The sequence below is a fragment of the Natator depressus genome, chromosome 5 (assembly GCF_965152275.1).
Source record: "Natator depressus isolate rNatDep1 chromosome 5, rNatDep2.hap1, whole genome shotgun sequence".
NCBI classification, from domain to species: Eukaryota; Metazoa; Chordata; order Testudines; family Cheloniidae; genus Natator; species Natator depressus.
Genome location: NC_134238.1, coordinates 15,616,034 through 16,121,488, shown reverse-complemented (window position 1 = coordinate 16,121,488; position 505,455 = coordinate 15,616,034). Strand labels below are relative to the sequence as shown.

Genomic DNA, 505,455 nt, shown 5'->3' with positions numbered 1-505,455 from the left:
CTAACCTAAGTCTCCCTTGCTGCAGATTAAGCCCATTACTTCTTGTTCTACCTTCAGTGGGCATGGAGAACACTTGAGCACAATCCTCTTTATAAGGGCCCTTAAACATATTTGGAGGTTGTTATCAGATTCCCCACACTGTTATACCAATAAAATAAAAACCAGCAGGATCTTATTAAAGGGGAAAACGCAAAATACCACATTTATTGTGAATACAGAAAGAATCATAGTAAGCAGTTAGTTATAGCTATAACATTCCATTCAATTTCATATTTATTCATACATTCATTCATACACACACACACACACAGGTTCTGCAAGGTTGTTATCATAGTTACCAGCCTTAGAGTTGCTCATGCCAAGCCACCGGCCAGGTGGCCTGGACATCCCAGAATGACAATGACTGCCTAGGAAGGAGTACTGCGGAAAGGGATCTGGGGGTCATAGTGGACCACAAGCTAAATATGAGTCAACAGTGTAATGCTGTTGCAAAAAAAGCAAACATCATTCTGGGATGTATTAGCAGGAGTGTTGTAAGCAAGACACGAGAAGTAATTCTTCTGCTCTACTCTACACTGATTAGGCCTCCTCTGGAGTCTTGTGTCCAGTTCTGGGCACCACATTTCAGGAAAGATGTGGACAACTTGGAGAGAGTCCAGAGAAGCGTGACAAAAATGATTAAAGGTCTAGAAAACATGACCCAGGAGGGAAGATTGAAAAAACTGGGTTTGTTTAGTCTGGAAAAGAGAAGACTGAGAGGGGACATGATAACAGTTTTCAAGTATGTAAAAGGTTGTTACAAGGAGGAGGAAGAAAAATCAGACCCAGAACTGACTCCTGCAAGACACCACTAGATACACCCACCCTCCCAGTTGGACAGTGAACCATTCATAACTACTCTTTGAGTATGGTCTTTCAACAAGTTGTGCACCCACCTTATAGTAATTTTATTTAGCCCACATTTCCCTAGTTTGCTGATGAGAATGTCACGTGGGACTCTGTGAAAAGGCTTTCTGAAATCAAGATTTAGCACATCTACTGCCTCCCTCCTATCCTCTAGGCCAGTAACCCTGCCAAAGAAGGAAATTAGGTTAGTTTCGCGTGATTTGTTCTTCACAAATCCTTGTTGGTTCTTCCTCATAATAACCCTATTATCCTCTAAGTGCTTGCAAACTGATTGTTTAATCATTTGTTCCAGTATATTTCCAGGTATTGAAGTTGTATATCTGGTCTGTAATTCCCCTGTTCCTCTTTGTTCTTTTTTAAAGACAGGCACTATGCTTGCCCTATTCCAGTCCTCTGGGACCTCACCCCATCCTCCATGAGTTCTCGAAGATAATTGCTACCAGTTCTGAGATTGCTTCAGCTAGTTCCTTAAGTACCCTAGGATTAATTTTATCTAGGGTCGGAGTGAAGAAATCTGAGCTGGAGCCACTGTCAAGCAAAGAAGCCCTCTTCTGCAGGCAGCGCCGTGTGCCAGTCTAAAAAGCCCCCTTCCATGACAAAAGACTTGAATGTCCCCAGCCAGGACTGTTCCAATTTAAGATTGCCTCCCCTTGTCATATCAGTTGACTTCAGCATTGCTTTGCTTGAGAGCATATATTTCAACATATCCAGCGCCTTCTTTTAGGACATTTTCACTGCACTACATTGTGGTGGATCCTCCATCAATAGCAATTTTTAAATCAAGATTGGATCTTTTTCTAAAAGATATGGTCTAGTTCAAACAGGAATTATTTAAATGGCCTGTGTTACTCAGGCGGTTAGAGTAGATGATCAGAAAGTGGTCTCTTCTGGCTTTATAATCTGTTAATTATGAATCACTAATCATCACTGTAACTAGGTGAAATTACCTCATCATGCTGATTATCCAATGTCCACCCAGTAACTTTTTGTGTATAGTTGCAGACATCTCCAAGGTGTCAGGAAGCTGGACTACAATGGTGTGAACTGCGATGGAGAATCAGTTACATCCAGTTGTGACGGATTTGGCACTGCTCTGTAATAAATGTATGAATACTGTATGTTAACCTGGCTACTGGGATGTTTACTGTATAAATATATTGGTTTAGTTCAAATACGGGTTGTCAGGAAAAACAAGCAGGAATGGAAAGAATGGCTCAAGATTAGCCACTTCTCAGCAAACACATGAGACTTAAGAGACAATACCAAAACAGAAAAAGGCCTGCGAGCACAGGAGATCACAAGAACTCGATCAGGTTTATAACACACACTCTCAAGAGAGGATACTAGTTACTGGACCGATCCAGGCTGAGACACAGGGACCTCCTGTGACATCTGAAGAAGTTAGGCCTGCCTAGGTTACCATCAGGAGATGCTCAGACTTTAGGTAAGACAGACGTGTGCAGACTGTTGGTTGTTTTTAAATCCTTTTCCTCTAAATGCTTTGGTCCTACTGTTAAAATTAACAGTGCCTGGGTTTAGGAAAGCCATCTGGTCACTCTGTTCATCACTGGTCACAGATTCAAGAAAGGAAGAATCACAGATGCTCAAACTCACATGGATCTGCTGGGTTAGTGTAAACATGGTTGATACACAGAATACTGTAGCCCAGAGTCTGGTCTAACAGTGGGAGGATTGCAAAGTTCCACCCCAAGATAGGTAAAGGCATGATGCCTGACACCTGTGGGGGTGCACTCAGAGAAACCAGAAAAGGGCAGAGATACAGCTAGCCCTGCAACCGCGACACCAGTCATCATGACACTGGATGTAATACACACTCTGGATTGGGCACCTCTTCTCTATATGGTTTTTAAATTAACTTCTGAAGAAATGAAGCCTGGATATTTTACTTCGAATTGAATGTTGTCCATAACGAAATCTGACCATAACAATGTGACATGTGCGTCTGGGTACCTAGCACTCCTATCCCAGGCTCCCTTCAGGCACAGAGATCCCTCCAGGTTTACACTTGACTGCTTTCTCATGTTAGGCAAATCAGCTTTTCCAGAAGAATTAAAGAGACATGAATAACCCTAGAAATGAGGTCAGGAATAAGGCTCATTCCAGAAAAGAAACTCTTTGCTGCAGGTAGGGGTAAACCCAAGCAACCAAACTCAGACCTGGATACCAATATCTCCAAAGTTCATTGTTGTTCAGATTCTGGGTTTTGGCTCAGGCCAGTCGCTGTCTGGAAGCCATAGCTATTGAAGTGATTATTATTCATAATTTATATAGTCATGATTACTTTATTAATAAGCAAATCCATTGCAACAATTTCACTTTTCCTTGAAATGAAGCAGGTTGAAATATTGGAAAAGAAAGGAAATTAATACAGCTGTTTGGGAACCAGAATTTCTCTTTCATGGGAAATTCCATAATTTTTGCGAGGGGGAAGTGTACCAAAGGAAGTGTACCAAACTGGGAAAAAAATGTCAAATTTTGAAAATTCCTGTGACATTTTTTTGAAAAAAAAAATTCATTTTAGGTCCATTAAAATGTTTAAATTTTGATTTTTTGTTTCATTTGTGTTTTATTTTATATTTTTAAATTTTAATTTGCATTATTTTTATTTTATTTTATAAAATATGTAAATATAAAATAAAAGAGAAAATACATTTCTAAAAGACATTTCATCAAAATTGACATGTTCCTGTGGAACATTTCAGTTTCAATGAATCAATATTTTCCAAAGGAAAAACGTTCCAGCTGAAAATTTTCCACCAGGTCAACACATGAATACAAGCCAAAATACAAGTTACAATAATATAATCACTGTAACCTAAAGGTAGTTTTACAAGGCAAAGATCATATTTAAATAGGGTTGCCAGGTGTCCACTTCAAAAAGGGTCAAAAAGGGACCCTGGCAGCTCCAGTCAGCACAGCTGACTGGGCCATTAGAAGTCCGGTTGGTGCGGGGCTGGTAGGCTCCCTACCCAGCTCCCAGGAAGCAGCCGGCAGCTCCCTCTGAGTCCTAGGCATAGGGGCAGCCACGGGGACTCCACGCGCTGCCCCCACCCCGAATGCCGGCTCTGCAGCTCCTATTGGCCGGCAATTGTGGACAATGGGAGCTGCAGGGGCAGTGCCTGCAGTGGGGGCAGCAGCAGTGCACAGAGACCCCTGGCCACCCATACAACTAGGAGCGGCAGAGACATGTCACAGCTTCCCAGTAGCTGCCTCAGGTAAGCATCACCTGGAGCCTGCACCCCTCACTCCCTCCCGCATCTCTGCCCCAGCCCTAAGCCCCCTCCCACACTCCGAACCCCCCACCCCTGGCCCCACCCCAGAGCCTGCATCCCAGGCCGGAGCCCTCACCCCCCACCCTGCACTCCAAACCCCTAGGCCCCAGCCCAGAGCCCCCTCCTGCACCCCAAACTCCTCATTCCCAGCCCCACCCCATAGCCCTCACCCCCACCCCCTGCCCCAGCCTGGAGCCCTCTCCCACACAACAAACCCTTTGGCCCCAGTCCCCAGCCTGGAGCCCCCTCCTGCAACCCAAATCCCTCATCCCCACCCCCACCCCAGAGCCCTCACCTCCTCCCGCCCCCCCAACTCCTGCCCCAGCCCAGAGCCCCCTCCCACACCCTGAACCCCTCACTTCTGATCCCACCCTGGAGCCGGCACCTGCCAGCTGGAGCCCTCACCCCCTCCTGCATCCCAACCCCCTGCCCCAGCCTGGTGAAAATGAGAAAGTGAGTGAGGGTGGGGGAGAGCAAGCGACAGAGGGAGGGGAGATGGAGTGAGTGGGGGTAAAGGGCTTGGAGAAGGGGTGGGACAGGGGGCAGGGCAAGGGTGTTTGGTTTTCTGCAATTAGAAAGTTGGCAACCCTATATTTAAATCAGAGCAGGTGATATTCAAGTCATTCATCTAAAGGTCTATGGCTGAAATAGCAACAAGCCACAGCACCCCTGCACCGTTTACATGGAGTGCTAGGGCTACTGAATTGATTCTTAACATTAATCCCAAGGCCTATCTTCTTTCCAGCCCTCCCTTACATGATTCTTCCTTCCCCATGCCTGTTTCACATGTGATTACCCCTAGGTAGCCCACCACGAGGCCCTCTCTACTAGGGCAAATTGAATCCCTGCTAGAGGGATGGGGGCTCACTATTATGCAGGTGCTGAGGATTCTAAAGTAGAAAGCTTTCTTTCTCATGTAAGTTTTTTGGGGTTTTTTTTGCAGCTGCATTATATCTGGAGTGCATTGGGTAGCTCTTGTTGAGGCACAGTAAACATTTCCATTCTGAACACCCTTTTGCAGCTGCTTGTAACTTGGTTAGTCACCTTTCAGGCTGAAATTTTTCAGGTCTGCTCTCTGCCTTAAAGTGTGCTTGTGTTTTAAGTTTGAAGAGTTCAGCTGTTTTGAGTAGGAAAAGTGGGGAGGGGAGATACACTTTTGCCATTATTTAAAAAAAAAAAAAAGTTTCCAAGCTTTTATTTTAATAGCTCTAGTGAGTCAAGAGTTTTGGACACAAATTTGAAATTGGGAGGGACATTAATACAACAGAGATTTATAATTCATTCTCAGGCTGAAACTTAACATACAAGCCACAGCCCAAATGTACTGGGCCAAATGTATTCCTGGTGCAATTTCGCTGAAGTAAATAATGCCCTATATCAGGGGTGGCCAACCTATGGCTCCAGAGCCACACGTGGCTCTTCAGAAGTTAATATGCAGCTCCTTGTAAAGGCACCGACTCCAGGGCTGGAGCTACAGGCACCAACTTTCCAATGTGTTGGGGGGTGATCACGGCTCAACTCCTGGCTCTGCCACAGGCCCTGCCCCCACTCCACCCCTTCCCACCCCCCTCCCCTAAGCCTGCCGTGCCCTCACTCCTATCCCTCCCCCCCAGAGCCTCCTGCATGCCACGAAACAGGAGATTGGGAGGTGCGGGGAGGGAGGGGGAGGCACTGATCGGCGGGGCTGCCAGTGGGTGGGAGGTGCTGGGGGAGCTTATGGGGGGCTGCTGACCTATTACTGTGGCTCTTTGGCAATGTACATTGGTAAATTCTGACTCCTTCTCAGGCTCAGGTTGGCCACCCCTGCCCTATATCCTTTCTGTGGTGGAAACTTTGAAAAAACAACCTGTAATTTAGAACATAAGAATGGCCATACTGGGCCAGACCAATGGTCCATCTAGCCCAGTTTCCTGTCTTCTGACAGTAGTCAATGCCTGATGCTTCGGAGGGAATGAAGAGAACAGGGCTACCAGCAAGACCCCCATTCCTTGTTGTCCAGTCCCAGCATCTGGCAGCAAAATGTTTAGGGACATGACCTGACTAATAGCCATTGATAGACCTATCGTCCAGGAACTTATTTAATTCTTTTTTGAACTCAGTTATACTTTTGGCCTTTACAACATCCTCTGGCAACCAGTTCTCCTTGTGGGTTCCAGGACTAGCTGCTCCAAGAAGCAGTCATCAATGGTGTCTAGACACTTTATCTCTACATCCCATCCCGAGGTGACATGTACCCAGTCCATGTGGGGAGTGGGGATAGTTGAAGTCCCCCACTAATGTTGAGTTTTCTGTTTTAATAGCCTTTCTAATTTCCCTGAGCACTTCACAATCAACATCACCATCCTGGTCAGGTGGTTAGTAGCATATTCCTACTGCTATACTCTTATTATTCAAGCATGGAATTTCTATCCATAGAGATTCTATGGTACAGTTTGATTCATTTAAGATTTTTAGTATATTTGACTCTATGCTTTCTTTCACATATAGTGCCACTCCTGCAACAGCACAACCTACTCTGTCATTCCTATATATTTTGTACCCTGGTATTACCATGTCCCATTGATTATTATCATTCCAACAAGTTTCTGTGATGGCGATTATATCAATATCCTCACTTAATACTAGGTATTGTAGTTCACCCATCTTCATATTTAGACTTCTATCATTTGTATAGAAGCACTTATACAATTTGTCACTTTTTAGTTGTCTGCTTTGATTTGATGTAATTGGATGGAATTCTTTTTCATTTGACTGTTTGTATTCAGTTCGTACCTGTATTTTGTCTACTTCTATCACCCCATCTTCACTAGGATATAGAAAATCCCCATTCCAAACCATGTTTCCAAACCATGTGCTCTTTCCAAACCATGTGCTCCTCCACACCTGTCATATTTCCCCCCCCAGTCCTTAGTTTAAAAAATCCTCTATGACCTTTTTAATTTTACATGTCAGCAATCTGGTTCCCTTTTGGTTAGGTGGAGCCCATACTTCCTGTATAGGCTCCTCCTTTCCCAAAAGGTTCCCCAGTTCCTAATAACCTAAATTCCTCCTCCCTACACCATCATCTCATCCATGCATTGGGACCCTGCAGTTCTGCCTGTCTTACTGACCCTGTGCATGCATTGGAACCATTTCAGAAAATGCTGCCATGGAAGTCCTGAACTTTAATCTCTTACCTAGCAGCCTAAATTTGGTCTCCAGGACCTCTCTCCTACCTTTCCCTATGTCACTGGTACCTAAGTGTACCACAACCACTGGCTCCTCCCCAGCACTGCACATAAGTCTGTCTAGATGTCTCAAGAGATTTGCAACCTTCACACTCGGCAGGCAATTCACCATGTTGTTCTCCTGGTCATCACAAACCCAGCTATCTATATTTCTAATGATCAAATTCCCCATTACTATTACCTGTCTCTTTCTAATAACTGGGATTCCCTCCCCTGGAGAGATATCCTCAGTGTGAAAGGATACCATGATATCATCTGGAAGGAGGGTCCCAACTATAGGATTGTTTCCCTCTGCTCTAGTTTAATGTTCTCCTTCCCCAAGATTTTCATCCTCCCCGAAAGCACAGCAGCTGTCAGGCTGCGGGTGGGACTGCTCTGCTGCATCCCAGAAAATCTCATCTATGTACCTCTCTGTCTCCCTTAGCTCTTCCAGTTCAGCCACTCTGGTCTCAAGAGCCTATACTGAATCTCTGAGGACTATGACCTCTTTGCACGGAATGCACAGATATGCCACCTGCTCACATGGCAGGTAATCATATGTGCTGCATTCAGTGCAGTAAACTGAATAGCCCATCTCTGAGCTATTGGTATGTTATAAATAAAGTCTAACTTGGATTAGCTGTACCTAGGATTGCTACTATTTGTTAAACCAAGAACCACACTCTTCATTGCACAAATGACCCATCTAGTGTGAGCTTTTCAGTTGTACATTACTGGAACTTTTTCTAGGAAAGTGCTACATGGATTTGTAGAGCTGTACAAAAGAAGAGTTAACTGAAAATATGTAAACAGGATTGTTCCACAGATTCATAGATTCTAAAGCCAGAAGGTACCATTGTGATCATCTAGTCTGACTTCTTATACACCACAGGCCATAGAACTTCCTCAAAATAATTCCTAGACCATATCTTTTAGAAAAAAAACTCATCTGGATATTAAAAATTGTCAGTGATGGAGAATCCACCACGACCCTTGGTAAACCATTCCAGTGGTGAATTACTCTCAGCATTTAAAAATTATGCCTTATTTCCAGTCTGAATTTGTCTAGCTTCAACTTCTAGCCATTGGATCATGTTATAGCTTTCTCTGCTAGATTGGAAAGCCAAATATTTGTTCCCCACATAGGTAATTATAAACTGCAATCATTTCATTTCACCCCACTTGTTAAACTAAATAAATTGAGTTCCTTGAGTCTGTCACTATAAGGCATGTTTTCTGATCTTTTAATCATTCTTGGGGCTCTTCTCTGAACCCATTGCAATTTATCAACCTTGTTGCCGGCACCCAGTGCCGAGAGGCAAAACAACAGCAGGGGTTGGTTCGCTACCCGGTGTGCTTCACCCAATAATCACAACGGGGTGGAGAAGCAGAAAAGTTTATTTAAAGCTTCAAAAAGGTACAGGGAGAATAGAATCTCAAATCCTGCACACAGAGCAGGAAGTTACACAGACTTTTATACATCCTTTCTTCAGCATACTTATCCAATAGCAAGCTGCCCTAAGTATCCATATAGCCAGCCAATCCAGTTACCAGCTAGTTCCCTTGTTTTTTGTATCATTTGTTAAACTATACATAAAGCTGCTTTATTCAGCATTTTTCTTCCATATCTGCCCTGTTTGGCCTTGTTTAGTTTCAGGCAGTCTGACTCTGCAACATATTGTTGCAGATCCTCAGCATAACTGCTGTGAGTGCCTCCAGGCGGGGGGGGCCAAGGACACTTGGGCCTAGTACACAGAGCTGCTGTGAGTGCCTCCAGGCGGGATGGGGGGCCAAGGACACTTGGGCCTAGTGCGAGGGGGCTTCATCGACAGTCGTGGTCTTCCATCCCCTCGAGTTACCTAGTGGCCATGCCCCAGTGTCCCCAACAACCTCCTTCTTGGATTGGGGGCACCAGAACTGGACACAGTATTCCAGCAGCAGTCGCACCAATACCAAAGACAGAGGTAAAATAACCTCTCTATGCCTACTCAAGATTTTTATGCATCCCAGGATCACATTAGTTCTTGTGGCATAGCATCACATTGGGAGCTTATGTTCAGGTGATTAGCTACTATAACCCCCAAATCTTTTTCAGAGTCACTGCTTCCCAGGATAGAGTTTCCTATCCTGTAAGTATGGCCTACCTTCTTTATTCCCAGATGTATACATTTATATTTTGATGTATTAAAATGCATATTGTTTGCTTGTGCGCAGTTTACCAAGCAATGCAAATCGCTCTGAATCAGTGACCTGTCTTCTGTGTTATTTACCACTCCTCTGATTTGTGTGTAATCTACAAATTTTATCAGTGATGATTTTAGGTTTTCTTCCAGGTTATTGACAAAAATGTTAAATAGCATACAGCCAAGAGCTAATCCCTGCAGGGCTCCACTGGAAACTGACCATCTCCATGATGATTCCTGGTTTACATTTGCATTTAGAGACCTATTAGTTAGTCAGTTTTTAATCCATTTAAGATGTGTCATGTTAATGTTACATAATACTAGTTTTTTTAGTCACAATGTCATGTGGTACCAAGTCAAACACTTTAAAAAGTCTATTACAGCAACAGTATAACCTTTATTAACCAAATTTGTAAGCTCATAAAAAATATCAAGTTAGTTTGACAGAATCTATTTTCCATAAACACATGTTGATTTGAATTAATTATACTACCCTTCTTTAGTTCTTTATAAATCAAGTCTCATGCCTGTTGCTCCATTATCTTACCCAGGATCCATCTCAGGCTGACAGGCCTATAATCACCCATGTGATCTAGTTTACTTTTTTAATCACTGGCACGTTAGCTTTCTTCCAGTCTTCTGGAACCTCCCTAGTATTACTGAAAATTAACATTAATTGGTCCATCAAGATCTTCAGCCAGCTCTTTTAAAACTCTTGGACAAAACTTATCTGGATCTGAGGATTTAAAATGTCTAATTTTAGTAGCTACTGTTTAATATCCTCCAGAGATACTAGTGGAATGGAAAGAATGTTATCACAATATGATGAGACTGTACCATCTGTTTTTTCCCCAAATACGAACAGAAATATTTATTGAACACTTCTATCTTTCCTGCACTATTAATGACAATTCTATCATATCCATCTAGTAGCAGACCAATATTATTGTCTGGATTATTTTTATATTTATATTATAATTATATTATAATTATAAATAAATATTATATATTTTAAAAACTCCTTCTTGTTGTCCTTAATTCTGATAGCCATAAATTTCTCCTTGAGTCGCTTTCCTTGTCAGTTTTCAACATCTGATTTATATTCATTAATATCAACTTCCCCTTTCTTCTACTGGTTATTTAAATGACATTTTAGACTAAAGTTTACTTTTGTGAAATATTTGAAGATCAAATTCTAGACATGGACATAGCTATGTCATTGTTAAGGTTCTGTGTTAACTGCACCTTTAATTCTCCAAAAGGTTTGTCTACGACACTGTCAGCCATGTTATCTTCAAATCATACAAATGAGACCCACACAGTGCTCTCTCCCAGAGACCTTACTTTTGGGTTTTTTTTATCTTAACATAAACTGAAAGTCATTCAGACTGAAAGTCTCTTTGTTCTTTATGTATAAAATTTCAACGCTCTACAAAAAGGCAGAAAACATGGTTGTAAATGACAGCCCATGTACTTGCTGTCATAGAGAAAACTGTGATCTTTGCATTAGAGAGGTGCCAAGGAAGGAGCTAAAAGTAGACAGAGGCTAATTGATCTGACAGTAACAGCTATCATAATGCAGTATAAGGGGGGAATCTCAATATTAATAAAAGTCAAATTATATTATACTCTGCTAGCTCAAAGAAGGTTTCTTATATTTAAAATAAATAAATAAAAAATCTTGCCTTCAATTCCTAGTATTAATTGATGCTTTGGACTATTTTGTTTGTAAAATAAAATAAAAATACACTCCATTTGCAAGCTTCCTGGTACTTTATGTCTGAATATCTGAGCTCAGGATCAAGCCAGGGATGCTCTGTGGAAGCTTCAGGGTCAGGTTTTCTCAAAATTCAGGGCTAAAAAGGAAAACTGTTTGGTGACTCAGAAAACCTATGTGCTGTCCAGCAAATGGAACTGGAATAAATTGTTTTCCTGTTTAGGGAAAGGGAAGACATGACTCAGTAAGGGCTGCCTATTAGGAACTAAATAGTTCAGCAAGGGGGAAAAGCAATTTTTAAAAAGTACTTTTCCTCTATTCCCTGTGCCAAATCCTCAGCTATCATTCAGTGCAGTGGATATCATTCAGTGCATCCGATAAAGTGAGCTGTAGGTCACGAAAGCTTATGCTCAAATAAATTGGTTAGTCTCTAAGGTGCCACAAGTACTCCTTTTCTTTCAGTTTAAGTTTCCTGTCTGGTTTCACAGATTCATCAATTTATGTCCCAGTAGTAAAAATATAAGTGTTTTCTCAGCAATTTTTCTTTATTCTCATTTCTAAAATAGACAAATTATTGCAATACTGTATTTAGCTAATAACCCAAGGACTCTGCGTACTGACAAGTATGAAGTCTTTATAAAAGACTAAACTGTAACATCACAGCATTTGCATTCATCAGTGCATTCATGTATGTTTGCTTGCATTTCAAAGGGCATCACTTCACTAAAAATAGAATTTCGTTTCCTGTAGCATCTTTCACAACCAAATATCCTAAAGTATTTGTACAGAGCCACCAGACACTATTAATACACTGTGCAGACAAACCCGACAGCAACCATAGTGATGCTTTCTGCAACAGCTCACACACAACTTTGGCCATTCAACTCTGATTCGTTGTGAGAGGGAATTCTGGCCAAGGCACAAACCTTACTTGTTCCAAAAAGTGACATCTGTAATCTCCACAGAGATGGTGAGCAAGGAGGACCCAGGTTAATGTCTCATTGACGAGACATTTCTAATTTACAGCATCCCCATAGTACTGCACTGAAATAAAAGCATTGGATAGGAGCCCACATCTTAATGTGAAACTTGAACATCACTAGCCCAGCGGCAAGATTACTACCAGCTAAACCATACTGTGTCACAATACCTTCCAAACACATTTGGATCTAATGTATATTAGGACACATCATATTGTATTTATGATTTAATACATATCATCTTGACATTGCTGGGATTATTCATTCCTCCCGCCTTTCCTTTTCATTCCCTTTTCTCTAGTTACCCTGTGCCCCTCCATGCTTGAGAGAGAGATGAGAATAGTAGCTCTTCCATCTATCAGTGAGGGGAGAGAAAAGAGCAGCTGATCTTCCTCATCCCCATGTGATGGTTAGGGTAAGAGAGAAAGCTTGACTGACAGGACTTTTCCCAGGGCATGCCAGCAAAGCAAATTGATCTTGTGCTGCCCTAAACTAGGTGTAAGCAGGGGAATAGTCCCGCTATTTTGGGGAACTTTCCTGGCTTCTGCACTACCCCGGTGAAGTGGGCTAGCGAAAGGATCGGAATCCTTGCTCCCATTTCCTTTACCCAGTGGCCTCCCTGCCGTTGAGGACTCCTCTCCCACTCTCCTGTCTGGCAGAGTCCTCGTAACCCCAACAAGGCTGAGCCTGGGATTCCTGGGGGGCTTGACCCCCAACCCTGCTGTGGTCACCTAGGACAGGAGCTAGGGTGTCCCCACTCTGGGGTACTCTCTCTGCACTGGGCACTTCTCTAACCCACTGACCATTACATACAACTGAAAGCAAATGCAAGTTATTTAATCAACAATTAATTTTAAAAAGAATAAGTAAAAATAAAAGGAAACACATCAACCCGCTCTGTGGCAGGGAACATCACAAACAGTGTCTCTGGAATGTCAGGGCAGTTAACAATCTGTTCCTTAAAAAGAAAAGGAGGACTTGTGGCACCTTAGAGACTAACCAATTTATTTGAGCATAAGCTTTCGTGAGCTACAGCTCACTTCAATCGAAAGCTCATGCTCAAATAAATTGGTTAGTCTCTAAGGTGCCACAAGTACTCCTTTTCTTTTCGCGAATACAGACTAACACGGCTGCTACTCTGGAATCTGTTCCTTGTAAGTCCCAGGCCTCCTTCTCAGGCCCTGGCTGTGCTGCAGGGATGCTGTGGGTTGGACACTCGCTCTGGTGGTGGCCACATGCTCTCAGGCTCTAGGTGGCAGGGCCCTTCTTCCCAGCGTTGCCCCCGCCCTGTCAGGGTTACATATCCCCCTCCGAGTCTGGCCTGCAGAGCCTCCTGGCTGAGGCATCTCCCTGTGCTGGGCCCACTGCCCAGGGTCCCCCCTCGCTCTCCCCAGCTGCTCATGACACCCGGCTCCGGACTGCTCCAGCCCCAGCTCCGGCTCCAGCTCCACTTTGTCTTAGTTCCAGCTCCACTCTGCCTCAGCACGGCTGCTGCTCTGCCTCCAGCTCCCTGGGCTGCTTCTCTGGCCCTGGTTGCTACAGCTCTTCTCCCAGGACAGGTCTGCTCTGCAGGCTGCTTCTGTGACTCTGCTCCCAGCACTGACCTGCTTTGTGGGCTGCTTTTCTGGCCCCTCTGGTTCTGATTGCTGCAGCTCTGCTCCCAGGGTAAGTCTGCTCTCTTTGGGCTGTGCCTCTGGCTTTAGGGCTGCAGCTCTGCTCCCCAGCTCAGCTTGGGCCCCTGCTTTCTCCTTAGCTTGGCCCCACTCTGTCTGATCCAGGCAATTCCAGCTCACACGGAGGATGGGACCTCCCTAGCCTCCTGACTCCCTAATTAACCTGCCTGCCCTGTCATTCAGGCTGACCTGGAGCATTGGCCTCTCCCCATTGCTCCTAGAGACTGGCAGTCTCAGGGTCCTGATTCCACATCGACCCTTCCCCTTTTAGTATTGGGAACTACAACACCCCCACTGAATATTAGTAAGGGGGCAACAGTCCCCTTACATAGGCACAAATATCAGAGTATCAATCAGTGCACTCAGACTGTAGCAGACCCCTGGTCAAATTTAGAACTTTTTCACTAATTGCCCCACATCTCACCCAATCAACAATTTTTTCCAAGTCAGCAATTTCACAGATCCCAAAACTGCCTCCGCAATTAACATTTGAGGCTCAGCCAGCTGCTTTAGGATGGCTGCTGCTTCTCACAGCAACTCCTTTAAGCTTCTTGTGAGCACTGAGTTGATTAAACATGGAGAACTAGTTATCCCCACATTCTCTACTGCACTATCCAGCTGGTTTCCTCTCACTTGTCATGTTGTGGGGCCACCAAGAGGACTGAGCACAGAAAGACACAGATGATTCCAACAGAAGTAACTGCTTTATTAAAGCTAACCCAGAAGTAAAACTGATACTTGATGCTACTTCCAGAAGCAGTGACACATCATTATCATTAATTCTTTAATTAATTATCAGCACCTCACTTACACCAGTGTAAATTTAACATAACTCCATGAGAGTAGAATCCATGGAGCATGGACTTAATCATTGGAAATATCACACCCTTCCATGGATGGACTTGTGCTTTTTGTGTATGGCCTTGTGCACTTCAGCTGAGACCCAAAATGGCATATTCCTGGTCTGCAAGCATTAACTATACCAAATGAGTGGAAGCCAACCCTTTTTTTTCTTATGACCAAACCATATGAGATATTAAAAGTTGAAATCCCTATTACACACATAGTATATGCCCATAGATAGATGCTTATGAAAATTTCTGACTCACTCTGACCTTTCAGCCAGTCATGTGGGTCTGATCACACAGTAGGGAGGAACTCTGCCAATCATACACACACACAAATCTTATGACAGACATAAGAATCCAGGAGGCATGATTTCCTCAAGTGTACAATCAAATATTGCCTGCAGCCACGGTTACTGAGGGTTTATGAGAACGTGATGGAATATATTACCTGTCAGAGGCCTGGGAGCATTAAAAGTCTGAGTGGGTGAAAAAGCCATAGGGGAGCTCACACTCCGCTTCGTGGAGATACTCAGCCTGGAGCCCTCACGAGGAAGGAGAAAATCAGATGTTAGAGCTGCTGGGATTGGATTAACAGCCATGCTATCACACAAAGGACATGGAGAGCCAACAACAGGTATGTTTTTGGCAGGAGAGAAGGTTGGTTCTAATTTAAAAGACATTGTTTCTCTTCCAGAGGAAGAAGTGAAAGCTCTTTTCTGAAAGGAGTTATAGACTGAATAGAAAGACTGTTGGCCAAATCCTCAGCTGGTGTATATCACTGTAGCTCCATTAACTTCATTGATTACACCAACTAGGGAATTGGCTCTGTCTGTTTCCTCCTGGAGCAGGGAGAACCTACAGACCTTGTTTGTTTTTTCTTTTCTGGTCAGAAAGGGCTTTAGAGAGGGGGGTATAGACTAGGAAACTGATTTGCTCTGCTAAAGTCTATTGCTTTAATCTTTGTGTACTTCTTTACACCTGTGGAAAAAAAGTATAAAACACTATTATTTTGATTTTTGAACTAGCTGTAAATAACTACACAAGGTGCAGAGCAGTGAGGAATCAGGCCCTGTGTCTGGATTCTCCTCTGGAGCAAAAAGGAGCCATGTATCTGTTGCTTGTGAAGGTCTTTGATTCCTTCCTGAAGTGAGAGGATCCAGGGAGCACAGTTAATTTCCATCTGGTGAAGGCTTTAGTGCCTTTCATAAGGGGGTAGAATAAAAAAACTGGGACTGTTCCAAACTATTGAAAGCTTACCTGTACTCTGGGGTCTCTCTTAGGGAACATGATGGGTAAAGGCAGAGCGGGAACACTTGAAAGGAAAACTCAAACTACTACTCTGTTCCTGGGCCCTAGATTTGAGCTCCAAGGTGTGGGTGGGCTGGAGAGCCCCTTTTCCTCTGGTATAGAAGAACCACAGGAAGATCCTGCTTGAGTATGTGGAAGAGGGACAAAGTCTTCCTTCAAAATAAGATAGAGTGCTTCTTGACAAAACCAAAGACCTTAATCTTTCTCATCATCTGTCTGATCTCCCAGTCAGCTAGCCACTAAGTCACAAGGCACCCTGTGACAGTGAACTGGGGAATAGCAGCTGAGCCAGCTCTGTGATTACTGAAACTCTAATTAATTACTCTAGAATAGACCTCAGTAAAAAGAACTGTGCCTAGTTGATGGATGAGGATGGACTGAAAAGAACTAAGAGACACAGGAAGGACCTGAGAATAGGGTAACAGGAGAGCGTATGCTCCAGTGGTACATCTAGCCCAGTATTCTGTCTCTAACGATGGCTTCAGAGGGAATCCACAAAACAGGACAATTATTGAGTGATCCATCCCCCATTGTCCAGTCCAGGCTTCTGACAGTTAGAGGTTTAAGGGCTCTAGGGAGTGTGACAATGCTGCTCAGCTGAGGTCACTCAGTTAGGGTGAACTGCAAACAGAAGAGGGCAGACAAACCCCAAACGCTGGTGGATATTCCAGGACTTAGATTTACCAAGCCCGCACAAAACTGCTTCTGTATTACCTCACTAGTTACTCAGAAGTCCAAATAATGCAGTTCCCTTAAAGTACCCAGCCTCAGGCCTCCATCCAGACACACATGTCAGATATGATGATGATTACTGAAAATCTTATCTCATCATATAAAAGAAAAAGTTCTTCCAACCCCAAAGGGTCAGCCACACACCCAGGTCCAATTATAACTTAGATCTTACCCAAAATACACGCTTATAGCCAATTCTTATTAACTAAGCTAAAATTTATTAAAAAAGAAAAGAGAGGGAGTGTTGGTTAAAAGATCAATACATGTACAGACTTGAATTCAATTCTTGAGGTTCAGACACATAGCAGAGATGAGCTTATAGTTGCCAAAAGTCCTTTTAGAAATAGTCCATAGGTTATAGTCCAATGTCCATATTCAGGGTGACTGGGGATCTCAATCCTTATGGCTTAGAGTTTCTCCTTCTTGAAACCCAAAGCAGATCTGAGATGAAGAAGGATCATGTCCCAAGGGTTTTATACATTTCTAGCAGCCTTTTGGCCTGAGAAAACAATAGCCTTAACTTTCCTTCTCCTAAATATCATGGCAATTATTACAGGGTAACTTATCCATTAAACAGTTCAGCTACAGGTTACCACAACCTTAAGAGAGACATATTGTCAATAATACGATTTCACTCAAGTGTCTTCCTAAATGTTAATACTCCTTTTTTGATCTTTGAATCAAAGCTATAGCAATAGACAAGACTTGTTTGCTTACATCACAAGACCTCAACAAACATCTACCCTTCTATCTCTAACAATGCAGACTTGCATTTCAAATCTCTAATCATTTACATATCTTCCTAACCCATCTTTAAAGTTTGGCCATGGATCAGGTCAGTCTGTGAGTTAATTAACTCTTTCTGGCCCTGTCACCTTTCAATGAGATATTATATTACACTCATAATGTCACAGGAGACTATATACGGCCCTTGCAAGAGGATAGTAAAGCTAGTAGGGTTTGGTTTTTTTTGGTTAATCTTGTAATTTCTACATTCCTGTGCCATGATACTACTTCATGATACTGCCCTGGCTGGGATGATTTAATTGGGGATTGGTCCTGCTTTGAGCAGGGGGTTGGACTAGATGACCTCCTGAGGTCCCTTCCAACCCTGATATTCTATGATTCTATGATTCATATACCGTATCATCCTGTGCATTTCCAGACTGCACAACTACAATGAATCATTTGGCCACTAGATGTCAATAACGCATCATAGAAGAGGTTTAACTGAAATGAAAAGAGCAAGCACTATGCTGTATCTAGGACCTTGGTTTAAGGATGAACTGACAAAAAGCCCAGATTCGGCATTATCTACAGAGAAAAAGGATCTAAATTAAAAGCAATATTCTAAACATTTTATAATGCTAAAGTGCACCTAGATGTTAGCTCTCAAATATATGTATGTCCATATGTATTAAAGGTAGATGATCAGAGCTACAGTATTTTTAAAATTACATTCCTTGTAAAACATATTCCATCAGAGGACATAAAGGTTCTATTCCCAACTCGGCTACTGACTCACTATGTGACTCTGGGCAAGTCACATAAACGTACATTTTCGTAGTGAGTGTAGCAGTGGTGGTGCCCTGGGAGTGCTATCTCCATACACAGTGGTAACACATGGGTCTGTGAGAGCACGGTATTAGCAGCAATGGCTCCATATGTTGTGGTAGCATATGTGCTGATGGGAGCATGGTGGTGACGAGGCTCCCGGCTTGGTGGCGTCCTACATGGTGGCAGTATGTGCATGTGTGCTGGCGGGAGCAGAGTGGTGGCGCACAGCCCTGTGCTCTGGCCCCACATGTCGTGGCAGTGTGTGTTGGTGGGAGTATGGTGGTACCACCACCCTGGACCCAACAGCCCCATACACGGTAGTGGTGGTGTGTTGGCTGGTGGGTGAATGGTGGTGGCAGGGCTCTGTGGTCTGCATCCATATATGGGGGTGCTGTGTGTGCTGGCGAGGGGATAGGGCTGGCAGGCCCTGTACTCAGGGGCGGTGCTGTGTGTGCAGGTGGGAACGTGCCTGGTGTAACTGGGGCCAGGGCTCAGTGGCCCGATAGACACGGGGAATAAAGCAGGCTGCTGTAGTGTGGGGAGCACAGCCCCATGGCACACAGGACAGTCTGGTCTGCAGCTTTGGGCTAGGGAAGGAGACCCAGGCTGCCCTCCCTGGGGAAGGGCCTGCTCTGACAGTGGTGGCTTTGCCCCCTGCTTCCCTGAGCACTGACTGCGGGCACCTAGCAACCACGGCAGACCTGGGCTTCCACCACGAATCACAACGTCATTATGCGCATGCTTACTGCTGCCTTTGTGTTCCCCCCACGAACCGAACCTTCTCGCCGCCCATTCGTGCGCATGCACCGCACGCTTGCTGACGCGTAATCCTCAGGAGACGGCTCACAGAGCGCTCTCTCCTGAGGTCACTTCCGCTATGCTCCGCCAATTGTCATAGCAACGGGTCGCGCGTCCTGGAAGTGGCGGCGGCCGGGCAGTCTCCCCGCGGGTCCAGCGGCGGCCGGGGGAGCGATGCTGGGCCAGTGGAGCCAGCGCCCACGGGAAGTGACGGGCCCCACCCCGCACTCAGTGGCGCTGGTGAGACGCTCGGGCTGAGGCGCAGGCGCAGGGCCGGGGGACGGGAGTGGGCGCAGGTGCCGCGGTTCGCTGGCAGGTGGGGCGGGAGTGGGCGCAGGCGCAGAGGCACGGTGTGGGGCGCGGGGCAGGGGGCCATAGGTGCTGGAACTGGGGGTGCGGGGGGTGCTGCTGCACCCTCGGGCACGAAGTGGTTTCCATCATGTCCAGGGTTTTCAGCTGGGTTCAATGGCTCTCGGCTCCCCCGCTGTACACATTGTTCCAGTGCCCCTGGTGGGCGCAGGCGCTGCGGTAGGGTGGGGAGGCCGTGGCGCTGGGTGCAGGCAGTGGTGAGCTGGAGCCGGTTCGCACCAGTTCGCTGGAACCGGTTGTTAAACTTAAAAGCCGTTTTACAACCGGTTCTAAAAGGGCTTCTAAATTTAACAACCGGCCAAAAGTGGCACCTTAGGCGCCGACTCCGTGGGTGCTCCGGGGCTGGAGCACCTACGGGGGAAATTTGGTGGGTGCAGAGCACCCACCGGCAGCTCCCTGTCTGGCCCCAGCTCACCTTCACTCCGCCTCTCCTTCCTCCCCTGAACGCACCGCCCCGCTCTGCTTCTCCGCCCCCCCAGCTTCCCGCGAATCAACTGTTCATGCAGGAAGCCTGGGAGGGCTGAGAAGCAAGCGGCAGCTTCGCACTCAGGCCCAGGGAGGCGGAGCAGAGGTGGGCTGGGGGCGCCAGGAGGGCCACCTGCGCTGCAGCAGGTAACCCAGGCGGGGGGGGGCGCAGGGGAACCGCTCCCTGCCCCAGCTTGCCTCTGCCTCCCTGGGCCTGAGCGCAAAGCCGCTGCTTGCTTCTCAGCCCTCCCAGGCTTCCCGCGCGAACAGCTGATTTGTGGGAAGCCGGAGGTGGCGAAGCAGAGCGGGGCGGCGCATTCAGGGGAGGAGGCGGAGTGGAGGTGAGCTGGGGCCGGGCACAGAGCGGGGTGGGGAGCTGCCGGTGGGCGCTCTGCACCCACTAAATTTCCCCCGTAGGTGCTCCAGCCCCGGAGCACCCACGGAGTCGGTGCCTAAGGCACCACTTTTGATGTGATCAGTGTGGGGAGCAGCTACCCTGCCCCTAGGAGCTAGAGGGACCTGCCGGATGCTTCCTGGGAGCTGCCCCAGGTAAGCAATGCCGGGACTCCCCACCTTGCCCCCTCCGGCAGGTCCCTCTGGCTCTTAGGGGCAGGGTGGGCACCCACTCCGGTGGCCCATGAGACCCTCCTGCCCAGTTCTGGGGGTGGACAGGCGAGGGGAATGGATGGGGTAGGGGACCGGGGGGGGTGTCAAGGAACGTGGGGGGTTGGATGGGGCAGGAGTCCCGGGGGGCGGGAGTGGGCCATGACCCCCTCGTGGGGTGAGGAGGGAACCGGTTGTTAAGATTTTGTCAGTTCATCACTGGGTGCAGGCACCGCACTATGATGCGTGGCCAGTGTTTTCCGCAGGAATTGAAATGGAGGGGGGTGTTCAAATTTATGGGGGGGGGCAGGGCCGATGAGGGGTGAGACCGTGAGGGTGAAGGTGGCTCTATGGCACTATAGTAAAAACTGAAAAATGTTTCATGACCATTTAATTAGATTTAACTCACGTTTTAAAATCATCACAAAAATTAAAGTTGGCTACTCAAGCCTTCTATGAAGCACTACATCTTGATCCTTCTTGGTTTCGTGTTATAATTTTGCACAACTCTGTTAATGAACTTCTTGAATGCAATGCGTTCATCTTTGGTGGCCACTCGTGTGTCCGGTACTTCCATTCCTTCAATTGATACGCTCATTAGATCATTCACATGATTATGCAGAAGGCGACTTCTTTCAGAACACAAAATTCTATTCAATGAGTCAAAAGCATGCTCAAATGTAGCTGTTGTGACTGGGAGTAACAAGAGATGAATTCCTACTTCTTTCATCTCAGGAAACATAGCACAAAGATTGGGTCAAGCCACTAGCGATGATAAAAAAGAAAAGGAGTACTTGTGGCACCTTAGAGACGAACAAATTTATTTGAGCATAAGCTTTTGTGAGCTACAGCTCACTTCATCGGCTGCATTCAGTGGAAAATACAGTGCGGAGATTTATGTACACAGAGAACATGAAACAATGGGTATTACCATACACACTGTAATGAGAGTGATCAAGTAAGGTGAGCTATTACCAGCAGGAGAGCGGGGGGCCGGCGGGGGGGGGGGGAACCTTTTGTAGTGATAATCAAGGTGGGCCATTTCCAGCAGTTGACAAGAACGTCTGAGGAACAGTGGGGGGTGGGAGGGGATAAACATGGGGAAATAGTTTTACTTTGTGTAATGACCCATCCACTCCCAGTCTCTATTCAAGCCTAAGTTAATTGTATCCAGTTTGCAAATTAATTCCAATTCAGCAGTCGCTTGTTGGAGTCTGTTTTTGAAGTTTTTTTGTTGAAGTATTGCCACTTTTAGGTCTGTAATCGAGTGACCAGAGAGATTGAAGTGTTCTCCAACTGGTTTTTGAATGTTATAATTCTTGACGTCTGATTTGTGTCCATTCTTTTACGTAGAGACTGTCCAGTTTGGCCAATGTACATGGCAGAGGGGCATTGCTGGCACATATCACATTGGTAGATGTGCAGGAGAACGAGCCTCTGAAAGTTGAAGTAAAATCTTCATTAATTTGTTGTATGATATTCCACTCTGTGTTAAAATTCTCTATTCTGTCCTGAGCACATGGCAGCCCCATTGCTGGTTGTGCCTCACTCCACTCAACTGTTGGTGTTTTATAGGACAGGGATCTGTAAAAGCTACATAGAGGTTGAGTAGAATCTATAAGTCGCTGTTGTAGATTTTTAAGAATCAAGTCTGTGTACTTTGTCTTAACAAACACTTTTTGTCCTTTTCACTTAAGGATTCAATATAAATGCCTTCATTACTCAACTTAAGGACTGAAGTCTTTGCTTTTTCCAGTAGTTTTTCAATGGATAGCTCTCTGATTGATCCAAATGTAGCTTCTATTGCTGGACAAAGATCTACTACTGTTGTAGCAGATGCCTGGATGGCATTGTTTAATGACCCAAGTGGTTTCAACAGTAGACTTACAAGGGAGAGAATGACAATAGTCTTCTCTGAATGTAGTAACAAAAGTAATCCACCAGCCTCACTACTTAGATCCATCCCATCTTGGCAGATACTTTCCAAAGCCAGTAATAATGGCTGGCGTAATTTTAAGACAACAGCCAAGGATTGCTCATGAGAAAGCCAGAGGGTTTTCCCAGGTTGGACTAATTTGAACTTGAGTCCCAGTGTATCTTCTATATTTTCCAAGATATTCAGTCTTTTTGGACTCTTGCAGAAAAAAGAATATAATGAAGACATTAAATTTATAGCTTTTTAAATGTCTTTTGAAGAGTCTGCAGCTCGTACTAGTACTAGTTGGAGTAGATGACCTCTGCAGTGTGTATAGGAGAGATTAGGGTTACACTTTTCTCTGAGTAAATCTTGTACTCCACCATGTCTTCTAGAGAATTTTGCAGCTCCATCAAATACAGAAGCAGCCATCTGTTTGGGGTCCAACTGACAAGCATTTAACTCTTCTAAGATGTGTCTTCTATAACTTGAACATCTAGAAACGCATCTACTGGCCTACCACTGACATCAAGAAAACATACACAATGACTTAATACTTGATGCCCATTAGCATTGATGCATTCATCAGCCATGTGTGCAAATTTTTTTTTGTGGTGAGAGAGATCTTCACTTTTTCAACTGTTGAGTCTTTCACTGTTGCACCACATGCTTCTAGCCAGTCAGTTAAGATAGTGAGCATATGCTGGTCTTGTTCAGAACCAGTGTTCAGCTTCAGGATGAACAAGTGACAATGCACTTAACATTGGCATCCAGTTTGTAGTGTGTGATATATCTTGCTTAAATAGAATGTATGATGCCACAGCCATGTTTGGTCACATGAACTGTGTTGGGTCTCCAGCATTCTTAACAGCCTCATTAACACTCATCGGTGTTGTCCTTGGTCAGTGGAGACTCGGAGTTCAGAGGTGCGTTCACATGAGTTCACCTCCCAGGTGGGGGGCAAGAAGGCATCTTGCTCATTCCTCCAGCTGCTCACCGTTCACTCTGGTCTCTGTTGTTCGTTGTGCCACTGTTCACTCCATCGCAATGTTGCCAATGGCGCTGCGCCGTCACCTTCTGCTGCCACCTGCCACTGTGACCTCTGCTAGTTGGTCTGTTGAGGTTCCACCCAGCTCTCAGTGATTTCAGCTGAGCTCTCGGTGGGGGAACCTCGCTGCTAGTGCAGACTGGGCCGTTTCTTCCACAGAAACACTGTCCTACAGCAGTTCTAAGCACTTAGACCTGATTTCAGCTGTAGTGGTTACTTAAGAAAACAAAAGACTACCTATGGAGCCTAATCAGCTCTGTCTTTAAACAGTGGAGAGGGGCAGGTCAAATAGTACTTGTGACTCAGGCAGACCATCAAGCAAAACACCTGTCCCTACCCTCTCTCTTGATGCCCTCAATCAGCATAGGCTAAGTACAGTTCTACTGCCGTCTACTCAGACAACAAGAATAAGAACATTTCATTTCCTCCCCCTCGCCCCCCGCATTCAAGTGATTTGTAACCCAACCTCAGCCAATCTATCACTTGGCCAATGCAGCTCTGTTTGCTGGATACCTAGGTAGATTAGGTGTGAATGTAAATACAATCTGGTTTGAAGGCTTTCCCCCTAGCTCATCACTAGCTGTCCGGGAGAGCTCATTTAGACTTTGCTTACAAATCATAATTTGAAATTATTAGGTTGGCCAACATCACGGAAATGAATGCACTGACATTGTCATAAAAAACAACAGCTGTATAAGGAAGCTAGTCTATGTTTATACTTTTCAAATCTGTTATACTTTTTCAGATACACGTATTTTATCATACACTGTATATGCTTTTAAAGTGTGTATTAATGTTTCTATTTCAATTCACATTTCTAAACAATCACTAAACAGGCAACACTGCATGTAACTAGTTTACAAAACTGGGGGGGGAGAGGTTGGAGAAATTCGGGGGGCGGGGGGGAATCCCTGTGCGTGGTGGAGTGGTGAGACCCCAGGGCAGGACCGCAGAGCATGTGATGTTTCCGCTGCAGGGTGGAGGGCTCCAGAGCTGGGGACTTGGCCACAGAGCCGCCAGGTCGGTGTGGGGCAGGGACAACTCAGCCTCTCCCCTGCGTTACAGCGAAGGGCAGCAGGACTCTACTCCCAGGGCTGCCTGCAGAGGTTTGCAGTGTTTATGGTGCTGTGGGTCACTGGCCACAACCATGCTGTCAGATGAGAGCAACTTATTATCGTTATCATTATTCATTTGTATTACCGTAGCGACTAGGAGCCCTAGTCCTGGACCAGGACCCCAGCAAAGATCAATAAAGGAAGGTCCCTGCTCCAAGGAGCTTACAGTCTGAGTAAATGGCAAGAAACACAAATGGATGCGGACAGAAAAGTAAAGTAGATAAGTAGAGTACACATCTTGTGAAGGTGCTCTATACTGATTGGCAAGAGCTCTCCCATCAGCATAAAAAATCCACGTCTGAGCAGCAGAAGTTATGTCAGTGGGAGAAGCTGCAGCACCGTGCACACAAGCGCTTATGTTGGTGTAATTTATGTCGCTCACGGGGTGGTTTATTTACAACCCTGAGCGCCATAAGTTATGCCAACATAGGCTGTAATGTAGACAGAGCCCAAGTAGTGAGTCAGTATTAGTCAGCACAGTAAACCATGGTCTCTGTGACCTAGAGGTGAATGGGTCCTAATTCCATTACCTACCCCTTAAGCTATCTAGTCCTTCCTAGAATGGTGGCTTGCATTTACTGAAAAGTGTAGTTTTTGAATTTTATATTTAACATTACTTTGAACTCCTATTAATACTTGCTTTATGATTGGTCGTTACCTGTTTGAGATGATAAACTAAAAGAGAGCCATTGGTCTTGTTTCCATTGTTAAAGACATGTTTTCTTTTACAGAGGGCCAAGTTTCCTAAACCTGATAAGTTTCAATGTTTCGTCTTGGAATGCAGACGTAAAGAAAAAGAGCGTCTTGAATACTTGGCTTTCACAAAGGTTCACAACAGAGGTCTGCAGGTCAGTCAGTGGGAGAATCACAATGAACGCAGAAGGCTTCACAGTATTGTACAGAAGAAGGTCGATCAGACAATGCAGGAGTACCTGGCAGGAACTGAGGATAGAAAAGAGAGGTAACAAATCAAAAAGCTGGAGCCAACTGATAAATGGATTTCAGGTTCTTCTCATCCTCATTTCCATGCTTAAAAGCAAGCAAAATTGATTTAGGATAATATCGATGGGAACAAAAGAAACGTGCCCTAATAACTTAAAGTTTAAAGTATGTTCAGTATAGTGACTGCCAAAACAAAATCACTCAACGGATTTCTGCTGTGTGTGTGTAATGAACTGGGGCCATGTAAATAGCAATGCTGTTTTTATCGGTGACCCCAGGGCAGAAGCATAGACTGCTTGCACTAAAAGAGAACTAGTTTAGCTGTCAGTTAAATAGCAGGCTGTACAGTTACTGGGCCAAACATTAGAGACAGATGTGGCCACACATGCTAAATCAGTGTGTTAGGGTCATATCTGCTGAATTCACTGACGAAAATATGTTTTCAGCACTCCTCACTCCAGTTAGCTTTTTTGGTTCTTTAGGGCTAAGAGAGAGTGAACTGCATTCTGGCTCATGTATCAACACAGTTATTAAAACTTCCAACTGCAGGGCTGTCATGCTCTTGGGAGTGGTTCATGACCATGAGTGCCAACATCAGGGCAGACTGCCAAAAGCAGGGCAGAGACCCCAAAGTGGTGGTATATTATATAATTAAATTTCACCAACTCAGTAACAAATATTAACTCCTGGATCACTGTAACAGTTTTAGTTAGCATGGAGTCACAGACAGTCCTCTTGGGCACTCCAGTCTATCTTGCCACTCCGGCAAGCTGGACTTAGTGATAAATGGTCTCTTACACCGAGAATCACAAAATATTCAGGTTGCTCCCAGTCCCAAGAGACCAGTCACTTATCCCAGATCAGTTTGTACCTTGGATCTCACACCAGACATAAAGCTGGTAGCTAATCCTGTAATAAACTAATTAAGGATTTATTAACTAGGAAAAAGAAACAAGGTAGTTATTTACAGTTTAAAGCAGGCAGCATATATATGCAAATGAGTTCGGTCTAGGGTTCTAAAAGCACTGTCTTTTTAGGGCTAACCCAGGTTGACCATGGGGTCTCTGTGTTTTGATTCTTAGCTCCATCCCTTGAAAGAGACCAAACAGCTGACATGAAGATTTTTCATCTCTTTTCTATCTGTTCCAGAATTCAAACTGATAGGATGTGCTTTCTGACATGTAGCACCTTCATGGGTGTAAGAAGGCGATTAAATGAGCCTTTGTGTTGGATGGTCCATTTAGTCTTGATAGTTCTTCTGGATGGATGGGGGAACCACTTTTCCTGCCTAGGTTCACAAGCTCAGAGCAGACATTTTTACAATTATAAAACAAAACTTACATATTACCTTATAGCATGGGATACAGACAAAAGAAGTAAGATTAATGCATGCAGCAACTTACAAGCATTTTATAGAGACTAAACACATCCTTACAAGCTCATCATCTGTCTCAAACAGTATTAACATACAAGTGAGCTGGTCTGTTTTCCAGCTATGAATTTGAGCCATGGCAAGAGCTGACACCTGGTTTACTAGTGTCACAAAAGTCAAATTGTGTCCTTAGTTATGCCAATACAAATGCTTTAATTTAACTTTTAGATCCCAGGGCCCACTTGCAGGGCAAGCAGTTAGAAAAAAATATTGTTCCTAGTGAGTAAGTAAATTCAGTCCAGAAATTGTTGATAAACAATACACACGAGACTTCATGATGCCATTTTATGTTTTTATGGAGTAGAACTGAACTTGAATCATCCTAGAAAATAGTCAAATGCTTTAATTTCTTAGTCAGTGTACATCTTTTTCATTAAGTGAATTCAGTGTTGTGAGAAATGCTGGTTTGATAGCCCTGAAGATTAATCTTCTGTCCGTTCCGAGAGTAGGCACTGCACGGTGACTAGTAGTGCAAGTTTCTGTACGCTGTCTTTCAAGCATGACTTAACCCTGACTTGGAGGGGCCATGTGTAGTGAGAAGGAAGTTCAGTGTCCATCACCAGTGAGTCCTTATAGCAAAAATTCTTGTTGTTAGATACTTTGCTTTAGAAATATTAACTAATATTATATTTACCAGTCTCCTCAGAAGTCCTCCTGTGATGTAAGTAAGTGGTGTCATCCCCATTTTACAGGCGGAAAAAGTGACTTGCCCAAGGTCACAAAAGGTGTCATTGTGAGAACTAGGATTAAAATTTATGAGTTCCTGGCTCTCAGTCCCATGTTCTCTCAATGTTTTTTGGGCCAAATACAGAGGTAAATGGTGATGCATATTACAAGTGGTTGATATAATTTATGTGTTCAGGGAGCAAAAAGGTATTGTACCAGGAAAAGCAAGTAACAGGTGATTGTTAGAATGTCTCAGATAAAGTGGACACTTCTCTTACTTCTTATACCCTATTGTTGCTTTTCTTAGTAAAACATCCCCTCAAAACATAAAATAGTCTAGTATGAAGCCGCTTATACTTTCACAGACCGACAAATGTGTAACACTGCCTTTACAATTCGTTTGAAATTGGCCACCTCTCTTTCTCTCATATGCAGACATCGGAGCTCAATGTCCAAGTTCCGTAACCAGAGGATGCCCTCTATATCAAGAGAGGCTAGGTGTTGTAAACTGCCCTCTAGATGTCGGGTTGAGTACCCGTCACTACATGAGTTATTGACTGCAGTGCTTTCCCAGTCACAACATGGGGAAGAAACCAGGCTAAGCCAGAGCATAGTTGCAGCAACTCTGGACAATCCACAGAGTACCCTGTTGAGCTGATGCGGGATCTAAGATCAAGTAGATAAGGAGGCAGGTGCAGCGATGGACTCCTAAATTTATTTACTGTTTTAGACTCTTTCCCGCTGATGCTCTCTACTCTGTAAGAATGTAGTTTTCAGCTCTCTGGCACTGCTGATCATTCGAGCATGGTAAAGGGCCAGTAACACTCTTATCCACGAATGCATGTGCTGTTATAGCAAAGGGGAGTAGTGATCAGCTGTGATGTCACACAGGGGTGTGATTCCTTCCCAGAATACCAGCAGACCTTTGAGTTGGTGCTGTGTTTTTCCTGTCTGAGAATGGAGCATCAGTCAACGGGAGAGGTAATGGGTTGGTTTCATTTGTCACAGATGTCCAGGTAGGTAGACTTAACAGAAAGGGCAACTGGTCGAAGATCAGGTAGAGCTGTGTGTGCTAGCACATACAGACTGGAAATTGGTCTGTAATTCAAGCAGCTGCTAATAATGAGTGGCTGAATTCAGTTCAGTGTCAACAAGTTGAGTGTGACACCTGTGCCCCCAAACTGCAGTGCAGCATTCAGTTGGAACAAGCACAGAGGCCAGTACAGATGAATGAAGGACTGAAGGGTCTCCTCTCCAGGAGGCTCCTGATAGTTTTCATATCAAAGTGGTATGGGAAGAAATCTTCATTTGCAGGTGTTCCAAGTGGGACTGGTATGTCAGGCTATGGTCGAGTTTTACTCCCAAGTATGTGACAACTGGATGGAACGTCAGCAGTCATCCATGGACACAGATTGAGATCGGTCAATTGGCAAGACGATTGTTTAGATGGAAAGTAGTTGCCACTGTCTTATTTTCACTAGGATTAGTCTCCATTGCTGGAGGTAAATTGTCAGCATATCCACGCTGACTGAGATTCCTTTTGATCCTGGGGAAGTAATTTCCAGTGTCAGCAATACAGATGTTCTCACCATACATATACTTCTCGGCTTGTGTTTCAGGGAGGTTGGAGGTGTATATCTGGGACAAAATGAGAGCCAAAACTGACTCTTGTGGAAGGCCATTATGGAGACATTTAAGGTGACTGATTTTTCTGCCCAATTTACAGGAGGAAGTTTTAGCTGCGAACCATTTCTCAGATGAATTGCATCATTAGCCTACAAGAAATAGGCTGACTGCTAAGCTGCTGCAAGTTAATATGCCACACAGTGTCATAGGCTGCTGTCAGATCAATAGTGACTGCCCAAACTTTCTTTCCAGACTTTCATGCATTTTCTATATTTTGAGTCAGATAAAGTTCCTGATCTTGGATCTAGCCTAAAGGCGAGGCAGCTGAGGATTGACTACCTCATTAATCCACATCAGGATTAATCTCTTCATCGGCTTGTAGTTAACGCACAGCAGAGAAATCTGTCAGCAGCTCTCTGGGTCTATCAATGGTTTTCCTGGCTTGGGAACAGCTACGACCTCTGCTCTGCACCAGGCTTTTGGAATACTGCAATTCTCAGTACAATTGAGAATTTGAAGTAGCCAGTTTTTGCTGATTGACCAAAATTGAGAAACAAACTCATTGTGAATGGTATCTGGACTAGGAGCCTTATTAGGCTGCAGTTGATGTATAGCCAGGTTGAGCTCTTGATGAGTAAAAGGAGTCATCAGGTTCGTATCCACTCCCTGAACCTGCCATTTCTCAGGAACCATCATTTTAACTCTGTGACTGAAAGCTTTGTCTTGATTAGGAGCTCTGCAATTGGCTACCAGCTGGGATGTGGTGGAGTTTGCTGTGGCTGGGTATTCCTTCTTGACCAGCCTAGACTCTCCAGTTGCAAAGTCTAGCAAACTATTAAGAGATTGAGTGGAAAGTGTGAAGTTCAATTTGGAGATAGTTTCTTTCCATCGCTTTTGCCTTGTTTGAGCTAGAAGGTAAAGAAGGTCTCTGCTTTTTGTCACAAACCTATTCATTCTTACTGGATTTAAATTCCTGATACAGTCTGGTTGCATCAGATGACTGTCCAGGAATTAATTGTTGACAAAATCCTGGGGGGAGTGGAGGGGTATATATTTCTTTGTGGTGGCCAGAATTTTATCACAGAAACTTGGGAGACTGCACTGATGTTATTCCAATTATGGGCTGTGTGGGTAAAGACTCAGACAGTTGAACTCAGAATGGAACGGATCCTATGCTGCTTTCTGGAAATTCCACTGAGGTTTCCAAAAGCCACTTGTTGTTGGAATTTGTGTGCCTGTTGTGATTAGGCTGATGCTGGGTTCGAGGAAGCATATCAAGCAGTTTATGCTCTGTGGCCACCGGAGAGTACTGACCAGCTGTTTGTTTGTTTGTTTGTTTTTTTTTTAAAGTGAGGTGAGGAAAGAATCTGAGGTTCATTGTTTGCTATGGAAAGTGGGTGACAGCTTAGGATCATATAAAAGCTGCATATCGACCGTTGATTCCCACTCTAGCCTCACACCATCCATATCATCATCTGTGTATCCCCAGTGGGAATGATGTGAATTAAAAGCACCACAATGGACAGAAGATCCTTAAAAGATGGGTAACATAGGAGTTGGCCAGTTGGCAGATGAAGGTTTGTAGACATAAATAAGAGTCAGGTCCTTCGCTTTTATAGCCTACCATTCAGTGACATCATTTTGACCTGATGATTAGACTGGAGTTGCTAGATTACCTTCCGTGACGTAGAATGCTATCCCATATTGCCTATGATGGAGGTGAGACATAATGGCACAAGTTGAGAAACAGTGATAAAGGATGTTTCCTGAAGCAAGATGATGAGTGCTTTGTGTTCTACAGCCAACTGGAGGAGGACATCCCTCTTGGCCACTGAACTTCCTTCGATATTGAGGTGCAGCACTTTGAGCTGACCCCAGCACTAGGGTTTGTGATGCTAGCTCTGAAAGTGACCCCCTTGGAGAACAAGTCGTATGGGTTGTATTTGTTTTTCACTTTTTACAATGAGAACTTGAGCTCCAATTTTGTCTTTTGTCTACTTTAGCATTGATTTTTGTACTGATGGCTTCCACAAGAAGGCAGTAGACTTGTTCCCCACCTCTTTAAGATCCATTGATTCCAGAGTGAATTACAACACTTCTGAAGTATGTCATATTTTGGCCTAAATGTCATATTTAACCACATGCGTTTCACATACTATAATGTTTAAAATTAAATTAAATTTCAAGCATCATTGCCTAGCAGATTTCCAAGGATTTGATCTCTGAACAATGCCCTTACTTTTTTTTTTTTTTAATGGCAGCATATTTTAACTGCTTCATCTTTTAGAGCAACAGACCCAGCAGAGATGCACAAGGGTCTGTCCATTCTCAGGTGATATCAGAATTTTGATGGCATAACTACCTTTCATACCAATGCTTGAGTGGACCCTAAATGACCATAGAGATTTATCTATTGCTTTGTCAGTATGCTAAACTGACATGCCATCAGATAAGAAAATGATTGAGGGAGCTAGTTGTCTCTCATGGTTTGTGTATAATAGATTATATATACACACACACACACTTCTGAGCATAGATTCTGTTAGACAAGATTAACTAAAAACTTTCAATCTGATAATCTCATAGAAAATATACTAAAGCTGCAGCATTCAACAGACAGGATTGTTTAGCTTTTGTTGAAATATTTTCTTCCTTTCAGGCTTCGGGCACTTCTGGAAGCAGAAGAAAAGAGCTATTTCACTGAGATGGAGTCAATGGAAGAAACCATGCTGGAAAGAGAAGCAAAAATGAGAGAGCGAGCAAAAGTGCTGAGAGAGAAGAGAGAGGAAGAGAGACAAAAATTGGTTGCTCTGAAGCGAGAGCAACAGTTCAGGTAACTCAGTGAAAAAATCTTCTCAGACTGAAAGTGGTAAGTAAATAATCTGACAGGAATGGAGACTGTAAATTAAGGAGGGAAAGATAAATATAACTGAATTGATGCGTATTTAAGTTTCAACATGGTTTATGACAGAGGTGTCCAAACTTTGTCCAGTTGATGGCCATGCTGACTACTTACCGAGAGCTGAAGGGCCTCACCTAACTTGAATACAGTGGAGCAGATTGTAGTCCTCATTTTCAATAAAGAGGTGCAGCCTGTGAGGACAAGAGGTTCAAGCTTGCAATGCTGCTCCAAATCAAGATAGCTCCTAGCAAGCAATACTTCCTATTGTGTGTAAACTACACATTTTATTCTAAACGAACATGGCAGCAGGCCACATTGAGCTGCACTTTGATCATCCCTTGATTCAAACATTCAGAAACAATGAAAGTTTCTTTCATTTATAAAGACTAAAAATCATTTCACATGTGACTGTCTTAGCACTTTACCCTGCAAATTCAATCACTTTTGTGGTTCCTCAATAGGATGTAAAGTTATATTTTAGTTTGGTACATGCAGTGTGTAAATGCCCAGAAGTGAATGTGGCCTAAAAATAGGTTTGCGTAGCTGAATATATTCTTTCATGAGTTTCAATGAGAAAGTTGAAACTATCCAAAAAAAATCAGGGTTTAAATTCATTGAACAACTCTTTAGAAGTGATATAACTGGCCATTTTGAGCTAAGGATCTAACTTTTTTCCTTCTCATACAGCGTGATCTAACATTCTGGGCCAAATCTTCATGGGTGCTGAGCCCTGCACCTTCCTTTGAAGTCAGTGAGTGTTGTAGGTGCTCATCACCCCTGAGGTGTTGGCACAATAAATCTAACTAGTTCAGTTCTTTGAAATCTTTAGTTTTCTGGGGAAGAGATGGAAATAACTCACATGTAGGTGAATTATAATTCTTTCTGAAGGGTCCCTCTCAAACCTCAATGTTTGGGAATCCTTAGCTCTTACTCTCTAACATATAGAAGCTGGAGAGGAAAATCAAGGAAGACTTGAGCGTACCCTCTCCTTAAAGTCCAAGTACCCAGTTCAGACAAACAAATGTCCTTTTACTCTCTCAGATATTGATCTTGTGTGCTGGGATAGGTGCTCATGCAACATATGCAGGTGCAAATTCAGATGCAGACTCAAAAATCTGGCCCTTGCAATTTATACTATATCCCTCCATTCCGTCAGCTCCTAATTTAAGCTGTTAAAACTCGCTTTGGTCTTAAAATTGTTCCAAGGTCACATGTCCTGACTGTCTCAGTAGTTTGCACATGCAACCATTTTCATACCCCAGTTAAGCAAATTGCATGGTGAACTGTTCAAATTGTGTGTCAGAAGTGGGTCACTGTTTTTGGAAGGCCTTAGAAAATTAGATTTACAAAGTTGCCATTCATCTAGCATTGGAGATAGTAACATAAAGCTAAGACAATTGGCGTTGGACTAGTTTCTGAACAATGGAATACAAAATACTACCAAAGTAGAAATGAAAGAATAGGCTCTGTCCATGAGTGATGATTATATCAATTACAGCATGTCTTTGCTGTGCATGATGAGAGAAGGTTGTCATCCCTCAAATCATCCCTTATCACTTGAGTCAAAATATTTAGATGAAAAATTAACTTTTTACTGGATAATAAACATTTCTTAACACATATAATTTATTCCTAAATAGTTATGCTGGAACATGGGATTTGGGCATTTTTTTGTTTGTACCACAGCTCTTGCAGTGCTGTATGAGCATTTTCATTAGTCACTTCATGGTTTGGGGTAATCATATTGTGTTGATATATTTGAACTGTTGCTCAGAATTTACTAAGCTCATTTATAGGATAATGAAAAGGTAAGTGTAACCTACAAAGATGTAATGTGATGGAGAGGATTCTGATGGCACCTGAGGCAGTAGGACAGGCAATTGTGATATGCAAAGCTATCATTTATCTTTTTCCTGCACCGTCTCTAGTGATGTTTCTGTCTCACATTCAGCCTTTCATAGGACTTAGTTACCTCTCTCTCCCTCACTCCCATCCTACTCTTGGTACCTCTTCTGTTTTGATGTTCACTTTTTCTTCTCCTTTTGTTCTATGGCCTTTTATCTTGGGATCTTTACTTTTTCTCTTCTCCTCCCAGGACCTCTGTACTGGTCCCGGGTACAATTCCTGTCCTATAGATCCCCACATACAAACTATCTTAGAGTTTCTCTGGTTGAAGTGCCTATTTGTTGCAAGTTCCCATAGCAGCATTAACAGGAAGCAGTAGCTACTTTTAAACTTTAAGTATCAACCTCCCAGGAGAAGAGTTCCAGTCTTTGTCCAATATTATTAGTGTTACTGTAACACTAGGCACCCTAGTCATGGACCTGGGCCCCGTTGTGCTAGGCACTGTAAAAACAAGGAATAGAAAGATAGCTCCTGCCCCTGCCTAAATATAAGACAAGACAACAGACCCAGGAGTACAAATAAACAATCAGATAGTATTGGTGAGCATGACAGGCAGTGGTCTCTGCACAGCGAAAGCCTAACCATTGTCGTTTTCTGTAGATCTTTGCATTAGCACTGAGAGGCAGCTTGCCCCCACCTTGTTCTTGAACCACCTGGGGCCAGTGTGGCTCCCGGTATAAACTCGAGCAGCCCACAGGGCTATCCTAATTTGCATTTCCGTTGCAGTGCCCACATGGATCATTCTAGGGATACAGAATCACTGGGACAAAAGCAGGGCCAGCCCTACCCCAAATGACACCCCAGGCAAGGGGCATATTCGGCACCTCCCTCTCCCGCCATTTGTTAAACTTTTGAATACCTCATTTTTTTTTATTGCATTTGTATTCTATTTCACGACTTTGATGCATGATTTGCATGCATAATTTATCCCTGTCATATAAGATGATAAATTTGCATGCTAGAATCTGTAAATCTGTATTCATGTCCTATATAATCAAATAAAAATGTTCATTTCCTATAAACTTACAGAAACTTTTTAATTTTAAGAATAACTGAAATGGACTAACAGCAAGAAATTGAGCTGTGGACCAGTATTAAATAGTGTTACAGTCGGTGACAGCCTTAGAATGTTAACTCTAGTCCTTTAGTTCAAAAGGTTGTTTTTCTCGCCTTTGCTCCTGCAAACTGAGGCACAGCTTCAGAGAGATCCAAACACTGGCCAATGGTATTTTTCAAGTAATAAAATAGCAAGCAACTTCAGTCTCTCGTTGGCCACCACTGATTGAAGATATGTTTTAATGAGCCTGAGCTTTGAAAAGCTGCGCTCACCACTCACGACTGTGACTGGGCAGCATGAACAAAATCCTCAAAGCTATCCACGCATTAGGAAACGTGTCCTTCAGCTCTGCATCATGAATGAATTGGAGAACTTGGAGTAGCAAGTGCTTCATGTGTTGCAAAATGTGGGGGATGTTGTCCAATTTGACAGAGATGTTTATCGTTGACGTCTGAACATTCCACATGTGTCAGCATCTATGTGTCTGCGTCTGTGTTCTGCCATCTTAGAAAGTCACAAAAATTATGTGTTAAGCACGGCAAAAGAAGTAACAGTATTTCTTTTATATTGTTGCATAGATAGGGGTTTGATAGATATCTCTGGTGTCTCATTAAATATGTCCTTTATTAGTCGCTACTTACACTCTTCAAGTCTTAAAACACAAGTACACTTTCACAATTAGACAGTAAAACAAGGTTCACAACGATCTCACTGGGCTCTCAGTTCACTTCACTTCGTTCTTGTATCTCACTGACTGACTGACTGACACCGTGCCCCTTCTATACCCATAAGGGCATGGCTGACAACATTCTAGGAGGTTCAAGGAAAATGTAGTTCTCAAAAAGTCTGGAAGGTTCCATGAGATTCTACAAAGGTCCAGAACATTTTAGTAGGTTAGTGAAAAGTGAATCCACAAACAGAATATGTGAAACATTTTACTTCCCTTTATTTTCCCTTTTTTTGCTAACATCAAAAACAGCACCCCAAGCCTAGTGCCCCCAAGCCTGGCACGCTAGGCAGTCACTTGGGTCATCTGCTCTTAAATCTGGCCCTAGACATAAGAAAACTCTGGCTATTTCCCTCCTTCTCCTATCTCGCCCTCTGTGCTGGGTCTCCTAGGGGAGGAGAGGACCTTTTGCACATGTAAACCTTCTCCCCTGACTGCATGTAACCCTTTCCACTGGTTTTGCTGGCACAAAGGAAGTACAGCTCAGCAACACTGTTCCCTCTAAGCTGTGTGCGTGTGCGCGCCCACACAGATCCTAACCCCCCCCCCACGCACATGGCAAAACACCGCATGCACAAAAATTTGCACAGAAGAAATTTTTTGCGCACACGGCCTGTCAAAAATTAGAGGGAACATTGCTCAGCAGTGAATTCCATCTCTCTCAACTGTGTTTTATGTGAGTGCCTTAAAAAATGCAATACAGCCAGCACAAATTGTCAACAGATTGAATGAATTATCTTTTGACCTCCTTCTTAAGACGGGTATCTTCCTTCTTTCTTCCAGTTTCATGCATTTGCTTAGTATTTTTGAATCCTTTTTTCTTTATCCTTTCTTTTCCCCACTGAGTGAAGGTGGTTAGTGTCATGGTATGTGGGGAGAAAGGGTCTCTTCCTCCTGAAGTCTTCAAAAGCTGATGTCACTCTAATCTGTGGTAGGGTACTCTATCACCATGAATTAAAGCTTTGTCCCCTGTACTCACGAGCAATATTTCCATTGCTTCAGATTATCTTGGTTGTTGTCTTAGGGTCTGGTCATGGGAGAGAGGTTATTCTTGAGATATTTTGGGCTCAGATAGTGGAAAACTTTGAAGAGGAAGAACAAGGGCCTGGAGTTTTATCCTGGATTCTCTGGGGAGCCAGAGCAATGGCCAGGGTAGAGATGGTGCCTGTTCTTTTACTTGGGCTTCTCTCAGAAGCTTGTAATAGCCAGTTGTACCTCAGCCATAATCACTCTCATGGGTGTAGTTCTGCAAAGCTTCATATTCTCTCTCACCTAGTTCACGAAACCACAGGGGGTGTTGGTGAGAAGTTATGAACTCAAATGTGAGCAATTAATAATGTGAACAACAACAGTTTCTATTTCTATCACATCTATCTCTGGAAACATTTTATCCTAGCTATCTTGATGCCTAAATGAGATTGGAACCTGGATGAAGGACATCTCACTGAAGTTAAACCTAGGAAAGATGACCTTTGTAGAAAGAGGGGAATGTTTTGAAGAACTGTCCAACAGTGTGATATCACCTTCCATCTAGATTTGGAAGATTCTTGTAACTTAGAGGGCGGTGCTAATCTCTGCTGCTTTGGGCCTGGTTATTTATTAAAATATGGTTTTATAACTTTTTTTTAAAATAAATTACTGGCAACTTTAATTTGAGTTATTCCATTTTCCCTTTCTCGCCATCCTATCAGTTGGAGCCAAAGAGAACTTTCCTTATTGATATATTTTAGAGACATATACAATGCCAGAGTTTGCATAAAAAGATGGTATTCCCCTCTTTCTTGTGTTAACACTACAGGCATCTCACGCAGAAGGCTGTTATGACAGCAATTTTGTCTTAGATCCATTACATGGATAAATCATTGTGAGGGAAGTAAATTTGGCTTCTGTCTTCTCAAAATTACTATATACAGTCTGCATTTTTAATGTTAAGAGGCTTAGGACAGCAAAGTGAAGAAGTAAAACAGCCATCTGGGGGAGCAGATGTTCATATGTTGCTGTTAAAGCTGCTTTGAAGGACTTATTTTGATGGAATCAATCAATTACAGTTATTTTATATTAAAATTCTATCCATGGCAAACTTTTCTCTTTGAGATTTCTACTAAATTCAAGTTGCATGAAACTACTAAACTACTTGAAACTACTAAATTCAGATTGCATGAAATAAAATAACAAAATTTTAATCCCTTCATGGCTGAGAGAACTTTGAACCCCTTGTATTGAGGGAGTATAGTTTTCCTTAGGATAATACCTTTCAGATCTCAAGAACTATACATTTCCTTTGGAACACTATGGAAACAGTACATTTTCTCATTAATACTGATTATTTTAGTGTCTAGTCACTGAATTCTACCCAAAATTCTACATTATTCACGTAGCTGAAGTTGTATATCTTAGATCGACCCCACGTGGTAGCGTAGACAAGCCCATACATTGTGCTTGGTGGACCTCACGTGATCATTTTGATCGTTCGTTCTTTTCCATTGACAAGCCTCTCCAAAGATTAGGTTACACCTACAGTTAAAATGCAGGTTGTTAACTGTAACTAAAATGCAAAAGAACTGGAAACAGCATTTTATAGTTGTTTAACACTTCATACATGAAGCAAGATGCCAGTGAGCATAATCTATAATTCTTAGCCTTTACCTTGCATTTCATACCTTCAGAGCATTTTATAGAACTGAACTCATCCTCAGGACAGCATATGAAAAGGGGAAGTATTCTAAATCCTTTTGTTGCAGAGGAGGAAATAAATTTAAGTCCAAGAAGTGTCCAATGTCCTAACCACACCCTCATGCTATCTCCCTAGCTGTGGTGGTAGCAGATGGTGGCATGTTAGCTGTATTAAGGCAGGGCATCAGTTGGAGTCCTAGAGATAACTAAACACAATGCAAGGCATCTGTGGACTTTTATAAAAATAAAAAAAAAAAGTCAGGATATGAAATAAATAGTTTGGTTCTTCTGTATGCTCCTTTTAAGTCATAATTTAAATGTCTAAAACTCAATATTTTTGTGAGAAAAGGAGATGTGATTCTATTTCACAGAACTGGATATTCTACCAGCTACTCAAATGTTGCCCACAATCAAAAGTGTAATTCCTGGAAAATGATCTATCAGCAAGTACTTCTTTATGCAATACTCAGAATCTCTGTATCATCACAGAACTTGCATCTTGTTCAGTCTCCTCTCACCTGCCCTACAAGCCATACTGAGCTCTATGAAAAGCAAAAAAAGACTGTTGTGAGAAAAGGCAACCGGAACTAAAACATTGTTGTAAGGCACGTTAACCAAAGCATCCAACAAGCTGGAAAGGTGCTGAGCACTGCTGCTAACTTGAAGTGCCAACACAAAGCAACATCAGTGTGGGCAGCCAGGCTTGCAATGTCTAAAAGCTTTATTTGTCCAAGCTCTTAAACTGAATGCATGCTACTGCAAGGCCTCAAATGTCTATGCCTTTCATTTATCATATGTGATATCAAGGCCATGGTTATCTATAGCTTCTGGAATGCCCAGAGAACATATATAAGATTCCCAATTTTGTTGGCTTAGATGAGACGTTATCAGTTCTCCCTAATAGCTTAGCTGCTTCTCCACTCCTTCCAGATTCTTCTCCCACCCTCACCTTCATGCCTTCTTCCATGCTTCCTCCCTTCAGTCCCTATCCCTGTGCACCAGTTGTTCCACCTTTTGTTCACATAGATCACTCTTTAAAACTCACGTTTCCCCTCAAGGCCATCAGTGCTAACCTTGCTAACTAAAAATGTTGCCATCAACCAGTTCAGTTAAGGAAAAACCCTACAATGTAAAGCAGTGATCCTCAGAAGCATGTATGATTAGTTTCTTGTGTGACAGCTGTCACCTTGGCTCCAGAGGTCCCAGGGTCAATAAAATCTGGTATGTTCTTACTGAACAGTGTAACAGAGATTCCAACACTGGTGATCAGTTTCTGAATATGATTCAGCGTCAGAGTTATTAGCAAATGCTAAGACAGAAATTTGGAATGTGTGTAATTATATATTATCTCTATTTTACAGGTGGGTAAACTGAGCCATGTAGCTTAAGGACTTGTGCCTTTTCCCATTAATGTCAATGGAAAAATTCCTATTGACTTTGCCAGTGCAGGATGAGGTGCTTAGTGACTTTCCCAGGCCTCAGCAAGTGTTGGTGTTAGAACCAGTTTTAGAATTCAGCAATTTCTGGCTCTGTGTCTTCTGCTCAGATCATAGGACCCTGACTCTGTCTCCATCAAAAGTCACCAAACTAGCTGCCTATTATCTTATGACTCTTTTTGTCTTTATATACATGTTCAGAGAACAGTGTGAGGAGGTTCGTTTGCAATGGAGTCGGAGACATCAGAAGGAGGTGTGTTCAGACCGACTGGCCCAACTGGCCCTTAAGGAAGAATTGAAGAAGCAAGAGAAGAGAGAGGAACAGATATTTGCAGAGCTTTGGGAAGAGGACCGATTGGCCAAGGAAAAACGAGGAATAGAGGACTTCCAGAAAAAATCCGAACAGAATGAAGAATTGCTGAATGTGCTTAATGCTCAGGTAGCTGCACTGGATGCTCAAAGAGAGGACGCAAAGCGACTGAAAGAAGAAGAGGCTCAATTACTGGTAATTTGATATAGTTTTCAATGCAGGGTCATAATTAAAGGTTTACCTTCCATAGATATTTAAATTAGTGTGCACCTTACTTGAATCTTCTGCTGATTTTCACAGCAGGCTACAAAGCTCACCTGTGTTAATAAAATATTCCTGAAGGAACAGGTTGAAGGATAAATGTTTTTAGTTTGACTGGGCTGGGAGTGGTTGAAAATTGACCCTGGAGTGAATAGAATCTTCTTATGTGTGGGTTTCAATGACTGAAATGCTCAGAACCTAGCGTTGGGGAAGGGGCTGTTTACTAGTATATGGCTGTGATTTTCAAAGAGAAAATGGAAATTGGGCATCCAGCTTCCTCAGGTTGCTCTGAAAATAGCCTGTATTTCTACAGCATCTAGCACAGTGAACCTGGGTGTGGCCTAAAGCACTGCTGTAAAACAAATAATACTGAGCACTCGATGATAATAATAGATGCAGATTATAAATCATGTCTTCCATTTAAAGTAATGGGAATTAAGCATCCAAATCCCTTTGGTCTCTTCGAAAATCTCTGCCATGTAGCAGTAAACAGTCCATGTACCATTTCAGTCATTTCAAACCACACATACGAAAATTTCTGTTTGCTCCAGGGCAACTTTCAGGGCACACCCAGCCAGACTAAAATCACTTGTCTTTCAACGTGCTTCTTTAGGGAAAAAAATATTAAAACAGATAGGCTTTGCAGCCTGCTCTAAAAGTCATTTCCATGAAAGAAGATGTGGAAGTTGGCAACGTTATTTTTTTAATACTGTGTCTGCAGCTACTCCTACTGAGAGGGTTCATTTGGGTTCAGCACAGGCAATGAACAGCAAAGTACGGTAGGTCTTTGTATCCTTATTTTATCAATATTTTTATGTGATTGCCTACCACAAATTATTTGAAAGCTGTTTTCTCTCTGCAATAATATCATAGTATTTCATTGCTTTAAAGACAATTTTGCGCCTCATATTAAAGTCCTCTAATGTTCAGAAATGCATTGGCAGAATTGATAAATAGGCACAGTATAGCCAATTTCTGCTAGCCATTGCAATGGAAATTGATTATTTAGGGAGAAAAATAATGCTATCTTTGCGGTCTTGGACCTTGTCCATCTTACTGCACCAACCTGTGCTAGCTGTAGCTCTTAGAAAATGGTTGCTAAGTGCTGTTCTGTTTAACATGATTTACATGCATGGTGTAGAGTTGTGTTTTGCAGAAACCTGCTTCAGCCCTTCTGGAATGTCCACATTCAATCCTGCTAAAACTATGTCCATATCCTCCAGAGGATGAACAGTCTGGGAGTTTTGTGCTGCCATCACATGATGCCACACTGTCATACAGTGGATGCAGTGCACTGCAGACATTATCCAACACAGATGCAGATCAGTCCTGTGTCACAGCTGCTACTGCTCAGTTTTTTGCCATTCATAGGCATCAGACTGCTTATAGTTGGAGAAGTCAGTTGAGAGCAGGGAGGTTAAATACCCTGGGTAGTAGCTGCTCCAGCATTGTTACTATTGTACAGCTCTGTTCTATCTCATGGGCCTGTTTTGGCAGTAGAGTGTGGTGTATGCTGTGTATCAAACACTAGACTATCAATCTACCCTTTGGAGCCCTGAGAGAGTGTAGCTGGCAAACTAATCTGTCTGCATCCTGCATCTGTTTTAAGGAGGGTACCCCTAAACAAAGAGTGTTGTACATTAGCACATTTGGTGTTGGCAGATGGGATATCAGTCAGTGGGATGATTGATATGGCTTTGGGTGATGTTGCAGAAGGGTAACAAACATTTATGTTTTGGACTCTGGCTACTGTGATGAGTTTGGGATAAATGCCTGAACAGATAACTTGCTTGCTGGTGTTAAGGAAGCTTGGAGAATGGGGTAAATAATTCTGGCATTAGCATCTCCATCATATGTTGGCAAATTTTACAGTTGTTACTAGAGATGTATTTCCTAATTCACTCCTCATCCTGTCCCACCCTTGATCTTTATTCCATTGTTGTCATTTATTTTCAGATGATTTCTCTGACATCCTGTACAGTAACTCCTCACTTAAAGTCATCCCGGTTAACGTTGTTTCATTGTTACGTTGCTGATCAATTAGGGAACATACTTGTTTACAGTTGCGCAATGCTCCCTTAATCAAACATTGTTTGGCAGCTGCCTGCTTTGTCCACTGCTTGCAGAATGGGCAGCTCCTTGGAGCTAGCTGGTGGGGGGCTTGGAACCAGGGTGGACCGGCAGCCCCACTATCAGCTCCCCGCAAAATTGTCTTTCTTAACCTCTGAGGATAGGACAAAAAGCAATGGGCTTAAATTGCAGCAAGGGAGGTATAGGTTGGACATTAAGAAAAACTTCCTGTCAGGTGGTTAAGCACTGGAATAAATTGCCTAGGGAGGTTGTGGAGTCTCAATCATTGGAGATTTTTAAGAGCAGGTTAGACAAACACCTGTCAGGGATGGTCTAGATAATACTTAGTCCTGCCATGAGTGCAGGGGACTGGACTAGATGACCTCTCGAGGTCCCTTCCAGTTCTATGATTCTATAATTCTACATGGGGAAAATTGGGAGGACCAGTTGTAACAGTTCTGTGGACACAGTTTGGAGTCTTTATTCACATTAGGAAATTACTTTTTTTTTTTTTTTTTTTTTTTTTTTTAACTTAAAACCATGCTATAGCTTACCACCAAAACAGTTTTAGCATTGATTTGAACAGAACTATAGCGTGGTTCCAGAGCATGTTAATTGTCGATGCAAATTGTGTTATGCTGTGTTTGGATGCAGCTGGGTTTGTAAACTCTTTCATATGTGGTATGTACAGGAATTGTCACTAAGAGTATGACTTTCTTTCTTTGGTTTCTCAGAAATGGGTTAGGTTAAATAATCCTGAACACACATTTGTAGGGTTTCAATCCTACACATTTAATTATTTCTTTCCTTAAATCCCAGAACTTTACTGTCTACACTTTGACTCTCTCAAATATAAAATAGATTATCTCAAGTGGTTTAGCCGTGGATAGAGAATGTACATGCAAAACTGGCATTTACACATGCAAAATTGGTAACTATGTGTGCAAATGGGTATGTAGATATGCCATGACACACGCTGTGCAATTCCACTGGGGTTACTCCTGTCTCCAGTGGAGCTATTCTGAATTTAGAGTGGTGTAACGGGAAGCAGAGGTTGGCCAGATTATTAGATATGGCTATGGTTAATATTTATTGTACACAGATTCTTTTGTGTGGAAAATTTGAAAGTGTTCATATACAAATAATGAATTGCTGCTACTCTCGACTTGCAACAATATATGAATCATTGCGCATCGTAATTGTTTAGAGAGAGCGCCAGTCTCTCCAGTAACTTGGCAATGAAACATACATGATAATTAGAAAGAAAATCCTGAATTCTAATGAATATGATAAAATGTTCACGCTTTAACAACTGTATTAGATGACAATAGTAAATTTGAAATCCCCTAGCGTCAGTGAGCAAAATCTTCAATATTTATCTTCCCACTTATATGTTCCAATTAAACTAATCCCAGCCATCTTTTTGTTGTTGTTGTTGTTTGTTGTTGAAGTTATACAGTGATCTTGCAAGTTGGCTCTCTTCTTTTATTGTTGCAGGAAGAGGAAAGGAAGCTGTTTAAACTAGAAAATGAGCGAATTCAGATGGAGAAATTACAGAAACAGAAGGAACAAAGGGACGTGTTGATCAACTCAGCTCGGGCAAAGATGAAGCGTCTTAATCGGGAAAAACAAGAGGAACTTGCTCTAGACATGAAGATCCTAGAACGACTTTTCCATGAATCCCAGGAAGACACAGAGGGAATAAAGCAAAGAAAAGTAAGGGAAAAGGGTATTTGATCTTTTTCAAATTGTGCGACAATGTCTGATCTCCTGATCTGGACTATTTCCATTGACCGCAGTGGAGTTACATAGGTGTGAGATCGAAATCAAGCCCAATTCTGTTTATAAGTTGATTTTTTTTGTTGGAAATCTTTTTATATTTTATTAAGGTCTTTGACTGCGTATTTCATCTTTTCTTGCCTGCACTCTACTTTTCTAAAGGAGCCTGTTGTCATCTTAAAGGAAGAGGGAAACATTTTAAAATGAATACCATTAGCTAGGTTTGTACTTGACCAGATTAGAGTTCTGGGGCAAAGGACTGGAATCCCAGACGATCATGGAATCTAATCTGGTCTGACCCACATGCTGCTTCTACTGTGTTCAAGTCAGTGGCTCTTTTGGGGTTTCACACAACCTGGCTGGGAATAGAGGTTAGAAAGCCTAATGCTAAGCTTTCTGCAGTTTCATGGATGTTGTTGACTGGATGTTTGTAACTGCAGAGAAAAATAAATCTTATTTTAGCTGAAATGAAATGTATTACAATACTAACAAAATTGTTTAATTATTAGCTAGACATATATGTAGTTTAAGTTTACAATTGAAACGTTTTAAATGGCACAAGCTGACTTGAATTCAGACGTCTCTGTCTCTACTACAAGTTCACTAGCACTTAAGGTTCAGTCTTGCATTGTGCTTTTGGGCTTTTACTTTTTTATGATTTATAAAGATAGCCTGAAGGAAAAAAGGGAAGGGAATCCTGCTTGCTTTTTACTTTAGAAATTCAAGTCTTGTTTTCAATCAGGCTGTTTGCAACTATTTTTTTAGCAACTATTTATCTCCAGTTTCCTTTCCTGGTATTAAAAGGATGTTTCTGTTAAAGTTCAACACCTGTCTCCTTCAGTTAAGGTGCTAAAGCTTGTAATAAACATCTCTGTTTCCTGAAAACATCTGAGTTCAAGAAACCTGCTATTTCTTAAAGTAAAAACAAGTAGATTCACCAGCGCCTGGAAACAAAAAAATCTTTTGCAGGTTATCTTTAAAGCAGAGCAAGGAACTGTACTCTTTACTCTGCTTTAGGTTTCAGAGTAACAGCCGTGTTAGTCTGTATTCGTAAAAAGAAAAGGAGTACTTGTGGCACCTTAGAGACTAACCAGTTTATTTGAGCATGAGCTTTCGTGAGCTACAGCTCACTTCATCGGATGCATATGCTATGCATCCGATGAAGTGAGCTGTAGCTCACGAAAGCTCATGCTCAAATAAACTGGTTAGTCGCTAAGGTGCCACAAGTACTCCTTTTCTTTTTTCTGCTTTAGGTGTTTATAAGCTAGTGCATGTTAGGGAAATGTTGCAAATATTTCCTACATTCATAGCATTCGTTCAGTTCCATTGGGGTTAGGCAACAGTGGGAACCCTGGTATAGAAAAGGTACAGGTCTGCCACTGGCATTTAAAGCACCATGTCAGTTAGACCAGTTCAAAGCAAAGTTAGATGACTTGGTGCTTAAAACACTGGTGGTACCCAGCATTGCTAGCAGTGGTGGAGCTGAACTGGTGTTATTAACAGTGGGATGTTTTTGCAAAGCTTCTGGCTCAGACAAGACTGGTGAAGTTATTGGCTGTTACAGGAAAAAGTCAGAGTCCTAAACTCAGATTCTGGCATGTAATTGAAAGAAAAAATAATTTTGAACGACGTAGTTAGAAAATGTATGTATTCGTATGAATGAGTCTGCGTATTCTGTTAATGATTTACCATAAGATTGTAAGGAGTTTTTTCATATTTAAAAGCACTGCAGTTTACTTTGAAAACAGGGCTAGAGTGTCTTTAGAAGATAGGTTCATAGAATCATAGAGTATCAGGGTTGGAAGGGACCTCAGGAGGTCATCTAGTCCAACCCCCTGCTCAAAGCAGGACCAATCCCCAACTAAATCATCCCAGCCAGGGCTTTGTCAAGCCTGACCTTAAAACCTTTAAGGAAGGGGAGATTTCACCACCCTCCTAGTGAAAAAGCTTTTCCTAATATCCAACCTAAACCTCCCCCACTGCAACTTGAGACCATTACTCATCGTTCTGACATCGTGTACCACTGAGAACTGTCTAGATCCATCCTCTTTGGAACCTCATTTCAGGTACTCCCACAGTATTCTTGTCAGCAACTTAAAGAAGGTTGTTGTACTAAAAGTCACTGGTCTGGGTTCTATTCCTGGCTTTGCCACAAAGCTGCTGTGTGACTTGGGGCAAGTTACTTCATTTCTTAATGCCACAGTTTCCCCAGCTGCAAAATGGGGATCATGATTACAAAAAAACGTAAAGAGCTTTGAGATCTACAGAAGAAAGTGCTATAGATGAACTAAGTTGGATCATGCCGGCTCAAATTATTCTTCTGTGTTCAAATTTACTGTCTAGATTCGTTAATTCAAAATATTACATTATGCTTTAAGAAACCTTTTTCTTGATTTCATCAAAAATGTTAATTTTAGCCTAATGATGCTTCCGATGCTAAAGAAAGGTTTTCAGTCCTGATAAGGTGCAATAATGCTGGAAATATTTCATAATCTGAACTGAGTTTTGTTTCAAATTCAGGTTTAATTTATTTTTACAGTAATTGGCCAAGTTTGTGAGTTCCTGCATTCAACTTGATGGCATTTCTCTGTCTGTTTGTTTGTAATGCAATAACTTTTGAACACTGAATCCAACCAATTCAAAATTTCAGGGAGTGTTGTAGGTGTCAAGGGGCAGAATCCTATTAATTTTGGCACAAATGGGAAAACTGGCAGGGCGGAATAGGGATTGTGACAGGGTGTACGAACCCTGCATCACACAGGAAGGAGTTAAGGAGTTGCTCTCGGCTGGAGTGGCCTGCCCTGCCACACCTACAAGTCATGTCAGGAATGGAGGACGGGTTTGACACTGGGGAAGTTCACTACCTCCTGGCCAGCTCTGGGATGACAGCAGAGTGCTGAGCTTCCCACCTCCCAGGGAGAGGCCTGGAAGAGAGCAGAGCCTACACCCTTGCCTAAAAGAAGGCCTAAGTTCCCTGAGGTGAAGGGCCCTGTATCCTGTTCCTTGTGCTAGGGAACCTGTGGACTTTGAGCCATACCATTCAGAGTGCTACTGAGCACCCCAATTGAGTGACTGGACACAGAGTGAGCACACAATTCCGTCACCTCCCGAAGAGGCGCTGTTGAAAGACCAAAACCCTGCCAGAGACACACACAGCCCATTGCATCTGATCAGCAGACCCATCAGCTTCAGAAGGGGAATACACAGCCGCTGCCAATGTGGGGGGGGGGAGCAATGGTATGGGGGGAAAGGGAAACCTGGGAGGGACACAGGGCCCCTGCCATCAGGCAAAGGGGCAGCAAACAGAACCCTTAGTATGCGGGAGGAATGAGGGACATTGGTATGGGGGAAGGAAAGAGTGTGGAGCACACAGAACCCCTGGCATGATGGAGGGGTGGGGGATTGCAGGGGTCCCTGAAATAGAGGGAGGGTAGCACACGGAGTTTATGCAGGCTGTGGAGGGATGCTAGGAGCCCCTGTTGTGTACAATGAGCTCGTCCTACAGATGCTATGAAGTGCACCACGCTCTGGTAATAATACTTTTCAGTCATAGGGCGTGAGTCGCTTCTCACATCAGTGTAAATCCAGTATAACTCTTTTTGAACTCAATGGAATGACCAGTGTAAAACTGGAGCACAAAGTGATTATGTGACAGCGAGATGTGGCAGAATTTGGAAAAGAAGCCAAGGGCATGTCTATGCTGCATCTGGACATGTCTGTGCTACATCTGAGCATGTTTGTGCAAGCCTCCCAGCCCTGGTCAACTGACTTGTACTAGTGGAGCTCATGCTAGTGCGCTAAAAACAGCTGTATAGATGGTGTGGCTTTGGCTGGGAGCTTGGGGTCTGAAGTATGTGGGGTGGCTTGAGAAGCTAAGCTCCAGCCTGAGCTACAGCGTCTACACAGCTGGTGTTAGTGCACTTGCGGAAGTCTGTGGACCCAGGCTGGGAGTCTTGCTCTCGGATGCAGCATAGACGTGCTCCCAGTCTTTTTCCCAGTCCACCACCAGACACTGCTTTCCATGAATAAAATGACTTTTGAAATGCCTTTTTGAACTAGTTTATTGAAAGTCTATATCCCGTCCACATTTCGTAGCAAGAGCTGTTGAAGGAGCAGCAAATGTATCGGGAATATCTGGCTCAACAATTGGAAGAGGAGAAGCGTCGAGAGAAAGAAATGGACAAGCTGCTGGAGGAAGAGATGGAGAAGTCTTGGGCTAAGAAGGCTGAGCAAATGAGATTGGAAAAGGAAGCTAGGAAACGGCTAATGAAAGATGTCCTGGATACGAGACGACTGCAGATTGAAGAGAAGTGTAAGAAATTTCAGCACAATTAGTCTGTAGTCAAGTATTGCCAATGGTAAAGTGAATGCAAGTCCTGTCATAGTCAATTGTGGTGTCACATGCTTTCCCTGAAAGCAGAATTTGGCCCCAAGTGCATGTGGGGGACAAATGGGGGACCCTGGTATGCAGCATTGAGGGGGGCACACAAAGGAATCGGGGACACACAATGCATAGACACTATTACAACAGATAAAACAGTGCTATTGCATTAGGGCCCAATGCTACAGCCTTACTCATACAAACAGTCTTTACTCATGCGAGTTATCCCATTGACATGAGTGGAACAAAGACTAATCAAATAAAGATTATAGGAGTAAGCCCTTATTTCAGAACATTCTGAAACTGAAAACGTGAAATCCTCTCTTCTAAGTGACTGATGTGGGTGGAAAAATACCGACAACATCTCTCCTGTTGCTTTTGTGCCTTTCCGGAAGCAGCAAGGCTCAAGCCTGCCATTAAGAATAAGCTATTTGGATTTAAGTTTACATCCTTCCAAGGTTAGCAATGCATTTATTTTTCCTTTTGCAGTGGAGAGAAATGCAAAGCACCAGGAAGAACTTGCTCAGGACAAGGAACTATTAGTTGAAGCCATTAAAGAACTCAATTCTATAGAAGAAGAAAAATATTTAAGGTATTTTTCCTTATGCTGTCAGTACATTTTGTAATAAAGTTGGGTCTTAAACTCTTCAGAATTGAATAATTCTCATTTTGAAGTAGTAGTGTAATAGCAATGGGCTTTATTCTGTGCAAATTTTCTCTGCAGGTGCTATGCTGTGTAGTCAATTTGCTATTGACTATTCAGTAGTACCTATGTTATACTGAAATTGGTATTACGCAACCACCCAAACCTGATTGTTCATACACAGTTGTATTCCACCAAGTGTAATTGTCTTGAGCTTACTGGTTGTTTTTAGTAAGTACATATCCATACACTGTGATTTAAGAGGTGTATTCCTTAAATTCTATTAATAAAAGTTATTAAGGATTGTAACATTAGCTGAGTTTTTAGAGAGATTAATTTAGCTATTTAAGCATAAGAGTTGGAATGTTCTGGCTTATTGCAAAACTCTGTCCACCCTTGAAGAATATCAGCTGACTGTGCATTCAGGCATTGAAACACAAGACCACACCATCAGAACAAATTCTCACTAGCTTATCATTGCCTGAGGAAAGAATACTAGTACTTAGCACTATCTGAAATACGCCAGTTCTAGATGTCATGTACACAGGCCTTCCTTTACAGTTTCATGTTTTTACTATCCATAATGTTTTATCCACTTGATTCCTTTTCCATACTATTGCCCACTCTGATGCTTATTTGGAGAAAGTAATTGAGTAGCCCCTTCCAGAGCCAATATCCCTTTCATTTCATGGTGTTTTGGCAACAACTTTACGGTTAACAGAAAAGTTCTCAGACCATCTCTTGGCTTTGGTGGCAGTCGCACACTGTGGAGGAAGAGGTGCTGGCCATATCACTTAAAATAGATGTGCTGCGTTTTGTTGTCAGTGTCAGAAAGCAGAGTCTTGCCACATGGCTCTCACAGCATCTCATTAAAGCACTGGTTTTGAGGAAACTCTTGACACTTAAGTACCGTGGTGATGGGTGCTTTAGAAATACTTGAGGTAGGTAGGTGGGCTGTTCAAACAGCACTCCCGAGGATAGCAAAGGTAAAGTGCAGGTCTTAGCGTAGAACACACTTTCTTCTCGCAAACCATTTCTCAGAGTAACGTTAGCATAAGACCATGGCGGGAATCTCTGGCCTGCCTTCTTAGATGAAAGTACGATAATAGAGTTATCTTAAAAACAAGAGAGGGAAAATTGGATATTAGGGTGCTACAGGCGTGAACCATAGCCAGATAAAAACCTAGACCTAACATTTAAGTATATTCCACATAATCCTCTGTCATCTCCTCACCACAGTAACAGACAGATAAAGAGTTACACAGATTTTGTGGGGGGAAAGCATAAAACTTGTTATTTGATTAATGATTGTTTGTTCATTGATCATTGTTAAGCACTGACATTGTATTCTGTGATTTATAAGCCACAGTAAAGACAGTTTGTGCCCCGAAAGAGTTTACAGTTTATTAAAATGTAGTGGTTGTTCATTAGAATAGTAGTTAATGATAACAAGTAGGAGTTTTAAACAGTATTTCACATAAGATTGATCAATGATACCTCAAGAAATCTGAGCTGTTCATTTTCTATCTTTATCTTCTAAGAGTACGTCTACACTGCCCACGTTACTGGCGCTTTTCAGTGCTCAAATTTTTGTCACTGAGGGGGGTGTTTTTTCACACCCCTGAATGACTAAAGTTTTAGTGCTGAAAGTGGCAGTGTAGACATAGCCTAAATGAGACATTTGCCATGTCATTTGCAGACGAATGCAGGAGGCAAAGGAATATCGGGAGCAGCTGCAGGCTCAAATTACCTATCAGCAGCAGGCCCATATTGCTGAGGAAGAAGAGAAGCAGCGAGAATATGAATCAGGACTGGTAGCAGAGAGAGTTTACCAAGAAAAGATGAAAGACATTCTATCAAGACCCTACATGAAACTATCAGAAATCCATCCCTTGAGAAGAAAACTGTCTAATCTGCAAGTATAGCATTTACTTATTGTGATGTATACAACTTCAGCTCCCTTTAGACTGTATTTAAAACAGTATATATGAATTTTTACTTTTCATACTAATTAATATATCTGGTTCCACTTTCCCTGTTTTTGTATGCAAATCATTTTAAGGAGCATATATACGAATTAGACACCTTTTCAAAGGGTTAATTTTTCCCCTTTGGATTTTCTTTGAGACAATAACTTTTCCTCCGTTTTAGATTCAGAAATTTTTACATTTTAAATAAAACATTGTGTATGAATAGCATCTATGACATGAAATGCATGTAAGCATTCCTCAAAATCTACAGAAAGACACATTTGTAGAAGAATTTCAGGAAACTTTAATTGGGCCATATAAATAGTTTAGCCTTTAAAGGGTATTTTAATTATATATTTAAACAAAAATACTAGATGTACATTTTTAGTATCTTTGAAAAATATGTAGTGTGTGTCCACTTTATTTCTGAGACTCGTTCAAAGGGCTAGTAAATATAGACCCTGGTGGCTAATAAGGATCTATGGAACTTCAGGATCTCCAAAACTGATCTGTGAAATCGTTGCTGGGATAGATTTACTGCATAATAGGACTAAAATCACCCTTTCTTCCAAAAAGGGTATTCTCCACCTGTACAGGGTTCACTCCTGCATTTCTTGCATACCCCAGATGTTCACAAATACTTTATTCTGCTTGCACAAGATACAGAGGATCAGGCTGTGTCGCAGGGTGGTTGACCCCTTTAAGGGGAGTCAGGGCCCAGCCTACCTGTGACAGGCTCCTGTAAGGGAAAATGAGCCAATCCAGACACATCTGGCTGGCTGGCTGGCTGGCAGGCAGGCAGCTAATGAGGCTGATAAAGGGGTACCAGTACTGGGATGGGAGTTTCTAGAAACAGGGAGCTTTTGAGGAGAGGTGCTCCTAAGAAAGCTGATAAGGAGAGCCCATAACAGCAGGGAAGCTAGGAGATGTGCTCCTGGAGACAGGGAACTCCCAGGACAGCTGATCAGGAAGGCTTTATGTAAGCAACGACCCTAGATGTGCTTCTAGAGAGGAGAGATTTCTGAGGGCAAAGTTACAGCTGGCAGCCCTCCAAGAAAGCCTAGTCCCAGAAAAAGGATCTCCCAAAAAGTGGTGGGACGCATAGCCCATCAGGAACTACATGCTGTCCCAGAGAAGGGATTCAATTGACGGATCTCTGCCAACTCTTGCTCCGGGGAAGGATTCTACCGAGGTAGCAGGAAGAGGCCTGACTCCAGAGAAGAGTGCGGAGTCAAGAAAACTCTGCTGATAAAGAACCCAGATAGAAGGGAGAGGTGGACTCAGGTGGGAACAGATAAACTGACTGACTCCCAGCTAAGACACTAGGTGAAGGTGTGCTTGTAGTCTCGCTGGGGCACTGATTAATAAACTAGACCCCTCAGAAAGAGTTCTGTTCCCTATGTAAAGCCTCATTGAACTTATTGATGGCATATTAGGGGAAATGGAGGCAGGGAGCGCCTGCAGCACCACACCTAGCTACAGGCAGCACAGGGGCCAGTGGCACGCTCCCTAACATACTACTAACAGGATGGTCAGATTCTTAAAGCAAAAAAACTGGAAAAATGTCCATACATGGTTATATCCATGTGCAGAAGGGTTTTGGCGGTGGGTTGATGGGAAGCTTCTCTTCTCCCCTGTCTCTTGCTTCCCATCCACAAGTCCTCCCCAATTAGCACCTGCTTCCCCTTCAGAGTGGGGTGGCCGGAGAGTAGCAGCTGCTGAGTGAGGGCCCAGCTCTGCAGGCAGCAACGGAGAAGTAAGGGTGGCAATACCATCCTTACTTCTGCGCTGCTGCTGGCAGCAGCTCTGCCTTCAGAGCTGGGATCTCAGCCAGCAGCTGCTGCTCTCTGGCTGCCCAGCTCTGAAGGCAGTGCCACTGCCAGCAGCAGCGCAGAAGAGCAGTACTGCAACCCCCCCTACAATAACCATGTGATCACCCCACAATTCCTGTTTGGGTCAGGACCCCTAACATTACTACAGCATGAAATTTCTAATTTAAATAGCTGAAATCATGAAATTTATGATTTTCAAAATCTTATGACTGTGAAATTGGCCAAAACGGACCATGAATTTGGTAGGGCTGTAGGCATGGGATACGTATCCTTTCCTAGGGGAAATCCTGCACCATCATCTATATATTTTTGCTAATGCCTTGTCATCTACTCCTCTGTCTGGGACTAAAACAAATAGGATTTTCTCTTGTGTTTTTCTTCATGATTGATTATGCTTTAATAATGAACTGAGATACACATAATGCTTTGTTTTTCTGTTGTATTTAGCTTAAAGGAAGGGACATACCAAGGTACGATCTAGACTAATGAGCAGCTGTGCTACCCTTGCACTACAACCTTGGGTGCCTTACAATGCCTTGCTGAAGGAGTTCCCACGTGGGCCGCTCACAAACAGCCTTCCAGCATGCAAACCACACCCTGAGTGTTTGTGTGTAACTGCAACCTGCCAGCCTGGTTACACTCTGGCTCTCACCAGCCTTGCTAATACTGCAGGGTGACCCCAACACACTCCCAATCTTAGATTTTCCCCCCAGAAATGTATGTCCCAGCCCTCTCCTAGACAATACACGTTTATAAAAATAACAGACTTTTATATAATAGAAATAACATGCACACATTTTGCCACCCCAAATGGAGTTTCCCAAGCACTTCAATTTAAACACACTGGATTAGATAAAACAAGTTTATTAACTACATAGAGAGAGATTTTAAGTGAGCACAAGTAATAAGGCATAAAAGTCAGAAATGGTTACAAGAAAACTAAAGATAAAATGCAACCAGTGTCTAACTTAAACTGTGTTAAATTCAAAGCAAGGTTTTCTCATCACATGCTCTCAGCAATCTTACTGACTGAACTTCTTAGATCAGGACCCCTTCCCTAGTCCAACAGCTACTTATTTTATCCCTTCAGGTGTAGTGAATCAATGGACAGGGGGATGGGGTGGGGGGGGGGGCCTTAAGGTGTTTGTCCCTCTATTTTATAATTTCAGTCCCCATTTTGAAAAACATTTCCAGCTGGGTACCAGGAGACAAAAAGTCTCTAGGGAAGGATGTTCCCTGCTGCTTTTTCTTCACCTGTTTGAGCTTCCTTTGGTTCCCTTCCTGCTTGATGCAAATTAAGCAAAGCACACATTCCTTGGTTTGAGACTGTTTGGAACATATGGTAACACTGCCATACAGTGGAATCTTATAACTTTACATACAATGTTGCCACACATATTTTATCAGGATGGTACCAATCAGCAAATTATGAGTTTTCAAATGATACAAGGCATACTTTTTACAATGATTATTACAGGAGCGTGTAGGATGTGAATACAGGGGTATGTTCTATCACAGCTCCCATATACAAGGCAGCTATCCAGTTCATGAATGGATAAAACAGGAGGCCAACCCTGTTAGATACTTTATCCTAAACAGAGAAGCACATTGCCTCAAGTCATAAAACAGGATACTGGACAATCCATCCTCCAGCTCTCAAATGGTCTGGAGAAGTCCAGGAAGGGAGGGAGTAATCAGCCAACAGAAAAGCCTCAAGTTATTCAGTTTCCTATTGTAGGCCAATATGAACCCATTCAAATACAGACCCAATGAGCTCTTTGAGTCACTCATAGCTGATGATGGATGAAATCAATGTGAAGAGCAAAACTTGGGCAGGAAAGATTCACTTTATACGCTTTGCCCACACACACCCTTCTCAGCCCCCCAAAAGGCTGAAAACAGAGAATGAAGACCTATTTGGCCAGAAGGGGGTGAATGAAAAGTTGGGCTCCTAACCAGTGGTGAGATTGCGGGGCGGGTAAGAAAGTAGCAGCGCTCTGCTCTAGATCCATCCACAGTCCACGAGTTTCTGGATGTTTCTACTAAAACATGTGGCACAGTGAACTAGTTAAGTATTACAGTCTTCACAGCTAAAACCCCATTGAGATGACTGGTGCAGGTAGCACCTGGTTTGGAATGAAGTGCTGCCTTCCTCCCTTCACACACAGCCTGAGGACAAGGGCAGAGAGAGAAGTCTACCACAACAATATGGTTGCCAGTCCTCCAGGATTGACCTGCAGTCTCAAGGAATGAAAGATTAATCTTTAATTATAAAGATTATGTCATGTGATGAAGTCTCCAGGAATACGTCCAACCAAAAGTGGCAACCAAGAAGGACGGTTTGGAATAGCTTTGTAGCCATGACTGCTACCATTGTTAATGAGCTGTAGGAGCAGTTGGGTCTCTTGTGCATTCCCTACTGGTGAAGGTAAGGCCTGTGGAGCTATATGGTGGCCACTTTAGCCCTGTGTCCATACAAAGTTACCGTTTGCAGCCTACCCTTCCACTCCTCCATGTAGAGAAGTCATAGCAGTTCTGCTGTGTCCAGAGACTTCCATTCATGGGGGGAGCAATGTTGTTTCTGCAGTATTGGGTTACATTTAGAATTTTTTTAACCAAAAGGGCTGAAAATTTTCTCTATCTTGTTTTTAATATAAGTGCTTAGCTTGTGCAGAAACCCCTGGACCACTAGAGAAGAGCTGATAGAATGTATCACCACACACTGGGGCACGGGTCACATGCTGGAGGATTCTCTGCTCCTTGAAGTCTTTAAAACACGATTTGAGGACTTCAATAGCTCAGACATAGGTGAGGTTTTTCGCAGGAGTGGGTGGGTGAGATTCTGTGGCCTGCGTTGTGCAGGAGGTCAGACTAGATGATCATAATGGTCCCTTCTGACCTTAGTATCTATGAATCTATTCTCATCATGGATAGCAGACTTCTAAGGATATGTCTACACTGCAGCTGGGGACATGCCTCCCAGCCCAGGTTGATAGACACATGCTAGCTCTGCTCAAGCTAGCATGCTCAGGGCTGAATTAACTTTTTGTGGGCCCCGGCGCCCAGACTGTGGCCCTGCCCCTGCACTCTGCCCCTGAGGCTCTGCTCACTCCTCTCTGCCCCTGAGGCCCCACCTGCCACTCACATAGAGGGTAGGGGGCAGAGGAGTGAGATGTGATCAGGGCCTCAGGGGCAGAGTGCGGTGGGGTGGGGAACCTTCTGAGTGTGGGCCCAGTGCCATGGGCACCATTGTAAACCTGGTACTGAACATGCTAATCAATGTGAATGTTACAGTGTCTTGGGCTAGCCACCCCAGTCCAGACCCAAAAGATTGGGTGGGGTTGTTCTTGGGTGGCTGATGGCTGTAGCTAGGCTGACCCCTGGAAGATGCAACTATGTTGATGCTTCATCCACATGGCTACTGTTGCTCAGGGAGGTGGCCCTACACTGACTGAAAAACTCCTTCCGTCCACGTAGGCTGTATCTACAGTACATGAGTAGGCTGATATAGTCTCCACAGTATAGACATACCCTAACATACATCGAGTCATAAAATGAGCTACAATGAGAGCAGGACAAACCAGCTGCCAAGAATTAATTAGCTCAGTTATTAATTAATATTTTAGTCACTGTTCAGAATGATGAGAAACTAAAAATCAGTAAAAATAATAATAGCATGATGGGGCAGAGAGGCCCTATACCAGCAGACAAGGGGTTAAGGAGAGCCTATAAGCCCAACTAGCCCTGCTCCGCTCTACCTGCGGCCAATGCCGAGCCTGGAGGGGGAATAAAAGGAGAGAACCTGGTTCAGTTCAGGGCTGACTGGGCAGGAAGGAGGATGGAGTTCTGCCTGAAGTGAGCTTTGCTTGCAGACTTGCAAAGATAGTCCTGCTAGCCAGAGCAGCCACTGGGGAGGAACAGCTGTTTGGGAACCAACCTGGAAGGAAAGGGTAGGGGTGCACTGGAAGTCAGGGGTCTGGCCCAATATTGAGTTACATTTGCTTTTTATTACTGTACATTTTGGGGTTGAGCCCCCTCCCACCCATATCCCCACCCTCAGACATGGATAAGACTGAAGGGACAACTAGCTGGTGGACTAGAGCCTGCCTTAGTGGACTCCAGAAATAGTCTTTTTCCCCTCCCTCCCCTGCCACCCCCGGGAGACCTATGGTCAGGTTGCGGTGCCTGGAAGGTCACTCCAAGGGGTTGTCATTGTTCCAGCCACACTACTACAATTATATGTGTGTGTGTATACGAATAGAGAGAGAGAGAACTTTTTCAGCACTAAAATGGAGATTTTTGTTTAAAAAAACCAAACAAACCCTGATCAGAAATGTTTTCATAAAACTATCGTCAAAGCTAAATGAAAACAAATTTTAGTTTGAACTCAATTATTCCCTTTCAGCGTTTGCATCCTTTCCATTGCAGCATTCCAGGGTGTTTCTCGGGCAGCACAACTCCACAACTGTATAAACACAATCTAGCCCTAAATGTGTTAAGAATAAACTGCTTCTGTATGTGTTTTCTGTTCTCAGATTACAGTGGGCACTGAACCAACAATCTGTATCTATCTCTCAGGGATACGGTATGGACTCTTGGAAAAGGACAGTTTCTTATCTCAGTTAGGTGTGTGAATCTAAAATAACTTCATTGACCTTAGTGGAGTGACTCCAGGTTTATACCAGTATAAATGAGAGCAGAATCTGGCTTTGCAATTTTAGTCCTGCTGGGGCAGTTTATAGCACTGGGTACTTATCTCTTCAATTTTACCCTCTCCTATTTCCACACACAAAACTTTGTGTGAACCTACAGACAGAAGAGAGAACAATACACCAAGCTTAGTCTCCCATAATACTAACTAAAAAGTAGAGTATACACTGGGTTTTGGTCAGTGCTTTGACTTCAGTAGACACGTACAATAAGAATATGCTTCCCATGTGTAACTGAGGTAGGGATTATTCATAAACTTGAGAATTCTGCAACCAGTGAGAGAGGAAGGATAATTCAGTGGCTAGGCTGTTAGCCTGGGATTTGAGAGATTGGTGATCAATTCCCTGCCCTGCTGCAGACTGCACATGGGACCCTGAGCAAGTTAGTCAAGTCTCTCTGTACCTCAATTCCCCAACTGTGGCAAATGGGGATAACAGAACTTCCCTACCTCACAGAGGTGCTGTGACAAAAGCTACTTTAAAGATTGTGAGATTCTACAGTGATGGGGGGCCATCGAAGTACTTGGATACATAGAAACCCCATGTTCACTGTCTCGGTGCAAATTTTAGGTTCAGAAGGAGAAGCAAGATTAATCAAGTAGTTAAAATGAATCTAAGGTGAGGGTCAAAACTCCCAGAAATCTATTAGGTCCTAATCTTGCAGGCAAACCTCATGAATTTTACCCAAGGACTACAGGATCAGACTGTAGTGGATTCAGCAGCAGAAAGCCTGAAGTCCCACTGGGTAACTGGAAGGAGCTCAGTGTAACCAAAATCTTCTGGGAGAAGGCATGCGTCATGTGACTAGTACAAGAGGGTCTGGTGCCTTCACTGCATCGCATACTTAAAGTGATTCCAGTCGGTCTGGGTAAGCTCCACCAGAGTCAGCTGAACATCTGAATGCAGAGGCTCAGGCTGACTGCTGTAATAGCATCATTTAAATGCCTCTTAAAAATTCTGTCCAGCTGAACAATGCAGTGAGTGAGGTTTCATGTCAAGATTAAAGAATTTCAATTCCTTGGTCCTATTGATTTCCACTTCTTAGTCCTTTCTAGTTCCTTTGATCTTCCCTGTTCCTGCAGCGAACTGGACACATGAATGCAGTAGAATGTGGTTCAAGGCTTGCTCACGACTCATGTTCTAAACATGCTCAGTGGTATCATCCTGAAAGCACCCACAATATGTACACAGGACTGGTAGGAGCTGGAGGGAGCAGTTCCAAATATTTGTACAACTAAAGGAAAAACAGAAAACCCAGCTTTTCTGCTCCCATTACAGTAAAGGGGGAAAAAAAACTTCCATTGACTTCAATGGCGGATTAGAAATAGATACTTTAGAGAAGGCAGCAGAGAGCCGTAATTCTAGTCTTAATGCCCATGAGGTAAAGCCAAAACATGTGTTACAGGAAATCATTTGATAATGGAAGTCAACGGCTGCATTTGAATTGAAAGAAACATGAAAGTGTATTGGTTAGCAAAACTGAACATACAAAAGTTCCATTTAAATATGCCAATACTGTTGAACAGAATTAGGTTTATTTACAGAAAAGAGCATCTTTGTTTAACCTTCCCACCATAAAAAAAAACCTGCACCATGAATCAGATTTCAGATTGCTGGTCAGATCAATGATTCTGTCAGTGGCTGATGACCCTCGCTGAGCTCCAGCTGCTATTGCTATTCTCAGCATTTTGTTTGTATTGCTGAGTGGCAATTGACCATGTCCGCAAGTATTCCAGCATGACAGGAAATTCTGGTCTAAAGGATGCTATTTGAAATGAAACACACTCAAAACATGCTTTGTAGGAACCGGTTAAACTTGATCTAGAGCAGCTAAAAGGTGTGCCACTGGTGTCAGGTCCCTCATCAGTATCCCCATACAAGGCAGTAACATTTGACATCTGTTGGGGCTCTCCCTGTAGAACACCAGAATTTTCAGAATGAAAAACAGCAGGGGACTATATTAACAGGGGATTGATACCTCTTTGGGTTGGTTTCTTTCCTTCCTTCTGGGATCATGTTGCAGAGTTGGGCAGATGAGAAGAGGCTTGGCTGCTGGGAGAGCTTTTCAGGGGCATGCACAACCTAACCCTTCCCCCCGAACCCCCCGGTGGCCTTTTATCAGTTAATGGTAATGATAGAATGGTTTACTTGGGTCTACCTACCATATTATGGCAAGCCTGTGAGGAAGTACCAGGGTAGCAGCCAGTTGGGAGCCCCTGAAAAAGAAAGCTGACAGCAGTTGGATAGCTCAGTGGTTTGAACATTAGCCTGTTAAACCCAGGGTTGTGAGCTCAATCCTTGAGGGGGCCATTTAGGGATCTGGGGAAAAAATTGGGGATTGGCCCTGCTTTGAGCAGGGGGTTAGACTAGATGACCTCCTGAGGTCCCTTCCAACCCTGATATTCTATGATTCTAATTGAGAGCATGTGCAGAGACATAAGAACCCAATACAGATGGCTCTGGACTCCATAAAAAGAACAGGAGTACTTGTGGCACCTTAGAGACTAACAAATTTATTTGAGCATAAGCTTTTGTGAGCTATAGCTCACTTCATCGGATGCATTCAGTGGAAAATACAGTGGGGAGATTTTATATACAGAGAGAACATGAAACAATGGGTGTTACCATACACACTGTAACAAGAGTGATCAGGTAAGGTGAGCTGTTACCAGCAGGGGCGGGGGGGACTCTTTTGTAGTGATAATCAAGGTGGGCTATTTCCAGCAGTTGACAAGAACGTGTGAGCAACAGCGGGGGGGGGGGGGGGGGGCGGAAATAAACATGGGGAAATAGTTTTACTTTGTGTAATGACACATCCACTCCCAGTCTTTATTCAAGCGTAATTTAACGGAGTCCAGTTTGCAAATTAATTCCAATTCAGCAGTCTCTCGTTGGAGTCTGTTTTTGAAGTTATTGTGTTGAAGAATTTAAACTTTTAGGTCTGTAATCGAGTGACCAGAGAGATTGAAGTGTTTTCCAACTGGTTTTTGAATGTTAGAATTCTTGATGTCCTGACTACAAGCCATCAGGAACAGTATCCCTGATAATGTTACGGCAAACCTGGTGGCTGAACGTTGTGAGTTTGTCCTCACCCATAACTATTTCACATTTGGTGAAAAGCTCTACATTCACATCAGACATCCTCAAAACGAGCGTAAAGGTTTGATTCCAGAGTGGAATGAAATTTTTATCTTCCTACATCAGATGCAAAAGGCAATTTCCTGCAAGTCAGCACTTTACGACAAATTTCTGATTTTTTTTCCTTAAAGTTTTAAAGAATAATAAACTCAATTTAAAATGATGTATTGCACTAATATATATTTCCTGTGAATAGCTGTGCTTTGCATCTGGGACATTCTCTGCCCACTCTTCATCTGAATTCTTGTTCTTAAATATGCTTGTACTTCATATTTCTTTTCCATATTTGATTTAATGAAGGAGCAAGAGTAAGTGGAGTTTACATTAGAGAGGGCATTTGGTAGTACACCTGCAATGTACTCAAATTCATCTAAGGCAGAGTTTCAAATAGGGTGACGGATATTAGTCTGGATTTCCATGGGAATTGCAAAATGCATTACCATAACAAAATAAAATAAAATACAGGGCATGAGTCAAATATATTGCGCAGTTTAATTCCCAGAGTGGAGTAAGCCATGTTGGTGCAATTCCAGTCTACCTACACTCCTGCTGCTTATTTACAGTAGGGGTTTGCACTGCTGCAGCCACATTAGCAGAGTGGTTAAAAAAACAACAACGTAGATGTGCCTTGAGTGGCACAGATAAGTCTAGAACTCAGCCACGCTGACACACAGCTCTCTGCTCAGGTTATCATAAAGGACCATCGCTACTGCTGTCGTCGCTCCCAGGAACACTGGGTGGTTGGATTTGGTCTCTTCAGTCTTAAACTCCTACCCTGTGAGCCAGAGGTGTGGTGTTGTGATCCCTTCTTTGGAATGTAAATTCATAGTTCTCAAAACATGTTTTGCCTATGTGGCCATTTCTCCTTGCAGCTGGGGCCTGCAGGATAATACAAAAGGCTGAAGGACAGAGAGTGCCATCCACAGACACATCCCTTTCAAAATGACCAAATAGAGAGAGCTGCAGACACTGAGACAGCCCAGAAGAGGGCATACAAAAGCTCCAGATAGAACCTGTTTGAGATGGGAATCCCCTGCATGACTTTATTCACAGCAGCGTTACTGTGCTCACAACTTTTCCCAGCTGCCAGCCTTGCAGAAACATCAGGCTATGCTGTGAAGGCTTGCTGTGTACTACTCAGATGCAGCAATTGTGCGAAGGGCAGGATTAAAGAACAGGATGATGTGTTGCTGCTAAGGAAAAGAAAGGAATTTACATTGCCTCAAGGGATGAGGAGTTAAGGGAGAAGACAGTAAACGTGAATGTTTGCTGTGGTGAGATAGTGTCAATATTATATTAAATAAAGGCACAATATAGTGAGGCAATGCAGCAAACATCATCTACAGTGATTTAAAGAAAATTCGCTGAAGTTAGTGAAGGAGTAAACAACTGTGGCAGAGCACAACCCCTAATAAGCACATTCTTTGCCCCCATATGCAAAGTCTTTGCAATGAAAATTAATAATACTTTACACTTCCGTAGCATCTTCCTTCCCAGGATCTCAAAGCATTTTCCACCCATTAATTAAGCCTTACAACACTTCTGCAGGATGCATCTTATTATCCCCATTCTACAGTGGAGGGAACTGAAGTATGGAAAAGCTCAGTGGCTTGCCCCTGGTCACCCATCAAGTCAGTGGAAGAGCTGGTAGCAGCACCAGAAACTCTTGACTCCCGGTATTGCTGTTCAGCCAGTAGTCTATGCTCTTTTCCTGAGCAAATAATAGGACATTCTAATAGTTTCATTTAACTAGTGCCTGTCATCTGAGGAGCTCCAAGCACTTTACAAAGGTGTCTGTATTTTACAGGTGGGGAAACTGAGGCACAGAAAGACTAAGTCACTTGTCTGTGGCCTCGTCCATAGAGCTCTGGACTGGGACTTAGGAGAGGTGGGTTCTCTGCTTGGCCCTGACACTGACCTGCTGGATGACCTTGGGCAATCACTTCCCCTATCTGTGCCTCAGTTTCCCCATTTTGTAAAGTGATAGCAATGATACTGACTTCTTTTGTAAACTGCTTTGAGATCTGCTGATGAGAAGTGCTAGAAAAGAGCTAGGTACATCATTATTAAGGTCCCATAGTGAGTCAATAGCAGAGCTGGGATGGAAACCCCAATCTTCTCCCTCCTAATCTGCTGCTTTAACCACTAGACCATGCTCCCTCCATAAGGAAATGCCACACAGGCCTCTTATCAGGGAGGCAGTTGGAAGATCTTTTCATTGTCATTGAGCACCTCTCCCCTATTTTACAGTACCTGCCATTCCCTTTAGGATTAATAGAGGAAGTAAACTTTAACTCTGGATGCTACTGCTGCACTCTGATTATCAGCAGGACAAAACGGTGACATACCTAGCAGCTCTTTGGGCCACACATGATCTTAAAGTAAGTGGGCATAACTCCATTGGAGCCACTGGTAGCACTTGCTTAGACCAGGGATGAATGTGGCACCTTGCATATTACAATCCTCAAGCTAGGGAGTTTAGTTTTGTTTCCGAAGAGGATTAGTTGGAATCAGTTGTCCCACGAGCCCAGATTTGTGTGCGGCTACCAAAACTTTAGCTCTTCTGATGAAAGCATGTGGAATCAGTTCAGGCCACTCCCGTATGGGGCCATAAAACATATTGTACTTCCCAGCTGAAGGCTGACACCCAGGACTGCTGTTGACATTCGCCTCCCAAAACAAGGAAGGCCCGGTTTTAGTCTCACCTCCCATCGTGAGTCAGAAACAGGCCCATCCTTGAACCACTTGAGAGATCAACCCTGGAGCCGTGCCACCACTGCACAGCAACACCAGAGTGGGCAGAAGCCCCACGCTGTTCCTGCTGAACTATTCCAGTGCCGTATTGGAGGAATTACAATGTTTCTTTAAAGAGACTGCCATCACAGGGTTCTCAGTCTCTGATCTCATGCTCCCAGTCTGAGAAAGGGCAGAACTCCACTAACACACAGGACTTTTAACCCAGGGAGGCAGAGTTAGGGGAATTCAACCATGTCTGGTGCTGGGAGCATGAGACCCAAGACTGAGACCTGTGAGAGGATATCTTCAGATACGGAGATTTAAAGGCAAAGACTTATCACTTACTAGTAATTTTAAGAAAGAGTGATAGGAAAGTAATCTTCCTTAAAAGTACTGGCTCAATATAGAATCCAGCAGCCAAGAGGCAGTTTTCAGTGGGCCAATACTGCTTTTAGAATGGTTGGTGATCAGGGGAAAATAAGCAAAATTCCAAATGAGATGGAAAGAGAAAATGAAAGAGAGAGAGCATTCTGGTTAAAGATACTAGATCCCCCAAATGCACCTTATTAGACCCAGCAGAGGAACCCTGCTCATTTTAGATATAAATTTACCATGATAAAGGCTGTGATATATATAGATGGGCTGGTTACTACATTACTACCTTGTTTATTAGTATAAAAAACTGACACATCAGCAACATTCAGCTGAGTAATTTGTGTGGGCTGTGGGGTATAAAGATCATTTAGGGGGCATCTCACAGGTATCATCCTTCCCACACAGGATTTTTTTTTTTTTAAATAACATGCCATTTGATGTAATCTGGTACTTTCTAAAGGGCAGGCCCTGATTCATCTCTCACAATAGTTTTATGCTATTGTACCATCACTCATTTTAGTGGTGTTAACCCTGGTTTGTTTACACCAATTTAAGAGAGAGCAGGATCAGGCTTTTTGTCTACTGAACTATGCTTAGGAAGCAGTGGTAAAAGCCACTCTAGGCAGGGACTGTTTCGCACAGCTTTTGCAAGATTTGCTAGACCAGGCACATCATTGGTTCATTTCCAGCTGTTTACCATGGTTTTCCATGATGTGGGGAGGGTGACCAAACAAGCAAACAAAACAAAGCCAAAGAAAAAACAAAACAACAAAGCAAAACAAAAAGCCCACAACCAAAACCCAAAACCAAACAACCCTCCCCAATAACGTTTACTGGACCCAAAACAAACAAACAAAAACAATTTCCCCAAACAGGGCCTGGGTGAGTGGGGAGGTAGAACTTCACAGGACAGGCTGAGCAGCGTGCCGTTTGGGTGGAACAGTCTCTGCTAGAGGCAGGGGGTACAGAGAGCCATTGAACCCAGCTGTAAACCCTGTGTATGCTGGAAACCCCTTCAAGCCAGGGAGTGCAGCAGCACCCCTTGCTCCAGCACCTATGGGCAGGGACAATCCTCAGCGATCCAAACGTGACCTCAACACGTGAAACGGGGTTATTGCTGGAAAACTTTTCACATGGCGAAGAACTGAACCGCCCCCCATTATTTCAGGCCGCTTCCCCCACTCGTGGCTCCCTCTTTGGGGGCGGGAGGGGACGGCCACACGCCGCAGGGCCTGGCTGCGGCGCCCTGCCCTCTCGGGAGGAAGGAGGGGGTCGTACTCTGGCCAGCAGGGGGCGGCCCTTACCTAGGTGCCTGCCCTGTGCAGAGAGAGCGCGCCCGGGAGCCGTGGACGCAGATGGTCCCACCCGCGGCACCTGGGAGCAGAAGCGCAGCCGGGCTGGGCGCGCTGCTTGCCCCACTTCGCAGCTTGCCGAGCCAGGCCAGCGGGCGGCCCCACACCTCCCCATACCTGCGCTGGGAGCGGCGCGCGAGGCGGAGCTGGACCTGCCGCGTCCACCCGCCTCCTCCTCCGATTGATAAATAACTTCAGCCGCGGCGCGGAGGGTGCGAAGGTCGCGTCCGGGCTGCGCAGCGGGAGAAGCCCCGGAGCGGAGATTTGCGGACGCTCCTTGCAGCCATGTCACCCGGCCCCGTGTGAGCCGGGACCCTCGGCGCTCGCGGCGGGGCTGGATGCTCCGGGGCTGAACCTCCCCCGGCTTACCGCGCTCTCCATCCCGGGCTGCGCCCCGCTGGGGTCCCGGCCAGGACATGTCGGTCTCCCAGCTCTACACCAAGGTGAGCGGGACCGGGGCCTTTGTATCAGAGACTAGAACACCCCGCCCCTGCCCCGGGGGAACCCCCTGCCCGCCACCCGTGCGCGCTTTGGGGAGGCTCCGGGGCTGGCTGCCGGCCGCAGCCCCTTGGAGCGGGGGGGTTCGGGACCCGGCGCCTTGTTACCGGCTGCCTTAGTTTTCTGCCCTTCCCGGGCACCCGAGCCGGGCTCCTGCTGGGTTCCGGGGGCGCCCCGCTCCAGCCTGGCCGGGGCGTGTTTTAAAGCCGCTCGGAAGTTCTGTTGCCGTGAGACCAGAGGGCGGCGGCGGCCGCCGCAGGGTTTCACCTGGAGCCCTGCACCTGGCTGCCTCTCTCCGCCGCTGGGAGCTGGGCGCCCCCACCGGCCCTCTCGGCCTCCCGCCGCCGCCGGGGTGCGGCTCGCCTGGCCCGGCTGCCTGCTCCCTGAGGCCCGGTGCCCCTGCGGGGCCAGCTCCTTCCTCCACGCCAGCTGCAGGGCAGTCCCTCACCGCTGTTAGCGGTGCCGTCCCCTTCCCCCGTCGCCCCTACAATACCCGCCGTGCCGTTCCCTCCCCTACTCGCCCGGTTTATTGCCCCCCTCGCCCCTGCATCTCTCCAGGGCCATCTCCCAGGGCACTGCACGGCTCACCCCGCTCCCCGCAGCCCCTTCCCCTGCTCTGGCGGCCCCTCCAAGCCGGTTCGGCAGGGCCGTCGTGGCGGCCCTGTGTGCATGGGTGGCAGTTTATTACCTCTGAAAGGCTGATGGGGGAGAAGCTGCTGAAAGTCACTGAGTGTGCGGGCTCGGGGAGAATTCATCGGTGTAAAAGCCAAGTTACCATGAATCAGTCACTTTTCCCTGTAAAGTGGTGTGTACATTTTATGGCGCCAGAGACCTGGTTTAATGAATGCGGGGAGGTGGGAAGCGGGCTGGATAAGCTTAGAAGGAAAAGCCTTGTCTGTTGCCGCTGAACTTGGCAGGATCAGGTAACTATGCAAAGGCTGGGCTGAGCCGTAGGCGGGGGAACAGCCCGGAACAGCTGTCAGGAGGAAGGGGAATGTCAGAGTTGTTGCTGCAGTTGTCACGTGAAAGGTTAGGGACAGGTGACACTTCCCAAACAGTGGCAAGCGGTATGTGTTGGTGACAGCCTTTACGTTTAATATTCTGGCTATTTGCTTTGCTGGCTCTAAAGCAAAATGCCCCTGTACCTTCCTCTGTGCTGGCTTGGTGAAGCAGGCTGGGCCGTGGCCCTTTCCACGGGTTGTTGGATCATGTAGGAAATGTGGACGGTCCCTTGCCTGGCACTGAGGGTGCTTGTTCCTTACCATTCAGGTGGGGTGTGTGAGACTCATTGAGTCTACCTGGGAAACCTGCAGCAGGCTAGCTACTGTTTGCACTGGGGAAGGACAGAGTCTCACTGAAACAACCACCAGAAAAAACAAGGAGTCCTTGTGGCACATTAGAGACTAGCAAATTTATTGGGCATAAGCTTTCGTGGGTGGGTTTTAGCCCACGAAAGCTTATGCCCAAATAAATTTGTTACTCTCTAAGGTGCCACAAGGACTCCTTGTTGTTTTTTTTCTGATACAGACTAACACGGCTACCCCTCTGAAACCTGTAATCACCAGAAAGAGATTTGGTTAGCATTTTTTTGGGGGAGCGGGGAACCAACTCAGCAACTTTGACAATCCTCCTATTATTATTATATTTTATTTATCTTTTAAACTGATACCCTCCTTTTCTGTAGCACAGATTGGGAGGGGACAGAGGCTCATGGTTCCTACTTTGTTTTTATTGCATCAGGCACCTACATAGGGTTTTTTAAAAAATCAAACTTTTTTTTAAAAAAGAAGCCTTGTCAATATAAGATGAACTGAAGTGGGGACAGCTTAGTGATGATGTCTAGTTTAGATTGAGTCTCTTGCCTTATATTGTCTGTGCTGTCTGCTGGAGTGAATTAATGTTGTATGTCCTCCTTGGGATGTTTCTCATGAGACCAGACACGAGCAAAATGCTTTTTAGCTTTGGTGTATATCAGCATAAGTAGTAACATAAAAATTATGGCTTGTATATCCAGCAGGTTTCATTAACAACCTCTAAGCAAAACAAAATAAAACAAACTTATACATTCCAGAAATGGTAAAACTAGGCAAAGCAACATAAAGTAAAATTATTAAAATCCACAAAATGCTGCTGTTTTAACCTCATAATATATGGTGGGTATTCTATTAAAAGAGAGAAATTTAACACATCCTGTTTTTTTAAAATAAATCAGTTTGGAGTGGGGTTGTCCTCTCTGTTTCACAGCCAGTCACATTATTGACATGTATTCTATCCTATATAAACTCTCTGTGTGGGAACCAACATTGTAAGTGGGTGCACATAGTGTGTGTGTGGGAGGGGTGTCTTTGCAGACATTGTTGTTTGGGTTTTTGGTTTACTTAATGTTTATATGCTCGATGTTCAAGGAAAGATATAAACAGGAGAATATTCACCCTCAGGGATGGTGTTTGAGTGGGCTTATCCCCCACCCATCTGACTGGATACTTTCACTTCTGCAAGCAGAGGGGACAGGAGAGTGCTGGCTCTGTGGCCTTGTCCCTTCCTAATCCCTATGAAGTTCCTCTACCTCTATGGATGTGCTACAGCGGTTGGACTCTGCGAGTCAGGAGGAACAGGACTAGGGAGATGGTAGTTCCATGGACCATGCTGTCCTTTCCCAGAACCACCCAGGTATTCTCAAGGAAAGTCATGCTGACTCAATCAGCATGATCTTGTTTTGTTCCTCCACTATGTAAACTTTCCTCACCCATTCTTCTATCCCAGAAGGGAATGGGGATGAGGGTTGCAGCCAGCTGGGAGTGTTACAGGGACTGAAATATGTCTGGGGATCAGGAAAATGTATGGGGCCTTGGGCTGCTATATGGATGATCCTGATCTTTCATGGATGTCCAAGATGGGATGATTGTCTGGAAACTTTGTGACTGGGCTCTAATGGAGTTTCTTGTCCCCTATGCAAATTTTCCCCATGTGGATGATGATAAATTACCCCATAAAAACAAGTTTGCCCCTCTGGAGACCTCTTTTATGTTCTTGAAGCACACCTGCCAATATTAGAATACTAGCAATGGGAAACATTTAGAGAGGAACATACGTTCCCATTTTAACACTCTTGGTTTAACACATTGGTCTAGGGGAGATTTTTGTAGGGAAAGACTGGAAAACTGTAAATATGGTGTTATCTGAGAGTTGTTTTGTTTTTCATTCTCCTCCTTCCCGTTTCAGCTATCTAAAGCTCTTCACCCTGTACCAAATATCTTTCTTTAGGAGAGCCATCCGTTTACATTTTTTAACTAAATCATTTGAACTGCAAGGTTAGCAAAGTTGTTTTAAGCCAAGTATTGTGATTCCACAGTCTACCAGTTGCTTGTTATACCAACATGCTCACTATGGCTGAGCACTAGGTCGGTACAAGAATTACTGGAACCTTCTGATTAAGATAAGTGGTGCATAAGCCTTTTGCTAGCCTTGCACTCTGGCATATATCTCAGCCTAAAGGAATAAGTTGGGGGATGATGTGATATAGAAGGTCTTTCATGGGCTTTCTGTACTGGGATGAATTCCCCCCTTCCTGTCCAGGTAACGTTAGACCTGGGTTTGATGCATTGTACTGTAGTCTTAGTCTGAGTGATCACCTGTGAAAGCCTTTATCTGATTTGTTTAGCCAAATATGGTTTTTGTTGGATGAACAGAGATTCATACACTAGATTTTTTTTTTTTTTGATTAGTGGATAAATACATTGCTACTATTTTTAAAAAAATAGAAATTCTGAAAATTTGACATCAAACATACACTAAAGGTACTGTAATTGTTTAAAAATATGAGCAATAAATTATTATTTTCTGGTTCCTGCTGTTCCTATAATCTATCCTTATAATGATCTATTACGGGTAACATAAATATTTCTAATAAGAATTTTGTTTTCTGATACTTGGGGCATATGCAAGAACTGTTCACTAGCAGTATTATCAAAACTCACCTCTAATTCTTACATTGCAATGAAAAGAAAATAACTAAGTGATACTCTTGTATGTGGTGTTGAGGTTACCTTGCCTAGGTGCTGACAGATGTCTGACATACACTTTACAGTTGGATAAAAGCACCTGGTGATACAGAAAGCTTATTGCTGATCACTCTGTATACTATTGACCCATTGTGCAAAAAGAAAATTGGTACATAAAAAATTAATTGTTTAATCTTTTGGAGCATTATTCCCTCACATGCAATAACTTGATGGGGAAATAATGTCTGCTGCTCCAACTATTATAACTACTGTGGGGAGTAGCTAACTAAATAAGATGTAATAAATGCTGGAATAGTTAAGGGCCAGATCTTGCCACTTTGCTCTTCATTCTTTGATTTAGTCTTTACACCTTAGTCCTGTTGATTTCAGTGAGTCTACTGGAGGGGTCAGGTGCTATTCAGCATTAGTATCGGTGACAGAATCTGGCTGTAAATAAACTTCATTATCCTATGCCTGATAGGAGAGGAGAGAAGTGAACTAATGTTCGCTGGGTGAAGGTCAATAACATTTTCCACCTAGTTAGGTTTGTTAAACTGTGTTTATAGTCAGGATAGAAACACTGACCATAGCTGAGATATGTGCTTATCTGTAATGTGCATGTTTTTATACAATTCTTTACTTTTGGAAAAAAAGTAGTGTATCTTAGCGTAGGAACAACATCAGCGTGCATGTTTGTCAGCTAATTGTCATGGCCGAGCATACTGCAGCAAAAGGGATACAGGGAAAATAACTAGGACTTTTTCCAGCTCATGTTTAATCAGTGGGACAAGCTTGATGGGTGAAAGGACCAGTGTAATGAAGGGTCTGGCGTTCTAGGAGGGATATTGCTGATAGAGACATAACTGGCGACAGTCTAGATCTTTATTTCTCCTGGATGTTTTATACTGCTTGTATCAAATTGCTTCCCATTTTAAATAGGAAATGCTTGTTAATATTTACAGTGTGGGTAGTGCCCAAAGTCTCCGGTTGGGATTGGGGCCCCGCTGAGCTTGGTGTTGTACAAACATGTATGAAGCTACAGTCTTTGCCTCGGAGAACTCAGAGTCCCGAAGGAAAGATTTCAGACACATCCTCTTCCATGTTTGAAGGGATGTGCCAGTAATTCCTGCTCCTCACCAGGTGCTTTTGAAGGGCCTGATGGTGAGATGAGCTGCGATGCATCTGAATGTAGTATGTGCTGTGCACCTCTCAGGGCGATAGGTATTTCTGTCCTCTTTAACAGGGGAACATAAACTTGTTTCTTTTTTTAAATGAGGAAAGGTGCTGATTGTGTGTAATGAATATTGATTACTTGCTTTCAGGCAGAGAATCCTGTCCCTGTGCTGTGATGTTCATGGTGCTTTATAAACAATATTTCAGTGGGTAAGAACCTGGGGAATATTCTTATTGAAAGCTATAAATATTGCCGGACATGGACACGTGAAAAGCTGTATGTAGCTGGCCTACAAATAGTGTTTGCTGGAAGGGTATAAAAGTGCTGACATTTTAAACTATTGGATTTTTAAGATTTTTTTGCTTTGATCATTGTCAGCGTGGTAGCTCCGGAGTCACTGGAGTGGAACTAGTTCTTTCAAGGAATCTGTTCCAGTTGTCTTGCTTGTGCATGCCTCTGAACATCTTGCAGGCTCTTGAGCAGTCGATTTTCAAGTATCAGTTGGGCAGATTAATTCTGTGCAGTATTGCTACATTGTTTCAAGGTTATAGAGGCACGTTGGACCATACTTTCGAGAGGCCTTCTTTTTTTTGTCTGCCAATGCTAAATGGATCCAGGAGGAATCATGAACTATAAGGGCTGATCCTGTGAATTTTTGTGCATTCCTTGGACTCGGTGGGATTGTTTGTGTGATAACATCTAATTTGTGGAAGTAAGGACTGTCAGAATCAAGTCCCTAGAACAGTGAAAGACCTGTTGGGTCATTTATTCCATACACCAGGGGTGACAAGTCCAACTAAAAAAGCAATTTATTTTTCCTTAAACGTTTTGACTATTGTAAGAAGTGCACTTATCAGAGCCTGACAGCATGATCAGAACAAAAAGGAACAATAATCGCCAATTCCCTGTTAGTAGAGGACAATAGCCTAATCCATAAATAGCATCAGCTTTGTCACATGTAAAAGACCTGGCTGTGAGATGATGTCGTCATTGACTTTCTAGGAGACTAACATTTTTCCTTTAAAAGTGGCATTTGGTGCTTATATCTCTAATTGGGTTTTGATGATTTGGAGTTGAAATCCCAAATAGCAATCGAGTTTAGGCTTCTGAACTAAAGTAAAATGGCTTATAAGGTCTTCTATAATGTTGCTAATAAATTACTGTCATCCTGTGAAGATGCTGATGATAGCACTGACATGGGGAAATCTCTTCTCTGGTTTGATGAGGCCCTTCTGAAGTGATTTGGGTTTGCAGTAAAAGTCAGTGTTCTGTTTACTGTTTAAAAAAACAGCAGAATCTTAATGACAATTAGCAGTTCAGAACTGATGGCTGCTCTATTGATTTAGTTTTAGTGGCCTGTTTATACACCTGGCAAATAAATCTCCAAGCACAGATGTTTTTAATACGCATCTCTGAGTTTATAAAGCTTCACCAATCGAAAAACCAAGGGTCTGATTCCATTGTCAGTCACCACACCGTAGCTGCACTGATTAATACTGGAGTAAATTGGGCCCCAAGTATACACGTCAAGGTTCTTGAGGAACTGTGCAAGACAACCTGTCTGTCAGATCGAGAGGGCCCTATATGCAAAATGTTGTTGGGGAAGTTCTGTTCTGAACGTTGCTGCTTAGGTCTATCTTTAACATCAGAGTAGAAAATCCAGTAATTCAGATTCAGTGGGTAATAGCCCATGTAATGGAGACCAAACCTGTTTTATTGGAGGACTCATCCAATGCTATTTTTAACAGGAAGCTGTTTGCATGACTCACTATTGAAAAGTCTCCTGATGCCTTCCCTTCATCCACAAAAAGCATGAGGTCAGCTACTGACTCCACACTCTCACAGACATCTTGATCACAGTGTTACAGTAGGTGTTGGCATTATGGATCATAATGTCGGTCTGTGAAAGCCCCCCATGAGGCTCTGTCCTGTGCTACTTACTGGGGAAATCTTGGCCTATGATTTGGCTGGATTAAGGAGTTCAGGGTTGACCCATGCAGAGCAAAACAAAGATTTACTCAGCAGGTCATTCCTGCGGGTTCTTTGCAATGAATCAATAGGAAAATGCTTCACATAATTTACTAGAAGTTATTAGATTGTTTTTGTTTTAAGCCAAGAAGATTTGTACTTATATTAACATGCCAAGAATGTTGAAAAAGTCACAAGTCTGTTGCCATGTTAATAGCCTTGAAATGGATGCATTTCTGTCCCAAACTGTGTTCTTTGAATTAGAACATCTCAGAAGAGTTGGTGGAGGTAATTGTCTGATGGCATGTCAGCTGTCACATGGCCTGTAGTCATGCTTTGCACTTCTATCGCTTACAGCACATGAAGATCTCATTAACGTTTGCAAACAGTCTTGTGAGGGTTAGTAAGTGCAAACAGGTGAACTGAGACACAGAAGTTAAATGACTTTCCTATGGCCATATATGGAATCACTGACAGATGGAAAGAGAATGTAGCTCTGCTGATGTCCAGTCTACTGCTATAAATATGTACAGCTGTATGCCTTAGTACCAACTTATTTGTACTGCAGTTAAGTGATGGACAATAAGGAGATTTTTGGGAACATATATTACCTCTGCTCTTTCTCAGGCAATTCTTGCTAAGTTTGCCTTCATCTTAGGTTATGCCCTCACAGAAGCTGGGAGGTGTAATTTTTAGACCTCTGTTTGAGCTAACACATGCACGTTTACCCAAGCTGGGAATTGCATCCCCCAGTTGCTGTGTAGACATACCCTTAGGAACCACACTAGGCAGGAGAGATCTCTGTAGCATCCTAATTATCAAGGCAGCCAGTGACTTGCTAAGCTCAGACAAGTGTGTCCATGATACTTGGCCACAATTGATCCATATCAGTTACCAGTGTACGAGTACCTCTGGCTTTAACAGCCAAAGAGATGACTAGTAATTAATTATCTCTTGCGTGAATACTGTCCTCAGTTTTGTTCAGCAGAGTGGTGGGGGAGACAAACCTGCATTTGATGGACTATTGAACACTGGCTTCTAAAAACTAGGTTTTTAGCAAGAGATGTTAAGAGTAACAAGAAGGGTTTCTTCAGGTATGTTAGCAACAAGAAGAAAGTCAAGGAAAGTGTGGGCCCCTTACTGAATGAGGGAGGCAACCTAGTGACAGAGGATGTGGAAAAAGCTAATGTACTCAATGCATGGTTGTTTGTTTTTTTTTTTTTTTTTTTTTGCCTCTGTCTTCACAAACAAGGTCAGCTCCCAGACTGCTGCACTGGGCAGCACAGCATGGGGAGGAGGTGACCAGTCCTCTGTGGAGAAAGAAGTGGCTCGGGACTATTTAGAAAAGCTGGACGAGCACAAGTCCATGGGGCCGGATGCGCTGCATCCGAGAGTGCTAAAGGAGTTGGAGGATGTGATTGCAGAGCCATTGGCCATTATCTTTGAAAACTCATGGTGATCGGGGGAAGTCCCGGATGACTGGAAAAAGGCTAATGTAGTGCCCATCTTTAAAAAAGGGAAGAAGGAGGATCCTGGGAACTATAGGCCAGTCAGCCTCACCTCAGTCCCTGGAAAAATCATGGAGCAGGTCCTCAAGGAATCAATTCTGAAGCACTTCGAGGAGAGGAAAGTGATCAGGAACAGTCAGCATGGATTCACCAAGGGCAAGTCATGCCTCGCTAATCTAATTGCCTTCTATGACGAGATAACTGGCTCTGTGGATGAGGGCAAAGCAGTGGACGTGTTGTTCCTTAACTTTAGCAAAGCTTTTGACACTGTCTCCCACAGTATTCTTGCCAGCAAGTTAAAGAGGTATGGGCTGGATGAATGGACTATAAGGTGGATAGAAAGCTGGCTAGATTGTCGGGCTCAACGGGTAGTGATCAATGGCTCCATGTCTAGTTGGCAGCCGGTATCAAGTGGAGTGCCCCAGGGGTCGGTCCTGGGGCCGGTTTTGTTCAATATCTTTATAAATGATCTGGAGGATGGTGTGGATTGCACCCTCAGCAAGTTTGCAGAAGACACTAAACTGGGAGGAGAGGTAGATATGCTGGAGGGTAGGGATAGGATACAGAGGGACCTAGACAAATTGGGCCAAAAGAAATCTGATGAGGTTCAACAAGGACAAGTGCAGAGTCCTGCACTTAGGACGGAAGAATCCCATGCGCCGCTACAGACTAGGGACCGAATGGCTCGGCAGCAGTTCTGCAGAAAAGAACCTAGGGGTTACGGTGGACGAGAAGCTGGATATGAGTCAACAGTGTGCCCTTGTTGCCAAGAAGGCCAATGGCATTTTGGGATGTATAAGTAGGGGCATAGCGAGCAGATCGAGGGATGTGATCGTTCCCCTCTATTCGACATTGGTGAGGCCTCATCTGGAGTACTGTGTTCAGTTTTGGGGACTGGAACACATGAGTTATGAGGAGAGGCTGAGGGAACTGGGGATGTTTAGTCTACGGAAGAGAAGAAAGGGGGGGGGATTTGATAGCTGCTTTTAACTACCTGAAAGGGGGTTCCAAAGAGGATGGCTCTAGACTGTTCTCAGTGTTGGCAGATGACAGAACAAGGAGTAATGGTCTCAAGTTGCAGTGGGGGAGGTCTAGGTTGGATATTAGGAAACACTATTTCACTAGGGGGGTGGTGAAACACTGGAATGCGTTACCTAGGGAGGTGGTAGAATCTCCTTCCTTAGAAGTTTTTAAGGTCAGGCTTGACAAAGCCCCGGCTGGGATGACTTAATTGGGGATCGGCCCTGCTTTGAGCAGGGGGTTGGACTAGATGACCTCCTGAGGTCCCTTCCAACCCTGATATTCTATGATTCTATGTCACTGTTGGTATTGTCTCTGCAGCAAATGATGGGGCAAAGCCATGGGAAGAGATAGAGGGTGATGGGGGGGTCATTGCCCCCCCCCCCCCAACTGTATATGTTGATAATGAGAAAACAACTAAAACCATCCTTGAGAGCAAAGAAGAAACTGGTCATGGACCATCTTCCATAAAACCAAGGCAGAGTTGGGGTGCCCCACCAGCTGGGTCCTGGGGCTGGTCTGTGTCCCCTGCATAGCCCCTGGCTGGCCCACCCAGCCGGGCTCTTACCTCCCCTTCCAGCTGCAGTGATCAGTGATGCATGGCTCCAGCCAGCTCCCTGCCCTAGGGACATGGGTGGGAGGCATCACTGAGCCCAGGACAAGAACCTGACACTTAAACACTGCAGCGCTGGGACAGGATGGGTCCTAGCCAGGAGGGATGCGTTGCTTCCTGACTAGGGGCTGCCACGTTATACACCTGGGCAATAGGAAGGGACATGAGGAGGGGGCCTTTGCTGGATCACCCGCCCCCCATCCTGTCAAGTGGCCCTCTGGCATTGGGATGGTGGCAGCAACAAAGCAGTGGGGGAATGGGCTGGATTGTGGTAGCAGAACTGATTGCAATAGTAAATTACCCCCTGCACCCCAGGATCTGCAGAGGGTAGGGGAGTTGCAGTCTCTGGGGCAGGGCCAGCTGTAGAGGGTGCGTGGGGGCTCCCGGCCACCTGGTCAGGTTTGTCTCGTTTGTCCCCCCTGCACCTCTCGCTGTCTCACAGCTCAGTGAAAGCACACCTGGGATTTCACGGGGCCTGGGAAGGCAGGAGCACTTACTGGGAGCCTCCCACCCTGTCCAGCCTCCTTTTGGGGGCTGCTACGAGCTGCTGAAATGGGGGTTTCTGCCCAGTGGAACATGCAGCCCCAAGCTCAGTCCAGAGCTGCAATGGCAGTTGGCAAGATGAGTTCAGCCCGTGGCTTTGGGATAAAGTTTCCACCCACTAGATTCCAACCCTATCCCTCCCCTCATGCTTGTGTCATGTCGCAGTGCATCCCCTAGCAATAACTGCAGCTGTTTAAACTCGGAGCCTAACAATTGGTAAATCTGGAAGTTAGACCTATACCTATTAATAGCATTAATCCCTCATCGCTCCCTAATATAGAAGTCAAACTATACCTATGGGCAAAGCAATGCACTTCAGCAGGCTACTATAGCTGAAGAGGTGACTCTTAAAGTCCAAATGGCAAAATACACTATCAGTAGGGCCATACCGGTAATCTCTCCTGCTGGAAAGAAAGTACTGTCTGGGTATAGGAAGTTGGACAGCACTAGTTGCTAAAATCAATATAGTGTCTTGCTAAAAGCTCTATTGATCTGATGTGCTTTATTGCACGAACACAATCACAGCATTATCTCCCCTGGAGCCATTCTTTTCCCAGGACAAAGGAATCTTGCAAGAGTGAGACTTCCAAAATTTCTGATAGGCGTTAGTTTCTTTCCCTGTTGCTCTACTTGTTTGGTTGGTTGACCACTCTCACCCTAAGGAGGTGCTGAGCGGCCTCACCTCCCATTTGTGTACACTTGGTGTAGAGCACCTTCAACTCTAAGATCCGGTCTTCACCTAAAACTTAGGTCAACCTAGCTACATTGCTCAGGGCTGTGAAAGATTTCATGCCCTGTGTGACGTATTTAAGTTGACCTGACCCCCACTGTAGACGTAGTTAGGTCAGTGGAATAATTCTTCCATTTACCTAGTTACCATCTTTCAAGGGGGCGGATTTACTACAGCAAAGGGAAAAACCCCTTAGTGTCTTAAGTAGGAGTTTGTGGGATGTTCGGTATTTCTGTAGGATCAGGCCCATAATGAGCTGTTTTAAAGAACAGAGAAAGAAGTAAGACATATCTTCAAGAGTAGCACAGGCTGCTGAGGTGGCAGGGCTTTATAGCACATCTGCTGAACTAGGTCTGTAAGCTGGCATTGGAGAAACAACGGTAGATGAAAGGAAAATGAAGCTGGAATTAAAAAGACAAACATGATGCAGAAAATACAAAGCCAGTCTTGTTTGCTGTGTTGCTCAGCAGTGCCTCATCCTTACCCAGTTATTCAGTGTAAAGGCTGATGGAAGCCCCTGTTAATTACTGTGGCATACCCCCTCTATGACGAGATAACTGGCTCTGTGGATGAGGGGAAAGCAGTGGACATGTTGTTCCTTGACTTTAGCAAAGCTTTTGACACGGTCTCCCACAGTATTCTTGCCAGCAAGTCAAAGAAGTGTGGGCTGGATGAATGGACTATAAGGTAAATAGAAAGTTGGCTAGATTGTCAGGCTCAACGGGTAGTAATCAATGGCTCCATGCCTAGTTGGCAGCCGGTATCAAGTGGAGTGCCCCAAGGTTCAGTCCTCGGGCTGGTTTTGTTCAATATCTTCATAAATGATCTGGAGGATGGTGTGGATTGCACCCTCAGCAAGTTTGCAGAAGACACTAAACTGGGAGGAGAGGTAGATATGCTGGAGGGTAGGGATAGGATACAGAGGACCCTAGACAGATTGGAGGATTGGGCCAAAAGAAATCTGAGGTTCAACAAGGACAAGTGCAGAGTCCTGCACTTAGGACGGAAGAATCCCATGCACCGCTACAGACTAGGGACCGAATGGCTCGGCAGCAGTTCTGCAGAAAAGGACCTAGGGGTTACAGTGGATGAGAAGCTGGATATGAGTCAACAGTGTGCCCTTGTTGCCAAGAAGGCCAATGGCATTTTGGGATGTATAAGTAGGGGCATTGCCAGCAGATCGAGGGACGTGATCGTTCCCCTCTATTTGACATTGGTGAGGCCTCATCTGGAGTACTGCGTCCAGTTTTGGGCCCCACACTACAAGAGGGATGTGGAAAAATTGGAGAGAGTCCAGCGGAGGGCAACAAAAATGATTAGGGGACTGGAACACATGAGTTACGAGGAGAAGCTGAGGGAACTGGGATTGTTTAGTCAGCAGAAGAGAAGAATGAGGGGGGATTTGATAGCTGCTTTTAACTACCTGAAAGGGGGTTCCAGAGAGGATGGATCTAGACTGTTCTCAGTGGTAGCAGATGACAGAACAAGGAGTAATGGTCTCAAGTTGCAGTGGGGGAGGTCTAGGTTGGATATTAGGAAAAACCTTTTCACTAGGAGGGTGGTGAAACACTGGAATGCGTTACCTAGGGAAGTGGTGGAATCTCCTTCCTTTGAAGTTTTTAAGGTCAGGCTTGACAAAGCCCTGGCTGGGATGATTTAATTGGGGATTGGTCCTGCTTTGAGCAGGGGGTTGGACTAGATAACCTCCTGAGGTCCCTTCCAACCCTGATATTCTATGATTCTAACTCCTCCCTCCATGGCTGTTGTCCTCCGCCTCTTCTGGGGCATGGAGTGCAGACAGGGCTAGGCTGGGATCTAGTTGCTCATCAATGGTCAATTCAAGGTCCTTGCAGAACAAATGGCAGCTGACTCTGGTACCCAAGTACAGCCTCTTGGATGCTTGAAGCCCATGAATTCAGGGGGTAAGAACCAGAGTCTCTCACGTGGTAATCCACAAAACCAGCTCTTCAATTCAGGGCAAGCTATTGCACAAAACTTAAGGTAGTGACAGTGCAGTTGTTTGGCTGCCAAGTAATGGGCCTTCCCCTACTTCAGTTGAAGTCAATGGCAAAAGTTTCCGTGGTTTCAATGGGAGTGGGAGCAAGAGAGGGCTCGGTGTGTGAATTAGTCATCATGCAAGCTCAGAATGATAGAAGGGGACTTTTCTGAGTTCCCTTTAAATGGACAATAAATACTTGTGTTGGCTGTAATGCAAATAATTCAGGTGATCTCCTTTTTATTCGCACCTCTGGTTGACTCTACTTGATTAAAATAATCTTTCCAATTTGTTAAGGCATCCAGTTGCTGGCATGCTTCAACCTAAGCAACTATGAGAACAGCTCTATCCTTTAATCTCTAGCACTGTTTGTGATGCTTTTGGAATGATTATGCAGGATATTATCACTTCACTAATTTAACCATAAATTCCTTTATTAAATCCAAAGGCCAAATGGTATTTATACAATTATTCTAAACATGCCTAGGAAGCCTAAATAATCAGCAGTTTACTACATCCAAAAAGTAAGAAAACATTTATAAACCTTCGATCAAGATATTTGCAAATGGGCTATATCCAGAGGTGTGTTAGACCTATATTGGTCAGCTCCAATGCTGTCAGGCAAATATTAGCAATGAACCCTTTAAGAGTAAACGCTTATACCATTTAACAAACAAACGATGTCATTGCCAAGTACTGACTTCAGCTAAAAACCAGTTTGAGACAGTTCACTCTTATTTCTGGTCTTAAGCCAGTAAGATTTAAAACTACCTTTCACCAAGGCCTGCCTTCCCCTCCTTTTCACTAACCAACAAGCGGCATCTGTTGCACCTGGATTCACATAGGCTTTATGTGTATGTGGGGTGGGAAGGTTCATGTTGGCTCCTTTTAAGACGAATTCTCTATCTTATTTAAAACCATCTGCACCCCTATTGGTCAGAGGCCTGCCTTTTTCGACACTCCTCTTCAATTACTTTTAGAACCAGATACACTCTCCCTACTTTATTCCTTCTGACTTTCAAGGTCTTTCATTTATTTGCTAGTTAGGGCCTTTCCTTAACCAAACTTATGCTAACTTTTAATTCTCTAATTTTATATTTATTCTACAGGGGCTGTTGCTTTGAGGGGTGTTGATGGTGACAGAAATACTTGGTAGTACTACACTGTTTGTTAGAATGGGATTACCTAATTTTTAGAAATTTAGTTGCTCTTGCACAATGTTGGGGTCTCTAAGTCTTGCTTAGCTCACACTTTGCTATTGGAGAGATTTATAATTAGCTTTTTGAAGAAGCTTGTTTTGATGATGGCCTTGGCAGCAGAAATATTAGAGAAAAATAATACTCTAGTGACTAGTGGAAGGGTTTGTAGTTGAACATGCAGCCCTAACTTACCTGCAATAACAGCAGCATTGGTTCAATACTAATGTATTCAATTGGTGTCTTGGTTAAATTCTGGGGTGATAAAATCTTCAGCCTGGATCTTGGCACTTCTCGAATAGCTTTTGAAACTGGAAAGGAGCCTGTACAGCTCCCAGAAATGCCAGAATCCATCTGCCTTCAACATGAAAATTTAATTGTGTAACAAATGTGAACTCACATGTTTCTGGCTGTGCACTGACTCATGCCTTTTGAGTTGGGTGTCTGCCTCTGATGGAGTTGTAATGCTAGTTCAGCCAGGATCATGAGCATATAACCCACACATGCCATGCACTGCAAATGGAATGTTGATTCCAGCTAGCTGTATTCTATTGTTGTGGGCACGCTCAATTATTTATTTAAAACAATTGAGGGGTTTGGTGGGGAGATAAAATGGCAATTCTTTCTCCATTGAAGTACAGAGTTGGCTTGTGAGCAGAGTTAAAATGGTGGGAGGTAGCTACCCTTGTTCTCTGGTACCTCTCAGCTGGTTAGGCTGCAAGATTCCAGTTGGACTAGAGTGGAAGAATGGTAGGGTGAACTCTGATCCCCTGAAACTCTGTTCATGGGGACAAATGTGATGGAATCTCTCACAAGGCCCGCTCAGAGGTTTGTGGGGGATGGAACAGCCTTCCCTTCAATAAGAGTATCAAACACCCACACAGTCACTACTATAGCACCTTGGCAACACTAGATATCAGCCCTGTGTGTGGAGTTTTGGCTGCATAGTTGGTGCACTGGCTCACCATATGCCTGCCTGCCCCTAAATTCCGTGCCTTGCACTTCTCCAGTCACCATAGAATGCTGGACTCTGTAGCCAGGACCTCATATCAGTCTTGCATTTGGCTCATAGTGTGAGAAATGACTTCTTTATAAGAGGTTTCCACTGTACTTATTTTTCATTGGTTGCCTCTTTACTTTTGCTGATAGCAGGAAATTGCAGGTAGGTGGGAAAGATTGAGTACCCCGGAGTTCGTTCATTCTTCTAGTGTTTTGTTATTGTGCCAGAACTTTCTCCTCATCCCTGTTTGGTGACAATTCAAAGTCACTACTTCTCTCTTTTCCCCCAGTGTAGGCGGATAAGAAAATACTATAATCTTGTTAATAGCTGCAAAATGAACACAGGGACACTGGCAATCACAAGAAATGTCACATACAAAATAGCAGGCATTAAACAATATTTTAAAAAAAGATCACAAAGACTTCTCCCTCCTATCTCAGGAATTCAAAATCATGTTGGTATTGCCGCTTATTTTCCTAACTGTACACTTGTAGGAAATGTGAGAAGAAGAGCTTCTACCCAGTGCTGAAGGGGGTGGTAAACTGGGCCAAAGAATACAACTCCTGTTAAAGACCCCAGTTCAGCAAGGTACTTAGACATAATGTTTAACTTCAATGGGACTGTTTGGGTGCTTAAAGTTAGGCACAAGGCTTAAAAAAGGTTTACAGGAATCATTCAAGGTCCATTCCCTCTCCCCAGTGAACCACATGGAAAACTTAAAGCCCCTACTCTTATCTATGCACAGATCTTATGCTGCATTACTTCGCTGTTCAGAAATAGAAATAACAGCAGTACAACCCTCGCTGAGGTTCTACCATAGTTCTAAATAGGCCCGAACCAGGCTCTGACTACTTGAAATAATTAATCTATTGGAAAAAAACCCCAAGAACTTTCCCCTTGCAAAAGAAAAAAACAGACTCAAGAACAACCAACCTATGCAGCGCCTTCTGTGAGCTCTACACACAGAGAACGTTCTGCATGCTCTCTGTGAGAGCAGATAGCTGTGGCCACAGCTTTCATTATATTTGAGACTTTTGGATTTCGATTCAGGGCAACACTTATGTGCACTTAAAGTTGATCACGTGCTTAAGTGCTGTCCTGAATCAGGTCGGAAGTGCTGTGATCTTTCTGACTCCATGGTAAAACTGAGTGCAAAAATGGGGTGTGTGTTGGAGGGTGGGGGTTTATTAATTTTTCTGTAGAATGTTGTGATTTCCTTTCCACCGTTGGAGTTAAAGTTCAGGAGGGAAGTCTGGGAGCAGGTCTGTACTAGTGCTTCGACCATTGCAACACCCCCAGTGGATCTGCACCAACTATCGTGCGATTACGGAGACTTCTAGGAGAAAAAGCTAGCATAGATGAGGCTCGTGAGGCGTGGGTGGGAAGAGGGGTTGAAAGCTCTGGCTGTATGAGAATGATGGCCAGGATTACTCAGTGTACTTTACTTTTAAACATCTTTGCTGGGCACTCTGGAGGATGCTATTATGTGGAAGCCTTCTGCAGGGTCGGGGAAGGAGACAAATTTAATCTTTAGCCCTATTGGGGCAGTAACTGCAGAACTATTTTTCCATACTTCCTGAAGTCTCTGCATGACTCTCAGTTAAATGGTAAATAATTTTGCATATTGTATAAAATGTAGAGTTTTGCTCACATTAAACATGGATGGCTTACGCCCTGTTCTTTCACACTAAAGAATTGATGGCACCAACAATCTGTTCTCCAGCACCATACAAATCTCCTCCCAGCCTCTGGCTAATCTCCGCAGCTCTGCTCATAATATATACTATCAAAGCTGGCGTATCAGCCAACGCAGTTCCACTCCCTAAAGGGAAGGCTGCTTCTTTGCTGGAGCAAACACTAACTTAACTTGGCTCTTTGTGGACCACTGTTCCCAGAATAGATACTGTTGTGTGTTGACAATAAGGTGACCACACAGCAAGTGTGAAAAATTGGGACGGGGTGGAGGTGGGGTAATATGTGCCTATGTAAGACACAGCCCCAAATATTGGGGCTGTCCCTATAAAATCGGGACAACTGGTTGCCCTAGTTGACATAATGTGGGTTTGCTAAACTCCATGGTAAAGGGGACCTTTTTCCAAGCACAGTTCACTATGTTGAATATATGATCTCTGCTTTAAAAAAAATAAAAAGTGAGGAAAAACGTGTGTGAGAGAACATGGCAAAAAGTTGTGTTCAGTCAAGGATGAGATGTTGTACTTTGAAGTAAGCAGACAGGCAATAGTAAACCTGATACTTAAGCAGGTTTCAGAGTAACAGCCGTGTTAGTCTGTATTCGTAAAAAGAAAAGGAGTACTTGTGGCACCTTAGAGACTAACCAGTTTATTTGAGCATGAGCTTTCATGAGCTACAGCTCACTTGAAGTGAGCTGTAGCTCACGAAAGCTCATGCTCAAATAAACTGGTTAGTCTCTAAGGTGCCACAAGTACTCCTTTTCTTTTTTCTTTTTACTGATACTTAAGCAGATTCACTCTCCTCACCTTTAATTCCTGAAATCATCACTAAGGGTAAGAGAGCTCTTGCTGGGTCTTTTTTTGGAGGGGTGCGGGGGTTGGATTTTCTGATAAATAAAAAGGCCAGATGAGTTTTTCTTCTTCCTCTTTACCCATGTGTATACATTGTGAACCTCAGGCACAAGATTCTGATCTCATCGATGCCAATCTGGAATGTTCCCATTGGAGTTATTCTGGATTTCCATGAGTGTAACGGAGATCAGATTCTGGCCCCTGATCTTTACATCCTTATATACTTGCTAAAGAGCTGGCATATTAGTGGCCTCGTGACATCACAAGAGACTGAAAAATTAGCAGTTGAGAGGGGAATTGCTTTCCGGTTTGGGCCTGGGGTCCGCCGATTACCCCTGCTCTGAAGAGTCTTGCAAGAAAAATAACAACTTGTTACTGATACAGTAGGGTGGAAAGGAAGGTTTCTAGGCTTTCTCTATAAATCATAAACAAGCAACAATGGGCACAAGCCTACTTTTGCCTTTTGTAAATTCCCTTTTAAAAAAGCCTGCTGCTTTTATATCTTTCTGAAAACGTCTCTGTTTTGGTGTGAAAATGCCCATATTTGGTCTGTCAGGTGGTGAATGTCTTTCAGGCGTTTTTAGACCAGGGAAGGGGGGAATATTTCAATAGTAATTACAAGAAATGCATCAAAAATAGCTGAAATCTGAAATTTAGCCCCTTTGAGGGTGTCATAAATAGAAAGGGAAGGGTAAACCCCTTTAAAATCCCTCCTGGCCAGAGGAAATCTCCTCTCACCTGTAAAGGGTTAAGAAGCTAAAGGTAACCTCGCTGGCACCTGACCAAAATGACCAATGAGGAGACAAGATACTTTCAAAAGCTGGTAGGAGGGAGAGAAACAAAGGGTTTGTGGGTCTGTCTACATTTTGTCTTTGCCGGGGATAGACCAGGAATGAAGCCTTAGAACTTTTAGTAAGTAATCTAGCTAGGTATGTGTTAGATTATGATTTCTTTAAATGGCTGAGAAAAGAATTGTGCTGAATAGAATAACTATTTCTGTCTGTGTATCTTTTTTGTAACTTAAGGTTTTTGCCTAGAGGGGTTCTCTATGGTTTTGAATCTAATTACCCTGTAAGGTATTTACCATCCTGATTTTACAGGGGCGATTTCTTATTTCTAATTCTATTTTTATTAAAAGTCTTCTTGTAAGAAAACTGAATGCTTTTTCATTGTTCTCAGATCCAGGGGTTTGGGTCTGTGGTCACCTATGCAAATTGGTGAGGCTTTTTATCCAACATTTCCCAGGAAAGGGAGGGTGCAAGTGTTGGGAGGATTGTTCATTGTTCTTAAGATCCAAGGGTCTGGGTCTGTAGTCACCTAGGCAAATTGGTGAGGCTTTTTACCAAACCTTGTCCAGGAAGTAGGGTGCAAGGTTTTTGGGAAGTATTTTGGGGGGAAAGACGTGTCCAAACAGCTCTTCCCCAGTAACCAGTATTTGTTTGGTGGTGGTAGCGGCCAATCCAAGGACAAAGGGTGGAATATTTTGTACCTTGGGGAACTTTTTGACCTAAGCTGGTAAAGATAAGCTTAGGAGGTTTTTCATGCAGGTCCCCACATCTGTACCCTAGAGTTCAGAGTGGGGGAGGAACCTTGACAGAGGGCTAGTGCTGTTGCTATGTTTGGAAAAGAGTGGGTTTTTTGTCCCCAAAAGTTATCATTTGAAAAGTGCATAGTGAACAGCACAACTTCAGAAGCACCTGTACACAATGAAGAGACACGCTGCCCAGGGGTGCCCTTTTCAAAAGCTGGCACTTAATCCCCATTCCTCTGAGCTTAGGTGCTCTGCAGGTCTGCCCTCCCTTTTTGTCTAGGGAATTTGCAAGCTCTGCTAGCAATGCTTCTGGAGGTGTTCACTTTTGCAACTAATAAAAACAATCTCTCTGGGACCTACCTGACTATGCAAATCAAGTGTATGCAGAAGTGCATGTGCACATACTTTAAAACTTGGCTTCCGGCATATAATTTCGTTTATGTTGGGTAGTATCCAGAGTCTGCTCCCTGCGACTTGTGCTAGGCACGGGGCAAATAGACGACAAAGAGATGAGATGGTCCCTGTGTCAGAGTTTAGTCTGTCTCCAGTTCCTGTTTCCTGTAATGCCTATAATATTGCCATTAAATGTACGCTGGGAAACTCGGAGCACATGCAGCACTGCCGAGATAGAAATGGTGCTGGAAGCCTGACGTGTGTTTAACTTTTCCTCTCTTGCAGTTGTGCATCATTAAACACGTTTATTCTCACTTGTTTTTATAAAATACAAAAACTTGGTTAGGTTCACTGTGCACCCTTCAAGTCGATGGGAGTTTTGCCACAGAGTTCAGTGAGAGCAGCATACGGCTCTTTAAAGAACTCTTACCTGTTTCGGTCTTTCCAAGAGCTCTCTTGTACTGGTGTACTTTAGTTCCCTTTTTTGGTTTTCAATAACTGGTTTTAGTATGCTGTTCTTTTAATAGAATATCAGGGTTGGAAGAGACCTCAGGAGGTTGTTTGGTCCAACCCCCTGCTTAAAGCAAGACCAACCCCAACTAAATCATCCCAGCCAGGGCTTTGTCAAGCCGGGCCTTAAAAACCTCTAAGAATGGAGATTCCACCACCTCCCAAGGTAACCCATTCCATTTTATTACTGTTTTGATGAGACTGTAGAAAATAGCCATGAGGGGGCCAGAACTTCTAGATCAAAAGCTTCCCCAGTTCCCAAGGAGAATACATTACCAGCTTGTATCACATGAATGACACATGCTATGACAAGAGAAACAGGCAGTGCGGGAGTTCAGCACTCAAGGGGTTAGATGCACTGTTTCTGACTTGAATTCCTGTTCAGGATTTCCTTGTGTCAGGAAAGTGACAGCTGTAAACAGCTCAATTGCAGGTAGCTCGTTTATGTAAAAGCAAAGGGCAGGGAACACTCTTCAGGTGTTTCTCGGCTTGTTGTCGTATAAAGATTAACACTTTTCATTGAAAGAGCTGGTTACATGATGTCTGTATTCATCTGCATCTTTGGATGCTGAGGGCCATTGTAGCTACTTGCTCCAGAGAAATGCTGATTACGATTGGCTCTACCAAATCATCTTTTGTTATTAGCTGCAGTTGTGTGAGCACTGAAGTGAAAATCACTGAAATGTCAAATATCCTTGCTTTAATTAGCTCATCATAAACCAGGTCTGTGCCAAGGGCACTTCCTTCCCTGCTGCAGTAGATGGTGCTGATCAAGCTGGACCCCTCCCTAAAAATGGCAGAGAAGTTAAAGTAGGGCCAAATTCTGCTTTGTTAAACCCATTCAAGCCCATTGGTTTTAATGGGCTTGCACAGGTATAACTAAGGGCAGAATGTGACCATTGATTAGTCATGAGTTGCCTCTGTATCTAGGATTGCCAACTCTGACTGAAGCTATTTCGGGAGATTTCTCTTCCCCCCCCCCTCTCCCCCAAACATGACGTAATGTCATTTTTCTTTAAATATCCTATTAAAATTTCCTGGTTTGCTTTCGATAGTCACTGGGACATCGGTGCTGATTCAGGAGACTCCAGGCCAATCCTGGAGGGTTGGCAACAGTATCTGTATCCCATATTAAATGCTGCTGCATTACAAATTGACACACACAGAAGAGGCAGGAGGTTTGCCTGTGAAGCTCGTATCTGTTTGGCTTTTAGTTCCATACGTGGAAAACACTCTGGCTGAGTCCTTCATACTCCAGGACATGTCCAGTAGTAGGCGTAGCTGCATTTCCATTCAAGCATGGGTGCTTTCAACCCACCTGTTTTCACAAAACAAACTGAATTGTAAAACCAGTTTAACAATCAGCTTGTGGCCACTCACCCTCGCTGGCTGCCATCTGCCAATTCCCTGAGTCAGATCTTTCAACAACCACAATTATGCCACTGGAATAACTCTGCCCTGGCCCTAGATTAATATGTCCCTGCTCTTTTGGAAATTAAAGCGTTATTTGGGGTTTTTTCCCCAAAAGCTAGTGCAAAGTGATTTTTTTTTTTTTTAACTCCTATGCAGCAACTGATTCACCTAAACGCTCGCATGAAGCTGGGGAAAGGAGAAGTGATGGGACTCGGCAAAGAATGCAACCCAAGATTGCCATGGCATAATGCTGGGCTCCCTCAGGCCCCTGTCTTGGCTCGTTAGTCACTTACACCTGAACAAAATGGGTGCGAAATGCTACAGAGCTGAATGGTAACAAACTGGTTTTAAATACCATTGCAGACCATGTTTTGCCCTTCAGTGTAGGTGACCACAGTTAGCTACAAATGTAGCAGTTTTCCGCCAAGAATGAGGTGAGGTGTTTTTTTTGTTTTTTTTTTTTTTTTAAACATAATACAGAGCTAAAATGTTCGAGTGCAGTGGCCAATACTCATTAATACTGAGGCACGCCACTGTGAGTAAACTGACCAGGGAGTCCTTGCCCAAAAGAGCATAGGCACAGATCTTCAGAGATCTTCAGGCTCCTAACTCCCACTGAAATCAGCGGGACGTAGGTGCTTAAATACCTTTTGAGGATCTGGGCTTTTCTCTGTGAGGGCTCTGTCTTGCAGGATGCTTAGTACTCTGACCCTGATCCAGCAAAGCACTTAAGCATATGTTTAACTTCAAATAGGTTAGTAGCTCCATTGAAATCAAAGGGACTACTCGTGTGCTTACGTGCTTTGCTGGACCAGGGTCAGAGTGCTCAGTTTCAAGCCCTGTAGGCAGAAGTAAATAGAGCACAAACACACAGAGATATGTAGTTCTCATAATATTGTGACACTTCCTGGAATGATTGGGTCTGTGGATGATGGGAGAGTGGGAGTTTGGAAGCTTCTTGAAGAGATGAGCTTGATGTACGTGAGTATGGAGGTCATTCCAAGCGCAAGGGTGAGCGTGAAGGAAGGCACAAGGTGTGAGAGCAGGTGAAGGAGGCAAAGGGCCAGTCAGAGGGAAACTTTAGGCAGGTGAGAGTTTGCGTAGATTGAAATGCAGGCCGGGCTGTAATGCAGAGAGCTTTGAAAAAGAGCAGAAGCTTAAACTTCATGAAGAAATGCTGCTGATAATAATGGAGTAACAGTATCAGCCTGAACTTCCTTCCTTAGCCACATACGCCTATAGTTACTCCTGACCATCAAGTCAGAAATGAATTTAAAAGGGTTACATCCTCGTGTTTGTTAAATCTGCCTCTGTCACTATAGCTTAGTGTAGTGCAAAGCATGGTGGACTTGGCCTCAGTTGCACACTACTCTAGTGATATTGTGAGAGTCCTCATCTGTAAAAACGGCAAACAAAACCCTAATTGTACTGCAGTACAGAGTTGTAACAGTTATCTCGGAAGAAGGATATCCCAGCAATCAGCAGAAGATGACTCTTCAGTACAGAGACAGACTTTGAACCTCTGGCATTAAATTAACATTTGCAATACATGTTAAGGTAGCTGGTGCAAAACTCTAAACTGTTTACTTGCATGCTCCAGCTGCTCTTTGACCCTTTCACTGAATATAAGCGCTTCTTGGGGACCAGAAGGGAATATTAGCAGATGCTGGGAATTCAGGGTCAGAAAAAACAGTGCTTTCCTGTTTCACCTTGTCTGTGTTGCTGGGGCGTGTCTGAAGAGTTTTGAAACCCTTCAATGGAGGGGGATTTCCTGGTCCAGTAGTGAGAATAATCCATTGTTTGCCTCAATTCTGGAGCCTGATCTGAATTGCTGCAAGCGTCTTGTTCACTTAAAATGAAATAAAACCTGTTTAGAGATGGCTTCTATACTGGGGAGGCATACATGAACTGGAGGGGATTCCCTATCAACACAGCTCCCATTCCAGGTCTATTCGGATGCGTTTCCACTGCGATTAAAAAAGCCTGCAACACAATCTCGGAGCCTGGGTCGGCTGACTTGGTCGGTGGGGTATAAAATTGCAGTGTCAACATTTGGGCTCAGGCTGGATCCCAGGCTCTGACTCCTTCCCTCCTTTGTGGAGTCCCAGAGCCTGGACTCTCGCCCGAAGATCTATACTGCAATTTTAGAGCCCTATGTACCCGTGTCAGCTGACTCGGGCCAGCCGCGGCCATGCCAGAGGTCTTATTGTAGTGTAGACATACAGAGAAGGAAGTGACCTCTGAGGGGAGACAGAACCCAGTTCAGCCTGCTCGTTTAGAAAACTCGTAGCTTATCTGTAGTGAAGGCTTTGCCTTTATTGTTATAAAAGGTATATTTTACCATAATAGAGCTAACGCATGTCAGCTATCCCGCTGTAAAATCCTAGTGGAGACAAGTACAATAGTCTTTGCTGCAAGGTAAATTAGGTGAAGTCAACCAATTGGGAGACCTAATGTTGACCTCATCTAGTAACCTCACAGTAAAAATTATAGATAATTTAGGTTGTGGTGGATGATCATTGTGTTACAATAGGTCCTCAAACAGTCATAATTAGGAAAGACTGAAAGTCACTCAAGTGAGAAGAAAAATCAAACTCCCATTAGGCTGACAGGTCCCATCCTTTAGTACTGTCTAGTCAACAGAATGCTTTCCTTAACTCTAGTACAAAGGTGGGAAGATGGCATGCCTTTGGGGCAGATGAGGTATTAAAAATGAAGGTAAGCAAAGCTTTACTCTCCCAATGATTAGCTAAGAACAAGCTCATGAAACTTTTTTTGTATTTAAGATGTAAATAGTATTGAGTTGCTGGGATGTTTCTGTGCAAGTTTGCAGGAAGCAATATGTATTGTGTATGAATCCTTCACCGTTGCTTATCAAAATGTTGCGTGAATCTGTCCTGGTGAACGGCGGTGTTTTTTTTTTTTTTTTTTTGGTGTTTTTTTTTTTTTTGAGAGAGAGTGGCAATACATTTAAAGACCTCTTTTAAAAACCACAGACTGTATTGTTTGGAGTGTCTGGTCTTACTGTACAGATGGGGACTAACCCCATAAAGGCAAGGAAACTCTTTAAAAAACAAAACCAATCAAATAAAAACAGATCGTGCTATCCCACTAAGGCAAAACCCAATCTTTTACCGATGTTAATCTCTGCTCTGTGACTTAACAATAAGATCAAACATTTCAGTCAATGCAGGCCACAGACTTAAGAAACGTTTTAAATAAACTGGTGTTTTATTAGCAGTTCTGCATTTATATGTATAGCCGCAGTGGGGTTGTGGTCACTTCACAGGGCAAATAGAAAAACATAGGGTGAAATCCTGGCACTTTGCCACTGACTTCAGTGGGGCCAGGATTTCATCTATGGTCCCTGCCCCAAGGAGCTTATAGTTGATATTCTAGACATGATCCAAGGTGACAAACAGTAGGGAGGGGTTGGATTTAGAAATGACAGGTGTGACTGCAGTCCTATTGCATGATTACTCTCAGGTTAGGTATGTGGACTTCCTGGTGTAGTGTTAAGTACATGTAATATCATGCAATGCTCAGCATAAACAGGATGAATTATGAGGTCACAAATGTTGTAAACATCCCTGGTAAATCAAGTATGTGGAGAAAGCTGGCTATAAGATTTTTCTGGGGGGGTTACAGAAGAATTTTTAATGACCTGCACTGCTGCCGATGAGATTCTAGCAAAATGGAGTTCTGAGCAGTGCTATTTGAGGGTCAGAGTAGGGACTGGGAGTCAGGGCTAATGTAACGTGGCGTGATACCTTGATGGGTTTGTTCATGCAAACACAGTCTGACCTCCTCATTGACGTTTGGATTTTTGCTTTGAGCCCATTGGGTTAAAAAAAATCTCCTCAAGCTGAATCTCTGGTGCAATGCTGGACTTCCTGAGAGCTTTTGCATGGAGTCCCAAGCCAGGGTTCCACTGTTCTCCCCAAAAGAGCCAGGCTCTGTGGCCAAGATTTTTCGAAAGTGACTGGTGATTCTGGGTGAGGTGGGGTGTCCAATTTTGAGATTTCTGAGAGAGGGGCCTGACTGTTCAGAACATGCTCAGCAGTTGCTCTTTGACAGCTAGATCCCTACAAGGTTCCTCAAAGTTGGACCTCCAGATGTTGAGGCTCTCCAAATCACTTTTGAAAACCTGTGCCTCTGCCTTTATCTTTGCCATCTCCTGGCTTCGGTGGTGAGGGAAGGAGCTACTGGCCTGACTGACCGGCTGTTTTAGGGGGGAGAAAGGAGGAGCAGGTGTCTTAGTCCCTATGGAAACAACTGTAGGAGATCAGACCACTGGATTCCCTCCCTCCCATGCGTTAGGGTGTGTCTGTGTAAAACAGGTCACTTGCTGCAGGGTGGGGATGGAAAGGGGGCTATCTGGGTGGTGGTTTTGAGCTGTTGACTGGATGGAGGAATGGGTACCCCTCTGTTCTCCTTCCACCACCATCCTCTCCTTCAGAACGAACCTGGAGTGTGTTATGGAAAGGGGGGTCGTGGGAGAGCACCAGATTCTCCCTCCCTCCTCTTCTGCCCTGGGGTGAGTGGGCCCAGATCTCTCTTTGGATCTCTGCTGTGAGTTCTGCCTTTTATTTTCATTATCTCTACGCTGTCTCTTCCTCCTTTGAGGCTTTTGTTCTTAAATTGTCAATTCTTCAGTCTGCTCCTTTTTCCTGTCTCTCTCTCTCTCTCTTTCTGCGCCCCGTTTGTTCCTTTATACACATCCCTAGTTCTCCCCTTCTCTCATTCACTGTCCTCCTTTTATCTGTGTGCCTGTCAGAATCCAGTACTCTGCACTGGTGCAGGAGGGATGAGACACGCAGGCATCTGTAGCTGCCCGCCTATGGTAGCGGTGCTGCTGAGCTGCCTGCAGGCTCGCTGCTTGGAATACGAATTTGCCAGTGGTCCTGTGTGGTTCTGACTCTCTGCATCTGAGGGGTGGCTTGGGCCCCAGACCCATGTTGCATACACTTCCTCACTCAGTTAAGTAAGCCAATGAGAGTTTTAAGGGGTTATTTGCTTCCTTTCTTGGCCCATCTGATGCTATTCTCAAGGGGTTTTATTCCCTTTTCTCTGGGAATGACTTGTAGAATTTACCCCCCACGTAAGTCAATAATCCCATTGTCTTACATAAAACAAGGCTTTTTGAATATAGAAACTTAAAGGGAGAGCTGCAAGTGATGGAAGTGACAACAGGCCTGGGGCAAGGCTGTGCACCACCTCTTGTAGGTGGGTTATCTCATTATTAGGTCTAGCCTCCACTTAAAATTAAGGTTGACGTAGCTACGTTGATCAGGAGTGTGCCTAAAATATAATCCTTCTGCCAGGTGGAGCCCACAGCAACCAGGGATGGGTTCAGTATCTAGGGGTTCCTTTTCAACAATGCAACACAGAACCAGCTCAACCCCCCACTCAGTAATCTGGGAAAATTACACACCACCCCTGAAAAAAGAAAAGGAATACTTGTGACACCTTAGAGACTAACAAATTTATTGAGCATATGCTTTCATGAGCTACAGCTCACTTCATCGGATGCATGCAGTGGAAAATACAGTGGGGAGATTTTATATACGCAGAGAACCTGAAACAATGGGCGTTACCATACACACTGTAACGAGTGATCAGGTAAGGTGAGCTATTACCAGCGGGGTGGTGGGGGGAGGGGGGAAAAAACCCAAACCTTTTGTCATGATGATCAAGGTGGGCCATTTCCAGCAGTTGACAAGAACGTGTGGGGAACAGTAGCAGGGGAAAATAAACATGGGGAAATAGTTTTACTTTGTGTAATGACACATCCACTCCCAGTCTTTATTCACGCCTAATATAATGGTGTCCAGTTTGCAAATTAATTCCAATTCAGCTGTCTCTCCTGGCTGGTATGATTTAATTGGGGATTGGTCCTGCTTTGAGCAGGGGGTTGGACTAGATGACCTCCTGAGGTCCCTTCCAACCCTGATATTCTATGATTCCTTGGAGTCTGTTTTTGAAGGTTTTTTGTTGATGAATTGCAACTTTTAGGTCTGCAATCGAGTGACGAGAGAGATTGAAGTGTTCTCCAACTGGTTTTTGAATGTTATAATTCCTGACATCTGATTTGTGTCCATTTATTCTTTTACGTAGAGACTGTCCGGTTTGGCCAATGTGCCAGCAATGCCCTTCTACCTCTTTAGATGGCCTCTCCTCCTAGTGCATCCCTTTGTTTCCTTAGGTATGTCATTAGCAAGCCTGAGTCAAAAATGTAACTCTCTTTAGTCACCATGTTAAGGTTATTTTTATTTCTTTAATAACCACTTATGCTGCACTAGCTGAACATCGGGCCAGACTGTTTTCAGAACCCAGCTAGAGATCGACCTGGGTAGCGCTAGTTCTGCGAGGAGGCTGCGTTCCTTTGGGGCTTGCTGTGGTGGTGATTTACTGTGCTACCATTGATCCTATCCTCATAGAAGGATTTGGAGAGCATGGCAGGCAGGATCAGGGCGAGATTTTATTATAGTTCTTGCCCATTATAAAAGCCTTGCATGGCTCTAGTCAGGACTCCTAGGTCGTCTTCTGTATTCTGCTACTGATTTACTATATGACCTTGGGCAAGTCATTCCACCTCTCCATACTTGAACTTGGCGATCTACAGTATAAATTATTTAGAGCTTGTATTGCAGTTGAGAAGCCCCAAACAGAACGGGGGCTCTCTTGTGCCGTGTGTGTGGACACGGACACACACACACATATCTTCTGCCACAAAGACCTTACAGTCCAAGTGTGTGACAAGAGACGACAGGTGCATATGCTAACAGGGGGCAACCCAGTAGCATGCCATGATCCTCTGGCATAATGTGATTGTAAGCCGTTCATGCAGGAAACTTGATGTACAAAATATATATAATATGCATAAAGGTCCAGCTCAAACTAAATCAAGAGGCTGCTTGGCTTCTAGGATTTTTGTTCTTAATCTTTTTTAATTTAGACACTTCAGTGAAAATATCACATGTGTGTACAAGTGATGCTGGAGAATCTAAGGGGCCCTCTGACTTTTAGCAAAGCTTTTGTTAAGGTCTCCTATAGCATTCTTGCCAGCAAGTTAAAGAAGTATGGGCTGGATGAATGGACTATCAGGTGGAAAGAAAGCTGCCTAGATCGTCTGGCTCAACAGCTCGATGTCTAGTTGGCAGGCGGTATCAAGTGGAGTGCCCCAATGGTTGGTCCTGGGGCTGGTTTTGTTCAACATCTTCATTAATGATCTGGATGATGGGATGGACTGCACCCTCAACAGGTTTGTGGATAACACTAAGTTGGGGGGGTACGGATAGGGTCCAGAGTGACCTAGACAAATTGAAGGATTAGGCCAAAAGAAATCTGATGAGGTTCAACAAGGACAAGTGCAGAGTCCTGCACTTAGGACAGAAGAATCCCATGCACTGCTACAGGCTGGGGACCAACTGGCTAAGCGGCAGTTCTGCAGAAAGGGACCTGGGGATTACAGTGGATGAGAAGCTGGATATGAGTCCAGCAGTGTGCCCTTGTTGCCAAGAAAGCTAATGGTATATTGGGCTGCATTAGTAGGAGCATTGCCAGTAGATAGAGGGAAGTGATTATTCCCCTCTATTCGGCACTGGTGAGGCCACATATGGAGTATTGTCTAGTTTTGCGTTCCCCACTACAGAAGGGATGAGGACAAATTGGAGAGAGTCCAGTAGAGGGCAACAAAAATGATCAGGGGCTGGGGCACATGGCTTTTGAGGAGAGGCTCAGGGTACTGAGCTTATTTAGTCTGCAGAAGAGAAGGGTGAGGGGGAGTGTTTGACAACAGCCTTCAACTACCTGAAGCGGGGTTCCAGAGAGGATGGAGCTCGGCTGTTGTCAGTGGTGGCAGATGACAGAACAAGGAGCAATGGTCTCAAGTTGCAGTGGGGGGAGGTCTAGGTTGGATATTAGGAAACACTATTTCACTAGGAGGGTGGTGAAGCACTGGAATGGTGGTGAAGCACTACAGAGGTGGTGGAATCTCCATCCTTAGAGGTTTTTAAGGCCCAGCTTGACAAAGCCCTGGCTGGGATGATTTAGTTGGTGTTAGTCCTGCTTTGAGCCGGGATTTGGACTAGATGACCTCCTGAGGGCCACCCTAATCTATGATTCATGCATTTGCAGCCATGTGGAGCTGACAGGGAGCATCTTTCCTTTCCCCCTGCCCCACTCCACACACTAGGGATAATTTGGCAGGAATTCTGAGTGGCATTTTTACCTGTACTTCCATGCCTCCCCCAGCCCCTCTGACAGTCTTTCCCTCCCCTAGGGAAAGGATAAACTTAGTCCCCCCCCCATACCTCACTTTACCAGTGTGTAAAAGGAGTGAATATCTGCCTGCAGTCCTTCTCCTCGTTGGGGTGAGACCTCATGAATTCCTCCTAGTGAAGCACTTTGCACTTTCATACAGTGCCAACAATCTCCGTAGTGCTGCTGCCATAGAAATAATCTTTCCCCAGTGGAGTTCTTTTGTTGTTGCAGTGGTGGCTGAATGATGCTCTTGCACAGTATTTATCATAACAGAAGCTCTTCCTTTGTTCTCTTCACCTTTCAAGGCAGCATACGGGACAACGCTCACTTTGTGGCAAACACACTTTTTAAATGGTAGCCCTGTTGCAGCATTGGGCCTGCTGTCTAGGTGCACACAAAGCAAACTCACTGGCTTTTAAGGGAACTGTGCAAAATGTAACAACTCTTCCTCAGAAAGACTTGGGAAATATAAATACTGAGCAAACCGCCTTTTCAGCTTTTGTTAAAAACCCTGTTTGATTTGAAGGAACAGCTTTCTAAAGGATTATAGAACATGATGTGAACAACATGGTATCCAAGTTAGGGATATGAGACTGGGAGCCTAGACTCAACAGTTATTCTTGGCTTATATATCGATCTGTTGGTTGACTTTGGACACGACCATCTTTCTGCCTCACATTCTCCATCTATGAAGTAGGGATAGTACTTCTTTGCCTCATGGGATTGTTCTGTGGGTTAATGAATTCACGTTTAAGTGTTTGTGAACCTCAGATCAAAGGTGCTATGTGAGGGCAAAACATTCTTAGTTATAGCTCTGAGAGGCCCCCGATAGATCGTTTGCTGTTGTAGTTTCAGTTAGTAGTCTTACAATTTGCCATGGGCTTCAGAAGCAATAAAAGTTCAGTGGGACTAATGTCCGAGGGACATATGTTGTTACAATTGTTTGTATCCCGGCAGTATCCTGTTCTTGAAGGGTTTTTTTTGTTGAAGAATGGCCACTTTTAAGTCTGTTATTGAGTGTCCAGGACCCCAGTATGCTAGGCGTTGTACAGACATAGCAAAAAGATGGTCCCTGCCCCAGAGACCTTACAATATAAATAATGATGGGGCTTGAGACTTCCAAAGTCATTCAGGGACTTAGTCACACAAATTCCATTAAAACCAATGCAAGGTATATGTCTAAATCCCTAACACTGCTTGGAAAAATCTCAATAATTCTTATCAGCTAGGAGTGGGTGGGAAATAAACCCAAATATTAGCTATAGCCCCCCTACAGAGTTTTGGTCTTTGAAATTCTTATTAGATACAGGATTCATGAAACTTGCCTTCTAGGGCTTTGTAAGAGAAGGATGAAGTGAATAACCCTATATTCTTACTGCTTCTCTCTCTTTCGGGGCTTGGCATAGAAATGTGAAGCAGGCTTTCGTTTTTCTTCCTCAAGAGCTTTCTTCTCATCTCACTGCACAGGGACTTAAAAGCCTAAACTCCAGCAATTTTGTGATGAGAACAGAACATTTCAATTTCCTGAGAGCCACTCTAGGGAAACTTGTCTTTTTGAACTATAATATGAAAATCTGCATTTCAAGTGGGACCATTTAAAAGCAAAAGCGCTCTGTACACACCCAGTAAAGCTGGGCATACCCAGGCTGTGCATCCTGCAGGTTCAATCCAGTTTAATATTGAGCCCCTTCTGAATTCAGATTAGGGTTTGGAGCGCAGGACTGGGGTTGAGTCAAAGTTATTTCTCATTGCTAAAAAAAACTTCAGGGCAGGAGCAGGATGGAGTGGGAGAGAATCACTTTCCCCTCACAAACGTGGTATATTTTTTTTTCTTTGAGCTGTGTTTACCTGTTTGCTATTTTGTTTGTGGAATAATTCTACTGTGATTCATGGATCACACTCGGGAAGAGGCAGCAAGCGGGCCAGGAACAGCCTTCGTCCTGCTTTTCCCATCTTGTGAAATGTCAAATCGCTGCCTCCTGTTGCCGTGACAAATGGTGGGATGAGTGCAGGAGCCTACCAGGTGGGAAGTGATTTCCTCCCTACAACCTTCCCCAGTCAGGCTCCCTTTGTCATGCCTGTTTGATTAGCTGGCTCATCTTGGTGCTGTCACCAAGCCAGGAGTGTTAGCAGCTGCTAGTGTAGTTAATCGATGGGGCAGCCTTTTGCAAAAAGTCTATTTTGTTGGCTTCTTCAGCTCCCTGTGGGAAACCCAGAAACCTTATGCCAGGCTTCAGAGTAGCAGCCGTGTTAGTCTGTATTCGCAAAAAGAAAAGGAGGACTTGTGGCACCATAAGCTTTTGTGAGCTACAGCTCACGTCATCGGATGCACTGAATGCTGTAGCTCACGAAAGCTTATGCTCAAATAAATTTGTTTGTCTCTAAGGTGCCACAAGTCCTCCTGTTCTTTTTCCAGAAACCTTATATTATTCCTCCGTAACCATTTCTCTATACTGCAGATGTTACCAGACCTATCTTCTCTCCACTCCCATCTCTTTCAGTTCAGTGGCATCTGATTAAAAACAAAACCAACCAACCAACTTAACCAGTATTTAGCCCCTGAGAGGAGAGTGAGTCTCTTTCCTATGTCTGAACACTGCCCAGTCCAATGCAGCCATAATCCTGATTGTGGTGCTACTGTGTTGATTACTGTTAGGGGTTAATGGTGTTCTGGAGAATATGGGATATTTCTATGTGAGCACAACCTTCCTGTGATATGATTTAGGGCCTACTTCTGCTCCCATTGACTTGAAATGGGTATGTTTCTATTGGGGTCCTATGGGGTTGGTTCTTGGCCCAACACTTTGTAAAAATATTTTTGTTATTGTTTTCTTCGAGACCAATCTTGAATTAAAAAGTTTGCAGATGACTAAGATTGGAGTGGTAAGTAAAGATGACAGGTCACTGATAGAGCAATTTGGATCACTTGGGAATCTGGGCACAAACAAACCACTTGAGTTTTAATACAGCAAGTGGAAGGTGATACATCTAGGAACAAAGCATGTCAATCCCACGTACAGGACGGGGGACTGTATCCTGGAAAGCAGTGACTCTGAAAAATACTTAGGGATGATGGTGGCTAAACAACTGAACATGGCGTGGCTAAGAGGGCTAATGCAATCTTTGGATGTATGAAGCATGTCAAATAGGAGCAGAGATGTTAAATACCTCTGTACATGGCATTGGTGAGCCTATGAGTAGAATACTGCAACCAGGTCTGGTGTCAACACTTCAAAAAAGAGAATACTGAAAAATTGGAGCAGTTGGAAGAAGAGCTAAAAGACTTTCAGGACTTGAAAACACCTGTTTTTTCAATGAGAAACTTAAGAGCTTATCAAAGGGAAGGTTCTAATGGGCTTGAACATGGCGTGTAAGCACGCACACAGGGAGAAGAGATCTGATGGTAGAGGGCTCTTCGATCAAGCTGGAAGGTGAAGCTGGACAAACTTAAACTGGAAGTAAGGTACAGTCTTTTAAGAGTGAGGGTCACTAACCTTTGAAAAAACTTACCGAGATGCCTCTGTTCTGACACTTCATAGCATTGTGAGAGATTTTGTTTTCTGGCATCTCCTCCTCCTGAATCAAATGGGAGGGATTGGAAGAAATACCTAGTAACTTGATATTTTTTGTCTGCAAGCTTTACCTTGCCAGCTTAACTTTCTCTTGTCACAAAGAGATGATGAAATATTTAGGAATAGGGTTAACTGCTGAGATACAGGAAATAGTAGAATTTGGGCCAGTGCAGGCAGATGGAAACTGCCCCATCTCCCGATATTGTGGGAGGATTAGTACAATAAAAATGAATATTGTGCCCTATTTGCTCAGCATGAACTACTGAACTATTTTTGTAAGATTTCTCAGGCATCGCTGTGAAAATGAAAACACGTTTATAACTGTTAATCATCTTACAAAGTGAAGTCTGCTACTGTAGGTTCTTGCACTCTGTCGTCTTGTTGTCTGAGAGAGAGAGTCTGTCTCTCTCACCTTCCCCGCAGGCTACATTCTGTGTGTTTCCCAGCCTGGTTAAAGGTAGCCTCCATATCACATTCACTCACTGGTCTGTGCTGAGACTGCCAATTTATGCTAACTGTGGGGGTAGGCTTTTAATATGGGATACCTGCCTAACAGAATGGGGATTCATTTCTGTTTCCCCAATGCATTTAATGTAGTCTACTGAACAGCTGTTGGGTGGGAACAATTTACAGTCACCCTGAACCAAAGGCTGGATATGGACAAGTGCCCTAGCAGTGAAAGCCTCTGTATTCTGTTACTGGACTCTTAAGCCATCCTGTGTTCCTGCGGGAAACCCTAAACCTTCTGTGCGAAACCATCCTTCTCTGGTTGGGTTGTAGGAACTTGAGGTGTTTTTTATTCTTCTGAACTGGGGGGAAAAAAAAAGATGCATTTTCTGGCTCGCACACACCCACCCCTTGGCTCAGGTGAGAGGTGGGAAGCTTGAAGTCCTCTCTTTTTATAATCAGTAAGAGTGTAAGAAGGAGAACCACTTTTGAGTCATGTGCGCAATAGTACTTCCTGAGTCAGTGATCATCTGTACAACAAGCAAACCTGTACACTGTGATTTTTCTTAGTGTTACCAACTAAGTTTTCTTAGTGTTACCAACTAAGCCAACCCCATCTCTGAGAAGAAAATAATACACGCCCATTCCTGTAGTACTGAACTGGATAATTCATTTCAGATGTTGCCAAAGAGTGGGGTTTTACAATTTGGCCTGTAAGCAGTGTAGTTTAGAGAGGAGTGACCCTTGCAGATTTACTAAGTCCCAGGATGTGATGGTTTCTCTTAATTCAAGCTGAATGGCACTGAGATCAAGATGCTGCATTGCATGTGGGGACCTCTACTTTGTTTATGCTGCCCCTCTCCTTATTAAAGATTAGGATAATTCCAGTATGCTTTGTTCAATGCAAACTAGATGAGGCCTTCAGACTTGAGCAAAAGTTGTATGTCTCTTACTTGCCATTATTCTTTATTTTATGACTCAGCCAGGTCCTCACTGTTGTCCGTGGGCATAGTCCCATTGAGTTATGGCAGCTGAGGAGCTGGCCCATTATTTTTAAACTTGACACGGAGTCACAGATCTAGGTAGTGCTATTCCTTTAATGCATATAGCATGGGACTAACTTCTCAAGTGACCTCCTGCTCTAGTGTCAGATTAGGTGTAATCTATGAACTAAGTAGGAATAATTGAGGTGTGTAGCAGTCAGTGAATTTACTTTGACCTCTCTCTCTCTCTCTCTCTCTCTCTGTGCCAAAAGAATAGACTCTAAATTACACAGCTGATGTTAAGAGGGATTTCCTAACTTTCTAGGTTGTAATTAGATGCTCTCACAGAATTATGAGGAGATATGTTAAAATGAATTGGAGAGACAAGGTGGGTGAGGTAATACCTTTTATTGGGCCAACTTCTGTTGGTGCAAGACACAAGCTTTTGAGTTTACACAGAGCTCTTCTTCAGGTCACCCAGCTTTTCTCTGTAGCATCTTGGGCCCAACAGAGCTACAACGCTGCATACAGTTTTGTGAATTGACCGTCTGAAGCCACTGTGCATGCTACCATAGTCAAAATACAGAAACGGCACAATATACTGTTGTTGTTTTGTTTTATTTTAACCCTAATCTCTGAGTATTGAGTAGAAGGCTTCCCTCCCCCTGCTCTCTTTTGATCTGTGACATTTCTAAACTATCCATGGGTAACTGTCTCTTCATCTGGAATGTCATCTTTTAGATACACACAATTATTCTTATCTGAATTACTTTGCAAAAAAGAAAATTTCAGCAACCTCGATCATTCAGATGTCACAGAGGATATTCTGTCTGGCTAATCAAGGGAAATTTTTAAACAGGATCCATAGACATCAGGAGACATGACCCAATTTCAGATAAAATGAGGTTTGGATCATGAAGGTTGCACTGTGGAAGAAACATTCACAGGACAAATATTTCATCATTTTTTGGTGACTTCTGTTATGTTAAATCTCCTCCCTCAAATTGTCTTTCACTAAACGCAGTAATAAAAACTCTCTGGGGCAAAGATTTTTCTAACCAAATGACTGAAAACCGGGCTTCACAAAAAAGAGAGCAATCTCTCCAAGTACACTGCAAAAATCTCTTCCGTCTGTTGGAGCAGGTATTTCTTAAATTCCTACTACCATGACTAATGTGGTCATGATTGTTCCGGAGGACTGCAGCAAGGGACGCTGCATAACTACAGCATTAGGGAGGCATGAATGAAGCCTAATTAACATAGCAGTTGCTGCGATCATCAGTTCTATGGAGCAGTTATAGAATTGCTGTTGATGCTGTTAGAATGTTTTATTTGAGACTGTTCACTGCTGCCTTTTATGGCTCTTCACCAGTATTTCTGCTATGATCACTGGGTTTCCCGTCCTCCCACAAAGATTACATGTAGTATTTCTTACTATACAGTTACTGACGTTCAGCTGCATAGCAGCACTTGTGTGCATCACACCTCTGTTACAAAGGGGGCCAGGTTGCGACTCGGCTGTTCCCTGACAGATTTGGAGCATGTCTGCGTTTTGTAGTGTGGATGGGATCTCCGCTGCATCCATGAACATAGCTGAAGACTTGAACAAGCCAGTGCTGTAACCATAGCCTCCGGCACACTTGTCCATGCAGTACAGAATCCTTGCATATCTTCCAGCACAAACAACCTTCACATTGTCACATCGTGATTTCTGAGTGCTTCATTTTGCAGCTTTAGCATTCTTTTTCATGTAGGTTTTTTTTTGTATGAAAAATATATTTTCAATAAACCAGGAGGACTAAACTTGCATCCCACTGAGAATCTTCATGGAGTCTGACATGCTAACAGATGACTGACAATTCAGAAATACATATGCTTTTAATACATGAAGAAACTTAAGATGGAAGCTTATGTTTGAAATTTTCAGCAGTGGATCTGCAGAGAATCATTTCAGATTATCTGTGGCAGCGAATCTTTTAATGAATGGTTTTGGTTTCAACCCTGCCACCCAATCCCCTGGGCAAATACTATATTTTAGAATCCCTGTTCCATGAACTTTTCATCCCAAGATGGTAATTGGTTTTGATAATATCATGCTAACAATTCCTTGAAGCAAGGCAGCTGTTTGGGTTTACACTTGCCAAAGAACATACTTTCAGCTTTCCGGTCTGGGGTTTGAGATCTGAATTATCCATCCTTCGGTACCATTACTGTGAAATCCTTTTCTGGTAAGAGCTGCATTGGAACTTGCTTGTTCTAGCCTTTTAACTGGACTCTCGCTGTTTGTGGGCAATTTATTGGTGACTGGATTGGTGGTTTTCTCTGGAATAGACAGTGAATTCCTCCCCCCCCCCCCTCAAGTGACCCTTTTAAGGAGACGGCTGAGCAGATAAATGTTAACCCTTTAAAGACCGTTCTAAAATTTTGTTCCCCGTATTGCAAACCCCTAAAATCTATTCTGTAATTTGTGTGTGCCCCAGGCGGGAATCTTTTGTGCTAGTTAAGCCAAAAAAACCCAAAACAACAACAACCAGACAACCAACATTTATTTTTGTTTTAAAGATCATTGTGCCATGTAGAGGCAAAATCAGCATTTATATTCACTGCGTATAAACATGACCATTTCAACGTACCATTTATGCACTAACACAATTTCCAGTGCTATATAGTCAGTAAAGCTAACTGCAGTTGTTTATGTTCACATTTGCAAGGTTATTTCCCTAACCATATGGGCTGGAAATTTTTTTTTTTAATTCTAAACTTTAATTCTGGAGAAGACATCAACACTCTCAGAAAATGGCTTTATGGTCTGCCCTGGGGGTGAGGAAGCAGAACTGCTGCTTTAGAGTTTCTTCTAGGAGCTAAACATCTGGACGCTCAGTAGAAAAATGGATTCTCAGTAGAAAAATCCTTGAGCTGAATTAGAATTAGGGGTTCATTGGTGAATGCCCTTCACTCTTTTATGTTGAAAAGCACAGGGAAATGCTGAGTGATTATCAAAATGTAAACTTCCTAAAGGCTTCCGTTTTCAGCTATGTGACGATTAGGTGGAATTATTGCCTTGATTTTATGGATGCGCGCAAAGCTAAATACCCTGAGGATAAGATGATCAAGGGTGAAATCTTGGACTCACTGAAGTCAAAGGAGGTTTTGCTATTGACCTCAGTGGTGCCAGGGTTTCATCCCAAAAGTTGATATGAACAGCACAATTCCTATAGTAACAGTACACAGTCTAGGAGCATAATGTCAGTGTTAAAAGATGTACTAAACCGAGATGCTGGTTCTCTCCACACTAGTACTACCACTAAGTCCTGTGAACGAGTTGCCTTGTATCTTCAGCTGGAATGTGAATAAAGATGGAAGCTATGAAGCAGGGAGAGAGAGGACGCCTAGGACAGGAGCTGCAAAAAGCGAAGGGGTAAGAATGTGCCTCAGGGCATAAGGGAATGGAGAAAGACCTGATCCTTGAGAGCACCTGCAGGGCCTGATAACTTAAAGCTTAAAATAAAGTTCAGTTTGAGCTGGATTCTGGAAGGGACAGGCAACCACGTAGTGTAAGTATTCAGTGGACACTACAGTGGAAGCTGTTTATATCTACTGTTGTAGAAAACTTGGTCCAACTGGAAAGACTTGTTGGTTGCCTGGAATTTTTTCCTCCAGCTTCTTCTAGGGGCATGGTTAAAGTGTGCTTCCCGCAGCACTGGTAGTTAGGCACAGTGTGATCACATCCCTTCCTTTGAGGACAATGTGTTACCCAGTACCTCAGTGCGGTTTCAGTAACCTATTTTTTAGCATCTGGCTGAACAGGATCTTTTACTTGCTTGCAGAGAATTTAATCATTCCGTGCTTGGTGTGCAGGTAACCTTGCATCCATTCATTATTACAAGTTCTTGATACATTGTAGCCACACTTGTGCACAATGTATCACAATCGGTGGGGCCAAAAAAAAGGAAGTTTTGCCATTGACTTCAGTGAAACCAGGATTCTTATGTCGCCAAAAAACAATGCTGCTACTCTGACAGATAATATACTGTTAGTTGAATTTTTTTTTATAAAAGCGGCAGTATGATGAATAGAAATGTCTCCCTGATGTCAAAAAAATATGATGCAAAAGTAAGTGTTCTTAACCGGTTACACATTACCCTGCAAAGTTTGCAACCTGAACATCACTGCCAGGTGCAAGGGAACCAGAAAGCGATATGGCCAAGAAACCAAAGTGAAGATTACTAGGAAGCTTCACTGTCCAATTTGAGAAATAACAAAAGCAACAAGTAGCAGAATGGGAAGTAAACTGGATTTTAAAAACCCTTCCGTTTTTAATAATCTAAGCTGCTAGCAACACAAGGGAACTTCGCCTTTTGTAAAAGGTGCATGGTATAATGTTGAATCTGAAAATCACTTTAGGGGAAAAAAAGCATTTCAAAAACGAAAATCCAAGTAATAATTCTAATGTTTGATGAGGTATCTCTCTATTAAGGAAGCAGGCAAATGGAGCAATAGGGTACATCTTACTTAGGGTATGTCTTTAGTGCTTCCCAGCTCAGGCAGACAGACATGCACTAGCTCGGCTCAAGCTAGCGTGCAAAAACAGCAGTGTAGCTGGGTTTAGCATGGACAGTGGCTCAAGCTAGCTTCCCAAATACAAACCCACTTGGACCCCCTGGGTATGTACTCAGACCCCCAATCACATTGCTATTTTTAGCATGCTCACTTGAGCAGAGCTAGTGCGTCTCCCCCAACAGCAGTGTAGATGTACCCTCAGGGTCTGTATGCAGGTCACAATACAGATTGTAAAAGGCAAGAGGCATGTGTGCAGTTCCTTGGTCTCAGGTAATAAAGCTGTAGAGGCAGAAGGTTGTATTGTCCCACTGGGCCTAATCCATTTGATAAACATTTCCTTGATTGCACTGAGTGTAGTACGCCAAAGCAGGTAATAAAAAGGCAATTTTCATTAAGTAAACCTATCGATCTCATCAGCTGGATCTATGACCTCTTTTATTTCTTCTGCCTCATATTAAACATGGCAGGCTATAATACAGCTGCTGAAGACCAGTATAGTGAATATAATTCTTTTCACACCTTTTAAGAAGTACGTACACAAGCCAAGAAATCCTCTTTTTCTACTTCCTGTGGTAGGAAATATCTGAAAGGGAGATGACATTTGCCAGAACCCAACAAGATTGAACACTTTTGTGTAGCTCCTTTGACCTCTGTAAAGTCCATTTGAGGCTACTCTGTACTGGATTCAGGGCCTGTCTTATTTGATTCAAATCTGATCCTGCAAACTGATCGTGTACTACTTCAGCTTCAAGAGGATCACTGAGAGTAGTGAGCAGTAGTCTTGGTCATACTTTCAGGGTTAGATCTCTCATCTTGATATTAATAATTATAGTTTCATAAAAGTTAAGATGTTTTTATTTGATTCCTTGTACTGCATTTAAAAATAACTCTCTGGTCCAAATAAGATTATTAAAATCGTAGCCATGTAGGGCTGGAAGGGAGCTTGAGAGGTCATCAATCCAGCCCCTTGTGCTGAGGCAGGACCAAGTAAACCTAGACCATCCCTGACAGGTGTCTGTCCAACCTGTTCTTAAAAACCTCCAAAGATGGGGATTCCACAACCTCCCTTGGAAACCTATTCTAGAGTCTAACTATAAGAGTAGGTAAAAAGTTTTCCCTAATATCTAACCAAAATATTCTTTACTGTAGATTAAGCTCATTACCTACCTTCAGTGGGCATGGAGAACAATTGATCACCATCCTCATTACAACAGCCCTTTAATATATTTGGAGATTATTGGGTCCCCCCTCGGTCGTCTTTTCTCAAGACTCAACATGTCCAGTTTTTATAACCTTTCCTCAGAGGTCAGGATTTCTAACCTTTTATTATTTTTGTTGCTCTCCTCTGGACTCTCTCCAGTTGCTCCATATCTTTCCGAAAGCATGTTGCACAGAATTGGAGACAGTACTCCAGCTGAGGACTCACCTGTGCTGGGTAGTGTGGGACAACCACCTCCTGTGTTGTACCTATGATACTCCTGTAAATACACCCCGGAGTGATTAGCCTCTTAGCAACTGCATCACATTGTGGAGACTCATTCATTTTGGGATCTGCTATAACCTCCAGATCCGTTTCAGCGGTACTGCCACCTAGCCATCTTGTACTTGTGCATTTGATATCTTTCTTTCCTACGTATAGTACTTTGCGTTTGTCATTGAATTTCATTTTGTTGAATTCAGACCAATTCTGCAATTAGTTAAGATTGTTTTGAATTGTAATCCTGCCCTCCAAAGTGCTTGCGACCTGTCCCAGCCTAGTGTCTTCTGCAAATTTTATAACCATATTCTCAACTCCATTATCCAAGTCAGTAATGAAAATATTAATAGTATGTACCAGACCCAGGACTGACCCCTGCAGGAGAAGGACCCCACTAGGTACGTGACCCCTTTCCCCCCACAGTTGAACAATGAACCATTGATAGCCGCTCTTTGAGTCTGGCCTTTCAACCAGTTGTTCACCCACCTTATAGTTCAGGGTCTACTTAAATAGCGGAGAAATCAGACATTTTTTATGGGTTGTTCACTGCATGAATAGCAAATTTCACAAATGTGTTCATGCAGCATATATACAAGTATTGTACTGTACTATACTATTACGTTTGTAAGTTGCTCTGGATAAGGGAGTCTGCTAAATCAGGGGTTCTCAAAGTTTTTTTGCTGGGACCCCCGTTGAAAATATTTCAGGCTGTGATGACACCCCCCCCCCCCCCCGACCCAAAAGTGATGACTCCATGCTACCCTTACTTCTCTGCTGCTGCTGATGGATTCTTCTTTGATGTTCAGGTCATTAAGGAACTCCTGATTGGAGCCACATTGGCCTCTTACTATTCTTCCTATCTTTCTTTCACATCAGGATAGTTTGCAGTTGTGCCTTTAATATGCATCCCATGAGAGACTGCTAGCTCTTCTGAACTCCTTCATTCCTTAGATATTTTTCTTGTGGGTCCATACCTACCAGTCCTGAGTTCTGTGAAAGTCTCTGCTTTTTTGGGGAGTCCACTATCCTTATTCTGCTTATCTCATGCCTTCTTTTCCTTAGAATCATAAAAGCAACCATTTCATGACCTCTTCCACCCAAATTGCTTTCCACCTTCAGATTCGCAAACTATTCCTCCCTGTTGGTTGGAATCAAGTCTAAAATGGCTTTCCCTCTGCATGCTTCCTCCACTTTCCGAAGCAAAAAGCTGTCCCCAATACATGCTAAGAACTTTGACCGCAATGGGGTTATTTCACTCTTGTACAGAGAGGCTAAATTTGGCTCACTGTCCCTAATCTTAAGGATAGCTTTTTAATTGTAATCCAGAGAGATCGATAAACGGTGTTAGAATTTGGAACCTTTGTTGTCCATTAGAATTGAACTGAAACTTTTTAAACATTATAAACTGGTTAGATATCGTATCTTTTCCTTCCCCATCTCCATCCTCCATGTGGGCTTTTGTTGAAAACCTTTTAAAATATTTCATGTTTTCATAATCGTTTGCTGTGACTTGCATTTAAGCTGTTGGGGCAAGACCACTTTGTAAATTAAAAAAATTATCATAAAATCTTGCTAATGTTTAGCATAGACTGTAAACTCTCCAGGGAAGGGACCTTGGGTGCTTAGATTTTTCTGAAGAGCTAAGCATGCTCTAGGCAGGTAATGTTCCTACCGGCCCTAACAGAATATATACACTCATGCTCTGTCCAATTTGGATCGTGTCCAAAATACCTGCTTCCTGCAATTTCCATAGTTAATTAACAACAAACATTAATCTCAAACTGAGCTTGGCTATTCCTAGAGTTTCTTCTCTTAAGGTATATCTACACTGTTTGCCATGTGTTGTTTGCACGGTCCCTGTACCATCCACACTCAAAACCCTTAAATGCGTGTAGAGGGATACATTGAACCTGAGCTATCATGCTTGGCTTGGGGCATGGGGAAGAGTGCCTGTTGAGCTTTGACCTGCCCCGAACCTGCCCACTTTGTAGTGTGGAGGCAGCAACAGTATGGGCTCCTGGCCTCATGTTTAGATAGTCCTCCAATGCCATTCCCACAATTCCCTGTGCTTATTTTCCAATCCTCCCTACTCAGTTGCCCTTTGTGCACTGAAAGTTGCTTACCAATTTATAAACCCTTGCTTGGCGTTGAACCTTTCATTTCCATGTGGCCTGCTTCAGTTTCTGCACAGCCTAGTCCAGCTCTGCTAAACAATATACAGCATACCCAGCGTGCTAGTTAATCTCTGGTGTGAGCATGCCGTGGATCATGACTTCAGTAGGAGCACCAGAATAAATACCCACAATACATTGTGAACCTATTCCAAGAGTGGCTTCAATTGACTAGATACGAATAACTTTGGGATAACCCGAGAAACCCTAATGCCAAACGTGTAACTGCAGTGTGAACATGGGTGTATGGGGTGTGTGAAGCTCTGCAATGTGGACACTCAGAGGTGGGCTTGGGTAACACGCACAAGCCAATATGCAGGAACCTCCTGTGGTGTACATGGTGCCCTTTTATACTTTGAGTTGAAGCCAATTAGACCCATCTGATCTAGTTGCCAGGAATTGTCAGCAGAAAGGCTCTACATCCTAGTGCAGGGCAATCTCCCACATGTATCTATGATAGTGAAGAAATAATTTGCATTTCACTAATCTGCATGTGCTGTGTGTCTGCATAAACTGGTGTGGTCTTTTCTTCCTTCTTAGTGGAATTGGTAAATTGCTGTAGAAAGATCTCGTGTTGCAAAGATTTGATTACTGTTGCAAAATGTATAATACTGTATTTACTGCAGCAGTGAGCCATGTATTTAATATTAATTTAAAAACTGAACTACCAAGTTAGATGAACTAACAGAATACACCAATGATGTATTATCATTTTTATCATGGACTCATGAAATCCTAAAAATGGAGGGCTGGAAGAGACCTTGAGAGATCATCTAGCCCAGACCCCTCCACTGGGGCAGGACCGAGAATACTAGACCATCCTTGACAGGTGTCTGTCTAACCTGTTTACTCATGCACATTTGCTCACTTGCTTTGTTTTTCATTCACAATATTCAATAAATTTGCAGCAGTTCTCCCAGTTGTTAGGATGAATTAGTGAGGTGGTGGTTTTATATCGCTTGCATTTTCAAAGTTTGAGCAGAACCACACAGGCTGAAAGCCCATCTGAGTTTTCCAGTCTTATTTTCAGGGCTTTGGAGCTGTGCTCCGGCTCTGCTCCAGCTCCAGGCAAAAACCTGCAGCTCCGCGCTCCGGCTCTGGGCTCCGCTCCAAAGCCCTGCTTATTTTTCAGGTCATATAGATTCAGATGAACATCCCAAAGTTTGGTTGCTGTTTCAGATGAAGCCCAACCTTTTGAAAGTGTCCTATTGCTAATTATGGGGGGAAATTCTCTGACACTAGACGAAAATATCTTTAAACATGTCAAGCTTCTCTACTCAGACAAGTCTTTGTAAAACCAATAGCTTGGAGTTTCATGTTTGTATCACAGTGACTGTAGCTCAAACGTACTCAGAGTACAAGTAAAAAAGCTAATACGTTTTTCTAGCTGCCAGCCCTGCAAACTTCACTTGAGTGGAAAGTTTGAGCTGTGTTCTTTCCTCCTTATGCTCCATCAATATTGGAAATAGAATTTGTTCTTCAAAAATCTTTTATTTTCAGTAGCACTTGTGCAGCCGCATGGCAGGACGTTGGATCCTCGGTTGAACAGAACGGAACAGTTATGTTGATGCATTAACCAGAACAGAATTCAGCTCGTTTAGTATTTTATCTACCTTTGCAATTCAGATATATTTGGGGAGGGAGGAATCAAAAGTTTGCACTGTAGCTTCTGAAACTCTCTCCTCTACTTGAAGTGTAAGTGGTGTTTTTCAGTTTTCTCATTCAGTTATAACAGCTCTGGCTTAAACCATGAGGTTTCTCTTCTCATCTTGCTGCTGATACAGAAAATAGACCTTGTAGATAGGAACAATGATTCTTGGGCTCACGTTAGAGGATGGCAGTAGTTAGAAATGTGTTCTGACAAGGATAACTTAGGCTTGTTCCTTATCAGAAAGTGAGGGAAAGGGCATGCTGAGAAAGTCATGCCAAAGGTCTCCAATGCCCTGTTAACCTCCTAGAGCCCATTAAAATCCTTTTCTGGAAAGTATCAAAGTAATGAGCGTTTTAACAAAAACCACCCCCAAACCTGAAATAGCTGACTGACTATTTATCTGGTAAGTAAATAAAGAACATAAGAATGGCCATACTGGGTCCGACCAGTGGTCCATCTATCCCAGTATCCTGTCTTCTGGCAGTGGCCTGTTCCAGATGCTTCAGAGGGGATGCTAAAGTCTAAATGGTTAAACTCTTTATTTAAATGGAAGAGCAATGGTAGGATAAGAGTGTGTGTTGATCATAGTCTTGCCTGTCCAAATAGTAACTGGATTTTGTTATCGAGATTATTAATTAGTGGTATACATGTGTGGTTCTGCTCTAAAAAGTGACTCTCTCGAACTGGTGCCTTGGGTTAACATAAGAATGGCCATATTGGGTCAGACCAAAGGTCCATCTAGCCCAGTATCCTGTCTTCTGACAGTGGTCAATGCCATGTGCCCCAGAAGGAATGAACAGAACAGGTAATCATCAAGTGATCCATCCTGTCGTCCATTCCCAGCTTCTGAGTTTTGGTGTTACTCTCCGTGGCACTGCATCAATCATGCGTCACTCACAAGGCGAAAGATGCTCTAACTGCAAACTTGCCCTGGATGGCTAACCTCAAGCTGGGCTGTTCTATTCCCCCCCTCCCCCCCGACCTGGCTGAGGTGCATTATAGGTGGTGGTAAGGTACAATTGAGGCACTAGCTGTGCATTTCAACTGCACTTCTATAAATACTTTTGTAAGTAGGACAGGGATACAAAAATGTATGGCTTCTTCTGACATTTTTCAAAGAGATACTAAGGAGGTTTTTCCTCCAAGTTTAACTGCAGATCAGTGAACTGAGTTAGATGTTTACTTCTAATCTTGTACCCTGCTCTCATCACTTCATTTTGTAGAGTAAGCTTTTTGGATTTTATAAAGTAAGTTGTGTTTTTTGTTTTTTTTTTATATAAGCTCTTCGATCTGAAATTCCATTTAAAATTCCCCACCAATTACAGAAGGATGTAAATTAGACCAAGTCAGGCTGGTCATTCAGTGATACTTAAATTATTGTTTTAAAAGGCATCTCTTTGTGTGACATGAGACTATATATTAAATACTGTTTTTTTTCCCATTTTGGGCACTTGGACACTAATTTTACATTTTCCCCCAATCTCTTCTTGTTCATGTGTGGAAAATGACTGGAATTCATGATCTAAATGTGGTGATTAAATTTGTCATGCTTGATGTTTGGTTTGCACAGACTTGAATAATTGAATCATAATAGCCGATCATTCTACTGGCAAGAGATAAGTGGTTTTCTTATGCTTGCGGTTATCCTGGATCTTTAGTGCAATACACATTTCCAAACACCATGTTGTACATAGTGTAACTTGTCAAATTAGCATGTAAGTGGAAAGCCAAACCCCAGCATATATTGTTGATAACCTGGATTGAACCTGGGACCTTGCGCTTTTCAAGCATAAGCATCTACTGCTTGAACTAGAAGATCCAGGTCTCCTTGCCAAGATTCTGGCTAGCTCATCTATGTCTGTGGCCAAGTGGGTTGTATAAATGTTGAAAGGAAGTTTGGGGAACTTTAGCTGCCACTTGCAGTGTTTTTTGGAGATCCAAAAAGAGACACACAGCAAAGACTTTTTTGTTTCTCCTAGCACTGGAGGGCATTCTTCAAAAGGTGATGCATATCCTTGGTGGTTCGGAGTGTATGGCTGTTGAGAAGAGGGAGATAGTTGCAGGATATTCCAGTTACAGTGGAACTTCAGAGTTACCACACACCTCATTTGGAACCAGAAGTCTGCAATCAGGCAGTAGCAGAGACTTAAGGCAAATACAGTACAGTACTGTGTTAAACACAAACCACTAAAAAATAAAGGGAAAGTGTTTGTTTCTGTGCTTGTTTCGTTTAAATTAAGATGGCTAAAAGCAGCATTTTTCTTCTGTATAGTAAAGTTTCAAAGTTGTATTAAGTCAATGTTCAGTTGTAAACTTTTGAAAGAACAATGTAATGTTTTGTTCAAGTAACGAATGTTTCAGAGTTACGAACCACTTCCATTCCTGAGGTGTTGGAAACTGTGAGGTTCTACTATAATTCTGTTTTCTTCATCGTTTGAAACTAGTAAGTGGCTATTAATCCTTATTGCCTGAAGTGGAAGAGTACTCTAACCCCGCATTATTCAGAAGCAGTGACTCTGAATCAATGTAGCCTCAATTAAATGAAACTGAAGGTTTAATGTTGGCTATATGTTTTGGTGTGTATGGGTTTGCATTTGTTTCTCCAATGTGTGTCTTGCTAAAATAAACAATCGGCATCGGTTGTATTAATCCCCAGTTTATTCAGAGCAGAAACGTGTATACACAGTGATATTCATTTGAAGGTCTAAATGACTATACAACTGCTACCCATTTACCACATGACACAATGTGCAGTTAGAGCACTCAGACACTCTTAATTCTGCCCTGTAGTGATAGCAGAAGGGGTGGTGTAATAGGACTTCAAAAATGAGTTTAATTTAATCTGGAACTTTAAACACTAAATTGCTTTTATTAAATGGTTTTGCATGGTGTCAATGCAGGTGTTAAAATTGTTTAGGTGCTCTCACTCTGCATTTCTTTCAAGTTTAACTGTAAATCTGAATTTTTTTCTGAGTTTATAATGCATTATTTGGAGATAATTACAGCATCTCTATGTTTTTACTCTAAAACACACTGATAGATACTCTCAATCTCCACTCCATTTTAACAGAACTAATGTGCAGGAAGGTCTGTCTGTCTGTCTCTGTCTCTCTCTCTCTCTCTCTCTAAAAAGTTCGTTTATCCAGGAAAATGATTGCATAGTTAATAAAGAGCTCATCTACTGGCCTACAAGAAAAGGGTCTGTAATATTGATAAGTTTGAAGGTTCAGGAAAGATGCTGTAAAAATGATAAACAAACGAAATAGTATTTTTCAATTCACTTCATACAAGTACTGTAGTGCAATCTCTTAGTTGTTAAAGTGCAATTTAAAAATATAGGGTTTTTTGGTTATATAACTGCACTCAAAACCAAAACAATGTATAACTTTAGACCCTACAAGTTCCCTCAGTCCTATTTCTTGTTCAGCCAATCACTAAGACAAACAAATTTGTTTACATTTGCAGGAGATAATGCTGCCCGCTTCTTATTTACAATGTCACCTGAAAGTGAGAACAGGCATTCACACGACGCTTTTGTAGCTGGCATTGCAAGGTATTTATGTGCCAGTTATGCTAAACATTCGTATGCCCCTTCATGCTTCAGCCACCATTCCAGAGGACATGCTTCTATGCTGAAGATGCTCGTTAAAAAGATGTGTTAGTTAAATTTGTGACTGAACTCCTTGGGGAGAATTGTACATCCCCTGCTCTCTTCCCCACCCACCTTGCATTCTGCCATATATTTCATGTTATAGCAGTCTCAGATGATGATCCAGCACATGTTGTTCATTTTAAAGACACTTTTGCTGCAGATCTGACAAAATGCAAAGAAGGTACCAATGTGAGATTTCTAAAGATCGCTACAGCACTGGATCCAAGGTTTTAGAATCTGAATTGCCTTCCAAAATCTGAGAGGGACAAGGTGTGGAGCATGCTTTCAGAAGTCTTAAAAGAGCAACATTTTGATGCGGAAACTACAGAATCCGAACTCCCCCAAAAGAAAATCAGCCTTCTGCTTGTGGTGTCTGACTCGGATAATCAAAATGAGCATGCCTCGGTCTGCACTGCTTCGGATGGTTATCAAGCAGAACCCGTCATCAGTATGGATGCATGTCCCCTGGAATGGTGGTTGAAGCATGAAGGGACATATGAATCTTTAACACAGGTGGCACGTAACTATCTTGCGATGCTGGCTACAACAGTGCCATCTGAACACCCGTTCTCACTTTCAGGTAACATTGTAAACAAGAGGTGGGCAGCTTTATCTCCTGAAAATGTAAACGAACGTGTTTGTTTGAGCAATTGAGTGAACAAGAAATAGGACTGAGTGGACTTACAGGCTCTAAAATTTTACATTGTTTTGGTTTTGGATTCAGGTTTTTTTGTACATAATTCTACATTTGTAAGTTCAACCTTCATGATAAAGAGATTGCACTACAGTACTTGTATTAGGTGAATTTACAAATACAATTTCTTTTTTTATAGCGCAAATACTTGTAATCAAAAATAATATAAAGTAAGCACTGTACACTTTTGTATTCTGTATTGTAATTGAAATCAATATATTTGAAAATGTAGAAAACATCCAAAAATATTTAAATAAGTGGTATTCTATTATTGTTTAACAGTGCAGTTGAGCGTGATTAATTGCCATTGATTTGTTTAATCTCTGTACAGCCCCTTTAACTTACAAGGGCCGCCAGTTAAAAGCATGGGTGAAATTTAGGTAGCTTAATGAAGGGCCTCTATTTTAGACGGCCAAAACACATACAGCCCTCATTGATTTAGATGGAATCTGGGCATGCTCATCTCTGAAAATCCATGTTTTGAAAACTTTGGCCAACGTATATACAAGCGCATCATAACTGTGTAGCTCTGCAGCAAACAACGTATAAATAAGTAATACAGCATTGCAGTTTGATGGCTGAAAATTACATGTTAATTGCACTCCTGTTGACTGACTGTGGTGCTACTCTTCTTTCCCACAACCCGTTAACTTGGCAGCGGCTGCTGGCTTGTAATTACATGTCTTGCTACAAGATCGCGGCATCAACATTTACCTATAAAATTAACTAGTACTTCAAAGGTTAATTATCATGGAACAAGAAACATTTCTTAAATCCTAGTTCAGAAGACAAATACCTTGAGGGCTAGATGATGCAGTCTTAACTTGAGAGACTAGGGTGCAACTCTTATGAAAGCACAAGTTTTGGTTTCTTCCTATTCCAAGTGTGTGCACAAAAATCACTGTTGGTTTGCCAGTCTGTGCTTGAAAGCCCTGAGAATGGTAAAGCAGGGGTTTTTTAGGTCAGGATTGACTGAAATGCACTTGTTGTGGCTGTGTGAAGGAGTCTGTGCAGCACTGGTCTTGCTTAGTTGCAATTCCTGGAGTGTGAAATACACCACAGAATTTCTTTCCAATTAAAGTAATGCATGAAGAGTTGAGCTATTAAAAATGAACGCATAGCTTTGAAAGCAATATGATTACCTAATCTGACTTCTGCTTCCCTGATCTAAGGCGCAGGACATTTTTTGCTTGAATGCTGCTAGCAATGTTTTCTAACCTTGCAACAGACTTCCCCTTAGGTAGTCTATAGAATGGTCTTGCTAGCATGATTCATGAGGGAAAATCCCCTATGCACACTAAGCAGATCAGTTTCCCTAATGCTACCATATTAAAACTTGCCCCCCCCCCATGCGGTTCATGGGGTTAAGTGTAAATATGACTGCACAGAAGCCATACAGGTGAAGGTTAGGGTTGTCAACTTTCTAATAGCACAAAATTTGAACGCCCCTGCTGTGCCCTGCCCTGTCTGAGGCCCCACCCCCACTAACTCTATTCCTCTCCCTCCATTGCTCGCTTTCCCCCACTCACTTTCAACAGGCTGGGGCAGGAGGTTGGGGTGAGGGCTTTGGCTGGGGGTGCAGGCTCCAGGGTGGGGCCAGAAATGAGGGGTTCAAGGTGTGGGAGGGAGCTCTGAGCTGGGGCAGAGAGTTGGGGTGCAAGAGGGGGTGAGGGCTGGGGGTGCAGGCTCTGGGGCTGGGCTGAGGATGAAGGGTTTGGGGTGCAGGAGGGGGCTCCAGGCTGGGGCCAATGGGTATGGAGTGAAGGGGGGGCAGGGGGTTGGGGTGCGGGAGGAGGTGTGGGCTTCTGCTGGGGATGAGGGGTTTGGGGTGCAGGAGTGGGTTCAGGACTGGGGCAGGGCGTGCGGGCTGTGGGCAGTGCTTACCTCAGGCAGCTCCCGGAAGTGGTTGGTATGTCCTTGCAGCCTCTAGGCCGAGGCGCCACCCTCACAGCTCCCATTGGCCGCTGTTCCTGGCCAGTGGGAGCTGCGGAGCTGGTGCTCAGAGCAGGGGCACTGCGCGGAGCCTCCTTGGCTGCCCCTGCGCCTAGGGGCTGTAGGGACATGCCGGCTGCTTCTGGGAGCCATGCGGTGCCAGGGCAGGCAGGGAGCCAGACTGCACTGCCAACCAGACTTTTCTAACAGCCCGCTCAGTGGTGCTGACCGGAGCTGCCAGGGTCCCTTTTTGCCCGGGCGTTCCGATCAAAAACCGAACGCCTGGCAACGCTGAGGCCCAACTAATAGCGCATCAGAGTCAAAACAGGAGAAATACCAGTAGCCCCGCCAACAAAGGATGGCTGTTCTGCAATAGGTGGGCAGCATGGTAAGTGGTGGTAAATTCTTTGAACTCTCCCCAGAACAAGTAGGCAGGAACCCACCATTTTTCTGTCCTTATCAAGCCCCTGTTCTCCCAGGGAGAGAAACTGGGACAGTGCAGAAGCAGCAGCATCATGGGAGAGGGAGCCGGTCAGCAGAATCCCATGCTTGAAACAGACCTGCTAACTTGACTGACCTGAGCCCTGGTCTACGCTTGGGGGGCGGGGAGGGGGAATGGATCTAAGTTACGCAACTTCAGCTACGTGAATAACGTAGCTGAAGTTGAACATACTTAGATCTAGTCACTGCGGTGTCTTCACTACGGTGAGTCAACTGCGGCCGCTCCCCCGTCGACTCTGCCTGCACCTCTCGCGGCAGTGGAGTACAGGAGTAGACGGGAGAGCGCTTGGGGGTTGATTTATCGCGTCTAGACTAGACACGATAAATCGATCCCTGCTGGATCGATCGCTACCCACTGATCCAGCGTGTAGTGTAGACATACCCAAGAAGGTGCTCTGGGCAGGGAGAGGAGATGGTGGGGCGGGGGGGGGGGGAAGGATTGAGCATTGATTAGGGATTGAAACAGTTAAATATAAAATATCAGAATTTGTATGAGGTGGGCAGGCTGGAAGAGTAGCACATTGGGTCCACAAAAAGCAAACAAACTGGCACAAACCTTTCCCACAGTCTTCACATTTTCTGTCTGTTTTTGTCCACGTAGCTTTAACTCTTCAGCGCAGGGACACGTCTGGTTATGTGTTTTGTACAGTGGCGGATGCAATGAGCTCCTGATCTGTGCTAGTCTAATATAAATTAAAAAAATGTTTCTATAAGGAATTCCCCTATGACGGGTGTCATCTTCTCCTGCTTGTTCCTATAGTTACCATATAATGAATCTTTCAGTAGAGGGAAGGGAGGTACTGTGGCCAAAGAACGTAAATCTTTTTTTCTCCTAGCTCTGCCACTCCATCTTTGGAATCATTTAACATCTCTCTGCCTCACGGCTTGTCTAAATGCAGTGTTGCGCCGGTGTGACTTAGAAACTGATTTAAACGAGTGTAAAAGGCAGTGTGAACACACTTTTATTTCCATTTAAATCAGGCTGATTTTGGTTTAGTTTAAGGTCATGTCTACGCTACAAATGCTTTGCCTATGTATTTAGATCAGCAGAGCTCCTGAGAGGAGAGACGGCATATGCCAACAGGAGAAATGCTTCTGTCAGCACAGCAACACCTCCTCTTTGAACAATGCTAGCTATGCCAGTCGAAGCGCTCTTCTTTCAGTATAGCTGTATCTGCACTGGGGGTTTTGCCACCATACCTATGTTGGCGAAGAAGTGTGGCTTTTTCACACCCTGACTGACCCAGCTATGCTGACGAAACTTTGTAGTGTATACCTGGCCGAAGTTGATCAAGAACAGGTTTAAACTAAACCAAAATACGCCCCTTCTCAACTAAAATAAGCATGTCTACATAGAGATTTGCACTGGTTTAACTAAACAGTTTAATGAAACAGTGCAAATTTGACTAGATAAAGTTTGTTTCCTTATCTGTAAGATGAGAGAATAAGACTTGCCTAGATGGGTGCTGATGCTTAATTCATTTAACATTTTTAAAACGCAGAGAGTCTCTTAAATGGAGGGTGCTATAGAATGGCAAAACATTGCTGTATGCCTGTGTGGGGTGTGGTTTTTGCTGCAACTATTACATGTTCCTATTTTTAATACTGTTTATAAAAGAAAGAAAAGAAAAATTTAATGATGGCTTAGACCTACAATATAGTGTAGACAGATGCACAGAGAATAACTGCACATGGTGTATGAGCAAGAGAAAAGGGGCACTCAACAATCACAATATCAAAACCCAGTAACATCACTTAACAAAATAATGTTGTTCAAAATCAAATGTCAAAATGGGCTTTTCAGGACAAGTGAGGAATCTGTTTAGCAGACCTCATTCAGAGTGTCAGCTTCTGTGGGAATCTTCTGGTGTTTTTATTACTTTGAGAAATAAAGTTGGCTTTATCTGATTCCTTGGGCTGTAATTTATAGCTGGCAAGGTAGACATGGGATGTCAATTGAGACAGAAACAAAAGTTATTTCCTTTATATGCTTCTAGCTGAACTCTAGGAAGGGTACAACATTTGATAAGGCAAATGGTGTAGGTTGAGATGATTAAAAATAAAACTGATTTGCCTGAGTCCATTGCTTCTTCACACAACGTACAGTCAACCTGTGGAACTCCTTGCCAGGGGATGTTATGAAGGCCAAAAGTATAACTGGTTTCAGAAAAGAATTAAATAAGTTGATGGAGGATAGGTCCATCAATGGCCATTGGTCAAGATGGTCAGGGATGCAACCACATTCTCTGGGTGTACCTAAGTCTCTGACTGCCAGCTGCTGGGACTCTATGATGGGGATGGATCTCTTGATTGTCCTGCTCTGTTCATTCCCTTTGAAGCACCTGGCATTGGCCACTGTCGGAAGACAGGATACTGGGCTAGATGGACCGTTGGTCTGACCCAGTACAACTGGCATTTGAGTGCTCAAAAAAAATTTTAAGTGCTCACAATAGACGGTATAAACAGCCCCCTGATTCTGAAAATACAGTGTGAATAGGAGCCATAGCAAATAATGAAAGTGCTTATCTGTAGAGAGAGTCCCATGTGGTCTAGTGGATAGAGCATTGGGCTGGGAGTCAAGATCTGGGTTATATTCCCAACTCAGCCACTGAACTGCTGGGTGAGCATGGGCAAGTTGTTACGTGTTCCTGTGCCACTGTTTTCTCCATCTGTGAAATAGGGTTAATGATACCAACCTGCTTTGTAAAGCACTTTGAGCTCTACTGATGAAAAGTGTTCCATAAGAGGTGGAATTAAAGCTGTTAACGTGTTATACTGGATCGAAATGGTGCCCTGAGCTGGGCTGTCTGCAGGGACAGAACCTGGATCTGAAAACATCATCATCTACTGCCGAAGTTAAAAGACCAGCTTCATTAGTCTCAAGGCAGTAGCAGACTCTGAAAGTTCTCCATGTAGATTAACTGCTTGTATGTCTTTGTTCTCCTCTGCTTTAGCATCTGTTGCAAGGGTTGTATGCATGCTGTGTGTGTGTGTTGGTTTGATTTTCCCCCCGAAGTCTGTTATCTGCATGGAATACATTATATTTTGCACTGAAATGTGTACTCACCTTTGAATTCTACCTTCATACACAGCACCATGTAGCTTACCTGTTGGTTTTGTTATGGTGAGCTTGAAGAGGTAAGCAGCAGTTGGTTGTTGAGCTGGCACTTTTTTCTCCCTTTATTTGTTACTTTGCTGTGTTTGTTTTCATGGGATAGCATGTGTTTGGTTTGGAGCTTTTAAATACATACAGCCATCAGAACATAGTGAAATGCTGTCATGGAGCAGTTCTCTGTGTGTTGTCTTTAAAAAGAAAAAAAAGTTAGAAATCAAAAGATGCTAGTTCCATAGAGAGAGAAATTTAAATATAAGCTAAATGATGATGGCTAGAAATGGTACTAGTTTTAAAGCTTCTTCCTTTGACTATATCTGTTTTATATTGTCTGGATACTATAAACCTCTTTCTACATAATTTCGGTTTCTTGATAGATATGTATATTGCATCCGTGTCGTTTTAAACCAGTAAGTAGAGGGTTAGTTTGTATTCATGGGCAAAATTTGAGTCTCTTTTGATGCGCTGACTTTCTGTTGTATAGAACAGTGGCAGTCAACCTTTCCAGACTACTCTGCCATTTTCAGGAGTCTGGTTTGTCTTGCATACCCCAGGTTTCACCTCACTTAAAAATTACTTGCTTACAAAATCAGACGTGAAAATACAAAAGGGTCACAGCACATGATTACTGGAAAATCACTTGTTTTCTCATTTTTACTATATAATTATGAAATAAATCAATTGGAATATAAATATTATGCTTCAGTGTATAGTATTTAGAGCAGTATGAACAAGTCATTGTCCATATGAAATTTTAGTTTGTACTGACTTCGCTAGTGCTTTTTACGTAGCCTGTTGTAAAACTAGGCAAATATCTAGGTGAGTTGAAAACCCCCTGTAATACCTCTGCGTACCCCCATGGGTACATGTGCCTCTCATTGAGAAACACTGGTGTAGAAGTGCCTGACAGCAGGCAACAGATGTGACATTTGTTGCTGCTAGTTTTTAGCATCTACCTGTTTAGCTAGTTTAGAGAGAGTGTTATGGAAATGAGCAAGTTGAGTGTTCTTTGTTCAGTGTAAGAACTAGAACGAACAGTGAGAGGAGTGTAAGCATCCATCTAACAAGCCGCCTCTGTCGCTCTTCACAATTCCTTTTTCTGTTCAGTAAAAGTTAAAGGTGGATTTCCTTAGAGTGGGTGCTTTGTACTGTAATGCTTCAGTATGTAACACTCATAATGCTGTTTGCACTAGCTATAAACTCCTTTAACCAATAATTCAACCAAGTTCAGAGGGCAGATGAGTCGTGAAACTTTTACCTTAACTCTTACCCTGTTGAAGTCTGCTGGCTCCTATGAAGTTTTATGCACCTCTACATCCATAAAGGCTACCACATGTGGGACTGTGATGTTGGCTTTCCAGAGGGCTGTCCTACTGTATGAGCAAAAGGAATAGTTTAGATATTACCCTGGCCCACCTCAACGTAGAGAACCTTTCTCCATAAAATGTAAAAGTTCTGGCTGACCACAGCATAGTTGTCGGTCTCTGCACAGGTAAATTGTAAGCTGTTGGGTGGCCAGTGCACTCTAAAGCCTATATACTCAAGTTCAGGTCCATGTTTCTCTCCTCGGTGCTGGTTTATTAATCAGTGGAAGATGCAAAGGCTGAAAATGACACACACCACTTGGTGGGAAAGTGACTGTTCCTTTCTGCCATCTGGGATGGTGAGAGGACCCATCTTTCCCCTACTTGGTAGCCCTTTCTGGCTACTTTTGCAGTCCCTGCTCAGGTCCTTCCCGGATGCTAGGTGTCCCTCTCTACTAAGGGCCTCTGTTTGTGGCAGGCACTGTTTATAATGTGCAGTCACATGACACCTGTCATGCTTCTTGAGCTCCCTCCCATCAGTCTTAAAGAGTTGACCCTTGGAGCAGAGTGCAGGGTACATGTGCCTTTGGGACCAGCACTGTGTTGCAGCTGAGTATCCAGGTTCCGTTCCTGGGTCCATTCTCATTCCCAAGCTGGTGATGGTGATAAAACAATACGTCCGTCCGTTGAAGGAGGAGGGAGTACCCAAATGACTAAAAGTCAGGCTCATACAGTAGCTGTCCCACAGTAAGAAAGCACAAAGGACTTTCTGGGGAAAAGAACAGGACATGCAGTCTCCTTGCTCCTTCTGGTTCCCAAGGGATGTACACCAGTGTAATGGACAACAGAACCGAGTCCCAGGTGAGTAGAGGGTAATGCTGCTGAACTCTCCTGTTTCTGTCTCCTCCTAGCCACTTCATCTATTGGATTAGGTAAGTGCCCACCAGACTAAGAAACTTTCTGTAGAACTCTTATATTTGTCTCTGAAACTGTTAATTAAAAGTAGCCCGTGCTGCTGTTTGTGGGCTAATTCATGGTGCACCATTTCTACTTACGTGTATGATTACATGAGACTTCGATCCATCTAAGTTAGTTATTTCATCTGTACTAGAAATGTTTTGAATTGATCTTGCTGCAAGTTGAAAATTCCTCACTTTCTAATGGGGAAGAGTGAGAGATGTCCTCTGGTAACTCTACCTCAAAGCAGCTCACAATGGTGTATGGAAACTGGGTGCATGATGAGAAATTTTTATTGTAATAACATTCAGGATGAGGGGGGAATGAAGCCATCATTTCCAGAATTGCTTCTGATAAACTCTGGAGCAAGTTAGAGAAACAGTGGCAGAGTGACATAAGTCACTTTTATTAGTCTTATTTTTCTGATTTATTTGGGATATATGGAGTTATGAATATATAGTATGTGTATATCAGTTGGCTCTTTGTTCCATGCAGGGAGCCTTGCAAACCAACTGTGAAAGCTGAAACCTGTTCATAAGCAAGTTCTAGAGTTCAGTATATGCTCTGTCCAAGCTGCTAACTGAGGCTCCTTTTCAACAAAACACCTGTGCATATCTTCATGTGTTTTACGGAATACAGATGGGCTTCAATGCTTTTCTGAATCTGGGCTGTAAAGGGAGAAAAGGCATCGCATGTGACTGCCTGCTCCCCTCTAGCAAAAAATACATGCTTCACTGTTGAGAACTTCATTGTTAGGGTTCAAACGGACACCCCCGCCCATTTGTTAAGCATTCTGTCCATGGATGGCCACTATGTTTCTTACAGCATCTCACAATAATGCATTGCTAATCAACAGGCCTATTCAGATTTTCACTGTTGATTATCAGTCAGCTTGTAAATACAAGCCTTTGAACTGTCCATGGAGGAAATCATGCTATCAGCCAAAGCGTGTCATGAGCTCTTGTCTCTGCCATCACTGGGATCCACCCTGTGTTTATATGTTACCGCTGTTTTAAAGACTAGTATAGACCTTGGCCCTAACCTCCAGGGTGGAAAGGAAGGAGTGAGAGCAGCAGAATGAGGACAATGGATTTGAATAAGCAGACTTTAATGAATCCAGAGTACTGGTAGGTGAGGTCCTATGGGAAGAAAACTGAAGGGATAAATGAGTTTGGGAGAGCTGACAGTTTCTCAAGGAAACTATATTAAAGGCGCAATGGCTAATTATCCCAATGTGAAGGAAAGCTAGAAAGAATAGTAAGAGGCCAATGTGGCTGCATCAGGAACTATTTAATGACCTAAAAATCAAAATAGGAATCCTGTGAAAAGTGGAAACAGGCAAATTGCTGAGGAGGAGTACAGAAGAATCTCACAAGTATGTAGGGACAAAATTAGAAATGCTGAAGCCCAAAATGAATTACACTTAGCAAGATCTATAAAAGGCAATACGAAAAGGTCCTATAAATGCAAGATGGAAGAAGATGTAGGCCCTCTACTTAGCAGGGAAGGAGGACTAATCATAGATGACATCAAGGAAGGTTGAGGTGTTTAATGCCTGTTTTGCTTCAGTGTTCCTTAAAAAGGTTCCTGGTGACCTGTTACTCACCACAATTAATATTCACAACACCGGGGAAGGAATGCAAGCCAAAATAGGAAAAGAACAGGTTAGACTATTTAATTACATTAGATGTGTTCAGGTCATCAGGGCCTGATGAAATTCATCCTAAAGTACTTCAGGAACTAGCTGAAGTAATCTTGGAATGTTAGCAATTATCTTTGAGAATTCATGGAGAACCAGTGAGTTCCCGGGGGTCTGGAAAAAGGTACTGTGTTTGCCCATCTTTAAAAGGGGGGAGGTAATTGTCCGGCTCAGCTCAGCACTGGTGTCCAATTCTGGATGCCACACTTTGGAGAGAGTCCAGAAGAGAGAAAAAAACATAAAAGGTTTGGAAAACTTGACGTATGAGGAAATGCTAAAAACAAACTCCAACAAAAGTGGACATCTTTAGTCTTGAGGAGAAAAATAGACTCTCTGGGGGGGACACCTGAGAAGTCTTCAGATGCGTTATGAAGAAAATGACGATGAAGTGAAGGTAGGACAAGAAGAAATGGGCATAATCTGCAGCAAGGGAGATTTAAGTTAGATTTTAGGAAAAAGTTTCTATCTATAAGAATAGTTTGAGTTCTGGAATAGGCTTCCAACAGACAATGTGGAATTCCCAGCATTCAAGGTTTTAAAAACAGGTTGGACAAACACCTGTCAGGGAAGGTTTAGGTATACTTCGCGCTGTCTCAGCTCAGGGAGCTGAACTTGATGACGTCTAGTCTAGAGGTCCCTTCCAGCCCTTTATTTCTATGATTCTGTGACTCAAAGGTGCAACTGATGATGTATCTCAGCTGAGTGAGTTATAAATGTTTCTGGTTTTTGTAGCTACTTGGATGACTTTCTTAGCTTGGACATAAAATGCACGAATTAACACAGTTGTTTTAACTCAAATAGTAAAAAAACCCATGAGAAATAATGCTGCCCCTATGAATTAATGTATGTAATATGCCTTTCCTAGTGCGGATGTGGCTTCTTGCCAGTGGCTGACAATTGATGTCATCAGCAGCTGCCGTTGAACTCAGTTTGGTCCTTGCAATGCTTTCGGTTGAACTGTTTCCAGCACTGGTTCAACTGCATCTGTCATAGAATCAGTTGCTGATTCTTAGCCTGGGTCAGCTGACTTGGGCTTGCGGGGCTCAGGCTGCAGGGTTCGAGAATTGCAGTATAGATGCTTGGGCTGGAGCCCGGGCTCTGATACCCCATGGCGGGAAGGTCGGGCTCCAGCCTGAGCCCCAATGTGTACTGTGTAAATCTGTATAGCCTTGAGAGCCTGAACCAGCTGACCGGGGCCAGTTGTGGGTGTATCTCAGTCTTTTATTGCAGTTTAGCGTATTCCTTAAGCAAGAAAAAACTTAGGTTATGTCTACACTACGAAATTAGGTCGAATTTATAGAAGTCGGTTTTTTAGAAATCGTTTTTATATATATGAGTGTCTGTCCCCCCACAGAAAATGCTCTAAGTGGATTAACTCGGCGGAGTGCTTCCACAGTACCGAGGCAAGCGTCTACTTCCGGAGTGTTGCACTGTGGGTAGCTATCCCACAGTTCCTGCAGTCTCCGCCGCCCATTGGAATTCTGGGTTGAGATCCCAATGCCTGATGGGGCTAAAACATTGTCGCGGGTGGTTCTGGGTACATATCATCATCAGGCCCCCGTTCCCTCCCTCCCTCCATGAAAGCAGCAGCAGACAATCGTTTCGCGGCTTTTTTCTTGAGGAAATGAGATTCAAAAGTTCGCAGTTCTTTTCCTGTCTACCTGGCCAATGCATCTGAGTTGAGAGTGCTGTCCAGAGCGGTCACAATGGAGCACTCTGGGATAGCTCCCAGAGGCCAATACCGTCCAATTGTGTCCACAGTACCCCAAATTCAACCCGGCAAGGCCGATTTAAGCGCTAATCCACTTGTCAAGGGTGGAGTAGGGAAATCGATTTTAAGAGCCCTTTAAGTTGAAAAAAAGGGCTTCATCATGTGGACAGGTGCAGGTTTACATCGATTTAACGCTGCTAAATTTGACCTAAAGTCCTAGTGTAGACCAGGGCTTAGATTCAGATTTCAGAGTGGTAGCCGTGTTAGTCTGTATCAGCAAAAAGAACGAGGAGTACTTGTGGCACCTTAGAGACTAACAAATTTATTTGAGCATAAGCTTTATAGCATTGCCCAAATAGGGCATTAGAGCAGATTCTGCTCTTCACTTCTTCCAGCATCTAGGAAGCTTTCCTGCTTTACTGGCACAAACAACTTTTTTTTTTTGCCTTTATTAGTGCACATACATTACAGCCTTGGAAGAGTGCGCAGGCAGCCGTTAGGGATCATACTAGGGTGACCAGATAGCAAGGGTGAGAAATCGGGACAGCGGGTGGGGGTGTAATTGGCACCTATATAAGACAAACCCCCAAATATCAGGAGTGTCCCTATAAATTCAGGACATCTGGTCACCCTAGATCATACAGAATTGCTAGCTAAATCCAGATTGCAGAATCTATACTTCTAGTGATGTGTAAACCAAAAAGCGCGTGTAACCCTTCTGCCTGTCAGAGTTGGCAGCAACAAGGGCCGGGTTCAGTATCTAGAGCTTACTGTTTTGAACATAGATCACTTACTATGTTCAAAACAGAGCTTCCATTGACTTCAGTTGCACCTGTGTGATCAGCACTTCTGCAAATCAGACCCCAGAGTCTCAAATTGGCACCTAGAAAATGAGGAACACAATTAGTGCCCATCTGTGAAAAGTTTAGATGAAGTGACTTGGCCAGCACCATAAAGAAACTCTCTATGGCAGAATCAAGTTCTCCAGGATAGCATTGAATTGCCTCAGCCATAAGACCATCCTTTCTTTTCCTGCAGTCCCCTGCCTCGTTCACTACACACCTTCCATCTTCCGCAACAAATGAGGCGGGGGGCCTACACACAACAGCCTTTTTCACCATACATGCCTGATTCATCCCCAGCAGGTCTATCCTAGGCATCGAATGAGGGATGTGGTCCTGTGGAAAAAGATACTTTATGGTCATGTAATTCAGGTCTGTTTTATAACATGTGCACAAAAGATTGCACAGTGAACCTTGCTTCTGGCCTTTCCTAAATTTTGAGTGGTTGACTTTCCCCCTTTTATGCTCTTAAACTAATGACAAGAATATTAAGGTGGCAAAGAAACAAATCTGCATCCTTAGAAAACAATGGAACAACCAGTGGATTCATAGACAAGACCAGAAAGGATGAATGTGATCGTTTAGTCTGACGTCCTGCATAGCACAGACCATAGAACTTCTCTCAAGTCCTGTTTGAGCTAGAGCAGATCTTTTAGAAAATATTCAGATTTTTATTTTAAAGTTTCTAGTGAAGTGGAATCCACCGCCACCCTTATTATGCTGTGAAAGGGTAAGTAACCACTGGCTGTTAGACACTTTCAGACTAGATAGAAAATGTTTAACAGCTAGTTCCAGCTCCTGGATCTTGTTATACCTTTGTCTGCTAGATTGAAGAGCCCTCTCTTTCACGTTTTTGTTCCCCATATAGGTATGCATAGCTCGTAATCAAGTCACCTCTTAGCCTTCTCTTCGTTAAACTGAAAAAACGGAGCCTCTCAGGTCTTTCGCTACAAGGCATGTTTTCCAGGTCTTTAATTATCCTTGTGGCTCATCTCTGACCTCTATCCAATTTTTCAAATCTTGAAAATAGGACCCCAGAACTGGATGTGGTATTCCAGTAGCAGGATCAGGTTGGAAGGGATGGGGGAGAAGTGGTCATTGTTGAGAGTGGGGGAAGAACAGGCAGAGAAGTCTGTGCCCATTTGACTGTACTCCCCTCCAGAGCCTGGAATGGAACCCAAGACTCCCATTTCTCACAATTCCTTTGCAATCAGCAAATATCTGTAAAACCCAGTAGCAAAAGTATATTATCTTCTTTTAGCGTTGGTCCATGTAGATGAAGACAAGCTATTATTGCTATCACTTGAGCTATTACTCTGTTAGCTCAACTAACAGAGGTCTGTATGGTGGATCTAATGGTTCATCAGCAGGTTTGGACCATGTGGTTGACATTAACTAGGAACCTTTAAATTCACCCATGCAGCATCCACATGGGGGAGTTAGAACACAGCACTTTGGTGCTCCGTGGTATTCGCACCCCCAAAATTCAAGGTCAGTGTAGACAAGCCCTCAGTGAAGTTAATCTGAACTAACAAAAACTGAATTGAAAATGAATTTAAATTCTATTGACTTTGGAAAAGAATTAAGATAAACTGAATTAAGGACACTTCAATTCCAAATGAGTATCCACATAGGGGTTTAATGCAGTTTAATTAATCCACTTTAAATTCACCCCTTTAGTTCATTCAGGTTAATTTTCCCAAGTGTCCCCGTGTAGGCAAGCTCTGAGAGAAGTTTAAATTGGTGTAAGTGTGCATACACCTAGGTATTTGCATTGGTATACCTACACTGATTTTTAAAATTGATCCAGTGACAAGTATTGCCAATCCCACTTGTTCAAAGATTGTCAGGCCCCAAAATACATGAGATTGGCTTGAAAATCATGACTTTTTAAAATGTTTTGCTTTCTGGTTCCTGAGTTTTTAGGACACACTTGGGTCATGTTTTTCAATCTTTTCTCTGCAACAGTGAGGCCTACAAATTTGCAAGTTCTCTAAATGAAAGCTAAGAATCTCACATAATAACCTGATTCTAGGAGTTGGGGCTTCAAGAAAAACCCCAAAGACTGTAAGATTTGCAATAAAATCAAGAGCGTTTACAACACTACCTATGTTGGGGTTGCACAGGATAATTCAAAGGCTACGGTCTTTGTACAATGGGATTTTAGCTAATAGTGCATCTGCAACAGTGCAGGCCCTAGTGGAGTCCCGTTACCGTTGTGTATCTATGCAATGGGCTTGCACTGACACAGCAACACCAGTGGCTAAAATCCAGTGCTCAGAAGCCTTAGGGCATGTCTACACTGGAAGAGCTACATCAGCACAGCGGCAGTGCCTCTGATGAAGATGCTGTGTGCCGACAGGGGAGTGACTCCTGCCGACATAGCACCGGTGTGAACAGCGCTTACGTTGCTGTAACTTGCGTCGCTCACGGGAGTCTTTTTTTTCACACCGCTCAATGATGTAATTTACATTGACTCAAGCAGTAGCGTAAACCTGCCCTTAGAGACTCAAAGTATAATTTACATATCATTAAACTCATAACAAATACAGGTCATATCAGACAGGAAAGTCACCGACCATAGCATTTACGCTAAGGGCTTGGCTACACTTGCCAGTTAGAGTGCATTAAAGCAGCCCCGGGTGCCCAAGCTCGCTACCCGTCCACACTGGCAAGGCATGTAGAGCACTCTGAGTCCACGGCTAGAGCGCTCCTGGTATTCCACCTCGGCAAGAAGATTAACGCTTGTTGTGCCTTGGCTGAAACACCCGGGCATCGGTGTGAATGAGGTGTTGCGTTACTGCGGTCTGATCAGCCGCCGGAAACGTTCCATAATCCCTTTAAGTGGCCACTCTTGTCATTGTTTTGGAATCGCTGCAGGAATGCGGACATGCCCTTTGGAAGCTCCGTTTCTGACAGCAGGCTGCTTATCTATTCCGAGACAAAGCAACCATTGGTGTGGAATCCTGTGTGTGTGTGAGAGAGAGAGAGAGAGAGAGAGAGACACACACGCGGGGGGGAGGGGAGGTCTGCTGGTGTCTGAACTTACAAGACAGCATGCTGACATGCTCTCAGGCCCCCCGCCCCCCAAAACCCCTCTCTCCCTCCACATAAACACAACACACTCCCCCCCCCCCCATTTGAAAAGCACGTTGCAGCCACTTGCATGCTGGAATAGCTACCACAATGCACTGCTTTCTATGGCCGTTGCAAGAGCTGCTAATGTGGCCATGCCAGTGCGCTTGTAGCTGTCAGTGTGGACAGATTTCAGCGCTCTCCCTACTGCGCCCTACGAAGGCTGGTTCAACTCAAAGCGTTCTACATCTGCAAGTGTAGCCATGCCCTAAATTTAAATAGACTAAAGCAGTGAACCAGTCTGAAAGTACATCTCAGGGTTTGGGTCGCTTAATTAATCATTCAACCTTCACCTTAGCAGTTTATTGTAGTGCTAGAATTCCTTGCTGTGACTGATGGATTGGTTTTTGTAATTGAGTTACCCAATCACATATTCTTGATTGCCTCTGCAGGGAGAGGGAAAGAAACTTTTCATTGCAGTAATTCTGTTCTGTAGCGTATGTACGTACCTCGGATCAGGAAATGGAATCTTGTAAATCTTGTTCAGACTTGTCTCCTAACCTGCGGTAGAAAACATTGCGAAGACAGTGTAGAAGGAGCAGCTGAAGAATTGCTAAGGAGAAATCTAACCAGACTGCTGGACTGAGCAGTAACTTAGTGGAAATTTGTTGTCTGTGTTCAGTTCAGTTGGTAAAGAAAATCCATGCGAGTGTTTAAAGCTTTGTGAAGAATTACACGATAGAAACAAGTAACACAGCTTTACAGAAATGAAATAAAAATTAAAGGCATACTCTTATGTTGGTTTTGGCCCAAAAGTTAGGTTTAAAGGCAGAGAATTTGAGGGTGGAATTCTCAATCCACCCCCTTTTTTTGCCCTAACTCCATTGCTATTTAAATCAATGGGAGTTTTACCCTATACCTCATTTAGGGTTAGGCCAACACTCTATGCTTTTGAATATTTTATCCTTTAAAGCTAAGTTTGAGAGAAATATTTCTTTGAGCCAGTGATGTGGGAGCTGGAACTGAGACTCCACAAAGTCCTCTGGTATTGGGGTTACAATGCATTCATTAGTTGGAAAAATCTTTTAATCTCTGTTGAGCTGAACTTGATTTCATCTGCAGGTGAAAGGCTCTGTAGTTCATTAACAGTGTCATGAGAGATTCAGTCCTGCAAAAATATTGATTTTGAGAGGAGTCTGATATGTTTGTAATAAAAATGTTCTGTGACGGTTATAAAGTCAAGCACTCAAAAGTTAAGAAATACCAGAACTAAAGATTCGTGTGCAACCTTAACTCTACTCTCTTGTGCATATGAATTACAATACCTCTGTAAGTATATGATCACATACTGCTCTTCCCCCCGCCCCCCAATGGCTTGTCAGTGTGTTTGAACTCTGCACCTTCAGATCTGCAGCACGGACCCTGTGAATTAAAGGAGTTAGTTAGCAGAGGTAGGCTGTTGTCCTCTTTGTGGACTGTCCCTAGCGGGCAGCATGGTACACATGTTGCTGTTGGTTTAAATCGGTGGTTTTCAACCTTTCCCCTCCCCCCCATTTGTGGACCCCTAAAAATTTCAAATGGGGCGCAGGCTCCTTTGGAAAATGTAGACCTAGTCTGTGGACTCTCTCTGGTTGAAAACCACTGGTTTAAATAACTGAGACAGCAGTGGAAAGTGGTGAGGATTCCAGGGTTCTATTCCTGGCTCTGAGAGCGCACAGTGGGGCTGTAGTTAGGTAGCATAGCCAAATGCAGAGATTTGGTGCATTCATTCTGAAATGTAGCATGGCCAAGTGGATGAGTTTCGGGGGTCTCGTATTAGAAGACAGGGGTTCTATCGGTAGTTTTGCTTGAAGGGACATTCAGCAACTTCTATTAGTCGAGCTGTGTGGGAACAGGAATTTCCATAGCATGGAAAACTTTGCATTTCCACCCAGGTAACCACCTCGCCTGCCTGCCTGCTAGACATGCAGTCTGGGAAGCTGGCCAGCTGGGAAGCTGGTAGCCTGGCAGCTAACCAGGAGGACAGTTGGGGATCCTGGCGGGCTGGGTTGGATAACTGGCTTGCCTGTCTGATTTCATAGACAGTTTCTGTGTGGAAAAACTTTTATTCCACTGAATCAGCATTTTCTGGTGGAAAAACTGTTCTGTTGAATGATTATTTGATCAGTTTTACTTACTAGTCAAGTAGGGGGATTGATAGTTGGCTTCCCCTGTTGGTAAGGTTATGAGGTCCTGGTCTGTAATAAGGGTTGTGAACTGCCCAGAAATTTAACACCAATCAGCAGAAGAGAAGACTTGAACTTAGTTTCCTTGTTTTTGCCTGGTCACCTTCCTGTAAACTAAGGGTATTCAATGGAGAGAGAGGATTTCTATCCATGAGATTTTACTGTGGTAGCATAAGGGAGTCAATAATGAAACTCTCTGTAAACAAAAGGGATACAGATTAATCTACTTTCAGTGGCTGAGCTGAGAAAAATGCACTATTAATATCACCAATAAAAGGAACTTGTCCTATCAACTGATTCTTTTCCTCTTTCTTTTCAATTGTCAATGCCCCCTTTAAATAAAACATTCAAATGTGATTTAAGTGCTTTCTTCCTTTCCTTTTTCCTTCAGGAAAACTAAGAATTTGTTACTTTGCTAAACGTTCTGTACCATCTCTGCACAGTTTGTGTCCCTTGTCTTGTGACTCCATACCCCAGGTTGCAGGTCAGCATTTTGGCTTGGATTTTTCTTCTTGTGATTATCAGCAGAGGGTTTTACTAAGCTTGAGGGGGGCCTTGCTTGTGAATGATGGCCAGACACCATTATAGCTGTGACGGCATTAAATTAGATTTTGTGCAGTAAGTTTACTGTGCATGAAATTCTCTGCTGCCTGCTTTGCACTGTCCCCCCCCGGGAAACGTGATGGGTAAGATAATAAATGTATACTATAAAACACCCGATGTCTCCTCCACCCAGCCCAAGGTGTTCAGAGACACTATCTAAACAAATCATTGTAAAATACTAAAAGGAGCATTCTTAACATATCAATGTTAAATATTTATTAAGGTACTTAACGATTACATCCTATAGTCACAACTGTGTGTGGACTGCCCAGCGGGATCTGCTATGGGCTCCAGGACTGTTTTTCCTTTCTGTGAAAGTTAAAAATCTGTGTGCCTTGCTTTTGCTGCATCCTGCTCTTGTGGAGTTTAACCCTTTCAGATAACCTTTGGCACTGTAGCCAAAGGGATCAGTGGTGCAGTCACTGAAGCTCTCTGTTGATCTGTAGGCTTGGTGTGTGGGCAGCTCTAAAATGTTGTTTCATTCAGCTCTTCTGGTGACCTTGAATGGTGATGGAAGACAAAATGCTCTGTGTGTGTGTGTGTGTGTGTCTGCGCGCATTCCGTTTAGCCCAGAATCTGCCAAGTGTCAGTTACTCAGACTCTGCTGTAGAAAAATTTCTTGGTGAATTTAGCTGAGTTCAATAAACCCATTTTACTCAGCACACAAGTAGACTTGAATGATGGTGCCGCTGCCAGCGATGAGAGCTGCTTTGCAGCCATCCTCTCTGTAGTGCTTCTTGCACTTTGCAGATGCAGTCCTCTTAGTTGAGAGGAAAGTTTAGATTTAAATTGCATTTGACTCACTTCTAATTACATTGGCTGCAGTTGCTGGAGGGGAAGGTCTGATGTACCAAAGGACTGTCAGACTCTGCCTGATGATCCTTACAATCTAATAATGTGTCTCCAGCTTCCTTTTTGATTATTGATAAATATGTATTTTATTGACCAGATCAGAGGGAGTTGCCTGGTGAACTTTATTTCTACTGTTTGTCAGTGGAGGCAGGAAAAGAGAGATGACTATGGAATGTTCAGCCCAGATGTTCAGACTTGCATGTCTAGGGCCTAGACGCCACTTAAAATTTTTACTAGCATAACTGTGTTGATAAGGGGTGTAACTTTTTTTGTTGCTTGACAGTTATATAATGTACAGTAGATAGTTTTATAAGATACTTGACTGGATCAAAGTAAGTTATGCAGGTATAAGTGCTTTTATACTGGTATACCTGCAGGTATACTAGGGGTTTTTGCTGCTTTAGCTATCCTGCAACTCCTATTGAAGTCCATGCTCAATACCTCTGAAAATCAAGCCACTTATTTTGGTGCTTAAATGTAGGCACGCATGTCAGAAAATGACCAGCTCTGACACTTCAGCCCAGGCAGCTCACGAAAGCCCAAATCATTCCCTCCATCTGCCTGAAGAAAGTCTGTTCTTAAATACATGTTGCCTTTTGACAATATCTAGGTAGGCTTCTCTATTTGTATCAATTTAGCCATAATGTAACAGCTAGCAAGACACCACTCATTCATGTGCAGTATCTACAGGGGCCTGTCAGTCATTACTATGGTAATATCTGAGAGCAAATGGAGAGATCATTTAACCAGAGATGAGACAACGGGTCAGCCAGTCTTGGAGTCGCACTGCAGCTGGTGAGGGGATTGACCTAAATACAAGCTTTGTTAATCCCTCAAACGAGAGGAAAAATCGCTCTTGGAATGAAAATCCAGGAATGCCGTTGCGAGCCGTTTTGAGGGGAAGAGAGAGACAGGATTGCAATCTAGCATCTGCCCTCACTTAAAAAAAAAAAAAAAAAAAAAGGGAAAAAAATCTGTTAAAACTAGATGCAAGCAAGAAATTCTTTGCCCTCATACTCCTGATGTATCTTGCATGTGTCTTCACTGTTTTCTTTTACTAGTTGTGATGCAGCTTTCTACTGAGTCACTGTTAAGTGGAGCAGAAAAGATTTTTAAAGCAGCAGGTGCCTGCAAGAGCCTAGCAGCAGGTGCCTGCTTCCCACACCTTACTGCTTATGATGTGAATTCTGGTGGTTGTCCCTGGCACTGTCAAATATTGGTGTTGAACATGAGCTTTGCTCACATTTTGTCCAGTGAGTAGTTTGATGAATAAAATGAAAGCACCTGTCCTTGTAAAACTGTGGTTCTGCTTAAGTGTAGTAAAAGATAATAATTCTGGTAGAGTGCATCTATGCTCTAGCCAGTTAAAATATTGGCCAGTTGTGATCTGAATCTCCATAATTCAATAGCAGGAGCTTTTGAATTTCCCCCCTCTCCTGTCTGTAGGCTCACACAACGGCGTGAAATCCTGGCCCCACTGAACTTAATAGGAGTTTTGCCAATGTGTTCACCCAGGAACTCTGTTGGTACATGTGGAATATAATAATAGCTAGCTATTACATAATACTCTTCATCAATATCTTTCCAAGTGCTTTATAAAGGGAGGTCAGCATCGTTCCCATTCAACAGATGGAGAAGTTGAGGCACAGCGCGAGGAAGTGACTTTGCCCAGAGTTGCATAGCAGGCTAGTGGCAGAGTCCGGAATAGAATCCGGATCTGTGGAGTCCCAGTCCAGTGCACTTTCCATTAGGCCACATGGCCTCCCATATGATCACACACTTCAGTTTTGTGGTTGGTGGACTCTGAGCTATGTTCAGAGTTCACTGAAGTCCATGCAATGGACACATTGATAGTTACCTGTGGAATAATCAGAGCCTCTGTTTATTGTCTTTTCAAAGGTTGAAAGACAGCATAGTGTTCTCCATCCAGTAAAGCTCTTCCTAAAAGTGCAATGGGATCTTCAATGACTTGAAGTGTTCAGGACCTCAGTTTTACCTCACTCCTTGCAATTCCAGAAGCAAGTGACCAATTTACACCAAGTCTGGGGATTGATTCCCTGTTGACTTGAGTGGCTCTCTTCTCTCCATTGAACCACCAGTGTCATTCTCTACAAGGACTGAAAATAATCATGATTAAGGTTAAGATTTTCATGGTTATCTTTAGTAAAAGTCACAGACAGGTTGCAGGCAATAAACGGGAGCCTGTGATCTGTCTGTGACTTTTACTAAAAAGGGGGTAGGGCTATGCGGGGGATGACAGCTGAAGCCCCGTGGATTGCGGGGTGGGGGAATGATGGCCTGAGGCCAAAGAAGTCACGGAGGTCTGGTAGTGTCATGGAATCCGTTACTTCCGTGACTAAATCGTATCCTTAACCATTATTATTTATTTGTACTGCAGTACCACCTGGGACCCAACTTATGGCCAGGACTCCAGTGTGCTAGACACTGTACAGTGAAGTAAATGAAAGGTTTCTCTGTCTTAACTTATGAGAGCTGTGACAATCATAGCCTCAGATGGTGCAGTGTGTGTGTGAAGTATAGCCTATGAATATACTGTATACTTTAATCTACTTATATAGAACCGCTCATCTGAGAGTCTCTCAAAGGGCTGTCTTCTTGTGGCATAGATTGAGTTAAAGCCCTGAAAATACTTGCTTTATATTGGTGTTGCTTCAAATGATGATCCACATGCACCTCCTCTCACCCTGATGTGCTTCCATTTTAAATCCCTGTCACAACGCCACAATCCAAGCCAAACTCAAATCTCCATGTAAGATTTAGTGAGGCACTGTCCGATGTTTTGATAGTTCTATATATATTGGCCATACCCACTCATTTCTCTTCATCTTCTGATTTTGCAATTTGATTAAGTAAGAAAGCGATCAAGTTTTAGTGTGACCTGTTGTTGTGTATAAACCTAGCATACTAATTGCTTACAGTTCCATTATTCTTGAGGTGCTTAGAGACATTTTTCTTAAAGTTCTTAATTTTTTTCTATTACTTCACTGCGGCCTGAGTTTTGCATCTTACTGGATGGCACGTACCAGGATTATTATTAATTGACAATTGTCTGTGGTGGAGTAAATTCTTCATCTTATTCATTTTCCCAGACTGTAAACTCCTTGAGGCAGTGGCTGTGTCTTATGTTTCTAGAATAATAGGGCACCATCCTGGTTGCAGCCTGCTTTTGCTTCCGCAATGCGAACGATACCCAACAAAATCCTATTTGCGGGCTATCTGCACATGATGATTTTGTGGTGTATTCGATTTTTCCGAGTATTCTAATATCCTTTTTCTTAAATCAACTGATGTGATGTGTGGGGAAGGGATTATTCCGGGTCAGGATGGATTTAGAGGTTACTGATACATCTGGCATACAAGAGATTAAAGTAGAGGAAATAGACAGAAGAAATAGGGCAGTGTACTAGATTGCTCTGTTTGCTAACAGAGCAGGGCTCTGAATTCAGAGACAGTTAGCCGGGGAAAGTTCATATGAAGCCAGGTGTTGAGGAACTGTAGATGGGAAGAAGGTTGTGGTGGCCATGTCCTCAGAAAACCTGTAAAGATGTAATTTTTGACTACGATTTCTTATTTCAGTCATACTTATACTGCTATAGGGACCTGGTTTCATTTTTTTCATAAACCAAATTGAGCTGTATGCTGTACATTTTTTTTTTTTTTTTTCCCCTATGGCTTCTTGATTTGGCTTCTGCTTTGTCACAGGGTGCTCAGGTTGCATTAATATTAAGTAAATGCATTCAAGTTGGATTTTGATAACTTTCATTTAAATAATAGATGAAATGGGATAGTTGAAGGCTATTCATTTTGATTTTGATGTGATAGTTTTAAAGGTAGGATTTTTTTATATGGTATGTTGATGGTTATATAGAAATTTGTCAAGAAAACTAGAAATAAAGAAGCTCATAGTTTAAACTGGGACCAAAATATAGAACATCAGATAGACAATAAAGTGCTCTGAGCACTGGATCCCACATACCCTTCATAAGTAACCTAGGGAGTTGACATACATTGTCTGAATGGAAAAAGTGCAAATGCATTTGGTTTAGGGAGAGGAGTACACTGGCTTCTTGTCCCTTTGTTTTGGAATTAAAAACGTTCCCATTGCTATTTGGTCTGCTTTCATTTCCCGAGGCTTTTCTAGGGGACACCTCGCCAGGGTATCTAAGAATTACTTAGGTAAGAATCAGGAGGCTGATGATGGTGTATCACAGATTCCTCAGTTTTCTCACAATGGTTATCTTCCATAGGTCAGCCTAGGCCATGAAAAGAGTTCTTGTTCTTTCTTCCCAGCACTGATGCGCATAAATCTTCTGGCAGCAGTGAAACTCAAAGGTTAATTTCCTTAAGAATGGGGCAGGGTGGATAAGAACTGTCCGGAAGCAGGAGGCAGAGATTTAGTAAGCATGTGGAAACTTAAAAGAAACGTGAAGTCATCACTATCTACATACACGAACTAGAGGCAGCTGCCTGGAAACACTTACAGGTATGTCTACGCGCTACAGGTAAGAGTACGCTTCCCAGCGTAGGCTGACAGACGCGCTAGCTCTGCTTGAGTGTGGGTATTGCAGCGTAGTTGGCGGCATTGGCTAGCAACCTGAATACGACCCAGGGGTTTGGGTGGGTTCATACGCAGGTGGCTAACAGCTGCTATTTGTAGCACATTAGTTAGAGCTAAGCTAACTAATGTCTGTCTACCTGTGCTGGGAGGCCTGGTCCCTGCTGCAGTGTAGACATACCTAAAACTACTTACACCATGTTGGCCCTGCCCTCACAGGGGGCTGTAATTGAGTTTATAGAAGCAGTATCCTGAAGCCTTTTTTACATTTCACACTCACTTCTGTCTTCACAAACTTTCTATATCAATGTGCCTGCGTCACTGATGTGATGCGTTTGCAACATACCAGCTACCTTAGATTGGTACTGGCCTATGGTATTTGTTTTCAGCAAGGTAGGTGGGTTTTTCTGTTTGTTTTTTTGCAAACTGATAAGCAGTGTGTGTGAATTAAGTCAAAAGATGGATGATGATGCAAATTATTGATATTTCTGATTTCCAACAGCTGTTGAAATTCTGCTTTGCATAACTCACATTTGCAGAAGTAAAAACAATCAACTCGTCTTTTCAATGTGCTTAGTGTACCTTAGTGATTTGGCTACCCTCGGTCCAGGTTTTCATTTTCATAATGTTCTAACATGGATTGGTGGCAGTCACGTTCAGCTAATTCCTGGCTCCTACATTCCATGCCATTTTAACATGTCCCCAAACTGTGGGAGCTACAGCTATCCTTTCTGGTGCCTTGACAATACCCAATAGCCCTGCGTTTGTAGGAGCAGACAAATAGTTTTCTGCAGAACTAACAGAATGGGTAGTGAGGGTGAAAATGGGCATTCATTATCTTACCCTGCCATCCACTGGAGAAGCTAAACAGACAACCTAAACCAATCCTCTCAAGGAAAACTACTTGACTCTTGCTTTACACAGAGCCCAATCCAACTCCCCTTGGGTCCCCATATAGGATGTCATGGGTTGAGGTTTTCAGTACATAACCCATACTCACCCCATGTAGTGCTCTGTGTCGTGGTTCATAATAATTCATAACTGATCAAACCAATGTTTTGTCAGGAGACATTAAAGCTTATAAACGTTCATTGCTGGTTTCCGGTTTGCTGTGCTGTGCTCCTTTCTGTCACTTGTAACCAAGGCTTTCTTCAATACAGTCCTCCAACAATAGTCCAGCTGCAATGAGACCACTGGAAAGATTACCTTTATCCTAGAGCATTGGCTCCTAGGCTGCTAAAGCTTTGCATGTCAGCCTGATTGCATTCTGCACAGGAAAAAAAATGTTCATTTTTTTTTTTAATTTAAGTTTCTCTCTCATATTTTATGAAACTATGAGCTCCAGCAAACTGTTGTATTTCCAGACTCTTTTCAAAGTAACACCATGGATTGGCAAAGGCTCTCTGACCTGCATCTTCTGGATTTGCCTTGATCGCTAGCACAGTCTACACTAATTAAATATCCACTAGTTTTACTACGGCTTAGATAGTTTGCCGTGTTGTTTTAATTTAAATACAGATTTTTAGTCTCTGATTGCCATCTTTCCCCTCATCGTGTACATTGTTTGCCAAAATTAATGTGGGTAATTCTTAACTCATGACATTTGATACTTAAACTCCATTTGTGGGCAACCCCACCTGACAGCCCGAGCCATCTATAGAAAAGTTGTGACCCCCCCTATAAAATCTCGGCGATTCAAAGTAAAGGCAGTCAGTCTGCCCATAACACATTTTGATAGTATTAGCTGTGGCAGGCTTCCTGAAGTGAAGTGGGACCTGGTTACCTGAGAAGAAAGGCTGCATGCTATTCTGTCCCAGTCAGGATCAACAGAAGTGCTGAACTGGTTCACTCTGTTTAAATGGGATGGAAGGGCTGTTGTCGGGGAGGTTTCTGTGAAAGCCTCTCACTTTGGAAGTTGCTCCTTCACATTTTATCTGCCATTCCCCACCTCTGCTCTTCTACAGTTTGGGTTTATTAACCTTCCAGGCATGCCATAAAAGCCACATTTGATTGTGGGCATTTTGGGGAGTGGGGGCAACTGGCTGCGCTACTTAGCTGGAAATTAAGGGGTTGTTTAGGCTGGAATTGTGTTAGGCCAATGCTGCGTTCTTTTGAAAATCCCACAATAATTTTATAATCACTTGCCAGGTTGTGTTAATTTTAGAATAAACAGTTCTTTATTTTTTGAGTTGACTAACTCAAATGGTTTTAATCTGTGTAAATCACCTTCGATAATTAGACTTTTAATATAAAATCTATATTAGTCACTAACTGAAACATAATGTGCAAGAGAAAAACAAAGTAGTACTCACTCTTGGGAAAACTGCTCTTCACCTGGGTAGCACAATACAGCTGTGAAAGCACCGAACGGTTTGCTTTCATGAATCTGGTGTAAACTTTTTTCTTCTGGTTATGCCACTAATGGTTTTAGTTGTTTCTTAAAGAAACTTGAACAGGTGACTCTCTCTCCCATGCTCCTAAGTACTTAGAGCCTTTGATTATTTTGTTTCCATTTTATGTTTGTACAGTGCCCAAAGCAGCAAAAACTTCTGAGCCCTGATTGTGACCACAGGGTACTTCTTTAATACAAATAACATCCATTTAAACATATAAACCAGCAGACAGACACACACAAATATATTTTCCTGGAGTGCACGCGCGCGCACATGCACACAGCAATTTTCTTGGAGCCAGAAAAGTGAGAGAAACACCCCCATCTCACCTAGCCTTCACACCAACTCCCTTCCCTAAAGACTGGGAAAAGAGATGGACTTCACATTATGTTCTGCGGAACAACCAATTCTGGCTATTTTGGACCAAGTAAAAGGGGGAAAAGAATAAATATTAGGGTCTTGGAGCCTGGCATAAAAACATTGTGACAGCAGCTCCTTCTCTGTTAAAGAGAATTCATTGTGACTGATGCTGACATTGAGGAAGTTCTACACAGGAGTGATGGTAGCACAGCACTGCGGTCACGTGGAATTTCTCTCATTAATTTGCTCAATGAATAAGGCTCTTGGTCTTCCAAAGACTCTAAGCGGCGATCCATCGCCACAGCAGACCCCTCCATGTGATAAGAGGGATGGTCAGCGCTTGTCAGGTAGCAGCGAACAAGCTGTGTTATCGGGGTCATATTTACTGATATCTGGTGACTTGCTCAGTAGCAGCCCGTCTTAGTCTCCTGGGTTTGTACAAAGAGAATAACAAATGTGGCTGGACTACAAAACAATTGTTGTGTGTCCCTGAGTAGCAACCCAGATCATTGTCAAATTTAGGAGGCAGAGTTTGTTTGTTGTAATGATTGGTTATTTAGGGTGAAATGCAGGGGCACCATTTCAGACTTTTTTTGGGGGGGGGGGCGGAGAGAGGGCAGGGGAGGGCATATCTTTAACCATGATTCCAGGGGCTGCTTGGGCACCTGAAAGCTCTATTTGGAATACTTTGTGTCCTTTTGACACATTGATTTTCACATGTTTTCATGTACATTTTCCATATTAAAGGAAAACAAGACAAAATATGGTTGAAGGCTCGAATGAATAGCTGTATGGCTAACTAGTCCTATTTATCCACATCTTCAGCCATATTGTTTGTTTTAAAATACATAGCAGATAATTAGTAAACAAACCCAATAATAAAGTATACTGATTTAAGCCCACTCCTCCAAACTGATCCATGCAGGCTAACCTCTGCACATGTGTGACGCTCCCCATCCACCTGTATTAGCTTGTATCATTAGGGCTGTATAACGTACTCGAATTAGCCACTGGCACTGAGAAGAGTATGGTCTAGTTGTTGGAAACATGACTGGGAATTTTTGGTTACATTTCTGGCTCTCACTCACTAAGTGAACCTGGGAAAATAATTTAGCCTTTCTATACTTTGTCCCCATCTGCAAAATGGGAATAAACAATAAATCCCTATCACACAGATTAATAAAGACTAAATTAGGACAGTGAGAATTCATTCGTTATTGTGTTTTGAGCTCTTTTTATGGTGCTACAGAAGTGCCTTGTATCTAGAACTGGACAGAAATTTTTCAATGAAACACTGCTGTCAGAATATGCTGATTGATTCAAGCTAGAACTTTTCACAGGAATTTACCAGATTCAACAAAATTTTCATCAGCAAGGGTTTCTCAGGTCCAGGATGGAATTTCTGGTCAAGGAGAGAGACCCAGCCATCAGTAGGTAATAAGATGGTGGTACCGCACTGACTCAGACCAGGGGCTTGAAACAGAATCTCCCACAAGTGCTCTAACCACTGGACTATTAGCTATTCTGGGCTGGGTGTCTCCCTCCCACCAGACTTTTGTGTGGTTTTTTGTGTTTTTGTTTTTTGTGTGTTGTTTTTTTTGTTTTGTAAGAAATTTCAAAATGCCTCGTTTGGTCCCAAAAAGAAACATTATGAAATGTTGAAGTTTTGCAGGATGGGGAAACCATTTCCCACCCTACCCTACTTAGAACATCCAGAGTTTTTTCCCGCTTGTGGTGTGTATATGAAGCATTGCTCAAGCAGAGAGGGTTCACTGACTAATGTGCTAGCCAAAAAGACACCCTACCAGCAGGTTGTTGGTGGAACTTATTCCAGATTAGGGTGATGATCTGTCCCTAAGTGGTCGGGACAGTCCTGAAATGTGTGTTTCAAGTCCTGGTCCTGGGCTGAATTACTCTGATTCAGCATTTATCCTGGATTCCCTGTGGCACCACTCGGTGCCAGCCTCTTCCTGGTGGTGGTGGGAGGGGGCTGAGGCTCTTAGGCCCCCCTCACCATGAGGTCCTGCCCCCTGCTTCTCTTCTTCCCCCAAAGGCCTTGCCCCTGACCAGAAGCTGGAGCTGGGCAATAGTAAGAGCTGCCCAGGGAGACCGTAAACCTAATGTGACAGCTACCTAGAGAGGAGAGGTTACCTGCTCATCCCTCTGGAGTGAGTCTTTTTACCACTCATTTTCCTCAAATACCCCTTCTCCAAGAAGGTTAACAAGTCTGACTGTCTTCAGGACATTTAATCTCCTGCTCTGATCTTCTTAGTATCAGCCTTTCATTAGAGTCTGAGTTGTTCTCTTGTTCCTTGACAGTTTCTCCTTTGTCTGTTGATGATGATAAATGATCAGTCAGTTGGGAAATGCCAGGGTTCACACTGACTGTCAGTGTGTTGGAACTTTCTGGGATTACTCTTAGATCCTTTTGATTACGTCAAAATGTGTCCACCTGGTCTGTCTGGACTACAGAAGACCTTGGATGCAGCTGTTCGTGAATGGTACCCCTTTGACCCCAAGTATTAAAGGTGTGATTCCTCAGGCACACTCTATCACCTGGGTTAAAAGATTGGAGATCATGGGCCCTTTTGTCAAAATGATATTTCTGCTTCCACTTAAGATTTCCTTTCATCTTCCGTATGGTTTCATTGTTATGAGATTTCGGCAAGTTATCAGTAATTAGTAAATTAGACCTAATCCTTCTTCCTATTAACAGCTGAGCTGACGAAAAGCCATTCTCCAGAGACGTACTTCAGTAAACCAGTAACACTTTATACAGGTCACCCCCCATCAAAAGTCTTCTTCATAAGGTTCTTTACTGTCCGTACAGACACACCTTTCCACAAGCCAATTTGATTGGGGATAATTTGGACTTGATGTTTTGTGATGAAAATCCTAAGCAATGGCAAATTTGCTGTAAATCAGCACTGGAAAATTGTTGCCCCATTATCGCTAAAGATTTTGTCTGGAATTCCGTGTGTGGAGAGAATTCCCTTCATGCTGGCTGTCATTGACTTACTGTTAATACTGTGCTGTGTGCAAATTTCTGGATACAGAGAATAATAATCTGTGACTATGAAATATTCCTTTGATTGCCAAGCAAATAACTCAGTGCCTACCTTCTCATCAGGCCTTTGTGGAACTGGATGAGATCTCAGTGGATCTGCATGTTAGCATGGCTTGTATTTCAAGCAGGAAAAGCAGTTTTCTACCACATTAGTAATGTTGTGATTGATCTTCAGCCAATACAGCAGCTCTTGTGCTGGTGGTTTGGATTTCTCAATTCCTAAATGATTCTCATGGATCTTCAGTAACATTCCTTTTTGGAGGCTCATTGGAAATACAAACTTATTGGCTTGAAAATCACCTCATCTATCACAGTAAATTCATGTCTGCAGTTTCAATAGCCTCTTATACTTGGACAACAACTGCTTGTTTCTTCAGACCACCCTTTAATTATCGCTTCTTTAAGGATCCCCAATGATTCATCTTTCTTTGTTTCCCCTCTTATTTGGTGCAGTTTCCAGTTAGCTGCAGGAATTGACTTTACAATCTGATTTACGTAGGTTTGCATTTCTCTCTCTAAAGTCTATGCTAGCTTCATAGTGGGAGCCACTGCTCTGGAAAGTGCATGTGCAGTAAACATGAATTTACTGGATGTGTAAGTCACAACCAAATCATAACTTTGCAGATTTATCACCATTCTTTGAATCCTTAAGGTACAGTCATTTAGCAGTTTACTAAATAATGCTATTGGGCTTGAGATCCGTTTCAACTTCCACTGTCTGGCCATAAATATACTGATTGAATCTCTCACAGGTAAACAATATTCCCAAAAGCTCCTTCTCAATCTGTGTGAGATTGAGTGATTTGGATGCGTATGCCACGGGTTGCTAACAATATTCATGCTTCTGTAAAATCACTGCACCTAACCCAGACTGTGAAGCGTCTGCTGAAACTTAATAGGCCTTCCTGGTGTGTAGAATTTCAACAGTGGTTATTCTCTCAGTTGTTTTTTTTAAATCTTCCCACGATTCCTCCTATTCTGCACCCAAACACCATTCATTTATATTGTCTGGGAGTTTACTCAAAGCCGCTGCTGTTGGTTGATTAGGTATTAATTAATCATTCCTAGGAACTGGTGGATGTCTTTCTTTGACTGGGAACGTGGCATCTTTTCAATGGCTGAAATCTTCCTCTTATCAGGTTTTACACCTTCATTGGAAATAACATCCCAAACAAAAATCCATTTTGTAATCCCGAAAACATACTTCTCCCATTTGAGGTTTGAAGCTCTAGTTGCGTCCAGGACTTCCCGAAGTCTACAATCATGTTCCCCTTTCATTGAGCCCCAGATGATGACGTCATCCATTGAGGTGTTGTCACCGTTAATATGTTCATAGATCATATGTATAATTTTGTGGTAAACTTCTTGTGCTGAAGTTATATGCTGAAGGGTAAGCATAAGAATCTGTATCTTTGAAATGGGGTATTACGTGTGCATAGTTTTGAGCTTTCTTAACTTAATTTGAGCTGCCAAACACCTGAGGATGCATCCAATTTACTGAAATATTGAGCATTTGCAAATTGAGACATAACTTCTTCTCTGGTTGGTAGTTTGAAATGTTCTCTTTTTATAGCCTTATTGAGATCTCAGACCTAAGCATATGTGTAGCTGGCCGTTACTTTTCTCCACAGTGACGCCACAACCTTCTGTGGGATCCTCAGTTTTTTGTATTACATACATTGCTTCCATTCTTGCAAGTTCAACCTTGAGTTTCATGGAATGCAAATGGCACCTTTTCACATGGATTGATAACTGGAGGGACCTGCTTGTTTATCTGGATTGCATGTTCACCCTGCAAGCAACCCAACCCTTGAAACAGATCCTGGTATCTCCAGTGAGCGCCTCATAGCCAGGTTCAGTATGATATTGTAATGAGAGCACCAGTTTTATCAGATTGTTTTTCATATACAGCCAGGCCTAAAATTGGAGTCCCCTCCTTTGGCACAACAATGACTGTGAGCCTGTACGTGGTGTTTTTATGGTTAATGCTAGCCATCCACCTCTGCTTGACTTGTGTATTTGTCCCAGAATAACCAGTTACTTTTATTTTTGTTGGTCCCAGTTTTGGTCTTATTTTCAGTCTCTCATAATCTTGGTCAAACAGAATATTAACCTGAGCTCCAGTGTCCGTGGAATAATTGTTTCATTCACTTTCATAGGCAGTATCCCGTCCCTCTTATCAGGTTTGCTCGATCCCAGTGTGTATATGGAAAACTCCTCAACCAGATTATCTTCAGCTGAATGCACTTGACTTTTCTGCACTTGGGATCTGCAGCATTTTGCAAAATGATTATTTTACTCACATTTATGTCAGAATTTCTGAAAGGCAACACGTTGTTTGGGGCCATGATGTAATCCACACCTTCCACATGACTGTCTGTACCCAATCTCCCCCCAGCAGTGGTTTTCATAGCGAGTGGTGCCACTTTTTTTGATATGACCTATTCTGGCTATGTTCTTTTGTACCTAGTACATGGATAATAACCCCTTCTGGTAAATTCAGCTCTTTGGTTTGTGCTTTCACAGCTTCTGCTGCCTTGCATATCTGGAGAGCTTTTTTTTTAAAGTTAAATCTCCTTCACAGAGCCGTCTCTTTCTTAACACATTGTCTTTAATACCACAAACGATTTTGTCTTTGACCAGAGACTCTGTCCACTCACCAAAGTCACAGGTTTTACTGAACTTCCTTAATTCTGTGACATATTTCTTTCTGGTGCTCATAAAATACACACACAAGGCTTAGTTCTTCCCTGTTTGCTACTCCACGGGCTTCCTCTGCTTTCAGTTTCAAACACAGGAATTAACTTCAAAATGGCAGCAGTTTCCTTCTTATTCAGCACTTTTGACACCATGTAATGATCTTGGGGTTTGTTAAACAACAAACCAGTGAAGGAGAAAGGAATAAAACTTTTAATAAAACAAACTAGAGAGCTTCTGGTGAACTGCTGTACACAGCTAAACTGGGCACGTCTCTCAAATTCTATGTTCATAATACTGTCCCTTATGAGGGAGCATCTCTAAATTATAACTTTCCAAAAAGATCTCTACACAGGGTACAAAATATATAGGAATGACAGAGTAGGTTGTGCTGGTGGGGGAGTGGTGCTATATGTGAATGAAAGCCGGCAAATATAGTGAAAATCTTAAATGAATCAAACCATACCATAAATCCCTCTGGATAGTAATTCCATACTTGAATAAAGAGTATAGGAGTGGGAATATAGTACTGACCACCTGACCAGGATGGTAACTGATGGTGAAATGCCATGGGAGATCGGAGAAGCTACAAAAATAGAAAACTCAATAATAATGGAGGGAGGGGGGTTCAGTTACTTTCATATTGATAGGTACATGTCACCTCAGGATGGGAAGCAGAGAAATTTCTGTACACAATTTAATGACTGCTTCTTGGAGCAGCTAGTCCTGGAATCTACAAGGGGGAGGCAATTCTTCGATTTAGTTCTTATGAATATAGGATCTGATCCAAGAGATGAATATAGCTGAACTGTTCAGTAATAGCAACCATAATGTAATTTCAACTTAACATCCTTGCAGTGGGGGAAGTACCAAAGAAACCCTCCGTGGTAGCATTTAACTTCAAAAAGGGGAAGTATGCAAAAATGAGGACGCTAGTTCAATGAAAATTAAAAGGAACAGTTACAAGAGTCAGGTTTCAGAGTAACAGCCGTGTTAGTCTGTATTCGCAAAAAGAAAAGGAGTACTTTTGTGGCACCTTAGAGACTAACCAATTTATTTGAGCATGAGCTTTCGTGAGCTACAGCTCACTTCATCCAATGAAGTGAGCTGTAGCTCACGAAAGCTCATGCTCAAATAAATTGGTTAGTCTCTAAGGTGCCACAAGTACTCCTTTTCTAGTTACAAGAGTGAAATGCCTGCAAGCTGCACGGAAACATTTTAAAAAAGACACCATAATAGAGGCTCAAATTAAATGTGTACCCCAAATAAAAAACAAAAATACCAAAAAATGCCACCATGGCTCAACAGCAGAGTAAAAGAGGCAGATGGAAGCAAAAAGGTATATTTTAAAAATTGGAAGTCAAATCGTACTGAGGAATAAAGAAAGGAACATTGAATTCTGGCAACTCAAGTATAAAAACATAATAAAAGGCAGGCCAACAAAGAATTTGAAGAGCAACTAGCTAAAGCCTGCTAAAAAATCAGTGAGGCCACTGGACAATCATGGTGGTAAGGGAGCACTCAAGGAAGACAAGGCCATTGCGGAGAAGCTAAATGAATTCTTTGCATAGATCTTCACTGAAGAGGCGGCGGAAGGGATCCCCACACCCGAGCCTTTCTTTTTAGATGATAGATGTGAGGCACTGACTCAAATTAAGGTGTCAATAGAAGAGGTTTTGGAACAAATTGATACATTAAACAATAAGAAGTCACCAGGACCATATGACGTTTACACAAGAGTTCTGAAGCAACTCAGATATGAAATTGCAGAAGTACTAACTGTGATATGTCACCTGTCACTTAAATCAGCTTCTGTACCAGATGATTGGAGGGTAGCTAAAGTAATGCTGATTTTCAAGAGAGGCTCGAGAGGCAATTCTGACAATTATAGGCTGGTGTGCCTAACTTCAGTAGCAGGCAAATAGGTTGAAACTACAGTAAAGCACAGAATTATCAGACACATAGATGAACATAATTTGTTGGAGAAGAGTCAACATGGCTTTTGTAAAGAGAAGTCATGCCTCACCATTCTAATAGAATATTTTGGGTGGGAGGTCGGTGAGCATGTGGACAAGCATGATTCAGTGGATATAGTTAAGCCCTTTCATCAGTTTAAACCAATTTTTACCAAAAAATTCCCGAGTTTTACAAAAAGTAGTATTCAGTTTTTTCACCCTACTTTTGTATTGTTCAAATATATAAAAATAACTTGTTTTATTAGGAAAATACAATACATTGCATGAGATATATGTATTACGATAATACATTAGTCTGTGGGTATATGCAAAGCAGCCTGTTGAAGTAAGGCTATGTATTAGTCTAGAAGATATACACACAATAAACAAACAGGCACACACACAAGCTCTGAAGTGCGTGTACATCTGAACGTACTGATTAATCTCACACCCACCACGTACACATTTCAAGCTGTTGGCAGAGAACAGTTTTTAAAGATTTGACACACTAAAATGGGAAGAAAATGAACATCGTATCAGAATACATTTCAGAGCACAAGGAAGTATTCGAAAGTTTAAAAAAACAAAAAAAGAGAAAAAGATGAAGTTGAGTATACGCTGCAGATAGTGTGGCCCAATTATTAAATGTAAATATTTATAGGCTAATAGTTAAAATCTACAACAGTAAACTGTTTGTTCAAATTAAAAGTTTTATTTGGGGATTAGAGATATATTGTTTTCTTAAACTCAGAGGTGGCACAGTGTTTTGAGTTCTGTTTTAGTTCTGCAGCAAACCACACTGAACAACTGAATTCCAATCTACTGAATTTAATTAATCTACTGAATACTTTTTTCCCGTGTCTTTCTGTCCAGCAAAGTAAACCCCAGTATTAATCCAGAAACATTATTAATAGTTTTACACTGATTTTCACCTGTTTTTGTTGTTGTGATAATAAACACTGATAAATTCCCAGGAACAATTAAGTAAAATAAAAACTGAAAATGAAGGGCCCTAGATAGTGTGCTTGGATTTTCAGAAAGCCTTTGGGCTCTTAAGCAAACAAACCAGCCAGGGGATGAGAGGGAAGGACCAGTGTATGGATCAGTAACCGCTTTGAAGGAAACAAAGGGTAGGAATAAATGATCCATTTCCACAATGGATTGCAGGTCCCCTAAGGAACTGTACTAGGACCTGTGCTGTTCAACATATTCATAAATGATCTGGAAAAGAGGGTTAACAGAGGTGGCAAAGTTTGCAAAGATACACAATTACTCAAGAATAAGTCCAAAACTGACAGCCAAGAGTTACAAAGGGATCTCGCTGAACTGGGCAACAAAATCGCAGATGAAATTCAACATTAAGTGCAAAGTAATGCAAGTTGGAAAAAGTAATCCCAAATATACAGATAAAAGGAAGTCTAAATTAGCTGCTACCACTCAAGAAAGAGATCCTGGAGTCATTGTGGATAGTTCTCTGAAAATATCCACTCAATGTGCGGCAGCAGTCAAAAAAGCTAACAATGTCAGGAACCATTAGGAAAGGGATAGATAATAAAACAGAAAATATCATAATGCCATTATATAAATCCATGGTGCACCCAAACTTTGAATACCGTGTACAGTTCTGGTCACCCCATCTCAAAAATGATATAGTAGAATTGGAAAAGTTACAGAGAGAGGCAACAACAAAAATGATTAGGGGTCTGGAGCAGTTTCTATATGAAGAGAGATTAAGAACACTGTAACTGTTCTTCTTGGCAAAGAGATGACTAAGGGGGGCTAAAATAGAGGTCTATAAAATCATGAATGGTGTGGAGAAAGTGAGTAGGGAAGTGGTGTTTTCCCCTTCACATAACATCAGAACCAGCGGTTGCCCAATGAAATTAATAGGTAGCAGATTTAGAACAAACAAAAGGAAGTGTATTTCTTCATGTAACACACAGATTATCTGTGGAACTCGTTTTCATAGGATCTTATGAAGGCCAAAAGTATAACTGGGTTAAAAAAAGAATTAGAAAAGTTCATGGAGGATAGGTCCATCAATGGCTATTAGCCAAGATGGTCAGCAATGTAATCCCATGCTCCTGGTGTCCCTAAACCTCTGACTGCTAGAAACTGGGACTGGACAACAGGGGATGGATCATCTGATAATTGCCCTATTTGGTTCGTTCCCTCTGAAGCATGTGACACTCGCCAGTGATAGAAGAGAGGATACAGGGATAACGGAGCATTGGTCTGACCCACTGTGGCCGTTGTTACTGCATGGTTTCTTGCACCTTCCTCTGAAGCAGCTGGTGCTGACCACTGTCAGAGTCAAGATACTGGATGAGATGGATCAGTTGTCTTACCTGGAATGACAATTCCTATGTTCCTGACTGCAGCTTCTTGGCAGCACAGTATCAGACAGGTCTATTGAAAAAGACATCCATGCTGTTCCCAGTGCGGAGAGAGAGTCTCTGCCTTAACCATCCGTTAAAGCTTTAGAACTGAGAAGCAGAGGTTGGATAGCCTAACACAATAGTCTCAGGATCTATTCTAGCAGTCAGTGAACCCTTACTAACAAATAGAGTAGATTAAAATTCTCTCTAGAGAATGACTCAATCTGTGTGTCATTGATACTACCTGCTCTCTTGAATCTTTCTTGAGCTGTGGTTGGAGTCAGACGCTCACATTTAAAGGTCTTAAGGTAATAATGCTTTGCAATAGGGTCTCAGATTTTTAACACGAGAGTTATAGATTATTTCTGACATAAAAACAGAACACTTGAAAGTGAACGAAGTCCTAGTACAAGTCTGTTTAATTCCTGGAAGCCATCTCTAGTAATATTCATGTGGGAGTTCTTCAAAATGCTGGGTAGGTCGTCTTTGTACAATACGGTAATTTCTTAAAGCATAATTGATATAAAAGTGCCTCCAACACTTTGCAAACCATTAGTTAAGCTCTGGAAGTCAGTCACCTCGGCTAGTTACAATGTATAATTCAGGATCTTGTGTAGGACAAGCATGGATTCTAATCATGCTAAGCCTGGGGAAATGGTCTGAACATACGGGATGATTTGGGATACTCGAGTAGGATTTGGGTGTTTTGTTTGGGGCAATGAAGCCTTGAGATGGGATTTGCAGAGTCAAGCAGTCAAATGGGTATAGAAAAGCTGTTTCAGATTAACAATAATAATAATACCAGATGTCAAAGTATTCTACAAAAGTGGAGAAGCTTGTTTTCCAGGTGGTGAAACTGATGCGCCGGGAGACTGTGGCTTGCCCAGTGTTCTATCTGCCAAGTCTGTGGCAGGGCTGGGATTAGAACCCAGGTCTTTGACTAATGATTTTGTTTAACTATCAACCCATTTGCCTCCAGATAGTGAGGGGGTATAATGGGCCAAGCCTTAAATCAGGGTGTCCTCCTTACTGGATGTATACTGAGGAGCTTTTGATACTTGGAGAAAGATATATTGGAGTAAAAGAGGTGGGGTTAGGTAGAAAGTGAAGAAAGGGCTGAAAAAGTGAAGTGAGGCTATAGATTTGAGTATTGTCCAGATAGAGGGTGAAATGGAAGGACGAGTTCAGAAGGGCCAAAGCTGCTAAAATGGCTTGGATGGAACCCAGAGCCCACTCTAATGAAAAGGTATTGAGGAGGAAGATGCCATCCTACTGCCAGTCACGATAATAGAAGCAGTTAAATGGACACAAGGAGAGCAAGGCATACTAAAGCTCTGTGCACTCTGCCAAGCCTTCAACCCGGGTGTATGGTTGACAGTGACCTGAAAATTTGATGTAAAAAATGGAGAGAGTGAAATCAGAGGAGACAGCCAGCCTGCCATAGAAGGTAAGTGTCCATTTAGTGAAAGGGCAGAATGCAGCCTTGAAATTATCAAGGGTTTACTTCTCGGAAAAGTAGCTCTGTGTGAGGAGAGCACACTGTGTCCAAAGGCTTGCTGAGAAGAACAGAAGCTAGTGAGGGGGAGAGAGACTATAAGGGAGTAAATCACAGAGCCCAATAATCCTTCTCTTAGATTAGATCAGGGCTGGCTCCAGCTTTTTTGCTGCCCCAAGCAGAGAGAGGAAAAAAAAAACCCCAAAACAAAAACCCCCAAGCCTGGTTGAGCTGTTGCCGAAGTGCTGCCAAAGAGGAAGAGAGGGACTGCATGGCTCGCCGCCGAAGACCCGGACGTGCCGCCCTGATGATGGACGGAGTGCCGCCCCTTTCTATTGGCCGCCCCAGGCACCTGCTTCCTTTGCTGGTGCCTGGAGCCGGCCCTGGATTAGATGCCCAACTAATATCTTTCAATAAAAGCACTTCTGCTTTAGGACCGTTACAATACTCACCAGACCAATTGCAATCCATCTGTCCAGACACTACTTATCTAAGAATCCCTACAGCATGTTAGGCCTTAGCCAGTGTGAGGTCCACTTCACATAGGAGTTCTTCCCCTTTCCCTTCTCAGGGCTTGTGTTCAAACCAGCCCACTATTCCCTGCCTGTGGAGGCACTTGGAGTTAGCCACAGATACTTCAGAAACGTAGACAGGGTTGCGTTAGGTAGTACGTGTGCAAATCATTCAAAATCACATTGGTTAGTTCAAGCAAAAGGGCAGCTGCTTGATGTTTTGTTCGTTCTGAATTTGCATGTGTCAATTTATTCAGCATCCTTTTCCCCTGTGAAATAGATTGCAACACTTCAGCCTGCAGAGAGGTAGCACAAACTACGTGGCAGGGAAGCAACATGGTTTAATGGTGCCCAGACTGGGAGTTTGAAGGCTTGGGACACTGCATCTGGGAGTGAGCCTCTCGACTTGGGTTCACAGGCTGGTGCTGGCGGGGCTTGTGCTAGCACTCTAAAAATAGCTGGGTAGATGTTGCGGCTTAGTCTGGAGCCTGGACCTCCCAGGCTTCAAGATCCAAGCTCCAGCCCAAGCCTGAGTGTCTGCATATCTAGAGTGCTAGCTTGACTTCTGCCAGCAGAGGTGCGTAGACCAAGGCTGCTAGTTGCAGTGTAGACGTGCTCTTGGGTTCTATTTCTTGCACGTGACCTGGGCGAGTCACCTCTCCGCTATGAGCATTAGTTTTGCTGTGGGTAAAATGGGTATAACCAGGCCAGATCACACTGCTAAAACATTGATATCTATGGACTAAGCATTTTACCGTACTGCCATACAATTGACAGAGTACATACTGGGTTTTGTGTTTTACCTAACAGGGCTCCATTGTTCTAGGTGATGTAAAACCATCAAATAAGGGATTGTCCTTTCCCTGAAGACCGTACAGTCTCTAAAATCGATGAAAGAGAGAAACAGGATGAGATAAGGGGGTGAAACGTAAGCAGCGATCAGTCTCTGGTTTAAAGGACTACATGTCCCTTGGGGAAGGATTAGAAGAGCAAAGTATTTGTAGTTTGATGAAAGGATGGGATTATAACAGGCGAATATCTAAAGTGCGCAAAGCGCTCAGAATGGAGAGGAATTACGGAGGGTGACCCATCATACAATATCAAGGAGCTGAATTTCTAGGTATTTCCCTGTGTCCTAAGGATGTGAACTATTGCTCTGTTTTATTCCCTTCCTGTGCACAAGTCAGGGTATAAAACTCTCCCAAGTATGGAATGATTGTCTCACAAGCCATACATATTTTGGCAGTCCTGCCTGATCACAGGAATGGATGATACAGGCAGAATAGAGGTATCCACAGCTGATAGATTTAACTTCAGATCCATCAGCCTTTGTGGTCCCTTCTAAGAACTATATGGAGAGGAAGCTGAATTCCAAGTTTAAAGTCTCAAGTGAATTAAAAAGCTAGGGCCTCTCATGCCAAAATGGCTAGTGATTTTTGGATGCCTCAACTTTTGGGATCCCAAGCCGAAACCCTTTTAAAAGGAGTGCTCATCACTTTGTTCACGGTGTGTCAGATGGAGCATCCTGTATTGCTAGTTACTTTTGAAAACTTATGCCTAGAATTATAAACACATTTGGAAAAAAAAAAAGTGAGGGGAAAGAAAAGGTCTCAATGTTGATAAATGCAAAGTAATGCACATTGGAAAACATAATCCCAACTATACGTATAAAACGATGGGGTCTGAATTAGCTGTTATCGCTCAAGAGAGAGATCTTGGAGTCATTATGGATAGTTCTCTGAAAATATCCACCCAATGCACAGCGGCAGTCAAAAAAGCAAACAGAATGTTGGGAATCATTAGGAAAGGGATATATAATAAGACAGAAAATATCATATTGCCTCTCTATAAATTCATGGTACGCCCACATCTTGAATACTGCGTGCAGATGTGGTCGCCCCATCTCAAAAGAGAGATATTGGAATTAGAAAAGCTTCAGAAAAGAGCAACAAAAATTATTCGGAGTATGGAATGGCTACCGTATGAGGAGAGATTAATAAGACTGGGACTTTTCAGCTTGGAAAAGAGACAATTAAGGGGAGATGTGATTGAGGTATATAAAATCATGGCTGGTGTGGAGAAAGTGAATAAGGAAGTGTTGTTTACTCCTTCTCGTAACACAAGAACTGGGGGTCACTAAATGAAATGAATAGGCAGCCGGTTTAAAACCAACAAAAGGAAGTATTTTTTTCACACAACGCACAGTCAACCTGTGGAACTCCTTGCCAGAGGATGTTGTGAAGGCCAAAACTATAACAGGGTTCAAAAAAGAACTAGCTAAATTTATGGAGGATAGGTGCATCAATGGCTATTAGCCAGGATGGGCAGGGATGGTGTCCCTAGCCTCTGATTACCAGAAGCTGGGTATAGGCAACAGGGGATGGATCACTTGATTACCTGTTCTGTTCATTCCCTCTGGGGCACCTGGCATTGGCCACTGTTGGAAGACCGGATACTAGGCTAGATAGACCTTTTGTCTGAACCAGCCATTCTTATGTCTATATGGACATACAGGCTGAGATGTAAGCACTATTCCCAAAATGACTGTTGAATTATATGGTTCTATATCTTGGAACTGTGGTAACATTCCGATTCTCCCAGGACGTCTGACAGTCACTTGATCGAAGAATGGGAATTTCTTTCTGCATGCTTGGACACACCCAACGTTTCTGTGACTCAATAAGTAGATCTTCCTTGGACATCTTTACTTCATGAAAACAGCAGCACTAATTCCAGCAGCAGTAGGAAAAGCTGGGATCTGAAGGCTTAATCCTGCAAGGTAGTGAGCACTTCCTTTGTGGGGTGCTGTGCACCTTCATCTCCCATTGACATCCATGGAAGCTGAGAATACTTGCTGCTGTGCAGAATCCGTGTCTGAGAGGTCACACAGGGAAGTTTTTTTTACTTTGAACTTTATAGATGCTGATTTTTTTTCCCATTTATTTTTGTAATCTATCACACTTGCAAAGCTGGAAGTGGGTTTTTGTCAATTTCTTTCCTTAGAAGGCTCAGTATTGAAACTTGTTTGAAGTAAAAGGATGTCATGCTCATAGTTTGCACTGCATTAAATTTTGATTACAATTGTAGTATTTTATAATACGTCTATTCTTCTTATCCTACAAAATATTCTGTAAAAATCCCATTTTCTTTCAAACTGTTGAATTGTTGTGTTTATAGAGTCTTTTATTTAATCTTGGTGAATTGGAAAATTAGGTTTATGTACTGGATGGCTCCGGGGATTGTTAATAGGATACGAAGGCTTTTTAACCCTTAAGTTGCTAGTTCAAATTAATCCCTGATGGAGGTTGAAAGTTCCTACCGTCCGATAGTGGTTAAATAGCATAAAACCCAGTCATCACATTTGTCACTAAATAGCAGCCCGGGCGGAGAGGCTGAGGACTGAACTGGTAATGGAGACTGAACTAAACTCTGACCCCTAAAGCTGATCCATCAGGTCCAAGCTGCAATACATTTGATTTCTCATTTGGGGAAACTTGTACACTTGTGGCCGCTTCTGTAGGTTCCCTGTGGATAAATAAGTGTATTTCTGCAGCTGGCCACCCAATAAGTCGGCCAGTTTGCTTCAGTCATCTGTGCTGAAGGCCCCCTGCTAATTTCCAAGTTGTCAATTTTATGTTGCTTTTGGTTAGTGTTACTTAGGTGACAATTAACGTCTGCTAAACAAACTGTTCTAACTTTACAAGCCATCTGAGATGTTGGTGTGTTTACACTGTTCTGTAGACAAGAGGAATATAAATGTTGCCTTCTCCTTTCTGGCCCCCCCCACACCCCCAAAATTGGTAATTTAGAGGAAAAATCAGTGTGGCCTGTGGTGGAGGAAGGGAAGTGCTCAGTTCCAGACTACTCTCATGTTTAAGGTTGGAAATCTTGCAAGCAATAGGGGCTAGAACCGTGAGCTCTAGACCTTTTGGGGAGCTGAGACTCGGCCCTTCTTCCCTGTGGGATACAAGCTGGATCTTAAACTTGTGACGTGGAAACGCTATTTCAGACGTTCCTAAAATGTTTGGGGAAAGAGGGAAAATCAGAGTTCTTAGCCAGAACTTTTGTTCAAGGAGTTGAGCTATAGAGAAAATATCTCTGCAGCTGTGGAGGCCCCAGCTGTAGCAACACTGTGAGGGAAAGGGTTGAAAAGCCCTGTGTAGGAGGCTTGCAAGCCAGAGCTGCTTCACCAGGTCTCTCTGCACCCATAGCACACGGGGGCTTGGGACAGAGGCTGGCTGTTGCACAGCTAACCTGATATGTTGGCTTTCCCAGCAACACGGTGGTGTAAGGGAATTGGGATGTTGCTTCACTCCCATTCTGTTCCCTGAAGTGGGATGGATTCCATATCCCTAACTCACTCCAGGTCCAGCAAACAACCTTGACAGCAGAAGTCATCCTCTGCTGTCTTAAACATGGGCTGCTTAAAGGGAACACGCAGACCGCTGAAATGAACTGTCGGAGGTGTATTGTCGGATATCCTGACGTTCACTGTGGAGACAGCCTTCCAGATTGGGTAAAAGTATCTGTGTATCGTTGCTCAGTGCTGCTTCATCTTTGGTTTATGATGGGATATCGTCCAAGAAGGTATAATGGAGTGATTAGCATGACTATTCATAGAGAAATGTGAGCCAGTGCAACAAGGAGACTAGAATAGTGACCAGATCTGCTGAGGAGAGGCAGGTCTAGTGTGTATTTGAACACTTACAGCGTGTCTGTCACTAGAACCATGTCAAGGTGGGCGAGGTAATATCTTTTAGTGGACCAGCTTCTGTTGGTGAGAGAGACAAGCTTTTTGAGCTTACACAGAGCTCTTCTTCAGGACTTGGTAACTTACTTAGGCCTGGTCTATGCTACAGAATTACTTTGGTACAACAAGGTTGCTCAGGGGTGTGAAAAATCCATATCCCTGAACAATGTAGTTATACTCAGTGTAGACAGTACTATGCCATCAGGTGAGCGTCTCTTCCCGCCGACATAGATCCCTCCTCTCCTGGAGGTGGATTAACTGATGATGGGAGAGCTCTCTCCCGTTCGCGTAGAGCATCTTCACTAAAGCGCTACAGCAGCACGGCTGCATTGGTGCAGCATTTGAAGTGTAGACCTGCCCTCAGAGTGTCACTGTTAAATACAAGATGGAACAGACTGTTTGTTTGGAATAAATACATATTTCAAGGAGCTATTCAATGTGCAGTGGCCTGTTCACACCCCTCCAGTTATAGGGAGGAAAGCAAAGAAAAAGGGGGCAAATAGCTGTGAGGGAGTTGGTTAGTGGGTTACAAATGGTTGTAATAAGCCATAAATTCAGCATCTCTATTCAATCCGTGATTTTTAGTGTCGAGCAAAGTTATGAATTTAAGCTCCTGGGCTCATCTTTTGCAAGTGTTGTGGGGGTTCCCCTTGAGGATGAGACGGTCAAATATAGAGTGATCACTTTGTGAAAAGGGTGCGCCCACAGGTGATAGGGTGTTTTTGTCTTATTTTCCTATGTGCGTTCATACGAGACTGTAGCGATTGTCTGGTTTCACCCACATAGTGCTATTGGGGCATTTAGCGCACTAGATGCGGTACACCACATGTGTAGGGATGTTGAAAGATGTGTTGTGGAGGGTGTTGATCATTGTAGCAGTGGAGATATGTCTGTAGGTTTTGCATCTGTTCTTATAGCAGGGTCTGGTGTCGCTTTGAGGTGATGTCCTGGTCTGTGGTCTCTACTTCACCTTGAATGGTCCCTTGAAATATGTGTTAACTGCTTATGCTAAACAATCTGTTCCACCTTGTATTACACTCTGAGTGAGTTTCCCAGACCTGAAGAAGAGCTCTGTGTAATCTCGAAAGCTTGTCTCTCTCACCAACAGAAATTGGTCCAATAAAAGATATTCCCTCACCCACTTTGTGTCTCCAATATCCTGGGACCAATGTGGCTATAAGAACTGCATGGTAGAAGTTTGTGTCTGCCAAAGGTGCAGGCTGAGGTGCTATCTCATAGGTAGGGCCCTACCAAATTCACGGACCATGAAAATCTGGTCTCCTTCCGTGGAATCTGGCCTTTGTGTGCTTTTACCCTATAATATACAGGCTTCACGGGGGGCAGACCAGCGTTTCTCAAATTGGGAGTCCTGACTGAAAGGGAGTTGCAGGGGGGTTGCAAGATTTTTGGGGGGTGGGGGGGTCACAGTATTGCCAACCTTACTTCTGCCCCGCTGCCTTCAGAGCGGGCAGCCAGAGAGCGGCGTCTGCTGGCCCGGTGCCCAGCTCTGAAGGCTGCGCACTTCCAGTAGCAGCATGGAAGGGTGGCAATACCACACCAGGCCACCCGTCCTTCTGCCCTGCTGCCTTCAGAGCTGGGAGGCTGGAGAGCGGCGGCTGCTGACCGAGGGCTCAGCTCTGCAGGCAGCAGCGCAGAAGGAAGGGTGGCATGGTGTGGTATTGCCACCCTTCCTTCTGCGCGGCTGCTGGAGGCGGCTCTGCCTTCAGAGCTGGGCTCCCGGCCAGCAGCTGCCGCTCTCCAGCCTCCCAGCTCTGAAGGCAGCATCACTGCCGGCAGCAGCACAGAAGTAAGGGTAGCAGTACCGCAACCCCCGCTACAATAACCTTGTGACCCCCCCTGCACAGCTCCTTTATGGGTCAGGACCAGTGTTTCTCCTGCTTTTTCCCAGCCATGTGCAGAATGAATTTTGTTATATGCACTAATATGGAGGTGATGTGTGACACATCTCCATATTGGTGCACATAACAAAATTCTTGTGGTGGGATGGGGCCGAGGGGTTTGGAGTGTGGGAGGGGGATCAGGACTGGGACAGAGGGTTGTGGTGAAGGTGGGCAAGGGCTCCGGCTGGGGGTGCGGGCTCTGGGTTGGGGCCAGGCATGAGGGGCTCCGGTCTGGGGCAGAGGATTGGAGTGTGGGAGGGGGTGAGGGCACTAGCTGGGGGTGCAGGCTCTGGGGTGGGGCTGGGGATGAGCAGTTAGGGGTGCAGTGGTGCTCCCCTTGGCTACGGTGGGAAGAGAGGACTCCCTCCTTTCCCCCCCCCGCAATTCCCCAGTTCTCTTTCCCCGCAGCAGCACCTGGGCTGGTGGGCAGGGGGAAGGGTGCCTCTTCGCACTGCGGCAGGTCCAGGCTGGGTTTGGGCTGGGAGAGGGGTGCTTGTCCCCCCTCCTGGTCTGGGGCTGGGCTGGGGGAGAGGCGCCTGTCCCCTGGCCGTGGCAGGTCTGGGCTGGGGGAGAGGCGCCTGACACCCGGCCACCACAGGTTGGGCGCTGGGCTGGATCAGGGCTGGGGGGAGGGGCGTCTGATCCCCGGCCGCGGTGGGTTCAGTGCCTGGCTGGGTTGGGGCTGAGGGAGGGGTATCGTGGCAGGTCTGGGGCTTGGGAAGAAGCATCTCTCCCCACTGCAGCCGTGAGCGCCTGCTCAGCGCTTAATAGGCAGCCGCGCAGCTTAGAGAGAACTTAGGTCAGGACCACTGCAATTACACCACCATGAAATTTCAGATTTAAATAGCTGAAATCATGAAATTTACTATTTTAAAAATCCTATGACTGTGAAATTGACCAAAATGGACCATGAATTTGGTAGGGCCCTAGTCATAGGCCAGTTTTTTACAGCCTGAAGTGAATTTTCAAGGCTGCAGTAATAAATCCATGAAAATGGGATTTGCAAGCACGTCTCTTAACTAGAGCTCTGCTCATGGATATTCCTGTGGCGTGTTCTGTAAAAAGAGATTGCAAAGTTGCCTACTGGGACATAGTAATTTCTTTCCAGTGCAATATGTTTGTCCTTCCCACTATGCTTCTGAACTCTGGCATTTCTACATCTATGTTAAACACTTACATGCAATATCTGTTTTGAAACTTTATGTTGGGGATATGGCAGTACTGTTCCTTTTTACACCGAGGGACTGACAGACAGTGTCAGTCTTGTTTTAATCTGTCACTACAATTTATTTGAACTAAAACCCATACTGTTTTCCAAACGTGTTGATGGTTTGGATAAAGAATAAGAACATTTGCAATTGCTTGTGAGTGGTGGTTGCATCTTGCTGGTAGAAACTTTGAAATACGTTTTCTGTCTGGATCTCATTTGGCTGAGATGGCCCTTCATATTCCTGAGGTAGATAAATTGAGTTGTGTGCCGTGTGTGTCGGGGGGAGGGGTGTTGGACAAGACCTCCAAAACAAAGATCCTCTATGCTGTGTGTGGATATTAAAGGTTCCATGATGCTACTTACAGGAGCAAGGCTTACCTCTGTCTTTTGACAGAGGGAAAACTTGGTCCACTGTTTTACTGTGCTGTGTGCTAGTAATCTATCTGGCTGCTGTCCTTCACCTTAGAGGTGGCTGCATTTCAGTAGTGGGTGAAGTGAGTCTACAATAGTATGTGAGGCGCTTTAGAAGGCTTTGGGGTGAAAGGTGTTACACTCGGCACTATCGGTCTCCTTTTCTTTACTGCCACACTGTATTTGCGGTAATTCCATCGTAACTTTAATCTGCTGCAAGCTGTAAATGGCAAAATTTTCAGTTCACCACCTCTATCTAACTGCGAGTTAAGGGTAGAAACTCAGTGTGCTGAGGTGGTATTGGGAGGCACAAAATAAGGTGCAGTGCATGGAGAAAGATATGTGCTTTTATTTTTTTCTTTTGTTCTGCTGCTGTGTTCGTAAAGCTCCATTCACATAAAGGATCCGGCTGCTGTAGCTATTGAGCAATCTTAACAATAATTACGCATTAAACATATAAAAAATCCACTGCTGTTCAGCTGCAGAGCAGATCAAATGCTGTTTCTTTAACTCTTGAGTGGCTTTTAAAATTAGCCTAAGTAGTACACAGTAGGCTTTGCTTTCAAAGGGATGGCACTGTATTGCTATCAGGATACATTTGTCGTGTGTGTGTGTGGGGGGGGGGGGGGGGGAGGGGGTTATATAAGGCTTATTTAAATACGTAGGACTTCTTTGTGTTTTACTAACAAAAGCAAATGCAGAACTTTGTTGACATAGAATTCCTTTGCCATTTCTGTTTCTTACTATATAATTTACACTGTTTATCCTGTCAGGCAGGCTAAAGGTTTTAGGCACTAATGTTTACAGTGAAGGGTTTTTAATCAGAATCAGGGTGATCTTAGGGCCCTGACAACAACAAAACAACTTTTTGTGACAGGGAGAAGTCACCTGCTGAGCTGGTGAAACTGGCAGCATATTGATTGAATACATGTTGGACTCAGGACCCATCTCCTCCAACAGACCTGCCCCAAGGCTTGTGAGAACTCCTAGTCCAGCCCTTCCTTCTGTATGAGTCTGCACAACAGCACCTCTCATACATGGAGCCAGATCTACAGAGTAAGAGGGAAGAAAGGGAGGAGTCAGAAACAGGGGAGGCATGAGGTGGGGCACCAGCTACTCATCCCAGTGACTAGTACTGTCCCAGCTGATGTTCCCAAGCCTGTCCTCGGTGTGCCTGCTGTGGCAGGTGTCCTGGTTTCACACTCTGAAAAGCTGGCCTATGCTAAGTGGAAGATAACCTATAGTTTGTACTGTGGCTGTTTCACAGTGCATGGAACGCGCAATCAGGGGTATACGTACTATTGCATTGTAAACGTAGCTTCTGCCCAAGGTCAGCAGAAGCGAGACCCACTGCATTGGATTTTCAGTATTCATTTGACTTGTGTAGTGTTTCCTGGTTGTGGGAGATGCATACTTCTCGACCAGTGAAGATGCTTGGTGTGTCTGGAAATCCACTGTTGCTTGTTGAGTCCCACCGACCTATTGGAATTGCTCTCACTGCTATGTGCAGTGCTTGATAAATATGTGCAGAACCAAGTGCTCGTGCAGCAAATGCAGTGTATTGCCCTCCTACCTGCTTCACTTAGCACAGTAGGATGCTTTTAAATAGGCTAATCTGAGTATTTATTTCATTGCATATCATCTGAGATAACAGACTGCCATATAAATGAATCAAACCTCATTAGGACATGAAGTTATGATGCTAAGTAACGTAATCTTATTATGCATGAACAATTCTGCTCTTCTAGTCAGATTTATTCCCTATTAGGGATACAGGGGTTGCTTAGGTTAGACTTGTATATTTAAATCTTCCTGACTGGCCTACCTTTGGGATTTCTTATTAGCAACCTGTGGATGTTCAGGTTGTATGGGGAGGGGACCTACAAAAGTGTTGAGATAGTTGTCTGTTGGGGACCCTTCTCATTCCTTCTTGGCTTGCTGTGGGCAATCTGCACGTTAGATTCTTCTTCTTCTCCCCCTACCTGTTGTTGGAGTCTCCACTCCAGAGGAAGCTGCATTCCACTGGATCTTTGTGAAGAACGTGTAAAGTCCTTCAGGATGAAACGTGCTATCAAAATCTAAAATATTTCTAAAATCTCAATGTTCCCAAAGTTTCCAGGTATCTCTACCTGCAGATTCTTCCCTTGCAACAGAGTTAGCCTTGGTTCCACAAAATGGGTTTCTCCTGGGGCTGGAAATTAGACCAGATTTTGGCCCTGAGTGTCTTTTTTTTTTTTTTTTTTTTTAAATCTGTTTGTTTCCTTTTGGCATTTCACCCTCATTGAAACCTGCCTTTCTGTTGTGTTGTATGACTGTACTGTACCCAGGGCCATTTCTCTTCACAGCCAGTTCCTTCGGTCTGAATCACTCCTGTCCCTGCCCTGAAGCTATGCCTCCTGGTTTTGACTTGGTGCTGCTTGCTGATAATCTCCTGAGGTTTTATTTATAAACAAAGCAGCAGCACTATACAGGTGATGCAGTGAATTGGATTGTGAGGCAGGAGGTCTCGACTAAGATTCTGCGCTGTGCCTCATAGAAGCATGTTGGGGGGGAGGTGGGAAGGGGTTAAGGTGTCTTTAACTCAACCTGCGGTGTTCTGGGGTGCGGAGAGCATCTGTGAGAAGTGCTTTCTGTCCTCTCTGGTTGGCTAGGAAACTATCCCATCCTGCTGAACGATCACCTTGAGTCAATTATACATATCTTTATTACCTCCTGTTTGGACTACAGCAATACTGTGTACCCGGGCATGAAGCCATCAGCCCATTGGAACCTGCAGTTATACAGAACACTGCAGCTGGTCTTCTCAGCAGCATGGGCTACTGTGACTCACGCACATCACAACTGTCCTCTGATCTCTACCCTCACTCCCCATAAAGTAGCAAGTCGAGTTCAAGGTCTTGGTCCTTGACCTCAAGTCCTTTAATACTTTGGGCCCAGCATATTTGAAAGATCATCTAAAGCATTGCGTTGACAACTCTGCATCCTCATGCAGCGTGGAACTTTCTACCACAAGGGGAGAGCTCGTGTGTGCAGGAGACTGCTTTCTCAGCTCTGATCCCAGACACTCACAAGAACAAACCTCACCACCTTCCACTCTAAATGCAAGGAGCACTTCTTCAACTTGCCTTCTCTAATATAAACACAGAGTAGCATGCACATTTTATATATATATATATATATATTTTTTTTTTTTTTCCCCAAAGCAAAACCCTATTGAAACCCAACACTCCACTGCATGTACAGCTCTCCTCAGGAGAGGAGGAGAGAGAGAATGAGCCACACCTGGCTGACGTTAGTCATATCACTCAGTGCACTTCTGATGCTCAGATACTGCGGTGGTAAGGGCAATATGAGAACCTGGACAGGACTGAATAGAGGCCCACAACATAAGTCTCGACAGCACTGGGAACCTGCATGAGTTAACGCACCTTCCCTAGTGTGCCCTATGGGCTGTTGTGCTGCCTAGAATCTGTGCAGTCATGTCGCCCCCCTTCTCTCCCCCCACATACCCTTCCCAACACAGCCTTGCCCCAGTCATGTCCCCGCACAGGGGCTTCCAAGCAGGTTCGCAGAGGCAGCCTTACAGGTATGTCTGCCGTGTTTGCGCTGGTTACAGGGCTTGTAGGGCCCCTTTATGTACCTGCAGCTTTTATATGCCTCATAAAGGAGCCAGAGTGAAGGTGATCTCAGCCCCAGGTCTTGTTTCTGACTGCCACCGGCTCACTTTGTGCAAAAAAAGGGGTAACGTTGCTTTTGTCACGTGTTGTATTTGTAACCGTAACACTTTTTAAATCCCCGATAATCTGATCTATCTATTTATATTGTGCAATATGGAATTTTTGTTTTGCATCTGTCCAAAAGTCTGAATTTTTTATCTCGGAGTACTTTATATAGGCAAGCAGTAAGTTCCCTTGTCCCCCATCTTACAGGTGGAGAACTGAAGTGCAGAAAAGGGGAGCAATTTACCCAAGATCACACAGCAGGTTAGTGGTAGAACGGACAATAGGTTTCAGGTCCCCTGACACCCAGTCCAGTACCCACTCTCCTAGACCATGCTGCCTGCTCCAAAGAAATTTTTTAAAGTTACCTGAAAACAGGATTAGTGGGGGATCATTGGCAGTTTACCCCTCATTGCTTCCTGTGACATTATTATAGAGGTTGCCCAGTAACAAACACTCTGCCGTAGTTAATGTGGTAAAACCATTTCTATTATACTATTATAACACCCTCTTTTCATGCTTTCTCTCTCCTCTTTCCAAATGAGTTTTTTTTTTTAAAATAGGAAATGAGAGGGTTTAAAAATCACAGATAACTCAACAACAGCTAAACTTTGAAACTAGGTGTGTAAGTAGTGCCCACTGAGGAATGTCCTTGACCATGTTTGAGAAAGGTTAGCTGGATGATGGTAAAATGACAAGCACTTTACGAATTCCTGAGGGCATGTCTACACACACAGCCCTGCTGGGGCCACTGTAGTGCTTAGTGAAGACACTACCTATGCTGATGGGAAAGCTTTTCCCATTGGCGTAGGAACTACTGCCCCAGGAGGCAGTAGCTATGTCAATGGGAGAAACCTTCCCATTGACATAGCACTGTCTACACCGGGGATTAAGTCAATATAACTACATCTCTCAGGGGGGTGGATTTTCCTCACCCTTGAGCAACATTGTTATAACAACATAAGTTCCTAGTGTAAAGCAAGCCTCATCAGGGTTCCTAGTTTTCTGTGGGGGGGAACAAAATTCTCTAATTTAAAAAAAACATAAAAATTCACGTTTTTCAGCAATTAAAATGAAACACTGGATTTTAATTTCCCTAGCCACAATATAGATAGGTATCAGTTGGACACCATGTTTTACTGATAAACAAGGTTCTATTGTGTATCTGACCCTCCATTATCTCTGTATTAACCAAACCACCAGCTGCCTGGGGCTGACAGCGACAGGACTGGGGCTGTGGCTCCAGCTGTAAGCACTGCGTGGGGCTGACTGCACGAGTCACCCTCCATCTTAAAGTAAAGGATAGAAAGCACTTTGCCAATCTTCCTGAGTAGCCCAATTTCTGATGATCTGATCTGTCCCTGGTCCCAATTAGATCAGATAAATGGGGTTCCACTGTAAATTTAAAGCACATTCAAAAATTAACTGCAAGAGGGGGAGTAAGTGACACTGGTACTTTTGGTAAAATTTAGCCAATATGCCTTTTTTTTTTTTTTCACAAAATGTAAAAACGAAAGATTCCCTGTAAAAATTCAAATTCTGTTTTTTTTCTGTGGGAAAAGGATTCCTAGGATCATGCTTGGTAGCACCAAGCTTTTTTTCAAAAGCAAACCCTAGTGAAGCCCAGTCCCCTTCTGTGACACCACAGTGTGTGTTTCCCATTCCTTGGGTGACTGGGTTTGAAGTGACACCTGTTGGCTCCCCCTCCTTGAGGCTTGAATGTGCACATGGGCTCTTTTAGACTCCTTGGACTTGTTCTTTCTTGGTTGTGGGGGGAGGGAGGAGTGGTAGCTTGTCCCCAACACCACCTACTTGTGGTACTAAAAGGAGACATCACTCAGTAAGTTGTGCAGATCTGTGATCTCTCTCCTCCTTTTTCTCAAGAGGAATGAAATACATGATGTTGACATCTCAATGAGTGGGCCTCTAGGTTAACACCTCCCTGAGATAAATGGATGCAGTTCCCACACGTCAGAGCTGTTGTCACGGGCTTTCTGCAGGCTCACATAGGGCTTGTCTACACGCAGAAGTTTTACCACTTACTACAGTGGTATAGTTAGTGCTGTAACTTGCTGCAACTGTGGATGCAGTTATATTGGTATGAAGCTGCATTACACAAGTATAGCTTGTTCCTGTATGGGAAGGTATGCCCATACTAATACTGTCCTCACCTTGATGGAGCATAAAACACTCAGATTTGTAGGTCTTGTGGATCCCCCCCCCCCCCCCCCCCCAGCTATATATACTAAAGTAATTTTGTCATGAGCCCAGTCCAGCAGCACCCAATTTCTCATTGAAATGGATGGGAATTGTGGGTTTGAAGGAATACGGGAAGAGCTCTCCATTTATGCAAACTATCAAAGAACATTTTAAAATCAAGTAGTCAGATTTTGCCCTGACTGGTCTGCGAAGCAGTTAGTTAAGAAAAAGCCATATATTATCTGCAGTTTCATGGCAGCTAGGTTCAGCTGGCCTTACCAGGTAGGTTTAATATTATTTTAACCAAATGTTTTGTAAATAAGTGCCTAGCTGCTACAGGGATAGGTCCAGTAATATGAACACAATGCATATTGTATTCATACCTCTCCAATGCCCCAGTTTCAAGGTAGGCCACTCACTTTACTCCTGAAGCTGCCCACGTTCCACACACATTTGGTGTCCCTTTCTCATTGAACAATACTATTCGCATCCATAACAGGGAATCATGAAGGTTGTAGCTTTCAGAGTGGTAGCCATGTTAGTCGGTATCAGCAAAAAGAACGAGGAGTACTTCTGGCACCTTAGAGACTAACACATTTATTTGGGCATAAGCTTTTGTGGGCTAAGCCCACTTCATCAGATGCATCTTTGGGCATAAGCTTTTGTGGGCCCAAGAAAGCTTATGCCCAAATAAATTTTAGTCTCTAAGGTGCCACAAGTACTCCTTGTTCTTTTTGAGGTTATAGAACTATTTACGCTACATGAACAAATCGCACAGCATTTTAAGTCTTGTGGGGGTGAGGAGTGGGACTGCTGGGCAAAGTAGTAGGTGGTGCTGACACTTCCCAGAAGACCCTGTTTTCAGTTGCTTATAACTTTGCCAAGTTTTAACGTTCTGGGAGGAAACTTTCCATGCCAGAGGTCAGCCTCAGGTAAAATTTTTTTTTTTTAAATTTCAGTCAGTGGTTTAGCTGCTTCTGAAAACGAGGCTGGGGAAAAATGCAATGTTTTGCCCATTTTTTATTTATTTATTTATTTTTATTTTAAATCTCAAGGTCTTTTCAAATGCTATGGAGCAGGGACTTGAAATTTGGCCGAGGCGTGGCCTTTGTGGCAGTGATGTGCGTTTTGCCAGATCTATGAAAATCTGCCCAAATTTGGCCAAGTTATAAATGACCTGAATTGAGAGCAGGGAGCCAATCTCTCTTGCAGTCTCAGTGCACTCCGCACCCTGGTGGGGCCCAGGCAGAGAGGAGAAAGAAGCTGCCTTATAAGATGTGGAGAGGGCAAGATCCAAAACTGAGTTGGGGAGTAGATTGGGAGGAGGAACCTGGGGGACATTTGGAATAGGGGGAGGAACTGGGGTGGGAGACTGAGTGGGAGAGAGGGAAATGAGATTGTGAGTTGGGGGGCAGACTGGGACTGGCAGGACAAGGAAGCTGTGGGCAACAGAGAGGGGTGGGAACCTCGGAAGCCACGAGATAGTGCTGTGGGGTGAGATTGGATGAGGAGTCAGAGGGAACTGGCTGAGCAAGGAGATGGGACTGAGACTCAGTGCACCTGCAGGAAGGGGTGGAGAGAAGACAGATGTGATGAGGAGCTGGGCCCAGGGGAATACCTGGCACTGTATGGGCAACTGTATGGTGTGGAGGTGAAACACTGAGACTTGATGAGGACATTGGCTCTGGGATCTATTGGGTGCAGGGAACGTGGGCGATGGAAGGGTGATTGGGGTCCACTGGAAGCCAGGGTTGGGGAAGTCATAGATTGGACGAGGAGCCAGTATGGGAGAAGGGGAACTGGGACTAGCTGAGCAAGGAGTATGTGGTGAGAAGCCTGGGGAGTGGAAATTGGGACTAGCTATGGTAGGTGAATGGGGCTGGGACTTATGAGCTAGGGGAGGGGAACAGATGGGACTGGTAGGGTTGGGGCAGAATAGGTCAAGCTTGGGGGTGTCTGTGCTGCCTAGAGCTCGCTCCCCTTCAGAGCCTGGAACAGAACCCAAAATTCCCGAGTCTCCGCTTTTCTTTGCTGTCAGTAAATATCTGTGGAAACCCACTGGCCAAGTGTCTCGTCCTCTTCTCGTGCTGGTCTACAGAAAGAGTGACAACCTAGTATTGCTGTCATTTACTGTGTTAGTGCAAGTGGCAGAGGTCTGAGTGGTGCATCTTAAAGTTGCAACCCTGCTGCTGACCCATCTAGGGATCAGTATTATGGAATTTGTTGCCCCCTCCCCCCCAGTTTTTTTTTTCCACCTAGGAAACCCCTATGTTCAAAGAATACCATTAAGGTTACAAAGTCAAGCACTCACAATTAGGAAATGACAGAGTTGCCTGTGCAATGTTAATTGGGCCTGCTTGTGCACATGTACAGTCGTTAGTGACGGGGGGTTGCACACTTTTTTTCCTCACAGCAGGACCCTTGCCCCAGGCAGTGCACGTCCTGCCCTGGGAATAAATGCGGGTTGTGTGAAAAAGGAGGCTTTTCTTCGTTGGTTGCAGAGGCTGGAAAGTGGGTAAGGAATGAGGCAGGGGACTGCAGGAAGAGAAAGGATGGTCTCCGTCTAGGCAGTTGAATGCTTCCCTGAAGAACTGGATTCTGTCTTTGCGTCTACCGCAGGGTGCCTGGTGTGATGCTGGACAAGTCGCCTCAACCCAACTTTTCACAGGATATTACCTGTGTTCCTCATTTTCTGGGTGCTCAGCTGGAACCCCTGAGATCTGATTTGCAGAAGTGCTGAGCGCTCAGCTGCAGCTGAAGTCAGGTGAAGCTGTTCTGTGAACATATGAAGTGCTGAATAATGCTACTTACTTCATAAAGTCAAGTCCTCGACACCTCAGATTGCGCATCCAAGATTAGTGGATACTTCTTGACTTTAATCTCTCTGTGCCTCAGTTCTCCATCTGTTAAATGGGGATAATACCAGCCTCTCTCGCCTCACAGGGTTTTTGGGAATATAGTATTTGTGAAGCATTCTTATACTATAGTGTTGAGCTACATAGACAAACCCATGAGGAAATTAATAATTGTCTTCAGAGCAGGGTTTGAATAGTATGCAATAGTGTAAAAAAAATGTCTGGGGACTTGCACTGAACAGTATAAAACACAATATTGAGTAGCTGCTAATTAACTGCACTGATGAAACAGGTTTCCTGTGGTGGTAAAATAGTATGGTTGGGGATGTCATGTAATTAAAGGTTTCAGAGTAACAGCCGTGTTAGTCTGTATTCGCAAAAAGAAAAGGAGTACTTGTGGCACCTTAGAGACTAACCAATTTATTTGAGCATAAGCTTTCGTGAGCATCTGATGAAGTGAGCTGTAGCTCACGAAAGCTTATGCTCAAATAAATTGGTTAGTCTCTAAGGTGCCACAAGTACTCCTTTTCTTCATGTAATTAAAGATTATCAAATGCATACACACGTGGGGGCCAAATTAAGGTTGCACAGATAACCTTCTGGCATTGCTTGACTATGCAACCTGAATGTTCTTTAAACATAATTTTGTGTGTGTGTTGCGTAATATTGTGTGTGCATTTCATAAAAAAAATTAAAACATGTATGAATTTTTTGGTGTCCTGCCTTGGCTTGGTCTCTGACAACGTCCCCCACACTGGGGCCTTTGCAGATTTAGAGGTGTAATTGTATGTTTGAGACATTTGGAGAAATCAAAAGTCCACTTACCTTTGAGGGGCATGCATGTGAATATTCATTGCAGCTCTTTGAATTATATTTTTAAATCTCGTAAACCTTTTTAGGCATCACTTTTTATCTGACCTCTTTACAGCTGTTGTATCTGCTTTAATAAAGAAGCTATTAACGAATTAATGAGAAGCTGCTCTTTTGTGATAACATTGTAAAAGTTTATGCTGTGCCTACTTATGCTTTTTGTAGTACATGTTTCGTATTTCAGAAGCCACCTTTCTGTCATTCCTTAAAAAGAAGCATTTGCTTTCTTAAAATTGTCTAAGAATTATGCTGCTATTTTTACTACCTACAATGACCGGTAAATTGTCAGTGAAATCAAACTCGGAGATCACTTCACAAGTTAGAACATAGTTGTGTATCATACTGTACTCGACCTTATAGTTAGTTAGTAACAAGCAAGTAAACCAGTCGAGTCAAGAAGCAGTCTGATTCATGACCATAATGTTGTGCTATATGTTCAGGTAGGTCTTGATCTTGCTTCCACTGAAGCCAATGACAGAAACTTCCATTGACTCTGCAATGAGAGTAGGATTGTATCCCTAGGGAATAAGTATATTTCTGACCTAACTGGTTTTCATGAATTTTTCTTTTCAGTACACAAAGGTTTGGATTCCTGACCCTGATGAAGTGTGGAGATCAGCAGAAATTATCAAGGATTACAAAGAAGGGGATAAAAGGCTACATCTGAAATTTGAAGATGACGCTGTAAGTTAATTAAAATTATATATATTTCCCTTTTCAGTGGTAGATCTAAGCTTCAAATGATTCTCTGAATGAGCCTGAATCATTACAAGTTCTTGGTGTATTTTTAAAAGAAGTCCATCATACATCACTTTGCAACAGTCTTGGGTGCTCAAAGATATTTGTATTCAAATCAACGGCTGCAAGGCAGGACATCTATCTTCTTTGACTTGATTCTGCGGTGAAGTTACTCTCTGTGTGTGTGTGTGTGTGTGAGAGACATCCAGGTAATTTTCAAAACAGCAGACTGTCACAAACACCAGATTATGACTTTGCTGGCAGATGAAATGGAAGGAGTAAATATTACTTATAGGTTTGAATAAGCAATATGAATCGGAAGTAAAAGCCAACAGAAAACAGGAAAAAAAAATAACTGGCCAAGTAACACTTTTTTTTTTTTCTTTCTGTGTATGCTCAGCCTTTTCAGGTTTACTCCAGTGTAAACCCCTGATCTCATTTCAGTCCTTGTCTTTTTTGTAAAAAAAGGGTGATAAAGGAGGGTGACAAACAGGAAATTCCTCTCTGGTGTTACTCTACAATCTTTAAATGAACTTGTCAGAAAAAGTAATGCCAGTTTATTCCTTATAAACTGTTTTGGTGCTTTCCCTCTCCAACATACATACACTTATTACATTAGAGCTTTCTAACCACAGCCCATTGAGACAGGGCACTCAGTGGGGAAAATGCAGTTGATGGAGCCCAGCATGAAACATTTTGACTGGAGGGCCTTCTTTAATGGAATTACTTGCCTAAGGCCACATCTACACTACAAACTTTTGTTGGCTATGTCAAGGCATGACGAATTGTGATGGACGTAGCTGTGCCAGCAAAAGCCCCTCGCATAGATGCGGGGTATAACACAGATCCTGTATAGCTTATTTAGCTTTGTGGGGCAAGGGAAGGAGGGGAAAGCTGGGATAAGCTATATGGTTAAAAGCATAGTTTTGCCAGTATAAGCAGTGTCCCCACTAGGAATGCCTTGCCAGTATAATGTACCAGCAAAGCACTCCAAGTGTTGCCCAAGACCACATGCTCATTTCACATCTGTCACCCAATTCCTTGCTAGGATACGAGCGCTGTCCAAGTTTAGGAATGGTCAAAGAGTTTTTTAAAAGAATTCAGGCCTGTCTGTTTTCAGAGTACTTTTCAAAAGGCTTCCCTTGCTAACACAGGCTGAAATCAACCCAGTATCGTAAGCTGTGGGCAGCTGCTGCTGATAATAATAGAGAACATTAAAAAACCCAAATGAGTAATAACTGAGTAGAGTCCTACTGGACCGATTTAGGAGAAACCTTTTTTTAATCCAGTTCTTATAAATATCTTGTTGATAGGAAGAAGAGCCTAGATAAATGAGGTCTGTAAACCAATGATCTGTAGCTAGGTTATTTGAAAAGTAAGACTGATCAATGATTGAGTACCTTGACTATCTTCCTAGTGTTGAGCTGAGGATTCATACTTGAGGAAGAATGGATGGTCTGTTATGATGTCGCCTTTTTCAGCTGAGTATGAACTTGTTCTGCAGGACAGCGTCATGCTGAGACAATCACATTGCATTAGCATGTGGCAAAACCAACATCATGATGAAACTCTATCATGTCATGGTGGTGCAGAGTTGGCTATGGGATTTACTTCAGGGCTGCCTTTATGATTTCACTGCATCAAAATTTGGAGGATCATGGAAAACAGTGGTAGAGGGCAGCCAAACCTCTGACTGTCTCAGCTCCTGAAGTGCATGAAGCTCCCAGCTCCCCACAGATTTATAGTCTGAGAAAACTGGACAGCTCTGCTCAGGAAATTCCCAGCACTGCTACTGTCCGTTGCTTTGATAGGTGGGTAATTTCTTAAAGAAGGACAGAGGAGACTTAATCTTATTGGGTGTAGAGGGTCATCATAGGCCTGTGCACTGCTTATGCCCTAACTTGAGCATTTAAGTGCAACAGGCTTCCACTTGGCTCTATGCACAAAGAGAAGTTTCACCCACTTGTCATCTCTAAATGCCAAGGGTCAACTCTACTGACACTCTTCTGTTACAAAGACCAAGTGCCACTGAAACTACTAAGCGCGCTCCAGTTAGATTGATGTTCTGTTGAGGAACATTAAAGGAACTAAATTCCCCAACAAGCCAGCTTGATCTTACTGCACCATGCTTTAGCACAGCCTACAATCTGTGTGACTGGTATAATTGTGCCAGGAAATATATTTTTCATGAACAGCTTCATCTAAATTGGTTTTTCCATTGAGCAGGCGATTTTTTTTTTAATCGTCCAGGGGACGATCTGCTGTGTTACTAGAGCAGTTAACAGACACTGCTTCCCCAAACTGAAAATGCTCCAAGGGCTGTGTGAATAATTCACAGCTCCTGCCAATGAACCGGTTTCACACTGGCACATAGTGTGTTACCCTCTTACTGAACAGGCAACCGGGGAGCAGGAGTGAGAGATGCTTGATTAGAGTGTTATGAAAACAATTCTTCTTTTTGGTTCAGTATAAGCAGAGAGGCCAGTAGCAGTATGTCAGAGTGCCAGTGTCACTGGGAAAGCAACATAACGCACCTTGGAACTGAGAGACGAGACTGGGGACACATTCGTTTGCGCAGCCAGATAGTCTTCTCCTGTGGTTGTTAATCTGCCAAGGGCCATCCATAAATGTGTAACACATGTGCCACTCCACAGGACCTCCTCACATTCTTTGTCCCCCTTCCCCTCCTGTCCAATAGGTAGATTTCATGGGGGGAAATCTGATTTCACGGTCCATGATGTGTTTTTTCACAGCCACGAATTTTGGTAGAGCCCTAGTTATGGACGTCTGCCAGAGCCTGCCCCTACTCCCCAGTGTCACTCTCCGCAAGACTCCAGAACACAAAGCCAACCTTGGAGCTGCCAGCCTGACCAGCTGTTAGACTCTCCTACTCTTCACTCCCACTGGCTAACAAGTAATGAAATCCAGTGATGTGATTAACATTCGTGTGCAAAACAGTGGTGTCTCTCCAGTATAAATGTGTTCCAGGTTTTCCAGCCAACTCCTTTATCTGAGGCCCCCACCTCAAATAAGCTGCCCATAGGAACTCATCTTTCTCCTCTCCGCAAATGCGGTGTCCTTAGAATAGTAGTCTAGTGCCTGTGCCCTTTCCAACAATACACACGCATTCCTCTCCCCGATCATCCCACAGAGCTGCCTGCCCTTACATCGTACTACCAGAGAGAATGAGCAGGAAACTTTCTTTCTGCTTTATTGCCAGCTGTGGATTCCTTCATTTCCATAATCAGTTACCTTTCTTCTGCTTCTGAGACAATCCAACAAGGATTCCATGAAGAACAGCGAGCCCAGTAATTCAGGATAGTGCTCGTATCCTAGCAAGGAATTAGATGACAGATGTGAAATGAGCATGTGGTCTTGGCTCAGTTCGTGTTGCCCATCTCACAACTGGAACTAACTGGCTTGATTGGATAAAAGTGCGTGCTTGGCTGGCTTTCCTTTTACCTTCGGGAGCTCTCCATCTAGATCAGGGAATGGGGGCTATGTGGGTGAAGCTTGCACGGCCAGAGCCTCTGCTGTACGTGAAGGCTCCAGTGCTGCCAGTCTGGTAACATTCGTCACTTTTTCAAATTCCATGTAGTTATTTCCCCCTCTTGGGTTTTCTGGGGATTCCAGCATCTTAACACTTCAAATCCTTCAGTGTTCAGGTGAACCTCATAGAAACAGTCAGGGTGAGTCCTGTCAATTCTGGGCGATGTATCTCTGGCTGGGGGTAGTGGTGGTAAAGAAGGGAAGGTCAGAAGACTGTTTGCTGTTTTATGTTGTGGAAACTGCATAGCTGCTGTTGCCAGGACATAAAGGAATGAGTCACGTCAATATTATGACAGTTTATTTGATACAAAACGATAAAGATACCTTAAGTTTGTTGGATGGGCACATTCATCTTTGGATTCACGCTGTCAGATTTAGTGTGTGTTCCCTATGATGCTGCTTCGCAGTTAACTCAGCTTCCTTTAGAGAAGACTGGTTAAATTCTAAAGGTCTGTTTTGTGCTCTGAACAGATGTTGATAGCCTTTTCCTGCTGGTACAGGTCTTATAAATGGAGTAGGATGAACAGTCCATACCTAAAATATGGCATGATAAAAGTTCAGCTCAGCTCCTGTCATTCTGATAGATAACATTACAGGGCCACCTGTGCCAAACTGAAGTAGTTTGTTAGAGCTGGACTAAGGTTTGGGGTTTTTATTCCACCGTTATTTTATGTTGTTTAATGGAAATCTGTCCTTTAGGCTATTTTGTGACCATTCAATTTACTGTAGGTTTTTCAGTTAGTGACATGTGTGTCATATCCTTCAGAGCAAGAGCTACGTAGCCAAGTCGGCTTCATAAATTGAATAAAGGCTCAGTTCATTTTAAAAAAAGACAGATTCACATGGCTGGATAACAGGGGTCTTTCCCTTTTAATATTTCTCCTGGGCAGCTGGTTTTTATTGTTGAGGCCATTCTTATGAAGTCCCTGCTGAGTGTGATGAGTGCATGTTGGCCTGATAAACTTTAGAGTAGCATGGAGTGACAGACGCATGCATCAAATGAAGATTACATGAACATCAGGATATCTTTCAGGGAATTGAAAGCCTTTGGTTCCTGAAAGTTGAAATGTCTCCGCTGTTGTTACTAGCTCCTTTTCTTACCCTTTTTCATCTGAGTGAATTTTCATGGATTTATGATTTTCCAGCAGGCCTGTTCCTGGCTGCTTTGTGTATATCATGAATCTCTTCCTGGAGTGATGAACTCAGTGTTGCATAGTCCATGGGAATCCTAGGCTCTCAAAAATCCTAATGCAGGACTGTGGGGATTATCTCCTGGAACTCAGTTGCAGCAGTAAAGATTTTTGTAAAGGTCAAGCTTCACTGAGATTCTCTCAGGAGTGGAAGAACTTAGTCTGCATGCTGCATGGGTGGTGCTGCTACTATGCATCTTAAAAGAGACAGCATGGCCTACTGAACAGGATAATGGGTTGGGGCTTTGGAGACCAGGCTCTGTTCCCATCTCTACCACTGACCTGCTGTGTGGTGATGGGCAAATTACTTCATCTCTCTGTGCTTCTGTTTTTCTTCCCACCTTTTGTCTGTCTTGTCTATTTAGCTAGTAAACTCTTCAGGGCAGGGTTTATCTTTTAATTGAGTATAATGGGGTTCCAATCTTGGTTGGGACCTCTTGCGGGGTCAGGGAAGTCAAGACTTCACACTCTTGTGTGGTGATTACTTTGCTTATGGCACCAGACTGGCCAAAAGCTGTGTGTGATCTGATCTGTGTTGTAGCTTTGTTTCTGCTGGCAGTTGGACTAGTAACTCTGAATGTGCCACATGGCTTCATTTTCTGCAGTACGTTTCATACCAAAAGGGTCTTAGTGTGTAAAGTTTAAGTGACATCAGTACAGAACTGAAATAACAATAGCAAGCTGTCACAGAGGAAGAAGCTGTGGAGGATCAAATAGGGAAGTGAGGAGAGCTAGGAGGAAGATGTTTTAGGAGAAGGATTTTGCACCAGCAATGGCAAGATGGTTGGAAGGGACAGAGGAAGCAGCGTTAATCAATGGGAAAGGGAGAGGAGCAACGTCTGAAGCAGGATGGCACTGTTCCTTTGAGTTTGAGAGGACAATTTTTACTTGGAACCAAAAATGAGTGATGAAGTTGGGTGGTGGGTTTTTTGGTGGGTGTTTTTTTTTTTGGGGGGGGGGGGTTGGGTTTTTTTTTTTTTTTTGGTTTCTTCATTCTACTGTCCTATTTGTCTGTTTTTGTCCTCCTCTTCAGTCCTGTCTCCCGTTTAGATTGTGGTCCTTGACAGCGAGGACTGTCATGTTTGTTACATGTCTGGACAGTGCTTAGCACATTGAGGGCCCTGATCTTGGATGGTAGTTTTGAATGTGGGAAAGATAGGGCCATGTGTTAAATCTGACGATGGTATCTGCACATGCAGGAATCTGGGCAGGGAGGAATTGGGGAGTCCACAGAGGAGGCTCTCTGCAGCCATCAAGGTGAGAGAGGGGTGAAAGGGAGGGTAAAGACTTCGGCGGATGAGGAGTCAAGGCAGTGGCAACAGGGAGGCTTCAGTTTGTCACATCACTTCAAGAGAATCTCTGCTAAATATTCCATGCTATTGGCTGAGGAACTGAAGGCCTGAAACGTGGCAGAGTCGGCATGTCTTTTGAGGATTGAAAAATGAACTCCTCTTCTATAAGCATCCATTAGCTGCCAAAATATTAATTGGAGCTGTTCGTTAGATTGTCCAAGAGGCAAATGAGCAGAACGTACTTGACATAGTTGGCAATGAATGGCCATGGTATGCTTTTCCCCACCTAGTATTCATGTGTATATCACCCACAGATCACCTGCCTATGTCCCCTCTGCTCTAAGCACTATCTGTTGTGCCATTGCTAATATATTCACTTTTTCCGGTACGTGCCTATATAACTAAACCAAACAGCTTGTTGGATAAAATGAATGGCATGGGAATTCTCATCTGCCTCTTCCTGCTTGCACAAGCAGGGTTTCACTATTGCTGGAGGAACTCCGAGTTTTCAGGGGGGCAGGAACATAACTCATCTGAAGCGTAAACAAATGTTAAATGTATTCAGTAAATACCAAACTGGAAACTTCCCAAGACGACATCTGTCTCCTAAGTGTCTGACAGTGGAAGTGCCCACGGGGAAGTTGACAAAGGTATTTACAGATAAAGGGGGAAAAGTCATGCTGATTCTAATCGGTGGCTCTGCTGTTCAGTTGGGGAAGAGCCAAAACTCTTTAGCCTATGGTGAGCCATATGTTTTAATGCCATTACCATGTTCCTCACGTAAGTCTACAGTGCTCCTGTGTTGGCTCCTTTGCATCCTTTCCCCATTGTCAGAAGAGACTGAAGGGAGTATGGAGCATAATGTGTTTGAAGTGACTTTAATTAAAAAAATAAAAAGGTCAACAAATAACTTTGTCAAAGGGAAGGACTCTGGATTCTGTGACTCTAGCTGACCTTAGAGGAGGATAAATAAGGATGCACATGTCAGATTCATTTATGCTTTTACTGTTTTTGGTATATGGTACTGTGTGTTACTAACACTTTGAGGTAGCTTGTGCCATCTCCTTCCTTGGTCACCCCTAAAAACTTCCTGGGTTTGATTTAGAAAATGAGATTAGATAAATTTATTCAGTAAGGATGAAATTCACCCTTCAGCAGTGAATTTTGTCCTTTGTGCAATGTCCAGAGTATTTGCCCTTATTCAGTACTGGGAAATCCCTTAGGAATACAGGAAATATGAAAGCAATATTGTTTAGTTATCCAAAAATAATTGAAAATATTTTTTAAAGGGTGACCATTGTGGGTGCGTAGAACTCCTATTCCCTTTGGTAGGCAATATGTGCACGTTTTATCTATCTGGGCAGCGTCTAGCACAATGGGGCCTGGATTCTGGTTGGGGCCTCTAGGTGCTAATGTTATACAAATAATCTTTTGAGGGCAGAATTACCCCTACATGAGTTTAAAAAAAACAAATATGAAGAAGCTAGACAGTTCTTATTTTTTTAACCATTTTTTGTGTGCAATTTGTATTACTTCAGATCTACGAATATCCAGTTGATCTCAAAACCAATCAGCTGCCCTTCTTGCGTAATCCAGATATTCTGGTGGGCGAAAATGACCTGACAGCTCTAAGTTATCTCCATGAGCCTGCTGTCCTACATAATTTAAAAGTTCGATTCTTGGAATCGAATCACATCTATACCTACTGTGGTGAGTATTACAATATATCTACATCAGGGCTTGTGGATTTTTTTGCACTGTTTAATAGTTTCTTATATGCTAATACTGATCTTTTTATAACAATTTTATATTTACATAGCTCCTCTTATCTGAGGATTTTACCATATACAGTAAAAGCTGTGTTATCCAGCACTTTACCAGCTGGAAAGCTCTAGACACCAGCATTTCTGATATCCATTAAAAGTCCAGTTGGTGCAGGGCCGGCAGGCTCTCTGCGTGGCTCCCCAGAAGTCACAACATGTTCCAACTGCTCCTAGGCAGAGGAACGACTACAGGGGCTTCGTGCGATGCCCCCACCCCAAGGGCTGGCTCCGGAGCTCCCATTGGTCGGGAATCGCAGCCAATGGGAACTGCAGGGGAAATGCCTGTGGGTGGAGGCAGTGCTCAGTTGCCTGGCCATGCCTCCACCTAGGAGCAGCAGGGACATGTCACTGCTTCCAGGGAGCTGCCCAAGGTGAGCACCGCCTTGATCCAGCACCCCAAAACTCCTCCCACACCCCAACCTCCTGCCCCAACCCCTCTCCTGCACCCAAACTCCCTCCCTCTTAGTTAACTGGAATTTTTGACTCACACACACACACACACACACGCATTCCACCAACATGCCAGATAACAAAGCTTTTATCGTATTCATTAATTAAGCCACACAACGCCTCTTTGGAACTGATGATGTAATACCTGTCTTAACGATTAGAGTGACTGAAGTGCAGAGAGGTCACTAGCAGAAGTAGGAATAGAACCCAGGTGTCCTGTTTCAGCTGATAAAAGGTGTTTGTTTAAGAAATAAACAGAAATTAGACTTGGCCTAAGTTACTCTAAGTATAGAGGAGTGGGAAATTGAGCTTGTTAGTGTGAGCACAAGTTAGAGAGAGAAGTCGGAGACCATAAGATGGGAAATTTGAAGTTAGCAAGGATGTAACCCTGGGTTACATTTTGGTTATAACTGGTTTTAACAGGAGTTTTTATGAGTGTCTTTTTTTGAGAATTTGGAATGTTATTAAAACGCTATCTATATTGATAGCAGGAGGAGGACATTGATTCAGATGTTAATTTAAATAATGTGTGTGTTAAGAGCCAATAAAGAGATGGTAGAAATGTGAATATGGTAATGGCTATGTTTAATGTTAATTAGTATTATAATGGGTTATAAAAGGAGTAGCCTTGCTAAATTGCAAGAGAGCTCCAATTAACACCAAAAGGGTATTGTTAGGTTACAGGATTATAAACTATACTTCATTCTGTTGTCAGTGGACTGATCACCTATTGATATGCTCTTCCCTCTTTGAAAATGAGTATAATTGTAGTACCTGTGTAAATGATAATTGTATGCCTGTTTGCTTAATTAATAATTTTTCTCTGAAAGTTTGGTTCTGTCATTCAAAGTGCCATCCAGGGTCTTCTATTTAATTAAATTGTCTGTAATGGACCTAGAGGCTTGAATTTGAAAACTGAGTTTGGTTTATTGCATTCTTAACTTTAACAACTTGACATGAATTGGGAACATTTAAAATTCAAGGTTAAGCTGTCCTCCTGTCTCTACCTGTAGCCACCAGACCATACTCCTCCTACAGCAGGTTAAAATAACATTAGTGTCAGATTTAAGCCCACAAACCCAGAAAATATTTAGAGGAAGGCTTCTGATTCTATCATCCTCTCATGCTGTTGTCAATAGTTTTTGTAGCACACATACTCTCTGATCCATGTAGACAACCCTCCCAAATCCATGGGGATCCCATGGATTGATTGATTGATTTTTTTCCCCCCGGCCTGGATAAGATTACAGGATGGGGTGGGATGCCATGTTTTTGGATGATTGCGGTTCCTAAGCCCAGTGGTGTGACTTTATGATGAACTGAGCAGTCTGGATTTCCTACAGGAAGGGAAAGGAAGTTTTTAAAGATTTTTTTTTTTTTTTAATTCAGATCTTTCATGTTCCTTTAACATGATATGTGCATTTAATTTCTGTTTAATCTTATGGTTTTGCATTTTCATCTGAAATCCAGAAACCAAAATATTTTGGGTTCAGTGGATGTTCAATTATGTGGATATGGCTTATCCACGGCAGCATCTTTCACCTTTTTGGGGGCAGGGAAATGCCCAAAGGGCCTACTTCATATGATGGACTTCTATGCATCTCATATATTTTATGCTCCTCTTCCATAGCTTAATGTGAGCTGTTCTTTTCACCAGTGCATTAACCATTTCTACATGATTCAAAGAAAAGCTGATATAAGAACCTGGACCCTTTTGTTCTATGTATTTTTTGAATCTCCTTGTTTTAATAAAAATAAAAAAAAAGAAAGAAAAAAGGTTCTAAACTATTGTGACTTTATTTTAATTAATGTCTGCATGTTTGTCTGTTTTATTTAGGTATTGTTCTCGTTGCCATTAACCCGTACGAACAACTGCCAATCTATGAACAAGATGTCATCTATGCATACAGTGGCCAAAACATGGGGGACATGGATCCTCACATCTATGCAGTTGCAGAAGAAGCCTACAAGCAAATGGCTAGGTGGGTGATATGATGGTTAAGAGGCTTACATTCAGAACCATGGCTGTTCTTCCTTGGTGGTGGTCAAGATTATATAATTCCAATTCATACCAATGAAAATAGTGTAATTTATGGAGGACAAGGCAAAATTTTGCATCTCAGCTAGGAAGAAAACCCTACGCAATATCTGGGCCTTTTATCTTCATAAACCCAACAAAAAAGGAAAACTTACCTAGAGATTCTTATGCCTGCCCCCCCCTCCCCAAAATGGGGTGTACCACACTTTTTCTGCTCCCAAACTCACCTCAGCAGTCTTTCAGCAGTCCTCTGATCTGTGAGGATTCCAACTCTTTAGAAGTTCAGAATATCCTGGTTCCTGTGGCAGCATCCTATCTGGTTGTCTGCCTGATGCCAGTACACGTTGTGGTACACCAGCTTTCACTGGTCCCTAGTGGTCGTGGCAGCTTCAATAAACAAGCGTTTCACAATTCCTTTTTAATCAACTTTTTGCTGAGTCTGTAGATGACCTCAATATGTGCTGAGTGGAGTTGTACATCAGACTGCCGCTCCATCCCATGTAGACAACTGGCTAGTGATGAGACACTGTAGGGCAGCCCACTAGTTCACGAGGTCATTGGGAACCCATACATTTTTTTACAGCTGTGATTGACCCTAGAATCTCCGGTCACGTTGCCCCTATGTAAGCAGGGTAACCAGACATCCCGATAATAGGGGCTTTGTCTTACATACACAACTATACCTCAAAAAAAAGTGACCTGATACTTCACACTTGCTACCTGGTTACCCTAGGAATGAGTTCCCACAAGGACACAAATCGCTGTAAATGACTTGGAGCAATCAGTCTTGTACTGAAATTCTTGGGTTAATCTGACTGAGACCAAAAACAATTTAAATCATCCATGTTGGAACCTGTAAGCTAATATGCCAGGTAGAGTTTAAAAAATCCACGAGTGCTTTCATACATTGATGGAATGTCTTGCCTAGCCCTTCTTCAGCAGTGACCTAAGAGTGCATATCTGTGGTTCATTATGTTTTTATCATTGGTATTCTTTATAAGGCAGCTCTATCATCACTGCTACAAAAGCAGGACCGCAGTCCATGAGCCAAATTCAGGCCACCACAAGCCTGTGCAGCTCCACTGGCTGAAATGGAATGTTACCCACCCATTCCAGGTCTGTACTTGGGCTATTGTATTCAAACTCAGCACAAACTTTGAGTATTGCATTTGTTGAGAGCCAGGAGTCTATGCAACTGTTTGCTCTCTAAGCAAACATAAGAACGGCCATGCTGGATGAGACAAAAGGTCCATATAGCCCAGTATCTTGTCTTCCGACAGTGTCTTGTCTTGTCTTACCACATCTTACCTGACTGTAAGAGCCTGCATAAGTATTTAATGCCTATTTGCTTCAGTCTTCACTAAAAAAAGGTTAATGGTGACCAGATACTCAACACAATTTATATTAACAACAAGGGAGGAAGGAACATACACCAAAATAGGGAGAAAATAGGATAAAGAACACTGAGGTAAATTGCATGTATTTGAGTTGGCAGGACCTGATGAAATCCATCCTAGGGTATGTAAGGAACTAGCTGAAGCAATCTCAAAACTGCTAGCAATTATCTTTGAGAACCCATGAAGGACTGGTAAGGTCCCAGAAGACTGGAGAAGGGCAAACACAGTAACTCTCTTTAAAAAGGGGAACAAAGAGGACCTGGGGAATTATAGACTAGTCAGCCTAACTTCAATATCTGGAAAGATACTGTGATAAATTTATTAAGCGATCAGTTTGTAAGCACCCAGTGGATAATAGGATTATAAAGAATTTCCTTCTCTGTCAGACCTAGTGGATGGGGGTGAAGCAGTAGACGTGATTAAGGCTGCAAATCATTCATCTTCCATGACCTCTGTGAATTTTGCAGCGCTGGTGCAGCTGACCCCAGGACTACCCCAGCAGCTGGGGAAACCCAGAGGCCAGCCGCACTGGCTGCTGCTCTGGCAGCCTCAGACAGCTGGTCCACTTTCCTCCCCCACCAAGCAACAGTCATCTGCAGGAGCACCCCAATCCCAGCAGGTAAGATTTAGTCACAGGTACTTTTAGTAAAAGTCATGGACAGGTTACGGGGCCGTGACTTTTTGTTTATTGCCCGTGAGACTTTTACTAAAAATACCCATGACTAAAACGTAGCCTTAGACATGGTATATCTTGACTTTAGTAAGGCTTCTGCACTGTCCCATATGACGTTCTTGTAAGCAAATAAGGAAATGTGGTCTAAATGAAATTACTATAAGGTGGGTGCACAACTCGTTGGAAAAAAAACATGCTCAGTGTAACTATCAATGGGTTGCTGTCAAACTGGGGGGGATATCTAGTGGGGGCCTGCAGGGATCAGTCCTGGTACTTGGATAATGGAGTGGAGAGTATGCCTATAAAAATTGCAGGTGACACCAAGTTGGAAGGGGATAGGATTAGAATTCAAAATAACCTTGAGAAACTGGAGAATTGGTCTGAAAGCAACAGGATGAAATTCAATAAAGACAAGGGGAAAGTACTACACTTAAGAAGGAAAAACCGAATGTACAGCTACAAAATGGGAAATGACTGGCTAGATGGTAATACTGCTGAAAGAGGATCTGAGATTTATAGTGGATCATAAATTGAATGAGTCAGCAATGTGATGCCATTGCTAAAAAGGCTAAATGTTCTGAAGTTTATTGATAGGGGTATTGTATGTAAGACATGGGAGATAATTGTCCCACTTTACTCGGCACTGGTAAGGCAATAGCTGGAGTACTGTGTCCAGTTCTGGGTGTCAGACTTCAGGAAAGATGTGGATAAATTGGAGAGAGTCCAGAGGAGAGCAACAAAAATGATAAAAGATTTAGCAATCCTGACCTATGGGGAAAGATTATAAAAAACACAAACTGAGCATCTTTAGACTTGAGAAAATAAGCCTGAGGGGGGACTTGATAAGTTTTCAGGCATGTGAAGGGCTGTTAAAAAAAGGACAGTGATCGCTTTGTTTTCCGTGTTCACTGGCTGTAGGACAAGAAGTAATGGGCTTAATCTGCAGCAAGGGAGATTTCGGTTAGATCGGGGTCCCCAACGGATGGCGCCCGTCGGGGCAGTTGTGTGCACCCGCAGGACACACTGCCACCGAAATGCCGCCACCGAGCACAGCCACCTGAGAACCGCCCGCCGAAATGCTGCCGAGAAACGGCAACGGCGGCGGGGTGTTTGGTGCCCGCCACAGTCTGTTGGGAATAGGAATGTGCTATTCCCACAGAAAGGTTGGGGACCACTGGATTAGATATTTTGAAAACCTTTCTAACTACTGTATAAGGGTAGTTTAAGCTCTGGAACAGGCTTCCAAGGGAGGTTGTTGAATCTCCATCACTGAAGGTTTTTAAGAACAGGTTGGACAAACACCTGGCAGGGATTTTCTAGGTTTACTTGGTCCTGCATTGGTGCAGGGCGCTGGGCTCGATGACTTTTTCAAGGCCCCTTCCAGCCCAGCATTTCTGTGGGTCTGGTATTCTATAGTTACAGCCTTTGATTCTTAGTGGAGCACTAATGCAAAATACTCTGTTAAACTTAAACCATCAAAAGTCTGACATCAACCCATAAAAACAAGAAAATGAGCTAAAACATGGAGTCCAGTCTTGGTAGGTGCTGAGTGCCCTTGGGTGCTATTGAAGCTGATGTGTTGAGGGTAGCACTCAGCATGCTGCAGGATCAGACCCAGGGCTGATGATGCCCCTTGTTTCTCGGTGATGCTGAGACCAGTGAAAGAGGACTTGCAATATTTAGATAGTTTTCCTGTGGAATTTCTTGAGTATACTCATTATCACATTAGTGTTTTCTGTGTTTGATACACTTTTATTCGTTTTATTTCTTTGAATAAAAGAAGGAAATAACGTGTCACTGAAACAGAGTTTAAGACTTTATCCATGTATAATTGTTCTGTAGAGTCCCTCAGTGGCAGTGTGAAAGAAAGTATTTATTGATATAATGGAGTGTAGAAAAGAGTTTTTTAATACCCCCTATTGATATAATAGCAACTTCCCTAAGGAGCCCTATGGACCCTTTGCATGGATTACTGATAAAATACACTCCATTTTCCCCCTTTGGGTACTGACTATTATTTCAATATGGATTTAATTTACATTATGTCAACAAATTATTGACCTCGAGATGTGAAAGACCCGGACAGCTTTGATCTTGACATTGGGAGTTGATGTATTTAAGACCATAGCGAGCCATGTCATCTGTAGGGCAGTTTTCATTTTTGCAGCAAATATGTATTGAGGTAACCACACAAACTGTCTTACGATATTTAGAATTGAATTAACTACATGACATTCCTTTACATGGGGAGGAATCTGTGCCAATGGAAGATGCTAAATGGGCAACAAAAGAAAATGAAAGTTTCTCTTTATGCACAGCATGGGTGGCAGCAATGTGAGCTTCCTTGTACCACCTTGCCAATGTGTTTCAAACTTGCTTTGAGTGCACCATTCCTGGAGGTGAGAAATGGTTCAGTCTCCACAGCCACAGAATTCTGCTTGCCTCTGCTGTGACTTTTAACACAGGTAATGTGCTGGTTGTGGCATTTAGAACAGAAATGAGACCTTCAAGCCATTTTGAAGAGCCACCAAATAATTTCCTGGCGACAGTTTTTATATTTGTTGCTAGCTGACTGGGTGGGACTTGAACTAGTTATCTGGAGGTGGAATGTTTCCATATCCCATTGCCATTCTTTTAGTGAGTGAGTTCACCAGTGACTGATCGTGTATTAACTTGATGCCATTTTAAGACTTCCCAGAAAGCATCTGATATTGCAGGTGTTCTGTCTGCCGGTCATAATTCTGAAAGATTTAAACCAAATCTGGTCACGTTTTTTCTCACTAGCTGAGGCAGTCAAGTTTTTAATCCTGAGCAGCTTTACAGGAAAGTTACGGGACAAATGTGTGAAAAATAAAAGATGTCAAATGTATGAAATATATTGACACTATTAGCTCTTGTCCTGAGGAACTATTTGGGAAAGGTTTGAAAACTTTTGGGAAATAAAAACAAACAGATTTATGTCTATATTTCTACTCATTAAACAAATCTAGGCTGACTTGTTGCTTCAGCCACAAACTGCTGAGCCAGTCATCACAATGGAGTGAGGACAGCTCTAGTGAACGTCCTGCACTCATGCTGAACAGTGGATTATACAGGCATTACAGCTTCAGTGCAACCATCTGTGTAAGTGAATAGAAGCATCCTTGCATACCGATGCAGGATACTGGGAATTGTGGCCCTTTATAATGGCCTGGAAACCTTGTTAGCATTTTCCATAGAAAAATGTTTTGTCGAAATCGTAATGTTTTTTGCAGAAATGTATGTGTTTCAATGAAAATCTTGTTGAAAAAGGTTCCTCAGGTCCAGGATGGAATTTCTGATGGAGGGGAAGGTGGAGGTACTGCAGAATAGCCAGTAGCTTGGTGGTTAGGGCATTCATCTGGAATGTGAGACCCAGGTTCAAGTCCTTGCTCTGTCTGATTTGGGACTTGAACCTGGGTCTCCCACATCCCAAGCAAATCCCTTGACCACTGGGGTATTGGCTGTTCTTATTCTTTCACAGTTCTGCATTGCGATAAAACCAAACTTCAAAACAGTGACATTTTTCACGAAAAGGAATTGTTGTTTTCCAGGCAGCCCTAGTTATCATCGTTCTGGAGAACTGTGCTTAAACCTAGTTTACTCGACAGCTGCAAACAGCTTTCCTGGCCATTATAGGCAGGGTCTGTGGGTTTACCCGAGAGAGCGCATTTTTAAAATGTGTGAAATTTTGTGCCCAGGTTCTGCATATAATCCACCGTGAGGCAGAATTTTATTTTTATACTGTCATGCCTACAATGATGCTCTGCTGTTCTGCTTTTGGTCATGTGTGTTGGGATGCTAGGCTTGATTTTGTTTCTTTTTTTTAAAAAAATATTCTAAACTGGAAAAGTTATTATGTAAAAATGGCAGCATGAGTTTCACTGTTTTGTATCTGAATCACTTCAAATCTGCTCAGTGGAGAAATAAGAGTGATTATTCCAGATTTGCTCAGTTCTGCAAATGCAGCAAGGGGGCTAGTTCTTTTTTCTGGCTGGGTGGTACTTGGATCACCTATTATCAAGAGCAAAGTTTCAACAGTTGGAACCTGGCCAGCAGTACTGTTGATGGATGTCCCAATGAAAATAGAATCCAGCTCAGTCCCCAATAGCTGTGGTGTTCTGTAGTGCAAACAGTAGTGTAAAAAATAGTAAAAACTTAGTTTGGTCCGTTAAAGTGAGCAGAGGGTGAAGGCTCAGCATCTTTGAAAATCAGGCCCCTATTTAAGTTATTTCATTTTGGGCACCAACAACTGAGACAGCCAAGATCACTAGTCACTTCTGAAAATATTGTCCCTTAATTCTACAGCGTGTTTCAGCTGAGAAACTCTGTTTTCCAGATGTTATTTCTCAGTATACCTCTAATATGGCACCGTACCAGTCAATGATTGACTGCACTAGGTGTGATAGACAGGGAAGCCAGGGGGCCTGACTCTAACCACTAGAAACCTGCCTTCCCGGTTTAAGTATATTAGCTTTGACTGCTGCCCCTATAATTTTGTGCTGCCTAAGCTCTGTAAGCTATGACATTTTCTCTTTGCAAAGGGACATCAGAATAACAACCTTCAAAAAACTAAAAATGATACCCTCTATTTGGAACTACTTTAGGTTCTTTATCCTGGGCTGATATTACAGTAATTGCAGACTTAGAAACAAAAGAGAGGGACTCTAAATGGTGCTGTGGTGCAATTTTAAAGTGTGTTTTTGGAGGCGAGTGGTTATTTGAGTGAAACATGCCTGGGAGTAAGTGCACTGTGGGTCTTTTAAAATGTAACTAATTATATTTTATTCTAAAAAGCTTTTGGTGGTACTTGATGTTCTCAAAAGTTTGAACTCCTTGGAAGTCTCTTGTTTTCCTCCCTCTAGCAGCATAAGGACCGTGATGGAGTTATATAATAAGTGTACTCGTTATGGTTGCACATTTGATGGGATAGGGAATCTAATGTGTTGGGGCCTGCAGCAGTCAGATGGACCACTTGGGCATATTCTATGCCAGTGGGGAGCCCCCCTCAAGTCTAATGGGACTTGCACGAGTGCAGGGGTCTACCCATGAGGATCAGCTTGTAGGCTGGTGGCCTGAACATCTTTTATACTCTGGTCTATTTATTAATAAGCTGCTATTCTTTTGACGTCATGGGTATTGTCATAAATATAAAGGGAAGGCTACACCACCTTTAAATTCCTCCTGGCCAGAGGAAAAACCCTTTCACCGTAAAGGGTTAAGAAGCTAAAGATAACCTCGCTGGCACCTGACCAAAATGACCAAGGAGGAGACCAGATACTTTCAAAGCTGGAGGTGGGGGAGAAACAAAGGGTTCTCTCTGTCTGTGTGTTGCTTTTGCTGGGACCAGAGCAGGAATGCAGGTCAGAACTCCTGTAAAAAGTCAGTAAGCAATCTAGTTAGATATGCGTTGGATTCTGTTTTGTTTAATGGCTGATAAAATAAGTTGTGCTGAATGGAATGTATATTCCTGTTTTTGTGTCTTTTTGTAGCTTAAGGTTTAGCCTAGAGGGATTCTCTGTTTTGAATCTGATTACCCTGTAAGGTATTTACCATCCTGATTTTACAGAGGTGATTCTTTTACTTTTCTTTAATTAGAATTCTTCTTTTAAGAACCTGATTGCTTTTTCATTGTTCTTAAGATCCAAGGGTTTGGGTCTGTGTTCACCTATGCAAATTGGTGAGGATTTTTATCAAGCCTTCCCCAGGAAGGGGGGTGTAGGGCTTGGGGGGATTTGGGGGGGCAAGACATTTCCAAGCGGGCCCTTTCCCTGTTATATTTGTTAGAGGCTTGATGGTGGTAGCAGTAAAGTCCAGGGACAAAAGGTAAAATAGTTTGTACCTTGGGGAAGTTTTAACTAAGCTGGTAAAAATAATCTTAGGGGGTTTTTCATGCAGGTCCCCACATCTGTACCCTAGAGTTCAGAGTGGGGAAGGAACCTTGACAGGTACAAAATGCTTAACTTGTCAAAAGTCTGCAATGGATGGAGATTTGAATTAAGACTAGACGAGCACAACCCTTACACTATGTCTACACTACAAGCATGGGTTTGATTCCCTGCTCGTGTACACATCCTCGTGCTTGATGGCTAGTACAAGCATAAATAGAGGGATAGCCACCCACAGTACAAGTAGCGACAGCAGTGGCATGTCTTAGCTGTTCCAAGTTCGTACTGGCAAGGCTCAGCGGCTTGTGCTACTGTTGTTGAGCCACTGCGAGTACGTGTATGTGACCTGGGATACACACGTACTTAGGGGATCGCACCCTAAGCTCGTCGTGTAGATGCAGCCTCGGACAGAGTTGCTAACCTGAGGTGATCAAACCTACACAACATCTGAAAGGGGAAGCGCTGTGTCATAGATGAGCCTGGCTCCTTTAAGAGAGAGAGGGTCCAGAGCCCACCTGTGACTAATTAATTAGTCACCACCTTGTCAGGCCTAATGAGGGATAGCAGGCCTCTATAAAGGTCAATAGAGAAGCTCCCTGGAGAGGTAATTAGAAAAAGCCACAAAGACTCTGGCAGGAGCCCAGGATGGGCTGGGGGAGAAGGAATTACAGAAGGGGGAGAGAGAAGGATCCCACAAAGGTTCCCCAGAAAAGGGGCAAAAACTGGGGTGAAAGACTGGGAATCCTAGGTAACACTGCACCTAATCCAGGTAGGGTGAAAGAGTTTGTGTGTTGTGAGGGCATGGCGCAAAGCTGTATGAAACCCAGGTGGGCTAGATGATGTTCTGTATCTAATCGCTCTGAGGGAGAAGATAAAAAGGCAAAGTCTGGAAGAGAAGGGCCTAGATCACACCTTGGCTGGGAAGGAGCAGGCTAGCAGCCAGGAGGGGTCCTTGAGAGTCCGTGACTGTGACACTGTCTCTCTAACATATTGGATTTTTAGAAAAGAGATGGTTGAAATTTTTCAAAAATTCAAAATCTCTATGGAAACCTTCAATTTTTTTTTCCGAGAAAGGGTCTCCACATAATTTTTTTTTTTTTTTTTGACCAGCTCTAGTTAGTACATTAGAAGGTAAAGGACATGCACTTGGATTTCCAAAATACTTTTTGATAGGGTTTCTCACTGGAGGGCATGGAGAGTTTAAGGCAAAGTTTTATTCTGGATTTAAAAACTGGTGAAGTGATAGGAAACAGTGGTAGTGATTAGATGGTCCTTGGAGTGCAACGGTATTAACAGTGGATAAATACTGGGACCAGTGTTACAGATTATATTGTTGCAGTGGCCACCATATGGTGCTTTGTTACAGTCTTACAACTTGGTGTGTGAGCAAGTTTTTAATCTTGGGAGAAATGTACTGTTTGTTTTTCTTTGTTGTGGTTTCTGTGGGGGAGCTGTGGCAAGCAGCAAGGAAGTATACTTTTTGCCTTAACTTTCTAACTAAAGTCAGTTCTTAATGCTTTTTGTAAAACAGGCTTTGGTTTTGGACAAAGATCCTTGAAAGAGGGTATTTCTTGAGTGTCACTTGTAATCACTTCTGTTTGGGGACTGGTGTACGTGTGCAAATAGAACAAGAATATAATCAGCTGTCATTGATTTAGTCTCCAATCAGATGCTGACCGTTAAAGTCCTGACATCTGCTCCTTCAAGCAGTGAGACTGATATGTACTAACCATATTGAGAAGGAAATGGAGAGTGAGTTGGAGAAGTTTGCTGTTAACACTAGTTATTTTGCTTAGTAAAAGCTATGCTGGATGATGAGAGACTTTTGAAGGATTTAAATGTATTGAGGCAATTCACCTGCAGGGCAGAAGATTTAAATTCAACCTGGATAAATGTAACATAAAGCACATAGGCAAAAACAAAAAAGGTGATCTCATGCCGATGGACTCTAAACTTTGAGGATCCTCTGAGAGCAAACGCTTAGGAGTCTTTTATAGAGAGACCGATAAAGAAGCTGAGTATGCAGCAGGTTTTTAAAGGCAAATAGGGACGCTTGGGTTGTAGGAGAAAGGCCTGGAATACAATACAGAATGTATAGTGACCTATTGAATAGTGCTATACCTTCATGCTGAAGACAGGCTCCCATTTTCTTTGGGTTGCCTCACTTTAGGAGATATAATGGAGATTGAGAAATCTAGTGAAGGTCATTGAAGATGGCTCAATGGATTACAGAACTTTGAGAGACTGCAAAAGCTGGTATTCTGGTGAGAAGAGTTGGAGGCAATTCCATATTTTACCGTGTTTGTGTCAGTATTTTATAATATACAACCATTGCGCAAAGTCTAGGCATGCGGTCAGAATTTACAACATCCATTAATGTACAAGGAAAGGTAAAATTGACCTACCTTCTGCCTACACCCCTCACACTACTAGAGCTAATATTAGCAATAGAACACAGAATCAGCAAGCATCCTCCACGGTGGAGGGGAAGAAGTCCATTTGCATCTGCCCCATTCGCTAGCAAAATTCATGGGTGAGCAGCGAGGCCTTGCACTGTACCCTGAAGACCATCAAACTGGGCTCTGTTGGAACAGTAAGCAAAGTGAAGGGAGTTCTGAAGTCTAGGGCCTTCCCTGGAGAATGCTCTGCCTTTACAAACTGAGTTTAAAATCTAGGACCTGTCAACAGGAGTGGTGCAATGGTCCATTGTCGGGAGCATTCACAGGAAGGAGAGTGGTCTTGTAAGTAGCCAGGAGTCAGGACAAAATAGATGAGAAGGCATCTAAATCTTGCCACCTTCAGGGCATGTTACAAAACTCATCACTACAGGACTGGCTTCCCCAGATGATGGAGCAGAAGAGCCTGACTGTTCACATGGAAAACCACTTAACACCTAGAACAAGAGAAGGGCAGAGGATTTGAATCCTTCTTTGGAGAAAACTCAAACATGTAACAGCCCCATAATATAATGGTGATGGATTCTTTAGAAATGTTTATGGATGCAGTGTGCGAATAAGGGAATAACGTGCTAATTTAAGACAAATACACAGCACATAGTTAAGTTGTGGGATTTGGTGCTAAGGGAAGGTATGGAGTCAAGTGCTGTGGCTGGTTGTCTGAGAGGCCTGGGTGATTTTATGGTCATAACTAATAATTGTAGTTCTGCTGTCCTAAGATATTGCCATAACGGTTTAACGCTTCAGGACATAAAATAATTGCTGCAGGTCAAGAAGATTCTCTAATCCCATCCTCTACCTCCACCCTCTTCTAATATGGAGCATTGCTAATTTGGCTAGATAAATTAGGGCTTGGTCTCTTTGCCTTTTGCTGAAGCATCAGACATTTGGAAACACGATACAAGGTTAGGTAACCCAGCAATCTAATTCAGTGTGACACATCCTTTGTTCCTTAAGCATCAAAGTCACTGGGCAAACGAAAACTGCTTTGTATATGCTGCATACCCGCATGAAAATTGTTTGAATTGCATTTTTTCCCCTTGGGAGAATAAATACATGTGGAAAATTCCAATGTTTCAGCTGTTCATTCACATGTTACAGGGAAAGTTTGCTGTTTCCTGTCTGGTTCAGGAAATGTAAAAGGGGTGGAATTTCTTAAATTAAGAAAGCTACTCGCATTATACTCTCAAGCTTGTTCAATTGATGTATGCACAGAGCTCCCATTAATGTTAATGGGACTTGCATGTACTGTACACAGAGGAGATACTCTATTTCTTAGGGCTCTATCCCAACACATTGCTAATAAAGACATCCACTGGTTTGACTATCACTCCTCCCCACCTCTTGAGTCCGTGTATTGGCTCTTATCAGATAGAAATATAGGGCTGCAGGGACCTCAAGAAGTCATCTAGTCCAACCCCTTGCCATGAGGCAGGACCAGGTAAACCTAGAACACCCCTTAGAGGTGTTCGTCTAACGTGTTCTTAAAAATCTCCAATGATGGGGATTCTACAACCTCCCTTGGAAGCCTGTTCCAGACCTTTTAACTACCCTTATAGTTAGAAAGTTTTTTCTCACATATAAAGTAAATCTCTTTGCTACAGATTAAACCCATTACATCTTGTCCTACCTTCAGCTGAACATGGAGAATAATTGATCACTGTCCTCTTTATAACAGCCCTTAATGTATTTGAAGATTCATTGGTTTTGATCACCTTCTGTATCACATTCAGTCTCCTGGGGTGAAATCCTGGCCCTATGGAAGTCAATGGTAAAATTCCCATTGACTTCAACAGGCCAAGATTTCACCCCTCATTCTTACATGCCCCTTACTTCCCTTCTTGTACCCTATGTTCTGCTAGTTCAATTCACCTTAATTGATTGTCTCTTCCCACAAATTGTTTTCCACCTTTTCTCATACCATATGGGACATCCTCCTTGATCATATATTGTAGCAGAGAGGCAGCCCTGCTCTAGTATAAGGTTGAATGTCACTTTCTTTTTAAGGGTTGCCCAGTGGTGCCGGAACTAGGGGTACTACTGCACCCACTGGCTTGAAGTAGTAATAACATGCACCAAAACATGGTTTCCGTCATCTGCACCCTCACTCTAAAAATTTTTCCAGCACCCCTGGGATTGCCTGTTTTTAGGGATCTAAAATCCACATGCTTAGTTGAATTGTCTTGAAATTTGCTTTACCCTATTGGAGGTGCAGGATAGAGTTATTGGCGGGGGGTATGGTTATTGATTCTGAGTCCCGTCTAGTGCTCTAGTATCAAGGCCACATTGCCTCCCAAAATAAGTGATACTTTGCATAGAAAATAGGTGCTTATCTCTGTATCCTGATTCTAAATAAAGAGTGAGAGAGAGAGAGAGAGAGAGAGAGTGTGTGTGTGTGTGTGTGTGTGTGTGTGTGTGCGTGTGTGTGTTGTGACAGGGTCGGGCCAGACGGCTACAGGAGAGTGATGGAAGACAGATATTAGCCCCAAGTTAAGCAGGTCCCTTTTCCCTGGTAAGGTAACAGGGGCAGTTCCAGAATAATCAGGAATTTGCTGGAACCAATTAAGGTAGACAGGCTAATTAGGACATCTGGCGCCAAAGCTGCTGGAATCAAGACAGGCAGGCTAATCAGGGCACCTGGTTTAAAAAGGACCTCACTTCAGTCAGTGAGGGGCGCGCAAGGAGCTGAGAGTGAGAGGACGTGCTGCTGGAGGACTGAGGAGTACAAAGGCCCTGTGGTGAGGATACAGAAGGTGTTGGAGGAGGCCATGGGGAAGTAGCCCAGGGAGTTGTAGCTGTCACACAGGTGTTACACGAAACACTGTAGGCAGCTGTGATTCACAGGGCCCTGAGCTGGAACCCAGAGTAGAGGGCAGGCCCGGGTTCCCCCCATCCCTCTAACTCCCTATTGGATACAGGAAGAGTTGACCTGGACTGTGGGTCCCACCAGAGGGGAAGGTCCCTGGCCTGTCCCCCGACCCACTAGGTGGACCAGCAGAGACTGCGGCGATTGTTCTCCTTCCTTTTCCCCATGCTGGCCAGTGATGAGGTTAGCTGAGTGAATGGCAGGTTTCAGCCACTAACAAAAGTGGCCAAACTGAGGGCTGCTGTGAATCTCTGAGGCGAGCAAATCCGCCAATAAGTGCAGGACCCACGACGGCAGAGGAGGAAATTGGTCACTGTATGTATGTATGTATAAAATAAAATATAAAAAAACAAAACTGCCACATCCTGGGGCAAATATTGAAGTAGGTTCCCCTTCTCCTGCTATAAAGCAGCACAAACTGTGTACAGAATCTGCATATGGCAGCTTTTGTACAGCACAATGTGAAGACCATGTTAGGGATTAATCCCATTTTGCTCCAGTGAATGAGTGACCCGCAAAGAAAATGTGCCTAACAGTTTGTAAATAGGAATTCACAAGTAAGGATGCAAAATGTTTCATTGTCTTTTTTTTAAAAATGATGTGAGTTCCATGTGTTATCCTTAATAAAATGCAAAATCAAATCGGTGCCTCTAGCACTGTATGCTCAACTACCAGATGTAATGGAGTGACATGGGCAACACTCTCTGGAGCAGCTTGCTCTTCTCTCTTGGAACAGAGCTCTCATTCCACATAGGTTTGTGTCTAGGAAACACTATTCCACTAGGAGAGTGGTGAAGCACTGGAATGGGTTACCTAGGGACGTGGTGGAATCTCCATCCTTAGAGGTTTTTAAGGCCCAGCTTGACAAAGCCCTGGCTGGGATGATTTAGTTGGGGTTGGTCCTGCTTTGAGCAGGGGGTTGGACTAGATGACCTCCTAAGGTCTCTTCCAACCCTGATATTCTATGATTCTACTCATTAGAGGGGTAGAATAAGGACCAGCAGAACTTCTGCACCTGGCTCATAAAAGATGGACAGTAGGGTTGTTCCTCCAGAGCAAAAAACTCAAAGGGTAATAAAATGTAGTATAAGCAAAACCTCACTTAGATGTGCATATCCACTCATGCATTTCCAGATCGGAATAGCTGAATCTGGTAGGAAATACAATAATATATTGAGAGCCTTTTAGCTATGCGCACTATGCCATGCTTACAATCTGTGCAAAATGAAAGGGGGTATGGGGGTGCAAAATATGCCCCAAATAAATACAATAAACAAAATAAACTTTTTTCAAGTACAAGGAGCAGACTAGTAACAGACAATCCCATTAGAATATGCAAATGAAACCTTTAGACATAGTTGAAAGGCTAAGTATTGTGCTGTAGTATGTTATTGTCTGTAGTATGTACATCAAACTGATAGGCAGCTGGTGTGCTGATAACATTGCCTATCCTGCAGAACGATAACATCTCATTGTTTCCTTGTGCGCCCCCATCTGTCTGTATCTGTCTGTTTTTCTCTTAGACTGTAAGCTCTCTGGGTAGGAACCATCTTTTTGTTCTGTGTTTGTATAAAGCCTAGCTTAACCGGGTCCTGGTCCATGACTAGGGCTCCTGGATGATGTAGTAATTCAAATTAGTAATACTTAGGGTAGATGCAAGACTTTTTCAAAGCTCTTTTGCATGTTAAAATAAAAATGAATTGGCCCATGTAAACCTCACACTAATGGTAGAAAAAATACTTTGCATTTCTTTAGTGTCTTTCACCGCAGGATCTCAAGCTGCTTAATAAACACTATCCTTTGTGACACTTCTATGACAGTGGTAAGTATTTTGCAAATGGAATAATAGAGGCACAAAGAGGTTAAGGGACTTGCCAAAAGACATACAGGGTGTCAGTGGCAGAACCAGAATTAGACCTAGATCCTCTTATTTCCGGATCCAGGGTCGAACCACCAGATTGTGCTCTCTCCAGATCCATTTGGATTATACAGTAGGAACATCTGGTTAAGAAAACATGGGCTAAAGTGATTTGTTTTTTTAAACCTGCAACAAAAACTCACCCTCACATGAGAAGTTAGAAGTAAATGAGAAGAGATTTGTTCACCTTTTTCACTAGGAGGGTGGTGAAACACTGGAATGCGTTACCTAGAGAGCTGGTGGAATCTTCTTCCTTTGAAGTTTTTAAGGTCAGGCTTGACAAAGTCCTGGCTGGGATGATTTAGTTGGGGATTGGCCCTGCTTTGAGCAGGGGGTTGGACTAGATGACCTTCTGAGGTCCCTTCCAACCCTGATATTCTATGAATGCAAAATCTTGCAAACTCAAAGTATACTGTGATTTCACTGCTGATCTGTATAGAATAAAATGCCTTTAGCTCATCATATGCATGGGTCCCACTAAACATACTTCAGAGAGAACAATTATATACAGGACAAAAAGTGGCTATAATTGGCATTTGAAGTAGGATACAGTCTATGATTACATACAGTTGTGGGAGTTATTGAAATGACAGTGAAAAGAGAATTGTTGGTTTGCCCTCCAGGGTTGCTTTCCTCCTGTCACTGTACAATCCAGTGTGTTAAGGATCTCTTCACAGCCTGACTTCCGGCACTTATTTACTGTAGAAGAAGTAGAAATTAGAAATGCAAAAGAGAAGTTTGCTGACGTGATCCAAACTGAAAGTAATTTTGCAAGTTAAACTCCAGCATTGATCTGCAGTCTAGTAAGTAGTAATGCTAGTTATCGCAAAATGTGCAGTGAAAGACCAAATCCCCAACTGTCTATTGTACCTATGGTAGGCTTGAGAAATTGGAAGCTGCAGGGGAATAACTTATACTCTGTTGTACTGTAGTAAAGTGTGAGGGGAGCTAATTTTGGACTTTGCTCCTGACACCAGAAACTAAAATCGCTGAAACCTGAAATTGTGCTTTTAAATCTGTCACGGTCTGCTATTACAGGAAATAACTGCACGCCAAATAGTAAATAACATCAGAAGTATCGCATCCTGAAATTCATACTACCAGCATATATAGTATAGCTACCTGATCCTAGCAGAACAGAACTCTTCGTGTTGGGTATTTGTTAATAAGAATAATCTCCCAACAAAGAGTGCTTTGCTAGACAGTGGCGAAGAGAAAATGAATCTGGTTTCACATTATATTTTCATACTCTGTGTATCTTGAAACCTTGTATAAAGTAACAAGTTCTGACTGTGCAGCTGATGAGCAAATGGAGTGACCGTTCTGCGCTCAAAAATAGCTCTCACAGTAGTGAATGCTCTGGGATATTTTGGAGGTAAGATTTTGGCTGGGATACCAGAGTGATCCCCATGCTGTTGCATGGCCTCCTTAGTTTACGTGTGGAGAGTCATCAAGATGAGCAAAAGTGACTCTGTGGCAGGCAGCAGTGGTTACAAACCCAAGTCACCTTGAATATGAGTGTTACCAGTTGAGAGTCCTTGATGCTACAAAGTTGAGTGAACATAGGGTTGTCCAAGATTATGACACTGAAGGCACCATGCCTGTACATGGGTACAGCAGTCCTTCTCCATGCTATCAGATGCAGGATTGGGGCCTGATTGAGTGGGAGGGGGGGAGGTTAATTCAGAACATTTACTTATTCATAATAAGAGAGCAGTGAATCAGAAAAAGCTTCTGTTCTTTGACAGAAGTTCACATCTGAGTCATCACACACGGGAGGATTAAAACTATGCAGTGAAAGGAAGGGTGGGAATTGGCAGGAAAATTAACCCCAGGCAGAAATGCAAAAGAGGAATAAAATTGATCCAACAAATACAATGATCATATGTGAAAAGTAGAGAAATATTTTAGACTTGCCAGAATATAGGTAGGTAGATTTAGCAAGTGTGCATTAAAGAACTAAACAAAGATGTGTACTGCGTACAAAATGTACAGGCCGCTCTGATGCTTTTGCTGTTGAGGTTTTTCCTGATATTTTTTTGCTGGTATTCATTGCCAGTTCATCCATTAAAAATTGCTTGTCTCATTCTATTGCTAGGCATTTAAACATTTGAATTAACTTGGGACTTCTGCAAAATCCTTACCTCTAGAGGAGTCATGAGAGAGGTCATTCCTTAACTTTCGAGTGGAGTTTTTTTCCTTTTTTTTTTTAAACCCTAGCTTTACAGTAAAGAGGGATCAGAACTTCAGCCATTCATCAGCCATCCCTGCTCCTCAGAAATTCCTTTTTGTGGATTTTAGATCTAATGAGACCTGGCTCCTTGCTCTTGGTGTTTATAAAGCAAAAACAACCAACCAGCCCCCCCCCCCCCCGAGATCTTGCAAAACCCAAACCAACGCACAGCCTTGTCCATTACAGCTTTTTAGAAAGGCAGCTGTCAAATAAGCATGTCAGTACCTGTGAGATATTAGACATGAGTTAAAAGGACTTAGTCAATTTGCCTAATGGTGAGGGTAGGTAAAGAGGAAGAAGAACTTAAAAAGGGAAATCTAAGCATTTTCTGAACAGCAGCAGCAGGCAACTGTTTGTCCTAGCAGAGAGAGAGAGAGAGAGAGAAAGAAACACCTTGGATTCAGATTGTTGACTGGGAAAGAAAAATGTGACTTAAAAATTTTTTTGCAATATCCAGTGTCAGATTAGAAAGAGTGAGCCAGAGGCAATTAGCAGAGATTCGCTTCGGTCAGAAATAGCTGATGGAAGAATTGTAAATACTTGGAAAGGAGAAGAGAGCCAGGTGCAGGAGGGCTTCAAGCATTTTTAAGGCTGACCAAGACTCTGGTGCTGATGTCTTGGAAGAAACTGTATCAGATGAGGGTATTTGCCCAGTAAAACAGGAGAACAGAGGTGTCCAAAAAGTAAAAGAATAGCCTGTGTATCTCATAAAATGCATGAGGGAAGAATGACAGGCCAGGACAGAGTGGAACTGAATTTGGCACAGCTGGCTGAAAGATTAGGGCTGTAGACTAATGTGAATAATTCTGTCTTCTCTCTGGTTTTTACTACTCTTACCCCGGCCCTAACATGTTGTTATGTCTATGTAGTATTGCCTGGTTTTGTATTGTCCGGCCTTACGGCTTTGAGTTATAAAACTGCATCATTCGATAATTGTATTACAGATTCTGTGATGCACGCGGCATTTGGAAACATACACAAGCCATCAGTCATTTTTCATGTTTGTACTTTTCATTGTCCGTTTCTTTATGAAAATGAATAAAAAAAATTAATTATAAAAAAATCTAGGTGAGGTGGTTACGATGTTACTGAAACAGCATATAGGATTTAAGGCTCCTGGTGCTTTGACAGCAAAAGGCTCTTTAACTAATTTAGAGGTGGGCTTTGCCAGTAGGAAGGAATTTGTTTTCAGCATTTTCATTGCTGGTGAACTATTCACAACAAATAGTTTTGGCCTCAATGAAATTGGGTCCATTTTTGGTAGGTGATCTATTTGCAGGTGCACGCACACTTTTTTTTATTGACTAAATTTTCCATTTTTATAGCTCTCTTCTCTCCTCCCCCTTCCCCAAATGAATGTGCAAAATGTCTCCCTTTCTGGTTGTGTGGTGGACTGTTGATCTTCCAGTGCTGCTGGGCTGTTAATAAATTGGCCTGGAGGATGAAAGAATTAGAAAACATGACCACGGCCATGTCTACACTACACACCAGTGGCGGTGGTTGAAAAGCCCACCACATCCATATTGTGGTATATAGCTACACTTGTCAGTGAAAGCCTCTGGCAGGGGGGAGGCAGCAGGGAAAGGCTCTGCCTCCCCCATGCCAGAGTCTCTCTCTGCTGCTGGAGACTTTCTCTATGGTAGGGAATGGCTCAGGCAGCTGGGAATTGACAGAGCCTTTCCCCACTGCCAGACACTAAACGGCTAAAAACAGCAGCGTAGGTGGTGTGGTGTGGCTTGGGCGAGTAGAGATCCATGTAGGGTATGTACTTGAGTTCATATCCATGCTCTTCAAGGCATGTCTTTACTCACCTAAGCCATGCCTCATGGTCTACACTGCAAACTATACCCATGCTAGGGCGGGGGGTTACACTGTACAGCATGTACAGTACACATGTACTATACATGCTGCCAAGAGCAGCGTGCCGTGTAGACACACCCTTATTTGGACTCAAGGAGCTCACTCTGTTTAGATTAATAAGAAGAAGAATTAGGGGTGACTTGATCAGTCTGTAAGTACCTACTGGGGGAACAAATATTTAATAATGAGCTCTTCAATCTAGCAGAGAAAGCTATAACATGCTTTAGTGGCTGGAAGTTGACAAATTCAGACAGGAAATAATAAGGCGTACATGTTTTAACAGTGAGAGTTATTAATTGTTGGAACGATTTACCAAAGATCATGGTGGATTCTCTATCACTGACTATTTTAAAATCAAGATTGGATGTCTTTTTCAAAAAGATCTGCTCTAGGAATTATTTTGGGGAAGTTCTATGGCCTGTGTTCTATCAGAGGTCAGACTAGATGATCACAATAATATCTTCTGGCCTCGGAATCTCTGACTTTCTGTTGTTTACTAGGCATGATCTTAAGAGTCCTTGAGTTTTATAGCAGTAGGTCTTTTTGTTTAAACTAATTGTCTGTCTGTTTCCCTTTTGCTCTTGCCACCATTGATATTTATTGTTACAGGTTATTGTGACACTTCATAAATTTATACTCACTTTTCCACAGTTTATCACACAATTGGAATTAATTTGTACACCCAAGTATTAACTGGGGCCTGTAGGGACTACTGGAATATAAATAACAAATATTAGTAATAATCGTATAAGTGTTGGCCAACAGAACAGATAATGGGTTTGGGAATGTGGGAGACCAAAACTGATATATAACTTGTGGTATAGCTAAGCAACTTTCATCACTTACACAAACACACGTCCATAACTAGCCATCACCCCACCAGTCAACACTTGGAATGGAGTACCCCAAATCCTGTTAGCAATGAAATCTCTAGAGACTTTCATTGATCAATACAGAGTCAGGCTGCAAGAAAAGAAATTTGCTTGTTTCATATTGTAGATGCCAGTGCAAAAATTCTTGAACTATGAATTAGAAGAATGTCCCTTGGATATTTTCATGAGACTTGTAGAATCTTTGCACAACCCTGATACCCAATATACAAGAAACACCCCCACTAAATTAGTTTTGGCCCTATAGTTGTTAAGCAGCAGCTGGCTTTAATAGTATAGTGAGGAAACTCAGATTTTCAAGCAGAATGTCTTGTGCAGTGATAATTCTACAGCAGTAATAGTGTGATGGGTTTTATTTCTTACTCCTAAGTGTGCAAATAGTAACAGTAGTTCTTCATATAAGGGAATAAATCCGAGTAATACAAACATTCTCTGTATATTGAAGTGGTGATCATAAGGGGACTGTGGCAGTGCTCTGAAGTATGGTACCCCTAACAAAAATATAATTAAATATATTTGAAATTGGGTTTACAAGCATCATGATCGTGTTAGAGTTCAAATTTCTGATCTTCTCCTCCCCGCCCCCTTTACTCCTAATTGAATTCACTAGAAACTTCAACAAGATGAAGAACTCTGCGCAAGTGGGCAGAAATGGATGTTCCTACTGATTTGATATTTTTTTCCCTGGCTTTCTTAGCGTGTATCGACTCTTATTAATAGGAGCTCCTGAGCATCGGTGAGCACTACATGGCCTGTGATGATAGTTTTTAAGAGAGGCTTGATTTGTAATTATTCCACTGGGCAATGGGCAGGGGAAGAAGCAACTTGCGTTGTTGGCAAATACAGAAACTTTGCTGCTGCAGCATGAGAGACAGGCACACACAACAAGAGCCAGGTGTTGACAGTAGCCCCTTTGCCACCCTGTTCTGTGGTGTGGAGTGGGAGCTCTCATGGAACCCTCCATACCTATAAGTATTGTAACACTCAGCAGTCTGGTGGTTGATGAGAGGGTTGGAACAGAGCTGGTTCTGCTTGTACTGTGATTCTGATGTGGAAACGGACATCTGGGCTGCTGTGAGCAGGTAGAATTGGTGTGGCGTGTACTTTGCTTCCACTTGAGACAGCACGCAGGAATTGCTGATGTTTTGTTGTAGCTAGAGAGCTGTGTTGTACATCTTAATGTATTAGGTATGGCATAAATTCAGGGCTACAAGGTCATTTCTTTATGATGCCAAAGGGACTCCTGAAAAGGATGGACACAGATCAGGAGTTCACATAAACCCATTGTATAAAAACGTGGAATAAGCAGGATTTCCCCATGATTAAAAGTTCCAAAAGACTGCACAAAGAAAGGCACCTTAATTAATTAATTAGCCCCATCTAGTAGGATTTCCATGGCTTTGGCTGGAAGGGTAACTGATCTGCCAGAGCTTCATATGGAAATGTTTTGATCTTGCGGTGACATCTTAAGTGCATCATAGTGGATTATTATTTTGGCACATATGCTGTCAAAGGAGTAAGAAGGCTAAGAAAAAATTGCCTCATTTTTGCATGGAACCGTGCATGTGTTCAAGGTGTAGCACTGGATAAAAAGAAATGTGCTGTTTGTAATTTTTGTCTTGTGATTTGAGAAGGCTAAGTTACCATTCTGCAAGCGAAACTCTTGTGTGGTACTACTACTATGAATGTAATGAATTCTGAACTTATCCTTTGTCATTCATTACACATCTACTGTGTGAATGTGGGGCCTGCTCTTGCTCCCATTGACTACAGGAACAGGATCAGGCCCCATATTTTGAAATTGGGTTCCAGAGGTCGCTTCAATCGGGGGATCACTGTGTGCCTGTCAGTACTACTGGATAAGGATGGAAGAACAGGTTATTACAGCCCATGTGACTTGCGTGCAGTACCCCAGACATCATAAGAGATCTATAGCAAACTCTCTAAGTCAAGCAGACAGTCCAAATGCTTTTCAAGGATAACAGTTTATTTTCTCTAGCTCTGAGGGTCTCTTTCCCCTTTAATGACTGTGGAATTGACCACACAGGCCCACTGATTTATAGTTGAACTAATCCTTATGAGGATAGTCACTGCATGCATCTGATGAAGTGGGTTTTAGCCCACGAAAGCTTACGCCCAAATAAATTGGTTAGTCTCTAAGGTGCCACAAGGACTCCTCGTTCTTTTTGCTAATACAGACTAACACGGCTGCCACTCTGGAAAAAAACAGGCTGTGCATCACTCCAGCCCCAGGTGAGTCCTCAAACTACATGTTCCATAGGCCTTGTGCTTGGCATGTAGGGAAATCACCCACAGAGATGAAGATGATACATCTTATTGGGTGAGAGTAAAACACTAGCTAGACTGCATGAACTTGGCCCCTTTGGATTTCTGCTCACCGTTATATTTATATTGTCCCTTGCTTTGCCAGTGGGTAAAGAGAAATCCCTTTGTCACACTGTCTGATGTGGCTCACAGCTGTGCGTGCCAATATTAGGTCAGACTGGCAGAAAACTGGACAGACACTCCCAAACTGGTGGTATATTCTACAATTGGATATCACCAACCAGTAACAAATGTGGACTCCTGGATCTCTATATTAGCCTTACCATTGAGCCACAGGCAGTCACCTTAAGCTCTCCAGCCAATCTTACCACTCAGACAAACTGGACTTAGTGATAAAAAGTTATTAAAACCAAAAATCACACTATATCAGGTTCTTCCAACCCCAAAGAGCCAGTCACTTACCCCCACGTCAAGGTATACTCAGCGAAGACAATGCTGCAGCCAATCCTTTAGTAAATTGAACTAAAGATTTATTATATAAGGAGAGAGAGGTTTAAAGCAAATAAAATACATTACAGGTGAATTACAGTTTGTAGTCCAAATGATGCAAAGATGTAATGTCTGCAAGTTCTCCATAAGTTCCTCAGAGTTTCCCAAAATTGGCTTTGGCTATCTATGTCCTTTTTGTTCAGAATTCTCCCTGTCAGAATTCATCAGTTCCGAGGTAAAAAGGCTTGCTGACAAGGCTGCTTCTTATCGTTGAAAACAGTCTGACAAGTCTTTTCAGCACAGCATGGGCTCCTGCTTTACAAAGTTGTGGGTTTCCCATTGTTGAGTGTACAGACCCATGCTTTGAAGCTTAACATTTTACTTCCTATGCATACACAAGTAACCCAGTTAGTGTTTTACATAATGCAATTGCCATTCGTTACAATAGGGGTGGATAAGTGGACCCATCACAAGTATCATTCATTAGTATTCATGAAGTTCTGGCACACTAAAATTCTCATCTCTGTATTGAGAGGTTAATTAAATACAAGGATAGCAATCACAGGAAACAGGCAAGTGGGTACAATAACATTAGTATTTCCTTTTGATCTTAGGGTTATCTATCACAGGGCATGTGTAATAGCAAATAAACAACAGGATATAGCCAAGCTTAACAATACGGTTACATTTTACACGTGACTTGGTTAAAACACATTACAGTGCCTCTTGATATTCCTCTGAGATTCATACACGGGTGAATTGCCTGTTGCTTTACCCTGAGCTGGTCTGCCAGCAACGCACCTCCCTTTATATTTTGTCAAGAAAAAATGTAGAGGGAAGGGGCTGTCTGCCCACCCCATTGTTGAATGGAAAAGATTACATTTAATTGTAAAAGGCTTGAATGGTTAAAAAGGTGAATACATTTTAAAGCCTGTTGCTAAATTAGCAGCTTCAAACAAGGAGAAGTGAATGATTTTAAACACTGTGATAATGGGGCTTTACTGATGATAAACTTCCCTTCTGGTTTATGGGCGACATACATCTGACTTAAACTTTAAGGCCAGAAGTGACCAACATGATCATCCTAGTCAGACCTCCTGCACATCTCAGGCCACAGAACCTCTAATAGACCCATAATCTCTGGCAGAGTTACTGAAGTCCTCAAATCATGATTTAAACACTTCAAGTTATGGAGAATCCACCATTTATTCTAGTTTAAACCTGCAAGTGACCCATGCCCCATGTTGCAGAGGAAGGTGAAAAAACCCCAGGGTGTCTGCCAACTGACCTGGGGGGAAATTCCTTCCAGATCCCAAACATGGTGATCAGTTAGACCCCAAGCATGTCAGCAAGACCCACCAGCCAGACACCTGGAAAAGAATTCTCTGTAGTAACTCAGAGCCCTGCTCATCTAGTGTTTTATCTCTGGCCAATGGGGATATTTGCTACAGGCAGCAGCCAGTGGGTGACATGCCATAGTAGCCAGTCTCATCATACCATACCCTCCATTAACTTATCAAGCTCATTCTTGGAACCAGTTAAGATTTTTGCCCCCCACTGCTCCCCTTGGATGGCTGTTCCAGAACTTCACTCCCCTGGTTGTTAGAAACCTTCGCCTAATTTCAAGCCTAAACTTGTTGATGGCCAGTTTATATCCATTTGTTCTTGTGTCCACATTGGTGCTTAACTTAAATAACTCGTTTCTCTCCCTGCTATTTATCCCTCTGATGTATTTATACAGAGCAATCATATGTCCCTCCAGCCTTGATTGGGCTTAACAAGCCAAGCTCCTTGAGTCTCCTCTCGTAAGGTAGGTTTTCAGTTCCTCTGATCACTTTCGTAGCCCTTCTCTGCACTTGTTTTAGTTTGAATTCATCTTTCTTAAACATGAGACCAGAACTGCAAACAGTATTCCAGATGAGGTCTCACCAGTGCCTTGTATAATGGTACTAACACTTCCCTGTCTCTACTGGAAATACCTCGCCTGATGCATCCTAGGACTCCATTAGTTTTTTTCACTATTGCATCGTATTGGCAGCTCATTGTCATCCTGCAATTGACCAATACACGCAGGTCTTTCTCCTTCTCTGTCATGATCCAACTGATGCATTCTCAGCTTTTAGCAAAAAATTCTTCTTGTTAGTCCCTAAGTGCATGACTTTGCACTATTAAACTCCATCCATTGACTATTACTCCAGTTTTTGAGGTCATCCAAATCTTCTTATATGGTATTCCGGTCTTCCTCCTTATTGGCGATACCTCCCAACTTTGTGTCATCCACAAATTTTATTAGCGCGCTCCCACTTTTTGTGCCAAGGTAATGAGGAACCCCACTAGTAACCTCCCTCCAGCCTGACAGTTCACCTTTTCTGTACGACTTGTTGTAACTTCCCCTTTATCCTGTTTCTTATCCACCTTTCAGTTCTCATATTAATCTCCATCTTCTCTGATTTAGCTAATAATTTCCCATGTGGAATTTTTTCAAGTGCCTGACTGATATCTAGGTAGATTAGATCTACTGCATTTCCTTTGTCTAGAAAATCAGCTATCTTCTCAAAGAAAGAGATCAGGTTGGTATGGCATGATCTACCTTTTGTAAAATCGTGTTGTATATTATCCCAATTACCTTTTACCTCTATGTCCTTAACTACTTTCTCTTTCAAAAAAATTTCGCAGACCTTGTGTACAATTGAGGTCAAACTAATGTGCCTGCAGTTTCCTGTATCACTTTCCCTCCGTTTCTTAAAAATAGGTACTATACTAGCAATTCTCCAGTTGTAGAGTATAACCCCGGAGTTTACAGATTCATTAAAAATCCTTGCTATTGGTGGAGATTAGCTGGGCCCCTCTGATTTGGTCCCATTAAGCTTTTTGAGTTTCACTTCCACCTTAGTACTGTAGGAATTTCCACTTCCATATTCTCATTTGCATTAGCCCCCTGTCACTACCCCATACCTCCTCATTACCGTTATTAAAAACAGAGGAAAGTATGAGTTTGGGTGTTGTGCCATGACTAGATTATCTTTAATCTCCACCCAAACATCAGTGCTTAGTAGTCCCACTTCTTCTTTCCTCGTTTTCATTTTATTTATATGGCTATGGAACCTTTACTGTTGGTTTTAATTTCCTTTGCAAGGTCCAGCTCTGCTAGACTCACCAAGCATGGGACTGTATAAATGTGCCTTTTTAATTTTTATAAGAGAGGAGATTTGGCTAAATTGATTTATCCTCATGTAGCAGTGAGAACAAGCAGCATAAAACATCGTTAGTCAAAAGAAATTGAATTCTGCTTTATCAGAGGAAGAGACTGTTTTGTTCTCTTCCAGTTGACAATGCATCTGAATGTGAGGGATCCTGAATACATCTCAAGTACAGCATTTAGAGTTAGGCTTTCCATGGGGTATAAATTTACTGCACTTGGACTCCCTTTGTGTGTACTTGCTGGAGGGCTCATAAGAACATACACAGGCACAGAATGCTCAGCTGCCATGACTTAGTCTGTACCCAACTACAGTTGCATAAAGCAGGTTATGGGTGTTCCAGGAAACTCAAATTATGTTAATGCACAGATATTAGGTGTAATTCCAATGCTATTTTCAAGATAGAGCAGCTGTACAGAGTTCCTGCATTTGGTGACTACACTTATGGTCAGATTTGCACTGAGAGCGTTTAGCTGGAAAGGGGTCCCAGGATTCTGAACTCAATTAGGCCAGATTAATTCCATTGGTTGCAGCACTTGGGTCCCAACTAAGAAGGGTAACTAGGCACGTGCTTCAGTGTTTCGATGAATTGGGGCCTGTCATAGTTCTGGATGCTATAGAAAAACTAAGATGTAGATTCATTGGCATTAGTCCAGGTTTACACCAATGTAACTGAGATCACAGTCTGGCCAAGAGCACATACACTTGGTCTGTACTAGCAATGGTATGACTGTGTCGCTCAGGGGTATGGAAGGTTCACACCCCTGAGTGATGCAGCTATACAGACCTAACTCCTGGTGTTGACAGCGCTATGTTGATGGGAGGGCTTCTCCTGCCAACATAGCTACCGCCTCTCTAGGAGGTTGATTACCTGTACTGATGGAAGAAGCCCTCCCGTCGGTGTAGGTAGCATCTTCTCTGTGCCGCTGCAGACTTTTTAATGTGGACAAGTCCTTTGGAAGCCAGGTATGTGAAAGTGAACGTGCTCTTAACATGGGGCACTAGGTGGTTCTAATTCTGACTCTTCCAGGCTGAGCTCATCAATTGTAAGCTAAACTTTGATGCTTTCAGAAAATCTAGCCTTTACAATTGCTAGTACATTTCAAGCCCATGAAAGGATGCAGCAGGTAGCAAGCCTCCTTAGATGTTAATTTTAGTAGTTTTCACTGAGATTTATAAGGTTTTCTGAGACACTGCATGGATTAGAGTGGAGTAATGCTAAGAATTCATGTGTTGCCTACATGATCACCTTTACCTGCCCACCAGAGGTGAAAGTGGGCCGGTACAGCGTACTGGTAAGAAGTGGCCACCAGTACAGGCCCGTACACAGCCGAGGTTAAAGCGCTGCTGCCCCTTTTGCCCCACCAGGGCCACCGAGAGGGGGTGGGTGGGGAAAAGAGGGCAGCTGCCCTGGGGCACAGCGATTTAAAAGGGCCCGGGTCTCCTTGCAGCGGCTGGAGCCCCCAGCCACTTTAAATCACTGCCAGAGCCCCAGGCAACATAGGCCAGGCAGTGTGGAAAGGCTGGCTGAAGGAGGCTGGTCTCCAGCCCCGCTTCTTCCTCCCGAGGCCCTGGAGCCAGGCCCCTGCACCGGTAAGACTTTTAAGTTACTTTCACCCCTGCTGCCCACACAGATGTATGACTGGTCAGGCTTGAAATATCAGTCAGTCTAATCTGCTGCATTTGACTATGAATCCTTTTGGGATACTTTCATGTGAAAGAGATGCAAGTAACATCCTCCAGTGCAGATACTATTAAATTTCAGTCTTAGAAAGTCTTAAGCTTTAAGTATTTCATATGTAATAGAGTGGGGACTGGTCCCTCCTGTCGCATAAAGGGACCTGCTAAAACCATTTTTATTAGCTGTTGGAGACCAGCATTTACTGTGCTGTAAACTGTGCTGTCCTACAACCCACAGCTGGGCTGGTCATTTCAGTGACAATGGGCAGATCAACGAAGCCAGTGTCAGTAGCCTGGTTGCAGTGCACTACTGCCACACAGTGGATCAGAGTTTGGCTTCTGACCTCTGCCTTGAGGGCTTTGGGACAGAAGGCAGCATGCCCAGCCCTTTAGGGGAGGAGGGAGTGCTCACTGTAGCATAGCTCCCTCTCTCTACCTTTCGGCTGACTGAAGAAGGAGCAGGGATGTGTGCTGTGGAGAGAGCTGCGCCTGTGTCATTGCAATTTGGAAACTTTGAGATAGGGAGTGAAGAAAGTGGGAGAGATTCCATCGACCCTTCTGCCCCCACGGAGGATGTGCTAAGCAGCATTCTATTTTGTACTTGCGTAGCAATTTTCGTCTTCAAAGCACTTTATAAACACTAATCCCCACAACGCCCTCAGGAGGGTAGGCGAGATCAACATGCCTCTGAAAAAAGCATTCACTCTCAGAATTGCAGCTTGTGTTTCCTGTATAATAGAGAGGTGGTGACTTTTCTCTTACTCTGGTTGTCAGATTTGCTGTCCCTACACTCCTTCAGAAGGGAAGGAGTTGTCTATATACCATAACACTGTTTTGTGCTCAGTTTTCCTCAGATTGGAGGATGCCAGCGATTGTAAACTAGGTGATCGTACTAGAGAATAAATCTCAGGATAAGTAGTAGTGTTCTTGTTGCTAAAACACAGCAGGAAGTCAAAAATACGTCTTCTGTTGCCCACTCTGCCATGGACTTCCTGTGGATAAGTGTCTCTCTGTTTGCCTGTAAAAAGCAAAGGGGACTTTAAAAGCAAAGGTAATACTTACCTACAATACAGGTGTTGTGTGGGTTAATACATGAATGTTATCAAGCTGTTTGGGCAGGAGGCTCTAGGTAAATGCACAGTATTTGTCATTCTTGTGATCACATTGGTAAATATTTCTGCTTTTTGACAATTGCATCACAAAGTATTAACTTGTGAATTGACAGAACCTGTTTCATAATTTGTTCAGAATTATCATGATTTTGGAACTCTTACATTTTATCATGAACATAATTTTTTGCAGGTGGGATGGCATTATTGCATTTGGTGCCTTTTCAGCATTTAGTTCATTTGCCAAAAGTGTGTTTTGATATAATTGGTCAAATGCTAAAACAAGTATGGATTTTAAGAAGTTTACAGAGGGAAGTTTAAAAGCAAAATGCACATTTAAAAAACCACTAGCAGCATGATTGCTCTAGGTTCTAATTATTCCACTCAAATGCGTGTAAATGATTCATGGCTTCGGAGTCTCTTCAAGAAGAAACGTTACTAATCATCATTAAACAAAGACATTCGCTCCATAATGAAGCATTGTTTTTATTCATCTTGACAAATGTGGGAAACGTTTTATTGATGCAAAGGGGCTGTTAGCGTAAAATGGGAATGTGTATAAATAAACACATACGCATACCTGTATGCTGCTGTTTGGACTATGTTCTCTTTAAACGTTTTGTTGTACTTAACAATTTCTCTTCCCTCATCATGGCACTTATTATACCCAATGGTTATGAATGAGAGGGTTGCTATTGTAAGCATCCAGGCTTCAGTGCCATCTAGGAATCCAATAACTAGAGCTGGCTAGAGTCCTAGAGCACACTGGTACAATCATGGTGCAAAGTACATTAAGCATGCACTTGATTAAATGGTATTGTCGGAAAAAGCATTGCTTTGTGGATTTCCCATATGCCATTGCAATGACCCTCACCTCTGTTTGCTAGAAACTGGGAATGGGTGACAAGGGATGGATCACCTGATGATTGCCCTGTTTTGTTCATTCCCTTTGAAGCAGCTGGCATTGGCTGCTGTCAGAGGATGGGATGCTGGGCTAGATGGACCATTGGTCTGACCCAGTATGGTCGTTCTGTGTTCTTAAGTAACATAGGAAAGCATATCACTTGTGTCCCTGCTTCCGTTTCTTCCATACCCTCCTGCAATGAAGTCTTTTAATCTATCTGATGGCCAGTTTTAGCTGTGTGGCAGCTCCAGCCCAGGCTTTGTGGATTGTACTTAAGTACAGATAATGGTACTAAGCACTTCTCATCTTCAAAACACTTTATCTACTCCTAATGCTTCTTTACAAATGCAGTATTAGAGCTACTTTATCCCCGCAACAACCTTGTGTGATAGGGGAGGTATTATCTTTTTAATGCTGTCTGATTGACTGAGAGAGAGAGCGGTGAGTGACTTGCTCAAGGCCACACAGGAGAGGCTGTGTCGGCGCTGACACTGGCATTCATTAATCCGAGTTCAGCCTTCTCAATTAAGCCTCTCTGTGCCTTGGATAAGTATTGTTATGTACATGGGGTGAAATTTATTCCTGTGCTGGGGGTTTTTATTAATTTTATCAGCAGAGAATATGTGGTGATGGGGGCAGAATCAAGACATCATTGGCAAGACTGCATTTCAGGTGCTGAGCAGCTATGCTTAAAGCTGATACTTTCAATGAAGGTTGTATAGGTGATCTCGGGTGGCCCCCTGAATAATGTTAAATGAATCTGTTTTTAATGAATCCAAAGATTCTTCAGTGTCTTTATTTATTTTTACCTCAGTCATTGTAAAGTTGAAGGAGAAAAATCATACTGAGATGATTAGGTTCAGGAGAACTTGGGTTCAGGATATTTGTGTGTTCTTCTGTCTTTGCTTTCTTCAAGTTGGAGGCCAAGAGGATAATATCACATTGCCTATAATGATGGCACAGCTAAAGAGGGTGCCCTGTATTTGTAATCTCATTCCGTCTATCATAAATAGCATGGCTTAGTGTTAATGGCAAAGCAGTGGGTTTGTTTGGGCCTGTGTCTGTTAGTGCAGGAGTTGACTGAACTGATCTAGTGGCTGTATATTAAACTGCAGCTTTTTCTCTATATAAAGTTAGCCGTCCAGACATTCGTAACAGATGGAATGATGGCCCGCTTGCTTGACTTCCCAGCCTAGTAGTCTGTCTTATCAAGACATGATTGGTAGGTTTGAGCTAGCCTCAGAATGCAAACTATGAAGCTATGCTAATGAGATAGTAGGTAAGCTGAAAATTACCAGGAAGACAGTGAGTGGAGCTGAACAGTGTCCTGTTGATGAATCATGACATGAGAGGGGATGGAATAAGAGCACCAATCTTTGTCCCAGGCAGATCTTTTCAGTACTCAAACTTTTCCCTAGCTGGGTTTTTTACTAAATGTAACCTGACTTTTTTTTTTTTTTTAACTTTGCGTTTTTTTCCATCACATTAAACCCATGATTGAGTTTGTAGACGTTGGACCGAATTGAGACGGAAGCCTCTCTGAAAAATGTTTCTCTTCTCTAACTAGCCAAGTTGAGTTATTTAACTCATAGCAGTTAACAGAGCATGGCATATAGAAGTGTGAACATTGTTGTGTTCTTTCAGAATTCTTTGATTTTTATTATAGCATTTGAGTTGGCCGGTCAAAGCCAAGCCACAAATGATATGCTGAACCACCTCCTCATATCCCAGTACACCAGTGAATCAAAATGTTTAAACATACTTGATTTAGCTGTTTAATACTGGCATGAATGGTAATTCTGCAGTTCAAAGTCCATTTCCTAATCAACAGTGTACTAGCCTTTTTTCTTTTCCATTAGGAGAATTCCTCCCTCCTTTACAGCATTATTCATAACATAAGAAATTAATGCAATCATGGTACAGTTAGTCAGGCTGGTTTTGTATTGACTAATTTGGGTGTATATTCCCCATGCTAACTCTCAACAAAATCCACTCCCCAGCTCGTGTTCTGGGAGTTTAAAAGTTCACGGAAGGAATTTGCTGTGCCAAAGTGACGAAGTCTGACTTGGCGCGAGACAGCCAACAGAGCTTGGGAGCCAGGGGAAGGTGAGAGCCTTGCAGAGCAGAGGGACCCTGCAGGCCTGTGAGGGACAGGATAGGCCTGCAGGGTCCCTTCCATGTAAGCCTTTCACATGCTGGTGGTGAGTAGGAAAACTTGGCTGGGACCCTTTGACATTTTCTTTCAAGGATTGTTCTGCCACATGGTGTATTTAATGCTGCTTGTAAGCAGAACTAAATTGGAAGTGGCCAATGATGCTGGGACTCCTTTGTGTGTCCACGTGTTGGTGAAATGCCTGTATGTTGCCATAGGCTACAGGTTGGAAGGGATCTCTACTGATTCACCTTGTCTTTCCTCAACACTGTTGTGGTGCGATTTGCTTTTTTATTCATCACTAAACCAACCCAGATAGATGTGTCCTGACCTTGAGTCTCCAGCCTCCTTAGGCAGGTTGTTCCACTGCTTATCTGCTTTAATAGTGTTTCTTAACTCTTGTCTGAAATCTTCCTTGTTACAGCTGAAACCGTAATGCTACTTGTTCTGTCCTCGATGAATAATGATTCCTGTCTTCTTGCAATATCCTGTGGGGCTTTGAACATTCTTGTCTTGTTATTCTCAGTCATCTTTTCCCCAGAGTGAATTCATCCAGATCTCTACATATCTCTTTGCTTGGCTCATTTGTCAACCCCCTTCTGAAGTCTATCCATTTGTCTTTTGTGTCTTCCTTTCTTTTCTGTCTCTCTTTAAAATTTATCATACCTCCAAATATAATACAGCATTTCCTGGAAAGGCCTAACCAGTGCTGAGTAGAAGAGAATATTTTTCTTTGTTTTATGTGTCATACTCCTATTAACACAATTCAATCGTCTGCCCATTTTTGTGACTTCATTGTTGACTCATTCAATTTATCTTCTGCTATTTCTCCCAGACCCTATCCTGTGGCATTGCTGCCTATTCAGTAACCCCTTACTCAGCAGTATTATTATGCATTTTGATCATTACCGCTTTCAGTGCACCCTCATTTAGTCTTTTTTTATTGCTATCAGCCTGTTTTTCCAGATCTTGTTCTATTTTTATTAATATTCACCAGAGTCTTTGGAGATCCCTCCCAGTAAATCTCCTCCTCCTCCCCTCTCCTTCATGTTAAATATTCTCTGGTCCCAATTCATACTTGATGTTAACTCCATTGATTTCAAAAGCATTGCACTTGCTTATTCCAAAACTGAATGTCTAGTCCATTCTGTTTCCACCTTCATGTTAAGCCACAGTTCTCTAGCTTGCCTGTAAGTTTGCATGTACAGCTACGTCAAATGCATGGGTAAAGTTAAGATGATCTTGATACTCGCTGAATTTCCTTTATCCAATAAATTTGTCACTATTGTTTGCCATAACTTGTCTTTGATAAACTAGTTGCATATGAGTTACTGTTTATTGCTGCTTTTTCCTCTAAAATCTCACTAATAATCAGCTTTATTTATTTGTCTAGAAATTTACTGTGCATTCAGTTTAACTTTATTGGTCTGGGACTCTCTGCATCTCCTTTTTCCTCTCCTTTTTTTAAAAGAGGCACTTGGTTCCAGTCCTTTCTTGCCCTCCATGAGTTCTCAGTGGTTCGGATACTACTACTGCCAGTGCTTTCTGCAATTCAGTGTGACTTCTGTTAGGCAGTGGTGATTTCAGTACATTCAAGGTATTCTTCAACTTGTCTCTCCTCTGGTAATTTGGCCTTATGACTTCTGGCCCAGCTTGTTAACTTGTATGTTAACCTCCTGTTAGTGATCTCCCTTTTAGAAAAGACCAAACCCCAGCAACTATTAATCATTTTTGCCTTATTTGCTTGCCGCCTCTTATAGCTTTTCTCCCTGTAGCGGACATTACACTTTCTTTGCTTCTGATGCGCTTGTAAACTCCCCCACTTGCATCTGTTGCAAACAATAGCCCCTCACAGGGCACCTCTGCCGAACTGTCTTTACCGTTCCTCTCCCTGCTTGCCCTGCTTCTGCTTTTTGAAATAGGAACACCCTTTATGACTCCAAAATTGAGTAACTGTTAGCATAGGTGTGTGACGGGATCCTCGGGCTCATAGGTGCCAACTCCATGGGTGCTCCAGCCCCACAGAAAAAAATTTGCAGGTGTTTAGCACCCACCAGCAGCCACGCGCTCGCTCTCTCCCCCCAGCACCTCCCACCAAAGTGGCTCAGCAGTTCCACGGCGTGCAGGAGACGCTGGGAGGGAGAGGGCATAAAGAGGTGGAGAAGAGGCGGAGCAGGGGCGGAAAGAGGAGAGGAGGGGGTGGGGCAATGAGGGAAGGGGTGGAGTGGGGGTGAGGCCTGGGGCTGGGCAACCTGGAACTAACCAGGGGTCCAACCTGGAACTAACAATATACATATTTGGACAGAACAATGGGTTTCATCTGATACCTTACATGGCATTCTTTGTCTGAAATATATCATAATTATATGACAGGGTGAATATGGGGGTTCCAGGGTGCCGCTTTGAGGTGCGGAATGCCACAGGGTGTTCTGCAGATTTACATACACAAGGGCCCATACGGCTCACTGTTAGCACAGCAGATACGGCACATGGTCGTCACAATAGTATCTAACTGAATAAGCCATGTTGAGATGAGTTTGCAAGAGCAGGTTGGTCTTCCTTACCAGGTAGACAAAAAGACACTGCATGCTCTGTACTGATGAACATGGTGTATCAAATACTTCATTTGCAAGGATTGGGACAGCTGCTGTGCCTAGGGTATTCTTACAACCTTACGCTTGCTTGGCCCCACATAGAACATTGCATTCATATGCATACATTATGACAATTAAAAAAAAATCAATAAACAGAGTGCCCCTCACTGCAGTACTGAGACACTTGCTCACAGTACAAAGGGAAATAACAGTAAATTACACACAACTGCTTGTCTATGGAGAGCTTGAAAATCAACTGTCAATTGTCAGAGGGTGCTACTCCTGGAGGTTTAACCCCAGGAATGTACTTGTCTAAAAAGGTAAATTGAAATGACTGAGATTTTCATCTCTGCTGAACTCTGCAATGCCTGTCTCCCCCCAGGTTTTCTGATGTGTGCAGAAAAAATAGATTTGGGGAGGGGGGGTAAAGATTAGGCAAATAAAGCAATTTAAGGCTTGAATTCAAGAGCTGTTTTTCTTTGCATGCTGCATGAACAGGACTTCTCCCTGCCCCTTCTCCTATCTCATCTACTCGACATCACTGTCAGTTGTGCCACCTGTGACAATATCCGTATTGTTCACACCTGTATCGATCACACAGGCCATGTGGAAGTCTCTAAACTTTTGAGGTATGCCTGAGAAAAGTGTATACCGTACAGCCTCCCAGCGGATCTACAGCGTCATGATAGGACGTTGCCAGTGATATTTTTATGTATATTTAAACAGCATTTTGCTCTTTCATACTCTTTCTGTTAACTCCAACAAATTTTAACAGGGGGCCAAAGGACACGTCCCTATTTCCCCACAAAAGTATGCTGGTGCTTGTTCCTGCAGCCAAAAGGGGACTTTTTAAATGCTGTCCCTTAAAGAGCAGGTTTCATCTGTTTTTGTAATAACAAAACCTTATTGATATTGTTAGTTTTGTTAACGAAACAAGATCACATTGGCTAGCTAGGTCTACACTAGCATAGGTTTGCTGACATAGCTTTGTATTAATTTTGCTAGGATTTTACTCACAGGGATAAATGCATTTAGTGGCACACATTGATGTATAAAGCCTGTATTCTGGGCTTTGCTAAACCAGCTCCCGTTAGAAGAGCTGGGAGAATACAAGAATGGTCCACGCTATAGTGGGAATTCCCAGCGGCACTGTGACTGACTCAGCCATAACTTCTCTGAGGGCAAGTCTACACTGCAGCGTAAGCCCATGCTTGAGCCCAGGCTCAAGCATACCCCCTCGTCCTTGTGTCTACACTGCAAATGCACTAGCCCAGGTGTCGGACCCAGGGTCCTAAGGCTCTGCAGTGCTGGAGGATCTGAGCCCTATTGCTTTTCAGTGTAGACACAGCCCTTCTTGACTTGGGCCCAGAGTTGCCTGGAAGTATCCCACAATTCCACGGGACAACTTCCTTAGTCCTCTCTGTCCAAGCAATCTACAATCCACTCTATTGGAAACGAAAGCCATCCCTCCTTTGCAAACAGCAGCAGATCATGTCAGCATTAACCCATTCTGTTCTGAGTGCCGATCTGCGCACACACAGTCAGAGAACCTCCTGGGTTTGCAATGGAGAGGGAACCAATCAAGCCTTTTGCAAAGTGAGCTGTTCCTGGTAAAGAGCATGGTGGGCAGAGCCCTGGGTTCGAGCACTGGTTAGAAAAGACTTAACATAAGGATAAAATACAATGCTCAAGCTCAGGGTTCCCTTACAGAGGTCGGCTGTCTCAAGTCCCACTAACCCTGACCTTACATTGCAGTGTAGATGTACACTTTGAGTTCTGTGCCAGAGAAGGGGCTGTAAAAGGAGGAAATGGGCATTCATAGAATATCAGGGTTGGAAGAGACCTCAGGAGGTCATCTAGTCCAATTCCCTGCTCAAAGCAGGACCAATCCCCAACTAAATCATCCCAGCCAGGGCTTTGTAAAGCCTTTCTGTACTGCTGGTGGTGGGAAGGGATAGAATCATGGGCTTGAATTTACCCCTCCCTTCCCCTAGAGGTTCTAGACTCTCCTGGTTCTTGCAGTCAGAGAATACTAAATCCACAGATGCAGCTTAGAAGGGTGGGGATGAAGGATCCTTGTTAGGACAACATGGCTTTAAACGCTTATCTTGTTTAGAGTGACTGTCTCCATTCCTGTCAGCTGTAGAGATCTTGGGGGGTGGCTCGGCTAGTTTCTGTTAGATTACAGAGGCCAGAAAATTCTGGCTTCATACATTTTATTAAAGAAAATGTCTTGAGTTCAAAATTGTCAACAATGCTTTCATTGTTCTTTGATTATAATCAAAAGGCTGGTTTTAGAGCTGAGCTGCCATTGAGTCAGTTTATCGCAGTGGGGAAGATCCTTGAGGCCAGAGTTTTTACACCCTACTACCAGGACTGGGCCCAGAGTGAAAACAGAGGAAAGCTTTAGTTAGAACTTTTAAAGTTGTATATAAAATAAATATTCAGGAAGCGTCAAAACTCTCTCTAGTTTTCTCAGTACTTGGATTTCCTCAGAAGGCATATCCAATGCTTAATGGAGTTGCCATCAGAGGAAATTATATAGGTTTATAGCTTGAACTCTGTGTCCTTTTTAGAGAAACCCTGGAGGTGCATTAGAATTGATGAGCTGAATTTTCTCTCTATTGCAGCAGATTAAAGATTGCTAAACTAACGGGGAACATATTTCTTTAATGCAGAGTAGAGTAATCAGCAGCTATCCATTTAGAACCAGCAGCTGAGTGTGAGGGATCCTTTCCTCGCTTGTTAAACTTACTTAAACCCTGGATTTTACAGTAGAACCTCCGAGTTACAAACATCAGAGTTATGAACCAGTCAACCACACGCCCAGGCAGCAGCAGAGACCCCTCCCCCCAAAAAGCAAATGCAGTTCAGTGCTGTACTAAACATACACTACTGAGAAAAAGGGAAAGCAGCATTTTTTTCTGCATGCTAAAGTTTCGAGGCTGTGTAAGTCAGTGTTGAGTATTAAACTTTTGAAAAAACAACCCTAATCTTTTGTTCAGAATTTCAGAGTTCTGAACAACCTCCATTCCCGACGTGTTCGTAACTCGGAGGTTCTATTGTACTTTCTTCACCACATTTGGACGCTGAAATCTTTTAGCATTTTTCTGCTGTTATGTCTATAGAAATTTAGATCACTGGACAGGTGGTTTTAAAAATGAATGGAGAAAATGTGTTACTTTCATCTTCCTTTGGCCTGTTGTCTAAATAATTATAGTACGCTGTACTATTCATATGAGGATATCAGAGTGCTTTGATTTGGGTAATGATGCAAACAGTAAGCCTTCCCACCCACCTGACATACATACCTGTAAATATTGTTATCTCCATAATACAAATGGGGAAACTGAGGCATACAGATTGACTTGCCCATAGCTCTGTCAGAACTGTAAATGGAAACCCGTAGTCCTAGCTCCCAGTCAAGCGCTATAACTACTAAACCAGATCTACCTCCTTCTGGTCACCAAAGTACACTGTCCATGTGGGGAAGAATGGATCTTAGACTACAGTATATGTGGTGTATTTTCAGCAACAAGAATGAACTGGAGTATGACTCACGGTAATAATCAGGGAAGTTGTGTTCCCAATTTGTTTACACCACTTCAGAAATGGAATTCTTGCTATCTTTAACTCTGCATTGGAGAAATGAGGGCTTGCATAGTTATGGGAAATTTTATTTGTGCTACTTTGGTGTGTAGGGTTTTGTATGTGTGTGAGAGAGAAGGGAAATTACACTGAAATGTGTTATAGCAATTGTGCATTAGTATTAGCTTTTTATTTTTTTTCAACATCAGTTTAGAACTGGAGGGGGATGGCTTAGTGGATTTAATTGTCTGGCTTCAAGTCTCTAGACTCCTCCTTCCAAGGCTGACTCAACTGTTCATCCTTCCAGGTAGGTAGGTAGGTAGATAGAGACCTTAAAGGGGAACACCAGATTAAATCTTGGCGAACAATTTAGATTTTCTAAAAAGAAATGACCTGACTTTTCACAAGTGCTGTAGCTCCCAACAAAAGCTTTTAGAAGACTGAAGGCCAATAGATGCGTTTCTATAAGGGTGTGTTTTTTGTTTTTTTTTAACACAACCCAATGGAGCTGTTTGTTGAGGAAATACATACGCTACTGAAGTGTTTGAGTGTAAATTTGCAGAATTGAGAACCGGAAAGTGACTTCACCAATTCTCATTGTCCTTGAAAATGCAGAAAAATAAACAAATGGCATAAAATACTGAAAAATAAAATAGATTTTTAGAATGCTCCCTTTTAATAAACAAAATAGCCATTAGTGTAATGTAGATAGACTTTACTGACCATATATGGGCCAAGTACTTTAAAGGAATAGTGGGTAGGTGCTCTGAATTTTCTGAAAACGGGGCCCCTTTAAGCTTTGGCACCTAAAATTGAGGCACCCACAATTACTAGCAACTTCAACAAAGACAACCAAACAAAAAAACCCCCCAACCAATAACAAACAAACAAAAAAGAACTCTGGCCTTGATTTGGAAGTTGATAGTTTTCCTTTGAAACCTAGGTCCTATTTGCTCTGGATGGATGGATTTCAAAAACACCGTGGTATTTTCTCAGAGAACGTATTTGTACTCCTTGTTGTTAGGTGGGGTGTGCGCCAGTGGGGTGTGTGCACACGAAGAGCTATAAATGTGACTGTTTAATTATAAAACTTTTGGGAAAAATAAAGGATTCAATTTCCACTTAATTGAAAGGAAAGCAACCAAATGAAATTCTGTGGGTTCAAGTTGTGACTGTTGTGCCTTATCGCAGAGAATCGCCTATTTGAGATGTCTGTACAGATCCCAGAGTTTCTGGCTTGGCCAACCTTTCAGAAGAAACATAATTTTGAAAACTTCTAGGTGTTTCATAACTTTTAGAACATTTAAGCAAATGCACAGATTTTTATTCTTGTGACTTCTCCCAAGTTCTGTGAGCCTGGGGCTGCAAGAGGTTTACCTTCCACTTGAGCTCTTCCGTATCCCTCAGACAATTGTTCTGATCCATTTCTCAATCATACACAGGTCATCAGATGTCCATGTTTATCCAAGGAAGAGAGAGCAGCATGGGAGACAGAATAAACTTTTAACCCTGCAGGGGATGTCATTGTTTATGTGATACAGAAACAGGGCCGGTAGGAAGTTGGGACTTCAGAATTGGTTACCTGTATTGTGCCCCACTTAAGCAGTATATAAAAATATGTTAGAACTCTAAGAGGGCATTTATTAAACAGGATAAAGTGAAACTCTGGTTAAACAAAGCAAGCATTCATCTGCATCCTTTGGATTTACAGTCCTCTTTTCATAATGTACCATAGAAATTTACAGCTTAAACATAGATTAAAAAAACCTCTGCATTAAAGGCTGCAGAACCAATGGCTATTGCCCCATGCTTCACTGAAATAATCATACCGATAGAAGAAGAATACAAAGAAGTTCCGTTAACCTTTGACATTAACCTTTCCATGCACTGTAGTGATGAATTGAACATATAAAGGAACTGGCTTTGGGGGTAGGGAACTTTTCACCTCTAGATCAGTGATTCTAGTTGCACCCCTGTCATTAGCAAGTAAAAAACTGTTACTATCCAATGGCTGTTTGATGATCTACCTGTGAGGAGGCCATTACCTGGTCCAGTTCCTACTGGAAACAAAAATTAAAAGACCATCACAACTAGCAACCTTGCTAGTAGAGATCATATCTGAGGGTTTGGTTTGGTTTGACCATTTTTCAAATGATCCCTCTCTTTATAGTGGGCTGAGCCAAAATTTGAGATCCTAAACACCCATATTTGGGGTGTGTGGCTTGAACCCAGCTCTTCTGACTAGCAGTTTAAGCAGATAGAAAGATTGATCTTGCCTATTCCCAATACAGGCAATCCATTGGAAATAGAATAATAAAAGATTGGGGTTGGAAGAGACCTCACCTCAGGAGATCATCTAGTCCAATTCCCTGCTCAAAGCAGGACCAACCTGTGGCATTCTATACCTTGGGGGAGAGTGCTGTAATGCCCATATTCCTCATTTTCATATAATTGTGGTCTTACCTTATAAGGCATGCTTTATATGTATCAGGGAAAAGGTTATGATCTGCTGAAAGTAATTTCTCTATCCATATACGTATATCAGTAATGCATATGAAGTTGAGAATTGTGTTTGTATGGTTGTCGCTCAAACATGCTGTAAGTTGCGGGAATCATCCAGTTATTAGCTCCACAGAGGCAACAGCAAGGAAGGTAACCAACGCACGGGCAGGGTGTCAAACAACCCATCACAGCCATTGTCCAGCAAGGGATCTACAGTGCAATGACTCACCTGCATGAGGCCACACCAGGGGAATTGCTCAACCTTGCTTGGAGAAAGAAAAGGAGTACTTGTGGCACCTTAGAGACTAACAAATTTATTTGAGCATATGCTTGGAGAGACTCAGTAATGCTTACCTGACTCTAAAGGGAAAGAGTGGGGGCAAGGCCATGCGGGAGGAAACGAAGAGACATTTGCCATGCTCTTCTTCTCTCTTCCACCTACATCTCCAGACACCACACCAAGTGACTGAAGCGCTGATCAAAGGGGAGAGCCTGGCTGAAGGGCAACCAGCCAGCCTGTGGTGAGAAGCGCATAAGTTTGTAAGGGCAATGAAAGTGTTAAGATCAGCTTAGAATGCATTTTGCTTTTCTTTCATTTGACCAAATCTGACTTAGATTTTAAGTGATTCTAAGTCAAAACATATCTTAATAATTAATAAACGTTTGTTTGTTCTACCTGAAGCAGTGCATTTGGTTTGAACCATGTCAGAGACTCCCCTTAGGATAACCAGCCTCGTACATGTCAATTTCTTTGTTAAATTGACAAACTCATATAAGCTTGCAGCGTCCAGCGGGCATAACTGGACACTGCAAGATGGAGGTTCCTAGGTTAGTGTCGGGGACCGGAGATATTGGCTAGTGTCATTCAGTTGCAAGTAGCTGGGAGCAGCTTACATGCCAGAGGCTGTGCGTGAACAGCCCAGGAGTGGGGGTTCTCACAGCAGAGCAGGGTAAGGCTGGCTCCCAGAGTCAAGGATTGGAGTGACCTAGTAGATCACTGGTCCAGACAACACCAGAGGGGAACATCACACAACCCCAGCTAAATCATCTCAGCCAGGGTTTTGTCAAGCAGGGCCTTAAAAACCTCTAAGGATGGAGATTCCACCACCTCCATAGGTAACCCATTCCAGTGCTTCACCACCCTGCTAGTGAAATAGTCTTTCCTAATATCCAACCTAGACCTCCCCCACTACAAGTTGAGACCATTGCTCCTTGTTCTGTCATCTGCCACCACTGAGAACAGCCTAGCTCCATCTTCTTTGGAACCCCCCTTCAGGTAGTTGAAGGCTGCTATCAAATTCCCCCTCACTCTTCTCTTCTGCAGACTAAATAAGCCCAGTTCCCTCCGCCTCTCTTTGTAAGTCATGTGCCCCAGCCCCCCTAATAATTTTCATTGCCCTCTGCTGGACTCTCTCCAATTTGTCCACACCCTTTCTGTGGGGGGCGGCCCAAAACTGGACGTAACACTCCAGATGTGGCCTCACCAGTGCTGAATAGAGGGGAATAATCACTTCCCTCGATCTAATGGTAATGCTCCTACTAATTCAGCCCAATATGCCGTTAGCTTTCTTGGCAACAAGGGCACACTGCTGACTCATGTCCAGCTTCTCATCCACTGTAATATCCAGGTCTTTTTCTGCAGAATAATAATATTGAGAGGTATCAATGGGGGTGTGCAGAGGGGAAAGCTTGCTCTGCCAGTGCCTGCCCTAGGTTGATGGTTCAGTGGTTAGGGCACTATATTAGGACATGGGTTCAATTCCCTACTCTGGCACAAACTTCATCTGTAACTTTGGGCAAATCACTAGGGGTATGTCTACACTTGGAGCTGGGTGTGTAATTCCCAGTTTGAGGAGACATGCCGGTGCTAGCTCAGTCACCCAATAGAGTGTAGCTGTGGTGGTGGGAGGGGCTAGCCACCCCAAGTATGTACCTGTCTGAGACACTAGGTGTATACTCGGGGTGACTTGTCACCCTGACTGTGCTCTATTTTGAGCACATTAGTTTGATCAGAGCTAGACGTGTATGTCTTCTCAAGCTAGGAATTACAACAACAATTCAAGTCAGGCATATATATTTTCAGAATGCTTTGCCTATTATGGTCTGAATACAACCACACATTTATTTCCTTTTCCCCCTCTCGTCCCTTCCCCTCTCCCTTTTCTAATCCTTGAGCAGGTATTTTTCCCACCAAACTGTCCACAGTGATGCCTAGATCCTTTTTCCTCCCGACCCCAGCTCTTGATTCTCTTATACCCTGTGGCATGGGTATTCTTTTCCTGTTTTAGGTGCAAAGAATTGTCTGCATTTCAAAGTAGCGTCTTTTCATCAAGAATCAGTCTTTGGGAAGGGGGGATGTACCATCTGATGTGTCAGACAAGTGATTGCTGCCACAGAGGAAAACAAAAATCAGTTCATTGGAAAATATTGACTGAATTTTAGAGAGAAGGCATTTTCTTTTGTAGAAACTATCACTTTGATCATTCTTTTGTAATCCAGAGTTTAACTAGAAAGATAAGAACCATTTGATCCAGGTGATCTCACAATTGTTTTTAGTACTGTAGCTAGTATTTCAAATAGAAAAAGGGCAGAAAACCTCAACAGGCCTGGAGAACCTAGCTGACTCATTCTGAACAGGAATGGGTCAGTAGTTAAGGCAAATCTTTGTGAAACTTCAGAAAAATGTGACCTGCGAAGCTGGTTGTATTAGCAGCAAATGGTGTTTGCTCGGTCTTTTATCACACTGTAATCCACTGGGATCAGTATGTGTGGGTGAACAACAATACATTTAAACAGAAAAGACAGGAGAAATAGCAAACAGAATTCAAAATATTACAGAAATGGCTAATTCATAATCAAATCTGAATCCCATTGATATGGCCTGGATCCAGGGCTTGTGGAACAGATTCCTGAAAGAATTATTGATGGAATCCCCCATTAGGTGGGACATTTAAAACTAGACTAGACAAAACATTAGAAAAAATACCAAAGGAAAAAATCTTTGTTGGTAAGGTGGTGCCTTCCATCTCTAACATCTGATTTAAAGTGTCAGAGTAGTAATATATGTGTGTGTGTGAGAACTTTTTATCCTCAAAATATTTTAACTGCTATAAAATACATATATACACACACCCATTTAGTTGTTTATTTCTTTGTCTTTTTAAGTGTACGGTTGTTAACCTGCTGTTTTGCGATTACAAAATTTTCAGAAGAAGGCGGCAGCAGTGGCCCAACTGTCTACAGTAGAAAAATGCTCAGTTCAGCCTGGAATATTGCAGGGAAAGGAGAGGAGTGGTGATAATCCCTTGACAGATGCGGCCCACTGAAAAATATTTAAGTGGGAAGGATGTGCTCAGGATTGCACAGGATACAAATACAGAAAGTGTCCCTGCCCTGAGATTCTGATATGTCTTGCTGGTGGACGTAGCCTTATAACTTGGATTTTACAAGTCGTGCTTAATTGGCTCTCAAAGACTGTGCTGGTGGTAATTTCCTTTTCTATGGCTTTAGACTTTTTGTCAAAGCTTCACTCTGTATAAGGCACGTTTTTAATTTGAGAGGGGACGGGGGACTGTAACTGTATCAGAAAATCAAAACTTTGTGGGAGATAATACAACTTTTGTGCACCATCTTTCCTGCAAACTGTACCCCCAAATGCCTTATAATACAATAGAAGCATTGTAAAAATGAGGAAAGATTAAGAGGAATAGGTGAGCAGATGCATTCAGCTGTGATCTGAGAGGGGCTGAAGAGTCCCTGAGGCAGAGAAATACAGAGATGTTGGCACATGGCAAGAGGAGAAGGCTCTTGCCCCATCATTGGCAGGACAGAAGAGGCCAGTGCTGGATCAGGAGCAAGAACAAGGAGAAGAGAAGGGTTAAAAGAGATCGAACATGATTCTCTGCTGCCTTGTGAAGTCATTGACACCTGTACAAAGCAAGTGTAGAATGCAGCCAGATCTGAATGGTGGCATTCCACCTCCACTTTGCATTGGTACAGATAACTACGCAAGCTGCATGGCAGTGGGGAAGCAGTCTGTGAGCTAAACAGCATAGTCCAGATGCTGCCAAAGAGCAGGTAAAGAATTTAGATAGCACACTTTATTGATCAATGATTCTTTTATTTTTCCACAGTCCAATAGGTGCCCCAACTATTGCTATAATCCTGATGACCTTAAGTCCATGTTAGCAGGAGCTTTTCTTGTAGGGAAAGGAAAGCTGTTGGGTTCTCCCTCCCACCTGCTTCTGGTTGTGAAGTACTCGACTGTCTCCTGTCCTTGATGAGGGCTGTGCCCAGAACAGAAGGTACACCCATTAATAGCTAAGCACTTAGCATCATAAAATATATGGCCTAGGATCATATTAGAGATTGTTTGCAAAATGAGTACAACAAAATATGCAGTGGAAGAAAAGGTGCGCCATGTCTTACGTGACAGTCATTATGGGTGCAACAAGATATTTAGAATGGTGTGGGGATTGTCAGCTGCATTCATCCTCTTATGTTAAATTATTGTTTATCCTTGATCAGGCTGCTTGAACATGATTTTCACATCATCTATATATGCTCCACTGAGCTGATGTGGCCTGATTTTCCTGACCCAGTATCAGGACTGATCTGCGACTGCTAGTAGTAAATATTTCCAACGGTCAGCGATGGGACACTAGATGGGGAAGGCTCTGAGTTACTACAGAGAATTCTTTCCCAGATGGCTGGTGCATCTTGCCGACGTGCTCAAGGTCTAACTGATCACCATATTTGGGGTTGGGAAGGAATTTTCCCCTGGGTCAGATTGGCAGAGACCTAGGGTTTTTTCACCTTCCTCTGCAGCATGGAGCCATGGGTCTCTTGCAGGTTTAAACTAGAGTTAATGGTGGATTCTCTGCAACTTGAAGTCTTTTTAAATCGTGATTTGAGCACTTCAGTAACTCAGCCAGAGGTTATGGGTCTATTACAGGAGTAGAAGGGTGAGGTTCAGTGGCCTGCAATGTGCTGATGTCAGACTAGATCATGATTGTCCCCTTCTGGCCTTAGTCTATGCGTCATTCTTGTCTGTCTTTACTTGTGAATTTATTGGGAGAGGGAGACACTTTTCCATTAGGAAGGAAAAAATCCAGGAGAAGCAGTGCAGATTGATGTATTATGTATGTGACCTCTTTCTTTCATTTCTTCTCCCTCACCCAGCAAGGGATAATCTGTTCATCTGCACTTTGGGGCAAATTCCAGAGCCTTTTGCTTTCTGTCTTTCCCTTTTGCATATGAGAATACACTTCTTTCTTTCCACATATAGGTGGTGTTCCTATTGATTTCATGCTGTATGTGGAAAATTACTTTCCACAGGAAACCCCACAAATAGTTCTTTAGCAAGATTAGCAAAACAGCCCTCACGGATCTTTTCACCAGTTTAACTGCAGTGCTTCCCTTTTTAGCGGCCTTGAATCACTTCCTCAATCTGCTCCGGGGATACAACTATTATGGCCTTCAACTGAACAGTGCTGCTTGTCATATTTATTGGGTACCTCTTCTCTGTGCCTGGAGCTAGCAGTAGTTACCAGTTCCTTTTATTAGGTGTTTAATGTGGTACTGCTGTTACTTTGTGGCCTCCTCTCAAGTCAGTGCTTCCTATAGCTTATTTCACAGTGCATCATACTAGGGAGTACAAAAGTGAGAGGTCAATATGTTGTCTAATAGTGCCTCACCCTGTCCTTGTGAGCCATTCATATTTACAGGAAGGGCTTGGTGTTAACTCAGCAAGAAGTCTGGAGAGCAGACAGCTATGCACTAGCAATTCATAATCTAGATATGTGACCTGCTCTGTCCTTGGGAACACATTGGGACAGATTCTCTCTGAACTGTTTGCTGCTTGGGTGAGATCACTCCTATGTTTCCAAGCACTGTACTTCACCCTGCTTAATTAACTGTCCCATAAATGGAGACCATGGAACTGTTACCTGGAATCCACACTGGCTAATGTTCTTTATGCAATCTGATCAAGCTGCCCAGGTAGCTGGATAAAGAGTATTTTGGGATTCCTCTCTCGAAAGTATAGTGGTGTCTGGTAGTAGCCGCTAGAGTTAGTTGCAAAATAGTTTCCATTACAGCCTCTCTGTTTTCCAGGGCTCACTCTTTCTGAAAGTTGCTTTTTGTGCTGAAATTTTCTATGCTTGGTCTCTGTTCAAAGATATTTTTTATCAAATTCCATCCAGCTTCTCTGAATTCAGAAAAAGTAAAGAATATGCCCTTTTACCAGGAAAGTGGTGAGACCTACTAATGTGTAGTAATATTGCTTGTGGCACCTTAGAGACTAATAAATTTATTAGTTAGTCTCTAAGGTGTCACAAGTCTTCCTTTTTCTTTTTGCGGATACAGACTAACGCGGCTGCTACTCTGAAACCAGTAATATTGCTGTAACGTTATGTAATCGTGGATGAAAGATTGTGTCCCAGATTCTGATCCCAGTTACACTGGTGTAAATTTGGAGTAAGAATCTTCTCCCAAAGGGAAATGCATGCAGTTTGATATCAGACTATGACCTTTTCCCGGGCACTATATCTTGCACTGGCAATGGAGTGGACGAGATCTTCTAACAGGTCTCTTCCATTTATATTTTCTGTTATTTATACACCTTTTATAATGGTGGTCAAATTTCCTTCTGCTGCTCTAGAGCCGGTGACACTCAATCCCTGCTGGTGCGAGGGATGGAGGGTAGGGAGTCTGTGGTCCTGACAGGGCAAAGCAGAGAGCCCCAGCCAGGACTCTTCTGCCGTTCCTGCAGGGATCAAGTTTCACCAGCCCTGTGTCAGCCCTCCACAGCAATGCTGTCACAGATGCGCTCCCTCCCCACAGTGACAGTGTCACAGTGCAGGAGCCATTCAGAAGCAGGGTGGCCTCCCCTGCCTCTGAAGGCTTCTCTTCCTCTTCACAGTTCCGGCCAGGGATCTCTGCTCTCTTATCCAAACCCTTTCCTTGTCCCTCTGCAGCACATATCTCATGCTGAGGGACAAGGGGGCTGATTCAGATAATGCAGAAGCTCGGATAGTAGGGTTTTGAATCAACGGGAGTCTACGACATAATGTTGAATCCCTTTTTTTTAAGGTACTAAGTTGTATCTCAGTAGTGTCCTACAGCAGTGAGTTCCACTATTAAAGGGCATATTAACGTACTTGCTGTGGGTCCAGTTCTCTGTTAGTTGGAATGCTGAGATGAAACATCAGTTTCTGTTTTTAAAAGGAATGAAGGGTGGGAGAGACCAAGAGCACAATAGTCTGTGGCTGATATCCAGCAAAATCCTGCTGAGTGATGATAGGAGGAATCTTAAACAGCAGGATTATCGTGACTGGAGAACTGTAGCGCTGGGGGGTGAATGCCAGGATGCTGGTTCCCTGCAGTAAGAGGCAGTGGTGCTTTGTAATTGTAGCAGTGGGTGATAAGATTAAAATAATTCTGTTCTAAAGTTTCCAGTTGGGAAATGTATCGTTCTGACACTGTGTTGGTTATGTTTTTTTCAATAGCATGAATACTTCATTCATCCTAGAATCTATGCACGTAAGGGAAACTTAAAGCAAACTGAGATGCATACGAGGATGCAAAAGAGCCATTGGAGCTGGGAGAGACAACCCAGAGCTTTACAAGCAGATGAGTGTATTAAAAGCCTTTCTCCTCTGACACACAGGGATGAGAAGAACCAGTCCATTATCGTAAGCGGAGAATCCGGTGCTGGAAAGACAGTCTCCGCCAAATATGCCATGCGCTTCTTCGCATCCGTTGGTGGCTCTGCCAGTGAGACCAACATTGAAGAGAAGGTCCTTGCATCCAGTCCAATCATGGAGGTAAAGCTGGCCCAACAGAAGTTACATAGATTTTTATTCTACTTTGAGCAATCTGTGTGCATTTGTTTCTAGCATTAGCAAATTGCACCAACTTAGGGTGGGATTCTTCAGGGTTGGGATCCTCCCTCTATTTTGTAGATGGGGCTTTCTGTCATCCTGTCTATGTACAGGACTTGTCTCAGTCTCAGAAGTGAGACCAAGGAATAGGAAAATATAGCTATTCTAACTAGATTTTATATAATTATTAAATATAGTCAATTAAAAAAAATAATAATTGGGATTGACTAGTTCAGGCAACTTTTTATGTGTAGGTCACTGGTTTAAAATCTGTCGCAGGACGGTAGTGACTATAAGCTGTTAAAATGTCTCTGTGTGGTGACCCAGTGTATGTGACCAACTGCTGGGTCTCTTTCTAGTTCTTGATCATGGAGATGGGGGTGGGGGGAAGCCCACCACAACTGGCCCACTTGTTGGCGGTCTCAGGAGTGAGGCCAAAGATTGAACGCTCCATGGAGACCGTTCAAACAGTCTCAGTGTTGCTGGAACTGTGCTAATAACAGCTCGGTATAAAGAAGGTTACAGGTGGCAGAGTTCAGGTGCCACTGCAGACATGATGTTTGTGTGGCCTTATCTACGTCATTAATAGTCTATCAGACTTCACCTTCCTTCTCCTCGCTTGTCGTCTTGTAGCATCCCTAACGTTTTCATTAATTCCATATATAGAGAGGGGTTTGTCTGTTGAATCTATAGACTGAATCAACATAGACCTACTTTTTTCATATTCTCTTATTCGCACTTATTGGCGATAGTACCTGCTAACTAGGCACGTGGAGATCTCTTTGCCCTGAACTAATTTTTTTTCCCCTCGCCTTACTAATGAAGGCATTTATAGGGCATCCATTGCTGTGGCATTTTGATGGCTTGAATTGATGTGGTTAAAAATATAGTCCCTGTCCCAAAGAACTTAGTCTTGTTGATTGATGTTAAAAGTAAATATTCTGCAACCCCCAGCATCAGCATAACTTTAAATGATTTTGAGAGGGGGATGCCTAGCCAGTGAGTTTAAAACTGAGTGAAAAGCCTGGACAAACAGTGCATCTAACGATACACTGACAAGGAAGGTGGTGGTGCTTAATAAATATCGGTAATTCACAATAACCCTGTCAGACAGGGAGAAACGTCTCTTCGGGTATGTCTACACAGCAACTAGACACCCACCGCACAGGGTCCTAGAGCCCAGGCTCCAGCCTGAACCCAGAAGTCTACAAAGCAATAAAAAAGCCCCTCAGCCCGAGTCCGGTGAGCCCAAGTCGGCTGGCACAGGCCAACCGCGGGTGTCTAGTTGCTGTGTTAGGGTATGGCTATGCAGCCAAAAAAACCCAACCTGCAGCAGCAACTCTCGGAGCCTGGATCAGCCGACCTTGAGCTTGCGCTGTGGGGCTAAAAATAGCGGTGTAGATGTTCGGGCTCAGGCTAGAGACTGGGTTTTGAGACTCCCTCCCCGCCCCCCGGTCACTGGGTTTGGCACCTAAGCTCCAGCCAGAGCCTGAATGTCTACAGTGCTATTTTTAGCCCTGCAGTGTGAGCTGGAGTCAGTTGACCTGGGCTTTGAGGCTCCCTGGCTGTGTCTACACAGCAATGTAAGCCTAGGGTTAATGGGACTCGAGTCAGCTGTCCTGTGTTGGGGACCCCTCGGCTTGAGCATCTACATTGCATTTTAACCCTAGGTTAAGAATGTTCTGACCCTTAAGAAGCACCTGAGTACATAAACTGCATAATGCACTCCTTTGGTGGCTGTCAGTAGAATAAGTGCAGTGTGAGAAGGCTGTAGTCTGAGAACTGGACTCTCCAGCTCCCAGCTGAATCACATGGGCAGGAAATGCCCATGTGCACCTGTTCTGAGGGTAATTAGGATGTCAGTGTCCAGGACTGTCAAACAATTAAAATGAAACTTTGCAATTCTTAATTTTTAAAACGAGATGTTCCACGGAGATGGTTTTTGTTGTTTTATTTATTTTTGTCTGTTTATCTTGAAGTTTGACATAAAATGTAGGTTTCAGAGGAAAAACACACACACGCCCGAGCCTCGCTGCTGTTGGCTGCAGAACAGTGAAGTGCATCCCCAGGGCTTGTGTGCAGTGTGCTCCTGCACCCTGGGAGGCAGGGATAAGGGCTCCCTGGGAGGCTGTGGGGAAGTTCGGGGCTGGTTCCCACTTGCTGTCCTGAACGTGCACGCAGCCCAGTCACCGCTGCACATGCAGCCCCAGGGAGGGCTGTGGGGTTTAGGAACAAGGGCCAGAGAGTGGAGCAGGACCAAGTGGCTGTTCTGCAGGGCGAGGGAGTGGCAGGGCTCCCAATTTAGCATGGCCGGGGGAGGAATGATCCCAACATCCTGATGTCCAGGAGCTGCCTTCTGCCTGTCAGCTTTGCTCCCTGCTCTGGACACGTGTCGCACAACAGTGAGGAGGAGCTGGAGCCAGAGCTACCAGCATAAGAGGAGCAGGAAGGGCGATTGCGTTCGGCCAGACAGTAATGGCGCTTCTGGCTGCTGCGCTGGCTGCCTTCAGTGCTGCTCCTCTGTCGCCAGGAACTCTGAGATACATCCAGAGGGCTGCTGGGGCCTGTGCGTACAGGAAACCAACAGAGCTCGGACTGTCCAGCCCTGCGGGGTCCTGGGCCCCTGGGTCTGAGCCCTAGGTTAGCACATTTGAAGTGTGGACGTGAGGGGAGTTTGGCTTGAACTGGGCTTAAATTGCTGTGTAGACAAACCCACTGCTGCGGGTCTTTTTTTGCTGTGTAGACGTACCCTTTTATAACTTGAGCCTGGGATATTCGGGACTTTGTTGATTATAACCTGAAATCAGGGCTGAACTCTTACCCTGGCACACTGAGGCATTGCCAAGTGGATTATGAGAGGCAGATGATTTACTTGTGGGAATATTGAGCTGGTCCCTATCCTAACCATTGCCATACTGGCTGAAGGGATTTTTACGTACAGTTGTTGGATGCATCTAGACTGCAGCTTTATTTTTATCCTTTCCAAAGTGGCTGAAGAAATATATATTAATGGCTGCATTTATTGCAGATATTGTAGGCACAGCCCATAGTGCCTATGCTGGGTCTGGAGAGCTGCCACTGTTGTACAGTAACATAGCTGCGATGACAGGCCTCTTCCATTTTGGGTGGCGGATGCCCCAGTGGACACCCCTGTATATCTGTAACAATAAAACGGATGTATTTTCTTTGTTGTGAATTTAGAAAAGTGCCAGATTGCCCCTGTTATATGATGGAGGACTTCACTTTCTAGGGATATTCGTGTCATAAGAGCACGCTTCCCTCACAGTGCCCCAACAATGTGCTTCAGTACGTGTGAGAAGGGACCATTATTAGAGATGAGAAGGGCGTTCAGTCTCCAGCTCATTCACTCAGCCTCTTTGCTCAGACTATCAACAAGGTTACCAATTATCCTTCCAAGCTTTGTCTGCAAAGTGGATGGCACATGAGGAACCACAGCCCTAGAGTATATTAAATGATGTGGTGATGTGTCCAGTTCTTAGTGGACTAAGTGTAGACAAGTCCACCTCAGAAAACCACCATCACAAACAGTTGTTAATCAGCATTCTTGTTTGGCAGTCTCACCTGAGAGGTACTTCATAGTACTGGTAAGTTGTTGACCTTGATCGTATGCTCCTTGTGGAAGGGACCATGTCCTTCTACATGTCTGTAAAGTTCCAACACACTATGGGTGCTATACAAGTACTAAATAAAATTGAATGATGATTGAGTGGGCATGGGTCGTAGGCGCTGACTTTTTTATTTTTCCCCAGGGGTGCTCCACCCCCGCTCCGCCCTGAAGCCCTGCCTCCACTGCACCTCTTTCCCTGAGGCCCTGCCCTTACTCCACCCCTGCCCCAACAGTCCCCCCCACCCCGCTGCTCTCTGCCCTTCCCCAAGCCTCTCCCCCAGCTGCCAAACAGCTGATCAGTAGTGCCCCGTGGATCACCTGCTTGGGTGGGGTCCCACTGAACAGCTGTGGGTGGTGGGTGCTGAGCACCCACTATTTTTCTGTGGGTACTCCAGCCCCGGAGCACCCACAGATTCTGCATGTATGGGCATGGTGACTAAAAATATCCTCTAACCCCTGAAGGAGTAGGGGTTGAGGCACACACTGGTAGTAAGGGGGAACTTGGCACTGCTGCCCTCCTGTGCTGTACCTGTCCCATGAATAAAGAGAGGGCATGAAATACCAGGAATGTTAGTCTGGCAGCTATCACCAGCACGAAGCTCACTTGTCTTAAAAACCTGAGGTAACTGACTTGAACCAAGCTTTCCTAAAGCTGAGCGATAATTGATCACAGTGGGTTTTCTGTAAGTTTGTGTTTATTGTCAGCCCCGTTACATTTTAAGTGAAGTCTCAGCTGTTACATCAATGGTTGGTACCAGTGCTGTTCTGGCATGGAATCAATACCCTTTCCAAAGAAGCTCTTTGTCCTGTAAATACCCCTGGTTTGAACTTGTCAACCCTTGCTCGTTCCCCTTTCTTAGGCAATGGCACCCTGTGTCTCACCCATCTATTTTCAGCGTGTCATGGCTTCCTTTCCTTTTACTCTCAGCACTGTTCTGAGTGTTTAGCAACCTCCACACATTAAGGCAAGACAAATAATTCATTCCAGCTAATCCTGTGCAACTCAAGCAGTTTTCAGTCATGGCAAATTGTCTTTAGTTGTGTTTTACTGTGCAGTTCCGCTGCAGCTGTTATAGCCCTTAGAAAGGGGGACGTCTTGTTGGGTCCTCTAGTCCATCTCCTTGCTAATGCAGGATTGTAACTTGGATCTTCCTAAAACTGTAGGTGACTAGAATACTGCACCTCCTCGCCATTCTACAGAGAACAGGACAGCTTTGCTCACTATTACCAGAACCCTATCTATCTCCCATTGGTAAAATATAGACCCTGAAGGAGATCATCAGAGGTGGTCAAGATACATTTGATGATGGAGTCGCTGGGAAATTGTGGAGATAAATGGCTCTAAGCCACCTTTCCCTTCTTCCAATCCTGGGGCCATTCCAGTCCTAGTGTTTCCCTGGTGCAGTCCAATGTGCCTTCTTCAATAAGGGTTCTTTTTTTCTCAAGTGCTGAGAGCGCTGTCTTGATTATCGGCATCCATTTTTCAATATTCTTCTCTGAAGGCTCCTTCTTCCACATGTACTGAAAATAAATCTCTACTCTCTGCCAACTCTAATTTCAAATTGTGGTGTATATGACAAAATGTGTTAGGATTCTGCTGTTCTACCAGCCAGTGGTCTCTTGTTCCATTGAAAAGGAATGTACTTTCTCAATTCCAAGCTGCAGCTGAAAGCCCGCCAGCAGAACTCTGGCCTGACTTCTTTGACCTGACCCACATATTGAGGTCTGACCCTAAACCATAAGCACGAACGTCCTGTAGACAATTGACAGCAAGTGAAATAAAATATTCCCTTTGTCATCCCTCTACCAATTTAAGAGAAGAGAAAAAGAGGTGGTGCTTGTGTGCTACAGATATAACGGTTAAGGGTAAAATTTTCAAAAGCACCTATGTCCCATTTTCAGAAGTGACTTAGGAGCCCAAGTCCTATTGACTTTTAAAGTGCCTATGTCTTGTTTGAAAGTGGGACTTAAGCGCTTTTGAAATTTTTACTCTAAATCTCTAATTTCAGTTACCTCAGGCGTTTGATTTCCCTCGTTCTGTGAGGTGTCAGGTTCAATTCTTTTTTTAAATTTCACAAAAGCAAGTTAATGATGTAGGGAAAGGTAGTGTGTGACTGCTAGATACAGAATCTAAGATTCTCCAGAAGATGAGCAATTTTGGGACCTGATCCTGCAAAGATCAGGGCCCAGAATAAGTAGTCCTTTTGACTTGAATGAGACTGCTTATCTGAACAAAGTTAAGCCAGTCAACGAGACTGTTTATGGGAGTAAAGCACATGCATTCGTATTTACAGCTTCTGGGTCTTATAGTTCAGGTACTAGTGTTCATGGCACCTAGATACCACAGCAGGGCACTCATTAAATAAAACAAAATTAAACCTCAAGAGAGGTCGCTGGCTCTAAGAGTGCTGCTATAATTTCAGGATTTTTTCTTGTAAGCTCCATTATATAGAGTTTCATGTCTTGGATATTGAATCTCATCTATGTTTCGGGTGCCCATCATAGTAATATCTAACCACCACTTGGATACGTTACCAACCACATTTTTACAGGGATTGCCAATGAGAATTTTTAGAGAGACAAGGTGGGTGAGGTAATATCTTTTATTGGACCGACTTCTGTTGGTGAGATAAGATATTACTTCACCCACCTTGTCTCTCTAACACCCTGGGGTCAACACAGCTACAACAACACGGCGTACAATCATGGGGATTTTTAAAATTTGATTTAACAAGATATACTAGCACACCAAATATACAGAGATAGTGTGTGTATGCTCTGGTGTGATGTTACTTGATATAACAGGTCTACAGCTCAATCTGATTCATGTGTCCAAGTATGTTGTTGGCCAGGATCCCCTGGGGGACTAACATGAAGGGGAAGGGAGTCCAGGAGAGCTGGCTGTATTTCAAGGAATCCCTGTTGAGGTTACAGGGACAAACCATCCCGATGAGTCGAAAGAATAGTAAACATGGCAAGCGACCAGCTTGGCTTAATGGTGAAATCCTAGCGGATCTTAAACATAAAAAAGAAGCTTACAAGAAGTGGAAGGTTGGACATATGACCAGGGAAGAGTATAAAAATATTGCTCGGGCATGTAGGAAAGATATCAGGAGGGCCAAATCGCACCTGGAGCTGCAGCTAGCAAGAGATGTCAAGAGTAACAAGAAGGGTTTCTTCAGGTATGTTGGCAACAAGAAGAAAGCCAAGGAAAGTGTGGGCCCCTTACTGTATGAGGGAGGCAACCTAGTGACAGAGGATGTGGAAAAAGCTAATGTACTCAATGCTTTTTTTGCCTCTGTTTTCACTAACAAGGTCAGCTCCCAGACTGCTGCGCTGGGCATCACAGAATGGGGAAGAGATGGCCAGCCCTCTGTGGAGATAGAGGTGGTTAGGGACTATTTAGAAAAGCTGGACGTGCACAAGTCCATGGGGCCGGACGAGTTGCATCCGAGAGTGCTGAAGGAATTGGCGGCTGTGATTGCAGAGCCCTTGGCCATTATCTTTGAAAACTCGTGGCGAACGGGGGAAGTCCCGGATGACTGGAAAAAGGCTAATGTAGTGCCAATCTTTAAAAAAGGGAAGGAGGAGGATCCTGGGAACTACAGGCCAGTCAGCCTCACCTCAGTCCCTGGAAAAATCATGGAGCAGGTCCTCAAAGAATCAATCCTGAAGCACTTACATGAGAGGAAAGTGATCAGGAACAGTCAGCATGGATTCACCAAGGGAAGGTCATGCCTGACTAATCTAATCGCCTTTTATGATGAGATTACTGGTTCTGTGGATGAAGGGAAAGCAGTGGATGTATTGTTTCTTGACTTTAGCAAAGCTTTTGACACGGTCTCCCACAGTATTCTTGTCAGCAAGTTAAGGAAGTATGGGCTAGATGAATGCACTATAAGGTGGGTAGAAAGCTGTCTAGATTGTCGGGCTCAACGGGTAGTGATCAATGGCTCCATGTCTAGTTGGCAGCCGGTGTCAAGTGGAGTGCCCCAGGGGTCGGTCCTGGGGCCGGTTTTGTTCAATATCTTCATAAATGATCTGGAGGATGGTGTGGATTGCACTCTCTGCAAATTCCCAGATGATACTAAACTGGGAGGAGTGGTAGATACGCTGGAGGGGAGGGATAGGATACAGAAGGACCTAGACAAATTGGAGGATTGGGCCAAAAGAAATCTGATGAGGTTCAATAAGGATAAGTGCAGGGTCCTGCACTTAGGATGGAAGAATCCAATGCACCGCTACAGACTAGGGACCGAATGGCTAGGCAGCAGTTCTGCGGAAAAGGACCTAGGGGTGACAGTGGACGAGAAGCTGGATATGAGTCAACAGTGTGCCCTTGTTGCCAAGAAGGCCAATGGCATTTTGGGATGTATAAGTAGGGGCATAGCGAGCAGATCGAGGGATGTGATCGTTCCCCTCTATTCGACACTGGTGAGGCCTCATCTGGACTACTGTGTCCAGTTTTGGGCCCCACACTACAAGAAGGATGTGGATAAATTGGAGAGAGTCCAGCGAAGGGCAACAAAAATGATTAGGGGTCTAGAGCACATGACTTATGAAGAGAGGCTGAGGGAGCTGGGATTGTTTAGTCTGCAGAAGAGAAGAATGAGGGGGGATTTGATAGCTGCTTTCAACTACCTGAAAGGGGGTTCCAAAGAGGATGGCTCTAGACTGTTCTCAATGGTAGCAGATGACAGAACGAGGAGTAATGGTCTCAAGTTGCAATGGGGGAGGTTTAGATTGGATATTAGGAAAAACTTTTTCACTAAGAGGGTGGTGAAACACTGGAATGCGTTACCTAGGGAGGTGGTAGAATCTCCTTCCTTAGAGGTTTTTAAGGTCAGGCTTGACAAAGCCCTGGCTGGGATGATTTAACTGGGAATTGGTCCTGCTTCGAGCAGGGGGTTGGACTAGATGACCTTCTGGGGTCCCTTCCAACCCTGATATTCTATGATTCTATGTTGTTGTCCTCCATGTCTTGGTTCATGCTGCTCCTATGCCTTGAACTCCCTTCCTGAGCCCATCTGCCATGTCTTCTTTCTCACCTCTTTGAAATTCCTTCTCAGCATCCACTTTGAGGTTTGTGTAAATGATAGCATCTCACGCACTTAAATATAAAACCACTGTAGAATACTTCATTACGTTCAAAACACATGAACGTCCTTCCTGAGTGACCCCATAATTTTATTGTACTCTTGTTCTTCTCCTTTTTCGTTTTCTCCATTCCATGTTCTCCTCTTGGTTTAGATTGTAAATACTTGAGCACTCTGGGGGCAGAGAATCTAGTGTAAAGGGCTAAGAATATTTATGGGTTGTATAAGTAATCTCACTCTTACTCTCACACTATTTAAAAGAACATTAAGGTTTCAAAGTCAAGCCCTCAAATGTTGCGTATTCATTATGATACCATCTTTACTTAAAAAGAAAAGGAGTACTTGTGGCACCTTAGAGACTAACCAATTTATTTGAGCATGAGCTTTCGTGAGCTACGGCTCACTTCATCAGATGAGCTGTAGCTCACGAAAGCTCATGCCCAAATAAATTGGTTAGTCTCTAAGGTGCCACAAGTACTCCTTTTCTTTTTGCGAATACAGACTAACACGGCTGTTACTCTGAAACCTGTCATCTTTACTTACAGGATCACATACTATCTTTTCCACAGGACCCCGTCTCATTCAGTGCCCATTTTCTGGTTGCCTGGCAAAACCTGAGGGTCTGATTTGCAGAAGTGCCGAGCACTCACACCTGCAGCTGAAGTCAATGGGAGCTGTGCTTTGAACATATAAAGTGCTATATAACGCTTAGTGCTCTGCAAAATCAGGCCCTTGGTAACTCAAATTGGGCACCAAAAATATAGTGGATTTTTGATTTTAATGCTTTCTGTGCCTCAGTTCTCCACCTGTAAAATGAGGATGATGATAATACCCACTCATCTCAGAGTTTTTGTGAAAATAAATTCATTAAAGTTTGTGAAGGGGGGTGTGTGTGTGTGTGTGTGTGTGGTCTGTTTTGGGGACGGGTTATAAATTTTATTTGGGGTTATTTTTAGCAATTTTTGCATTTTATATAGATGTCCAAAAATCTGGTTTTGAGGGGCTGTCTCTTTGTATATACTGTAATGACTAAAGTACGTATCTGTGTATAATATGCACTACTCATTACAGTATATGCAAAGAGTGAGCCCCCTCCCCCCTGAAATCTGATTTTTGGACATCTATACAAAAAGCAAAAATTGCTAAAAATAAACCCCAAAGAACTAAATCCATGTACTATAGCAATGAATAGTCTCTTATACTGTTCCCTAGTGTGCTTTAACATAGTGCTGTTTCAAACAGCACTGTGTTACAGCTGACTAGGGTACCTTTAGTGAGCACCAGCAGGGTCTACTTTGACCAATTAATGCACAGCCAGTTTAATATGCTTTAGAAATCACACCCCCATAGTCCACATTGCTGCTCCAGGTCCACAAGCCCTTACAGACAAGTAGCCATTTTGGGGAGCTTTTTGGTGTTTCTTGGATAAACACCAATTTTAATTTTTTTTTGTATCAGATGTTTTATGGGTGTTCATTGGTTAAAACAAAATCAGAAGCCCTGCCGTTAGCAATGAGTGCCACAGAAAAGCCGATGAGGAAACTAATAATTCTGTCTTTGGAGCACCATAGTGTGGGCAACAGATTGAAAAATGAACAGAGAACAAAATATCTAATAGTTATGTGAGCACGATCCATCTTGTGCCCTGAATGAGGCAGGGGTCCTGTGGAGAAAAAATAGCATGTGATCATGTAATTCAAGAGTTTACCATAATGCCTACTTACAGTGAGGCTGAATAGCACCAGCAACCTTAATTCTGGCATTTCCTAAATTTTGAGCATTTGACTTTGCAACCTTAATCTTTGAACATAGGGAGTTTTGTGTGCAATTTCATAGCTTTTTTTTTTTTTAAAAAAAAAGCAAACTGAAAAATAAAACATTCTGTTGCATGGCGTCTTATTTACACGCACAGGGTTCCGCAGCAGCATCGGGATCTTTAGCGCCCCCACACAGACCTCTGCCACTTGAACTGATGGAGTAACAGATAACAAAAGTAAGCTGTAATCCTCAGTAGACCAGCACTAAAGGAGGATAAGATACATGCTTTGCCAATGGGTTTCACACACACTTGTTGACAGCAGAGGAATGGTGAAACTCAAGAATCTTGAGCAGAATGTGCTCTAGTGGGCACATACTCTTTCACCCATTCACCCCCAAAAGCTTCACCCCCTTCTGCTTTGTCCCCTCCAGCACATCGCTGTCCAACTCCTGTCTCTTCCCCATCCCTGGTTCCTCATCCTATCCAGCTGACGTACCCAGCCATCTCCAGTCACTTCCCCCTCTTTCCCAGTCGTCTTGCCCAGCCACTCCCAATTCCCCTCCTCCTCCTGGTTCTTTTTCGCATTCCTCTTCCCCACTGGCTCCCAGATCAGCTAGTCCCAGTTCTCTCCCCATGCTCAAGTTTCTCATCAATGTGTCTTTTCCCTACTTATCTCCCCCTTCCCCCCCCCGCCCTGGTTCTTACTCCCAGTCTCTTTTCAGCCAGACCCAGTTTCCCTCCCTGGCTCCCATTCCCATCTCCTTGCTCAGGCAGTCCCAGTCTCTCCACTCTCAGCTCCTGGTTCACCCAACCCCTGTTTCCTTGCCCCAGTCTACTATCTCTCGACCCCCCTGCCCGCCCCCCGGCCCCTTCCCCACTGTGTCCCAGGTTCTGGCTCTTGTGCCTTCTGCAAAAGGCAGTTTCCTTCTCCTCAATACCAGGGCCCAGCAGAGGGGACGTTGAGAGCAGCACCGGAGAGAAGCTCCCTGCTCTCAGTTCACATGCCTGGTTCTGAGTCCAGCCCAGCCTGCAGCTGCCCAGACCCACAATTTCAGAGAGAGTTTGCTCAGCCACAGTTTATAGCACGCTCAGTGCAGCCGGAATCTTCAAGGACTTTAGCTGGAAAGCTCTAACAAGTCTCCACTGTGCTTGTGTGACCTGTGATTTTTTTTTTTCCCCCCAAAGTTTATAACTTGTCTAAATGGGCTGATTTTTTCCTGAAGGTTGTAAAGGGCACCTTCCTGATGCAAAGACTACACCCCTGCCAAATTTCAAGGCCCTGTTCCAGTCGATGAGTATTTAACAGGAAACATCGCCAAATTTTTTAACCTGGGCAAAACAACATATTTTTCTCTTTGTTCTTTGAAATAGCTGAACCGTTTTGGTTGAACTTTTCCAAAATAATCCAGACTGAGGCAGCTGCCTGGCCTGGAAAATGTCAGCCAAAATTATTAAAATTGGACAGTTTTATAGGCACCTGAAAACAGGGTCTTACCATATGAAGTGTCAGGCACCCTTAGTTATAGGTGGCACTACCAGCCCTAGCTATAAGTAGTACACTGATCCTTCACCAACTTCAGATGGTTGCCAGGGTTTATGTTCTCCAGCATTTACCAACAAATTGTAATGTCAGAGAGCCTGAAGTGTAATATCCAGGGAAAGGTTGGATGGCTGCAGGATTGGAGAAAGACTCCTTGTGGAAAATATGGTAATAGATGTGAGCCACTGTTATGTTTTCATTTCCTACAAGAGGTGCAGGAGTTCTCATCATCCCCTCCTATTGTTTGTTTTAATCTGTTTTAAATTGTAATCTCTTCAGGGCAGGGATCATATCATCCCGTGTATTTGTACAGTGCCTCACTCAGAAGTGGCCTGGTCCTTTTAGGGGCCTCTGATTGTGGAGTTACCGTGATACACATTACTATTTTTTTACTAAAATTTATTAAGTTCAAGTCTGTCTGGTATCTCTGAGCATCCAGCTTGGTTTAGAGACTTCTGGGAGGGTCATATTAAAGCTATCTGAATTAAAGATGTGATACTCAAGGGACAGATTGGTTGTAGTTGATTTTTGTTTTTCGTTTTTTCACTGTGCTCTGTGATGGAGTTATCTCCTGCAGAGCCATCAGTATCGACCATATAATCATTTCTCTGTTCCTGCTTAGTCGATCAAATGCAAATGCCTGTAATGGAGACTTACACAACATTGTCTGAAGCTGGGATCCCTGGTGGATTGAGTTTTAATGACGACAGATTTTTAATTTAGAAGGGCTTTGATGAGGGGATGGAATTAATAAACCCTTTATCATAGATCAGATGTGAAGAGTCAAATCCTCAGCTGAGCACCCAGGGCAAGGAGCTGGAGATGTGCAGGGGGAGGGAGAAGGGGAGAATAATTCTTTTTCCAACCTCCTCCCCAAGCAGAGCAGCATCTGCAGAGCCACTCTGGTCACTCGGGAACCCTAAGGTACAGTAGTAGCACCCGCAGCCCTAATGCTTCCTATACAGTCAGGTGGTGGTGTGAAGTTCCTTTAGAAGCTGCCCCAAGTTGTTTATCATGGAAAAACACCCCCAGCAACCCAGCTCCTCTGGTCTTGATGCAAAAAGCTCGTGGTCTGCAGCATCCATGTCCCGCCAAGATGGCGTCGCACCAGAATGGCCAGTTGCTAGGGATAATGCAGAAGTTTGAGGAGTGTGTGTGTGTATGTGTGTGTACACTCTTGCACAGTTTTGTACTGGCCCCCAATGGAATACATGTCTTGTGTGGTGAGTCTTCTGAATCTCTAATTTCCTTGACTTTGTGATGAAGCGAGCATCCAGCACAGATCCTGTGTATCGTTGGGTGCTGGGGCTGCTGCTAGCCCACCAGGCTCGCTCGGACTGTAGAACATATGTACCACCTTTCTTTGGGCATCAAAACAGCAGTTTCTCCAGTCACAAAGGTTCAATGTTAAGGTATTCCTGTAATGTGAAATATGAGCAGATAGAAATCATTGCATAAATTTCATATCATCTGATGATTTTCACAAGGACTTTCAGAATGCTAGGCTCTCCCCTTCCTATTAGCTCAAATGATGCAATCTTCAATAGAAGTTTTCAGTCTCAGCAAACAGCTTCCCAAGAAAAGAAGCACTAAATTTGATAGAGGCCTTATTCTTCATCCGCTTAGTCCTTTTTAAGTCAAAGTGAAGTTGAGCACATGAGCGAGTGGCCAAACTTAATAAAAATGTTCTCTTTTTACTGTAGGGGGAGGAGACCTGTGGTTTGAGTACAGGAGCAAGAAGTAGGAATCCCAGGTTCCAACCTTGTCATTGATACTGACTGACTCAATGTGTTGCTTTGAGCAATTCACTTATTTTCTCAATGCCTCTATTTCCTCTCCTGTAAAATAAGGTTAATAATATTTGTCCATCTGACAGATGTGTTGATCTGGGTTATTGATGGTAGAATGCTTTAAAGATGTACTAAGTAGTATTGTGTTTTCCCCCTGCAACCTTTGTGTGATATGATAGTACCGCTAACATTAACTAAAGTATGGGGGGAAAGGTACTGCAGGTATAGCAAACTAATGTGAACATGAAGTGCTGCCCTTGAATTCTTTCCTGCAAGATCTATCTGACAGCCATGATGCTGGCAAAATGTGTGCACTTGGAGATTTACACCAGACTGTTGGATTCCTTATGCATAAAGACAAACTCTTAATTGGTGTGGAGATCTGGATGATGCCACATACACCCTATTGCATGGAATATCAGACCTGCTCAAATATATATAAACCCGTTGATCCCCAGTGGCTGAACCAAAGAGGGATATAAGCATAGAAGCCTTAGTATTAATATAGCTGATGGTGGTTCACCTGCTGTTTTGGAGCTGAATGTCCCAAATACTGTTCCCAGTGGTTCAAATGTGCAGGTGAATTGACAGTCATGATGCGTTCAGCACATTGATTCCTTGAGTTTTCTGGTATGCACGGACAAATAAAGCTTTTTTTAGTGTATCTTTCTCTAGGAGATGCTTCAGGCTTCTTATCTGACTTGTAAAAACAATTCACTCTTGTGCTTGTGCAGTCTGAATTTCCTTCTGTCAGATGTTATAAATGCTCACTCTGATCTGTGAGCTAGATTCTGACTGCAAATTGTGGCTGTCAAGCGATTTAAAAAAAATCGTGATTAATCGCACTGTTAAACAGTAATAGAGTACCATTTATTTAAATATTTGTGGATGTTTTCTACGTTTTCAAACTGACTTCAATTACAACAAAGAATAAAGAGTGTACAGTACTCACTATATTTATTTTTATTACAAATATTTGCATTGTAAAAAACAAAAGAAATAGTATTTTTCAATTCACCTAATACAAATACTGTAGTGCAGTCTCTTTATCATGAAAGTTGAATTTACAAATGTAGAATTATCTACAAAAAATAATTGCACTCAAAAACAAAACAATGTAAAACTTTAGAACCTACAAGACTACTCAGTCCTACTTCTCGTTCAGCCAATCACTCAAACAAGTTTCTTTATGGGGGATAATGCTGTCCGCTTCTTATTTACAATATCACCTGAAAGTGAGAACAGGCATTCACATGGCACAGTTGTAGCCGGTGCTGCAAGATATTTACCTGCTAGATGCACCAAAGATTCATATGTCCCTTCATGCTTCAACCACCATTCTAGGGGACATGTGTCCATACTAATGGGTTCTGCTCGGTAACGATCCGAAGCAGAGCAGACTGATGCATGTGTTCATTTACATCATCTAAGTCAGATGCCACCTGCAGAAGATTGATTTTCTTTTTTGGTGGTTCAGGTTCTGTAGTTTCCGCATTGGAGTGTTGCTCTTTTAAGACTTCTGAAAGCATGCTCCCTACTTTGTCCCCCTCAGATTTTGGAAGGCACTCCAGATTCTGAAATCTTGGGTCAAGTTCTGTAGCTATGTTTAGAAATCTCACATTGGTACCTTTTTTGTGTTTTGTGAAATCTGCTGTGAAAGTGTTATTAAAATGAACATGTGCTGGGTCATCATCCGAGACTGCTATAACATGAAATATATGGCAGAATGCAGGTAAAACAGAGCAGGAGACTTACAATTCTCCCCCCAGGGAGTTCAGTCACAAATTTACTTAAAGCATTATTTTTTTAACGAGTGTCATCAGCATGGAAGCATGTCCTCTGGAATGGTGGCTGAAGCATGAAGGGGCATATGAATGTTTAGCATATCTGGCACACAAATATCTTGCAGTACCTACTACAAAAGTGTCATGTGAATGCCTATTCTCACTTTCAGGTGACATTGTAAATAAGAAGTGGGCAGCATTATCTCCTGCAAATGTAAACAAATTTGTTTGTCTTAGTGATTGGCAGAATAAGAAGTAGGACTGAGTGGACTTGTAGGTGCTAAAGTTTTACATTGTTTTGTTTTTGAGTGCAGTTATGTAAAAAAATTCCTACATTTGTAAATTGCACGTTCACGATAAAGAGATTGCACTACAGTACTTGTATTTTTCAATTCATCTCACACTATCTTTTGTTTGTCATTTTTACAGTGCAAATACTTGTAATCAAAAATGATAATATAAAGTGAGCACTGTACGCTTTGTATTCTGTATTGTAATTGAAATCAATATATTTGAAAATGTAGAAAAACATCAAAAATATTTAATACATTTCAATTGGTATTCTATTGTTTAATGGTGTGATTAAAACTGCGATTAGTTTTGTTTGAGTTAATCGCATAAGTTAACTGCAGTTAATCAACAGCCCGACTACAGATATTGGCCAGTCACAGCAGGGTAGTTTTACATGATACGTTGTGGTCTTTGACATGCATCTGGGACTGTAATCTGGCCCCAGAAGTGGGATGGGAACCTATGAGCCCCCCCCTGAAATGAACAGAAGAAAATTGGAAGTTTAGCTTTTCTACCCTGCAAATCTCTGCTGCTGATCTCTATGGTGGGTATGAAACAAATGGGAAAAACAATGTGCATCATTCAGAATGAAATTAGAAATGCTATTGCCAGAGAGACATTTCATTCTTTAAATTAAGCAGGAAAATATATTACTATAATTATTCCATAGCCACTTTTAACCATAAAGCCCTGTTGGCAGGCATTTATATATAACCTTTAACAGTAATACACTGGTTAAGCACAGTTCTGGTTATGTGTATATCCTGGGAATTGTACATAACCCAGGATCTCCCAGTGTGGCTGATATGAAAAGTAGTTTGACCTTTTTTTCACTTCCTACCAAGGATGGGGATGTACTGGGCAGCCTTCTTGCAGGTGGGTAGCTCCCCTTTCTCCTGATGCCCCATTTATCTAAAAGCTTCCTTTATCCTTTGAGTCTTTAGCTAACCAGGTTTGTGCTTTATTTGAGAGAGCCTCTCTTCCTGTGTTCCTAATGCTGACTCTTTGATCAATGAAAATCAATGGTAGTTAGGTACTTAACTCTCTTAGGCTACTCTCAAAATCCCAGCCTAAGTTACTTGAGAATACTGAAGTGGTCGTGTAAAACCAATAGACTAAGCGTACATCTACACTGGAACTGGAGGTGTAATTTCCAGCTCAGGTAGACATACCCATGCTAGCTGAAGTCAAGCTAGCACACTGAAAATAGAAGTGTAGCTATGGCGGTGAAAGCAGTGTGCGGGGCTAGCCACCCAAATATGTACCTAGGGTCTCAGATACGACTATATTTGGGCCAGCTCGCATGTCCTGACACTCACACCACAGCAGCTACAGGTCTATTTTTGGTGCACTAGCTCAGTTAGACCTAGTGTGGGATGTCTGCCCATGCTGGAAATTACACAAACCGCTCCAGTATAGATATGCCCTTAGATGTAGGTGCACGAAGGCTAAGGAGATTTTAAAAGGCAAGTCAGAGGACTGTTGTGGCCATGGAATGTGAGTCTCATAGGACAAATGGGGTCCTTGTTCTTTACGTTGTATTCTGTTTCATACAGGCAATTGGAAATGCTAAAACAACCAGGAACGACAATAGCAGTCGCTTTGGGAAATACATTCAGATTGGCTTTGATAAAAGATACCATATCATTGGTGCCAACATGAGGACGTATCTGTTGGAAAAATCAAGAGTTGTATTCCAGGTGAGTTATGCAACATTTTCCTTTGGAGTCCTTAATTTTTTTTTTTTTTTACTGAACTAGTATTTTTTTCCATAAAGGTAGATATAAAAGGGAAGGTTTTAATGTTTCTATAAGTCAAACTTTTGGCAGACCCTGGCTTTGGAGAGTAGTCTAACAAATTTTGACAGTTGTTCTGGGTTAGAGGGTGAGGACATATGATGGTGGTTTTGATTGTCAGAGCTTTTTATCACTGTTCTGTTTTAAAAAAGCTTTTTGAAACATTAAGAACATAAGAGAGGCCATACTGGCTCAGATCACTGGTCCACCTAGCCCAGTATCCTGTTTTCTGGCAGTGGCTGGTGTCAGATGCTTCAGAGGGAATGAACAAAACAAGGCAATTATCGAGTGATCCATCCTCTGTCATCCAGTTACAGATTCTGACAGTCAGAAGTTTAAGGAAACCCAGAGCACGGGGTTGTGTTCTTGCCTTACTCGTTGCCCAGCTGCACTGTAGATATGCTTGTGAAACATACCATGATTGTTTTGTACTTGGATTGTAAATGTAATAGCTGTTAGGGTACCTAGAGCTCATTTATCATTCTTTGTATTATTTTTTAAAATCAAATAAATCAAATAAATGAACTGAATTGGAATGCAGAACCAGAGATCACAGGATAAATACAATGCATTAAGGCTCTTGTTACATGTTGCTAAAAAAAAGGTAAAGTAGAATTATGGCCCTAAATATATTAATCTAGGAAATAAATGTATTAGAATTTTGTAGTTATTTTAAAAAGTACAAGCCATAGAACTCTAAGTTAAGGTTAAAAAAAAAAAAAAAAAAAAGCTCCTCAGAAAGTCACAAGACTTGTGTTGGGTGTATAGTAGAACCTTGCTAATCTGCAAATGTTATGATTAGCACACCAAAAAGAGCAGTCTTGTGCCCCGTTTCTCATCAGAGATTTAATGAAAGGTGGGTACTGAATTAAAAGTTGCTTATTGGTAAGACTTTCTTCATTTTTAAAAAATAGTTTGGGGAACAATTTTCTTCAAACAATTCACTTCCTAGTATTTTAATAACTCCTTCTTTCCTTACCTGCAACCTCACTTTTCAAATTCAAATCCCGCTATATAAATGATTTATTCGGTAAGACCTCTCAAAAACAGTGGGTATATGTGTACAAACACACACACACACATCCCTAACTTCCTATATGTGAGCAGTCTTTTTAATGGAACTACTCATCAGCTTAAATTTGGGCACATGCTTAAGTATTTTTCCAAATCAGGCCATAGACTGTGTGCATGTATGTCTGTGGTGACGGTAGTCAGGATCATGTGAGATACGCATTTGTTTTATATATAAGAGTGTGCATCATTAGGTTCAGTCTATGCTTTCTGTATCTTAGCTAGTTGACTGGATCTGGTTCAGCAAAGCACTTAAGCATGTGCTTCTGTGCTTTGTTGAATTGGAGCCTACGGCAGGGAATTTGCTGTCTTCTATCATTTGTAAATTGCCAAGCAAGTTTTCATGGGTCTATCAAGGTTCCTTCCCCACTCTGAACTCTAGGGCACAGATGTGGGGACCTGCATGAAAGACCCCCTAAGCTTATTCTTACCAGTTTAGGTTAAAAACTTCCCCAAGGTACCAACTTTGCCTTGTCCTTGAACAGTATACTGCCACCACCAAGCGTTTTAAACAAAGAACAGGGAAAGAGACCACTTGGAGACGGCTTCCCCCAAAATATCCCCCCAAGCCCTACACCCCCTTTCCTGGGGAGGGCTTGATAAGAATCCTCACCAATTGGTACAGGTGAACACAGACCCAAACCCTTGGATCTTAAGAACAATGAAATATCAATCAGGTTCTTAAAAGAAGAATTTTAATTAAAGAAAAGGTAAAAGAATCACCTCTGTAAAATCATGGTAAATACCTCACAGGGTAATCAGATTCAAAACCTAGAGAATCCCTGTAGGCAATACCTTAAGTTACAAAAAGACACAAGAACAGGAATATACATTCCATTCAGCACAGCTTATTTTACAAGCCATTAAACAAAAGAAAATCTAATGCATTTTCTAGCTAGATTACTTACTAACTTTACAGGAGTTGTAAGGCTTACATTCCTGATCTGTTCCTGGCAAAAGCATCACACAGACAGACCAAACCCTTCCCCCTCCCCCACGCCCCCTGCATCCAGATTTGAAAGAATCTTGTCCCCTCATTGGCCATTTTCGGTCAGGTGCCAGCGGGGTTACCTTAGCTTCTTAACCCTTTACAGGTGAAAGGATTTTGCCTCTGGCCAGGAGGGATTTTATAGCACTGTATACAGAAAGGTTGTTACCCTTCCCTTTATATTTATGACCGGCTCAAAGCACGATTCACAAATAATAATAAGGTTTTGCATTTAAATATCACCTGTGATCTTGAAGCATCCCCAAGCATCAATATTTTTACCTGTAGTTAACAAAACCTGCACTAAGTTCAAGCTCTCTTCATTCTTAAACATCAAGGTTTCTGCAATAGAGTGGAGTCTTGGCTCAGCCTTAAAGTTTCCAGGCTTTTGATGTGTGCTGTAACTACCCTGGACACACAGCTCTTCTGAGAGGCTTTGATACTTGACTTCGTGAACTGCAGATTAGTCAATATCCTTACAGCAGCTTCCCCCCCGCCCCTGCATAACCATAGATCTTTACCTAGAAATTCAAGTAATTGTCAGGTTCTGTGACGGTAGCTGTGGTAAAGAGGCATAATTGTAAGCAGGGTAGCAGTGCTCCTGTACTGTGGGTGTGATCCAAAGTAAAGATGGCTGCCCAGTGAGTTAAGAAGAGCTGACTAAATCTTTTCAAACACTTTCTCTCTAAATCTAAAAGTGTTGGTTTAATAGTAAGGTGAAAGTAAAATTGTTCATGTTTTTTCAGTGTTAATTATATACACTACCACATTCAATGTAACTGCTTTACATTCACACAGGTAATATGTTTATGTTGTTTTACATGAAAGAGTAGTGGTTCCTGATTGCCTGCTCTGTAAGTTGAGCTAGTAGGGACTAAGGGCCACATTTATAAGGTTATTTAGGTGCGCAAAAATGCAGAGAGGTGCTTAGAAGGAGTTACAAAAGAACCTGATTTAGGCACCTACCTGCATCTTTGGACACCTAAATGCCTCAGTAAATCTGTCCCTAAGAATGCCATGATGAAGGCAAGATGCCCCTGAAAGGAAAGAAGCTTGTATTGCTTAAAACTGACCCTTGGGTTGCCTTTAGGAAGCCACTCTGACCATGTAGTAATGTGAAGTTGCAATGGTTGGGAGGAACCTTGGGGTATGGAAGACGCTGCTGTGAGTGGCAGAAAAATGAAGACTGTTGACTGTCCTTAAGTCATTGGCTCTAAAGTAACTCCATGTTTTTGTTCTGTAGGCAGAAGATGAACGAAACTATCATATCTTCTATCAGCTGTGTGCCTCTGCCAGTCTTCCAGAATTTGAAGACCTAGCTCTAAGTAAGTACGCTACTCCCGCAACCCATTAGGCTCTCTGAGGAGCTCGCTACATGCAGCCTGTTCTTTGCAATAGCAACAAGAATATACACTATTACTATAAATGCAGCCCTACAGATTCCCATTGGTTAGATTCTGTGTGCCAACTACAGAACTAGACATCTTACCCAAAAGGTTTAAAGGGAAATAAGTTTGGAAGGCTTGTTCTTGTCGATAGAGTGCATGTTTGTCCACATCCCATCATCCGACAATGTGGTGCATATCAATCAGATTAAATCTCAAGGTTGCAACAGCTGAGCGGCTGCAGGCTAAAACTGAGGCTCCTTGTGGAGGTGTGTAAGGAATGTTATGTGGTGCTCGACCTGATGTCATCAGGTTCACTTTTGTTATCTCTGTTACTCAAAGTGTAAAATGGGAACAAATGACAAATGATTATTAGAGGTCACTCATGATGAATCTGAGTGAAATACATCTTATAGAAGCTGCTTGTTAAAAAGTGACACTTTTGGAAGAATCCTTCCATCAAACTATCCGTCACTTCTAGTTGAGGTGGATGGACCTACACTGGTGGAAAAACCCTCCTGTCTATACAGGAAGCGTCTACGCTACAGCGGTGCGGCTGCAGCAGTCTAGCTGTGCTGCTATAGTGTAAACGTACCCCTAACTATTCAACTTCACATGCGAACACCCAAAGTGTATGTATGGGGGTATCCCTGTGACACAGACCATACATTCCACAAGCTAGAAAGATTTTCAAAGGAAGGTTTTCAAAATCTGAGCTATGACAAGGCTGCAACAGAGGAAAAACTGAAAAGAGAGGGACAAGTTTTACTTAGAGACTTTTTTTTTTAATTACATTTTAGTCAAAGCCGTAGAATTCACTGCCAGGCTAGGAGCAGTCCCTATGGATCTTAAAACATGCCTTGATGTAATTAGCACTGGAACAGTAGCAAGGCAGAAACACAGCTGGTGACCACACACACACACTCTTCATAAAGCTTTAAACAGAAACTAAAAACCAATTAAATACCTTGTGGGCTAACCTTCCAGTCACACACTTGCCAATAGCACTATATTGTGCTGGCCGTTTCCATTACGGGTTCTCCCTCCAGACACTGAAGTTGAAAGCCAGACTCATAACTGTGTAAAGAAGCCCTCTCTGATTTGCCAGGGGAAAAACACTCTTTCACCCTTCAGTGCTGCCAGATGATATGAACAGACGTATTTTTAGGAGCATTGTTTAAAAAGACTTGTTAATTCCATTGATTTCTGCATATTCCATGCGAAGGGAATGCCAGCAGTCTAGGATGGTATCCAGGAGCCTTGAATGACTTCTCTGTCAGCCAGTTAGGACTGGGTTCATTCATTACTTAGTTTTAATTTTCTACCAGAATATTTAGCACCATACAATATAAAAACAGAACATGTGCACTGGCTGGCGCAAAGTCATGCAAACACAATAGATTATTATATCAGCACTTTTCCACTGAGGGATGGAGCCCATAGCTTGCTTCATGTGTCTGCAACTTGGAAGAGAGCCTTTTAGATCCTTGGCTGCTCCAGGATAATCAGGAAGCAGCTGTGGGCAAAAACACATTTCTCCCCTCAACGTAGCAAGAAGAATGCCACTTTTTCTCTTCAGTGTGGGCCTTGGCACACTGAACCACACTTCTGTCCTCCCCAGACAAGACTAGTAATGTGCTTGAACATCTTGAGAAGTTCAGACACTACAGAGGTGCTGAGATACTATGGCAACTAGGGCCATATAAGAACCTAGCCAGAAGCTGGTACTAGTGCAAAACACTTCTACACACTGATTATGTGGTGCAACATGCAGAGAGCTCGTTATGCAGCTGCTCTGCAGCCTCTCTTGGATGCCAGTTAACTTCTGGGTTGACTCTGAGGTGCTCCTTTTGACATCTAAAGCCCTAAATGATTTATGATTTGCTTTGAGCAGGGGGTTGGACTAGATGACCTCCTGAGGTCCCTTCCAACCCTGATATTCTATGATTCTATGATTCCATGACCTCAGAGGCCACCTCTCTTCCCAAGTGAAAGCATGGCAGTTGGCTATCAACGGATGAGCTCAAGTCTTCTTCCTTTGAATTTTAGCCTTTTTTGGCAGAACATGAAGGAAAGCTAGTTAAATGTAGGGTGTAGTGGGCATTGTTAATGGCAATACCATATGAGACAATGTTCCAGATAAAGGCCAGAATTCACTCCTGTGATCTCTATGGCGAATTGATGCTATAGCGTGCTTTCCATACAGTAAACGTGCACCGGTCTCGGTGACTGTTTCACATTGGTAGGGAAGAGCAAAACAACGAAGTCTAGATCTGCCAAACAGACTGAAGAGAAGAATTCTGCTCAAAACCTTTAGAAAGGCCAGTTTTAGAGTCTCTCCTAGCTTCTTCCTACAACCATACCTTGCAAGTTTTCTACAAGGAGCACTACAGCAAACTTTTGGAATATTCAAAAATGCGGCTGTGTTGGATGACAAAGCCCAAAGGCTAATGAATCAAGCACAGGATTGGGAACAGGAAATTCTGTTCCCACGTCTCCCAGTGACTGGCCTCAAGAATGGTGTCCACTGATTCTTCTTTACACACACCTTTTAGTTGTGTCTCAAAAACAGCTGAATAAGATTGCCACCATTTCACAGATAAAGAATCTGAGGCTCAGAGAAGTTAAACAGCTTGCCCAAGATCACACAGCCGATGACTTGGATTTTGACACTGACCTATCTGATACATAATATTGGAATTGGAAATGGTTCAGAAAAGGGCAACAAAAATGATTAGGGGTATGGAACAGCTTCTGTATGAGGAGAGATTAATAAGACTGGGACTTTTCAGCTTGGAAAAGAGACAACTAAGAGGTGGTATGATAGCGGTCTATAACGTCGTGACTGGTGTGGAGAAAGTAAATAAAGTGTTGTTTACTCCTCGTAACACAAGAACTAGGGGTCACCAAATGAAATGAATAGGCAGCAGGTTTAAAACAAATCAAAGGAAGTATTTCTTCACACAAGCAGAGTCAACCTGTGGAACTCTTTGCCAGAGGTTGTTGTGAAGGCCAAGACTGTAACAGGGCTCAAAAAAGAACTAGGTAAGTTCATGAAGGATAGGTCCCAGATGGGCAGGATGGTGTCCCTAGTGTCTGTTTGCCAGAAGCTGGGAATGGGCAACAGAGGATGGATCATTTGATGATTACCTGTTCTGTTCATTCCCTCTGGGACACCTGGCATTGGCCACTGCTAGAAGACAGGATACTGGGCTAGACTTTGGTCTGACCCAGCGTGGCCGTTCTTATGTTCTTATTCACGCCCTTCCATTGAAGTATACATCACTTCACTTACCTGTCTGGGTCTATATCTGCCAATCTGTAAAATACTTAAGCAAAATATGAAAATACAGATATATGTCCACATTCACCTGTAAGAGGTAAGTAAAGATTAAGGTCTCTATCTTATAGATGACACCAGCACACTTCATCTAAGCTTTTTCATAATTCACCAGTGGAAATTTTTGACAAAAAGTAGCTTTGCAATTTTTCACACTAAAAGATGCTATTGTCCAGGAGCTGCCAGTAAGCAGAAGGAACTGTTTTCAGGGGGATACATAGAAAGGGGAGCATGGAACAATGATAGATGGTACAGAACAGTAGTTGTGAAATGGTTTATTAACTTTCAGTATTAAAGAAAACCAAACATGATACACAGTAATGTTTTATAGTGTACCCTAATGCTTAGAGCAGGGGTTTTCAAATTTCATTGTACCATGACCCCCTTCTGGCAACAAAAATTAATACATGACCCCAGGAGGGGGGACCGAAGCCTGAGCCTGCCTGAGCCCTATTGCCCCAGGTGTGGGAGGGGGGCCAAAGTTGAAGCCCAAGAGCTTCAGTCCCAGGAAGGGGGCCTGTAATCTGAGCCCCAGGGCTGAATCCCTCAGGCTTCAGCTTTGGCCCTGGATGGTGGGGCTTCAGCTTTGGCATCAGGCCCTAGCAAGTCGAAGCCAGCACTGGTGACCCCATTAAAAGGGTCATGACCCACATTGGGGTCCCAACCCACAATTTGAGAACCGCTGGCTTAAAGCAAATTCAGGAAATTTCAGCTTGCTAAGTGTCACAAGAAATACTCTAAAGCAGAACATAGTTCTACCGTTCTGCTCTAGATTGCTGGGTAGGGGTCTGCGTGTCATTCAGTAGCAGCCAGAAGGTCAGCATCTTGGTTCTCACCATGCTCCTTACACTGAACCGTGTTGTGCTGGGCTTTCCATCTGAAGGGCTAAAGTCCTTCCCCTGCTTGGCCACCCGCTGATTCACTTTCTGTTACAGCTTCAGTCTTGAGAGTTGAGCGCCTTGGCCAAGCTTATGCTGAAACCAGAGCCCCAGGGTTTTACCAACGTCTGTCTCCTTTCCTTCATATTGGCGCTTGCAGCCTCAGTGTGTGCTGTTCCTGTGCTCCTGTAAAAGGTTACGGCAGCTGTTCTGAATGCTCAAAACTTTGAGACACCAAATCTCCTGGGTACTCTCACTTGCTTAGCACCAGGCTCACATAGGATCTCCAGGGCCTGGACTTTAACAGCAAAAGGTAGGTCCACTGATTGGAAGCCATGGCACACAGTGGAAGTGCGCAGCTGCACATGCTCCAGGGACCTTCCCTCTAAAAAACACGTTTTTTTTTTCCCCCCTAACTGCCTGACATACACACTCAAACTCATAAACTTTGGGGTCTGAGTCAAAGTGGGTCTTTCCTTCCATGACCGTCTCTGGCAGAAATGTTCTGCAGACCAAAATTCAGCCCTCTGTGACACATATAACTTCCACTGTGGGTTTGTACAGGTGTAACTACTTGGAACTTCGAGAAAAATTCTGTTGATGTACAAAAAAGAACAGAATCCAGCTCCTCCTCCTCTGTCGAGTTGGCACTACCGGAGATATCTGCAATTGAAAGCACAATGTTTTTATTGCTAAAATAAGCAGATCTGATTGTGTGCACAGACTATTTTTACATTGTTGCTTTCTAGAGCAGAGCTTCATTTTAAGGAGACCATCTGCCCTCCAAAGGTGGGCAGCTGGGGGGGGGCGGGGCCTACAAGGAGAATGTTCTAAAGTACAATGAAATGTAAGCAGCAGGTTATGTGCCTCTCATTTGCTGATGCATTCATTCTGTGTTTGCTCTTCTCTTAGCATGTGCTGAAGACTTTTTCTACGCTTCTCTGGGAGGCGAGACAACTATTGATGGAGTTGATGATGCTGATGATTTTGAGAAAACCAGACATGCTTTCACCCTGCTTGGTAAGGGATTATTTGAAAGGGTCCAATTGGAAAGCTTCCTAGTAAAACACTTGGATGTCTGTGTCTTGCAAAGGCTTTCAATATTTTGCACAAGCTGTAATGTAATAATATAACCCGCAGAGGCATAAATCCATTTTCTTTTTGACCTACTTAGTTTTACCTTGCTCTCTGTGTAGGGAATGTGGGAGTTTCTCTCACTCACATCAATAACTAGTGAAACAGAGGGGGGGAGGGGAATTGGAAGAATGACTGACTAGAGATTACCCCAAAAGGAACATTTTAGGTTTAAAGCGACATCACAGTTTTGATTTAGTCTCTGTTTTGTTCCTGTGAGTCTGTTTCCAGGAAGTGCAAAAATATCTTTACTTTCTAACTTAGTTCCTCTTCAGCCTGGCTAAACACAAGGTGATGTGTGTCATTGCATACACCATCATACTATCCTTGCCAAGTATCAGAGCAATGGAAATAATGGGCCAAATTGGACTCTTGACTGTGTAGTCAGTGGAAGCCATGCACATGCAGCCAATGGCAGAATGTCCCAATATTAATAACCATACGCAGCATTCCTATAGAGTACAGTATAGCAATCTGCCACCGAGGTGACCTGACTGCAGTACTCACTACTTATAGGGAAAATAATTTTTAATAGAGGAAATAATTGGCGCTCTCAGAATCTTCTACATTTACAGGGGTTTAGTCCTGTTCTTTAACTGTAGTTAATCTTTTAAATGTAATTTTTAGCTCCTCCCTGCACTTCATTTTATTTCTTCCTATTTTGGAAGAGGAGTTTTTAGCACTGTCTGTGCTGCCTGCCGTGTGGACACGGGGTCGCTGACCTTGTGGCTGCACCAATCCCAATCGCAGGGGATTACCGTATACACTGTTACAGGCGCGTCCTTTACTTACCCTTCCAGGCTGAAAGTCTCTGAATTACACTCAAATTTCAGATGTACATATTTTTCTTTCTCATTTCTCCTGGTCCAATCTCAGGGGCTCTACTCCAACCTCATCCTCTTTGGCCTCTGCTGCTTGTGAGGAAGTCAGTTATCCTCTCCTGCTTGACATCTTGCTCACACTAGGCTTTTGAGATACTGTCCTCTCGTGGTTCTCCTGTCCCTCCAACTCTTTTGTGTGTCTGTTTTTGCTGGCTCCTCCTCTTCTCTGTTGCACTCTGAGGGTGTCCCCGGGTTCTATCTCTGTGCCCCCTAGTCTTTTCACTTCTGTCTCTGGACAGCTGCAACTGTTTACATAGTTTCAGTTATCTCTATGCTGATGACTCATAAAGTTCTCTCCACCACTGATCTGTCTCCTTCTGTCCAATCCCATGTCTTTTCTTGTCTCCGTGACATCCCACTCTTGGATGTCGTGTCAGGATCTTAAACTGAACACGGCCAAACCTGGGCTTCTCATTTTTCCCTTTCAAGGTTTCTCCACTTCCCACCCTCCTTTATTGCTATAAACCCATCACCATCCTCCGCATCTTTTAGGCTAGTAATCTGATTTCTTTTGTCTCCTCCCTTTCTGGCCCCTTCCCCCACTCCAGGCTGCATCCAAATCCTGGTGTTTCTCCCTTCTTAACATGTTCAAGGTCTGAATGTTTGTTTCCTTTCACCCCAGAGCCAGATCTCTTGTTCAAGTCCTCCTTACATCCCGCCTTGACTACTGCAATGTCCTCCTCTGACCTCCCACAAACACTGCCCCTGCTTTAATGTCTGCATTTTGTGTGGACTAAAGTCACTTTCCTTTTCTGTCAGTTTGATTATGTCATGCATGCTCTTCGAATCCCTTGACTGGTTTTGTGTCTCCTCAAGCCCCTCCCCTCCACTAGTGCTCCAAGCCTATGTGCATGTGTCAGCTTTTCATAAAATCACCACCATGCCTTCTTCCACTCAACCGTCCATGCATGATGCAAACTCCCTGCGCTCATCTGCAAATCCCTTAGCCTGTCCACATTTACGTCTGATAGTGCCATAGAGCAGCCAAGTAGTATTGCTTTTTGTTAACCCTACATTATTTTTTCCATCACTGTTGACGACAAAAAAAAAATCTCTGGAGATATAAAGGCAGGCTTGACAGACTGAGAACATCCAGAGCAAGTCATAAACCTGTAGAACAAGATGTGAGAAGCAGACAGTGAACATTTAAAGAGGAACAAACATCTGCTGAGATTAGAAGTGAGATTTTGCAGGGTAACAATATTCAGATTTCTGGGAGCGATGTTCCTGCTGGGGAAGCTGAAAAGAATCTGTCAGAAAACACTTGAGGAGGGGAAGTCTTGCACCAGCAATGGAAAGCCCTTAACAAGTACACCAGTCACACACTTGCAAGTTTTTCTGGCATGCAGTTTTGGATGTGCATTTTTTTCGCACATCCAAAAACTTTAAACTGCACGTGCAAATGGGAATGGGCCGTGCAAACTGTGCAGTCAGCCACGTAGCTCGCATGTTAAGGGCTGTATTATACAACTCTCTCACGTTGGTGAGCTCTGACTCATATAAGTGATCCCAGTGACTCCAGTGGGGACTATTTGAGTAAATGCTCTTCCTTGGCACTATTAGTACTCAGTAACCATTTTTAATACTGGCTTACAGCAGTAGCATAGCTTAGCCTGGTTCCACTGGTATTAGCCTGCAATTTGTGCACCACAATTGTTTGTACGATCTTACAGTTATTACAGGTAAGCAATTTTTCCCTTTTGTGTTATAAAACACAAAGCAAGCCCCTATGCAGTTGGTTGAATTGAAATCCCAAATGAGTTTAAATGATCATCATAGAGTAGTTTCTTAGCTTTCATGCAAGTTTTAAAATAGTATCCTATCCATCTGTAATAAAATCGCCTTGATATGTCTGTTTAGGGTGTGAATATTTAACAGTTCATATGAGAACTTTCTCTTGCAATCTCAGCTGTCACCTTGAATGATGATTGTTTATTGAGGGCATTCTGACTGTTTTTGAAATCATCCGTCCGGAAAGAAAATCAAACCGTATAAATATTTTAAGAGAGAGTAAAACACTTTTTACGTTGCGAAAATTGGATGTCAATTGTTTCTTTCAGGAGTGAAAGAGTCCCATCAGATGAGCATTTTTAAGATAATAGCTTCCATCCTGCACCTAGGAAACTTGGAAATTCAAGCAGATCGAGATGGAGACTCTTGTAGTATATCGGTAAGTTTTTAGCAGGCACAGAAGATACTGTGTGTGCAATTTAGTGTATTAATAACTCCAGCCAAGTTGCCTGTCTCTTGCTACAAAGGATGCCATCAAGTGTGTTTAGTTAATACCTTAATTTCTACTTATTTATTTTCTCTTGTTTTATTGCTTTTGTAGGCAACTTGTCAATAAATCTTATTTCCCTGATGTGTTTGTCTCTCTTGTTTTTCTGTCATACTTGTAAAGCAATGTGAATGTGTTAGCTTACTTCCTGGGTTTTTAAAGTATAATGGTTGTCACCCTTAAAAACTGACCAATTGCCCTAGCAACAAATCTGATGTTACCTCAGTGTTTGCAGCATTCCCTAGTGTAAATATCAGGGAAACAGAGAGAGTATTGCAAATACTGAGGTAACACTACAGTGAAACAAATACTGTGATACTTACCGCCTACGCAAGGTAAAATTGACAGGTCTTTAAAGGCAACCAGTGTATTAGACTCAACAGTGCTGTCTGCGGAATAGTGTTTGGGAATACATGCACCCTGTGGGCAATGCTAGTGCTGAATCAGTAGCTGCTGGTGAATAAGAATCCAAAACAATGGGCTAATGCCTCCTCTGTAAATAGTTGACTGGTTTTGGATTTCTCCCAGGCGCAGAATATGGTCAGTCCTGGTGTCTCTCAAATACTTTGGGGATTTAAAGGAGAATGGAATGGGAGCATCTTTTTATACATTTTCATACTGTAATAATTTTCAGTATGTGTCAGAACTCTAGTCTAAACCATTTTCCCATGTTCTTATGGTTCTTTTGGTTTCTGGGTTCGATTTGGGATCCATATTGCTGCACAGCCTTTCAGAAATGGTAGTGATTTTGGGTGCTGTTGTTTATATATTTATTTTTGGGTGCCCAACTTGAAATATCTTTTAAAAGGGCTGAATTTGTCCTTAAAATCAGGACCCTTTAAGGTATTTCCAACTGGATCCAGAATTCATCACTTTTGGAAATGTTGGTCTGTCAGCACGAGTGTAAATGCTGGAATAAAGAAGTGGTCCTATTGTGCAACTAATTAAATTACCTGGTTTTGGTTGCTGGAATTCAGCGCTGTGAGAAATGAGGCTGCCATATATTTGTCATTGAACTGTAGCCATCCAGTATGCAAAAGAATACAACATAGATAGCAACACAGGGTGGCTAAGGGCAACATTTATTTATTAAAAGAATACTAAAAACCAAAGATGCCTTAACAGTGATTCCCTCCATTGTTTTGGTGTGTTTAGTCAGACAAAATAAATTAAAATAGCGACTGTATGGATAGGGTTGTCCTCCCAATTATCACGATGTCCCATACTGAGTTTATTCTTAATTAAAATATAAGGATGAGCTCTGCACATATTGTGAGTGTTACTCTGGAGATGCTGCAGTGTGCCGTTAGTTGGACACGGGGGGCAATTTGTTTTAGATATTTGGCAATCTGGGTGCATAAACTAATCTGCTTCCACAATGCTGAATTCTGTAATGGGTTTAGCATTGTTTAATTAAGTTTAAATGTGACTGCATGATATAAACTCCGTCCTGGTTATTACTTTTAATCAGCGATCAGAAAAATGTGGCAGAGCAAAAAGCATCCTAGAGGATTTTAAAAGGCATTCTCTCCCTCCCCCTCTTCCCTTCCCCCCCCCCCCCCCCGCCAATTATCTAGCTGGGTATTTTTGTTTTACTTTCTTTTGAAGTACAATGTAACGTTAACAAAAGACTGAACAATTTCCCACTCTTACAAGAAAGTGCCTGCAGGCTCACTGACATGTATTGTATGAAACCCAGCAACTGGCCAGGACTTCGTTGGTTTTTGCCACTAAAAACAAATGTGAACTTAAGACTCTTAACTAACTGCTTTTTTTTAAAAATAACTGCTGGAAAATAGGTCAACAACAACCACCTAATCTCTCATACTTTGGGGACCTAATTATACCAAGAAATCCCAAGAGTGCTTTGGAAAAGGCATGCTGTAATTTAATAATACAGTTGGCAGTGCCAAGCTAATGATTTAGAGTGTGATCCAAAGCCCGTTGAAGTAAATTTTGGAGTCGTTGCATTCACTTCAATGGGTTAAAGGTAAAAGGAATCCAAGATTTCACTTTGATGTAGAAGGAAACAGCAGCAGCATCTCCAGACAGGGAGTTCGTCGCCGCCCCCCGCTCAAAAGCCAAATGGTTGCAGTAGTGTCTGGCAATGGTGGTATATTTAGGGGCTTGTCATAACACAAGGAAGTACATCTAGAGTAACAGAGCCAGCCATCCTGGTTTTGGTTCTCAATCACTTAGTGGGAGTTGAGGTTGCTCAGCAATTCGCAGGACAGTGTCCTTCGAGAGCTGGTTACCTGTTAGGTGTTGCATAGTTTGAGCTTTGTAGAAGGAACAAAACTGAACGACTGATGATACTCTACTCCTTTGTATGAAGGTTATGTCGCTTAAGATGCCCAGTGCACAGAGAAGCCATACAGCGTGTAGTTCTGTTGTTGCAAAACCAACAGCGTCGTGTGGAGCTGGGCTCCATTTAATGTATCTTCCCAAAGACTAGAGAGCTTCAGTTAAACATTCTCATTTTCATGTCGTCTCTGTCAACCAAAGTTAAACAAGATAGAATCTCAGATAGAAACCAAGTGCTGATTTCATGTTTTGACCCTGATCCTGGGAAATCTAGAATTAAAATTCCATTCTGAATAAAACTTCTCTTTAGGAATCTACCACCAGGGCATTCATCTCTTCAGTGGTTAACATTATTTCAAGAGATTGTCTCATTCTGAATTTATTCAGTCAAATAAATAGTCCCTACAAATTAGTTATCCACAGTTAACGACTAAATAGGAAATTAACATCATGAAGCCAGTCTGAGGTTGGTTAAAATCCTAAATTGCACAATAACTGTAGTAATGACCAAGCTCAGTGACACAGCTTCTGTTATAAATGGTAAAAGCTTGTGCTAAAGCTGTTTTGTTTTTTCCTCCCTCCACCTTCCCATCTGAATAGTAGGCAGCCCTGTAGCTTAGATATGTGGGTGTTTTCTTGTCTCCCGGCCTCAGCTCGCTGAGCTCCTGCTGAATTTGTATTTCTCTTTATATCCTAGAAACAGGATGAACACCTGAATAATTTTTGCAGATTGCTTGGCGTGGAGCACAGCCAGATGGAGCACTGGCTGTGCCATCGGAAGCTTGTCACAACAGCTGAGACGTACATCAAGCCCATGTCTGTGCAGCAAGTCGTGAATGCCAGGAATGCGCTAGCCAAGCACATCTATGCCCAGCTGTTTAACTGGATTGTGGAGCATATCAACAAAGCCCTGCATACCACCGTCAAGCAGCACTCATTCATTGGGGTTCTGGATATCTATGGGTAGGAAAGGCCTCTGTTTCTTCTGCTTTCATTGGCCGGTCTGTTGCTCTGCTTCCTTTAGCTTGCCATGTTATACTTCAGTTAAACATGAGTTTTTAGAAATCTGATCCATGCAAAATCTGTTCCTGAATGGATTGCTAGGGGAGACTGGATGTGCAATACATTGAATGGTAGATGTTGCACTGAGCAGGATTACTTGTAGCCTGATCCTGCTAAGTGCTGAGCTCCAGGAGCACTGGTGTCATCCTCTGCCTTCCCTAAAGTGCCCATCACCTTACAGGGCCATGCCCTTATTACTTTCCCCCTCTAAAACAGTCAAGACAATGGATCAGGCTTGCAGGAAACTCAGGCGCAGTGCAACTCTCTTTATAGGGAAGTAGAATTATGATGACTTGTTTAGAATACCCTGTCTCTGTATTGGGCTGTTCGTGCACAGACATCATGAGTTCTCCTTTCTATGGGCTCCGGCCTAGGAGGATGACATGATGTGATACAGTTGGTGACCTGTGCTAAACAAGTAACAAAGTCCTTGCCCCTGAGGGCTTACCGTATGAGGGAGCAAGCTGGTGCAGCGAAAAGAGAACAAGCACAGAACATCGTGTGTTGTCTGTATTACAAAATTGGAATCCTGCTTCAGCTTTCAAAGCCTCCCCTTCCACTCTCTTGCAGACTTGGGTCTGTTTGGATGTAGGGCTTTGGTCTGGGCCAATCTCTATTCCATGTGAAGGAGGAGGGAGAAGGGGCTTTGTGTATATTAAAAGTCCTGACTGCTTTCATTGCATTCCAGTGTGCATATAGACAGGTTTCAGAGTAACAGCCATGTTAGTCTGTATTCGCAAAAAGAAAAGGAGTACTTGTGGCACCTTAGAGACTAACCAATTTATTTGAGCATAAGCTTTTGTGAGCTACAGCTCACTTCATCGGATGCTGTAGCTCACAAAAGCTTATGCTCAAATAAATTGGTTAGTCTCTAAGGTGCCACAAGTACTCCTTTTCTTAATGTGCATACACTGTCTGTATTAGAGCAGCCCTCCATTTAGACCAATGGTCCCCAAACTTCTGAGGGTAGCACCCCCCATATCCCTGTCCATGACCCCTCCCAGGGCCAGGAGCAGGAACATGGCACAGGGGGCTGGGGGACGAGACACAGACAGGTGTAAGGGGGCTGAGGCTGGGGCCGCAGCTGGGGGTGGGTCTGGGGCCAGGAGCAGGGCCAGGGGCAAGAGCGGAGCTGTAACCAGGCTGCGGAGGGGGCCGGAGGCTGGGTGTGGCTCCACTCCCTCCCCCAGCCTCACCCTTGGCCCTGGGCCAGGAACAGCCACAACCAGAGGCTGGGGACAGGGAGCTGATAGGGTTGCCAAGCCTCCAGGATTGGCCTGGAGTCTCCTGGAATTGGCATCAATCTCCTGGTGACTACTGAAAACATCTGGGAGATTTTAGTAGGATATTTTAAGAAAATGACGTTGTCATGTTGGGGGAAAAAATCTCTTGAAATAGCTTCAGGGTTGGCAACCCTAGGAGTGGAGCCACCACTGGGCTGTGGTGGGGGCCAGCACCTGGACCCCTGGCTGGGTGTGGAGCTGGGCAGGGAGCTGGGCCATGGCTGGCAGTAGGGATGGAACAGAGCTGGGGGCGGGGTGGGGCTCGGGTGGTGCTTCCTACCCTATCTCCATGAGGGCTGGCCTGGGCCCTGCCGTGCCCACCTATGAGGGACACGCCACACAGTTTGAGGACCTCTGACTTAGTCACAAGGTCATCCTTTAGTCTAAGGTACAAGACGGGAAGTCCAAGAGCTGGATTCTCTTCCTAGCTCTGCTGTTGACTTGCTGGGTGACCTTCAATTAAATTGCTCAGTGCCTTAGCTTGCTTAGCTCTGAAATGTAATACCTGTGTCACAAGGGTGTTGTGAAGCAAGATGGGGTTGCAGCGCTCCTAAGGTTTGGCCCTGCCACCCTGACTGGACCAGATTTGTGTGAGTGGAGTTGTGACCTGGCTCATGGGGTTGCTCACTCAAATTTGGCTTACCCAGACTCATGTCATCGTGATGTCTGGGCCAAACCTGAGTGGTACAGGGACCCCAAATGTCACAGTGCCTGGAGCGTGAAGCCAAGTCCAGCCAGCCCCATGGGACAGGAGCCACAGGAGCTGCCACACGACCCTTTGAAACATTCCGGTAATACAGTTTTGGGTCCTGACCCACGGGTTGGGTAACCCAGCCTTAGAACTTAGCCCAGGTTTGCCCAAAAGCTCATGTACAAGGATGGGGATTCCCTTTTAACCCAGTGCAGCCTGCGGCACCTTTCATCACCTGAGCTCAGGGGCCAGCAGCAGAGTGCTATAGCAGGAGCTTGATTATTTCCACACCACTGCTGCAGAAAAAGAGCTGGGCAGTCTGCCGCGTCCCCAGAAGATGTGGACCAGTCAAGGGTGGAGTGAAGAGTGGGCCAATCCATTGCTATCCCTATCCTTACAGCTAAAGGAAAAGAGATGGAACAGTGGGACTGCCAGCAATCCCCTGAAGAGCTGGAAGGGGGGACAGCTAGCTAATCAGCCATCCCCACCCCGAAGATGTCAGGTAGAATGGACCAGGTAGATGGCCACTGGCCCGCCTCCATACAACTGTTAGATATAACAGGGAGCTCAGGGCCTCTTGTGGATAAGTGATTAGTGGAAGGGCAGGGCAAGATGCCAAGCGACAGAGAAAGAAGCCCCAACACCAGGCAAAAACCCACCTGATGGCAGGCACAGTCACAAACTTGGCTTGTCAAATCCTAATGAGTTCAGAACTCAAAATGGTACCCCACTCTAGGCGTGTTTTGAGTTTATTTACAGAAAGCTCACACAATCCTAGTCACTACTCAGTTAATGGAATTGGGGCAGGATTCTCACTTCTGCATACAGCACCATGGGATTTTTAACATTGTTTTCTCATGCCTGGGAGGTCTGTTTAATATTCCATCTGAGAGAAAGCCCGTACCCTCAGCCACCAAGCCCTCCCATCCCCCCAGTCCACAAAAACACAATGCTAAAGCATCAATGAAGTACTGACTGTGCTGGAAGAGACACTGTCTACACATTCAATATCCGCACGTCCTGCAGCACCTTCATGATCCTGGAAGGCTCCCATCAAAATACCGAGCCAGTATGACCCTGCCTACTTTGGGATCTGATAACAGATCAGTTTGAGGTGGTGTGTCTGTTGGCATAGGGATTTGTTAGCATCAGGGGTGACCCACATGGATACTACAAGATCCAGAGAATCCTTGAGGCCAAGAAGTTGCCAGCTGCAAACAGCATAAGCTGAAGAGTGGTTCTAAAGGAGTGTAAGTCAGAGGAGCTTTTACAAAAGTATTGTTTCCTGTCCAAGTTGCCTTGATTCCAGAGAGATTCCCTGTGGACTGTAATGTGTCAGAAAAATACTATTATTGAAGAAGGAGCCATATGGACTGTATCAGGAAAGTGTAGACAAGTCAGTTGACATCAAAGTAAGAAACAGACAAACGCTTGCAGAAATGTAAATAAAAGTTGATTAGAGGGTAATGCCCATGAAATATTAAGTTAGACAAGAAAACCTCCATTACTGTGATACAAGCACAGGACCTTTCTGCTGAAGATCATAAAAATGTGTCTCCCCTAAAATACTGAACCAAGATGACACAGTCAGTCTTCTGCCCAGCAGATGCTGCTGGCGTAAGAGTTACTAGCTGGGTACAAGGGTGTGAGCTGAGACAAAGTAAGATGGTCCCCAGTTCCGATGCCCCTCTACCAGATGGGCATTTCGTAACTTTTTTTGCTTTTCTGAGTATTTCACCTAGCTTAATGTGGGGATTGTGGCATTAATAAGTTCTGTATTATCTCTTCCTTCTGAAAGAGTGATGTTGCAGGACTTGTCTGTGTGTTAGCTTAGCAATCAGCTTCCTTATTTTCCCTTACACATAATCAGACCTGGGACCTTTTAGGCTGGGATTTTTAGACCCCTTTGAAAAGGCTAGCCTTAGCACTTATTAACATTTTTAAAGTGAATTGGTGTATGTATTCAGTGCTAGTGAAAAGTTCTGAATGGATGCCTGTGGAAACCAAAGTCCTACAGAGAAGAGCCTCCCCATGCTGCCCCACCAACAGCAGAGGAAAGAGATTATTTTACTGATTCCATTAAGAAATGATTGTGCAGGGTTCTGCCCTTAAATGTTCACAGGGAAAACCAGCAAAAGGCTATGCACCCCACCAGAGTGCAAATGGCAGTTCCTCTAGCGCTAAACCAGTGATATATTCAGGATTGCGCTCAGGACTGGACTTGGAGCTCCCAGCACTGACTCCTGAGGGAGCCTTGAACAAGTAACTTAAACTCTATCAGTTTCCCTACGTGTAAAATGAGAGATAATACTGACCTACCTCATAGGGAGTTGAGGATTATTTAGCTAATGGTCATAACACTCTTTGAAGAGGAATGTACTATATAAAAGATAAGTATTCACAACATTATTATTATAACACCGCATATATGGTTCTTATCACCTTGAATCTTAATTAAGGTTACATTGTACTAAAAATATAACTATATAACTATATATAAGACTATATTATATCTTGGAATATCTTTAAGGTGTCCGGCCAAATCCTGGATGTTATCCCTATGGGAGATGGGTGTCTGATCTCTGTACCTTTATCACAAACCCATGATTTGTTGATACTGAAATTTTGTTTGCAAAGGAACAAAAATGTTGTGTCCTTGAAGGATTTACTTATTATCCAGTATTATAGCTGAGGCTGATAGCACTGCTAAGGTTGCCTAATATTGCCCATTATAAGGCCCTGGTTTTCAGTCATTTAACCAACTGGGCTAAACTTTTCTGTGCCAGATGTCTGCCTCCGGGTGAATTTTTTGTGTGTGGGAAAATTTGAGCCAAAACAGTTCAGCCGTTTCTGAGAACAAAACTGAAGAGAAATTCATTGTTTGGCCCATGTTGAAAAAATTCTGCCCACGCTGCGCATGCTCCAACCTTGGCTGAACAGGATTTCCCTGCAATTGCAGCTCTGGTCTGCAGCAGTGTGGGCTAGGTCTGGGCACCTGAACTGCAAGACCAGGGAGCCTCTCCTGCGCTCTCAGTGTCTCCCCTGCTGGCACCCAGGCAGCATGGAGGAGGAAACTGCATAATTTGCATATGATGGGGCTAAGAGCTGCAGGATGGGGAACGGAGAGGGTGGGAAGGGAGAATAGGACTGGATGCTATGCGTATGGATGAGGAGAGAGGGAGATTGGGACTGGTGAGGAAGGATTCTGGGACTTGGAGGAAGAACCTGAGGTTGGACAAGAAGCCTGGGAAGGGAGATTGGGTTTAGGAGCCATCGGGGCCGGGAAATGCGGGTGGGAGAGGAGTGGAGCAACTGGAGGGCAGGGTGGGGTAGAGAGACAGATAGGAGGAGGAGCTGCTGAGGCAGAAGAACTGTGAATTGCTGGGCAAGGGGACTGGGAGTAGGGATGGAGACTGGAGGGGTGAAACTGACTTGCTGACCAAGAAGACTGGGTTTGGACTGAGATGCTGTAGGGGTGGAGCATGGATGGCAAGAGGAAATGTCTAGAAAACATGACCTACAAGGCAAAATTGAGAATGCTGGGTTTGGGTAATCTGGAAAAGAGAAGACTGAGGGGGGACATAGATCTTCAGGCATGTATATTAAGAGGGGGGTTATAAATTGTTCTCCTTATCCACTGAGGACAGGACAAGAAGTAATGGGCTTAAATTGCAACAAGGGAGATTTAGGTTAGACATGAGGGGAAAAACTGTCAGGGTAGTTAAACATTGGAACAAATTACCAAAAGTATCCAACATACACTGTTCCTCAGCTCCCCATCTTTAAAGTGGGGGTAATACCCCCCTCATCTCAGCGGTGCGAAAATAATTCATTAATATTTGTCCAGTACTCAGATACTGTAGTGGTGAGCACTGTAGAAAATCCCATGAGGAAATTAACAATTCTGTCTTCAGAGCAGAGTTTTAGTAGTGTGCAGTAAATAAGGCCTGGGGCCGCACATTGAACAATGAGGATAAAACAAAATATTGAGTAGCTGCTCATTAATTAAACACCATCCATTCTGTGCCCGAAATATGGTAGGGGTCTTGTGGAAAAAATAGTATGTGATCAAGTCATAGGTGCCGACTCCAGGGCTGGAGCACCCATGGAAAAAAATTAGCAGGTTCTCAGCACCCACCAGCAGCCAGCTTCCCTCTTTCCCCAGCACGTCTCCCCCACCGGCAGCCCTGCTAATCAACTTCTCCTCCTCCCTCCCAGTGTCTCCAGCCCACCACGGATCAGCTGTTCCAAGGCAGGCAGGAGGGGCTGGGAGGGAGAGGCAGGAGTGGGGAGGGGGCGGAAAGAGGCGGGGGTGCAGCCTTGGGGGAAGGGTTGGAGTGGGAACGGGGGCAGAGCGAGGGTGGGGTGAGGGTGGGGGATCGGGGGAAGGTGTGGAGTGGGGGCAGGGCCTGGGGGGGCTGGGGAGGTCGAGCACCCACCGGGTAAAGAGGAAGTTGGCACCTATGGATCAAATCATTAATGACTGTATCATAATACATATGCACAAGGGGCATACTTAAGATTGCACAGACAACTTTAATTGTGGAATTTCTGAACTTATGATTGCTTGACCTTGCAATCTTAATAGTCTTTCATTGTATGTTTTATATATATGAAGTATATGTATAGTGCATATGTGGCTGTATAACAGTTTGTGTGTTAATAAAAAGTATCAGTCTATTCATCCAGTAGCCCAAATTGGCTCCATCGTATACAATAGCTACTCTACAGTAAAACAAACACCTCAGTATTTGGCATGAAGGCTGGAACTGCTCCAAAGGAACCATATGTCTTAAGAGAACAGTTTTTTTTAAACTTGGGGGACAAAAGCAATTGCACTGAAATTTCAATATCTTGAATAAATAATACTCCTCCTTTTAAAATGATGGGCTACCTAAATACAGCATTTACTGTTTTGGCCAGGCAGGTAACTGGTGTGAAGTACCTTTCCATAATGCATTTTTTAATCCTCCATGAAATTACCGTGGTCTGTTTTTTTTGTTTTTGTTTTGTCTTTTAAAGCAGTGAGGACACAACATTTGATTCATATGTAAATAGTAGGACACTTACTACCGGATGTGAGCTGTAGCTCACGAAAGCTCATGCTCAAATAAATTGGTTAGTCTCTAAGGTGCCACAAGTACTCCTTTTCTTTTTGCGAATACAGACTAACACAGCTGTTACTCTGAAAAAAGTAAGGACTGACGCTTTGTTGTTAACTCCTGCTTTTGTGCTGCTTTTTCCCACTCACAGAACCAGTTACCTGTTTGGTTTTTGGTTTCTAGTGCTGGTGAAAGGTCTGGTATTTACAGCATAGCTAAGGACCTCTGTTCATCCTCAGAACAAGTACAGCATGCACAGAGACAACTTAGGCTTTGCCTGCCTCAACCCTGACCAAGTGAAGCCACCTCTAGGATGAGCCAAAAGTTTGGTCTTCATGGCCTACTCAGTCCCTCATCCTGAGACTGTTTGTCACCAATAAGGGCGGTTATGGTGGGGTTGTGATCATCTCCTTGCTAAACCTTCCCGCCCCCCCCCCCCCCCCGACCCTAAATCTTTCTGTAATTCAGACTCATGAGTCAGCAAAGGTAGCCCTAGATGGGAGTCAAGACAGTGTGTCAGAGCTGCCTATTTCTGCTCAAGTCTGAGACCCAAAATTGTTCTTCAGCATCCTAGGAGTGTAATTCTCCTTCTTATAAGGGAGTTAATGATGCCAGATCCTGATTCACTGGCAGATGTGGGGACAGTTTGTTTTATTTCTTTACTGTTTGCAGTATGAAAAGATACAAAAATATACAGGTGAGCATGAGCCTGGTCCAACACTCCATACTTAAGATATGAACTTCTGGGTGGGTTTTGTCACGAGAAAGTTGTTGTAGAATTAAACCTTAATTTTGTTTTGGTAAGTATCGAAAGAGATCCCCATTCTTGGTCAAATTCTCAGCTGGTGTAAACTGATGCAGCGGGAGAACTTGGCCTTTGGACACTGAAATGTTCCAGAGATGTCTCCGAAAACTCAGTAAACAAGAGACAAGCATGTAACAATTAGGAAGAATGGGGAAGCACAATAGTAGCACATACACATTCCTTGCCTGTTGCATTATATATAAGTTACAAAACAGAGGGGAAGGGAGCAGAAATACTATATAAAACAAACATGTAACACAGCTGTACGAATTTAAACATAGAGACAGACTGAGGAGGAGGGGGATGAGAAATCAGGGAAAGAGAACGTCTGATCCCAGGTTCAAACCATCAATCGGCCAAACCTGGATTAATGCTCACATGCCGAGTCCATCCAAGCAATATGTATTAGTCTATAAGTGATATTACACACTAAGCTGTTGTTTCCAGTCTGTAGACTGGGAGCAACAGGAGGAAGGTTGTGACTCCCCTGTAACAATTGCCATTATTTACGGCTGTGAGAGTTACTGTGTCCAGGGTACTAGTTAAAAGCTGCCTAGGTGTTACTCTGGCTCCCCTTCCTTGCCTCCCTGCCCAATCCATTCTGTTTGTCATCCTGGCTGCTTTTTATGTATTGGTGGAATTGTCAGTCCCCTGTAGCAGATAGGACGGTATGGGGGAAGGTTTTCTATTTTTATTTTTTGCACCAAGGTTTAGTGAATGCAATGAAATTAATTGAAACAAAAGAGCCATTTCTTTGGCTTTTCCCATTAGGAGATCATCGTAGCACAAGGTATCTTTCAGGAGCAAAACCTCCTAGTCAGAATACATACAGAGCAGACAAAACAAACCGTTCCATCAGTTAGCAAATATCAGTGAAACTGTTTCATTAATTAGCAAGTTCACATAAATTGCCTACGAGTTGATCCTCAGCTTGACAGCTAGCAAAGAAAAATGCTTTAAGGTAGGGCTTTCCTTTTCATGTGGCTGGACCTTCGCCACCAGGAGTATTTGATAAATCACAAGCTCCCTTCCCATTTTTTAATTTGTCTCCTGGATCTTGTGAAAATAAATGAATTCAGCTTGGTAAAAACACCATTTATGTGTGTCTGGCTTCAGTGCTGAAAGTGCATGCTGAGGATTGAAGGCATGATACCACGGCTGCATTCACAAGTTCTTTTGATAGACAGCTTGTTGTGACTAGATATATAGCTGCTCTCCTACTCCTGGCAACCTTTCAGAGGGGATTCACAAATCATATCCTAGGTCTCTGAAGTAGAAAAACAGTGTCCACTCTGATATCATTCTCTCCTTCTCTCATTCATGTGCAGTATTCTTTTCTATCTACCACTCTTCCATGTGCCTTCTTCTCTCCCTCCCCCCCCCGCCCCTGTCTGTTTTAATTAAGTCTCTCTTCTGCTCATTGCTCAATGTGATCACCAAGTTGCTGGAATTTGTATTTTTATGGCATTTCAAATGACTAGTGTCCATTAGTATCTAGAGGATTTAGGTTATTGTGATTAAAAGAGGAGTTCCAAAGACCTTGCTCTTATTAAACATACTGCAGTAGGATATTTTTCACAGAGCTCATTACACCTGGGACCTCCAGTAAATGCAGTAGTCAAAGAAGGGGGATTGAAATCAAACAGAAACACATCATAAGTTCTTCAAGGATAAATTATGTCGAATACTCAGCAATATTTTAATGATGACATGTAAACAGTTTTCAGTTCCATGGGCCGAGGAAATTTGCTGTACTAAATATTTCAGAGATTGATTTCACTGATGTAGCACGAGGAATTGAATTCCTCAGTTTAGAAACTGCTGTGCTGACTTCTGTCATGAATAATAACATCGTTGATCCGTTGTTTGGGAGGTGGGGAGGAAACCTTATAACCCTGGTCACTATATTTGATGAGAAGAATGCTGACAAATGTATTAAACTGCCTCCTAATGACAGAGTTTTGTTAATCAGCCTGCGAATGTTGGCTTTTGTTGAAGGCAATTCTGTTACAAAATGTAAAAGCGACAGCCTATCTAACCTCATTCATTTTCAGATGACTGGAGTTAAGTCATTACAGTTGATGGTCTGGGAATTGTTACCTGATAATATTCAAGAAATTGGGAAATTATGAACTAATTTTGGGCTGTATCAAATAATGAGACTCTAGAGAGTGGAGTATTACAAATGTAAGCCTTAAAAATGACAAAGAGAAGATATTTAAACCTTTTTTCTTTATGGAGCAGTAAGAACATTCTGCCAGTGAACAGAGTTCCCATTATCTGACCAATTGCCTTGCTGTGCCTTTTTCTTTACAGTAAGCTTATATTAATTACAATTATATTAATTTAAGAAGTAGGCACTGCCGCTTGCTTCTTCCCTCAAAGAATAATTTAAATTATCTGCAGATGTCAGTCCTTTTTTCCTAGACTTTGCCTTAGAAATACTTATTCACACCATTAACACCTGGTGATACCCCACGGAATCTAGAAAAATGCTTACAGTATACAGCAACTGGTGTACAAGTACAGTTATCCAGTAGGATTTAACTTCTAGCTTGTTTCAGTGGTTTGTAACTGCCTGATTGCAATTTAAGTTATAGTGAAAGGACCAAACTCTTTGCTTGCATTGCTCCATTGAAGTCAGTGGAGTTGTGCCAGCAGACTTTAACCCAATGTTGCCATTGCACTGGGTTCAGTCCTGCCCCCCCCACCCCGCCCCGAAGTCAGTGGCAAAATTTCCATTGGCTTCAAGAGGAGTAGGAAGGATCAGACGCTGATGCCATTCTTCAGTATGAAGCTCTTTCAGACCCCGCCCCTGTGGAGGGCTCTCAGGCAAAGGAAACAGAGCAGGGTGTGGGGAGGCAGTGCAAAGGGCACGCACCTCCTGTATGGATTCTCACTGTGAATGAGCTTCCCCTGCAGAACCTGATGCACTTACGAGTTTGTGGAGGGGCAGAGCTTCAGGATCCATAGCTATGCAGATGCATGTCTTTCCCCCTTGGCCCAGGGATCTTCTTACATAGAGGGCATAGTCCTGCCCCTTGAGTATTGTTTTACTGACCTGGGGCAGCATTTTTCCATCTGACTCTAACCCCGAAGTCTGTTTTGAGATCATAAAGCTAGGGAAAGAGAAGACCTGCAAGGCCTTACAGCCCATCCTGCTACAACTGCAGCATTGTGGAGAGGCATTAGCTTCTATTATAAACCCTTATTTTCTGGACCCTTTGTAACTTTGGCTTAGATGATGAGTTAAACTGGTAATTTCCAGGCCAAATCGAAAGACAAATTGAAGTCACTGGGGTTAAACCAGTATAAGTAAGATCAAAACCAGGCTCTGATGTCTGGAGCGTGAGGGGTTGAATCAGATCTCTCCATTTAAGTTTAACCTTTATCTCTTATTGCTGTAAAAATACCCATTTGTTCTTGCCAATTTAAAAGATAAATAATGAAAAAAATTCACTAGTGTTTCACTTGAATGCTGTCAGGTTTGCAATGAATATTAGAATGAAGACTATAATAATCCCTTCCAAATTCCATTCACAAATAGATATATTTTATATTCCTTCTTCAGCAACTGATCATTGTGAAGAAAACTGCTCAACTAAGTTGTGTAGCCTTATTATTTAATACTTTTGTTCCCCAAGAGAGATTGTTAGGCTTCCTATCTCAGATGGGGATATAATAGCACTATGTGAAGTGTTGCAAGCTGTACTGGTATTGAACATCTGAACAGTGCCTAAAGAGTGAATCCTTTCCAGTCCCTTAAATTCTGGTATGCGAAAATGCAAGTCTTGTGGACTAATATGCTTGTGAAGTTGGGAAAGAGGGAATCTGGGGACTCTGATGGATAACTGATGTTTTCTAGCATGTGGATGGTAACATCATTTCAGAGTTAAGTAGATTTCAGAGGAAGCAACACTTACACTGATTTATTCATTGCTCTGCAGGTTTGAAACTTTTGAAGTGAATAGCTTTGAACAGTTTTGTATCAACTATGCCAACGAAAAACTTCAACAGCAGTTCAACTCGGTAAGGTCAGCTTGAAAATGTTTCATAAGATTAATAGAAAACTTTGGATAAAAGCCTGGCCACATTTTCCTGTGCCAGGCTTCCACTTAGACAAACTTGTCTCCACTCTGGCCAGCTCTCACTATTAACATGAATTCGGCAGTTATAGCATAATCCCCACGGGGCAGAAATCATGCAGTAGAACTGTACTATGTTTTCATTGCTAAAGGTGAGTTTTGCTTGGTTTTGGTTTTGTTATAAATCTGAATCTCTTAGCAGGTTTGTAAACAATTTATTCCAACCTGGATCCACTGATGTTTCTGAGTGGTTTGTATGTGAAACCATTGGGAAACTGGTTTTTGCATAGTTTCAACCCCAAACCAAGCTAAACCTGGCTGTTTGCACTGAATCTGTTTCAGGATTTAAAAAGAACTCAGGAGTGGAAACCTCTAGGAGGCTGACCTAACCTGCTGAGAACTGAAACTACTTCACATTGTATGCTTGTATTATACACATGCTAACACAATTTGTGGTGTGTGTCTTGGGATGTGAACAGATAGATGGAGTTCGATATCTACGTTGAGTAGACATAAAAATGTCAGAAACTTTACACAATTAAGGGTCTGATTCCAATTTCATTGAAATCCATGGGAATTTTGCCATTGACTTCAGTAAAAGCAAGATTTGACCCTAATTTTGGGTAAAGTGGATCTACAAGAGAATTTGTTGAATTTGAGCAACTAAATTCTGTGGGGCAGTCCTGGTACTTTAAAACATGTAGTGACGCACAGTTGCAATATATGTAAAGCATCATACTATATATCAATGCTTCTTTAAGAAATGAAGAGGAAAGTGATGGGTTCAATTTGCGCAGTACACAACTGTTTTAATATGTACAACTGTTGCTTCTAAAGCAAAAAAAAATCAAATTCAGTGATGACATGTTTGAAGAGGTTTTAAAAGCCACCTTTGAAGGAAAAAAATGAATCTGAGCCAGACGTTTTTTTTTTTTTCTTTCCTCGTGGTTAGAATATCTTAGAAATGATCAAAGGACTTTTAACCTCTTGGAAATCAGTCTGAGAAACTGCAGCCAGTGGGGGACCTTTTTTCCAGAAAGTTGTGTATGAAAACAGGAATCCATATTGAAAATGTCTTCTGAATCACAGCTGTGATGTTGATAACTCCCAGTCTCTCGCTTCTGTGGAAGTGTGCTCAGATACTTTCGGGGCGTGCACCAATATAAGAACGTAGATAGGTAAATGTCTAGGGTATTCTAGTTCACTGTATAATTTACCCGTCATGGCATATGAAAATGAGGAATCATTAGGGGAGGAGGCAGAGATCTTGAGTAATGTATAAGCTACATTATGCTCCCCTGTTAGGATACCACTCTCACTTATCTGTAGGGATCGTTTGAATAATTTTCCAGTGCTATATATAAAGAAAATATCCCCACCAAATGCTTTACAATGGTAGACTTTGAGATCCTTAGTCATACATGGGACCAACAAATAGCAGAGTTTTTAGTTACACTGCACACTGTCTTCAGCTGAAAATTCTAGCACTTCTCAGCCATGTACAGGAGAAAACTACACTTCTAGTAATTGCAATAGGTAAGTGGGATGAGGGAAGTTTAATTATTAAAAAGGTAACAGTTCAGTAAAACTTTTTTGTCTTTTCTGATCACAGCATGTATTTAAGCTGGAGCAAGAAGAGTATATGAAGGAACAAATCCCTTGGACTCTTATAGATTTTTATGACAATCAGCCCTGCATAGACCTTATAGAAGCCAAACTTGGTATCTTGGACCTGCTGGATGAAGAGTGTAAGGTAAAGAAAAACACTGACGTCATCACTGCCTTTTTATCATTCTCAAAGTAACTTGAGCAGGCTAGTCATGCTGCATTCAGCGTGATGGGTCCCAAAGCTCACCCACCAGCACTCTCCAGGAGCAGGAGGGGGCCAATAAAACAGTCCTTGTCCAAAACGAACTGCAGTCTGGTGGTCTTGTTGAATTCATCACTCCTCCTGGGTTCTCAGGTAACGACGGTAGCCTATAGTATCTCTTACTTAATTCATCTGACTAGGAGGCTATGACCACTCCTCTTAGATGCAGACTTTGCAGTAGTCATCCCCTTCTTTGTGACCTCTCCCCTAGGTAAGGCTATTGCAATGTGCTTTACTTCTGGCTACAGTTCAAGACCACGGGTAAACATCACCTGACGCAGAAGGTTGCTGCCCACTTCCTAAATTGGGCAGACCGCTGACACACCACACCAGTGCTCTCATTTCTACATTGGGTGTGGTTACAGATGTTGGTGCTGATATTTAGTTCCCTAAATTGGACCTGGTTTGTTTTTTTTTAGTTCCCCTCTCCAAGCCTATATCCTTTCACAGCAGTTGAAATTGGCTGCTTTTCCTTGTGGTTCCTGGGATAAGTCTTTTCGGGTGGTAGGGCTTTCTCAGTCTGAATCTCCACCTTCTGGAATTCACTCCTCTTAGTGAGTCGGCTACTGGATCCAGAATGTGGTAAATTTCTGAGCACACTCAAAAGCCTTTTAATTCGTTAGATTTGAAGGAGTTTATTCATAAAGTTGATGATGCAATGACAAGCAACTAGTTGCAATCCTGAAGGGATAGATTGTAAGCTCTTTGGAGCAGGTATCATCTTTTTCATTTTATTTGTACAGTGCATAGCACAATGGGGTCTCAATGCATGACACGGGCTCCTAGACATGACAGTAATACAAATAATAAATAATGATAATAACGGATCAAATTTATGCAAGGGGTGAAATTCTAGGTTTCTTGAAGTCACTGGCAAAGCTCCCATTGACTGTAGTGTAGCCAGGATTTCCTCCAAGTTGTCCAACTTGCTGAAATCAGATGCACTAGCCACCCTGATTCTATACCAAATGAGCAGAAGCCACCAAGACATCTGTGTGCTGATAAAGTCTGTCATTTGTACACTTTTCCCATGTTGTAATGGTTGCAGCAGTGAGATTTTTGTCTTAAATGTCCATCTCAGGGACTAGCAAAACTTAGTTCACCCAGCTGAAGTGGCTTTTAACTAAAGGTCAAACAAATGGCATTGGGAAGCTTGGGCACATTTTAAAGAGTTTCCTTACGGTGAGTTTGTAGAAACGGATTTCCATGTTTATTGCTGCTCAGCAATTCCTGAGCAAATGTGTTCAGCTTACAAATTAAGTCATTAACAGCCAGAACTGCAAACTCACCTTAGAATCCCAAAGTCAAGTTGGACTCTTCCTTGCTCATCTGCCACCAGCAATAACAATTTTGCAGCTGGAACTTAGTTAACATGATGCTTGAGCCAGCAGAATCCAGAGATTGTTAGATCGGCAGGGCTGGTAGAGTAAGGGGCTGGTAGAGCACAAACAGCAGAAATACCTTTGCCTAAACACACAAGGGGGAGGATCTGTTGAATAAGAAGGTGCTATTTTTGCAAACACTTTTCTGCTCATAATCTCCCTTTAACACAAGGGAGTAACTTCCTGGAAGTGGTTCTTCATGCCAGTTTCCGTGTAGTGTGATTAACAGGTCAGTGTTTTAACCATCTGTTATTAGGCAAGAAAGTTTGCATTAAGACTCAGGTCTGCCTGTCACGAGAAATGGCCTTGTGGGTCTGTGTGCGTATATACAGTCGGGTAAACTGTTAGCCTTCATGTTCAGTCAATGTAGAGGACCTTGCCTCTCCTGTAGCAAGGCATGTAAAGGACACTAATCTCTCTTGTTAGCTCCATTGAGATTCATGAGCATAACAGGCCCAAGGTGAAGAGGAGGCAGAAGTGTCATGTTACATCAAAGGGACAGTTTTTCATATTTGTTATTTTAAATTCCTTTGTCCCTGCTGGGATTTAATAAGGAGTGTGACCTGTCCTCCTGTGTGAGAGAAAGGTGACTTCTTAGATGAGCGCTCGCTTCCTTCCATTTCTTATGTGGCACACCGACTTTCCTTCCCATTTAATATTAGATTGTCTTCAGTGGCTAGTGGCTGGGTGTTATACTATTGATGGCTGGCTGTAATCATTTGTGATGAAGACGTGCACAGCAGGGATTTCTGTTTGTGTATTTACAGTGAGTCAGAGCTGAGATTTTTTCACTTGGTTAAGTGAATCTGATCTTACTTAATTAGGTATTTAAGTATCCTTGACCATTTTGTTTTTTTTAACTGAGCATTAGTCTATGAAATGCCTACTGTTTGCATTAATTTAGGTCTGCTTCGCTCGTGCATTCTAATGAAATCATAAGGTAAAATGGTGTGTTGTGAATAACGCAAAGGAGAGGGCCTGGTGGAGCATGGCGCATTTTTGTGGTTTGACTCTTCCTTCTGATTCAGTGCTGGAGCAATGCCCAAGCACAGTAATAGATGGCGTTCTGTTCCTGGAGGTGCTCTGTTTTGGGTGAGACATTATGACTTAAACACTTGTGGTCATGAAAGATCCCACCTCCCTTCTTGTAAGGGAATATAGAGGTTGATGTACTGGCCAAATTGCAATTTGATTCATCCTTCCTACTGAAAATTTTCCCTGTTGCTGCTGCTGCTTCTCTGTCATCCCTCGGGGTTTCCATTGGGAGAGAAGCTTTATGTGGCTGAAGCACCATCCAGGCCCAACCAATGGAAACTGCTCTGAGGATGTGCAAAACAACAATTAAATGAGGACTTTCCTATTTTTAGCATAGTTTTGGTCTTTTCTTCTCAATTATGGCTTTCTATTATAATTAACAAATGAGAACAACTGGTGGCTGGCTCAGAAGTAGGTCATGAACCTAAGCTCAGTTGTTCAGTGCCATCCACTGCACTGCCAAGCCTCTCTTTCTCCAGGCTTGAGAAGACCTCTAACTATTAGGAACTAGGAGGAAAGTTTCCCAGATGGTAGATTGCCCTGTAACTCAAAACGGCATCTGGTACTGGCTGCTGTAGGTGACAGGCTACTGGACTAGATGTGCGATTACTCTGATTCATTATGGTAATTCTGATACATATAAAAAATAAATGGTACCCTTCTTTGGTGTTGTACAAAGCCCTGCTGCCTAATGGGGACAGCCTGAACACAGAGCTCTGTCCAGTTCTAACCCAGTACTACTTTTCATCCACACCTCTTTGACATAGAACCTGAAACAGAGGAACAAACCCCGCACATATCGGTTCCTGCAGTTTCCGTGGTATTTCTCTGTAGCTTGGGAGTAGTGTAATTAGTCACAGTTTTATAATGGACCCTTTTATAATAACCTGCAAACACTCCACAGCCTTACAAAATTTTCAGTGAGCGTGGTGAGTGAAATCACCATTTTATTGATAAAACCTACTCACACCCACATCCCAGTTGGTGAGCTTGTATTTTTAGAATCTCACCACTCCTCCTTGCTGTTATAAAATAGCAAAATCTCTTCTCTTATGCAGCACCATGGAGAGAGAATTGCTTTGCTATGGGCTGCAATTGGTATAAAAAGACAATAAGTCAGTTGGCAAGCAAGCCCACTAATGCAGTGGATAAATGTACTCTGGGACTGAAACTCCGTCAAGGGGCCTGGCAACATAATGAAATGCTAGAGCAGAGGTGGGGTATTTGTCACCAAAGTTCTTGCCTCACGGAATGTTTTTCCTGTATTTTTTTTAATGTATACAAGTTCTTTATTTTAGCCTCTTACATATGACTTTTGTATGCCAGTGGACTTGAGTGAACTAAATAATACAAAAAGCTACAAAGCATAGCAAGAATATAGCTACAGGGTTAAAAAGAGATGGGAGTCACCAGTGAAACAAATGGGTTTTGACTTCAGGCAGGGACTTGAAGAGGGAGCTTCAAATCCTCATGTTGTTGAAGGAGTTTTTCTGATCACACATGGAAACTTTCACAATCCCCAGACTCTGTAATGGATACTTTTTCTCTGTGTATCTTAGGACAGGTTATAGTTATCTTATGTATCATTTAAATGTCCCAGTTATAAATGTGGATGTTGAGTCAGAGTATAGTTACTCGCTATTCATCCCTGTGCCAAATGCAATGAAATCAGGTTACTGGTAATATTTAGCAGGCTGGTTTTGAATCCCACTGATATCTCTGCACATGTCAGTGTAAAGTTCACTATTAAAAAAATACATTTTTCTTGATTTGATGGTTGGTTGGTCTGTAGAAAACCATTGGAAAACAAAGTGGCATCTTTCAAAGCTGGCCAGCTACTTCCTCTGATTTGTGTTCTGTGAACCGCTGCATGTAGGTTAAGAAGAGCGGCAGAACCCCTGGGGGGTTTATGGTTTGGACCTCATTAGTTCTAATCAGATGGCAGAATAACGACTTGCACGTTGAGTTGTCATCCAGAGCATGGTGAGGAAGCAACAGAATGTGCAGCCCCTATCCGTATGAAGCGCCACAGAACTCTGGCATACCCAGGGCTGGGCTTGGTTTTTAGATTATATTGGCGGTGCAGGGAAGAAAGAAACAATTAAAATTCTCCTTCTTAGTTTTTATAATACTAATTGCTGGATCTGTGGCTTTGAAGAAGCCTCGTTAGTTATCCCATTCTTTTTTTTTTTTCCCCTGATAGATTTAAGGTTGGATTTAATGTTTCCTTTACTCTGAATAGCTCCCTGATCTTTGCTGGCTGATTCCTTGGAGCCCTGGGAGAATTTTATTTATTTGACACCCCTTCCAACATGAAGGAAACGGCCCAATCCTGAAAAATCCTGAATAGATGGATCAGTTATTAATTTCTGTTGCAGTAGCCCCTGGTCATTATCATTAGACTAGGCACTGTATACACAAATCATTGGCTCTAAAGGCTTTAAAATGCCATAAGGGGACACAAACTCCTGCTCCAGTACAGGTGACAACCCATGTCCAATAGTGGCCTATGTCAGTTTTTGGGAAGTTTAAAAATACTGCCCAATGCACCCGTTCCGTTGTGCTAGTAACACAATGAAAGCTATTTGTAGTGAACTTGAATATAGTGAAACTCTGTTTTGAGGGAAGAGGAATGAGGCCTGTGGATTTTCACTCTACTTATAGTAAAGTCCAACTCTCTAATAAGTGGGTTCCACTGTGAAGTGCATGACTTACGCCCTATGTGTATCTGGTAGGTGTTAATGTTGTGTGTCAGTGGGACTAAACGCCCCAATTTCCTATTGCAGAGTCAGAGCGATAAGAGGGTGGGGAAAAACTAAAAATAGCATGGACAGCCTTTAGAAGGTGTAAATGGGTGTAGCTTTATTTAGATTGTAGCTATGCTGATTTACACCAACTAAGATTCTGGCCCATAAGAGTCTGAACCAATTTTTAATCTTAACATGATATTTTTCTAACTACCCAGTTACAATGAGTTTGATGGCTTAATTCTAGATTGCATAAAGAAAGGTTTCAGTTATCATTTTAAATTTTTATCTTTAAATTTCCTTTTTTTCCTGTGATGGGGGAGGTGCTGATAAGTGGCATACCATTGCCAATATTGAATTGTGTTAATGGGGTGGGATTGGTTCCCGGCAATGTGTTGCCACTAACTGGCAGTTGATAGTATCAGGATTGCTATTAGGCGGAATACACTGTAGTGGAAATACTTATCATAGATCACCATCAACATTACAGGGATGGCTTACAGTGTAGTGTTCTGTTCAGTTCAACTTCTTACACTGTGCCCATCACCATGGAATCTGAGTGCGTCCCAAAACTGCATTAAGCAACGTGATTCTCATCTGTCTTGTGTGGCTCTTTTTCTCCCTTCCTTTCCCCAGCAGGAAGTTGTGATAGAATTATTATTTTAAAATTTACCAATTCTTTTAATGTTTTTCCTTTTGTGTGATGAATATTTAACTAGGTTCCCAAATGTGGTTGCTTTTAAAGGGTTGATAAGCCCTTATATAAACTGAGTTATTTTTCAATTTATTCTGTATGGGGGGCTTTTGGCAGTGGTGGTGTCATTTTATCCTCGCAGAAAACCTTGGTTATATAAAGCAGAGGTCCCCAAACTGTGGGGCTAGGGGGCCATGCAGGAACATTTAGGGGGGAACAGTGGGGCCTGAGCCAGCCCCCCTGGGGGGGGCAGGGAGGGAGCACCACCCAGCCCAGCCCCACCCCCAGCCGTGGCCCTGGCTCCAGCCTCAGCTCTGTCCCCAGCCTTGGCCCCTGACCGAGGCTGGGTCACAGCTTCTGCTCCCAGCCCCACCCCTGGCCTCGGCCCCTGGCCACACCTCCGTTCCTGGCCCCCATCTCTGCCTTGGTCATGGCTCCATTCCGGCCCCAGCCCCGCCCCCAGGTGCAGCCCCAAACTTGGCCCCCTTACCCTTGTCCTCGTGGCCCAGTTCCCAGCCCTGGCTCCCAGGGGAGGCATTACCGTGAAAAGTTTGGGGAGCCCTGATATAAAGCGTTGTATTGCAGTTTTGGCCTGTTGTCCACGGGCAAAATTCCGCTCTCTTGAGTGTCATGCTTGTGCTGTGCATTGGTTAATTGTTGCCCTCCATCCCATAGGTGTCTGTGTTTTATATGCCTCATTTGTGAAGTGCTTTGATGACCTTATAGAGCACCTTTCGGTAACTTGGAAAACACGATAGATTCAAAATCAGAAAGAGACCATAAAGAACATATGTCTATGCAAGATTGAAAGAACCCTTCATCTTTCTCTCACAGCAGTTAAAATTTTCAGTTTCTCACTGCTGACCAAGACAAATTTTACCCACTAGGAGAAACCTGAGATTCATTTTTGTTGGTGCTTGATATAAATGCATTGTAAATAATTTAAAGGGTCCAGTTGCCTCAGTCAGTGAAATAGTCGACTTTAGTTCCATAATCTCATTTGGCACCGGTGTTGTGGTCAGGTGAAGTGAGGTAGGAATAATGAAAAGGCCTCGTCATGGCGTTGTAAATTTACACTGCTGGCAAAGCTGTAATCAGGGTTAAAAATCAAGGAGTGAGAAATGTCAGCCTGACTCGGCTTTTAGTCCCACAGAACGTATGCCTGATCCTGATTACAATTGAAGGCACTGACAGCATGGTGAAGTGGAACCAACAGCTGTCTGAAAATATAAACCACTTGTATTTAGCTGCATTTCCTAGAATTCCTGATCCTTTGATCCAGTGTTTGAATAGATGACACTATTTCCTGTTAAAAAATCCTTTATAGGGAATGACTAGCAGAGAATAGTGGCGCTTCATTTACGTTTTTTAATGCATTAAGCAACCAGTCTGTTCCTCGGGATATTGATTTTAGTAGAACAAACTTCCTTTAACTTAGTGGTAGACACATGTGCCTCTGCTGCATAATCCCCATAGAATGCATGTGCATGCGGCTGGGTTTGCGGCGCTGAGATTGTTTTCCCGTAACTGTATGAAAGTGTGGCACATACACGCAGCTAAGAATGTAGCTTTTTATAAAATATCCCCTTCATTCAACTGTCCCCACTGACAGCCCTGGGAATTCGTCAGCTTCCTTTAGGCTGAACATCTCAGCCATGAGACAGCAACAAAAGTGACTTTATCACAGTTGACTGCTCTCCTTAAGGCTTTCTTCTCTCTCGCTTTTTATTTTTTATGTTTTGTTTTGTTTTTTTGGCCAGTTTGTGCACCGAGAGGTAAGGCAGAGGCGCTCTAAGAACGACAGGGAATAAGCCATGTTTAAAATGCCTTGGATGGGCCTGGTGGCACTCAGTGCATCATGCTGAGCAATGGGATCCCAAGGCTTTGTATGAGGAGACATAACTCATTCCCCTAGGTTTTGGCCTAGTAGAGGCTCGACAGGTTCACATGCTGCATAGATTTAAATGAACAGACAGAAGTGGAAACGCCTGCTGAGGGTGACTGCAGAGAATGCTGTTGGCAGCATCTACTGTAACAAAGCAAGTCGTCAGTCGCTTATTCAGATAGGGCATATTTATTTAAGATATTATAACAGTCTGTATTTATATAGGAACTTTTTGCCCAAAAGGATCCTAAAGCACTTTACAAATTTAATAAACTAATATAGGGTGCTGTACAAACTATATATTTTCTTGGTTTGAAGATCTTACATCTTCATACCAGTATAGGAGAGGACATGTACAATACCCTGTGAAGTTAAAACTATGAGAGCAATTTAGCAAGGCAGACTGAAATCAGATAAATGCTATTTGGTCTGAAAATGGGGGCTAACACCCCGACTGTGTGAAAAGTGCTATGGGATCTTTAATATTAGCAAATGGTCAGTGATTTTTCATTCTATGGCTCATTCTCCCACAGCTGTTCAGTGCCCTTTAAAAGCCTGATGGCATGTTGAGGCTGTAATGGCTCAAAGTAAAGTGTCACCATCAACATTTTCTGCCACACCTAAGTCTCACAGCCAAGAGGAAGGATGGCCCGGTGCCTGGGCATTAGCCTGGAACTTAGGCGACTTGGGTTCAATTCTTTGTTCCACCATAGACTTCCTGTGTGACCCTGGGGAAGTTGCTCAATCTTTGTGTCAAAGAAAAAAGACAGTAAAATTTGTGTAAAATGAGCTAAGAACAGTTCCCTGTCTCGTGGGGCATTGTGAAGATTAGTAGACTAAAGATTGTGGCGCGTCCAGTGTCACATTTCCTGAGCTAACTGCACCTCTGATCCTTTTGTGACCACCTAGAGGGCACCCCATTTTGATCTCAGACATCTAGCTGTCGCCTCTCTTGAGGCAGAATCCCATGACACACACTCTCCCCTTCTAGAGTGGGCCTTAGGCTGCAGAATTCTACAGTTTACTGTAATTGTCAGGGGCAGTGACAGGGTTAACCAGTGAGGAGCCAGATCTCATAAAAACAAAGTACTGTTTGTTCAGAACAAAAGCATTTCAGAAAAAACCTATCTTTAAAACAATAAACAGCTTATTTGCAGGTCTAATTTGTCAGGCAGTTACCCATCTTCCACATGGAGACCCTGACACACATTCAATGAATTAAAAACGGATAAATCATGGGCCTCAAAAAGTAATTGTAAATGGGGAATTATCATTGAGTGGGTATGTTTCTAATGAGGTCCTGCAAGGATTGATTCTTGACCCCATGCTATTTAATATTTTTGTCAATCACTTGGGGGAAAAAAACCATATAATCATCACCGGTAATATTTGAAGATAACACACAATTGGGGGAGTGGTAAATGAAGAAGACAGGTCACTGATACAGGGCAACCCGGATCTCTCGGTATGCTGGGTGCAAGCATATAATATTCATTGTAATATGGCTAAATGTAAATGTATATATCTAGGAACAAAGAATGTAGGCATGGGGGACTCTCTCCAGGGAAACAGTGACTCTGAAAAAGATTGAGGAGAGGGAGGGGGAAGGTTGGAGCAAGCAGCCAATTCACACAGGGCAGGGTAAGTCAGAGAACTTTCTTCAGTTCTGACTGGAATGTCCAGAGGTCCCTGCTTTGGCTGCTTTGTTCCTACTAGCTGGAGTCTTTGGCTGGCTGTTCTCTGCAGTTTTTCCCCAGAATCACATGGTGGCGGGGAAGGGAAGCACCCCTTGTATCCTAGTACCCCCATATAAGTACGTAAGATAGATGGAAGTACTTTCCTGGACTGATCTTGCTTAGCCATTAAATGTAATGAGATCACATCACAAGGGAGCATGCAATTCTTTGAATGGGGTGTGGGGCAGGAGAGGTTATATAAATAATCCACCTGTGCCCTGTAGTGGGATTAAAGTCTCTCACAATATGGTTTAAAAGGCAAAAGTATGAAACTGGAAGTTCCTGATACAGTACAGCACTATTGGCCTGCTTTATTTTTTGTCAAAGAAAGTCATTTATTTCAGATATTTGAGAACAGCCAAGCCATGTTCATATACACAACATGAGTGTGACTGGTTTGGGCAGGACTCTGGGATTTTAAAAAGCCAGAGATTTCTTGGAATTTCAGTTTTTATAAGAGTGCTTTTTAAATGAGTTCACATATTATAATAAATTCTGTGAAGAGGCTGCTAGGTCTTTCTTAAATTCAAATATAGATAGATAGACACCTAGTCCTACAGTTCATCAAATTTGGTGTATTTTGATGACACAGTTAAGTTTGAAAAACTGCTCACCAAATCACTCTGTTTCGTAGGCATATTAAGAAAATCTAGAATCTTGTCTTCAGTTTTTTGTTTGTGAAAACCTGTCATTTTGCTGCAAAAGGCTGCCTTTGTTTTGAAAATGATTAAATTTCTGTCCTGAGCAATTAATAAACTTTGCCCAAGCACAGGAATCTTACTGCTTTTTTGCTGGTAGGGATACAAAATGTCTTACCCTGAGTAAACCATTTGAATGTTTGCATCAATATTGAATGAGAACACTGGCAGGGGACGGGGGACAATGATGGTTTTGCAGCAGTCAGGCCAACAAGAGCTGGGTTACTGAAAAAGGGATTGGGATGATGGTCTGTTTTGTTTCTCAGATATTAACAAATGGAACAGATGGCAACACTCTTGATGTAATTCACATTACTCATTGTTTAGCAATGATCTTGGAGCTGTACAGAACCCTGAATTAGTCCCTGCCCCAAAGAGCTTAGTCTGAGACCTATATATAGATCTGCAGTTGGTGTAGATCAGTTGAGTGCTATTGACTTCTATGGCGGTATGTTGACTTTTACTAGCTGAAGATCTGGGGACACACTGAGAAATCCAGATGGAGGAATAACTTAGGGTTTTGGTTTCTTAATTAATACCTATTACTATAAACTCATCCTTGTGCTCCCTTATGTAATGTCATTTGGTGATGCCAGCCTTGAATTCTGCTGTATTACACTCTCTTCCACCATTTTGACATCTTCCATGCTGCCTGCTACGTGTGGACTGACCTCCCTAAACCTGGTACCAAGCCATCTCCCTCTGCTGAGTCCAGTTCCTCCTAAAGGCTCATTTCTGCCATCACCTATAGGACATGGGCTAAAAGTGTTTAAAAAATAATAATGTAATGAAACCATGAAGGTGTGTAGTATCTATGCCTTTGAGTGCTCGTGTGATCTAATTGTAAACCTCCTTCCTCTCCTTTGTGTTTTCTAGGTTCCTAAAGGAACTGACCAGAACTGGGCACAGAAATTATATGACAGACATTCTAGCAGCCAGCACTTCCAAAAACCTCGAATGTCCAATACCTCCTTCATTGTTGTTCACTTTGCAGATAAGGTATCAGGGCATATACTAAACATGCAGCACATTAAACACGAGAGTTTGTGATGACTAGTCAGGATGGAAGGGGTTTGCATTAGGAGTCACTTTTTTTTTAAACCACATTTAGATATTTAGGCAGTGACTTTCCAAGGTGCCTAAGGTATCTGGATACCAAATTGCCATTTTATTTTAATTGGGCATTCAAATCTCTTAGTAAGCACTTAAAATCTCAGCCTTAGACTTTGTACTGAGTTTTAAACAGGGATAGTTGAGTCTTCTGGTTTAACAAAACAAACCTCCTTCAGAGAGCTGTGTCAAATTAACATTAGTAGAGGTTGCTACATACAGGAAAGATTGAAACAAGGACATTTTCTTGAGCGCCAAAAAATCTTGTGCTTCACAGGTGTAAGATATAAGTGGAACTGGGACCATTTTCCCTCCTCTGTGAGGGAGAAAACTCCAACTTTTGATTTTCCAAAGCTTAGAGGCTGATGCTGTAACATCCAGTAATGGTCTCAAGCTTTATTTAAAACATGATTTGACAGATATTGCTCAGAGCAGGCAAGAATCTGTGAAGAGGTTGTAGTTACCCATGTATCTGTCTCTGTGTCTAAAATGGAAATCAAAAGCAGCTCTGAGTAAGGATAAAGGAGTCAAGTGACACTAATGCTACTGCCAAGTAGTGTGTATTGTCCTTAATAAAGTCTGAGTCTTTTTATCCTAACTTGAGTGAATTGCGCTATTCACAGGTAAGGCTGGGACTCGAGTTCCATTATATACCTGATTTTAAGCACATTCTCACCAAATCTTCCAAAAGAAGATATTCCCATTTCAAATTCTGCATGTGTGATCGCTGACAGTTAGTGATTTGCTTGAATTTGAATTAGAAAAAAGTAGGTTTTACTCAATCTTTTGAAGACTCATCCAGTGCTTTTTGGCCAGGTCTTACTTGAAAAACAACGGATTCTAAATTCCAAAAAAATGTACTTGCAAGAGAGATTGGGTGAGACCTAGCACAGAGCTCTCCAAGATCTTTTGAGACTGAGGTATGGGTGGTTATTCACTGGCTTACCAGGAATGCCAAAGTGGGCCTTCAAAGCATGCCATAGGTGCTACAAGTACTCATATGAATGGTAGAGTCCTGGAAATTTTGCAGTTGACTTCAGTGGGAACAGGATTGGATCCTGAAGGGGGTAATAACTGGGTAATGTACAGTGTTTGAATTAAGTGTTGTAATGCCTTGTATCTTACACTCAAATATTTTATATTAATAGGATAAACTGGTGTGACCTTCCTCACACTTTTCCCCCATTCATTCAGCCATATGCACTACCTTTGCAATGAGTTTATGGCAATATAGATGATGCCTAAAACCGTGCGAGACTACACATCGTAATTACAGCAAGAGACTTGCAATATGCTGACTAATCTGAGGTTAGGTCTATACTTCAATTAAACACCTGCAGCTGGCCAGAGTCAGCTGACTCGGGCCCATTGGAGTTGGGCTGCAGGGTTATACACTTGCAGTGTAGACATTTGGGCTGCGGCTGGAGCCTGAGCTCAGGACCCCGGAGTTGGGAGAGTCCCAGAACCCAGGCTCCAGCATGAGCCTTAATGTCTATACTTCCATATTACAGCCCCACAGCCCAAGCTGTGTGAGCCCAACTCAGCTAATGGTTGCCAGCCATAGGTGTTTAATTGCAGTGTAGATGCATTCTGAGGGGTTTAACCACCATTCCATTTCTCCATTGCTTTGTGTGGTAGGTGGAGTATCAGTCTGATGGATTTCTGGAGAAAAACAGGGACACTGTATATGAAGAACAGATCAACATACTGAAGGCCAGCAAGGTAAGAGCAGAAGGTTTGGAAAATAGTCCACATTAAACCAAAGTTGGCATTGCTGAACTGTTCTGATATCTTTGCTCATTTTAAAACACCCAGGAGCGTGTGCAAAAGCTCTTACAGTCTACACGGTCAGGAACAAAAATAAAAAGTAAATGTAAAAAGTGAACTTAAGCTGTCATTTTACTCAGGTGTTCTCTTCATTCATGTAACCTGCAATCTCCTCCCTGCTGTATATCCCCTGTCATGCTTAAGGTCCTAAATCATGATCACCATCTTTCAATCAACTTGGCTTGATTGGAACCCACTTCACAACCTGCTGACCCTACTCCTTAGTCAGTCAGGGTAAAGATCACCCAGTACAGAGGGCCAGCCCAAGAGGATTTAAGTGATGCGTGGGATTTGTGCTGGACGTCTACATGGGAGTGATTTCACTTCCAAAGAAGTGTCACTGCTCAATAACAATGAAGCTTTCTTTTCTTTCTCTCTCCCTTCCTGCCCTTCTCCCACCCTGGGACTATGTGCATGGTCTTTGAAGCACCTCCAGCCTCGGCTGATCCAGAGATTAAAAGACCATGATCAGGAATTAAACCCATATGTTGCAGGTGGTATTGCAGAGCATTTCTTTTAACCTGCTATCCTGGGCCATAAATGCAATGCTTGTAGATGAAAAAGCATTTACTTTTTACTTCACTGCAGTGTGTCACAGTTATGCTTGTTGCTTCCATGTAAGCTATACGTTCACAACTCTATTTTTTTTTCATTTTTATTAAATAGAGAGTTAATATAGCATTAAGGTAGAAATATCAAGGAATCTTCATACAAGAAATTCCAAACATTGTCACAGCTCCCATAACATTACTGCCCATATATGCTACGATATGCAACATTAACGAGTAATACGTTAAGGTTTACAGCGAAGAACAAAAAAGTTTCTTGATCTCTGACACTAAGAGCATCCCAATGCCAGAAGGCAAGGGTCTCCCTGGTATCTAGCAGTGAGTTCAGCTGGTGAGACCAGCTCAGTATATCCCAACTCACTACTGTTATAATCTGTATCTGAAAGGTGTTATGTGATGTCATTGGAAAACTAATAACATGCTGGTTATTAATATCACTGAAATGTTTGTAGCAACACTAGGAATTATGGATACTCTCTGATATTATGTTCTAGAGACTGTAAAAAGACAAAGGAGGAAAAAGTTTTTTTTCCAGACAAAGGGGAAGGCAAACACCTCTGGCTCAGTAGCAAACCAAGCCATATGTGAACAGAGACATGGACGATGGACTGTTCATATCCATCAGAGGTTGTAGGAAGGGTATTTGCATTGTAAAATCACAGGAGACTGCAAAATTGACATAGTGTTGACTCTCTGGGGGACATAGCAAGCAGAGCTGAGCTGAGCCCTAGGTGAGCTTCCTGACCTGTAAGACAAAGACAATCCCTTTGAGGAAATAAGGAAGAGAGAGAGAGAGACTCCATCTTTCTCCTTCACCTTAGGAGACAAAGGAACCAAACAATTTGATCTTTGTGATGGGTCCTGGCCAGGCTGGCCAGCAAAAGGAAAGGGTGAGAGAAACCATCTTGAACAAAGACTGTATCTTGCTAGATTTGAGTTTTAGATGCGTGTCAACACTTTTAGATTAGGGATGTAAATATCATTTTAAAAATTAAGCGTTTAAACGATTTAAAAATGTTGTTTAAACGGTTAACTATTTAAGTGGCTCGGGCCTGTCTGGCCAGCATGGCTGGAGCTGGGGTCACTCCAGCTGGGTGCCGTGGCTATGCCCGCTCTGTCTGGGTGGTGCCACTCCGGCCAGGTGCCGTGAGGGTTAACGGTTAAGGTGGTTAACCAGTAACACTATGCTTTCCGGTTAACCTTTTACATCCTTATTTTTGATGTTTGTAACCATTTCTCCTTTTATTCCTGCTACGTGATGTCACTTAACCGATGTCCTTTTGTTAATAAACTTTTTTTATTTTTATTATAAATCAGTCCATGCTGTGCTTGAAGAGCATGTTTACTCCAGGTTTCAGAGTAACAGCTGTGTTAGTCTGTATTCGCAAAAAGAAAAGGAGTACTTGTGGCACCTTAGAGACTAACCAATTTATTTGAGCATAAGCTTTCGTGAGTTACAGCTCACTTCATCAGATGCATGTAGTGGAAAATACAGTGGGGAGATTTTATATACACAGAGAACATGAAACAATGGGTGTTACCATACAGACTGTAACAAGAGTGATCAGGTAAGGTGAGCTATTACCAGCAGGAGAGCGGGGGGGGGACCTTTTGTAGTGGTAATCAAGGTGGGCCATTTCCAGCAGTTGACCAGAACATGTGAGGAACAGTAGGGGGAGGGAGGGGGAAGAAATAAACATGGGGAACAGTTTCACTTTGTGTAATGACCCATCCACTCCCAGTCTTTATTCAAGCCAAAGTTAATTGTATCCAGTTTTCAAATTAATTTCAATTCAGCAGTCTCTCATTGGAGTCTGTTTTTGAAGTCTTTTTGTTGAAGAATTGCCACTTTTAGGTCTGTAATCGAGTGACCAAAGAGATTGAAGTGTTCTCCGACTGGTTTTTGAATGTTATAATTCTTGATGTCTGATTTGTGCCCATTTATTCTTTTACGTAGAGACTGTCCAGTTTGGCCAATATACATGGCAGAGGGGCATTGCTGACACATATCACATTGGTAGATATGCAGGTGAACGAGTCTCTGATAGTGTGGCTGATGTGATTAGGCCCTATGATGCTGTCCCCTGAATAGATATGTGGACACAATTGGAAATGGGCTTTGTTGCAAGGATAGGTTTCTGGGTTAGTGTTTTTGTTGTGTGGTGTGTGGTTGCTGGTGAGTATTTGCTTCAGGTTGGGGGGCTGTCTGTCAGGCCAGGAACCTATCCTTGCAACAAAGCCCGTTGCCAACTGATGGTGTGCCCTGAATAGATATGTGGACACCACATAAAAAGTAAACCCTACAGGTGCAAAAGCCCAGAAGGCAATTTTTTTCTTATGATTTTGGGAGTCATTACACAAAGCAAAACCATTTCCCCACGTCCATTCCCCCCTCTCCCGTTCCCCCCCGCCCCCGGCTCACCTGCTGGCAATAGCTCACCTTACCTGATCACTCTTGTTACAGTCTGTATGGTAACACCCATTGTTTCATGTTCTCTGTGTATACAAAATCTCCCCGCTGCATTTTCCACTACACGCATCCGACGAAGTGAGCTGCAGGGTTCACTTTTTATGTGGTGTCCACATATCTATTCAGGGGACACCATCAGTTGGCAACTGGAGGAGCTTGCTGGTGAGGAAGACAGACTGGTGTGGCAGGGAGCTGACAGACAATGTAATCTCCAGCAAAGCTCCCCTTTGCTGTGTCATGGAGTAATGCTGTGGTTCCCAGCTCTCGGTATCCCCAGCAATGTGTTACACTGGCGTCGTCAAACAGGATGTATACCCAGCTTGCTATTTTAACTGAGGTTTACACTTTCAGTGCTGGAGATTAGTTTTAAGTGATTCTCAAATGAAGAAACTGGGAAAAGTGTCAGAGGTTATGACTTCATTTTGTTCTTTCCTCATCCAAAATAAACAAATAGAAAACAATAAAGTGTAAAAAATAAGTAGACTTGCTAAAGGAAATGAGGGCCAATACATATCCCTCAATGAGGCAGCCACACAATTCAAACGAGCTGAGATAGTTGTGGAAGTTGCAGAGTGGACCGAAAGGGTGGGAATGGGTAATATAAAGAAGGATTGTGACCATCAAAAATGGGAAGTGCCAAAGAAACTGATCTGAGAGTCAAGAAAAGGGAGGCAGAAAAGCTGCAGTATATTATAATCTCTCACCAATGTTACAGGGTACCTGCCACTGTGGCTTTCTCTGCTGTGTATCTTATAAACCCACTGGCTCCCAGGTCCAGCAATTCTAATAGAGTATCTGACTTTGAATAATCAGTTACTTGAAAAAGGGCTCTTTGGCCTCTGAAGATTACAGGCTCCATCAGCTTTGCAAGCTGTAAACTTGGTAGGTTTCTTGAACAAGAAAAAATTGGCTTCTGGAGCATGCAACCGAGTGGAGTGTCCCCATCTTTAGCACATGTGTTAAAAATAGATAGGAAAGCTCTAATGTGCATTAGTGAGATTACCAAATTTGAGAGCTCCTCGTTAATTTTACATTTGCTTCAAATGTAGCTTAATTTTTTAAGGTCTCAATGAGATCAGCTGAAAAAGTCAAGTTTGACAAGAATAGGACTTAGCATTTACAGGTTGCTTATCTGAGAATCTCAAAGCACTGTACAAATATTTATTAAGAGATGAACCAGAACCCCAGATCCAAACACCCACATTTTGGCAGAACCGGATTCAAACTTTGCAGCTCAGTGCCTTCTAATGTAATTGATATTTAATTACAGATAGGTAAACTGAGGCATCAAATGGCTAAATGACTTGTCCTAAGTCAGATAGTCAGTGGCAATGCCCAGAATAGAACCCAGTCCTGGATCTCAGTAACTTGCTCTTATCTCCTGATAGGATTTCATCTATTAATTTTGTATCACACTCTTAGGATCTTTAAATGAATGCAAACCCCTCCGCGAATGGTTTTGATTAATATTCAAATAAGGTGGTCTTTTCTTTGACTCCCTGATTTTAAGAAAATGAGATACCCATAAGGGTATTGGAAAATTCTTTTGAACTGGTCCAATCCTTAGAGGACACAATCCTATTTATTCTCATCCTACAACTTAAAAATACCCTGTTGTTGTTTTTTGTTTTTCATTTTACCAACTCAGTCCTCTAGTTCTACAAAGTCCAGCCATTGAACTGAGACTTGAAAAGTCCTAAAATCAGGGTATAGATTTTGTATACAGTTCTGGAGAACAAAGTCTTGACGTCAGTCAGAGTACTAGTGCTGTGTATGCACAGGGCCGGCACAGTATTCGTTCGACAAGAAAGTGCACTTTGGTGTCCTGAAAGCAGCCATGCTATAGAATCGTGTACCAGTAAAGCCCAGATCAGAGCAAGCATTTGCTAACCTGTCTAACTGTTGAATTCCCTCCGAACCTTGCAAACAGACATCTGTGTTACCTGTTCAGATGTAGGCCCCTTTTGTCTCTGTTGGCTTTTTCTTTCCATTCATCTGAAGCCTCTCAGTGAAGTGAAATTAACCTGCCATTTATCTGTTTCCTGCAGTCTGTTCAATGTCCCATTAGCTATGGAGCGAGGCCATTCAAGTCTGGTTTATTTCCCAGGAGCCTTGTCCTGCCTTTCTCCCTTGGATTAACGACTAGCAGGGATACCAGTGACCTCCAAAACCACAACAAAATGAGCAAGAACATGACAAGAGGGGAAACGAGTGAAAGCACTTCTTGGGGGGACTTTAAGCAGGAGTTTTAATATGGATATAAATATAGCTAGATTAAGAACGGGAAACTAATTGAGCATTGTCAGCAATTTGCTCTGGTGTGCAATGATAGATTCATATGAAAATGCTGAGGTGTGCAATTTTCTTGTCCACATGGGTAATTTCTGGTCTAATGACTGTGGAAGTGGGCTTTAATAATGTTCAAAGTCAAAAGCTTCATGTCCTCAGGAAGCCTGCACAATTTATCTTGCAAAACTATATAATTAGAGCTTACTTAAAACGCCAGGTAATCTGTAGGAAATAGACGCCGCATGATGAATTACTCAGCCAGTTCCCTGCATGCTGTGATGAGCAATCCTGCAGCGGTGATAGTGTCTGAAAGATTTCTGTTGGATTTTCCTGTAACCCTTAGATTCACACTGAAGTTGAGGAGGAGAACAGTTATTAGAGCAGCCCTGAACCCTGGATACACATCTGTCACCTACAGTTCACTCATTTAGTACTGGACAACCTGAGTCGTGGGTTTATTACCCAGTACTGGGTTTATTACCAAGATATTTTCCCTCTCCCCAATTCTTTCTTCATAGTTTAATTTCACAGGGCCAAATGCAGATGTGATGTGCAAGGTGGTGTAAATTACCAGTGACCAAATGCATGTAAGGGAATTTAAGCTGTTGTGATTTACATGGCAAGGCATGGGTGCTGAAACTAGGGGTCTTGGGTGCCCTGCCGCATCCCATGGATTGAAGCAGTTTCCACCATATACGGGGGTCACAGTTTGATTCAATGGTATCCCCATTATACAAATTGTTCCAGCACCTCTGTGCCATGGAGCTGGAAGAAAGTGTAAAGGCTTAGTGCACAGCAAGCTCTGGGGTGTGAATCTAGCGCGGACTAGCCTGCTGCTCACTAACTGGCTGCGTGGACCCTGCTACAGCACACAGTAGATCGAAGCCTGCTACGGAACTTTCAGTTGCAGATTCATAGCTCAGCTTGCTGCACGCTAAGTCTGCCTGAGCACAAGCCCTAAACTGACGCATGCAGCAGGGGCTCTTATTGTTAACTGCATTCCTGTGACAGCTCTCTGGTTAAGACTCTGAGCATGTAAGAGACAGCAATTTACATCCATTGCTCACTTTTACATCCATTTACGGTCTCGTAACTTGTACCACCTCACACATCACCTCTGAACTGAGCCCTTATTTGTGCCGTTTTCATGTGGACCCAGGTAAGAGTAATATCCTTTACCAGCCCCATCGCCTCCGCGCTCCCCCCCACCCCCCCCACATCACCAGTACAGTAGCACTTCCACTCAGTCACTAAATTGAATTGTGCTGGGGTCTCCTCACTACCTCTTCCTAGCCGCATCCACTTTCACAAAACACCTCCGCTTTCTCCATCCGCCACATCTTTCATGTTCTAACCCAGATTAAAATCCTATATTTGGTGTTAATTCCCTCTGGGGAGATAGGAACTCCCCTCTCCCTTGCAGTTGCTGGGAAGTGGCTGAAAGAGGGAGCTATCCTTTTGGCATCTACTGGAATGGTTGATACTTTGCACTTGAAGGTGTCCCACAGACTTCCTCGGGGAATCTTTCTCCTCTTATGCTACCTGTTTCATGTTGAGGAAGGTAGGGGGCTTGGCTGTTTCTCCCCCCACATACTCATCTGTTGAGATGGGGATTGGTAGCCTCAGGGTCCCTGCCTCTACCTGGCTGGAGAGAGTAGAATGTTGTGTGGCCATCTTACTTGTTTGTGCTATGCAAGGTTCAGTTCTCCTCAGTTTGGGTCATTTTGCTGGAGTCAAGTTTAATTTAAAAAACAGAGCCTAATCTTGGGGCCTGAGCCAATGGGCCTAAAAACTGGGTCCTTTGGGCTTGAGCTGAGAAGGTAGAAACTACAGTTGTTTTGGTCATTAATGATAGGCAAGTCTCAGAAAAAGTCAAAGGTTCAGTGGATACTGCTTGAGACCTACCTGGCCTAAAAGTTAAGCTAAAAGTCTTTGGAATCATTTTCTTCCATGTGAGATTTTTCAATACATACTGGTTTAGGTAATGAAGTATGGCTGTTCCATACAGACCCAGCTATCACAAGGAACTGTGTAAGAAGGGGAGGATATAATGTTTAAAACTTCTTTTGCAACCAAACTTATTACAGGTTTCAGAGTAAGGCAACTCCCATCTTTTCATATGCTGTGTATTTATACCTCCCTACTGTATGTTCTACTCCATGCATCTGATGAAGTGGGTTGTAGCCCACGAAAGCTTATGCCCAAATAAATGTGTTACTCTAAGGTGCCACAAGGACTCCTCGTTGTTTAAACTTATTACAGTCTCAAAACATGTTCAGGTTTGGTCTGAAGCTTGAGGTGCCCATTCAAATAACTCCTTTCTTTCTTTGAACTGGCTGTCTGAAGACACCCTTTATTAGCACTTTGCATTGTTCTGCAGCTAAAGTGACCCTGCGTCTTATTCTGGGGGGGGGAGGCAGAGAGATTTTATTTTCACTTTGCATTCTTGTTAGGTCCACTACCTGCTGTTGCTTGAGTGTTCTTTAAATATGTTTACACTTATATGGAGGTATATAACTAGTTTATATGCATTTGTATACATCTGCATACAGTACAAAGGTTGCTTTGTTTTGGGGCTTGTCTACACTGCCTCTTTACAGCACTGCACGTTTCAGCGCAGTAACGTGGCAGTGTAGACAGTGCTACAGGGCTGGGAGCTTCTCCCCTCGTGGAGATGGGTTTTTTTATAGCGCTGGGAAAGCTCTCCCACTGCTGGTGCCGTGACTGCACAGCCACGTTACAGTGAAGACATGCCCTTAGCGAAGCCTCCAAAATGCTGCATTTTCTGAGTCATGTGATATTGATTCAGTGGTAACCTGGATCTTATTTTTATCGGCTGTTTCTCACGCAATCACGATGTGGACTTCAGTCGTAAATGGAAATATCAATCTGGGCCTCCTGCTTCAAAAATGCAGGCCCCTTTCCCTGGGAAACAAAGGAAAATCTCCATTAGCGGTAGTAACATTATACCTAGCATCCTGTGTGAGTCAGGAGAGGGGGACACAGATATCAGCAAAACTGACACGTGCAGAAAAAAGTTCTGCACTGATCTGACTCTTTCTGAAGTCAAACGTCAATGAGGCAGGATCAGGACAGCATACATAATATGGTACTAGGAATGGGGGGGAACCCCAGAAATGAACACCATGAGTGCTTACGCACCTCCACTTGTTGAAGAACTCCCAACAAGGTGAAATTGCATTACACTCTTTAGAAGGCAATTATTGTGGCCAATCAGACAGTAAAAGACTTATGAAGCAGATAATTAGTTTTCAGCAGCCCTGTAGTAGCAAAACGAAGTAAAGAGATGACTCAAAGCAGAGAGAACTGATTTTATCATAGATCAAAAGCACGAGCAGTTGCTGTTAAGACAGAATATAACAATTCATTATCGTTATTAAGTGCCACGAGCATGCTCAGCACTGTACAAGACTCAAAGAAAGACTCTGTCCCTGCCTCAAGGAACTTACAATCTTGAAACATCTAAGGGCTGATGCCAACTTCTGTAGCTCCATTGATTTCAGTGGAGCTCTGAATATTTACACCAGCTGAGGATCTGCTGCCTAGATTGGGGCATGGACTTACTACCCATCCTCAACAGTAGAGTGCCTACGTGGGTGTTACTGTCCATCAGGTAGATGATTCAATGGAAAACAAGTGTGAGGAGAGGATAAGTAACATTAAACTTCCCCAACCTAGGATTAACCCAGTCCTATGACCCTGGTGAGTTCCCACTCCCTCAGCCAGTTTATAATCTTTCCCCTGAGCACCTATGCAAAGTGAAAGGAAAAACTGAGCCCAGGTTAACCCCTTGTTTGTAAAAGGATCAGGTAGCGTCCTCATCCCTTACCACAAGACCTTTCTGGGGCGGCATAACAAATAAGTACGTGGGTTTGTGCAGGGCCTTCCTGTTTACTGTGCTTTCTCTCTAAGCTCTTATCTGCTGTGCATGCCACATCATAAGCACCGCAAGGTTGCAGTCTGTTCTGTTCTAGTCTACATAGGTTCTGATACCACGTTTAGTCACTATAGTGTGTGTGTGTGTGTGTGTGCGCGCGTGCGCTTGACCCCTTCCCCCACCCCAGGGTGCTTGAATTGAGGTGGAATTACATTTCCTTGCTAACTAATGCCTGGTTGAACATTTAAATCATATTGCAGTTTACTTTAGTAGTCTCCGCATCAAGCCATAGTAAATAACAGCAATGGATAAAAGACACTGTATATTTTTTTTTCCGTTCAGACACCCATAATTTAAATGTAGCTCTAGTTTGAAGGGGAAAGCTGAATAAATAGATATGTAACTGTATTTGAATGAGACAGGCGAGACCTCAGCACCTCTGACAAACTTATTTACGTGCCCGTATGTACTGGAGGTGTTCAACTTAATCGAAATTTGAAGATGCTGGCCCATTTTACCTGGCTTTGTAAAACTTTCACGTTTGCTCCTTTTTCGTGTTCCACACGGATGGTGCTGTTCTATAGCCAGAGGCACAAGGCTTTCAGACCATCTGGTTTAGTTCCAAAGCGTTGAAAGAGGAGGTTCAGTAGCAGCAGAATGGTGGTCTGGGTCTGCCCTTGTCGTTTGTTGGTACTGTTTGTAAATGGTGAAATTCAAGAAGTTGGGGTGGTGGGTGCCAATTTGATCTGATCGGGTTGACAGACCAGGCTGGCTTTGAAATCCCAGAACCAGCAAGCTTCAGTCTGTCGTACAAATCAGGCTCTACTTTCGTGAGTGAAATAGCAAGCAATATGCCGTGAGTCACTGACAGCACTGGAACATTATTCTGACAGCGTTTCTTGCTGCATGAAGACCTGAATGACTTTCTGAAAGGGAAGGATAGTCACTGATTGTCAAGGTCCCTCCCCCACTCTGAACTCTAGGGTACAGATGTGGGGACCTGCATGAAAAACTTCCTAAGCTTATCTTTACCAGCTTAGGTCAAAACTTCCCCAAGGTACAAAATATTCCACCCTTTTGTCCTTGGATTGGCCGCTACCACCACCAAACAAATACTGGTTACTGGGGAAGAGCTGTTTGGACACGTCTTTCCCCCCAAAATACTTCCCAAAAACCTTGCACCCCACTTCCTGGACAAGGTTTGGTAAAAAGCCTCACCAATTTGCCTAGGTGACTACAGACCCAGACCCTTGGATCTTAAGAACAATGAACAATCCTCCCAACACTTGCACCCTCCCTTTCCTGGGAAATGTTGGATAAAAAGCCTCACCAATTTGCATAGGTGACCACAGACCCAAACCCCTGGATCTGAGAACAATGAAAAAGCATTCAGTTTTCTTACAAGAAGACTTTTAATAAAAATAGAATTAGAAATAAGAAATCCCCCCTGTAAAATCAGGATGGTAAATACCTTACAGGGTAATTAGATTCAAAACATAGAGAACCCCTCTAGGCAAAAACCTTAAGTTACAAAAAAGATACACAGACAGAAATAGTTATTCTATTCAGCACAATTCTTTTCTCAGCCATTTAAAGAAATCATAATCTAACACATACCTAGCTAGATTATTTACTAAAAGTTCTAAGGCTTCATTCCTGGTCTATCCCCGGCAAAGACAAAATGTAGACAGACACACAAACCCTTTGTTTCTCTCCCTCCTCCCAGCTTTTGAAAGTATCCTGTCTCCTCATTGGTCATTTTGGTCAGGTGCCAGCGAGGTTACCTTTAGCTTCTTAACCCTTTACAGGTGAGAGGAGATTTCCTCTGGCCAGGAGGGATTTTAAAGGGGTTTACCCTTCCCTTTCTATTTATGACACTGATGGTGAGGAGACATTTTAAGCAGTAGCAGAACTCTCCCATTCCCTTCTGAGAACAGAATGTTGTGCAAGCTTTATATCATGTAGAGCGAGATGAATCCCTTAAGATACCAGCCGCTGGGCTTGTTTCCTAGCAGACTGTACAATAACAGCGCAACTGAAGTTTGTGATATGAACTGAGCATTGTCCTTTCTCTCAGGGATCCCTGTGCTTTGAACAGCATTTCTGCTTTCAATGCCACAGCTGTTCAGATGAGTCTTTTGACAAAAATGAAAGTCCTCATCGGATAACCTACATAACAAAATACCTAATGGCCCTATCTGACGCTGTTTGTGCACATGCAAGATTTTTTTAATCCTGGTCATGTTGTTTGGTTGCCCTTTTCTCACCTGTAACTCAGGCCCAGTCTTAGAAGTTTAGGTTGAGAACACCTGCAAGTTGTCTTGGCTGCAGTGTGGCTCGGAGTGCAATTCCTCTGGTAAACATAATAGATGGTATAGGTGCTTATGGTCTTCCTGTCTCCCGCTTAGTATCAAATGGTAGCTGACTTATTTCAAGATGAAAAGGATTCTGTGCCTGCTACTCCGACCGTAAAGGGAGCCGCCCCCAAAATCAGCGTCCGTTCTGCCAGACCAGCTGTGAAAGCTGCCAACAAAGAGCACAAGAAAAGTGTGGGGCACCAGGTAAAGTCTTCACTGGATTTAAAGTCGACTAGTTATTTACATGGCAGCTTTCCTTCTCCAATTCTTCCCAAGCCCTTTTCAAAGTAATGAAGTAAAAGCTAGTGCTGTGTGGGGCAGATAGTTATAGTAGTCAACGATAGTAGACGCTCAGCCTTGGGTATCACAGCAGTAATTTAAAGTTACGATGCAGGGTGGTGTCTTTCAGATGCTGGGTCACAAAACTATTTACCATGTGGGTCAGCCATAAGATATAGAGGAGAAAAAAAAGTGATAGAAAAAGAGAAACTGGTTCAACATGCCAGTGATAGGAGGAGCGTTTCAGAGGTGGAGCAACACAAATAGACAAGCAGCCTCCAGTTGTGCAGAGTAAAGGGAACTGGACAGAGAGAAGGCAAAAAGAGATGAGCTGAATGAGCAGGCAAAGGAATAGATGGGTGTGAGATTAGAGAGGGAAGGTGAAGTCAAGGTCATATATAGAATCCTGAAGGCAGGAGGACATACTGAATTTGATGCAGAGATTACAAAGAAGCCATTGAGAGTGAAAGATGATGAGGGAGAGTTTAAGATAGGCCTGCTTATTGGTGTGGATTGAATAATCTGGCTTTTCCCCTGAAGTTTAGAGAGGAGGGATTTAGGAAGACCACAAATGAGTTGACTTCAGTAGTCTTGATTGGACGTGATTGAGACACAGAATAAGGAGCACAAAGGCTGGTGCAGGACTCATTGGAACACGTTTTATGGAAAATACTGGTGTTAAACCTTGAGAGTACCTTGCTCTCTATTAAAGAGCCAGTGATACTTTTTACTTCTATCTGTAGAGCTACCAAGATAGGGTCCTTTAACATCTCAGTTGAAGGGATGATGCCTGAAACTACAAAATAGTCCTTTGGTATTGTCCTACAACATTGCTTTGATGTAGCTCTTGTGTTTGTTTGTGTAGAACCAAGAGTTCTAGAGTACAATCTGGGTTTATATGAAAATTCATATTATTTTCATACCCATAGGCTGGTTCAGGCTTCCACTTATCACTGATGTCTGCTTGTAAAGTAGTCTTTTGTCTTTGATTTAGAATATACTCCAAATTTGCCCTTGTCATCTTCAGGCCTAATTAAGAGTTTGAACACTCCAAATTCACCCCTTCCCTCCCCCCCACTCAAAGATAAGTGGATTTTATTTTTGTTCTGGTGTCTTTCAGTTCCGAAACTCCTTGCATTTATTGATGGAGACGCTGAATGCTACCACTCCACACTACGTGCGCTGCATCAAGCCAAATGATGAGAAACTTCCGTTCAAGTAAGTTCCACTTTAAGATAAGCCAACATATCTATATGTTCTAGTCCTTCATAGTAAAAAGGGCTGAAAAGTCTCTATACATTAAAATATTTGGAGTTCCACTCCTCTTAAAAGTGACACGTCCTTTTATAAAATTGTTCTTCTAAAATGTGCTCTAAGCATTTGATCTCCCTCAAGCCCCACTGATTTCAACCGGAGTTGAGGGTGTACAGTTATTGGTGGGTCCTGAAAGATTATTACTAGTTTACTGGGATTACCTAGCATAGGGGTTTATACTACAGCACTGTAGTAGGAGCGCTTGGAATTTGTTGTATGGCTAGTTAAAGTTAAGAATTTCAAATTCTGTAACTCATATAATTCTAAGAACTGTTGTCCCACAATCAGTGTCCTCTGTTGATTGAAGCCCTTATGATTGAAAATATGCCTCCTAGTTTATTTTGTTTTAATGGTCGAACATATTAGAAGTGTGGTACTCTCCAAGTGCTGTAAAATGGGAGAAAAATGTAGCCCACACTAAGAAATATACTCTGCTACTGCTACACTGACCCCGACTCACCACATACAATATCCCAGTACAATACGATGCAGAACTATTGCTTTTGCAGTAGTGTCTGATCAAACTATATCTTAGAAGCTCACAACACATTAGAGTTAAATTGCACAGATACAGTGATAAACAATGAATAATAGCAGGAGAGAAATGAAAAGACAGGGATAAACAACTATTGTGGCTTACTTCCTTAAATGTCCATTGAAAGCACTTCGTTTGTACCTTGGGTATTTTTTGTTCCTTTTGCGTACTTGTTTTAATAGAAGTCCAAAAACATGAGTCATATCAGCTGATGCAGTATTCCAATTGAGTGAGAGAGAGAATTTTGATTGAGGAGATGCCCTGAGCTGCCACAGCAGTTACAAGGAGCACACACACATTTTAAATAAAATGGACAAATAATTATAGTGAGCTGATACAGCTTTTCTGTATTACCATTTAGAAGAATGTAATTAGGCCCAATTCTGTAATTAGGCCCAATTCTATTTAAGTCGGTGGAATTTTGCCATTGATTGAAAGGACCCAATGTTGCTCCCTTTTAGGTGTCTTCTAAAGGGCCTGCTATAGGTTGCTGTTGGAGACATAGTAGAAAACCATGATGGAGTAGTTCCTATGTAATCCTATTAATAATGTCAAGGTCTCCTGTAGTGCCACAGTGATAAGGAAAGAACATTTGTTTGCTTATGTGATACATAATTCCTCAAGTCTGGTTTTATTCTAACCCAACTGCCACTCAGAGCCAATTTTAAAATCTTGTAGTCAATTTGTGTCTACAAAATGGCATACCATACATCTACACTGGCAAATGCCAAACAGATTGTTACCTGTATGATTATGTCATGGGAGTATTTTCTAACTCCAAAGAGTGGAAGCAAAGTAGCCTCCAAGGTGAAATTATCTGATCTTTCCAATTAGGGAGCTGTGAGACTCATCTATTCACATGGCTCAGTTTTCAACCCAGCCTTAGCTGAGTATTCAATTTTTCACCTTCAATTTTACATTCCAATTTTCCCCCAAGTATTCAGGGTACAACTGATGCCCATTTATAAATAGCGTTCAGATGCGGTCAAGTAACTAATCATGAAATTCTAAATGACGTCAGCTGTACCTACACATGATTAGAGGTGCAAAACTGAAACAAGTTGCAGGCATACAAGTGTGCCTGACTGTGATAGTCTCTAGGCATGGTCCCAGAATGGTGATGCTGCAGTGTTTGATGTAATGCTTCCTAACAGGCAACAGAGGAGTTGCCAAACTGAAGTTTTCAAAACAAAGGGAAAGCCAAAGTAGATCCAAGAATTATTCTTCCAGCCTGAAGAGCACATGAAACTCCTTCGCAGTGCAGGTATGGCCATTGTGTACATCATATCCTGAAAACAGCAGGCAACACAGGAAAATACCCTGGGGTGGGATGGTTGAAGTTGCACTTCCTGTTTGTCAACTGGAAAGCACTGGTTCAGGCTTATTCACATCACCATCCCCTTGCTAGAGATCAGTATCTCCACCCTTCCTCAGAGGAGTCTACTTGTCTGGTACTGGTGATCCAGGAATCCTAACTAGTATTAAGCCTTATTGCCACCAGCTTACGCAACTTAAGTCTTTGGCATCACTTAAATTAAACCAATTTGCTCTCTAAAAAATCCTCCTCCTATCAGACAAGAAGATAAAGATACTGCAGTTCACATTTCAGCTGTGCCATGCTAGGAGAAAACAATTCAGTGGAATGCTAGTGCTGGGGTAGTACAGTGCCACTAAAATGTGGTTGCATAGCACTGTCGTTTTCATCATTCGGCATAAGAACGTGAACCTTTTATTCAAAGAGGAACATTTTCTTAAACCTCCTTATATCAGTAGACACATTTTTTTGACTTTTTCCTAAAATGAGACATTCAGAATTTAGTATTTAACTTTTTTTTCTACAAATCTAGTTTACTGAACATTAGTTCAGGAATCAAACACTTGAGTGTCAGATTTCCAGCATGAAAGAAGCGGCAGCACCGTAAGCATAATGCTTACTACTTGCAAAGCACTTCAGCCAAAATTTTCAAACCATTGTGTTTAACGTTGGTCAACTAGGAGGAAATTTTCAAAGGCTCAAATGGAAGTTGGGTATCCAGCTCTTATTTGTGCCTTTGAATGTTTCCCTTCTAAATTCTTATTTAAGCACCTAAACAAACGTACACTGAATTTCAGAGGTGCTGAGCAGCCATAGACCCGTTGGCTTCAAGTCTGAAAATCTTATCTTTTCTATTTTCAAAGTGCTATACAAATGTTAACTCAGTTTTTCCCAACATTCGGGTTAGGTAGGCAAGTAATTGTATGTGTAATTTATAGATGAAGAAACTGAGGCAAAGAAAGGTTAAGGCAATGATTTTCAAAAATATGAGCCTAAAGTTAAGTTCCTAAATCCACATTTAGGTACTTAAATTGGTAGCCTCATTTTCAAGCTCCCAATGACTTCCTCCATGGAACACTAACTGATTTCAGTGAAAGTTGCTGGGTGCTCAGGTCACTTGTTTAGGTGGAACTGTGGAATTGGATGGCTAGCTTTAAGCTCTTCTGAAAATTTTGGCCCAATTGACTTGCTTAAGAGCACACAGTGAGTCCATGGCAGAACTCATGAATTATAGCTCTTGGCCCCAGGCCATGTTCAATCCACTAGACCTTTCTGCCTCCCAAGTCAAGAAAAAAAGAAGTGAGTGGTTAATAATAATCTATTTCCTTAATTTTTAGTTCATCATTGATCCAGCTAAGGTGAGAAATGGTAACAGCCTCATCTGTGTGATCTTTTATTCTAGAGGATTTTTATTTATGTATGTATTTATTTTTAGTGTAGTGAAATGTAAAGAGTGGTTACAACTACAGTTCCAAGTAGCTACATCTAGGAGTTGTGTTCGTAACTCCTACCTTACATCATTACTGAAAGTTGCTTAACGTTAAGATTGGAAAGCGAAGTTCTTGGTCACTCAGAGATCATAGACCCCAGAGCACTTTTTTGCTTGAGAAGAGAGTGTTAACTCAAGTGACTTGACGAAATGTTATTTTCAGTTAATATAATCTACTGACGCAAAGTTCCCTGTATAGTTTAGTTGGAGAGGTTATTTGACTCTTTCTGTGCTGAATAGTGTTACTGGTGAAGACTGATTGCTATGTTCCACCTGCGAGGTGACTGTGGTTTAGAGCAGGTGCCTGCAAATCAGAGAGATCTTTGTATACAGTATAAATTGCTTTGGGATCCTCCAGGATGAAAGTTGCTAACATTGCTATTATTTATTATTATTAAAATTGCACCCCCTTGGATTCCTGTCTGGAGTGAGTGACAGGTTAAACTTCTGCTCTTTTTCTTCATGGTATTATAATGGATAACTTGCTGTGGACTTGACAGCATTGCTGAGTTTAAAAATGCAGAAAATAGCAGAGGTGTATTTCTTACACTGCTCTAGCACAGCTGAGCAAATTAAAAATTGTTCATGAATTCCTGATCTCCAGATTGAAACATTAGGGGCATTCAGAATCCCAACATACATATAGGGACCTGTTCTCCCCTTGATAAGCATTGTCTCTTTACCACACGCAGTTAGGGTAGTGCCTGAAATAAACAGATGCTACCCAGAAGCATCTGTATGTCTCTGTAAGGTTGTCCATCAAAATAGTGGATGATAGTTTCCAATCCAAGTACCTTTCAGGGCTACAATGAGGCAATTCATGATACTAATGGTGCTGAGAATTATGGGGCTGTTTCTGAATTTGGGAAAATTTGTATTTGGGGAAAAAGCAGATGATAGTCATAACATATGATGATGAAAACACTCTTTCCATTCCACTGGTATCTCAGAAGGATGTTAAACAGCAGCTATTAAAGTTAGACACTTTTACATCAGCAGGTCCAGATAACTTGCATCTAAGAGTTTTAAAAGAGGTGACCGAGGGCCTCACTGGACCATTAATGTTGTTTTTCAATAAGTGTTGGAGAACTGCGGAAGTTCTAGAAGACTGGAAGAAAGCTAATGATGTGCCAATATTTAAAAAGGGTAAACAGGACAACCTGGATAATTACAGGTCTGTCAATCTGACATGAATCCCAGGCAAATAATGGAGCTGCAGATAAAAGACTTCATCAATATAGAGTTAAAGGAGGGTAATATAATTAATGCCAATCAACATAGGTTTATTGAAAATAGGTCCGGTCAAACAAACTTGATATCTTTTGTTAAGATTACAAGTTTGGTTGATGAAGTTAACCATGTTGATGTAATAGACATAGACTTCTGTAAGGCATTTGACTTGAGACAACACAATATTTTGATTAAAAGAGAAAAATGATATAAAATTAACATGGCACACATTAAACAGATTAAAAGCTGGCTAACTGATAGGTGTCAAAATGGAATTGTAAATGAGGGATCATCACTGAGTGGGTGTGTTTCAAGTGGGGTCTTGCAGGGATCAGTTCTTGGCCCTAATTTATTTAGTATTTTTATCAGTTAACTGGAAGAAAATGTAAAATCATCACTGATAATGTTTGCAGACGACATACAAAGTGGGGGACTAGTAAGTAACAGAGAACAGGTCACTAATGCAGAGTGATATGACTCGCTTGGTAATCTGGGCCCAAGCAAACTATGCTTTTTTAATGTGGCTAAATGTACTGTATACATAGAATCATAGAATATCAGGGTTGGAAGGGACCCCAGAAGGTCATCTAGTCCAACCCCCTGCTCGAAGCAGGACCAATCCCCAGTTAAATCATCCCAGCCAGGGCTTTGTCAAGCCTGACCTTAAAAACCTCTAAGGAAGGAGATTCTACCACCTCCCTAGGTAACGCATTCCAGTGTTTCACCACCCTCCTAGTGAAAAAGTTTTTCCTAATATCCAATCTAAACCTCCCCCATTGCAACTTGAGACCATTACTCCTCGTTCTGTCATCTGCTACCATTGAGAACAGTCTAGAGCCATCCTCTTTGGAACCCCCTTTCAGGTAGTTGAAAGCAGCTATCAAATCCCCCCTCATTCTTCTCTTCTGCAGACTAAACAATCCCAGCTCCCTCAGCCTCTCCTCATAAGTCATGTGCTCTAGACCCGTAATCATTTTTGTTGCCCTTCGCTGGACTCTCTCCAATTTATCCACATCCTTCTTGTAGTGTGGGGCCCAAAACTGGACACAGTACTCCAGATGAGGCCTCACCAGTGTCGAATAGAGGGGAACGATCACGTCCCTCGATCTGCTCGCTATGCCCCTACTTATACATCCCAAAATGCCATTGGGCTTCTTGGCAACAAGGGCACACTGCTGACTCATATCCAGCTTCTCGTCCACTGTCACCCCTAGGTCCTTTTCCGCAGAACTGCTGCCTAGCCATTCGGTCCCTAGTCTGTAGCGGTGCATTGGATTCTTCCATCCTAAGTGCAGGACCCTGCACTTATCCTTACTGAACCTCATCAGATTTCTTTTGGCCCAATCCTCCAATTTGTCTAGGTCCTTCTGTATCCTATCCCTCCCCTCCAGCGTATCTACCACTCCTCCCAGTTTAGTATCATCCGCAAATTTGCTGAGAGTGCAATCCACACCATCCTCCAGATCATTTATGAAGATATTGAACAAAACCGGCCCCAGGACCGACCCCTGGGGCACTCCACTTGACACCGGCTGCCAACTAGACATGGAGCCATTGATCACTACCCGTTGAGCCCGACAATCTAGCCAGCTTTCTACCCACCTTATAGTGCATTCATCCAGCCCATACTTCCTTAACTTGCTGACAAGAATACTGTGGGAGACCGTGTCAAAAGCTTTGCTAAAGTCAAGAAACAATACATCCACTGCTTTCCCTTCATCCACAGAATCCGTAATCTCATCATAAAAGGCGATTAGATTAGTCAGGCATGACCTTCCCTTGGTGAATCCATGCTGACTGTTCCTGATCACTTTCCTCTCATGTAAGTGCTTCAGGATTGATTCTTTGAGGACCTGCTCCATGATTTTTCCAGGGACTGAGGTGAGGCTGACTGGCCTGTAGTTCCCAGGATCCTCCTCCTTCCCTTTTTTAAAGATTGGCACTACATTAGCCTTTTTCCAGTCATCCGGGACTTCCCCCGTTCGCCACGAGTTTTCAAAGATAATGGCCAAGGGCTCTGCAATCACAGCCGCCAATTCCTTCAGCACTCTCGGATGCAACTCGTCCGGCCCCATGGACTTGTGCACGTCCAGCTTTTCTAAATAGTCCCTAACCACCTCTATCTCCACAGAGGGCTGGCCATCTCTTCCCCATTTTGTGATGCCCAGCGCAGCAGTCTGGGAGCTGACCTTGTTAGTGAAAACAGAGGCAAAAAAGCATTGAGTACATTAGCTTTTTCCACATCCTCTGTCACTAGGTTGCCTCCCTCATTCAGTAAGTGGCCCACACTTTCCTTGGCTTTCTTCTTGTTGCCAACATACCTGAAGAAACCCTTCTTGTTACTCTTGACATCTCTTGCTAGCTGCAGCTCCAGGTGCGATTTGGCCCTCCTGATATCTTTCCTACATGCCCGAGCAATATTTTTATACTCTTCCCTGGTCATATGTCCAACCTTCCACTTCTTGTAAGCTTCTTTTTTATGTTTAAGATCCACTAGGATTTCACCATTAAGCCAAGCTGGTCGCCTGCCACGTTTACTATTCTTTCGACTCATCGGGATGGTTTGTCCCTGTAACCTCAACAGGGATTCCTTGAAATACAGCCAGCTCTCCTGGACTCCCTTCCCCTTCATGTTAGTCCCCCAGGGGATCCTGGCCATCTGTTCCCTGAGGGAGTCGAAGTCTGCTTTCCTGAAGTCCAGGGTCCGTATCCTGCTGCTTACCTTTCTTCCCTGTGTCAGGATCCTGAACTCAACCAACTCATGGTCACTGCCTCCCAGATTCCCATCCACTTTTGCTTCCCCCACTAATTCTACCCGGTTTGTGAGCAGCAGGTCATCTATGAGCAAAGAACTTAGGTCATACATACAGGGTGAGGGACTCTATCCTGGGAACCAGACACTCTGAAAACAATTTGGGGATTGTGATAGACACTCAGCTGAACACAAACTCCTAGGATGACTCTGTGGCTAAAAGGACTAAGGCAATCCTTGGATGCATAAATGGGAATCTCAAGGAGTAGAGGTTCTTTAACCACTGTATTTGGCACTGGTGTGATCTCTGTTGGAATACAGTGTCCAGTTTGGTGTGCACAAGTCAAGAAAGATGTTGATAAATTGGAGAGGATTCAGAGAAGAGCCACAAGAATGCTTGCATGATTAGAAAACATGCCTCATAGTGATAGACTTGAGGAGCTCCATCTATTTAGCTTAACAAAGAGAAGGTTAAGGGGTGACTTGATTACAGTCTGTAAGTACCTATATGGGGAACAAATATTTAATAATGGGCGCTTTAGTCTATCAGATAAAGCTATATAATATCCAATGTCTGGCAGTTGAAGCTAGACAAATTCAGATTTGAAAAAAGGTGAAATTTTTTTTAACAGTGAGGGTAATTAACTACTGGAACAATTTATCAGGGGTTGTGGTACATTCGTCATCACTGACAATTTTTAATGAAGGTGAGATGTTTTTCTAGATGTGCTCTAGGAATTATTTTGGGGAAGTTCTGTGGCCTGTGATATACAGGAGGTCAGACTAGATGATCACACTCGTGCATTCTGACCTTGGAATCTATGAATCTCTGCTCCATTGCACTGTTTTACCCCAGTGCAGTCCCATTGAAATGCAGTGTCTGGTGCCAAAGAGTGGAGAATCAGGACCTCTGTGTGCACATGCTTTGGAAAATGGACTCTATTTACTATGCTTGTTTGGTATGAACACCGACTGATCTCAATGTGGGTTCAGTGCCCAGAACCAGAATAGAATATGGCCCTGTGCCATCTAAGATAGCAAAGTTCCATTGAAACAAAGATTAAAGCTCCTAAACCACATTAAATTCATATGGTTTCCAAAGCCAGTTAAGTGGGGTCTGATCATTACTTTGTTTGGTATTAATTGTAATGGTATTGATCGTATAGAATGTTTTTTCATATTGAAGTTGGTGTTGTCTTCCCTAAGAATTTCATTGCCCTTTACAGCAGCGCCTTATTACACTGTTGTTACAAAATGTCGCATCTTATAGACCTCAGATGAATAGGTTTTCTGGCTATGCAGAAAAGCACCTTGTACTGCTTGTTGTTATAGGTTATGCTGTGGTGCAGTCATCACATCCCTCTTTCTGCTCAGTGATGTCTATCTTTCTGTTAACCAGCAACTCAGTTCTTTCTCCTGAAAACCTTTAATCGTGCTGCATAAGTCACATGTTAATCCACCTGCTCAAAGGATTCCAATAAGGATTTCCAAGCGGGAGCAAATTGAGCTCTCCCAACATGCAGGAGAACGTAAATGGCAGAGTTTTTCTGTACGTGCTGTGTATATAAGCAGAAATGAAACCCAGCTGTATTGGAAAGGTTGCCAATGTGAATATTCTTGTCATTGCCTCCGGATACTCTGCTGCTAGGTTTCTTTTAATTTTGTGCATGGAGTGGGAAACTGTGCTCATCTGTATCGTTATAACATGTAATTGCAGATTTGATCCAAAGAGAGCAGTCCAGCAGTTAAGAGCCTGTGGTGTGTTGGAGACCATCCGTATCAGTGCAGCTGGCTACCCATCCAGGTACTGTACTGCCAAAGACACCTTGTGTTATACTGTGTCATGTGCTTTATTCAGTGAAGTTGGCACCTGGAGGGGGAAAAAGCAGTGTTTTCTTTCAAAAAGATGTTTGGTTTACAAAAATCCCACCAGCTCCTGAAATCTTCAATTCTGAGAAGTTCGTTGCCAAGCCACAAGCTGAAATATAAACCAGCCATAGAGTGTGTTCTCTTTATTGAGCTCAGAGTGACACTTGGTGCTTTCAATCTGGCACTGAGAAATAATTTCACGTGGTGATGTTAATTAGAAAGGAACCATGAACAATAAAATCTCCCAAAATGCCATGTGTGGATAGTAAGAAGTTGATAGGAATCTGGATTGGATCCCATATGGAGATGGACAACAAGAAACAATAGTGGAGTTTTTTCCCAGGCTGGTTATAGTTCTAAACATGTTGTTCTTGTTCAGAAGTAAATGTTGCCTATAAGGAAGGATTCCCCCTGCAGCCACCAAAGCTCACTGTAGAAAAGGTCCCCACAGGGCCTACATGTATTGCTTTGTTTTCAGGTTCCAGACACCTGCTATAACAGCAGCTGCAGCCAAAAAATGTAGATGTTTGTTTCAGTGCATGCACATGGAGGGAATGAATCTTTTAAACCATTGTTACAGTCCACATATCATATCAGGCATCAAACTTTTTGCATTAAGATAAAGGAAGAAAGGTGGGAGGTAATTTGAGCTTCGTTGATAAGATTTGAGCTTCAGATGATATTTTAGGGCCCAGTAAATTTAAAAGCTAAAACTCTAAATCAGGCCTGAAGATGACAAGGGCAAATAATTTTGAAAATGCATCTGGTCTGCTTTATTGCTGAGCAGTTTTGTGTTAATGTCAGCGTAGCAATCAGCCTTTTTATATGGAACAAAGGAGTTATAAATATGCTTCCAAAATAGTCAATTAACCGGGATGTTCAATGCCCTGTCACTGTCCTTTCGGAGAAGTGTGCTGCCTGAAAGTTCACTCACAAACCTGGCATGCTTATAAGATAATAGATCCTGAGAATTTATGCCAGCTGTTACAGTAGCGGCACTGCCAAATTATTTGATTTTCCTGGTGCTTTCTGACATCCAGAAGGAATTCCCACCACACCTTTGGACAAACAAATACTGGAAACAGGAAGGCCTGCTGTCTGCTCTAGTTCACTCAGATGGATCTTTATGGAAAAGTCCTGTAGAAATTGAGAGAAAGTTGTATCCTTTCTATGAAACTTTAGAAGCATGCTGTAGAATGTAATAGAAATTTACATCCCTTCTCTAGAATTATAGAAGGTGATGTAGCCCTTTTTAACTATTGGCTCCACCCTATTAAATTCTATAAGACTTTTCCATTAAGGGATCTATGTCAGCTACTGGTAAAATGAGGATGCCTAAATTGCTGTCATCTGTAAGATTAAACAATGGGAAAAATAACTCAAAATGATCCAAGCACCTTTAAAATCATGTTTATGTAGGGCCAAATCCTGCTTCTGCTCTCCTATGTGTAGAAGGCCCCAAGACGTAGTGGAATAGCCATGGTTTCTTTATGAAGGGGGACACCAAGGGGAGTACGTGCCACCAGCAAGCCACGTGGTAGTGTTCTGAAGCACAGCAGATAGATCTTGGTTCTGTGACTACACTGATCAGCTGGCATAAATACTCACCTGGAGCAGGTGGATCTCTGAATTTATGGTTGCACGTGAGTTCTCTTAGTGGCTTCAGAGATTCTCTGTTCCCAGTGATTGAAGAAGAGAATTGATTACCATCACCCCCCAACAGAGATCCCTTGTATAAGGCCTCATTTCTCCAGTTTTGCACTGGGTGTCCAGCATTAGGCCCATACAGTCTAGTCTATAGAGTCTTTAGATGCGTTTATCTACTTGAAAAAGATATAAAAATTATTTATTTGTATTGGAACTTTAGTCGTGCCTAAAGACCCAGACAGAGATCAGGGGTCCCTTGTGAGAGGCACTGTACACACATGACAGCTCTTGCACTGAAAAACTCACAAGGCAAAGAAAGCTTTATCCTCATGTCAAACGGTCCTGTAGTGGCTCAAGAGCATGAGTACCAAACTCAGGGCAGGCTGCAAGGAAGCAATGCACAAGCCCTCAGATTGGTGGTGAGTTCTATACGTAGATTTCACCAACCAATTATCAAGTTTAAACTCTTCAGACACTGTGCCAGCCTTACCATGGAGTCACAGACAGTCCCTTGGTACTCCGTCTGTCTTGCCACCCAGGTAAGTTTACCTTTGTGACAGAGATGCTCCTTTACACCAAAAATCACAGCAATATTCAGGTTACTCCCAGTCCCAAAGGACCAGTCATTTACCCCAGGTCAGTTGCACTTTAGCTCTCACACCAAAGACAATGCTTTTAGCCAATCCTGTAATAAACTATCTAAAGATTATTATATAGGAAAAAGAAACGAGATATTTACAAGGTTAAAGCAAGTAAACATATATATGCAAATGAGTTACACTCAAGTATCAAAAGGTAATAGAAGCTTCTGTAATAAGCAAGCTTTATATGTCCTTTAGGGCTAACTCCAGCTAAGCAGCTGGGGATCCCTTGGTTATGCCTAGAAACCTTGCCCAACAGAGTCCAAGAAGCAATGGTATACAGTTTCTCCTTAGGGGACTTAGGCGTTTTTATTCCCTTTCTCCCACCCCTCCCCCTCCCCCCACACTTTAAGCTGAAAACTCAGCTAATGGGAGGAATTCGCTTGCAAGACTCATCTTAATGGGGGGGAGTAAATAACAAAGTCTTTTGCCCTCTTTAATGTTCCACTCTAGTTTGTCTGTCGATGGGCCTTCCTTGTTGGACAGGACATAACACCTTCTGTTGGAGACCAGCATTTCACACTAGTTAATGTCTCCCTCCTGTCTGCTGATTTATACAGTTACAGAGGCTTACAATGCAGACACTGACATAGTACCCTACAATATAGGATACAGATACTATAACTGAGATTAATATATGCAGCAGCTCACAAGCATTCAATAAAGTCTAAACACATTCTTATAATGATAATGCCTATTTTAACAATGCTAATACATGGGTGAGCCAGACAGGTTCCAGCTGTGTATTTGTCAGCATTCCACTGAGCTGGCACCTGGTCTGCCAGCATCACAACCATATGGCTGGACAGTTGCGATTTTGGTTATGAGCACTACTTTCCCACAGAGTTGTGGCGGATAATTTTTTAATGCATGGAGCACCCAAATCTTCCTCTTGTCTGACGTTATTGGTCTACTCTAAAGAGGTGCAAGACTAACCAGCTCTTCGGGTTTCAATCCTCTCCAGTTTAGGGTCCAGGACATTTACGATACGTCTACACTGCAATTTGGAGCGAGCCCCTCCTTTGGCTTCTGAGCCTGAGCTCCAGCCCAAGCTGCAATTTGAAAGCACTGTCTATACAGCTGTTCTGTCAACCTGGGCTGGCAGGCTCACTCCCACTTGCTCCAAAATGCTGTGTAGACATACCCTTAAGAGACAATGTGAGAATTTTGTTCCTTGCTGCAATCTTAACATTTCTGGAAGGTGAATATTATAGTAGTATCTCTTTGCTATATACAAGATAGGAGCTTCAAGTTCTGCAAGTTTTTTTTTATCATCCTCGATTATAGATATTCACATTGACTGACAAGCAAAACCAATAGATTCTATATCCTAATGAAAATCCCCAGGTAGTGAGTAATCTGTACATTTGAACTGACTGTATGAATTAATTCGGCAAATGTTACTTAAAATCTAAATCTGATACCACTGGAAATGTAATAATTTTTTATTATTCCTTTTGGTTTCAGCTTCACACGGTCACTTTCATGACTTTAAGCACAGCATAAAATCACAATGAGTTTTATAAGAGTAATACCTAGATTGCATGATTTCAGATTGAAGACCTTGTCTGTGAAATAAATGATAAGGAAGAAGTCATTGCTAGAAGCTTGGTCTTACAACCCTTTAGTCCCAAACCTATATGACTAAACGCCATTCGAAATAGCCGTGCAAAATTTTAAATCCTTGAACTGCAAGATGTTTGCATTTCATTTAGGATTTGCAAAAATGTCTTTCAGAAATTTTCTCATACTAATAGGAGAAAATGCTAATTTTCACATTTCCATGCACAACTGAACATTTTAGAGTCACAGATCATAGGACTGGAAGGGATCTTGAGAGGTCATCTAGTCTAGTCCCCTGGACTCATGGCAGGACTAAGTGTTATCTAGACCATCCCTGACAGGTGTTTGTCTAACCTGTTCTTAAAAATCTCCACTGATGGAGATTCCACCACCTCCCTAGGCAATTTATTTCAGTGCTTAACCACCCTGACAGTTAGGAAGCTTTTCCTAATGTCCAACCTAAACCTCCCCTGCTGCAATTTAAACCCATTGCTTCTTGTCCTATCCTCAGTGGTTAATGAGAATATTTTTTCTCCATCCTCCTTGTAACAACCTTTTATGTACTTAAAACCTGTCATCGTGTCTCCTCTCTGTCTTCTCTTCTCCAGACTAAACAAACCCAATTTTTTCAGCCTTTCCTCATAGGTCATGTTTTCTAGACTTTAATCATTTTTGTTGCTCTTCTCTGGACTTTCTCCAATTTATTCACATCTTTCCTGAATTGTGGCAACCGGAACTGGACACAATACTGCAGTTGAAGTCTAATCGGTACAGAGTAGAGTGGAAGAATTACTTCTTGTGTCTTGCTTACAACACGCTCCTGTTAATATATCCCAGAATGATGTTCGGGTTTTTTTTTTTTTTTTTTTTTTTGCAACAGTGTTACACTATTGACTCATATTTAGCTTGTGATCCACTATGATCCCCAGAGCCCTTTCTGCAGTACGCCTTCCTAGGCAGTCATTTCCCATTTTGTATGTGTGCAACTGATTGTTCCTTCCTAAGTGGAGTACTTTGCATTTATCCTTATTGAATTTCATCCTATTTACTTCAGACCATTTTTCCAGTTTGTCCAGATCATTTTGAATTTTAATCCTATCCTCCAAAGCACTCTCAACCCCTCCCAGCTCGGTATCATCCACCAACTTTATAAGTGTCCTCTCTATATGCCATTATCTAAATCATTGATAAAGATATTGAACAGAACAGGACCCAGAACTAATCCCTGTTGGACCCCACTTGTTATGCCTTTCCAGTTTGACTGTGAGCCACTGATAACTACTCTCTGGGAAGGATTTTCCAACCAGTTATGCACCCACTTTATAGTAGCTCCATCTAGATTATATTTCTCTAGTTTGTTTACTAGAAGGTTATGTGAGACATTATCAAAAGCTTTACTAAAGTCAAGATATACCACATCTACCGCTTCCCACTCCCCAATCTACAAGGCTTGTTACGCTGTCAAAGACAGCTATTAGGTTGGTTTGACATGATTTGTTTTTGACTGGCTGTTACTTATCACCTTATTATTTTCTTGGTGTTCACAAATTGATTGCTTAATTATTTGCTTCATTATCTTTCCTGGTACTCAAGTTAAGCAGACTGATCTGTAATTACCTGGGTTGTCCTTATTTCCCTTTTTATAGACTGGCACTATATTTGGCCTTTTCCAGTCCTCTGGAATCTCTCCCATCTTCCATGACTTTTGGAAGATAATCACTAATGGCTAAGATATTTCCTCAGCCAGCTCCTTGAGTATTATAGGATGTATTTAGTCAGGCCCTGGTGACTTGAAGACATCTAACTTGTTTAAGTAATTCTTAACTTGTTCTTTCCCTATTTTAGTTTCTGATCTTACCTCGCATTCACTATGTTAGATGTCCAATTGCTACTAACCTTTTTGGTGAAAACTGAAAAGTCATTTAGCACTTCTGCCATTTCTACATTTTCTGTTATTGTTTTTCCCAACTCATTGAGTAATGGGCATACCCTGTCCTTGGTTGTCTTCTTGCTTCTATTTGTAGAATGTTTTCTTGTTGCCCTTTATGTGTCTACCTAGTTTAATCTCATTTTGTGCTTTGGCCTTTCTAATTTTTTCCCTATATACTCGTGTTACTTGTTTATAGTCATCCTTTGTCATTTGACCTACTTTCTACTTTTTGTATGACTCTTGTTTGAGTTTCAGATCATTGAAGATCTCCTGTTTAAGCCAGGGTGGTCTCTTGCGATATTTCCTATCTTTCCTATGAAGTGGGATAGTTTGCTTTTGTGCCCTTAATAATGTCTCTTTGAAAAACTGCCAACTCTCTTGAACTGTTTTTCCCCTTAGAATTGCTTCCCATGGGATCTTACCTACCAACTCCCTGAGTTTGCTAAAGTCTACCTTCTTGAAATCCATTGTCTTTATTGTTTTCCCTCCTATCATTCCTTAGGATCATGAACTGTACCATTTCATGGTCACTTTCACCTAAGCTGCCTTCCACTTTCAAATTCTCAACCAGTTCCTCCTTATTTGTCAAAATCAAATCTAGAACAGCCTCTCCCCTAGTAGCTTTCTCCACCTTCTGAACTAAAAAAATTGTCTCCAATACATTCCAAAAACTTGTTGGATAATCTGTGACCTGTTTCCCATCACCACGAAGTCCTGTGCTTTGGATGATTTTGTTAGTTGTTTAAAAAAGGCTCCTCCTTCTCTTCTTCTTGATTAGGTGATCTGTAGTAGACCCCTACCATGATTGTTTTTTGTCCTTACCCATAGACTTTCAGAAAGCCTGTCTCCTATTTCCATCTCAACCTCAGTCCAAGTGTATACATTTGTAATATATAAGGCAACATTTCCTTGTACATCATGTTGGCAAAATATATTTTGCCAACATTTCATTACAAGGGGTATTTCCAGGAGTGATATGTCTTGGAAAGAAATAGCTGATATTTTGACATTAAATTTTTTGCTTTTGTCACTGTGGCACTCCCGTAGTCACTACTCTGGATAGGTTTTATTGGTACCATGACTTTCACCCAGTTCTTAAAAAGTTGAATACAGTTTTTCAGTGTTCTGCAGACCATATAAAGAAAATAATAAACTCAACTATAAGAGAGAGCTTGGCAGTTCCCCTATCTTTGATATAGGATATGCTTTGCCATATTTATCATTTTCATGAAACACTGTGTTCTGCAGGTATTTGATGTAAAATGAAAATGTATCATCCAATTTGAAATGCTATTCTGTAGTTAAGAAATATGTTCATTATTATGTACATAAACCACTGTGATGAATGCGCTGTCCTAGAGAAATGAATAGTGTATCCATCATCAGCTTTTATGTTTAAAGTATGGAACATGTCTCTCCACTATAAAACCATTTGTCTTCTTTTTAGAAGCTGGTTACAATGAAGATTAATCTAGAAACAATAAGAAGTTGAAGCAATGTATTGCTCCATCAACACTAACAAAATACTCTTTTAGGAATCTTTGAACTTGAGAACTTTATAAGATTATATTTTATCTGTCAGTTGTTCTCTTATCCTCTCAGCATTTAAGTATTAATGACACCCAGTTATTAAGGGTACTACTGAATCCATGGCTAATACTGGTGGCTTGAATGAAGTCAAGGCCCCGGCAGATTCAGAATGCTCAGTTGTAGTATATTTGTAAGAATTCTGTATATGGTCAATTTGTGAGTGCATGGAAGGAGGCATGGTCTAGTGATTTAAGCATGGATCTAGAAAACAGCTCTGACTTGGGGGCACATCTCAGAACCATCTGGTTCAGTTTTCATGCTATACAATCTATTGAAGGTACTTTTATCCTTTACCATAGTATCTGAGTGCCTCACAGTCTTTACAACACCCCTGTGAGATAGGGAAGTACTATTATCCCCATTTTACACATACAAAACTGCAGCACAGATGGACCAAATGACTTGCCCAATGTCATATGGAGAGTCTGTATCAGAGCACGGAATTGAACCCGGGTCTCCTGAGTCTCAGGCCAGCGTCCCAACCACTGCAATATTCTTTCCCTGTACAACATTGCTCATGATACTTGCCTGCCACGCAGGGGGTGTGAGGATTAAATACTTACTATTTATTATTTTGCAAGTGCTTGGAACATATCAAGCACTATAAATGCCACATATTAGCAACAATTAACTTCCCGTGTTTGTTCCTTATTCTTTACCAGATAGAATTTCCCTTGTTCAGAGATGAACTGAAGCTCTCATATCCAGCCTGCTGCAAATTTTGGTAATGGGGCATTTGTATTTGACTCTCCAAGCCTGTCCCAGTAGGCTTTCATCCCAATTTAGTTCCAAAACTGGAATTATCCTGTTTTCTGGCTGAGGAGATGAGAGAAATCTTCTTGTATTTCTGCTTTTTTTGGACCAAAATCTTGCAAGAACTATTTTATTTTTGGCACCATCAAATCTGAACACCCGCTCCTCACTTGTCCTTCACCACAAACTCTAAACCCCATCTCCTCAACCCAATTCTATCTTTTGGTATAGGGTATGTCTACATTAGACACCTGTGGCTGGCCCATTCCAGCTGACTCAGGCTTGTGGGGCTTGGGCTGAATGGGCTGCTTAATAGTGGTGTAGGCATTTGGACTCAGACTGCAGCCCAAGTTCTGGGACCCTCTCACCTCACAAGCTCCTGGAGCCCAGGCTCCAGCCCAAGCCTGAACATCTATACTGCAAGTCACTTAACCTGCGGCTGAGATTGAGTCAGCTGCCATGGTGCCTGCTGCAGGTTTTTAATTGCAGTTTACGTATACCCTTAACGTCTCCTCCTAGTCTGGACCGGACACTTTTGTTTGTATTAACATGCCTAGATAGCTTTACAGTGATGACAAAAATACAGCATGAAAGCTCTCCTCTGCCTTCATTTGTCTCCCTACTTCTGGTCTCCAAGTTCAATTTCTTGGAAGAATTTGTTTTCAGCTCAAGATCTACTAAATAGCATGCCTCAACTCAGCCATTCCAACCTAGGTGGAAGCCCTACATTGCCAGTGACAGACATGTCAAAGAGGATTTGATTTTTTTTCCCTTAATCACCAGGAATTTGTCTTGAGGTTTCTCCTTCAATAAACAAAGTCAGAAATGTACGGTTTTGATGTCAAGGATTTCAATTAGTTGAACTCATACCTAATCTGGGGAAATTGCACTGAAATTTTCCTATGAAATGTAACACAAGAACGAGTGAATTTATTTTGAACAATCGTGGACCAAAACCAAGTGATTGTCCAGTGTGATTTGAGTCTGGCCTTTTAGACTAAACCCAGAAATTGGGGATTAACACAATTCTGTCAGCACTGACTGAATAGTAGGATTCACTTGAGCAATTGAATTCCTCATCTAGGACAGTCTGTGATGCATCCATGAGCTATGGCTGGTGTCTTCAAATATTCAGATGCTTTCAAATTCATTCTCTTGGATTTATTGCCTTCAGGAAAAATAGTAAAATCCTCTCAAGAATAGTGATTAGTGTTGCCAATGCTTAACTGGTTATTTTAAATATTCACCTTTTATGGCTTATAAAATACATAGAGCCATCCTTCCTTTAAAATAATTATATATAATCTATACCTTTAAGGAAGGATGTCTCTGTGTATATGTGTACATGCATATAAAAAAATTTGGAATCTGACTTCTGACACACATGAACTGGTCCTTTAGAATTTCTGAGATCAGTTCAGCCATATATATATATATATTACCTCATCTACTCAGAAGCCATTTTGGTTATCACTTAAATATTCCTGAAATTTCACTTCTGCTTTTTTGTTCATCTGAGCTGTCTATTACGTACTGCAATTTTGTGTCAGTTTTGTGTAATGTCACAGCTCCTAACTTTACAGACATTAAACATTTATAATTGAAATGTTTCAAGGGCATCCCTGTGTACAAAATCATTTTTCATAATGTGCCTTTCTCTGCCTTGCAATGTCTTCAGAGAAACATGATCTGTAAATTAATTTGGCTACAGGTAGTACCCTAAACACTCTCCCCCTCCCCCTTTTTGCTTGCTTTGTTAGGTGAACATTTTCACACTCATATTCTAGGGAATAGAGCTGGGCATTAGATCCATGGATAATTTCAGGCAGCACTAATCGGATGGCTTAATAATTAATCAAAAGGCAAATCTTTTCTGCTGTGGCATGGTAACACAGAACAAGAGGAGCTATATCCTAGCCTGCTGTTTCAAAAGTAACCCATGGAAAAATTATTTCGACTATGCATCCCACATGTCCCAAAGAGTCATAGTTCCTGAACAAAGTTTACTGTTTGATCTTTTTTGTGTTCTACAGTGTTAAGCAAGGTGGATCTCTTCAATGGATTATATCATATGGCACTGGAGTGTCTCCATTTGTCACTTACTCTAGGTCCTCCACTTAAACAGAAGTGTGTGCTTAGCAGGTGGCAGAAACCACGATAGTCTATATTGTCAAGTGCAGTTTGCAGCTTATCCATGTTTCTTTGGGGGTAGTTATGGTGTATCAAGTTGCCATGGGCGATGCACATATACAATCTCTCCCCATGCCAAGAACCCTTCGGAGAAGAAAACATTCAGCCTATACCCAGTCAACTATTTGTACATTGCAATAACACAACAGTTGAGGGTTTTTTTTCCAGAATAGCACAAATCCTATTATAGCTACTTCTGCAGTTCAGTTTATAACAAATAACCAATCAGAGATGCAAACAAACAAAAACAGCCATGTGCATTGTCTTTTTTTCTTTTCTCTCCCCCCGGGAATTTTTTTTAATGTGCTAGACAGATATTTTTAATACCAATTTCAGGCTGCAGAGAAATGAAATATTGTGGTAAATTATAAAAGTGGGGATTTTCCATTATTCAACTCCCAGACTGGCAAGTTGTGGGGGAGTATTGAACACAGTTCCACCCAAGTTGCATTGCTGATAATGTAATCACAAGTATAATGCCCAGTTGGAGAATTTCTTGGCAGTTGTTGACTGGAGGTAAAGCTCCCAGGCCAAGATCTTCAGAGGTATTTAGGCACCTAATTCTCACTGAAATCAGTGGAAGTCAGGAACCTAAGTGCCTTTGAGGAATTGGGCTCCAATGATCTCAATGGGGTCAGGATTTTGCCCCAGGTGCCTTAACTTAGCTATTGTTTAATTCCTAGGTTGCTAGATACTTAACTGGGAAAGGAGGAAGATCAAACAAATCTTGAGGCAAACCACAATCTTCCAATTTGTAGGGCTTGGACAGACTGCTGTGTTGAGCATCAAGAAGGGGCTTTGGGCACGCCCAGCAGTCTGGACATACACAAGTTTCAGGGTTGGGGCCCTTGCAAGTTCTGCCACCCTTTTATTGGAGTGCTTAAGTTTTTTGAACCAGAGGTACTTGGGGTTGGCCTGTGGTGCATTATTTTAACAGGATCAGTGATTCTCTCTTCCCTGTTTGTTTAGCTGACAGACATTCTGTCCATTTGGGAGCTGTCTTAACTCACATCTGTGAGTCTGTTGGGTCTGAGGTTGGATCTGAGGTTGCTCATGCTTGGTCTCAGCCCAGAAATGAATGTCTTAGGAAAGTTTGAGAAAAATCAGTTTGTCTATTTATTTTTTTCAGCTGTACCAGCAGGAAGGGAAAACACACTTTCACCAGTAATTCCAGTCAGAATTGTTGCCATCACATAACCAGAGTGGAAGCTAAAGACTTCAAACTGAGTTTCTTTGACATTCACTGTCCTTGTCTTCTCTAGGAAAAAAGATGTGTTGTTACTTTGAGTTAGCTAACATGGTATCTAACTTGAGGTAAAAATCCTAGTGAAGACAAGACAAGGGCTTGCACGAGTGCTCTAAAAATAGCTGCGTAAACCGTGCTTTGAAATGCAGGTTGGGCTGGAACTCAGGGTCTCAAGCTCCCCTCCAGGGCTTGAGGCTTGAGCTGGAGTTCAGGCTCTGAACATCTACACAGCTGGTTTTATAGCACTAGAGCAGCGGTTCTCAAACTGTGGGTCAGGACCCCAAAGTAGGTCCCGACCCCGTTTTAATGGGGTCTCCAGGGCTGGCGTTAGACTTGGTAGGACCCGCCACCTGGGGCTGAAGCCTAAGCCCAAGGGCTTCAGCCATCAATGGCCAGGCTCATGTTCCAGGCCTTCTGCCTGGGGCTGAAGCCCTTGGGTTTTGACCCATCTGCCCAGAGTGGTGGGGCTCAGGCTTCGGCTTTGGCCCACCCGCCCGGGGTAGCAGGGCTCGGGCAGGCTCAGACTTAGGTCACCCCTCCTGGGGCCATGTAGTAATTTTTGTTGTCAGAAGGGGGTCATGGTATAATGAAGTTTGAGAATCCCTGCACTAGAGCAAGTCCCACTAGCATAACTCTGTAGACCGGGCTGGGAGGCTTCTCTCCAGATGCAGTGTAGACATGCCGCAGGTGGTTTTACAAGAGGTCTTAAATTTAAGCTAACTTCTTTAACTGCTCCTCCCTCTGAAAGTCTTGTAAAAGCATCTGTGAAATTGCTGTATCTTATTGCAGCTGTCCTTAACCGAGCGTGTAAAAGGCTTGACAATGGAGCATTGCCCACCAGTGAAACCAGCCTTGTGCACCTCATCTGTCAGTTCCTCACATTAATGTCTCCATCCCTTCTGACAACTTGCCCCTTTTGCAGAAAAACACCCTCTCCTCCTTCAGACTGACCCTTTCTCCTTCAACCCCCTCCCCAAGACCCACTGCTGCAATTTTGATAAGGAAAAAGCCACTGAATACTGGCAAGTTGTGGGGGAGATGAAGATAGTTCTCTCTCACTTTATATCAATAAAAAAGAATTGTATGTTTGTATATTGAAACAGAATGTATTTAACTGTATTGCTACAATTTGTAAGTCACTTGTCGTCTTAGGCCCTTGGACTGTGAACAAATGACTTCTGTAGGCCTACTCATGCTTTTAAGTATGTGTGTAAGTGTTTTCAGGTTGCAACCTTAAACTGTAAATCCTTTGGGAGGGAGACCATGCATCTTTGTATGTGTTTATACAATATCCAGCCCATTAGGGTCCTGATCTTGATATAGGACTTCTTGAATCTACTGCAATATAGATGTTTGTATTAATATTCTGCATGCAGAGATACAAGCTTCATGGATCTAAGCAGAACTATGATACTGATCTCCTTTGCAAAGCACGTTGGAATCTACGGATGCAAAGCATTATATAAGAGCTCGGCATTAACTCAGCCTTAAGGTTGCCTTCCTCAGTTAAATCCTCTGCAGTTGTTAAGGTATTTCAGCTGGGGCAGGGAAAGCCATTTTTAGTAATGCAAGTGCAACATCCTGATCTGAACATCTGGGTAAATATGTGCACCCATGTGGGTGGAGGTGGGGTGAAGATCACTAACATAAACTCAAATCTTTAAGCCTGTTTTGCACAAACTTTCCAGAACAAGTCACCTGAGACAGAGCGTTGACAATTTCCATCCCAAAATTTCTTTGAGAAATAGGCTAGCGATAAAGGCAGGCTAGAATGGAAAATTCAGTGCTTAACTGTGGTGGGCAGTAGACATTTTCACTATTATAGATGGATTTTATTGCAGAGAATTATAGAAAATATTGAGGAACACTTTTCTTTAAAGCCATTTTCCATCATATTTTTTACTTTGGTTTACAAACACCCATGGCAGCTTGGTACAGAAATGTATTTCACGGGGGGCGGGAGGGGAGGTATTTTTTTTTCTGTTGCTTATGTGCAGTTTTTTTATCGGGTGGGGGGGTCACTCAGGAGCGTTGTGCTACTGGCATTTTTTTGTTCAAAATTGGGCCCTGGAATGTTTCATTTTGGTGGGGTGGAAAAAGCAGAAAGAATTGCTTGGTTTTTGCATGTATATATAAAAAAGCATAGATCAACTTCTGGGTGCACCAACATGGACAGACTTCTGAACTCTCAATTCTTATTTCATGTATTCCCACTTTAAGACTCCTTTGTGGTGCCAGAGCAATAGAAAGTGGCCGCAGTGTAAATGAGACTCAGGCCCATAGCATGTTTGCTCAAGTTTAGGCAGAAGTCTGGCATTTTGGAGTTCATTCACTTCTTTTCCTGGATGTTCCTTTGCATATGTTTAAAATAATTTTAGCAGCACTGGAAATGTCTGGCATTTTCACCAAAGATTCTGGTTTTGATAGGTCCATAACTCAGCTGTTTTAGTTCAGAGTGAATCAATTTCAGAATCTAATATGCACTCTAAATCTCATAGAGATGGCAGGAGATGCCTATTCCTAGCAGTAAAATATAGCGCTCTGATTTCTTGAATTACAGCTCTGCCACGTTTAGAGACTTCATTGTTTGTGGGGCAGAGCCTTCCAAACATCTAATAACAGCCATGAAAGTAGCCAAATTCGAGCATGTGCCTTAAAGGCCTGAACTCTCAGCATGAGAAGATGAACAGGTGAAGTGTTCTAATTTATATGCATCAGAGTTTGGAAACAAAAGCCAGGCAAGAACTACGTTCAATGTGTTCCATGCCATGTACTGTTTGTTTTTTAATTTCTCCTCAAAATATGCACATAACTCATGTCAACATCTATAGAAAATACCCACATGTGTCCAGGGGCAAAACTGTTCTTGCTCTTAAGTGATTTCATTGGAATGCAGTAGACTGGTGGTAAGGGGAATAGAACTGAAGTGTTCCTCAATGGTTCCACTCCAAACCACGGTCTTAGCAAAGGAGCTTATGGGAGTGCAGATAAAAGAAGAGGTTGTATAGCAAATCTGGATTGATGATAGACAAAATGCATACAGTCAGAACAAATCATGACAAACTTCCGTGGGGCTCAACCTCACTCAGGCCAAGCACTCATCAATCTGAATCAATTCCCAGCCTAAGGACATGCAGGATCAGGCAACAAAATATTATCTGCAGAAAAATATGTGGAAAAAAAAAGTATGGAAGTCCAATGGTGAGATAGTGGCAAGTGTGATTAGAAGAGGTTGTAGGCCCAATCTATATATAACAAAATCCTTTGGCATTTTCGGACAATGATTACCTCAGGTGGTTGACAGTCATGTGTCATGACGTTCAGTGCAATCTGATTTGTCTTATTTTACATATGTCTCTCAATGTGGGGTACTTTTTTGGCTGCATGGTATTTTCATAAATCCCTCTCATGCAGATACTGTAAGTTGTCGTTCCACAGTCCTGCTGTGGCGATGCTTTCCGGTTAGAAGGAGGAAAGGTTCTCGTGGTTTGTTTGTGCGTCGTCAGCACCAAATTGAATGTGTCTGTGTCATAGTCAAGTAGGAAACTTTGTAGAGCACTTAAAATTAGAGAGGAGCCTTAACATTTAGATCCAAATTAGAGTTAGGCTGGCAATTGCATTCAACACCAAATCAGGGCCGAGATTGAGGTTCACATGAATGGTGCAGAAATCTGGCTAGCTGTTCTTGTGATACTTTGGTCTCAACTGATGTAAATCTTTCCAGATCACCCATGCTCCTTTTGTTCATTTTAAATGCACCTAATCCAGTATAGGTTGCGGGGGGGGGAGGGAAGGACCTTCCAACCCAGTCCAGAACCAGCGGGGGTTGGGTTCAGACCTGATTTTAAACCTCACTCTCCCTCTCTCTCCTCCAAATGTGAAGAGGTTTGGATTCGAGGTTTGGTTTATTTAAGCTCTAATTCTAAACATTAGCTAAATAAATGAAACCCTGTGCCCTGTTTAATTTTATCTGTGCTTTGCTTTCAGGTGGTCCTACCATGACTTTTTCAATAGGTATCGAGTTCTTATGAAAAAGGGGGAGATCTCTAAAAATGACAAGAAGTTGATCTGTAAAACACTTCTGGAAAACCTCATTAAGGTGAGCTGGGATTGAAGCTTCAGAAACAATCATTAAAGCACAGAAGCTGTTGACACTGATAATATCTCAACTCACCTTCCCTTCCTCCCCATTTGCCTGCTGTGGCTGAAAATGCTGGTGTGCCCCTGGCACTCAGGAGTGTCTTCCAAAGTCAAACCATCTCAGAAGGAATAATGAGACTAAGTGAGACATGGCATGAGATCTATTGATTGCATTCAAGCTGAAAAAGCCTTTTTTCTGCAATTGAATTCCACAGCTTGTTCGTGGACAGTAGATGATAGTGAGTTACTATCCCCACAAAACCTATTCCTTTTCCTTCTTACTGACGATTGGAATAAAATCCTAGAGTCCTAGCTTCGCACACGGCACACAGCATGAGGAATCCCAGTCAAGAGGACAGAGTGGCCAAAGGGCCTCTCTCTCATTGCACAGAGACCCCCAAAGCCAGTCACCAATCACCTTTTCATACAAATGATGAAGAGAAAATGTCTGCTGAATGGGAAATTCTTAATGGTCACATACTGTGAGAACAGTCTAGACACTGAGATTTCTTTTCCAATTATTAATTTGTTCTGTCCTTTTTTAAAAAACAAAATTTAACAAGCTCTAGCTGAGGGAGGTTCAGTTTGTTATTACTCAGGCTCCTTGGGGACCATTTGAGTTCATTTTTTAATTTAAGGATATTTTCCGATGATTTTTTTTCTTTGTGATTAAATTTTTATTTCTGAGGCCTTTTTTGTTGCTGAGGCCTCTGACAGGTTGGCTGGTTGTTTTCTTGGGGCCCCGGTCCTGCAAAGACTCAACTTTATTCACTGACACGTCCTGTTGACGTCAGTGGGTCTGCTCACAGTGGGTAAAGTTAAAGCACATGCACACCTTTGCAGTATCGCAGCCTTGACTTTTTTTTTCTAAAGAGGTGATCTAAAGTTGCAAAATGCAGCTTTCGCATCCAGATTTTGAACATATGCTCAGTTTATGGGTTTGGCTTAGCCTGTTTATAAGGAGTGGGGCCACTTTTAGAGTGTTGACACAGATCTGGGTTCAGATTTTGGCACTCCTCTCATTTGCCACACAGAGTTTGGGAGTCTTTGGCTCTGAAATTTTGGTTCTAGCTCATCTCTTAAGTTTTGCCAAAATGGAGGAAAACAAGATTTTGTTTTTCACCCTATCAGAGAGGATAACATGCCAAGAAAGTGTTTGCATCTAGTTTGCATATTCATTGACTAGAAATACAGAAACTGGAAACAGAAAGGACCAAGGTCCAGCAATGCCCATGCCTTACCTCATGCAGTTGTGGTATTACATGAAGAATGCCCCTAGATCTGAAAACACCATCGGTGTTCCAGAGCAAGGTGACAAACCTTCATGGTCCCTGCTAATGCCTAGTTAGGACAAATCCCAGTAAGTTGCAAAACTCCCATTGACTTCAGTGGGACTGGGATTTGGTTCTTAACCCTTGTCAGCTGTTAATGCAAATATGTGAAAATCGGGATTGTTGGGTTAAGAGTGAGCCTCGGCTTTATATGCTGAAACTGGTACTGTGGGGATAAAGTTTGTTTAACCCAGTTGAACGGATATGGGAATTGAACTGGTAAATTTTATTCACTCTTGTCATCCTTATATACACTTATTCAGCATAGGCTCCTCAGGAAAATGTTTGTCTTAACTCGGTTTCCCTTATGCTTTTGAAAAGGATCCTGACAAGTTCCAGTTTGGACGTACCAAGATCTTTTTCCGTGCAGGCCAGGTGGCATATCTGGAGAAACTGCGGGCAGATAAATTCAGAGCTGCTACTATCATGATACAGAAGACAGTGCGGGGCTGGCTGCAGAGGGTGAAGTACAGAAGGATGAGAAATGCTGCAATAACAATCCAGAGGTATACACGAGGACACCTGGCTCGCAGGTAAGCATCATCCCTAGAGAATGACTAGCTGGGAACTATAGAATGGTGAAGAGCTCCAGCTCTCTTATTAGAACTACTCAATCATCTGATACCCCTTGTGTTATGAAACCTGGTTACATTCTTAGATTCCAAGGTCAGAAGAGACCATTGTGATCATCTAGTCTGACCTCCTACATAACACAAGCCATAGAACTTCCCCAAAATAATTCCTAGAGCAGATCTTGATATCACAAGTACATGATCTGCCTTATCTTCAGAAGCGCTAAGCACCTGCAGTTGCCATTGACTTTATAGGGAGTTGCAGGTGTCCTGTACCTCTGAAAATAAAGCCCATTCTGTGTGTATGTAGACCATGGACAGTGTGGTGTAGCTGTAAGAATAGGGGCGTGGGAATCAGAACTCCTTGATTTTGTCCCCAATTCTACCTGTGATTTTTGGAAAGGTCCCCTAAATTCTTTTGGCCCTGTCTGCTCTCTTTCATGTTTAGTGCACTGTTTTACTGGTGTTGCACCTGTGTGTGTGTGTGTAGTGAAAACATGACTTGAAATGTCACCTGGTAGACCTCATGGAGGAGAAGATTCAAGGATTAGAGATGCTGCTGGAGACAATGATGGAATTCAGGCAGGGATTTGAAGGTATAATGCAGGAGAGGAGGTGATAGACAACCCAAGTTTTGCAGACACCTGCCAAACAAAAGGACTTGAAGGGTGGACGGCCAGAAGAGAAGGATGATCCATGGAAGAATGTGACTACAGGGACAGGTCAGAAGAGGACACTAGCTATTGGCGGTAAAATGGAGTTGAGTAACAGATTTGCTGCACTGGGGAATGAGGAGGAGAAACAGGCAGAAGGTGAGGAAGAAAAGAAGGGAAACCAATCCTTGCAGAAGAGATGAAGATAGCTAGGGACCGAAGCCTATGGAAGAATGGGGATACGATGTACAGGGGGCTGTGACAGAGAAAATAAAACAGATTCATGCAAACACCAGGGAGAGACAGGTGCATGTGAGCGAGGACTAAAAACTCCAAAGAATTGACAGGCATGTCACCAGACCAGATTCAGAAAACAGAAGTGTGCGCGCTCTGCCAGGAGCAAGGGCATCAGATGTGGATGTGAGGCTAAAGAGGATTATGATGGGAGGGAGGAAAAATTCCACTGATGGTGCTGCATGTCAGGATGAATGACACTGCTGGATTCCCACTGGAATGGATTGAAATGCTCAGCTGGGTAAGGCATTTAAAGAAATGGAAGCTCAAGTGATTTTCAGAGGAGCAGTTCCGGTCCCTAGAGAACAATGGTGAAGGCATGACAAGATAATGAAGATCAACAGATGGCTCAAGGATTGGTGCTCTGAGGAAGGTTTTGGGATGATCGACCATTCGGACGCATTTACAGAAAGAAGACTCTTGTCAACTGATGGGCTCCACTTGACTACCTAGGATATTAACCTTCTGAGATCAAGCCTGGCCCAATTGATAAGAAGGGCTTTAAACTGGGAGATGAGAGAAGGTTGAGAGACTCGTGAAATCACCACACCTGGCTGCAGTACTCAGGAGTAGGAAAATCCCCTAAATGAAGATAGTGAGGGATAACGAAACACCATAAGCTAGAAAACCTGGTGAGGTCCAAGGGAAACAACTGAGTTGCTTGCACATGAATGCAAGGAGCCTGGGCAATAAATTGGAGGAACTGTAACTACAGGTACAGGAAGTCAAATCAGATATTACAGTGGTTACAGAAACAAGATGGAATAGCCCTCGTGACTGGAATACAGATATTGAAGGGTTTGTCTGTTTAGAGGAGAAAGAGGAATAAAAGCTTGGAATTTCTTCAAATGAACTATACAAAAATCATTTGAAATTTGCATGCTAAGTAAAGGGAAGAAACTAGTAGGGAAAGGCTCCAGACCCAGCTGGATGAATAACCACTTTGAAAAGATTATTAGGAGTAAGCAATTTGTTCTGAAACCTTGCATACTGCTGAGGTCAGAATAACAGGTCTGTAATTGCCTGGATCACCTTTCCCGCACCCCTTTCTTAACTATAGGTACGATGTTAGCTATTCTCCAGTCGTATTGTCCTACCCATGAATAGATTTATTAAAAATCCTTGCTATGGGACTAGCAATCTCATGTGCCAGAGTGGGTTTTTGATCCTTTATGTTGCTGCCTTCAACCCCGTTTAAGATTTCTCGAGATGGAATTCAGTCTGTTAGCTGAATGGTTGCTGAGCAGTAATCTATTCCTTGGCTCTGAGTTAATGTTTTCCATTCAGAGGTGCTGCAAAATAAGCTGCAGCCCAATTAACCCTGTTTGTACTTGGGTGACACAAGATGCTGTCTATTGAGCTAAGCTTACTCTTCAGGCATCCTATCTTTTAAACATGGTCAGTCCCTTTCTCCTGATTTACTGAGTGCAAGGTGATTTTTATCAGTTAATTTGGATGGCTGAGGTTGAGGAATCTCTGTCCCCTCAGAGATGACACACTGATTTCCTATAAATCCATTAGCTATATTGCTGATGTATATTTAGAGTTGTCCTAACTGAATTCACGTCATTCTATTTGCACTTATGAAATGTAACAACCTCATTGAAAATACAGTGATGGAAAACTCTGTAATGCACAGAGCCAGGCAGTGGGATGATTTTATTTATAACAGTCACAGACGTCTCACGTAGTGGCTGCAACTCATGTCCAGTCAGTTCTTCATTATTATCACAGTAGTGCGCACACGACCTAATCGGGGCTTTACGGTGCCAGGTATTGTACAAACACATAGACATGGTCCCTGCCCTGAGGACCTTACAGTCTAGTTAAAGTCATAACAAGTGAGTGTGACAAATTGGAGGGGAGGGAAGGAGGACGACATAGGTAGCAGTAATTAATCTCATCCAATTACGTTGATTCTCATTGTGCAACATTTGACGGTTACGCACATTTTTAAATATTATTTGTTTGCCTCCCACCCTCTCACTCCTTTTTGCATAAATCAGTTCAACCCCATCCCTCTGCCTACCTATAAAGAGGCTGCTGGGGACATGTTGTTTCCAAGACCTTGTCCCTGTGTTGGGGAATCAGGGAAGGCTGGCTAGCTCTTGCCCTCAGCTGTGGGGGGAACGTGCTGGGAAGACACGGCCTTAAATCCCTTAGTGCCCAGGAGTGTGCTGCCATAATGCAAACTCCCTGGTATTGCTAAGAGTAGAAATAAAGGAGCACCTAAGGTGTTGGGGCTGCATTTCCTTTGTATCAGCTGATGAGGAAACACAGACCTTTCATGTGAACGGCATATCTTAGTAATGTGCCTTCATAAGGCAAGGTTTGCGCAAACACTATGCAGTGGAAGAGGATTATAGACCTAGCTCAACCTAGGGAGAAGGAGGATGTATGGTACGTTTCTCCTGACAATTCCAAAGGAAAGTGAAGATTCTTCAAGACCTCATTGAGACCCTGTATCTCAAGCAGTCACAACATCTAGAGCTGGGGTGGGGGAAGAGCGGGAAGAGGGAGAGAGAAATCTTACTACTTGGTGTTCCATATTCTCGTTCTATCCTGATTGACCTTACCTCAACCCTCTGCTTCCTTTGAGATGACCTTGCTGTGAGATCCATCTCTTTGTGCTGGGTGCATAGAGAACGGTGTAGCTGGATAAACAGCCCTTTTCTCTTGGTTATTAAGAGGTTCTAGTTCTGTGGGATGCACTAAGGCATTGTGTGCCCATAAGAAGGGAATGCAAGGGCCTGTACAAAGAGCCTTTTTAAAATGTAATGTTGACAAAAAGTTTAGCACAACTTGTAAAACCAAAGCAAATACCTGTGTGATGTTTCATGCTGAGGGCAATGAATACATCATAAAATCAGTGAAACAAGCTAACCATCAAACTAAACTGTGGTTTTATGGATATTTATTAAGAGATTTAACAATAAATTGTTCATACATTTTCCCCATGTAGTCTCAGAATGTCAGCGGCACACAAGGGTACTAACCACTTCCCAAATTATCCACTGTGTATAAATCGTTTGGAGTCCTGCTCATGAATGTTGCCAAACCAGTGCACATTGCTTTAAATGTCAAATCAATTTGCTGCTGTTTTGCTCAATGTACTTGTAACCAGTGAACACGCTGTACTACTCTTGTTTTTGGTAGTAGGGGACTGGAATAACGAACCTTGATGATGATGGCTTAGAGTTTTGAGGATTTAAGACGGGGGGGGGGAAAGAAACCAAGAGAGAGTGGGAGGGAAAAAATAAACTTTTTTAAAGAGAAGCACTAAAAGCAGTTCCAAACGTTACATTTGCTGTTTGTGTTTCAAATATCCCCAGAAACAGCGAGCCTTTAATGGATGTATGCACATCACCACTAATTTAACAGGAGAGCTGGCATCAACTTCTTTTCCGGAGTTTACTGCTGTTTTTCTCTCTCTCAAGTAGTGTCAAACTCATCAACAAAGGATTGTTTGCTAATGCACCTTAATACCATCTATGGCAAAAATGTTGTGTATAGATATGGGTGACATAGTGGAATTGAATTAGTTTTATTACCATTAACCTCTTCTTCCTTGCAATTCACAGATTGGCAGACCACCTAAGGAAAACAAGAGCTGCCATCATTTTCCAGAAACAATACCGAATGTTGAGAATCCTTCATGCTTTCCAGAACATCCGCAACGCCACTATCACAATTCAGGCCTTCACTCGGGGCATGTTTGTCAGGAAAATTTACCACAAGGTACTATTACTTCACAAAATATCACTGCATTGGGGAGAGATTCCGTTAAATTTATCTACCAAGAGTTCAGTCCAGTAATGTATTTGTTGAGGACATTTTGATCTTTTCCCCCAAACTGTGAGGTTTTGTATTTCTAGAGTCCACAAGTATTAACTGCAAATATTGCAGCACTAAAGCTGTGCAAGCAGAAATGATTAGGCAGCAGCGCCTCAAAGGACTAGCTTAATGAAGTTATTAACACAAACAGATGCGTACGGGCATAGTGGAAATCGGGAAATGTCATCTGATGTAACACATCCAGTGAAAATCTTACCTGAGGAACAGTGTACACGTCTGAGCCATGCTATTGTCCGTTAAAGTCAAGCTTAAATGAAAGGTGGCTAGTCGCTTTCAGATTTACTGCAATTCCCTATTTAATTAATGATCTCCATTCATTTTAATACGGTAACAGATGCCCAGTGAGAGGAAATAAGTGATGCTGATGATCACAATAAATGACACACGGAAAGACTGCCGGGCTCAGGAGATGGGTAATGGCATAGGGAACCCTCCACCTCAAAGTCATCAGCTGCCATCCAGCTCCATTTGTCATTTCTAGAAATGATTACCCTCTGATGGCTGTTCAGTGGTTTCAGTCCAGTTTCCAAAGGACAGGCACCCATGTGACAAAAAGCATCACTAAGATTGATAATAAGTAAGGTCAATTGTACTCTGGGTTTAGGAAAGAGGTCAAGAATGAATGGGAATGTAGACTGAACTAGCCACTTGGGAGATCCCTGCAGGCCCCAGCTGATACCCATTGGATTAGGGAGTGGGGGGACTCGCACTGGCATTGCTCACACAATACCTGTTTGGTAGACGTCCATCTACAGGGCTGCTATTCTACCACTGTTCAGAAACGCTATTCTTTTTAACTATCCACTATTCAAGAGAACTCAAACCTTAACAATCAAGTATTAGAGTTGGGTAGAAACCAAGCCTCTGGTTCCAGACACCCTCAAGCTTTAGGGAAGCTCGGATAGAGAGCCGGGTGCAAATGCAAACTTTACAGCTGATGTGTGGCTCCATGTGTTGCCACAGCTGGCACAGTGGGTTAGTGTCCTCCCCTATTGCCCTCAGAAGATCTTAGTGTAAAATTTCATTAGATCACTAGGTGAATTTAGCATGTCTCCTGTTTATTCCTTGGGAACAGCCATCCACATCTCTAGACCACCATACATTTGGCATATACAGCACCCTGTATTCATGAAAGTGCCCAGATCAAAAATTACAGAGTGCTGTAAGTGAAGACTAAGAAGCATCAGAAGAGCTGTGTGGAGAAACTTCAATGGTGCCTGCCTCCTTAGTTCCTTGTTGTGCCCTGGACTCCTGTGTGACTTTGGGAAAGTCGCTTAGCTTCTCAGTTCCTCATCTGTAAAATGGTGTTAACAGCATCTCCCTACCTCACAAAGGTGTTGTGAGGGTAAATACATTAATATTTGTGAGGTGCTCTGATAGTATAGTGATAGTCGCCATATAAGTACTGAAGATAGATAGAAAATATAAACAGGTGGGGGGAAGCCCCCTCTAAAATAATAGCAATTAGTTGATCATTCATCTATTCTGCAACTGTTTTACTAGACTAATGTAAATCTGGGGGGATGTTACTTCAAATCCTTTTGGGGCAGAGGAGAAATGTGAGGGGAAGAAACAGGGCAGTGCTGTGCAGTAAATTCAATTGGGCCATTGTTACTAACCGATAGCAGCTTTGTTTGATGCTCCAGTTTGTCTTGTTTCTACATGTTTCTCCTGATCGTCTTTTGTTTCTGCATGTTTTCTAGATCCTTTTGGAGCACAAAGCTATCATCATCCAGAAACATGCCCGGGCCTGGCTGGCTCGAAAGCACTTCCTGCGCTTCAAGTGTGCGGCTGTGGTCATCCAATGCTACTTCCGGCGCATGAAGGCCAGGCAAGAGCTGAAGAAACTGAAGATTGAGGCACGGTCAGCTCAGCACTTGAAGAAACTCAATATCGGCATGGAGAACAAGGTGGTTCAGCTTCAGAGGAAGATAGATGATCAGGTGAGCCCCCGAGTATATTGGAACGACTTTGGTTCTGTTTCTGTCTTGCATGTATCACGCAGGCAGAATTTGTGAAGTGGATAAACGAGTGGCTGACTAGACTTTATGTAACAAGTACTGTTCCAGAGTGGTTTACGTGGGGCTATACCTTCAGCACACCCGAGAATTTCAGCTGCTGCAGAATGTGGCTACCATGTATTCAATGTGATTTCCCATAAGTAGTGTGTTATGCCTTGCTGCCAGTTGATGTATAGGTGAAGTTTAAGGGGTTGATTTTTGAAATATTGTGTTGTCTTCCGTATGGGCCCTGCTTAACTTAGAGACTGCCACTCTCTGAATGATTTCAGGGTGGCTGCCAGCACTTGAGCTAGCTGCTGCCAGGGCATTCTCAGTGAAGGGTCCTCACCTCTGGAACATAAGAACGGCCATATTGGGTCAGATCAATGGTCCATCTAGCCCAGTATCCTGTCTTCCGACAGTGGCCAATGCCAGATGCATCAGAGGGAATGAACAGAAAACCTGGATTTGTGCTGGAAATGGCCCAACTTGATGATCACTTTAGATAAGCTATTACCAGCAGGAGAGTGGGGTGGGCGGAGGTATTGTTTCATGGTCTCTGTGTGTATAATGTCTTCTGCAGCTTCCACAGTATGCATCCGATGAAGTGAGCTGTAGCTCACGAAAGCTCATGCTCAAATAAATTGGTTAGTCTCTAAGGTGCCACAAGTACTCCTTTTCTTTTTGTGAATACAGACTAACACGGCTGTTACTCTGAAACTAGCTGTCACCGTGTGTCACAGCTTGGCTAGCTGAAAAAATTGAAAGATGATGTAATCACATTCTGGAACTCAGTTTGACCAGATGTCTCATAGATAGTAACTAATATTTCTTCTTTGAGGAGTGTCCCTGTGGGTTCTCCACTTCAGGGGAATGCACGTTCCTGTGCCTTTGACCGGAGAATTTCAGCAGCAGCGCTCATCTGTGTCACACATGTGTCTCCCCATCTCACGCCTTTGTCGGCACCTATCTAGCGTACGTGAGCAGACCCCCCTCAGTTCCTTCTCAACCATCCTTGGCCTGAGATGGAGCTCCCAGCAATGATTAAAATCAATAGCTAGTTTGGGATTATAATAGTCTTTTTTAGTATTCCCGAAGCTGGCAGGCTCAGAGTCGAGAGGCAAACAGAAGCCTACCTCCTCTGCCACGGCACCAACAGAGCTGCCGAAAGATGTGGCACCGAGGCGCTCGCCACAGGCTACGGCGCCACCTTCCGCTCTCATAGCAGAGAGCGCTTGCGTGTCGGCACTGACGCCTGCAAGCGCAACATCATCGTCGGCACCGACCACCTCGGCACTGAAACCACCGACACTGCACCATTTCCTGCACCACAATGACTTACTGATGTCAGCGACGCCAGAATCACCACTCTTCGATACCAGTGTATCTCTGGTAAGCACGGTCCAGTGTCAACCCACCACGCCTTTGGCTTCTCTGTTTTCCAGCAAGGAGGAAGACGAGGAGGAGGAGAAGGGTGCTTTTTCAACACACCACTCCAGTTCCATCCAAACTACTTCAGCTTAGGCCCACCTGTGGAACCTAAGTCTTACCACAGGGTTGACACCCAGACCAGGTAATGGCCACACATAGATGCCACCACCTCTGCCATTCCCCATGTAGTGGCCCTACTGGGACCCCTGGAGGGCACACAAGAAACAATATGCCTGGCTCCCAAATTCCTACAGGGAGAGGATTAGATTTCCCCCACCACCTTCACTGGCTACACCATCAGAATCTCTGGAGGAAAGTTTTGAAGAACAGGAGGAGGCCCTGGAGCAGGAAACAACACCATCAGCCAACATTTCCGTCTCTTCCCCAGGTAAGGCCATAATGCTACAACCACCCACAGCTTGTGATGATTTCAGATGTTTCCAGGAGCTCTTCAAAAGAACTGCCAATTCCCTAGAGCTCCCCCTAGAGGAGGTCGCAGAGTCCCGACACAAATTACTGGACATTCTCCAAACTTCATCTTTGTCGAAAATAGCGCTTCTGATAAAAGAAGCACTTATGAAGCTGGCAAAAAAACATGGCAGACCCCAGCAACGATACCGCCCACTTGCAAGAGAGCGTATAAAAAAAATTACGTTCCCTCAAAAGGGATGGACTTTTTATTTTCTCACCCCACACTGAACTCTTTCGTTGTTGACGTCAGTCAACGAGGCAAGACAAGACCAATCTAGATCCACCCCCTATGACAAAGCTGGAAACAATTAGATCTTTTTGGTCTCAAGGCCTACTCATCAGCTGCTCTTCAATTTCGGATTGCAAATTACAGTGCACTGATGGCGAAATACAACCACACAAACTATTCGAAACTCACAGGCTTTATTGATTACATACCGGAAGACAAAAGAGACCAATGTAAAGCCATCATCTCCGAGGGCCATCTCCTAGGCAGAAATGCCTTATAGGCATCTCTAGATGCAGCAGACATGGTGGCACACTCCATGGCCACAGCCATAGTTTGCATTGAGCTTCGTGGCTCCGCCTGTCTGGCTTCCCAAGGGAGGTACAATCCACTGTGGAGGACCTCCCTTTTGATGGCCAGAAGCTCTTTCCAACAAAGACTGACGAGTCCCTCCACACCCTGAAGGACTCTTGGGCAACCCTTTGTACCCAGGGGATATACACACCTCCAACAAGAAAAAACAGGGTAAATACTATCCCTTCCAGCAGACAAGGTCTGCCCCATATGCCCAACAACAGAAGGGATACAACAACAACACCACAAAGGCACAGAGAGAGACCTCCAAGGCATTGACCACCTGCGCCTCAGTCATTGGTGTCCCAGCAACCCTCTGCAAAACAATAATTTTGAGGGTTTGGTCCAGGGCCCAAGTGACCTCCCAGTTCCTCAGTGCTGACACCATCATTGACCGTCCCCCATTTCAGACACTGTCTGACCCCTTTCTGCTAAGCATGGAAATCCATCACCCTGGACAAATGGGTTCTAGAAATAATGCACACAGGCTGTTCCATACCTTTCCCCTCCATCCCTTCAACTCATCCTCCCTCCCCATCCCTCTTCAGAGACCCCCTCACAAACATCTTCTGCAGCAAGAAGTAAACCACCTCCTACATCTGTGCTCCATGGAACAGGTACCATCACAACACAGAGAGAAGGGTTTTTAGTCCCACTACTGCTTAACCCAGAAAAAGAACAGGGGATGGAGACCTATTCTAGACCTCAGAAAACTCAACAAATTTGCAAAGGTCTGGCAGTTCAGGATGGTCACATTAGCAACAGTAATACTAGCACTGGAACAGGGGAACTGGTTCTCAGACCTCGGCCCCCAAGACGCCTATTTTCACGTAACCATGCATCCCGCTCACAGGAGGCTTCTCAGGTTTACTCTGAGGATAGAACGTTATCAGTACAAAGTTCTGCCTTTCAGCATCTCGACAGCACCATGGGTGTTTTCCAAAATTCTTGTGGTAGTGGTAGCACACCTTCGCAAGCAAGGGGTAATAATATTTCTCTGTCTGGACGTTTGCCTACTAAAGGCACTCACCTGGCACGTGCCCTGGACGTTACTCACAGGACAATCACACCCACTCCTTTCACAGCTGGAATTACAACTAAACATGCAAAAATCAACACTGACACCCGTGCATAAACTGGACTTCATTGGGGCCCATCTCAATGCTCTGGAGGCCAAAGTGTCACTACCAACAAACAGACTTGTCACTATAGTCAATCTGATCTCCGCAGTACTGAGCAGCCCACAGATAGCAACACAGACTTACCTCCAACTATTAGGTCATATGGTGGAAACCACATTTGTGGTACGACACACAGGACTTCTCATGCGCTGCATTGAAGACTGGCTAAGAACCATCTACGTTCCATAAAGACACAGCCTGAACAAGCACCTCACCATGCCGCTCAAAGTCAAAGACTCTCTACACTGATGGACGATGGACCCAACCCCACAACGTGTGTGGGAGTCCCTTTCACACAGACTCCACTTTAAATGATTCTCACAACAGATGCCTCCTTGATCGGCTGGGGGGGGGGCTCACCTATAGCACCACATAATTCAGGGCGGATGGTCGTCTTCTGAGACGTTGCACATAAACTTCCTGGAACTGCACGCAGTTTGCAATGCATCGTTGCACTTCCTACCGTTGATCAGAATTGAGATCATAAGGGTAATGATGGACAACATTGCCTGAATGTTTTATATAAACCGACAGGAAGGAGCAAGATCACACTCCCTATGCACTGAAGCTATCAAATTGTGGAATTGGTGTATCCGGCACAATGTCAACATATTAGCCTTGTGTCTCCCAAGATGTTAAAACACCACAACAGATACATTAAACAGAGAGTTCTCCCAGGGAACGAGTGGGAACTAAACAACACAGTCCTGCAGAGCGTATTCAGACACTGAGGTCATTCATCCATAGAACTCTTCGCAACATCTCAGAATTGCAATTCTGCTCGAGAGCAGGGTTGGGCTCCTGATCCCTGGGGGATGCTTTTTTCATCAAATGGGACACATCACTGTTATAAGCATTTCCCCCTATACCCCTGCTATCAAGGGTGCTTCACAAAATAAGGACCAGAAAGGCCAAAGTCATCTTGATACCCCCCACATGGCCCAGACAAACTTGGTACTTGTACCTGTTGAGGATGGCAGTATGTATGCCACGTACTCTTCCTCTTTTACCTAACATTCTATCGCAGGATGCTGGACAGGTTTACCACCCGAACCTGGAGAGGCTTCACCTAAGACCATGGAACCTACATGGTTCCATCATGACAAACTGACCTGCTTGGAACAGGTGAAGGACATATTATTAAACAGCAGTAGGACAACCACATGTAATACTTACCTGCATAAATGGAAGAAATTTATCATCTGGTGGCAAAACAAACAAGCCCGGGCTGCTACCGCTCCCTTACCAATTATATTAGAATACATATTAGAACTTAAAAAATCTGGCTTATCACTTGGCTTAATTAGAGTAAATATCGCGGCTATTACCTCTTTTCACCACAAGGTGAATGGGATGTCTATATTTGCCTATCCTATAACTAAACGCTTTCTAAAAGATATCAGAAACGTCTAACCTGAAATTCGAGTACTTACCCACCTTGGGATTTGAACTTGGTTCTCTGCTGCCTCACCAGAGCCCTATTGGAACCATTAGCAACATGGTCTCTGACACACCTGTCAAAGAAGGTGGCTGCCTTGGTTGTGATCATGTCTGCTTGACAAATGGAAGAGCTAGGGGATCGTATGGCACACCTCCATACACCCATCTTTTTCAAGGACAAGGTCACCCTAAGACCTCATCCTAAACTTTTACTCAAAGTACCTTCTTTTCACTTGAACCGACCGATCCATCTTCCCTCGTTCTTCCCTAAACTCCATGGGAGCAAATGGGACTCAATATTACATGCTCTGGATGTAAGACGCACACTAGTGTCCTACCTTGAAAGAACTATGCCCTTCAGAAAGTCAGAGGCTTTTCGTTTCAACTTTGGACCAATCTAAAGATTCCGCTAGCTCCAAACAGACTCTGGGTGCGTTCAATTTATTGGATGCATTCAGCTTTGTTACCAACAGAGGGAGTTACAACCCCCAGCGAGGATCCAAATCCACTCCACCAGATCCTTATCAACCTCAGTAGCCTTTTTAAACAAGCACCGATTATAGACATTTGCAAAGCAGCTACCTGGGTATCTGCTCATGTTCACAGAACACTATGCAATAGACCAAGCTCAAGATCAGACACACTGTTAGGACTTAGTGTATTGTCATCAATTACCCATGCAACTCTGAAGCCCCTTCCATCCACCAAAGGGCACTGCTCAACAGTCACTTGGAATGGAGCACCCACGGGGACATTCCTCAAAGAAGGAGAGGGTTACTCACCCTGTGCAGTAACAGGTTCTTCAAGATGGGTGTTTATGTGGGTGCTCCACTACCTGCCCTCCCCCCTCTGCTTCGTACTGTACAGTAGAGAAGGAACTGACCGGGGTGGGGGGGTCTGGTCATGTGCGCTAGATAGGCACCAAAAACGGCATGAGATGGGGAGAGTGCATGTGCGACCCAGATGAGCACTGCTGCTGAAATTCTCCGAACAAAAGCGTAGGGGGACACACTCACCTGAAGTGGAGCACTCACAGGGATGCCCATCTTAAAGCACCTCAGTTACTGCTGATGAAGTGAGCTGTAGCTCACGAAAGCTTATGCTCAAATAAATGTGTTAGTCTCTAAGGTGCCACAAGTACTCCTTTTCTTTTTGCAGAGGGTGAGCAACCCTCTCTTCTGAAAAACATGCCAGGTTGATTGCGGTGAAAAGTAGAACCAGGCAATTTCAAACCACAAGCTTGAAAATCCACAATAGCTAGAATTAAAACACATATTTAAGAAAAAACACTTTTTCCAAATTTATGTCTAAAGCTTCCTGCTTTAACAAATATCTGGAAAGCAGAGTAACTACTGCATTCCAGTGGACCCTACCATAGATTCTGGGAGTCAGTTCATTTGACAACCAACTAGAAGGTAATGAATACACTGAATAAATACACAGTTTGCAAAGTCTTTTGAATAGGCTTGTTTTAAATCTGACCAGCCATCTTTGTGATACAAATATATTGCATTTTGAAATGGTACGTTTTAGGTGACAGATGCCTGACAGTTTGAGAGACGGTTTTAGTGTGGTGGCTTTTTGAAAAGATGAAGTCATTAATCAAGTGCTGTTTGTCATAAGAAGGCTACAGAATAGCTTCTTGATTACAGGTCCTTTAACAAGAAGAATTCAGTTTAAGGGATTTTCCCTGTTCACTATTGAGGAAGTAAGTGAGCTATTCTAATGAGATATGTTTTGTATTGTCCATTTAGCTTCACAACATAACATGAGCATTTCAAAGGCAAGTGTTGGAGATCAGCCAGATGCCTCAGTTGTACGATGGCAAAATTCCTATTAATGTGGGCTCTTCAATTGTCCCTTTGCAGATAAATTCTTAAGTCACTCCTTCACTACAATTCACGTGGTGGTGGTGGTGGTGGTGGTGTTTTCAGATAAGTTCTCATTCTGGTTACCACATACACAGACGATAAAAGGTGCTGAGGTTTGTGGTATCCATTCATTAGCAAGTACCTTTTGTCATTCTGTTGCGGGCAAGTCAGGAAACATTGTGTATCACGTGCAATCTCTCACAGCTTTAAAGCTCGCATACCTCTGTACTACACAAGAGTTCCTGCTGGCTGCCTACAGTATTGAAGAGGATAGGAAATTTGTATGTGCTGTCTTAAATACGTTAGTCCAGACAATCGAGCTATCTGTAATTCATACTGTGAGCCAATATCATCACCTTCAGCTTCAAATGAGTGGCACCCACTTATGGCAGTGATGAATGAAGTCTCTGGGCCCAATTTTCAATCTTGGGTACCTGGATTAGACTGCCCAATTTGCACCACTTGCATCCACACCTAGGTACCTAAAATTGATAGAGACCCAAGTACCCAAATGCAGAATTAGTTGCCATATTTTAGCCACCTAAGTTTGATTACTGAACAGGCAGCTTACATAGCAGCACGCAAATCAAAACTAGAATCTAGACTCTACAAAAGCTAGCCTACAGTGAGCCCGTTCACAGCTGTTTGTAGTTGTGTAGTCCATGCAGAGTGCACAAAGAACACCTTTTTGTGAAGGTTTACAGCATGCTAGGAGGAAAAAATCACCAGCTTGTTTTCATCTGTAAAAACACAGGCCTGTCCTCATTTAACCTCAGCTCACACTGAATTAAGTAAGAGAATTTTAACTCATTGAGACAGATCCCCTGGGTGGGGATTTGCTGTGTTATAGAAGAAAGCTCCCACCAAACCAAGCTTTCTGCTGGTATCTATTGTATTGTTCCTCAACCACTTGTCATTATTTGCTGCAAGGAAAAGGGTGCAAAGATAAAAACAGAGGAGATATGATCTCCAGATAATGTTGGCTTTTCTGATCCTGAATGGCAACACACTGTGCGGAGTTATCATTCAGCTGGGAAACAGGGCTTGGGAAGCTTATAGGTAGATAGAAATAGTTGGCTTAGTGCTGTGTTAGAGCTGGGCCTTTATTTTCAGACAAATCGTTTATTTGAAAAATGCAGTTTTGTTTGACCCAAAACTATTTGCAAATTCTCTGGATAGTTTTGGCCAATTTTGTGTGATTCACAAGGGGAGTTTTGCACTATTTACAAAATCGGGAGGAGGTGGTGGTGCTGCTGTGAGTGCCCCTTTAAACTTTCCGCTCAATAGTTAGGGTACTCTCCTGGGATGTGGGAGACCTGGGTTCATTTCCGCCCCCTGCCCTGATATAGAGCAGGGATTTGAACTTGGCTCTTCTACCTCCCCAGAGAGCACCCTAACCACTGGGCAATGTGGTATTTTGGTATCCTGTTAAAGCTCTTCCACTTAGTATAAATAATTAAATATTTAGTAGAGCAGGGTCTGGGAGTTGGCCTTGTACCTCGTAAGAGAGTTCACTAACTACTAGGCTATCATCATTCTCTTTCTCACCCAATGACTATTCAAGTATTTCATACAAAGTGGAACAGCTTCATCAGGAGAGATTAAGAATAACCCACCCCAGCATAGCCTATAGTCTGGTGGTTAGGGCATTCACCGGGGAGGTGGGAGACCCCAATTCAAGTCCTTGCTCCACATCAGGCAGAGTGGGGAACTGAACCTGAGTTCCCCACGTGCTTGGTTGATTCCCCTGCCCACTGGGCTAAAAGTTATAAGGTATGGCTCTTCCTCCTCTGTCTGTCTGTTTTGGGACTAGTGCCAAAATCCCCTAATGAATCTATTGCTTCAAGGGGAAATGTTCTCTTTGACCCAAAATGCACTTTGTCAATTTGCTGAAAAATTCTGAAATTTTCCAGATTCAGTTCAGGTCAAACCAATTTTTTTATTATTATTTTTTAGAACTGCCAATGAACTGAAAAATCAGTTATTCGTCCAACACTCCTCCAAATCGCTTGTTAAAGTTTCTCTTTTTGATGAAGTTAGATTTTGTACTTGATGCACCTTTCAGAGGGAAGAATTTGTACCCTCTAATCCTCGCTGCTTTCTCTCCAGCAAATCATTCCGAGCTCTCTGTTCAGGAAAAACAAGTTTCACTGGGATCACCATTTCTTACTGTTTTGGGGGGTGCAAACAAGCCTCTCAAGCAGCCTTTTACTTGAATTTTAATTTAGGGCCTATCTAGTTATCATGACTCTTGTTCATTTGCTGGTGGCCTGCGACAACATACTTTACTCCCAGGTACCTCATTTCATCACATCAGGCCTATTATTTTAGCTGTTTATGCTTTCATGTTGTGTGTCCTAAAAAGGTGGTGAAACATACGTATAAAGTAGCTGTCTGTGACTCTCCCCGTGAGACTCTTACCAAAGAAGCGCACAGTGAAGCTGCATAGCTTTGCATGCATGCACACACCCCATTGGTTTTCAGAGGGGGTATGGTTGGTACTGGCAGGTGACTTTTATGCTTCAGACAACCAATCCCAGATGCATCTGGCTTTGCTGCGTTTGGGAAGGTGAGTGTTCTTTTGTGTCTGTGACTAAAAAGTGCCCCTATTCTTAATGTGTATTGAAACAATGTCTGTCACCTAACAGATCCAAAATGCTTATCTTTGGAGCTCATGCAGAAAACTTTACTTAATATTAAGAGAGCAAACAATGGTCACACATGCCCTTAGAGAAGAGGAAGAGTCAGAAATTCATGAGCTGGCGAGAATGTGCTGCCGTTCTTCACTTCCAAGGCAAAGATTTCCTCTTTGGAAATGGCCATTGACTTCATTGTGGCCAGGGCTGCAGCCTTCGTGTTTGTTTTTTGTTAACACCTATTTAACTTCAGTGACTAATGACCATTTTGGCAAAGGAAATAATTGTTAAAGATTTAATACCTGACCCTTTCACAGCATTGCCAACCCCAAGCATTCAAAAATCATGAATCTGGGCCTCCCAAAATCATGAGACTTTAAAAATAATACATTTGTGACTTCTTTGTGTTTGCCTTCTGGCTTTTGAGCCTTTAGGCTTCACATTTTCAAGCTTCTCTCTCCAGTCACATGGGCTAGAAACTTTAATTGACCAAAATGAAAGCTGGGATTCTCCTGTAATCACCGGACTCCAGGAGCTGAAGCTTTGACACACCAAATTATGAGAGTTAACACTTTTGTCAAGATGTGTGAGCTCATACTATGCATCTTGAGATGCCCCCTACCCATCAACACATCCTCCAGCAAAGCCAGGGAAGACCAAGTAAAGCTCAACCAGATTAAAACTGATTAAAAAACAAAAAATCTTTCAGGTTTTGTTAATACAGCAAAAGAAGCAAAAAAGGGCATAAACCCAGTTTTTAAAAATCCTTTGCAGCTCACTTTAAAAAAAGCAAAAAGAAAAGAGGAAGAGTTTTTAAATAACCTTATTTATCACAAGCAACTGTACCCAGGGAGACGGCTCTGTAGTACTAGTAATGATATTTGATAGACTTTTCACCTAAGAGGACACGCTGCTGTGATTTGTGAATTTTCAGGGGAAGAAAGAGAAATTCTTTTGTGCGGTTGACTGTAATAATAATAATCAAGGGACTTGTACGATATGTGATTCCCATTAACTTTGATTTGAGCCACAGGCGTCAACCAAGGGGCGGTGATTTTTCAGGCCTCAAACTCTTTAGAGGAAGCTACTTAAGTGAGCAATTGATGACAGGTTAAACAAAAAATTAGAGCGCGTGAAAAGGCCTATTGAACCGCTACATCCCATAGATGAGGCATAGAGCTTTGTGCTCAAGCCTGCAATTACATTACAGTTCATCGTCACAGCAGGTTCCTGAAGGCGTAAGTACTGAGAAGAAAAAGATAAACTGCAATATAAAATACTGCAAACCAATTGTATTAAGCAACGCTGCTTATTTTGAAGGTGTAATAAAAATGTAGTTTACTGTTTCTGTTACAAGAAGTAACAAACATTATTTGCATTTATTTCTAGTTTAACAAAATAAATAAATGCTTTATAATTGTTATAGAAATATTACTATTAAGTTTTCATGTTGTAATTTTAAATTGGGTTTGTCTTATGTCTGCTTTATGCATTAGGAAAGGGAAGCATATATGCGCATTGACATCTATTAACATTTATTACCTACAATGTTCAGGATTTTTCTTTGTCTGCTTTTGCAATTGGTCCTGCTCACATAATCCTCTTCTTTTTCCTGGGTTGTGGCTTGCAGAACAAAGAATACAAGCACCTGAATGAGCAGCTCTCTGCACTTACCTCTGCCTATTCCACCGATGTGGAAAAACTGAAGAAGGAGCTGGAGCAATATCGGCAGAATCGGGGGGATAGCAACCAGCTTGTAAACTTGAAAAAAGAGATTGAGAGCCTCAGGCTGGAGCTCGAGAAAGCCCACAGTGAAAGGAAGATTATTGAAGACACCTATGATAAGGAGAAAGATCTATTCCGAAAGGTATGTGTTGTGTTTATCACATGCCCTCCATGTGGTGTGTAGGCACCATGAAAGGTAGGCCTGTTTTCAGGCAATCAGAGATGGATGTTTTTGTTAAGAATAAGAGTGAGATTTTCAAAAGCACCTATGGGACTTTCAGTGGGAGTGAGGCATCTGACTTCTCAGGGGCTTTTGAAAGTCCTGCTTTTTTCATCCTTTCGCTAAATGAAGTCCACTGCTTGTACACACAGTGGGGAGAGCAAGTGGCAGTTCAAGCTTCCCTGCCTCTGTGCCTTAACCATGGCCTGGGCATATGCTTTTAGGACGGTGTTTGTGCCTGCTCAGCTTTGCACAACAATAACTATGAAGAAACCATCTAGGCACAGTTGGGTCCCAAGTAACTGTGTTCACTAACTACAAGAACATGCAAGGCCTAGCTGCGTACATAAGGCTGCTCTGACTGGTTTCTGGTGGCTTCTAAAACATAGAGCACAGAGAGCACCATTAGAGGGCACACACAACTGTTGAAAGGATACTACTATGTTCTGACACACTGTCGGGACTGAGTGCTTGTTCATTGCCCAGGACCATTCAATCTGTGGCTGTTATGAGACTGCTAATGAAGCTGATCATGGTGGTTTTGTGTTGTGCGTACCTGTGCACGAGGAACTGGATTGGGACTGCCAAATCACTTCCCATAAGCCATCAGCCTGCCATTTCTAACAACTCTCAGTACTACCAGCTTAGCTGGATTTGAATCAGTGTATTGCGCTAGAGGCAGAAGTTGCTTTCTGCCCCTGTGTCATTACACCTGAGCAATCCATCTTTCTTGAAATTGAAGTTGTGTAAAATGTTGCCAATATTGAGCCTTTGTACAAGAAAAGTGTTGTAGTGTGAGCAGACACTAGCCTTAAGGGTACGTCTATGCAGCAAACACACACCTGTGGTTGGCCCAGGTCCGCTGAGTTGGGCTTGGATTCGGGGCTGTCAGATTCCTATGTAGACATTCAGGCTTGGGCTGGAGCCTGAGCTCTGGGAAAGTGGGGAGGATCCTAGAGCCTGAGCTCCAGCCTGACCCCAAACATCTACACAGCAATTTTTAGCCCTGCAGTCCAGCCCCTGTGAGCCCAAGACAGCTGACCTGGGCCAGCCGCATCCATGCCGCATGTCTTTTATTCCAAGGTACATGTACCCTAAGTGTTTTATCAGAGGACTAGAAATGACCTTCTACTCAGAAGTCCCTCACTTTATTTAGTTCCCTGTACAACATATATCTGGGTCTGCTCTGGTAACTGGATGACCAAGGTCTTGGAGTTCAACTTACCTCCAAAATCCCCAGTAGTACTTGAGAGTGGTCCCTCTTACTTCTAGCTGCTGAAATCCTGGAGTGGTTTCTGTAATACTGCTATGGGGAAAGCTTACAGCTTGTTGACCTAGGGAAATGGACTGGAATAGCTATTTGGAATATTCCAGAATAGCTCCCTTTGTGGACACTCTATTCCGAAACGAAAGTCACTTTATTCTAGAATAATTACTGTGCTTTGGGAGCACACTAGTTACTCTGGAATAAGCGTCCACACAGTAGCTTTTTCGGCAATAGCTATTCCTGTTAAACGAGCCCTTAGTCATAGAGTTTTGATGATTTACTGTGAGAGCCACATTATCAAATCACTCAAACAGCCAAAGCTTTACAATTAAACCCATAGGATGCTTAGTCCCCGCACGCTTTCTTCACGTCTGCCTTCTTTGCAAAAGCAATAACAGATGCAATTATTACGCTGTTTTCTGTTTCGCTGTGTGGCTGCATTGTTTTGTGTACTGGACCTAGATATGAAAAGGGGAAAATCAATGTGTTTGCTTCCCAAAAAGCCCAATTAATAGTTCCCTCTTGTCATAGGAGACATTTCATTAACTAGCTACAGCAGACCCCTTTAGAGTTTCAAAGGATGCTTTATTGTGGAGATGACAGAATTAGGGAAAAAATCCTTTCTCTTTGTTGTTTTTGATTATAATTCCCTTCAGTTATTTAGAAGAAGGCTCAGTTTAATAATGGACAGGGAAGGCACTTGAGAGGTACAAAAACATAGGGGGTCTCCTCGCCTTGTTATATCTCCTGCAGCAGGAGAAATATTAGGTACTTACCCCTGTAATGAATAGATCAATTTCAGAATGTGGCCCTTGTTTCTTTCTGCACCAAGCAGGGTAATACTGTATCCAACACCACCTTCTCTCACATTGAAAATCAGCTTCCAGTTGCTTCCTCCAGTTCCCTGCCAATTGGAAAGTAGAGAGTTTATTATTCTGTTGTCTGGGCCTTTTCTACTGAAGGGCTGTCCAGCCAGAGAGATTTGTGGGGAAATGCAAGCAAGATTACAGCAATCATTTATCAGAAGTGCAGCAGAAAGTTACACAAGTAAGTAAACCTGAGGGCTCTAAATGCATTGCTAAATACCACATGAAAATTCTCAACTGAAAACTGCCAAAACCTGGAAAAATATATGGTTTGGACCCTAATTTTTCATTTTTGTTGGGTTTTTTTCAAACAGAAAAACATTTTTTGGGGAAGTAGACACACTCTGCAAAAATTTTCATTTAGTTGAGAACCCAATTTTCCATTGCAAATGATTTTGCTTGAATATTTTCGACCAGCCCTAATAATTCCCTATCACACAAGGATGTCATGAACCGGTCCTTGCTTCATGTCTTTGAAGTACTTTGAGATCCTGGAGGAAGACTTTCTAGGGGTATAAAGTATTATTTATTTCTTAGTAAAGTAGGGCTTTGATAGTTATTGACAATTGATGACTCCACCCCAGCAATTGGGTCATTGAATCTAGTTCCTCTTAGGGGTCTGAACTGATTTGAGGAGTGTTTAATATGGTCACCATAGGCAGCTCTAGAGAGGAGAAGAATTGAGAATGTTCCTACAGCTAGTATAGCAGTGTGGACCCTGGGCACTTTCATGTGTCACCATGGTGATCAAGGCAGAAATGCATTCTCTTTAGATTTTAGCACAAAAATCACCTGAGAACATTTTTTTTTTCCAGTTAGATCAAGTTGATTGTGTCCTTTGCTTTCTTGGACTTGTGACAGCTGCCAACATGATCAAGTCCATTTTAGTTCCGATTTAACTGCAAAATCTGTTCTTAAGTCTTTCAGCTTTTCTCTGCCATCCTCCTACTTTTAGGATAATTCTTCTCATTTATAGGATGAGCATCTCCTTTTCCTTTTCTGGTGTGAATACTTAGAAACAGTTCTTTATGGCTTTCAGGAGATATGCAACAGAGTTATTCTGTGAGTTGTGAGGATTCTCACAAGCTAGTAAAGATTTTTTTTAGAACAGGCCTTTTTTTTCCAGTCTAAAGGGCCAGTTTTTCAAAAGTGCTCAGCACCCACAATTGGGGCCAGATTTCAAAACAGCTCCCAAATAAGGACCAGATCTTCAAAACTGCTCAGCACCCAACAGCTTGCACTATGCAAATAGGTAAAATAGACAGTTCTCAGTGGGAGCTGCTGAATGCTGAGTGTTTCAGAAAATCCAGCCACTTCGTGTAGGTACCAAAATGTGAGCCAAGCTCTCTTGAAATCTGGCCCAAAAGGAAACGTGTTGACGATAAAGACTTCTAACTAGAGAAGGAATTTCTGCCGCATTGCTGCTGGATAACATGCTCTATTTATCTACACCTGCATTAAATGGACCTTTCTATTCTCGCCACGTTTCTCTGAAACATGAATGTTGATAAATTCCCATTTCTCTTTCATATGGAAACAAGAAAGAAATAAACAAGACCTATAAGGTCTGATATAAAAGAGCTTTCATTTAGGGTTTATCGAGGATAAAGGATAGCTTCTGGCTAAGTATGTTTCTATTGTAGCAGCTCATCTATATATTCTTTTCTTTCTCCAACTGAAGTTGGGCCTGAGGCTGCGAAATCTCTATTTTTCCATTCCCAGTGTCTGTGGGTTACTTTCATAAAGGGCACAGCCACAGTACATTAGCCTTTGGGAAATATTTTTCACTCAGTTAACTTTAAAAGTATGTAATGTAGGGCTCTACCATACTATCTGCTCTGTAGCAGAAGTTAGAATGCTTTCTCCATTTGCTTTTTGTCAGGTATGGCACTGGGTACTAGTGTCCCATAAAAATGTGTGGTTAAAATTAAAACATGCTCCAGTTCTCCAAGTAGAAATACTTAGTTTTTCATAAATTCATAGAATAATAGTGTTTGTGATGATCTGCTCTGACCTCCTGCATAACGCAGACCATAGATCTTCCCTGAACTAGTTCATGTTTCAGCTTCCAGTTGTTGGATCTTTTTACACCTTTGTCTACTAGACTCAATAGCCCTCTTAACAAATTTCAGTTCCCCATCAAGGTACTTATAGACTGATCAAATCACCCTTTAACCTTCTCTTTGTTAAGCTAAATAGCCTGAACTCCTCCAATCTAGCACTATAAGGTATATTACCCAATCATTTAATCATTCTCATGACTCTTCTCTGAAGCCTCTCCAAGTATATCAACTTCTTTCTTGAAGTGTGAGCATCAGAACTGGACACACTATTCCAGCAGAGGCCACACCGTTGTCAAATACAGAGGTAAAATAACCCTCTACTCCTAGCTGATATTCCCATTTATACATCCAAAGATTTGAAATAAAATATTTTAAATACATGAAACTCAAGTTCCTCTTCTGGTACAGCATAATCATATATTGGTCCAGTTCAGACAGTCATTAGTAATTCTGCATGGTTTAGAAAAAGTCTTTTCTTTATTTTATCTCTGTATCTCTCTCTAGTCTGCAGCAGTATCCATTAACTTTAGTACCCAGAAAGATAATAGAGCACATAATTAAGAAATCGGTTTGCAAACACCTAGAAGATAATAAGGAGATTGGTAACAGTCAGCATGGATTTCTCAAGAACAAATTCGATCAAACCAATCTAATAGCTTCCTTTGACAGGGTAACAAGCCTTGGGGATGGGGGGAAGCGGTAGATCTGGTATATCTTGACTTTAGTAAGGCTTTTGATGATGTTTCCCATGGCCTTCTCATAAACAAACTAGGGAAATACAATCTCAATGGTGCTATTTGTAGTTGGGTGCATAAATGGTTGGAAAACCATTCTCAGAGAGTAGTTATTTAGTGGTTCACAGTGAAACTGGAAGGGCATATCAAGTGGGGTTCCGCAGGGATCAGTTCTGGATCCTGTTCTGTTCAATATCTTCATCAACGATTTAGATAATGGCATAGGGAGTATACTTATAAAGTTTGCAGGTGATACCAAGATGGGAGGGGTTGCAAGTGTTTTGGAGGATTGGATTAAAATTCAAAATGAGCTGGACAAACTAGAGAAATAGTTTGAAGTAAACAGGATGAAATTCAATAAGGACAAATGCAAAGTACTCCACTTAGGAAGGAACAATCAGTTGCACACATACAAAATGGGAAATGACTGTCTAGGAAGGAGTACTGCAGAAAGGGATCTGGGGGTCATAGTAAATCACAAGCTAAATATGAGTCAACAGTGTTACATTGTGTCAAAAAAGCAAACATCATTCTGGGATGAATTAGCAGGAGTGTTGAAGCAAGACACGAGAAGTAATTCTTCGACTCTACTCCGCACTTATTAGGCCTCAACTGGGGTATTGTGTCCGGTGCTGGGTGCTACATTTCAGGAAAGATGTGAACAAATTGAAGAAAGTCCAGAGAGGAGAAACAAAAATGATTGAAGGTCTAAAAAACATGACCTTTGAGGAAAGATTGAAAAAAATGGGTTTGTTTAGTCTGGAGAAGAGAAGACTGAGAGGGGACATAACAGTTTTCAAGTACATGAAAGGTTGTTACTAGAAGGAGGGAGAAAAATTGTTTCCTTTAACCTCTCAGGATAGGACAAGAAGCAATGGGCTTAAAGTGCAGCAAGGGCTGTTTAGGTTGGACATTAGGAAAAACTTCCTAACTACCCTGACAGTTAAGCACTGGACTAAATTTCCCAGGGAGGCTGTGGAATTTCCATCATTGGAGATGTTTAAGAGCCGGTTAGACAAACACCTGTCAGGGATGGTCTAGATAATACTTAGTCCTGCCTTGAGTGCAGGGGACTGGACTAGATGACCTCTTGAGATCCCTTCGAGTCCTACTATTCTGTGATGCAAACCTGTTATGCACGCAGACATAGCAGAGAGCTGGATGTCGATAGTGATAGCTTGTGAATAGATCATTATAAAAGATTTGTAAATTACTGTGCTTGAATGCCATAGTGCAAAGCAGGTCGAGTTTCTGATTGCATTTGAATGTTCTCCCTGCTTTTACTTCCACTAGCAATTCTGGTAAGCCATTATTTTAATAAAATACCTCAGTTAGTCTGCCTTCCCAGAAAACTGAGGAATTCATTATGAACAGATCAAGTAGGCTGCCACTAAAGATACATGGGTTTTAGCAGGGTTGTGTCATTATTCTTGCTTGGACGGTGGAAAAACCTTTATTATGCTATAGTATGGAGCTGGTTTTCTTCAGGCAGCTCAAGATCCTCATATGTTCTGTGCAGCTGTTTCCTAAATTATGATGGTCATGCTATGAACTGCAACTGCGTAGACCGAGAGAATAACATTATATTGGAATTCTGTGTTTTGTTCTCTCCTTCCTGGCAACAGTAGAAGTGTTCAACTTAAACAGAGCAATCTGTCACACTTCTAAATATAATGTTTTTCCTGTTTTGACTTGTCTAAAATAATACTATTCAATAAATTAACAGTACCAAGGATAAATAGATTGCGTAGGTAGAGTAATGCTACTAGTTTCACTCCAGGAGTTGAGGTGTCCTACTTGATATTTAGTTTTACTTTCTCTCATGTTTTAAACAGCATTTCTTATAACTTCCATGTTTAATAGTGGTTCTTTGTGCTCAGCCAGTGCAGTCATCAACTATCAGTCAGTTACTGTTGGAGGAGGAGGAATTATTACGGATTTATTACCTCTTTGCACTATGGTAACGTCTAGAGGCCCTGATCAGGATTGCAACTGATTTGCTAGGTTCTGTAAAAACAGAGGAAAACCGTTCTTATCGCAGAGTGCATATAATCTGAGTATAAAATTCAACGAGTGGGTATAAACATAAAATTTCAGAGTTAAAAAAGTTTGAAATAGGTAGTATTTCGTTTGTCAGGCACTTACATACCATGGTGATAAGCACAGTATAACAACCCAGACAGACACATCACCTGGAAAATTTAAATCTTCGGCATAGTCTTTTTTTGTCTGAGAATGTTTTCTTTGTCTTTATTTTGCCTCTAAATCCCCTGTTAATTGGCAGGTGCGCTGAAATGCTGTTTTTTGCTGGCAACACATCTGCTTAGGCAGTTGGGTATCCAGTTCTGTCTGGCATCCTGGTTTCATATATATTGTGCATCACTTTTTTCATTCTTTTTAGAAAATTCAGAACAAAGGTGTACTTTTTCTCCTCTGTTTGTTCCTTTTCTCTGTTCCTCTTCACCTTTCGGAATCCTTTCACAGCTGCAGCATTGATACTTTGTCTCTAACACGTGTCATTTGGTTGTCCTGTAATGGTAACACCTGCAAATGGCATTTGCGCTGCCATAGAAATCTATACCTAGCAGATGCCTGTTTTGTCTGGCGTTTTAATTCTGCTATGTAATGGTGATACTGTGTGGGAGGAGCAATTGCAGAATATTGTAACGAAGTCAATGTTGTAATTTTTAAGAGAGGTGTAGATCTACTTAATTTTGAGCATGGGCTTCTCAGTATTTGGATGACATAATCAACTGTTGGATTAGTCCTGTGACTAGTATGTGTTGTGTTCCTATTCAATGAAATAGATACAATGTGCCAACTTGACCTTTTTTGCATTAAAAGGTTTTGCAGTAAACACTAGTGTCTAGGGGTCAATTTACCCTTCAGTTGCAGTTAATATCTTTTTTACCATTCATGCTCCTGATGCAGTGAGAATAGCTCCAAAATGGCAAGGAGAAAAAAACCCTGTTTAGTTTAAAACAAAACAAAACAAAAAAACTAACCAACCAAAAAACAAAACAAAACAGGGTGTGGGGTTGGGGTGAAACTTATTCCCCTGAATAGAGGCTGACCTTGAGCTGGCCTAAATTATAAGAGGTGTTACTTTGCCTTGTTTCTTCCTTAGCGCGTATCAGACCTAGAAGAGGAGAATGCTCTTTTGAAACAGGAAAAAGAGGAGCTTAACAACAGAATCCTGTGTCAGTCTGAAGGTAAGAAGAATGGTTTATAGCTTCATAACACTTGCAATAAACCGAGGATTAAGCTGTTTTTCATAAAATTAGTTTCTCCCGTATCCTGCCAGCATCCTTTATTTCTTTGACAATATTTGTTGTTATTCAACAGTTCTATTCTCTCTCTACTGCCAGGGAATGACAAGACATGAACCTGATTTAATCAGGGAGGGATTAAACACGGAATATAGTACCTAAAGGGGTTTTCCATTCAATTACATCTTAGAATTTCATCAGGATGACTGTAATGGGGGGACAGCCCTTTAATGCTGACAGATGGGAGCCTAGAAGCAGAGATGTTTGAACAGTAATATTTGGACAATGACGAATGGCATCTTGAATGTGACAGAATGAAGTGAAATTTTAAAGCGGAGATTTAGATTGTGAGAGAACTACAGAGGAAACAACCAGGAAAGTCCCAGGACATGAAAGGAATACATTCCACCCTTGCACGTAATGTGCTTATTATCAGACTCTATTCAGCTTTCATTATGATACAGGATTTTCTTTCCACATGCATCATACACAATCCCAGGAGGTGGATATATCAAATTAATCTATTGCATTCATGATGTACCTATCGTTGTAATAACCGATGCAACATAAAGGGGATAAAAAGCAAACATAGCAAAATATATTGGCTTCAGTTGGAGGTGAATTTTTGAGTGCCTTTTGGCAGGCACTAGCTAGAATTAGGCATAGTGCATGCTGGGCTCTGGGAAAGCTTCCCAATGGACCTCTGTTCATGCACTTCAGTCCTGACTGACTGCCAGCTGTCCCAAGACTTAGATTTTCAAAAATTAAGCTCCGAGGTTCATATTTAGGCACCTAAACAAGACACTTGATTTTTTCAAGTGCTAAGCACCCAGAATCTCCTGTTGAAGTAGATGGGAATTGCTGAGTGCTCTGCACTCTTGAAGATCAATCCATTTATTTAGGCACCTGAACTACTTGGTCAATATTTAACTTTAGACACATCCATATTTGAAAATATTGACCTCTCTTTAGAGCAGACTGAGATTTGATCCTAGTACTCAAAGCGATAGGGGAATAAACTGACCATTTACCCTCTGTATAGTGGTATCTGTTAGCCTGGCTATACTTAATGTTGAGATAGCATTAATATTAGAAACATTAGAGCTGGTTGGAATTTTTCAGATTTTGAAATTTGGATGAAATTTCAAATTAAAAAAAAAAAAGAAAGAAAGAATTGCTGAGAGTCTCCGCTCAGCTCCCCCATTGCAGTAAATGAGAACATGTCCATTGAACCGGAGAAGAGCTAGGCTGACCCGGAGCATTTTTACAAACCCAACCCTTATTTTCTGAGGATTATTATAGAAATGGAAAGTTCTATTAGGTCACCCAGTCCATCTCCTTTCCAACATAGGATTATTGTTACGAGGCTCCATCCTACACTATTCAAGTCCATCAGGTTTCTGCCATTGATTTCAGGAGCAGGCCCATAATCCCTTGCAAAGTGACACTTGACACGAATGTTCCCTATCTGTGAGTGAATGTTTCCACTATGTAAAAGCTTGTGAAACGATAGTGTAGTTATTTTTCTTATTTAAATGTTAATTTAATGTTTGGCTAAATAAAAATAAATGGTAATTTGACTGTTGCCCGTTTTAATTTTTTTCTTCTTCAGATAATGGGGGGAAACTAATTTTGTTTCAGAAAAGAGTTCTTGTAAATTAATAAATTCACATATAAAAATTAACTATTTTAAAATGCCCATGGTATTCTGTGCAGTAGGAAAGGATTAACGTTTTCTGGAAGCACACATAGCAAAGACTGAGTTGTACAGAGTAATCCTGCACTACCAGAGCTCTGTATTAGGGATTTTCTCTCTCACCCATCACCTTTAGTTTGATTACCTCTTTGTCTTCACCAACAGTATGCAATAGTATGATTGCATAGATTTCCCACTTGACATCCAACATAGGTAAATCAGGCGTAAATAGAGTAATATGGCTAATATGTATGCACCACTGCCTCTATTGGATAGAATCAGACTGCTTGTTTGTGCATCAGAGACATTTCTAATAGCTAAAGGAGGTTATTCTTTACTCAACTGCTAGAGACCTCTGCTTTTGGAGCAGGAGTATTGGAGATCGATTCTAACTGCATCGTTGAAGTTCCAAATAGCTGTTCTGCGCAGTGTGGTGACAACCATAAAATTCCTAGCTAGCCATAGATTTGTTACAGTGTATTCACTAAATAAGAGGGCAAGATTACAAAAAAGCCTCTTAGCAGAGAGCATTTTGTTCAGCTATAAGTCATATTGCAGTTGCCTATAAGAAATCAATTCAGAACTGAACATCACAGTTCAATATGTATCTTTTAAAGATGAATTTGCCCAAAACACTGTCAAGGAAAATCTCCTGATGAAGAAGGAGCTGGAAGAGGAGAGATCTCGTTATCAGAACCTGGTAAAGGAATATTCAAGGCTGGAGCAGAGATATGACAATTTGAGGGATGAGATGACTATTATAAAGGTAATGGAAGAGGCTTTTTACATTACCCCTGCCCTCTGATGTCCTGTGTGCATTATTGGTGACTGGATATTGCAGCTGAGTTCATTTGATGACAACAGTGCTATTATAGAACTCATTTGTGTTGATATTTCTGAGGGGAAAGTTATGCATTTAAATTAGACCAAGAGCAACAACTTCTGGAAATGCATGGTTTTCTGTAGCCACTTGGTCAAGCATTTACAGATTCCTTAAGAACAGCAAGGCAAAAATCTGTTTATCTTTTCTCTATTTCAGTAAAACAGATATACTCAATTCTAAGAAAATCATTGTAGCTCCATAAATATAAAAGTCTAAGTTTTAGATTCAGCCTTGCTAGAGTTTTAGCAATACCTCATTGATAATTAGTTATTAAGGGATGCTGTCATCCAGTTCAAAGGCTGAACACTTAAAAGAAAACCATAAGGATATTGTGATAAATATTAGGCTCCAAACCCAGATGTGTGTGTCCAAACGTCACAAATCGTGGATAGCCAGGCTTGGATGCGGTAAAGTAGCTTCCAAAAATACATGAGAAAATTGGTGTCTGGTGCATAGACACTTTTAAAGTTGGTGGTTGTGGTTGTTTGTTTATATATATGAATGGAGTTAGGTGTGTTTGTGTGTTGTTGTTGTTTTAAATTACATTTTGATTAAATGTCCCCCTGTTGTAATGTACACTAGTGCACAAAAAACAGAAAACAAAGCCCAACTACAAGCAAAAGGTAGACCCTCTTATGACAGTAATCTTAATATTGAAAAATATTTTTTTAAACTAAACCGCTTTATGAGGGATCCTTCTTTTGACCAGCAGATATATGATGTGTCTGCATTGTCTTGTCCAGCTACTTAGACTCTAAGAGCTTTGGGTAAGCAGCTGTCTGTCCCTCTGTGTTTTGTACGGTCTTGAACACAGTGCTTTGACTTGATGAATAATATGGATCCATTATTTTAAGTAGAAAGTGCCATAAGTGTACATGATTATTTATAAAACACCTAATAGAGAAGGTCCCTGTCCCAAACACTTTGTTTACGTAATCCTTAGTACAGTATCTTTTCTACTAAATCACTCCTATTATCTTTTTTTTTTTTTTTTTTTTTTTTTTTTTTTTTTTGGACAGCAGTCCCCAGGACACAGAAGGAACCCATCTAACCAGAGCAGTCTAGAGTCTGATTCCAATTGTCCATCAGTCTCTACATCTGAGATAGGAGACACCGAGGATGCAATACAACAAGTGGAGGTACCATAAATCAGACAGGCGAAGAGTCTGTGTATGATTCTGGCTAGTCAAGGGGGAATAATTGATATGTGACTCCTTCTAAACGGAGCCCGTAGAGAAGAGTACAGCTTTGAGTATGAAATGTGACCAGTTAGAATTGCTCCTTTTTTTCATGCTATGAATGATGCTTGTTAATTGTATTAGAGGGAATCTGAAGGCCCTGATCCTGCATAGAGCACTACTAAGAACTCAGTGCAGGATCAGGCCCTTAAACACCATTTAAACATAATGAATTGATGTGTAGTGTGCATCCTGGCAAACACGGGGAAACACACAAAACATTAAACATTATTATGACTGACTATCAATACTGATCGTAAAGTTACATTTCTATAGCATCTTTCATTCCAAAGGATACCAGATTACATTATAAACCTCCGAAAGAACAGTTTTCTTTTTGTTTTTTGCAAATCCTTGCTAGCCAGCGCATCCTCTCGAAAAAAAACAATTTCAAATTTCTCAGTATAGAAGGAAATGTCCTAGTTAAATATCTGACTTAGAGGAAGGGGAAGTATATTTTGTTTACTCCTTGCTAACAGTGACACAGACCAGCTTATATAAAGAGTACACGTCCTATTTAAGATGGAATGTAAAATAGAGTCTTTGCTAGAATAAAGGCCTGGGATGCTTTGGGTTCCATTTTCTAGTCTGTGACTTTGAGCAAGTCACTTCATCACTCCATGCTGCAGCTTCCCCATCTGTATAAACCCGTAAATTACCTACCTCACCTGGCTGTCATGAAGCTTTTTAATATCTATCAAGCCTTCTGAGAACCACTGATGAAAGCCTCCACTATGTAAGTACAATGGATTGGGGCCTCTAGACTATACCAAAACCTCAATGTTGGTCACACCTCAGTATTAAAGCTCCATTTACGAGTAATGTATGAAGTGTTAATAAAAGATTAATGTATGTTTTAAGCCTGTTACATACACTAGTATGTCTCACAGATGATTTTAAGCCAATCAGTAGAGAGTTTTATAGATGGTGATAAGCCATGGCTATAAGCAACATATTGACTCTATGAACTATATAACAATTGATTAATTAATTAAAATGCCCATTAACCATTCATTAACCCTTTATAACCTGTTTATGATTGGAAACATAATGTGTGCCTTTAATATTAAATATTAATATTGGTCTTTCAAAATGTGGAAACTTCTTTAAACTCTTGTTTTAAGTATTTGAAGATGATGTGAACGTATAGAGAAGTGTGTAGCCCACATATTGTTACTGAGTGGAGCATTCAGCACTTTAGCTGGGAGAAACTTTCTTCAGAGAAAAATACAGATTTAGTGGCAACAAAATGTTTTGCGAATACATGTCAGTTTTGCCAAATTGTTGTGGGGCTAGTGGGTATCCAAGTCTTTCGGGGGGGGAAATTAAGCACTGTTATTTTTTTGGTTTGAAATTAATTTTCATTTAGAAGTTTTCTTGTTCAAAAAAAATAAACATTTTTAAAAGCTCAAAATTGAAACAAACAGTTTTTGTTTAAGATTTTTGTTTGGCCCCAGACTAAATTTTTGTTTTGACTTCTCAGTTCACCAAAAATTTTGAAAGTTTTAGTTTTGGTCAGACCCAAAACAATTTAAAAAAAATTTTTTTGAAGTTGCCAGTGAACCAAAAAATTAGTTATTCCCCCAGCTCTATTCACTAATGTTTTTGGGCTGATAAAATTACTCTCTCTCTCTCCCCCATGTAGGATGTTGGTTTGGATAAAGCAGCCATGGATATGACTCTCTTCCTGAAGCTACAAAAGCGAGTGAGGGAGCTTGAACAGGAGAGAAAGAAACTGCAAACCCAGCTGGAGAAAAAGAAATCCCAGGTAAAAGATGCCCTTTTATTGATTTTAATATTAAATTTCATATCCTAATTGGCTTTCCTTGAGTGCCTTACGGCAATCAGTGTGTGATTTAAGATTCGGGTGCAATGGCCTTCAGTTAAGAAAGGCCAAATTGATCTTGGAAATGAGGAGAAAAACCTTTCTGGCAGTTAAGGACAATCAGCCAGTAGAACGGTTTTGCCTGGTGAGATGGTTTATGACAAACTCATTAGAAGTGTTTGGGTTGAGAGTGGCTGCATAGATATATATGAATAATCCTCTTACAGGAAACTGTACTGGATGACCAAATTATCCTTTCCAACCCTAACATGTATAATTACCAATCACCATACTGGATGCTATCTAGCAGCTTTCATCATAAAGGATTGTACAACGCATTCAGAAGCACTGAAATGCAGCCTCTTCTGAGGTAGAGGATGGAGGCCAGGCAGCCACTTCCCAAATGGTGGGCAAGCATCTATGTAGTTTACAGTTTCCCAACACTATTTACAGTAGTGAGCAAGGTGAAATTTTTAGCTAACAGCACCTGGGCAATTCCTATTCTTATGAAAATACTTTTGTAGTCCATGCCCAGTTTAAGATATCATCCAATAACAGTGAAGTGTGGTATTCCATTTATCTGTCTCAGCAGGTAAAGAGATGAATTAACTTTGTCAGCATTGAAACCAGTGGTTCTAAAGATTCAAAGAATTTAGAACAGCTGTCTGTCTTGTAGATGTCAGAGGCCATATTATCATAGTATCTGAGAGCCTCAGAATCTTTAATGTGTTCATCTACACAACACCTCAGTGAAGTAGTATCCCCATTTTACAGATGAAGAGCTGAGGCTAAATGACTTGCTCGAGGTCAAACAGGATTTCTTTGGTGGAGCAGGGAAATGAACCCGGCTTCCCCAAGTCCCAGGCTAACACCCAAACCAATGGACCATCCTTCCTCTCTAGAACATGATGTTTAGACTACTCAGACACACATCCGCCGCTCGTGATCCATCTCGGATTTTGCATTTCCCCGAGATACGATGTAAGAGCTAAGAGGTTCAAAAATATGATCAGTCTTGGAGGAATTGGAATGTATCTGAATAGATAAACAGAAGTTTTACTGCGTATTCATGAGCTTCCTTAAATGTAATCTCCGCACTCTAACTACAAAAGGACTCATATCCTGCCTCGATGCCACTCTGAGCGAAAAGGAGGAAAGTTCTTTCCTAAAAGTTTAACCTAATCAGAGACTAATTTAGAGGTTCAAAGGGACAAATACCCAGAGAGAAGAGCCTCACACACCTCTGCTAGCTTAGCCTGGCTGGGTCATTTCATCTCCTAAAACAGGTGGGTGCCTGTGCTGTCAGATACATCCATTTCCTTATAGTATATAAAGTCGACCCAGCAAAGTAATTCATTCTCTCTAAATATCACTCTATTCAACCATGAGTAACAATGTCATTTGATTTTATTGCCACCCTCCTCCACGTGAGCAATGGCTATGAAATCAATGAAATGTAAAATCAATGTTGAAATGATTTATCCCACCACAGAGACAACTGACCCTGCAATGGCTGTTGGCCTGTAGTGTAATGAATCCAATATACCATTGATCCTGTTTACTATGCCTATGGGAGATTTTAGCTGTGAACTCCGTTTTAATATCTGAGACCAGCAAGTGAAAAGGCAGCCTGAATAATAAGAAGGCAAATCAAGGCACTGTCTATTCATACATGTATGAGTCTTACAAACATGAGACCGTAACGCTCTGTTCTTGTTACTAACATGGGCCAGTGTTTTCAAACATGGGTACCTGAAGCCAGGCATCTAAATGTATATGAAGTCACATAAGTAAGTGACTTGATTTTCAAAGTGCTAAGTGCCCTTCATTCTTGTTGGTTTCAATACTCAGCACCTTTGGAAACCAGACTATTTATTTATGTGCCTGTTTGTGGATTTTGGAGTTCAACTTTAGGAATGAAAATGGGGAAATGTTGACCATAGTCCCCTCAAGTGTGCTAGGCATTCTACAGACACAAGGTAGGCCTGTGTCCCAAACTGTATATTTTATAACTCCATATTTTCAAAACTGAGTCCAGTAATAGTTATATAGTATTACAGCCCTTGCCAGCTCTAAGGGCATGTCTGCACTGCAGCTGTGCCACTGTAGTGATGTAGCATAGACGCTTCCCACATTGACAGAAGGGGACTTTTCCATTGATGATGTTAATCTCTCTCTCCAAGAGGCGAGATAGCTAGAAGAAGAATTCTTCTGTCAACCTATCCGCATCTACACCGGGGGCTAGGTCAACCTAACTACAGAACTTGGGGCCAGAAATTTTTGCAGCCCTGAGCAACTTAGCTACATTGATCTAATTTTTAAGTGTAGGCCAGTCCTCAGATAATAAACTGCAAAAGAGCAATAGTGGTATAATCAGTAGCAGAGTTTAGTCCTCCACATCATTGTGCAGAATGTCTGAGTTGCTTTACAAAACAAAATAGCTTCCTATATGTTGGGCCTTATTAGTACAGTCATCTGAAAGGTCAGCGTTTACCCACAAGTACTAACCCACACAGTGGTATCTGAGACAGCAGTTTGTCCTTCTGATAGAGAATAGCTGTGCTTTCACAAATACCGCTGTGATAACTGTTAATGTAGGTCAACTTTTCATGGCAACCTGTGTATTTTCCCTTTCTTCGGCAGAGGTAACTTCTGTGAATTAGCTATTTCAGAGCCCATTATGATAGGTGGTATTTTTGTTTGAATTATAGTGGTTCTTTCTATGAGAAGATATATACAACAATACATTATACAGCTCGTAGTACAGTACACCGTGTTTGGCAACAGAAGCTGAATATGAAATGTCTAGTTATTACAGTTCTTGGTTTCATAAAAAAGAGTTATTTTAATGCATGTTTTTCAGGTATCCATTTCAGTTATTTCTCTTAAGCAGGAGATCAATGTGTCCATTTATAAAAGCAGTGGCAAAGTCAACTAAAGTGCTATCAATCATCTCTAATTCACTGCAACCAGATACTCCTATTGACCGTCAATAAAGTTATTCCATCTGGTGACTGCAGGAATGTATCATAGGAGATGCACAACTGCTTTTAACCAATGATCTCCATTCATTGATAGAGGCTTAAAAAACAAGGTTCCTGCCAATATGCCATACATTGTTCCCCTCATATTTTTAAATCTTTCTGAAGCTGACCTGTCTCTCTCAAGGAGTTAACTACAAATGAGCCAAAACCCTGAACATTTTACCCCCCTTAAAACCTCCCCATATGTTTTTAGTAGGGTTCATTCCAACTGGTCAAGGTTCTGAAGAATTCATAGTTCTGTCCATTTCTAACTATATTTCCAAGAGTAGGGTTCTTATCAAGGTTCACCCCTCAGGCCCAGTCCTGCTCTGTGGCATGACTAATTCCAGATCAGTTATCAGTTTGGACTTGATGTGATTTGAGTCAAGCTGTCACTGTTCCTCACTGCTCAACAGAAGAAAAGGGAACAGGCTCAGTGCACAAAAACAATTAGTGATTCAATGATGAATTTTGGTGCTAGGAATGAACTGATGAGTTCATTCCTGGGAGTTGATCACACCGGTTTTGGTGGCAGTTGCTTCCCTTGATGAGAGAGCAGTTTGACGTTGCATGGGAACAGAGCTGGGGAAGGAGGAGAACAGAAAAAACCAAGAGTTTTGGGCGCTGCTGACCTGCTGGCACTTTGGTCAGGGCCGAGTAAGGGTTAGCTAGGTAGTGGTTATAGGGAACCACTCAGCAGCTTTAGATCCTGTCCTTTCAGCAGCGGACATTTTCTCCAGTTGAGATCCCTCAAAGAAGCCAAGCCACCTGAGAAACCTTAGCCCCTGCTTCTTTTTTACGCTCTGCTGGCTTGACAAAAAGTTATAGTGTCCGAGTGTATTGTGGTTGGTAGCCGCTTCACCCTACGTCTGCTTGTTGCACTTGGACCTCCAGGGCCAGTACTCCTTGTGCATTTCACAGAGTTATGGGTTATTGGGCCTACTTCTCTGTATGAGCAACTCTGGCTGTTCTGGAGTGGGAGGAGGAGTAGTAATTTAAAAAAGAAAAATCATTATCACCTGAGTCTTTTTGTAAAATAAAGACTTCGGTATGTCTCCACTGCAAAGAAAACCCTGTCGTGCTACATCTCAGAGCCTGCGTCAACTGACTCTCAGGTCTTGGGCTGAGAGCTAAAAACAGCAGTGTAGATGCTCGGATTCAAACTAGGGCCCAGGCTCTGAAACCTTATTAGGGAGGGGGGTCTCAGAGCCAAGGCTGCCCCCCCGAGCCTGAATGTCTACACTGCTATTTTTAGCCCCACAGCGGGGGCCTGTTAGCCGATGGCCAGGGATGTTTGGTGAGGTGCCAGCTATGCCCGTTTATACCATCCGTGACTTTAACCACTAGGACGCGCTGTCCCTTCGCGGCGGGCAGCCCGGGCTAGGCTGACGGATGCCCCAAGGTCCTAACCACCTGTGACTTTAACTGCTAGAGCTCAGAGCTCCTTCGCAGCGGGCAGTCAACACTGACTGACAGGTGCCCCAATGGCAGCACTAAGAGCCTCTCCACACCCGTGACTTTAACTGCTAGAGCTCAGAGCTCCTTCGCAGCGGGCAGTCAGGATTGACTGACAGGTGCCCCAAGAGTTTGCCCCCGTGGAGGCGGCACAACTCAACGCTAGGCTCTTAGCACTCTCACCTAATGGCCAGGCTTTATAGCCAAAACGGCTGAGGTTCTTTAATTGTGTTGGCTGCTTTACAGTAAACCAGAGAAACAAGTCAGGCTTATGCATAAATGGTTACCAAAATTTATTAAACTAGATTCTAATCATGTGGTTACAAAATTGCTAGTGCCTACTTATTTAAGTGTAGAGATGTTACACACACAAACAAGTTACAAAACTGAAGCTACAATCCCAAAGAAAGAAAACAAAGTATAGAGCTCTATTTCAAAATATGTGTACACTAAAGATAGGAGATCAGGTGTGGGTGCTTCTTACCCTCCTTGCATCTCTCGATTCCAGCGGTGCCAAGCCAGGATCGGTCACTCAATTCCGCGGAAAGACGAATAAGGGACAAGGCTTAGGAACCCTCTTAGCTGCAGAAGCCTTGGGAGGCTGTCACTTATCTGACCAGCAGATAGATAGTGAAAAGCACTCAAAAATCATGGTGCTGTAGGTCCCCTACTTATACCTCTGTACTCCTTTATTCTCTTTCTCCTTTCTTATGCCAAATTGGGGCTGGTCTGTCTGGGCGACGCCAGCTCTCACAAGAGTAGTTTACACTTGCAAGGGAGAGAAACAATAAGTGTCAACTACTGGACATTCCTTTTATCAGGGTAAATATTTTCCCACCTAGGATGTTGGTGTGTGTGCATCATGCTGTTTTAGTAGGGGCTAAGAGCCATGTCTGTCACAGCGCCTCTGCCTGCTGTGAGCCCAATTGTTGCATATGTTCCCAGAGGCACATTGTAGCAGCACACCTGTGCTTCTCTCAGCTTCAAAGGCTGTGCTGGAATTCATGTTAAGTGCCCTGTGGTTTTGGCTTCCATTTCCCAGCAATGCTGGTCTGAGGGGGTGGGGGCTGGCTGTCTGGCTACAGAGCCCGAGCCTGTTGACCCGGACTCTGAGACTTGGCCCCGTGGGTTTTTCTTTGCAATGTAGACGTACCCCTTGTTACTTGTTAATCACAGAACAGTGACCACGTGTGCCTGTAAGGAATTGCATTTCAGTGCTACCTCTTCCCTCCAGGGAAAGGCAGGAGAGTGGAAGTTGATAAAGTCAGAGCAGGACAGAGTTGAGAACTGTTCTGTTCCATCACCTTCAATTGACCTTGAGATGAATTTAAAGAAATAACATTAGGCCCCCCATGCATAGTATTTTCTAATGTAATGTAAGTTTAAACATTACATATGTTTGCTTCAAGCCACTTGTTATGTTCTTGACCCTGATGTATTGGGCCATCTGGCAGAGCCCTATGGGGAAATGAGCCGAAACCATCATTTTCGCTGTAAAATATGGTTTTGGTTTCGGTTTCATGTGTCTCTGAGCTACAAGAATTGTACTTTACTTTCGGCAAGACTTACATAATGCAATGGATTTAAGCACTATCTCATTTGCTAGTAGTAAGTTTTTTGGGAAAGCTCCAAAAGAAGTTGGGGAAGATGCCAGTATCAAATCTACATTCCATCATTTTCCTTTTTTTAAAACATCTTTTGATATTATTTATATAGCACCCAAGAAAGTGACGAACCTTCAGACATAAATTGGATCCCAGCCCTCAGGCACAGAGGCTGCATCTACACTAGAAGTGCTGCACCGATGCAACTGTGCTGCTGTAGGGCTTCTGGTGAAGAGAGCTCTCCTATTGACTTAACTACTTCCCACAAGAGGCTCTCCTGCCGATGCAGTGCTGTCTACACCGGTACTTAGGTCAGTATAACTTACGTCACTCCGGGCTGTGGATTGTTCATGCCCCTGAGCGACGTAAGTTCTAGTGTAGACAAGGTCTTAGTTTGTATACAGTCTTGGCATGGGGGAAAGGAAGAGGGGTTACACTTCTTTTCTTTTTCCCTGTACATTTTTCCCTATTCTATTCCTCCTTGGCCCTTGCACTTAACCTAATGTCTGTTTACAATACACAATTTAGGGTAGTTGCTTTCTTTGGTGCCACTTTAACTCCAGCCAACAACAAATACTGGAGGTGACGCAGAACTGCAGTCAAAGTCAGATTGCCCGAGTTGGAAAACCGGCCTATTTACCAGATTCTCTAGCCAGCTGTCAAATATCTGTTTGTCTTTTAATCCATCCAGGTAATTGAAACGAAGAATGAAATGGATTCAGACCGTGATACAGATCTAGCCTACAACAGTCTGAAGGTAAAGAATTTTAGAATGAGAGACTATTTTTGTGCGTTCAGTGCTAATAACCTTTTGAATGGCTCAAACAGCTTAAGTAAATCCATCTGACATCGGTAATAAACCAAAGCCTCTCTTAACTCATTCTGCCCATTAAAGACTGATATTGGGTGGCAGTCTGAAGGCACTCTGCAGCTTACTCTCTACCCTCTGAACTAGTTGTAGCTTCCAGCAGTCAGAGTGATGGCCGATGTTCCTAGGGAATGCCTCCTCACTGGCATATGCCATCTGCTGTGCCACTGATTTATCTACGTGAGAGCTGAGTGGCAAATGCAGGCCTTCCTGTCACTACAAGCCTCCCAGCTTGACTCTCCTCTTGCACATCAAAAGATCTTCAGGTGCACATTGGTCCATCAATATACTGCATTTGGGGTAACTTGATCAGCAGCAATTGTGAATCCACATGCGTCTTTCCTGCAGTCTGATGTGGTTTTTAACTCCAAACACCCACTCTCCCCAACTCTGCATCAATCTCTCTCATATAGTTCAGGCACCTATCACAATGGTAGCATTGAACCCAGCTGCAAAGTCAGCCCTTCGTCAGCTGCTTTGGTCCAACCCAGTCTCCCTGTGCCCTTCAAGCTACAGAGTCATCCTCTCCTGTCCCCCACAAAAGAATCCTGAGCTATCCACCTACAATCCTCCTGCCCCAGTTCTCTGCCTAGCAGATACAGGCTGAGATAAGGTTATCAGGCTCTGCTTACCCCTTGCACCTGGATGATGTGCAGGAGAGTGCAGTTTAGTAAACATCTGTGTTGACATCTAAGTGACTGTTTTCATATGAATCTCAGAGGTTTACTATGATGGTGATGACATTTTTATTTGTTTAGCTCTAAGGATGCATTAAGTAAACCTGGCAGGAAATGAGAGCACTTCTTTACACTGGAAGGTGACACCAGTGCTTTTTGGCCTTGCTGTATAATATGTGAGTGAAAATGTTCTGTAGGATGGATTGTTGCTCGGAGTCCATTGTACAAGCTGTTTGCTCTCCTCTTTCAGGCAAAACATGTGTTTCTCTTCACTGACAGTATACCAGTTACATTCCCCTTTGCGTGGACATTTTCATAGTATTTCCTGTAGAGAAGATTTGTATCTTCTTGTTCTTGTGTGACTCTGTTTGTGTTGGAGTGCTTATGCATGAATTGACTGTCATGCAAACTCGTTTTCAGTACAACTCTTCCTGGGCGTACCCTGCTCAGCTAGTCCATCCTTGGAGGAGATGTGTCAAAAACAAATTCTTCTTTTAGTGCAGAAATTTAATTTTGGATCCTTCTCCTCTCCCTAGTTCCTGGACAAACATGGAAAGACACTTAGGAGATCTGAGAGAGTATTTATTAACCAAATATAAAAGGTCACACACTAAGCCACAGAGACCGCATAGTACCCATTTGTACTATTTGCATTATCTCCCCAGGTTCAAGCAGAGAAACAGAAATTAGAGATGGAAAAGATCTCCTGTCTATCCCCTCTATAAACACAACTGCCTAGACTACCATTCTCTGGTGCTTTGTCCAGCCCAATTTTCAGTGACTAAAGCAATGAGGCTTCATATACACTCACTGGACATAGTGTGTTGTCAGTAGATACCTACTGTGCTTTATTAGTATCTCTGCAAAGCTCAAGATGGAAGTATGACTGGCACCTCAGATCCCTGCCCCAGAGTTCTTCCAACTGTTGGTTAAATACACCTACAACAGTTTTAAGTCACTCAAGCTATTATCACAAAATAAAATTGCAACTGGGGTGGACAAACTTTGCAGGTTCAAGCTGTGTCAATTTCTCCCATTGTTTTGGGAGTCACAAAACTAACATGAGGTTGCAAACTCCTGTCATTTTTACTCAAGCACAGGTTGCAAGTGGGCAACCTTAAGTCTGGAAATTTCTGACTTTAGAGTTTCTTTCCACTGTAACTTTAATAACTGTCTTTTAATGAGGTTTTGTTTGCATGAATAGATAGTAACACAAGTTTCAAAATATTTTCTTAAGGTTTAGTCTAAAACCAACGTACTTCTGAATAAAATGCAGCTCCTTAGAACCTTGTTTTGGTATTGATGTTACGCAATAGCTGCTTTTCGGGTTGCATAAAGGAAAACACTGTGGGGTTAGCAACATGGAAATGTGAGCTTGCAACTGTATGGAACAGCTTTTACCTATGCAAATCGTTCTTTAACTTTTCCATTCTGTGGATCTGTTAATTTAAAAAGAAATCCTCTCCTGGACCCACCTACTCTCCCAACATCCTAATCTCCTACTTCTTGCTTCTTTATATGTTTTACTGTGCAGACCAATAAGGAAGGAGTCCACGGACCACTGATTCTCTGAGCCGTGGTTTGACAATTGACCTGAGACTAGCAAACATTCACCCCATTTTACGAAGTCATAATTTGTGTCTAACACTTCTACCCTGTGCTTTCAAGCTTTGTAATATCTCAGTCAGTTAACACAGTGGTGAAATTTCTGTCTAAAAAGGGCGACAGTTCCTGCTAAAAGCAAGAAGCAACAGTTTTATACAAAATCGTGACAGGAAGCATAAACTCCTGCAGCAAAAGTACTTCTTATTCCCATAGGTGAGCTGACCTAGGAGCAACGGGCTCCAAACTGAAAGAGCTGGAGACACAAAAATATAGGTCGCTGGCATTTTACCCAACTTTGCATGTAGCACACATCTTTTCTGCTAAAAGAGGCTCCGTTTGCAAAGAAAGCATTACTCATAGCTGGTTCTGAGTGCTACTTTCCCATCGCATCCCCTTGGCAGCTGGTGCCATGTTGTAACAGAGCTATGCTCTCTCTCTCTCTCTTCCCTAGTGGTTTTCCCCCATTAATTTATTTCTCAAATATTTATAGTCTCTCTCTTTCCTTCACGAGAATGCCATAATTTGATTTACTTTTCCTTTATGCCAGTTTAAGAGGTTTAAAAAGTCTTCAATTTATGGAGATTTTTTTCCTGCCTTCTGAGGCTTATGATTAATGCCTGAGGTGTCTGAAACTTGTAATAAATCGTTAATGTGCATCTGTTGGAGGAATTTCTCTTTCAGATATCAGAAAGAGTGGAAAAAATATTAGCGAGACAAGGTGGGTGAGGTAATCTCTTTTATTGGACCAACTTGTGTTGGTGAGAGGGACAAGCTTTCGAGCCTACGGAGAGCTCTTCAGTGTAAGTTGAAAGCTTGTCTCTTTCACCATGAGGAGTTGGGTCCAATAAGAGATATTACCTCACCCACCTTGTCTCTCTAATGTCCTGGGACCAACATGACTACAACAACACTGCATGGATAAAAGGTTAGCATTATTACATCACTGGCAAACTGTTTTCATTCAGAATCAATATCTGGACTATGTTTTTAGTCCACTTCCTCTGAGGCCATGTCTCTTTCTCATTCCTCCTCATTTAAAGTAAGGTGGGGAGGGGAGTGTTTTCTCTTGCAAACGCTCCCAGACAGCTAAACTAACGTGGGGAACCATAACATTTTCTTGCAAATAGACTTGTTCAACCAAACTACAGCAAAGAAGAACCATAGTGCTTCGGTTCTACTGTCCTACTAAACCCTATACCACCAGGTCTTGTAGTACCTAGTTCATAAATCACATGCTCCTTACCAGTTATTGCCCAGTTGCTTTGAGCTGGAAAGATTATTCAGAAGGTTGCAGCAAGGCAGCTCTTGCACCCCGATCCTTTACACCCTGAGCTTTGCCCTTGGGTAGGACGCACAGGCTGTGCTGGTTTCATTAGTTGACCATCTGCCTCCGGTGATGGACATAGATCGGGTGTCTGTGCTGATTCTTTTTAGATCTGACAGCAGCCTTCGATAAACTTGGTCTTGAGCTTTCGTTGACCCACTTGCAAACCTGGGCAGAGAGAGGTAGGAGTTATACATGAGTGGCTTCATTGTTTTCTCTCTCTTGGAGATCCAAGGGGTAGCACTGGACCACTGTTCATCCATCTTGTGGGCTTCACTCTTCCCTCTGTTCGGTGCATGTGAGACAGCTCAGGAAGACAGTGAGAAGTTTGGGTTGGAGAGTCATCAGAATGCTGTTGATGCTCTGCTCTGCATCTGTGTTGTCAGACTGATGACTCATTCACTCAGTTTTCCCAGTGTCTAGCTGAAATCAGGACATGGAGACAGCTAGCTGGCTGAGGGTTCAATCTGAATGAGATTGAAGTCATGCTGGTGGTTGAGAGAGAGAGCACCAGAGGAAATGGCACCAGTGATTATCAGCCCATTTGAGGTTTGTCTTTTTTGATAACTCAGGTTCACAATGTTGGTTGTTTTGTTTCTGGATGTCTGTCTAGTAGCAATAGCCAAGAGTTGCTTTTTTCATCTTCAATTAGTAAAGAGATTGTGATCGTTCCCTTTGCATGCAGTCTTGCAACCTTCTTCCAGGCTTTGGTCGCCTCCAGATTGGAGTATAGTATTGCAGTGCACTTCATCTGGACAGGGCTGCAGCAGAGAAGACAACTAGGAAACAAGTTGTTGCAGAAAGCTGTTGCCCACTATTTACTCAGTAATATTTCATATAGAGATCACGTTATACCATGATGCAGAATTTGCACTGGCTTCTAATTCACTGCCAGGTCCAATTCAAGATGTTGATTTTTGACCTGTAAAGCCCTTTACAGTTTGAGTCTTGTGTAGTTTACAGATGGTGTCATTCCTCGGCTGAGATCATCTGGGTTTCTACTTGACTGTCCCTAGATTTTATTGGCAGAGTTACTTCTATAGGTGTCGTTTGTCAGTGGAAGAGACCTGACTCTAGAATTAACTTCTTGTCTCACACTAACAGAGCCTGGGTTTGATCTTCAGGCACATTGCAAGGCCTGTCTGTTCACTCGAGTAAATTCAGTCCTGGGCAAGGGCCAACACAAGTCCTAAGCACCACTTAAGCCCTGTTTTGAAGACTTAAGCGGCATAGGATTTGTGCTGGTCCTTTGCACAGAGCTGAATTTCTTCCTCAGGCTCTTTCCGAGGAGTGGGGGTTGAGTAGGCAAGGTCCTAGTGCAGAGGTGGGCAAACTGTGGCCCATGGGCCACATTCAGCCCATGGGACCCTCTTGCCCAGCCCTTGAGCTACTGGCAGGGGAGGCTAGCTCCGGCCCCTCCCCCGCTGTCTCCCCTCCCACACAGCCTCAGCCCGCCGTGCTGCCAGTGCTCTGGGCGGTGGGGCTGTAAGCTCCTGCCAGGCAGCACGGCTGCAAGAGCAACTGGCCTGCCCTGGTGCTCTAGACTGTGCGGTGGCGTGGCTGGCGGTGGCGTGGCTGCCAGTCCTGGTGCTCTGAACGGCATGGTAAGGGGGCAGGGAGCAGGGGGGTTGGATACCGGACACGGGTTTCTGGGAGGCAGTCAGGGGACAGGGAGCAGGGGGCAGTTGGATGGGGCGGAGGATGCGGGGGGCGGTCAGGGGCGGTTGGATAGGTGTGGGAGTCCTGGGGGGCCTGTCAGGGGGCAGGGATGTGGATAGGGGTTGGTGCAGTCAGGGGACAGGGAGCAGGGGGTGTTGGATAGGGGGTGGAGTCCCGGGGGGGGCAGTTAGTGTCGGGGGGTCCCAGAAGGGGGTGGTCAGGGGACAAGGAGCAGAGGAGGTTGGATGGATCGGGAGTTCTGAGGGGGGCAGTCAGGAGGTGGGAAATGGGAGGGGCGGATAGGGAGTGGGGGCCAGGCTGTTTGCGGGGCACAGCCTTCCCTACCCGGCCCTCCGTACAGTTTCGGAACCCCGATGCGGCCCTCGGGCCAAAAGGTTTGCCCACCCCTGTCCTAGTGTATCTATCACAGAGGGTTTTTTGAACACATGAATTTAGATCATTATTGTTTTGTTTTATTGCACTTTCTCCTAGAGAAATTTGGTAGATTCACAATGCAAATGGAAATAACATGTATTTATCATGGGCATGCATGCACGTATGTATCATAAACAGATTTATAAGGAGTTTGGTACGGACACTGACAGAACTTGTGCTGCAAGGCATTGTGGTGGCAGGACAGCAGCGTGAAATAAAATCAAGCAGACATAGGGTTAGTCGTGTACTTTCCTGTAGAGAGTCAGACATACAGAATGCCACTTAGCCATGACTGGGCAAACAAAAAGGCGCTTATCAATCTTCCAGATTTCTTCTTCTGTCCGGGAAAGTGGGCTAGGAGTGGAAGCGCTGACAAGTCCTTGGGGTGATTTTGTGCTCCTAGCAGAATACAGTGCATAATTTCCCTTGGTTTAATTCGCTGGGATGTTTATTTTGTACCTTGAACTTGAAATATTAACAGATCATCGTAGAGATTTTTCTATCAAATATAAGAAATAGAGGAGAGGACAGATTACTGACCCACCACCAATGCTAAATTCTGCTTCAGATTCCAGGACTTAGAGAGAGTCAGACCTTACCCAGCTCTGCTGTTGAAATGCCTTTCTACAGGCTGGGGTTATTTTGATTAGGTGTGGGAACCAGGTTTGCATCTGCAATACATACAAACAAGTCAGAAATCCCTGCTCCTACTGCACATTCTGATACAAGGACTGATGCATTCAAAGGAAATTTTCTCTCTCTCAGTGTAATTCTTTGAATGGATCCATGGTCTTATCAGAATATGTAGTTGGAGAAAGGGTTCCCGTCAGCATAATTGAACCACCCCCAAAGAGCGGCAGTAGCTATGTCAGCAGGCGAGCATCTCCCACCGACATAGTGCTGTCCACACCAGCACACTTGTCAGTGAAACTTACATTGGTCCGAGGTGTGTTTTTTCACACCCCTGGCTGGCAAAAGTTTTACCAACAAAAGTGCTAGTGTAGACATAGCCTAAGTACAGTATGAAGAGCCTGATCCCTCTGAATTCTAATCCCAAATTCTGCTACTAACTCTCTCGACTACTGTGGGCAAGTCACTTTGCCACTCTGTGCCTCCGTTTCCTGGATGAGCACAGTAGTCATGTTGAAAGTAATTTAATAAAGCTCTTTGAACCTGTTGGTAGAAATTGTAAGTCCAAATTGTCTTAGATGCTGCTAGCTGTTCTGTTAACAATGGCATGAGTACAAAAGGGAAAGAAAAGGCAGGAGACTTACGGAGTGCGGGAGAAATGCTTGTCAGATCACACATACCGCTTGTATTGAAAGAGATTTTCATGTCAGCTTGAAGATCATACTGTGCCTGAAACCACTCAGAAGGAACGCTATGGATAAGCTGCTTCGCTCGCTGGATGTGTAGCGAGTTATGTTCAGCCAAGAAGGAAATGGAAAGATAACATGAGATACACGTTTCCCTTTCTTCCCCACCTGCTGGTTATTACACGTGTAATTTAGAAGACATTTCTGTCTCTCACACACCCTTACTCTTAGGCTTTCTGCTACCTCATTTTAAGTACTGGGAGTAATGTAGATCTGCAGGTAATGTTGTTATTTACAATAACATTCATATGTTTAAAGGCCACTGCTCTTTAGTTACATTTTATAAATCAAAGAAAGTCTCTTACAAGCAAATATTTACAGTTTGGAAGCTAACATTTAGGAGAGAAAATAGAGAAGTTCTAACACGTTAATGAGTCAATTTGAATGTAGCTGTGCATCTTTCTAACAAATTTGAAACTTGCTTTTATCCTCCGTGTTCAGAGTTTGATTACTTGTAGAGTGGATGTGGGTGTGGGAACCCCAGTTTTTATTCTTGGCCAAAGCACCTTCAGCAGATGTAACCCTTGGTGATGCAAGGGGAGAGACTGATGAGAATGAAAAGAAAACAGAACCTTCTATGGCAAATAACCCTCTTTCTCCAAGTGGATTGCTGTTTTGAGGAGTGTTTATGCAAACCCTGTCTTTTGTCCATAAGTCACTTCTGAGCATGAGCAGAAGTAGGCAAATAGAGGCAGTTAATAATTGTATCAACTTGTTATAGTGAAGGACTCATTGGAGTTCTGATCCCGGCCAGCCTTAGATATTCTCTGCTCTAACTGGGTGCTGCTAGAGGAATTCTTCGTTTGTTTTAATATCAACAAGCAGTTTCTCTGGGCTTTGCTCAGCAGTCTATGCAATTAGCATTCCTATAAATATTCACAAACCCATTCAACACCTCTGCAAAATGAAAAGGAGCGTGAAAAATTTCCAAATAGCCTCTCCTCATCCAATTTAATTCAAATCTGTTACCCCCTTTGCTTCCTGTACAGATTTTTTTTCCTTGTAACTTTTTTAAAGGACCTATTGCAAACAGGATTTACTGAACAAAAGTAAATGTCATACACGTGTCAAGAACCCTTTCTTCCTACAAAGCCTTCATGCACTGTGCTCCCACTGAAGTCAGTGGAACTCACACAGACGGATCCATGTTGCAGGATCCAACTTTATTTTGATCAACTCGTGGTGTAAAGCAGTGGTTCTCAAAGCCGGTCCACCGCTTGTTCAGGGAAAGCCCCTGGCGCGCCGGACCGGTTTGTTTACCTGCTGCATCCGCAGGTTCAGCCAATCGCGTCTCCCACTGGCCACGGTTCGCCGCTCCAGGCCAATGGGGGCTGCGGAAAGCGGCACGGGCCAAGGGACGTGCTGGCTGCCCTTCCCGCAGCCCCCATTGGCCTGGAGCGGCGAACCGCAGCCAGTGGGCACCGCAATCAGCCGAACCTGCAGACGCTGCAGATAAACCGGTCTGGCGCGCCGGGGCTTTCCCTGAACAAGCGGCGGACCGGCTTGGAGAGCCACTGGTGTAAAGCACCTGATGGTGTTCCACTAACAATAGTGTCAGTTCAGCTAAGAGCATGCAGTCGGTTCAGACACCAGATGGGTTAGTTACTTAATGCTTGTAAAACATCTGAGAAAATCACATAATTAAGCTCACTTTTTCAGATATATACTCCTAAAACAAGCAGGTACCAACATGCAATAGAAAATGATTGTATGAGAGACTGAGCCACACCCCACTGAAGTCAGAGATTCATAGTTTCATAGATTTTTAAGGACAGATGGGCCTACGAGGATCACTTGGTGTCAAGGTTCCTCCCCCACTCTGAACTCTAGGGTACAGATGTGGGGACCTGCATGAAAAACCTCCTAAGCTTATCTTTACCAGCTTAGGTCAAAACTTCCCCAAGGTACAAAATATTCCACCCTTTGTCCTTGGATTGGCCGCTACCACCACCAAACAAATACTGGTTACTGGGGAAGAGCTGTTTGGACACGTCTTTCCCCCCAAAATACTTCCCAAAACCTTGCACCCCACTTTCTGGACAAGGTTTGGTAAAAAGCCTCACCAATTTGCCTAGGTGATTACAGACCCAGACCCTTGGATCCTAAGAACAATGAACAATCCTCCCAACACTTGCACCCCCCCTTTCCTGGGAAATGTTGGATAAAAAGCCTCACCAATTTGCATAGGTGACCACAGACCCAAACCCTTGGATCTGAGAACAATGAAAAAGCATTCAGTTTTCTTACAAAAAGACTTTTAATAAAAATAGAAGTAATTAGAAATAAGAAATCCCCCCCTGTAAAATCAGGATGGTAGATACCTTACAGGGTAATTAGATTCAAAACATAGAGAACCCCTCTAGGCAAAACCTTAAGTTACAAAAAAGATACACGGACAGAAATAGTTATTCTATTCAGCACAATTCTTTTCTCAGCCATTTAAAGAAATCATAATCTAACACGTACCTAGCTAGATTACTTACTAAAAGTTCTAAGACTCCATTCCTGGTCTATCCCCGGCAAAGACAGAATATAGACAGACACACACAGACCCTTTTGTTTCTCTCCCTCCTCCCAGCTTTTGAAAGTATCTTGTCTCCTCATTGGTCATTTTGGTCAGGTGCCAGCGAGGTTACCTTTAGCTGCTTAACCCTTTACAGGTGAGAGGAGATTTCCTCTGGCCAGGAGGGATTTTAAAGGGGTTTACCCTTCCCTTTATATTTATGACACTTGGTCTGACCTCCTGCATAACACAGCCAAAGAACCTCACCCAATAATTCCTGCATCAAGCTCATATCTTCTCTTTGAGCTAGAGCATATCTTGTAGAAAGATACCCAGTCTTGACTTAGACTTGGAGTGATGGGGAAGCCACATCACTAGGTACATTGTTCTGATGGTTAATTATCTTCACTGTTAAAAATGTGCACCTTATTTCTAATCTGAATTTGTCTAGCTTCAGCTTCCCACCATCAGCTCTCCTTATACCTTTTATTTTGCAAGATTTAAGAGCTGTCTGCGGGAGTCTCTCCATAAGCTTCAATTGGATCAGGCCCAATATGCAAAACTGTCACAGCAGCTGCCTCATCGGCTGTTCATATGTAGCCATCGCTGGCAGTGTGTGCATGCTTGCATGAGCGAGAGGGGGGAAAAAAGGGTTTCAAGGTGAACCCCAGACACTGAATATGAGCACACTACAATAGGACCAGGAAGGAACAGAAACTATGACTCATACTATTACAAAGCAAAATCAAGATGGTTAATTTTCTTTCAAGTTCCAAACAGTTAGAAATATTGAAAACAGGGTGCACTGTCCCTGGAGCAGTGATGTTAATGGAACAGTCCTTAGCAAAAGAGGTGGGTAGGTGTGAAGTAGCTAGCTAGATATTTCTCTCACTTTATGCTAATTGGGCACATAATCTAGTTTACATAGTGAGATGTTCCTTTCACCCTGTCCCCCTCCAACAGGTACACTCAGTTGTTGCATCTTGTCTTAAACTCAATTGTGAGCTTTCTGGGGAAGGAATTATCTCCTACTATGTATTTGTACCTAACATGATAGGAAACCCTTTATGACTGGGGTTTCAGGGGTCACTAGGTGATGCACATAATTTTACAGCTGAGGAAACTGAGGCACAGAGAAGTTAGGATACTTGCCCGCATTCACCGAGTGAAGCTCAAAGTAGAGATTAGAACCCAAGAGTCCTGACTAGGGCTGTCGATTTAATCACAATTAACTCCCATGATTAACTCAAAAAAAATCATGATCAATTGCATTTTAATTGCACTGTTAAACTATAGAATACCAATTGAAATTTATTACATATTTTTGGATGTTTTTCTACATTTTAAAATATATTGATTTGTATTACAAAACAGAATACAAAGTGTACAGTGCTCACTTTATATTATTTGTGTTACAAATATTTGGACTGTAAAAATGATAAAAGAATAGTATTTTTCAATTCACCTCATACAAGTACTGTAGTGTAATCTCTTTATCATGAAAGTGCAACTTAACAGATGTAGATTTTTTGTTTGTTACATAACTGCACTACGTGCCAGATATGCTAAACATTCGTATGCCCCTTCGTGCTTTGGCCACCATTTCAGAGGACATACTTCCATGCTGAGGACACTTGTTAAAAAAAAAATCCGTTAATTAAATTTGTGACTGAACTCCTTGAGGGAGAATTGTACGTCTCCTGCTCTGTTCTTCTCGCATTCTGCCGTGTATTTCATGTTATAGCCATTTTGGATGGTGACTCAGTACATGTTGTTCGTTTTAAGAACACTTACACTGCAGTTTTGACAAAACGCAAAGAAGGTACCAATGTGAGATTTCTAAAGATAGCTACAGCACTTGACCCAAGGTTTAAGAATCTGAAGTGCCTTCCAAAATCTGAGAGGGACAAGGTGTGGAGCATGCTTTCAGAAGTCTTAAAAGCGCAACACTCTGATGCGGAAACTACAGAACCCAAACTACCGAAGAAGAAAATTAGCCTTCTGCTGGTAGAATCTGACTCAGATGATGAAAGTGATCTGCGTTGGTCTGCACTGCTTTGGATCATTATCGAGCAGAACCCATCATCAGCATGGGCACGTCCTCTGGAATAGTGGTTGAATCATGAAGGGACATATGAATCTTTAGCACATCTGGCATGTAAATATCTTGCGATGTTAGCTACAGCAGTGCCATGCGAACGCCTATTCTCACTTTCAGGTGACATTGTAAACAAGAAGCGGGCAGCATTATCTCCTGCAAATGTGAACAAACTTGTTTATTTGAGCGATTGGCTGAAGAAGAAGTAGGACTGATTAGACTTGTAGGCTCTAAAGTTTTACACTGTTTTATTTTTGAATGTAGTTTTTTTGTACATAATTCTACATTTGCAAGTTCAACTGCCATGATAGAGATTGCACTACAGTACTTGTATTAAGTGAATTGAAAAATATTTTTTGTTACAGTGCAAATATTCTTAATCAAAAATAGTGAGCACTGTACACTTTATATTCAGTGTTCTAATTGAAATCAATATATTTGAAAATGTAGAAAACATCCAAAAATATTTAAATAAATGGTATTCTAGTCTTGTTTAACAGTGCAATTAATCGCGATTAATTTTTTTAATCACTTGACAGCCCTAGTCCTGACTCACAAGTCTGCTGCTGTAACCAATGGACAGTGCTGCCCCTGGTGGATTTCTAATTCAGGGGGTTCTTAACTTTGCAAACAGATGTTTCAGGTGCTTTCTAGATATCAGTACACGGGTTAAACTACAGTTTACTTGCTACCTGCCAGCATTTGTTACTGCTGAATTCTCATATGCAGGGTGGAGGTTGCTTTAGCTGTCGAACTTTATCCCCTGCCCCCATCCCCTTCCTGTCTAGCAAAAATAAAATAATAAATGTTGCAACCATCTCAGCAAAAATAGGTACAACAAAGGCACACGGATCATTATTCAAGAGAAACAGCTGGCGTAAAGCCTGTGAATTCCTGACCCTGTCCGTCAAATGCTGTGGACTGAGGAGCAGTCAGAGAAGGAAAATGCTCTAACCGCAAACAGCACAGTGGAGGCAACTCCTACAAATTAGATTAATAAATCCTACTGTGCTTTCATACGGCTGTAACTCACCCCGCTGGAGATTTAAAATGGTGAAGCAGCAGTGTAAACAGTGTGCGTCTCCACCTTAGGTGGAATCTTACAACTGCACATAGCAAACACATTGAACTCTTGGGTGGGTTTTTGGTTGGTTTGGTGGTGGAGGTCGGGGGGCGGAATTGTTTTGGGGGGGGGCGGGTCAGGGAGGTTGCAGTTAATTTTTAAAAGAGAGACAGAATTTAATGAAGGACTACCCCAAACTGTAACTCTTAACTTTGGGTAGTAAATGTGTCCCTGGAGGCTGGCTTTTCAAAATATTCAAATTTATCCTTGGCACTTTGACGACCAGCATTCTGGTGCTGATTTCTTAATTGAAAAGAGAAGGGAAGGGAGAAATATCTGAATGTTGGGTTCAGATTTCTCCCAGAGGAACTTCTTCATGTTCGTGCAGGTTGAAAATGACACTTTGTGGGATCTGCTCTTCCTTTGTTCTGATTTTAGTTATAGATGCTATATATGTGACCAGACAGCTGATGTAATAAAATAGTATTGTGTTTTCCACTGTGTTGAACTTAGAAGTTCAAATGTGTTAATGCAGTTGAATTGATTGTAATATTTTATAAAAGTTTCTTCAACAAAAATATTGTTAGTGATTCTAGTTGTCAAAGGTTATGAAAGCAAATAAAATGCAAGCAAAATGGGAGCGTTCTAACTGGCTCTCATGGGTGTCAGTTACACTGTAGTGGTTACTGGTAAATCACAAAGGGTCTCGGATTACAGCCTGGTACAACTTGAAGTAAGGGAGGCAGAATAATAGTTTTGAAAGGCACATGGCTGGACTGGTAGCAACCCTGATATCAGCACTAGTTGTTATTTTTTTAGTAGTGCTCATCAGTAATTGAATTACGTTAAAGGCATAACAGAAATAAATGAGGCAGTTGTACAAATGTGCTGGACACTTTGGATGAACTAGACAATGGTTTGGTATTTTACAGAGGCAAGAATTGGAATCAGAGAACAAGAAACTGAAAAATGAACTGAATGAGCTGAGGAAGACTATTGTAGACCGGGTGACCCAAAACAACTCATCCAGTGATATCCAGGACAGTTATACCCTCTTATTAAACCAGCTTAAATCAGCCAATGAAGAACTGGAAGTGAGGAAAGAGGAGGTGCTTATCCTAAGGGCACAGATTATAAAGGAAGCCCAGCAAAAAGAGACTGGCAAAAATATGGTAATTGAAAGGGAAAATCTTGTTCCTCTCCTATCACTGACTATTCATTACCTGTCCTGATTTCATGAAAAATGATGCTTTTGCTTTGGTAAATTGTAGGCAACAGTGGATGATTATCTGAAACTTCTTCTGTGTAGCAGGGTGCTGATACAAAAGCACCTAATTAGCTCCTGCTCAGGCAGCTCCAATCAAGAGAAATAGATTGGGGCTGGTGGAACAGGCCTGATGCCTGGCCTGGGGATTGGCTTCACCTGTGGGCCTGACAAGCTAGCAGCCATAAGGGCTGGGAGCCAGTATAAAGGGGGCAGCCAGAGGGAAAGGTCAGGCTCCTGGCTGACTGCTAGCCAAACAGAGAACTAACCCTGGTAAATAGCTCAACATGGGTGGTGGGAGAAATGTGTGTGTAAATAAAGGCACGGGTGCTGCATAACAGGAAGCCTCTCAGAGCTTTATTGGGGCAGTCAGTGGGCCCCAGGAAGAGAGACAGGCAGAGGACCCTGTTACACAAGATCACAAGGTATATCATCTGGAAGGGGGAAGATGACAGGAAAACAGGTTTTAGGCCAGGTTCTGCTTTCATGCACATGGGTGTAAAGAAAAGGTAACGCCATTTACACCTGGGTAATCGAGAGCCAAACTTGGCCCCTGGAATTTGTGAGGGTTTTTTTTCCTGCTGCTGTTTAAAGCGAGTCTGTTATGTATAAAAATCCCCCCTCTCCAGCATTTGGAGATTTAAATTTCCACTTCATTTTCTCAAGGTTTTAGCACCTTCCATGCTTCAGACCATGATCCCAAACTATCTCCTCCGCAAACTGACAGTGTGCCCCCTCAATCTGTCATCGTTACTGAGGCCCACTCTCGTCTGCCTGACCCCCACAGGCACATACCCCCTCCCTTGTCCACATGAGACAATAGGCCAGAATAGGATAGGCCCTCCAGGAAAGGCCATTAAACACGCTCTTAGCATCCAGAGTTTGAAAGACTTGAATGAGACCCAAGGGATTTCATGAAGATGATGATGATGTTGTTCTGCGTGTGAAATTTAGGACTCGAACATCAACACGTATACCAGTTGGCCAAACAGTGACAAGCATGTCGATGCAGAGGATGCAATTGAGGCCTACCATGGGGTGTGTCAGACAAATCGGTAAGTGTGTCTCCATTGATCTTTACAGCAAAGGTGGGCCTAGGCCACAAAGCATGGATTCAGATCTGAAGTAAGTTCTGATGGTGGGGCACTGTTGGCTTTCGGTGTCTGGTTTGGGCCTGTTACAGAGAGAAAGAGCTGTGAAGTTGGGAGTAGGATCCAAAGCTCAGAGGGTTGGGTCTGCCCCTTGCTGAAGGAGAGGAAGCACTGGGCAGGTGGAACAAACAAAGGTTGCAGAGAGAAAAATAAATGCCCACCAAAGCCGAGTTACCCTCCACTACACGGGCTTCCTTATGGCAGAAGCTGGGCAGTGCAGTACAGAGTCCAGAACTGAGCAGTGCACTCCTGCAGTATGGAAGCCCATGGAGCTGAAGGACTGAGAGATTTTAAATGTAAAAATCTTTAAATCCAGCCCGGATATAGTAGCAAGAGTAGAATACGGCTTATATTTTAGAGAAGAATTATGAGTTAGTCGTTTCAGAAAACTCTTAATGTCATGCTAGGAAGTCAGTTGTTAGGAGAATGCCTATCCCATTTCCCTAGAGGCAAAAAGTCTGTTCCAGTGAAATGAGCTAATGTACACATCTATGTAGTCTCAGGCATCACCCACATTATCTGCTATTTCTGTATCTAAACTCTGAGCCAAGAATCCTCTTTGATTACAGATTTCCTAAGGTGATAGTTCATACTCTGAATTTGTCTTCCTTCATAATAATAACAATAATAATAGAGTTGTTGAGAAATTCACTTTGTGCAACTCTCCAGGAGTACATAAGATCTATAGATAATATCTTGTAAAGAGACAAGTTAATAAGTGAATTAAATGTTTATTTTACTGCAAGGAAATTGAATATTTGCTTGTCTCTACTTGGTTATCTGGCAGGAATAGAGGGGTTTTTTCCCACTGCAAATTTTCATTTACCCAGGATATTCATGAGATCTAACTGTTGCAGAGTTTGACTAGTGGTTTCTAATAAAATATCGTACCTAGCCAGTTTGTAAACTCTGGCACATGAAAGCTCTTTCCTTTTCCACCAGGAAAAGGAATTCATAAAATCTGGGAGAGGAATTTCTCTCCATTTGAAGGTGCAGTACACAGAAAACAAATGATAACAATACTGTCTAAATACACCACATGGGCAAGAAGAGAACTTCTCTGTTCAGTAGAGCAGGTCTGGCACCACTGAAAATGGCCCTAGTTGGAGCTGAACAAGTGAAGTTTGTGAGTTTGATGTTTCAAAATTCCTTTCAGATTTTATTCAGAGAGGACGGCAGTGCTTACATTGCACTTTGACAAATGAGGGTGGTGTAAACATTAACTAACTAATCCGCTTAATTAAAGAAGAGTGGTCCTATTGACTTTTTAATGAATCAGTCTATCTGAACTTCTGGGTGAGGGAACCCTTAGTGGTTTTGAGCCAATACCATACTGATGAATCCAGACTAAATGCTTATTGCCTATCATTCCCAAAGTGGTTTTCTCTTAAGATGATGACACCCCTTTGAGTTGATTTCATAATTGACCACATTTTAATATGGTTAAAAAATAAAAACAGGAGGAGGGAAGGATTTTTGTCTTGCAAGAACATCAACTGGGAAAAATCACCATCCAGTCAGAGTTCTCCTGTTAGTAGTATGCAAATAACAATAATTAATAAACAGTGAAGACAATCATTTATTTATTTGTCAATGTTTAAATGCAGATCCCAGTGCTGAGCCTCTGACCATAAGCATGGTAACAAATCAGTATTTAAAACAACAAATTGACTCAAGTCAATCAAATAAACTTTCCCTGTATAACTCAGCTAGCTGTTCCGCCTCTGGAAGAAACCACAGTAAGACAATATAGACCAAAATTTTCAAACTGATAGATGCCCACAGTTAAGGTTCTAAATGCATATGTAAGTACCTAAATAAAGGCAGTCGATGCTTAGCAGTGCTGAGGACCTAAGCTCGCAGGGCCGATGACAGAGCTTAGAATAAAGGCCACTCTTATCTAGGCACCTAAATATGGATTGAGAAAACTAACTTTAAGCACCAAAGTTTAGAAAATATTTGCCCTAGGCCTGAAGAACTCCAGATATTCTTCCATGGGTTGACTTGATGTATGGCTTGAAAGCAGAGCACATAGAAAACTCCTCTGACCACTGGCCAGTGTATCTAACCTGTGCTTCGTTTCCAGAGCTTAGACATTAGCATTGCTTTGGATTAGCTGTGAGATGGAAGAGCATTCATGGTAATATGCATATGTAGACATTCCCTTTCTCGTACTAGTACCCTTCTATACTGCTTCTGCAACAACAACAAATACCTCGTAACTTGGGGTGGCAGGTGGGATGATAGACTCACGGAATTGTCTTAAGGCTTATCAACTTGGCTAAAAGGAAATAAATAGCTTTTAAGGCTCCCACCAATTTTAGGTGCACATTTTCTATGTGCACAGAGATTTAACTCCTTTGAAGAGTGAATCTGTGGAAACGACATCTTGGGTCTACATGTTCTCTCAATGCCTACAGCTCAAATTATTCAATTTACAAGTTGTTGTTGTTTTTTAAAAAAGGCTTGGATTTTTTTCAGCCAGCTTTCCAAACTCAAGCTGGTGCTGAAAGTCAAGCTGGGTTATTTACTGATCTATGCTTGCTTCATCAACAAGAAACCTGACTCAGCTCAGAGGTATTAGATGACTGATGTGCAATTCAGGTGCTTGCCTGACATATCAAATGCTGAATATCGAGAGCTGTCAAAAAAAAAAATCATTTTTCTTGTAAACTGAGCAAAATTGATCTGGAAATCATTGAGAGAGGATAAGCATGGGGCTCCATGATGCCATTTCTCCAGTGTCACTTTGCAGAGTAGACCCATACTTTAAGTGTGTGGCTTCCATTTGGGAGTGGCACATCTGACTCCCATCCCTCCCACCCCTTTTGAGAGCTACCTACACAAAGGAAATCATTTTCAGTTAAAAGATAGGCCTTTTCCTTGCAGCTGAGTGGATCCTGCTACAGTATTTTATATAACACAGAATGTATCTCTTTAGTGGCTCACTTTTCTTTGAAAGTCAAACTGTCAAGTGAATTTTATTTTCCTTTTTTAAAGACCTTCAAACTCACTTTGGAACTGAAGTGACATAAATCAAGTTATAACAAATGTTTCTTGGCCAGATTACAAATCTCATTTTATTCATTTGTAAAATGTCCAGACATTAAAGCTAAATGAGCTCCTTTCATTTTGTCATTAAAACTGATTTGACCGCTAATATGCAACTTCTACAACACTGGTGAGACAAGATTTTTCTGGGCACCTTTTTATCCAATTAGAGGGAATGCAGAGAAAAGTAACAACAAAAGATTCAGGGGCTTGAGGGATGGTTTTGAGGAAAGATTGAAAGAACTTGGCATGTAAAGCTCGCCTTAGTGACTAAGGGGGGCTGTTCTGATACAGTAGAGGAATTGGTAGGATGTAAATACAAAGATGGGAGATAAATTGTTCTGAGTGGTATAAAGCATAGAAGGGATGAGAATGAGCAAAGGAAAATGAGGCTATCAAGAGAGTGTTCCTAATAGCGAGATCTATCACACTGTAGGATGGTCTCCCAAAGGAAGCGGTGGAAGTGCGAGTAACTGAGTCATTTTAAAATGGGACTGGACAAAGAAGTGAAGAATATATTGTACAGAGCAATCCTGTATAAGCAGAGGGAGAGAGGAAAAGACTAAATAATCCTTTCCTGGCTTCAGTGTCTTTGATTCTCTCTCAGTAGATTTGAAAAGACACACCTTTTGAAGTAAGAGTGGGAGAATGTAAAACACCATAAAAGGACCATCGGGCCCTTACCTGCTCAGGCTTGGTTAATCACAATGCCACTTCTTGCTTTCTTCACTTAAAGAAGGGGGGAAATCTCATGTAGAAAACTAGTAATTTCCAATGTACTGGACAATGGAAAAGAATTGAGATCTAGTCTATACTTACAGGATTTGGCAGCATAGCGGGATCAGGAGAGTGAAAAATTGCTTCTGTAACTGACATATGTATGTCGACAAAAGCCCTAGTGTAGGCAGTTATGCTGCAAAACAGTCTTTTGCCAGTAAGGTGAATTCTGTTCGGGAAACTGGTTTAAGTAAAAGAACGCTTTTGCCAGTATAAACTGTATTTCCACTAGGAGAGTTTACTGGCATAGCTATATGGGCAAACCTTTTCTAGTGGAGACTAGACCTTTTCCTTTTATATTGCACTTTTCGTCTGAAGATCTCAGAGGTATGCAGGGATGGGTAATTATGTTCTCCCGATTTAGAGATGGAGACATTGAGGCAAAGAGGGTTGGACCATCCAAGGTCACCCACTGAACTAGTGGCAAAAGCTGCAACTACAACCCAGGTCAAGTACTTGGACTCGAATCTAGTCCCAGTGCTTCGCCCACTAGAGCCAGTGGGAATGATGTGTCTGAAACCATTCATGTTGCTTTGCCCATAGAGGAATTGATGTGGATGTACAACAAACCTAAGAGCCGGGTCATATCTGCACTGTGCTCTTAAAAAAAAAAAAGATCAAGATTGATATTTGAGAGGTTCCAATAAAAATACTACTACTTTCAGTGCAGAAAAATTCCTTTCATTTTTTGGTAGTGGACCCTTTTTCCTATGTGCTTTCTGTGTTCTCAAAGCCATTTCCTCTCCACTTTGTCTGCTCGCCTACCCCTTGATCTCCATTGTGTTCTCTCATTATGATTGTTGTTCCCCTTGCTTTTTTGGTTTCTCTTCCCTTTCTTGGTGTCCTCTCTCTCCAGTTTTGTCTAGTGTCTGGCTGATTGCAGAATGAAACTGGCTAGATTAAAGATTTCAAGTTGTGGAAAATATTGCTTTTAGATTTTGAGATCCCTTCAGCTTCACTGCCAGAAGGGGGAAGAGGAGTAAAGTGAAACTGACTAGGCTCTCAAATTCAGAGGACCAGGTCACCTGCTTAAAGTAAGTCAGCAGAGTTCCAGTCATCTCAGTGCAGCTATGTTGATTTACTCCTGCTGAGGATATGGCTCAAAAGCATAAGAGATTACAGCAGTAGTAAGTTTCTTCGATTCTGTCTGGAGCTGCACCAAAGAAGACAGTGCTCCAAGAGGCTAGATTTTTTTTTGAATGCTCTGCTCCATCAAGATTGTTGTTCCCCTGTCAACTGAGCCTCTTGCATTGAAATGGGGTTTAGACCAATATTAGTAAAGTAACTAAAATGCAGCTGAGCCAGAATGTTTTTCCAGTACAGAGAAAAGTTAACAACCAGTGTCTTGTGCATTTTCTATTGGTGGAGTTTTCCAGCATAAACCAACTGAAATACAAACCTGATTCTTACCCCCACAAAAGGCCTAACGCCTCCATTGAAGTAATTGGCCAGGCTCCAATGGGAAGAGGATCAAAATCTTATAGTGGTGTACATCAAAATTAACTCCACTGAAGTTAATAGTTACACCACTGTAAAACAGGCCTGAGTTAGAGGAGAAATCAAGACCACAGGGCCTAAGAAAACTGTAACTAATATGCCTGTACCAGAAGACAGTGAGTGTGTATGTATGAATGCATACCCCCCATGCCACACTAGTGAATCTTAGAAATGCAGGCCTGGAAGGGAGCTTGAGAAGTCATCAAGTTCACCCCCCTACACTGAGGCAGGACCAAATAAACCTAGACCATCCTTGACAGGTGTTTGTCCAACCTCTTCTTTAAAAGCTTCAATGATGGGGATTGCACAATCTCCCTTGGAAGCCTGTTCCAGATCTTAACTGCCCTTTATAGATAGAAAGTTTTTCCTAATACCTATTCTGACTCTCCCTTGCTGCAGATAAGCCCATTACTTCTTGTTCTACCTTCAGTGGACTTAGACAACAATTGATCACCATCCTCTTTGTGACAACCCTCAACATATTTAAAAACTGTTTAGCAGGTTCTTTCTCAGTCGTCTTTTTTCAAGACTATACATCCCCAGTGTTTTTTTAACTTTTCCTAATAGGTCAGGTTTTCTAAACCCTTTATTCATTTTTGTGGCTCTCTTTTGGACTCTCTCTCATTTATCCACATCTTTTCTAAACTGTGTGGTGCCCAAAACTGGATACAATACTCCAGCTGAGGCTCACCAGTGCCAAGTTGAGTGGGGCAGTTACCTCCCACATTTTACATATGACACTACTGTTAATACACCCTAGGACGTTATTAGCCTTTTTCGCAACTGCATCACATTGTTGACTTGTATTCAATTTATGATCCACTGGAACCCCTGGATCCTTTTCAGCAGTACAAACGTAGTTGTGCATTTGATATTTCCTTCCTGAGAGAAGTACTTTGCACTTGTCTTCACTGAATTTCATCTTGTGGAATTCAGACCAATTCTCTCATTTGTCAAGGTCCTTTTTCATTCTAATCCTGTCCTCCAAAGTGCTCGCAACCCCTCCCATCTTGGTGTCATCTGCAAACTGTATAATCATAGTCCCCACTCGATTATCCAAGATTTTAAGGAAAATATTAACTAGTATCAGACCCATGACTGACCCTTGTGGGACCTCACTAGATATGCCTTCCCAGTCTGACAGCAAACGATTGATAACTACTGAATATAGCTTTTCACCCAGTTGTGGACCCACCTTATAGTAATTTCATCTAGACCATATTTCCCTATTTGCTTTTTAGAGTGTCATGTGGAACTGTGTCAAAAGGCATATTAAAATCAAGATATATCCGGTCTACTGCTTCCCCACTATCCACTAGGCCAGCAACCCTCTCAAAGAAGAAAATTCCTTATAATCCTCTATGTGCTTATGAACTGATTCTTTAATAATTTGTTCCAGTATCTTTCCAGGTATCAGTTAGGCTGTAATTCCCTGGGTTCTCTTTGTTCCTCTTTTTAAAGATAGGTACTATGCTTGCCCTTCTCCAGTCCTTGGGTAATTTCACCAAAGCCACACTTCACTTATGAGCATGTCACGTGAAACACTGTCAAAAGCCTAACTAAAATCCAAGCTATAATAAGGGCTAGCAATAGACCACAACTGATTGCTTTCTTTGAATTGTTTTTACCTTCCATTGTTTTTTCCCTTTTCTTCCCAAGACTTTTGCTATGAACACAAATGACCTTCCTTACCCGCATCCTCAGTCAGGACTGCTGGGCCTAGTATTGCCCCTTGAGGCTTCCATGTATGGGGCACGGCCACTGACTGAAGGAGCAGCATGCAGTGGCTCAGCTGGGCAGCAGTACTTGTGCTCTTTCTCTCTGTCCTCCTTCAGTCTTCCCTAACTCTTTAATTCCGCTGTTTATCCTCCCCCTTTGCCTCCAGGTCGATAATATCCATGCCCACCCGGAAAAGGAATCCATAAAATCTTTGCCATGAAGAGCGACAGCCCCACTCATCCAAATTAGAAGTATATAGGATGTGGCAAACTACCACACTCTTCTTCTCAATTACTAGGATTCTTGTGTGACAATAGATTATCCCTGTCCGAGTTGTACATTGACTGTCACAAGCCAGTGCTGGCAACATCACAGTTTGCTACCATGGCAGGCAACACTGTTGAGTGGCTTGAGCGCAGGTTTCGGAGTCAGAAGACCTTAGTTTTACTCCTGGTTCTCCCTCTGACTCAGTCTGTGATCTTGGGCAAGTCACTTGACTTTTCCGCATGAAAAGGGATGATATTGCTTGCTTACCTTTGAGAGGCCAGTCGTGCCTACCCCAAATTTTAAAAATGACGAGTTATGTCTACCCCCCAAATCATGAGATTTTAATAGATAATAAATGTTGACTTCTTTTAATTTGCCTTCTGGTTTTTGAGCCTTTTGGGTTCATTTGGCTCAGACTTCCCAGCTTGTCTCCAGGTAGGCTAACCAATTATGAACATGAAAGCTAAGATTCTCCAGAAGCTGGGGCTGGAAGTAAAATGGCAAATATCAGACAAGATGTAATAAAATCATGTGAGCTGGCAACAGTGGCTCCACTCATGACAGGGGTGGAGGAGTGCAGAGTCTGACGGCGACTCTTGTATTACCAGGGAAGGGGGCACAACCGTCTGACTGTGATATTACAGGGATAGGAAGAGGATTCTGACGACGGACTAGAGAAGGGCTCTTTATGTACAGTTTAGTAGTGATGCCAAAGGGAAGAGAGTTTAATGATGTTTTGTTCTTTTTTTTTAAAAAGTTTGCCTGAGTGTAATGGGGATTCCTTACTTTCCCCGCTTCTGTTGCAACTGACATTTTGCCTTTCTTTCCTGTCCTCTTGTTTTCCTTTTCTCTGTCCTTTATTTCTAGCAAGACTGAGGACTGGGGCTATCTCAATGAAGATGGAGAGCTCGGCTTGGCCTATCAGGGCCTAAAGCAAGTTGCCAGGTCAAATGCTTTTTTCTTCTTCCTCTTTCTTTCCCCCGCCTCGTTCATACGCTCACATGGACTCTCTCTGCCTCACTGTCCTTTACAATAGGAATTGGAGATGGGGCTAACCCAAGCTGAACCACCATAACTTCGAGGGGGAGATGGAACCTTTCTAAGGTTTTGGGAAATTGTGGTCCTGAGCCAAACCTTGGCACTCACGCCCATCTCTAGGCATGCAGCAACCAACTAAAGTTTGGGTTGGGATGTAGTTCTGCAACATTGCTGCACGAACGTATCGTTGTGTACCACACCGAAACTGTATCTATGATCCCCAGAGGTGCTGGGAGACCTTACCCTGTTTGTGGGAGCTGCACCCTTTTGGATTCGGCCTTATGTGCTTTAGAGATATTTATATGTGGTGTGAAGGAACAATGGTATTTCATGAACCAACTCCTGGCTCCATTGAAGTCAATGGCATAACTCCCACTGAGTTAAGTGGAGTCAGGGTTTCGCCCCAAGTGTCTCATTATAGTCCCTTTAGCTCTGACTGAACGTCTCCTTTTGTAAAGTGTATTAAAGTGTTCTGTTCTCTTATCTGTTCATGAACGTGAAAGAAAGGATGCTGAGTCCCTTTTAAAATGTACTGTTTTCTTTGTCCTCTTTGCATGCTCAAATTCACCTGAATTACTCCTTTTCCACTTAATCCAATGTCTAGAAGTGTGTCAGGAGGAGAATTATTACTGCTTGCAGATTACCTCTGACACTCACTCCAATGCACTCCTATTTTGTGGATGAATATATCAGAGGGACACATTGCAGGTGATTCCTGCAATTTCAGTGTTCCCCTGTGCAAGGACAGTGCTTCTGTAATAACTTCTCCAAACTAATCACCTTTTGGGAGGATGAATAATGGTTAAAGTAGAATCCAGGAGTCCCAGTTCCCGGTAGCCTATTCCCAATTCTGATACTATTTACAGTTCTCAGAACGTCTGATCATTACATGTTAATCTTTCTACCATCTCACTTTATCCTTCTGTAATACAAGGATGATAATACTTATCTGCCTCACAGAGAGGTGTTGTGAGCCTCTCCATCAGTGTTTGTAACGTGTGATCATCTGATGAAAAGCACTATCGGGGGAAAGTAGTAGTAATATTTATTAAAATGTAGTGTCAATTTTAGAGCAACCAGAGGGAGGGCAGCAGCTCTTTTGAGAATAATGTGAAATGTATGACTGGGCTGATTGGCTGCCTACATTCCTCAGAACTGCAAATACAAGAGGACCATATTTGTCTGTGTGTTTGGTTCAGATTCAACTTGATCCCATATGAAGCTGCATCATGAAAAAATCTTGTACTTTTTAGCATAGTGGAAGGTTTTGCACCTTCCAAGCCCAACACAATATTAACTCCTGACAATATGTCAGCAAGGTCATGTCCATTATTAACTCCATCTGACAGATATTGGGTGGGTGGGTGGGTGTATGTATGTACAAATGCAGAAAATGGGGAGGATGTTGGACTCCACTGAACAGAACAACTGAAAAGTTTTCAGCTGAAAATCAAAAAGACAACATTTTCCATGGAAAGCAGACACTTTGCACACACACAACTTTGGCTTGTTGAAAACTGTTTTCTGTTGAAGCACAATTTAGATAGAAAACCTTTTTGACCTGCCCTAATTAAGGCCCTGATTCAGCAAGGTACATTTAAGCACAAGCATAGTTCTCTTGACTTTAGTGGGATGATTCATGTGCCAGAAGTCATGCATGCTCTTTTTCACTGGCAGGGTGATGAAACACTGGAATGCGTTACCTTGGGAGGTGGTGGAATCTCCTTCCTTAAAGTTTTTAAGGCCAGGCTTGACAAAGCCCTGGCTGGGATGATTCAGTTGAGGATTGGTCCTGCTTTGAGCAGGGGGTTGGACTGGATGACCTCCTGAGGTCCCTTCCAACCCTGATATTCTACGATTCTATGATTAAGTACCTTGCTGAAGACCACACAGGAAATCAGTGGCAGAGACAGAGCTAAGGCTTCAGACTTTATAACTTTCAGTCCCTTGTTCAAACCATTCAGTCTTGCTGGAACCACTTTGCTAGCATTTGTAATCTTGTTTAGATCCTATTGGAATACTTAAAAGCACTAAGGGAGAGATTTTCATTTGGTACACTATAATTGGTACCCTTAAAAATAAATTAACTTGCTAAACATTGTTTATCAGTACACCCAGCATTCAGGAGGGCAGTAACCTTTATGTGATGAATCGTTCTTCCTTTGGATGAAGAAGGTATGTGGGAGGAAAAGGAAAGAGAAAGGCACAAAAATGGCTCATACAGTCCATTTTACTGAAAGTACAGCTTGTGCTTTAATTTATCGCTGCACAGAACGACATGCTGTTCGTCCACATGGAATTCTTCTCCTTTTGTGATTAAAGACACCCTCCCCCCCCCCCCCCCCCCCGGCCGCCGCCAGAGTTTCAGTTTTCCTTTGATGCACTTTCTAAGGGGTTTATTTAACTTGTTGTTCTTCAGGATGACTTAGAAAAGAATTTTTTTTAAAGAAAATGGAAAATGCAAACTTCTTGCAGTCTTCCTTCCGTGTCTGAGTCAGTGTGACATTTTCCACTGCAAAGCTAAGCCTACATTTTCAGAAGTGACTGGTGGTTTGGGGCATCTCAGTGTTTGGGTGCAAAGCTGAAGCCAACTGAAAGGGGCCTGGTTTCCTGAAACTGCTTTGCATCCACTCTCTGAAAATCAGGCTGCTTTAAGATGTTTCAGACTGGGCATCCAAAAATGGAAACACCTGAAATCACTGGTGATTGTTTAAACCTGGGCTTAAGTCTTAACTAATTCATATTTGGCTGTGTTTTATCTTGTTGTCTGAAAGTATTTTAGATATTTGGATTTCTCAGCAAAAGATGTACAGTACAGTAACAAACACCTTACCGTTGCTTTGTAGGAGAAGTGTAACTTTGATGTAATACACCGAGAGCTTGATCCAGTGCCCACTGAAGTGAATGGGAGTCCTTCAGTTAACTTCAGTGAGTGGTGGACCAGGGCCTTAGCACCAAACTGTCTCCCTCCCCACAAAACTACACGGATCTTTGTAGCAGTTTCCCAACACTTGAATCTAAACCACGCCTGGGTGTCTTTCTGAAAGATATGCTAGAGCTCAAACAGAAGTCATCAGCTTGTTGCAGAAGTTACTGGGGTACTTTGGTTGGTTAATACAGAAGATCAGAATAGATTATCATAATGGTCCCTTCGCTCCTCCTCTTATCAGGCTCCTGGAAGCCCAGCTTCAGGATCAGAGGAGAGAGCACGAAGAGGAGGTGGAAACTCTGAAAACCCAGGTGGAAACCCTGAGAGACGAGATGGAGAAACAGCAGCAGGTGTTTTTCCAGACCCTACAGCTACCACCAGAGGCCCAGGTGGAATTTGGCATCCAGCAAGAAATCACACGTCTGTCAAATGAAAATCTGGTAAATGACTGTCCTTCATGACCTATACTGTAAAAACAGATCAGTGGTTGATAGAGGTAAGATGGGAAGTACTCCCATCACACCCACCCTTGTATATGAACACACAACTAGCCAGCAGAGCTGCCTTCCCGTAAGCTAGATGCACTAGTGATCCCAATCACTCCCAGTGGTGTTCCAACAACACAGTGGGCTATTGCTGTAGAGCACTGAAACGCTGTTTTATAAGGGTTGGATGGTGAGTAGGAGAAGTCATGCTGCCTGGTGTAAAAGGTCATATTTTGTGATGTACCCAGTGACATTTTGCCATTCTCTGGACATAAGCAAAATGGCTTAAGGCCACAGTCTGGCCCTGTGTGCTTTAATATACATAGTAGGGAAGAATAGCTCCCTCCACTAGCAGGAATAATGGTTGAAATGTTATGGTCTGTCTTCTGCAGGAAATCAGACTAGATGATCATAGTTGTCCATTCTGACCTTAAACCTCTGAGTCTATTAATGTTATTTGTAAGTAGGGCTACGGTTTTGTCACAGAAATCATGAATTTGAATAAAGTCTGTGACCTCTTGGAAGTGGCTGTAAAAACACATTTGATTAGCCTCCAAACTGAGTGGCATGGTGACCTGGTGCACTGGGTCACAGCACCATTCGGGTTTGGCCCATCCGCCCTGCCATCTCCATTTATGGATGAGCCATACCTGAGAGGCACTGCATCTCCATGTGCCAGGTTGCAACACCCAGAGCAGGGAGTCAGGTCCCGTCCCATGGGATAGGACCTGCTGCTGCAGGGTGGCCTTGCTTGCCAAATCTTCTCTTCCCCACAGTGCCTCACTTTCAGCAGCCCCAATAGTCTTCTGTATGGTGATGTGGCAAAACCTACATTATTTGGTGACCTTTCCATGACTTCATTTTTTTGCACACCTGTGCTGTGAAATTTACTAAAAATGTGTGTGCCAAAATCATAGCCTTATTTATAAGAATTGGCATTTCCTGAGCCTGGGTGGGTGGGTAGATGCTGCTGCCTCACTCAGGATTGTCTCTTTAGAGAACTTTATCACGTTCAAACAGACATGTCTGAATCATTTACATATGAATGGCAGCCAGGAAATAAAGCCCTGAGGTGATAAACTATAGATCATTACCTACTGTATAATACTTCCAGGAGGAGTCAGGATCAGGAGACGTGGGCTTATTTATGTGAACATGTAGACAGATGGAAGAATGATTTCCTCTTCTGCTGATGTTAAACAGTCATTCAGAGAGGAGACACCATGAGACCAGTTTTGGGGGCAACTGTTAACACATTCTTTATCATTCTTAATCCTCTGTGTTAGGAAAAGTATGTCATGCAGCAAAACAAAAATCTCTTGCTCGCTGTGCAACGTGTTCAACTTTAATCCCTTGGCAGAGGTGCATCTCTTGCCTGCAATGACTGTGGCAGCAAAAAAGAGAGAAAGGAGGAAATCTTAGCCCTTATCCTATCCCGTTGAAGTCAATGGCACTTTTGCCATTGTATTGAATGGGAGCAGGATCCAGCCAAATGATTAATATACAGCATTTATGCTTATGCCTTGAAAACAAAACAGCCCATCCTAACCCAGCACCATAAGCCTATCAGTCATTTAGTGGGTGATTAACTGTTTAGATAGCCATCAAAGGGTGGGGATGACAGGTAGTATGGGGATATAGGATACAGAATAACAAAGCCCAAGGCCTAGTCTTCACTACAGACTTAGCTTGACGTAAGGCAGCTTTCATGGACTTAGCTCTGTAAGTGTCTATACTAAAATGTCACTCCTGACAATGTAACTCGCCCGCTACGCCAACTTAACTCCACCACCGTGAGAGGTGAAGCTCTTAGGTTGATGTAGCTCGGTCGATACAGGGTCAGTGTAGGCACTGCATTGCTGACATCAACTGTTGCTGCCTTTCAGAAGCCATCCCACAATTCCCCACCCTGACCATTAAATCAGTGCAAGTGCTCCTGGGGAGCACGTGCACCGCCGACAAAAGGAGCATCGTGTGGACACGAAAAAGCGATGTAATTTCTGCAGTGGCTGTACGTCAACATAACTTAGGTTGACTTCATTTTGTAGTGTTGATTTGCCCTATATGGGGGTTAGGAAGAAGAGTCAGATGTAGAAGAGTTTCTTCTCCAAAAAGCACTTGAAGTGCAGATCTACTCTGAAGTGTGACTCAGCAACTCCTTACTCAATACTACTGTGCCCTTTGGGTGTTCACAATCACATATGCTGATTTCAGTGACAAATAGAAGTTTTACTGCGGTTTACTCCTGCTACCACCAGTGTCAGCACAACGGTAGGAGAGGGAACTGGATTCTTGCCTCGCTCACCAATCATCAAAAAAACAAATGATGATAAAGTTCCAGTTGCAGGCTGAAATTCTGACCTGTTACATGCGTGAGAGGCAGCACATATGTAACTGAAAGCCTAATTTGGCCTGCAAACCCTTTGATTCTGGCAATGGAACATGAGGTGGGATTCTCAGGTCCGAGGGTGAGTTCGCAGGCCTGTCAATTAGAGCATGTCTACACACACAAGATGTGCTGCTCTAACTATACTGGTACAGCTGAAACTGTACCGCCTCACTAGTGTGGACGCAATTATATCGGTATCAAGGTGCCGCATGTCATTATAGTTAATCTTGTATGGGAAGGAGAATCGGCTGTAAAGCATCTTTCTATTGATATAAAACTGCATCCAGACTAGGGATTGTACCATTATGACTTTTTTTTAACCAAAATAATTGCATACACCTTGAGATAATTAAACCAGCACAAAAAATGCACGTAGCCCAGGCCTTGGGGGAAAAAAAATCTGTCTACTTGTAAACTGAGTAGGTTTTTTATGGGAGTCACTGAAAGGCAATGAACATGGGACTCCCTCCTGTCGTTTTTATGGAGTCACTATTTGGAGCAGAGTCGTGCTTTAAATACCATGGCAATATTATTTAAAAAGACATTTGAAAAAGCAGTCATTGCGGGCCTGGACATGCAAGGTGCTGAGCATTCTCAGTCCTACGAGATTCATTGGGAATTGAGGGAACTCAGAAGTTCACAGCATCAGGCCCTAGCGCCATAAATTCTGGATCAGAAAATCACTGCTGGGGAGAGAAGAAAGACCTGTTCTTTAAAACAACATCATGTAGGAAACCATTTGAAAGCTGCCATTTTCTCCCTCTCTCTCACCGTGTACAGGAGAAACTTGACAGCATGCTTTCTCTACTTTTCTGTGAAAAGGAGGAGCTCAAGTTACATGACTGATTGATTTGACACTGACTGAAATGGCCTCTGCAAAGACAAATCAATGTGTGTGTTTTTTTTTAAACACTGGATGTATGTAGATAGGCTAATTTTTTAAACCTTTCAGTACTTCCGAATAAAAAAGCTTTCTGCAGGGAGCGATGTACAGCTGCCATTCTGACCCTGTCCTTCCAAGCTCCCTGGTGACTGGGTGATTCCTGGCCACAGGAATGTGGCAGATGGCAGTGGACGTGACAAGTCTGAAAGGCCGCTGTTTTCTTATCTGTGCTGCAGAAATTGACCCTGAAGTGCTGCACATTTTCAGGGATCCAGATCATAGTACAAATATCTATCGATGGAGAGAAGTAAACCACTATCCTCCAGGAAGCTTTGCAGAGTGTTGCATTTGGACACACCTTTTAACACGCTTCAGTACAGCATATATGTACTTCTCAGTGTCTTTGTATCCAAGAGGGCTGGATCCTGATCAGCCAGTGGGGCAATTTTTTAAATATCCTTTTTCCTAATTTTCAGGATCTCAAAGAGTTACTAGAGAAACTGGAAAAGAATGAGAAGAAGCTGAAGAAACAGCTAAAGATTTACATGAAGAAGGTCCAGGATTTTGAAGGTAATTCTGGTTTTACCACCTTCTCGGGGAAATGGAATTCTGTTACTCTAGGCTCAGTCTAGGTCTCTGGGTTTTGTTCTCTGGCTTTGTCTCCACCTCCAACACCAGAGAGAAACATGTAGGTGTCCCATAGACACCCTAAGGATCACTGCACATGTCATTCTCAGAAGCTTTTTCTCCCACTTCCAATACATGCCGGTCAGTTCTCTCCTATAGAAACAATGTGCATGACTCTCATTTCACTTTCTTCATTCTTCATGGCTTCAGAGCAAGAGGGAGAAGGAGTCAAACTTCTTTTGGCGTGCCTATAATAGGCATAACAAACAGAGGCTCTGTTCTGCAGCTGCCACAAAGCTCTCTGTTGACCAGTGAGTCTCTGTGACCTCTCCAATTGTAATTCTTCTATATTCTATTTTGGTGCGATACTCTGTTTGGGAAGGGGAGGAGCCCAGCAGTCTTCTATAGTGAAACAACTAGACACAGGTGAAATGTATGCTTTGCTCTCCAGATGGATGTGCACAAGAACTTCTGCTTCAGCTCCAATGGCCAAATTCTGTGTCACTCGACCTTACCATATGGGTGAACTCATTGAGTTCAATGGAGTGAGATCTGAACTGGTGTGAAAGAACAGAATTGGGTCCCAAGTTTTTAACCTACCCGACCCCACCCCAAGCCATGCTTAGGGCACTCTTGAACCTTAGTCTCCGTTACTGTTATGATAAAAAAAAACTTCAGTCACCTCATCCGTCCTCAATGTATGGTCCTAAACCAAAGGGTGGAGATAACTGGGAACTTATTGCTCAAATTCTGTTGAGATCTTTCAGTTACCTTTAGTGGATGTTGTCAGTCCCTGTATGGTAAATCTCTTCCAAAGATCCTGGATCTTGCCACCTCCCTTAATTTGTTGATGTGGATCATCTTAAAATTGATAAATCACCCACAGAATTGAGGCGAGAATGGATGTTCAGCTCTTATTAGAAAGCATCTGCCTGACATTTGGTACATGCTGTGGGTTTTGAAATGGTCCTTTTAATGACTCTCAGCCCTGGTCTACACTAGGACTTTAGGTCGAATTTAGCAGCATTAAATCGATGTAAACCTGCACCCGTCCACACGATGAAGCCCTTTTTTTTCGACTTAAAGGGCTCTTAAAATCGATTTCCTTACTCCACCCCTGACAAGTGGATTAGCGCTTAAATCGGCCTTGCCGGGTCGAATTTGGGATACTGTGGACACAATTCGACGGTATTGGCCTCCGGGAGCTATCCCAGAGTGCTCCATTGTGACCGCTCTGGACAGCACTCTCAACTCAGATGCACTGGCCAGGTAGACAGGAAAAAAACCGCGAACTTTTGAATCTCATTTCTGGAGACTGCGGGAACTGTGGGGATAGCTACCCCCAGTGCAACACTCTGGAAGTTGACGCTTGCCTCGGTACGGTGGAAGCACTCCGCCGAGTTAATGCACTTAATGCACTTAGAGCATTTCTGTGGGGACACACACACTCGAATATATAAAAACAATTTCTAAAAAACCGACTTCTATAAATTCGACCTAATTTCGTAGTGTAGACATACCCTCAGTGGCCCTTGTTCTTTTAATGCAGTGTATATTGTGGCCCACATAGTGTTTTAGAAGGAAACGCCAGCTACTCTTAAGTAATTCTGTTCTGTGACTGATAAAGGGATATTAAAGATATTTAGAAAGGTTGTTGAAAAATGCTCCATCCTTGATGAGAAAATAATATGGGGACAAGCTATGTATATGGCATAGAAACTATTTATCTTCCTCACTGGATACAGTGATAAACTATGGTGCTCTGATTTTATGAACTGATTTCAGAAAACTAGACATTAAGTGAAATTAAGCTGAATAAACAGGGAATTTCACAGTAGCACAGATGGTGCAGATTGCTTTTGTCACTGTAATTTACTGTAATGCATCAGACTGACATTTACCATTACTTGCATTAAGCCTTCATAATTTTCCATTTGATTAAAATTGTATGTAGGTACAATACTCGACAGCGTAAAACGGTAGTTTTCAATTTTGCTGTGCATTCTGCCACAGGATATGTTGCTTATGCATATTTTCCCAAAGCCTGGCGTTTGTTAGTGTTAGTAATACGTTCATAAGATTCCACTAAGGTCACCATCTTCTGAATATTTGTCCAGTGAATCTTACATTTATTAAAGGAACTAATGTTTGTAGTTTTTTAGGCCTTATCTTGCACCCTTTACTTTGTCAATGAGAGTTCTGCCCAAATGAGGAGTTCAAGTTCTGTTTCTGGTCCTTTATCTGTCTATCTAAAGCTGCTAATATTATAACAGACTCATATCACACATTCACAGAGGGGTGATCCAAAGCCCGTTAAAGTCAAAGGAAAGACACAAAGGACTTCAACAGACTTTGGATCAGACCTGTAATGCATAGTTATCATTGAAGTACTGCGCTTGATGATTCATTCAGCTGTCTTCAAAGTTGTCTCTTTCTCGTCACAGCGACCCAAGCTACAGCACACACAGAGAGGAGGCGTCACGAGCTTACCAGGCAAGTCACTGTCCAACGGAAGGAAAAAGATTTCCAGGGAATGTTGGAATATTACAAGGAAGATGAGCCACTTCTCATCCGAAACCTCATTACAGGTTAGGACCTTATTTGCCTCTCCTTCCATTTCCCTCTTCCGTTTCCTTCTAAAGCATTAAAATATGAAATACTAACCCAATTTATTTTTGTATCACTCCAGGATTTATTTATATATGTGTGTGTGTGTGTATTTAACCATTCAAATGAGTGTGTATGTGTATTTAACCATTCAAATGAGTTTGCTTTATTTCAGGGTTTAACATAGTTCAATATTTGTAAAACCTCTCTAAATTGAGCATATTAAAGGCATGTGGGTACTCAGCTACCTAACTAAGACCTTGATTCAGCAAACTATTTAAAAATGTGCTTAAGTGCTTTGCAGAATAAGAGTGGATTTAAACTCGTGTTTAAAGTTAAGCATGTATTTCAGTGCTTTATTAAATAGGGCATAAATTCTCAGCTAGCTTTGATTTTTTCCCTTAGATTAAATTGTCTGAAGTCCATAATTGCAAAGAAAAGAATGGAACATGTGTTTTACTGATAACTTTTTTTAGACTTAAAAATTTGTTTTCAGGTTAATAGCAATGGGGTCCTATACCTGATTCTCCAGTCATTCCTGGAAAGCAAGTGCTGGAATGTTTCACTCATTTAGTATTTTGTTAGGGTAATTAAGCACAGTTATTTCTGACGTGCACAGATATAGGACAGGTTAAGCAGCGAATAAACCAACCTTGAGTCCTCGATTGGGTTTATATTCTATATTAATAGCTTACCAACATAAAACTGTTTGCATAGTTCCTTGTAAGCAGATGGAGGGAGGGGTATAGCTAAGGATAAGGATGGAGGTTCCTCCCACTTTTTGAATTTACAAATTTGAAGTTTCTCAATATAATTTGTAAAGGGCACCTGTGACTTTCATTTTATGAATCCAGAAATTGGAGGATAATGAAGACTCAAGGAAAAGTGATTGTTCCAGAAGAGAGGACTTTTTTCCCCTCCAAATCAGTGAAGTAAATTTGGTGTCCTGGAGTTGGTAGCCCCCGTTTGAACCTCTTCAGTGATGTGCCCCATATCTTCACACATCTAGCACACTTTTGGTACCATGTAAATAGTAGTATATTAGAAATGGGTTTGACAGCACATAAATCCTGCTCCTCACTTGTGAAGAGTTCCATTATATTTGAGAATGGGCTGCACGGGCAGTGCCAGGGGAAACCTCTCAAACGGTTTCAAGAATTTTATAAAAACAACGGGTTTTGGAGGGTGTTCTTGTTTTTATTTTTAAATCAGGTTGATTTCAGTGTTGGGGATAATTCCTTCAAACTGCCCAGCAAACCCCCAAGGGACTAGTAATTAGCCACACTTCTGATAGTCTTCCAACAAATAGTAACCAGCATCTGTGACACATGACTTGAGATTCCCCTGGCCCAGAAATTTTGAACTATTTCCAGGTGAAGCCCAGCACAATATGTGTTTGCTTATAACTGTGAGTGTCCAGAGTACCCTGCACGAGGTGCTCAGAACCTTGCAACATTGAGCCCTGAAAGAGAAAATGAAAAACAAAAGTAATGAGTGCTTTGATCAGATCAAGAACTTCCTTTATCCAACTGTCTCATATAAGCAGCCATCCCTGTGTTTTCTCTTCCCACTTAGGAGTGTGCTTTAAATTCAGTGCTGTTTACTTAGCGTTCTAAAATGGTATGGACAGAATTCATGCCTTCATAGGAAACTCATTGACTCCAGTGGAGTTGCGTCAGTGATAAATTCACATCCAGTTTGTCTCATTCTTTTGTTGTTGTTAGATATAATTCTTACTCAAGGATGACAATGCATTGAAAATGCTAAAATGAAGCTGTAATTCCTAAAGTGGGCAATAATTGTTACACCATGATGGGTTGAGACATGGAAAAGGGATATTACAATACAGAGCTTCAGCTTCTTGTAGGCCTGTGGAACAGAAACATTTTGTCATGTTATCCATTCTGAGGTCTCTGCAATGTGCACCTTCTTGAGCGCTACTTATACTGAAGGCTTTGGTTGGAGCCACTGCTGGCACACGCACCACCATCCAATACTCAGGTTTTTGTCACACTTGCCCCACTATGCATTAGTGTTTATGATTTCTGTTATCACGCCCGAGCATAGTGAAACTCTACAAAAAGTAAACAAAGAATCGTACCAGATCACAGCAGTTACTTTTAAAGTTCCTCCTCTTCGGGCAATCCCTGCTTTCACATTAAATATTTAGTAAATTCCACCACGTGCTATGTTGATTCAGCATGTTGATGAAGAGTAGGTTTTGTAGATGGTATTTCTGCAGTTGTTTCTGTACACGATAGCACGGCAGCTTGTATGAAGCATTTCCAAGAAGTTCAGGAATTTCTCAGAGGTGAGCTTAAGTTGCAACGTTCAGAACTGATCTTTCCCAGATGTGTGGGATGGTGGTTTGCACACATCTTTACTGTTTCTGATTCTCCTGCTCAGCTAACAAAAGTTAGGTTGTAAAAGACTCCCTTTTTTTTTGTTCCACTTCTAGATCTCAAACCACAGACAGTTTCTGCCACAGTTCCATGTCTTCCTGCTTACATCCTCTACATGTGCATCAGGCATGCAGATTACATCAATGATGACCAGAAAGTGCACTCCTTACTCACCTCCACCATTAACGGCATTAAGAAAGTATTAAAGGTATGATGTCTTTGTAATAAAATGAGCTCTAAGGCTGCATGTGATATAACACTCTAGTTCTGAGGTTGAAGTAGGTACCTAAAGATGTCTCTCTTTTTCAGATTCAGATGGGAATCATGCAAATATTTAACAAACTCATGCCCTGAGTATAATATTGACATGATGATGATATCATTGATTTTTGCTGTTTGTTTTACTCTGGGATTTTCTTTAAAAATCAACTAAATATAAATAATAAAATTGTCCCAGTACATGTGGGTTTTAAAAATCATCAGAGAGTTAGATGCAGATTACTTTTCTACAGATAGGAGAGATGCTCAGTGAGTGAACCATCCATAGAACACAACTAATTCTGCTACTAATCTTCTTTTTAGCTTCCTGACCCGCTAACTCATTGTTTTACTTCCCTTCTGGCTTTTGCTTCTTAAATCGCCTGAATTGAGAACAGGAGAGGCTGGCTCTTTTATGTACCTGTGTTATAACCTAATGTGCTGGTCACATATAGCTTTAATGTCCACCACACTCCAGACCAAAATAGACTCTGATTTATAACCGTTTATCCCAATCTCTTTCAGCTAAGCGCTGCTTCATTTCAAGCAAAGACAAAGAATGAAATTTCTGCAGTGGGATGAATCATTAAAGATCCAGCACAAGCAGGGCCATCTCATCCTAATTAACATTCAGTTCTTAGCCAAAGAATCTTCCAGGGTGTAGCCGCAGTACAGTAAAGAACTACAAAAATAGAATTATTAATTATACTCAGTACTTCCGTTGTGCTCTTTATTTCCAAATTGCTGTACTAACATTAATTGCTATTTTTCCTGCCTCGTAAGGGAGGTGATTTTATATCCATTTTATACATGGGAAAACGGAGGCACAGGAAGGTTGTGACTTGCCTGATGCCAATGCATGAGTCATTGTCAAAATAGGATTGGAATTCAAAAGTACTGGTGACTGTGCACGTGTTCAATCCACTAGGCCACACAGTGGTGCCTCTCAGCTTCCTTTGTAAGTTAAGAAAGCTCTTTGTTAAACAGAAGGCTCGCACTCAGAGTGAGGCCCTAGGGCACGTCAGATATAATACCGTAGTGGTACTGGTTAAACTTATGCACAGTGCCACATCTCTTGATGTCTCCAATAGTTAGTAGACCATCAAATCCAGTGTCCTGTTTCTGTCAGTGGCCTATATCTCATGCTTCAGAGAATGGCAAAGCAAACTAATATGATGCATCTAAGCAAATGAACAGTGTCATACGTGTTGGTGAAGAATCCTTCCTAATCCAGGTGATTTGTTTATGCTTTGAAGCATGCGATTTGATTAGCTAATATGACTATATGGGCCACGTTCTGCTTTGTGCTGCACTGTTGCAAATTCAGAGCAACTTCAGAGATTCAAAGGGAATTACTCCGGAGTTACACTGTTGTAATTAAGAGCAGAATTTAGTAGCAGCCATGGTAACAGAAGGGAACAGAGTTCTCATGCAGGAATGAAAATAGCATGTCGTTCATTGCATGTGGTGTTCTGCTTTTCAGACAACCACCTTGTTGAAACAGACCAGCTTCATATGCCAAAGAGGAATCTCACGTGTTAATTTTGCTCTTCACAGAAACACAATGATGACTTTCAGATGACGTCATTTTGGTTGGCTAACACCTGTCGCCTCTTACATTGTCTAAAGCAGTACAGCGGGGATACGGTGAGACATTTATGTAAAGAACAAGCTTCAGAAAAACATTCACCCAGTTTTGAAATCTCTTGTTCATTCCACTTAAGTGCTCATCTCCAGGCAGCCCATACCTGGGGTCAGACTAGGATGTTGAACTATCAATAATCATGCTGAAATGGTAAAAAGCTTTGAGAGACTCTTACAAGGGCCCGAGTCTCTGCTCACTGACTCTGGTGTCACTCAGGAGTGTCCCCTGTGAAGTTCATAGAGGAATACTGGTGTAAAACGTGGCTGGAATATCAGACCCTTAGTTTAAAACTTAGTATAAAACTTTCCCCTCTAGTTCTAGCAATGTTCAAAGGTCAAACTCACAATTAGGATGCCGCTCCTGTTCTTTGATTGAAAAAGTCTTCTCTTGGGTCCAGTACTGAGAGCCCTCCCTTTGATTTCAATGCAGTCAGTTTGCAGGATCGGGCCCTTCATTACAATTATTTTTAAACAGAAAAAATGGGTTTAAATCTTTTTTCTAAAAGTTATTGCTTTTTCTTAAGTTGTGCTCGGTTAGTTCTGAACTTCTGAGGTGCATGAGATCAAAAACTACGAATCAGAACATAAAGGTCCTTCAGAGAGGAGGTAATCTCTTATACCAGTCGTCTTGATACAGTTTCACAATTTTCACACCTGTTCAGTTTAGTGTCGATCAGTTTTGATAATCTGTGGCCAAATCAGATTATCGCAGTTCTAGTAATATAAAAAATCTTTATATGGTACCTGTCCACGGGGCTGTTTATACTACTCTATGTACAGCCATATACTGTGGTACCAAAATTTGGAATATAGAGATGCTTGTGTAGTTTCCTTCTAATTCACTCTCGATTTGTGTTGAACCGAGCCAGCCATCACGCTTCAAAGGATACAGGCAAGAATATTGGTATAGGCCCAACATTTCCTTGGAATCAAATGATCTGTCAGGATTCTGCAGATTCTAATGTGGGGGGACACTGTATAGCCAATCATTTGTATACAGTATGAAAGGAATTGTATGAGTAAGGCTTGGTCAGTTAACAGTGGTTTGTTCTTCTGTATGCCCTCTGCTGTCTCTGTAGCAGTACTGCATTTAACAAGAATCCCTGTTCCCAAAACTGTAACACTAGCTTGGCAAGAGTATTGTAACAAACGAACATTAAAAGGAGAGAGACCATGCTAATTTCAAACTTCAGCCATGCTGCCATTATATCTGCTAGGATGATCTCCTGGGCCTATGCAGATGCCCCACTGATGCTGCAGTAGTGCAAGGCTCCATGCTACAGAATCTAATTGTAGGATCAGAGCCTTAGCTGGAAATGCAGGGAAACAATGCAATTGGTAAGGGGAATTCTCATGCTGTTTATTAAAAACAGCTGAAAAATTTGTGAAACCCCTGCAAAAAATCAGGTTTTTTAACATATAACTCATAAGTTAACCAAGAGGTCAAAATATTTTATTATCATGCAAATATTTCCATTCTTACAAAGAAGTTTTAACCTTAAGATTAAAATATGTGGCTCCTGGTGGCTCTGAATGAGCATACGCTCATGATATAACAAATGGGTAGCCTAGTGTTTAATAGGGAACTGAAACAGTCAATTCAGTGGGAAACATGCTTTATCTTTTAATTAATTGGAATTCCTTTCCCCTTGCTGAAATTAAAATGAAGCTGATTACTTAATGATATTTCATTTTAAAAAATTCTAATAACTTATGAATAAGCTGTTGAATAATCATAGGTGATTTATGAGTCTTGATCTTTTCTTCAACTGTTAAGACCAAAATCTACAGTAGGTAGCATTCTAGAAACATTACACTTTCATTTACTTTTACAGGCCTTTATGCAGTGATGTCAGTGGACTCTTATTAGGCGGAATAACAGAACAGGGGGGTTTGGTCTCTCTTTTTTTTATTTTGTTTTTAGGGTTTTATGACACAAAATACCGCTAAGCAGAATGAACACTGTCTTAAGAACTTTGACCTCACGGAGTACCGGCAGGTTTTAAGTGACCTCTCCATTCAGATCTATCAGCAGCTCTTTAAGATAGCAGAAGGCATGTTGCAACCAATGATAGGTATGTTTGGGGTATATATATTATGTGAAGATGTATATGAGACCTTTGCTCTGTGTTAGCAACACTTCTCCCCATCCAAACGAAAGCATGTGGTGGCATAAAACAGATAACAGTTTAAGAAATGTGCTCTGGAGAAGGCCACTATGGTTGGTGGCTTTATTTATAAAGTTCATGTATGAGACAGTGCTTGAAGTGACGGGAAAGTAATGGGATTTTTCCCAGTGATGGAATAGTCTATCTTCCTCCTCCTTTTGGGGAGCTGGTAGTGCCAAGAAGTGGAGCTATGACATTGTTCCTAATCCCAGTCCTCCATTCCAAGCACTGACATGGATATGAAGTTTGCATGCAACTGTACAACCAAAAATCTCATGAGAGAAGGGAAGTCTGCAAAAACAAACAAACAAACAAAACCACTATTCTGCATTACAAGGGTGCATCAGAATAATGAGAGAAAATACCTTTATCACTTTGTCCATCTTCTTGCCAGCGAAGGAGTGCTCCCTTCAACAATATATATTCTCTAGCTATAAGGTTTCCACCACTTCCCTTGGGAGACTGTTAGTTTACACTACATTCTTTTAAAACTCTTACCATACCCCTCTTACCTATACGTGCTTGTACTGTGCTGTACCATCTCCACATGGTCAGCCTTTTGCTCCTTGGAGAGACTTGTCATATTCCTCCTTTAATCGTTACTTAGCCAATGGATACAGATTTATTTCTTTTGATCTTCTTTCTCAACCACTTAATCACTTTAAATGTAGACTTGATTAAGGCTACAGGTTGGGACTATAAGGAGAGTTTGATAGCTCTGTGCAGAGGTATTTGTAATTTTCACAGTATGTTAAGTGAGTTCTTCTCCTTAACATTAATACATAGGACTTTTCACCTTCAAATTACTTTATAGCTATTAACTAATTAATCTTCCCAACTGAAGTACACCACCAAGGTAAATACAGTAAATTAAAGTTATCCCCATTTACAGATGCCAGAAAGGTCAGTGACTCTCCCCAAACCACAGAAAGAATCTGTAGCAAAGCTGGGATTAGAAACTAACAATTCCTGGATCCCAGTCATTTCCTTCTAACGTTAGGACATAATATTTTCTTTGTTTTGTAGAATGTAGCACATTAGCAACTACATAAAATAAACCACAGGTTACAGGTAAGCTAACAAATCACTCCTGGTGATTTATAGGGAAATGTAGGCCTTGTCCCCATTCCTTTCTGAAATTTTCCCCCCAGTGTCTGCAATGTTGGAAAGTGAGAGCATCCAGGGTCTGTCAGGTGTGAAGCCAATGGGCTACAGGAACCGATCATCCAGCATGGTAGATGGTGACAACTCTTACAGCTTAGACGCAGTCATTCGCCAAATGAATACGTTTCATAGCATCCTGTGTGACCAGGGCCTGGACCCAGAGATTATTCAGCAAGTCTTCAAGCAGCTCTTCTACATGATCAATGCAGTAACGCTGAACAACCTTCTGCTGAGAAAAGATGTCTGTTCGTGGAGCACTGGTATGCAGCTCAGGTAGGACATTGGCTGAGACAGTGATGGGAAGGCACCTGCTTATATACAGGCAATTTGTTAATTTTGTACAGTGGGGAAGGTAGTAGACTAAATATTCCATCAGAAGTAAGGAGGGAATTGTATGGGACCAGGAAAGCTGTGTGAAATAAAACAGAGGATGCATCAAAAACCACAAAAGTCCAGGAATAAATGCAGGAAGGAAGGAGAAGAATTTAAAGTGAATTCCAATTGCTTAATAACTGCAACAGATTGTTCGCTTTGCGTTTCTGATTTAAATGCTCACTGCAGTGCCTATCTGTACTGCAGTATCACAGACATTTCTAACGTGCCCACCATAGTAATATCTGAGGCTATTAGGTTCATGCAGACAGACCTGTGAGCCTGTGCATATATCCCTGTTGACTTCAGATGGGCTCCAGGCAGGCACAAGGCTCTGTCCACATGGATCTGATTACAGAATCAGGGCCCAGGTGCCTAGTATCTATCTTAATAGGTATTTAATTTGCTGTGATTATGGGGGTTCCAGAAGGTATTTAGTGCAACCGTACAAAATAGCAATGAAAATTTACCTGCCATGGCACAGACCTATCCAACTGCCTTTTGTCATAAACATTAATGATAACTTAAAAACAAACTCCTCATGATATTTCGCTTGCATGCTGAGATTAGAAAGACTAGGACTGTGCCAAGGCACGGGAGCGTGGGGGAGGCACCTTGGGTCAGAGTTTCAAAGGTATTTAGGCATTTAGTAGGATTTTCAAAAGCACTTAAGCAGGTTAAGTAACTAACTCACATTGAGATCAATGGAAGTTAGGTGCCTAACTTGCTTTTAGGTACTTTTGAAAATCACACCAGCCACCTAAATACCTTTGAAAATCTAGCTGCTTGTGCCCTTCTACCGCTACCCCGCAAAATACAGTCTAGCCTGTAACTTTATGAATATTCTCCTGTGGTTTGTGGAGTCCAGGAGTTTGCACTGGTTCTCAAGACCACTTGATCAGTATGTATCACCCATCTGCATCAAAAACTCCACTCACTCCAGCAATGCAATGTTTCTTGAACTAGTAAATGAGCCCTCAAAAGGAAACTTTCAACTGACATCTTACTTGTGTGGGGCCAGGTATAACATAAGCCAGCTGGAGGAATGGTTGCGTGGGAAGAATTTGCAACAGAGTGGAGCAGCAGAGACAGTGGAGCCCCTGATCCAGGCAGCACAACTGCTTCAGCTCAAAAAGAAAACTTCAGAAGATGCTGAGGCTATCTGTTCCTTATGTACATCCCTCACTACGCAGCAGGTAAGGGACTGGAGGACACGTTTGCTGTGAAACAGGTGTGAGTTCTTTCCTGTGCATTACAGCAGTAAGGATGCTTTAGAACAGTGCTCTTCAAAGTGGTGGTCCGTGGACTGGTGCCGGTCCGCGAGCCATTGGCTGCTGGTCTGCACGCACATTGGGGAAAAAAATTGCCGGTCCCCCACATCAGATAGCTTGAGAAGCACTGCTTTAGAACATGGTACTCCTCAAGTGTCACACGCTGGGTGGGACATACCCTTTTTGAGTAATTTTCTGGTCACATCCTGCCCTCCCAGCTGCTACTGCTGCCAAGAAACTAGCTGCCAAGCTTTCTTACTCTCCTGACAGGTAATCTCTACATTTGCTGCGCAGGGTAAGATCAGGATCAGATGACTCAGCTGTGGGTAATGCACACACATCTCTTAGTCAGCTGCCCCCACTTCAAATTCCTCTTCCTCCTTTAGTTGTGGCTTCAGGGCCCAGCTGTGACTTCCCTGGATGGTGATGCCACCTCCTCTGCTTCCAGCTTTAGCTAGGCCCATCCCACCTGCTTGAGGAACATACACAACCCAGGCAGTTACAATGGGAGAAAACACTTGTGGTTCAGTCCTCATAACTAACAGTTCTGCTGAATAGTCAGTGATACTTCCTTTAAATGCAATAGGTATTCTGTAAAACTGTAAGAAAACCACCCTGCTATTCTGACCAGTGGGGATGTCTCACATAATAACAAGAATCCTCTACAAATCTGTAGCAGTGGTGTCTCAAAATTGATTTACTGTTGGCCTGTGGGCGGCCTTCCAGCTTTGCCTCTGGTAGATAATGAACAAACCATTTGCCAGTAAGTGCTCCAGGCCTCCAGAATAAAAGCTCTGAGGTTTTTTTTGGACCAAACGTCACAAAGAAGTGTATTTAATGGGAAGGGAAAGAAAGAGGAGTAAAGCAGAAATCTATGCCTCTGGGGCACTCATTACAAAACGGAAGAGAGAAAAGGTGAGATCTCCCACAGCATCCCTTCAGCGTACAGGCCACTCTCTCTCACTGCAGCATGTAGAGGTCAAGATGCATGCTACACCATGGAATATTCTTTTACAATATAGAATATTCTTTTAGGGACTGAAAGCTTTTTCAGATGATGTCATTGTTTTTCAGTCCTAGTAGCTGAAAGGTTGTGCTGTCATACAGGTGTGGCAATTGGGCCAAGTAATCCATCATCTGTGCGGACTCCCTCATACAACCACTTGTATGCAAACTAGCTGTAGAATAAGGATGGCAATTGGCTGAGTAACCTCTGATATCACAATGGTCTAGGACTCGTGGCATGGTATAGATGCGTGCTTGGCTGTCACATGGGTGTAATTAATTAAGTCAAAATGACTGAGAACGTAAAAATCAGTCTGTAACAGACTGAATCCCAGTGATGATTTAGCCTGGTAATATTCTGAACAAAAAGAGTTCTCAACCATGCTTTTAACTGTTTGCATTGCTTCACACTGACTCAGACATTCAGAATGACAATGCTAGAATCATATAGAACGTTTCACAGTGCCACTGTTTTTGCTAGGGGCATCAGGAGACCATGAAGGCCGGGGTCCTACCCTGAGAAGCTTAAAGTATAAATCAGTGGCTCTGTCTTTGTGACCCAGCATCCACAAGCTGCTTATCAGGGCCCACTCTATCCTAAAAAATTGTGATCAGAGCAAGAAATCATGAGTAGATTTTGAGGTGACAAAAGGTTGATAACTGCTTCTTCAATGTACCAGTTGCTCATTGGGTCTGATCAGGCTTCCATTTAAATCAATGGCAAAACTCCTGTAGACTTCAGTGGAGCAGGTCCTTAATCTTCAATATTCAATTGTGCACCCCTTTTATCTGACAAAGGGTGGAAGTGAGGGGTAGTGTGGGGTGCTCGGTGATATAATTCTCCCTCCACCACCATCTGTGCAGCCTTTTGAATTAACACTTGTCCTCCACAGAAGCTGAGTGGATTGGGTGGGTGGGCGGGTAGAGGGGGTTGAGGGCTATGGATGAGGAGCTGCAGCAAGATTGGGCTAAGACCAGGAAGGGTGCAGCCAGAGTGGCAGCAGGAGCATGAAGGAGGGAGCAGGTTGTCTATCCAGAGTCTTCCTGGATCCTAATGCTCATGGGGCTTTTCTCACCCCACCAGGTGAGTTTTGTCCCCACCACAAACCCACCTGTAGGTTGCGACCCACCAGTTGACAAGTACTGTTCTAAAAGATGGACTTGACAGATATTTGAGGACATAACATGCACCAGGAAGGGAACAAGGGAGCACAAGAAAATCGAAATATGCTTGCGCCATTACTCAGGTCATTCATGCAGAGGTGGTTTAATGACATTCAAAGATGCATGTTGTAGACACTCATCTCCTATTTTCTACGTACAAGTTTTTCTTGTTCAGTTCAGCTTTCTTGAGATTCTGTGTATTTACACTAAGTTAAGATGGTTAGTCCACAACCTTCTCTAGTGACATGAAGAAGTTCCTCAATTTACACACCTTAGCTGTCTCTGACATGGAGACTGATGCAAAATTCTACAAAAGTGACAATATGAAGAAACCGGGTAGCAGCGCTTCATGCCATTGAGAAGCTCAACTACTGCTGGCCATCTAAAACCCTGTTGTTTTGTTTCCAACAGATTGTAAAAATATTAAATCTCTATACTCCTGTTAATGAGTTTGAAGAACGTGTGACAGTAGCCTTCATACGAAACATTCAGGTAAGTTAAATGACCATAAAATGGAGACAAACACCAACAGTGAAAGTTCTTATGTAAAATGGAGACCAGCAACTGTCAAAATCCAAAGAGAAAGTGGTATCGATTTAGCATTAATGTTCCATCTTACTTCTCTCTCTGCTTTTAACACATGATTATGAAGGTTCAGTGCTTGTAATCAAAGGTTCTCTGATTGTTAAAGGGACTCAGCCTACTGAAGCCTTCACGTATACATCCTTAAATAGTAATATCTTACTGTTCTACAAAACTTCTCTTTCTGAAGAATGCCTCACAGTACATTACCAACTATTCACATTATCCACCACTGAAACTCGGCCATCTCTGGGGAAGGATGTGTCAGTCCTTCAACACTGTTTAACACAGGAACATCACATAACAGTTTAAAAAGAAAAGTGAAGCATATCATATCCAACTGAAATAACAAGAGGCAGTTCATGAGTGGTAAATAGATGCTGCCTAATCAGAACTGGCCAGAATGTAATGGTCAGCACTTCTACCTTTGTGTCATGGGATTGTTCCTGACCACAAAAGGCAAGGTGGTATACAAACATGAAGTTAAATTAATTTAGATTCAAGACACAAAGTAACTTTACATTTAACAAATAGCTAGAATGGGGATTATCAGTATCTAATCGTTAGACTTACTCATCAGGTTTTTGTTTAATTTTAGTACATTACTTTAATTGGTTTCATATTAGTTGTACGTGTACATAACAGGGCATAACATCTTGTTCAAATTCACTCACACTTTTTTATTGTAAAACAAAGACAAAACAAGATTGGGTAAACAAGAAAAATATTGTAAGTGACATCTGCAATATGGACTTTTTTTTTTTGGTTTTAATGTTCTGGGTAAAATAACGCATTTACGCAAAATAGCTGCTCTTGCCCCATCATGCTGCTTTCTCTGATAAGATTTCCATTTTCTAGTCAGATATGCTATAAAAATTGTATTATCCAATTTTGAGTTCAGTTTATATCACAATTCATTTCTGATAAATCAAATGTTCCACAGTGTACAATAGCAAAAGAACAGAAGGAAATGATGCTTAAATCAGTGTATTATACAAGACGCACTCAACTGTGTTTTCTTTGAATTTACATATGTTATGAACTTGAAAAGATACCAGGAACCTCCATCAAATCCAGAAAGCATTTTTATTCTGCTTTAATATACAGTAATGATAAAAATGAGTAATAATTCTTTACATGCACGTAGAACCCTTCATTATAAAGGATCCCAATTCATTTAATAAATTATAACCTGAGCTCTGTTCACTTCTATGTAGGTATTTACGTGGCCCTTATCAGTAGAGTTGGGCGAATAACTATTTATCAGGTCACTGGCAGTTCCAAAAAACCAACAAAATAAATGTGGGTCTGCTCGAATTTGGAAACTCTGAAAAACTTTGGTGAATTGAAAAAGTTTGCTTTGGGTTGAAGGAAACATTTTGTTTCCAGATATCCTTAAACGGAGGAAGGTTGGGGTGAGGGTGCCATCTCCCTTCGAAGCATTAACCTAGTGGTTACCGCTCTCTCCTGGGATGTGGGAGAGAGACATTCAGTTCCCTCCTAATCCTGATATGGAGAAGTGATTTTAACTTGGGTGCCCCACATTGCAGAAGAGTGCCCTAACCACTTGGCTGAATAGTCATTCTCACTCTGTCCCAACCTCCAATGACTAATTATTTATACAAAGTGGAACCACTTCAACGGGAGAGACTGAGAAAGACCCACTCCAGACTACCCAATAGCCCCGGGGTAAGGGAACTTTTCTGCTGTGAGATCAAAGTTTAAATCCCTTCTTCAGAACAGATAGAGGGGGCAACTGAACCTGGCTTCTATTCCATATCTTAAGTGAGTGCACTGGGCTAAAATGTACAAGGCAGGCACTACCATTGTCTCAGCCTCCAGCCATTTTGTGAATGGCATCTCAGTCCTGAAAACAAAGATTTTGGCTGAAACTATTCAGCTATTTCATGTCAAATTTGCAACCTTTTGATTTACTGTTCATCAAAAAAAAAAATTGCTGAGTTCTACTTATCGGTATAGTATCTGAGCGCTCAGGTGTTCATTTTCTCAATGGGACTAGTCCTGCAAATAAGGCTGGTAGGATACAGGAATGTAGGACATCACTGAAATGCAACCACTTCTGAGATGGAAGACTGCCACCCAGCATACAGCACATTAGTGGAGAGCGGGGAAATTTTTACCAGGTGACTAGGGAAAATTCCCTGCTCTTCTGAAGAGTGCCATGGTATCTTGAATGTCAAAAAGAGAAAGCAGGAAAATAGTAGCTAATGTTTAACATTCTTCTCAGTCCTGATGGTGCACTAGATAAAAGGACAAGCATGTTGCTGGTAGTCTGTGCTGCTACACAAGGGAGTCATATTCAGTGTCCAGGTCCACTCTCTCACCCCTGGAGTTGAGTGGGCAGCACTTTCCATCACTTTGTGGGAATTTACAACTTGTGTTCCTCTGCTGCAAAATTCCTGGCTACTTATACAGCATCATGGATGCATCTCCGGGGGCAAGGTCTGTTCACTGCTTGAAGCAAGATCACTGCAAAACACAGTGGAGGAGGAATTACTGGAAAAGAAATACCGGGTGGATAACAAAATTCTGTATTGCCAGTGCAGACTTCTGATGACAGAAAAGAGAATGGGGCAAAATCTGGCCAGTGTAGGGGAAGTGGCATAACTGTCCCCAAGGAAGCGCAAAAACATTCTGGAAAAGCAGAAGCAAGAGTTTTTGAGGGACTGCATTCAGGATCATACATTCAATACTCCCACCCCCATAATTCCCAACTCTGGTCTGTTCCTCTTAAAAGCCTGCCAGAGAGGGTCTAGACAAACCAGAATAAGGAACATATTTCTGCCCATGCTCTTTTGACTGGCCATAGTGCTATGCCTAGCACCTGCCAGGATTTAAGCTTATGTTCATAACATTTCAATTACTTGGTGTATTTTTATTCCCTCTCCTCTAATCATAAAAAGGGCTGGTTAGTTTGTCATCTCTCTAAGTCCTGTATCCTACATCATTCAGAAATTCCATTTGGTCAGGCTCCATTTATACACAATCAATATTCATAGGTGACTTATGGAGAGAGACATTTTTAATAATGTGTTTGAGACTTTATATTTGATATTCATAATTTCATACTGTATGCTGATTGGGGCAGGGATCACTTCATCTTTTATATTTGTCCAGCATGCTGTGCTCAAGAAATAAGTTTTCTCCCGTTGGGATGAAACTGGAGCACATTTTCCCTGTTTCCTTAGATCCTATACACCCTATCTCTCTCCAGACCATTTATTGTGTTAAGTGTTGCAAATGCAAATAAAAAAGCAATGATCGAGATGAAAAACACACTAACCTTTTATTTTTTCCACACAAACCTCATAGGCAAATTTGCAAGAGCGAAATGACCCACCACAGCTGCTGTTAGACTACAAATATATGTTCCCAGTTTTGTTTCCGTTCAGCCCATCCTCCATAACCATGGACTCTATTCACATCCCCGCTTCTCTCAACTTGGAATTTCTCAACGAAGTCTGAAGAAAATGTCTTCAAAGCGGTCCCCCTTCACCAGAGAATTCAAGCAAAAAAAAAAAAAAAAAAGATCTTTTTAACGTGGACCAAACTAGATTATGGAAGAACCAATACACAGTAATCAGTTAGTGCTAAACTTTATACTATAATAAGAAACTGATCTTGTATGTGATTTTTTTTTTTTGTAACTTGCAGCTCAAAATAAGAATACTTGAAATACAGAATTTTTTTACTGCTTGATTTCATGTTGAAATAGTGCAAAGCCCATAGCAGAGTCTCCAACAGACATGAACAGCAAACACTGGAAAGTGGGAGATGGTTAATTTGGTCTTCATAAGTGGCTATGAAGAAACTCCAGATAAAAATCAAAGTCAAAACACTGTCTTCAGAAAAATGATGGCATTGATAAGGTGGTTTGTACATATTAATGCATGTCTATGCAGAGATACAATTTCACATTTCTTCCTGTTGCTAGTCACTGTATCACAATGATCAGTTCAGAAATAAGTTGCGAAATGTGCAAATAAGTGTTCATCACACAGTTTAAGGTGTCGGTGAAAACAAGCATAGTTTTCAGTCTGAGGTGGATTTTATTTGTCAGGAATTCTGACTTCCTGAGTCACCACTGCTCTCCATCCAATATGCTTTTATCTCTGTGCATACTGCAGAGATGTGGCTAGAGGTGGCCATTTAGACTTTCTCTCACACACAGAATTGTGGTGATGGCCTCAAATCTTTCTGGTGCAATAATCTAGGAGGTGAGGGGCTGTAGTGTCTCTCCCCACGTCAGTACTGGAAACTTTCATCCTAAAATCCACTCCTGGCTTTACCCTATGCTTATAGGAGTTAAGATACTGCCACATCTAGTGAAGACAAAGATGCTCTACAGGTTTTTAATACCTTACATAATTATGGAGGGCAGTCGCTGTTTCCATGGGCTGACATAACCAGTATCAGAATCCATGTAACAAAATTATACATACACCCAGGGCCATCCCTCCGGGGGTGTGGGGCCCGGGACATAGGCGCCAAGTTTCTGATCTGTCAGGGGGTGCTCCCTTCCCCCATTCCCTGCCTCTTCCCCACCCAGTTCCGCTCCTCTCCCCTCCCCTCGCAGCGCCTCCTGACACGGCAAAATATCTGATCCACAGTAGGCACTGAGAAGCAAGGACAGGTGCTGATCGGTGGGCAGGAGGCCCTGTGGGAAGAGGAAGGTTCTGGCAAGGGGGCTGCTGCTCGCCTTCTCACACCCCCCACCCACCTCCTCATTCCCCTCCTGCCTGCCGCTCACCTCCCCATTTGCCCCCTGACCCTGCTCGCCCTCCTGCCTCACCTCCTCATTTTTTATGGAACCGCGGGGCCTCCGATTTGCCATACCCAAGGGATGGCTCTGCCTACACCATTCTATAAGTTCTGGCAATCTTCATATATGTGGATAACTCATGTAAATCCAATCCAGTTCCTGATCCTGCTCACACTGGGTGAAATCGTAGCCCTAATTAAATCAGTGGGAAAAACTCCAATTGACTTCAACAGGGTCAGAATTTTACCCATTGAATTCAATAGCAATACTTCTATTGACCAGTGATGCAGCTTCTGGGCCTAAAGTAACAAAAGGAATACTAGCAATAATTTGTTTAATTCACAGTGTTTTAAAGCAAAAGAGAATGCGTAAGAAATTGAATGACTTAAGTCTATGTCTATACTAGCACTGATGTCGGCAAAACTTTTGTCGCTGAGGGGTGTGAAAAGACCTCCCTGAGTGACATAAATTTTGCCGACATAAGCGCTCGTGTGCACAATGCTATGTTGGCAGGCAATGCTCTCCCGCTGACATAGCTACTGCCACTCACCGAGCTGGTTTTATTATATTGACGGGAGAGCTCTCTCCTGTTGGCATAACACAGCTAAATAAGTGCTCTTACAGCTACACAGCTGTATTGAATCAGCTGTGCCGCTGTAAGCTTGTAAGTGTAGACATGGCCCAACTCAAAAATCCTATAACTAGTATTTTGATTACCCAAAGCACTTATTAACAGAACACAGAAGTCAACAATAATCTTAAATTCCTATCGGAATAATGAATTGAAAACTGTCAAATACAAGAAGTTATCAGATAAAATCATTTGAATTGTAATCCAATAGGATTTTTTGAAATCTTATTAATATAAAAAGTTCCCTATTCCTCACAATTCAGGAATTAAAATGGGTCTGCTATTCCCAAAGCATTTATTGATCATTCTTAGTACTTGCCAGAATCTATTTAATTCTCAGTAGTCACAGGAAATGCTATCCTTACTAGAAGAAAATGGCATCTAAAGGTAGACAATGCCATATAACAGCAATGATTGTATTACTTTGTGGTGGGGCCTGTTTGCAAATTATGACCTTTTCAGCTCTAAGGTCACAACACTTTTGCAGTTCTAACTTTCCAGGCTGCAAAATGCAATGGGGATATTTGTCACCTGCAAAGGCCCAATCTTTTGCGAATCATGAACACGTAGGCCTGTGCACCTCCCTAATGGTCCTGCCTAAGAAAATCTTGATTTCTTTGCATTTACTGCTGTGGTTCTTAAGTGTCTCAGCAGTTCCATGATGTGCTTTTGAGAAAAACCTATCTGCATTTTTCAGACTATTTTTAGTTGCTGTAAATCATCTCCAAATAGCAAATTTATTATTAGGTATCCAATTATCCCAGAACGTGAGAATCTCTTAGACATACATTACACCCCAAACACAACATACCATGGTCACCTTTTAGACAAGGAGTGTGTCTTGATTTAGACATTATGTATATAATCTATGTATATACACATTATAATAGTTCTGTATATGTATATTGCTATAAAAAGCAAACGTTAAATAAGTGCTATTAAGAGTTATATTGGACTACGTCTACAGTAAAAGTACATGCGCTCAAACAAAAGACTATGGTTTAGCATAGCTGTTACCGGTGAAGGATATAATTAAGCCAATTCACAATGAAGGAGGAAACTTTTCCTAGAACCAATGCCCATAATATAGAATAGTAGAACATTTGTTGCCTGTACAGTACCAGCACTACCTCCAAACTACACTCCTTGATCATTTGCATCTATTGTATGTATTCAGTAATGCCTTCATTTTCCTCCCACTTACAGTAGGAATCACACTACGTGTTGGCTGCAGCTCAGAAAACCCACTTTCTTGCTCTTCTCAGTGTCAAAATGCCTGTCTAAAGTAGTATTTTTTATTATAGCTACCTCTTCCTCTACAATATTTCTTTAAAGCATTTGTTAAATTTGTCACTGCATTTTATAATTCAATTAAACCCTATGTTTTTCCTGGAGTGAACCCATCTTCACACTAAACAAAAATAATCTAAAGCAAAACTTAGTCCAGTGAGATGGTTACACAGAGCATCTTATGCCAGCAGTTTCCTCTCAGGCTCTTCAGGTCTCTACCTCTCTCTAATGTTGTGAATTATTCACTGTACGACTCCAACAGGATTCACCAAACTTAATGCTTATTAAGCAGACTAAATTAAAGGGAGCTGCAGAATCCTCTTCCACAATGGTCTTGTTACTAATCACAGGTGTAAAATGTGGTTAATGTTCTTCAAAGGGATAATGGTATTTCACTGGGAGCAGTAAGGAACTTAATTTATATGTATTATAAAAAGAATCTCTTACAAACCATTAGTATTGAAATAGATAGGAACTGGGTATTTAATGTTTGATGTGTAATAATTTAACTTATCCATTAAGCTGCATTTGGAAAAGGATTCTGCAGAAAATATCTTTAATGTACATGATCTTTTCTGTTAGCAATTTTTAAAATATCTGGTTTAATTCAGTTGTATTATCATGCTCAAATAGGCCTTTTTCCCTCAAAAATCTGCCATGTCTTTACATTAAAAAAAAATACAAAAATGTTCAATGTAAAAGCACGGCTTTTTGAAAACTTTGCTTTTCAGATTTGTTCTTAATAGTGATGACTAAGATGAGCATTTTCCCACTGTGTGCCTTTAGCTGTTACTAAGATAACTGTGACTTCTCAATGTTTCTCTGAAAAAAGTGTTAAACTGTGGGAAAATTTTAATGTGGTATCATAAAGTCTGTAGATTTAGAAGTTCGCTTATAAAGCATTACATTACACTGAGAAGGTTTGCAAAAAAGATTTTAATCTCATCACATTTTTTTCCATGCATTGTATTTCTAAGGGTATGATTGGGATTAGCCCCCTAATCTCCAAGGAAATGTATGCTGTATGTAATATAAAAATAATCAACACTGACTATAACCCTACACTTGACTTCATGCATGCATTCTGTGTTGTGTAGTCTATGTTCAAGACACTTCCACAACATCCAGGACATAACTTCCAAAAGTTTTATTTTAGTATGAAACTGGCTTCAGTTTCTTTTCAATTGTATTTTTGTAGCCGCTCCTGTTGATCTTTCACAGCTACTCTAAATTTACACTAAGAGCTTGGGGAAAGGAACATCCGCCATCAAAGCTCAAAACTGAATTGTGCAACCCTTGCCTGTGCAAAAAAATCCTCACTCAATTACATCATTGAATCCGCTGGAACTTATCATAAGTGAGCAAGGATAGCAACATTGTATACCTTGATCCTGCAAATATACACACAAATAACTTTGTGAGGCGTCCCATTGTAGTCAATAGACCTGATTTTCCACACTATTAGCTGTAAGACCAATAATAGTGGAGAATCAAACCCAATCTGACTGATCAATGAGTAAAATTACTCAGATGTGTAAGTGTTCACAAGATTTCACCCTCAATTTGTACAGACCAAGTGTGAATTGCAAAAGGGTTAAGTGACATTAATGATAAAACACTTGTAATACTAGGTCGTATTTCTTTCCTACTCAGCCTATTATCTGACTATGTAAACTTATTCTTGTCAGACTAATATTGTTGCAGACAGTGTTGCAGAATTAACATTTCCTAACTGCACTTAAGTGTGCCAACATAATTAAAGTATATTGCATGAACCACCACACACCTTCTCTTCCAACCTTATTGAATTACATATAGTACAACCATAACTGAAAATTATTTTCTTTCTGAAATTATAGCAGAGTCAATGTTAAAGTGAAACAATTTGGAAAATATTTTTCCCTTCAAGAGTATAGAATTTATTTTTTAAAAACTGCAAATGTCAGAAAATAGATCCTGAAACAAAACTGAAATTTAAACACTCCAACTCTATCCAAAAATGTGCTATTATACCAGTCCAAGCCCTATTTTTTGTGTGAAGTTTCATTACCTTAACAAGCAGAAGGTGCAGCTGTTCTGAAGGAGTTTGAATGATATTCAGGGGGATGGACCCTGAATGTAGATGAAATACTACTGCTGATAAAATATTTTTCCATTTTGAACAAATCTGTAAACTACACCTTTGTTTATAGGAAAATGCTTGTAATAGTTACTGTAATATTCAGCTGTGGATAAAAATTTGTGAAATAAATACTTTTGAATAAATTAAATTGTGACTTTTTGGACAAAACTGAAAATGTAATATTATTTTGCATTTCAACAATAGCTTCCATCTTAAACTCAAAGCACTTTACAAACATTAAAATGATCAATCCTGAAAGCTTTTACTTATTATTATGGGCATCTAAGGGTCTGATCCAAAGCCCAATGAAATTAATGGAAGTGACTTCAATAGGTTTGAGTACTGTACACTACTAACAAACATGTGAAGAACTGCCTGGTACTGAGCCTCAGTACTTCCCTGTAAAGTATCATCCTCTAACAGAGGGAGAAAATGAAGCGCAGAGAGATTAAGTGACTTGCCCAAGACACTCAAGTCAGTGCTGGGAATAGAATCCAGGCTCATGACTCTCAGCCCTGCACTTTTAACCACAAAACTCAACCTTCCTCTTCTCTTCCTATCAGAAATTTGGCTGGAAAGGTAACGAGCCATTTGTGTACTTCGTGGTAGTAGGCCTAATTAGATAGCACAGGTGTAGGTCAGGGCAGAATTTGGCCTAGTATAATTAAGAAGGAAGAAGTTACTCACCTTGTGCAGTCCGTCCTGCCTGCGCACACACCACTCCCCACCTGCCATGAGGCTAGCCAGCATGCACAGGCATTTCTCCTTCAGTTCCTTCTCTACTGTAGAGTCAACAAGTGCAACTCCAAAGTAGAGGGCAGGAGGGAGGGTTGTGGAGCACCCACAGGGGGACACATCTCAAAGAACATCATTACTCCACAAGGTGAGTTGTAGTGTTCCTATTGGAGCGCCAATGTAGGTGACTCCTGAGCAGTACCCACCACTGGAGGCTGGGACTTCAGAGTCGAGTCTGATACAACTGATAGTACAGAGGCCCTGAATTGGGCGTCTGAAGCCGAATCACTCAGAATGGCATAGTGTTCTGGGAAGGTATTTGTAGATGCCCATGTAGCTGCTCCGCATATCTCTGATATGGGGATACCCTTAGAGAAGGCGTTTGACGAGGAGACCAACCTTGTGGAATGTGAGAGTACTGAAGGTGGGGATGTTACCCCCCCCCAAAATTGGTAGCAGAGTTTAATACAGTTAAGACCCACTCGAAGAGCCTTTGAGCTGAGATCACTGCATCTTTGGACCTTTACACAACTGAAAGGAAGAGCCTCAGAGATCTTCGGAAGGCTTTTGTCCTAAGTAGAAGGCCAAAGCTCTCCACACATCGAGTGTATGGAAGATGATCTCTCTGTATCCGTATGAGGTTTTGGATAGAATGTTGGGCGTTGAATGAGTTGATTCATGTGAAATGCAGAAGTTATTTTGAGAGTGAACTTCGGGTGCAGTCTGAGTGTGACCTGTTCCGGGAAGAACACCGTAAAAGGGGATGTGCCTCAAAGCTGCTATCTCCCTTATCCTTCTGGCAGAAGTGATGGCGATGAGGAACGCTGTCTTCCTGGAAAGGTGAGTTAACAAGCAAGTGGCCATGGGTTCAAACGGTGGTCTATTCAGGCCCTTTAAAACTATGTTGAAGTCCCATTGCAGAATGAGGGTCTGGGGTTGTGGGAAGAGGTTTGCTATACCTTTTAGAAACCTCTTCATAGCTGGGTGAGAGAAGATTGAGTAGCCTTCTACCTTCTGGCTACAATTGCTGTCAAGTGAACCTTCAGCGAGCTAATAGATCGACCCAATTTCTTTAGGGATAATCAATAGTCCAGGATCACCAGTAAGGTGGCTGAATTAGGGGTGATATCCTTGGGTTGGCAGCATATCTGGAATCTCTACCATTTTCTACAGGTAGGTGTGACAAGTAACACACTTCCTACAGTGCAATAGTACCTCCTGTGCCACCTCCGAGCAGGATGCCTCTGTGTGCTGGAACCATGAAGGAGCCCCGCTTTGAGGTGCAGGACCCATGGACTGTGGTGAAGGGTGTGACCCTTGTTTTGTGACAGGAGGTAGGGACTGATTGGTAGGATCACTGGTGAACAGAAGGCCAGCTGAAACAGGTAACGGTACCATGTCTGACTGGGCCAGGTAGGGGCAATCAGAATGGTGTTTGCTTTTTCCCTTTTTCTCTTCAACAAGACCTCGCTACAGGGATTCACAGACCTCTTGTTACCGGTCTTCAGTGACTGGCTCGTTTCCTTAGAATCACCTGCCTCGACGTAGAAGTTTGCAGTGATATCTCACTCCAGGACTCTGGAGGTTGAAGGGCCAACTCTATAAGCCGGAATTTTGGCATTAACTCTCTCTCCTTCCTGGACCTGGATTTTAGCTGCTGGCATCAACTACACCTTTGTCGATTGTGCTTCTCCCTAAGGCAGCAAATACACTGCTAGCATTCGCCCATTACTGGGATGGAATCTTTGCAGCTAAGACACTTTTTGAAGCCTGGGGAGCCAAGATACCCTTGTGACTTGTCCAGTGTGGGGGCGGTAGGCGAGACCTTATTGTTTTTCTTTTTTCTTTTTTTAGGCATACTCAACTAAAAACAAATGAGTACTAAAAAAAAGGGGGCTTCACATAAGCAAAAAAAAATTGCAAAAGTATCAGGAATTAATGTTCTGTGCTTGAGAAGGAACTGAGGGAGAAATGCCCACGCATGCTGGCTAGACTTGTGGCAGGCGAGGAGCCGAGTGTGCTGCTAGGATGGACTAATATTGAAATTATCCGATTGACAGTGCAGGGGCGTGTGCACACCTATAGTAGAGCACCAATAGGGACACTACTTGAAGAAAAATACATTCCCAGGTGGAATTACTCTGTACATGCATAAGAGCAAATTTAAAAATACAGGTACTGGGCAGATTAGATGAAGTGAAAGGGGGAGGGACTAGATCAGAGGTTCCCAAACTATGGTCTGTGGCGCTTTGCAGATGTTCTAAAGAGAGTGCCTGATCAAATAGTGCTGTCACTTCTCCTTGTGTTCTGACAGAAACTGAAATGATGAGCCAAGGAAATTTTTTTCCCCCGAAAGGGACAAACTACATGTTGCTTGAAAGACAGCTGAAAAACACATCAGTACTTTCCTGATATGACTTTTATATAATCAATTGATGCGGCTGCTATGGAGATCATGCATCGGAGAGTGTCTGAGACAATGTGTATGTTAAAATATGATCCATTATTAGAACTTCGGGAGCACGAGGCCACGACAACTGAAAATGATGTCCAGTCTGAGCTAGAACACATGGAAATACATACCTACATATTTTGCACCCGTATCGTCACTTGGGAAGCCACTGACCGTTTTCAAGAGCCATTCCACTACTAACTTTGATCCCTGGAAAGCAGATCTTACTATGTCCACTCTTGAGAATGTCTGTTAAACTGCAATAAGAATTAAACCCGTCACACTCCTTACTGAAATTCTACGAATATTCCTTAGAAAAATAGGTACTAGCACTCTTATTAGGCTTATGGATGACTCTGAGAACAGACACTATAATCATCAACTTTGGACCTTTTAAAGCAGGAAACCCTTGGGAGGGGTAAAGCCATTACTAGTGGCGCTGTTTAGATAATCTTTGTACTCTCCAGATTATTGTATTTGCTTTTCAACTAGTAAATTATGCAGTTTATCAGACAAAACCCTTCCTGAAAGGAGTGCAAGAAAAAGGAGCTCTTTTCCATTTTCACATGACAAGAATGGCACTCTGAACCATATTGGCAAAGTACTTGACCCGCTAAAATAGTATTTTGAATTAAACTGTGAGGATCCCTTATTCTTAAAAAATTATTCAGGCCATTTGAAGTATAAGGAGTTAAACAAAATTCTCATTTGCCCCTGTGTTCGGAATCATTCTTGCTAAAACAGACATCCTCTTTTCAAATTTGGAGCAATGATTTGCCACTGGGACTAAGACCTTGTTTGATCTAGCCTCCAAATTGTTGCAGAAAGCCTAAAGAAACCTGCTTTACGCAGGTGCTCTTTGCAAGAGTTGAGAGGAAAACACCCTGTCAATCTGCAAACAGATGTTGCATAGCTAGCTGTCTTGGTAGCCAATAGGCTCTAATAGCAGCTGTTGCCCTACACTTCCCATTCACAGGCACTGGGACATGGCCAGTGTTCTATGGAGTCACAAGCCATGATCTATCTCTTGTCCAAGACCTAAAACCCATGAGCCATGGAATCAGTGGTGGTTCTTCATGTAGGACCTTTTACACTGAGAATATGGATAGGATCTGGCTCAAAGGGAGTAAATACTGTTTTTCTCTTCTGTAGTGACTAAGATGTACCCAACTACAGTGTGTGTACGAACTTAGGACCAGATTTTCAAAGGTGCCTAAAGATGTAGATATGTACCATTGAAATGAATGGAAGTTAGGCCCCTAATTTGCTTAGGTGTTCTTAAAAATCCCACTAGGATGTCATCTTTTAGCATGTACCACATTCATTTCCTATGCATCCTGTCCAGCTCAGATTATTGTTCCTCATCAAGACAGATCATGAATCTGAATTTTAAATCCAAGCTCTCCCAGAATTTGAGGCTATACAAATCTGAGGATTGGTCCAAAATAGAGATTAAGGTCAGCTACTAAATTAGGCTACTGATCTGAACTTACCTAAAAGTTCAGAAATATTTGGAGCTGAGGTGTGGGTTCACGCCCAGCTCTAGTTCCTGGAAAAAGTGATCTGCATGCATGCTGCGTGGGGCTTATATGGTTAGTAGAACATCCACAGTTAGGGTAGGTAGGATAAACATTTGGAAGGAAAATAAACCTTCATGTTTCAGGACATAAAACAATCTCATAGCGTTTCAAAGAAAAAACTTCCCCTATGAGTACATTTCATACTTGTCCTCTGGGAAGAAGCTCTGTGTAAAGAAGCCCTGTTTTGTGAAGGTCTCCCACCATTGCTCATACCTGTTAAAAGTCCCATTAGTATTAGCAACATAAAGAACCCCACCCTAGATGAGCCACCAGCTGCCCCAATCATTTAAAGCACCAAAGGATCTGACTCTGCTCACATCAGGTCTAATCAGAACACTTGAATGTTGTGGATCCCCAGGCAAGCTTGCTTTCTCCCCACAGGTCAGATGACTACTCCCACAGGTTATGCTTCTCTTCACAGCCTTACAGTCCAGCTCCCCCCCCCCTCCCCCCCACTAACCTTCCCACCTTGTCTAATCGCTAGTAACACGGCTGTTACTCTGAAACTAGTTCAGGACTGTACCTCAGCCTTTAGTGCGCTGTATATTAGATTTCCCCCTGCTCTGACTCCAGATATGCCAGCTCTTGCAAACTGATCACAACAGTCATGATTTCTCAGTAAAATTAAACCTCTCTCATGATCACACAATAGAAATCTCAAATGTCAGGATTTTTTTTCAGCTACCACACAAATGTGTTTCCAGTCAAACAGGAGTTACCCAACCCTAAACAAAGCAAAGAGGTTTCTCCACCGGCTGTTAATTCCAAAGTACTTTGAAAGACAATGAGAATTCCGTTATATACCAGATAAACAAAGCTATTAAGCTAACAAGAGACCTCATAGCTACATCCCAGCAGGGCAGAGAAACTTCATAGAAGTGGGGAGGGCCAACCCTCAAATAAGCAATTGAATCAACTGGAGAAAATCCTGACATTTGAGAGTTCTAAAAGTGAGGCTTAATTTTATTCAGAAAATCCTGTCCACAACCCCAGGTGTGGTCAACACTCCAGGGGTGAGCCCGAGGTGGCTGCTCCTCTGCCAGCTTGGGAATGGGAGATGGAACCCAACTGCACCTCTCAAGGCCTGGGGAGGTGAGGAACCCTAAGGAGCAGAGATGAGGCTGGGGGCTAAAGTGAGGAGGGTGAGGGGGCTATATTGATTGTGGGTTCTGAGCAGGTGGAGTGAGCGCGGTGAGGGTGAACTGAGGACAGTGGAGATGGATAGGGTATTTGTGCTGAACTGATGGAGTGGTGAGTATGGGGGTTGGGGGACTGAACTAAGGGGGGACTGAGTTGAGGGGGGTTGGGTGGGGAGAGAACTGATGCGGGGACTGGGAGACAGGATTGATTGCTAGGCAGGAAAAGGGCAGTTATGGGAGTGAGAGCTCCTGCAGCAGGGGCCAAAAATCACTTTATCCAGTACATGTGGGAGAGTGGTCAACACTGTCACATGCACACATGCTGGGGATGGGCAGGGGGAGTCTAAAAAACACAATATAATTTTTTTTAATGTCATGATTTTGGGGCCAATCTCATGGTTTTTGATCTCCTGAAGTTGGCAATATTGTGACTTCTTCATTCACTCCTCATCCTCACCTCCTGCTCCAGCCCTTATGTTTAGCAGGCAGCAACAGGACCATTAAATGTCGGAATTACATAAGCTGCTGTATCCCTCTTCCCTCAGATCGTGCCATATCCTGGGACTGGGGGTACATCTTGTCCCTGTGGCACCTCCTATCACCACTAGTAATCGTGGCTATGGGCCTGAAGCCACCTTGAGCCTGAGTGCTTGCCACTACCTATAATCACAGCTGCTGGAGCCCTCTATTGCTTCCAGCCTTTGACTACCTTTGATAATCAGGGTCCAGACACCCTAAGGGGAGAACAGGGGGTCTGAACCCCAAATAATAAGGAATTGAATCAACTGGCTATATACAATGATATTGTGTATAAATATATGTGAAGCAAGGTCTTTTATGAAAGCTGGTAATGTTCTGAACTTGATGTTCATGAGGAGATATGTAGACAGGCTATGGTTATGAATGTACAGATGTATATATGAATAGAACATTGTAATTGTAACTAGGCTGCAACTACAGCATCACCTCCCAACAGGCGGTCAAGTAATCAGGCAAGGAGGGTCAACTCCCAGGCTAGTTGTTTACACACAACTAACTGTAAGGATCTACCATTGTACTACCTAGGGAAAGACAATGGTGGACCACAGAAACTGAAAAGAAAACCCCCTGGATCCTATCACAGCATGTGATGTACCTCACCCCACTGTACTAAATGCCCAAATATCAACAATGTGGGTGAAACCAAACAATCATTATGCTCTCCAGTGAACTCTCAGAAAAATGATAAAAGACAAAAACAGCGTATCACTGTAGACCAGGGGTCTCAAACACCATTTCAGGGAAGGGGTTGGAATGGGGGCAGGAAAGGGGTGGGAAGAGGCAGGGCAGGGGCAGGGCCTCATGGAAGGGGTGGAGTGGGGGCAGCGGGGGGCGTGGTCAGTGGTGCGGCCCTCGGGCCAATGTACTAGTCCTCATGTGGCTCTCGTGGTCATTTGAGACCCCTGCTTTATACGAACGCTTTTCACAAAATGATCACTCCATATCTGACCTCTCAGTCCTCATTCTCAAAGGAAATCTGCACAAAACCTGCAGAATACCTTCAAAAGACAAGCCGAGCAGCTTAAACGTATAGCTTTGCTAAACACTAAAAATCATGATCTTAATAACGACATCAGATTTATGGCTTTTTACAACAATCTCGAACCAAGGGCACCAGAGTCCTCCCATAAGTGGAGGACCCAGGGGCCTGCATCCCCCCTGAGGCCTTGCCCGTGACCAAGCTCGAGTGGGGCCAAAGAGCCTGCCCCTGACCCCTGCCCGGATGGTGACCGAAAGCAGCCCCCTGCCCGCCTCCCAGGCTTCACGCTTGGCCAAGGGCAGGTGGAGGGTCTGCCACAGCTCCCCCACACAGCTGCCTAGGCTCCCCAGCTGGGCTCCCCGCTGGCCTGGCCACGGGGAAGGGAAAGGGGCGGGGTCCGCCCAGGTGAAAAGTGGATGGGCCAGGATCCCCACTTTCAAAAAGTGGAAGGGCCCTGGCCCCCTGATTCTGTCTCTAACTCCCTAATCCCCCTTGTTTTTGTCCTACGACTGCAGAGATGTTAACTGGGCACTTAACCTTGTACGGAGACTCTGATGCTAAACAATCTACTCCACCTTCTATTTAAATGTGATATTCTGAGGTACGATCTACACTACCGACCTATATCGGTATAACTACATCGCTCAAAAGTGTGAAAAATCCACACTCCTGAGCGACCTATTTATACCTACCTACCCCACCCGTGTAGACAGCATTATATTAATGGGAGAAGACATAGCTACCGCCTCTTGGGAAGGTGGATTAACTAAACAGATGAGAGAGCTCTCTCCCATCAGTTTAGAGCAACAGTTCTCAAACTGTGGGTTGGGACTCCAAAGTGGGTCACAATCCTGTTCTAATGGGGTCGCCAGGGCTGGCATTAGACTTGCTGGGGCCAGAGCTGAAGCCCAAGCCCCACCTCTTGGGGCCAAAGCCGAAGCATGAGGGCCTCAGCCCTGGGTGGTGGGGCTCAGGTTACAGGCCCCCTGCTTGTGACTGAAGCCCTTGGGCTTTGCCCTTCCCTCTCCCCCGCCTGGAGCAATAGGGCTTCGGCTTTGCCCCTCTTCTCCCCCACCCCCCATCTGGAGTGGTGGGGCTCAGGCTTCAGTCCTCCCTCCTGGGGTCATGTAGTAATTTTTGCTGTCAGAAGGGGGCCGCAGTGCAATTACGTTTGAGAACCCCTGGCTTAGAGTGTCTTCATTGAAGCCACGCACTACAGTGGCACAGCTTCACTGTTTCTGGCCAAATGGGAGCTGTGGGAAGCAGTGGCTACCACGTCCCTCGGCCTGCGCTGCTCCCCGCAGCTCCCATTGGCCAGGAACGGCAAACACAGCCAATGGGAGCTGTGGGGCTCTGTGCCTGTGGACGCTCTAGATAAAGAAACCGGCCCGGCCTGCCAGCAGCTTTACCCTGACAGGCCGGGTGTCAGAGGTTGCCAACCCCTGCTGTAGCAGTTTAAGTGTAGACAGAGTCTAAGAAAACACCAGTCTTGGAATCAGGCAGCAACAGAGACACATAAATGAATAAATAAATAAATAAGCAGGTACAGTATGACGTTAAACGTAAACTACTAAAAAAAGGGGGGGGGGTAAAAAAGAAAAAGATTTGACAAAGTAAAGAAACTGTTTTTGTGCTTGTTCCATTTAAATTAAGATGGTTAAAATAAGCATTTTTTTTCCTGCATAGTAAAGTTTCAAAGCTGCGTTAAGGTTCAGTTCTAAACTTTTGAAAGAACAATAACATTTTGTTCATAATTACGAACATATCAGAGTTATGAACAACCTCCATTTCCAAGGTGTTTGTAACTCTTACAGTCTACTGTACCCACTTTGTGGCATATAGAGGTCTGTAAAATGCTTTGAGATGACTGGGTGAAAGGTTCAAATGATGAGGCTATTTACAAACAATTTAAACTGCATCCCTTTTGAGATAGTTATAGCACCAGTATACTGTGACATTTTGGGGATCCCCCAGAGCAGTAAGGGATTCTGTCACTGCATGCCTTATAACTTTGGGTACCAAAATGCTATGCTGCTATGGCTCAAAGCTTGACACCAGTAGCCAGCCTACAATAATAAAGCTTTCAAGCTTCCACGCACCTAGTTACCCCTTACAGCGTGACCCCACTCGCCCTTCTGGTCCCAAGTCCCCCTAAATCCACCTCCCTGAATTTTTAACTGCCAATCAGACTTTCCCCCTCTGGTTTTTCACCCTGGAAAATGAGTGAAACCTGCCCACAATCATCAGTTGACTTTGACACACACACAATCCACACACAGTTTGCACAACAGAGACCTAGCTGGGGTAAAAGTAAACAAAAAGTTTATTTAATAGAAAAAATGATAAATTCAAAGATAAAATAGTAAAGAAAAGCAAACACAAATAGATTACACAGAAGATAAATAAAGATGCAATCTCAGACTTTACACTTCAATATTAGCTTAGTTCCCTTTTCTAAAACAAGTTATCTGTTGCCTCTGAACAGTTTTCCTAGAGGGGATCCAGCCTTCCACATACAGCACCCTGCTTAGATGTTGTTCCTCATAGCTCTTCCAGATAACCTTCACTTCAAACCCCTTCCCTTTAAACAGCCTACAGGGTTTGCAGGGTATTTTTTCCCCCTCTCTCAGGCTACAGGTACAGTGAAGCACTTACAGCTGCATCACTGTAGAGCTTGTGGTGGAGATGCTCTAAGCCGACCATCAGTTTAAGAACTCCTGCCTCTGCGAGAGGTGGTAGCTATGTCAGGGGGAGAAGCTCTCCCCCTGATATAGCACTGTCTACACCAGCACTTGGGTCAGTATAATTTACGTTGCTCAGGGGTGTGGATTATTTATATCCCTGAGCACCGTAAATTATACTGAAGTTACCTGTAGTGTGGACAGGGTCTTAGACTATGGTAATTCATGGTTATGCAGAGCAGTGGCAACTCCCTCCTTCTTTAGGGTATGTCTCCACTTAAAATGCTACAGTGTAGACTCTACATATGCTGATGGGAGGGATTCTCCTGTCAGAATAGTTAATCCACCTCCCCGTGAGGTGGTAGCTAGCTTGATGGAAGAATTCTTCCATTGACCTAGTGTTGTCTACATAGGGAGATAGGTCAACATAGCTAAATCTCTCAGGGGTGTAGATTTTTCACACCCCTGAGAGAGTTAGTTATACCGAGATAAATTCCTAGTGTAGACCAGTCCTTAGTTTCCCAAAACAGGGGTTTTCTTTTCAGTTTCCCTCTCTTTCCATTAACTAATGGTCCACCATTGCTTTTCCCTAAGTTGTACAATGCTAGGTGCTTACAGTTAGTTTCGTGTAAACAACTATCCTGAAAGGTGACCCTCTCTGCCTGATTACTTCACCCTCCTGTTATGAAGTGATGCTGTAATTGCACCCCAGTTTCATTTACAATGTTCCACACATATATACATGCATACATTCATAACCAGCCTGTATGTACATATCTCCTAATGTTCATCAAGTTTAGAACATTACAAGCTTTCATAAAAGACCTTACTTCACATATTTCCATTGTATGTAATCTGTCAATTCAATTGCTTATTCTTTGGGGTTCAGACCCTCTGTTCTCCTCTAGGTATATCTTGACCCTGATTGTCACACACCCCCTCATGATTTTGATGCTGGAGTTTTGGCCACTGGCCATGACGTAAGTTTCACCTGTGTCCTCCCTTTTCTAAACAGTGTCAGCTATCTCCAGCCCATCAATATGTTTAATCTCCATATCATACTGCAAAGCTATGCTCCAGCATAGCAATCTGGAGTTGGTTCCTTTTGTTCTACGTAGCTATACCAGTGGTGCATGGTCTGTTAATACCCTTAACTGCCTATTTGAACAGGTAGGTTCTGAGGGCTCATCTACACCTGAAATGCTACAGCAGCACAACTGCAGCTGTGCTGCTGCAGTGCTTCAGTGCAGACACTACCTACGCTGTTGGCGTAGGTAATCCACCTCCCTGAGCGGCTGTGGCTAGGTCAATGGAAGAATTCTTCAGTCAAGCTAACCACGTTTAGGTGGGGACTTAAATCGGCTTAACTATGCCACTCAGGGCTGTGGATTTTTCACACCTGTGAGTGACAGTTATGCCAACCTAATTTGACCAGAACTGAGTTATTTCACAGCCCATATCACTCCTTATCTATTAGGATGGTTCCATGGGAGACAGTTTTTTGCTCAGCAATACAATGGTGTATGGTGTTTCTTGTTGTCCTCCCCAGTCTGAATTAGTATAGCTGTGAGACCTATGTTGAATGCATCAATGCACATTTCAAACATTTTCTTAAAATCTGGACTGGCCAAGATGGGGGTGTCTGATAAAATTTGTTTCAGTGTATCAAAACCCTTTCGACAGGAGTCTGACCAAACTACGTTTTCTGGTTTTGTTTTCTGGCAAAGACTCATGATAGGAGCAACAATGTCACTGAAACCTCCTACAGTTTTTCAATAATAGTTAACCAGACTTATAAAAGATTTAACATGTTTCTTAGTTTTGGGGACAAGCCAATTTACAATAGCTTTCTGCTTTCAGGGGGTATGGGTAGACTTGGCCTCTGCCCATCTAATGATGATGCAGGTATGGGATCTGTGCTGCCTCTATCGTATATTTTGACAGCTTGACTATGCGGCCTGCCTCCCTCCCTGAGGCTTTTCAATATCTTCCCCATATGTGTTTTGTGTGCCTCCTACGTATTGCTCAATATACCAATATTGTCTATGTAGCTGAGAGCAGTGTCCTAGAATGTGGCTCCTGCTTTAATTCATCCAGAGGATAGTACCTTAAACTCAAAAAGTCCAAAATTAGTAATGAATGCAGACTTTTTTTGTGACACTGTTTCCAAGGGAATTTGCCAGTTGTCCCTTGGTTAAATCTAAAGTAGTTAAATGTTTAGTTCTGCTACGTCTATTTAACATATCATCTACATGAGACACAGGGCAAGCATCTGGGAGTGTAACCACTTAAAATGCTGCAGTAGTGCAGCCCTGCTGTAGTGTTCAGTGAAGACGCTCCTTCCTACGCTAGTCTAGTGCACCTCCCCGAGAGTCGGTAGCTAGGTTGGTGGGAAAATTCTCGGTGGTGCTGTCTACACCAGAGTTAGATTGGTTTAATTGTGTCACTTAGGGGTATGGATTTTTCACACTGCTGCGTGGACCAGGCCTAAATTTTCTATAATCTACATAAAACTGTACTGTATGGTTGTTCTTTGAGACTAGAACAACTGGAGAAGCCCAGGGGCTGTCTGAGGGCAGACCTACACTAAAATCCACACCCAAGACAGGTAGCTATGCCAACCTAACTCCTGGAGTAGACAGTGCTCGGTGGAAGGAAGAATTCTTCTGTCGACCTATATGCTGCCTTTCAGGGAGGTGGATTACCTACACTGACAGGAGAAACCATACTGCTGATGTAGGTAGTGTCTACAGTGAAGCACTACAGGGTGCAGCTGTACCACTGTAGCGTTTCAAGTGTGGACAAGCCCGAAGTCCAGGAGAGGTGATACTTTGTGGTCCTCATCTGCATAGCATATCATGTTTACTATAGCCCCTTTGTTATTGTAAGCTTTCAATCTGTTAATATATACAGTCTGGAGAAAGCCCTGCCCTTAGGCTTTCTGTACCTGGTAAGTGTCTCTGTTGCTGCCTGATTGTGTACTTTCAGTTCCAAATGAGGTGTGTGATTGAATGGTCAGTTCATAACTCTGGTGTTCATAACTCTGAGCTTCTACTGTAAGCATCATAAGTCCCATTTTACAGATAGGGAAACTGAGACACAGATCTTGTGATCTGATCAAGGTCAACGTTGAAGTCAATAGCAGAGCCAGAAACAGAATCCAAGAACTGCTGATTCCCGATCCCTTACTTTATCCTCTAAGCACAGATTCATTACAGAGGTATCCTAATATATTATTGTAATGTGTATCAGAAATTAGCTCTATAAATCCTGATCCTGCAAAAGACACAAATGAGGTTCTGTGCAGGGGCCACCCATGCAGCTCCAGCTTCAGAATCAGGACATATGTTGTTGTTCTGGTCTCAGCTGCCTTTCTCAGCACAAATCTCAAGTAGTTCTGCAGAACTCAGATTGCGCAGTGGGCTAATCATCACAGACCAGGGTTTAGTGAGCTCCACACTTTTTCTTTCCTGCCATCTTCGTGCAAGATGTTCCCACCTGTCATTCTTCAAGTCACATTAGAACTAGGAGTAGATTTTTATCGCTAAATGTTGGTGAATGTCAATTTCACTGTACAAGCACAAACCATTTAAAATATTTCCATCTATGGTTATCTAAATTTACAGATAGACAAAGTGAAACATGCTGCTTGAGAACTCAGTTGAATTTAAGGATATTTACTTTGTATATTTTGATATGTGATGTCAACAATTTGTGTTTTAACAGATATAAAGCTTTAACTTTTTAAAATTTAGTCTACTGTAATTAAATAATTATTGTCTGCCTTCCCCCACCCCCCCAAACTTTCTGCAACTGTGAAAATTTAAATTGTGTAAATTAGGGGGTAGGAAAAATTCTTAAAACCTGTAATTTTGATCTACTGAGAAAATTAAGGCAATAAAAATAAAGAATGCTTAACAGTAAATAAACACTGATATTATCCATCAAAATTATGAAAAAAGAATCTAATTCTGACAAGCCTAATTTTCTCTCACTACAGAAATCTTCTAACAGAAGTTTCTACACAATAAAAACTTTATTTTAAAACAACCACCATATGATGTCATACATGTGTATTTTAAAACATTTACCTGTCTATTTCTAGCTTTGAAGAACAAAAGCCTCTTCCCAATGGGGTGCAGTGCTGAGTAATAGGAGCAACGGGGGACGAAATCACACGTTTTCATGTAGTTTCTCCCAAATTGTTCTGTCGGGGTACCCCCGATGGAAAAGGCAGTGGGATCAATTCACAAACACACAGATCCCAGGAGATCAGTGGGCCTGACAAGTTCCGTGTCCACAGCGCTCCCAGGACGCCTGCAGCTGGTCTCCTCCCTAGGGAGTGGGGGGCTGCCATTACGGGGGCATCCTGAATGTGCAAGGGATGTGTGTATGTGTGCATGTACGTGGGGGGGTAACACAACAACTGGGTTGGGTTTGAGGGCCGCACAGGCCGGGGACTGGAATGTGTGTGTTGCACCCAAAGGAAAGGGGGAAAAGCGGGAGGGTGGTAAGGGGCAGCAGCGAAGAGGGGCAGGAAGAGAAGACACTGGGCAGGCGGCAGTGAGCACAGGAGCACCCGGGGCTCCAGGCAGTGAGTTCAGGGGCCCTGGACTTGGGGGGTCCAGGACGTCGGGCTCCAGGCACAGAGCTCAGGGGCCCTGGGCTGGGGGGATCCAGAACGTGGGGCTCAAGGCAGTGAGCTCAGGGGCACCCAGGGCTCCAGGCAATGAGTTCAGGGGCCCTGGGCTTGGTGGTCCAGGCAGTGAATTCAGGGGCCCTGGGCTGGGGGGTCCAGGACGTGGGCTCCAGGCAGTGAGTTCAGGGGCCCTGGGCTTGCGGGTCCAGGCAGTGAGTTCAGGGGCCCTGGGCTTGCGGGTCCTGGACGTGGGGCTCCAGGCAGTGAGTTCAGGGGCCCTGGGCTGGGGGGTCACACGAGGCAGCAGCAGTGAGGGACAGGAAGACTCGCTTCCTTCCACCGCTGGCCAAGGGGCGCGTCGCTCCCCCTTCGCTCTGCTTCGGCCCAGGGCCCCGCCCCGGCCTGGCTCTGGCGGCCCGCTCCCGCTGACTGCCCGGGACCAGGCCGCTCCCCGCCCCGCACGCTCTCAGGGCCACCCTCGAGTCACCGCCAGGCGCGGCCCGGCCCACGGGGACGGCGTTGCCGCAGGCTCGCCCGCCTTTCCCCTCCAGCCCGCTCAGCTTTGCATCCGCAGGCGCCGATTCCACCGGCCCCCAGCGTCAATGCCATCGGAAAGGTGTGGCGGGCGGCGGGTTGCTGCCCTCCCTGAGCCTGTTCCCGACCGGAACCCGCCTCTGGCGCGAGGCCGTCACTTGAACAACGACGGTCCCCACCCTCACCCCCGGCGCAGCGCCGGGTGAATAACGCGCCGAATGTGCTTTTCCCGATGGGCAGTCACGTGCGCGGCGGCGGGGAAGGGGGGCGGGGTAAGTGGGCGCAAGGGGCGCGTCCTTGGGCAGTCCCGTCCCCCGCCTGCGGGCCTCTGCCGCCGCCCAGCCCAGCCCAGCCCAGCCCAGCCATGGCCCTGCTCAGAGGTAAGGCGCTCGCCCCTCGCTCATGTCCCCCGTCAGCAGCCCGTTAAAGTCCCAGCCTCCCTTTTGCGCTGCGTTACCGGGTGATCCCCCCCGTTTCCACGCAATAAAGGGTCGAGTCTCTGAGACCGGCAGGGTGCGGGCTCCGTTTCCAGGGGCTCCTCGCTGCAGCTGTTGAGCGGTGGCGCAAATCGCTGCCAGCCCACTTGTGCCCAGGTTTCATTGAATTCATCTTTTATTTCGTTTGTAATTTCAGTGGCTAAGGGGTCGTGTTTATTTTTAAGCTTGTTTTTAGGGTTTGGGGGTTTTTTTTAAATCAATTTACAATTTCACTGTTGCAGGAAATTATGCGGGTCAGACACTAATGAGGGTTGTTGAGATTCAAAAACTTAAAAATCTTGCTTACATGGTCAACGTCACATGTCAAAATAATAAAGTAAATAGCCTTAAGTCAGACTCTGAGTTCTCAAACAGCATTTTTCTTACTTTGCCTAGCTGTAAGTTTTGATTATTATCAACGGAAATATGTTTTCCTCAGTTTGTGTGTGTATGTGGTGAAATCAACATATATCAATATTTACCAATAAAAATTTAATCCTGCCAAGGCTGGTAATATGTTTATGTATTATAGCAGTGGCTGCGAAACCGAGAACAGACAAACAACAGACAGAAAAGGGGTGGTGGGAAGCCAGGATTAAAAGATCATCAAATAAATATTTGTTTTGAAGTAAGCCTTTACTACACATGAATCTGGTTACTCCCTCTTTCTGTTTGTTGTTTATTTAAAATTACTGCCCAATACTAGCTGCATTTCAGTGGTGAGCTGAGTAATACCAGAATAAGGCACCAAATACAGAGGCCAAGAACCGAGCAGGGCCCATTCTTTCAGTTTAGTCTGCAAAGCACTTCGGGATCTTTCACGATGAAGTGCAATCTGTAAAATGTTACTGTTTTTAAATAGAAACCTGTAGTAAGTGTGTGTGTTTGCATGGTTTTATATATATAAAATTGTATGTATGTATGTATGTTCTTCTAACATTCTCTCTCCATTCCCTTGCCAGCAGTAAAAAGGGATACACAGTTTTCTTTTCACTGACATATAATAATGGATTTTTATTTGCTGTGTCTCTCTCCCCTCTCTGTGCTCTCATCTCATATCTCTGGCTCAAAAAGTGACTTCTTCAAAGCCTGTGTTGTTTTGTCTGATTAACCGGCATTGGGTCTATTACATACTGTGTGCGTTGGCACTCCAGGAGATTGGGCCATCATTTCACTACTGTAATTAGCCTCCGGTGTCCTGGAATGCAGAAATCTCCAACAAAGTTTAAAACTTCAATCTGTCTGAAACCAGTATATAGCTGACTGGCTTTGTCTAGGAACTATCTAATCTAAATGCCTTGTTTTCATTACACCCTTGTTTGTTTAAAGGTTCAGGGGGAATAAACCTTTGGTTAGAAAACAGTGGACGATGAACAAGAGGGCTTTGCCTGGCTAGCCCAAAAAGGCAGTGCTCTAAGTCCGTAGTCTTGGAGCATGTTGAAAATATACTGGAAACTTTTTAAAGAGTGTGCTCTGGATCACCAGCCTCAAGCGCTCTGACACCCCATCCCAGCTAGTCAGACAACTCTGAAAACCATGGGAGGCAGTCACATTTTGGCTCTCCATAGATTTGGGTGTATTTTTACATTACAATTGTATTTCCTCTCCATCCCTTTTAAAAAAAAAAAAACCCACAACAAAACCCAGTGTGCCATATTAGCTCCAGAGCTTGAATTTATCACATTCACAGTTGTATCATTAACAATCAGTTAACCTTTGGAAGTAGATTCATTTAAGGCAAAGGTGAATTGTGCTGGCCTTATTTGTTACCACTTTGCTGTCCAGAGAAGAAAACTGGGGGAAGGGTTAAAGCATTGCTTGTCTTGCTCAGTGTGGAGACTTTGAACAACATATTTTGGTAACGTTAAGACCTCTGCATTCACTAACTCTTTGATCAGTCTCTTTGGTGCTGATGAACCCAGGACTTGGAAAAGCCCACTGACCAAAGCTGTCATTAAAGCCCTACATCATGATTCGGGGCCAGCACCGTAGTAAAAATCCCAGCATCCTTCCACTTGCCAACAACACTTTCACATCCTGACTGAACCTGTGTAATTGCTTAAGGTAAAAGTGTAATACTTTAGCATTTCTCCAATGGGGTTTCCAACCCAAAAAAAGGTTGCAAGACTATTGTGGGGGGGTAACAAGAGCGGCGGCTGGCCAGGCACGCAGCTCTGAAGGCAGTGCCACTGCCAGCAGCAGCGCAGAAGTAAGCATGGCCTGGTATGGAGCGGTTGTCACTCTTTTTTAGAGAGGTCATCACAGCCTGAAATATTTTTAAAGGGGGTCCCAGCAAAAAAAGTTTGAGAACCCCTGTTTTAACACATCTGTAAATAGCAATGGATGCTCTCAGCTAAGGGTAGATTGTATATGAGATTGAGGTAAAAAACTCATTGCTTATTTACTTACATTATAAACTTTTCATGATAGGAAATGTCTTTTTCCTTATGTGTTTGTGTAGTGCTCAGTATCTTGGGGCTCTGCTCTGCTCCACGAGTAGGCTCCTAGGTTCAACCAGAGTACAAATAAGTATTATTATTATGGTTTAGCTTTGTGCCTGGCTTACAGCGTAACTGTAGTGCAGAATTTCAGTTGTGAAATGCTATCCTCCTCAACAAGTTATTCCTACTGAATGGGACCAGTCTGTCGTGGGCTCTGCTGAGTCAGAATATAGTTGATGCTAGTTGATCAGTTGGCAAGAGCAAATGGGACAAATGCCCACTTTTGCCAAAAAGTCAGGCCGGCCGGGACAGAGCTTAATAAAGGGACTGTCCCGGCCAAAACAGGATGTATAGTCACCCTATTAATTCAGGATCTTCATTCTCTTGTGTTGGCACAAGATTTTTCCAAGTGTTCTTATGGTTCCTTAACTTTCCATCACTTTCCATCATTTCCATTCATAACATGGGGTTTGTATAAGGAGTCCTTCCGTGCAAAGTTATGTATGGGGTTTTTGTTTTGTTTTTGAGAATGCTGGGTGTGGATGTCAGTAATGCATGGTCATTCTATACATTTTAGGTCAGTCTGCTGTTTTCTAGTTTCCTCTACCAGAAAATAGTAATGACTCCAGATGTTTCGTAATGGCCATGAGGGAAAGCAATAAATCAGAGTGTTTTTCTTTTTACCTCTCAACAAAATGCATGCTCTGCCTTATGGCAACTCCCAGAAGGTCTTCCAGGCAAATCAGGGATATCAGATGTCTCAGTCTCCAACAATGCATCCAGTCCTCATCACGGTGGGCAAGCTTGAACTTTGGTCAGTTCAGAAGGTTCCCTTAAACTGACAGTTCTTTTACAATATCCATCAATTCAATCACAAGCATTGTGGGCTCCAAAAATATAAAAAGAGTGGGAGAAACAGAAGGCAGTTTTTCATTTCGGGGTAATAGATAACACATGTCTCTGGTAGAAGGCCTTGACATATTCATGAGGATAAATACTGGCCTAAGGAACAATCGCTGTCTTTTTTCCACACTATGACATCTTCATACATCCTCTTAAAGTTTCTTACAATACATTTAGATACCTTATGGCAAGTGTCACATCACCTTTCACCAGACAAGAAATTGAGGAAGTAGCTATGGGTAAAAGTTCATGGCTTGCTCCTAGTCACTTTTCACCTAGAAGCAGAGTGTTTGTTTTTACAACTTATCAATATATGTTCCATTTGTGATGTAGAAAATTAAAGTTAGGCTATTTCTCTTCACTGTGTGTGGGGGGTGGGGGTATGTATGAGATGCACGCACATGCAATCAGCTGAAGTTTAATATGAATTTTTTTTTTCCTCAGAAACCATGAACTTTAGATGAGGGAATTACTTTTTTTGTTTTTTAAAGTAAAAGCCTTTAAAATAAAAAAAAAAAAATGAGGTAATTTAAAATAATGTGCTTCTGCATAGAGTCTGCCTTTTGTGCTTGCTGGTCTAAGCAAACAATTTACTGATGGCAGTTAAAAAGAAATTTCCCCAATAGGCAGGTTATTCTATAGTTGTCCATTTGGGGCTTTCTTGTGCATTCTTCTGAAGTATCTGGTACTGACCATTGTCAGAAATAGGATATTAAACTAGATGGAGCACTGGATTGATCTGATATGAGAATTTCTGTCTGTTGCACATTCAAGCTCCCTTATTTTTCCTCTAAATCCCTCTTTAAAAAACACTTATTCATGGAATCCTTCTTAGCTTCTCCTCCTGACTCTTCATTCCACACATGCCTCCTTCTCTGAAATATTTTTCCAGGCTGTGTCTGGTGTATCTTGGATTGTAAGGTGCTCAGGTTAGGGAGGGACCATATTTTCTTTGTTTATACAGCCCCAGGTAAATTTAGAGCACTGTACTAGTAATCTTACTGACCCTCTGGGTGATGTAATCCAGTGGTTCTCAACCTCTGGCCCTCAGACCTCTGGCATCTGCACCTCCATATGAAATTTTTTAGGCATCCACAAAAGAAAAAAAGTTGAGAACCACTGATGTACTCCACCTCTGCTATTTACCTGCAACATCTCTTTATTTAATGTCCATTCACCTTCCGCAGAGATTTGATCCATATCTCAAGAAAATCAAATGAATCGTGTCCATCCTCTTCCTAATTTAAACCTGTGGATTTTTCTTGTTTGTGTTCTAGGTGTGTTCATTGTTTCAGCCAAGCGAACACCTTTTGGGGCTTATGGAGGTCTGCTCAAGGACTTCACAGCCACTGACCTGACTGAATGTGCTACACGCGCTGCACTGTCTGCTGGCAAAATCTCCCCTGAGATCATTGACAGTGTCATTGTGGGTAATGTCATGCAGGTTGGTAGGATGGAATAATTGCTGGTACCTGGTTACTTGCTGAACACCTTTCCCTAGTGCATTTCTACATATAACTGCATCTGTTGTTCAATTGGTTGCTGTTGAATGAGCCAAAAATAAATCAAAGGGCTGGAAATACAAAGTATTAATAATAAAGTGATTCCCTTTTATGTTTAAGGGGCTGACCATGCTTCTATTGACCTTGTTGGGACCAGGATAATTTAAACCGGGGAAGCCTGTCTTTCTGTGAAATGCAAGCTGATTAAAAAAACAGTTTGTATTCTCGCTGAATTTCAAGCCCCAGGTATACTGCTCTTCTTAGTAGTCCATGACTTCACCGTTAGAACTGAACAAGCATTGTTTTCTTTGGGTTTTAGTTAATTGCCATTTTGCTGGAGACCATGTAACAGGTTGGGGCTTATAATACCTGAGAACCCTAGAAATTCTCTGAAGAAATGCAAAATAAATGTAATATCTTTTAGATTGCACCAGACAAGTTAGTGGCCTGGGTGGGTGGATGAAACTGAATAAACAAGTCTTTGTCCCAAAGAGCTTACCGTCTCAAGGCACAATTGCTTACAATGCAGTAGCCTGTACTCACCCACATGACTAGGTCACTAGCTTTGTTTTGGACAGGCTGACTAAGTTATTGGTGGTCACCAATCAGGATGTGGTGCTTTGCCAGGAGGCGCCCTACTGAGTGTGTGGTTATAATCCATTAGTGGAGGGAATGAGTTACTGTTAGCCCCGATACCTCACTTGAAACTTTTCAGCTGCAGTACCATTTTCAGGCTGACCTGTAGCTCTGGTGGGAAAGGGTCTCTCCTTGAAATAAGTTCAGACACCTGCCTTCAGGAGATACCTTGGGAAGGAATTTCTTGAAACAATATAAACGCTTCCTGTGGCTTATAATTGTCGAGGAATCGCGTCCTCCAGAACTAACATTTACCTGAGGTATTGGGTATTCTGTTCTGAGTTGATTGAAACAGCTGTTGTCCAAGTACATTAGCGGTTTACAAATGCTGCAATATTTTTGCTTTCCAGAGCTCCTCAGATGCTATTTATATTGCAAGGCATGTTGGTTTGCGTGTGGGAGTTCCTATCCCGGTTCCAGCCCTTACTGTCAACAGACTCTGTGGTTCTGGTTTCCAGTCCATTGCCAATGGTTGTCAGGTACAATACTTGTTCTCTGCGTATGGGCTACAATTATATATTATTCATAGCTGTTATCAAACTGCTGTAGTGAGAGAGGGGATGTGTTCTGACCCAAGTGCTGTGTGTGTTTGAATTAGCCGAAGAATTGCTCTCTGCTGAATACCGTGATTGTGTTCAGCTGTTATCAGTAAGTGATCTCCTGTGAGCATCCCAATAAATATATATCTTAAGGAGGAATTTAAAAGTGCACGGAGTGCCTTGGAACTAAAAATCAAATGCATTTGTTTAACTTTCCATATTTATAGGGATTTCCCATGGAGCTCTGGTGTTGCATATAACAGTTCAACCTTCTGAAGACATTCATATAATTAGTGTAAAAAAAAAAATCATTAGGGCTAGTTGAAAAGGGGATGGGGGACAAGAAAGCAGCCACTTTTACAAAATTAAAGGTACTCAAACTGCACTAAAACACCTGTGGCTGGCCCCGGTCAGCTGACTCAGGCTTACGGGGCCCAGGCTGCAGTGCTGTAAAGTTGCTGTGTAAATGTTCAGGCTTGGGGTGAAGCCCAAGCTCTAGGACCTTGCGAGGGGCGGGAGGGTCCCCAAGTCTGGGCTCCAGCCCAAGTCCAAACATCTACACTGCAATTTTTAGCCTTGCAAGCCCGAGTCAGCTGCCAAGGCCAGCTGCGGCCATGCCGCAGTCTCTTATTCCAGTGTAGACATACCCTCAGATGCACTCTGTTCTCTTCGTCATGGAGCTTGATCCTGCACCGACTTGAGTCAATAGAAGCAGGTTGGGCTTCAGAAGTTTCAGAGTATTTTTAGCTCTCATGCTTTCTGCTGATGTACCCACTTGGGTAGCTGAAATAACTAGCAGTGTGGAGAACTGAGAAACTTCTGATATGTTTTTATGAAAGAATGAGAGTGACTCGCCTTGTGGTGTTACCTGTTGGGTGTTGCACAGTTAACTTTTTTATTGAAACAAGACAGGCAATGCAATGACAATGGGGAAGTCACCTAGCATGAGTGAACTTGCTGGAACTCAAATCACTGAGGGGTAACTAATGTAAATCCCGAGACTGCTAAACAATTGCGTAGAAGTTCCCCTTCTGAGGAATATTGGGTTCAAGAGGCTCAACAGACAAAAAACTAAGAATTGTATTAAGTGGGCAGCCTACTGTAGAGGATCTTAATGGAACTGACATGAGACTAAACAAGAGGGACAGACCCTGCTGAAAGGCTTTGAAGGACTTTGAAACCTACCAGGTCTCCATGAGGAAGGTGGGTGACACCTGGTAAGACATGCATACATATAAGCTGTTTGTTCTGTTCAAGATACATTTTCTCTGTAATGCTTTTGTTTCAAATAACTACTTTTCTGTATGAAGCTTGGTTGGTCACTGGTAAATTCAGTCATAGCCCTTGTGATAGAACAGGACAGCAAATACTGAAGTCAGGCTTCTTAAGGTGATCACAGTGAGTTGAAGGAGGAAACTGCAGCTTAAATTTCCAGGCAAGAGAGAGAACACATGTTCTTTAACACGAAAGAAGTGATGGCTAGAGGCCTGAGACCTGAGTGGGGATGCTACAAAGGGGTCAAAAGTGCAGTTATCCTGGAACTGTGACAGCAGTGACTTGTATTTCTAAAATGTCTGTCCTCCAAGGATCTCAAAGCACTTCACAAAAACAGTTTAATAATAGTAGCCTCCTTTTAAAGCAAGGGAAATAGAAATTAATGACTTTATGCAAGTCACAGTACGTTTAATGGAACAGCACTGGTGAATTGTACTCAGATCTCCTGACTTCTCTTCCTCTTTGTCTAGTGGTTATAAAATCTGCCTCTTCTCCAAACATTTCTGATTAGACGGCTGTTCAGTGTGTGCCCTGATAGCGATTCACATATGAAGTTCACCATAAATAAGGCTTTTTTTTTTTTAACAACAGCAGTTCACCTCCTTTCTATTCCTATAACAAAAAGAGCTGATTTGGTTAACAGTTTGCATGTTGTCACAGTCAAGAAGCGGACCTTTCACTGTACCCCCTATTTTTCAGCACTAGAAAAATACATTGAGGTGAGCTACCTTGATGTACATCTCTCAGGTTTTTATTGTATAGATTTCAGCTGGTAAGGTCTACCTTGGCTTCCACTATTTTAGCAGTGAAATTGTTTTACTGTTCACGCAAGACAGTTTATCTACCCTTCCTTTATCCAAGGATGAAACATTTCATATCATGGTTTAATTTTGTTTGTGCAGAGTGGTGTTTGAGGAAGACAGGCGCCTTATAAAATTAAACAGTGTTTTGTGCAAGTTGAGCAATCATACTGTTCAAAAATAAATGTCCGTTTGAAAAAATTCTGCCACAAAAACAAATTCCTCAAGATTAGGATTAAGAAAAGTTAAAGTTGAGGTTATAATTCTCGAAACTGATCATAACACACACTCTTTTGGCTTTGTACTAGAAAGATACACTGAGGTTAGCTACTCTGATTGAGGTCCGTGATGTATCTTTCTAGTATAGACACACCCAAGAGTATTTGTTAGTTTGAATGCAGAGAGTAAGGTTATAATTATAAGGTGAAGTCCAAATTTTCTTACTGTCATGGAGGTTTTTACAAAGGTGTCCATTATTTACCACAATTACTTATACTTTTTTACGAGACTTGCACAAAAATTGTATTACCAGATGCTTCCCTTCCCTGACAGAATGGTGCTCCACAATTTAAAATACAATCCCAGTAATACACTTTTTTGATGTTTGGCTAATAATAGTCTATACTGAATTAATATAAAAATAGTTTCAACTCTGTCTGCTCACTGTGTAATACAGTAGAACCTCAGAGTTACGAACACCTTGGGAATGGAAGTGGTTCGTAACTCTAAAATGTTCGTAATTTAAGCAAAACGTTATGATGGTTCATTCAAAAGTTTATAACTGAACATTGACTTAATAAAGCTTTGAAATTTTATTATGCAGAAGAAAAATGCTGTTTTTAACCATCTTAATTTAAGTGAAACAAGCACAGAAAGTCCTTATCCTGTCAAATCTTTTTTTTTTTTATTTCCCTTTTTTTTTACTAGTTTACATTTAACACAATACTTTACTGTATTTGCTTTTCTTGTCTCTGCTGCAGCCTGATTGCATACTTCCAGGTCCAAATGACATGTGGTTGACTGGTCAGTTCGTAACTCTGAGATTCTACTGTAGATTTCAAAATATTCCTCTTCAATTAAAAATCGCTTTAGCAAAATGTTTGAGGAGGCAGTGTGTCCTAATGGTCAGAGCAAGGGACTAGGAATCTGTACTCCTTGGTTCTGTTTCTGGCTGTGCCATTCACCTGCTGTATGATTTTTAGGCATGTCACCTAGGCCAAGTTTTCAAAAGCTGCCAGTGTTTTGTTACCCCACAAAAGAGTCATACGGCCTGATTTTATTTGTTTTATTTTTGTAGAAGTACTGCGTGCCCACAACTCTGAAGTCAGTGGCAACTGTCAATGCTCAGCATCTCTGAAAAATTAAGTCCAGTATATTTCAGGCTAAGCACCCAAACTGAGAGGCCACTTCCGAAAACTTTGGCTTTGATCTCTCTCTCTCTCTCTCTCTCTCTCTCTCTCTCTTTCTCGCTTGCTCTCTCTTCACCATACCCTCCTTTCTATAAAATGGGTGTAATAGTACCTCACTGACCGGAGAATTGTGCCGTTTCATTATTCTGTAAAATTTTTGAAAATCCGTGTCAGAAAATGAGTACAGGATAAGCATGAATTATTTCTTAAGTTATGCACCTAGTTTTCTAATTGGCAAGGTATGTTACTGAAGCAATTGCTGTTGTCTGTGAAAATAAAATACCCTAAAACCTACACATGATGCATCTGTATTATTTTAATAGGAAATTTGCCTTAACGAGTCAGAAGTGGTTCTTTGTGGTGGATCAGAAAATATGAGCCAGGCTCCGTACATCGTCCGAAACATTCGATTTGGAACCAAATTCGGAACAGATCTCAAGGTTGGATAATGTAATTTTTTTGTTTTAATTAGGTCTCATTCACAGAGCAGGAGAAAACACTGGATCCATAATTTTGTAACCAAAATTAATGCGGATTAGGTTCAGACTCAGGTGTTGAGGTGTTTTATCTAATGTACAAAAGTTTTATCAAAACAGTCAGTCTGATCCCGCTAAGCTTTTGTTAAGACTGCCAGTTTTCTAACTATTCCAGAACTATTTTTTTAATACCTATACTGAATTAAACATCATCCATTAACTCGTAAACTTTCAGAATTCAGCTTAGTTGATACATTGCTTCAAAATACTGAACACAATTGAAAACCTTTTCTGATAGTCTTCCATTGCATTCCCACGATTCCTTCCTGGGATCCAAAAAGGACAGATGAGTTTTCCCACACTTCTCTGGTAAACAATTCATAGAGTGCAGATTAGTGCAGCCCTAAGAATTATGAGATGTGTTCCCAGAAGTCTTAATGGCACACATGAGTGACAATCACACTTAAGTGAATACAGCAAATGAAGTTCTGTTTTGTAGTGTAACTTTTCTCACTCCAGAGATGAAACTGGTGTGTAGATAACTCAAGGTAACTCTGCAGGGAAGACATATCTGCTGAGCCCAGGCTGAGTATTTGAAGGGTTGGCAGTTTACTTGAGCATATTTGATTTGGAAATTGTTGAAAGACAAACACAGCTATTTTCCCCTAATCTCTTTTGATGGTAGAACTGCACATTAAGGTTTTTGCTCAGTGACATTGTTGATTTCACCAGTTTTCTTTGTGTACATTGTCACTTCAGTTCTGCTACTGTTCTGGTAACCAATTCCACAGAAATACTTTTCACATGCAGCTGCTTCAGATAAAGTTTTAAAACATAATTAGTTACCAAGATATATATATATTTTTAAATGATAACTTCTAAAGCACGGGTGAATATCTTGTTAAAGTACTAATACTGTAATATTGATTCTGCATAAGACTTTCCCTTTAATAATGTTTCTGGCAGATGGAAGACTCTTTGTGGGCAGGCCTAACAGACCAGCATGTTAATACCCCAATGGCAATTACAGCTGAAAATCTGGCTGCAAAATATAACATCTCGAGAGAGGACTGTGACCGATATGCAATGAAAACACAGCAGAGATGGAAAGCTGGTCAGTAATCTTTGAGAATTAAAAGTTAGATGGACATCATCAACTTCAAATCCAGTCAAACTATAAAGCACCAATTTAAAGTAGTTTCAGGTTGTACACCTGTCCCCAAGTTCCTCTGGCAATTTTTGTTTAATTTAACATTTTTTTCCTTTTTAAAAAAAAAAAAGCGTCTGAATCCTCTGTTGCTGAAGGCTAGTCTACACTAGAATCACTACAGTGACACAGCTGTACCGATGTAGTTACATCGCTGTAGCGCTGCTTGTGCAGATGCTCTCCCGTCGGCATAATTACTCTACCACCCTGAGTGGCGGTAGCTTTGTCAGCAGGACAGCTTCTCCCGTTGACATTGGCTGTCCACGCCGGTACTTATGTCGGCGTAACTTGCATCGCTGGGGGAGTGACTTTTCCACACACCTGAGCAATTTAAATTATACTGAAGTAAGAGCTAGTGTGTACAGGCCCTGAGTGGAAAAACCTAAACAAACAAGCGTAACTACGATTCTCAAACACCAGTGGCAAAAGCATCATTATCTTTCCTTAAAGTACTGTTATCTCTCCTGTGTTACCCATTGTTTTCTTCATGATGAAAAGATAGCCTATTTGCTGGTGCTGGTACAGATATATTGCTGGTAACTGTACCAATGCTTTGCTGTAAGGAAGGAAGCCAATATTCTTTCCAGTGATTGAACCCACAAAGCCCAAGAGCTCAGTTATGTTCTGCAAATGCTCCTGTTCCACTGGGCCAGCATATTTTTTTTTTAAATGGAAAACAAGACAATAAAGTAACTACTTTCTGGAAATGATTCCCTAGTTTAAAAAATTAATTGCCATTATTCATCCAAACAAGACTTATTTTACTTTGAATATAAATGAGAGACTGTGGTTTGAAAACACACAATGCATCCGATGAAGTGAGCTGTAGCTCACGAAAGCTTATGCTCAAATAAATTTGTTAGTCTCTAAGGTGCCACAAGTCCTCCTTTTCTTTTTTTAGTGCAGAGAGGTTTGTCTTTGGGAAAATTATTAAAGCCCACACATGTACTGCAAATAGTGAGTGTGTTTCCCAGAGGCCATGAATATGCCAGGGGAAGAAGTTATAACTGTACGAGGAATGTGTCTGGTCTAAAATAATAATTAGGGTTGTCAATTAATCTCAGTTAACTCATGCAATTCAAAAAAATTAATGGTGATTAAAAAAATTAATTGCGATTAATCGCACTGTTAAACAATAGACTGCCAACTGAAATGTATTAAATATTTTTGGATGTTTTTCTACGTTTTCAAATAAATTGTTTTCGATTACAACACAAGATACAAAGTGTGCAGTGCTCACTTTATATTATTATTTTTTATTACAAATATTTGCACTGTAAAAATTATAAACAAAAGAAATCATATTTTTCACTTCACCTCATACAACTACTGTAAAGAAATCTCTTTATTGTGAAAGTGCACTTACAAATGTAGATTTTTGTTTGTTTGTTTTTGAGTGCAGTTATGTAACAATGTAAAACTTTAGAGCCTACGAGTCCACTCAGACAATCACTCAAACAAGTTTGTTTACATTTACGGGAGATAATGCTGCCCGCTTCTTATTTACAATGTCACCTGAAAGTGAGAACTGGTGTTTGCGTGGCACTGTTATAGCCCATATTGCCAGGTATTTACATGCCAGATATGCTAAACATTCATATGTCCCTTCATGCTTCAGCCACCATTCCAGAGGACATGCTTCCATGCTGATGACACTCGTTAAAAAAATAATGCGTTAATTAAATTTGTGACTGATCTCCTTGGGGGAGTATTGTATGTCTCCTGCTCTGTTTTACCTCCATTCTACTATATATTTCATTTTATAGCAGTCTCGGATGATGACCCAGCACATGTTCATTTTAAGAACACTTTCACTGCAGATTTGACAAAATGCAAAGAAGGTACCAGTGTAAGATTTCTAAACATAGCTAAAGCACTCAACCCAGGGTTTAAGAATCTGAAGTGCCTTCCAAAATCTGAGAGGGACGAAGTAGGGAGCATGCTTTCAGAAGTCTTAAAAGAGCAATACTCTGATGCGGAAACTACAGAACCCGAACCACCAAAAAAGAGAATCAGCCTTCTGCTGGTGGCATCTGACTTATGATGATGAAAATGAACATACGTCGGTTTGCACTGCTTTGGATTGTTATTGAGCAGAAACCATCATCAGCATGGTTGCATGTCCCTTCATGCATCATGCATCAACCAGCATTCCACAGGACATGTGAATCTTATTTACATGCCAGATGCGCTAATCTTGCAACGCCAGCAACAACAGTGCCATGTTAATGCCTGTTCTCGCTTTCAGGTGACATTGTAAACAAGAAGCAGGCAGCATTATCTCCTGCAAATGTAAACAAACTTGTTTGAGAGATTGGCTGAACAAGAAGTAGGACTGAGTGGACTTGTAGGCTCTAAAGTTTGACACTGTTTTATTTTTGAATGCAGTTATTCTTTGTACATAATTCTACATTTGTAAGTTCAACTTTCATGATAAAGAGATTGCACTACATTACTTGTATTAGGTAAACTGAAAAATACTATTTCTTTTGTTTTTTACAGTGCAAATATTTGTAATAAAAATAAATAAAGTGAGCACTATATACACTTTGTATTCTGTGTAATTGAAATCAATATATTTGAAAATGTAGAAAATATCCAAAGAGATTTAATGAAATGATATTGTGTTATAGTTTAACAGTGCAATTAATCGCATGATTAATCATGATTAATTTTTTTAATTGCGCAATTAATCACAGTTAATTTTTTTAATCACTTGACAGCCCTAATAATAATAATAATTTTAGGACCTGATCTGTAAGGACTCATGCATGTGAGTAACTGAACTCATTTGAGAAGTGCCCTTAAGAGAGTAAAGTTTCGCAGATGGGTAACTTTTTGCAGGATCAATAGAGTACAGAAATTTAAAAACAAAAAGTCCAAAAAATGTGTAACTCAAGTATCTGAAATATGAAAAGGATCCTCTGGATCTTTTGGATATTGAGGGCAAATCTGTCTCAGGCAGTTCTATATCCAGTCCTCATTCCAGTCTACTGGGTCTATTGGTATTTCTAAATTTGTTTATAAAAGTATTTGTCTACCTAGCAGACTTGAAGCCTTTCTGTGTAGGACACAAGTAAGTGACCACGTCATGTACTTTTCTTGGGAAAAATTTCTACCAATTCTCAAGGATAACTTACTGTGCCTGACCAGTCAAGTTTTGGTTTTTTCTAGCTATAATACCATAATCCACACCAATCTTCTTTGCATAGTGGTCAAACTAGCCCTCTGTATGGTGATTTTATTTTTAATTTACTGAATGAGGTGTTAGGGACTGTATAGACATCCGCATCCCTTACCCCAGAGCCCAGCCATGGGGCGCCCCCCAGCCCAGACACCCACATCCCCTAAAGCCCAGAAATCCAGAGATAAACAGCCTGATTCTGGGTCCCAGGCTTGTACAGAGTTTCCTGTATGCTGCCTCCTTTCTTCAGGACAAACTGCAGCTGTCCAAAACTCTCCAGCCCCACTTTCTTCCCCCCGGCCCCCTTCCGGGCAACAAGTGTCCTGTATTTGCAAGCTGGAGAGCTGGGCTCTGTGGGGTCCAGCGGCCCCTAGTGGCAGCACCAATTCTGCAGGGAAAAATGAAATTCTGCGCAGAACATTTAATTACACCAGCTGAAGATCTGGCCCAACGTGTTTCTCCCTTCTTTTCTCAGTGAACTGTGCAGCTTTCAAACTCTCTGACAAGCCATACAGATGCAGAACCAACAGCAAGACAAAATGTACATTGGAGATGTAAATGCTAGTGCATATCCACTCAGTACTGTTCAAATCTAATTGTAAACTTCAGAATCACTATTTAAGCCTGAAACACTCAAATTGAAAACTGGGTGACTCTTTACTATAAAAAGAAATTAAAACTATTTGCATTCTTTTGCCCAATTTAAAAAAAGTCAATTTAAATAGAATAAATACAGTCTCTTAATACCTACAAATAGACAAGTGTAAAGTTGATTAAAAATTAAAGTACACGTTTGCCTGCACTGATCAGTCACCTGCTGCTGTTTAATTATAATTCTTGTCATTTCTTTCTGCTACTCCAGCTCATGATGCCGGTTACTTCAATGCTGAGATGGCGCCAATTGAAGTGAAAACAAAGAAAGGAAAACAGACTATGGAACAGGATGAGCATCCTAGACCCCAAACCACCATAGAACAGCTGGGAAAGCTCCCTCCTGTCTTCAAGAAAGATGGGACTGTCACTGCTGGGAATGCTTCGGTGAGCTCATGGACTATAAGGAGTTAGAATTTTGATCTGAGAAGGGTTATATGTAGAGTAGGTTCTCATAGTCTTTCTTCACCGTACTTCTTGCTTGCAGAGATGCTACTGGGCTGCCAAGGGTGGCTTCTGCAAAAAATAATTCTGATTCTGGAACTCAAATTGCAGTACAAAGCTTGGGCCTGGGTGGCTTTGTCAACACCCCTACAATGAACGAGTCTTCAATTGCCTTCTCTCTTCTAGAAACGCAATGCCATAGAGCAACCACTGCTGCCAGCATTATGCTGGTACCATCACCCTTAACAAGACATCCAGACTTTCTCATCTGCCTTGAATCAGTATTGCCGCAGTTTTGACTTTGCACTGATTGTGTGGAACTCTGCTGGGACTCGCTGCTGTTCTTTCCTTTATGGACAATGAGCATTTTAAATTATTTAGGAGTCATGGGCTAGATCTCTGGTTTCAGCTGAGCTGTGCTTTGTGGAAGACCCTGATCATTGGGTCATCTATAGACCAAACCAAGTGCTGATGGAACTTAGAGCAGACTATGGGCTTAGCAGCGAGACATTAGGTACCCTATCTTTTGGCGTAAATTTTATAGACTAGTAGATTTGTTAAGGCCAGAAGGACAACTGCGATCAGGTAGTCTGACCTCCTGCATAACACACAGCACAGATGGAAAAACATGGTACAAGTATTTGTAAAGTGTCATGCACACTTAACAGCCCTGAAAAATTATTAAATGTTAATGATGATCCTAGTCCACATATTGACTTTTAAAGTATATGAAATAGATTTACGGGGCAGAGAATCTATTTTACTTCCTTTAAAACACTGAAATATATAAAATCTCAATGTCTAGTATTAATTTTCAAATGCCACGAAATAAGAAAAGAATTTTAGTATTGAGAACAAACTGACCTTTAAGAATAGAATTGTGTATTAAATGTGTGTAATAAGCAATTGCCATCAGGTTTCTCTTACATGAATATCTCTGGCATAAAATGATTGTGCAATTAGTGCATTGAGAATGTTTATTTTTCTTTGTATTGCAAGGGAGTATGTGATGGAGCTGGGGCGCTTGTTATAGCCAGTGAAGCGGCACTTAAAAAGCACAGCCTCACTCCACTGGCTAGAATAGTAGCCTATCATGCGTCTGGATGTGACCCCAACATCATGGGCATTGGTAAGTGGCCGTGAAGCAAATCTTTTGGTAGCATGAAAAAATAATGAAAGTATTCTTGTGTTGGGTGTTCTGTGGGGGCCTTGTGCTGAGCCCGCTGGCAATGGAGGAACAGTTTATGTGAGTTGCTTATTATAGGGGAGACTGCTGTCAAGTCTCTCCTATATCTGACTGTGGAGCGGCACTGATCTCTTTGGCGTAAAGAATGATATCTGCCGTGCTGGGCCTTGACCATTAGGGGACAGGAGGAGCTCTGTCAGAAAAGAGATTCACTCGTTAGAGCCCCATCTCATAAAACTACACGACATAAAAGTATTTCAATATGGGAGGGAAAAACCCCAGCAAGTTCTGTTGTTCCCTACAGTACTCTCTGCCCTGCGTTTCCCAGGCTAGTGTTCAGTGACTCAAGTAAATAGAGCTTCTCCCAATTCTCCTGGAAGCCTGTTTGGCAGCCAGCTAGGACATTGCTCAAGATATTAACGTAATTTCCCATGCTTGGTTTCATCCCATTTTTCCTATTAGAGAACTAACAATTGTTTCCTTCCTTGGCACTCACTGTGTATATTACCAGGTGTGTGGTGGGATGTCCAACACTCCTACACACATATGCACTTGCAAAATTCTCGCTTAGGCCCTGGTCCAAAGCCCACATCCTTCTATTGACTTCAGTGGGCTTTGAATCAGGCCCTTTATTCAGTTTATTCTCAAGGCCTGGTTTTGGTTTTTACTTTAATATTTTGTGGAAATTTATCAGTGTCTTTATTACAAAAATTAAACAATTGAAAATAGGTACAAAAATTAACTTTGTTTTCTTGGTAAATAATTGGGTTAATACTGGGGGACAGGTAGACATAAAAAAGCAACAAAGAGAAATGTGTGTATTGACCATAAGAGAAGTTTTACGCTGTCGTTTATTTCACGAACTCTACGTTAACAAGGTGTACACATATACATATATATTTTCCGCTACATTGCCTTATTTACAGCCTTGCATTTACACTAAGAAGTGTTTATGTTAATAAATTAGTCTACCTAATGTAGTGTATATGACTTTCTTAACATAACCAGTATTTTCATGCAGTTGGGTGATCCAAAATTCAGCTGAAAGTTCGTAAATACTGAATAATAGTTTTTGTAAAATCTGGGAATATTTTTGGTAAAAATTGGTAAAAGCCAAAAAGAAAGGGCCTTAGTTATTCTTTACTTACCTCTCTCTCCAGTCTCTTACTCATTTTTGTTGCTTTTATTAATATTCTTCTATCTTTGAGTTCCCAGCATCTTTCTAGTATTGAAGTCCTCCAACTATTCTAGGGGAGGTCATCCCAGAGTTGTATAAAAAATAATCTGTCTCCTCTCTAATGTGATACTTCTTCACATTGCAAACTCCTATCCAATTTGCTTTTCACAAGTAGTCCAAATTCTCCCTTAACATTTATGTTTTTCAAGTATCTCTCTGTGTTTTGGATTAATTTCCCCCAGTGTATTCGATTAGATTAGGTTGTAGCTGAGTTTCATTAGAAGGGTGATTTTTTTTTTTAAACCATCGCCCCCTGTAATATCCACCAAAAAATAATATCCACTAACCTCAAACTTCATGGCTTAGACCTGCATCTCCTGAGGAACAATTTTTCTACCACAAATGCAGTGAGGTAACTCCCAGTTTGTGACACACACAACTAGACACCTGTTCACCACAGTTCAAAAAGTCTGTCTCTACTAATGTACTTTGTATATCTGGAGGGAACAAGTGGTTTGGGGGAGAAGATCGGGGCATTTGCAGCTGCCTCGTGAACCTCCTGAAGACTGCAGGAAGGGAGAACACCCCAAAAGTAGTGTTAGGCCTTATTTGGATTGGCAAGAAGCTGGCAGGCCCCAGATTGGCTAGAGAGCTGTATGGTGTGTTGAGTAGGAGCCTGAAGGAGTGGGTGGATGTAGAGAAAGGCAGTAATGAGACTTCTTAAGCTTGTGGGATAGTGTGTTGAAGAAGTTCCCAACTAGTCACTCCTAAGGGTTCTTGTGTTTTGGAGCCCTCAAATTGCTTAATAAGACATTTGGTTAAGGTGTCACAAACCACCAAACACTTACTAGGGGCCCACAGTAGGTTGGAGAACCTGATGAGCACCCTCAGGCTCACAGGGTGGGGCTTGATGAGCCTATCCTATGTACAATATAGTTTAAATGCTTATTGTAAAATTCTTCAACTACTCACGAATGTATAATTTTGAAATAGGCCCTGTGCCTGCCATTACTGAGGCCCTGAAGAAATCAGGACTGTCCCTGAAAGACATGGATTTGGTAGAGGTAAGGAGAGCAGAGTGGACAGAAAGGTTATATCTAATTAGAAGCAGTAGTAATTAATAATCTAATGAGATGTGTTTAATCTAGAAGGTTCTCCTCCGCTGTATGATGGACTGAAAGGAAAGCCTAGAATGTGGCTGTTGCAGTGACTTCTGTTGGCCATTTAACTAAGTTTCTTTCAGTTCTTCCTCTAAACTCCTGTTTTCAGGAGCTTAAAACTCCTTTATTTAAAAAAAAAAATCATGTCTGTAATTTGTCTAGGAGTGACATGCTCTCTTGGGCAACAGAGACGCTAAGGTGCTGATTTTTAAATACGTCCCCTGGTCAGTGGTGACTAAAAGTGGTTACCCTCTGATAGCTGTCTACTGCTATATGGAAAACATGGTAGTGGCCCTGGTCCAAGCCTAAAAGGCAGGTATCCATATTGCTGCTGGCATTTTTATTTTTTATTTTTATGTTTAAAAGAAGCTGTGGATTGATTAGCTTTGAAGACTGAACTGTCCACTTACTCACTAGAGATTGTCACTGCAGGTCTGGTTTGCAGTCTCTTGGTGGAGTGGAAAGGGGAATCTTACACTGCTGCTTTGTCATAGACCTGTGTCCATGTTCTATTTAAAAAAATTAAAATCTTCAACTTACAATTGCAAAGAGAACCTTAAAAATGTGAATTCTGATGGAAAGTCAAGTGTCTACATTTTGATTGTGTCTGTGCTGTTTTCAGGTCAATGAGGCTTTTGCTCCTCAGTATTTGGCAGTTGAAAAAGTTTTGGGCCTAGATCCTGAAAAAACCAATGTCAACGGAGGTGCCATTGCTCTAGGTCATCCCCTGGGAGCATCAGGGTCAAGGATCACTGCTCATCTGGTTCATGAATTAAGGTGTGTATGTAGCTGAAGCTCTTGATAAAACACGCAACACTGTTTGCAAAGTTGATGCAAATACAAGGGGTTGTGGATGGACACTGTATAGCTGTAAAATCCTCTTCCTCTCCTGCCATTCAACACCCTTTTAGAATCCCTTCACTGGCTTCCCATCTCTCACTGTATCACTTCACATCGTTGTCCTTAACTTCAGGGTCCTGCAACTCCACTCTTGTTTCCTCCTACTCTCATTCCAATCATCGCTGCTCCCTTTAGGACTGATCTTAAACCCACTGAAGTCAATACAAAGACTCCCTACACTTCAGTGGGCTTTGGATTAGGCCTTTTATTTCTCACTGTTTGCTCTCTGTTGACTCCCCCTCCTCCTCCACACAGCACACACCTTGAAAACTCCCACTTCTTGTTCCTCCACTGCTTTCCCTCTCCTTCAGACCTGCTTCCACAAATTCTTCTGCGTTGGTCTCCTCAAGAGTGATCTTTCTGCACTCTTAACGTGAACAGTTTCCTCGTGGTTTTGAATGTCTTGAGGGCAGAGACCATGTCTTTTTATTTTTGTTCATACTTCTGCAGTACTTTATCGATATTCGGTAATAAAGCAAACTTCAGCTAATGTGCATCTAACAGAGCAATGCTGCAGTGCTTTTAGAAATGTACTGAACTATAAAATGATGTTCCATTCATGTCATTTAAACTACATTGAAACCTGAGATTTCCAATTACTTTTCTTTCGTATCCTGAACTTCAAAGAACAACTCCATCATACTATCCTTTAGAATGCCCCAGATCAACAGGTCTGAATCCCATTGAAGGAACATTTCACCTTCTATGCTTCTGTTTAAAATTTTACATATATATTTTTAATGTTCCAAAACACCCTCTCTTTAATTGTGCATGTGAAAACTCTTGATAGTCAAAATGCATTGGGAAACAACTAACTTCCTTTTGTAGTAAATCAGGGAGACCATTTCTGTTTTCACTGTTCCTGTTTCTGTACAGGCGTCGTGGTGGCAAATATGCAGTTGGATCAGCTTGCATTGGAGGTGGACAAGGTATTGCTCTCATCATTGAGAACACGGCCTAAGAGAAATTGGGGACTTCAGTGCCTGTTAACAACTAACTCCGACTGTTACATGCTCACCAAATAAAGGAATAATGAAAAGACAATACCTAGTACAAATACAGAGCATCGCGACCTAGCTTTATCTGGTGACCATCCTGCAAGATGAAGGAAAGGCTGTGAAGTCTGATTTCTAAACAAAATAACTTGATTGATTTTTTTGATGATGTCCTCATAATTAAACTAAAAGTAAAGCCACTATAACTTCTCTCTTCTGAAATATTTCTTCACACTCTTTCCAGTTGAATAAAATTTGTGTCTCATTCCCCCTTAACTCTTCAGGAAATTAGGTTTGCCTGTCAAATATCCACCAAACCTGACTTAAAGTGAGAGTGCCAAAGTCATGCGAATACGGGCTTTGATTATTTTTTCAATCAGTTCTGTCGTCTAAGATAAACATCTCTGAAAATCCGTGTTCCTGCTGCATTGCCAGAAAATGTGGCTGTCTTTTTTTCTGTTTGAAGATTGTCTCTAGGTAAAGCACGTATTGCAGAATACTGTGTGCATTTTGTACTTGCCATATTGAAAGAACTAGGAGAAAACTGTGAAATCTCCACTGTGCCTCATAATAAAACAGTAAAAATGATACTGAATTTGTCCTATTGATTTTTATTTTTCGTCCAAGAAAGGTGCATCAGTGTAATAAGTTTAGATGACTTATTTGGGTCATAACCTTGCCAGTATCCTTCAGTGCTCAACATTCAAAAGTCCAATTGTTATCTGAGATGTTGTTTCCCATCCCTGTATTTCGAATGGGGAACTAACTGGTAACCGTTGTATAAATCTGAATCTTCAATGGCAATTGACATAGCGCTGTAACTCTTTCAGTAGGAGTCTGCTGCACACACGTCTGGGTTTATATACGTTACAATGGCCCACTGTTTAACTTTGTCCTGAGTCCGTTAGGGAGAGCAGGAGAGGCAACTGACTGCCTCTGTAGCAAATGCTGCTCCAGCTATAGCAGCAGGAAGTTCTACAGTAGCAACACCATGACCTTTACTGTACTCTCTGTCCCCTTGCCAGAGCACCTCAGCTCCACAGCTTGTCTCTACGACTCCACTAACTGATAGGTGGGAGACTGGAAGTCATTCTTGAACCCAGGTTTGTTTTGCTTCCAGGGAAATTTGGTTTACATCGGACTTAGCTGACATTAAGGATTGTTGGATTTGGTGGATGATGTTCAAAGTGTATGGTCTGGTCTTTATAGTCACTTCAGGGGCACGGCTAGAAGTGGAAGTTTGGGTGGGCCCCAGCGTAGGGCAGATGAGCAATGACTTGTCCCTGGGACAAGTCTGGACTGAACTTCCCTACGCCTGCATGTGTCGGGGGTGTCTGTTTGTCCGTCCCAGGGATGTAGCCATGGGTGGGCCTGGGAAGGCATTGGGGGCAGAAAGGAGATGGGGAGGGGAAGTGTCCTGGCTGGGTTGCTGTGTGTCCTGTGGTGAATCTACCGTGTCTCTGGAGTGCTGGAGACTGAAGCCCTGGCCAGGCTGCACCTCACGCTTGACGGCTAAGTGGATGCTGCACCCATGCTGTCCCTGGAGTTGCCTAGATTCTCCTTCCTGCCCTTGCTCTGCATCTTCCCCCAAAGCTGCACTCCAGAGCCATCCCAAGCCCGGCCAGGAGCATCTGCCAAAGGGAGTGTACAGTGCTGGGATGGCCTGGGAGCTCTATACAGCGGCTGGAGCGTGCTTAACTTCTGCTTCCCAGCTCAGGGTGACAGACGTGCTAGCTCTATTGCATACAAACCCACCTGGACTCCCTTGTTACATACTCAGGCAGCTAGCCTGAGCCACTCCCCGGGCTACCCCTGGGCCACTATTTTTACTGTGCCAGCTTGAGCAGAGCTAGTCTGTCTGCCCATGCTGGGAAGCACCCTCCCATCTGCTGTGTCGACATACTCTTGGGGTATGTCTATATTCGAGCTGGGAGGTGTGATTCCCAACTCGCAATACGTACCTGTGCGAACTCTGCTCCAACCAGTGCCTAAAAACGGATGTGTAGCTGCAGCAGCACGGACTAGCTGCCCTGAATACATACGTAGCCTTGCTGACGGGTGTGCTCTTGGGGCAGCTACCCCACCCACACTTCTGGTGCTGCTGTGGCCGCAGCTACGTTCTGTTTTAGTGCAGTAGCTTGATGAGAGCTACTGTGAGTGTGTCTCTGATGTGCCCTCAAGCTCAGATTTGGGTGAGCCTAGGTGCTAATTGGGTGGGGCGTGGTCCACCTGTGGCTACGCCCGTGCTTTATTTGTGATATTTGATATTGACAAGGAAGGGGATCCACAAAGGGTCTCCAACTCCAACATTTAGGTGCCACTGAGATCCTTGAAACCTCTATTCAGCTGCTGCCTAGCCTTGGAGGTTCCCATATTCCCTAGGTGCTGGGTACGTGCAAAACTGCCGAGGGTCCTGAGCAGCTCAGTGGTACCAGGACTTATATCATCCACAAGCCCCCATGGGATTCTCAAACTAGGCATTCCACTGCCTGTCTCATCTGCAGGGCTCCAGCTGGTAGATATTCTCAGATCATGCCTCTCAGACTGGACCTTACACAGAAGAAAACCAGGCTGCACAGATCAGGAATTTTGAGGGCCAGTTGTGCATATCCAGTAGCCCAGTGGTTAGGGCACTCACCTGGGATATAGGTTCAAGTCCCCGCTCTTCCTGATTTAAAGTAGGGATTTGAACCCACAGCTCCCATATATCAGGAGAGTGCCCTGACCCCCAGGCTATTCTGAGGTGGGGCTCGCTCATTCTCATGTTGAAACTGTTTCACTTTGTATAAATCATTAAATATTTATGGGGTGGAGGAGAAGCAAAAGAGTGATTCTACAGTGTGGTGGTTAGGGCACTCGCTTGGGATATGGGCAACCCAAATTCAAGTCTCTGCTCCACTGAATATTTACTTATTTATACTAAGTTAAACAGCTTTAATAGGAAAGAGTGATACTAACCCACCCCAGACTTCTCAGGAGCCTGCTGGTTAAGGCACACATGTGGGCTGAGGGAGACCTGGGTTCAACCCTCGGCTCCTAATCAGGTGGAACAGAGATTTGAAAACTCATCTCCCACATCCGAGGTAAGCTAGTGGACTAGTGGATATAATGCAGTGGGGTAGGGGGAGTCTCTTTCCCTGTTTTTTCCAAAGAAAGGACTGACCCGGCATCAGTCGTCAACTCCAGGAGAAGGCTCATAGCTGTGAATCCTGAGTGGAGATAGGCATCTCCCTCTGGACCAGAGTTAGGCACCTAACTTCCTTTGAGGGGTGGGGCTTAGACCCTGCCCTTCTCTTTGGCATTTTCTACTGGTTAGTTGACTGCTCCCCAGTCAAAATGCTGGCTACTGTGACACATTCTTAGGCCCTAACTCTTCCCCTACATTGTGTGGGGACCCTGGGCACCTAACCCAGGGTTTTAGAGTTCCACTGGGTAGCCAGGCACCTAAAAGGTAAGTGTCGTCATGCTTAAGTTCCTCTGTGGTTATAGCCCACAGTAGTTTTCACGATTTGTGAAAGCACCTAGAACTATTTAGACAGATGCTTATTATTTATTTATTTATTACAGATTGAAAGAAAGCAAATAGGGAACAGTAAAAGCAATTCCAATGAAGTTATTGGGACACCTGCATACTGTGCATCTAGTCTGTGATATTGTCTGTCTCACCACAGACCCTCCAACCTTTTTTTCCCCCCTTCTTTTTAGTGTTGGGGGTGGTTGTTGTCTATGCTCTGAAACTCCAGGAAGGGAAATATGCTTGTTCTGAGGGTCAATTCATATTTGGTCTTTTACTTCCATTTTGTAAGTGTTCTGTTGATGCTCCAGAAAAGTGTCAGCTTGAAAGTCCTGGAGATCTAAATCCTCTGCCCACAGAACGAGAACAGCTCAGTTAGTAACCGTGCAACCTGCCTCCTCTATGTGCCATACCTGAGCTGGATGGACCATTGTTCATGGTGGGAGCTGTGCTCAAGTACTCCAAAGAGCAGCACTGTATAAAAGAAACCCAGGTAAGTGATTCCATTTTCCAGTGCCCATTCAGTACTTGGTTTCTTGGCTGAGGCTGCCAGTGAAGGTACCATTTAGTGCCAGTATAAAGACTGATAGGGCTGAGACGGTTTATATCAGACAGACCACCGAACAGTCATCAGAACTTCAATCTATTCTGAGAGGTGGTTCTTTTGAATGCTATTGAATGATCTTTGTTGATAGAGTGGGTGTCTTAAGTTCTACTTCTATAGTTCCTGATCAGTGTGAGTTTACTTATTTATTACTTGGATTATGGTAGGACATAGAGGTCCAAATCAGGGTCTGGCACCCACATTGTGCTAGGTGATGTACAAATTCTTGTTGCTTCTTTAAAACTTCAGCTGTTCTTTACTACATTGTGTAATAAGTACAGATGGACACAACCTGTGAAGTTTGGTTCCTGAGCCAAATCATGACCATGTTCAGGGATGTTTGACGCTGGAGATTTGGTTTGAGCCTGTCTCTATAAGTCAATAGCATCTTACTTGCTTCTTTCTTTCTTCACAGTTGTTTGTATAGACTGTGGAATGATTTACAATCTTTTCCTCTCCGTGAAAGCTGTTGCTTCCAGAGGACACTGTTAGCATGTTGCTACTTCTCCATCGGGGAAGGAAAGCACTTTATACTGACAGCAAGTTAGCCACAGTGGTTACAAGTATTTTGCGGTTCTGATGTGCTGTGAGCCAACAAAAAGTGTTGGAAGAAAAGTGGGTGACTGCAGAAGGACTGCTTGCATGTGTACAGCTAAGTAGGTGTATACGTGTTTGCGGGATAAGGGCACAGGAGTGTTTATAACTGTGGATTGCCTCTCTTACAGTATTACACCATAAAAGTATAAAAAAATCTTTGGCTTTAACTTTCTTGGAAGATGTATGGAAGGAAAGAGTTAACCTTGTGTGCTTATAGAAGGACGTGCAGTATGAATCCATCTGCATATCATGTTTGGGAGTAAAGACTGGGTGGCTATCTGATGATAAAGCTTACTGCCACAAGGTGGTATATTTTAAACATGTTCCAGAGCTTACTGCTCTGATATTGCATCTGCGCTGCATAAAGTAGCTTTGCTTTTCATTTGAGATAGACCCAGGTTCTGTGCTGAATTTCCTCAGCATTTGGGTTATTTGGGCCCATCTCTCTCTCTTGTTGCTTTTCCAATGGAAATGCAGCATTATGCCAACACATCTTTTTCATGGGCCAAGGAGCCAGAGCCTCAACTTTCATTGACTTCAAGTGCATTTGATGATAGCACTTTACAGGAATTGGGCTCAGGTTAGCAATATTTCTCCTCCTACAGTTTGCTGTATTCTTCTCTGTAAAACTTGTCCAGTAGGTAGGGATTGAGAGCAGAAGGCGGAGAGGACAGATCGTATGTTTGTTCCTACAGAGCACAAAAAGCCAGCATCCTCAGGTCCAAAAAGTAAACTGTTAGTGAAACGCTTGCCTTCGTCAGTACAGGGACACGCTGTGGAAAAACACGGCATGTGGAGCAGCAGTGTCTGTAGAGGTGAGGGCACCTATTTCTGGACTATGTACGAGGAGCTCTGTGTTACACAGCCTGATTAAAGGCCGAGTAATTAATCTCTGCACGTGTATAGCGTCCTGAACAGAGGATCTCAAAGCTCGCTAAACACACAAGTTTAGGCAAACCTCACAATACCTCTACAGCACTGAGTCTTGCTCAAGGCTTCAAAAGGGTCCTCGTGGATTTCTGCCTTGAGTCTCAGGAAGTCTATGCTCTTACCTAAAATGGCAGTCGCCTCCCCCTGCTGCCACTGGGTACTGAAGCCAGAGGGTCCAACTCAGCGAAATAACTGCTATGTCCCTTTCACCTTTGTAGATTAAAGGGAGGTTGCCCTAGGAAAGCTGGCCACCTTGTCCTAAGTTTCCAAGGGAACTGAAGCCAGGCTTCCCTCAGAAACAGTGGTAAGCCTTTTAGTTACCACGAGGAGGCCAGGAAAATGAAAAGGTGGAGAAGGAAGGAAGTGGGGGAGAGCTGGAAATGAGACAGGAAACTGAGTATTTAGGAAGAGTGAAGGAATCAGGAGGCTGACTGAAGGGGAGAGAGTGCTGCGGAGTGTGAAGCAAGAGGGTGATGAAGGGGGTCCAGTTTTTTAACAAAATTGCAGTGTTGCCAACCGCAGACATTAGAAAGCCAAGAATCAGTCCCGTCCCTCGCCTCCACTCCCCACCCCGCGTTAACGAGATTTAAACAAAATAATTGTTGGGTTCTTTTTATTTGGTTTCTGGTTTTCGAGTCTTGAGGGATACCTAGGGGAAGCCAGTGTAGGGAGTGGAGGACAGGGTTGATGTGCTTGCAATAGGCAATGTTGCTGAAGAGATGTTGACAGAAAGCACCCCTGTGTTCACGCCCTATCCACTATTGTAATAATCTTTGTACAAAATATGCCTTGTGAGGTATCATTTGAAAACAAATAACTCACTGGTCAATAAGATCATAGTGAAATGTAAGTAGCACTATTATACCTAAAGTTATAAAATCCCCCTGTATGATGATCATAGCACATATTCATTCAGGATACTTCTGCCTGTATGGTTTTGAAGAAATGTGTATTTACCTCAATTTACATCTAAACAGTAAACAGGATCCTCAAGACAGCAGGGAAAAGAGCTGGCAGGAGAAGCAAGGAGCTTCCTTCACCACCAAACTCCATGTCACCTTTTTTACTGTTTGAATAATCTTTGCTTTGCTCAGAAGAATCCACTTCAAAGGTCAACTGGACTATAAAAGAAAGGGTCTGAAAACCCCAAGCTGTCTCTCTCTCTTTCACCTGCAAAGACAAAGGAACCAGCCCTTTGAGGGAGATCCTGATCTGCCAATTTGTTCAGCCTTATTACTGGGAACATGTGCTAAGGATTTTACCTTGAACCAAGTCTAGCCTGTTAAACTTTAGCTACTAGAAAGTGTTTTGTCTTTATTTCTGTTGTAACCATTTCTGACTTTAAGACCTGCTACTTCAATTCACTTAAAACCCTATCTTCTTTTGTTGATAAACTTGTTTTATCCTTTAATTTAAACCAATCCAGGGCTATGTTTAAACTGAACTGTTCAGTAACTTGAGTTAAAGAAGCAGACTGTTTACTATTGACCCTTTACAGGAGCAACAGACCTTTAATATCTGAACTGTCAGGAGATGGCTGGGCAGTGCAGAACACATGTTTTTGGGAAAATTTGGGACTGGAAGTGTGGTGGGGTCACCCTGCAAGTAGTAACCAAGGCTGGTGGAAGCCAGTGTGTGACTGGAGTGTTGCTGATAGGCTGTTGGGTCAGAGCTGCTGGACCAGGGCTATGGCTATCCACAGACCCTCAGGGTGTGCCTTGCAGGCTGGTCGGCTGTTTGTGAGCAGCTCAGGTTGGGAGCTAAAAGAGCAAAGCATTGTGAGGCACCCAGGTTGCAGGGCAGGTGGTGACACACCCGCTCCCTGGTCTGGATTGCACCCCAGAACGTGAAACATGTGCTGCTGTGTTCTGCAGTAGTTAGATCTTCCGAAGTGCTAAAGGTTTCTGACCCTGGTGGATTGCACTGGCGTAGGCCAGATATAACACATAACTAAGGCCAGGTCATTGTCTTCCAGCATGGAATGGAGTCTCCTAGTCAACTGGAGATAATAGAAGCATCTGGGAGTAACGCTTTATATGTGAAAGTTTTGCGTCAGTGAAGACTACAGGCATATTCCTAAACTATGGACTGACTTGACCAATTCTGGGTGCGTGCCTTCAACAAAAGGTGATTGCAAATTTTTCAAAATGCTCTGGCCACTGGCATCACCTCTGTCTTGCTCAGGTTCAGCTTCAACCAGCTGTTGTTTGTCCATGAGCTGCTCTCATCCAAGTAGTACAATTGTATGTGGTGACGGTTAGGTAGAGCTGTGCGTCATCACCGTACTGCGCCTTGACTTCATGGCACTTGAATCCATGTAATCTGACCAGCAGACATTCCAAACCTGTGAAAAAAACTTAGAAATTGGGCTTGTTTTTGGCTTAATTGGCTTGTGAGTTTCTTGTTAGCTAGATTTTGGCTTGTTTGTCTTGTAGCTTGTTGCTTCTTTTTTTTTATCAGCTCCTGGCAAGCAGGGGTAGGGGCAAGCAGGGACAAGGGTGGGAGAGAGTCAGGAGTGCACAGTGGGCCCACCACAGTCCCAGTCTGCACGCCGGGGGGATCTAGTCCCATAGAGTGTTGGGGTTCTTAGGGATTGGCTTGTTTTGGCCTTGTTTTGAAATGGGATTAGCTTCATTTTTGGCTTATTGTGAAAGTCGGGATGCTTATTTACCGCATGAACGTTGGCAGCTGTGCTGACCAGTCTGCATAGTGGCTGCATGTAGATGTTGATAAGGATCGGAGAGAGAACTGATCCTTGTGGGACTACACCAACGGGGAGGGGGAGGAGAGGTGGGGAGGGGTGTCTAATGATGGAGGTGCAGTTTCCCTCTGCTGATGTTGCTTACAAGGGTGCCAGTTGTGATGATGCTTTTACTGATTTGGTGACATGTTCAGTAGCAACTGATCTGAGATCAACAAACACACTGGAGCACACGCAGGTTTGAATTTCATACCTGGTTCTTGCTACCTGTGTAATAGATAACATGGACCACAAAATATGGAATGGCATATGTATTTCTTAGTAAGATGTGAAGTAATAAGACGGGGGTAAATTTTTGAAAAATGACTTAGGAGCTTAAGTCCCATTTTCAGAAGTTATTTAGGCACTTAAAAGACCAAGTCTGTCTCTTTAGAAAATGGAGCTTAGGCTCCTAAGTCATTTCGGTACTTTTGAAAATTTCACCTGCTAAAATCTATGTTTTAAAAAAAAACCAACCCTCCTAGATTCTTTATGTTGCGTTGCTGCTTGATGTCAAATAAATATTTGTTCATTTATGTCACCCAAAACAGGCTTTTTAAAGAAGACATTACTGATTTCTGGCCCAAATTAATCTGTAAATAGATTGTGAAAAAATAGATACGTGTACAGTAAAGCCCACCAAGGCAGCTTTACCTTGTATGATCCTGACCTTGGCAGCATTTCCGGTCTCATAACTTTACAAGGATAAAATGTTCTTTAGCACCACGGTACCAAGTCCAAACAAGTATTTTTCCGGTGTCAGGCATACATGTGTTATCATGTTACCACCTATTTTGTCTAGTACAACTGTACTCATGAGGCCAGGAAAAGCTCTCAGTGACCCTTTGTGAATGTTTGGCCCTGGTACAAGTTACCTCAGAAGAGAGCTCCTGCATAAGATCTTGAGGTGGTTTTGGTGTAAGAATATCTTTACGCTCTATAATTCTTCTCTCCTAACAGTGGTTTCATTATAGACACTTTCCAGATCTTGAAGGCGTATTGATAAAGTCCAGAAAAAGCTTCAAAAACGAAGTGCCATAATCTAAACAACAAAGATAGAACTGATAGCATGGGGGTGGTAAAAGTTTGCAGTATTGTCAACACCAAGCATTCAAAAATCATGAGTTGGGCCCCAAACACCATAAGATCACCATAAGCCTTCAGGGTGCACACCTGTCATGTTTTCAAGCTTCTCTGCACAGCCAGGGATAGAAATTGTGTGTGTGTGTGGGGGGGAGTGTTTCTTTTTGTAATGAAAGCTGAAAGTCTCACAATCACGTGACTCAGGGATGTGAGGCATCAAGAAAAATACAAATATCATAAGACTCATGATTTTACCATGAGTTGGCAACAGTGTATCTAGAATAAACAGCCAGTGCAGATGATTGAAATGACTGGGCCAAAGATTCCTAGTGAGTCAATGGCAGCAGTATGAATAGCATGCATGAATCCTGTTTTCCAGTCCCCTTTTCTAACGGTATTTGATGGCAGTGCCTAAATGTTCAAGAGATTGTGTGCTTTAGAGATGAGGGGGGTTATGGGCTAGGATAAAGCTGAAGAAAAGGGCAAGACAGTCTTTTCCTGCTCCTAAGAATGTCTTAGCTGGGGTTGATTGAGATGACCATTTTGGCAGATGACCATCCAACTGGTGTTCCTTGTTATCCTTTTCCCCTCCCTGGTACATGTGCCATTGGTCCCAGCAGTGCAGGAGTGAGTTCATCTAGCACTACAGATTCAGCAGGTAAATTGTACCTAATAGACTTTTGTTTGACTTGTGGATCCTGTTGCATGTTAAAAGAGGAAGGGAAATCAGCTGAAAACCATTTCCGAGCTTAGGACTGAAAGATGACAAGCAATAGGAAATGTCAAAACTTTGCCTGTCACAGCAATGAAGTCCAGTACTCTGCTTCCAGCAAATAGCCATTACCTGATTCTTCAGTGCCTTGTGAATCCCCTCTCCGTAATGCACATGGCCAGTTATGCAATGCTATATGCAGGCTCAGAGGAAAGGTAGTTGTTATAATTTATTAGCTATTATTTGTATTGTGGTAGCACCCAGGCACCCAGTCATGGACCAGGACCCCCATTGTGCTAGGTGCTGTACAACCACAGGGAAAAAAAGCCATTCTCACCTTGTTCCTTTCTGTGCTGTGCAGAAAACCAAGGTCTACTTTGAACAATGGGATTTGGTTGCCCAGTGCAGTGCATGGTGAGACCAAAGGCCAGAGAAGTGGGGACAGCCCACATCCTCATACTGTGGAGACCTGGATTCTACAAGTGCGTAGCAGAGCCTGTAGGGTCCTTGCCCTCCAATGGAAGGCCCTGAGTCAGCAAGGAACTTAAGCATGAGCCTAACTTTTAAGCCTGAGTATTTCCATTGCAGCTGATAGGACGGCTCACATGATTTAAGTTAGACATGAATTTAAGAACCTTGGTAAAGCAGGTGTAGTCTGGGGATGGATGCGACTTGAGCCACTGAATGGTGGTGGTCACTCAAGTCCCCAGCATACCCATTGCCTCATTCACAGTGGACAGGGCTAATATGGGGTGGGCCGTGAGCGCAGAACAAGTGCTTAGCTGTGCTATCCATTCTTGGAACCTACTCCTGCTACAAGACTGCTATAACATGGTAGTTACACAACAGGGCTCTCGTTAGAATCATTGGACTGGAAAGGACCTCAAGAGGCCATCTAGTCCAGTCCCCTGCACTCATGGCAGAACTAAGTATTATCTAGACAGGTGTTTGTTTAACCTGCTCTTAAAAATCTCCAATGATGGAGATTCTACAACCTCCCTAGGCAATTTATTCCAGTGCTTAACCACCCTGACAGTTAGGAAGTTTTTCCTAATGTCCAACCTAACCTTCCCTTGCTGCAATTTAAGCCCATTGCTTCTTGTCCTATCCTCAGATGTTAAGAAGAACAATTCTTCTCCCTCCTCTTTGTAACAACCTTTTATGTACTTGAAAACTGTTATATGTCACCTCTCAGTCTTCTCTTTTCCAGACTAAACAAAACCAGTTTTTTCAATCTTCCCTCATAGGTCATGTTTTCTCGACCTTTAATCATTTTTGTTGCTCTTCTCTGGACTTTCTCCAGTTTGTCCACGTCTTTCCTGAAATGTGGCAACCAGAACTGGACACAATACTCCAGCTGAGGCCTGAGTAGAGCGGAAGAATTACTTCTCGTGTCTTGCCTACAACACTCCTGCTAATACATCCTAGAATTATGTTAGCTTTTTTTTTTTGCAACAGTGTTACACTGTTGACCAATATTTAGCTTGTGGTCCACTATGACTCCCAGATCCCTTTCCTCAGTACTCCTTCCTAGGCAGACATTTCCCATTTTGTATGTGTTAATTGATTGTTCCTTTCTAAGTGGAATACTTTGCATTCATCCTATTTACTTCAGACCATTTCTCCAGTTTGTCCAGATCATTTTGCATTTTAATCCTATCCTCCAAAGCACTTGCAACCCCTCCCAACTTGGTATCATTCGCAAACTTTATAAGTGTACTCTCTATGCCATTATCTAAATCATTGATGAAGATATTGAACAGAACCAGACCCAGAACTGATCCCTGCGGGACCCCATTCATTATGCCCTTCCAGCATGACTGTGAACTACTGATAACTACTCTCTGGGAACGGTTTTCCAACCAGTTATGCACCCACCTTATAGTAGCTCCATCTAGGTTGCATTTCCCTAGTTTGTTTATGAGAAGGTCATGCGAGACAGTATCAAAAGCTTTACTAAAGTCAAGATATACCACATGTACCACTTCCCCCCCACCCACAAGGCTTGTTACTCTGTCAAAGAAAGCTATCATGATTTGACAGGATTTGTTCTTGACAAATCCATGCTGACGGCTACTGTAGGGGGAGAATTTCTGTATTTCTGTTCTGGCTGTTAATACCCACACGCCATTTTGAATCCCTGACAAAAACAACTAGGAATCCATCTTGGCTGCCTTTCTTCCCCCTCCTTAGAGATAGTTTCCTGCCCTTTTTGCCGAAAGGTGGGAAACTGGACAACCATGTGACATGCAATCTGCCCAGTAACAGCAGGGCATATAAGGGCTAGCATGTCAGAGGGAGGGTGCTGCCCATCTGAGTGGCAGAGTGCTGTACTCAAGTGTGTATGCCAGAGCACCACGCCTTAGGGTTGTGGGAGGGTTTAACATACTTGCACGCAAGGGTGAGCTGCTAGCTGCCACTCTCTCATCCGGATCTTACTTGCACCCACAACGCTGCAGGGAAGAAGGAAGAAAAACCACAGAGTTACCACCTACCTGTCGTCTGAGGTCCACTTCTCACCCTACCGAGTCTCCTGGTTGGTTCTGGACCCGATTTGTGCCATGGGGTCAGGAGGCTCCAGACAAGCTGCAAGAAATGGTAGACACCTTTTAAGTCCTCCATACCCCTTACCTGGGACCTGTCTTGGGGAGGGAGTAAACCTTTTCGGTCACAGTCAGTACAGTTATAATGTCATGTTTACCTGTTTGCTTTACTTACCTGTATTGAGAGTCCCTTAGAGTATACCCAGTTTACTTACTTTGTTGAATTGTTGTTAGTCTAATAAATGTACCTGAGTGTTACTCCTGCACTTCCTTATTAGTTTTTATTTTGGGCAATCTTAAACCCCGATGATAGAGGCAGGCAGGGAGACAAATCTCTCGAATGGTCTCCGGTCATTCTACTACTTATCACCTTATTATCTTCTAGATGTTTGAAAATTGATTGCTTAATTATTTGCTCCATTATCTGTCCGGGTACAGAAGTTACGATGACTGGTCTGTAATTCCCCAGGTTGTCCTTATTACCCTTTTTATAGATTGGCACTATATTTGCGCTATTCCAGTCTTCTGGAATCTCTCCCGTCTTCCATGACTTTTCAAAGCTAATTGCTAATGGCTCAGATATCTCCTCAATCAGTTCCTTGAGGATTCTAGGATGCATTTCATCAGGTCCTGGTGGCTTGAAGACATCTAACTTGTCTAAGTAATTTTTAACTTGTTCTTTCCCTATTAGATTGAGGAGAGTGAAGTCCAGGACCTCCATGGTAGCATTCTCTGAAATGCTTCCAGTTCCACGTGCACGGCCAGTTAGACAGGCAGAATTGCAAGGTCTCAATGTGTGGATGAGACAATGGTGTAGGTAGGAGGGGTTGAGATTTATTAGGAACTGGGGAAACTTTTGGGAAAGGGGGAGCCTATACAAGAAGGATGGGCTCCACCTAAACCAAAATGGAACCAGATTTCTGGCGCTTAAAATGAAAAAGGTCTTAGAGCAGTTTTTAAACTAAGGGCTGGAGGAAAGCCGACAGGTGCGGAGGAGCACATGGTTCGGACATCCCTTAGGGGAGGATCTATAAATGGAGATTCCCTATGTCCTAATAAGGAGGAGAGGATGGAAGATGATAAAATACAGGTAGGATCTGATGAGAAACAGTCAAAAGAAAAAAAGTCCCATTCAATTACATCATGTAATGGCAGAGAGCTAAAAAGTGACAGGTTTTTTAAATGCATATATACAAATGCTAGAAGTCTAAATAATAAGATGGGTGAACTAGACTGCCTCATATGAAATGAGGATATTGATATAATAGGCATCACAGAAACTTGGTGGAATGAGGATAATCGATGGGACACAGTAATACCAGGGTACAAAATATATTGGAAGGACAGAACAGGTCATGCTGGTGTGGGAGTGGCACTATATGTGAAAAAAAGCATAGAATCAAATGATGTAAAAATCTTAAATGAACCAAACTGTACCATAGAATCTCTATGGATAGTAATTCCATGCTTGAATAACAAGAATATAGCAGTAGGGCTATATTAAAGACCCCCTGACCAGGATGATGATAGTGACTGTGTAATGCTCAGGGAGATTAGAGAGGCTATTAAAATAAAAAACTCCGTAATAATGGGGGATTTCAACTACCCCCATATTGACTAGGTACATATCACCTCAGGACGGGATGCAGAGAGAAAGTTTCTTGACACCTTAAATGACTCCTCCTTGGAGCAGCTAGTCCTGGAACCCACAAGAGGAGAGGCAATTCTTGATTTAATCCTAAATGGAGCACAGGATCAGGTCCAAGAGGTAAATATAGCTGGACCACTTGGTAATAGTGACCATAATATAATTAAATTTAACATCCCTGTGGCGGGGAAAACACCACAGCATCCCAACGCTGTAGCATTTTATTTCAGAAAGGGAAACTACACAAAAATAAGGGGGTTAGTTAAACAGAAATTAAAAGGTACAGTGACTAGAGTGAAATCCCTGCATAGAATATCATAGAATCATAGAATATTAGGGTTGGAAGAGACCTCAGGAAGTCATCTAGTCCAACACCCTGCTCAAAGCTGCATGGAAACTTTTTAAGGACACCATAATAGAGGCTCAACTTAAATGTATACCACAAATTTAAAAAAGCATAGTAAGAGAACCATAAAAGAGCCACCATAGCTAAACAACAAAGTAAAAGAAGCAGTGAGAGGCAAAAAGGCACCTTTAAAAAGTGGAAGTTAAATCCTATACTGGATTGAGATTGCAAGTTTCTGCAGCAAACTAGCATCCATCACCATTTCAGTTAAAGAACCATGTTAGTGCTATATCCAGCCCTTCAATGGTGGTTGTTGTTGTCCCATAATTGCAGGAGGCTGGTCTGTGCCTCAACCAATGAGATTATTTCTGCTGTCCGGCCCATTCTGCTACACTAACAAGCAGTGCTGAAATAATCAGTCTTAAAAATAGAAGCCTCACAGTGATTTTAGTGCTAATCAAAGGCAAAGGACTTGCAGCATGTGCTACCAGCTGTGTCATTCCAGGGTAAATAACCTGCTACTTAGTTGTGGGGAATGTGATAGTGACTCAGTGTCCTGGAAGAGTGAGAGGGAGCGTTCCTGATTCCAGCATGGCACATGAGATAGATGGGGATTAGCATTAGGGTTTGTAGTCACGAGGGCTCTTTCTGTGAAACTATTAGGAATGTTCTCCCCACCCATCCCCTCACTCTGCCCTCCTGGCTTGTGAGCAAACTGCTCCTCAGACATCCATAAGCCTGGTCGGTAGGTCACAACTGTCTATGCGTCACTGCTGGAATGATCCATCAGTGTTAGCTGCAGAGCCTGGGAGCACAGTCCCTCCCATCCCCAATTCTCAGGGACGCTCAGTGGAAGCAAAGCTGAAAGGGGGTGTAGAGTCCACAATCCTGTGGAGGCTGTGATGTGGTTTGAAGTTTGCAGGGGGAAAGTAAAATGTATTAGAAAGAGACAGCGTCTGCAGATGACTCAGAAGTGATTTTTTTGGTCACTGCCACTCTGGACTCCTTTGGTAACTGGATGGAGGGCAGATGAATTCCTGCTACAGCATCGTATTCAGTCTCACTCATGAAAAAAACCCTCTCATTTTAATACTACTTTGCACTTATGCTGTAAATGGGTATTATACACAGATATTGAATTGCATTGACCTGATTGTTACGGTGTATTGGGCTGAGAGGAAGATATTGATGTTGGTTAATAAATCTTGATCTTCAGCTCCACAGAAATGAATCTCTGCTTAACCCTCCCCCCCCCCCCCGGCCCTACATGCACACCCCGACAAAACTGAAGCAGAGCCTGTGTTAAGTGCTTTGTCCAACTTCACAGAGCAAGGCAGTGCAGAGCCAGTCAAAGAATTCCAGAGGCTGGAGTCCCAATCCTCTGCTCTAATGCCTAGACCAAATACCTTTTCCTGGGCCTGATCCAAACCCCATAGAAATTAATATACGGCCAATTAGTTCAATGGCCTTTGCATCAAGCCCACAGTCATGAACAGAACAGGGGGGAACATGAGTTTTTAAATGGTTTTAAATAATTAGTTAAATATTGCTTAATGGTACGAAACAATTTTGTTGTCAAGTAAATATTAGATATTTTAAATAATTCCCATGAAAATAACACATTAAAGTAGCACATGCTGCTTTTCAAAACTAAAATGTGACTTTTGCATTTTTGGCCGTGATAAAGCCAGTAGTCGTTCGAGAACAATCCAGCAGGCTGGCTCATAATCTGCAATTGAGACACTTGGGCCTGAATTCAAATTTGCCCAAAATCTGAAATCTTGTCAGTGTCCTTATCCACAAAATAATTGCTCATAATCAAAATCTAAATGGCATTTCCCACCCCCTCCCAATCTTGTCTTTCATTTGCATGATCTGGATATCATCAATTCAAAGCATCAGATTTGTCAGGCAATCGGTCAGGACACATACAATGCCCACTCCCCCTGTCAGTCTTAAGCCATTAGATTTCAGTGAATGCTAGCGGATAGGAGTCTATTGTCAACAGGGGCCAATAATAGACGGGCAGTCAGGAGACTCTGTGGCATGACCCAGCACCTGACATTCAAACCTGTCTTGTACAGTGTCACACATGGAAACACCGCCAGCAACTCTGCAACAAGTCAAGCTTCAGCAAAGCTAGCGCAGGCATTTAATGGCCATGTAGCTCATTGATCAAAGAGAATCATAGCACATGCCCTGGGCTGGGATATAGTATGTGCTCAAGGAAAGGGCTCTGTGCACATTTATTATTCCAATCTCTAACTGTTTGGCACAGCTGTTTCATTCACCTTGACAACAGCAGGCAGCTGAGACCCACAAGACTCTTCCACGCAACAAAATTGCTGCAGAAACTTGCAATCTGAATCCAGTATGAGGTAACAGGAGGTTATGTTGCACGATGCCTGTGCCCTACTTGCATTTGCCAACAAGGCAGTAAGCCTTTTCAGTGATCTCTGACGAATGTATTTGGGCAGCCCATTGTTTAGCCAATAGGGAATTTTTATTCCTTCTCTTCAATGTAGACCACATGAGCAGCCAGCTCAGGTCAGCTCAGTGTGAGACTCAATTAGTCTGGCAGTAACTGCTTTTTAAGTGATCACTGGCTCTATATAATATTGATTTAGTGTTAATTAAAGTCTGAATTTTAATAGCCACTGCTAGGATCCTGCACCTGAAATTAATCTTGCCTAAACTACCAGCTGAAAACAACCTAGAGAATTTGCAACTAAGCCTTCCCCTCTTCTCTTCACTGTAGTTTTGGAATGGAAAATCTGAGCTGGATTCCTCAGAGGTCAAATGATGTGTTAGTGATAATTAGTGATAATCACTGAATTTTGTTATTTGCAGACTACCAGCTCTTCCTAAATAATGCTGTGTTATCTACTTGCTGTTTTCTTTACTATTTTTACATTTTCTAAGTGAATTTAGGGCTGCCAAAGGTGATGATCTATTTGACCTCCAGCTGAAATGGCCCAAAAGGTGCAGTGGAGGTGCAAAGTATCTGATTGACTGCTCTGAAGACTGCTCTCTCTAACCCAGTGGTGGACAACCTGCAGCCCATAGGCCGCCAGACAGTTTGTTTACATTTGCACAGCCGCCCGGAGCTGCCAGTGACTGCAGTTCGCCATTCCCGACCAATGGGAGCTGCGGGAAGTGGCACGGGCCACAGGGATGTGGGCAAAGACATTGCTAGCTTCTCACAGGCTGCTCCATTAGTGTCCTTCTGGGGCTGAGAGAGAAGACTCTTCTATACCCATTCAGTTCTTGGCCACTGTGCTGGAGAAGAGGGGAAGCAATGTGTGTGTGTGTGTGAGAGAGGGAGATTTCTAAACACAAGCTGATGCACCACATCTCAGCTCTAAGGAAATGAGTCCCACATCAGCAGTGGAATTTATTGCCAGGTTAATACAGTATGCAAGGTTTAACGGAAAATTAAAATGACAATCCGTCAATGCTTCAGCAATGTGTCTTCCTCCTAGTTCCTCTAAGGGTCATGCTGCATGTGACACTCCTCGTAATTTTAGATTGAAGAAGTTTTTTTGTTCACGTACATATGAAAGGGGCCACCCTTTGCCTTACATCCCATTGTGGTCTTTGAGATTGGTAGGGTTAGAACTGTTAACCATCCTATGGACAACCTTTAGAAGACAGATGTCAGAGCATTTCCCTCAACAATGGAATTCTCCTTCCTCTGAAAGACACAATGTGGCACATTCCAAGCTAGATTCAAAACTTTGTTTCCTTTTTCTTTGTACCGAAACACTCACTGAAGATAACAAAAGTTGCCTAGTTCAGTAAAGTCAGAAATTTTGGATGAGAAGTGAATGCCAAATTAGGCCCAATATGTATTTTTCTCTATACCCTCCTCCCATCTGGTTTTAGCCATTGTTCCTGCTCTGGGATGCACGGGCATGGGCATATTGCCCCATTATATTTTATTTTGGTGAGAATACACTTCAGAGTTGGTTATTAGAACATGAGAACAATGTTTCTGACTTCAAAGATGTAACATGCCTGGAGGACTATTATAGACTTGAAATCCTGGGCATAAGTGAGATCAGATCAACGGGTGCAGAGAAGTTTCAGAGTAACAGCCGTGTTAGTCTGTATTCGCAAAAAGAAAAGGAGTACTTGTGGCACCTTAGAGACTAACCAATTTATTTGAGCATAAGCTTTCGTGAGCTACAGCTCACTTCATCGGATGAAGTGAGCTGTAGCTCACGAAAGCTTATGCTCAAATAAATTGGTTAGTCTCTACGGTGCCACAAGTACTCCTTTTCTTTCTGGGTGCAGAGAAGTACTTCAAGCAAGAGGAAAAAAAATCTCATTTACTCAGGTTGTAGTGCCAACAAATACTTAGAAGGAGCAGCTCCCATTATGAAAGCTTGTGCAGAAAAATGACTTATCAACTGGGAGCCTATTAACCAATGCATTACATAGGCCAGAATCCAATCCAGATTCCTACAGTTGTCAGTCATACAGTGCTACTCTCTGACAGAGGAACAAAGTGATGAGGATAAAGATGAGTTCTACAGTTGTCTCCAAAATGCAACTGACAGAATACTTACACATGGTTCATTCTGGGTAATAAGCGACTTTGTCACATCCTACTTTAGCATTAAACAAGGAATGGAGCAAACCAGTGAGGAAGCATGGGTTGGAAGCCACCAATCAAAATGGCAAGAGACTCATTGAATTGTGTGCGGTGTCTGACCTATTTCTTGCAAGTACCCTGTTCCCTCACAAAAACATACACAACGAAACATGGAATTCATCAGATGGCAAAACGAAAAATCAGATTGACCAAAGCTGCATTAACATCAAGCAGTAGATGTTAAGAGCAACCACAATCTTTGTATAGCTAAACTGAAATGGTAGAATTATCAGTAATAATGCAGAAAAGGCAGAAGTGTTCAATAAATATTTCTGTTCTGTATTTGGGGAAAAAACAGATGATGCAGTCTCATCATATAGTTATGGTAACACTCTTTCCATTTCACTAGTATCTCTGGAGGATGTTAAACAGAAGTTACTAAAGTTAGACTTTTTTAAAATCAGCAGATGCAAATTACTTGCATCCAAGAGTTTTAAAAGAACTGGCTGAATAGCTCTCTGGAGTGTTAATGTTGATTTTCAGTAAGTATTGGAGCACTGGAGAAGTTCCAGAGGACTGGAAGAAAGCTAATGTTATGCCAATTTTTAAAAAGGGTAAACAGGATGTCCAGGTAATTATAGGCCTGTCAGCCTGATATCAGTCCTGAGCAAGATAGTGTAGCAGCTGAGATGGGACTTGATTAGGAAAGAGCTAAAGTAGGATAATGTAATTAATGCAAATCAACATGGGTTTTTGGAAAATACATCCTGTCAAGCTAACTTGATACTGGTCTGCACAACATTTCATTTAAAAAATCAGAATGATATAAAATTAACATGGAACACACTAAATGGATTAAAAACTGGCTAACTGATAGATCTCAAATGGGGAATCGTCATTGAGCAGTGAGGTCCCTCAGAGATTGGTTCTTGTCTCTACTCTATTTAACATCTTTATCAATGACCTTGAAGAAGACATAAAATCATCGCTGATAAAGTTTGCAGATGACACAAAAATTGGGATAGTGGTAGACGACCAGTCACTGATTCAGAGCTATCTGGATCGCTTGGTAAATTGGACACAAGCATACAATATGCATTTTAATAAGATTAAATGTAAATTTATACATTTGGGAACAAAAATGTAGGCCGTACTTACAGGATAGGGGACTCTGTCATGGGAAGCAGTGACTCTGAGTAAGATTTGGGGGTTGTGGTGGATAAACCTCTGAACATGAGCTCCTAGAGTGACTCTGTGGCCAAAAGAGCTAATGCGATCCTGGGATGCGTAAACAGGGGACTCTTGCGTAGGAGTAGAAGTGTTATTTTCCCTCTGTATTTGTCACTGGTGCGACCGCTGTTGGAATATCTTGTCTAGTTCAGGTGCTCACAATTCAAGATGGATGCTGATAAATTGGAGTGTGTTCAGGGAATAATTAAAGGATTAGAAAACATGTCTTGTAGTGATTAGCTCATAAAGCTTAATATGTTTAGTTTAACAAAGAGAAGGTTAAGGAGTGAATTGATTACAATCTATAAATGCCTACCTGGGGAACAATTATTTAATAATGGGCTCTTCAGTCTAGCAGAGAAAGGAATAGCACCATCCAATGGTTGGGAGCCAACGCTAGACAAATTCAAACTGGAAATAAGGCATACATTTTAACAGTGAGCGTGTTAAGCATTGGAATGATTTACCAAGGGTTGTGGTGGATTCTCCTTCACTGACCATTTTTAAATCAAGATTGGATTATTTTTTAAAGATATGGTCTAGGAATTATTTTGGGGAAGGTCTATGGCCAGTAGACAATACAGGAGGTCAAACTAGATGATGACAATCATCCCTTCTGGCCCTAGAATCTATGAATCTATTAAATTAAAATTGAGAAAGCTCAACTTTAAAAGAGATAAAGAAAATCAACAGTATAAAACTGAAAACAATACAGAAATGTGAGAAATTCCAACCTGATTTCAGGAATGCATTTGAGGCACTGCCAGAGGCATGGGAATGTGAGACACAGACTGGACCTGAAGGACTCCGGGTAGTGCTCAGAGACCACATGATTCAAGATGCAGCAGTCCCAGCTGGACATCAGCATAGACAGAGCAAGAATTGGGTAATCCAAGATACTCATTGAGGAAAGAAACATGCTGAAAGGAAAACTCCTGAATGCAGACCAACAAACTCCTGGAAAAGGCAAAGGACAATGTCACATTCTGGGGTGCAATCCAGATGGGTGAAGAGTTGTGTCACCTCTTATGCTATAACCTTTAAGGGCTTTAAAAGCTTTTGATACTGTAGCTCTCTGCCTGCAATGCTCAAAGTCAGCAGCAAGTACTCATGCTATGTCTCTGTATTAAGCAACTCTGGTCTGATGCCTTTGGTCCAGGAGCCTGCCTGCAATATCACAGATTTCCACTGGTCTCCACCACCTTGGTTAACAACTGGTAAGGTGACTCCAAACACTCCTCAGCCCCGAATTTACCCAAAAAACACGTGCCCTGAAATGTCAAGTCCTCTCCTGGAACATTCAGAGAAATAATAAGATTTATATGCTTTTTTAAAGAGACAAAAGCACATCACAGCTTATTAACTTAACTGTGGTAAATATACCCTTCCCTTCAAGCACAGCACTGAGTTGGTTTATTATAAATATAAAACAAGTTTATTAACAAAAGAACATAGGTTAAGTGATGCCAAGTACAAGGATTAAAGTTAGAAAGGGTTATAAACAAGCAAAAATATGCTTTGTAATGACTACGACCTAATGCTATAGTCTTTGGTCAAAGTCCTTACCAGTCTTCCCTTCCAAGAGACTTCAACCCCCTGGGTTAAAAGACTCAGCTTTTCTCAGCTTGCAAAAGCTCTGGCCCCTTATGTCTATCCAGTGAGGGAGCCAAGATGGCCTCTTACCTCTCCCTGTATCTTCCCAAATTTATTGTTTTCTTTTCCAAGACTCGGGATGACCTCATGCTGTTCTTCCCTTCCTGTGCACTTCCCATCCCCCTGCTGATTTGTATGTAAATAGGGCTTCATTGTTTTTGGTCACATCTTGCTTAATTTCATTGGAGACAGGTAGATGGCTGACTTCCCTCCTGTCTTAGAAGGAACTTGTTTCTGCCTTTGTTTAGTCACAGATTTTAAAGCATATTATCATTAAGTATCCATATTTCCTCATATAGTGCTAATACATATATTTCACAATGATATTTATCACCAGGGTGTCATTAGAGTTCAGAAAAGACCTTACTTGATTCACTTTTATAATACAGCAATATTGATTGATTCAGTTACTTATCATTGGAGTTTCAGACCCCCTGTCTTTATAGCCCAGCTAAAGTTTCTCTCTCCTGCTGGGGTGTAGATGCCATGCTGTCTTCTCCCCTGCTTGGTAAGCTTTGTTTATCTTATATGTAAATGGGCCTTAATTGTCTCTGCCTGATGACTAGGCTGGACAGAGACAAATATGTATGTCTTTGTCTACAGCAGACTGGACTTATGCATTGCTTGTCAAACACATTTTAAGAATATAATTCTAATACATATTCATAACTTTTTGTACATACCCTGTGCACACATCATATAAGACTATTAATGGTCAGCGAGTTATTAGTTTTCCAGTGAGATCTCTGCCACCTTCTAGATACAGATTATGACAACAGTGTGTTAGGTGTAGTGAGTATGTCAGGCCTGAAAAGAGTGTCTGACACAGAGTAATGAACCACAAATGGGCCTCTGTATCACAGAGGACTGTCAGTAATTTGAAGTCTGCTATGATAAAAGACCATAGAGCCATTTACAAAGTGACTAAAATCCTATGTGGAAATTTCAAAACAGGGCATGGGCCAATAAAAAGCAAAGCTAGAAAGATGTTTACAACGGAGGTAGAACAGGAAAGCAGTTGGGCAGAGCATTTCAAATAAGTCCTACCTCAGCACCAGATTTTGACGAAACGTGAACCTGATCAACCGGACATTAACCTTCGTCCAATAGAGATGTCAGCAGTACAGAATGTCAGTCAGAAAGCTGAAAAATAACAAAGTGGTGGGAAAAAGAAAAGGAGTACTTGTGGCACCTTAGAGACGAACAAATTTATTTGAGCATAAGCTTTTGTGAGCTACAGCTCACTTCATCGGATCTCTCTAAGGTGCCACAAGTACTCCTTTTCTTTTTGCAAATACAGACTAATACGGCTGCTACTCTGAAAAGTGGTGGGAGGTGATCAAATTACAGCAGAAATGCTAAAAGTACTTGATAGATACCACCATCCTAATAACATTGACAGAGCTGTTCAATGAAGTTTGGGAAAAAGAGATCCCTCCTGACCAATGGAACCATGGATTCATTGTCAGAATACCCCAAAAGGGGTGACCTTACTGACTGTAACAACTGGAGAGGAGTTACATTACTTTCTGTTGCAGGGAAGCCTTCTGCAGAGTGATACTACACAGGTCGTCAGAAGCAGTCCCTGCAAAGCTTAAGGATGAACAGGCTCGATTCAGGGCCAAGAGATTGTATGTAGTTGAGATATTCACACGAAGGACCATCATAGGAGAATGTATAGAATGGCAAGCTCCCCAATCATCAGTTTCATTGATTTTTTTCAAAAGGCACTTGACAGCCTGCACAGACATACATTGTGGAATAGTCTTCAGTCCTAAGGAATTCCAGCTAAAGTTGTCAACATCACCTGGGCCATGTACAGAGATGCAAAATGCTGTATAAGTGTGAACAATCAGACCACAGAGCAGTTCAATGTGGACACTGGTGTCAAACAGGGCTGCATTTTATCTCCACTGTTGTTTGGCATAGCCATTGACTGGATAATGAAGAAACGTATTAGCAACACAAAGACCAGTAGAGCTTGGGTAGATGGCAAATGCCTAGAAAGCCTAAACTTTGCTGATGATATTGTGTTACTGAATGACACCCCCCCCAAAAAAATTATGAAGACAGACACCTTGGCAAAAGTAGCAGGCCAACCAGAGCTCAAAGTCAGTTGTGTGAAAACAAACATCCTTGAAACTCAGACGTCAAGCAGTAATATCACGTTAGAAGGCAAATATATCAAGAAAGTAGAGCAGTTCCTCTACCTGAGCTGCAGCATATTAGCCAATGGAGACCTCAAGAAGGAAGCAACATCAAGGATAGGCAAGGTATCCACAGCTTTTACTAAACTCAGCAACGTATGGAAATCAGCACCAGAACAAAACTGAGATTTTTCAATTCAAATGTAATCTCGGTGCTAATTTATGACTGTGGGAGTTGGAGATCTACCAAAATGCTAGGCAGAAAACTAGATGCCTTCAAAAATAAGACCCTGTGAAAGGTTCTGGGAATTGGCTGGAAAGACATCATCACCAAAGAGAGACCCAAGAGACCACCAACCAACAGCTCATTTCCACCAGAATCAGAAGGAAGCGCTGGATGTATTTGGGGCATATACTCAAGTTGCCAACATACAAATGCCCACATTTGTCAATTGGAAACCAACTGGTATGAGCAAATGAGGGCACTCAAGAGAAACCTTAAGAAGACCCCTTAAGAAGACACGGGTGCAGGAAAGATGTAAAAAAGTACAAGATTCTTCTTCAGTAAAATTTGGAGAAGAGACCTGAGTTCTCTTCCCAGTTAGGATTGAGATGTTCTGAGTGCCCATATTGTGCTGTTTGGAAAATGGTCTGTAGATGGGGCCATGGAATCATTAGAATATAGACTGCCCTTTATCTGTAAAAACAGTCTGAAGGCCTTATCCAAATCCTACTGAAGTCAAAGGGAGTTTCAGTGAGCTCTGGACTGGGCCTCAAGTATAGATTTCTGAAGGAGTTGGTCACTGCTGAAGGGTCATCCAATGGGTCATTTTACTGAGTGGGCTTGAGGCTCTAGGATCAGTTTTCAAATAAGCTACACCAGAGGTGGGCAAACTTCTGTGGGACCCTTCTGCCCGGCCCTTGAGCTCCCGGCCGGGAGGCTAGCTCCCTGTCCCTCCCGTGCTATTTCCCCTCCCCCACAGCCTCAGCTTGCCGTGCCACCAGTGCTCTGGGCGATGGGGCTGCAAGCCCCTGGCGGGCAGCGTGGCTGCAAGAGCCACTGGCCTGCCCTGGTGCTCTAGACGGCGGGCTGGCATGGCTGCCAGTCCTGGTGCTCTGAGCAGCATGGTAGGGGGGCAGAGAGCGCGGGGGTTAGATAAGGGGCACGGGGTCCCAGGGGACGGTCAGGGTATGGGGAACAGGGGGCTGGGTGTGGATAGGGGTCAGGGCAGTCAGGGGAAACAGAGCAGGGGATGTTGAATGGGTCGGGGGATCTCAGGGGGGCAGTCAGGGGGCTGGAAGTGGGAGGGGTGGATAGGGGGCGGTGTGTTTGGGGAGGCACAGCCTTCCCTACCCGGTCCTCACTACCCGGCCCTCCAGTTTCGGAACCCTGATGTGGCCCTCAGGCAAAAAGTTTGCCCACCCCTGAGCTACATAGTCAATTCCACATATTCAAACTCCACTCAGTAATAGTCCCAGGAAATGTAAGCTGTTTCTAGCAAGGGATACAGCAGGTACTTTTGAGGCAGCAGTGTAATGAATTAAAAGAGACTGATCATTAAGATTACAGGCACAGTTCACAAATACTTGGCTGCAAACTAAACAGGTGAACTTTTAAATCGTCAAAATTCATGCTATGCTATGCTGCTCCTGATAATTCTCATGGCAGCAAGTATTTTAGTTCTCTGTTCTCAGTGAAGATCGTGGTATTTAAGCAATTTATTTTAGTAACAAAGAATGAACCTGACTTATTTTGACCGACTGCAGTGTTGTTGTAGCCGTGTTGGTCCCAGGATATTAGAGAGACAAGGTGGGTGAGGTAATATCTTTTATTGGACCAACTTCTCTTGGTGAGAGAGACAAGCTTTTAAGTTTACACAGAGCTCTTCTTCAGGTCTGGGCAGATTAGACCAGGTGTACACTACAGACCTATATCAGTGTAACGACATTGCTCAGAGGTGTGAAAAATCCACACACCTGAGCAACATAGTTATACCGACCTAAGCCCCTGTGTAGACAGCGCTATGTCGATGGGAGAGCTTCTCCCGCTGACATAGCTACCACCTCTTGGGGAGGTGGATTAACTACGCTGACAGGAGAAGCTCTTCTGTCCGTGTAGGAGCATCTTCATGGAAGTGCTACAGTGGTGCAGCTGCACTGCTATAGCACTGTATGTGAAGATTAGCCCTTACTCAATTTACTTTTTGTAATAAGGCTTTTTACAACAATCTATAGCCCGCTTTCTCCCCACTCCCCCAGCTGCTCCTTCGCACCCTATAACTGGAGAGGTGTTAACAGGCCACTTCACATTTAATGGTCCCTTGAAATATGTGTTAACTATTTATGCTAAACAATCTGTTCCATCTTGTATTTAACTGTGACATTCTGAGTAAGTGAGGCCTTGATCAACTCAGGGAATAAGTGGCCATGTTGAAGATTTGAACCCAGACTCCCTGCAATGCTTCTTTGCTAGCTCAGCAAACCAGCTGCTTTTCGTATGGCTTTTAATTCCCAGCCATCTAGACCCTTTTTAGATGAACGTTTACAAACAGGTCTGCAAATTAGAATGCTGGGTGCATTGCACCAAGCTCCATTTTAGAGGTTTGGGGAGGGGAAATCTGACACTGTTCTCTCATAAAACATCTTCCTGTTCTCTTTGTTGCAACAGGGAAAAAGCAGTTCTCAAAGCTAGATAAAACAAGGGTAAGGGGACCATTGCCCTCTAACTGAAACTCAGTGGGGTTTTTTTGGTTGGCCCTCTCCCAGTGCCAAAAGAAAGCGGAAGGGCCGATAAGAAATCAAGACCCTGAGACTGACTTAGGGCCAATGAGGAGAGGCCAACATGCCAGGTCAGCCTGATTGACAGGACAGGCAGGCCAATGAGGGAGTCAGGAGCTTGGGGGTCCTGTCCTCTGGGTGAGCTGGCGCTGCCTGGGCCAGAGCAGGCTGAGCTAAGGAGAGAGCAGGAGCCCAAGCTGAGCCGGGAGCGGAGCCGCGCCAGCCAGAGCGAACCACAGAAGGAGCCCAGGGAGCTGAGCTGGAGGCAGAGCAGCAGCAGCGCGGAGGCTGGGGCTGGGGCTGGGGCTGGAGCTGGAGCAGTCTGGAGCCGGGTGCGGTGAGCAGCTGGGAAGAGCGAGGGGGGGACCCTGGGCAGAGGGCCCAGCGCAGGGAGACGACCCCAGCCAAGAGGCCTTGTAGGCTGGACTTGGAGGGGGATCGTAACTCTGATGGGGGGGGGAAAAGGGGGTGACGCTGGGAAGAAGAGTCCTGCCACCTAGAGCCTGTGGACATGTGGTCACCGTCAGAGCAAGTGTCCGACCCCCTGCGGCACATCCAGCGCCTGAGAGGGAGGCCTGGGACATGTGAGGAACAGACGGTAAACTTCCCTTACATTCCAGAGACGCTGTTTGTGGTTTCCCTGTGCCCACAGAGCAGGATTATGTGTTTTCCTTTAACCTTTCCCATTTTGTCCTTATTTTTTAATTAGTTGCTGTTTGATAAATTGTATTTGCTTTGAACTATATGTAATAATCAGTGGGTCAGGGAGGTGTCCAGTGGGGAGAGAGCACCCCGGAGTAGGGACACCCTAGCTCCTGCCTTAAGTGACCATGACAAGATTGGGGGTCAAGCCCCCCAGGAATCCTGGTCCCAGCCTTGTCGGGGTGACAATGACTCTGCCACACAGGACAGCAGAAGGGGAGTCCTTGAGGTCAGACAGGCCCCTAGGTGAAGGGAGTGGGAGTGAGGACTCAGCTCCTTTCACTAGCCAATTCCACTGGGGTAGTGTATAAGCCAGGAAAGATCCCCATAATAGCAGACCGTTCCCTCACTTACATAATGGAACCAAAAAAGAAGCAAAGTGAACACAGAAGGACAATTCACAGCTGTACAATAAAGCAACATACTAGAAAGGTTCAGGAGGAATGAGAAGTGGTGCCACACAGCTAGTGCAGCTGAGGTCATTCCTGTTGAGGATTTCCTTACACTCCCACAATGTAAGCGCTTGCCATGTCATTTGCAATGTCTGCATGCCTCAGCTCTCCTGCTGCAACATAATCTGCAAACTCCAACCAAGATTGGCCGCTGAGGAGTCAGCCCACATCTTCCTAGATGGAAACTTGAGATCCACCAAGACCAAATGTCAGATGCTGTTTAGCCGGATGAATAGTAACAGTCACTAACAGCAAACTTGGCTCTTTGCTGTTTCCATCGGAAGCAGCATTTCACTTTTTGTTCAAGCACTCCTCTTACACAGGATCCTTGGGAAGATGGGGCTTAATGAAGCACATAATGTGCTCATTTGGTCTGTGCTGGCAATGTTCATGGAAAAGCCGGTATCCCAATAGAACAGTGTAAGTGCCATCACACCCACTCTTTGCCTAACCTTTCTGCTCCCCTCTTGATGTTCCTTTCTCTGACAGCTGGATGCTAAATCACAGAGGATGAGAAAGGACAAGGCATGTGTAATACTGATTTTTGCAGCAAAAGGCTCAAGCAATAGAAACATGGGCTGGTTTCCAGGACTCCTCATTCCCAGGTGTTAACCCTGCAGTCTCTGTCGATCTCTAAATGTCATCTAGTTGCATCTTAATTTGCATGGGAAGGGACAACTGTTTGAAGCCTATGTTTTTTTCTAATAATACTTTGCTCTTATATTGCATCTTATATTTGAGCATTATGTTGGATCATATTAAAGAAGTTCTGTATTAAAATCACAAATGAGTTTGATTCCCCATAGTTTAAATTCCAGGGTATTACTAATTAAGAGGTCTCTTGGTTTTTGGTACTGTTTCTCTCCCTCTATGTGTGGAACTTGCAAGCTGCTAATTGTGTTAGTACATTCTAAGACAGAGTCTGTTCTCAAAGCAATTCACAGAGAGAGAGACCCAAAGCAAGACTCTAACAACAGAACCAGCACCCAGAGACTCCCCGCCCTTTTGTTGTATTAACAACTGTGATTAAAATAGAGATAGAGGATGTATGTGGATGGATGCTTGATGTGGATAATAACTGAATGATCAGGGAGGTGCCAGCCTAAGAATCCAGTGTCCATCGGCTGAAGAAGGCGTCAAGTGGAAATAACCAGAGGACCCCCAGAGGGCAGACTGGAATCCACCCAACAGCCTCAAGAATGGGAGAACCAAAGAACAAGATAACATCTAGCAGCACGGAGCCGTCAGGAATGTGCCATCTGCTGATTGATTCAGCAACAGCATGATGAAGCAATTCCCATAGACTGGCATAGGAAGAAATTCCTATAAAAATATACTCTAAAAAGTGAGAACTTTGGGGTCTGATTCTGCAAACCAACTTCCAGGAGCATCAGATGAGCATCTGACAAGGCCCTGCTCCCTCCTCATGTCCAGGCCACCTGGCCAGTGGCTTGGCATGAGCAACTCTAAGGCTGGTAACTATGATAACAACCTTGCAGAACCTGTGTGTGTGTGTTTGTATGAATGAATGTGTGAATAAATATGAGATTGAATGGAATGTTATAGCTGTAACTAACTGCTTACTATGATTCTTTCTGTATTCACAATAAATGTGGTATTTTGCCTTTTCCCCTTTAATAAGATCCTGCTGGTTTTTAATTTATTGGTACAATAACTTCAGAGTACTTTGCATACCATTAATTAAGCCTCACGACACTCATCTGAGGTTATATTACTGTACCCCTTGTACATAGAAGTAGACTGGGTCACAGATAAGTTAAATAGCTTTCCCCAGGGTCCTAAAGCAAGTCAGTAGCAGAGCTAGGACTAGAACTCAGTAGTCTCTGTCCACTGTTCGGCCCACTTCCTCTTTTATGAACAGAAAAAAGTCATTCTTAGAGGTGTAGGCCACCTTATCTCTCTCTTTGATGCCCCACTTTCCTGGCTAGTCATCCTCAGGTTACTGTGGCTGTCGTCCAGGTGTACTGGAGTCAAATCGAATTCTAAGGGAGGAACCCTGGAAGAGATTTCAGTACTCTACTATACAGGAAATAAGTGAAGTACAAGATTACAACCACCCCAGAATGTAAATAGCAGGGTAGGGTGAACTGTGTAGGTAGTAAAGGTAGGTTAAAACTCTGGGGATGATTGATACCCTGAATGGAGTGGTCTATTTATTGAACAATCAATAATATTTAATTAATTAATTAAGCTTCACAGTATCCACAGGGAAGGGAAAGTAATGTTATCTCAATTTACTGATAGAGAAACTGAGGCACAGAGTATAACACTTTGGTGATTTCCTTTACTATTAAAATGTGATACTGCAGGGTAAATACAAATAGAGTAACATTAATGTACTTTCATCTTAATTACAGATGCTGTTGATTTAATAGTGTAGCACTTCCACCTGCCAGGCTAAAGACCCAGTGCCCCATATTGTGTGGCACATATTACTGTAGGGGGCTCCAATCAGCTGCAGCAACACATCAAGGATGTTCACTCAACATCCTGGCAACCACTGCCAAGGACAAAAGGGTATTTTCAGAAGCATAGTTAGCCTTTCCATTGACTTTGAATTCAGGCCATAATGAATTAGCACCTACAAAGCTTCCTGATCCCCATAAAATGTATGGGAAACCTGTAGAACAGACTTAGCTGAACACTGAATGGGACCTTGATGTTACTGTATATACCTCTTTTCCCACTGAAGTCTTGGTTACACAGGGTTCCCACAAGTTCTTCACTGTTGAGGCTGTGTAACAGTAAGTTACATATAAGTGATGTTTTTCTGTACCAGGGGCTAAGGATTTCCCAACCCGTAGAGATCCTGGCAAGCAACAAGGTGTGTAACTACAAGGTGTCAAGTGTTCCAAACCCCAGGGCAACAACCTGATCTTTGAGGATCTGGGCCTTAGGTGAAAATTTTACCTAGTATCCAATGCTGATTTTGCAGTACCACTAGCAGGTTGGGGTTGCTTCTGATCCACTTTAGGTGGGAGGAGTGTTCTACATGAAACGTTAAACCAAATCATAGAGAATGCCAGCCAGGGACAACTGGAAGATCCTATGGAACTTTTAAAAAAGCTGTAGGGAGATAATCCTAGTATCCTGGCAAGCATTCCCTCCCTCGGTGAATTAAGGTCTAAAATCTGCCTTTCTTGGTGAAATGGTTTTAAATTTGGATTCTTTGAATGCAGCACTTATTATTCCATCTCCTACTGACCATTTTAGTTATATGAAGGTAACAACTCTTGTCCACAGGAGTTGGAGCCAGGAATTGCTGCATTCTAAGACCTTCTCTTTGTCAGACTTTTCTGGCTTCCTCCTTCCTCCCCCTGGCTGAGTCACTTAATTGTTTACCCAGGTGTAAAGTGGAGATAATGTAGCTGATACCTATGCAGCATGGATTTTAAAATAACTGTGTTAGGAGTCAGGCTAATGAACATTATTAATAGTACAACAGACATTGTAAGAACACAAGTTTTGATCCTAGTATGCTCAGCTCTGGGTTTCAACTATTAAGTGCATATATGTCAATGAGATATAGCAGTAGTAAACTATAAGCATAAGAAACAGCTGATGCCCACAGAAACCTCTACCTTTACTATAGAAACTTGATATAATTAGTAGGGCTGTCGATGAATCGCAGTTAACTCATGCAATTAACTCAAAAAAATGAATCATGATTAAAAAAATTAATCGTGATTAATTGTACTATTAAACAATAGAATACCATCTGAAATTTATTAAATAGTTTGGATGTTTCTCTACATTTTCAAATATATCTATTTCAATTACAACACAGAATGCAAAGTGTACAGTGCTCACTTTATATTATTTTTTATTACAAATATTTGTGCTGTAAAAATGATAAAATCATATTTTTCAATTCACCTTATATAAGTACTGTAGTGCAATCTCTTTATCATGAAAGTGCAACTCACAATTGTAGGGGTTTTTTGTTACATAACTGCACTCAAAAACAATGTAAAACTTTAGTGCCTACGAGTCCACTCAGACCTACTTCTTGTTCAGCCAATCGCTAAGAGAAATAAATTTGTTTACATTTATGGGAAATAATGCTGCCCACTTCTTAATTACAATGTCATCTGAAAGTGAGAACAGGCATTCACATGGCACTGTTGTAGCTGGCGTCGCAAGATGTTTATGTGCCAGATGCACTAAAGATTCATAAGCCTCTTCATGCTTTGGCCATCATTCCAGAGGACATGCTTCCATGCTGATGAAGCTTGTTAAAAAAATAATGCTTTAATTAAATTTGTGACCTAACTCCTCGGGGGCTAATTGTATGTCTTCTGCTCTGTTTTACCAGCATTCTGCCACATATTTCATGTTATAGAAGTCTCGGATGATGACCCAGCACATGTTCGTTTTAGAACACTTTCACTGCAAATTTGACAAAATGCAAAGAAGATACCAATATGAAATTTCTAAAGAGAGTTACAGCACTTGACCCAAGATTTAAGAATCTGAAGTGCCTTCCAAAATCTGAAAGTGATGAGGTGTGAAGCATGCTTTCAGAAGTCTTAAAAGAGCAACACTCTGATGCAGAAACTACAGAACCCAAACCACCAAAAAAGAAAATCAACCTTCTGCTTGTGGCGTCTGGCTCATGATGAAGAAAATGAACATGTGTTTGTCTACACTGCTTTGGATGGTTATCAAGCAGAACCCGTCATCAGCATGGATGAATGTCCCCTGGAATGGTGGTTAAGCCTGAAGGGACATATGAATCTTGAGTGCATCTGGCACGTAAATATCTTGCGACACTAGCTACAACAATGCCATGCAGACACCTGTTCTCACTTTCATAGATACTAAGGTCAGAAGGGACCATTATGATCAAAGGGGGCAGCATTATCTTCTACAAATGTAAACAAACTTGTTTGTCTGAGCAATTGGCTAAAGAAGAAGTAGGACTGATTGGACTTGTAGGCGCTAAAGTTTTACATTGTTTTATTTTTGAATGTAGGGTTTTTTGGTACATAATTCTACATTTGTAAGTTCAACTTTAATGATAAAGAGATTGCACTACAGTACTTGTATTTGTGAATTGAAAAATACTTTTTACTTTGTTTTTTACAGTGCAAATATTTGTAATTAAAAAAGTGAGCACTGTACACTGTATTCTGTGTTGTAATTGAAATCAGTATTTGAAAATGTAGAAAACATGCAAAAATAGTTAAATGATATTCTATTATTGTTTAACAGCACGATTAATCGCATGATTAATTTTTTTAATCGCTTGACAGACCTAATAATAAAACAAAAGGACTCAAGTATCTCAAATACACCAGGTGACAGACTGATAACCTCTTGATGTCTTTTTCCTCCCAGCCCATCTAACCCCCAAAAGGTAGGAGTTTCACCTCTTCTTCATGATTAGCTAGGCTCCATTATGGTTTCACCCTTTTATAGAATCACTTCCCAGCATGCTGTTCTGGTAGTCAGCCCTTTAAGTCTGGCAGAGGGAGGCAGCTGCGCTTTTAAGACATTTTGCATTCCCTGCTGAAGAGTGAACATACTGCTATCTAGTAAAAAGCTTCATTTCCATTTTACTCTGGTTTTCTTTGTCTCTTATTCCTGAGAAGGTAGCACATCCTCAAAGTCAGATGTCAGAAAGAAAGGTGATCTAGAATATTCCTGGTAGAACTCAGCGTAACAATTTGTGCCATAAACACTATGGGCAGTAGCTAGTCACAGTCTTTCACAATAGAGAATAAAATTCAAAGTTTTATCTTCCAAAAATATAGGTCTGTATCTTGAACTACACTAGATTCTCCATTAGCAATCACTGGGTTTAAGTTATTTTAAGTCATTGATATAAAATTATGACTGGTCTTTGGAAGACATGAAATTCTGCCAATTTACAGTGAAGGTTCTAGCAGTTACTTTAACTCTATTTCCTGAATATGGTGCAATCTTGATGTCTCTTATTTCCATCTCGCTCTCTCTGTATATGTACTGTACTACTATGGTCAAGTTACTGGGAACTCTTACTTTCTTTCCTGACATTTGTACATACATCTCAATCCTAACAATGCAATTATATAGCTTCTTCCATTTAATATCCTTGGTTTGTATAATGGAAAAAAAAAAAAGTCTGACACATTGCAGCCTTTTCAACAATAAACTATAGTATCGCTATTGTACCATAACTTCCCTTTCCCAGGCCAGCTGCTACAGAGCAGGACTGGTGGAAACTGTTGACTGCTTGAGCAGGTCTGACATCTGATCTAATAGAAGGCAGTGATAGAGATAACGCATGTTAGCACATTTTAAGTTGGAGCAGGTGTTTTGTGTTACACTGGTATTTATCAGTGTCAGTCACACCTGATTTTTGCAACTTGCCTTCATGTATCTTTCCTTAGCTCTCATTGCAGGACTCCTCTGTGTCCTCTAGCTTCTGCACAACAGAAAGTTATTGCTAGACAATGCCCTGGCAATAAATCTAGTACCTGTCTGTACAACTTCTTGAAAGACACAACATAGATCTATTTAGGTTATACTCGTAAGCCAATATTCTTTTCTGTTACTCACCTGGGAAATTGGAAGTCTGGGGCTAAATACATCCTGGATATAACTCCACTGAAGTTAATGAAGTTAAACCAAAGGTAAGTATGGTAACTGGGCTCCAGGCTCAAATTCCAGCAGCAGCTGTGACTTCTTTCTGAATGAACTGTGACGTACTAACTGGCCACAGGGTTTGTTCAAGGAAGAAAGTGATCATTTATATCTGAGTAAGTTTTATACAGGAAAAAGCCACAGCTGGCAGACTACATGACATGCTATGTTCCTCAAAATGGAACTATGAATTGTTTACAAAGAACTAGCAGGTGTTAGTTACAATTGTTTTATTCTTTAACTTCAAGAGGAATTGAAAGCCACTTTGGCACAGGTTCTTCAGAGAAGGATTCTTGGAAATGTATTTTGCAGTAAGAAAGGAGTGGGGAAAAGAGAGTAAAGATCTAAAATATACACAATTCTGCCACCTTTAAAAATCAGTGGCTGCTGTGAACTGCATCAAGTATTGTGCTGTGAAGTTGGTGTCACAGGTTTACCATTGTATAATTCTTTTCCTTCATAGCCTAACAAAAATGAAAGGTTTGTTCAAGCTCTGAGCTCTTCTGCTTGGAAACGGCTGAATAGCCTTTTTAGCAAGTTTACCCAAGATGTTCATACACAGGCCAAGATGTTCATAAACAAGTGTCTAAATTTGGGCTTCTGCTTCCCTATTTAAGCATCTAAATAAGTATCCTGTTTTTTTCAAAAGCACTCAGCAGCTCCCCTAGATATTATTTTTAGCTTTGTAATGTGTTTCTGAGCTAATGTGTGATCCCATCAAATATCTGGAGTGTGATCACACCGCAAACCTGTGTGGGTGGGGTGTGTTGGGATTCATTTACACCACACAAGATTTTCAAAATTGAGTGCCTAAAATTTGCTTTCTACATTCAGATTATGGTCTTGTCTACACTACAGAGTTTTGAGGGCAAAAGTTATGCCTCACATATTGCAAGATGAGATGGTGTTGTGTCAGTACCCATTAAAATAAGTTATCTGGGTCACAGACCAGCCAGATGGCACTTCACAATGAGGCTAGGCCAAGAGGTGGTGTGTTGAGTTTCAAAGTGGGTAAGGGCTCAGTATTGCGTGCCCCAGTGCTCCTTCCAAACTAATCAAGAAGCTATAAAAAGAGCTGGATGCTTGATTGGCTTCTTTTCCACCCTTGCATCTAAAGGGCTGGAATTTAGGGGCAGTAATTACAGGAGTAAATTAGATAAATGTTTAAAAATCATGAGTCAGGCCCCAGAAGAAAATATGATTGGCTTTAAAATCATTTTAAAAGTACATTTTTTGGGTTCATTTTATTTGTCTTTTGTTTTCTGAGCTTTCAGGTTGCATTTGGTCTTCATTCTTAAGCTTTTCTGTGCTACCATAAGGCTAAAAACTTTTTTTTTTTTTAAATGAAAGCTGAGATTCTCCTATTCTCGTGAATGGAGGTATTGGGGTTGTAAGGAAAAAAGAATGCCCTCCTCCCCCCACCCCCAAAACACAAGAAGACTTGTAGTAAAAGCGTGGGAGTTGACATTACCATTAATCTTTTTGTTGCTGGCTATTCTTGGCCTGCATCTGATGTGCTGACTTATTCACTGGTATTCCATGGTCATCAATGGAATTTTAGGACTTACTGGCTCCTTGGATACTCAGCAGGTAGGCTTTTCTCATCATAAAGTAATTGGAATGTTCAGCAACAGCTGTGGGGTAAAACATCAAGGAAAAGAAGGAGAAACGAAAGTTAATGGTTACATTGACTGCCCTTACACCCATGCTCTCAGGCAAGCTTTGCAAGTCTGTGTGGTTCTAGTGCTGTGCTGAAGCAGCATGCTGCTCTAACTTCTGCTGCTGTTTCTCCAGCTCTCGCCAGTGTAACTCAAGCACCATACAGTAATAATCATTTAAAAAAAAAAAAAAAAACCTGGAGAAAAGTAGAACCAACCCCTACATACCAAAATCCAAAGAACATGCAGCACATGACACAGCAGGACAGGAATAGTGTCAAGAAGGCCTATTGTCATGTCCTAAATCTGAGCACTCAGATTTAAACCAAATAAAAGATGAAGGTGGAAACGGGGGGGGGGGGGGGGAATGCTTCCATAAAGGTCATAAAATAGGTGGCAGCCAGCACAGCACCCCTGTTAGCAAATAAAGACCAACACACCTTCCTGGAGTCTCTGAACCCACTGCTGGACTGCAAAGAAGGAAGGTTCTATCAGTTCCATCTTAAAGGGGAGTCAAGTCAGGAAGATATTTGAATGTGAAAGTCTGAATTGCACCTCTTGTAGAGTAAGGTAAGACATAGCAAATAAGTGCAAAAGAAAGGAAATGTGGAGTGGCAGCAGCTTTCTCATGGTATAACATAATAGTTAAGAGAAGATCGGCATGGAGAGGATTGCCAGAATACATAAAAAGAAACTTAAAATTATCTAAACTCTTTTGTTATTAGGTAAGTGTTGATATAACAATATTGTCACTCTGTGAACCTCTAAGGAAAGGACCACAGAATTACAGTGATGGAAAAATGACAGAAAGACCTATTAGATCATCTAGAACGTCAGCCTACCCAGTCCTTATTGTTTTCTACAGTGCATTCTGGAGAGTTTAATTGAGGTATTAAGGGATGAAATATAAGGGGAGCCTAAAAATTCAGAAATGTTTGGATAACACTGTGGGAATCATGAAGTTCTTTTCTTCTCAAAGCCTCCCTTTCAAACAAGCTCACTTTACAGGTAAAAAGATGTTTTTTCTAACTGCTAGCCTCTGAAAACTCAGCCTGGGATCTGAGAGCCAAGCTGGGTTATTTCATGCTCATCCATCAACAACATCAAGAAAGGTGCTGCAACTGGGATTTCATTAACAACTCTGACCACTTTCTGCTGATGCATCATTAACAATCTCACACTCTCAAAGCTGCTTTGATTCTGCAGTAATATCAGGAATAAGAAATAGTAAGACTTGTCTTGGTCAGTATAGTACAAGCAGATACAGGGGACAGATCTGTGGAATAAGAAGGTGCCACTTTCACAAACAATTTTTTTTAAACCATATCTGCATTTTAAGGATGAGGGGCCTGATCTAACACTCGGTGAAGCACATGAGTCTTTGCATTGAATTCAGTGAGTATTGTATAAGGGCCTGTAAGCTAGTTACAATAAAACTCTGGATCCAAAACACCTCCCAGCTGCAGGAAATGTTGGATCAAAATCTCAGCTTTGAAACTCCTGCCCATCTCTAATACCAGCACCTAAAAGTTATATCTGCCCCTTGAAAATTATGTCTTTGGGTCTTGCTGACAGTTTCGGAACCTTAAATTGACTGTATTACCCAACTGTGCAACATGGGAAGTAAAAGATAGTGGGGGTGGTGATTTGCATATATCATGCTGTAGACGCCTGTTTAACCTGCTCATGGGCGACTCCTCCCTGAGGGCCAATCAGAGAACTGTAACATTATTGGAAGCAGTGCCATATTCCCACCCAATGCAAACATGCATCTCAAGAGGGTTGTTATCCCACTGGAAGAGCTCTAGGTTATATCAGTCATCATCTTCCCCAGCAGAGTAAATCACCCTCTCCATAGGACTCTACACTGCAGTTAAAAATATGGATATTACATTTTCTTTGTGAGATACTTTCTCAGGCATCCAGATAAATGTTGAGATTGAGATCACTGCATGAAGTGGGTGGCTGTTTAGTGTAAGCAAAATTTTTTCTGCAGCTGCTATGAAGCAGGGTTTGCCCTACATTTTCTCATTCATTACAGCTTACTTTGAAGCAATACTTAAAAAAAAAAAGTAATCAAGGACAGACTTTATTTCATACTCCACCCAGCCTATTAACCCTTCTCCCCTGAAATTTGTACAAGAGACACAAACTCTGCAGGGAGTTGAGCAATTTCTATATTTGACAAGCAATCTCTAACTATTTTTGCTCATAAGTATTGCAACTTACAGGCATTTAAGGTTGCTAGACAAGCCTAATAATTAGTCTTATGCCCTGGGTCTCTGCTCAGTGAAGGTCTGCTCATCTCCACTTTGTAGGTTTTTTATAACTAGTCTTCCAATTCCTATATCTTGTCAAGAAGAGAAAAGACATCATTGTTTATTCATATTTAGGGTGACCAGATGTCCAGATTTTATAGGGACAGTCTGGATATTTGGGGCTTTGCCTTTTATAGGCACCTATTACCCCTTACCCCCTGTTCTGATTTTTCACATTTGCTGTCTGGTCACCCTGTTCATATTACAGTTGCACCTAGAAGCCCCCAAAAGAGATCAGGGCCCCATTGTGCTATGCTGTACAAACACATAATAATGGACAGTCCCTGTCCCAAAGAGCTTAAAATCTAAACAGAAAGACTAAGGATGGGAGAAGAAATAGGCCCAGAGAGGTGAAGTAGTTGCTCACGGTCACCCAACAGGTCAGTTATAGAATCAGCAGTAGAAACAAGAAAGTCTGCTTCCCAGGACTCTGCTCTAATCACTACATGACTATTCTATTACTGTTAAATAATCATTGTGCTCATAACACCTTCCATCTGCAGATCTCAAAGCACTTTACAAACACTAGTCATAGAATATCAGGGTTGGAAGGAACCTCAGGAGGTCATCTAGTCCAGCCCCCTGCTCAAAGGGAGACCAATCCCCAGTTTTTGCCCCAGATCCCTAAATGGCCCCCTCAAGGATTGAGTTCACAACCCTGGGTTTAGCAGGCTAATGCTCAAACCACTGAGCTATCCCTCCCCCCAATGAGCACGTCTTTCCTTACAAACACTGCCAACTGTTTTTCTGTGAGGCAGGGAAATATAATTAGCTCTATTTTACATACAAGGAAACCAACGTTAAGTGACTTGCCCAAGTTGACCTAGGAAGTGTATGGCGGAGCCAAGAAAAGGACCCAGATCTCTTGGGTGCCACTGGGAGCTGGGTCGTCAAAGTAGGTGCTGAGCCCTTTTGAAAGTTTGGCCCATGTTTACGTGTCTACGTGGAACGGCGCTCCCTTGAAAATTTCTAGCATTACATCCTCTCACATTTCTTTCTTTTTTGGGGGGGAGGGGGGGAGAGAGAAGAGGGAAAGTTATAACATGCCCAATAACTGAACAAAGAAGTTAGGGGAGGAGATGGAGAATGTGATCAAAAGGAACAAGATCAAAAATCAAAAGAGAATTGCTTTGTACAATGCTCCGTGTGCTCAGTTTTTTGATCATGCTCCTTTCCTTCCTAAGAACATGTTTTGCTTCCTTTTTGCTAATCCGCTAGCCCTGGAATTCTTTGCTACCACATGCAGAACAACTCACCAAATAAAGTGGGGCATGTGATACTCAGGTGTAAAGCGCTTCTGAGTTCCGCCAGGCCTTTCGTGCCTTTTCTTTCCATGGTCCCACTCATCTGTTTTTTGTCATGGTAGTGTATCACAGTAGACTTTGATGAACCTCAGTCTCAAATGCATGACAGGGAAAGCCCACAGTTTTTCCTCAGAGGCCCCTTTCTCACAGGTGCGGAAACTTCTTCATGTTCATCAATCAGACCTTGAGTTTGCTGTTTGTTGACCAAACGAATGGAGCTATGCATGTGCTTAAAGTTAAGGACATGCTTACGTGGATCAGGGTCAGAATGCTGAGCATCTTGCAGAATCCAGTCCCTAAATGAGTCCACCCTGAAGAACATCATAGCTTGTAATTCCGGCTCTCAATGTCAGAAGCAGGTGATCCACCACTAGAAGGGAAGAAGAAGGTAAAGGAGGCCTTCTCACCCTTTACCTCACACACACACACACACACCCCCATAGGCCTGAGTACTCACATAGTGTTCACTAGCAACCTGCCTTCCTTCATGCTATCTGGACTCTTTTCTGACTCTGTCCTTCTGATGTCAGCACCATCCCAGGTACTCCAAGACACAACAGCAAGGGGAGGCAGCGTTGCCCAGCAGATAGGACACTGGGCTGCATTTCAAATCACTTGAGTTCTAATCCAAGCTCTCCCTACCTGCTGTGTGACTCTGAACAAGCAACTGACCTGCTCTCTCCCTTTTTGGCCTCCTATCCTTTGTCTGTCTAGTGAAGTCTATTTAGAATCTAAGGATCTATGTCTGTATAGCACTAAGTGAAAGGTAAAAGTGCAAAGTAGTATTACTGTGAAATTAGTTTTGGTCAGGAAACACTACAAAGGTTCATGATATCCCCAAAATCTTCAGACTCCTGGAAAGAGGAAAGTAAGTCACGGCCTCCAAAATGTCAGACTTAACTGCTATATTTTCAGGTAGTTGAATTTCTCCTTGATGAGAGGCTGTTATGGAAGATCAAAGAATATGATCCATTGATCCAGAAACACATGTGCCTGATTGCAGAGTACACACACAATCTTCTGTCAATCAAAGGAAAGATAGATACCTGCTGATGTACCATAAGGGCTCAAATCATACACATTTAACTCCCTTTCCCTTATATCCCTCATTTACATATATTAAAACAACTATTTGAACAAAGAGAGCTGTGTTCTGGCTCCTCTGTTCAGGCCCCTGATTGATGATGAAACACCACTGAAGAAAACATCAGCTTTGTAGTCGAGAGGTCACAACTACAAAGAGGCCAAGGTTAGTGAGAAGAACAAGCAGCACAACAGGATTTTTTGAGCCCTGGAGGATCAATGCATTGGTCTTTCCGTGCTTCCCACGCTCCTTATTTGTTGCTATCCTGAAAGAAGTCGCTCAAGGAGAGTGAGTGGCTGCTGCAATGACACGGTTTGCCTCAGCAGTGATGATGAAAAGCAGTTCTGCACAGTGAGCATTCCACCTGCAGCTATAGTGAGTGGGACAATGCTCACCCAGCACAGGAGGAATATTAGCCATTACTGCATGATAATATGTATCTTGCACTGTCATAAATATAAAGGGAAGGGTAAACACCTTTAAATCCCTCCTGGCCAGAGGAAAAACCCTTTCACCTGTAAAGGGTTAAGAAGCTAAGACAACCTCGCTGGCACCTGACCAAAATGACCAATGAGGAGACAAGATACTTTCAAAGCTGGAGGGACGGGAAACAAAGGGTTCTCTCTGTCTGTGTGTTGCTTTTGCCAGGACCAAAGCAGGAATGCGGGTCAGAACTCCTGTAAAGAGTCAGGTTTTAGAGTAGCAGCCATGTTAGTCTGTATTCGCAAAAAGAAAAAGATTACTTGTGGCACTTTAGAGACTAACAAATTTATTTGAGCATAAATAAAGCTTATGCTCAAATAAATTTATTTGAGCATAAATAAAGCTTATGCTCAAATAAATTTGTTAGTCTCTAAGGTGCCACTAGGACTCCTTTTCTTTTTGTAAAAAGTCAGTAAGCAATCTAGTTAGATATGCGTTTGATTCTGTTTGGTTTAAATGGCTGATAAAATAAGTTGTGCTGAATGGAATGTATATTCCTGTTTTTGTGTCTTTTTGTAACTTAAGGTTTAGTCTAGAGGGATTCTCTATGTTTTGAATCTGATTACCCTGTAAGGTATTTACCATCCTGATTTTACAGAGGTGATTCTTTTCCTTTTTGTTTAATTAGAATTCTTCTTTTAAGAACCTGATTGCTTTTTCATTGTTCTTAAGATCCAAGGGTTTGGGTCTGTGTTCGCCTATGCAAATTGGTGAGGATTTTTATCAAGCCTTCCCCAGGAAAGGGAATGTAGGGCTTGGGGGGATTTGGGGGGGGGGCAAGACGTTTCCAAGTGGGCTCTTTCCCTGTTATATTTGTTAGACACTTGATGGTGGTAGCAATAAAGTCCAGGAACAAAAGGTAAAATAGTTTGTACCTTGGGGAAGTTTTAACCTAAGCTGGTAAAAATAAGCTTAGGGGGTTTTTCATGCAGGTCCCCACATCTATACCCTAGAGTTCAGAGTGGGGAAGGAACCTTGACATGCACTATGTAGTTCTTTTCACCCAAAGATCTCAACTCACTTTACAAACATCAGTTAAACCCCTCAAAGCCTCATAAGTGTGGCTAGACTTATTTTACAGATAAGGAAACAGAGGCAGAAAGGTTCAGTGACTTGCTTGAGGTCACACAGCAATGCTACAGCTGGAAATGACTCGGAATTCCTGATGTTATAATGACTCTTAACACCTCAGATTACCCCTGGCACTGGGGAACTCCCAGTGCTCAGCAGCAGGGTCCACACAATGGTGTGCTTTGCACTGTAGATTTATGCCCCAGCTTGCTGCTGTATAGACAGGCTCTCTGTGCAGCTTGAGCTACAAGACTAAATCCTCTACCCACAGCTGTAATAGATTCATGTGGCTCAGCCACAGGGGGCGCTGCATAACATACACTTAACTGGGTTACAGTGACACCTAGGGTGAAATACTGCCCCTGTTAAAGTCAATGGCAAAACTTCCCTTGACTTCAGTGGGGCCAGGATTTCAGCCCTAGTCTCATGTGCTGTCCAATAGACTAGAAACCTCAATCCAATCTAGTTTCCGTCCTATAGGTTCCTTTTAAAAATATTTTAAAATGTCTGTCCCTGAAAGAAGCTCACCTGAATAAATTAATTTGTAATCTGAAGCACTATGGACACATGTAGAGCTGCTTAGTAATGAAACAGAACAGGTCTGCAAGTCTCCCAGCTTGATGTGCTGTGACAGCAATGTCTGGCTGAGATGAGCTTTGCTCAGTTCTCACAGGTGTAGCTAAGGGAGGGAATGTTCAGCTCACCTGCTAGATATCTGGACCGCAGAGGTTTCATTTCAAGCCTCCACATGACCATTTAGTTTTCAAAAACAGGCCCCAGTTAGACCTGGGTAGGAAATGGTTTTCCTGTCCTGCACTGGGATAAAACTGAGACCTGTTCAGGGATGGGAGAGAGCACCCCTGAACAACCAGTAGCCTGGTGGTTAGAGCACTGATGTGGGATGTGAAAGAGCCACATTCAAGTCCCTGCTCTGCCTGATTCGGGTCAGCCTTAAACCTGAGTCACACCCATCACAGGTCAGAGTCCTAACCAAGCTATTGGTTATTCTGGTCTCTCTGGCTTTGTCCAGAAATTCTATTGTGGACC

General features: G+C 42.7%; 3 protein-coding genes, 1 long non-coding RNA gene and 1 other non-coding gene across 9 annotated transcripts; 3 read left to right on the top strand and 2 right to left on the bottom strand.

The window, feature by feature from the left end:
- Positions 1 to 19,265: 19,265 nt before the first annotated feature.
- Positions 19,266 to 51,466, top strand: CFAP53 (cilia and flagella associated protein 53). Of its 4 annotated transcripts, XM_074952356.1 has the most exons (8): positions 19,266 to 19,441; positions 25,448 to 25,677; positions 32,042 to 32,215; positions 40,284 to 40,587; positions 44,221 to 44,439; positions 48,598 to 48,814; positions 49,373 to 49,475; positions 51,226 to 51,466. In XM_074952356.1, exons 1-8 carry the CDS (start codon positions 19,376 to 19,378, stop codon positions 51,449 to 51,451), a joined length of 1,539 nt encoding a protein of 512 aa, XP_074808457.1. In that variant the 5' UTR covers positions 19,266 to 19,375; the 3' UTR covers positions 51,452 to 51,466. The 4 variants fall into 4 exon arrangements, with proteins under 4 accessions (XP_074808457.1, XP_074808459.1, XP_074808460.1 ...); XM_074952358.1 differs by lacking the exon at positions 25,448 to 25,677 and having other exon boundaries at positions 19,285 to 19,441; XM_074952359.1 differs by lacking the exon at positions 19,266 to 19,441 and having other exon boundaries at positions 25,452 to 25,564.
- A 14,180-nt stretch (positions 51,467 to 65,646) lies between these two features.
- Positions 65,647 to 425,079, top strand: MYO5B (myosin VB). The gene is made up of 40 exons (XM_074952355.1): positions 65,647 to 66,081; positions 172,482 to 172,592; positions 180,216 to 180,387; positions 182,788 to 182,932; positions 231,361 to 231,517; positions 249,019 to 249,162; positions 252,561 to 252,642; positions 257,833 to 257,940; positions 260,996 to 261,105; positions 264,215 to 264,480; positions 276,408 to 276,489; positions 278,158 to 278,298; positions 289,469 to 289,591; positions 291,341 to 291,424; positions 303,164 to 303,316; positions 304,512 to 304,609; positions 313,744 to 313,830; positions 329,443 to 329,554; positions 331,248 to 331,459; positions 336,027 to 336,183; positions 338,004 to 338,243; positions 349,541 to 349,777; positions 357,913 to 357,997; positions 360,368 to 360,516; positions 361,653 to 361,772; positions 363,517 to 363,639; positions 370,470 to 370,535; positions 384,319 to 384,558; positions 385,605 to 385,705; positions 393,980 to 394,057; positions 397,321 to 397,519; positions 401,313 to 401,406; positions 403,908 to 404,051; positions 406,529 to 406,680; positions 408,288 to 408,377; positions 410,299 to 410,449; positions 411,694 to 411,979; positions 413,100 to 413,274; positions 415,930 to 416,010; positions 419,434 to 425,079. The coding sequence occupies exons 1-40, from the start codon at positions 66,055 to 66,057 to the stop codon at positions 419,584 to 419,586; spliced, it is 5,535 nt and encodes a 1,844-aa protein (XP_074808456.1). The 5' UTR covers positions 65,647 to 66,054; the 3' UTR covers positions 419,587 to 425,079.
- Positions 416,734 to 440,150, bottom strand: LOC141987213 (uncharacterized). Of its 2 annotated transcripts, XR_012639472.1 has the most exons (4): positions 439,124 to 440,150; positions 428,245 to 428,370; positions 419,405 to 419,611; positions 416,734 to 418,590 (listed from the first exon to the last, which is right to left on the bottom strand). It is a non-coding gene; the product is annotated as an uncharacterized LOC141987213 (long non-coding RNA). The 2 variants fall into 2 exon arrangements; XR_012639471.1 differs by lacking the exon at positions 428,245 to 428,370.
- LOC141988319 (small Cajal body-specific RNA 18) lies at positions 438,390 to 438,472 on the bottom strand. The gene has a single exon (XR_012639740.1).
- Positions 440,151 to 440,501: 351 nt separating the features above from the next.
- ACAA2 (acetyl-CoA acyltransferase 2) lies at positions 440,502 to 462,156 on the top strand. The gene is made up of 10 exons (XM_074952353.1): positions 440,502 to 440,585; positions 445,303 to 445,469; positions 446,514 to 446,642; positions 450,510 to 450,626; positions 451,629 to 451,776; positions 455,916 to 456,091; positions 457,148 to 457,277; positions 459,505 to 459,575; positions 460,294 to 460,448; positions 461,448 to 462,156. The coding sequence occupies exons 1-10, from the start codon at positions 440,570 to 440,572 to the stop codon at positions 461,530 to 461,532; spliced, it is 1,194 nt and encodes a 397-aa protein (XP_074808454.1). The 5' UTR covers positions 440,502 to 440,569; the 3' UTR covers positions 461,533 to 462,156.
- Positions 462,157 to 505,455: the final 43,299 nt, after the last annotated feature.

What these genes read in the sequence shown, in the direction of transcription:
- CFAP53 (XM_074952356.1), top strand. Translation starts at nt 19,376, where the DNA reads ATGCTGGGCCAGTGGAGCCAGCGCCCACGGGAAGTGACGGGCCCCACC. An exon ending in AAGCGAGAGCAACAGTTCAG is followed by an intron (nt 32,216 to 40,283) that starts GTAACTCAGTGA and finishes ATACATGTTCAG; the next exon opens with AGAACAGTGTGAGGAGGTTC. An exon ending in AAGAAGAGGCTCAATTACTG is followed by an intron (nt 40,588 to 44,220) that starts GTAATTTGATAT and finishes TTATTGTTGCAG; the next exon opens with GAAGAGGAAAGGAAGCTGTT.
- MYO5B (XM_074952355.1), top strand. Translation starts at nt 66,055, where the DNA reads ATGTCGGTCTCCCAGCTCTACACCAAG. An exon ending in AATCAAGAGTTGTATTCCAG is followed by an intron (nt 249,163 to 252,560) that starts GTGAGTTATGCA and finishes TTTGTTCTGTAG; the next exon opens with GCAGAAGATGAACGAAACTA. An exon ending in CATGTTGCAACCAATGATAG is followed by an intron (nt 410,450 to 411,693) that starts GTATGTTTGGGG and finishes TTTTCCCCCCAG; the next exon opens with TGTCTGCAATGTTGGAAAGT.
- ACAA2 (XM_074952353.1), top strand. An exon ending in AATTCGGAACAGATCTCAAG is followed by an intron (nt 450,627 to 451,628) that starts GTTGGATAATGT and finishes TGTTTCTGGCAG; the next exon opens with ATGGAAGACTCTTTGTGGGC. An exon ending in ACAGCAGAGATGGAAAGCTG is followed by an intron (nt 451,777 to 455,915) that starts GTCAGTAATCTT and finishes CTGCTACTCCAG; the next exon opens with CTCATGATGCCGGTTACTTC.